The sequence below is a fragment of the Oryza glaberrima genome, chromosome 5 (assembly GCF_000147395.1).
Source record: "Oryza glaberrima chromosome 5, OglaRS2, whole genome shotgun sequence".
In the NCBI taxonomy this organism is placed as follows: Eukaryota; Viridiplantae; Streptophyta; class Magnoliopsida; order Poales; family Poaceae; genus Oryza; species Oryza glaberrima.
In genome coordinates this window covers 23,287,610-23,776,216 of record NC_068330.1, presented here as the reverse complement: position 1 = coordinate 23,776,216, position 488,607 = coordinate 23,287,610, and the positions used below count along the sequence as shown (strand labels likewise).

The 488,607-nt window shown below is 43.0% G+C and overlaps 61 protein-coding genes, 4 long non-coding RNA genes, 5 other non-coding genes and 10 pseudogenes across 104 annotated transcripts; 33 read left to right on the top strand and 47 right to left on the bottom strand.

The window, feature by feature from the left end:
* Nucleotides 1–6,273: 6,273 nt before the first annotated feature.
* Nucleotides 6,274–11,618, bottom strand: LOC127773840 (phosphatidylinositol/phosphatidylcholine transfer protein SFH8-like). Its single transcript, XM_052300031.1, has 15 exons — nucleotides 11,404–11,618; nucleotides 11,142–11,221; nucleotides 10,027–10,318; nucleotides 9,613–9,709; nucleotides 9,267–9,533; nucleotides 9,102–9,179; nucleotides 8,890–8,991; nucleotides 8,712–8,761; nucleotides 8,530–8,629; nucleotides 8,269–8,367; nucleotides 8,059–8,172; nucleotides 7,585–7,693; nucleotides 6,957–7,360; nucleotides 6,732–6,806; nucleotides 6,274–6,639 (listed from the first exon to the last, which is right to left on the bottom strand). The coding sequence occupies exons 1-15, from the start codon at nucleotides 11,616–11,618 to the stop codon at nucleotides 6,619–6,621; spliced, it is 2,103 nt and encodes a 700-aa protein (XP_052155991.1). The 3' UTR covers nucleotides 6,274–6,618.
* Nucleotides 11,619–15,597: 3,979 nt separating this feature from the next.
* Nucleotides 15,598–17,880, top strand: LOC127774113 (uncharacterized). Of its 2 annotated transcripts, none has more exons than XM_052300392.1 (4): nucleotides 15,598–15,714; nucleotides 16,976–17,192; nucleotides 17,364–17,556; nucleotides 17,651–17,880. In XM_052300392.1, exons 1-4 carry the CDS (start codon nucleotides 15,671–15,673, stop codon nucleotides 17,812–17,814), a joined length of 618 nt encoding a protein of 205 aa, XP_052156352.1. In that variant the 5' UTR covers nucleotides 15,598–15,670; the 3' UTR covers nucleotides 17,815–17,880. The 2 variants fall into 2 exon arrangements, with proteins under 2 accessions (XP_052156352.1, XP_052156351.1); XM_052300391.1 differs by lacking the exon at nucleotides 15,598–15,714 and adding an exon at nucleotides 15,721–16,183.
* Nucleotides 17,881–21,559: 3,679 nt separating this feature from the next.
* On the top strand, nucleotides 21,560–23,943 carry LOC127774757 (uncharacterized; annotated as a pseudogene).
* A 5,932-nt stretch (nucleotides 23,944–29,875) lies between these two features.
* Nucleotides 29,876–33,491, top strand: LOC127773002 (uncharacterized). Of its 2 annotated transcripts, XM_052299010.1 has the most exons (7): nucleotides 29,876–30,515; nucleotides 30,909–31,087; nucleotides 31,168–31,248; nucleotides 31,646–31,711; nucleotides 32,097–32,334; nucleotides 32,944–33,136; nucleotides 33,215–33,491. In XM_052299010.1, the coding sequence occupies exons 2-7, from the start codon at nucleotides 30,957–30,959 to the stop codon at nucleotides 33,385–33,387; spliced, it is 882 nt and encodes a 293-aa protein (XP_052154970.1). In that variant the 5' UTR covers nucleotides 29,876–30,515; nucleotides 30,909–30,956; the 3' UTR covers nucleotides 33,388–33,491. The 2 variants fall into 2 exon arrangements, with proteins under 2 accessions (XP_052154970.1, XP_052154971.1); XM_052299011.1 differs by lacking the exon at nucleotides 31,646–31,711 and having other exon boundaries at nucleotides 29,877–30,515.
* A 670-nt stretch (nucleotides 33,492–34,161) lies between these two features.
* LOC127773766 (chaperone protein dnaJ 10-like) lies at nucleotides 34,162–38,032 on the top strand. The gene is made up of 10 exons (XM_052299939.1): nucleotides 34,162–34,472; nucleotides 34,563–34,684; nucleotides 34,839–34,898; nucleotides 35,394–35,476; nucleotides 35,894–36,056; nucleotides 36,175–36,304; nucleotides 36,565–36,723; nucleotides 36,801–36,973; nucleotides 37,099–37,179; nucleotides 37,700–38,032. The coding sequence occupies exons 2-10, from the start codon at nucleotides 34,598–34,600 to the stop codon at nucleotides 37,778–37,780; spliced, it is 1,017 nt and encodes a 338-aa protein (XP_052155899.1). The 5' UTR covers nucleotides 34,162–34,472; nucleotides 34,563–34,597; the 3' UTR covers nucleotides 37,781–38,032.
* Nucleotides 38,033–40,356: 2,324 nt separating this feature from the next.
* LOC127773767 (myb-related protein Hv33-like) lies at nucleotides 40,357–42,173 on the bottom strand. Its single transcript, XM_052299941.1, has 3 exons — nucleotides 41,668–42,173; nucleotides 41,422–41,551; nucleotides 40,357–41,296 (listed from the first exon to the last, which is right to left on the bottom strand). The coding sequence occupies exons 1-3, from the start codon at nucleotides 41,804–41,806 to the stop codon at nucleotides 40,645–40,647; spliced, it is 921 nt and encodes a 306-aa protein (XP_052155901.1). The 5' UTR covers nucleotides 41,807–42,173; the 3' UTR covers nucleotides 40,357–40,644.
* Nucleotides 42,174–59,571: 17,398 nt separating this feature from the next.
* LOC127773859 (farnesyl pyrophosphate synthase-like) lies at nucleotides 59,572–62,892 on the top strand. The gene is made up of 12 exons (XM_052300067.1): nucleotides 59,572–59,990; nucleotides 60,616–60,640; nucleotides 60,731–60,846; nucleotides 60,930–61,016; nucleotides 61,163–61,279; nucleotides 61,370–61,458; nucleotides 61,636–61,687; nucleotides 61,787–61,882; nucleotides 61,974–62,018; nucleotides 62,121–62,210; nucleotides 62,281–62,352; nucleotides 62,579–62,892. The coding sequence occupies exons 1-12, from the start codon at nucleotides 59,841–59,843 to the stop codon at nucleotides 62,705–62,707; spliced, it is 1,068 nt and encodes a 355-aa protein (XP_052156027.1). The 5' UTR covers nucleotides 59,572–59,840; the 3' UTR covers nucleotides 62,708–62,892.
* Nucleotides 62,893–63,388: 496 nt separating this feature from the next.
* On the bottom strand, nucleotides 63,389–66,454 carry LOC127773858 (protein ANTHESIS POMOTING FACTOR 1). Its single transcript, XM_052300066.1, has 9 exons — nucleotides 66,251–66,454; nucleotides 66,068–66,168; nucleotides 65,292–65,465; nucleotides 65,113–65,212; nucleotides 64,879–64,995; nucleotides 64,655–64,792; nucleotides 64,476–64,557; nucleotides 63,981–64,030; nucleotides 63,389–63,914 (listed from the first exon to the last, which is right to left on the bottom strand). The coding sequence occupies exons 1-9, from the start codon at nucleotides 66,323–66,325 to the stop codon at nucleotides 63,789–63,791; spliced, it is 963 nt and encodes a 320-aa protein (XP_052156026.1). The 5' UTR covers nucleotides 66,326–66,454; the 3' UTR covers nucleotides 63,389–63,788.
* A 1,567-nt stretch (nucleotides 66,455–68,021) lies between these two features.
* LOC127774030 (RAN GTPase-activating protein 1-like) lies at nucleotides 68,022–70,945 on the bottom strand. Its single transcript, XM_052300300.1, has 2 exons — nucleotides 70,795–70,945; nucleotides 68,022–69,935 (listed from the first exon to the last, which is right to left on the bottom strand). Exon 2 carries the CDS (start codon nucleotides 69,908–69,910, stop codon nucleotides 68,276–68,278), a length of 1,635 nt encoding a protein of 544 aa, XP_052156260.1. The 5' UTR covers nucleotides 69,911–69,935; nucleotides 70,795–70,945; the 3' UTR covers nucleotides 68,022–68,275.
* Nucleotides 70,946–73,417: 2,472 nt separating this feature from the next.
* On the top strand, nucleotides 73,418–76,800 carry LOC127772495 (AP-1 complex subunit mu-2-like). Its single transcript, XM_052298422.1, has 11 exons — nucleotides 73,418–73,824; nucleotides 73,906–74,055; nucleotides 74,160–74,222; nucleotides 74,327–74,503; nucleotides 74,592–74,695; nucleotides 75,273–75,380; nucleotides 75,487–75,583; nucleotides 75,674–75,771; nucleotides 75,870–76,011; nucleotides 76,102–76,224; nucleotides 76,317–76,800. The coding sequence occupies exons 1-11, from the start codon at nucleotides 73,693–73,695 to the stop codon at nucleotides 76,413–76,415; spliced, it is 1,293 nt and encodes a 430-aa protein (XP_052154382.1). The 5' UTR covers nucleotides 73,418–73,692; the 3' UTR covers nucleotides 76,416–76,800.
* A 2,622-nt stretch (nucleotides 76,801–79,422) lies between these two features.
* On the bottom strand, nucleotides 79,423–80,864 carry LOC127773133 (uncharacterized). The gene is made up of 2 exons (XM_052299158.1): nucleotides 80,524–80,864; nucleotides 79,423–80,096 (listed from the first exon to the last, which is right to left on the bottom strand). Exons 1-2 carry the CDS (start codon nucleotides 80,719–80,721, stop codon nucleotides 79,674–79,676), a joined length of 621 nt encoding a protein of 206 aa, XP_052155118.1. The 5' UTR covers nucleotides 80,722–80,864; the 3' UTR covers nucleotides 79,423–79,673.
* A 2,521-nt stretch (nucleotides 80,865–83,385) lies between these two features.
* LOC127774285 (uncharacterized) lies at nucleotides 83,386–88,969 on the bottom strand. Its single transcript, XM_052300522.1, has 18 exons — nucleotides 88,619–88,969; nucleotides 88,399–88,530; nucleotides 88,129–88,299; nucleotides 88,025–88,051; nucleotides 87,713–87,920; nucleotides 87,229–87,310; nucleotides 86,978–87,086; nucleotides 86,714–86,830; nucleotides 86,313–86,588; nucleotides 85,698–85,859; nucleotides 85,488–85,619; nucleotides 85,221–85,403; nucleotides 85,099–85,125; nucleotides 84,780–84,987; nucleotides 84,524–84,605; nucleotides 84,262–84,370; nucleotides 84,024–84,143; nucleotides 83,386–83,900 (listed from the first exon to the last, which is right to left on the bottom strand). Exons 1-18 carry the CDS (start codon nucleotides 88,772–88,774, stop codon nucleotides 83,583–83,585), a joined length of 2,619 nt encoding a protein of 872 aa, XP_052156482.1. The 5' UTR covers nucleotides 88,775–88,969; the 3' UTR covers nucleotides 83,386–83,582.
* A 2,003-nt stretch (nucleotides 88,970–90,972) lies between these two features.
* Nucleotides 90,973–92,176, bottom strand: LOC127773765 (uncharacterized protein At1g15400-like). Its single transcript, XM_052299938.1, has one exon. It carries the CDS (start codon nucleotides 91,581–91,583, stop codon nucleotides 91,245–91,247), a length of 339 nt encoding a protein of 112 aa, XP_052155898.1. The 5' UTR covers nucleotides 91,584–92,176; the 3' UTR covers nucleotides 90,973–91,244.
* A 296-nt stretch (nucleotides 92,177–92,472) lies between these two features.
* LOC127773764 (uncharacterized) lies at nucleotides 92,473–98,420 on the bottom strand. Of its 2 annotated transcripts, XR_008017630.1 has the most exons (11): nucleotides 98,159–98,420; nucleotides 97,929–98,054; nucleotides 97,734–97,821; nucleotides 97,103–97,188; nucleotides 96,812–96,997; nucleotides 95,030–95,223; nucleotides 94,313–94,471; nucleotides 94,147–94,227; nucleotides 94,002–94,056; nucleotides 93,660–93,926; nucleotides 92,473–93,433 (listed from the first exon to the last, which is right to left on the bottom strand). XR_008017630.1 is itself a non-coding variant. In XM_052299937.1 (10 exons), the coding sequence occupies exons 1-10, from the start codon at nucleotides 98,267–98,269 to the stop codon at nucleotides 93,750–93,752; spliced, it is 1,263 nt and encodes a 420-aa protein (XP_052155897.1). In that variant the 5' UTR covers nucleotides 98,270–98,420; the 3' UTR covers nucleotides 92,474–93,749. The 2 variants fall into 2 exon arrangements, 1 of the variants encoding a protein (XP_052155897.1); XM_052299937.1 differs by having other exon boundaries at nucleotides 92,474–93,926.
* Nucleotides 98,421–100,115: 1,695 nt separating this feature from the next.
* Nucleotides 100,116–101,430, bottom strand: LOC127772902 (late embryogenesis abundant protein 19). Its single transcript, XM_052298898.1, has 3 exons — nucleotides 101,247–101,430; nucleotides 100,768–101,154; nucleotides 100,116–100,539 (listed from the first exon to the last, which is right to left on the bottom strand). Exons 1-3 carry the CDS (start codon nucleotides 101,304–101,306, stop codon nucleotides 100,384–100,386), a joined length of 603 nt encoding a protein of 200 aa, XP_052154858.1. The 5' UTR covers nucleotides 101,307–101,430; the 3' UTR covers nucleotides 100,116–100,383.
* A 4,089-nt stretch (nucleotides 101,431–105,519) lies between these two features.
* LOC127773087 (uncharacterized) lies at nucleotides 105,520–106,783 on the top strand. The gene is made up of 3 exons (XM_052299101.1): nucleotides 105,520–105,691; nucleotides 105,833–105,885; nucleotides 106,308–106,783. The coding sequence occupies exons 1-3, from the start codon at nucleotides 105,595–105,597 to the stop codon at nucleotides 106,413–106,415; spliced, it is 258 nt and encodes an 85-aa protein (XP_052155061.1). The 5' UTR covers nucleotides 105,520–105,594; the 3' UTR covers nucleotides 106,416–106,783.
* A 10,404-nt stretch (nucleotides 106,784–117,187) lies between these two features.
* Nucleotides 117,188–120,800, top strand: LOC127774077 (uncharacterized). Of its 2 annotated transcripts, none has more exons than XM_052300349.1 (10): nucleotides 117,188–117,664; nucleotides 117,794–117,989; nucleotides 118,362–118,444; nucleotides 118,589–118,689; nucleotides 118,804–118,899; nucleotides 118,995–119,048; nucleotides 119,503–119,651; nucleotides 119,748–119,865; nucleotides 120,418–120,505; nucleotides 120,717–120,800. In XM_052300349.1, the coding sequence occupies exons 1-10, from the start codon at nucleotides 117,556–117,558 to the stop codon at nucleotides 120,797–120,799; spliced, it is 1,077 nt and encodes a 358-aa protein (XP_052156309.1). In that variant the 5' UTR covers nucleotides 117,188–117,555; the 3' UTR covers nucleotide 120,800. The 2 variants fall into 2 exon arrangements, with proteins under 2 accessions (XP_052156309.1, XP_052156308.1); XM_052300348.1 differs by having other exon boundaries at nucleotides 117,192–117,664; nucleotides 120,591–120,800.
* Nucleotides 120,801–122,572: 1,772 nt separating this feature from the next.
* On the bottom strand, nucleotides 122,573–123,411 carry LOC127774881 (uncharacterized). The gene is made up of 3 exons (XR_008017827.1): nucleotides 123,245–123,411; nucleotides 122,888–123,159; nucleotides 122,573–122,779 (listed from the first exon to the last, which is right to left on the bottom strand). It is a non-coding gene; the product is annotated as an uncharacterized LOC127774881 (long non-coding RNA).
* An 11,232-nt stretch (nucleotides 123,412–134,643) lies between these two features.
* LOC127773889 (60S ribosomal protein L28-1-like) lies at nucleotides 134,644–136,897 on the top strand. The gene is made up of 4 exons (XM_052300110.1): nucleotides 134,644–134,752; nucleotides 135,236–135,393; nucleotides 135,496–135,662; nucleotides 136,649–136,897. Exons 2-4 carry the CDS (start codon nucleotides 135,246–135,248, stop codon nucleotides 136,775–136,777), a joined length of 444 nt encoding a protein of 147 aa, XP_052156070.1. The 5' UTR covers nucleotides 134,644–134,752; nucleotides 135,236–135,245; the 3' UTR covers nucleotides 136,778–136,897.
* Nucleotides 135,794–135,884, top strand: LOC127775254 (small nucleolar RNA R24). Its single transcript, XR_008017928.1, has one exon. It is a non-coding gene; the product is annotated as a small nucleolar RNA R24 (small nucleolar RNA).
* LOC127775253 (small nucleolar RNA R24) lies at nucleotides 136,123–136,213 on the top strand. Its single transcript, XR_008017927.1, has one exon. It is a non-coding gene; the product is annotated as a small nucleolar RNA R24 (small nucleolar RNA).
* LOC127775251 (small nucleolar RNA R24) lies at nucleotides 136,451–136,542 on the top strand. The gene has a single exon (XR_008017926.1). It is a non-coding gene; the product is annotated as a small nucleolar RNA R24 (small nucleolar RNA).
* Nucleotides 136,898–137,152: 255 nt separating the features above from the next.
* LOC127773888 (jacalin-related lectin 19-like) lies at nucleotides 137,153–138,649 on the bottom strand. Of its 2 annotated transcripts, none has more exons than XM_052300108.1 (3): nucleotides 138,499–138,619; nucleotides 138,137–138,394; nucleotides 137,153–137,709 (listed from the first exon to the last, which is right to left on the bottom strand). In XM_052300108.1, exons 1-3 carry the CDS (start codon nucleotides 138,499–138,501, stop codon nucleotides 137,314–137,316), a joined length of 657 nt encoding a protein of 218 aa, XP_052156068.1. In that variant the 5' UTR covers nucleotides 138,502–138,619; the 3' UTR covers nucleotides 137,153–137,313. The 2 variants fall into 2 exon arrangements, with proteins under 2 accessions (XP_052156068.1, XP_052156069.1); XM_052300109.1 differs by having other exon boundaries at nucleotides 137,173–137,709; nucleotides 138,137–138,364; nucleotides 138,499–138,649.
* On the top strand, nucleotides 138,639–140,849 carry LOC127773891 (uncharacterized). The gene is made up of 2 exons (XR_008017661.1): nucleotides 138,639–139,181; nucleotides 139,343–140,849. It is a non-coding gene; the product is annotated as an uncharacterized LOC127773891 (long non-coding RNA).
* Nucleotides 140,850–141,796: 947 nt separating this feature from the next.
* On the bottom strand, nucleotides 141,797–147,976 carry LOC127773886 (uncharacterized). Of its 2 annotated transcripts, XR_008017660.1 has the most exons (6): nucleotides 147,723–147,976; nucleotides 145,997–146,305; nucleotides 143,858–144,167; nucleotides 142,870–142,928; nucleotides 142,613–142,690; nucleotides 142,435–142,504 (listed from the first exon to the last, which is right to left on the bottom strand). XR_008017660.1 is itself a non-coding variant. In XM_052300105.1 (5 exons), the coding sequence occupies exons 2-5, from the start codon at nucleotides 146,284–146,286 to the stop codon at nucleotides 142,454–142,456; spliced, it is 729 nt and encodes a 242-aa protein (XP_052156065.1). In that variant the 5' UTR covers nucleotides 146,287–146,305; nucleotides 147,723–147,970; the 3' UTR covers nucleotides 141,797–142,453. The 2 variants fall into 2 exon arrangements, 1 of the variants encoding a protein (XP_052156065.1); XM_052300105.1 differs by lacking the exon at nucleotides 142,870–142,928 and having other exon boundaries at nucleotides 141,797–142,504; nucleotides 147,723–147,970.
* Nucleotides 147,977–148,393: 417 nt separating this feature from the next.
* On the top strand, nucleotides 148,394–149,977 carry LOC127773880 (uncharacterized). Its single transcript, XM_052300097.1, has one exon. It carries the CDS (start codon nucleotides 148,394–148,396, stop codon nucleotides 149,975–149,977), a length of 1,584 nt encoding a protein of 527 aa, XP_052156057.1.
* Nucleotides 149,978–151,557: 1,580 nt separating this feature from the next.
* Nucleotides 151,558–154,058, bottom strand: LOC127773879 (uncharacterized; annotated as a pseudogene).
* A 3,764-nt stretch (nucleotides 154,059–157,822) lies between these two features.
* On the bottom strand, nucleotides 157,823–159,650 carry LOC127773883 (transcription factor LATE FLOWERING). The gene is made up of 2 exons (XM_052300102.1): nucleotides 159,533–159,650; nucleotides 157,823–159,300 (listed from the first exon to the last, which is right to left on the bottom strand). The coding sequence occupies exon 2, from the start codon at nucleotides 159,215–159,217 to the stop codon at nucleotides 157,967–157,969; it is 1,251 nt and encodes a 416-aa protein (XP_052156062.1). The 5' UTR covers nucleotides 159,218–159,300; nucleotides 159,533–159,650; the 3' UTR covers nucleotides 157,823–157,966.
* Nucleotides 159,651–174,972: 15,322 nt separating this feature from the next.
* Nucleotides 174,973–177,396, bottom strand: LOC127773887 (probable cytokinin riboside 5'-monophosphate phosphoribohydrolase LOGL7). The gene is made up of 7 exons (XM_052300106.1): nucleotides 176,992–177,396; nucleotides 176,737–176,834; nucleotides 176,539–176,569; nucleotides 175,900–175,999; nucleotides 175,701–175,771; nucleotides 175,443–175,586; nucleotides 174,973–175,361 (listed from the first exon to the last, which is right to left on the bottom strand). Exons 1-7 carry the CDS (start codon nucleotides 177,121–177,123, stop codon nucleotides 175,266–175,268), a joined length of 672 nt encoding a protein of 223 aa, XP_052156066.1. The 5' UTR covers nucleotides 177,124–177,396; the 3' UTR covers nucleotides 174,973–175,265.
* A 1,937-nt stretch (nucleotides 177,397–179,333) lies between these two features.
* LOC127773884 (protein IQ-DOMAIN 6-like) lies at nucleotides 179,334–182,273 on the bottom strand. Its single transcript, XM_052300103.1, has 4 exons — nucleotides 181,862–182,273; nucleotides 181,541–181,768; nucleotides 180,297–180,410; nucleotides 179,334–180,210 (listed from the first exon to the last, which is right to left on the bottom strand). Exons 1-4 carry the CDS (start codon nucleotides 182,138–182,140, stop codon nucleotides 179,605–179,607), a joined length of 1,227 nt encoding a protein of 408 aa, XP_052156063.1. The 5' UTR covers nucleotides 182,141–182,273; the 3' UTR covers nucleotides 179,334–179,604.
* A 3,121-nt stretch (nucleotides 182,274–185,394) lies between these two features.
* On the top strand, nucleotides 185,395–187,260 carry LOC127773885 (pathogen-associated molecular patterns-induced protein A70-like). The gene has a single exon (XM_052300104.1). It carries the CDS (start codon nucleotides 185,940–185,942, stop codon nucleotides 187,068–187,070), a length of 1,131 nt encoding a protein of 376 aa, XP_052156064.1. The 5' UTR covers nucleotides 185,395–185,939; the 3' UTR covers nucleotides 187,071–187,260.
* Nucleotides 187,261–188,459: 1,199 nt separating this feature from the next.
* On the bottom strand, nucleotides 188,460–195,645 carry LOC127773882 (SWR1-complex protein 4). Its single transcript, XM_052300101.1, has 17 exons — nucleotides 195,382–195,645; nucleotides 195,195–195,290; nucleotides 194,804–194,869; nucleotides 194,664–194,723; nucleotides 194,524–194,580; nucleotides 194,095–194,224; nucleotides 193,507–193,574; nucleotides 193,320–193,412; nucleotides 193,168–193,215; nucleotides 192,669–192,806; nucleotides 192,102–192,212; nucleotides 191,855–191,950; nucleotides 190,638–190,709; nucleotides 189,706–189,760; nucleotides 189,576–189,610; nucleotides 188,972–189,097; nucleotides 188,460–188,880 (listed from the first exon to the last, which is right to left on the bottom strand). Exons 1-16 carry the CDS (start codon nucleotides 195,493–195,495, stop codon nucleotides 189,020–189,022), a joined length of 1,317 nt encoding a protein of 438 aa, XP_052156061.1. The 5' UTR covers nucleotides 195,496–195,645; the 3' UTR covers nucleotides 188,460–188,880; nucleotides 188,972–189,019.
* Nucleotides 195,646–195,756: 111 nt separating this feature from the next.
* On the top strand, nucleotides 195,757–199,003 carry LOC127773881 (uncharacterized). 2 transcript variants are annotated; one of them, XM_052300100.1, is made up of 3 exons: nucleotides 195,757–196,634; nucleotides 197,153–198,256; nucleotides 198,369–199,003. In XM_052300100.1, the coding sequence occupies exons 2-3, from the start codon at nucleotides 197,541–197,543 to the stop codon at nucleotides 198,391–198,393; spliced, it is 741 nt and encodes a 246-aa protein (XP_052156060.1). In that variant the 5' UTR covers nucleotides 195,757–196,634; nucleotides 197,153–197,540; the 3' UTR covers nucleotides 198,394–199,003. The 2 variants fall into 2 exon arrangements, with proteins under 2 accessions (XP_052156060.1, XP_052156058.1); XM_052300098.1 differs by having other exon boundaries at nucleotides 197,153–199,003.
* Nucleotides 199,004–202,030: 3,027 nt separating this feature from the next.
* Nucleotides 202,031–203,876, top strand: LOC127773878 (uncharacterized; annotated as a pseudogene).
* A 980-nt stretch (nucleotides 203,877–204,856) lies between these two features.
* LOC127773877 (chaperonin CPN60-like 2, mitochondrial) lies at nucleotides 204,857–209,591 on the top strand. The gene is made up of 17 exons (XM_052300096.1): nucleotides 204,857–205,016; nucleotides 205,112–205,258; nucleotides 205,403–205,562; nucleotides 206,011–206,186; nucleotides 206,414–206,509; nucleotides 206,614–206,718; nucleotides 207,128–207,214; nucleotides 207,301–207,390; nucleotides 207,560–207,640; nucleotides 207,735–207,803; nucleotides 207,865–207,942; nucleotides 208,055–208,150; nucleotides 208,238–208,337; nucleotides 208,459–208,562; nucleotides 208,645–208,750; nucleotides 208,916–208,994; nucleotides 209,083–209,591. The coding sequence occupies exons 1-17, from the start codon at nucleotides 204,951–204,953 to the stop codon at nucleotides 209,186–209,188; spliced, it is 1,746 nt and encodes a 581-aa protein (XP_052156056.1). The 5' UTR covers nucleotides 204,857–204,950; the 3' UTR covers nucleotides 209,189–209,591.
* A 110-nt stretch (nucleotides 209,592–209,701) lies between these two features.
* Nucleotides 209,702–210,804, bottom strand: LOC127773890 (uncharacterized protein At4g29660). Its single transcript, XM_052300111.1, has 2 exons — nucleotides 210,476–210,804; nucleotides 209,702–209,996 (listed from the first exon to the last, which is right to left on the bottom strand). The coding sequence occupies exons 1-2, from the start codon at nucleotides 210,656–210,658 to the stop codon at nucleotides 209,862–209,864; spliced, it is 318 nt and encodes a 105-aa protein (XP_052156071.1). The 5' UTR covers nucleotides 210,659–210,804; the 3' UTR covers nucleotides 209,702–209,861.
* Nucleotides 210,805–210,975: 171 nt separating this feature from the next.
* LOC127773412 (flap endonuclease 1-A) lies at nucleotides 210,976–215,023 on the top strand. 2 transcript variants are annotated; one of them, XR_008017567.1, is made up of 17 exons: nucleotides 210,976–211,068; nucleotides 211,206–211,322; nucleotides 211,753–211,811; nucleotides 211,893–211,952; nucleotides 212,028–212,081; nucleotides 212,191–212,239; nucleotides 212,346–212,393; nucleotides 212,587–212,652; nucleotides 212,817–212,867; nucleotides 212,947–213,066; nucleotides 213,138–213,222; nucleotides 213,336–213,417; nucleotides 213,646–213,754; nucleotides 213,832–213,888; nucleotides 213,968–214,033; nucleotides 214,119–214,173; nucleotides 214,669–215,023. XR_008017567.1 is itself a non-coding variant. In XM_052299475.1 (17 exons), exons 1-17 carry the CDS (start codon nucleotides 211,057–211,059, stop codon nucleotides 214,738–214,740), a joined length of 1,143 nt encoding a protein of 380 aa, XP_052155435.1. In that variant the 5' UTR covers nucleotides 210,976–211,056; the 3' UTR covers nucleotides 214,741–215,023. The 2 variants fall into 2 exon arrangements, 1 of the variants encoding a protein (XP_052155435.1); XM_052299475.1 differs by having other exon boundaries at nucleotides 213,968–214,014.
* Nucleotides 215,024–216,812: 1,789 nt separating this feature from the next.
* Nucleotides 216,813–220,814, bottom strand: LOC127773411 (glucosamine inositolphosphorylceramide transferase 1-like). The gene is given in 5 exon segments (XM_052299474.1): nucleotides 216,813–218,713; nucleotides 218,801–218,968; nucleotides 219,896–220,018; nucleotides 220,111–220,714; nucleotides 220,716–220,814. Coding segments are annotated over 5 exon segments (2,646 nt in total). The 5' UTR covers nucleotides 220,793–220,814; the 3' UTR covers nucleotides 216,813–217,039.
* A 1,020-nt stretch (nucleotides 220,815–221,834) lies between these two features.
* Nucleotides 221,835–224,591, bottom strand: LOC127772678 (uncharacterized protein ycf36). The gene is made up of 4 exons (XM_052298632.1): nucleotides 223,991–224,591; nucleotides 223,877–223,905; nucleotides 222,658–222,714; nucleotides 221,835–222,284 (listed from the first exon to the last, which is right to left on the bottom strand). The coding sequence occupies exons 1-4, from the start codon at nucleotides 224,472–224,474 to the stop codon at nucleotides 222,069–222,071; spliced, it is 786 nt and encodes a 261-aa protein (XP_052154592.1). The 5' UTR covers nucleotides 224,475–224,591; the 3' UTR covers nucleotides 221,835–222,068.
* Nucleotides 224,592–226,564: 1,973 nt separating this feature from the next.
* Nucleotides 226,565–229,695, top strand: LOC127775219 (protein REVERSION-TO-ETHYLENE SENSITIVITY1-like). 4 transcript variants are annotated; one of them, XM_052301546.1, is made up of 4 exons: nucleotides 226,565–226,689; nucleotides 226,834–226,960; nucleotides 228,101–228,471; nucleotides 229,072–229,695. In XM_052301546.1, the coding sequence occupies exons 3-4, from the start codon at nucleotides 228,190–228,192 to the stop codon at nucleotides 229,489–229,491; spliced, it is 702 nt and encodes a 233-aa protein (XP_052157506.1). In that variant the 5' UTR covers nucleotides 226,565–226,689; nucleotides 226,834–226,960; nucleotides 228,101–228,189; the 3' UTR covers nucleotides 229,492–229,695. The 4 variants fall into 4 exon arrangements, with proteins under 4 accessions (XP_052157506.1, XP_052157507.1, XP_052157509.1 ...); XM_052301547.1 differs by having other exon boundaries at nucleotides 228,088–228,471; XM_052301549.1 differs by lacking the exon at nucleotides 226,834–226,960 and having other exon boundaries at nucleotides 228,088–228,471.
* A 3,151-nt stretch (nucleotides 229,696–232,846) lies between these two features.
* Nucleotides 232,847–236,172, top strand: LOC127773060 (nucleosome assembly protein 1;2). The gene is made up of 11 exons (XM_052299071.1): nucleotides 232,847–233,069; nucleotides 233,181–233,224; nucleotides 233,345–233,440; nucleotides 234,103–234,195; nucleotides 234,471–234,552; nucleotides 234,736–234,800; nucleotides 234,885–235,069; nucleotides 235,156–235,333; nucleotides 235,417–235,460; nucleotides 235,549–235,723; nucleotides 235,809–236,172. The coding sequence occupies exons 1-11, from the start codon at nucleotides 233,006–233,008 to the stop codon at nucleotides 235,875–235,877; spliced, it is 1,095 nt and encodes a 364-aa protein (XP_052155031.1). The 5' UTR covers nucleotides 232,847–233,005; the 3' UTR covers nucleotides 235,878–236,172.
* Nucleotides 236,173–236,475: 303 nt separating this feature from the next.
* On the bottom strand, nucleotides 236,476–239,737 carry LOC127773061 (probable ADP,ATP carrier protein At5g56450). Its single transcript, XM_052299072.1, has 2 exons — nucleotides 239,093–239,737; nucleotides 236,476–237,347 (listed from the first exon to the last, which is right to left on the bottom strand). The coding sequence occupies exons 1-2, from the start codon at nucleotides 239,480–239,482 to the stop codon at nucleotides 236,721–236,723; spliced, it is 1,017 nt and encodes a 338-aa protein (XP_052155032.1). The 5' UTR covers nucleotides 239,483–239,737; the 3' UTR covers nucleotides 236,476–236,720.
* A 114-nt stretch (nucleotides 239,738–239,851) lies between these two features.
* Nucleotides 239,852–243,691, bottom strand: LOC127773062 (uncharacterized). 2 transcript variants are annotated; one of them, XM_052299074.1, is made up of 7 exons: nucleotides 243,620–243,691; nucleotides 242,675–242,790; nucleotides 241,976–242,058; nucleotides 241,616–241,737; nucleotides 240,940–241,104; nucleotides 240,642–240,735; nucleotides 239,852–240,551 (listed from the first exon to the last, which is right to left on the bottom strand). In XM_052299074.1, the coding sequence occupies exons 1-7, from the start codon at nucleotides 243,648–243,650 to the stop codon at nucleotides 240,344–240,346; spliced, it is 819 nt and encodes a 272-aa protein (XP_052155034.1). In that variant the 5' UTR covers nucleotides 243,651–243,691; the 3' UTR covers nucleotides 239,852–240,343. The 2 variants fall into 2 exon arrangements, with proteins under 2 accessions (XP_052155034.1, XP_052155033.1); XM_052299073.1 differs by having other exon boundaries at nucleotides 239,855–240,551; nucleotides 242,675–242,793.
* A 159-nt stretch (nucleotides 243,692–243,850) lies between these two features.
* Nucleotides 243,851–250,971, top strand: LOC127773759 (beta-galactosidase 8). The gene is made up of 19 exons (XM_052299932.1): nucleotides 243,851–244,348; nucleotides 244,477–244,590; nucleotides 245,048–245,243; nucleotides 245,737–245,825; nucleotides 245,933–246,013; nucleotides 246,140–246,234; nucleotides 246,742–246,812; nucleotides 247,108–247,198; nucleotides 247,293–247,410; nucleotides 247,491–247,586; nucleotides 247,678–247,726; nucleotides 247,818–248,008; nucleotides 248,102–248,173; nucleotides 248,254–248,400; nucleotides 249,050–249,100; nucleotides 249,191–249,383; nucleotides 249,969–250,114; nucleotides 250,209–250,274; nucleotides 250,620–250,971. The coding sequence occupies exons 1-19, from the start codon at nucleotides 244,274–244,276 to the stop codon at nucleotides 250,698–250,700; spliced, it is 2,022 nt and encodes a 673-aa protein (XP_052155892.1). The 5' UTR covers nucleotides 243,851–244,273; the 3' UTR covers nucleotides 250,701–250,971.
* Nucleotides 250,972–251,991: 1,020 nt separating this feature from the next.
* LOC127775124 (uncharacterized) lies at nucleotides 251,992–253,260 on the bottom strand (annotated as a pseudogene).
* A 9,471-nt stretch (nucleotides 253,261–262,731) lies between these two features.
* On the bottom strand, nucleotides 262,732–264,024 carry LOC127772486 (uncharacterized). The gene has a single exon (XM_052298415.1). The coding sequence runs from the start codon at nucleotides 264,022–264,024 to the stop codon at nucleotides 262,732–262,734; it is 1,293 nt and encodes a 430-aa protein (XP_052154375.1).
* A 1,621-nt stretch (nucleotides 264,025–265,645) lies between these two features.
* Nucleotides 265,646–267,832, bottom strand: LOC127774690 (uncharacterized). Its single transcript, XM_052300976.1, has one exon. The coding sequence runs from the start codon at nucleotides 267,672–267,674 to the stop codon at nucleotides 266,388–266,390; it is 1,287 nt and encodes a 428-aa protein (XP_052156936.1). The 5' UTR covers nucleotides 267,675–267,832; the 3' UTR covers nucleotides 265,646–266,387.
* Nucleotides 267,833–271,101: 3,269 nt separating this feature from the next.
* Nucleotides 271,102–272,621, bottom strand: LOC127774946 (uncharacterized). The gene has a single exon (XM_052301237.1). The coding sequence runs from the start codon at nucleotides 272,619–272,621 to the stop codon at nucleotides 271,374–271,376; it is 1,248 nt and encodes a 415-aa protein (XP_052157197.1). The 3' UTR covers nucleotides 271,102–271,373.
* A 2,245-nt stretch (nucleotides 272,622–274,866) lies between these two features.
* LOC127775198 (uncharacterized) lies at nucleotides 274,867–276,098 on the bottom strand (annotated as a pseudogene).
* A 3,702-nt stretch (nucleotides 276,099–279,800) lies between these two features.
* Nucleotides 279,801–283,199, top strand: LOC127772917 (uncharacterized; annotated as a pseudogene).
* A 7,734-nt stretch (nucleotides 283,200–290,933) lies between these two features.
* LOC127773227 (uncharacterized) lies at nucleotides 290,934–291,698 on the bottom strand. Its single transcript, XM_052299253.1, has one exon. It carries the CDS (start codon nucleotides 291,696–291,698, stop codon nucleotides 290,934–290,936), a length of 765 nt encoding a protein of 254 aa, XP_052155213.1.
* Nucleotides 291,699–293,626: 1,928 nt separating this feature from the next.
* On the bottom strand, nucleotides 293,627–301,541 carry LOC127774284 (BTB/POZ domain-containing protein At1g03010-like; annotated as a pseudogene).
* A 1,410-nt stretch (nucleotides 301,542–302,951) lies between these two features.
* Nucleotides 302,952–304,399, top strand: LOC127774283 (pathogenesis-related thaumatin-like protein 3.5; annotated as a pseudogene).
* Nucleotides 304,400–307,627: 3,228 nt separating this feature from the next.
* Nucleotides 307,628–311,329, top strand: LOC127774573 (uncharacterized). The gene is made up of 5 exons (XM_052300841.1): nucleotides 307,628–307,848; nucleotides 308,889–308,995; nucleotides 309,420–310,244; nucleotides 310,524–310,691; nucleotides 310,782–311,329. Exons 1-5 carry the CDS (start codon nucleotides 307,773–307,775, stop codon nucleotides 311,274–311,276), a joined length of 1,671 nt encoding a protein of 556 aa, XP_052156801.1. The 5' UTR covers nucleotides 307,628–307,772; the 3' UTR covers nucleotides 311,277–311,329.
* Nucleotides 311,330–319,834: 8,505 nt separating this feature from the next.
* Nucleotides 319,835–321,061, bottom strand: LOC127775167 (uncharacterized). Its single transcript, XM_052301488.1, has one exon. It carries the CDS (start codon nucleotides 321,059–321,061, stop codon nucleotides 319,835–319,837), a length of 1,227 nt encoding a protein of 408 aa, XP_052157448.1.
* Nucleotides 321,062–322,297: 1,236 nt separating this feature from the next.
* Nucleotides 322,298–323,775, bottom strand: LOC127774901 (uncharacterized). The gene has a single exon (XM_052301191.1). It carries the CDS (start codon nucleotides 323,736–323,738, stop codon nucleotides 322,515–322,517), a length of 1,224 nt encoding a protein of 407 aa, XP_052157151.1. The 5' UTR covers nucleotides 323,739–323,775; the 3' UTR covers nucleotides 322,298–322,514.
* A 6,937-nt stretch (nucleotides 323,776–330,712) lies between these two features.
* LOC127773958 (protein phosphatase 2C 50) lies at nucleotides 330,713–333,589 on the top strand. Its single transcript, XM_052300204.1, has 4 exons — nucleotides 330,713–331,423; nucleotides 331,532–331,876; nucleotides 331,967–332,072; nucleotides 333,060–333,589. The coding sequence occupies exons 1-4, from the start codon at nucleotides 331,055–331,057 to the stop codon at nucleotides 333,398–333,400; spliced, it is 1,161 nt and encodes a 386-aa protein (XP_052156164.1). The 5' UTR covers nucleotides 330,713–331,054; the 3' UTR covers nucleotides 333,401–333,589.
* On the bottom strand, nucleotides 333,407–352,272 carry LOC127773957 (myosin-17-like). Of its 2 annotated transcripts, none has more exons than XM_052300203.1 (48): nucleotides 350,905–352,272; nucleotides 350,261–350,404; nucleotides 349,995–350,140; nucleotides 349,735–349,891; nucleotides 349,529–349,587; nucleotides 349,123–349,282; nucleotides 348,900–349,049; nucleotides 348,654–348,790; nucleotides 348,405–348,551; nucleotides 348,235–348,336; nucleotides 348,095–348,152; nucleotides 347,884–347,985; nucleotides 345,546–345,583; nucleotides 345,265–345,391; nucleotides 345,012–345,179; nucleotides 344,078–344,209; nucleotides 343,890–343,999; nucleotides 343,755–343,815; nucleotides 343,150–343,327; nucleotides 342,842–343,047; nucleotides 342,537–342,656; nucleotides 342,358–342,456; nucleotides 341,931–342,119; nucleotides 341,657–341,796; nucleotides 340,766–340,933; nucleotides 340,477–340,644; nucleotides 340,151–340,318; nucleotides 339,665–339,832; nucleotides 339,382–339,549; nucleotides 339,062–339,229; nucleotides 338,797–338,964; nucleotides 338,444–338,611; nucleotides 338,162–338,326; nucleotides 337,234–337,401; nucleotides 336,905–337,114; nucleotides 336,664–336,784; nucleotides 336,484–336,585; nucleotides 336,314–336,394; nucleotides 336,046–336,231; nucleotides 335,533–335,877; nucleotides 335,303–335,443; nucleotides 335,141–335,211; nucleotides 334,966–335,065; nucleotides 334,836–334,892; nucleotides 334,672–334,728; nucleotides 334,503–334,583; nucleotides 334,321–334,403; nucleotides 333,407–334,236 (listed from the first exon to the last, which is right to left on the bottom strand). In XM_052300203.1, the coding sequence occupies exons 1-48, from the start codon at nucleotides 351,064–351,066 to the stop codon at nucleotides 334,110–334,112; spliced, it is 6,531 nt and encodes a 2,176-aa protein (XP_052156163.1). In that variant the 5' UTR covers nucleotides 351,067–352,272; the 3' UTR covers nucleotides 333,407–334,109. The 2 variants fall into 2 exon arrangements, with proteins under 2 accessions (XP_052156163.1, XP_052156162.1); XM_052300202.1 differs by having other exon boundaries at nucleotides 336,484–336,599; nucleotides 336,675–336,784.
* Nucleotides 352,273–354,670: 2,398 nt separating this feature from the next.
* On the bottom strand, nucleotides 354,671–356,417 carry LOC127773080 (probable WRKY transcription factor 50). The gene is made up of 3 exons (XM_052299092.1): nucleotides 355,793–356,417; nucleotides 355,523–355,684; nucleotides 354,671–355,276 (listed from the first exon to the last, which is right to left on the bottom strand). Exons 1-3 carry the CDS (start codon nucleotides 356,092–356,094, stop codon nucleotides 355,075–355,077), a joined length of 666 nt encoding a protein of 221 aa, XP_052155052.1. The 5' UTR covers nucleotides 356,095–356,417; the 3' UTR covers nucleotides 354,671–355,074.
* Nucleotides 356,418–366,030: 9,613 nt separating this feature from the next.
* Nucleotides 366,031–368,094, bottom strand: LOC127774071 (ras-related protein Rab7-like). The gene is made up of 7 exons (XM_052300341.1): nucleotides 367,814–368,094; nucleotides 367,618–367,644; nucleotides 367,281–367,380; nucleotides 367,018–367,164; nucleotides 366,595–366,675; nucleotides 366,318–366,463; nucleotides 366,031–366,205 (listed from the first exon to the last, which is right to left on the bottom strand). Exons 1-7 carry the CDS (start codon nucleotides 367,867–367,869, stop codon nucleotides 366,142–366,144), a joined length of 621 nt encoding a protein of 206 aa, XP_052156301.1. The 5' UTR covers nucleotides 367,870–368,094; the 3' UTR covers nucleotides 366,031–366,141.
* A 3,238-nt stretch (nucleotides 368,095–371,332) lies between these two features.
* LOC127772951 (uncharacterized) lies at nucleotides 371,333–373,394 on the top strand (annotated as a pseudogene).
* A 4,751-nt stretch (nucleotides 373,395–378,145) lies between these two features.
* LOC127775178 (65-kDa microtubule-associated protein 1-like) lies at nucleotides 378,146–382,421 on the bottom strand. The gene is made up of 9 exons (XM_052301499.1): nucleotides 382,026–382,421; nucleotides 381,837–381,900; nucleotides 381,253–381,431; nucleotides 380,706–380,855; nucleotides 380,484–380,628; nucleotides 379,492–379,677; nucleotides 379,341–379,414; nucleotides 379,180–379,261; nucleotides 378,146–378,757 (listed from the first exon to the last, which is right to left on the bottom strand). Exons 3-9 carry the CDS (start codon nucleotides 381,427–381,429, stop codon nucleotides 378,369–378,371), a joined length of 1,203 nt encoding a protein of 400 aa, XP_052157459.1. The 5' UTR covers nucleotides 381,430–381,431; nucleotides 381,837–381,900; nucleotides 382,026–382,421; the 3' UTR covers nucleotides 378,146–378,368.
* Nucleotides 382,422–395,025: 12,604 nt separating this feature from the next.
* On the top strand, nucleotides 395,026–401,075 carry LOC127775176 (probable aldehyde dehydrogenase). Its single transcript, XM_052301497.1, has 15 exons — nucleotides 395,026–395,252; nucleotides 395,517–395,596; nucleotides 396,141–396,244; nucleotides 396,488–396,555; nucleotides 397,176–397,233; nucleotides 397,434–397,547; nucleotides 397,804–397,887; nucleotides 397,996–398,214; nucleotides 398,680–398,811; nucleotides 398,909–398,998; nucleotides 399,352–399,441; nucleotides 399,780–399,989; nucleotides 400,257–400,367; nucleotides 400,586–400,665; nucleotides 400,752–401,075. The coding sequence occupies exons 1-15, from the start codon at nucleotides 395,179–395,181 to the stop codon at nucleotides 400,888–400,890; spliced, it is 1,653 nt and encodes a 550-aa protein (XP_052157457.1). The 5' UTR covers nucleotides 395,026–395,178; the 3' UTR covers nucleotides 400,891–401,075.
* A 95-nt stretch (nucleotides 401,076–401,170) lies between these two features.
* LOC127775230 (small nucleolar RNA snoR114) lies at nucleotides 401,171–401,251 on the bottom strand. Its single transcript, XR_008017907.1, has one exon. It is a non-coding gene; the product is annotated as a small nucleolar RNA snoR114 (small nucleolar RNA).
* A 6-nt stretch (nucleotides 401,252–401,257) lies between these two features.
* Nucleotides 401,258–401,345, bottom strand: TRNAM-CAU (transfer RNA methionine (anticodon CAU)). The gene is given in 2 exon segments: nucleotides 401,258–401,293; nucleotides 401,308–401,345. It is a non-coding gene; the product is annotated as a tRNA-Met (tRNA).
* A 782-nt stretch (nucleotides 401,346–402,127) lies between these two features.
* LOC127775179 (AP2-like ethylene-responsive transcription factor PLT1) lies at nucleotides 402,128–404,374 on the top strand. Its single transcript, XM_052301500.1, has 7 exons — nucleotides 402,128–402,366; nucleotides 402,419–402,543; nucleotides 402,648–402,745; nucleotides 402,833–402,906; nucleotides 403,041–403,091; nucleotides 403,177–403,253; nucleotides 403,374–404,374. Exons 1-7 carry the CDS (start codon nucleotides 402,128–402,130, stop codon nucleotides 403,997–403,999), a joined length of 1,290 nt encoding a protein of 429 aa, XP_052157460.1. The 3' UTR covers nucleotides 404,000–404,374.
* A 49-nt stretch (nucleotides 404,375–404,423) lies between these two features.
* LOC127775180 (mitochondrial outer membrane protein porin 2) lies at nucleotides 404,424–407,738 on the bottom strand. The gene is made up of 6 exons (XM_052301502.1): nucleotides 407,571–407,738; nucleotides 407,350–407,417; nucleotides 405,920–406,030; nucleotides 405,698–405,787; nucleotides 405,402–405,610; nucleotides 404,424–405,014 (listed from the first exon to the last, which is right to left on the bottom strand). Exons 1-6 carry the CDS (start codon nucleotides 407,632–407,634, stop codon nucleotides 404,714–404,716), a joined length of 843 nt encoding a protein of 280 aa, XP_052157462.1. The 5' UTR covers nucleotides 407,635–407,738; the 3' UTR covers nucleotides 404,424–404,713.
* A 654-nt stretch (nucleotides 407,739–408,392) lies between these two features.
* Nucleotides 408,393–413,504, bottom strand: LOC127775182 (uncharacterized). Of its 9 annotated transcripts, none has more exons than XR_008017888.1 (5): nucleotides 412,007–413,504; nucleotides 410,792–411,910; nucleotides 410,670–410,699; nucleotides 410,511–410,540; nucleotides 408,393–410,430 (listed from the first exon to the last, which is right to left on the bottom strand). It is a non-coding gene; the product is annotated as an uncharacterized LOC127775182 (long non-coding RNA). The 9 variants fall into 9 exon arrangements; XR_008017893.1 differs by having other exon boundaries at nucleotides 408,393–409,835; XR_008017890.1 differs by having other exon boundaries at nucleotides 408,393–408,960; nucleotides 409,051–410,699.
* Nucleotides 413,505–421,465: 7,961 nt separating this feature from the next.
* LOC127775175 (protein IQ-DOMAIN 31-like) lies at nucleotides 421,466–425,735 on the bottom strand. The gene is made up of 7 exons (XM_052301496.1): nucleotides 425,553–425,735; nucleotides 425,063–425,189; nucleotides 424,636–424,920; nucleotides 424,274–424,477; nucleotides 423,789–423,845; nucleotides 422,567–423,623; nucleotides 421,466–421,854 (listed from the first exon to the last, which is right to left on the bottom strand). The coding sequence occupies exons 2-7, from the start codon at nucleotides 425,150–425,152 to the stop codon at nucleotides 421,823–421,825; spliced, it is 1,725 nt and encodes a 574-aa protein (XP_052157456.1). The 5' UTR covers nucleotides 425,153–425,189; nucleotides 425,553–425,735; the 3' UTR covers nucleotides 421,466–421,822.
* A 3,957-nt stretch (nucleotides 425,736–429,692) lies between these two features.
* On the bottom strand, nucleotides 429,693–434,046 carry LOC127775177 (protein PIGMENT DEFECTIVE 338, chloroplastic-like). Its single transcript, XM_052301498.1, has 8 exons — nucleotides 433,121–434,046; nucleotides 432,109–432,183; nucleotides 431,965–432,036; nucleotides 431,714–431,794; nucleotides 431,435–431,532; nucleotides 430,661–430,786; nucleotides 430,501–430,549; nucleotides 429,693–430,131 (listed from the first exon to the last, which is right to left on the bottom strand). The coding sequence occupies exons 1-8, from the start codon at nucleotides 433,973–433,975 to the stop codon at nucleotides 429,928–429,930; spliced, it is 1,560 nt and encodes a 519-aa protein (XP_052157458.1). The 5' UTR covers nucleotides 433,976–434,046; the 3' UTR covers nucleotides 429,693–429,927.
* Nucleotides 434,047–435,099: 1,053 nt separating this feature from the next.
* On the top strand, nucleotides 435,100–437,400 carry LOC127775181 (uncharacterized). Its single transcript, XM_052301503.1, has 2 exons — nucleotides 435,100–435,325; nucleotides 436,956–437,400. Exons 1-2 carry the CDS (start codon nucleotides 435,203–435,205, stop codon nucleotides 437,073–437,075), a joined length of 243 nt encoding a protein of 80 aa, XP_052157463.1. The 5' UTR covers nucleotides 435,100–435,202; the 3' UTR covers nucleotides 437,076–437,400.
* A 3,097-nt stretch (nucleotides 437,401–440,497) lies between these two features.
* LOC127773708 (type I inositol polyphosphate 5-phosphatase 1-like) lies at nucleotides 440,498–445,544 on the top strand. 2 transcript variants are annotated; one of them, XM_052299848.1, is made up of 10 exons: nucleotides 440,498–440,646; nucleotides 440,793–440,976; nucleotides 441,781–441,843; nucleotides 442,451–442,538; nucleotides 442,798–442,902; nucleotides 443,210–443,987; nucleotides 444,265–444,449; nucleotides 444,700–444,808; nucleotides 444,881–445,023; nucleotides 445,126–445,544. In XM_052299848.1, the coding sequence occupies exons 1-10, from the start codon at nucleotides 440,530–440,532 to the stop codon at nucleotides 445,328–445,330; spliced, it is 1,977 nt and encodes a 658-aa protein (XP_052155808.1). In that variant the 5' UTR covers nucleotides 440,498–440,529; the 3' UTR covers nucleotides 445,331–445,544. The 2 variants fall into 2 exon arrangements, with proteins under 2 accessions (XP_052155808.1, XP_052155807.1); XM_052299847.1 differs by having other exon boundaries at nucleotides 440,790–440,976.
* A 151-nt stretch (nucleotides 445,545–445,695) lies between these two features.
* LOC127773709 (tRNA(His) guanylyltransferase 2-like) lies at nucleotides 445,696–450,293 on the bottom strand. 4 transcript variants are annotated; one of them, XM_052299850.1, is made up of 15 exons: nucleotides 450,166–450,293; nucleotides 449,806–449,956; nucleotides 449,328–449,459; nucleotides 449,018–449,062; nucleotides 448,749–448,918; nucleotides 448,429–448,514; nucleotides 448,233–448,340; nucleotides 447,476–447,605; nucleotides 447,272–447,371; nucleotides 447,054–447,185; nucleotides 446,732–446,776; nucleotides 446,479–446,648; nucleotides 446,271–446,356; nucleotides 446,065–446,172; nucleotides 445,696–445,955 (listed from the first exon to the last, which is right to left on the bottom strand). In XM_052299850.1, the coding sequence occupies exons 2-15, from the start codon at nucleotides 449,910–449,912 to the stop codon at nucleotides 445,812–445,814; spliced, it is 1,563 nt and encodes a 520-aa protein (XP_052155810.1). In that variant the 5' UTR covers nucleotides 449,913–449,956; nucleotides 450,166–450,293; the 3' UTR covers nucleotides 445,696–445,811. The 4 variants fall into 4 exon arrangements, 3 of the variants coding, with proteins under 3 accessions (XP_052155810.1, XP_052155809.1, XP_052155811.1); XM_052299849.1 differs by having other exon boundaries at nucleotides 449,806–449,964; nucleotides 450,166–450,289; XM_052299851.1 differs by lacking the exon at nucleotides 450,166–450,293 and having other exon boundaries at nucleotides 449,806–450,108.
* Nucleotides 450,294–453,739: 3,446 nt separating this feature from the next.
* Nucleotides 453,740–457,544, bottom strand: LOC127774086 (probable choline kinase 2). Its single transcript, XM_052300360.1, has 7 exons — nucleotides 457,104–457,544; nucleotides 455,397–455,518; nucleotides 455,083–455,278; nucleotides 454,542–454,659; nucleotides 454,385–454,432; nucleotides 454,206–454,306; nucleotides 453,740–454,123 (listed from the first exon to the last, which is right to left on the bottom strand). The coding sequence occupies exons 1-7, from the start codon at nucleotides 457,461–457,463 to the stop codon at nucleotides 454,016–454,018; spliced, it is 1,053 nt and encodes a 350-aa protein (XP_052156320.1). The 5' UTR covers nucleotides 457,464–457,544; the 3' UTR covers nucleotides 453,740–454,015.
* A 1,508-nt stretch (nucleotides 457,545–459,052) lies between these two features.
* On the bottom strand, nucleotides 459,053–461,915 carry LOC127775122 (uncharacterized; annotated as a pseudogene).
* An 824-nt stretch (nucleotides 461,916–462,739) lies between these two features.
* Nucleotides 462,740–466,445, bottom strand: LOC127775121 (uncharacterized). 3 transcript variants are annotated; one of them, XM_052301433.1, is made up of 5 exons: nucleotides 466,163–466,445; nucleotides 465,570–465,676; nucleotides 464,656–465,489; nucleotides 464,363–464,521; nucleotides 463,634–464,232 (listed from the first exon to the last, which is right to left on the bottom strand). In XM_052301433.1, the coding sequence occupies exons 1-5, from the start codon at nucleotides 466,212–466,214 to the stop codon at nucleotides 463,843–463,845; spliced, it is 1,542 nt and encodes a 513-aa protein (XP_052157393.1). In that variant the 5' UTR covers nucleotides 466,215–466,445; the 3' UTR covers nucleotides 463,634–463,842. The 3 variants fall into 3 exon arrangements, with proteins under 3 accessions (XP_052157394.1, XP_052157393.1, XP_052157392.1); XM_052301432.1 differs by having other exon boundaries at nucleotides 466,160–466,444; XM_052301434.1 differs by lacking the exon at nucleotides 464,363–464,521 and having other exon boundaries at nucleotides 462,740–464,232; nucleotides 466,160–466,445.
* A 1,779-nt stretch (nucleotides 466,446–468,224) lies between these two features.
* On the top strand, nucleotides 468,225–471,684 carry LOC127774406 (glucan endo-1,3-beta-glucosidase 8-like). The gene is made up of 2 exons (XM_052300649.1): nucleotides 468,225–468,644; nucleotides 470,094–471,684. Exons 1-2 carry the CDS (start codon nucleotides 468,286–468,288, stop codon nucleotides 471,199–471,201), a joined length of 1,467 nt encoding a protein of 488 aa, XP_052156609.1. The 5' UTR covers nucleotides 468,225–468,285; the 3' UTR covers nucleotides 471,202–471,684.
* A 4,163-nt stretch (nucleotides 471,685–475,847) lies between these two features.
* Nucleotides 475,848–481,482, bottom strand: LOC127774403 (pentatricopeptide repeat-containing protein At4g39530-like). 7 transcript variants are annotated; one of them, XM_052300646.1, is made up of 6 exons: nucleotides 478,400–481,482; nucleotides 478,228–478,303; nucleotides 477,413–477,450; nucleotides 477,202–477,330; nucleotides 476,433–476,811; nucleotides 475,848–476,330 (listed from the first exon to the last, which is right to left on the bottom strand). In XM_052300646.1, the coding sequence occupies exon 1, from the start codon at nucleotides 481,364–481,366 to the stop codon at nucleotides 478,718–478,720; it is 2,649 nt and encodes an 882-aa protein (XP_052156606.1). In that variant the 5' UTR covers nucleotides 481,367–481,482; the 3' UTR covers nucleotides 475,848–476,330; nucleotides 476,433–476,811; nucleotides 477,202–477,330; nucleotides 477,413–477,450; nucleotides 478,228–478,303; nucleotides 478,400–478,717. The 7 variants fall into 7 exon arrangements, with proteins under 7 accessions (XP_052156606.1, XP_052156605.1, XP_052156604.1 ...); XM_052300645.1 differs by having other exon boundaries at nucleotides 477,413–478,303; XM_052300644.1 differs by having other exon boundaries at nucleotides 477,202–477,450.
* Nucleotides 481,483–482,445: 963 nt separating this feature from the next.
* On the bottom strand, nucleotides 482,446–487,534 carry LOC127774782 (ADP-ribosylation factor GTPase-activating protein AGD5-like). Of its 2 annotated transcripts, XM_052301075.1 has the most exons (11): nucleotides 487,233–487,532; nucleotides 486,042–486,103; nucleotides 485,792–485,879; nucleotides 485,641–485,702; nucleotides 485,464–485,557; nucleotides 484,957–485,364; nucleotides 484,166–484,597; nucleotides 483,932–484,075; nucleotides 483,747–483,863; nucleotides 482,957–483,095; nucleotides 482,446–482,848 (listed from the first exon to the last, which is right to left on the bottom strand). In XM_052301075.1, exons 1-11 carry the CDS (start codon nucleotides 487,329–487,331, stop codon nucleotides 482,736–482,738), a joined length of 1,758 nt encoding a protein of 585 aa, XP_052157035.1. In that variant the 5' UTR covers nucleotides 487,332–487,532; the 3' UTR covers nucleotides 482,446–482,735. The 2 variants fall into 2 exon arrangements, with proteins under 2 accessions (XP_052157035.1, XP_052157036.1); XM_052301076.1 differs by lacking the exon at nucleotides 484,166–484,597 and having other exon boundaries at nucleotides 487,233–487,534.
* Nucleotides 485,206–485,790, top strand: LOC127774783 (uncharacterized). The gene is made up of 2 exons (XR_008017815.1): nucleotides 485,206–485,343; nucleotides 485,434–485,790. It is a non-coding gene; the product is annotated as an uncharacterized LOC127774783 (long non-coding RNA).
* Nucleotides 487,535–488,607: the final 1,073 nt, after the last annotated feature.

The following is a 488,607-nucleotide window of genomic DNA, read 5'->3' as shown; positions in this document are numbered from 1 at the left end:
AGTAATAGTGACTTTGAGGAGGCTCTTCAGTGTATTTTTTATGTATATGTAGAGACTGCTCTGAAACATTACAACAATGATGAGAAAAACAACGTAAATTAAGTTTGTCAATGAAGCATTACAACAATGATGAGAAAAACATTACAATAATGATCACTATGCTATTATCGTTGATTTGTCAATGGTAGAAACATTCATATTCATATCCGTGTATGAGTCAGTTCTTAAGTTCGTTCGCTTTTGAAAATACAGATCCGTATTTGAGTCGGTTTTAAGTTCGCTTTTGAAAATACAGAATGAGTCGTATAAAAAATCTCTTTAAAAAACTCGCATGCTAACTTGAGATGATCGAACTCCTAATTGCAGCTCATAATTTTGTAGAGAAATATAAATCCAATCGAATTCTCATAGTGAATTTTACCTTAACTAAAATGTATAACAATAATAAGATTAAAATAAGCTTCACCCGTTGCAACGCACGGACATTTTTTCTGGTCATTCTAGTAAATAATAAAAGTTAATAGAAAGAGAGAATAGAGAGAGACATATTATATCATATATGGTATAGGTAAAACCGACTCGTATTCTTCCTTTTTATCTTTAGTTTTCTACACTTAACGGTCGTACTCGTATTCTTAAGAGTATTGTTTTGTGGTGAGGAGTCGGAGTTGAAGTCGTATTTGGATCGAACTGTTCAGTCCCTTATATTGAGTTGAGTTATTATTATTCACGAATAGCTAAGCAATGTCTCTTGTCAGGCCGGCCGTATCAAAATTCGAAACCACAGGAACTTCACCTAGAAAGCGAGAGCGAGAGGATGCGGCCTTCGTTGTCTTCACCTCTAGTAACGACGGGGTAAAACACAAATACGCCATTGTTTTTTTTACAAGTTGTAACAAAACAAATAAATTAAACTCAAATTGTGCCCATCTGTGTTTTTCGGATGACTAGCAACAAGGTCTTCTTTGTAACTCCGGCCCATCAAAGCTTGTAAAATTACACATGGATGGGCCTGAATTGAGGCCCATAAAAACGAGGCCTAGCCAACGTAAGCCCGTAACCAAACCCGACTCCGGACAGGAGGGCAGCGGCGAGGGTGTCGTTCCGATGGGGGAGGAGCGGCCACAAGCGTGGCTTTGACAGGAGGGCATAATTCCCCATCGTTAATTTATAGCGATCCCATTACTGGGAAGATAGTGGAACTTCCTCCCTTCCCCTATCGTCGTTCGTAAGAAAAAAAAATCTTATCTGAATTCTCCATTTCATCATTATCACTACCAAGCCTGAAATGATTGATTGATTGTGGTAGAAAACCCGCCAAAGTCAAAGTAGATACCCGAGGTGTCCCTTAGGCCAATGTCAAAGTAAGCTACTACCTCTATCTTAAAATAAGTACAACCGTGGGTATTTGTGTCCAACGTTCGACCGTCTGTCTTATTTGAAAAAATTAGTCACATATAAATTATTGTTCATATTTTATCATTTAGTAATCATGAAAATACTAATCATGAAAAATATTCAAATAAGACGAACGATCAAACGTTAAACATGATCAATGTAAAATTGTAATTATTTTGGGACGGATGGAGTACACAATACTACTTCCTCCACCTCATCTCCAAAGGCAAGCCTCTTGTCGTATATGTATGTGATGGCGTTGTGACAATAGTAATTAGCTTCTCTTCACTGTCTAGTTGTGCTACTAGTTCATAAAAACCGTTGGTTGCATTAATGTCTGAACCAAAGTAACATCTTTTATCTTATGATCCCTAGCCGTGGTGAATCCATGATAATTTAATGTCTGAACCAAAGTAACATCTTCTATCTTATGATCCCTAGCCGTGGTGAATCCATGATAATGATATTGGATAGGCTCAAAGCCTAGGCTAAGCCTGAAACTGAAACAAAGTTGCAAATCAAATTCAATGTTTACATGATCTAAAACAAAACAAAACAAAACAAAACAAAGGAGTACCTTGCCAGCACCAAGTTCACTCTTTTAGGTCTTAGCAAAAAGTCAAGTGAGTTGCCACATGTATATACAAAGTAGTAAAATTAGTGGCAAATCAATGGCAATGTTGAGAAAACTATTTGGACCTTGAAACATTTGAAACCCAACATGTTAGAAACACTTGCATAATTTTCTAGTGGTATTCGTTGTCCTGGATTGGCAAAAAAAAATCATTAGGATCAAATTATAGATAGTTGAAGCCTCTTTTATCGATTTGTGCTCTCATCATTTGGCAAGTGTCAACTGAACTGTAAGTAATTAAGCAATGTTAGAACTTCTCCATTGTGAATCCACCAATAAATCAAATATATTTTTCATAAATCTCAATATCCCATCATCTCGTATTCTCATTCAATAGACAAATACCTTCTCTTGCCATATATGCATGCATATTCTCATTCAATACACTTCTCCTGCCGCCATATATGCATGCATAATCTCATTCAATAGACTTCTCCTGCCATATATGCATGTATGTGATTATCCATTAATCTTTGCTATGGTTTCTTGCTGTATATGCATGTATGTGATGGCGTTGTGGCAGTAGTAGACTAATAGCTTCTCTTTACCGTCTAGTTGTGCTATTAATTCATAACACTGTATGTTACATTAATTGTGTGATTTTATGATGCCTAGATCCTTTGTTTGATCATTCTGTATTAGTATCACCCCTTAGTAATTATTCATGTTCATCACGGTTATAAAAAGATGGTGTTTGCATTACTATGGGCACTGTTACACTTACCAACTTGATTAATAAAAACACTTGTTTTTCATCACCCCGCCATATTTAGATTTATTCTCCACCTCTATCACATCGAATGAATATCTTCATGTCTTCACCACCTCTTGATACACATACACTACCACTCATATTGCTAGCAACAGGAGTGCAATAATTTTCTTTTACACTTCTATAATTTCTCTGGTATGTATGCTTAAACTACTTGTATGCCTAACTTATTCAGATTCTTTTTAAATATAGGTATCATGAGAGCAAGTCTGATGCAGAAGAAGACAATGATGTGTACTTCAACTATTTGGTAAACAAATTCATCAATGTTGCTACAAATGTAGTCCAACCAAATCAATCGGATGATGATAGTGATGGTGACTTCGAGGAGGCTCTTCAGCGTATTTCTAATGAATATGCAGAGAGCTCTCTGAAAAATTATAACAATGATGAGAAGAACAAAATATAGTTTAGCTTGTGTTTTTTAGGTAAAATGTGTTCACTTTTTTATTTATATTCAATATTTAAAAATAATTAAAACATATGCATCGATAATTTAAAATATTTACATCTTTTTTTACCATTCAATATTCATATATGTGGAATTATAAAAAAAAAAGTTAGAATTGAGTATATAATCTAGACGAGAGCAAATTATCCACCTACCTAATGATTTATAATAGGACTATGTTTATATTGTGCTGCTTTTCTAGTATATAATCTGTTGTTTAGTACTTCCTCCGTTTCATATTATAAGACTTTCTAGCATTCTCCATATTCATATATGTGTGCCTAGATTCATTAACATCTAAATGAATGTGGACAATGCTAGAAAGTCTTATAACCTGAAACGGATGTAATATTTTTTTAACTACTTAAGCCCACATCAAAATTATCCATTTTGTTTTTTTGTTTGCAATATATCAGATTAAATACAGTTTAATCAAAGCTATAATATTTTTCGCTGAAGTGTATTGGGACTGTAACACATATGATATGATACCACATTGCATGGTTTGTCTGGAGGGGAAAAATAATACTGGTTAGTTCTGAAACCTTGAGTCCATAGTATCTTATAGTATTATAGTATTATATTGCTAACGACCACAATGTGACATCTGGTAATACAACAAAGAGATTTTCCTCCCTAGGAAGGTAGTGCAACAAAAGGACAAATATATATAGTATAAAGCACATATGTACTAAGAACATGCAGGTGTGAGAACAAAGTCGGTGTTAGTCCACCCTCAATTTTAGATAAAAATGTCTTACTTTTGGATGGAGGGAGTATTGTTTGAATAGAATACATAGACATAGATTGACATAAATTTAATAACTATGTGTAGCATTTTTTTAAATGATAAACATATTTCTCTTATAGAGATTATTGTCGAAACACAACTGCATCACATCGAAGGGCGTGGTTCACTCAGTGAGTTAATGAAATAATAAAAGAAATATATTAATTGGTAAAATTTTGTTGGGATCCCCCATTACATGGCCCTATGGGCCTATTTATAGTCTTAGTACGGGCTCATACCCTCTAGGGTTTAGTTAGTACATGGGAATTTACATGGATACCCTTATGATAGGGATATTAGTGTGGGTAAATAGTGCCTTTTGTATTCATGGGCTCTTAGGCGGTCTCGTTGGGCCGGCCCATTAATGATGGCCGAACCTACGGGCCACAAGGCCTCCCAGGCCTATGGTCGAAGGCCCCTTCTACCCAGGCGAAGGCCTCTTACTTCGCCTTATGGCCTTTGCCCTTAGCGGTGACTTGGCCAAGTGGTGGGCTTGGGGGCGGACCCTTCGTTCTTCGTCGTTCGGCTTCGCCCAAAACGCTTCGCCCCGGGGTTGTGAGCTTGGGGGCGAACCCTTCGATCTTCATCGTTTGGCTTTGCCCTATGGCTTTGCCCCGGGCACACCCTCTGGACTTAGTCAGTGTCCAGCGGATTTGGTGGTTTCGGCAGGTCCGGTCGAAGGCCCTTGTGACATACCTCCAACAGAGATCTAGAATATATAACATGTGACAAATATATTGAACTACCATAATATATTTTCTAAATATACTCCTTAATAAATAAATAAATGTTATTTTTCTTTTATTATTATATCTCGTGAAACAAAGTCATAAATATAAATACATAATAGTCTTATATAACAAACTTATACTTTGTCGTTGCTCGTAGTTCATTAGACCAAGCCACCATAAGATGGGGTCGTGGCCCATGGTTATGCTGGGCCTAGGCCCACCTAATGATCGAGGTCTCACATAATGGTGGGCCACAACCCACCATATACTTGTCTCTTGTTGTTTATGATGTAATAATTAAGCAGGAATGGTCTCATTAGTTCAACGTGCTAGAAATCACAAATTATGTCATGTCGGATCCATGTTGTCAAGTTGTCCTGCGATGACACCGGAGCAGGTGGTTCTACTGTTTTAGTTTGCCTAATGATGGTTCAGTGCGTCACTAATTCGTGACGACGGAAAATCGTTAGAGCCATTTGTTGGTATTTTTTTTTAAGTTGCACATGGTAATTTCAGACGGGGCTTCTGCAACGACAGTGTCATTTCATCACAAGATTGTCAAAGAATATGGTTTGTGACGAGCTTTCGCTATTTATTGATGAAAGTGACTCATCAAGTAAGGCTAGACCATTGTAGTGACTTCTAGTAATATACTCCACGTCTACAAATTTTCATATTTCTTTCATGCCAAAAGACAAAATGTACCTTTTTTTAGCAATTTAACAATCAACTAACGAAGAAGAGATTAAACTCAAAATTCAAAGACACATAAAGAAGTGTACAAAACTGAAACACCTAGAAGGTATACTAACATTTTAGGGGCGTAGAAGTAATTTTCTCTTAGCGAATATAGGAGTACCAAGAAACAATCTAAGTCATATTATTAGTATAGTACGTGGGTAGTCCCTAGCGTCGATTGTTTCTTCAATCTCTACTATTATAAAAACTGAAGATGTTTTTTCTGGTACTTTAGTATGTTATTCGTGTATGAGTCAGTTCTTAAGTTCGATCACTTTTGAAAATACAGATCCGTATTTATTATATAATGACTTAGAATTTTCATGTAAAACGATGGATGAATGAAAAAAAAATTGTGAATATACCTATTTTTTTAATAATTTACGTTTATATAACTATATGGGATGGATTTAAAAAATACACCCGTCCCGCGGGATGAGAATGCGCGACCGCTACGGTCCCGCAACTCCAAAACACGGGACCGTCGGTCCCGCAGGACGGTCACGCCGCACCACGACGGTCCCGCAGCTTCAAAACGTGGACCGTCGCAGTCCCACAGCTCCAAAACACGCCACCGCAATAGACAGCAAATTAACATTGTTTGATCTTTAATCCAATTAGATGTATGCATTATATTTATTAGGGTGATCTAAACAAAAGGGTAATATTTTTTTTATTGGATTAGTGGTTGTTGTTCCTTATATTTTAGGATACAGGGAATATCTGAACTCAACGCAGATAAGATGATGAGAAGATGCATGATTCCAAGGTGAACTCCATTTACAACGATTTTAACTCACATTTGTGCTATATATGTTACAAGTCACAAGATTAATTACAGGCTTAATTTACAGCAGCCAGGACCCTCCAGCACAAGACGATGCATCGTCTGGATTCTGAATGACCAGCCAACAACACCTCAAGGTCCACCTTGTAACTCACATACCGATACCGTGGTGTTATTGTTGGATTCTCAATTTGCCATATGCACACTTTTAATTTTACACTCCAAACTAGCTGCATTCATTCATATTCGTGGTGATTAATTGATCCAAATATACACGAACAGCTCTGTGTATGGAGAATTAACTCGTCGTTGAGCTGCTAGAAGCAGAATTTCTTTTTCTGCAAAGGCATATATAAAAGAACAGAATTAGATGGCTCTGCTGCTCTTATCTCAATAGCAAGAAAAAGAGTGTAAGAAAGCTGTAACGTACACGAAACTTGATCATATCTTGCTTGTCAATGTACGCAAGCAGCTCGTCCTGCCGCATCAGGGCTTCATAGAGAGCCTGCTCATGAAAATTGAAGTACTTCATCACCTTCTTTTTATAAGGTAGTAATATTTTTACATATACCTAAACCAATATAGTTTATGCCAAGCTGCCAATTCACTCAGAATGAAGCTGAAAAAGGTACCATCTTGAGCAAAACAAGCCTACCTTCTTTGTAGAGATTAACTCGGCTTCTAATGCATCCACACGGCGGACGGCTGCATTCAGCAATTCCTCCTTTTCAAATGGCATCTCGGATGGCTTCGTTTCGAGCGCCTGCACCTTCTCCTCCAACTCGCCTAGTCGTCTTACCATAGATGAGAGGACATCCTTTTCAGTATAAGACGGAGCAGGAGACGGTGGCCGGAATTCTTCCTTGTACTCTGCTTCTTGAGGATACTCCACATAGGAGTGATCATGGTCAGTGGATTGGCTTGAGAATCTTTTAGCCATCCTGCTTGGGACAGAGCGAACCATAGCAAAAAGGCTCACGATCAAGACAGTCAGCCATGTGATAACTTGTGTCCAGAGGCCATCAAATGTGATAGGCAAACTTCTCGAGGGTGATGAACCTGGCGTGAATCATGTGAAAGTTCAGGTTCAGGTTCAGCAAAAAGAAAAGTTCAGCGAATAATTATTCAACAGTTTAGCGAATATTTCTCAATCGGTTCATTCAGTATAACAATAAAAATGGTCAACAACGATTTGAGTATTAATTTCAACTTTGAATGAGATTATGGATAAGAGAAACAACCAAATTAAGAATGTAAAAGAGCTGAGGAAGAAATTGCCATACTAGCTCTAGGACTGCCCCATCCATCATCCACAACCTTGTCAACAACAGGAATGCTTTCTTCAATAATGGAAGGGGAAGCAGATGTAAATCCATGTGCTGCCAATTTTGACTGAAATAGCAAAATGAAATTACCTATTAGCAATAGCTACATAGTCAGAAATGCTGCATCATTACAAGAATGCTGCAGTAACCCAAAGATCCTTCCATGGTTCCTTGGATTAAGGATAGCCTACTTACAGAAGCTTGTATAACAATGTAATGGTGTAATGTAATGAAATATAAAAATCCACATGTTATTCACAAAAAAAATGTTTCAATTTGATGGTCAATGAATTTTTAGTCCATGTGGTGCTATTATTCAATTTTTAGTCAGTGTAGATTATGCAGTTATGCTGACAAATATCATATTTGCACTTCTCCTATTTTATAAGGTAAACTGCAATATGATCACAGTGATACAGCATGGCAACTTGCCTCCTCATGAACAGGGGTCAAAAGGGGATTTGTTATCAGGTTCCTTGATGCCATAGGTGACGCGCCATCTTCCACTTCAGACCCAGACTCTGCTGAGCCATCACTTCCTTTTCTCTGCATTGGCACGACAACATAACAATAAATTTCAATAGAATAGTTTGAACACAATGCTCCTAAAAATCTCCACATTAACCATGCTTGTAGACTTACTGTTGGGTATTGTGGCCCAGCATAACGAATTATTTTTCCATCAGTGCTTGATATGGTCACAATTTGCCTCCCATAATTTGCTTCGCCATTCAGGACCCTCTGGACAAGCCAAATTCAAAATCCATCATGTTAGATATATCAACACCAAGGCAAAGATAGTGTGCATGTAATAATACACCAGCAAGCATCTATTATTTTTCTCCCTCTTTCTATTTTCCTTTCAGTAAGCGGTGGACTGGTGATTTGGTTTCAAGATATAACCTTTATTATGTTAGGATCCTTCCAAGGACCTTTATCTGATTTTTTGCAACCTCCAAATGCCTCGCACTTGCATTTTCCACCAAAAAACTCTGGCAATTCACTGAATACATGGAGCGGACAGAAATTAGGATGGAGGATGGCATGAACATGAAACATATATGGACAAGATTGTAGATACTGACTTCTCATCAATTATTTCAAGTAACTTATTTTGGTACTTGCTTCCTAGAACCTTCAAGAAAAAAAAAATAGAACATGAAAGTCGTTAACTACTAACTATATAACGGTCAAAAATCTTGATTAAGTATATAACAGATTACTCAATAATCCTACAATAAAAAAAATATATAATTGACTTACATGAATCTTTGAAGCAGTTTTAGGATCTAGGAAAGATTTTACAGTGCTCCATAACATCTTGAAGCCTTGGCCGGCATTAATAATATACATGCGGCACAACGTCTGTGAGAGGTTTCAGGATGCATTAGGCAATTCAGTGTTGGGACAACAAGCAAAAGGCATGCACTATGCCCACTACTTTGGAAAATAAGGTACATGGGGGAATCACCTACCTCTGGGTAGTTGTCATTGTCGATCTTCTGCAGTCGTGTGATTAGATCCCTTGCAGCTTTTGAGAAGTTCTTTAAACCCTTGATATTCATATAATACAAGTCAATCACAGAGTCATAACTATGTGCTCAGTGTTAAGAGAAACATTTGGTTATGAATACACATACCACGCCTTGCACGTCCAGAATAGTAGTAGATGAATCTATGGGCCTTTTTGCAGCAATCGAGCAGGCAGGAAATCTCATTTGGAAGCATCTCTCAAACTCCTTCACATGATATTTCACATATCGCTCTATAGTAGTTACTTGCATTAGCTTATTCGCATCAACTTTTCCTATTAACTCTATGTAGATAGGCCTTCCTTCTTTATCCACTCCATGGTAAAATTGTGGATAATATTTCATAACCTCATCCGCCTCGGTGTAGTCAAACTCCTGAGAGAAAGGATAAACAAGTGTCATGATAGAATGGCATATTTATATTATGATATGTTTCTTCAACGCAACCTTTTACCTCTATATTGTCAGCCCCAAATTCCTTTCTCCATTTAAGCATATCTGACCACATACTCTTTGCTTTCTCAACATCAAATTTCCGTGCTTTGAGGAACCTATATGTGAAGGAGATAAAATGAAAATTTCACACGACCAGCCAATCATTTTCTTCAGGGTAGCCTCTTAATGATTTGATGCTCCAAAGATTGTCACTCTAGATTTTTTCCACTCAATATCTAGCTAGCATGGGGGCCTTAGGACCCACAAGACAGACATCAAGTTGCAAATCTAGAATTCACCTCAATGAAATGGCATATCCTGGATTTCCCAACTATAGGTGATTTATAGTGAATCCACATTTCCGGGAAGGAGGCAAAATAGATACACACAGCCTAAGGCCAAAAGTAAAATATGAGAGAAGCCAAGCTTGTACCTAAGCATTGTGTGATAATCATCATGCTGTTGCGGCAACAGGTCCTCATCAACTAAACATTGTCGAAATGCATCAACAGCTTGAAGATCTTGAACATCCCTTATGTCCTCAATGGAACCCCGAGGTTCATTTTTCTTTTTGCTTCTTCTCCTCAGGGAATGCCTGAATTTGTTCCCGGCATTAATCGCCTTTTTCTTGAAAGAACCAATTTTAGTCTTCTTCTCTCCTTCGGAGTTGTCTGCGTCAGATCTGATCTCTTTCTTTTCATCATTATGCGTAAAACCTTCAAAACCTGCACCAGCAATAGCATCTCATGTTATGATGGTATGAACTTTTTTTCTTACCGGCAACTGATAGGTGGCTTAGCCGCTTAGGGAGAATGACAAATAATAGAGCTTTACAGGGAACTAGACCTAGAACGTAAAATTAACTTAGTTTCAGAACCAACAGTAATGTGATTATAGGTGTTCATTTGAAGATTAAGAAGATAAACTTTATAAAAAGAGGACCCATTTGATCAATTAATCCAGTGCCTTTGTGCAAGGCAATACCAACAGCACATGAATTATTAAATGGAATTTAATGCTTTATACATGTGACATCAACATCAAAATGTGCTGATTCTTTGTGTTGGTTTGTAGCTTTCCTTTTTGTGGTTATTCTTGAATGCATAATTAGCTTGAAGCATCAGCTTCCCCGTAATTTTTTTTTTTTTTTGAAAAAACTTGAAGCATAAGCTATTATGCCCTCTAGTGAGACCAACAAAAGGAAAAAAAAATCGAAGATGAGCAAGAAACTTAAAAAACGGAGAGTGAATGGACTTCTGCATGATTTTTTTTTTACAAACATTCGATTTTGATAGGTAACCGTTGGTGTTAACTGAATGGGGAAATCCCCAAATCCTATAAACAGTGCAATCGCATACTCTCACGAACTCTTTTGCCATATCCTCCAGTAAGAATTGATCCAAGAATTCAAATATGAATATATTTGAATCGTACAATACCACATACACAGGTAATCACAAGATAACCCACTAATTTAAGCCCAATAAATCGATTCATCCTGGTCTTAAATGCAAAGAAATACTCTATTTCCTAGTAATTCGTACTCACATGGCCTGGCAAATCGATCGAGTGGTCCTGACATCCCCTCCTCCGATTCCAAAATCAATCGCCCGAGCAAAAGCTCCAACCTAAAAATCCACAAGAACTATCATGCCAAGAAAGGGAAAAAGGAACTAATCCATCATCTCCGAACGATAAAATTGCATGGCAAAATACTTTTTTAAAATTGTTTTTTTCCTCAACGAAGATATTTGGGAAACCGATAAGTATTCAAACAAACTATTTGGATAATATCTCGAATTTCATTTACCTCGGATTTTGGGCGATGATTTTGGACCAAAAAGAGAGGGAAGCTCCTGCTGCTGCCGCTATGGGCTTTAATGGTGGGAAGCTCTCGCGAGGGAGACGAGACGAGACGAAAAGGATTCTATCACTCTCGGTGCATGGACCCGGTCCATAGACTCGAAGCGGTTGACCTGTGCCGCGCGCACGTGCTGGGTTCATGGACCCGGTGCACGGGTCCATCGATAGCCGCCCCTGGGTACGATTGCCTGGGCCCACCTTGCGTGCGTTACCAGCCGTTGATTCGAGCGATTATAGTAGCTTTTATGGGAGAAACGGACGGCTGTGATGGGTTCTGGTTCATGGACCGTGTCCAGGGAGATGTGTTGGTTTATGTGACGCGTGGAGGGGTTTGGCTGACCAGGTCAGACTTTGGTTGGTTAGAGGAGTTGGGCAACTCCTCCTCCACTCCTTTTTTATGCTAAGACAAAAATTGATGGATCAACAAGATTATTAGTTGGAGGAAATGTCTAAGCACAACTGATTGGATAAAATAACTTTATTTTATTATTGTTTGGTACTCATGGTTTAAAGCTGCTTAAATGCTTAGAGATGTACTTGCTCAGAGATGTTCAATCTTCAACACGCTTACAATTTCTTTCTAAGAATGTTGAAGGGATGTCTTTTCCTCCAAATTTTTTAGCTTAAATGTTTAAAATTATAAAAATGTGAACTAAGCATGCGTTGTTACCAGGAGTTACCAACTCCCCCTTTCGTTTTCCGCGCGCACGTTTTTTCAAACTATTAAACAGTGTATCTTTTGCAAAAAAAATTTCTATACGAAAGTTGTTTAAAAAAATTATATTGATCTATTTTTAAAAAATAGCTAATACTTAATTAATCACACGCTAATGAACAACTCCGTTTTCCGTGCACAGCAGCTGTGTTGGGAACGTGGAGTAATGAACGCAGCCTAATTCTGCTGGATATATATAGTACTAGTTTACCCTAATTTAGTGGCCCTCCTCCTCATGAACAAAACAAAGTGTGTTTAATTGACTATGTTAGTCACCTAGGATAGATACTTGGTTGGCAGTTTGTTCATAGATTGTTTCACCCTGGTAATTTTGTCATGCATCAAACCAGGCACAACAGTCTTGAACCCTAAATGGACACAAGCTGGACCATTCCATTAAATTTTACCAGCTAAAACCCCTGTTATAATACCAGGAGCTAATTCTTGTTGAGCTGAACACTACTTAATTAGCACTGTAAATGCTACTCAACCAGAAGGTACACTAATTAGTAGCCTCTGATTCTTCTATCCAGAAAAGAACAAGAAGCTAGGGTCCAAGAATCTATTCAAGCACTCACAGGGTCTCACACTATCCTTGAAAAAATAAATTTATGTTTGCAACTTTTGCATCAATTAACACAGTGACAAAACAAAATGGGCAGGCAGGCCAATGAAGTGGGCATCATCATCAAGGACACTTTTTGTCCGTGTCTATCCCTTGATTTGTTGTTACATTGATATACTTTGTCTATGTTTATTAGCTTATGCTTAGTTGTTACACTGATTGCAATCATATCCGTGAACTGCGGTTAAGCTTTTTGGATTTCATCACAAGGGGAACAGGGTCGTTAGGCCAAAAAAAAAAAAATTAAAGCGAGTCTCTGGTGTTAGATGATCAAAAAGTCCAAAGCACACGAGTATAGAAAGAAACATATGCTTTATTAGATAGGAGAGTGTTTCGTGAGTTCAATGACCAAGCAAGACATATATATGCCTTGTGATATATCACCAAATCTGGCAGACTTATGTATGTGTTTAAAAACTTTAGAATAATAATAATATAAAACGTGGAAAAGGGGTAGAAACATAGGGAAATATTAGATAATGAAATATCAAACTCTCATATAAAATATCTTGAGTAGTCTCATTGTTTTTTTCCTAATGATGGAGACATAAACGACAAAACTAATGTTCCAATCTTCTTCAATGTGATGTACATATGGTAATTTTATTTGCTCTATCACATCCAACCAGTCAACCTGTTTGATCCACGCAATGGTACAATAATGGAGGAAATATGCTACAATGACAAGTCATCTCTTGATAGCATAATAGAATATATTCACACGTCTGTCATTAACCAGCCAAATCCATTGCTAATTGTCATTAACAAAGTGACACATAATTATATAAACACGATGGATTCCACACTATCATTTTCAAATGTAAAAGAATAATCCGCTGTCTGTCTTATGGCCCATTGCAAATACACAAGCAAGAAGACCAGGAATTTTTCAATGATGGGTAGGCAATACTCACCGACTCACACCTGCATTTGTTCGCCATAAATATTTGTAGTGGGATTACATACATACTCCACTTCGAAAATGGAACTAGTATAAGAAAATGGCCTCATCAGAGAACAGTATAATTTCTTATTAAACATTCTGTTTACTCTTGATTCAGTTAGGTTGTCCCTGTTCGAGCAGTTGCTGAATCTTTCTTTGCTGAAGTGCAAATGTAAATGCCTGATACTGACAGGAGTGACATGGGTACTGCTTCTGACCTTGCAATCTCAGGGATGGGAGTGGGTCAGCAAAAAAGCCTTGTAACCGAGGACAGATGACTATTCCCCTGGTTCACTTTAATCAGGTGAATGATAATTCAGACATGTGGTAGTATAGATTGATGCTTGGCAAAGCTTGCACCATGTGTTGAACTTTGCCATTGAAAATGCTACTACTATTCACCATTCAGCAACAGTCTCGTCGTTTACATGCCCCATCATGGCCTGTGCTATTTTCATTCTAAAATAAACAAACTTAGGGCCTGTTTAGATTGTAGCCAAAATAAACCTTACTAAGTTTTGGCAATACCAAAAATTTGGTAAGATGACAATATTGTCAAAATTTTGGCAGGATGTCTTATGCATTGACCAAATTTGACAACAAACTAAATGTAAATATTTTTTTTTGACAATTTTACTAAAAAAATAATATATTTGAAAATGGCATCAAAGTGAACAGGCACTTAATATACGACATAACATATCCTACCTCCTGTTCAAATTCGTATCTAGGATGTATTATATTTTGTATTAGATTTGTTTATTTTGAAGGAAGTGAGTATGAACATGCAACAGTCCATGGACAGATGTGCAGCGATCTTTATCTGATGATGTGAGTTCTCTGCATTCAGGCGTTGATCCCTGAATATGCATATGCATCAGAAGCTTGATCGACCACCTACAGAATTATAACCATAATAACGGAAGCAAATCAAATATGGACACATATCCTCATGCCCTATATGTCCTCGGCGGTGGCGACGAATCCGTACGCCGGATGCTGGTGGCAGGTCGCCGGCGGCGAGAATCAACGGCAGAATGCGGCGGGCCACTAGTCGCTCGGACTCCTGGGCCACGTCCACGCATCAGGCGGCCCACACGTGGCCCTAGACCCTTCTCCCATTTTGTTAAGGACAAAGTCCACTTTGTGTCCCTCAATTATGGGGTCAGATTGGATTCGCATCCCTGTGAACTACAAAAACTGGAGTTCCGATTGTTTTCTTAATGAAAGTAAAAACTAACGTAAAACACGAGGAAGTCGAATACTAGTAGATATATAGTGAAACTAACACATATATACGGTAGCTAGTTAACAACCGACTCGTATCGTATTCTTCATTATCTTTAATTTCATGTACTTATAATTACTTATGTCGTATATATACCCGTTTAGTCGTATATATATATAGAGGGAAAACTATTCTAATTCCTCCTCGAGGGAATGTTTTCTCGTTTGCTAAAAAACCATCTTAACGGTTATAAAAAATTCTAGAAAAATTTGACAACATTTATACAACACATATATATAACTCCACAAAATCTTAAATCCAAACTCAATTCACATGTCGAGATATAAAAAAGACAAATTCAGCGTATGAATAGTAATGTACTGTTTATATCTAAATTTGTCTTTTTTTTCTCGATGTGTAGATTGAATTTGAATATAAATTTTTGTGGACTAGTATGTATCATTATACTCTACATTGTCGATTTTTTTAAAGAAATTTTCATAACTATTTGCATCGAATTTGGAAGAAAAAGATATACGAGGGGATATCCCTCGAGGGATTAGAATCCACTCCCATATATATAGTTTTATGTGTTGAGTTACTAGTGTATTTATTTATTTATTTATTCACGAATAGCCTGATCTCTCTTGTGAGGCCGGTATGCACAAGCCGTCGTCGTCGTCGTCATCACCTACAGAAAAGGATGCGGCCGTCGCCGACTTCACCTGCGGTAACCACGAGCACACGGTAAAAAAAAAACAGCGACGCTATTTCCTTTCTTCTTTTGTTCTTGTCGCGGTGGCGCGCGCCGGCCAGCAGGAGGGTTGGCGTTGGGGTGTGGGCGGTGTTTGGCTCCGACGCCGGCGGCGAGGAATGCGGCGGCCGGCGTTCCGATGGGAATCGAGAGTGGAGAGGTTGAGAGGGGAAGGGGCAAACCAGCCCTAGTTCCGCGCCCCCGATGGAGAGGAGGGTGGCGTTCCGGTGGGGCGGAGAGGCGCTGTTGGCTCCGGCGGCGGCGGCGGCGTTCCGATCGGTGGGGACGACGACGATGGATTGTGGGGGTAATCCCAATCGAATTACTGGTACTAGAAAATTATTCCATCGACCGTGATACTGGCCCTGTTCTTGCGACCCCTGCTGATATCTCAGGAGCAGCGACCGATATATCCCACAAAGATCAGGATTCAGGAAGACTGCCTTCCTCTCATCTCCACAGGTATCCAAAGCATACCTCTGTCCCCTCTTCTCTTGCCATCAGATGAACTAGGATAAGAAGAGTAGATTAATAAGAGGGATAGTGATTTGATTGGTCTAATAGGGAAAACAAAGAGTATGATTTCTTCTCCTCCTTGCAATTTACACTCCCTGCGTGATATGGTGCTTAGACCAAAAATGCATGCATCTCGCACTCAGTCATCCTAATTCAATTAATCAAGAGGTTTTCAAAAATAAATAAAGTTAATGATTTCTTTATATTTGTGGCAATGTATGTTCCTCCCGATCACAGTTGGTCTTTTTGGCTCAGAGATTTGTGCCCTGGTAATGCACTCGTGCAGAATTGGTTGGCATTGAACCATTAGTGCTCCTCTGTGTTTCTTTTCTTGAACCCTGTGTTCCAGTCACAGTACTGCATTTCTTCCTTGAGCCATGTGTCCCAGCCACAATACTCATCTTTTCTCAACACGGGACGGGAGAGAGAGACCTGTATGGATGGACATGACTCACCAGATACAATGGTAGAACTGTGATAAGGAGAAGTGTTTGATTTAGAGAGTTAAATCAGTAATAGTAAATTGTTTTTTGCATTGGAAAAATTAGACTGTCTTTTGCCTTATTTTGTGTCAAATGTTACCTAGAATGTTTTGCGAGTAATGATGTTGCTGGGGGCTAATTCTCCTTATCTTTCTTTTTTGCACCTCTAGAGTGAATATAGTTTTACTAAGTATGGATTATTACAACTTTTGCATTTGTTTTTATATCTAACGCTTTAAACTTTTGTTTAAATCAGGCAATCTGAGAGCTGGGCAACACATGGATCAGACAAAGAAAAGGAAGATGAAGAAGTGGTGCAGGCTAAAAATGAAGAAGTGGATTCCTTCATGGCTGCAGCAGAAAAAACAGGTCCACCACAGCAGAATATCGACTGCACAGCAGCTGCACGACGTCAGGCTAATAACTATGCAAAAGTTGCTTTGGAGCACTACAACAAGGATGAAAACAACAAGGTAAAGTTCTGCTGATGCTTTTTTTAAGTTCTGCAATACGCATTATATAATCCCTATACTGGTTTTAGATGGTGTATACATGCTTTTCATTTAACTTTATACTGAAATGTCTTAATTGTTTCATCAACTATTTTATTTATTTATATCTTTTTTTTGTCTGCAATGTATTAGATTCAATACAGGTTCATCAAGGCCCTGAAAAGTTGCGCTATCCAAACCAACGAATTCTATGGGCATGTGAACTTTGTAGCATCTTCATCAGATTCAAAAGAAGAGTTCTTTTTTGCTGAAGTTTGTTATGATCCCAAGAGCAATGGATTGGTACCAACATGCATGGTATCTTTGGAAGAAAACAACAGAATTGGTTAGTCCTGCAACATTGCCACTAACTAGTTTTAGCCGTTCTTTTACCGAAGTATTTCTTTTTTCAATCCTAATTACCTATGTCATTACAACAGGAGGACTTCTTGGTGTTGGATTTGTAGGGTGCCCAGATCTTCTGAATCCTCCTGTCGACAACGATCACTGCTATGCTTGTGACGATAGGCTTAAGCACCCAAAAGATGGAACTCTGTTTAAGGGTGGGCATCTAGCCGCCACGGGTTTCTATACGTCCTACTGAGTTTGTAACAGACAAAAAAAAACTTAGTTATCTATCCTGTGCTAGTATTTTCTATTTGTCAATTGACTTTTAGTTGTTTACCTCTATTTAAGCACACTTTTAGCAAACATCACCAATCAAACTGTACAATCTCAATTGCACTATCATATTTTAAGTTGTAGCTATCTCAAGAGATCTTAAGATTTTTTTTCAGTGGTTAACATTTTCATATAGGTGAGGGAAAAAAAGGCTAGGGAAAGTAGCGAACGGACGAAGCAGCTGCTGGACGCCTTTAAGCTTTTTTACATAAAAATTGTTATTGACCTTAATTACTTAAATAACTCTGAATAGGCACTGGAATTAATTTGATAGCAGCTATGACATTGAAGAAGTTGATTGGGGAATTTTTTTTAGAAAAATAATTATTTTAATGAAAATTACAAAAATAGAAGCTGATATGCTAAAATTGCAAGTTTAATACTCTGTCGAATCCACAAATACCTGTCGAACTAGAGCATGGCAGGGGGCCTATCGAACATGCAGAGTTCGATAGGTCCTTCATGCACAGTGCTGCACAACAGTGTACAGTGCGCATAGTGATTGTTCTTTTTTTTATTATGTTTTATCCCATATCAAACAACTATAGTTCGATAGAGTATCGACAGGGGATAAAAAATACTATGTCAAAATGCAGTTGTTCGATATGTACCCTGTCGAATTTTGGCTGTTATATGGTTATATGGTGTACTAAACTTGCAATTTTAGTCTATCAACCTCTATTTTTACAATTCTCTATTAAAATAATATTATTTCTAAAAAATTCGTTGATTGGGTGGATTTTGTAATCCCTCAAGGGTGCTGTGCGTGGCCCTTTCCTTTCCTTTGTCCATTTGCAGCTTTGTCTCTTCGCTACCTCCTACTCTCCTAGTAACACCTCTATTCAAAAAACTCGAATATTAGGAAAGAAACTAATATCAAATAATTAGAAGGGGTGAGGCTTTGAACCCAAGTCGTCTAGCCCACCATCTTGTGGAGCTATCCGAAAGACCCTTGGACATTTCTCAACACCTCTATTCAAGACAATGCGTTTGATTGATGCAGTCCATATTTTTCAAAGTGATAGGTAAATACTAATTATTTATATGTAGTACCAAGGGGTGAGTGGTGACAAGAAAGAGTTAAAATTTCAGAAGAGAATAAATGCTAATCTTAACTATATTTGGTTGGCATGGCTTGTAACTCTTGAAGATTTCATTAGCTTTCGTCTACATTTTTTTTTCTGAACAGGCACTATCATATGGTACATCATGAGCCAAAACTCCATCAACAGTTCTCTGCAACTGTTTTTTTTTTTTTTGAACTGGCAACTGTTTGATTTACTACAATAGTGAAGCGTTTGATGACATAGCCGCAGTAACAAATAATGTTTCTATCCAGTTTACTGAACACATGACATTAACATCACAATTCATACAACAAAAATAAACAATAGTACTCTAACCTCTGTTCTGGCCATCTGTTCCTATCCGCAGCACGTCCCCATAACAGAATTGGCCCAAGATAGAAGGGCTCGAGACGGAGCGAGAGAGCGACCCATCTTCAAGGTACTTTGTTTTTAATCTTAATATATCCTAGTTTTCAAAAAAAAAAAATGGAGAAGCGCGAAAGCGAGTAGCAGCGGGAGTCGTAACAATCGGTGTGGATGAATTAATATAACATGGATTGGCTTATATTTGCTGAAAATAGTATCATTCGATTCATATTTGAATTTACATTCAAATGGATATTAGGGTGATCATATTTAAGGGAAACACTCATGTTTGTAGATTATAAAATCTACCCAAATTTTACTTCTACTACAAAATTTACTACTACTACTAGTCAACTTGCATGCAACATTAAAGAGGAAAAATATGTAGTGCAAACCACATATGTAGTGGAAACTTGGAAACTACCGTTAGATCGAGAAATGGACATCCGAGATTCGTCCACGTCATCATGAGTTAAAATTTAACTCGCAGATTCACTCAGGAGTTAAAATTTTACTGAGAGTTAAATTTTAACTTATGGTGACGTGCACGAATCCCGAACGTCCATTTCTCAATCTAACGATAGTTTCCAAGTTTTCACTACATATGTGATTTGCACTACATATTTTTCCAATTAAAGAAACTGGACTTGGACGAGAGTCAGTCAACAATATATCTAGCTAACTGGATCATACTGATTGCATAATAAAGCCACTAGATAAGGTTGTGTTTAGATTCCAACTTTTTTCTTCAAACTTTCAACTTTTCTGTCACATCAAATGTTTGAACATATGCATGGAGCATTAAATGTAGAAAAAATAACCAATTGTACAGTTTGCATGTAAATTGCGAGACGAATCTTTGAGCCTAATTAAGTGCTATAGTAACCCACATTTGCTAATGAAGGATTAATTAGGCTCAAAAGATTCATCTCACAGTTAAATCTGTAGTTTGTTTTGTTATTAGTATATGTTTAATATTTTAAATGTGTATCCGTATAAGTAAAAAAAAAAATTTGGCTCCGAACTAAACACGACCTAACACGACAACCTATATGAATCCCATTAAGGTGGTTTTTGGATCCAGGGACTTAACTTTAGTCTCTGTATTTAGACACTAATTTAGAGTATTAAATATAGACTACTTACAAAACTAATTACATAAATGAAAGCTAATTTGCGAGACAAATTTTTTAAGCCTAATTAAACCATAATTAGAGAATGTTTACTGTAGCATCACATAGGCTAATCATGGATTAATTAGGCTCAAAAGATTCGTCTCGCGAATTAGCCTAAGATTATGGATGGGTTTTATTAATAGTCTATGTTTAATATTTATAATTAGTGTCCAAACATCTTATATGATAGGGACTTAAAAGTTTCAGACCCATCTAAACAGGGTCTAAGATGGATCATGGATCCAAGAAGACTTCGCTGAGTCATAAACAATATGGTCATTGTAACTAGTGCGCATACCACTTGTTTGTCTTTTTCTTTTTCTAAAAGAAAGGCAAGAAGATACCACTTGTTTGTCATAATGAGGACCACCACTTGATTATAATGAGGACTTCACTGCGTCATTAACAATGATAATCAATGTACGTACGAATCTGATTTAGTCCCTTCGATTGCATAGACGAATTCACCACATGCACAAATCAAATTAAATCAACGCATACGATTTAAAGAAACACTGCCACAAAATTAAATCAACATATAAAATATTTTTGAGACTGCGTGTAGCGTAGATGGCATGGTGCAGCCGTACGTTGTGCTCTTCGCGACACGCGTTCAACTTTGGCAGCACGTACTCACCCTCTTTCTTAATAAATTCAACATTGGGTCTTTCCCCAGTATAATTTTTTGTGTTCTTTTACGCTTAGAAAATAAAAACAAAAAGAAGCGGGCACACGCATTTGTACTTTGTAGAGCATTTGGTTAGCACACTGACACTCCCGTTTGCTCTCCTCTAGCTCCTTCCTCAATGCCTTACTCAACGAAAAGGACAACTCAATTATCTTAGCTAAGTCATGGGTGGTGTCTGTGCGCAGATGTAGCTGTGTAGTAGCAATAGCCAATGCAAGGATTTGGGACCTTGGGTCCCTTTGCTTGTACTAATAATGAAGAGGACTTCACTTGGTCATAAAAAATGATGGCCGAAGGACAGCCTCAACCTGTAAATCATACTATATATCACCTACAGAGGGTGAAGCGAGTCAGTGTGAGGAAGCAGAGAAGAGTTTTCTAAAGGAAGGAGATGGGATCTTCAAGTGTTGTGCTATGGTGGGAAGAGTGGCAACTCCGCATCCTCGTCCTCGGCAGCCTCTTCCTGCAGTGCTTCCTTGCATTTGTTGCAGTTCACCGTAGGCGCTCCATCCCAGCATCCTTGAGATTCTTTATTTGGTTAGCTTACCTTGGTAGCGATGCTCTGGCGATATACGCTCTCGCCACACTGTTCAACCGGCACAAGACCAATAATCAAGGCGGCAGCCGTGTCCTCGCCACCCTGGTCAGCCCTCAAGGGAAGGCCGGTGGCGATGACACTGGCCTTGAAGTCTTTTGGGCTCCTGTCTTACTTCTCCACCTCGCTGGCCCGGACTCCATCACTGCCTACAACATCGAGGACAATGAGCTATGGAGGAGGCATGTCCTGACTATGATTTCTCAGGTGACAGTATCCCTCTATGTGTTTTGCAAGTCTTGGTCGGGTGAGAACAAGCTTCTTAGAGCAGCTGTTCTGTTGTTCATTGCTGGAACCCTCAAATGCATTGATAAGCCAATGGCTCTCAAGAGCGCTAGCATATACGGCCTAGTAACCTCATCTCCTTTCCATGACCAAAAGTCACAAAATAATGACCAAGGCAAGAATAGATCACTTGAAGCCTACATACAAGAAGCCAAGGGTTATTTTTCCAACCTAAAGATCAATGATGTTTATGTTGAGTTGGTAGCAGCTGCCCAAAACAAAGACCTACGGGTTATGCCGTTTTGGTTATTCGTAGACCTCGCATCTACCTTGTGTCATCGTCTTAGAGTCTTGCGTTTCTTCTTGGTTCTTGACAACAAGAGCGCAGATTCACTGCTATAGACCGCGCTGTGTGGTTCCTTCGTTCGTCTTTACACAAAGAAAAGCATGCTCCTCAGTTATTTTTGGGCAAAAGATAAAAGGAATGCTCTCATATCTACTTATTCCCACCTGAACAGGCTCTTAGCAGTATGCCTAACTATTTCTGCTGTCGCACTATTCCACCAGAGCCATAAACAAGGCTACAATAATAGTGATGTCAAGGTGACATATACCTTGCTATGGTGTACCGCTGCTCTAGAGGTGTACGCACTTTTCGGTCCCAAGTACAGTTTTTTCACCTGGTGTAACAATGTTGCCCAATACAATCTCGTAGGATTCTTCGCCCGGAACCAAACGCCCACTAGGTTGCTCAAGTTGGCCGGTTGTTTTTGGTGCAAGGACTATGTGGACCAGCACTGGTATGTCAACCAATGCTCATCGTCTTTCGCCATCACAAAGCTTGTAATTGAACAGGTTAAAGCCGGATGGAAGAACTACATAGAAGATACCTCCACCTACTGGATGTTCAACGATCGCAGAGGCCAGCTGACCATTCAACACGAGCTTTGCGATGAAGAGCTGTGCAAGAGCTTAGATGTGCCATTCGATGAGAGTATCATTGTTTGGCACATTGCAACTGACATATGCTTCTATGATGGTGCCCCTGCAGCTAATCATCATCATCTCAAGGCTGCCACTCGATGCAGAGAGATCTCCAACTACATGTTGTACCTGCTGGTGGTTAACCCGGATATACTAATGTCGGGCACCAGAGCGAACATCCTCTCCAATACATGCAAGGAGCTTCGTAGCATGTTCGAGGATGAGAAGCCACCGTCTGATGAAAGTGACCTTACAAGGGAGATACACAAAAGGGCCCAAAGCTCGAATGTCGACGCTGCTGCAACAGAAGAACTGATTCCCCGTGCATCCAAGCTTGCAAGCCAGTTGTTGGCCATGGATGGCGACAAGAGGTGGAAGGTGATGCAAGGTGTGTGGGTGGAGATGTTGTGCTTCTCCGCGAGCAGATGCAGAGGGTACTTGCATGCCAAGAGCTTAGGCCAGGGAGGGGAGTACCTCTCCTACGTGTGGCTCCTCTTGTGGTACATGGGCTTGGAGAGTGTGGCAGAGAGGCAACAGAGATAGGATTTCAGGAGTCACGTAGAAAGAGTAGCCAGCAGACAACTACCGTGTACCGAAACTGAGAGCTCTCAGGAACCCGAGATTCAAGAGGAGGAAGAAGCAGTTGTGCCATTGTTTCAGGAGGGAGACATAGGTGCGGCCGTTAGATCAAATGTTGAAGATGAGGAAGCAGGAGCAGTCACATTGGAAATTCAAGATGATGAAGAAGCGGCAACGACTGCACATGGTTCCAAAGCAATTGTCCTGGGGGACAACAATGTCTGAAATTCGTGTGGTTTGTCTTTAGTTTGCTGCATTTCCTTGTTTTTATTTTTCAGTTTTCATGTTTGTTGGTGTTAGTGTTGTTGCTTGACTCTTTTATGTTGTTGCTACTTCTCTAGCTTTGTAGCCTTATAATAATAAAAGACTGTGTGTCGGATGATCACTGCTACAGTAAGTGCCCTTTACTGTTATTTCCAACTTTTTCACCACAATTGTGTGCATATTAGTTATTGATATAAACGTCCACGCTTTTTCTCATTAAACTCGACGAATTATTCTGGGGTGCTGTGAATGCAAACTATTCTTGAGTACCTCAACCTCCGGACCATCCTGAGATCTTGGAAGCAACCCACTGCTCAACCGGATGCTCTTTCTTGGAAGTGGGAACCATCGGGGGAGTACACTTCCCGGTCGGTTTACCAGGTGCTATATATGGGGAGAATCCCGTTCCAATCAATGCCAATTTGAAATTCCTTGGCTCCTCCACGTTGTCACTACTTCGTTTGGGTGACCGCTCTGAACGGGTGTTGAGCGGCCGACCGTTTACGCGCTCGAGGGTTGCCGCACCCTAATCGTTGCGTCCTCTGTTATCAGCATGAGAAGTCGATCACATTTTGGTCGTGTGTCTGGAATCCCGCCAACTCTAGTGGCTCGTGCTCACAACAAACGGATAGCCCGGTTGCCTGCCAATGAATGAAGACTCATTTCACCCGTGGCTTTGCAATAGTCGGAAGAAGATTGATAAAGCCCACCGATGAGGTTTCAACACCATTGCAACTCTTGTAGCGTGGACGATCGATCTAGAAGAAAAGAAATAATCGGGTCTTCAGTCAATAACAGAGATCTTGGTCCGAGGTGACGTAGGTGATGGCTGCTGACGCAGCGCTTTGGCGCTTGGCCAATGTGGCGGCACCGGCGATAGGATTGTAACTGCCTAGAGCCCATGGTCGCCAAATGCTTTTGTGAGGATAGGCTTTGGTTGCTTAGGCTGTGTTCGGCAGCCTGGGTTGGGAATTCATGTCCTGCACATGGAAAATAGAGCGGTCCATTAACACATAATTAATTAAGTATTAGCTTTTTTTTCAAAAATAGATCAATATGATTTTTAAGCAACTTTTATATAGAAACTTTTTGCAAAAAAACACACCGTTTAACAGCTTAAAAAAACTTACACGCGAAAACGAGAGGGGGGAGTTGGGAACCTGGGGCAACGAACAAAGCCTTAGTTGTTCCTTTTTCCCATCCCCTTCCTCTTATTTTTCCTTTGACTAGAAAAAAATACCCGTGCGTTGCAACGAGTAAATGCTATTTTAATTTCATTATTGTTATACGATTTAGCTAGGGTAAAATTTACTGTGGAAATTCGCTTGAATTGTTTTTAGAAAATAATGAGTTGCAATTAGGAGTCTATATTTCAACTCAAGTTAGCGTGCGAGTTTTTTTCAAAAGATTTCTTATACGAATCCTTTTATACTTCCAAAAGAAAACAAGCTTAAAATCTAAATTAAACATGGATCTATATTTTCAAAAACGAACGAACTTAAAAACCGATTCAAACAGATCTCCCAGTTGCTGCCCAAGATTAGATAGAAACGGAAGCATAGTAGGCGTCATCTGCGTGTCTCGTCTGTTTGCCATGAAAATAGGAACGAAAATAACTAAGCCAATCAACAGAAAGTGCTGGTGTAATTAGCTAATTAACCAATCGAAACAGATCGCTGCCGTGTCAATTGGATGAACCAGTGTGATCGTTCCGCATGTTGTTTGCACGTGCGGGCGCGCGGCTTGCGAATGCGTGACGATGTACCGAACAAATTAAGCGAGTGCGCGGGTGGCGAGACATGCTAGGCCTGGTGCAACATACCAAACGGGATCACCGGTCGGGCTGAAATTAAAGAAAAGTCACGCTAAACGTGGCACGTGCGAACAAACGGGACGGAAAGCGCGTGGAACCGGAAATCGAAATCGGACACGGCGATATGCCAAAGGCCTGACAAAAACACCTCGAATTTTTATAAAACCAAATTAAAAACCAACGGAATGATGTACCAAAATCTCAGCAAAAATATCTTCAACTTTTATAATACTGGAGAATTGGCTTGTAATTAACCTTCATTTCTTTTAATACAAATATGTTTCCTTTCGTACTCCCAAAATCTTTATGTGCTCTCACAAATTGATAAATACAATTTTGACCAATCTCGCCCAGACAAGTTCTGGTGAGTTAAGTGTCTGTTGGTCTGACACTAATTGTTCGTGAGCTCGGAACCGGCGTGTGTTATGTTTTCATTTTCTGGATGTAGGGAAAAAAATTGCAAGGCCCAGAAAACTCAGAACAGGATCCCGTGCCTTTTCCAAGGGACATGGACTATGGTGAAAATCTGACAAAAATCACGTGATAATTAGTTCAACACCATACCTACGGCTGTGTTCTTACCCCCATGTTTCACAACCCATCTCTCTTGTTTTTCACGCACACGCTTTTCAAACTGCTAAACAATAAATTTTTAAAAGTTTTTATACGAAAGTTGCTTAAAAAAAACATATTGATTCATTTTTTAAAAAATAGCTAATACTTAATTAATTATGTACAAATGTTCCGTTTTTCGTGCGCACTGTTTCCGGTTGGGAACACGCTGGAGCGAACACGGCCCTGACGTCATATACTAATATACTCGTATTCTTTGTTAGAGAGTTTTTTTTATTTTAATGGTGAGGAGTCGTACTCGTACTCGTATTCGGATCTTGAGTTATTTATCACGAAAGTATAGCTAGTACGCACGCACCTGCGGACCTGCCTCTTGTGAAGGCCGTAGAGAAACCGGGAGGATCGCCGCCGCCTACAGACAGGATGCCGTCGTCGTCTTCTTCGCCTGCAGTAACGACGAGGGAAAGGTAAACTAAAAGCAACGTATCTCCGTCTTAAAATTCTTGTGTTTCTCGTTTTATCTCAAGTCAAAACATTTATATCTTTAATCATTAATTTTTAAAAATTTGTATAGTTTAAAACCATATGATTTATGTTTTTTTAGATTCACCATGAGAAACACATTAATTCCACGTTGTTAAACTACATATAACTAGTAATATGCCCGTGCTACGCTACGATGACATAATATTTTAGTTAATAAATCATTAAATTTGATGACAGTAAAATTAATTTTCTTAGAATCGATCCAATTAAGCGATCATATAAAATATATTTAAGACAAAATGCAAAAATATTATATTGTTTAGAAAAAATAATTAAGAACATTCACCATTATATATAATCACTTTAATACATATTTTAAGACAAAATATGTCCACATAAATAGATTGATGAAGAGCTATTCCATTAACATGTGGGCATAAACAAGTAGGAAACATATCCTGTCCACACAAGTTCTCAAGTGTATACACTGTACATACCAACTAATAAATGTCACCAAAAAATAAAAAAAAATCGTACATTAGTATTACACTTACGTGTAAAATTTTAACCTCAAATTTATTATATTTTATCCGTCGAAATAAATCTAACAGTTTTAAGGTTATAATTCTATCAAAATTTTATCTTTTTTTTTTTTGCTCTCTATTTTTTTTGTTCTTCATCAGTGTATAAAGAATATCTGAGGGCAGCAAGGCTGCGCAGCAACATTTTCTCCTTCCAGGAGGTATGGCCTGAATGTTTCAGCAAGGTCTGCAAATACACTGATGAAGGGCCTAAATACTTTCTGAGAAAAAGTAGTTAACAAGGCTATTGTTCTAATTTCTCTGCCACTAAATTAATTCAATCACTAAAAGTCAAACATGATTTCTTCAAATTGGGACTAATTTCAACAAACCGGAAAAGAGAGCATTTCTGAATCTAACACCTAACAGTAGAGTATTTTCTGAAGATCAGTTCAGGAGCAATCAAATAGTTAGTCCCAAATCTTGCATGGATTAGGATCACATAGATGATCCATAGAGCAAATCTTAGTGGCTGAGCAATGTTCATCTGAGTTTGACCACTAAATAATGCTAATGAACTGAAAAATCCTAGAGTGTTTCAGTTGCCATGGAGTAAGTTAGTATCTGATAGAACTGAACCTGTGGCCCACATATTTTGTGAATTTGATGGTAGTTCGCATACCATCCATGGTAAGCAACCCATATGAGCACCGAAAGGATTCATCGCTGTGAGGATCGCCATCACTGGGATTGCGTCGCCGCCAACTGGGCTGCTAAGAATTTGACGGTCAGGATCCAGTTGCTAAGAATTTGCAATAGCTCATACAAGAACATAACACCACAAAATTTCCATTAGAATAAGTTGCCTACACAAAGAGCACATGGGCACAGTGCACGGTGCACCTCCAGGTCGCCATGCCCTTAACATAAGCAATCTAGTGGTAGTGGCTGATGACAAAATTCCTCCTTGCTGTGCTTCTGCAAAGGATGAAGGAGAAGTAGCATTTGCAAGACGTACCATGCACTTATATAAGCAAAATACTATTAAACAGACATTGCGATTCGAATAAATGGACACCAGGCCATCACAGGAGGGCGCCATGGGCCGGGGCGCGTGGGGACTCATGGAAGCAAGCGTCAGGAGATGGGCGGCGTGGGCGCCGCCGGGGTATCTATTCCGGGAATCAGTGGCGCCATGGCCCATGGGATAGGAAGGCCAGGCTCGCTGCTCGCAGTTGGTATCCCCCCAAGCACGAACGACGGCCGCCGCCATGCCACGGTTCATCTCCAAAATCAATCCCCACACACTCGACGGTAGGTGCGGCTGCGGGAGACGGACTCGCGGTTATGGGGAGACGATCCGACAAAGGATACTTGGTGTCGGCGACGGACTCTCGCCGTGGATGTCAGCGGCGTGCGGAGAAGTGGAGTCGTCGATAGAGGCCATCGCGGAGAAGCGGAGCCGTTAAAGCAGGTGACACGGCGGCGGCGTCTCGCCGGCGTAGAGTGCCACGAGCATGACAGTGTTGGGCTAGTTGGTCGTGTACTGGTGTGTCGGTGTGCGCGGTAGGAAAGGAGAGGGAAATCCGGGAGTGATTAGGGGAAAGAGTGAGGAAGGAAAGGAAAAGTGCGGGTGGACAAGGACTGATCTTTGCCGTTGAATCAACACAGATGAATGTAAGCCATCGGATTTATCCAATGATGAATGAGTATGAGTAAAATGAGTTGTTGAATTATAGGGTAGATTTTAAAAACTTGATGATCAGAGATAGAAGTATTAAGTTCATGGAAAAACTAGAGCGTCAAGTAATTTGAGAAACCAAGAGATTATTTATTTGTTTGGCTCTGTCAAAGTCAAACAAGCAGTATTATACCAAATCTCTATCTCTACTATTATAAAAAATTGAAGATGTTTTTGCCGGTATTTAGGTACATCATCCGTGTATGAGTTGGTTTTTAAGTTCGTTTGCTTTTGGAAATATATATCCGTATTTGAGTTGGTTTTTAATATCGTTCACTTTTGATAATACAGAAGGAATCATATAAGAAATCTTTTTAATAAAAACTCGCATGCTAACTTGAGACAATCGGACTCCTAACTACAGCTCATGATTTTCTACTCTCACAGTGAATTTCATCTTAACTAAACCATATAATAATAATAAGATTAAAATAGATATGAATATAAGTAATTTAGAGTATTACCCTAACAACCATCCCTTTTAAACTTTTTTTTATTATCTCAAACAACCCCTCCTACTTCCATTCATCCCTTATTTAATACTCCCTCCATCCCAATATTTATGATTCATTTAACTTTTCATATAACATTTAACTATTTATTTTATTAAAAATTATATAAATATCATTTTTTTCGCTGTGACTTATTTTACCATTGAAAAAACTATAATCGTAACTTATACTTTTAGATATTTACATATACTAATTGTTTAAATAAGATGAATGATCAAACGTTATGCGAAAAACAACATTATCATATATTTTTAGATTAAGGTAGTGAAAATCAAGGTATACTTTTTCTTCAACCTTTATACTCCGTTCTAAATAAAAAATACATACAAAACACAGCAAGGGCTTCTTTGTATGGGCCTAACTCTCGAAAAAGAATAAAAAAAAGAGTAAATTTCACAAAACTACACGTTTTATGGTCCAAGTTATATAAAACCACACACACTTTGACACCTGGCACTTAAATATATATTGGTAGTGTAGTTTCAAAACTACAAAACTACACTATTAATGAATGGATTCACCTATAAAATGACGTGGTTATTCCACTTAGGTTGAGGACGTGGCATTCTATTAATTTTGTGCGATGGCTGATAATAGGATGGTACGTCCTCGTCCTAAGTGGAACAACCATGCTATATCACGGGTGAACCCATTCATCGTGAAACCATACAACCAAAATATATGTATTTAAACGCCAAACGTGAAAGTGTGCGTGGTTTTGTCAAATTTACTCTAAAAAAAACAAAAACACCCGTAGTGGAGAGGGGAAAGCAAACAAGCCCTAGTTCCGCCCGATGGAGAGGATCGCCGGCGAGGAGCTTGGCCGTGGCGCCGCTTGCGAGGAGGGTGGAGGCGCCGGACAGCAGGAGGGTGGCGTTCCGATGGGTACAGGGAGGCAATCTGTTGTCTCCGACGCCGGCCATGAGGGCGGCGTTCCAATGGGTAGGAGGAGGGTGGCGTTCCAACTCAAGAAATCCCAACTGTTCTAGGAAGCTCGCGAGCACTGCTTCTCTCGCTTCTCTCTGATCTCGAGAGGTATCTGTCACTCATCTCTACTTCTAGCTATCTCTATCAACATCTGTACATCTTCTAGTCACCACTATCTGCACAGATTCATCTAATCAACAATTTTAATCTAAACAATATAGAGTAAGAATGGGGAAATGGTGTACCTATCTCTATCTGCACAGGCTCATCTCATGAACTAGGATATAGAATAAGAATGGGGCGATGGTGGTTTTTACCCAACTTTGGTGCCCAATCTCATGATTATGTCCTCCTTTTTCTAACTTTATGATTTTGCCCCCCCCCCCCCCCCTTTTTTTTTTTTTTTTTTTTTTTTTTTTTTTTTTTTTGCAAACTGAAGCTACCTTTTGCCCCTAGTTCAGACTTATGTTAATTACAAAGTATATGAAATGGTTATTGCAGCGAAAGACAATCTTTACTACCATCTCGGTGCCGCTGGGCGACGTTCCGATGGGTATGAGGAGGGGCAGTGGTGGCGCCGGCGCTGACCAGGAGGGCGGCGTTCCGATGGGTGGGAGGAGTGGCGGTAGTGGTGCCGGCATCGGCTTGGATTGGGTGTGGGATTGGCGTAATCCCAACAGGTAGAAAATTCTTCCATCAACACTGAAATGATTATTGTTGGTACCAATGACCAAGCCTGAAATGATATGATTGATTGCAGGTCTCTACCGCCACCACCAACAGAAGATATCCCAGCTGTCCCAGGAAGCTCAGGAGTACTACCTCTCTCTGATCTCCAGAGGTATATATGTTACTCATCTCTACTTCTAGTTATCTCTATCGACATATGTACATCTTCTAGTTACCACTATCTACACAGATTCATCGAATCAACGATTTTACTCTAACAATATATAGAGTAAGAATGGGGCGATGTTGTACCTATCTCTATCTGCACAGGTTCATCTAATGAACTAGGATATATAGAATAAGAATGGGGCGATGATGTTTTTACCCAACTTAATTTGGTGCTCAATCATGATTATGTCCTCCTTTTTCTTACTTTGTGATTTTGTCCCTGTTTTTTTTCGAATCGAAGCTACCTTTTGCCCCTAGTTCAGACTTATGTTAATTACGAAGTACTATATGAAATGTTTATTATCGGTACCAACGACCTGACCTGAAATGATTGATTGCAGCAAAAGACAATATTTAGTATCATCTCTGATGCCGCTATCATCTCTGCCTCTCTCTGATCTCCAGAGGTATATATGTCACTCATCTCTACTTCTAGTTATCTCTATCAACATCTGTACATCTTCTAGTTACCACTATCTGCACAGATTCATCTAATAAACTATCGTCCTAACACTATTGTAGGGTAAGAACACTAACACCCTAACAAGAATAGGAGTCCAATTTCTTTTTTTTTTCTTTTTGTAATTTACACTCCCTCTTTGTATGGTGTTTAGACAACAAATACATGCAATGCGCACCAAGTTATCAAGTTTTAAAAATAAGGAAAATGATTAGTTAATTAATTATGTGTATAGTTATTTTTCTTTTGTGCACACCTATAGTTTCATTGGTGTGTATGCTTATAGCTTTGCATTTGGTTAGTCTAACATTTTAAAATTCTGTTCAAATTAGGCATTCTGAGAAATTATCTGATACACATGGATCAGATAAGGAAGATGAAGTGGTGGATTCTTCAGACGATGATTGTGATCCATATTTTAACTGTTTGGTTGATAGCTTTATCACTGCAACTAAAGCTCAACCAAAACAGTTGTATGGCAATATTGATCTTGTTGCAGCTGCACAACGTCAGTCTAATGAGTATGCAAGTAGTGCTTTGGATTACTATAACAAGGATGAAAACAATAAGGTAAAATTTTGTTCCCCTTGATTGATTTGAGATGATGGTTCGCGTACGTGGATGCTTAAATTAAGTCTCTGACTAATTAAAATTATATGTTTACACTATATTAATACTTGGTCCTTAGATTATACACTAATGTGATATTGTAACCTTATAGTGATTTTAAATGGTGGTGTCACATATACGGATGCTTAATTAGATGAGTGGTTTTAAACTTCTAGCTAACTAAGATGCTATATTGCACTATATCATCCTCGGACCTCAATATATACTCTAGGTTATAATAGCATTGTATTGATACTAGGTTGTTGATGTGTGAGAGAGAAAAAGAGATTTTCTCGATAAAAAAGGTTTTAAGAGTAGATTTTGATATATTTGTTTAATATATATGTCATGTAGCTAAAATCATCCTATTTATATGCAAAATTATACCAGTTTGCCCACCTTAGGAGACCATATCCTAAAGTTAGATGTCTGGTTTCAAATTTTGTGGTGCTAGATGGACTTCCACTTTAGGTGGGTATATTGATTGTTTCCCTTTTTAACATTTGTACTAAAATGTCTTGCTCGTTTCACAAGTATTTGATTCATTTTTTTTTATTTGCAATGTGTTAGATTCAATACAGCTTAATCAAAGCCTTAAAAAGCAGTACAATTAGAGAGAAGGGTGAGAAATATGGACATGTCAACTTCATAGCATCTTTAGATTCAAAGGAAGAGCTATTTTTCGCCGAAGTTTGTTGGGATCCCAAGACCTATGATATGGTGCCGACCTGCATTGAATCTCTTGAGGAGAAAAGGAGAATTGGTTAGTATGGAATCACTGGTTAAAGTTCTTTGAACCATGTAATTATTATGTTCCTAATCCTAATTCTGTTAATAACAGGGGGACGCTCCTTTATTAATGACGAGTATGTGGTGTGTCTGGATCTCCAAAATCCGCCTATAGATGGCAAGCACTGCTATGGATGTAGCGAAGAGATTAAGCACCCAGAAGATGGATCTACGTTTAAGGCCGGGCATGTAGCCGCCACCGGTTTTTATGATTCTTTCATGTAGCTGCCATCAGTTACTATTCTTTCTTCCGAGTTTGTATAAAAGCTCAACTAATCTACCCTTAACAGCTGTTTTTACTGTTCTATTTATTTTGCATCTTGTCTACACTAGCAGACTTATTTTGTGGCTATGAATGGATGAATATGCTGCGTTATGTACACAGAGTTGAGGTGAAAGCTTTGAATGGATTACGATATTATAAATCATACAATATCATATTACTAAAAAAAGATCCATCCCGTTCATTATGAAAGAAACATTTGAAAGAAACAAAAATTTTCCAAGGGACATGGACTATGGTGAAAATCTGACAAAAAATCACGTGATAACGTTGTGTTTAGTTTTCACCAAAATTGGAAATTTGGTTGAAATTGGAACAATGTGATGGAAAAGTTAAAAGTTTATGTGTGTAGAGAAGTTTTGATGGGATGAAAAAGTTAAAAATTTAAAGAAAAACTTTGGAACTAAACACGGCCATCATCATGGTTTCATGCGTTTGATTTCTGGAAGTCTGAACTCATTAAGAACGCGGTTATTTATATTAGGATAAAGCACCAGAGATTTCTTAGCCCTGTCGCTCGAGTTCATCCGCGTATGCTTAGCCGCGTGCTGTCGCGTGTCGCCATCGCTGCGCCATCGGAGAAGGAAACAAACACTGATTAAATTAAATTAAACACTGAGAAAATTCCTCCCCAACTTCTTCTCGCAAACCACCTCTTTTATATACCCCCAATTCACAACTCTGAACATCACAAATTCATTTCACAAGTTCAGAGCTCCCTGAACCTGAAATCTGTTCGAAACAGAGGCCCTCTCAAAATTCTCAATCTGCCACCGCATCAACGAGGTGGGGCCCAGCCTCCGTGACGTCACGACACTGACTTGGTGGGCCCACCTATCAGGCCTGTCCACGTTGACCACATCGCGTCACACCGTCCACGACTTTTTTTTTTTCCCCTGATTCCCTCGCAGCCAGGGCACCACTCCTTCTAGAGGAAAAGGATCGATTTTTTTTCTTCCCCAATTTCTTCCTGGTGCTCACCTCCTCCTCCCCCGGGATCTTCCAGAAGCTTCCAGAACCGACCTTGGTAAAGAATCTTTCTCTCTCTGGCTTTCTTGGTGGAGGCTTGGTTTCTCTGTTGGTTTCTCCTGGTGTGATTGGAGGTTGGCGTTTGCAGGTGCGGGCGAGATCCAAGGAGGAGGGTTTCCTGCCATGGTGAAGGATACCGCGTACTACGACACCCTGGGGGTCAGCGTGGACGCCTCCCCCGCCGAGATCAAGAAGGCCTATTACCTCAAGGTGAATTCCTTTTTGCGCCTTCGATTTCTTCATCTTTTTTTTTCTTGATTGATTGATTTCGTGTGTCGTCATCAATGTAGAATTGCAGATAGCTATTGGCCTATTGAGCTAATCTTCGTGTGACAAATTGATTTTTTTTTAATCTCTCTTCCAGGCGAAGCAGGTGCATCCGGACAAGAATCCTGGGAACCCCGATGCGGCGCAGAAATTTCAGGTAGTTTTTTTTTTCTTTTTCTCCCGTGCCTTCTGTTGATATCTGTGATTCTGTGCTAGTAATTTGATTTGTTGGATTTGATTGTGGAATGAAAAGTAAGACTACGTGTTCACAAAAACATGTTTTTTCTTTATGAATTGGAATAGTTTACTGCAAGTGTCAAAGCTATGCTATAGCTAGAAGAATGTGAATAGGCTGGAGTTTGCTTGATTTTTACCAAGTGATATCAGATTTTTGCAATGCAGCGCCTGTGTTACTTGTTAAGAGGCATAGTTTTATCGTCGGAGATGCCATGATTTTCAGTATGAGCATCTTCTGGGTGTTAAGAGGCAGAGTTTTATCGACAGAGATGCCAGTATGTTTTTTGAGCGGAATGTTTGGTTGTTTGGTGTATATACATTGAAGCTATTGTGTTGATTGTCTATTCGGCATCAAATGCCTGCTTAAATTATTTCCCTCTATGAATTATTGAATTAAATAGCTTGATGTTAACAGGAACTCGGAGAGGCATACCAAGTTTTAAGCGATCCTTCAAAAAGGGAGGCTTATGATAAGCATGGAAAGGAGGGGCTTCCTCAGTAAGTCACGAATTTTTTTTATGTCTGGTAAACAATGGGTGTTCTTCTCAAAAGATAAAAGGGTGGCAACTAAAAAACTGTTTAATCTTTAATCTGAACAAGTGTGCTGAGAATATAGAGCGGGCCAATTTGGTAAATTAATTGCACAGTGCAACAAGAAAATTGGAGTGTATTCAAATGACCTGTCAATTTCTATGGGTTGATACTTGGTAGATCACTATTTCCTTAGCTATAAAAGCACATCTGTTTAAAGGAAAAGGAGACTTCTCTAGGCACGTGATGAAATTCAAACAGTCAGTTATGGAACACAATATTTTCAGTTAAGATGATATTTATAGTTCAATAGAAACTAAAGAAATTATGCGTTGTGCTGTACCCTTTAAGTTGGCGTCTTACACATTTTACACGGCATTTCAGGGATAACATGGTGGATCCTGCTGCTGTCTTTGGGATGCTTTTTGGAAGTGACTATTTTGAAGATTATGTTGGACAACTTGCACTGGCATCCATAGCATCAGTGGAAGTCGAGGAAAACTTAAACGATCAAGAAGCAAGAGGGAAGGTTCAAGAGAAAATTAAAGTATGTTACTCTCGAAGTTCCCTACTGTTTTGCTTAAATAGTTTCATTAAAGTTAGCATTCCACTTAGGCTCTAGGATGCTGAGACACAAATTAAAACTAAAGCTTCCTGTGTGACAGGAGTTACAAAAAGAAAGAGAACAGAAGCTTATTCAGAGCCTAAAAGATCGACTTCAACCATTTGTGGATGAGAGAAAGGATGAATTTGTTAACTGGGCAAATGGGGAAGCTCAGCGGTTATCCCATGCAGGTACATCATGTGATTGTGTACTACTTTGTTTTTATTTGAGAGGGCTATATGCTTTCTGCAGTCACTTTTACTTTGTTTGATAAATCAGTTGCTTTCACCAGCAGATTGGCAAATTGGATATGATTACATCCACATAGACATAGATTTTGTGGGGTCTTAATTTTAAAACAAATTGTATAGAACTCATCGTTGCACGTTCCCTAATTTACTTTATTCATACGAGTATTTTACCATTGGCTTATCAAATGAATATTTTTCAGCTTTTGGCGAGGCTATGCTCACCACTATTGGCTATATTTATGTGCGACAAGCAGCGAGAGAGCTTGGAAAGAGTAAGTTGTATATGGGTGTACCATTCATAGCTGAGTGGGTCAGAGACAAGGGCCACTGCATTAAATCACAGGTTAATGCCGCTTCAGGTACACCCCGAGACACTGTTTTGTTTCTGGTGCAATATACAATTCAAGTACTCCTTGATAATTAGCTCATGTTGCAGGCGCTATCGCTCTGATGCAGCTACAAGAAGGGATGAAAAAGATGGAGGAAAGTGACAATAAGGAGGACCAGATTATGAAGAGTTTCGAGGAGAAAAAAGATGCCATGCTTAGTTACCTATGGAAAATTAATGTGGTTGATATTGAGTCAACACTTACACATGTTTGCCAAGCAGTAAGTTTTTGCGTATCCTTGTTAGTGGAAGAAGGCTTGCATAGTAACAATTATGCACTGTGCACGTCAAAGAAGAAAGAACTAGAAACATATGAGTTACTTTTGTGTAATCTTCTACCTTACAGGTTTTGAAAGACGCCAGTGTCCCAAAAGATGTTCTGAAGTTACGAGCAAGAGCATTGAAAAAGCTTGGGACGATATTCCAGGTAAGCTTATGTTAACGCCTTCTGCCTGTTTCAACCAAGTACTCATGGAAAAACCTCATCAGATCTGCAAATGTCCTTTGTCTTATACTCTTATGCATGGCCATGGATGGACGATTGGCCAATATGCTTACTCTCTATGTAACCGTGCATCAAACCAAACAGCCAAAAACGAACCATTGTTGATTCACTGTTTCAATATTATTGATCATCAGTTGAAGTTTTGCGCATGAACCATCATAGATGATCAGTTATGCATAAAAGACCTCTAATCAACTAGTTCCAATATATAAGTTATGCATATGTGAGTCTTACCTCATATATATCGTACTAAAACAATAGAAGCAGTGGATTAATCCAGATTTCATACTTGTAGTGTCTTTCCTGTTGCAGTATCTTTGCGTGCAGCTCATGTGTTCTTGTTTTGTAGCATCTTATCTCGAGTGAGTTTGGTAGCAGTGCATAGGTGACAGAGCACACGATGATTATATTCACATGGGTTGTTTTTCAATGTAAAAATCAGGGTGCGAAGTCTCTGTACCATCGTGAAAACAGCCTACAGGTGGAAACCAGCCCACGGCAGGGAGCAGCAACATCGAACTGAAGACTGCAAAAGTACAAAAAGGAAAAAAAAAAAGTACACCTGACAGACGCAATTTCTGGTTTTTTGGAGGTGTCGTCTCTCGTGTCCGTTTATTCATTTTTGTAAGATTTTAGACGACGCGTATCGTTCTGGATAAAATTTGCTGTTTGATTTGGTCTCCATTTTCTTTGTAAAAATGGTGATGCTGTCGTGAGCTCTGAACACGAAGATTTTGTTGGTGCTCTGCAACCTGCATATTACTAGCTTGGGCTATCTCGTTGTAAGATTTGCACCCTTTTGTTTTGTCTTTCAAGCTGGATGATCTCGTGTGTGATGATGCCGCCATGGCACCTGGCAGTGTCATCCATCTGGCCACGAGACCACGTGTGGCATCGTGAATAAGCTAAACACCATATTTGCAAACGAAAGAATAAAATTTTTATATACATATTTCTAGTGATCTAAAAACAAAAGACGAGCTAAAAGACGAGCTGAAAAATAAATTTTGAAGAAAACACTAAAATCAATTCAAATTCAAGGCTGAAAATTTAAATTTTACTTAGCTGATAAATATAAGTATAAACGAAAAGACGAGCTGAAAAATAAATTTTGAAGAAAACACTAAAATCAACTTTAAATTCAAGGCTGAAAATTTAAATTTTATTTAGCTGATAAATATAAGTATAAGCGAAAAGACGAGGCCTCACGACGGAGCATGAGCTGACCTCACGGTGCCAAGCTCATGCCCTCGCGCGGTGCCAAGTTGTCGCGCACTTTAGTGCTTGCCAGTAAGCTAAACCTCACCTCCGTACCCAAAGTATATATCCACCACCATTTTCTTGTGGCTCTTGATCACAAAGACAAACCATAATAACCATATATAATCACAAAACACAAATAGTGTAGTCGTATTAATTAGACAGCACATGAGCGGAGCCCCTCCCCTGGCTGGCTTTGATCATAATAAATATTAATCAGCTGCCTTTCCGCTCACTTGGCTGGCTTAATTGCTCACATGTTGCCCGCAAAAGTAGGCCCGATCGGCGCGGCTTAACTCCACCGCTCGCTCGCTCGCTCGCGTTCGCAGTCGCACGCACGCTCGCCTCGCCTCCTCTCGCGTTGTGTTTGTGTGTCGCGCGCGACGCTCGCTCGGTTCGTTTCGCCTCGACACGCGATTTGATGCGCGCGCGGTAGGATTCGCCGGCTTTTCATCCGCGTGCACACCGTTCCCGTTGGTTTTTTTCTCGCGCGGAGATGGACTGCACTCAACGCAGCAACACTGTGGCGGGCCCCCCGGGGGGGGGGGGGGGGGGGGGGGGGCCGCGGCGCGTGATTTCCGTGTACTGATCCCTTCGTTTCAGAACTGGAGTATGATGAAACTAGACATGTCTTACGTGCTGATTCTTAATCCAAGGATGAGTCCAATCTTATTCTGGAGTATTTTAGAATGGTTACGTACTGGTACCTCTTTATCCAATGTTTGGCCATCCATTTTATTTAAAATAGATTAGTAAAAAAATTAGTACACATAAATCATTATTCATATTTTATCATCTAATAACAATAAAAATAATAATCATATTTTTATAAATAAGACGGACGATCAAAAGTTGAACATGAAAAATAAAAAAGTGTCGTCTTTCTAATACGGAGGGACTAGTTTTGTCACCCTCATCGCCTTCGATACTGTGTCCTGGTACGTACGCGTTGGCCCGTCTGCCGAAAGAGACCTATATTTTGCAAAGAGGATTCCACGAGAAGCCAATGCCGCAATGGAGCCCTTCATCATAAATGAGGCCATGAACAGTCACGGACGCATGGATGTCATTAATTAATTAATTAATTAATTAATTTTAGTTGCACGCTACCATAATTGGGCCCTGTTTGGTTCTATGGGCTAATGTTTAGCCCTCACCTTTTAGCCTCAAATTAGCCCTCAAGAATCCAAACATGTGGACTAATTTTGAGCTAATATGAATTAGCCTCCCTCAAAACATTAGCCCCTCCAAAGGGTGCTAATGGGGCTAATTTTGTATGGGGACCATCAAAAAGTACCTCTCTCTCCTCTCTCCTCTCTTTCTACTCTCTCTCTACCTTTTAGCCTTGAATTAGCCCATTGATCCAAACATACCACCCTAGGCTAATGTTTAGCCTACTAATTCATGACTAAACATTAGCTCTCAAAATTAGCCCTGAGCTAATCTTCCAAATAGGGCCCTATTAGTTTCACAAGGAAACGCTAAATTGCAAGATTAGCCTAGCTAGCATTAGCATGGCATTGCATTGGCAATTTGGCATGGACATTTTTAATCTTCCTTTCTTTAGCTGGGCCACACGTAGTACTACTATTTTTCAAGATGGTATAAGCAAATATATATATGCTATGCTAGCTTCCTCTCTCCGTTTTCGTGAAACACAAATCAAGGAAAAAAAGGCTAAAAGCGTGACAGCAACCTGTGCTGCGAGCTAAGGTTTTGATGTAGTAATTGATTAGTTCATCACACGGCGGAGGAGGACAAAAAATCAACAAAAAAGTACATGTGCTTTCTCAGTGACGTGCAGAAATTAGTAGCACAAAGCATGATGGAGGAGACGACTATTTTTCTCTCAACAAAAAATAATAATATTATTATTATAGTGCACAATGTTCTCGTGTGTATAGTAGTAATGTCTCTTATTCTAACCAACCAGAAAAACAGTATACATTTTCTCAAAAAAAAAAAGAAAAAAGAAACAGTGTGAGTAGAGTCCGGGCTAGAGAAAATTAACATGTAGTAGTAGTAATAATAATAATAACAATCCTAATCTTCCAATGGTTCTTTATCCTGTACGTGTAGAATATACTGTAGTGTGGTAAAAAAAAAGGAGTGGTAAAAATTAATTGATCAGAAGTATTCCAAGTTGAAGTCGAATTGAGCCAAGCTCTGCTCATGGCATGGCAGCGAGAACTTGTGCTCCAGCGTGGCGTCGTCTTCCACCTGATACTCGCCGCCATAGCCACTGTGCTGCTGCTCCATGTCGGCGAAGGGCTCTGCCTTGGCGGCGGCGTCGGCGCCGGCCGAGGCGGCCCAGTTGAGCACCTCGCTGTCGAGCACATTGCTCACCTCGGCGCAGGTCCAGTTGCTGCTGTTGCTGGAGCTCTCGCCGTAGCCCAGGTTCTCCGACACGTCGAGCACGCTGCTGTAGTCGGCGACGAACCCGGCGCCGTCGTCGGGGTGGGAGCCGTACAGCGCCGCCGCCATGTTCGCCGCGCCGAGGTCGAAGCCGGCGCCGAAGTCGGTCACCGGGAACGGGTCGAACACCGACTGCTTGGCGTTCGCGGCGAGGCCGTCGGCGGCGCCGTGGGGCTTGTGATCCTCATCCACCTGGGTGACCGCCGACTCCGAGGACGTCGCCGCCGCGGCGGCGGCGGCGATGGGCTTGTGCGTGGCCGGGTCGAGGCCGCGTTGCCGGAGCTTCTTCTTGAGGCAGCTGTTCCAGAAGTTCTTGATCTCGTTGTCCGTCCTCCCCGGCAAGTGCGACGCGATCTGCGACCACCTGCACCACACCATTATTCCCCCTCAAATCCTTTATCCCTCCGACCAACCTCCATGGCTGCCGCCATTGCAAGAAAGCAAGCAAGCTCCGAAACGGCAATGCAGAATCCAAGACATGAAACCGACCTGTTCCCGAGGATCTCGTGCAGCGCGACGATGAGGTCCTCCTCCTGCTGCGAGAAGCTCCCGCGCTTCAGGTCTGGCCTGAGGTAGTTGATCCACCGCAGCCTGCAGCTCTTGCCGCATCGCTGCAACCCTGCACGACCCAAAAAACCAAAATTAGCCCAATCAAGCTCGCCAAATCGGCAATGGCGATCGATCGATCGATCGAACAGTTGGTGTCTCATTTGAATTGCGTGCGTTCTTGCTTGCCTGCGAGCTTGGGGACGGAGCTCCAGCAGCCGACGCCATGTCGGATGATGTGATTGTACAGCTTATCGTCTTCCTCGGGAGACCAAAGCCCCTTCCTCAGCTTCGCCTGCACGCCGCCGCACGACGACAGCCGTCCCATTCCTCCCCCTCCCTGCCTCTACCTCTAGATCGATGTCCACAACCTACGTAGCTACCACCACCACCTCGCCGCCGCCGACGACGACAACGAACACTACTAGCCGCTCGCCGCGACGTCGATCGATGGTCGATCAGCCTCTATAACCCTTCTCCTCACTGGCTATATCGATCAACCGTTGCCCGGTGGTGGTCGGGTATATATGGGGAAGCTTGCCAAGAACTCCTGCAACTTCAGCTAGAGAGACACAGAGACAGCGAGCTAGAGAGAGAGAGAGAATAGGTGTTTGTGTGGTGTGGTGAGGTGAGGCAGCGATCAAGTGGTTTCTAAGCAAGCTGCCACTCCCCTCTCGAGCTCGCTGGATTAGAGCTCAAGATACCTCCATCTCGCTGGATAAAAATACTGTTAGTTCGCGCCAAAGAGCCTCACTTAATTTCTCTCTCTAATTACAGTGTTAGTTAGAGATCAGAGACAGAGACAGAGAGATTTAGTTTCCATTTTCTTTTTCTTTTTTTTTTTGCCTAAGATTGATTTCTGCTTTGGACAGCAATATAATATACTAATCCAGCTAGTACAGTTAAGAGAGAGACTAAACACTGGTTAATGGCAAGTGTAACTGTAAGCCATCAATGAGCTCGATCGGGGACCTGTGCAGAGAATCGCGATGTGGTACGGAGAAAAATCGCGTCAGATCATCGCGTTTTACTTGTCCAACTTGATCACCCCCTGAAAACGCCCGTCGTGACATGATCGAACTTACTGGGAATCACTGTGTTTACTACTACTGATGACAGTAATCAGCTCACGGCCACTCGCTGATCTTGAGAGAGATAATTAATTTAATTAATTGATTAATCAAATTAAAGTCACTAATCTCACTGATCGTTTGATGGATGTGGCGGAGCGCAGGTGCTGTATTAGTTGATGGAAGAAAAGCGGACACACGGTAACGATCGGATTACAGTGGCGAAGAATGAAAAATGGAGGGAAATTTGGAATTTTAGACGATTTTGCTTTTTATGTTTCTCTAGCATTTCATCTTTTGTTTAAATCAGTGTTCTAATTATGTTTTTTTTCCTAGCATGATCCCTTTGATTTAGGCGTTGGGTTACGTGAGCATGACAACTCTATAACAAGCTTTGTGATCATGTTCATCTTTTTGGTACGGTCTTAAGTAATCAAGGCGGATGCCCTCTTATATATACGTACCTTTATATCTCCAGCTTGCCACAAATAGTTTTTTTTAGAAACAAAATAGTTATATATTTTAAAAAATATATAAATACGGAGTATACTGGCATCTGATAAAAATAAATCTAAACTCTATCTACAAAGTAAGAGGCAGAGAAGGCAAATACCGTAGTAAATAGTTCATGTAACAATCTGTAGATTTTTTTTATCTGAATGTGTAGGCTTAATTTAAACTTCAGAATTTTTTTAGGAAATTTAAGCCTTGAATCTTAGTAGATAGAACATATACTTTCTCCGTTTCACAATGTAAGTCATTCTAATATTTTCCACATTCATATTGATGCTAATGGATCTAGGTAAATATATATGTCTAGATTCATTAGCATCAATATGAATGTGGGAAATGATATAATGACTTACATTGTGAAACGGAGGGAGTATATGATATTGGCATCATCGCTTTTCATACTATTTTATTTTTTAAAGGAGGGCAAAAACCTTTTTTTTTGTGACTTTTACATAGGGTAAACTTTTTTATATCTTATTTACTTAAAAACATATCGGGAGTAATCGTATTCTCTAGTGTTAAACTTGATACCCAAGATATCAAATCTATGACCGTAAAATTTCTCTTATACATATGGTTTAAGAAAACGAGGAAAATATCCTCTTAACACGTGAAAACACTCTCCCCATCTCTACTTAAAACAGAAATATCAAATATGGTACAACCACAAAAGTAGCCCGACCTATGTAGTGTATCACCGATCACCTCAAGCAACATAAGTTTACACATCCCTGTTGAAATTTTCTTTTAACATAAAAATTTAGTACCGTTGATTTCCGTGGCCGTGCCTTGCCCTGCCGACCTTGGTGTGCCCATCGGGCTGTCTCGTCCGCGCGTCAATACAAATACGCCACATTTTTCCATCCTCGGACGCGGTCAAGTAGCAATTAACCCCGCTGATCGCTGTCTCGCCGCGTCACCCCCCCTCCTTTCCCGCCGACAGGTGGAGCCACCCTGCCATGCCAAGCCATATTTCATAACGTTTGCGTCAAATATGTGTAAAATGTATTATAAATTAAAACTTAAAAATGATAATAGTTGTAGGATGGAGTCGAGCTCATAACATTAGTACTGGTTGGCTGACGGGTCGACCGAGCCGATCAAGGATCGTAAATACCCAGACGCACTATAATTACGCTAGATCGAAAGTAAGCTTTCGTAATCGGTGTCTCGGGATGTAGATCTCGGCTAAACCTGCTTAATATATAACGTGTCTTTTATGGTGTTATTTCGTACGTGTTTAGCTACCGTGACATATATCGGGGTTGGTTTTATAACATCCTTCGAGAAGGACGAGCGCTTGCTCGCTCGCTCGCGTGATGCTCCAGGCTGCGTGGGCGATCGTTTTCTGTTTGCGTCGTGGAGGCACGCGGCGACGACGGCGACGGATTTAACGTCTTGCCTGCTCACACCACAGCTGATCAAATCTCCAGTAATAATCAGCAGTGGAAATGATCGATATGACGCGCGATTTGGGAGATCGAGCAGAAACCAATGGGCGATCGAGCTGTGTCTGAATTCTGATCAGCTGTTCATTCTCTGAACATTACCCCTGCTGTCTTTTATAATCTGTCGTACCGACAGAGAAAAAATATCCCTAGCATATTGTCGTGTTCAGAGAAGGAATTAATCCTACTTACACATGACGATGGAATTGTATGTAAATTGGCCAGGAGTATGTTTCAAAATATAGGTAATTTTTAGGCGGACACAAGTATTAAAAAAGTTGGTAGAAATAATTGGAAAAATACTATCATTGATTGAGAAAAAGAAATGGGTGAGTTAATTAAATGGAGAATGGTTGTTGAGGGGGAGGGATAGATAGAATAGTTTTAGTCGGGAACAAGCTAAATGTGTTAGAAATAGTTACATTTTAGAACGTAAAAAGTATACTACGGTAACAAATGATGAGAAAGTAAAATGAAGAAAAAGATGTGATGAGAAAGCAACGTGCGTACCTGCTGTCCTGCTGTAAATTGCAATCATTTTTGGGGGATCAGAAAAAGGAAAACATCGATCGTCGACAGCAGCGTGTCCACAGATACGGCGTTCAGTTTTTTCAACGATCCTTTGATTTTACAAAGGCCCAGTTGTTCGTTTTGTTCTTGTTCGTCGGTAGCTTATGTGGCACAGCACCAAATTCTGACCTTGCCACGATGATGCCGTGTAAATCGTGTTGCTCTTATTCTTTTTTTTTATCAAAAAGGTAAACCGTGTTACGAAAAAAAACAAATAATACTACTCGATCGTAGTATATATAAGCATCGTTTGATTTTTGTCGTGTAACCTGCTGTCACAAGGTTGTCTGCAGACGAAATCAAGAAACAAAAGCGATAGAAGCCTGAGAGTTACTGAAGAAAAAGGGTGAGAATTACACAATGTTTACTTTGGATTCAGAGCAAAAGGGATGGGAGGACAGAAGGACAGCAAATTGGGCAGAGAGGGACCAGAGATAGTAGCAGGGAGGAATAAAAAGAACAAAGGCACCATGATCCTTGTACTTGAAGGGAAAAGGAGATTTTGTATACAGATGTTGCACGAGGCTGTGATCATCATCAGATAGCTCGACAAGGAGTAGATGGATAGAACAAAAGAAAGCAAACAGACAAGAAGGAAAAAAAAAAAGGTACAAGGAGTCGCCTGTACGGCATGGTATATGTGTCTGTAGCTTCAAATGTGATCGATTCTCCAATCATCCAGCTTCTGATCGACGGCGCCACCAGAAAGTGTTCTGCACAAATCAAAGTCCAAAACATCACGTTTTCATGAAGCATTTTCAACTAGGAATCTCGAAATGCAATTCATCTGTTTCTTTCTTTCTTTCTTTCTCTATTTTTAGTTTTCATTCAGGGGAAAGAGCAGAGTAACACGCCATGGCTGCTTTGCAATGCCCACATGTTGATCGAGATCTGCAATTATCAGCAGCCGTACCACACGCTGTCTCCCCACAATTTCTCTCTCTCAGCAACCGTTTCAACACAGGGTCAACCGCGCAATAATCAGAACCTGTGTTCATCTTTTGAATTTCGAGTAAATTGATGCACGAGTTGCACGGCCCTGATAATGCATCTAGGTGTAGCTAGAGCTATGATACTTGAATTGCAATGTTGCATTGTTACAGTTGGATTTCTGTTGTTAGCTCCGATCCACGGCCGGCTGGTTGGTGAGATGAGGACGGACACTGTCACTCTGTCAGTCTGTTACAGTGATCATCATCAGATGTACCACTTACCTTCTACCTCTACTAGAGAGTGTCGACAGGAAGTAGGAGTACTAATTAAGAACACGTTCTAAAGAGTTAATTGAGCTTAAGTACTTATTTTTCATTAGCATTCTTTTTTAATTGCTAAATTATATGTTTCGTACGAAATCTTTTTATATAGAAAGTACATTTAAAAATGCAAATAAGTCTATTTTTAAAAGAAAGTTAATAATTAATAGTAATTAATCATATGCTAAACATATTTCTCAATTAGCATGTACCTATTCAGTCAAAACTATACTCCCAAAAGAAAGTGCCCTAATTAAGGGTCTGTTTGTCACAGCTCAAACTCCAACTCCACCTTTTCAGCACTAGTGCACAATCAAACAATTTTAGCTCCACGTAAAAAAAAATTAGTGTAGCGAAATAAAGTGCTCTCACAAAATAAGTACTTGTTTGGTTTGCTACCATGTCAAAATATTGCAATACCAAACCATAGGCAAATTTTGGTAGTACCAAATATTTTGACAACTTATGCGTCATCTTATTGGCATATTTTGATAGCAAATCAAACACTAGTCAAACTACTATTCAAAATACATGGTAGGGCACATTTTGGCATCAAACCAAAATGGCTCTAAACTAGAAGGATGAAGTTGGATTTAGGTTACTTTATAACTCTATTTCAGAACTAACTTAAATTCACGAATTAGGATACTTCCAAATAGGCCATATTTGTACGTATGTACGTAGCTTGCGGGATAACGGCAAATGATAGCGTCTACTCGCTAGCACTACACCGAGAGCGAGTGAGAGATCGATCGAGTAGGTGATGGATGACTTGCAAATGCTACAACCACAAGCCAAGGTTGGAAGAGAGAGGAAAACGGGGGAGCGTATCCTATGCGCACAGGCCCTCGCGTGTACACACCGTGTACACCAACTAAAAATTATCATAAAACATTCTAGGAAAATTCATACATATACTTTCAATAGTATTACATCTACGTGCAAAGTCGCATCTTCAAATTCATTCTACATAGAGAATAACAAAAAAGATAAAATTCAGACAAAATTACAACGTTAAAACTATCAGATTTTTTGTTTTTTTGTTACGGCTAAAATATAATGAATTTGACGTTAAGATTTTAGCCCTAGGTGTAATACAATTGAAAGTATGTGTATGATTTTTTTTCTAGATTTTTTGATGACATTTTTTAGTTGGTGTGCACGTGTGTACACGTGAGGGCCTGTGTGCATAGGATATGTTGCCGGAAAACGGAAGCCGTGCGGCTAGCTAGCGTGAGTTGGGGAAAGCTAGCTAAACCAATTTCTAGCCTGGCTCGCCCGCGTACTCGCGCCCGCGCGCGCGCGTTCGGTGGCGTGTCGCCGTCGCGCCCGCGCGCGCGCTACATGCGGATGATGCGTCCATCCATCCATCCATGCAACCGGCGCGCGCGCGCGGCGACGGCGCTGGCATCATGCCGCCATCGGCGAGGGTCGCCGTCGTCGCTTCGATCGAGGCTGGTCCAAGAATCGATCGATCGAACGGCAGAAGAGAATGCAGGAGTAGCTAGCTAGCTAAGCTGATGACAACTGTAGCTGCTGCATGAGCTACGCGGATGTGAGTGATCAGCTTTGTTCGTTGCCTCTACTTCCTTGGTTGCCTCTCGTTTTTCGCGCGCACGCTTTTCAACCTATTAAATATTATTTTTTTTATAAAAAGCTTATATACGAAAGTTGCTTAAAAAATTATATTGATATATTTTTTTAAAAAAAACTAATACTTCCTCTGTTTCATAATGTAAGTCATTCTAGCATTTCTTACATCCATATTGATATTAATGAATCTATATATATATATATATATATATGTCTAAATTCATTAGCATCAATATGAATGTGGAAAATGCTAAAATAACTTACATTGTGAAACGAAGGAAGTACTTAATTAATTACGCGCTAATGGACTGCTCCGTTTTCGTGTGCAGGACATGGGTTCCAACCCAGGCTGCCGAGTCCAGTGTAGCTGGATGGTGAGGCGGCAGGCTACGTAGGCGTACGCGCACCGCCGGTTCGGTGGCCTGGCCGCGCAAGCCGCGGCGAGCCTTGCGTTTACGCGATCGTCGATCGTCGTGTACAATGTACCTAGATCGAGCTAGCCCTGCGTATGTTCGTGCGAGCATGAGACTGACAGTCATGTGATCGATCGATCTCAATCCTCAGGGGAAATGATCAGGGGTTCGATCGATTCGTGTTAAATTTCGGACTCGTCAGGCGACGCTGATAGGATCAGTTGGTACTATTGGTGACTAGCTACCTGGTCCTCTCTCTTTTTTCTAAGAAAAAATGATTTTATTGTTTGAGAAGATAATTAATGAGAGAGATCGCGATTTGTGGTGTTAATTATGGTACATATATATTGAGCATTCTAACATCACCAAGGGAAAAACATTAAAAAAATTGTCGGATAAACATTGTAACACTAAGGTAATAAGAATGTAATAGAAATATATTGAGTTTCAGACTCATCAGACGCTGATAGGATTAGTTTGGTCTTATTGGTGACTAGCTACTTGGTCCTCTCCTCTCTTTTTTTTTTACAAAAAAAAGTGATTTTATGATTCTTACATATTGAGAGATATAATTTCTGGTGTTAATTATGGTACACCTTGAGCATTGAAGCATCTACAGAAAAAGCATTGTAACACTAATAAAAAAATAATAGAAAATTCGGTACTATCCCTCCTGTCAATAATATTTGATGTTAGGATAGGGAGTATCTTTCAGTGCGACTGTAAAAAATATATTAAAAAAATATCTCCTGTATTTTTCGTTTTGTCCTTTTAAGGAAAGTCGTTTCGGCCCTTTGACAGTGCAGTTTGCTCAATCTCAGACACTGCAGCAAGCAACAAAATTCAGGATAATCGACAACTCGCGATATGCATCCATGAGTGAAGTGAACAGAGGCATTAACAAACACCTCTCAGCTGGAGCCAGTTACCCATCACACATACGTACTATCAGGGACAAAATTAAGCTCGTAGGTTGTAGGGTTGTATCTTGTCCTGTTCTTTTGGCAAAGTTTCAAGCTACTTCACCAAGGTAGGAGCGATTTCATTTTCCAATCAAAGCTTCGAATTCAGAGCGGTTACAAAAACAAAAACAGTGGCCATTTTCAAACCAACCAAAAAGGCACGAGGAGACTGGGACTGGTGCTGCAGAAAAGGTATCGTAAACTAATCATCTCGTCCGAATTCATAAGTTGTCGGTTACTGATCGATTGGTGCTTCTACTCATTCACAAAATGCATCACTCCTCACACATGCATCTCGAGTGTGCTCGACCTAATTTTCAGATGTAGACTGAACATGATTTCAGAATTCAGTGCTCTAGCTTAGCTCCAATACTCCCAACAGTAATACCAGTAGGAGTTAAGTAGTACTCACATGTTGGGTTTTTCAATCAGTTCATAAACCCATCAAATTAAGATGTCATGGAAAAAAATTTCAGACGTACGTCAGTCGTTAATTTCTAGTCCCATCACAATACCAGTATAATCTGTTGACTAATAAGGTTGTGTGTGTATATGTACCTTTTGTTCTCTCCATTTCTTTAAGAAAACTCCATGCAGTTTGGTACTGGCTACCACAGTGTGGTACATTCAGTATTGCAGACAACAAGTGGACGAAGAACACGAGACCAGGGTATATTATAAGCTTATAATTACCAGTGTGACTAATACAAGGTCGTAGGTCGTGTATATGCAGAGAATTATATTGCAGATTCCATAACAAGTAGAGTGGCCAATCGATTAGCTTCTACAAGTGCATGTCCCTATTGATGGACAAAAAGATCCAGCCAAGAATCTTACATGAGACCTGATCTTGACTTGCCTCCTCTAGAAAGGAAAGGGAAAGTGAAAAGCAGCTGAGAGAACGAAAAGAAAAGAAAGCACAGGAAAGAAGCATGCATCATGCTGGCTCCTCTTTGAAGTTATGCAAACCCAAAGCTAGCTAGCTAAACTAAACACAAAAGGAAATTTTATATAAAAAAAACATTAGCATGTAGTAGTGTTAATTATTACATATCGGATTCAGAATCATATAAAACTATAAATTGGAGTAGCCACATGTTGATTGTTTAGTCATTGCGACGTCGCCGGAGGAGAGGAGGTTGGTGTGTGCAGTGCTATGCCGTTACCATCACAACAGATAGCGTGATGTGCACTTGCCTTGCATGAGTAACCTGCATGATTAAGCTGTTCGGTACAATGGCCGGAGAGCTAGTAGACAGTGGTGTTTATTGATTTAATTATATTCAAGCCATGCATGCAAACCAAACTGTGCACTAATTAAGCACCCCCTCACCTAATTTAGGCTGCTCTTTTTTCTTAGTAGGGCTACCACTGTTTCCTCTGTCATCAATCCTTTCTCTTGCTTGTTTATTTACAGCAAACTGATTAGAAAATTGATTGGACTGGTTAAGGTAGGTAATCATAGTAGCTAGTGAATTATCTGATGTCACAAGAAAGTTTGGGAACAAAATGAACACTGTAGTTAACATTGTGCCTAGCTAGCTTTGCTTGTTTTCTTCTGCTTTTAGGCATGCATATTGTGTTTTGGGTGCTGATCATAAAGCTTTCTCTTGCCCTGTTAGCAAGATCAGTTTTTTTATTCAACAACCATTGAGTAATCTAGAAAGGGAATCAATTAGTGTGTGATGAGCTTACCGACTAATAATTCAGTTGATTGATTTTCCAACAGCTGAATACAGGTGCTGACTGAAGTTTCACAGAATCTTCTTATTACCCATCTTGATTCCTGTACTCAAAATGATTTTGTGAAACTGAACATTCAGAATATTTGTACTATTGTACTGTACTGAATTTGACATTGAGCCTCTAGTTCATTACAAGTACAGCTTAGGTGTAAGATGGTACCATAATGTGAATCGCAAGCAACCACTATTGGAGGATCCTGCATATCTTTATCTGCTGGTTAAGCAACGATATATATTGGTTGAACTGAGCTCAACATCAGCAGTATAAGAAATCAATCAGCAAACGAAGTTTTTATTAAAAAAAAAGAATAATAGCAAAAAGGTTCTGAACATTGTGGCTTCTGACAACCTTTGCTACTCTGCTCCATCATCTTCATGTGTTGAAGCTTTTTTTTCTTGTTTGTTTTAAAACTACTAGAAGCTTTACATTTCTTGCATTGCATATATAGGGCATATATACTCACTTGTTTCCTTCAAAAAAAAGTCCATACACTTTGTGAGTTGTCCCTCTCTCTTGGTCACTGATCTTTAATTTCTCAAGTGATATTTTTGTTGGTGATCAGAAGATGCCACCTCTAATCCAAGTTTCCATCATGCATGTCACAAAGTAAAGGCACAATGGCAATTAAGCCATCGCAACCACCTTAGATAATCTTATCAAATAATCAATCCTATCTCGTCCACACACATAGCCAAGTAATATTCTAGCACTGTAAGGTGCTCTTGCATGACATAGTTGCTTCCCATGAAATCTTTCTCTGACATTGACCTTAAACATTTTCTTATCATTCATGGCAACCTCTGTGCATGCATGACTACTCTGTCAAATTAATTCCCCTTATCAAAGCCGTTGCTGTCCTCTGCTTAGTACTCCTACTACAACTGACAACCAGCAAGGTCTGTACTAGATGACTCAGCTACACTGAATTAAGTGCCAAAAACATCACTGCGTAGCAGTTGCATGTTACATCAGATACATGAGTAGGGATGATAGATTGACGAACTGATCAACACAGCAAATCAAGCCCTTGTTTCAAGCAGCCAAGCATGCATACCAAATGATAATGATATTATCTCCATGGAAGATGAAACTGCAACCGCATATATATATATGCAGATTACTATCATGCAAATTGGCATGCTTGCAGAATAATCTGCAGCAAGATATACTAGCAAATTGTGCATGGACAGGGATAGATGTTCCCTGCTTGCAATTGCAAAGTCGCTGGCGGCAGCACACAAGAAAGCTAATGAGAGAAGAAAATGTTCAGAGAGAAAATATTCGGAATAACGACCACGACTGCCACCACCACCATGCGTCGTTTTCTCTGCATGGGATCGATGGACGACGTCAATGGCGGGAAGCTTCTTCCCGCCCTTTTGACATACGTGGCACCGGTCCATGGGCCCCACGTGGCATTTTCGGGAGGTTTGACCAGCGAATTCAAGTGTCGGCACCAACAACGAGCGTCGTCTGCATTAGCTGCAGAGAGCCTGCAGCCTCGTGAGTGAAAAGGCAGTGCAAAACGCATAGAAATTATGTGTGCTGCTTTGCTTTGCTTTGCTTTGCTTTTGCATGCGATCGATCGTGCTCGTCAGCTGTAACGCTAATCGACAATTGCACAGTGACGAATTGTTCATGGATATAATCCCATGTCTGCATGTGAAAAATCCCATGAATATATCACATGTAAGATTGTTCATAAGGGACAAGGTGTCGGATTCGGAGCATGTACGCACTAAACAGCACGGGAATTAAGATCGATCAGTTCGATGAATCAAACTGTTTCTGCCGGAATAATCCAGCGGCCGGAGAACAGCAAAGTGAATGGGAAGTTTGGACTTATTTTTTTTACCGGGGGCTTGTGCATTGTGATTGATCTCTATCCGTCTTAAATTGGGTGGTGTTCTTGGTGATCAAGAATGCATGCATGCGTTCCTGTGCTAGCTGCTCCGATCGATCGATCAATCAATCAAATCTGGATGGACGTGGTGAGGAAAATGATGAACACCGTACCGAACTGATCCCAACCAGTGGTAAACGGTAGTAACGCAGCGGCATTGGTTGCAAATCGTACGTGGTCGGGGCCGTGCATCCAATTGACTTAAGGGGGCACGTAATTGTATGATTAGCTTTGCTGATTCGTGACCTCTGAAAAAGATTACTCCTTCCTATACGTGAGGTAATTTCGACGCCTGAATCTGTGTAGGATACATTCACAGAGAGAGAGAGAGATCGATCGATGAGCAGGATAAATTTTGCGGTGTTGTTCACTGCAGACTGACTTGGTCCCGTGTCTACGCACCATTGAAATATGGGGGCTAGATATTCACAACATGGAGCTCACGATGATCGCGCTCCGTGCTAGATGGCTCTGGGCTCAGCGCGCCTCCTAATCCTTGTCCTGGTAGGAGCCAGTGGCGGATCCAGGTTTTATGTGATGGGTATTCGGAATTCTAAATAGCAGATATATCGATACCGATTGACGCATTGACTGTACGATACATCATTTTGATGCATAATCTTTACTACGAACTATGCACATATAATAAAATATATAGAAACATTTACAATTTCCTATAATCAGCATCAAACAATTTTCTATTGATCTAAGTATGAGTGAAGAGTACCAAAGAATTCAGAATTTTTGGAGATTGTATAGCATAGGTGGACAGCTTTATGTAGCAAAGATATTCTGATTTATTGCTAATGAAGGAAAACACTCATAAAACCACGAAGAAACTAGTAGCTAGCAAAGGAATATAACTTATTTCCGTAGGACAATTGATATCAATTAGACAACAACATGTAGAGAAAAACAACTGAGTGGGCAATATATAGATGTATATACAATTTGCAAAGATAACTATTCCCGCCGTTTCATAATGTAAGACTTTCTAACATTGTCCACATTCATATAGATGTTAACGAATCTAGACACAAAGTCTTACATTATGAAACGGAGGAAGTAGGCATTAAAGTAATTGCTTATTAATTGCCACAACCAAAATGTAAACAAGAAAATCAATTTAGCATGAATATATTACAAAAGAAAGGGAAGGACTAGGAAGACTATTGATCTTGTTGGGCTGAGGAGAGCTAGAAAAGGGTGGAATTGAATTGTTAGGGTATAAATATCACAAATCTAGATAGACTATGGTGGTACATATATATATTATGGTCAATATATATTAGGTTTGTGTCCAAAATTCAACTGAATACCCATGAATTACGTGGGATCCGCCCCTGGTAGGAGCTGCAAATCCCATGTTCTAGGCAATAGCGCGAGTTTGTTGCCGCTTCCATGACTTGTGTTCTTGGCGATAGCAAATATATTCTCTTCTAGGATGAGAGATGGCTACAGGGTTCGAGTCTTCGCTCTTGGGCACCCAAACTCTGTAGTCACAACCCGACGCATGTCCACCGGAAGCTCTCGATCGCTGATGCGTTGGTCAACAACCAATGGATCCGCGACCTTCGTGGCTCCTTGGGCATCCATTCAATACTGTAATACCTGCAGATTTGGTCGATATTGCGGTCAACAATTCTTTCCGAGGGCCAACCTGATTCATTCATCTAGAGGTGGGAGTGGGACAGCTTGGGGTCGTACTCCACCCGCTCGGCCTACCTTGCCCTCTTCTCGAGAAGTATTTCGTTCCAGCACCTACCTATCTGGCGCTCTTTCACTCCACCTCGGTTGCTCTATTTCCTGTGGTTGGTCACTCATTGGCGCTATTGGACGATTGACCGCTTGGAGAAGCGTGGCCTGCCGCACCCAACCTGTTTTGTCTTCTGTGACCAATAGGATGAAACAATAGATCACATTCTAATTGGGTGACCCGAGTCCCTACATTTGTGATAGACCGTCCTCCCGAGTCTCGGCCTCCCTCATTGCTTCTCCTCTAACATTGTTTCCTTCCATGAGTGGCACTGCTCCTGCCGACTCAAAGTTCGGAGGGAGCGTCGCCGTAGGTTCGACATGGTCATGACCCTTGGCACGTGAGGAACCACCGCGTGTCCAACAAGTGTTCCCGGCCTTGGTCCGAGGTGGTTGTAGGCATGGAGCAAGAGACCGCCCTTTGGCGTCTTGCCCATCCCCTGACGCCAACGCTCTCTTCTTAGCGTGCCAGGTCGTTTGGTCGTTCAATTGTAAACATGAGAATAGGCTTAAGTCCCTTTTTTTTATCTTTTTCTTTCTCTCTTTTCTTCCCAAGCCTCCCCCTTTTTTTGTCGTCTATGTAAATTTTATTCCTCTTTATCATATAAAGGTGCGTAATCATTTTGCGTATTCCGAAAAAGAAATTACGGTGCTTGTTTATAATCAATGATTTATCTCTGTGCATGTGTGTGACGAAGACTGCAGTGGAGTAGAGAAAAGATGCGTGCGTTTGTATCGATCGCTTTCGTTTTTGGGTCGCCGTCGTTTTCTCGCCGGTCCGGCTAGCTCGACGTCGATGACTTGAATTGCAGGAGAAGAGGAGGACACCGGCGATGCATATGTCATGTCTACCTCCCTTTCGATCGGGGGGTCTACACGTACGTACGGGGTGGCGGACGGGCACCTGTACAGCCGCCACGGCACAGTTGTGTGTGCCCGACTACCTGCCGCGACGTGCACCGGTGCTCGCCGGGGAAGGGGGGCAGCTAGGCCGGCCGCGCACGAGGATTTGACGGCGGCGCGTCGTGCGGGACCGGGGGGTCGCCCGGCAAAATGTGTTGGGCCTTTCTGATCTGCGCAGCGCTAACGGCCTATGGGTATGGGGTCGTAGTAACTGAAGAGTCCAGGAGAAACCGTGGCCATGGGCCGGGGCTGTACAGGTGAAGGCGTGTAGCAGGAGTGGGAAAAGGTGCACTTGAGGTCCCTCACTTCGTCGTCAAGTTTCAAAATCGCCCTTGAACCAAAATAGTACAAAAAATCTTAAACCTCCAGCTTGTAAAACAGGAATAAATTTGGTGCTCCTGCTCCTGCAGTTTAGGTTGTCGTGGTCGTGGGCAGGGTTTACGATTTCGACGAAATCAAAATTTCGACGTTTCGACGAGGCTCGAAAGTAGAAACCGTCTGAGATTTCAAGAAGTTTCATCCAAATTCAAATTTGAATTGATAAAAAAGAAAAAAATCAAATAAAATATTATAAATACTATGATATTCATAGAATCTGTTGGGATATAAATTTTTGAAAAAAATGATGTATTATGTGTATTTACTGAAACTTACATTAGAAAAGAAAAGAATAAAGAATTAAAAAAGGAAAACACTTACATGGGCCAAAACCGACCGAAATTAAAAAAGGAAAACACTTACTGATTGAAATTTCGATGATTTCAATCGGAATTTCACCAAAACCGACCGGCTTTCGAGAACTTGTCGGTAAACTTATGGAATTTGTATTCAAATTTTGATTTATGAAATTTGTTCGAAAATTACCGGTTTTCCACCGGATTTCGCGAAATCTTGAATTCCGCCGGTGCCCGAAACGGAAGGGGCTGTCGGAATCGTAAACCCTGGTCGTGGCTCCCATGGCCCCTGCGCTTGGCCAGCACAAGCATGGTGACTGCCGGAAGCGAAGGCGTAGCCATCTTCCGTCCCCATGAGGAAGACGGACTGGAGGTGCACAGTTGCGAGCTCCCGGGCATAGTTGACAACGCCCTGCAGATCCTTCACCTACACGATGCAGCTTCATCAGCTGCGGGAAGGGCTATGCCGTCATCGGTGGTGTCGATGGTGTGGTGCCAAGCCACAGCTGGATGGGTGCGGTTCCCTGCGTCAGTGATGGGGCCTGAAGCAACTATGTTGCTCCGACGGCGGCGGTACGTGAAAGGGAAGATGATTCGGCGTGGCGCGCATCTCATTTTATAACTCATTAGGCGATGATTCTAGCCTACTTCACGCGGTGGCCATCTTTTGCCACCATCACCATCGATCTCACAGCAGACGCTCTCGCGCGCCGCTCGGTGCGACCGTCCATGCGGAGAAGAATGCAGCTAGCGTCGTCGGTGTATCGATCGGCTGCATCTTAACGTCTGTGCAGACGTATCAACCGATCGAGATTGGGTAACATACCTCGCGCCTACCGTGTTGCAGCAATCGCTGGCCTTCGATGGCTACGGTCATGGTCTCGATCGACGACGGGATGTAGGGGAAGAGAAGAGATGATGGAAAGTAGAGGGCCACTTACATGTGGGACTCACTTATTTTTTTTAATTTTCTTTTTTCTAACTAGGATGCCATGTTAGCAAAACCACCTATCCATATACCTCATCAGTCAAAACTGGGAGCAAAATTGCCTTGGGACCGAATGTGACCCGATTTTGTAAGATTAGGGATGCGTTATATTTGGTATTCCAGCCTAGGAACGATTTTGAAATTCAACGACACATGAAGGGCCCAAGTGAACTTTTTTCTGCAGGAGTAAGGCTACTAGGCCAATAAGGCCTAGTTTTATGAGAGAACACACAGAGTTTGGAAAAAAGTTCACTTTAGGCCCCTCATTGTCGTCAAGTTTTAAAATCATCCAGAATACCAAATATAACACATTCCTAATCTTAAAAAAGTATCACATTAGGCAGCGACATCAAAACAGAACCATAATTAATATGGGTCCCACGCTAACAACCACGTCAGCCAAAAATAGGAGTAATATTGTCTTGGTACTTAATGTGATCTAGTTTTATAACATTATACCTTGTATTTCGGTTTAGAGACGATTTTAAATCTCGACAATAAGATAAGGGACCTCAAGTGAACTTTTTCTCTAGAGGGTTACAGGCTTACATCCAGTTTTCAACGACGTGGTGCACAATCAGGTAAATTTTGAATTTTGATGATTTGGCACTATATTCGTTGTCAAATTGATTTCATTGACATTTGTAGAGATGATACGCGGGACTATGAGTCAATAAAAGTGAGCCATGAATTAAATAATCGAACCCACTTTTATAGATGGTTAAATGACCAAATCTCTCTCGCAAATCAACAGTATTCAAGTTGCGTGCTGCAGGTAAAAAACTGTGGTGCTTATGACGACAGAAAAGTTTTATGCTGAACGCGCAATAGCGTGATGGAAGAAGACACGTCAAAATTGTGCGTTGCATTTCAGCGCACCTAATACGAAATAACTTATTAACATATGAATAATTAAATATTACTCCCTCCATCCTAAAATCAAAATATAAGCATTTTTGTTATAAATCTGAACAAGTGTGTGTTCAGATTCATAGCTAAAAATTATTACATTTTAGGACGGAGGTAGTAATATTTATAAATTAAAAAATGTACTTATTTGATTTTTTTAAAGAAAAATTATATAGAAAATTTTGTAAAAGACATATAATTTAACAGTTGGAAAAAGTGCTAACAAACAAACGAGGAAGAACTGAAAGTAACTCTACGAAAAACATGAGTAAATTAAACAGTACAAATGTGGCACATTGACAGCTGGAATAAACAACGGAGCACATTGATTCATCGCCACACGTATCTACAAAAACTTGTAAAACCTCCAGTGCCTCACCTACTCTGCAGTCTGCACTAATGATACCCAGCCGCCTGATAGTGCGTCATCAGGTTTTTTGCACTGGACGGCCAGGAACGTCTTTAGCTATGACCTCATTCATTCCTCAATCAAACATTTTCCGTCCACTCTCTTTCACCTAAAACTGTACAAGTCATGGGTCCTCTTTAAATGAATTTTTACAAGTTGCAGCATTTCTTAAAATTTCTAACTCCATCGAACACTATAGCTTCTCACCCAATTTCTAATAATATACTTACATCCCACCGAAATCCTTTATATGGATAATTTTATCTATGTAATTATATGGATGAAATCCTATATATTCTCAGACGGAGGTATTAATCTAGAAAGTATGATATTGATTTTTGATAAGTTTTATTGGTTTTTATATAAACATGAGCATATTTATTCATATTATTTTTAATCCATATGATTTTAAATAATATAGATCGGGACTGACATGCTTAAACCATCAACTCCCATCTTAACAAAAAAAAAAAAAAGAAAGTCAGAGGCATCACCAAGGCTTGGTTTAGTTTCCAACTTTTTCTTAAAACTTTCAATTTTTCCATCACATCAAAATTTTTCTACACACACAAACTTCTAACTTTTCCGTCACATCGTTTCAATTTCAAACAAACTTCTAGTTTTAGCGTGAACTAGGCCCTGTTTAGTTCAAAAGTTTTTTTTCCAAACTTCCAACTTTCCATCACATCAAACCTTTCATACACATATAACTTTTCTATCACATCGTACCAATTTCAACCAAACTTTCAAACTTCAGTGTAAACTAAACACAAACACACCCTGGAGAATGGGCTGGCATCTGGGATGATAGTACTGTGCAGGAGGCCAACACCCAGCAGTTGAGGAGTAGGCCATGACCATGAGGACCACGAGACTGACAGCTACAGTACCCATCAACGTGACGGAAACTATAAAAATTTCCGTTTGATACTGAATTTTGTAGCAAAAAAACGCAGATCTGGATCCATACGAATACTAATGGCATCGTCGTTTTGGCTCGTCTCCTCCCCCGCGACTATAAAAACGGGAGCTTTGCTGCTGCGCCGGCCGCCCCACCACCTCCGGTCCATCTCGGCCGCCGCCGCTGTCGCTGTCGCGATCGCGATCCCCGCCTAGATAGACTTCCCCAAGAACCCGCCGCCGCCGCTGCAGGGGTGGCGTGGCATCGCGGGAGACCAGCTCGAGCCTTCAGCCTCTTTTGCGCAGCCGCCGCCGCCGCCGGTCGATCCGTGTTCTTGGCTCAGGCGGCGTCAATGGCGGCGGCGAATGGGAGCGCCTGCGGCGGAGGCGGCGTGGACAAGGAGAAGGAGGAGTTCAAGCAGATCTACGGGGTGCTCAAGGAGGAGCTGCTCAGGGACCCCGCCTTCGAGTTCACCGACTCGTCGCGGCAGTGGATCGATCGCGTAATGCTTTTCTCCCCCTCTCCTTTTTCATCTTGTGTTGCTGACCGCATGTGTTTCTCCTCCCGGATCGTTTCTTCCGGATTTTCAGTAGGGTTTAGATCGGGTAAATGATTGGTGGAACTGCAATTAATTTAGTCGCAGCACGTGTAGGGGTTCGCTTGTAAATTCTGGATCCTCAGTTATTAGCATTGAGTGATTAGGCCTTTTTGGGAGGTTTAATCTTGGTTAAATAACTAGTAGTGTTATGTTGGAGTGAATCAGCAAGTGCAGTAAAGGTTGGCTCAAAATTCCCTTTTGTTAAATGAGCTGCTCCAATTCTGTCTCCATGTCAAAAGGAGAAAAAATAATAATGCTCACATTTGGAAGGCAAAAATGTGATATTTTGGGTTAAGTGAATTCTTGGGGTGATAAAGCGTATGATTATTAAACCTTGGCCTACTGCTTAACCATAGATGGATCATGGATGGTCGGCTTAGTCGCCTACTGCTTTCTCCATTTGCTACTTTTTTTATTATATATAATGTAAAGCTTCACAATAGATTGGGTGTACGACAGATGATCTTATCAGTTAAATTGTCACTGTTGGGAACTGCTCAATTTAACTTGTTTATTTTCTTTGAAGCAGATGTTGGACTACAATGTACCTGGAGGTGAGATGGATTTGACTTGATTAGTCTATAACATATGAGTAATAAGTAAAAACACACTAAATCTCCAACCTATTGTCTTTGATATGGTAGGGAAGTGCAATCGTGGTCTCTCTGTGGTCGATAGCTATAAGCTGTTGAAGGGCACCAATGTTCTAAGTCAGGAAGACATGTTTCTCGCGAGCACTCTTGGTTGGTGCGTTGAATGGGTAATGCTTTAACCTCAACTTTCCAAATAATGGGTGCAAATCAACTAAAATTGCTCCTCTAAGCTTTACTGTTGTCTATGTAGCTTCAAGCTTACTTTCTCGTGCTTGATGATATCATGGATGATTCTCACACTCGACGTGGTCAGCCTTGTTGGTTTCGGGTGCCTCAGGTTGGTGAATCTGAAATTGTCCTATCTGAATGGTGCATTGCCTAATTATTTACTGAAACAAAACACTCATTTTACTTTATAGTACCTTTCTTTCACTTGTTACATATGAAACTTTATCCCTTGTGCCGCCATTTGTTGCACAATAGGTTGGCTCCATTGCTATCAATGATGGAGTTATCCTTCGCAACCATATCACGCGAATGCTTCGGCTCCACTTTAGAGGAAAACTTTACTATGCTGATCTCCTTGATTTATTCAATGAGGTAATTTTACATTCTGATCTACATACACGGTTAGTCTGAACTTTCAGATCATTGTGGTCTTACTGCTACTATCTTGTTTTGCCTTCCTAGGTCGAGTTCAAGACAGCTTCAGGTCAATTGCTAGACCTTATCACTACTCACGAGGGAGAAAAAGATCTAAACAAATATAACATAGGAGTGTAAGTCAACGTTGTAACAACTTTGGAAATAACTATTTTGCATGCTTTATTTAATCTATTCTTAGAACCATAAGCCTAATGTTTCTGTCATATATGGAATGGATTGGTTTTATCTATTATATCTTCAATAATTTTGATTTTGAGATTGTTGATTCAAAACTTCCTGTATTTTTGCAGTCACCGCCGCATTGTTCAATATAAGACATCCTACTATTCATTTTATCTGCCGGTAAAATTTATATTCCATTGCCATATCTTCGTTTATGCAATCCTTGTTTTGTTAATAAATACTAATTGCGAGTGGTACTGATATGCTGTTATATCAAAGGTTGCTTGTGCACTGTTGCTATCTGGAGAGGACTTGACCAAATATGGTGCTGTAGAAGACATTCTTGTTAAGATGGGAATATACTTTCAAGTCCAGGTAACTCCTATTTCTGCCACATAACAACAGGAGGAATTTGGCTGCCACGAGTATTATTCTACTTTCAATTAATACGAATATTTTCTTACAGGACGATTATCTAGATTGTTATGGTGACCCCAAATTTATTGGCAAGGTTAGTGCATTTACCTGTTGTAGCAGCATAGATGAACATCAATATCTATATTGATATTTGTTTAGCTCTTGTAGTTTGATCAATTTTTATGTCATATTATAGATCGGGACTGACATTGAAGATTACAAATGCTCTTGGCTAGTTGTGCAAGCCCTTGAGCGTGCTGATGAGAGTCAAAAGAGCGTTCTATTTGTAAGCCATCTCCATAGTCTTTTGTGATGCTGTGAAGGTTGTTGTCTAAACACTTGTTCTGCTCCTACAGGAAAATTATGGAAAGAAAGATCCAGCCTGTGTGGCAAAAGTGAAGAGCCTCTACAGAGAACTAAACCTAGAGGTTTGCCTTGACTCTATATGCTTTATATGTTTCTTCATGGGGTTTACCTTATTGTCAAAAGAATCTTACTCTCTTGTAAATTATGATTTCTACAGTGGATGTTCCTGCTTTGTATTATCATGGCCTACTTGTTTAGTTGCTCTACCTAGTCTGAATTTCGACATCTCCAACCATTATATTGAGTTCATAACCAAGTCTGATATCTTGTTTATTACTTCATTCTTAGGCGGTCTTTCTGGACTATGAGAACGAGAGTTACAAGAAGTTGATTGCGGATATAGAAGCCCAGCCAAGCATAGCTGTTCAGAATGTTCTGAAGTCCTTCTTGCACAAGATCTACAAGAGACAGAAGTAGGGGGGGTTTCTGTGCAGGAAGCTGTCCATTGTTGCATGTTTCTTCTCTAGCAACTGATGTTGTATGTTGCAATTTGCTGATCTTGGATAATAATGTTGCAAGGTGTTATTTCGGGTGTGATGGACCGCTTGGTGTAGACATTAGACAATAATACATGAGCTGTTTGTCTTGTTATTAGCATCATAGCCGCTTGTTTTCTTTTTTTTTCTTTGCACGAGTTCAAGCAAGTCTACAGGGTAATATGCAAGTTGCTGTAGTATTTCTTTTTTCTCGAAAACGCAAGAGGCTTGCGCTTAATGAAATTTCATTAAGTAATTCTGAAGGACTGATCTGAGTGGTAACTGGTAAGGCATATCGCGTTATAGAGGTTAAAAAAAACAATGCAAATTCACGAATCCAATCAACACTCAAAAGGAGTACATAATTCAAGGGTCACTTAACACAGATGGAACTCATTTCCAACTGTGAGAAGAAAAAAAAACAATTTACTGAGCTAGTTCCTGTTCAGTCACAAGGAAGCATATGGTAACAAGGACAAACTTTTTATCCAACTCTATCAGTTCATCTCAAAAAAAATAAAGGGAAAAACCCGGACTCCCTTGAAGATGCTGAAGTCCGCGGCGGTGGGAAAGCACACAATAAAGAATAAAGAGAATATTATGAGATCTTGAGCCCAGAATATTGTGAGATCTTGAACCCAAAAGCTTTAGCAATAAGAGGTTTAGCTTATAATTTTCTAAGCACTAGTGCCACTACCTAATTATGTGGCCATGTTCTATGGATAGTTGCAGGCTTACAATAAGCACCAAAAGATTTGGACCAGCTGTACGATTTCCATTTCTGATGATGCACTGAGAGAAGTGCAAAGGAAGATTTTGGTTGACTGATGCAGAAAATTTTATGTGTATTAACAATAGCCATAAGAGAATACAATGGGAAGGTGTACATCATCATTTTTTGCCACAGATGGTAATAAAGAGATTGATACTTCATACACGATACCCATCTTGTGCAGGAAAGAACAGGATACAAGTGTTTGTTGAATCAGCATATCACACGTTCCATCCTTTTTGCTAGGCACCTAATTCGAACTGGAATTGTTGGGAATCCAGAAAGTTAGGGCAGTTGACGCAGTTGCAAACATTGCTCGACGGGGAGCCCACTTCAAAGCAGTGATAGGACCGATGTGACTGTTCCAACAAGCAATCTACAAAAGGAAAAACACTTAGAGGCAAAGAACAGCATATTAAAAGCATGATTTAAGAAAGAGCACCTCTTGTATTGTATTGATGTTCCAAGCATGCAAGGTACCATCACCAGATCCTGCAAAATCAAGCAAAAAGGTTTTCAACAAAAGCTTTGGCCACAGCCTGAAATATTGGTATCAAAAAGTTCCAAGTTTTGTTAAATGTTAGAGCATATATAGGCCTTCACTTTCAGCAGTAGTGGAACTGTCAATAGGCAACAGAAACTATAGCATATATAAGTTATATTGGTACATAAAAAGCAGTATGAGCATATCATGCCAACAAAATATTTCTATTCGGATGGTTAAAGGCATGTTGAAGGCGAAATATATGCTCCAATTATCATTAGGTCTGTTCTTAGTAGAGGCGACGGTCACACAAGGTAAGTTAGGAGCACTTTTAGTAGAAGTTTTACTTACAGGGGAACCAGTTGGGTAAATTGTTGTGTACTACTAGTTCATATCGGAATATATATATGCCAAATGATATGGCATACAAATGGAAAAACAAGAATATCATACCTGAAATTACATATTGGCCATCTGGAGTAAAAGCAGCTTCAGTTGATACATTGGGAGATGACTCCAGACTAAAGCCACACCTCTGCAAAAGGATTTTGAGGGTGTCAATGATTTGATTTGAGGAAATTATGCACTTAGTTCAATTTGAAGCATTTTTTTCTGCAACAGAAGTAACTGACCTTATCCCCTCCATATGCATCCAGAACATATATATGGTTGTTGGTTGTTGTCAAAAGCATGGACTTGCCATCATTGCTAAATTTGATGTCAGAAACTTCAGCTGTATCTCCACCAACCAAGAAAGTGTCAAAGGGACCCTGAAATTGTATTTGGCACCCAAGATAAGAACTTCCGCAAGCCTTATAGGAATTTACAGTTTTTGAGATTCAAGCTGAATACCAACTTTGTCATATGACCGGGAATCAAATAGCTTAATAGCACCTCCTTCCATTGCCACGGCAAAAACAAGTCCCTGCTGATCATATGCAACAGAAGGCCTACCACGCAAACGTAGTATACCCTAATGCTAAACAAGTAAGCATGGAAAGCCCTGAGATGACAAATGGTACTATTACCCTACTAAATGCAATTTGTGTATATATGATTGATCACATTAAACAAGGAATGGTGTCCGAACCTGACAAGCATTTACACGAAGATCCCATATCCTGACACTGTGATCAAGTGATCCTGACATAAAACTATCGTTGACAGGTGACATACATAGTGAAACAACCCTGAAATGAAATAGTGCACCTCTCATAATTTATCCTAGACATAATCGCTAGACAAGAAGGAAACAAGAACATAGCCAACCTGTCTTTGTGTCCTTTAAAATATCTTAAGCAACGGTTGTCATACAGTGATAAATAACGAAGTGACTCTGCTGACTCTAGATTGTATCTTGATGAACATAAGATAGAACTCGGATGGTGAGTGAAACAGACACGGTCAGCACCATGTTTCCTATGATATGTAGTCTTCAACAACCTAAACAATAGCCCCCCATTTATAACATCAGTTCATAAGAAGAAAGAAAATGTACACAACACATTATTGAATGCTCTCAACAGTTTGGTTAACATCAAACAAAGCAAAATTCGAGCAATTCAGAGCATACTGCAGGACAGGTTAAATCTAATGAAAAAAAAAAAGCAACGATTACATTAATAGAGAAAAGAAGGGCAAAACAAATGCTGCCAGTATGACTGCAATGCATATCCCTAGCAATGTTGTTAATCAGACAGAAAACGATCGCAGGTCATAAAAAGTGCATCAGTATATATCCATCAAGCAGAAGCACAGAACTGACACACATGAAGTATGGATTCTAGCAGCAAGATATTGACATCTCCCGAGTTCCTAAAAGTAGAACCCACCACACATAACATCCCCAACACAAAGCTAACCATCAAACTATGGAATCTATAAGCCAAACTGAGAATGCAGCAGCAGAGCTCACCACTCTCGCATCCACATACTGCAACGATCTAACAATATGAAGGTCTAACGAACAAGATGCCCCAGGGGAAACAGAACATAGGTAAAACTAAAACTAAAAAACAAAAATAAAACAAAATCAGTGCACTCACGTGGCGCTGGTGATGTTGTAGAGGCGTATGGAGTCGTCCTCGCTGGAGGTGACGAGGAGATCCTCCTTGCGGTGGAAGTCGAGGCAGTTTATCTTCCCAGCCTGCCACCACCACCGATTCGATTAGGAAACCACGGCGAATCAGTCGAAACAAATGGGGGATTTTCGCGGCGGGAGAACTCACGTAGTCGGTGAATACCGCGCCGATGGCCATCCCGCGGACGATCCCGTCGTCGAGCTGCGACAGCGTCGCCGCCATCTTCTCCTTCCTCCTCCTCCTCCTCCTCGCGCTCGTCGCCGGTGTCCGCTCGCTTACCCCCGCCGCCGCCGCCCGCGAGGTTTCCGATCTGTTGTAGAGTGATTGCGAGCGGAGGTGGTGGATGCGGATGCGGGCTCCGGTGGCGCAATCCACGCCGTTGATCTGGGAACGTGAGGTAGCTTCGTGCGCTTATCTACCGTTGATTGTCCAATGAGTTCTCTACAGTATTTTGGTTGGACGTATTTCATACTAATATCGTCCAATTTTGAGTAAATTTTGCAAAACTAAATTTTTTTAACCAAATTGTAGCAAAATTATGTTAGATTGTAGGTGGTGCATTATAGACTTGGCTTTAGTTTGTTTCTCACATTTCTCGAGTCCTACTTCCTTCTTTTCCACGCGTACGTTTTCTGAACTACTAAACGATGCATTTTTTAAAAAAACAAAATTTGAGTGAAATACGTGGACGGTGTTTGAACTTGTGCGGGTGTGTTATTGAGGTCCCTAAACTCTCAAAATATATTTTTAGGTCTCCGAACTTGTCTTGTGTGTCATTTAGGTCCAAACGGATTTTGACCCGCTCCAAGTGCTAACGTGTCATGCCACGGTAGCGTCGACGTACTAGTGGGACCCACATGTTAGTCATACATATACAAATAGAATTATAACTAGATTTTCTCATCGTAGATAGAGAGGAAAAAAGATATACTTTTTTTAAAGTGTAGATTTCATAAAACAGCAATTTTAGTGACAAAACTATCAGTTTGCTGCAACATTAGCGTCATATTTTAGTTTGCTGCAACAATAACGTGGTAAATTATAACAAAACTGCAACTTTTTACGTTATATGCTGCTACAATGTCACCTATATGTACTTTAGCAGCATATAACGTAAAAGTTACAGTTTTATGATAATTTTTCACGCTATTGTTGCAGCAAACTAAAACATGTTGCCAATGTTACAGCAAACTGACAGTTTCATCACTAAAGTTGCAGTTTTCTTGAATTTACTCATTTTTTAAAAAAAAAACTAAGGTAGAGAGGAGAAAATATGTTTTTAAAATGTTATTTTCTCCATGCGGCTGACATGTGGGTCCTACTAATACATAAGCGCCACCATGGCGTGCCACATCAGCGCATGGAGCAGGTTATAGTCTCTTTGGACCTACATGACATCCAAGACAAATTTTAAAACCCAAAAATATATTTTGAGATTTTATGGGCTTAGATGACACACCCATACAAATTTAAGAATCACTCACTCAAAAAAATCTATAGAAAAGTTGCTTAAAACAATCATATTAATTCTTCTATCAATTCTTTTTAACTAACAAAGTACTTAATTAATCATGCTCTAATTAATCATGCTCTAATGAGTTATCTGTTTTCATGTGCAGGAGGGATAAGACATGTTTTTAGCACCACATTTGCCATGAAACTACATATTTGTAAATATGTGCTTGCACTTTAAGTACAAATCACATACGTTGTAAATATGTACTTTTTTGGTATAAACTCAATGTTAAATGTATAGTTTTGCGATATATCATCTTATAGTTATAATTTTGTAGTTTTGTGATAGGCAAAGTAGAAAACTAGCAGGTTCATGTGTGTACGGTTACGCCCTTTTTACGGATACTATACCACTATATCACGGAATAGTAGCAAACAACAACAAACACACCAACAAAAGATGTCACAGCAAATGAATGCCAATGATGCAAGGATCCAGCTACAGCTGACCTTTGGTCTTGACTAACCAGGTTGTTGCTAATACATGAAACAAATTCTAATGGAAGTTACACAGGCATAGATAAACCACCAGGCTATAAACCATCTGCCTGCAGTGCGTCTGTTCAAACATCAAAGTGAAAGTACAACCTGGCAGCAAAACGTTTTGAAGCTAATTCAAGAAAGAAAAAAGATAGTTCAAGTTTAACCTAAACATGACTAATCGTCCTGCTCAACCTTCAGGCTCTGAAGCTTCGAGTCCAGCTCACCGTCATCCTCTTCCTCCTCTTCCTCTTCCTCATCATCTTCAGCCTCCCCCTCAGGGTCGTTCTCATCTAGTGGACCAAGCACCTCCACAGAGTTCTCACCACTCTTCAGAATATCTTTCACCTCATCAATCCCTTCGTCCGAGATGAAATTCCCGTTTATGTTCAGTTGCACAAAACCTGGCTTGTTTGCGATTGCCTGGGCAAAGCACCGAGCTCCCACCCTCTGCAGCATATTCGTGCTAACATCAAGCTCCTTCAGATCCTGGTGTCCATCTTCCAGTGATTTTGCAATCACCACAGCACCATCATCCTTCAGTTCATTCTCTGCCAAGGTCAACTTCTTAAGTGATTGCATTGCTGTCAGGCATTCTGCTAAAGCTTGGGATGCTTTGGCGTTAATTTCATTCCCAGCCATTTCAAGGACCTCCAACTGGGGTGCTGACTGTTTGAGGGTATTGATAATTGCTACAGTGCCCTTGTTCTCAAGATTGAGATCACTGAGATACAGCTCAACAAGATCAGGAAGTTTTGAAAGGGTTTTGCTGAGAGCCAACCCTGCCTCAACTCCAAACAAGTTGTCCCTGAGATCAAGTTTCTTCAGACGAGTACAAGTCCCTAATGCCTCAGCCAGAGCCACCCCACCATCAGATCCTATCCTTGTTGCTGAGCACCTGAAGCTCTCTAGATTAGGAGAACGTTTAACCATCTCAGCAATAAACATAGCACCTTCATCCCCCGTCATATTGTTGTGGAAGTGGAGGATCTTAAGCTTCTCGGTTGAAGGAATAAATTCAGAAAGAGCTTGTGCGGCTTCCTCTGATATACCATCATTCATCACATATAGTTCTTCCAGGTTGTCCTGTGATTTCAGGAGCTCTTCAAATGCTCTGACACCCTTCTCACCTAAAGCATTATCAGAGATGTTCAAGTATCTCAGTACAGCGCCTTCTAAAGCTTTTGAGAAGATGCGCATCACATCAAGGGCTTCATCCTCAGGTCTGCCAGCAACAAAATCTGATATATCCACCTCTGTGAGTTGCTTTTTGATTGATTCCAGAATAGGTCCAGCAACATTGGCAGCACCAATACCAAAGCTCCTGTTGCTGAAGCAAATCCGTTTATATGCATTTCCTGGTTTGATAAGCGGGCTCAAAAGTTCCTTCGCTTCATCTGCCTCAATAAACGCACGCTTGCCACCAGATATATCAAATACAGAATCAGCAGGCTCAAGAGGTGTATCAGCAACAGGTACTTCTGGTTCCACAGTGGTCCTTGGCCCTCTTTTCAGAACTTCCAGCATCAACTTGCTAGTTTCCTTTGCGTACAGCTGGACAGCAGAACTCCCATCACCATCAGGCTCCTCCTTGAAATGCTCGTCTGCAGAGGCAAAGCATACCTCTTCAATCCTTTTAGCATTATCATGAGCCTCTTCCTTGCCCAAAAGGCCGTACTTGCGAGAAAATATGGACTCTGTGGAAAGGTTCTTGGTCATCCTCTCCACAAGCATGAGACGAGTGCTTTCACTTGGTGGCCACAGTTTGATGGAGAATGTCCGGGGTTGGAAATCTTGCTTAGTCGAATCCATGTGAAAATATGGCAGTAACAGCAACCTAAATGACAGATGATCAATTATTAGGATGATTGCAATAATAGAACACGAGGCAATAGCTGCAACATTTTAAAAAAATGCAAATAGTGTGGAAAACTAGTACTTGGAGTTCTATCCACCAAAGCATAGTACCAATGGGAGTACACCTAAACAATAGCTAGCAAAAAGAATAATAAACTCTGCACTGTAACAGCAGGAAAAATAACAATTGTTATAATAGCAGGAAAAATAGCTATCACCAAGTGATTTCTCTGAAAATTCATTCAGCAGTTATAGGATGAGTTGCTATAATAGAAGATGAGGCAATAGCTGCAAATTTAAATAGAATAATGTAAGCAGTGTTGCATACTAGCAACTGAAGTTCTATCCGCCAAAACATAGTAACAATGGGAATACAACTAAACTAGCTAGCTGAAAAAAAAAAGCCTGCACTGTAACAGCAGCAGCAACAACAACAACTGCTCTTTTAGCAGGCATCACCAAGCGCTTCGTCAGAAGATTCATTTAGCAGTTATAGGATCATGATATCAGAGTTTCACTGAAAGAAAAGAATCAAAGCGAAAACGTGTGATGCTGCTATTCCATTATCAATCAGGCTAAACTTGCTTATGCTACTCACCCTACTACAAGCAGGGGCGGATCCAACTTGGGACACGAGGGTTCAATTCAGTTGAACCCCAAACTTTTGGGGAACAAACAAACAAACTGTTAATTGTATTAAGGCTAAGGATCTGAAATTAAGAGAAGAGCTTCTTCCAGATCTAGAAGAGAAGCTAGGGTTAACGAACGCAGGCAAATTCCAGGCAAAGGTAGGTCGGGGGAGAGAGATGGATCATCAGAAAGAGGATGCGGATGCTCACCAGGATCCCCTCCCCTGTTCAGCCGCGAGATGGCACGAGGAGCGGAGGAGACGACGAGGAGGGATTTGGCCGCGGCGGAGGCGGAGGCGGCGGCGGGGGATGCGGCGCGCTAGGGTTTTTGGCTCTTTGGAATTTTGGTTGATGCGGCGGGCGCGGACGGGGCGAGGCGAGGCGAGGCTTATAGCTCGGTGACCCGGGCCGTAGCCACTGAACCGTGGGTCCCACGGCCCAACAAGTAGCGGGAGGGGAACAGAAAAAAAAAAGTAAATTTTAGTCCCTCCGTCGTATAATGCAGCAACCTAAAATACGATGGATCTCATCCCATCCTAGGTTGCTATATTATGGGGCGGAGGGGGAGTACAGAACTAGCGATGCTTCGATTAGACTATCGCAAAACTACAGAATCGATACATTACAATATAATTTATCATAAAACTACATATTCTAGAGTTTAATCTGTCGTCATGTTATAGCTATAGATGCTATGGTTTGGTGATTAAATTGGCACTAAATCTATAGTTTTTATTACTTTTGTGATACTCTGTGATGAATTTGTATACCTCCTCACTACCAAAATATTTCCCATCCTAAATACCCCATCCGTTCCATTATAAATACAATCATAAGGGCATGTTTAGTACAGCTCCAACTCCTAAATTTAACTCCAGGAGTTAGATCTGGAGTGGAGTTGTGGAGCTGCCTAAACCCAGCTCCACAACTCCAGTTCATTTTATGAGAGAGCTCCACCCAACTTCACTCCCAGTTTTGGTGGAGCTGAAACTGTTTGGCTGAGCTCCAGCTCCAGGAGGGGTGAAGCTGGAGCTGAAGCTGTACCAAACAGGCCCTAAGTTTCCGCGCCTAATTTTGATCGTTAGTCTAATTTGAAAAAAAATTTAATTAGTATTTTTTTTGTTGCTAATGAGATGATAAAATATGAATATTACTTTACTCATGACTTATGCTTTTAATTTCTTTCAAAAAATCTATTATATTATTAAAGGAATAGAAAAGGAAGCCTCCACGTTCGCTCTCATGGCCTAGAAATTCTCACATTAATCGGAGAAAAAGAAAAAGCAGAGTCCATATAGAAATACAATTTAGAAATAGCTGAAATTCGGAATTAAAAATAAGGAATATTAGAAGAGGAGACTAGAGTCCATATAGAAATACATTTAGAAATAGCTGAAATTCGGAATAAAAAAAAGGAATATTAGAAGAGGAGACTAGAGTCTATATAGAAATACATTTATAAATAGCTGAAATTCGGAATTAAAAAAAAGGAATATTAGAAGAGGAAACTAGAGTCCATATAGAAATACATTTAGAAATAGCTGAAATTCGGAATTAAAAAATAAGGAATATTAGAAGAGGAGACTAGAGTCCATATAGAAATACAATTAGGAAATAATTGAAATTCGGAATTAAAAATAAGGAATATTAGAAGTAGAGTATAGAGCCCATATAGAAATACAATTAGGAAATAACTGAAATTCGGAATTAAAAATAAGGAATATTAGAAGTAGAGTATAGAGCCCATATAGAAATACAATTAGAAAATAATATAAATTTGAAATTAAAAATAAGGAATATTAGAAGTAGAGTATAGAGTCCATATAGGAATTTAAAACTAACAAAAATTTGGAATAAACATAATAAAATTAAAAGTAGAGTTTAGAGTCCATATAAAAATACAATTTACAAATAACTAAAATTCGAAATTAAGAAAAACATGGGAAGAAGAGTTTAAGATCAATATAGGAATACAATTTAGAAGTAACTGAAATTCGAAATTAAAAATTAAAGAATATTGAAAGATGAGTTTAGAGTGCACATAGAAATACAATTAAAAATAATAAAAATTTAGAAATAAAAATAAATAATATTGGAAGAAGAGCATAGAGTCTATATAGAAATACAATTTACAGAAAATTCGAAATTAAAAAAAAGAAATATTAAAAGACGAGTCTAGAGTCCATATAGGAATAAATATAATTTACAAATAACTAAAAATTGATATTAAAAATGATTAATGACTAACAGATATATAAAATATAATATGAAAATTCAGAAATAAAAATAAATAATATTGGAAGAAGATCATAGAGTCTATATAGAAATACAATTTACAGAAAATTCGGAATTAAAATAAAATATTAAAAGACGAGTCTAGAGTCCATATAGGAATATATATAATTTACAAATAACTAAAATTTGATATTAAAAATAATTAATAACTAACACGTATATAAAATATAACATGAATATTACACATTAGTGGTTTTGTAAAGTTATTGCAAAATTTAAAATTATGTTGTTATTTTAATATATTTGAATAATATAATGAGAAAACATATATGCTATTATATGAGAGAAAATATAATGATGCTAGCCGCTTAATCTGCGCGGGCCAACATGCTAGTTTTTAAATAAGACGGACGGTCAAAGTTGAGCGCGGAAAACCATGGCTGCACTTAAAATGGGACGTAAGGAGTAGCAAACATTTTAAGATGTAGTTCTAGAGAAATTTCACGTTAAATATATAGTTTTATATATCTCTAGTTTTTTTTATAATAGTTTTGTGAAATGTAATCAAAATAATTCCTGAATCCATCTAACTCCAACGTCGTCTCCGATCTCCCCGTCCATCTCCCTCTCCGCCTCCGCCAACGCGAACGCCCAGAGGTGCACGAGAGCGCGCGCGCCGCGCCGCGCCTCGCCTCGCTGATCCGGCAAGCAAACCGCGGCGCCGCGACGCGACGCGAACCCCGCCGCGCCGCGAGTGTGGGGGAGCACGAATGGTAGCCGGCCGCGGTTAGGTAGGTGGGCGCCGCGGGGTGTCGATAGCTCCGGAGGGTGGGGGTGGGGGGAGCAGATCCAGATCCAGCGAGGGCGCGAGCAATGGCGGCGGGGGCGGTGTCGGCGCTGTTCCTGCTCGACATCAAGGGCCGCGTCCTCGTCTGGCGCGACTACCGCGGCGACGTCTCCGCGCTCCAGGCCGAGCGCTTCTTCACCAAGCTCCTCGACAAGGAGGTAATGCAATGCCCCCTCCATTTCACCTAGATCTGTGCAAATGCCTGGCTTCTCGATGAGCTTTTTGCCCTGTGTGATCAGAGCGACGCGGAGGTGCTCTCCCCCGTCGTCCACGATGACGCCGGCGTCTCCTACATGTTCATCCAGCACAACAATGTGTTCCTCCTCACCGCGTCCCGTCAGAACTGCAACGCCGCCAGCATACTCCTCTTCCTCCACCGCGTCGTCGATGTATGGGTTGCTGCCCCCATCTTCACAGCAACATTCTGCGTTTGTTAGTATGGACAATGCCATTGGATTTTGTTCATATGATTTGTGTGTGTGTGTGGGCGTAGGTGTTCAAGCATTACTTCGAGGAGCTGGAGGAGGAATCATTGAGGGACAACTTCGTCGTTGTGGTATGTGCGCTTGCGTGTTACGTGAACTGAGTACTGGGTCTGGTTCAATCGGAATTGCCGTGTCACTGAAATTGGAGGGTTGATGTCATTTGCTGTGTGTGTAGTATGAGTTGCTTGATGAGATGATGGATTTCGGGTACCCACAATACACGGAAGCAATGATCCTGAGCGAGTTCATTAAAACGGACGCGTACAGGATGGAGGTCACTCAGAGGCCGCCCATGGCAGTGACAAATGCTGTGTCATGGAGGAGCGAGGGGATTCGGTACAAGAAGAATGAAGTCTGATACACTACACCTGTATTTTTATTTTTTTGGTTCACATGAACGTGTGATGGATTTAGAAAATTATCAACATTTTGTGTTGCAGGTGTTCTTGGATGTGGTGGAGAGTGTCAATATCCTCGTTAACAGCAATGGGCAGATAGTGAGGTCTGATGTCATCGGTGAGCTGAAAATGCGAACCTTTCTAAGGTAGTAACTGCATGGTCATTCTCATATCACAAATTCACATTGTGCTGATAACTCAGCTGCTTCAGTAATAATTTAATGGGAGTTGCAGTTAGAGGGATGCGAAACACTGTTTTTATATGATGTATCCAACCCATTATTGTGAACTTCTAGTTTAACTGTTTATCACATCACTGAAGCAAGTTGATATTGATGAGTAAAGACTATTAAATTGTGTATACAATATTCTGCCAACTATGAGTCTACGACATATATGTTGCAACCATGTCAAATAAATGTAGGTAATGTAATTCTCATCCAGATAATAGCATCAAACAGTACATAAAAATGAACTTTGTTGCAGTATGTAATAATGCTCTAATTGGACTAGTCATTGACCTGACTAGTTTGTATTTCAGACTATCTGTTGGATTGTCCAAGATATCGTTAGACTATATGTTTCCCAAGTACCCAGTTACGTTATGAATGCTAAGTGGACTAGCCATTGAACTGACTAGTTTGTTTTTCAGACGATCTGGTAGATTGTCCAAAATATATGTTCAACTTATGCATCATAGCTAATATCCATCTGCTTGTACAGTGGAATGCCCGAGTGCAAACTGGGGTTGAATGATAGGGTTCTCTTGGAGGCTCAAGGCCGAACAACTAAAGGAAAAGCAATAGATTTGGACGATATCAAATTCCATCAGTAAGATACTAACATACAGTATAACTATGATGGTTCTTTATCAAATGTAATTCATTTCTATTACATCATCCATGTTACAACTCTGAATTGGCCAAACCTTCGTTAGGTGTGTTCGGTTGGCCAGATTTGAGAATGACAGGACTATATCCTTCATTCCTCCAGATGGATCATTTGATCTGATGACTTACAGACTTAGCACCCAGGTTTGTCCCTGCGTGATCTTTGCTGCTAGTATAACGCTAGGTTATGATCTATATTTCACCTAATCTATCTTCCTCTGGTCCCTCCCACAGGTGAAACCTCTTATCTGGGTAGAAGCACAAGTGGAGAAACATTCAAGAAGTCGGATACAGATCACAGTGAAGACAAGAAGTCAGTTCAAAGAAAGGAGGTGTTATTTTATTTTATTTTCTTAAAAAAGCGATAATGTCTCTGCATCAGTGTCTTAGTTCCAGACAAGTTACTGTTATTGTTTTTTCTCATTTCCAGCACAGCAACAAATGTAGAAATTGAAGTACCAGTGCCTGAGGATTCGACAAACCCAAATATAAGAACTTCAATGGGCTCTGCGGCATATGCACCTGAGAGAGATGCGATGGTCTGGAAAATAAAATCATTTCCTGGTGGCAAGGTAAGTGCTGAGTTGATACCAACTTACCACTTTGCCTTTCACTTTTGTGCTATGTCCATCAACTCTAATTTCCTAGAATCTCTCCATTAGGAATATATGTGTAGAGCAGAATTTAGCCTTCCAAGCATAACATCAGAAGATGGAATGCCTGAAAAGAAGGCTCCGATACGTGTGAAATTTGAGATACCGTATTTTACCGTGTCTGGTATTCAGGTAACATACCAAATTATGTTGCACATCTCTTACCACTATGTTTGGAACTTCCTTTGGTATCCTACTCCTTTATTGACTTTGTGCTTTTGCAGGTTCGCTATCTGAAAATCATCGAAAAGAGTGGATATCAGGCCCTTCCTTGGGTTCGATACATCACAATGGCTGGTGAATATGAGTTGAGACTCATCTGATTTTCACACCTCTGGTTGCTGGAAGAAATGATTGATTTCCTGGAGTCCAAGCCTCCCAGGGGGCGTTTACAGAGGCAACTCAGACGAACATTCACTCGCTGGATGGGCTCCCGAGGCTTCATGGTTCCATCTCGCGCAAGCGAGGAAAGCTGCTGATAGCCATGTTATTGATTTTACCCATGTTTTGCTGCAAGTTTGTCATCAGTATAGGTCCCCAGAATCTTCATTTCTTTTCTGCGTTTTGTTCCCAGCCGATATCTCTTGTATCATTGTAAAATTTATTTAATCAACTGATGTCACAAGCTTGGATTTTTTTTTTTTTGTATCTCCTGTACCTAATTAACAAGCTTGGATCATGTATACCACTATGTATATCTCTCCTTTCCATCATGCTTTCTTGTGTCAAGTTTGATCATGTCAGGTTGATGCATGGGCATGAACAGTGTAGCAAGATCTTAGCAGCGCTACGGCAAAGCCTCTGCACCAAGGGCATGTTTGGTTGCTACCCTGAGTGTATGCCTGAGTAAAAGTGGTACTTGAGACTTCAATGAATTTTTTTTATGCTTTTTGCCTGATGAGGCGTCCCTGAGTTTTCTCATTTTTGTAGAAGGCCTGGAGCCCTGGACTAAACAGGATTGTCGCGCTTGAAATTAGCTCCGGCCACTAATTTCGAGCGCATGAGCCAGGCTAGTGAAATTGGCGGATAAGCTTAGGTCAGGCAGGTGCTTTAAGCATCATCAGGCGTATCTCTGGCATGCATCTGGTCAGGCAGATGTTACTCAGGCTATGTTAGAGTTTGATAGCATTGCTTTCTCGTATGCTCCTCGGTCCTGTAATTCTTGTGCTCATGATCTGGCCCAGATGAGGGTGAAGGGGGACCCGGATTGGTTCGGCATATGGACTGATCCCCTCCCCGAGTTTGTAACTCGCCTGGTAGCTCGTGACATCACTGAGCCAACCGCGAAATAAAGTTGGGAACCTGAATATCAAAAAAAAAAAAAAAGGCCCAAATCACTGATGTATATGCAGCCTTCGACTGTCACTCACCGATCTGCCAAGCTGGCGGGTCCTAGGGGTGGTTTGGTTTACTCTCAAACTTTGCTAGAGGTTGTCAATCTCATGTTAGACAAGTTTGATTAAGTAAACTTTTTGTTGGTTCATAACCATACCTGTGGCATGACTCTCTCACTCTCATGGTCCATATATCGCCAACTAAAAAAAGTATGGCACTAGCTAAGATGTGTCTATTTTTTTACTAGCTATACAATTTAGATAATTGTGGAAAAAAATGGTAATTTTAGTATAGCATCCAAATTCCAAACAACACCTTTTTTTTTTCTACCGGAGCAGCATGTTGAGCGGTCAAAAAATATTATGTGGCATGTAGGGGAGCCTATGAGCATGTAGTGATTCTATCAATGTCTAGTGATACTTTTCATGAATGTCATGTTTGGTTGCCTGTATCAAGCCTGGCTCGCATCCCTCATGCAGCTTTGGGTCGCTTGGTTGCCTCCACCAGTCCATGTGACAAGCTAAACGGATAAAAAAATAATGTGTTTTAGTTTACGCTAAAATTAGAAATTTGGTTGAAATTGGAACGATGTGACGGAAAATTTGAAAGTTTATGTGTGTAGGAAAGTTTTGATGTGATAGAAAAGTTGAAAGTTTGAAGAAATATTTTGTAATAAACAAGGCGAAAGTTGAGCAGGAATGCTTGATTTGAGCTGTGCTGCTCGATCATGACCGTACGTGGGTAGGAGATAGGGCCACCACCCTACCCCTTGTCCCCTTCTTACTTCTCCTGCAAGTGACGAGGCAATGAACACGACGATGACGAACCCGACGGAGGGCACGGTGTACGACACATCCACCTTGTCGCTACACCCCTCCTGTTTTCAGAGCTCCAGAAATTTACTAGCTCATTGACTCATTGAGTCATTGGTTCTGAATTTCTAATGAATGATGAATACAATCATGTCCATTGAAAATATTCTTTTATTAATCAAGATGCCTAATATATATTCACTTCGTTGTATAATACTCCCTCCATCCCATAATATAAGTCATGGCCAAACTTGGCACAATCTTCGACACTAATCTTTGACTTATAATTTCTCATATACTATAAGGTTTATTGTAACAAAATTATAACCATCTTAAAGTAAATTTAAATGTCAATCCAATGATATAAATTTTAGTAAAAAAGTTAACTTATATTATAATAATCATTGGTCAAATGTTTTTAAAGTTGAATTTTGGAATGTGTGCATGCCTTATATTATAGGATAGAGGGAGTATATAACATCTTTAATTTGACTTTTGAATTACGTGATAGTTTTAAATAAAATAATTAGTTAAATATATGTCTACAAGTTAACGGACATTGTATCTTTATCTTTACCTACTTAAAAAATTGGTAGTGTTTTTACGTCCATCAATCCAACGGTCGTGACCTCCAATAGATCCAACAGCTAGATCGCTACTCCTCGACTCCTCCCCCTCGCTTACTGCCTCTGCCCCCACTTCCCGAGTCAGAGTCGAAGTTGATGAGTAGGAAAGAAGCCATGTCGGACATGGAGAGGGAAAGAGGAATATTGATTTGTTGATGGATCCGATTTCAATCACCCTAAACAAAATCAGTATTACCAAAAAAAAGAGAGGAAGAGATCGACCGATTGATTTCTTGGGCTGAGGTGATTTGGACGATATGAGTAGGGGTGCGATGCATGGCCAACGTGCAGCAACATGTGGCGACAAGAGAGCTCTCGGGTCAGTGTCGGCTACTTTGTGAGGAGGCGGTGGAGGGGAGGTCTGGCAATGGCTTCCTATCTTATCGATGAATCTTATCGATGTTGCATCTTTACAATGATAAGCTACGTCATGTGATTATCATTATTGTTGTAAAAACGTGAAATAATATGTGGTTTAATATGTTTGCCTTCACTCGTTGCAAAGTAAGATATTCTTGTTAGTACGTTAAAAGAAAAGAGAAGAAGTGCATGCGATGTCGGTCGTTGAATTCGCCATATATATTAATCACCTTAAAAATTAAGATAGCATACTACATTTTTGTTCTCCAGCCTTTTTTTTTATATTTTTTTTCACAAGTGCGAGATACGCCACCACTTCTGTGATCTGTTGATCGATCTTACACATATGCATGCGTGCGTACACACATAACGCGCGGACGCATGCATGAGCTAGGTGTAATTTTATAGTTGATCAATCATTCATATCGATTGATGATCAGTTGGCTAATTATAGCTTGAGCTTGGCGGCGATGGCGAGGGCGCCGGTGACGACGCGGTTGACGTTGTTCTTGGTGGCCTTGAGCGCGAGGCTGGGCTCCAGCTCCCGCTCCTCGTAGGCGTTGCCGCAGTCGCCGGTGAAGGTGGTCGCCGCCGACATCTTGGTGATGAGGCTCGCCTTGCTGTCGTTGGCGTCGATGCAGCGCTGCACCTCCTGCAGCGCCGACACCGTGTTGTCGTACCCTTCCTTGCAGGTGTCCAGGATGGACTCCATCGGCGTCCCCTTCTCCGCCGCCCTCGCCGCCGCCTCGAACCTCGCCCTCGCCGCCTTCGCCTTCCTCATCGACAGCTTCACCGCCGCCGTCAGGAGCTCCTTCGGCGAGCTCACCCCCGGCAGCTTCCTCAGCGTGTTGCACATCTTCATGTTATCCGCCTGCATCAACATCAATAGACAGACTGTTCATCCATGACATGAGCAGTAAGTAATTTTCTGACCATTTCTGGGAGTGGATTTTAATCCCTCGAGGAACATCATTCTCTTATTATTTTCATGTCACTCAAATAGTTATAAAAAATTTAAAAAAAATTGAGAAGATGTATTAACATGTTATATATCACTTCACAAATATCCAAGTTCAAATTAAACATCTATATCTGGTTTAATTTATTTTTTTCGTTGCGAGATACAGAAGTTGAATTTGAACTTGCATGTTTGTAGGGTGATATATCACAGGTTAACACGTCTTCTTAATTTTTTTAATTTTTTTATAATTATTTAAGTGACATATAAATACGAGGGGATATTCTCGAGGGATTTTCCCTTTTCTAGAGCTTCCATGGACAGTAGTGTCGTCACTCACCGCGACATGATCGCAGGTCCAGGCGCACTCGTCGACGACGGCGCCGGTGATCTTGCGGCCATTGTCGATGATGACACCGAGTGGGTTGGTGATCAGGTTGGTCGGAGCGACGTCGATAGGTCCAACGCGGGCCTCAACGACAGCGGCGGCGGCGAAGGCGGCGACGACGACGACGGAGATGATGACGAATCGCGCCATGGTGTAATGTGTTATTTTGCTCTTCCTTTCTCTCTTTTTTTTGGCCGCCCTCGATGGTTAAATTGAGGGATATAAGAGAGACGGCCAAGAAAGAGAGTACAAAGAGAGGCAAAAGGCTGAGAAGCTAAAAGGTTTGGTGATGGCTTGGCTTCTCCGACGAGCTGAGTACGGTTTATATAGGGGAGAGGTGAAGGTAAATGAATGGCCATGGTTTCTTTCAGGTTGGGTGGTTGCATGCCATGGGTCATGGTTATTTTCAGATTTTGGTGGTTGCATACCATGGGCTCTCCTTGGTTTCAGGCTGTCTTGGCTAAACTTGGTGTTGCCTTTTTTTTCTTTTATTGTTTATAAGAACTTTGTACATATTTTTTAAAATTAAACTTGTAACTTATTTTTTTTATGAATGTTTTGACAACGCCAAAATTAGCGATGTATGATTTGTTTTCTAAAAATAAATTAGATCTAGCCGTATAATTTGCACCAGCATCCAGCTAGTTTATTTATTTTTTTATAAGAGTACAGAAGGGCAACATGTCAAAAATCCATACCATGATTTCCGCAATGCCCGCCATAACATTTTAATTAAACTAGTTGGCACCATGTGTGCGCCTTACAGTGGGATTCATTAGTTCTATCATCAACCAAAATCAAAGTTCTAAAGGATTAGATGCAACTCTATGGTTGTGTTATTTACCCTATCTGCCTAACTTATCTCCCTCATTTTCCATGTACACGCTTCCCAAACTATTAAACAGTATGTTCTTAAAAAAAATCTATACGAAAGTTGCTTTAGAAAATCATGTTAATCCATTTTTCAAAAAAATAGTTAATATTTAATTAGCTATATGCTAATAAATCTTTCTGTTTACGTGCGTGACGGATTTAGTTCCCAACACCAACAACCGAACGCAGCCTATGTATATACAAAATACTAATGTAGCTTCATATGTACCTTCAATATTACAATACAAGTATTGATATATGAATGTTATTGTTCATATGTAATCTAGATATCATTGTAATTACTACAATCTCAAGTTTGATCTGAAAATGGGTTTGGGTTAGTGACTCCCAATAATTATATGCTATCTAATTATTCATAATAAAACAAAGCTCACATCTTAAACAATAATTGGAATCGTATTAAAAAAAAGATAAGTTAGCATTATATTTGAGGACTTAGGAAGGAAAAGCATGGTGCTATGTGCAAAATGGGTAAAGATTCTTGATCGAGCGACAGTTATCTTTTTATTAATAAATTTGAAGGCTTATTACATGTTTTACTCTATAGAAGTAAATGCTCCTAACTAAGAGTACCAACTCCTACCTCTCTCTCAAAGTATAGGGAAATTTGTCCATGTAACTATATGTGCACAAAATCCCAGCTTCTTTGGAATGCAGGATTTTAGAAACACACGAATGTGAAAAAATATGGGTGAATAGCTAATTTAGTCCCTCAAGTTTTAGCGAAGGCTCAATTTGGTCCTTCACGTTTCATTTTGTCCACATAGGTCCTTCAAATATTTGTTTTGACTTGAAATCATCCTTGGGTCCACTTAATATGCCATATGGCTATTTCTAGTCAATATTTCTATTAGAAAATGTCATTTTTGCCCTTAATTTGTATACATCTATATACTAGAAAAGAGAAAGCCAACATGAATAAACAACATTATAGATGTACTTCCCATTATTTCAATATGTGCACATGAAACTTAAGCAATGACTATCGTATACACTTGTTAGTGCATAATTTTTTTTTCGTTTTACATAATATACTATGTATTATCTATAAAAAATTCAAGCATGCAATTTTTCTCTTATATATGTGAATGATGAGGGGTATAAGTGTCATTTATGAAGAGAGTTGTTGGTTCAAGGATAAGTTTGAACTAAAATGAAAGAGCAATTTTACGGTGCTTGAGGAGGTACCATGAGGTACCAAAAATTTAGTGTAAAATTTGGTACCTCATCGTACCTCATAGTACCTAGGTACCAAGAGGTACCAAATTTACAATAGAAAAAATGGTACCTCATGGTACTTCCTCAAGAACTGTAAAATTGCCCAAAATGAAAACTTGAAGGACTAATATGGATAGATTGAAACATCAAGGACTAAACCGAACCTCAGATGAAACTTGGAGGACTACTTTGGCTATTCACCTAAAAAATATAGAATTACAGTAGTGTAAATCAGGAAACCATAAGCTCCAAAGTTTGTTTCTGGATTTATCCGCATCAGCCAAAGTTTCAATTTTAAAAACATTAATTTTGATGTTTTCTTTTCTAATATTTTAATTTATCTTTTCAGCATTACTAGCTTTTAATTGCTGATAACAAATATGAATGTTTTACTCGCAAATTATTTTTTCTGCTAATAAGCGCTATTACCTCCGTTACAAAATATAGCAATCTAGAACGGAATGAGACCCATCCTAAAACTATAAATCTGGATATGAGGCATGTCCATATTCATATTTCTAAGATGGGTAGGTTGCTACATTTCTTAATAGAGTGAGCATATCTTATAATTACCACTCAACGCGCTAAGCACTTGAAAGAAAAAGAGTAGAAGTAGCAAGATGTACGATGAAGCGTGCGTAAATGTAGAGAAAATGCTAGTCAATCTGAACAACCCAATCATCGCCTCCTTGCACGATAATCTCATCCTAACATCGTGGCCGGCCTTCTCTTGTTTTATTAAAAGTTTTTTTTTTACGATTACACGATAGATACATGGTATGCGGGTTCTAAACTCCTATTATCCTAACACGTTAGTACATGTAATAATAGTGTTATTATGGTAAAGGATAAGGATGTGAACACGTCCACTACACACGCTGACTTAACCTGCCACGGTTTCACCGATCGTCATCTTCTCCTCCCTTCTCCTGCGTCCCGCCGCCGGCGGCGGCGGCGGAGGCGGGGACTTGCCGGCGGAGGTAGTCCTCCTTCCCGAGGCACGAGTCCGGGACGACGACGCCGACGCTCTTCCCGAACGCGTGGTGGCAGTAGGCGGACGCGTTCTGCCCGCCGGCCATGGTGATGTTCACGTTCTCCAGCGACAGCTTGCTGCACGGCGCCGCCTCGCTGCACGCGAACGTCACCGCCCGCTCCGACGCCGACGTGCCGGTGATGTCCGTGTAGCTGATCTCCCCCACCGTCACCGCGCTTCCGTTCTGCACACCATCCAATCCACCCCAAAAAACGCAATGTTCAGAGATGTTAGGCAAAATGTTCAGAGATGTTGATCTTCTACTATGTGCTGATCAGATCAGATGCTGATCATGAGCTCACTGTACCTTTGATCCGCAGGGAATTTCGTTGCTCGAGGAGTTCTGCTGATCGATGACGATCGGGTTCTTGACGTTCTTCATAAGGATGTCACCGAACTTCATTTTCCGGGCGGTGCCGCAGCCGCCCTGAAGAACAACAGCAGAAGTTAGCTAGCTAGGCAGTTTTGAGTTCAGAGTTCAGTGTAATCTTGGGTGTTTCTGACGAAGATTCAGGTGAGAAGTGGGCGTTGGGTTTACGGTTAACCTGGAAGGTCTTGACGCGTACGCCGTTTTCAGTGTTGGAAATGAACAGGGTGTCCATCTTGATCTTTTCTACCCTGTGGTAACTTCGGTTCTCGCCTAATCCTCCAATACTGACAAGCACAAACTGTTAATTAGCTCTGTTACGAACTGCTACTATAAATGGATGTGGTCATGTGGAGTGTGTTTGGGTGGAGTCATTGTCTGAATTTAGTTCAAAATCTGATGCAAATTCCACTGAAAAGATGGAGAAAAAAAATGCTAACCTGATACCATGGCCAGGTCCACATGAGATGGCTCTTAGACGAACATCCGTAGAATTGCCCACAATCGAGACACAATCATGACCTAAAAAAGGCAAAAAGAAGGGGAAGAAAATGTTCTTTGTGAGCCTTTTTACTGTCCTGCAAAACATATCTGATCAACTAATTTCAAACGAGACATCTGTTTCAGCAACAGACATCATTCAGAAATTCAGAGCAAAGCTCCATTTCTTCAGAAGAAAAAAAAAATGTGTAGTACCTGTGGAGATCGAGTCGTCCATGATGTGAACATTGCGCGAGCTGACGACGTGAACTCCGGTGGTGTCCGGGCTGTCCTCTGGCGAGGTTATCCTCAGGTAGTTGGCCTTGACGTGCGAGCACCGGGTGAACGTCAGGTGGCTCTCCTGGCTGTTCTGCAGCGTGATCCCCATCACGCTGATACCCTGACAATCCTCGAAGTGCAGCGCCTGCAAATTAACACCGCGAAAATGCAATCCATGCATGAATTCTCCATCTTTTTGGTCCAAATCCTCTCGAGCTAGGCAAGATCTCTGATCAAATTAAAGCGAAAATCTCACCTTTGGAGCAGCCTGGGTAGTGCAGTTCTGCAGAGAAAAGATTGTTCAGAACTTCAGAATAATTCAGATATTTCTGTGTTGCAATTGGCAACATCATGGTCATGGAGGAGACCATTGGTTACCTCGGTCGCGTTGTGCTTTGCCTTGCACGACCGGGCCCACCACCGGTGGCCACGGCCGTCGATGACGCCGCCGCCGCTCAGCGTCAGGTCGCTGACGCCGACGAAGTGGAGCCATTCGCCGCCGCCGCCGCCGCCCTCCGGCCACTCGTCGGGGCTCTCCGGCGCGACGATGTTGCCGGAGATCTGAGGAACCGGACGCGATTAACGAAGTGGATAAGGCACAAGAAATGGAAGAGGCGGAGATAGTGTGTGGTGGTGTGTGCGTACGAAGAGCTTGATCTCCTCCCTGCAAGGTCCGGCGAGGGTGACCGGCCAGACGAGATAGGACTTGGCGGGCGGGACGTGGAGGAAGGTGTGGTCGCCGGTGGCGCAGGCGGCGCTCCAGGCGTCCACCAAGGCCTGGACGAGGCGGCAGAGACAGTGAAGACGCCATTGTGAGCTGAGCTAGTGAAGCTGGAGTGGCTAGCTGCTGCTCACCTGCGTGTCGTTGGCGACGCCGTCGCCGACGGCGCCGAAGTCGTCGAGCGAGAGGAGGGTGCGGGGCTCGGCGGCCTCCGGCAGGAGGAGCAGGAGCGCAGCGGCGACCACCACCACGCCGGCGAGCGGCGGCGGCGCCATCCTTGAACTAGGTGGCATCCAAGATCAGCAGCTTCGACTTTCTGACAACAAGTGTCCAAGTCCACGAGATATTATTTTGACGAAAATCTGATCCACGATTTATTTTTTTTCTTTTCTTGGGAGAATCTTTGATCCACAATTCCACATCACCACGTGGACATCGAGAAAACACGTGGGCCGTGGTCCGTGGGCCACCGACACCTTCGTTACGTGGGGCCAATATAATTGGGCCATCGGCCCATCACTGCTAGTAGCAGAAACTCCGGTAAAATTATTTTTTTTTGTATCCATTTTAACTTCACATAATGCCCTCTAAAAAATTCTTGACACAAACGTCGTATACAGCTTACAACTCTCTGTACTCATACACTCTCCCAAATACGGCAACAGTTTCTACACCTACGTGTACGGTATTTATACTTCAGCTTTTTTCCGGTGATCGTTGCCAGGATCGGGCATTGCCGGCGGCGATCAAGAACCGACTCTGGCCGCCGGCGTGGCGTCGCCGAGCATCCTGTGGGGCGCCTTGGCGAGGCAGGACGCCGGCACGACGGCGCCGGCCGCCTTCCCGGACGCCCTGTGGCAGAACGCCGACGCCGCGCCGCCGCCCACCATGGTCAGGTTGACGTTCCTCAGCTCCAGATCCCGGCACGGCACGGCATCGCTGCACGCCAGCTTGATCGCCTGCTCCGTCGCCGACGTGCCCCGGATGCCCGCGAACTCGATCTTGCGCACCTCCACCGCCTGCGTCTGCATCCACAGAGACGAAAAATTCCCAAGTTTCAGAGATGATGAACTAGTGCTCTGAACAATGGCAAAAGTTCAGAGTTTCAGAGATGATACGATGCTTTGCAGGTGAAAATGCAGATTATTACCTGGTTTGCACAGGGTGTTGGTTGGTCACAGTAGTACTGATCGATGATGATTGGATTGGAGACGTTCTTCATCACGATGCCCTCGAACCTCAGGTTGTGAGCATACCCCATCCCTCCCTGATCAAGCACAAAGTTGCATTTTGTCATATAATTACTCCTTTTTCTGAATAGATTGTTCTTGTCAGAACCAAGAACTGCAAGTGTTTTTTCCCCTCATCAGATTGTTCTTGTGAGAATTCAGAAGTGTGATGTCCTGCAACTAACCTGCCAACTCTTGATCCGTACACCGTTGGTTGTGTTTGTCAGCAAGCAGGTGTCCACCCTCACGTTCTCTATTCTGTCAGTGGTCCGGTTCTTGCCTAAGCTTCCGATACTGTCAATCAAACAAGTGCCACGTGTCAGTGACATTGGCAGTTCCAGTAACAGAATCCTCTTTAGAAACAGAAAAATCTATTGTTATACTGATCAGAGATTATGGGCAAAGACTGGCATGGAATCCTGGAAAGTACTGCAACCTGATGCCATGTCCAGGCCCACATGATATGTCCTTCACTCGGACGTCAGAGCAATTGCCAACCATTGACACGCAATCATCTCCTGAAGAAAGTGATTAAACAGCAGATTAATTAACCAATCATCCAAATATCAGTGGTAATCACTGCCTGCTTCAAACTTCAAAGGAAGCCCAAGATTCTGACCAAGAGCAGCAATGTATGACCTGATCTCTTATCAATCAACTACATTAATTTAACAACTTTCAAGTATTCCTTTTCCAGGTCAATTATTCGATTTTGGGCGCCGACTTGGCGGATTTGATCTTATCTTGAATAACAAAATGCGAAAAATGGAATCAGATATCTGAATTAGTTTGACCAGAAGTAGGAGAGACACTGACACACTGTCTCAGAAAGTCAGCATCTGAAACTGAAGATTAGTCCAAGCTTGCAAACAAGTACATTCTGAATTTTGTCATGGCATTGGCATGCACAGCACACTGACCTGTGGAGATGAGGTTGTCCATGATCTGGGCATGGGTGGTGTCGTTGAGGTGGATCCCGTCGGTGTTCGGGCTGCTCTCCGGCGCCACGACGCGGAGGAAGCTTGCCTTGACGTCCGTGCACCGGGTGAACATCAGGTGGAACTGCGGCCCGTTCTGCATCGTGATCCCCTGCACGCTCACCCGCCTGCACTCCTCGAACTGCAGCGCCTGCAATTCAATGCAATGCAATCGCAGAGAGAAGAATCAGTCACGGTCGCCGCCGGCGACCGTACTCCGGCGGCCGGAATGGAGGAGCGTTCGCTCTCGCTCACCTTGGGAGCAGACACCGTGCTGCAAGGCTGCAAGAACGCAAGAAGAGCAAACGTTCAGATGATGCTTTGATGGTTAACAATGGCGAATTGGTTGTTGTTGTTACCTTGGTCTTCTTGCGCTTGCAGGAGCGCGCCCACCACTCGGCGCCCATGCCGTCGATGGTGCCGCCGCCGGAGACGGACAGGTCGTCGACGCGGAAGACGTAGAGCCACTTCGTCGGGTCGCGCCCCGCCCACTCGTCGGGGCTCGCCGGCGCCGCGATCGTCCCGGAAATCTGTCACAAACACAATGCAGCTCGCGTCATCGAATCGAACAGACGAACGCCGCCGCCGCCGCCGGCGCGCGGCGCGACACGGGGCAAGCACGTACGTACCATGAGCTTGAGCTTCTTCTTGCAGGGCCCGGCGAGCCGCACCGGCCAGATCTGGTACGTCTTCCCGGCCGGCACGGCGAGGACGGCCGGCTCCGTCGAGGCGCAGGCGGCGTTCCAGGCGTCCAAGAAGGCCTAGACACGAACAGACAGAGTGCACCGTCGTGCCAGAGTTCTCGCCGACCAAAATAAAAAAAAATTGCACCGAGCTCGAACACCTCACCTGCGTGTCGTTGGCAATGCCGTCGCCGACGGCGCCGAAGTCGTCGAGGGTGAGGAGCACGCGCGCCTCGCCGGCGCCGGAGAAGAAGAGAACACCAACTGCAACAGCCATGGCCGCAACAACCAGCCGCATCACGGACACACGAAGAATCGCCATTGCTTCCTGCACCAAAGAACCGAACAAGGAGACGACACGACACGATTGAAGGAGAAGAAGAAGAGGAAGATTAGAGGAAGCAGGGCAACAAAATAGCAGGACACCTAGCAGCTGCTACTAATAGCAGCGCATGTGCTGCCTTGTACTAACTAGGTTGCTTTTGCGGTTGAATCATCCATCCATGGCGATGGATAGCGAGATTTAAGCATGCAAAGCGAGGGGGGGGGGGGGGGGGGGGGGAATTTTGCATGGCCGTCTGTGGATTGGGCAATTGCACATTTGCACACCCTGATTGCGACTTTTGCTGATTGATTTGGTGACTAAAAGATTCCAACTTTTGTGCTTGTGTACGTACTTTGTGTAGGTTGGTAAGTAACTGAATGTGATGGCTAATAAATCAGCTGCATAAGTCATTTCCTTTGTGCTATTTATTAGAGATTTTTTTCAAGGTAATTAAATAGACATAAAGGTAGTAAGAATTTCTCCAAATGGGGGAGGGAATCAGGGCCATTTGGTGGCAACTGGCAAGGTTGCATGCATGACATGAGGCATGTAGTAATAATTTATGCACTGTTATGGTAAAATGTTAATATTGTTTTTTTTTGCATTTCAAACGGTAGCAGAGCAAGAGTTGCATTCCATATTTCCATGCCTGCTATGCTGCTTAGCTGTTTAGAGCTCTTGCGTCAAGGAACTGAAAGCGCTGGAAGCTGAAAGACCGATCTGCTCTTCTTCAGTTTCACCTCTTATTTCACTTTTTCTTTTCTGACGTTTATAAAACAATGATGAAAGCATTTACCTGTTATGACCTGACCTAATCAAACAGCTAGTTACAGCGTGAATTTACTGTAATTTTGTTCTGTTGTTTGTCAACTGTCTGTACCTTTTGTTCTATTATCTATCAATCAGTTTGTTGCTTTAAATCCTAACTACCAAACTTTGCCCTCTCCAGCATCCCATTCTGATTTGTCCTTGCTAAGCATTATTCCACTACTAATGCACCGATTAGACACCTGCCCTTTTCCTCCCTCTGAATCAAGTAGCCACTTTTCTAGCTCTCGTTTTCTCAGGGACACTTTTCTAGCTCTTGAAAAGCATCAAATGATAAAAACATCCACATGAGAACATTATCCTGCTTCTGGCACCTTAAATGAGTGGCTCAAGCGAATCTAAGCACTCAGTTGCTTTTGTCAGATAATCTAGGTGTAGGTGACGTCTTGCATAATTTCTAATCGGAGTATTTGAGATGCATTTGTCTGATTCTAGTTTTGATCCACTGAACTCAGTTAAAAATGTTATTAGTGAGCTGAAGCCTTCGTTTACAATATGAGAAGCAGAAGCATCAGGTAAAGAAAATTCAGTACGTACTTGCTACTGTACGGTTTGGCATTTACAGACATAAACCAAACACACGCTCAAAAGTCCACCTTCAACTACCAAACAGTGCAGTACTGTTCTATATGCTAAGAACACAGAATTATTTGGCCGGCATCCATCTTCATGCTGTCAAAATGCATCCATCTTCATGCTGTCAGGACTGAGAGTAACTCTGTTACTAGGAACAGAATCATTTCTGCATTGAAAACACTAGCTGATAAAGAGCCGCATAGATATCCAGGGTTGGCATTGCTAAATGCTCTCCTCTTTTGCGAATTATTTGGCCGGCAAGTTTGAACACGATCTGTCCTTGTGCAAATGGCAAATTCTGAACAAAAACGTTCAGCTTTCTGACTCCTGAATCTTCAAAGGAAGCAGCTCACCATCATCGCAGGTGCCGTGCTTCAGAAGGGTGCTGGAGGATGATTAATGCCACGCGTAACAGGAAAGAAAGAAAGAAGAAAAAGACGAAGAAATGTCATTCATTATTAATCCAAATTACAGAAAAGGCCAAACAAGTTTCAGAGAATTCAGAAAACAAAAAAGTTGATTCACACCAGCTGAGGAGCAACTTGGGTAGCTTCAGGTTTCAGCTCTCCTTCGTCAGAAAGAAAAAATGAGTTTCAGTTTCAAGCAGCACAGGCATAACGCCTGCCAAATTCTGCACTAGCACATGAGGTTCCAAAAAAAAAAAACTATACAAAAAGTGGAGGAAAAGGATATTGCAGAGCAATTTTTTTCCCAGATAACACAACATTTAGCACGTCGTTGCATATGAAAAAGAAAATCTGATATCGTCCGAATAGATTAATTACAAGAAATAAGATTATCAAGCTCTGCAGATGATACTCCACGGACACATTCACTGTTCACATGAAAAATACTTAATAGTTCATAGTTGCTTGCACGTCATAGTTTTCTAGTGCTAATCACCTACTTGACATGAAACAATTTACAAGATAAGCAAAGAAACTATATGAAAAAATAAAAAGGCTACGAAATGGACTAATGGATTGGAGCATGATCCGATCAGATGGGGAATTGCATGTATGTACAGATGATGAGACGATGAGTCGCTCTAGCTCTCGACGGATCACGACGACGAGTGGCGCCTAGCCTTGGCCTTGCCGCCGGCGACGGCGGCGGCGGCGCCGCCGCCGCCGCTCCTCCCGCCCTTGCCGCTGCCGCCGAAGAACCTGCAGAAGCCGCACACGGCGACGCGCGGCGACGGCGGGTCGAGCGCCGGCTGGACGCGCCCCGCCGCCCTGTACCCGCCGTGCCCGGCCGACCGGCTGCGCTCCACCCTCGCCGCCGCGCCGCCGCCGCCGCCGTCCGCCGGCTTGATCTCCCCGGACAGGTGCCTGTCGTCCCACACGAGCCCCGACGAGCCCGACCGCCGGAACGTCTCGCTCGACCGCTGCAGCCCCGCCATGGATCGATCGATCGATCACAAAAATTCCCGAAATTCACAGGATCAGAGACCCAGAAGATCCGCTATATACGAAGAAAACACGGGGGGTGGTTCACCGAGAACCGAAAGATCGAATTCTTATTGGGGAGGGGAAGATAGTGGATGAAACCGATCGCTGATGAAACCGAAAGGGACGGCGACGTGTGATGACGATGAGCGTAAAAATAAAAATAATTCAAAAAATTATAAACTAAAAAGGAAAAATAATGGCCGCCACCGGTCACTTGGCTCCGGAGATAATCTACTCTGATCCGGCGATCGATCAGCTCAACTGTTCCGAGGCGAAAAAGGAGAGAAAATAATGGATTTTTTTTTCTCATCGGCAACGCTGGTTGGCGGGTGGGCAAATGGATATAAACGGTGACGGCTTGGTCCAAGAACGTGGACCTACTCCACCGCAGGTAGTTCATTCATATTTGACCAGAAGAACAGGCATGGATGATTTGATCAAGCTCTAATCCGTTTTGGGTTAGGTTAACCACGAGGTTAATTCTTTTTTTAGTTTTATAGAAAAATGTCCGTGCATTGCAATGGGTGAAGACTATTTTAATCTTATTATTGTTTTACGGTTTAGCTAAGGTGAAATTCACCGTGAGAATTCGCTTGGATATTCTTTTTACAAAATTATGAGCCGCAATTAGGGGTCTGATTGTCTCAAATTAACATGCAAGTTTTTTTTTAAAGAGATTTCTTATACGACTCCTTCTGTATTTCTAAAACTAACAAAATTAAAAACCGGCTCAAACACAGATTTATATTTCCAAAAGCGATTGAATTTAGAAACCGATCCAAACACGGATAACATACTAAAAGTACTGACAAAAACATTTTTAATTTTTACAATAGTAGAGATTCTGACCTTGTGTGTGTGGGAAGAATTATTCTAGCACTAGTCCACTGTAGTGTGCAGTGGAGATTGGGAAAAACGGATGTGATTCGAGCGGACGAGCACCATCCAGTGTTTGCACACTTGCACCGTTGGTGAACCTGGAGCTGCATTTTGCAGCTTTCATGATGGATTCGTTCGGCCTAAACAATGATTGGACGGCACGGCTCCGATCTGGCATCCTCCGTAACTTGGACGCGAGATGTATTGTCTCGATCGATTTTGCTTTCCAATTCGATCATTACCGGGTGGCGATGTCAAAGAACAGGGGCAACACTGGCCCATGTGATGCTTGAAGTGTGAACCTTGGAACTGATAGCTTCTGCCGGCTTCCATTCCAAGGTGGGACATTCAGTTTCGTTCACGGAAAAGCTCCAAATACATTTCCATGCCATGGCACCACCACTGAAACGAATCCGTCATCTGTCGAAACTGCAGGTCGACAGCATGTTGTCGTCACTGGACAAAGACCCCATTGAATACCATGGTTCAAGTACAGTGGATAATTGCAGATATACTGATCATAACAGAAGTCTCCATGCATTGTATACACAAAATACTCCCTCCGTCCCATAATATAAGGATTTTGAGTTTTTACTTACAACGTTTAACCACTCGTCTTATTTAATTTTTTTTGAAATTATTATTTATTTTATTTGTGACTTATTTTATTATCTACCGTACTTTAAGTATAACTTTTCGTTTTTTATATTTGCAAAACAAATTTGAATAAAACGAGTGGTCAAACATTGCAATCAAAAACTCAAAATACCTTATATTGTGAGACGGAGGGAGTACTTCCTATCCAGTCAATGTCGCCCACTTGACACTTTGGCAGCAAGTGTGCCTGAGCATTTCAGCTTTTGGATTGGTAATAGTACATGATCTGTTCCAACAGCAAAGCAAAAACAAGCTTCGTCTTTGCCTGCACGGGAAATGCATTGCATCTTAATTAGCAATAGCTCAAAGAAAGCAACCACCCCAGCACAAACTACAAGCTCATGGAATAAGCCCTCGGAAGGGAAAGGGATTTGGCGCAAATTAAGCAGCAGCGCGAGGAACAGCAGTACAAAGCCAAGGGAGGCCGCAGTAACTTTTACAACAGCACTGGTGCTGAGGAGTTGAGGTATGTACAAAGCCACTGTACACACCTTCATACACCGGAAAAATGGGGATTGCAGATAGCAAGGGGTGGAACCGCAGCTCACGATATTCACCATGTCAAGTGAACAAGATTGAAATCAGGAAGCCTTTCTCCGGCCGGTGCCGCTAGGACTTCTGGGGCTCATTTGCTTATCCTGTGCCATCAGAGAACTGGTGCCACTAGTCCCATGATACATCAAGCGACGAGGAGAATCATTTCTCATGCTCTGGTTCTCTGCCTCAAGTTGTTTAGCCTCCTCCATTAGCATAGATAACTGTTCGCAGAACCAAGTAGCCATTAGTGGCAACTCCCTTTAAGAGCAGTGTAATAAGATGCAGGCTCCACTCACCCGAAGTTCATTTTCCTTCAGACGATCCTGAAGTACATTTATAGCAGGGCTCAAACTAGAATAGCAGAATGCAAGATAAGTTAGCAGAGGGCTGCACATAAATAAACATATCAGCCAATTAACAGACAGAGATTGTGCTACTAACCAATATTCCATTAATTTGCAGAGAGATGAGTTGTATGTAGATGCATGGTGAATAGATGTAAGTGGGTGGATCTTCCCATCACTGCAAAAGAACCATACAAGATGTGCATTTTACCACATAATAAACACGTAGTACTATATAAGGCAAAGTAAGTAACTTTAGTTACCGAATATTTTGATGCATGGCTTGATTATATGCTGATTTTTCCTCTTCGAAAACGACATGTTGCATATCACAGTAAGAAGTTAATGTGGTGTCCAGCTTTAGCAGATGCCTGGTCGGAAATACATAAAGTGGCACCTCCTTTCTTACATATTCTGCACCACTATTGGCAACACATTCTAGTTAGAAGTTAATATATGATTATATTGCACCACACTAGCTAAACTGTTTGGCATGTACAATTTTGATATATAAAAAAAGACAATAATCCAATTACGCCCTTCTGGTGTGATATATCATACACTATTTAGAAAATGCAGAAAACTACAGCTGTTCTTTTATAGTAGAACATGCTTAGAATTTAGACAAGAAGTAAAATAAAGCACAGTCTATTAGATAGCATCTTAGGGATTGCCATGCTTTGCTCAGGAAAAAGAAAAAGGACAGTGCCATTTGGCAAACTTAAGAGACCATAGACCAGTCATGCTACAATTGGTTTGTTTCAAAACAGAACATATGTGACGTGGATATAGCTCCATGAGAAAGAAGTGTCACTGGAATTGTGTTTATTAAATGTATGTTTCTAGCTGATAGGGACTTAGAGATCCTATAGAAGCAGGTGTCACAGAAAGTAAGTCAGCCTGATCATTCAACTGACATTTCTACAGCATAAAAAGGATAAATGCATTTTACGGGAATAACAAGTTTTCAACTATAATACCTAATGTCCATGTTTGACCTGTGCAACGCCTCCTGGATGCTTGGGGTCATATCTGATTCATCTAGATCAACAGGGGTCTCAGGTGCATTATTGGGATCGTATGCAACTATAGCATTTTCTTTGGATTGATGTTTTGCTGAGTGATTGGCGTCAGAATGAGGATAGAAATCCACATCAGAAGATTTTGCCCACACCTAGATAATAAGTACAAGCACAGTAAGTTTACCAATATTAATATACTTGCAGGAAGGCACACAGACAAATTGTATTGCATAAATAGACATCTAAACAAAATTATCATCTCCCATTTTAACATACATAGTATAGAAATTTCCATGCTTCACACCTGTCGCATCACAATAAGGAATTATCATTAAATGATACCTAAAAGCTACGTAGATTCAATAAAGCTGTGTAATTTTCAGACAACAATTACAGTAGAGGTAAAATGTGTCTCCAATTGATATGGATCAGTGGACAGGGTTGCCCAAACAATGTAGTGCATGCTATCTGTTAATATCTGATGTACATTGGTTCATGTAAAACCATATCAGGACATGTATAATCCATCAGAAGAATTGGTCATAGTCATAAATGTCAGCAGTCATCCTGTGGATGTTATATATCAGGCTGGTGTATATTCAAGAATGAAAAAGCATCTGCCAGTTACTACTGAGCATAACAATCATAACTGTTATGGGGCTTGGCTGATTTATTGGTGTCAATACTTAAGATACAAAACCCATATACAATATCTTTATTACATAATGTTTATCACTTATAAGAGACAGTATCATATCCCAATGTAAAATCAGATGGATATTTTATGACTACAAATATATATCATGAGCTTATTTCAGTTTGTTTTCAAAATGTTCTACATCATGTCATGATGTTCATACCTAAAAAAGAATAGAAATTCTATGTTTTCCATTGACAAGTGATCGCTTTTAGAATTGCCATCAACGAACATAAGTTACACAGAATACCATCGGTGTCAGTTGACCATTACTCCATTAACCCTGTGCAAACAGTCCATTTTACCCCTAGAATATACTCCCTCCATCTCAAGATATAGCTACTTTTGGAATTCAAATTTTGTCTCAAAATATAGGTACTTCTCCACCTACCCCCTCACATTGACCAATCACAACCATCCCCCATCCTCCATCCCTCGTTCGTCGATGGCAATTCGTAGGATTGATCACTTGTCAATGACAAAACATAGAATTTCTCAAAAAATCAAACTAGGTTGCTATTAATAAATGGCAAAGCCCAAATGGATTTGGATCTTTGCACATTTCCTATTTAGCTAACTGTTTCATCTTTATTCATTCATTAATTAGATGTTTTATTTAATCCAAAAAATGTATCAATGCCACTGAGGTATCCTTGCATACTATGCTATGACAGTGCAACGACTAACATTGCCACATGATCAGGTAGTTGTAGAACATTGCTAGTGTGATTTTAATGTTGCCCATCAAAAGGGAAGGCATGGGAGGCTTCTAGAAGGACACATATCACTGCTATGTAAGAGAAAAGGTCATTCTTGGTCTATATATATTGCCCAAACAGATGGAACTGTTAAGTTTCATAAACATAATTTCTATAGCGCCACAAAGAGCCAGATCTAAAATCCACTTTTCACTCTTATTGCTTACTTTTTTAGTACAGAAATTGCGGTTGTGGAATCCTATCTTAGAGACCAGCCCTATATTTTCTTAATAAAATTGAAAAGAAATTTCATGACATGAGAGTACAACGAATACAAGAATAAACCTTGCTATTTCTTGAAGATTTAGAATCCCCTGTGTCTTGTTCAATGCCTTCAATCAATGCCGGATGTGAGGTATCATCCAACGAACTCCAAGATGATTCAAGGTTAATGACTGGATCATTAACAGGAACAACAGATTGCTGATTTCCACCAAGTGACTGAAAAGCAATCACTTGGATTTTTCCAACCTGTGGGAACCAAAAAAGAAATCAATTCAGCAGGGCTAATTAAATGTCATGGGTGCCCCAAACTAGAAGTAAACATGATGTGCATATGAAGTACAAGAATCATACCTTTTGAGCATCTTCGCTAAAACAAGAGAATATCAGACCCACAAAACCTGGCTCCATCAACTGAAACATTGCCTGGGTCCGAACATCTGCAGTATATGACTCATGTAAGTCAGATATAACAAGCAAAGTCCAGCCCTCACTGCAAACGGGCAGCATCTCATAAGAGACAAATAAAGCATAAAAGCAGATGCACTAGCGAATTCCCTAGATCTACATTGTCATCGTCAATTTGTCCTGATATGGACCCTCTACTGCCTTCGTACTCAGGGAAGTATAAGTTGGTGCCATAACGGAAAAAATGGAGTAAACCCACATGCCTAAATATAGCATTCCCAAATACAAAAAAAACATACATTACCACCAACAAAAAGGAAATGGGCTCTAGCATAATTAACATTCGTTTTCCAAACATCAGATAGGATAACGAAAGGTTTCACATCACTTCAAATTCAAAATGGCATTAGTACAATAACACAATTGCAATCAAATTTCAAAACCGTGCAAAGTTCCATATCATCTCACGACATCACAAATACGGAATGCGACAAAGTACTGCACACCAAGGGGGTTATCAGAAGGCGCTCCAGCCTTAGTGAAGCACAGCAAATTGGAGGTAACTTGAACCACCTACCTACATGGGAAGGCAGAACGGTGATATGCGGGTGCGAGTGGTACCATCCAATCACCCTCGTTTTCTCGCCGATGGTGGCCGACAAGCTGTGCGAACAGAGTTAAGTCCAACTCCAACTCCCGAAACCCCAACATTAGGCTTCTCAACACAAAACCAAACACACAAAATCACAGAAATGGAGGGGAAAAAGGATATCTCGGCCTGCGCCGTCGCCGCCGCGAGCAGCTCCGGGTTGACCTCCACCCTGTCCTTCTTCCGCTCGCACCTCATCTGCGGCGACGCCCCCCATATCAGAGCAGTCACCCCGCCCCTGCTCGAATGCTGCGAAGCAGGCAAAAAACCACCATGATCTCAACACCAGCAAGCGCCACGCATTCGCGCTGGAGGAGGAGCAGGAGAACGGGGAGAGAGGAGAAGCAGGTGACCTTGATGTCGCCGAAGAGGAGGCCCATGACCTCCTCCGTCTCGGTGGTGAGGGCGTGGGAGAGGCAGGTGAGCCACACCTCCTCCCCGATCCTGACCTCCGTCAGCGACATCTCCTCCGCCCGCCGGCCTCCTGCCGCCGCCGCCGCCGCCGATCCGGTGGGGTTTCGGGCCGCGGCGGAGGAGGGGTTGGGTTTGGTTTGGTTTGCCTCTTCGATTTGGCTTGTAGCGCTGCGCCTCTTGGAAGCTCGGTTTTTTTTTTCTTTTTCTTTTTCTTTCTCGTGCGAAATGGGCTCTCTCGCTCGCCTCTCGGTCGGATGACGGCTGCGCCGCTGGCTCCCTGGCCTTCTGTTACGTGTTTCGCTGCAAAGTGGGGCCCTGGTCTGATGTAGCCGGCAGATACTGCAGGTGGGGCCTACCTCAAAGTAGATTTCGTGACGGCTTGTTTGGTAACTCGACGTAAAGGGATTAGTAGTTTACACAATGGAATTGATGATGAGATTAAGATGGGAATTTGATTTTTAATCTCAATATCTTGTTTGATAGGGGAGATGGAAATTGATAGGGAGTTTAGTTGGAGATTAGGTCATTAATAAAAACATATGTCTGATATTTACTTAGACAAAATAAAGGAGGAATTCCCTCCTAATTACCTGCCCCTACCCAGGTATTGAAAATGAGGGAGTTCCTTTCTCAATTCCCCATCCCTATCCCACCAAAATTCTCATGTCTCCCAACTAAACAAAACACTTAATAGCCCATCCCTCTAAACTCCCAATCCCTTCTTAAAAACTCCCTCTAACCAAACAGGCCGCTATAGTCGTAACACTTCGATTTGGCACGTCAGCAGCAATCCCGCTTATTAGGCCCCACCCCTATGTTGGAGAAGGCTAATCCACAACCAGTCCCCCACTGTGAGCCTGTCTGTTTAGGTCTTTAGGGGAACTTAAGATTTGGAGAAACTATTGCTGAAAAACTAACTTGTGGGAATCTGAAGAAGCTAGAAAACCCAGTTTCTCGCTTTTTTCTCGCTTCTAGTTCATTTTCCAGATTCTATAACTACAAATTCTCAGAATTTGGGAACCTTGAGAATTTAGGTAAAAAAACTGGACTGTTTGAGAGAATTTTTAGCACCTAAAAATTTTAGGAGAAGCTGCAGCTGCAACTGCTGGAAGCTCCCCTAAACAGGCGCTAAGTTCGTTTGGAGAAGTTCCCGACCTTTCCCTATGCACAAACAACGGAAGTTCAGGCCCAAACTACATGGGCCACGCGTCAGCAGCGATCCCGTTACGGCCTAGTACATATGGGCCTCACATGAGCCGCAATCCCGTTACAGCCCAATATATATGGACCGGAATCCCCGTTCCAGGTCCGACTGAGAAGAGCTGCAAGTGTGTTACGGCCCAATTAACCGATGCACCGTTGTGGTCGTGGCAGTGCCAAGCATGGTGAAGTGCTGGCTTGCTCTCGGCCGTCCATGGTCGATCCAACGGCTGACGAGGGGAATCACCTGCTCCCCTTCGGAGGGCCTCATCGTTTGGCTTTTTTTTTTCAATAAGCCAAAAACGGCTTATTAGAGAATAAAAATAAATTTATAGATTAAACTTTTATATATATGTCTTATTAGAGAATAAAAATACTCTAATAAAAATAAATTTGTAGATTAAACTTTTATATATATATCTTATTAGAGAATAAAATATATATGTCTCGCTGACTTAAATACCAATGCTGAAAAAAATGCATTAAAAATATCTCTAAATCAATGTTACAATGTCAAAATTAAGTTTGAAATTTTAGCTTCTTCGTTGGCTGAATAAATAGGGCATCTAGGGCATCCGATGAGAGCCTCTTATGGTCGAGTGTATAAAAATATGAATGATCCAAAGTATTTTTTAAAAAAATTCTGTGATCACGAGTACAAGGGAAGATGATACAGTGAATGTAAACACATCGAAATGATAAACCACAAATGCGGGCTTTAGGCCCAAACTTTTATTATTGTTACACCGTAATAAACAGAACACAGACGAGAAACTCTGACGAAAACAACTGAACATCATCAGCACACATCACCCACACCAGTCAGAAATCCTCCCCTGCGACGACCACCACTTCATACAGCATCGATACAGACTCAAAACGACACAAAAACAAATTCAAACTTACACCGAATTTGAAGTGAAAACATACATAAATAGACCCAAAGGGAAATCATTCACGGCGTCTAGTGATCCCTCGCCGTCGTCTCCGTGGCGGCGGCGGTGGCAGAGGTGTCCTTGTTGGCGCCGTCGTCGGTGCCGGCCTTGTCTTCGGTCATCCCCAGCGTGCTCATCACCGCGTCCTTGGCGCCGACCACCGTGCTCTTCACCTGCTCACTCGCCTGAAACACAAACAAATTCTCCTCAAGATCCACAACAATGGTGTTCGACGAGGAGAAACTAATCAAAGAGCAATTTTACAGTGTTTAAGAAGATACCATTTTTTCTATTATAAATTTAGTAACTGATACCGTATTTTTTTATCTCACGGTACCTCCTTAGGAGGTAGAATTGCTCCCCGCAAAAAAAAAAAAGAGGAGGTAGAATTGCTTTTAATCCTGTGTGTGTACCTGTTGGAGGACGCTGCCGGTCTTGTCCTTGCCGGCGATGGCGGAGTCCTTGGTGTACTGCGCCGTCTCGGCGGTCTTCAGATTGGCGGCGCCAGCGGTCTCGGCGGCCTTCTGCTTGGCCTGCTCGGTCTTCTCGCCGAGGAAGCCGCCGGTCTGGTCCTTGCTCTCGGCGGCCTTGTCCCTCGCCGCCTGCGCCGTGCCGGAGGTCTTCTCCTTCGCCGCCTGCGCCGTCTCCGACGCCCTCTCCTTCGCCGCCTGCGCCTTCTCCTTCGTCGCCTCCTTGGTATCCTGCCCCTTGCCGGCGGCGTGCCCCGCCGCCTCCGACGCCCTGTCCTTCGCCTCGCTCGCCTTGTCCTTGCTCGCCCCCATCACCTGCTCCGCCTTCTCCTGCACACCAAGAACAATCAAGTGATCAACAAATTAACTGGAAGCTCGCCGGAGCTGGAGAAGATGGCCGGCCGGTGGTGGCTGACGCTGACCTCGGTGTGGGCCTTGGTCTCGCCGGCGCGGTAGCTAGCCTGGTCCTGGTGGGAAGCCATTGATCCTAAGCTTCAAAAATTAACCTCGAAATTCACGCGCGAATGTCAGAACTCTGATGGATTTTGCTCGATTATCTTGATCGATCAGATTTGCACTGGCTGTGGCGATGGGATTGGAATGGAACGGTATTTATATGGGTTGGCATCGAGACATCCTCCGGGACACGTAGCATGGCGAGACGCCTACACGATGGCCACGTAGTAAGGACACGCGTTGTGTAAGGTTCCGTACCTTCGCGAAGCCCTCTCATGGCGATCCATCCATCCATCCATCGATGCAAGCTAAAAGCCAAACAGGAGAGGACTACTATAGTATACTGTTGCTACTAAACAAGTGTATTTATGAGCGGCTGAGAGCTCAGGCACGTGCCGATCTCTCGACACGTGGGCACAGCGAGTTGAAACTGATCATGATCAGATCGATCAGTGTGTCGATACAGGCGATCGAAACGTCGATCGATCGGTGGCTGTTTGGCGAGTACAAGTTGGATGCGGCTTTAGTTTTTACACTTGGTGATCGATCGGGTGTCGTTGCCATGTGCGGCGCCTGATGTCGCCGATCAACGTGTTCAGGTCTGATTGTAAATGGTGTTGTTGTTAATTTGGATGCCTGATGTGTTCTGCTACCTTTCGCTTTTGAGTGTACTTCTGCCACAAAAGTTTGGAGTGTGTAGTAACCACTTTGGCGGCAAAGGGAGTAAACAATGTTAAGGGGACACATGTTAGGAAGGTCTCGCACTCAAATGAGTAGGCACAGAAGCTTCGGGAGATGCATGGCATTGTTAACGATTGTTATCATTACATGGGTGGCAGATGTTTGCGGTTTAATTACGAGTATCTGCTCATCTTTTCGAGATCGAGAGAAAAAGAGAAAGACAAGGTCAATCATGGGGAATGGATGCCATGGGCTCGCCATGGGCCAGTAATTCGGCCTGACGCTGTGACGAAGTGGGCTTCTCAAACCAAAATTACTGGGCCAAATTCAGCCTGGCCCTGACCTCAAACCATGGGCTGGGCCTTGCCGATTAACTCAAGTCGATCACCACAGATCAACAAAGGATGTGTCTGTAAGTGGTGTGTCACCGTACGATGACACATTGAGCGGCCATTATTGATCGCACACAAGCATCCTTTGGTCATAGTGGCAATCCTGACCTGCACTGCACTGCACACACCGGCTAGGCTACATCGATCGTCGCCGTCGCAGCGTAGCACGCACTAACCCATGCAGATGCAGGATGGGCACGCACTGTGCCATCGATCGTGCTAGGGCTAGGCGTAGGTTAGGGAGGCCCTTTCGTGCTGCTAGTCTCGGTGCAGCATCGACCATACGTACATATTGTGGCATGGGTACACGCGCGTATCTCACCTGACACGTCCAACTTCGGGGTTCATGGGTAGCCCCATAGGTCGGTCAGTCGGTGCGCCGTAGTGCTCCCTCCTCCCTAAATATAAGTGATTTTGGTTAGATATGATAAATCCTAATACGATAAATCTAGGTATGAAATATATCACATTAAACCAAAATCTCTTATATTTAGGGACATAGGGAATACTTACCTTGCACGAGTGCGATTAAAACTAGGGTGAATAGTTAATATGGTCCTTGAAGTTTCGCTTCGAGCTCAGTTTAGTCCTTGAGATTTCAAATCGTCCAAACAAGTCCTCTAAATTAATCATTTGGGTTAATATAGTCCTTAGACAAAAAAAATGCCACGTGAGCATGCCAAGTCATCCTCGCATACAACAGTATGAATGAAATGACTATTCTACCATTATATACCATATAGAAAAGAAAGAAAAGACAAACAGGAAAAATAACAGGCCAGCCCATGCCCAATATTATTGTGGAGGGTGGCCGACAAAAGAATTTATACGATCAGTGCTTGGTTGTAGCAATCGTAAGTGACAATTGTAAAACGATCATACACGCGTGAAAACATTTGTTTTCTTTTTTTATTCTTTTCTATATGGTATATAAGGGTAGAATGGTCATTTTATTCATATCGCTGCATGCGAGGATGACTTGATATGCTCACATGGCACTTTTTGTAGGTCCAAGAACTATATTAACCCAAATGTTTAATTTAGAGGACTTGTTTCGATGATTTGAAATCTCAAGTACTAAAATGAGCCCGAAACAAAACTTCAGAGACCATATTAGCTATTCACCCTTAAAACTACAAATTTCTTACCACTGCACTATTAAGTGCATCTGATATTCTGATAAGTGACGTAACTACAACCTACACAAAGTTAGAGGATTGTATTTTCTGGCTGGCTACCTTACGTACGTTGCACTTGTAGTCGGTAGTCCCCTTCCATTTGGGTCGACGACTAGCACCATAGCATCGATTCTAGGTACTGCTATGTACAGATACAATGTAGGAGTACTGCTATACAGATACAATGCATGCAACTATATATGTTTTACGTTGGCCTGCCATGTGTAAGTGCAACTGCAACCAACAGGACCAGCTCCACTATAGAAAGCACTATGTAGACGAAGACACTTATATTATAGATGATGAAAATATAATGGTGGCGAAAATTTCAGGCCGTTTTTTATTTTATCTATATAAAAAAGTAACTTTTACAATTTCTATCACAGACGTATGGCAGTCATCATTAAATAGTTAAATTGACAAAATAAAAAATCCTTGACCGACTGACTATCATTTCTATAGAGATTATATTGATTCAAACTGTTTTCATACATATATGAACTGCGTCCATCTTTGAACCTCTCATAATATAGAACAGAGGGAGTATGATATTAAATAAATACACATTTTAATATATTTGAAGGGAAAGTATTCTAAACCCTCAAGGGATGTCCTCTCGTCTTTTGCATATCACCTAAATAGTTATTAAAAAAATAAAAGCTTGGCGAGATACACTAAAATGTGATATGTCATTTCACAAATATGTGAGTTTAAATGGCTTCTACAAGTTGTAACAAAAAAAATAACTATAAATATACACGTACCGGTAAGAGTTTAATTTGTCTTTTTTGTTACAACTCGTAGAACATATTTAAACTTGTATATTTGTGGAGTGACATATCACATATATAGATCTAAGTTACTATTTTTTTACAACTATTTTCATGACATGCAAGAGACGAGGGGTAATCACCTTGAAAGTTAGAATCCTCTTTTCATGGTGAATTCGAATCAAAATAATTTAGTGATGTACTATGTGAAAGGGCATGTAGCCTAGTGGTTGCAGTGACCTAAGTAACACCACATGGTCCTAAATTCAAATCTTCATAAGAGCGAATTTCAGATAGAGTTATTTAAGGGCTAAGTTCCTAATTTAAAAAGGCTGCATATATCCGGTTGGATGTAGAGGCCAAGTAAAAAAAATACCCTTCTCTAAAAAAATAATTTTCTTTTAGCTAAAACAGTACTCTATAATCTACATTCTAAAACGTTGAATTTGTGGAAAACTGCCTAACTATTATCAGCCAATTTCCATACAACTGATCAGCGATCAGCGATGACCTGCAGCAAATCAGGGTATAGTGGACTTACACTCGCCACCAGCAGCGTTCACCACCGAAAGCCTGGTTGTACTCGTACTTGCCATGATCCAAAGACCTTAGAAGAATGCTGATACCTGATAGCTACCCGATGCTAGCTAGTGTTGCAATTTGGCACTATCAGATTCCCCCATATATAGCGCTCCCACTAGAATGTGCATGTGCAAACGACAGTACACTACACTACACCTTACAAGACAGCAACAAGCACGAACTTAAACTGCCCCTTAATTAATTGCAGCTAATTAATCACCAGTTCTCTGAAAGAAGTTAGCTCAAGATTAATCCTGTCAGTATTACTCTTTACTCTTTTCGTCCTAGGTTAGTGAAAAAGTTGAGCACTTGCATAAGCAATAAGTGGCTAAGTGACTTCTTCTTCTGGTAGTAGTTTCTGAAGATCGAGTCGATCTGGTATCTTTCTGCAGGTAAATCATGCAAATGCATGTATGATAGTTGACCCTGCATTTGGGCCGGCTAGGTAGCGCATACATGTGGATTGTGGAGTTGTGGACTTCGCTATCATCGCTATCTCGTAGAGCAAAATCATTGGTGGTATGCACCATTGCACCATTGACAAAAGGCTGCTGCTGTTCACTTGTCCTTTCCAGCTGTAGATCATGCAAATTCATCGGATGGCCATCGGTAGTATATAAGCAAGGGCAATGGCACTGCAGCTCCTCAACCAACAGTGCAGTCACACTCTCGCGCACTATCTGCATAAGAAGGGGATAAGCTACCTGATTCATGCCATCAGTTTCAGTTGCATCCAGCATGAGCAAGCTCAAGTCCTTGGTCACTGTCGTCCTCGTGATCCTGCTACTGTTCGATTCATCGTCTTCAGGCATGTTGTTTATCATGTTCTTGTTCTTTTGTGTGTTGGTCTGTCGGGCTGTGTAATACTGATCAGTGATTTTTTTTTCTTTTTTGCTTGGTCCGTAACTGATTAATGGACACTTTTAATTTATCTGTCGTCTAAATGCAGGGCAAGCTGAGACAGCATATACCAATTATGAAGTGACTTCTAAAGTGAAAGAGGTATGTACTTAATTATCCATCAATCTTTGTAGTGACCATCAGAGAGATGTTAGGGTAATATATATTTCAGATCTATCTTGGTGCTTTTCACGATTCCGGTCTTAATCAATAACTCCGTATGCTAGCTGACTTTAATTTTTGAAGGACCCAACATGATTCATGACAGCTGACTTAGTATTAACGAGAAGAAAACTGTATAACTTGCCCTGTTGTGCATGCTAAATGTGCAGAGGCGTGTTAGCTGATAAAAAAATGACTCTGAAACTATCTAATGTTCGCTGATAAATACATGTGCTGGCTGCTGTTGGACACAATAATCATCAGAACTGTACTATGATCAGTGATGTTTTCTTTACAGAAACTACAGTTTTCAGTCAAGTATGTATGTACTAATTAAGTTTCATATGTCCTTACCACCTCAGAGAATTCAGAAACATAGCAGGAGGGTTCTGACAGATGTTCAGGACTATGACTATGGAGGACCCAACCCTAGACATGAACCACGTAAGAAGCCTGGAAATGGACACTAATCGCCTCTTCTCCACACGGAAACCTTGACAAAGATAAGTCAGATACTCAGATGATCCCAAATGCTACAATCACCAGACCACTATCTTACTGTAATGTACTAGAATTAAGCAGAACTGTTAGGTACTATTGTGTCGTTAATTACCTTGTAATATGTTGGTCAGGTGCATGGAGTTCAGGTCATTTTAGACAGTACCTGCGTGTATTCAGGTGTGTGCTTATATAACTAGCAACTGGTAAAATACAACTACTGAGGACATTTTGTAAGTTGAGACTTCAGATATGTGAGCTATCTTGTTTGCGAATCTTCGGTTGTGTTTTGAATAAAACGAGCATTTTGGCTCCGTATAAAGTTTGAATGTTCAGAGTACTCGTCAAGTTGAGAGCGTTGCTCGTAAAATTCAGTTAAGCTGTATGTATTACCCTCCACAGCCAGTGAAGATGTAAGAATATCAGTAGCAAAAAATCTGAAACACATCTTCTCTCTTAACAAATGTGCCCTTCTTATATCTGATAAAAAAATAAGATAATATTTCACGTGTAACAGACATCCTTAGCTGCTGAATTCAGAACCGAGCAGTCATACTCATCTGCAGTAGTTCAGCAGCAGCAGATCCTCTCGTCCTCTTCTGAAACACAAAACAGACAAGCTTCTCTCGTTACTCCACCCTACACCATCCATTTATTTCTTCATTCACCTCGTCATTAGGAAGCCATGCAATCCTAACTAGTTTAGACCAATTCATACATCCAAAGAAAACGCTCCAATATATATAATATATTCAGGAAGCATCTTAGTACTTGCGACAAACTCTGAAGACTGTTTGCTAGGCCTGAATCTATTTGATGGCGTGCTGAATTTTGCCTGTCTCTTGATTTTTCATTTTTGCATAAATCCGTCATTACACACAAGGCAATCATCATCACCATACTAGGACAAGTTTCTATCCGTTCTCGTTCTTATCCGTGATCGAAGCAGTCGTGCAGCAATTGACTCTGCTTCCAGAAGTTCAGATACCTGAACTCTCGAGAATGAACAGTGCTGCATCTGTGAGCTTCTTTACCCTCGCAGATAGGAAATCACAGCTGCACACAAAAGAGGGTAGCAACACCTGCAGAAAACACATGAAGATGAGGGGGGGGGGGGGGGGGGGGGGGAAATGGCAACTGTATCGTTGCCTTGTAGTGCAGCAATGCTACTAGTTTTTTTTTCGGAAAGATTTCTAATCAATCTCTAGAAGCGTTGTTCGGTCAGAAACTTCAACTGCCAAACAGTAGTTTATTAATGATTTCTGGTGTTTATTGGCTAAAGAAATTATGAGCAACGGCCTCAAATTGGGACTTCTAATTTTGTTCAGCAGAGACACACCAAGTCATGGTCAAAGGAGATGGCTTGCAGTACTTGGTCGTTCATTAAGCACATGATGTTGAGATAATTACCCGGACTTGGACTAGGCTCCTAAAGCACATCTGCTCTTTATGATTAAAGATGAATTAAGTACTACTAGTATAGTACTCTCTCCATCTACTTTTGATAGTTATATTTCCAAATCTGAAAAATCTATTTTTGATAGGCATATTTCAATCCAATACCCTATTATCTTAATGACTTTCTCGGATTTAATACATGACTATTTATTCTTCCACACAGCATTGGTTGCATGGGCATCAAGAAATGTAAATATTAGTGAATCGCTTGTTTACGAGAAATGATTAGTAGCATGTTTAAATGGATGATAAGTAGAATTACTTATTCTTGGTCTGTGTGTCAAAATGAAATATGACTATCAAAAATAGATGGAGGGAGTATTAGCTATCGGTTACTAGTAATACTCCCTCCATCTACTTTTGGTAGTCATATTTCATCTTAGCACATAGACCAAGGATAATTAATTTTACTTATCATCTATTTAAATATGCTACTAGTCATTTCTCGTAAACAAGCGATTCATTAATATTTACATTTCTCAATGCCCATATAGCCAATCATGTGTGGAAGAATGGAGAGTCATGCATTAAATCTGAGAAAGTCATTAAGATGATAGGTTGTTGAATTGAAATATGCCTATCAAAAATAAATTTTTCAGATTTGGAAATATGACTATCAAAAGTACACGGAGGGAGTACTATTTTGGTTAGCTCATTTAACTATTAGGAAAGCAATTAAGTACACATCGCTTTAGACTCCATCAAGCTCTTCAAGCACCTTGTGATGATTCATGCACAATGCTCTTAATGGAGATATTGCCAAATTGCTACGAAAACAAGAGGCTTTCCACCGTCCACGTCCCTGAAAAAATAATAGTGAAAATTGATCTGTCGGCCATTTCTCGTTTTTCTTTTTCCTACGCAAGACGTTTCCTGATTGGATATCTCATCCTCGTCTCATCCGTCGTCGTTGTGCTGGAAGGAACAATCTGCATGTAGTAGCTTTGACACCTCATGAGGCAAAATATAACCGGTGGATCACAATTTTCTGGCAAAAGGATAAACTATTTTTGTTTGATAAAATTAAAGCCACAATTTTCTAACTCAAGATAAACAACAAATGGTGGTTTGCATTGTGCTATAAGCTAGACAAGCATACGCTTTTTTTATTTCAGATGGTGGTTTGCATTGGTCTATTCTCCAACAACTCCATGTTTTTGGTGGCGGCAGGTCAGCTCATCCTTTTCCTCATGTTGCGTAACTGCATAGCTTCATCCACAAATATGCTCCGTACCTGAGGTTTGGAGGATGGCAAGAACATTCATCGCAAACATGGTTCGGATTCGCTGTAATTTTGCAAACCTGTGGTTTTGCCTGACAAAATCTGACACATTTTTCGACGCGATCGATCCCGGCAAGTTGAATCGTTCTCTCTTCGTATAGGCATATGAGTTCAGATTCCTTCCTTGCCAACCCTGAAACCGGAGGAGATCGAATCTCTCAAATCTGAACGTGCAACCGTTGCAGTAACAGCGTACGCAAGAGAGAGATCCCCTTGGAGAAGACACACGATTCAGCTCACCAGTTGGTGGTTGACATGAACCGCTGATGCAGAGATCACTCCACACGCGAAACACAGGCGACTCTGACTGACGTACACACGGCGATGCGATGCAAGTGCATCTTAAGAAATACCGCCTCAATTTCGAAATGCACGACACTACTTACTTTTCGCATAATATTACACTATTCATCTTATTAATTTTTTTAAAATACGTAAAAGTATAAGTTAAGATTATATTTTCTTTGGTAATAAAACAAGTTCAAATAAAATAAATAATACTCCCTCCGTTTTTAATATATGATGCCATTGAATTTTTTAGATACGTTTGATCATTCGTTTTATTAAAAAAATAATTATCATTTATTTTATTGTGACTTGATTTATCATAAAATATTTTTATACATGCAATTTTTTTAATAAGACAAATGATTAAATATTTAAAAAAGTTAATGGTATTTCCTCCGTTTCACAATATAACTCATTCTAGCATATTCCATATTCATATTGATATTAATGAATATATATATATATATATATATTAAATTTGTTTGGTGCTCCATAGTGCCCGGGCACCATTGTTGAAATTGAGTATATACCCAATTCAAATGAGTATGAAACTTTTTCAATTACTTAGGTATTAACATTAACTACTTTACTAACTAGTTCAAAGCAAGTTTGAACTGAATTTAAACTTGTTTTTGTTAGATTTTGATTGTAGGTATATAGCATCCATACATATAATTAGTTATATATATATATATCTTACGCGAGAGAAAGAGAGAGGATTCTGGTAGCATCAGCGAGACATGAGCATGCATGGCACTAGCGGGGAGGGAGCGGCACAGCGCGGCGCGGGGTCCCAGCTGAGGGCGCAGCGGACGACAGGGACGGTGCGCGCTGGGGCGAGGGGGCGGTGGCGGCGAGTGGTGGACGGCGACGCCCAACCCGATCGCCACAGCCTCGTCAGCGCACACGCGCTTCACATGAATTTTTATGTCGCGCCCGCCCAGCCACCGCACCGCGTCGCTGAGCCCGAGGCAAGGAGCAGCCGCTGCCGGCCACACGTGGAAAGAAATCGGTGATAAGAGCAAAACTAATAGAATAGCCAACTACTGGCTCTAATTCATCTATAACCAATCTAATACTACATTATTAATATCTGGTCCCACCTATTATACATATACTGTGTCTTAGAGTCCGTGTTATAGCCGGCTATAAATCTATAGCCCGCTGCTCTTATCTCTCCATATTTATCTCCTTAAAATATGTTTGCAGCTGGTTTATAGCCTGTTATTGTACCTGCTCTAATCCTCCCGAGTGGTTGGGAATTTGGGTTTGTTTGGTTTAGTGTGGTATATTTTGAAGGGTAGTATTTTAAGTGGGTGTGTTTAGATTATCAAAATTTATGTTATAGTGGAGAAAATTTTAGAATGGTGCCAAATTAATCATAGGCATTACCATTCACTTGGCTCTAAACTAAACCGTTACATTTACTACTCCCTCCGTCCCATTTTAAGTGCAACCATTAGTTTCCGTGTCCATCTTTGATCGTCCCGTCTTATTTGAATTTTTTTTATAATTAGTATTTTTGTTGCTATAAGATGATAAAATATGAATAATATTTTATGCGTGACTTATGTTCTATTTTTTTAAAAAAAAATTTAAATAAGACAGACGATCAAAGTTGGGTACGGAAAATCATGGGTACACTTATAATGGGACGGAGGGAGCACTATTCAAAAAAAGGTTGTTCAAATTGTAGCCAAAATAAGACTTACCAAATTTTTACATTTTGGCAATATTGTCAAATTTTGTATTTCTTATATATTTAACAAAGTTTGGTAAAAAAAATAAATGGATGCAATTTTTTAGAATTTTACCAAAAATTAGTATATGATTTGAAATGACATTAATCTGAACAACCTCTAAAGAAAATGGTAAGACATAATTTGACAACAATCCAAAATAACATTTTTTTTCCTTTGAATTGACAATCTTTTTCACCGGTCCGGTGATTATCTTCCAATGGTTACTCCTTGACTTATTACTTCTTAGAATTTACTGTGGGCTAAGATGTTGTGGATATTTTAGCTAATTTTCTGTGGAAGGTGAAAAAGGGCCGGTCTTTGTCATTGCTTTGTCATCTGAGGACGAAGAAAATTGTATCCGTTTGGACTGCTTTTGATAACTAAAAAAGGCGAACTTTCTTTTCTCAGCAGGGGACAGAGGTGATAAAAAAAAATCGAAGAACAACTCCACTTGGAGTGATAATGAAACTGATCTTCATATAAGAATATGAACCTTTTCTTTTCAAGTAAAACATGAACTGAACTTGTTTCAACTTCATGCAGCTCAGCTCTACAGTAAATCAAACAGTAATCACACTCCAAACAGAAACAAAGTGTTGTTTCTTGGGTGCCCATCTCAAAACAAAATGAACGTCTATCGCCGGGCCGAAACAAAATCAACTTTGGAACGAGCAACTTCGCAGATCCTACCAGTTTACTCCAGCTTCTTAACTTCTTGATACTGACTCACAATCTGTTCGAACAAACTCTCTGTCCTCCAAACGTGGTCCAAAACCAAATGCCCTCCTTTTCTCCTGATCAAGTATTCCAACCAACACGATCAAGGAAAACCTCATAAAAATGCAAGCTTTCTCCTCTTCCTTCAATTAAAAACGCACAAACTTGTCGACTTGGGCCTTCTTGGGCCACCCAATCATGGCCCACAAACCGATCCCCTGGGCGAGGGCGCTCAAGGCCTGTCTGGGCCAGCCATTGGGCCCTCCCTGGGAGAGGCGCCTGATGGAACCGGCTCCATGGCGCCGGCCCACAAGATGACAGAGGAGTCTATCGCTCCTTCTCTATTGGCGTCTGGTCCTCGCAGCCAGGCGCCGCCGTCGCCAACACATCCAACCGGCGGCTCGCCAGTGAACTCCCCGCCGCCGCACGACACCGGCTCCATGGTGCCGGCCCACGAGATGACAGGGGAAGCTGTCGCTCCTTCACCATTGGTGCCCGGTCCTCACAGCCAGACGTCACCGCCGCCGACACATGCAACCGGCGGCTCGCCAGTGAACTCCCCGCCGCCGCACGACAGGTTGGCCACACTCTTCAAGGCTGTCACTCCACCGATCCTAAGCCGGCCGACATCCTCACCGCCGGCCATTCGTCGTTCTGTTTTAGCAAGGAATCGCCGTATGACTCGTCTTGGTGATCTCAGCCGCACTAACCTTCGTCGCAGCGCAAGGCTTGCAGGGAAACCCAAGATGCCGCCGATGCAGAAATGCCACCGCGTACTGATGAAGCGCCTCGGCCTCCTCCGCACCGACACCTCGCTCGATGAAGTGCTCGCGGAGTACGTGGTGATGTTCAACGGCCCGCTGCCACCACACATAATCGCGGCGCTCACCTCCATCTTCGACCTCGACTGCGACGACGACGACATCGGTGAACGACCACCAGAGGAGGCCCTGCTTACAGTGGTGGGGGAAGGCGTCGCCGACCTCGTCGAGGAAATTGATGAAGCAGCAGCCTAGTTGTCTGCTTGTGGCTGGGAGCAAGCTTGTTGCTTGCATGTATCGTCGCCTCCACTTATTTATGTTGTCTCCATTATTGTACTGCACTGCTCTACTTTTGCGGCACCTTTTGGTGTCCACGACGCAGCGAGACTTTCTACCTTACGTCGTGATTTATCTTCGAATTTCTGGGCATCTCTGCTGGCTTCTAATGAAGGCCTACGAAAATCTTCTATGCAATATTGTGTGGTGCTCCTGCTGGTGTTGTTACCCTGAGTGTCACGGCTCCATGTACTACTCCCTCTGCATGACGACTTCCCCCGCCTCAAATGACTGCGCCTCTACTCATGCTACCTCGACAGGACAATGCCGCCATCCCCGGGCACGTAGGCATGCAACGTCAACGGCATTGATTCAATGCACAGAGCGCCTCATTTTTCATGATAGCCCAAAACATTGAGCTTCTAAGTTGGAACGTTCGTGGCCTGAATTCACCTGCTAAATGCAGTGCTCTTCACGACTTTATGGCAGAAACGAATTGTAGCATCGCCTGTTTCCAGGAAACAAAACTGCGTGCGATGGATGACGGGCTTGCAAGATACTTGGGCGGCTACAAGCTGGATAGTCACGCCATCAAGCCGGCTAGGGGAACACGAGGCGGAATCCTCCTCCTGTGGAACTCCAATGTTGTTGGAATTAGCGAAGTCAAAACGCGTCGTTTCTCTTTGACTGCCAGAGTCAGTCTCCTCCATAGCTCTAAAACCTTCCTCATAACAGCGGTATACGGACCTACACGACACCGACAAAAAGAGGCGTTCCTAAGGCAAATTAGGCGTCTTAAACCGGACGACGGGGAAGCGTGGCTCCTCTTTGGAGATTTCAACATGATCTACAGAGCAAGCGACAAAAACAATAGCAACATCAACGTAAGGCGGATGGGCCGATTTAGAGCAGCCCTGGATCACTGCGAGCTAAAAGAAATCCACTTACAAAACAGGAAATTCACCTGGAGCAATGAGAGACGCAGGCCAACGCTAGTCAGACTAGACAGATTCTTTTGTAACGAGAAATGGGACCTCGATCATGGGCACCACATTCTGCACGCGCTTTCCTCCGGAACATCTGATCATTGTCCGCTACTCCTCACCAACCCTGAAGGACCACGACGGCCGAGATCTTTCAAATTTGAAAACTTCTGGGTATCGCTGCCCGGCTTCAAGGATGAGGTGCAAAACAGTTGGAGCCAGGACACGACACACCACGAGCCTCTACATCGTCTTGCAGATAAATTGAGTCGCACCGCAAAGGCCCTAAAATCTTGGGCAACAGACATCTGCTCGGAAGTCAAACTCAAATATCATATGGCGCTGGACATAATCCACCGTCTTGACGTAGCACAGGAGCACCGTGAGCTGACACAAGAAGAGTACAGGCTGCGTATGGGCCTCAAGAGGAGGCTCCTCGGCTTTGCAGTTATTGAGAGAGCAAGGAAGAAGCAAGCCGCGCGCATCACTAACATCAAAGAAGGAGATGCCAACACAAAGTTTTTTCATCGCAAGATTAATGCAAGGAAAAGGAAAAATCACATCCACCGCCTAAAGAAGCAAAATGGTTGGGCTGTCACGCACGCAGAAAAAGAACTTGTCATCGCCGAACACTTCCGACATGTGATGGGGCAACCGGAGCCAAGGTCCTGCGACCTCAACTGGTCGGAATTAGGGTACACACCGCTTGACCTCTCCGGGCTTGATGATCCTTTCACTGAGGCAGAGATTCACAAAGCGATAAAAGAAATGCCTGCCGACAAAGCTCCAGGCCCAGATGGCTTCACGGGGAAGTTCTTCAAGTCGTTTTGGGGCATCATAAAAAACGATGTGGTGGCCGCTTTTAATGCACTGCATGATGCAAGGAACAAGCATTTCAGCCTCCTGAATTCCGCCAATGTGGTCCTAATCCCCAAAAAAGAAGGAGCAGAAGGAATAGGAGATTATAGACCTATAAGCCTTGTTCATGGCTTCGGGAAGCTCTTTTCCAAGGTGCTAGCAATCCGCTTACGGCCCCTAATGCACTCGCTGATTTCGACGAATCAAAGCGCCTTCATTCGAGGGAGAAGCATACATGACAACTTTATGTATGTAAGAAACATGGTCAGGAAGCATCACAGGACCAAACGACCGATCCTCCTCTTCAAGCTAGACATATCCAAAGCCTTCGACTCGGTCAGGTGGGACTACCTCCTCGCACTCTTGCAAAACAGAGGTTTCCCACCAAAATGGCGTGAATGGATAACGGGCCTACTTTCAGCTTCCGCCTCAAAGATTGTCCTGAATGGCACACCAGGAGAGGCAATCAAGCATGGCAAAGGATTACGGCAGGGAGACCCTCTATCACCTCTACTCTTCATCCTAGCGATTGACCCCCTCCAACGTTTATTGGATATGGCCACTGAACTAGGGGTGATAAGCAAACTGCGGGGGAGAGCAGTACGCTTCCGTACTTCTATGTACGCAGATGACGCAGCAGTCTTCATAAACCCGAACAAAGAAGATGTACAAGCCTTCACCGATCTCCTTGATCGCTTTGGTCAAGCAACTGGCTTATGCACGAACCTCCAAAAATCACATGTGGCTCCGATCAGGTGCGAAAACCTGGATTTAGACGACATCCTCCATGACACGCCAGCAACCAGAGCAAACCTGCCATTGAAGTATCTTGGACTTCCCTTGACAACAGGCCGACTGCGCAAAGTCGATCTCCAACCTCTCTATGACAAATCGATGAGTCGTATTGCTGGCTGGCGGGGGAAGCACGTCGGGCTCGCGGGACGTTCTACCCTGGTAAAGGCGGTGCTCACTTCGCAGCCTGTCTTCCTTCTGACAGGACTAAAAGCGTCCAAGGAGTCCCTCGAGGTTCTAGACAAGCAAAGAAGGAAGTTCCTCTGGGCGGGCGGGGAAGCTTTGACGGGGGGAAAATGTAAAGTCAATTGGACGCGAACCTGCCTTCCCACTGCCTACGGAGGTCTAGGCATCCTAAACTTAGAAAAGTTCGCGAGAGCTTTGCGCCTGCGTTGGCTTTGGCACGAATGGAAATCACCGGAAAAAGCCTGGGTGGGAACCGGCACACCATGTGACGACACCGACAAACTCCTTTTTGCGGCCGCCACCTCCATAACAATTGGAAACGGTGAGAAGCCAAGCTTCTGGGATTCGGCCTGGTGGGAAGGAAGGATAATGAAAGATGTAGCTCCTCTAGTCTATGCAGCATCCAAGAAAAAGAACAAGACGATCCAGCAGGCCTTGCAATCCGACCAATGGCTTCATGATTTGGACCTGCCGTCAAATGCAGGATGGACGACAGATTTAATTGACCAACTTGTCACAATCTGGACCGCCACTCAGACGCTACAACTAGAAGAGCAAGAGGATGACAAAATAACATGGAAGCTTACCAGCCATGGCGAATACACGGCAACATCGGCCTACAATGCGCAACTCCTCGGCACTACAGCCACCAACTTTAATAACCTAATTTGGAAGACCTGGGCACCACGAAAATGCAAAACCTTCGCATGGCTAATCATCCAAAACAGAGTATGGACCTCCGACAGACTAGCAACCAGAGGATGGCCAAACGGTTCCATATGTCCCTTATGTCGTCGATCTCAAGAAACTGCCCTTCACCTCCTCGCGGGATGTAGATACACAAAGAAAATCTGGGAGGCAATTGCGGAATGGACGGCGTGTGAAGGGTTGAAACCATGTCGGTGGCAGCAAACCTCCACGGTGTTAGAATGGTGGGAAGCTACCTCAAACATCCAAGAGGCACCCAAGAAGGCTCTTCGCACTCTGATCCTGCTAGTCGCATGGGAGATCTGGACTGAGAGAAACCGCAGAACCTTTCAGCAAAAAGAGCTATCGACCACCTCCCTTCTGGCTAAAATCAAGGAAGAGGCCAAAACTTGGGCCTTAGCGGGCGCGAAAAATCTTCATAATTGGCTTTCTTTTAGTTAGCTCGGACCAAAGGTCTTGAGCTCGCTTTCGCCTTTGTACAGTTTTACTCCTTCTCTATTCAATGAAATTGGCAGCTTGCCTTTTCTTAAAAAAAAAAAAAAACGCACAAACTTTCTCCAGGTCAGTACGTAAGCCACTTGATCCATCCAATCAATCTCCAGTAGTATTGTACTAATCTCTCACACTATTACAGGCTTACAGCACGGTCCTGAAACTCCGAAATTCGCCGAAAATTCTGGACCTCAAGCTCACGACTCTCAAGTACTCCGAATTATCTCATCCTTCTTCTCCCTCCTCCCGTCCGCGCCGCGACGATGCGAGCGCAACCACGTTTGACTCAGCCGACGGCGACCGGCCGCGTAGTACGCGTGTCATCGTCGAGCTCGAGCCCATCCATCCACGTGTTCCTCCTCCTTCCTCGCGGCGACGCCGACGACGGCTATAAATAACCCGCGCCCCCATCCCGACCACCGCTCCTCCGCCTCCGCCTCTCATATTTTTCCCATTTTTCACCTGCCTTAATTCGCCCTCCTCCCATAACCGTAGTAGTAATCGTACTCCTCCTCCATTCTCGCCGGAATCCAGAGCGAAGCTGTAGGAAATTGTTGGGAGGAGGAGCAATGCCTTACTGCGAGGTGGACAGGTACCAGAACGGCGACGAGTGGGACGGCGTCCGCCTCTTCTACCGCCGCTTCGGCCGCGGCGCCACCAAGGTGCTCCTCGTCATCGGTATGTCCGTACGCCGTCGATGAACCCATCGCCTTTGCCGGCGATCGAAAATTTTCTGCGTTTTTTTTTTGCCGTTTTGTTTTCTTGGTTCTGATTTGAGAAATGGTGGGTGTGGTTGGGGGCGTGAAGGATTGGCGGGGACGCACGACTCGTGGGGCCCGCAGATCAAGGGGCTGACCGGGTCGCTGGAGCCGGCCGCCGACGACGAGGAGTCCGGCGACGCCGCGGCGGCGGAGGGGGACGACGGCGATGGCATCGAGGTCTGCTGCTTCGACAACCGCGGCGTCGGCCGGAGCTCCGTGCTCCCGCACAAATCCTACTACTCGTGAGTTTCTCTACTTCCTCCTCTCATCGTCGTCTTCTAGATCCAAATCTCCACCTTGTCTCATGATCGAGGAGGCAAAATCGTTCGTCGTGAGGTGTAGAAGCATCGCGCCCAATCTTGAGAGAGATCTGGAGGAGGGTAAAGATTGGCGTCTCATGTAGCTTTCGACGAGAATAAATCCACGTTCTACTCGATTCCAGCCGCGATTGCTTTCCACGAGAAAATATGTGACGGAGAGGAAAAGGACGGAGATATAATTTTCGTCGAACGCACGACGCGGCTGTGCGGGAAAAGTCAGACGAGTGGCGGCAATGGCGGTGTACTGGTGTTAGTTACTGTCTGACCATGTGAATGTTTCCATTGTCTTGACAGGACGGTGATCATGGCGAGGGACGCTCTGGCCTTGATGGACCATCTGGGGTGGAAGAAAGCTCATGTATTCGGCCATTCCATGGGTGAGTTCATGAGTCTCCATCTCTGCGACGCTGAATGATGATCATCAGAATTTTGGCGGATTGACTTCTTTTGAGGGGAATTGTGTAGTAAGTAGGAGTTTCTGTAAGCATTGCCATTGATGTTGGGTGGTCTTTGCAACACAGGCGCGATGATATCCTGCAAACTGGCAGCCATGGCGCCGCACAGGATTTGCTCGTTGGCGTTGCTTAATGTTACTGGAGGTGGCTTCCAGTGCTTCCCGAAGGTACCGGAATGGAGAATTCTGCTTGTTTATACCTGGAACTTTGCAGACCTTGCAGGACTGTCGACTCTAATTTCCTCTGTAGTTCTCATCAATGAAGCTTGTCTGCATTTGCAGTTAGATGGGCAGATGCTCTCGCTTGCATTCCGTTTCTTAAGGGCAAGAACTCCAGAAGAAAGAGCTCTGGTAGATTTAGAAACCCATTATACAAAGGTGAAAATGCATCCATTTGTCATATGCCAATTGATGTAATTTTTTTCCCTTGACATTTTGAGTGTTAACATCCAATGCACCATGCTGCGATGCAGGAATATCTTGATGAGAAAGTTGGATCATGCACGAGGAGAACAATCCTCTATCAAGTGAGTTTAAAAGTGTTTGTTGTTGATGGTGTATCACCTAGATTTAAATCTTCATCATAACTTATGTAGCACCAAAGTCCAAAATTGTGGGAGGAGGAGCTTCCCAGGATTTAATTTTGGGAGGTGGTGAGTACTAAGGAGAACAGTATGTTGTTCAGCTGGCAGGAGCTGCAAGGAGCAAGCCGCTGGCCAGGGTTTGATCCTTGGTACTCATTACCTCCCGACATTAAATTCTGGGCAGGATTAAGTCCAAAATTGATTTGGACAAAATTAGTTGCGTGTACACATAGAATGATTCCTCTATGTCTGTTCTTTTGAACTGTATAAACTGTAAAGTATTACAGTCACAAGATCACAGCATTACAACTAGGCCTTTGTACCGGAAAAAAAAACAAAGCTTTACTTATTTCATTGATGTACCAAATTTCAATTATTCTGTACTATGTATTTTCAGGAATATGTGAAGGGCATATCATCGACAGGGATGCAGTCTAACTGTGGGTTTGAAGGTCAAGTTAATGCATGCTGGACTCACAATATGACAACTAAAGAACTAGATACAATTCGGTCTGCCGGTTTTCTAGTTTCAGTTATTCATGGGAGGTTAGTGGCGACTTGAGAAAAGCACACATCCCTTCCCCACAGTTCGCAAGCACACTGTGTGTTTGTTTCTCATCACTTGGTTTAAAAATGATGCAGGTCTGACATTATTGCGCAATTATGTCATGCGAGACGACTTGCAGAAAGGCTTATTCCTGTTGCTAGAATGGTTGAACTTCATGGTGCGCATCTAGTAAGCCATGAAAGACCAGAGGAGGTAAGCATGGACTTTGACAAAATGCTATATTGTTAGGCAGCTGAAATTATGCTGGAATGCTGAAAATATTCCTAAATAGCTGACCAAGCGAGGCAATATTAGAAATCATGGTTCCCTGCAAGCATCAAACTCTAACATAGATGCACTAATGGGCATGTAACTTTTGAGCCCAAACTTGGAAGAATGCTTTTGCTTATACCAGTTAGAACGTTACTAGATGCTTGTGCTGTTGCAACTTGCACAAATTCTTCCAAAGTTGCCAAACCGAACTAAAGGCAGGCCGTTCTCTGAAAGCATCATTCACCACCTAAACTGTACAAGGGAAGATGCTACTTTTGAAGAAAATTGTTTGGCCAACTCTGAAACTGCTTTTTAGGCACCAATGAAATGGTTATCCCAAACCTGAGATGGAATCATAAACATGTAACTTACAGAGTTATTTTAAGGCTTATACCTTCTCCAAATCGCTGTTCTTTTCTCTCATTATTTCATCACGCTTACAGAGTTGCAGGAAATTGTAAGTTGACTCATCTGAGTATTTCTCTATTGCAGGTCAACAATGCACTAATGGAATTAATAAAAGCCACAAAATCTATGATGAAACCTGAGGAATGGTCATCCCAGCCAGAGAATTCATCAGGTGAGCTTAGAAAGGCCAAACACCCCCGAAATCTCTTTCGAAGGCTATGTTCCAAGGCACACTTCTTATGCTACGTCTTTATCAGAAACCGGGGCTCTTATTTCTGCAAGACCTGTTTCCGTCACAATACGAACAGATGATGGGGGAAATGCCGCAATAGCAGTCTATAACTTACTTGCCAAGCTGCAACTAAGCTTTCTTTATGTCATAGGAGTGATACTGATGGGGTTTGAGCATATGAGGAACATTGTAAAAGTAATGAAGCCAGTAAGGGTCGCAGCAATCGAATCATAAGGTAGGTTTCAAGAACTACATCAAAATACCATCCAGAGTGTTTCTGAAATTGTAGCAAACACTTAACCGAGCTATGTTGCTTTAATCTGCAGAAACAAAACTCATGTAAATTACTCTCAGAGCCGTCGAGGAGACCTGGTATTTTCATGTCTCCTCAGTACTGTGGAGATGATGGTTTTAGAATAGCATCTCCGAAGACTTCCTGAGAAAACTTCTGCTCTAAGCAGAATAAGTGAACAATACGGAAGAAATTGATGAGGTATTTGGTGCGCGCCTTGGACAGAAGCGTCCCAGGGCAGAAATGCACAAACTGATGTACCCGTATGAGTGTAAATGTTGTTACCGTATCACGGCCTTATGCTGTCGCCATTCTTTTGTATCAGCATGAAATGTGATTATTCCCATCAATAATAAACCTGGTTCCCTGCATGATATATGTATGTAATTATAAGTAACAGTAATATGTGTAAACGCCCACTGAACGACACAAAAAGCTATAAAAGAGTGCATAAATCGTATCATAATTAACTGGTCTAACAAAACAAGAACAGTAACCTTTTCATTCATTGCCAATTCACCCGATCGGTCTGGCAAACAATCTGTATATGAAAAGGTTTGGACTAACTTGTTCCTGATCCCTCTTTGGAACACAAGGATTGGTGGATCTCCTTGTCTATGATTAAGCCCAAAGAGCCTAAAGTTACCAAATCTTCACAATGTGCAACGTATGGCTGGAGAGAAACATCTTCCAGGTTACATAAAAGCATGTCGGCGAATCAGGTGGCTTTTATCTGATTTTCGAAAGGATGGACCAGCAAAAATTCATTTTTGAACCTCCCTAAGCTGTAATCTGAATTTTTTTTGTACTTCTGATTATCTTCTTAACTTCAAAGGACTACGGGCCTGTTTGGTTTGGGGACTAAAGTTACCATGCCTAAAGTAAGCCGCACTTGTGGCGGAGAAAAAAAAAAGACACAGCGAACTTGCAGAAACATGCCTATCAAGTTAGGGCAAGCCTATGGTTAGTAGAAAAGCAAATACCAACCTAAGTACTTGTTGCATGTCTAAGCTTAGGTTTGGCAAAACGTGGCCAAGAACCAAACAGACCCTACGTCGTGTAAAAGCTCTGCTATGGGCCCTCGGCAGAGCTTTTGCCGCCTTACCGTTTCAAAAAACCAAAAACAAGATAAAACTAGAACAGGAACTTCGCAAATTTGTAAACTCGATGCAAAATCCATGTTCATTAGTTAGCAATATTGTGACGCCAAGGTTGTCAACCGGAATCTCAAGGCAAATTTCTACGAAAAGCCCCTCATCACCATCCAGACCACATGTACCCAATCGGACGGCTCGTACTTTTCAATCGCTACACGAACTGATCTGACCAGGATAATAAAAACAGTCCCTTTATTATTTCTATGCCATTTAAATGATTATGAAAAAATTAAAAAAATCAACGAGATAGATTAATATATGATAAATAACTTTACAACATCAAATTTAACTTCTACAAGTTACAACGAAAAAAATAAATTTAACTATGAATATATATATATATATTAACTGGCCATAGTTTAATTTGTTTTTTTATTACAACTTGTAGAAATTGAATTTTAACTTGTATGTTGATGGAGTGATCTATCACATATTAATCCATCTTGTTAAATTTATTATCATTCTTTTTATAATAATTTAAATGTTGCAAACATCGAGGGATTAGAATTCACTCTCCATATAGTAGTATAAAGGGTTTATACTCTAAACGTACCTCTAAAATCTCAACTGTTCCCAATCTGAACCGCGCGTATCCGATCGGACGGTGTAGGTGACCTCGCCGCCGCTGCCGCTTCGCCGGCCTGCCGGGGTTTGCCGCCGCCGCCGTGTCTCACTCTCACGTAAAATGTGGCCTCTCCAGGAATTTCTAGTTCAATTTTTCAACTCGAAAAACTGCTGCCGGATTCTATATAATTATCTCATGACCTGAAGTACGCAAATATTAGGAAATGACAAAATATCAAATAATTAGAAGGGGTAAGGATTTAATCTCAGGTTGTCTAGCCCACCATCTTATAAAACTAGCCGGAATACCTCTGGACGTTTCTCCTCCATGGCATGAAGTCTGAACTCTGAAGTTGCAAATTGTCCCAAATTTGAATGTGGAAAGGCTGTTCCAGGTGACGTGTGTCACAGATTAAGAGGACATCATTAACTTCCACACTCGAGTGGATTAATCGAAGCCAATAATAATGGATTCATCATTAAAATCGATCCTCATCCACAGCGCCTCGCTGCTCTTCCAACAAGAAGTTCAGAACACACTCTGACATGGCTCAGTAATTCTTTACTGTTCGCTCAAATTGCTACATATTATACAGATTGCAGATCAAAGTAAGAAACGCTGCAGAAACAAACTGAAAGTTTCCGGCGAAAGCACGGGAGACTAACCTGGACAAAACAATCGATCATGGCAAACACGCACGGTTAATTTCTCCCGGCTTCGACGACGAGGAGACATCTGAAAACGAAGCTGAGACGGAGGCAAGCGTACACCACCAATGGAGGAAGAAGAGGGGGGCAGACTGGAGACGACGATGGGTGGCCGTGCGTGCAGAGCGAGGCAAAGCGAAGAAGAGTACAAAGATTCGCACTTCGCGGCAAAATATTCCTACCGCGCGAGCGAATATTCCTCCGAGCGATGCTGGATATGCCCTATACGTTTCCCTTTCACGAAGGCGTCAAATCGTTCGACCACGTGATCCACTGGACTCTCTCTCCATCCAAGGCCCAATTTACCGCCTACAAAGGCCCATATTTGAATGGGCCCTAAATTTTGATCGGCCTTAGGTGGGCCTCGCTTATGAGAGCTTCGAGAGGGCCCACGTGTCCACTCTCTCTCTCTCTCTCTCTCTCTACAGCGACGACGGCGGCGGCGGCGAGGTGAGAGGAAGGAGAAGGGGATCGAGGAGGAGGCAAGCGCAGCCACCATGGGAGTGATGGAGAAGCTCAAGATCTTCGCGGTGAAGGAACCCGTCGTCACTGCCTCCTGCCTCATCGCCGGATTCGGTGCGCTTCCCTTTCTCTCTCGATCCCGCCGTGACCGAAACCCTAGTGGTAGCCTGGTCGTGATTCGTCGCCCCCCATTGAGGACGCTGGTGTTGCCTTCCACTGGGCGCCTCTGTTTAGCTCGAATTCGGCGACCAAGGATTGATTCTAGGACTCTCTGGGGCTGGGCTGGGGTGGATGGGTTCAGAACAACCTCGATGTGCTTTTTTCGCTTGCTAATTTTCTGTTGGATCTAGGGTTCTCAGATCGCTTCAGAGGTGTGCTTCTTTGCAAGCCAGTAGCTCTGCTTGTTCCCCATGCTGCGTGGCTCAAGATCTCAAGTAGTCTCATAGTTCATACTCCATAAGCTATACTTTTCTTTTTTGTGTGTAAAGATAAGATCCAGTTGTTCCTTCCCAGCCAAACAGTCTGGTCTGTTGAATGCCACAAGTGTTAAGCAGTGTGTTTTGTTCAGACAATTTCATTCTTTAGCTAAGCTAAATGGAGTTGGCCTGTGTAAGAACCAAGATGCACCTTGTCGATTTGGATTTAAAAAAAGGATATTCTATCAGCTGCATTTTTTCTTCACTAGTATTTACTAGTAATATATCTCTACGTTGTAACGGGCCAAGCCGTATAAGTAGGGATGGGTTATAACGAGATTAGGGATAAAACATTGGATCCGGTGGTTACCTATGTACGCTACTCGTGCAAGCGGTGTGTGCAGTGGGAGGAGGGGGCAGATTGGCAGAAGGACTTAGGAGGACGACTCTGCTTTTGAGGTAGTAGAGAAATAGGTTGGTAATAATGACTGATAAAGGTCCTCTGAATCTCGTGCTGAAATGTAGTATCCCTGGGGTTCCCTGGTAACTCTGAATTGGTGTCGAAATGCTTGCTTATTGTTTGCATTATGCTGCCAGCGGTGAAACTTGAAACGGTGCTGAAAAGGTTGAGGGTCTTCCTTTGTCTGAACTAACTAAATGCTCTTCCTAAATACCAGCGCTGGATGCCTTCTATTAACCACTGGCTTGCAGAAAATGGTTGATGCATAAGAATACATTGAGGCCACATGAACAATGAGTTGCTTTGTGGCTTGCGAAAGTGAACTAGCTAGACTCCATGTGGTTTTGTTCTATTTGAAAATAACAAGGATTAGCAATTTGTAAGTTTAATACTTTACCCGATGTATGAGCACACTAATTTTCTTTAGGAAACCCTGATTGTGCAAAGTATCGTTCAGAATTTCAGAAACATGTCTGGAGCTTTCCCGTATAATAGTAAAATTTTAATATTATGAAAGCGCTCTTAATGTAAAATCTAAGTATATAATTTGACGTAGCCAATTTAGATAGTTCTACATGTATTTGGTGATCAAGCTTTAGGGATGTTGAAAATGGAAGTAGTAATCAGTCGATTTCCTGAAATTACCTTTAAGGCTTCAAGTTTTTGTCTAGTTTTGTTTTTTGAGAAATTTTTTTGATTAGCTCTTAGTATCTTTCTGCTTGTATTTACCAGAATTTCTGCCTTTGGTTAGCTGGTTTGTACTTTGTATCGTGCCTTCATTGAAGTTCCTCAGTAGCGCATAGTTATCCCTATGTATTAGGTCTTCTCTGATTTGCTTCCTTTAGCGAGATTGCAAAATTCTTCCCTGAGACTTTTCTCAGTACTCTTCATGCTAGAAATGAGTGTGTAGAACATCCGTTTTGTTGCATTAACCAGACTGTTTTAATGTTAGTTAAACATTTGAACAAGAAACTAGAGCAAATTTGATTCCTGAGATTTTCTGGTATGATTGGATTGGTCTATGGAATTATTGCTCATCAGAAGAGCACTCTGCATGCTTCTATCAAATAGGTTCAGCTGATCTTATTATCTGCAATTTCAGGTCTTTTTCTTCCAGCAGTTGTCAGACCAATGTTGGATTCTTGGGAGACAGCAAAACAAGTTCCTCCACCTGCGCTGAATGATGTATGTGATTCCTCTCTGTTTTTTAGTACACCAGAATGATCTGCAATCATATCTTAGTTTAGGACCACATCATTTATCATGTCCTTATTTTGTCATGTTCATAATTCAGTCTTATGAAATTTATGAAGTTAACTTATTCTTTGGGCGCTGTTATTATTTCAAGTAGGCTGTAAAATTCCAGGATTGAGCACCCTGAATATTTAATTGGCAACTTAGACTGAATTACACAGGACCTTTAAAAGATTGTGCCATGTTACCGATTCCTTTGTTGACGACTTTGCCATGCTTCACCTTGTTATCTCCGAATTTCACATTATTGAAGTACGGAATATCAACCCCGCTCCATTGAGAACACCAGTATTTAATTCCTTCTATTTTTGGTACTTCTGCAGGTTGTTGCAGGCGTCACCGGCAAGAAAAAGGAGTGACTTGGCATCTTTTCCACTTGTTGATGTTGTCGCAACGATTTCTCTTGCTTGTTTTTGACTCCGGATGGGAAGCCTCTCCCAGCCCAGATGATTAGGATCATCCATTCATATATCCAGCACAGTGTGAAAACAGTACTACATGTGATCGGCAAAATAATCGTGTTGTACCTGAACTTACTTTCAACATAATGAAATTAATGCTGCAATTTTCAGCTTTGAGCTTGCAAGCAAAGCGTGTGGATTGATTGGTAGCCTTAACCTATATCGTAAAATTGCTGGTGCCGATTGGTTCTGTGAAGATTTAACACCAGCAGATTAGTTGTGGCAAACACTCTCGTGTGCAGCACTATCGTCAATTCGTCAGTGGCCACGCTTGCTTGATCAAGCTGTGAAGTCAGTACTGGCTTGGAAGCAAAACCTTGGAGCATCAGGGAAGAAACCGTTGTGCCAGACTCTTTTGATGACGTGCGGAGCATCGTCGTTCTCGCGAGGTATAAGAGCCAGCGAGACGCCGGCCTGGCTTGTATACGGTGGTTGATCAGAGCTCCGGCCAATGTCCGGCGACCAGATGGGCTCAGAACCACCGCGTGTCGCCACCGGCGTTGCGCCCAAGACGGCGGCTCGCATTGGCAGCTTCAGCCGCCTCTTGTCCGGGCTCGACGCCGGCGGCGTGCTCAGGGACGTCGAGCCGGAGAAGATGAAGGACGAGATCCGGCGGTGGGCCAAGTCCGTCGTGTCGCTGGTGCGGCAGCTCAGCTTCGGCGCGCCGCCGCCGCCGGAGAATCATCGCAGCAGCAACTCGATAGTTCACACCAGCTAGCTGAAGTAGCTTACTCTTGTTTTCTTATTTGAATTTAACACATTTTTTATTGTAGATGAAAGATCATTTCATCTACGATAGATGCATGTAGTTCTCAATTCCCCTGGTTTCTGGCGATGGAAGAAATATTGCAAATCTGTTAGCATGCTTCCCTAACTACTACTTTTTTTTTCAAAAAAAACCTATAACTTAATTAATCATGTGTTAATTTTAAAAATTCTTCCCGAACTACTACTACCTTTTTTTCATTCTGTAACTTAATTATTCATGTGTTAATTTAAAAATTCTATAACTTAGTTAATCATACGTTAATAAGCCACTTTATTATTCGTGCCGAAGAGGAAAAATTTTGAACTTCCTTGTTCGATCACATCCTTAGTGCAACGACGACTGCTTATGGAAATATACAAGTTTGTCGTGATGCAAAGTTCGATCACGATAGCGCGACGCAATATACAAGTTTGAATACGTTAAAAAAAAACATGAGAATTTGTTATAGTGTACAATATTCCTAGTGGTTTAATTTATTATGTTTCTTTCTAATATTAATTTATTATTGTATCATCACGCACGGGTTGATATAATTAGGGGGAAACTTATATTGTTATTGGAAAATGCTCTAGATCTACTCATATATAGAGGGTTCGAGTTAAACACAGGGTTAAACTGAAATGTAGAGAGGGTTTTTACCCTTTTTTTTAACAGAAAACCTAGACAACGGTATCCCGTTGGAATGGAATACCCTTCCAACAGTCCTAATACTTGTTGTGGTAACAGCTGCATGGTACCCGATACCTGTGATACATGTTACCCGGTATCGTGATACCTAGGACCTGATACCTGTGATACTCGTGCAAGAGAATCCTATCTTACTATAAAGTTATCCTCCACTAACTCCTTAAGCTTAACATGCAAAGATGCCACATCATCATCCACTAACAATCATCACATTTAAACATCATGCAAACATGCTATATCTTTATAGTTTTTATAATTTAAGAGTTTTTCAAATACAAACATATTAAATTATCATCCAACATAATTCGCATAATGTTTCAATGTATATCTTTATTATGTTTCATGATATCCTATATACTTATATAGTTCATCCTCACTTAGTGCTTAAATGATTAATCTATGGTCCAAATTATCTTTCTCCTTTTTCCCTCTAATTAAGTCATATCACATCAATTGTTTTTAGTCTTTAGATGATTAATCTACGGTCCAAACTATCTCCCTACTTTTCTTCTTCCATAAAATCATACCACCTTACTTTTTACGTTTGAATCACCATTCTACACACTATTTAAATTTAAATTATCATAAACCATATTAATTTACTTAATCTGATGTTATCTAGCTATTTTACGCATTTTTTATTGTTATCATACTAAATTCCCGCAGCAATGCGCGGGGTTTTACCTAGTAGTTAATATGTCTATTGTAACATCCTGAAAATTCCCAGTAATAAAAATCACTAAAATCTTGAACTTTTTAAAACTTTTGCATCATGTTGGTTGATTGCTATTGCTTGCCAAACCGTAAATGATCACAAAGAAAGTAAAGAAAAGATCTAAAATTTAAGCAATAGATATAATTTACGAGAATATGTTATTTGTTACTAACCCTGCAAATATTAGTGCACAAGAAAGCAAGCCAAATCAAGCATAAGTCAAATATTAATTTCTATTATAAATCACAGATCAAATATTAAATATTTGAACCATGCTGATGGCTTGATGCCATGATTAGCTAAAAGAAAAAGTAAAATCAAATCTAATTCATTTGAATCCAATCTCACATGAAATATAAGAACACATGAAATGATGATCACCACTATAATGATCGTGTCTATAAATAAGTAATTCACCAGGATATATAGATTGATACTTAGAACATTTCGCCGAGTTCCTCGTGACATGAAAATCACTCATATAAAATAATGGTCATATAAATAAATTAAGCTTTATAAGAATATGTGAGTGTTTAATTAAACAATTAGATTAGTATTGTGCCGAGTCTCAATTTACTATTTATAGAATAAATAGATTAAACCCCTCCATACAAAATAAATTAACATCTAAATAAGTTGAGCTAATGTGCTACTATGTTAATGATGGTCTCATTAGGAAATTATAGAATCTTTAATAAGTCGTAAATATTGGACAATATTAATTTTGGACAAATTCACACTTGGATACATAATAGGAGCACTCAAATGCACTAGTGAAAATACAAATTTAATTTGCAACTTTTCTCAATTTATAAATCAATCAAAGCCCTAAACGTAGGAAAATAGGAAAAATTAGAAAAAAATATATAATATAAATAAAATATGAGTAATATTAATCTAGGGTGAATTCATTAGTGGAGATAACACAAATATTGACTAAAATGCATATATGCAAAAATTAGGAATTGTGGAATCAAATTTATATGGGAAATACACTAAAATCTGGATAAATAGGAAAAGTCACTGTTCATTGCCTCCTAAGTGTTCGATCACGTCCCCTAGCCCTAGACGCCCGTCTGTCGCGTCGCCGCTGTCGCGCCGTCGCCGTCGGCCGTCCCGTCACCGCTCGCCTGTCGCCATCGCCCCGCTCCGCCGCTGCCGCCGCGCGCCGTCACGCCGCCTCGCGCCCTGTGCCCGCGCGCGCCGCTCGCCCGTCCCCTCGCCGAGCCGCGCCGAGCCCCTGCCGCGCCGCTCGCCGTCCCATTGCCACAGCCGCGTGCCCGCCGCCTCGCGCCCCGCGCCGCTGCCACGCCGCGTCGCCGTCGCGTCACCCGTCGCCCCGCGTCGCGCCCTGTGCCGCGCCGCCGACGCTCCACCCCTTCCCCCCCTCCTTCTCTCCCCTTTCCCCCTCTCTCCCCTATAAAAAAACCCCGGCCCCTTCCCCCTCCTCCACCCCACACCACTCCTCCATTCCCCTCCCTCTCCACCCCGCCGCCGTCGTCGTGCCGCCGCGCCGCCGCCTTCGGAGCCGCCGCGCCGCCGCCGCGAAGTCGCCGCGCCGCCACCGCGAAGCCGCCGCGCCGCCGCGCCGTGCCGCGACTGCGCCGCCGTCGCCGTCGTCGCCGCCACCGCCGCCGCCGGTGAGCCGTCTTTCCCCCCCCCCCCCCCTCCACCTCGCGCCCACCACCGTCACCGCCCGAGGGAGAGGTCGAGGGAGAGAAAGAAGAAGGAAGGAGGAGAGAAACCGGAAGGGAGAAAGAGAGAAAGAAAAAAGAAAGAAAGAAAAGAGAGAGAGAAAGAAAAAGAAAAGAAAAGAAAGGAAGGAAAAAAGAAGAAGAGAGGGAGAAAAAGAAAAGGGAAATAAATAGGAAATTAGAGGGAGATTAGGGGAGTTTAGAAAATTTAAAATAATTAGAATTTAGTTATAGATCAATTATAGTCGTAGAATTGCGAAATTTAATATAAATTATGGATTATTCTTGATAATTTCTACAAGAAACCAATCCGCGGTAGTAATTTAGATGTAATTAACAACTAAACAATTAGATGAATTTTTATAGACTATTATAGATTATTTTTGGGTAATCTCTATAAGTAATCGATTCACGGTAGAAATTCGGATTTAATCACTAGGAATTTTAGACGTATATTATATTTAATCGTTTATTCATAAACTAAACTAAATCGTATAACATTATAAGATAATTTTAATATTCCGTCCGATATTTAGTTCGCGATAGAAATTTTTAACCTATTATATGGATATAATGCTCGGGTAGATTAAATTAAAAACTTATGATAATAAAATATATTTATAAATATTAAATAATTAATATCAAGATGATGCATAATAGTTAACTTAAAAATGTGCCAATAAATAAAAATGGATAATGTACAGTAGAATAATTACCTTTAATATGTTTTGTCAGTGTAGCAACCACATAAATTAATTATATTCACTGTTTGAAATTAATGGATATATAGGAAAATATTAGCGCCATTTATTAAACTGTGTCCAAATATAATTAAAACCCATGACTTATTAGTTATTTAAATAAAGTTAGCCTTATAATTATTAGGTAAGTAAAATATGGATTCACATAGATCGGTCCTAAGCTTGTTTATGGCAAATAATAACAGAGCTAGTGTGATTAAATCACCTATATGAAATTAATCAACGACATATCCCATATAATAGCATATAGTAGGAGAGGTGAGCAACCCTTAGTTAACCAAGCAGTAAATAGCAACTATTCAAATAAATGATTCAATATATATTAAGGTATTGTGCACACACATATATTGTACATCCCATTATAGATATATGGTATCGTATTAATTTGCTTGTTGCATATATTAATTTAGAGGGAGTATATGACAAACATGAATATTAGATAAAATACTAGTTATTCATCTTGTCCTCGTATAATTACAGATCAACTGTAAATTTGGAATATTCATTGTAAAATTATATGATGGGATAATCTGTAACCATAATATGATTAACCTAAACAATTCTAACATACAAAGCATGGGTAATTGTTAACCTTTTATAATTTATTTTGACAAGTAAAATATGTACATAATTAAAATAAAGCCTCTATTAATAAAATAATAATACAAATGATTCACAGTAATTATTTGACCGATCCAAAATCCATCCGGCAACAGAATCTCTAGTGTATAACCGTTCTATTTAGATAGATGCATGTGTAACCATAATCCTTCCTTAGCCATTAGCTAGACTGAACCACCATGACAACAGAAAGACCAAGAAACCTTAGCTCTTAGCTTGATTAGAGTCCATTAGCAAGCGCGAATAATATGAGCAACCTTAGGTTCGACCTCAACAAATATATTCTGTTTGTGCATATTTGATTGTTGCTTGAATATTGGTTTTTCTCGCGTATTCTAGACTGTGTATCGGTTAGTCGTGAGGCAACGTATGCAGCTTCCAGGAGGTGAAGGTTGATCAAGATTATATTAAGAATAAGGACTACTCTGAGCAAGGCAAGTCATCACTATTCTTTGAACATGTTGATCCCAATTGCGAAATTATTTTGTTTACAAATAAATTGCATGCAATGATGAACATCCTACTTGTGATTATGCCATGCCTTGATTATTGTTTACCCCTTATGCCTTCGTAACCATGTTTACATATGAGTCCCTAGTCAACTATGACAAATGCTTAGAAATGCTACTCTAGATTTATGCATACTCATATTTATCAAATGCTATATGCTTGGGCAATTACCTTTGGGAAGGTAATTGAGATACGGCATGTGGAGACATGAGCGATACATTGCCATGATATTGATGACATGATTTGTGAAAGGAAAATGAAACTAAACAAATGTTTTCGACTGGGGCGGATGGAGGATTTGGGTGGTATCCGGAAAAAGGCTAGTGCCGTCCCTAGTCAATTAAGGACCGAGCCATGAAGTTAAGCATGAAACGACCCCCGTACTACCGCACTTCTCGTATGGGTATAGACCTAGCGGAGTAGATAGCTGAGCGGAGGCAGTATCCATGCGTAGTGGTCTTCTTTTAGGTGTGTGATGCGGCAAGCAGTCTGCTGGCGGATGCCCAGTTCGGATGGCCAGGTGGATGGCGGATGCCCGTTCCGGATGGTCAGAGGCTGGCTTGGCAATACTACATGAGGATACCCATAAGAGAACAATCATGATGGACTGGGTTCAATGACAAGAAGCAACGTAGGAATGTGTGTGTTTTTCCCTTCCCGGGAGCGCCAGAACTCCTCTCACTGCTAGAAACGTATGACGCCTAGAGTGCATGAGGGCTAAAGTTCATGGAGCGGGTACTGCCAATGCAAGGTTATCGAAAAGCTTTGCCGTGATGCGTCTCATGTGTTGGGACGAGGCTCATGTGTTGGGCAGTCGCGGAGTGCGGGTAAAGTGTACATCCACTGCAGTGTGAGTAAACCAAATCTATTCGAATAGCCGTGCTCGCGGTTAATGAGCACCGGGACATGTATTACACTTGGCTAGACTCTAAATTCTTAACTTGTGTGGGATGGGATATTGCATGATGATTTTTATGCTGATGGAGCCACTTCCTGAGAGGAGGGAAGGTGGACGTCCTCAGAAAACCATGACAACTCAATGGCGGGAAGCTATCCTTGGGATCACAATGGATGGTGGACAGAACCGTCGTTGTTTAATGTGAACACTGGAACTAAAATTTGATCAGTCTATGATAGGTCTTAGGCTTGTTAAAATATTTGCAAAACGCAGCTTTATGCAAAAGAACCTGAAGCCATTCCTTGAATACCTTCTATCATATGCATTGTTGTTGTGGTGGCTTGCTGAGTACGGTTGGTACTCACCCTTGCTATTTATATATCTTTTAGGGGAGTGTTGAGGAGAAGCCCTTGTCGGTACGCTTGCGTATCCAACAAGATGATCGGAGTGCGGTCTTGTTCTAGGTCTCGTTCCCCAGTCGACTGCCTGTGGCATGTTAACCGGGCCCTTATATTATTTTGTCTTCCGCTGTTGCTCTCTGATAGTTGTTGGCCTACCTGGCCCTAATGTAAGTATTTAACTCTTTTAGCCTGAATTCATTCGTGATATGTTGTGATCCAACTACGTATGTGTGTACCAACTACTGATCCAGGGATTGGTACGGATAAACACAGAAGATTTCCGATTTCCAAAATCGGGGGTCTACATCTATCCCGTTGCAATGGGATCCCGTTTTGTAGTAGCCCTATTTTTTTAATCACTACTACTGTAAGCATTTGTTGTGTAATTTAGAAGAGGTAAAATTCACTACTAGTGGTTTTGCTATTTCTATTATCAATAGTCCTGAATTTGTTGTGTATACAGTGGTCATGACTCTTTATATGGCATGACCTTGTGGGTCTTGGTTTGTTTGGTTAATTTTATGAATCTTTTGAACTGAGGATATATCACATGACAATTGTATTTGGAGGTACAATATTTGGCTTTAAGATATTTCTTACCGTTTTGTTTGTCTTACACACTCACCCATACAGTCCAACACAAGTAATTCAACTAATTGTGTACAGGAGGCGCGCCCATGATCTTTCTTGCCGTTTTCTCTTATACATAATTAGTTGAATTATGTGGTGGCTCCACCTCACAGGTGGCATGTTGTAGCCTTACTCTGTTATTAAAAATAGACTAGGAGACCTTATACTCTCCGTTAAGTTATGCGGATTACATATTATATTTACTTTCTCGGTCTAAAAAAACTAACTTAAGCAAGGATGGGACATTACATAGTACAACGAATCTTTACTTAGGTTGTTTTTTTTCTTTTGACGGAGGAGTACACAGCTCGAAAAGAATACGGAAAGAAACCATAGCTAGGAAGCAGAAAACCTCTAAACTACCCTTTCCTCTCCTCTAACCCTATTTATATGTCAATGCCCTGCCAACATTTTATATTTAGCGAACGTTCCAAAAAAACCATTTTATATTTAGTGTTGGGCTCAATTAGTGGTAACTGGGCTGGGCCTCCGTGGGCCTCCAGTTTCGTAACAGTCCAGTTAGTCTGGTGTTCGGCCCGTTCAGTAATACATGGGCCAAGGCAGACTAGAGCAGGGCCCATTAAGGCCCACAAACAGCCGAGCAAACCTAGGGTTTATGAGCACGGAGCGTATAAAAGCGAGCCTCCACGCCGCCGTCCCTCCCCGCAGCCACCACCACCCCCACACCGGAGCACAGCGAGGCGGCGCCGCAGTCCCATCTTCTCCGGTGAGTCTTCGTCCCTCACCCTCGCCTTCTCTGCCGGAACCCTAAAACCGTATGATCTCTACGAGTACGATGGATGGATAGCTCCTAGTTTTGGTCAGTTCGATGGCATTTGCTCGTTCTGCTCGTTGTCTAATCGCTTCTACGACCCTATCCGGCTATTGGACCAGTAGTATTACTGCAAGAACTGTAAGCTTAGTTCGAGATTTTTCTTGTAGACGATTTGTTACCTACTTAGATTTTGTTTACTAGCGGGTTATTTGTTTCGCTCGGTTAGATCTGGTAATATAAAACGAGCCATGTAGCGATTTTGATGTGTGGGGGCACGAACTGTTCTTGTCATGAGAGAGGTTGTAGCCCAGATTTCATTTGCAATCGATGCCAATTCTGGGCAAATGTTGCGTTGTTATAATCATATATGGGTCACTTTTTGCTGCTGGTCATTAAGTTACAGGATCTTACAGGTTGTTGGTTTTGGTTATGTAGGCGAAGCGAAATGGCGACGATTCCGGAACCTTTGATCTGGGAGATTGTCAAGAAGAACAACTGCTTCCTGGTGAAGCAGTTCGGGAATAGCAATGCCAAGGTGCAGTTCACCAAGGAGCCCAACAACCTGTACAATGTCCACTCCTACAAGCACTCTGGTCAGTAGTCGCTTCTTGCAACGTTGCTGGCTTTTGATGGAAACCAAGCATTTCATTCAGTCTCTGCAAAGTGCTAACTTGGGTGATGATGTGTTTTGTAAGGCTTGGCGAACAAGAAGACCGTGACGATCCAGCCATCAGGCGCGAAGGACGCGGCCGTGGTCCTCTCCACAACCAAGACCAAGAAGCAGAATGCCCCAGCGAAGCTCTACCACAAGTCTGTGATGCGCAAGGAGTTCCGCAAAATGGCTAAGGCTGTCAAGAACCAGGTATTAGCACGTGAAACTACTTCCTTGCATAGCTTCTTGTTCTTGTCATGCCTTGCGATGCTAGAAGCTTTAAATGCACTGCTATGAACATAAAGCATCCTGTATTTGGCTTCATTACTCTTTTCTTATTTACTGCTGTGATGAGCCGTAACACATAAGAAGGCCAACCGATCAATTGGTTCTTCACTGAAATACTCTTGTTACGCTTGGCTTCTGAGCGTTTTGTATTGTCTTGATATGTTGAAGTGCCTCATTTGTGAGGTTCAGATGTTAGTATTGAACTATGAGATCTTCACATGGAACACTTAAAACTCATACAATGTTTTTTACAGCAGTTGCTTTAACTTGTTCTGAAAAAAACAGTTAGGTGTCAATGACTTGCAAGTTAGTTTGTGAGAATTCCTGTTTTTCTTTTTAGAACCATCTTTTTTTCCCTGTTTGTGTTACATTGCTAATGCAAACTGCTGTGATGAGCCGTAACACATAAGAAGGCCAACCGATCAATTGGTTCTTCAATGAAATACTCTTGTTACGCTTGGCTTCTGAGCGTCTTATACTGGCTTCATGCCTTTTTGATATGTTGAAGTGCCTGATCTTTGAAAACCTTCAGATTTTCATATGGAACATTTTGATACTCAAAACACCAGTTTTAACAGCACTTGGTACAACTTAATCTGAAAATTCAGGTATTTGCCAATGAATTGCAAGTTAGATTCTAAGTATTTGCTTTTTAATAACCAAGTTTTTGTCCTATTTGAGTTAAATTGATTAAATTGATAATGCAAGATGCAGCTGTGATGAGACGTAACACATAAGAAGGCCAAACCGATCAATTGGTTCTTCGATGAAATATATTTGTTACGCTTGGCTTCTGAGCTGAATCTGCTGCTAGTATTTCTTCTCTATACGGCAGCTTTCCTTTATGTACCTTACTGAACAAATCATCAGTAGTTTGTGCTTTAATTTGCTGTTATTCTGCCCTTCAGGTGAGTGACAACTACTACAGGCCTGACCTGACCAAGCCGGCTCTTGCAAGGCTTAGCTCAGTGTATCGCAGCCTCCAGGTTTCCAAGTCTGGTGCCAAGAAGAAGAACAGGCAGCCAACTAAGCTGTAAATCGCTTAAAGCTCGCTTTTTTTTTTTGTCAAGGGGCCTCGTGGTGTTCATGTTTCCAGCTACCTCTGTTCGTAACAGTGATTGAGACTTGAATTGATATCTATGCTAGAATTGGATCAACCATGCTAAAAATCTACTCTAGTTTGTAATCGCTACAATTTTGGTCTGCTGTGTCCCTTTGCACTTGATAATAGCAGCTAAGCTAATGTCATCAAATTGCTGGTGCCGTGTAGCTTCTGCGACCAGTTTACCTATTTTTATCAAGCTGTGTAGGGTTGTTGCATGATGGCATCAATGTGCTGTTGCCATTTGCCAAATCATTCTGCTTATTACATCAAGCACTTCACGTTAGTGAGAGCGGGGTGAGGGTTTTCTACTATAATATTATTACCATTACAATCATTGGTTTGGGTCTCACTATTCTATTGTCTATGTCTCATACGTTAGGATTTGTAATGGTAGTGTCATTGTGGTAGAGGATGTGAACCCATGAGGGCGAAGATATTGCATTGTGAGTTTCTGACAAGCGGAAGCGTCTAGAAGGTTCTGCCACTCTGTGAGAGTGCAAAGCTGTTGTGATGTTGCACCTGCTGCTGCTGCTGAGGCCCGAAGCGTTGCCTGACCGAGCGGTAGGCCATGAGCCCGAGCTTGTGCGCCTTCTCGTACATGGTCTCCGGCCGCAGCGGCGCGACGTGCAGGCCGACGGCGTCGAGCTGCCGGCCGCTCCTCCCCCAGAACCCGACGATGGCGCCGCCGTCCACCGGGAACGCGAACGGCGTGCCCTCCGCCGTGCCGCCGCCTAACGGCCCGTACTCCCTCCGGTTGGTCCTGAACGCCAGCCACCTGATCGCCGCCGGCGCGCCGCCCTGCGCCACCGCCGCGTAGTGCCCGCTCACCGCCGTCAGGTACTCCTCCGGGAAGCCCAGCTTGATCTACGTCCCAGCCAAACAGACTCAGGGGGTGTACAGATACATATGGATGTAAAGTTTTTTTTCATGTCTCATCGGATATACGGATACACATTTAAAGTATTAAACGTATAATAATAATAAAACAAATTACAGATTTCGTTTGTAAACTGTGAGACGAATTTATTAAGCCTAAATAATCCGTAATTAGTAAATATTTATTGTAGCACCACATTATCTAATAATGAAACAATTAGGGTTAAAAGATTCGTCTCGCAATTTACACGAAATTTGTATAATTAGTTATTTTTTTCGTTTATATTTAATACTTCATACATGTATCTAAATATTTGATGTGATATGTTGAAAATTTTTGTCAGGGATCTAAACAGGCCCTCAGCTATGGCTGTGCCAAGAACATGACAAGGTGCAGATGGTATTGGGTGTGCACCTGGGTGGTCTGGTTGCCGCCGGCGCCGCCGTGCCGCTCGCCGGCGACGGCGACGCCGTTCCGGTCGTATTCGACGGCGATGGAGTCGATGCACCGGTCGTACGACAGGGTGATGCTACGGACGCCGGTGTGACCGCCGTCGTCCCAGGGGCTCCCTCCGGTGCCGCCCCATGGCCCAACCTTCATGATCTTCTTGGACACAACCATCTTCTTCTGAGGTTGCTGCTCCTGCAGAAAGAACCAAAAAAAAGGGATATCCTGTATAATTGAAGTGTATGAGTTGCTCACTGAACTTTTGGATAGAAAAATTCAGATGATTTTCTGTTCTGCAAGACTGAAAATGAAGTGCATGACTTGCATACCATGTTTGGTTCAGATATGTTAAGAACTACACCAAGTAGTAAGGTGAGCAGCTAAACTTATTCAGAGAACAAGTGCGCTAACAGATAAAAATGGATAGGGATTTTTTTTTGTTTGCAGGAAACAACCAGATGGAAGAACAGAAATATTAGGATATATAGGAAAAATACCACACAGTGGCAATTGGGTGATAAGTGGGAATCAGAACCGGATGCTGTAATGGCAGTACGCTGCTTTCTGGAAAGCTAAGCATATTGTACAGGAAGTTTTTGTTCTCCAAGAGTCCAAGTATAAATTCCGGTAACATGATCCTGCCAATACCTAGTTTTCAGTTCAATGTTACCACTCCTGGTGATTTTTTATTTACATATCGCAGAGCTTTAGTGTAGTACAAGTTTTTTAGGGAAAAGAAATCAAAGTTTGATATTTTGGAAAATAAAGCCTTCATGTTATTTTTGTTCTTCTTCTTATATGGAAGGATATGCAGCTCTCCTGTCTATTCGAGAAAAAAAAAAAAGAAAAAATGCCTTCATGTTGAATCATGAATTGCTCACTTAAACTCCAAGTTCATAAGCATTTGCACGTTAACATCAGATAAAGACCTGAAACAAATGTTGTACCTCATGTCATTACAGTGCTTTGAAAAACAGAAATGAAGATGTAGACAGTGGACTCATACTCATAGGTAACTCCTAGAACTTTGTTCGTTCCAAATTCGTCTGTCCCCAGTCCCCACTGAACAACTCAATCCTTTGAATTTTCTGGAAATAAACTCAGTCCAAATTGGACGCATGAAATTCGCATAACACAATTTATCTCACATATTATTACATGCCTATTACGCAGGGTTGGTGCCCAGAAATACCATTCATGGCCAGTTGGGATTGAGTACTACTACTGCTGAACCAATGTTCAATACAACCTTGTTTGACAGCATCCAGAAAGTCTGAAAACACAACCAGCAGTTGTCGTTTTCTAACTTCAGATGTGGGCTTCACAGCATTTGCAAATTGCAACAATGATGCTCTCTGTGACTTCAAGAAAGTAGTATTTCTGTATACATCAAACACTTGTCTGAAGACAAATGATTGAAGTGTTTGTGATAAGGCCTCCGATCAAGACTTGCATCTCATCTCCATAAAAAGAAAAAGAAAAAGAGAAGTGAAATACAATTCAAGACATGCATCAGTGCTGCTAGTAGCACAAATGGTTCATCTCTTGCCAACCATCTACTGCACAACAAGATTCCTGAAGTGGTTCGGCTGTGCAATTCATCATCTTCTCCTGAATCCTGGCCTATCAGTCAGAGCCGGTGCTTACACTACAAACAATTGCATTCTCTTCAACTCCTGACCCAATAAAATGGCAATTTGCAGAGAAGCAAGTACAACAGCAGTGGCAACCACATTCCATTGGCAATTTGGCATACATTGTAGTAGCAGCAGTATTGATCTTAGGTGTACAGCCACCTAAAGCTTTTGCTGATCTGTCCTGAGCTAATCAAGTTCAAGCAACCCAAATGACAGTGAGTCCCACAATAACAACTTGACAGGTGTGTATGCTGTGTCTGGACCCTGCTTGGACCATGCTGCATCTTTTTCTTGCATTGGCTGTCAAGTGTTAAAAGCATACTAAACCCCAATTGCTTAATTGCTTTTGCTTCTTTTTTTTTGAGCTAATGCGCCAAATTATGAACTGCTAATTATAGCTTTGGTATGCATGATTAAGTGAATAACAGTTAGCAGTCTCCTATCTTTAAGCTATGGTTAGAATCCACTTATTGTTGCAAATCTACAATGAGCTGTCTGATTTGAATGTGGGGCCCACAGCCAGTCTCCTCCTCTCCTATATAAAGGCACACACTCTCCTCTAACCCCTCTCACAAATTTCTCTTCAAATTTCAAAGCACACAAATTTTTCTTTCTCTTGCAGTATTATTATTACTACCATGGCATCCAGGATCTTGTACGCCGCCGCCGTCGTCGCGGCCGTCGCCGTGTCGTCCCTCGCCGGCGTCGCCTACGCCGCCGACGCCCCGGCGCCGAGCCCGACCTCCGGCGCGGCCGCCGTCTCGTCGTCGCTCGTCGCCGCCGTCCTCTGCCCCGCCGTCGCGCTCCTCCTCGGCAACCTCCGCCAATGAGCTTGAAGATCATAGTTGAATCGAATGCTGCTGTCAAACATGCGTGATGTGCTACGCATCGCGTGATATCTTCTTCTTCTTGTTCTTCTTCTTCTGTTTGAGATTGCTCGTTCTCTGACCTGTGTGGCATGTATTTTTATCGATTCAGTTGAGACAATTCCTGCAGCAGCATTCATTCAATCTGATTCAGTATTTCATCGTTTTCAGCACTAAGAGCTTGACTGATCATTTGTTTTGATGGTGATACATGTTGCTTTTGGAGTGATGTTTCTTTCATGAGAAAATTTTTGGCGTACCCAGAGATGTCAAAAAAAAAAAAAAATAATATTTTAAATTACCAAAATTTTCACTAGAGAATGTTATACCTACTGATAAAAAACGTAAAATCACTTTCTTTCATAGTTAATCAGTAGTGGCGTATTATTTCAAAGAAAAAAAAGAGAGAAAACTGTAGTGTCGTAGTCTGCTTTGCTCTTTCTGTTTGGACAAAGCACATATCACTTCCTTTTCTTTTTTTTTTTTGGTATTTTCTCATACAATTTACATCCCATTCCTAGAGAGAAAAGGTGAAGCTTTAGTTGGGATAGAAAGGGGTTAACAGATGGGATAAAGCGTAAAAGCAGATCAGTAAAGCAGCCATCTCATGGCTGTAAAGCAGCAGGCGTACACGTACATGTTGGAATTCCTTTCGAATTGTTTAACATATATGCTGGCAAAAGGAAATGTATATACCATAGTTGCAGATTTGCAAGTGACATGCGTTGCAATTCTGACATGAATCGGATGTCGGATTTTTCATCGGATCTCCAGTTTCCTACGTTGCAAATGTACAGGATTTAGCAGTTCAGAAGTACTCCAGTACATTTTAGGGCCTGTTTAGATTTCCTGGTAAAATTTGTCACCCTATCACATCAAATGTTTGGACACATGCATAGAGTATTAAATATAAACGAAAAAAATAATTAATTATACAGATTGCGTGTAAATTGCGAAACGAATCTTTTAAGCCTAATTGCTCCATGATTCGATAATGTGGTGCTACAGTAAACATTTGCTAATAATGGATTAATTAGGCTTAATAAATTCGTCTCGCAGTTTACGGGCGGAATCTCTAATTTGTTTTGTTATTATTCTATATTTATATCCGATGTGACACGCCAAAACTTTACACCCATAGATAAACACCCCCTTACTGTGAAAGCGAGCGATGAAATTGCAATGACACGAATGCGACATGAAGAATTAGCTCGACATAGAGCTGTCAGTCGGTTTCAGACCACAATGGAATACAATGGCCATTCAAATCGAAACGTTCGACAATTTTGTCTGCTCTGAATTACAACAGAAGATTTCACGTCCATCCGTGTTGCCTGGTCGGTTTACGCCTGGCATTATCTCACTCTCTGAATTTACAGCACCAGGTGAAAAAAATATTGAAGACTATCAGATTCGTGTTAACTGCTATTGTCATGCACAGGACAAGCTACACATCGATCGAACTGGACTGGCCTGAGCAGTGTGCTTCACATTTTAGGTAGCAAGACGTATACATGAGAAACTTGGAAAACATTCAGAGCCGCGTTGCTGGGAGGCAGACAGCAGACAGTGTTCAGAGCAAACAAATTTCCTGCAGCCTCCGTGTTCTTCTGTGCAGCTTCCAAATTACGACAGTCCAGTCATCTTGATCTCCTCAAATTAAGCGCGAGAAGCGGCGAGCCCGTGATTGTTCCATCAGAAAGCTGAAAAATCTTCAGCTAAATGGGTATGCGCAATTATCTCCTTTCTAATGTTCAGCTGCTTCGTGTTCAGTGATCCTATTATTCAGAGTCGCTGTCCATGTTGTGCATTGCTTTCAACCCCCTGGGGCGCTGTGAAACCAGAAAACAATCAAGGAGGCTCATTTAATCGAGGATGTCATCTAGGGAGTTGCAAGACTGAAATTGATTTTAGCATGTTACTAATCCAATCCAACTCACCTTTTTAGAAACCTTCTTCTCTCGGACTTCGTATCTTTCCAGTGTCAAGTCGCAAAGCCATGTTCCAGGGCATACAAGCTGCCAAAGATGAACAGAACTTAGGGAAGAATAATATGGTGACGGGGTTATATGCAACCTCAAGAGAATCATATCGACAAAACAATAGATATCAATGGTTGTCTGACTCATAACTTAAGCCTGCGTAGGACACAACTAACTAATCATTGATCTGCCATATATTAGAAATGGAACTCAACTGAAACAGCACAGCACTTCCTGGCAAATTGCCTGCCAGATCAGCTCATTGATACAGAAACTGTAATGTAGTCACAAGATGAAAAGTATGGCAATTAGTTTGGCTGCTTCAATGAAGGAAGGTAAGGATCACACTCAATGGTAGGGACTGTACAGATCAAGCATTGAGGTGGCAATCAAATGGAAATCATCAATCAGCTTTTAATCTGTCTTATGTTTGCTTCAGACAGAAGCATACCGAATTATGGACACCTCTAGGCAAACAAATTTAATAAATGAAGCATCCACTGCATATCAGTATTATATTTGCACGTCTTGTTTGGTTAAGGAGCAAGGCAGGCAGCGTGCGCAGAGGTGGCCCTATGTTCCATGTGATCTCATGTCATCTATTTAAAATTAAAAAAAAAATGCATAGCCAGTATGTCATGGCAAATTCTTGTGTTACTGAACTATAGCACAGTAAGTTAGGAGCTGACAACTACAGGCTAATAGCATGTTGCAATAATGAGTTTAGAATCTCTGTGCAACAAGCAAGGAACATATACACAATTATTTACCATATCATATGCACCAAGGGCCTGTTTAGTTCATGAAAAGGAAATTTTTTGGTGTCACATTGGACGTTTGACCGGATGTCAGAAGAGGTTTTTAGACACGAATAAAAAAGCTAATTTCATAACTCGCATGGAAACCGCGAGACGAATCTTTTAAGCCTAATTAATTCGTCATTAGTACATGTGGGTTACTGTAGCACTTATGGCTAATCATGGACTAATTAGGCTCAAAAGATTCATCTCACGATTTCCCCTATAACTGTGCAATTAGTTTTTTAAAAAATCAATATATTAATGCTCCATGCATGTAACCGAAAATTCGATGTGATGTTTTTGGGAACTAAACATGCCCCAAGATAAGAATCCTATGCGCATTGATGTGAACTGGAATGCATTGAATTTAATGAGATATAAAGCTAAGATGAAAGGTGCATACATTCACTGTCCTCTGGATGACTTTGGCTCTCTTCTTGGGCCTCTGAGGAAGCTTGGATCCTTTGAACACCCAGAAGTCCTCTTCTTTCTCTTTGTTCGTCAGGGCGACTGCAAATTTGGGCCAGATCGACCCCTCACTCCCTGACGACGAACCCTTCTTGTCATCTGGGGAGGTCGGCGGACCTCCATTGTTGTTGATGATGTTGCTGCCCCTTGCAGGGCGTTCTCTTTCAGGTGAGGCGACTGCCCGGATCCCGTTCATCTGATGCTGCTGCGCTGAAGATCTCATTGCTCCAGACTCCTCTGAATTCCTACCAATCCAGAACACCAGCTATTATAATTGATGCAGAAAAAATGGCAACGTGCTAATGTTATCTTTTGATTTTGGTTTGGTTGTGGTTGCAAGCAACCAATGTTAGATTCTGAAGCTTGTCTGGCCGAAAAGGAGAACATAGAGCCAAAAATGATTATTTTTTTTAGAGGAAAAACTTGGCTGGAGCTCTGCCTATTCATCCGGGGAGTAGTAGAATTAGAATAAAACACAGTTTTGGGGCATCACATATTACTCCCTCCGTTTCATAATGTAAGACTTTCTAGTATTTTCAATATTCATATATATGTTAATGAACATTTATATAATGTAAGTAATGCTAAAAAGTCTTACATTATAAAACGGAGGAAGTATGTTTGAGAAATTTCCCAACAAACATCTAAAAGGGGAGGGGGGACAATAAACAAACCGAACACTTTAGACAAAATTGTGCATTTAATTCTCTTCATAAAAAGGTTGTGTACATCTAACCACCATTTTTTATTAAGCACAGTAACTGTATGTTTAATCTTCAGTAGGCAGTCCTGTGTTTTTCTTATTAGTCAAGCAAAATAAGGTGACAGATAATCTATTGCTAGAAACAAAATGAACATTCAACAACAGTGACTGATTTCGCGGTGAAAACTGGATAAATAGATTTTTATCTCTAAATCTTCTTACAGCAAATCATTCTTAGATTCTCACATAGGGAGAAATGGAGCACCAAAAATGCATGATTCATCACATTTTGGGGGAAGGGACAAGTAAGCAGGCAATAAATTTCAGCAATTACCTATGTCATGTTTCATCATCTCCAGATAAGAAACAAAGCATTACAGGAAGAAAGAGAACGTCACAATGAATGAACAAGTTGTCACCATCCACCTTACGAGTGGTTGTGACTGACTTGAGATAAATATGGTGTTCCCCCCTCAAGCCAAAATTAGTCGACAGAAAATTAGCTGAGACTAGCATCCAAAGGCAGACCGAATGTAATTATGATAAGCTATTAGCGTCAACCTCATACACAGTTGTTTCGCAAAGAACATCGTTGTAGCAAAGCCGCATACACTGGATGAGGCAACCGAAACGGAAGCAGCCTTCACAATTGGCAGTTCCGTTTCAGAAAAGAACTCTTAATAATTCACATATGGCCCTGACCTAGATAGAGATCGACAGCCAAACCAAGTCAGCTAAGTTGGAACCTTGGAGATAGATTGACCAAAAAATTCAGCAAGTACCATCTTGCTTGTTATTGAAAGAACATATCCCTCAAATTGTCCAATAAGCCTTTCAAAGACCCAATTTGAGCATAAAAAGTAACACAATCACCCATAAAAAGTAAAACCAGTATCTAGCACACCAGAATCAAACAAAGAAAATTAGTGTCAAGACCACAAAAACATCATGGTCTTCACTTCACATCCCGTAGACAAACCCAACGATTTTGGACACCATAATCATCTCCCGTTACAAACCAAAACCATCAATTCATTGCTTATAATGTGTGCCTCCATCAATATATAAACCACTATTTGTGCTTATTAACCTCTGCATCATACAGTCACAACGGCAATGACACCCAAAGTGAAACCGAATCAGATCAAGAACACTAACGCTGCTCGATGTCACGTGCCCGGGGCAGCCAATCACGTGACGGCCAGTTGTTCTTTCAACGCAATAGTTACTCCAAATCTTATCGCATTAGTTTAACTGACGCTTAACAACAAAGCAGTCAGAGAGCACACGCAACGGGCACGGCAACATCGCAAATACCAAAAATGATTTTTAAACCAAAAAAAAAGAAATAAAAAGAGAGAAAATGGCTACCTGACAGCGCGGTGGTGGGCGTGGCCGGCGGTTGTGTGGTGGCGGTGGTGGTGAGCCGCTGCGGCGGCGGCGGCGGCGGCCGCACGGCGCTGGCTGGCCGCGGCCTTCTCGGCGGCCACGGTGGCGGCGGCGTCGACGTCGCGGCGGTGCACCTTGACGCAGCGCAGCCGCTTCCGGTTGCCCCACTGCAGGAGCAGGTCGCGCTCCGCCGCCGTTCCGCCGCCGCCGCCGCCGCCGCCGCCGCGGGTGGAGCCCCGCGTGTGGTAGTGGTTCCTCGCCTCCTTCTCCATTGCCGGACCAGAGCTCGACCTGCACGTGTCACAGCAACAAAAAAAAAAAAAGAACAAAAAACACAGAAATTCAGCAGCAGAAGGGAAGGAAGAAAGATTCATGGTGGGAAGGGAAATTGCTAGAATTTCATTCAGTTTGGAATATTGAAGAATTGCAGACGAAATTGCTTTGAGGACAGATCAGCTATTCAGTTCAGACCAATTGGTCTAAAAATAATCTCAAGATTTTATTACAAATCTTCCGCTTTAATTCTCCGTACGAACTAGGAGAAGGGCAGGTTCAACAAACTTTAGCTCAATTTCACCCTCCACCCAAAAGAAAAAAAAAATCTTCTCAGCTGCCCGATCAAATCACCGGAACAAGATGAGACACCACTAAAATGCAACTCAATTTTAAGCAGCCGAGGAAATCAGCCAGATAAAGTTGCAAACTTTTGGGAGTTTTGTGACCACTTTGCTTTCAAAAATTAGACTGAAACCTTAAAAAAAAATTCAGACTGAACGAACTCAAAATCGGGCAAGAATCAGAGAAATTAACAGATCGAATTTAAGATGAAGGTATATATTCAGCTCAATTTAACTCATCTATTCTGGAAAAAAAAAGCAACCTAGATAAAGGGGAGAAAAAACAGAACGATACAGTTTTCGGTAATCCTACAGTACAGAACCAAAATTGAAAATTCAACACAGAAATGGACAGTGAAAAAGTTAGAAAGAGGGGACAACAAATCGGACAAAATTTGAGACGAGAAACAAGAAAACGGCGAGCAGACGAACAAGCCAATTTGGGAGCAGAAAAAACAAGAGTAAAATGTGCTAACTTGGTGAGGTAAACAAAATCATCAACACGAGAGAAGCAAAACGCAGGGGATGACCCAAATCATCACCAGCATCCTACCTAAGGAAAATCAGCTCCCTCTTTCCAATCGACCCACTACAAGGAAAACCAAATTAAAACTGACAAGATTTGTGACGAAATCAAGTCGATCCCAATCAGAACCCCCAACCGCGCAAATCCCAAGTTAGGCAGCTCAGATACGAAGCACACTTGATGCAACTAATGCGTCTTGGCGAAATTGGATTCAAATCACGCAGTCTGAATCATCCCTCACTCCATTCCCAATCGCAGACAGAGGCGCAGACAACGGCGGAAGAAATTCCAGCACAGGAAAAAGCAGCCGCAAAAAGGAATTTAATCCCGGGGGAATAAAGAGGGAACTGAATCTTCCAGATCAAACAACCAATTAGCAAGAACCGCAGAATCCAGAATTCGAACAAACCACAAGCCAGAACTCTCAACAATTCAGAAGGGAAAATTTTTCCATCACTGTGAAAGTAAAACTTTTCCAACTCCAATCCCCACCAAAAATTTTACCAAACAAAGCACCACAGAGACAACAAAAAAACGCAGCGAATCAAACTGTTAAGGGCAGTACCTGCGAACACCTCGCTTCAATTCACCTGACAAAGCCAAAGATTCCTCACTCCTCTTCTCCTCCTCCTCCTCCTCCTCCTCAAGAACACCAACAGATCAAGAGAAGAAACCCAGACAATGGATTCCTCAGGCTGCGGTGAGAAGAGTACGGAACCCAGAGAGAGAAATCGGGACGCCTTTGTGGCCGGCCGTGTTCTTCCTGTTCCTCCCCACCACCACCAGAAGCCAGAGCCAGAGGAAGAAGAAGAAGATGAAGCCCATTTTATATGCCATCTCCTCCCCTCTCTCTCTCTCCCCCACTTCTCGACCCGTCTCGGGATGAGCACACCAAATCCGGATCCTATCAGCGCCTCGCTGGCCCATCCTCCGCCGTTGATCTGCAGATCGACGGTCCGGATCGTCCCACCGCGCTCCTCTCCGCGGTAAAACGTGCCATTGCCTCGCTTGCACTAATGGGCTGGGCCGCTACATGGGCCGTAGACTGTGGGCCGTAGACTATGGGCCGTAGTACGTGGGCCGTGTACCGTGGGCCTGCCGTGATCCAATTCCCAGCCGTTTCCGATGCGATTCGGCCACTCGATTTCATGATTCCGATCGGAATCGGAATCGGAATCGCGCCTCTGCGGAATCCATATATTCGCCGGCTCGCCGCCGCTCTCTCCACCGACCACCATGGCTAGGATGAAGAAGAAGGGCGCGCTCTCTCGCCGCCGGACGGCGACGTCGCGCGCGGCCACCGTGGCTAGGCGGAAGGGTGTCGTCGTCGTCGGCGGCGGCGAGGACCGCATCAGCGACCTCCCGGACGACCTGCTGCGCCTCGTCCTGCGGCGGCTCGACACCCGCACGGCGCTCGCCACGGCGGCGCTCTCCAGGCGCTGGGCCTCCCTCTGTCGCGGCCTCGACGCCCTCGATTTCCTCGTCAGCGACGTGCTCCCGCCGCGCTACCACCGGTGCCGCGACCACCTCCTCCTCCACCACCCCCACGCCACTAAAGGCATCGACGGCGACGGTGTCAAGGTCGTCGCCGGCAGGTACGAGCGCCTCGCCATGCGGAAAATGGCGGTCTCCATCGACAGCTTCCTCGACGCGGCGCCGGACGACGACGACCCCGATCGACGGAGGAGGATCACTAGGCTGAGGCTGGAGTTCATCGTCAATCACCACTCCGACAGCATCAACCGCTTGATCGCCACGGCCATCGATGCTTGGGGGGTCAAGGATCTCGAGATTCTTGCTGGGACGCCCGCGCATCAGCTACGGCCGCTGGATCGCCTCCACATCTTCCCTCACCAAGGTATCTGCTCTGATCCCCGCAGCTCCACTCTGACAAGCCTGACGCTGGCTAACTGCACGATCCCGCCATTGCAAGGGTTCCAAGCTCTGAGGATCCTCGTCTTGCAGCATCTGCCAAGCTCCACGCGTCCAGCAGACTACGAATCGGTGTTCACTTCTTGCACACAGCTGCGAGTGCTGCACCTCAAATCCTGCATGTTCGATGGCGCTCTACGGGTAAACGCTCCGTGTTCATCGATCGAGCAGCTTGTGTTCGACCACTGCGGCGGTGGCCTGATCATTCTCTACGCTCTTCCAAAGCTCGAGGAGATGGCCGTGGTGCAGACCTGCGTATGGTTCCAGCGTGGCTCCATGCCATGCCTCAAACGCCTGAACCTCATCTTTCGATACAAGCATGATCATCACTCCACCTCCATGCCTTGGGGCATGAACCTGATGCAGATTGCTGAGTACACCCCAGAAATAACAGAGCTGTTCCTGGAGTTCACCGGACGCGGGGCGGCGACGATGGATGCGCCGCCATCATCGCCATTGCCGTCGCTGCCAAACCTCCGAAAGCTCGTGGTCGTCGTGCCATCGTCGTGGGACGTCTCATGGCCGCGCCTCCTCTTGGAGGTGGCGCCATGCCTTGAGATCCTCCACGTCCATGTCGCCGCCTGCGAGGACGAGCCCCGCGGCGAGATCTCGTGGCGGCGATGCGAGTCGCGACACAGGAAGCTGAAGGAGTTGGGGATGAGTGGCTTCGAGGGGACGGGAAGGCAGGTTTACTTTGTTAACTTTGTGATGGAGGTATCATTAGCTCTGAAGTCTGTGAGTCTGTGCAAATATGCAGGTGTTTACTGGGACTACGACATTGTTCGTGAAGATCGTCGTTGGAGCAGTGAGGACAGAGCTGATGTACTGAAGCAGATCGGTGAGAGAGTTTCTTGCACAGATATTCCGGTTCAGTTAGTCCGGGAGTGATTTCTCATGTTGACTAGCTAGTAAGTTTAATAGTGTAGTCAACTAATAGCTCTAAATTATCTATTGCTAATCTAATAGTCTATTCATATAATAATTGTCTGTAAATATATATATTATATCATTAATATCTGGTCACATCTCTCATACACATTAAAAAAACATCTCTCACATACACACAACGTATTAAATTTGTAGTCCGCTTTTATTCTCTCTCCTATGTTATCTCCTCCACATATATGTTTATAGTTAGCTTATAGTATGCTATTATACTTGTGCTAACAAGATTTAATTATGTTTCTTATTAAGTTCTTCGGTATAACTTTTTATAGGCTTTGCACCCATCAATGTTAATTTTATTATATGTGATATAGATTTGTAAGTTTCAAACAATTAATGTAAGATGTAAGTTTTGGTACTTGCATTACTGAAATTAATAGTGAAGAGATGTATGCGATTAGGATCCGTATTGAACCCTAAGTTGCATACATGTGGTGAATTAATTCCTTAGCCTTGCAAAATAATAGATACATATGTTCTTGTTTAGTCTTCCGAATTTTCCTTCCCAATATGCATGGTTAACAAAATGACACTTTTCAATCACTGTATGAAATGCCAGTAACCACAACTTCGCAATGTACATTTTTTTTCCAACATTGTTTATCAGAACCAAATAATTATTTGACACTCAAGCGGTAACAAAAAAATAGAATAAACAACAATACAGTTCTCGTGAGTTCTCACATCACATGTAAGAAATGCAGTACCATGTGACACAAACTCTTTTCTCCATTTCTCTTGTTATTTTCAGGAGTCCGGTTATCTTTCCGAGTTAGTCCACTGTGCCCTCCCTTTTCCCTGTAACCCCCCAAAGATCATAGTTGTAAAATCTTTTTTTTCCTTGCTAATATATCGATGCGTAAGATTTTTGCGCATTCACAGAAGAAATGCAGTATCATGGATTATAAGAAGATGTGCAGTCTGCCAGGCAATTCAGTAATAAACAGTTAAAGCAACCAAAAAAATAAATAGACGGGAAATGGTCATTATGTGATTAAAAACCATCGGAACAACCAGAATTGAACAGGAAGGCATAGTGATTCCACTCAGGTTTGTACATAGTAGTTTTTTTTTTTTCGAACACGTAAAAACTTTGCATGTCATTTGTATTAGAAGCTATAAAAAAAATCAATTTACAACCAAGCACTGGGGGTGGGAAAGGGAGAGAATACATACGCCAGCTAGCGACTAAGTAAAGACGCGGCCCCTGAAAAAAGAGGGAAAACAAAGGAGGTTGAGGAAAAGATCAGAGGGGTGGATCTACTCGCAAAACACCTTAGAATCTTGTCAGTTCAAGAGCTTTCATGATTGATGCCATCCACATCCCGTGGAAATTTGTCTCATACTCTCACCAGGTAAGAACATATTTCTGCAAGCATCTAAATATATGTAGGAATCCATCCTCTCAGTAGAATATTATTAAAAAAAAATATAAGAACAGAGGAAGGTATTACTTTATCAGTTCATTGAACAAATTGTTTCACATAGGATGGTTTATGCTATTGCAGCGGGACTCTCCATCTTCCCTTTGAAAGAATTGCTTCAGCAGAAGTTTGGACAGAGGATGGCAACCAAAACAAAACAATAATGCTACTAAAACCATGGACTCATTTCAGTCGCAACATTTCAATTTATTAAAGGCAAAACTATATCCACATCATGCATGTAATATACAGTCGCTTTTCGACATCTTTCACATGTAACTAACAAAGTATAGATGAGAAGGCTTTCCCAAAACTACTTGAATTAGAGTAATTGAGCACTAAATTCTATCAGAAATCTGGTATTGCTGCATCAGTAGTCATCTCCCAGGCTCTATGAACCATGTATACATGCTCACTTTTTAACAAAGCAACAAGCTACAGTACCATCGATACTTCTACTACAAAATTAACAAACTAAAACAGTCTTTCTGTTCCCTCAGATCCTACTATCATCAACTCTATTAGCTGAGCATGCCAACTTCAAGGGGGCAATATGGATTCAAGAGACTCTCTAGGCATCCATGGTAAAAAGACACAGCAGCGGTCAAAAGCCTCCTGAGGTTACTAGGTCTGATAACTTAAGCTTTGGATACAAAACATGAGAGATCACTCAAGAAATACTTGAACTGGAGTTGCTGAGCAAGAAATTTTATCAGCAAGCTGATCCAGTATTTTTGCTCTCTCCTCATCACACCAACGGTGTTGTTGCCTCACAATGTTCCAGTCCCAGTAACCTATTTCCTGAACACGGCTATACCTGAGCAAGGAAACAAGCTCCAGCACCATTGACACTTCAATGACAAAGTTAACAAAGTAAATCTGTCTCTCTGTTCCTTCAAAACCAATGATCACCAACTCCTTTAGCCGTTTGTGCTGCAACTTGGATGGCTGCCACAAAATATCATTGCAAGTCTCTCCTTCCCAAGGGGTAATATGGATATGAAGGCTCTCCAGACATGGCGCTGCTTCTAGGAGGAGTCGGGGCCAAGAGATATCCCATGATGAAGGCACATCGGCAATCAGAAGCCTGGTAAGCTTTGGTAACAGCAACGAAGGGCACGAAGGCCGAAACCATCTTTCATATCCGGTGAATCGTATAACCAGGTCAGTTACGTCTGGAGTGAATCCAAGATGCGGCTTGAGATCCAAGTTCGCAGGCAAGCAAAAGTTAAGTTTATGCCTGAGACCATCGCGTTTGAGGTTCAGGCGCACGAGGCGCGGGAAGGATCCAAGCTTGTACCGTACCCAGGTCTGCATGACAGCTATACTCTCAAGCATTGGCAGAGCGTGCAGCTCAAACCCAGGGACGCCACAACACTCCAGAACAAGCTGCCTGATCATTGACCTAGGGGCATCAACGAAAACACTACTGCCCCGCTTGCAGGGGCAGGACTTGAGGTGCACCTCTTGCAACTGTAGGCATGAGCTGAACACACTGCTTCGTAGGCTGCCGCGGGTGTGGAGTCCCGCAAGTCTTGCAGGACCAGCTTGGTGAGAGCTTGGAACCCGTGCAATGGGGGAATCACAGTCCACCAGCTTCAGGCTTCGCAAACGGGATCTGTGCGGGTCATTGCAGAGACCATGGCGACGGAAGATGTGGGCATCCTGAAAATGATGTCGCCAATACGTTGTCCTACCAAGAACCTCTAGATCCTCAACTCCCCAAGTATCAACAGCCTTGGCGACCAAGCGGTTGATGCAGTCGTGGTAGTGTGTGGCGATGAACTCCACCCGCAGCCTACTGATCCTCCTCCGTGGAGCTCCGCCGCCGCCGTCGCCATGGGCAAAACCATCATCGGCGTCGAGGAAGTTGTTGATGGAGGCGACCATGTTTCGCATGGCGAGGCGCTCGTGCCGCCTGATGCTAGCAACGATGGTTCTGAGCTCGTCGGCGCCATTGAACACACCACTGGCGGACTCGTGGAGCTGGATGCACCGGTGGTAGCGCGGCGGGAGGATGTCGCCGACCATGAAATCGAGAGCCTCGAGGTCCGCGCGCGCGAGGCCGGACCAGCGCCTGGAGAGCGCCGCGGTGGCGAGCGCGGAGCGGGTGTCGAGCCTCCGCAGGATGATCAGCAGCAGATCGTCCGTCAGGTCGTCGATGCGGTTGTCGCCGCAAGCCGCGGGCGCCCGCCGCCGGCGGCGGCGGCGGCGATAGGACGAACCTTTCCTCCTCCTAGCCATGGCGGAGTCGCGCGGCGGCGTGGGGTTTGGCGCGCGCATCTGATGCCCTGAGATCGCAATGGCGTCCCCGCGGCCGCGACTAGATAGCATCCGCCGCGGGCCGCAGCTGGAATCCGAACCGGAATCGCACCGAGGCCGCAGCTGCTCATACTATTCGGACTCGATTCGACGGGTGGCTTTGGGGATCGGGGGGGAGGGGCGATGAGGCGGTGACGCCGCCGGAATCCAGTGGAGCCATGGGAGGAGGAAGATAGGAAGCGAGGCCGCCGAGGCTCTGGCGCCGGTGGTTTGGCGGATCCAGCGGCCGGCTCCGGCGCCGGTGGCGAGCGGCGACGGCGAGGCGGTAGGGAAGAAGGATTAGGCCTAAAAAAATAAATAATAGAAAATGTGGAAGGCCCATGGGTGAAACTTGGCAAGATTTCATTGATGGGCCTAATATTGCGATATCCAGCCCATCTCACAGTAGATGGGCCTGATATTGTGGGCTACCCCCAACTCCTCCCCCTCTCCAAGAGCGAGAAGCCCAAGCTCTGTCATCTATCTGTAAGATACAAATAATTAGAGCACTGTGATTTCATCTTGGTTTTCCAGTAACTTCTAACTGATTTTAAAGAATCACAGTTAAAAGCATTGTTTGTAAGGGATTTTGATAGAATGAACCAATGGGAAATTTGCTTAGAACAAGCTCGTTGTTTTTTAATCACTAGTGTAGTAGGCTGCTAGTGTGGGCATACAAACTGTTTTATGCTTCCTTCAAGGAGTATACGAGTAGCTTGATTCTTATCAGAAAATTCGAGTCACATGTGTAGGGGTGATAATCGGTCAAGATATATGGTTTCTTTCACAACCCTACCTACCTAGTACTTATATAATTTTAGTTTAAATTGCTACTTTACTTTATCTCCATATATAGACATTCTTCCTTAAGATGTTTTTATTCTTTGTAGAGTATTTCATGTCTTAAAAATAACAACTTCTAGAATTTAAATTTCATTCTAAATTTTATTAATAAACTACATGTGCTAACTATGGGTCTGTTCGGCTGCTCTTTGTTGCCGCATGCTGCACGTATAAAATATCGTCGTATAAGCTGCAACACAGTGTAAATAAGGGCAGTCGAACAAACCCTATAGCTTTATTATCATCCCAACCAATTCCGGGTCTGCTCCCACCCACACACCTACCCTGAGAGCAGGTACAACAGTGGGCTAATAGCCTGCTTACATAGGATGATTTTTGTATATGTGGCTGAGAAAGAAAAATTGCAGAGAGAAAAGCGAGCGACTATTTAGTCGCCGGCTCTTCGCGCGAGCCTATGCATTTTACCTACCATGGGCCCACCTGCTCTCACAACAACCAATGGAAAAATGAATATGGACGTGAAATACTGGCTAGTTCCTTTTGGAGTAGACACTAGCTCGATTAAAAAAAGTAAAGAAGTGTTGCCTGTTGTTGTATGCATTGTAGATTAGCTGTCTATTGTTGGACGTGGTACTCGGTTGCAGCCAGCAGTCGCCGGTACTATTAACCTTGCTATGAGAATGCAAACAAGTCCTTCTAACCTCCTCCATGATATATACAAGTGTCACTATCTAAAAATTTCTATATTTGTTTCGATACGGATAGTGTAGATTATATTCTTCATGAACCACGATGTGCACCTAGAAGAGCAGCATATCCAGAGTCCTCATAAACAGGCTCTACATATATAAAGCATACAAAAGTTGGTACGGATATTATAATTAAATCTACTGTGACCTTTGCACAGTGTACTTGAAATAAAGTCTTAGCCAACAATCTAAAATAGTGTATTCAACAGTACAAAACGTGAACAGCTTGCTGTATATATACATCAAGCTAGTTTTTTGTTAAAAAAAAATAGCAGTGTATATATATATCAGGCCATCAGCTATGTAACTTAGCATGTCTGACAAGAATATAGTCGTACTGATACTCTAAGATACTCTATATATTTAAACGTAACCATAACAAACACCTACACAGAACAATACAGTATCAATTAATATCCTGTGGAGTTTCATATATACATATATATATATATATACATACATATATATATATATATATATATATATATATATATATATATATATATATATATATATATTCAACTCTAGTTTGTTGGGCTAGCTCCATATAGTTAATTAACAGTTGTTTAATTTTATCACTCTGATCCAGGTCTGAATCAGCAGTGCGTTTTCTCCAACGGACAGAAATAAATAAGTAACCAAAACAACGTAAGCCGATCTGTTCCTGAAATTTATAGCAAAGCCGTTTGCAAGCATCATCAAACTGCCCAGCCAGCCAGCCAGCCACACAGCTGCATCTCCCGTCACAAGAATACATATACACACACTCATGAACAGCTAGCCGCGCCCAAAATTCAGCTCTCTGAATTCTGATTCGATCGTTCCAGTCAAAACAGCCCCCTTCAATTTCTTCGCCGGCCTTTAATTTCGCCATGACGCCACGAGTTTGTTACGCACAGAAAAACGCGGTGCCGGCAGTGCATGATGCATGCGAGTGATCAAACCATGGAAACTTGCATCGAACTCTCATCTCATGTCACCTCAAAAACTGCAGGTGAAAGTTCAGACTTCTTCTTCTTCAGAGATAGATAGAGAGAAGCATGAACAATAATACTCCTCATACATTTCAAAGTTCAGACTTCAAAGTGCACCTATACACGGTTGTAGAGATGTTGGTGATCGGTCACGCATAGCGATGGTTGGTTTGGTGTCGGTTCTTTTCTCAAGCTGATGTATAGAAGACATCAGTTCGTAGTGTTGTGTTTTTTTTTCTTTTATGATTTAGCCTATTAGGATTATAATTTTATATTTTTTTTCTACTATAGCAATATATAAAACCTCGTATTTGTCTCGTTTGGTGCGGTTGGTTTAAAAGAAAGAAAAGGTTCAGACTTCTTCAGAGACAGGGAATTCTTCAGAGACAAAGAGATGGAGGGGCATACTGCAATTAGCACACAGGAATTGAATTGAAGAATGCTGCTGCAGCAGCAGCTTTGGTCAGTGCACAGTGGTGGTGTTCTCAAGGTAGCAAGCTTTGGCAGCAAACGAGGTGTAGTACTCCAGAATGGAGAGAGGGGACAGGGGTACACTGCCACACATGGGGGTCAGGCCCAAAGGGAATGTCTTTTGGCATTGGGCAGCCCAAAGCGTGGTGGTACCGATACACCAACACCAACATATGCATTCCGTTTCTCATCTTGTTATTCCCCTAGCTAAGCTCAATTAGCTAACCCACACACACAAAAAAAAGCGAGCTAAAGGCGTGCAAATGCAAGATGCTACAGTGCCCTGCAGCCGGCAAAAGATCAAAGATTTCGATTCCAATTCCAATGGCACATTGGCACATTTCAAGCCCAGATGCATGGTCGACAGCAACAACACCCAGGAAGAGATGATCATGTCAAAAGGGACACAAAGCATGGATATGTACATGTCCCAATTGTGTCTGATCAATTCCTGTCCAATTTTCTCACATCATATGTGGCATGATTCCAATTCAGAGATGTGTAGGGGTGGTAGCTATAGTAATCAATCATCAGAACTATCATGATTCCAATTTTACTTTGTGTTTTCTTTGCTTGCTTGCGTTGCATGCATGCATTGCAAAAAAAAGGCTGTTAAATTTTAGCAACAAAAGGAGCAGGTCTTTCTGATGGTTTTTTGCATCTTCCAACATGGAAAAAGTTCGGCGATGTCAGGCAGACAGAAAGTGCATACACCTTTTTCTCTCTCTCATTTTTACCCTTGGAATTGAAGTACTTGAGCAAAAAAGAGATCACTGATTAATTTACTCATGTCAATGTCATGTACTATACGTTATTACTGCATCGAACCATGCAAAACAAAATAGCGTTTAGTACATGATTAATTAAATATTAGCTAACATAAATTAAAAAAATATATTAATATAATTTTTTAAAGTAACTTTCATATATAATTTTTTTTTAAAAAAAACACACCATTTAGCAGTTTAAAAAGCGTGCGTGTAAAATACGAGGGAGATGAGTCGGAAAAGTAAAATAAGAACTCAGCCCTAGTTACACACTGTTAATCATATAAAATCCTCTCAATCGATCAAAAGGTAAAAATGAAGCATTAATTTTTATCAGCTTGAACAGCAAGAGATTTGTCTCATGCATGTATAAAATATATATATGTCACTCACACGAATACACACCTTGCATGCATGCATGAATCATGCATGGTACACAGTACTACAATTGCAAATTCCTATTGGATTTCACAAAGCCAGCAAGTCCATCTCGCCCAAATGCAAGAACAGTGCTATTGCTAGAACCAGTAGCAGCAGTAGCAGTAGCATTTCTTGATCCAGTGTAGTAGCCATGGTGCAACAGGTTGCCGTTGCCATTGCCATTCCCTAGGGTTTCCAGCGCCTCGAGCTGCGACTTGAGGAACTTGAGGTAGCTGGCGGCCTCGTCGAGCATGGTGGCCGTGTCCATCTTGCTGCCGCCGGGGACCAGCCGCTGCAGCACGCGCAGGCGCTCGCTCACCCGCTCCCGCCGCAGCCGCGCCGCCACCGTCTGCGGGTCGCTGGAGATGCGCACGTTCTTGCGCCGCGGCCGCTGGGGCGGCGGCGGCGCCGCCGATGACGGGTCGGAGGCGGAGGCGGCGCCGCCGAGGGTGACCGGGCGCATCGCCGCCGCGCGGTAGATCATCTCCTTCACCTGCGCTATCGCCTCCGTGTCCGGCTCGTACCCGCGGCCGAGGCCGAGCAGCGCCGCCGCCGCACCGGCGCCGTGGCGGCCGCCGCCGAACGTGATGCTGCTGCTGCCCCCGGCCGCTCTCTTGGTGCTCCGGCGCTCTGCGGCTGTCTCCGACGTCGTCGTGGTCTTCGTCGTTGATGATGTGCCTACGACGGGGTACTTCTCTGGTAGCTTCCGCTTCGACGGGGGCAGAGCCGTCGTCGTCGTCGTCGTCGACACGGCGCACGGCGTCGACGCCACCTCCGTGTAGGTGTTCGACTCGCCGGAGGAGATGTTGCCGCCGCCGGTGGTGTTGCTGCTGTATCCGGAGAAGGCGGTGTTCGACGCGGCGGCTTGCACGGTCGTCGTCTCGGCAACGTTCGGGAACGCGAACCTATCGAGGAGCCCGCCGTCGTCGTGCGTCGCGCCGGCGATGGCCGGCACTGGCAACACATCCACCGAGTCAAGGAACGCCGCCGCCGCCGCCGTCGGGGACGCGTCGCCGTGAAGAGCACTCAGACCATCTTGGCAACGCAGGAGGCTCATCTGGTGGGACGGCAGGTCGACGTCGAGGCCGTAGGCATCGTCAGAGCGAACGGCGCCGGCGGCGCCGTTGCCGCCGCCGTCGACGAGGGAGTGGAGCTCGAAGCTCGCGCCCAAGACGGCGGCGAGGAGGACGTCGTCGTCGTCGTCGCCGCCGGGGCCGCAGCTCGGCTGGCACGGCGCGGCTGGCGCGCTCCACCCGAAGGCGTCCATGTACATGACGCGGTCGCCGCCGGCGAGGCTTCCAAATTGGCTAGCTAAACTCGCCTGTAGCTATCTGCTGCTACTACCACTGCAATTAACTGCAAATTAAATGAGCTCGTGTCAGCAGAAACACATGCAAGAGTATGCAACTGCATGATTAGCAATAAATTCAGAATCTAACTCCCAACCAAAAAATGCTGATCAACATACGCTAGATATATATCTAGCCCAACAGAATCTATTGCTGCCAAGATTAACATAACGGAGTAGAAATCAAGAAGAAGAACAAAAACAGGAAAGAAATAGTGTTTTATTGCATCTTGGGAGTACCTGATTAGTGAGGATATCTGATCATTTCAGCTATAGGTAAGTGCCGATCTGAGATAGATTCTGAAGAGATTGGTGTAGCATGGGGACGAACTGAGCACAAGTGCAGCGTTTGCTAGGATGGTCCTCTGCCTGTGGGATGGCTGGGCATATGGGCGTCTTTTATAGGCGGCTCTGAGCTAGCAGTGGGCTAAATCTAATCCATATGGCTGGCCAAATTTGGTTCTTTTTCCTTAGAAAAAAGCAAGATAAGTCATTTTCTCTCTATCTCTTTCTTGCATTATGTGGGGCGCAATCAGTTGGGGACAGCAGAGAGTACTAGCACAACGATTTCACTCGCTTAATTACTAATTGACAGTTACATTTGACTGCTCTTGAGTCGAGTCAATTTAGGTGATAACTACTGTACTAGCTATTTTTCTTTGTTCTGCAAGGTTAGATTAAAGACCGTATATATCTTACTGTGCTAAGATTTCTGAGATTCTCAGTATTATCTAAAAAATATTTCTGAATTTACTTCTGTGGAAATGGTTCCAGTTTATTGCTTTGATGAATATTATTGCCAGTGCCCTCTTCTGCTTGTCTTCTTGTTTCTTGTCTGGTTGAGTTGAGGTAACTTATCTCTGGATTGTACTGTATCTGGTAGTTTTTGTTGGGACTTGGTACTACATCACATGAAACTTTGGAGTTTCTTCATGTGACAGGACTAATGATTAAGCACGATAACTTGTATAGTTTCTGTAACATTTAGTAGCAGCAGCAGTAGTTTTTAACTACAACAAGCTGAATCTAGCTAGCAGCTGGTCCAGGAAGACATCAAGATTTCCTGTCCGTTTTTTGAAAAGAACAAGATAACAAGGAAGGCAGGACACATCTCTGAAACAGATGAAACAAGACAAATCCGTGACACAAGCAAACGGTAATGCAGAGCAAGGTCCTTACTTGATACTTATTTTGATATTATTTTCTTGATTCAAAAGGGAAGGAACCACACACAATGCAAAGTATATATATGTACATGCATCATATCCATGATAAGATGAGAGGACCACATATTGATGAGGATATGTAACCACAATCGATTGCAAGATAAGAATTCCTATTTCTTCAGAAAGAATTAATAAACAAAGGACAAGATAAGAACACAAAGTCTACTTACATCCATTATTTAAATACAATCCATGATAGATGTACAGTACTCTGCTACTATGGAACATTTCTTTGTAACAAGATGTCGGTTTTTTCGTCATGCATGCGTTCATTTTTCAGAAAAGAAAAGGTTAGCCAGTACCACTGAAGTAGTCAAGCTTCAGATTAATTAGTGCATACGGCACATGGTAACATATATTGCCCTCCATTTTGGAATTGTAATACTAAAAATCAAGTGGCCCTCTCATTATTATTTTTTTTCTAAGAACCCTGCCTTTTTATTGAAAAGTTAAGGAAAATCTCAGTACAAAAGGAGTAGACAGAGATCGAGCTTGCATGGATCTTGAATCCTATACTAGTATACTGTAATGAACTTCCACTGTCTACTCTCATTAATTCCAGGTTATAATTAATTACTATATGAAAATTCTGCTTCCCGGTACACATGCATCCACCACCAATCTACCACAAGTTGGACCCAAAGAAATCCACTGAAAAATTCACAAGCGAATAATATATATCATTCACAAATTGGTTGCCTGCTAGCTACTTGCCTTGGAGCTGATAAAGTCTATGTATATCTGTTACCTATGGTCAGATATACTCAGATAGATCATACATGACGCTCTTGTCAATTGAATATCATCTATTGGGTGTCCTGTGTGAAGAATACTAGGAGCACTCGTAATTTTTATCTCCTTTGCTTGAGATGCATATGTTTGGTGTGCCTTCACACGAGCTTAATTAGCAGCATAACGCTTACATATATAGCACATTACTCCAAACATATGCGCAGTTTTATCTCTTTTGTCAGAGTCTCAGTTTGCAGCCATGCATATCATCAGAAAAAAAGGATCACGTACTACGTACCAACTGTGGTCACAAGACACATCCTACTGCTCTTGTCCATTGCAGCATAGCACAGCAACCATACAGTTTACACTCGACAGCACCACTCAACATGCAAAATTAAGTACAGTGTTTACAGCATTTGATCATCATCCCCCCCTCAAGTGTACCAACTCATAATTAAATTCAGTTCCGGCAAAATTCCATCACATTCGCATCTACCAGGCGACTTTTTCTCTGTATTTGAAAGGAACATCTAGCAGTAGCAGGGCGGGGGGGGCTAATTAAGATCACCACAAACTTAATTAATCAGAATCCCTGGCAATCTGTATACGAAAATTAAATGGAAACAGCATGAGAATTGAATTGGGAGCCGTACGTCTGCAGCATCAAAGTACCAAAAGGGCGGCGGCATTTAGAGACGGTGGGGGCTCCGTCTCCGCGACGCGTCTCCGGTACGTCTCTCCGGCCGGCCCCGGCCGCAACCGCCGCGCGAGGGTCCGGAAGCTTGGCCGCCGGTACGTGGGTTGCCGCCTCCGACAGTTGCATGCCACGAGTCTCTACTCAATCTACTAGTCCATTTTTTTTTTCTAACGATTTTTTTTCTACTTACGTCCATCTGACGGGCTTGGACTATATATAATCTCTGACCGGTAGAGCCCTCGTTACCCATTAGAGATTAAGTGACAAGTGAGTGAAGGTCCGTCAGCGACTCAGCGAAAACAAAACGTTCGATCATTTGTAAATAAAATAGATGATTAGAGGGAGGGCTCATCTTCTTTTTCCTCCTTCAGCCCCCCTCCTTAACTCATTCTATCAATGGTGATCCAATGAGGTAGGAGAGAGTCGAATCCTTCTAGCACCCACGATGGATCCACCCCTACTTGTAAGTTGTAGTGACAAAATAAATTATAGCAAAGTAATAAATAAATAAATTTTTGAATAAGGTGAATCATCTCCTCCTTCTCTTGTTAATGGTGACATGATGTTATACTATCTCCTCCTTCTCTTGTCTCCTCAATCCTCATCAGCGCGCGCGCGCGCGCGCGCACACACATATATATATATATATATATATATATATATATATATATATATATCCTACGTGGCTACTTGGCGTTCTATATATCTCAGATGGTTGTTCATGTAGTAACTGTCAACTTCAGAGAAAATCTCCCTTCTAAAACAACTTCAGAGAAAATCCCTCAAAAGATGAAGGGAAACAACAGTGGCTAATTATCCTTTTATCCAAATTTAGAATGTGTGATAATATTTTAAGAACTTTCGAGCTTTAAAAGTCCACACTATAGCTGCATTTATAGAAAGGTCATATATGTTAATGAAGAAAGTGATATCTACTGGTTTTTGTTTCAATGTACTTTTATATGGTTAATTATACGACCTTCTAGTTACTCATGCAAGATAAAGTATTAAACATATCTAGTTGTATTTGTTTGCATTGCTGTTGGATGCATGTTGCACTAACAGTGTCGATGGCTAGCTAGTTTTAGGCTTGTAGGTAATGTGTTTTTAAGTACGTTTGATGTACCTCTGTTACATATTGATGGACGTGTTAATTGCAAATGCAATGCAACCGACGACACGTATTGATCCATAACTCTCTCTCTGACGTGACAAACTTCATAGGAATATTGTACCGACTTGTCGTGTTGTTCTGACAGCTACTTTAGCACCTAACGTAAACTTAATTACTTTCTCCGTCTAATTTTAAGTGCAGTCATAATTTTCCGTGCACAGCTTTGACCGTTTGTCTTATTTAAAACTATTTTTAAAAATTTAAAAATATAAGTTACGTATAAAATACTATTAATGTTTTATCATCTCATAATAATAAAAATACTAATTATAAAAAAATTAAATAAGACGGATGATTAAAGTTGGACGCGAAAACTTAGGTTACACTTAAATTAGGACGGAGAAAGTACGCCCGTTAGTGCAATCATTTCCGAATTTAATTGAAGGAACGTACGTTTGTACCACGAACACTTCGTTTAATTTGGTCAAATGGAAACGGAAGCATATGCATTAATTGAAGTGGTATAAGCTATCGGATGCACTGTAGCATACACCGATCCACGTAGGATGGTAGGGTAGTTGTGTTGAATATATGGACAACTCATTTTTTTATGAGTCGATAATATTGTATTCATTTTTTTATCATGTTTTAAATGTGGTTTAAAATAGTAGGTCAATCTAGGACTTGGCCTAATAAGACTATAATAGACGATCGATTTTACGACTATATAAACAATTGATTTTTCACTTGCCATAGATTATAGGTGGCTGTGTAATTAAACGGTTTATCATGCGAGATTAGACTGAATTGTTTTCTATACCCGTACTTAATCCGACATATATACATGTATATATATCGTTTTGTCGATGTACTTAAATATTAGACAACACCTTATTTCTAAAAAATATATATGTATGAATGGTGTGTGTTTTTCATCACTTGGGTGTCGATGATGTATCATATAATATATCTTAATTTGGAACGAAATTTTCTTAGCATATGTAGGGCTGTACTATAGGTAGGCAATGCCACAGTCGTCGCGCCGTGCAAAAACGGCCTCTTTTTAGACGTGTTGGACCACAGTTTACTGCATGCGTGCAGGCTCAATCGCTCTCGTGCACAGTAGCGCTGCGACCCATGTATTATTTGCTCGATCGACCGGCCGGTTTCATGTTGCAGCTGCATGGACCAGTACACCCTCCATCCCATAGAAAACTAATAGTCCCATCATTTAGCTTATTTAAGAAATAAGTCAAACAACATATTTGCAAACGAAAAATAATTTGTAATAAAACTTTTATATATATATTCTTAGTGATCTAAAAACAGATGTTGAAAAATAAACTATGATGAAAAAGTTATTAAAATCAACTCTAAATTTAATGTTGAAAATTTAAATTTTAGCTGATAAGTATAAGAATAAACGAAAAGATAGGCCGTAAATCCTAACTATTAATCTAACACTCTGTCATCTTTTTAGAGAGACTAGCCGCTAACATATACTCCTATATAGTAGGAGTCTTAATTTGCGTTGGCTAAAAACGCCAGCTTACAATCGTTAGGTACATGCATGCAGACTCTGATCGAGTAGATATATACTACTCCATACTCATAAAAGAAGTCGTTTAGGACAATGTTTAAGTCAAACCTTAAAAATATAAATCATGAATAACTTTTAAGTTCTTGAGTTTAAAAATGTAAAAATTATATGTATAGATTTGTCTTGAAAAGTACTTTCATAAAAGTATGCATATATAATTTTTTTAATAAATATTTTTATAGAAATAAGAAGTCAAAGTTGTGTTTCGGAGACCGTGTCGCTGTCCTAAACGACTTTCTTTACGAGTATGGAGGGAGTATGCATGATCAACGAGTAGTTAGTATACTGTAGACGAATTAATTGAACCGATGAGATTTGAGAGCCAGCTGCTAGCTAGAATAACGACCGTCAATTAATCAGATGTACGAGACTTAAATTTATACTCCTACATGGAAATGTTTGGTCGTGTGTTGGCTTGAATTGACGCACTACCGGCCGGTAATCACTGCATTGCACCGTTGTCTCAGCTAGCCGGCGATGGAAGTGTAAGCGTATGCGGCATATTTTGGCCTTACACTGTAGTACTCCTTTAGCTATGGCGTGAGTGGTAAGGTAGCATGTGTACGTTAGTTTCTCGTGTCATCTTTGATTTTAGCTGACTTTTTCTAGTTTCGTGTGGTACATTAATTAATTCCGATCCATATATATATCGAGCTATGAGCCTAAATTACATATTTATTGTTGTTATTAGCGGCATACCAGAACGGTATCATGCCAATGTGAGAACGGTCCTCTCATAAATTTTCTTCTCATCAGTAATAGATGGTAAGACGCCACTTCTTATTATCCCACATCAGGGTGAACCCATGGATTATCGGTGTACACTGGCATACCCAAAACATACGCAAACATTTAGGAAGACATCACCTCGGGTGGAGAAGAGCTGGTGGCTAGAAAGGGAATGGCAATGGAAGTAGAGGAGGTTTCCACTGAGCAACCACATCGCCTTGGACTTAGAGATAGCCTATAGTTGAGACGACTTCAGCAAAGGAACTGGCGAACGACTTAGCGTTAGGCTTGGGAAGAGGAACTTTGTGCCCATTACTTCATCCTTCAGTGATTGATGTAAGATGACGGCCCAACGTCTATAGTAAAACCGTCAAGCTGTAACTATATTACGGATGACACACGCGAAACCAACATCCATAGGAACGACCCCTTCATTCACTGCCATGGTGATATATTAGGCTAGAGTTGTGAAACGATAACCCTCTCTTTCCATAGAGATCCAACAAGTAGGGGGCTTATGCCCCTTAGCCTCTGCGCTGGATCCGCCACTGGTGCAGCACCACCTCAGGTGGATGATGGGGAAGGGGATCAGCAACGTACACGACACGAGGCAAGAGGAGGGGTTCCGTGGAGGCTAGTGGTTTAACAAATTACTTATACGCCATTCATAATTTCTCCCCACTACAACAAAAACATTATATAAAGACACTTTTGTAGAGGCATTTTGCAAATTGCCTCTAAGATCAGTAGTTTATAGCGTAGAGATACTTTATAGAGGCACTTTCAAAAATATCTAGAAAATTTTTACTCTAGAGACACTTTAGAAATATTTTCAACACATTTTATTAGATTATATCTTGTAGAGGCATTCTTTCGGCACTTTAAAATGTGTCTAACATGTAAAGACGTTTGCTTGAGACACTTTAAACTCTGTAGAGACACTTCTTACAATAAAAATATACTAAATGACTAAATATAAGTAACTTAAGGCATAAACATATACAATGAATGACATGGGGTTGAGTTGGTTAGTGCCTTGAAGATAAGAATGATTTGTTCAAGAGATCATGAGTTCAATTATTTGAATAAGAGATCATGAGTTCAAGGATTGGCAAAAACAAGGGAAAATATTTTATTCTCATTTTACTGGTTCCATATGGTTGTGGTACAATTTAATGTCTATAGAAAATGCCTCTACCACCTTATAGATATTTTATAAAATGCCTCTTCGTCACCATAAGGCACTTATTAGACATTTTTTGAAATGCCTCTATAGTATTGTAAAGGCATTTGAAAAGTGTTTCTATAGTACTAGAAAAATGTATTTACAAAACATTTTTCTTGTAGTGCCCCTACAATACTAGTGCACTAGACATCGCTTTTGTACTAGTGGTGTATATGCTCATACTATAAGCATGAATTTTACTTAGTATATACAAGTGGATCTGAATTGTTAAACAAACTCAATTCCAAAAGTCACATTAGTTCACTCTCCTAAACCTTGCTTCTATACATTAGGTCATACTACCCCCAATCCTTTTCAGCACACGCTACACGTGATAGTAAGCTAGGGAAAAAAGAAATTAAATTGTTAGGTTCTTGTACAGATCAATCCACGTGCACGGTTTGCAGGCTGTACTACACATGTACGTGTACAAGTGTATAGTAGTAGCTAGTACTGTTGGAATTAATGAATGGGCCTTAGCCCACTCGAAGATTAATTCTTTGGAAAATCACAAAAGCCCACCTCATGGGATGGCATGCATGTGGAGTTTAGTACCACCTTGCTTATTCTAGGAGAAGGGGACCTCCTTAAAAGGGAGGATGCCCTCCTAGCCATTTGAAGCATGTGTGGTGGAGAGAAGAGGGGAAACACACGCGCGCGCTCGCTCGCCTCGCCGGGCCGGCGGCGCGCGCACGACGTACGCGTCGAATGGTCCGAAAAATTGGCTCCTCACCCTTGCGCAGATGCAGCCTCCTTTTGCAGTTTTGTTTTGCTGCAAATTCGGATTCGTTTTTGTTTTGGAAACGTTCCGAAAAATCCGGTGCGTGCAAACGGCATGGAGTCCGGATAAGTTACGCGCGACTTATCCGGTTCGGTTACGCGCAGTAGAGATCGTGCGGGCGCCCTGATCAAGCGACCCTTCTCTATATAAATCGACCCGCCGTCTTCACGCAACACACGCGAAATCAATCTAGGGTTTGCCTCCTACTCTGTACTGCGCCGTCGCTCGTAGACTACTCCATCTCGCTCGCCGGCGTGCACCGGCGATCGGGAGAGCAGGTCTCCGGAACCTCTGCCTTCGACGTCCTGCACCGGGAGAAGGCGGCAATAAGGTTTTTGGGAAGCGCTTCGCGCGACTGCTCCCTGTTCGTTCGCGACGGCTCGTCTTCCTCTTCGCTCGCGTGTTTCGTGCCTTCGTAGACGCTTGCAAAAAGTTTCGACCAAGCAGCCGGTCTGTCCGTCAACTCGGTACGTGTTCAATATGTTGCGCATATTTGATCTGTTCATATTATACTGTGTAGTTTACATGTGTAGATCTAATGATGCGTTCATGCTAGTTTTCATCTGTAATGTCATGATTTATTTATGGAATAGATTAAATCATTATATGCCTATAATCTCAACAATCCAAAAACCTTATTGTAGGCACTGTGATTTTACTATGGCTGGTTTTGCCGATGCACTGAGGCCGGATAAATTCACCGGTGTGCATTTTAAGAGATGGCAGATCAGGGTCACTCTGTGGCTGACAGCTATGAAATGCTTCTGGGTGAGTACTGGCAAACCTGAAGGAATTCTTACTGCTGAACAGCAGAAGCAATTCGAGGAAGCCACTACTCTCTTTGTGGGATGCATTCTTAGCGTTCTTGGCGATCGTCTGGTCGAGGTGTATATGCATATGACCGACGCTAAGGAGTTGTGGGATGCACTGAATACTAAATTCGGTGCTACTGATGCTAGCAATGATCTGTATATCATGGAGCAATTTCATGACTACAAGATGGCTGACAACCGTTCTGTAGTCGAACAGGCTCATGAGATACAAACCATGGCTAAGGAACTCGAACTCCTTAAGTGTGTCTTACCCGACAAATTTGTGGCCGGGTGCATTATTGCGAAATTACCTCCATCTTGGAGAAGTTTCGGTACTGCACTCAAACACAAGAGACAGGAATACTCCGTTGAGGGGTTGATAGCATCTCTTGATGTTGAGGAGAAAGCTCGGGAAAAGGATGCCGCGTCTAAGGGCGATGGTGGGCAGTCTAGTGCCAGTGTTGTGCACAAGGCCCAGAACAAGAGCAAGGGGAAATACAAAGCTCAGCAGACCACCAACTTCAAGAAGCAGAAGAAGAACAACAACAATCCTAATCAGGATGAGAGGACTTGCTTTGTGTGTAGTCAAGTTGGTCATCTGGCTAGGAAGTGTCCACAACGCAAGGGGATGAAGGCACCTGCAGGGCAGACTTCTAAGTCTGCTAATGTGACTATTGGCAACACTGGAGATGGAAGCGGGTATGGTAATTTACCTACTGTTTTTTCAGTTAATCAGTCTACTAATTGGTGGGTTGACACTGGGGCCAATGTACATGTTTGTGCTGACATCTCATTGTTTTCTTCTTATCAGGTCGCACGGGGTTCCACCGTCCTAATGGGGAATGGGTCACATGCTTCTGTTCATGGTGTTGGCACGGTAGATCTGAAGTTTACTTCGGGAAAGATCGTGCAGCTGAAGAACGTGCAGCATGTCCCTTCTATCGACAGGAATCTTGTTAGTGGCTCCCGTCTGACTAGAGACGGATTTAAGTTGGTTTTTGAGTCTAATAAAGTAGTCGTGTCTAAACATGGATATTTTATTGGTAAAGGTTATGAGTGCGGAGGCCTGTTCCGCTTTTCCCTTTCTGATTTCTGCAATAAGTCTGTGAACCATATTTGTGGCAGTGTGGATGATGAGGCTAATGTTTGGCACTCACGTTTATGTCATATTAATTTTGGCTTGATGTCTCGGCTTTCCAGCATGTGTTTAATTCCTAAGTTTTCCGTTGTCAAAGGTTCTAAGTGCCATAGTTGTGTGTAATCAAAGCAACCTCGCAAGCCTCACAAGGCTGCCGAGGAGAGAAACTTGGCACCACTAGAACTCCTACATTCAGATCTTTGTGAAATGAATGGGGTGTTGACGAAGGGTGGAAAACGATATTTCATGACGTTGATTGATGATGCTACTAGATTTTGCTATGTGTACTTGTTGAAAACGAAAGACGAGGCTCTAGACTATTTTAAAATTTATAAGGCAGAAGTTGAAAATCAACTTGACAGAAAGATAAAAAGGCTTAGGTCTGATCGTGGTGGAGAGTTTTTCTCGAACGAGTTTAACTTATTCTGTGAGGAACATGGCATCATACATGAGAGGACGCCTCCCTATTCTCCCGAGTCTAATGGGATTGCTGAAAGGAAGAACCGCACACTGACTGACTTGGTGAATGCCATGTTGGACACCGCGGGACTGCCTAAGGCATGGTGGGGGGAGGCATTGTTGACCTCAAATCATGTGTTAAACAGAGTTCCTAACAGAAATAAGGACAAAACACCATATGAGATATGGATTGGGAGAAAACCATCACTTTCTTATTTGCGCACGTGGGGGTGCTTGGCGAAAGTCAATGTACCAATAACGAAGAAGCGCAAACTTGGACCTAAGACTGTGGACTGTGTCTTTCTGGGATATGCTCATCATAGCATTGCCTATAGATTTTTAATAGTTAAATCCGAGGTACCGGACATGCATGTTGGTACAATTATAGAGTCTCGTGATGCTACCTTCTTTGAGAGCTTTTTCCCAATGAAGGATACACATAGTGGTTCGAACCAACCCTCTGAAATAATTCCCAGTTCAATTACACCACCAGAACAAACTGAACATACACATGAACATGTCTCTGAGGAGGATGTCAGTGAAGCTCCTCGAAGGAGTAAGAGACAAAGGACGGCTAAGTCTTTTGGTGATGATTTCACTGTGTACCTCGTGGATGACACTCCTAAGTCAATTTCATAAGCATATGTATCTCCTGATGCAGACTACTGGAAGGAGGTTGTCCGTAGTGAAATGGATTCCATTATCGCTAACGGGACTTGGGAGGTGACAGAGCGACCCTATGGGTGTAAACCTGTGGGGTGCAAGTGGGTGTTCAAGAAGAAGCTTAGGCCTGACGGTACTATTGAAAAGTACAAGGCTCGGCTTGTTGCTAAGGGCTATACTCAGAAAGAAGGCGAAGATTTCTTTGACACTTACTCACCTGTTGCTAGATTGACCCCAATTCGTGTGCTACTTTCCCTAGCAGCCTCACATGGTCTTCTCGTTCATCAAATGGACGTTAAGACAGCTTTTCTTAATGGAGAGCTGGATGAGGAGATCTATATGGATCAACCTGATGGGTTTGTAGTTGAAGGTCAAGAAGGCAAAGTGTGCAAATTGTTGAAGTCTTTGTATGGTCTGAAACAAGCTCCTAAACAATGGCACGAGAAATTTGACAAAACATTGACATCTGCAGGCTTTGCAATCAATGAGGCAGATAAATGTGTGTACTATCGCCATAGTGGGGGTGAGGGAGTTATTTTGTGCTTGTATGTTGACGACATACTGATATTTGGGACAAACCTTGATGTGATAAATGAGGTTAAATCATTCTTGTCTCAAAATTTTGATATGAAGGATTTGGGAGTAGCTGATGTTATCTTAAACATTAAGCTAATTAGAGGTGAGAATGGGATTACACTCTTGCAGTCCCATTATGTGGAGAAGATTTTGAATCGCTTTGGCTACATTGATAGTAAGCCTTCTCCAACACCTTATGATCCTAGCTTGTTGCTTCGCAAGAACAAGAGAATTGCTAGGAATCAACTGGAATACTCCCAAATTATTGGCTCGTTGATGTACCTGGCTAGTGCAACTAGGCCTGATATCTCCTTTGCTGTGAGCAAGTTGAGCCGATTTACCTCTAATCCGGGAGATGATCACTGGCGTGCGCTTGAGCGAGTAATGCGCTATCTGAAAGGTACTGTGGAATTGGGGCTTCACTATACTGGGTATCCTGCGGTACTGGAGGGTTATAGTGATTCTAACTGGATCTCTGATGTGGATGAGATCAAAGCCACTAATGGATATATCTTCACACTGGGTGGTGGTGCTGTTTCATGGAGGTCTTGCAAACAGACCATTTTGACGAGGTCAACCATGGAAGCAGAGCTGACGGCACTGGATACTGCTACTGTTGAGGCAGAATGGCTGCGTGATCTATTAATGGATCTGCCTATTGTTGAAAAACCGGTGCCGGCTATCCTTATGAACTGTGACAATCAAACGGTAATTGTCAAAGTGAATAGTTCTAAGGATAATATGAAATCGTCTAGACATGTGAAAAGACGATTGAAATCTGTCAGGAAATTAAGAAACTCCGGAGTTATAACGTTGGATTACATCCAAACAGCGAGAAACCTGGCAGATCCCTTCACGAAGGGACTATCACGAAATGTGATAGACAATGCATCGAATGAAATGGGTTTGAGACCTATGTGAGTTATACTATGGTGGTAACCCAGTCTATGTGATCGGAGATCCCGTGAATTAGATCCTGGGAAGAACAAATCATTAGTAAACTAGAGGAGAGTACCATGATATACCCTCTCCAAGTGAAGATGCATGTACTCTCGTGAGCTGCAAGGCAGGTTGGCTATGCCTTAATGAGTTCTGTTGGCTTTAATTAGCGAAGATGTTGTCCTGCAGAACATTCTTGAAAGAACTCACCTTTGTGAGCTTGACTGTTGGTCGCAGTCTATGAAGATTTTGGGTGAATCTTCTAGGAAGCTGACTAAAGACCTAGGACTATGACTTATGCGCTCCACCCGAGGGGTAGTCTACAAACGGTCTAGCACCAGATAAGACTTTGAGTGAAACTTGCTTGCACAAGACTTGCAATTCAAGGCGTAGTCCATTGTTCAAGTTGTGAGTAAGTGTAGCTTGGAGTTCTAGGTGGATGTTCAACCTTAATCGGTCTCCATCGAATCGTTGGTATATAAACAGTACATTGGAAAAGGCAAATCTCAGTGGGATTTTGAGATTTGGTGGGGGGTTGTTGGAATTAATGAATGGGCCTTAGCCCACTCGAAGATTAATTCTTTGGAAAATCACAAAAGCCCACCTCATGGGATGGCATGCATGTGGAGTTTAGTACCACCTTGCTTATTCTAGGAGAAGGGGACCTCCTTAAAAGGGAGGATGCCCTCCTAGCCATTTGAAGCATGTGTGGTGGAGAGAAGAGGGGAAACACACGCGCGCGCTCGCTCGCCTCGCCGGGCCGGGCCGGGCCGGCGGCGCGTGTGCACGACGTACGCGTCGAATGGTCCGAAAAATTGGCTCCTCACCCTTGCGCAGATGCAGCCTCCTTTTGCAGTTTTGTTTTGCTGCAAATTCGGATTCGTTTTTGTTTTGGAAACGTTCCGAAAAATCCGGTGCGTGCAAACGGCATGGAGTCCGGATAAGTTACGCGCGACTTATCCGGTTCGGTTACGCGCAGTAGAGATCGTGCGGGCGCCCTGATCAAGCGACCCTTCTCTATATAAATCGACCCGCCGTCTTCACGCAACACACGCGAAATCAATCTAGGGTTTGCCTCCTACTCTGTACTGCGCCGTCGCTCGTAGACTACTCCATCTCGCTCGCCGGCGTGCACCGGCGATCGGGAGAGCAGGTCTCCGGAACCTCTGCCTTCGACGTCCTGCACCGGGAGAAGGCGGCAATAAGGTTTTTGGGAAGCGCTTCGCGCGACTGCTCCCTGTTCGTTCGCGACGGCTCGTCTTCCTCTTCGCTCGCGTGTTTCGTGCCTTCGTAGACGCTTGCAAAAAGTTTCGACCAAGCAGCCGGTCTGTCCGTCAACTCGGTACGTGTTCAATATGTTGCGCATATTTGATCTGTTCATATTATACTGTGTAGTTTACATGTGTAGATCTAATGATGCGTTCATGCTAGTTTTCATCTGTAATGTCATGATTTATTTATGGAATAGATTAAATTATTATATGCCTATAATCTCAACAAGTACAGTATATCGTATTTTTCTATTTGTCTACTGTATGCCGCCACTACTACTATTGATCAGTACGTGTGTACATTTATACACACTACAGTCTACAGAGAAGGACGACGATGAGATGATCAGAGAATGCGGCTGAGATGCACTAGACGAACGAATTCGACGACGATGCAACAGTAGCGTAGGTGCAGCCAGTAGTAGCGATGACCACCAAATTTCCTGCACACTAGTGGACTGCTGCTACAGTGGTTTCCGGTATTTTTCGATCTTTTGCCCATCCATCCACTGATCCACTGGCTCGGCAGCCACCTGATACACGAGTAGTGGTAGCTTGACACACAAAGACGCAGCTGATACCAAAGTGAGCTCTCGTTTGTTTAGGCCCACTCTAATTGAGCCGGAACAACACCTGCGGCCCATTATAGTTGGGCCGGAACGGAACGGGAGTATCACGTACGTTCGGGCCGTACAAGTTGGGCCCGCCCCTCGTCAGCCTACCTGCGAAGCTGCGTTCGTCCGGAGATGGAAAATTCTCTGGTTTTTCAAAGCGCACATTTTCTAAACTTTTTTATAATTTTTATTTAAAGATATTTGTTTTAAAAATTCATTACGCATCTCCCAATCTTCTTCTTTCCTCTTATCTCAAAAAGACAAACGATGGAACTAGCATGTCGTTTTCTTCAGAGAAGTTCGCTTCAGAGTTGATGCACATCAGTGATCGTGTCTAGGGGCAGGGGCAGGCTAGTGCAGCTAGGGCTTCGAGTCTTTGTCCCGCATCAAAAAACATGCTTAAAGTTCAATTCACCATGTAGTATTATTTTTTTAGAAAACTAATGCTTCATTACACCGTGTTTAGTTCTAAAGTTATTCTTCAAACTTTCAACTTTTCCATCACATCGAAATTTTCCTACACACACAAACTTCTAACTTTTCCGTCATATCGTTTCAATTTCAACCAAACTTTCAATTTTGATGTGAATTAAACACAGCCCTAGAGTTATATCTTAGCCCTATTCTCTTATAATTTCTGGTTCGCCGCTGATCGTATCGACGTGTCTTGCAGATACATCGATCGATCGGGTGCAAGCAAAGCCAAACCAAGCGAAAAATGAGAAAGAAAAGGAAAAGCACAGGAGCGAGGGATCTCCATCCACAACGTCGTGGACGTGCCGACGTGGCCATCATCAACCAAAGACGACGAGACCAACACAAGACGCGCTCCGTAAAGCAAACCAAATGCCAAAAAAGACCGACCGACCCAGCAGAGGAAAGTACGCCCCCCGCGGCCTACCTTCAAAGCGATGAGAATCCACTGCATCACCCTCGCGATCTCGCATCATCATCATCATCATTCTTAGCCCCAAAAGAAAAGCCTCAAATGAGTAGTACAAATCCAATCAGATGTCATTCCACTGATCCACCCGTGACGTCGGCGACCGAGAAAATTGCAGCTGCTTTTCCCGCAGCCGCTCCCATACCGGATTCCACGAATAATCAAAACATAAATTACTAGTAAATTATATTACTCCCACTACATGATCATGCATTCATGCAGCAGTTCAAACTTCAAATAAATTTGTAGACGGTGACGACCGGCTTCTTTGGTTCGTCACCGGATCGATGGAAATCAAGAACACAGCAACTAGGAAACAGAAATCGTCTATGGACTGGAGACCATGTCCATGGTGAGGAGTTTAATTTGATACTTGATCACAAGAAGCAAGGGAAAACAAAAGCAAAGGCATTAGTAGAGCTTGTACTAGTCACTTTTGAAGTGAGGGGGGCTAGGATTGATCAGCGCCCGGTGTTCTTCCATAGCCAAGCTCTGAGATCTCCCAGCTTGTTGCAGGGGCCACCTCCTGGTGCAACCGAGTGTATTGCTGAGTCCAAATGGGGGCATGAAAAAAGTCGCTCAGGCTTTGCAAATGCTCACATCAGAGTTCATAGGTCAGTCAAATTACCTCCATCTTTGTCAGCAATTCACTTGCAGTTGGTGCAGATACAAATATTTGTCTACAATCAGAGTTGATGAAGCCCTCCGCCTCGCCTTTGTCGAACAACGCGAGCAGTGGATCGTAGTAACCGTCAACATTTAGCAATCCAACCTGTTCAATTGGCCAAGGTTTTATATGTGATGGAGACCTTAATCCATCAACAAAGCATTGTGCTACTTTGCCGTTTACAATATATCTAGTATCAAATATCTCAATTATGCTTACTGGCTTGTCATGAATTCCAAGTTGGCACCATGTTATCATCTCTAACAGCTCCTCCATTGTTCCATAGCCCCCTGACAAAAATCAATAACCAAGTTACATTTGAATTATCAATTACTAGTGTGATAGATGATGTTAGAAAGAAGGTACTGAACATTTCAGATCGTCAGTCCATCTCACATATATTGGAATTATCAATTACCAGGAAGAGCAATGAACGCTTTGGATCGCCGAGCCATCTCCGCTTTCCGCTCATGCATGTCCTGTACAACTATTACTTCTCCCACACTCTCACCTGATATCTGTTAGAAAAGCAACATTTGCAAATGTCAACACAAACCACTCCCTTTACAAAATTCTTCACAAAGCTGTACAGTCCTTCCAAGTCAAAGTAAAACATCTCTTTTAAATGATCGCATACACGTACTATTATCAATTATGTTAGGTTCAGGTAACTTCACCCTGACATATTCAAGATAAACATCACCCTGACAAATTCAAGATAGCAAGTGTACTGGTCCTACTATTTAATTCAGCTGAAAACTAACAATGAATTGAAGTATGCTGCTATACGGCTTGTACCTGCCACCTAAAAATGGACAGAAACCAAACTTTCGGAAATCCTAGCCCTGTCTAGCTTGATCATTTTGTTTAGACTTTAGGGTTCATTTCAAATGTGGAATTCTGATCCAAACACCACAGGATTCCAACGGCAAGTTCTCCAAGTAAGAACACAACATGGCAAACGCTAAAACATACCAATACAGAGGTGAATTCAACGACACTTCTGAACCCTGAAAAATCTACGAAATACTGAAAGGAAGTCGAAGAGATTGCAGACCTCGACAGCCATGAGAGCTCTAGGAATCACCCTGCGAATAAATCAAGCAAAAATTTTATCACGCCGCATTAGATGGTGGTGTAGCACGTACACGAGAATCACAGGCATCCGCAGGTGCAGCCGCGAAAGCAAGGCAGCAAAAGTGATGAGGAAATCGCTCTCAGGCGCAGAAACGAAGCTGGCTGCGTGCGTACGTACCCGACGACACGGCGGCCGCCGTCGAGAACCGTACGCGCGATCAAGCCCATCAGCCCGATGCTGCCGCCGCCGTAGACCAGATCGACGCCCCGCCTCACCTGAAAAACAAAAAAAAGGAGAAGAATCTCACGGCTCGCACCTGAAAAAAAAAAGTGTGAAACCAAGGATGGAAAAGTACGATGGCGGCGGCGGCGGCGGCGAGCGAGACAGCTCGACCGTCGCCGCGCCACGCGCCCGCCCGTCATCTACGCGCACCAGCTCGTGGCCGAGGTCGAGCGCCGCGTCGCCGAACACCCTGCGGCGCCCCGCGTTGCTGCCGCAGAAGACGCAGATCGTCCCGAACCTGCTCGCCGCGGTCGCCCCCGCCGCCTCCGCTCCGTCTCCCATCGCGCCCCGCCCCCAGACCTCGCCGTCGCCGCCACGGCCTCACTCTATCTCCTCCTCCTCCTCCTGCTCCAGCGAGAAGAGTGAAGGCGGCAGCATTAAGGGCGAGGCGGTGCGCGCAACGTACGCAATGATCGCCTCCCTTTTAATTCCGGGGTGGGTCAAAGCAGGGCGCCATCCACCACCACCACCACCACCTCCTCCCCCCCTCGTCGCCGCTGTCATTTTCGCGGTGACCACACCGCGCCACGCCACGCCACGCCACGCCAATCACCGGCGCTGCACACGCCGGTGGGGGCGGGGCCCCCGCCTCCCCGTCCTCAAAGCCCGTAACTCTGAATTGTCCCCCTCACCGGTCTGTCTCCGAGAATCTCGCCTGCCTCTTCTGCCCCTCTCCTCCCTCCGGTCCACTGAACCCTCCCTCCATTTTTCGTTTCTTTTATTATTTTTTTTGAAACCTTTCATTTTGAAAACAAATATCTAAAATAAAAATTTCCAAAATCTGAACATTTAACGTGTCAAAATAATACTATCACGCCACTCGCAAAGGACGTGGCGATTTTGTTCTACCACACCAGCTAAAATGATGTGGCTTGTAGAGTGATGTCAATAACGTTCTCACGCCATTTAAACTGATGTGATCGCGTTGTTTTGGTAAAAAGATCCAAATCTAGAAAATACTACCTCCGTCTTACAGTAGTTGTCGCTTTGATTTTTTCTTTACAACGTTTGATCATTCGTTTTATTTGAAAAATGTGTACAAATATAAAAAGAATAAGTAATACTTAAAAGTACTTTTAATAACAAAGTCACAAATAAAATAAATAATAATTTTATTTTTTTTAATAAGACGAATGATTAATTTTTTTTTAAAAAAAACTCAAAGCAGACAAGTAGTAAGTATTAAGAGTTAAAAAAGTTTTCCTCTTCTCTCCGGATAACGGCATGCGTGGCACTGTACCACGCTAACCCCCCCTGGACCATCCGCTCCTGGGTCGCTGAAACGATGGCACGTCTGCGCCGGTGTCGCTTGCGCAACCAGAATTAATTGCCTCCTCCTCCTAGCGACAAAGTGAGGGGTGGCCAAGTTACCATCAGGTGAGTGACACTGACAACCCCAGCTGCGGTAAGAAACAAAAACATGCTTCAACATATTTAGAGAGAAACCGAGAGTGCATGCTTAAAAGGAGATAATTAACCCCTTTTTTCTCTAAACAAACATGCTTCAACATATGTAGAGATAGACCGAGAGAGCCTGCTTGAATGGAGGTAATTAACTTCTTTTTTTTCTTTTGCCATTTCGAAAGGGTGAGTGGCAACAAATATCACTTTGTAACAAGAGAGGCAAATAGTTTTAAAAAATATTTTTGACAAAGGCAAATAGTTAAATTTGCTGCTTAAAAGGCAGTTGTACGATTATAAGCCATAGACATGTGATCGAAGTAGCGGAAGGGGACAAAATTTACGCTTATAAACCGAAGATAGTTTGTTTAAGACATCGATTAAACATTTTTATACTTGATGATATTTTTTAATACCAATTGTAAAGCACTTGGTTTTCATAAAACCGCTAGAAGCAGTTTATGAAAAACCAAACAGTTTTAGCTATTCTTCTTCTTACTGAATTAACCGAAAGTCGTTGGTTTTACGGGCTGCTTTCGATGGCTTTCTGTAAACCAACATAGACTGGTTTTGACATCAGAAATAGTGCTCTCACTGATGTAAAACGTGGATTTTGGTAGATGTGCGGTTTAATGTGGTGGTCGGTTTCGGCATAGCTTTCACCACGTCCCTCTCACTCTCTTGTGCAGTGACCAACCAGGGAGTGGTACAGTTGCAGCTGCTGCTGCTCTGCACAATCTCGTCGTGTTCGAATTCTTTTCTTTAATCCTTTTCTCTCGTCCTTTTAATTTCAGGACGCCACGTATTGGTCGCTGATGCTGGTACAAATGACCAAATCGTAGGTTTTTTTTGAAAAGCAAATGAGGAGAGGATTATTGTAATTGATCACGTCGTTAGTCAAAAGGACACTAAATAAAGAAGCCAATCAAGGACGATCGCTGCACCAAACCTAAAATGTTTACCCGGTGATTGTGATGAGAGCGACCAATCGGCGAGAGTTATGGCAATTGTTTGAGCAATCAGACGATCGGCAATGGCATGTCATGGGATCTTTACGGAAGATGATAAACGTTGCATCATTCTCATTGTCCCCAAGCTAGCATTCATAATTGATATATTCAAACATAAAAAACTGTCACCATCTCCAATTAGAACTGCAGCTCTTTATAATACTACTACACAGCATTTAGGGATAAAAAGAGGTTCAGACATTTAACTAATGACTAATCTCAGTTGTGCATACAAAAAACATGATAGAGGCAATGAGGCATTGAGCTTGGCTTGGATGTATAAATGCTAACAACGGATCAGATAATATATATGTAAGATGCAAATTAGCTAATTTGTCCATAGAACAGCAAGCTAGAACAGATTGTCATTCTCCTTGTCCAAGCTCCTTGTCATGCTACGGCCTTTCAGAGACAGACTGTTTAACTTCCTGGAGGTGACTGAAAATTCTGAACAGGCGTTGCTCTGAACATCTAATGGAGAGAGTGCAACCCTTTTGTAAGATGACATGCCTCCAGATCGCTGTCTCTGAATCTGGAATGGACTGTTGCAGCTCTGCCTTGCTTTTGCAGACTTCGTCAAGCTCATGTAACTCGGACCTTCACCATGTCCACCGTCGGATCTTGCTGGAGTTGCTGACGATGTCGATGCAGAGCTCACATCACACGGGAATTCTGAAGAAGAAGCTGAGAGTACAGAAGGAGGCTTTGCTGCCACCCTGTTCCCTCTCATCTTAACTGAGCTTGCATTTGAAAGTTTGGCGCCAGCTAAGTTCAGTTCGCCACTGTTCTTGGAACACTTCAATTCAGCATGGCTTTGCTCCATGAGCCTGCTCTCCCAAGGCTTTGTTGCCATCCATCCTTCAATATAGCTCCAGTCGTGATTGCACCTATTAGACTCATGGTTCCTCAGAGATCTAGCAGGAGAGCTTGGCCTTGCACTTTGTTTTGAACTCCTAGGCTGAAAGGAAAATGGATGTGAGCAGCATGTTATATCAACTTGCGTCGTCCAGCGCAAGAGTTCCTCTTAATGATACAAAAGTATACCTGGTGAGAAAGCGCATAAGCAATTGCCCTTTCCCGCTTAGCCACAGCATCATGCCTCATGTGTATTTTCGATCTTACTTCAGAAACCGATCCTTGACTGTCACACCATTGTTCCTGCAATGCCACAATCTTTGACATGTTAATACGATATACATCTCATTTTAAAGCAAAATTCGCTTTTTTTTCTCTCTAATTAAAACACCAAAAAATATATTCCTGTGTGGCCTCAGGACTTTTTAAAAGAACCAGCACAGTTCCAGCTTAGAACTTTGCCTGGCAATAACTAATTGCAAAAGGCGTTATCGGTCTTGTCAGCATTGCCTCTTCTTACCTAACAGGATCACTTCCAAGATCGATTCAAACATGTGTTGTCATTACGAGAGAGAAAACAACAATCTTAATGGACTCAATCATTACTAAAAAAGGAACCTTAATTGTCCTTATCAGTCCGAAAAGTCATTTTCAGGTAAAATTACCCCCACCATATTAAGTCATACATCACTTTCTTCTTAAGGAATCAAATTAAGGCACCAGTACAAACCTCTCAAATTATAACACCTAGTAGTATAACTTAACTAAAAAGAACAATTTTCAATTTTCAAGCCTTCAAATGATCTCCAAATAAATACATCATTTTTGTATGTCAGTAAGACAACTATTTTGAGGACTGAATTCAAAATCTTACTTTATAACTTTGATTTGGATTGGTGCAAGCTCTATCTTGTTCTAAATACTTCCTTTTTCACAATATAAGTCATTCTAGCATTTTCCACATTCATATTGATGTTAATGAATCTAGACATATATATTTATCTAGATTTATTAACATCAATATGAATGTGGGAAATGTTAGAATGACTTACATTGTGAAACGGAGGGAGTAGTTGCAATATTAAAGCCTACATGGGAGTGAATTCAACCACACACTCACACAGCCCATGGGCCATAGAGGCCCATCTTACATACCGATATAGGAAAATGGAAGGCACACTTCAATCTGACTCTACCAAATTCCACTCCCAAAGTCCAAGAAATGGAGCAATGCCATCGAATTTGCAGAAATGGCATGCAGATTACCATTTATATATACTCCACTACACAAGTATTTCGATTCTTTAATCCACTGCACAGAGGAAGCGCCTCCAATGCAATTTTTTGCATTCAGAAATTAACGCAAGAAGGATATAGCACTGCACGTATCAATCGTAAGAGAAGCACGCGGGTCAGGCTGTGTTCCCATGTACCTCTGCTTGTTTGATCGGGTCGGCGCGGCCGTCGCGCTCGCCGACCGCGTCCTGCGAGTCCCGGCCATCCGCCGAGCAGCGCGCCCGCCGCTCCCGCGCGCGCTCCTGCACCCGCAGCAGCGCGTTCATGCACTTGAGCGTCACGGCGAGCTGCCGCCGCACCAGCCGCCCCCGCACCAGCGCCTGCAGCCGCACGATGCCTCTCAGCGCCTTCAACGCCCGCCGCGCCTAACTCCACACGCCATTGACACACCACGCAAAGCACAGCATCACCACCACCGCGCCACATCAAGAGCAGCATCAGAAAAATCTGTGTCTTACCAAGAAGGCGCGGAAGGCGGCCTGGACGCGGACGGCGGCCCACTCCTGGCGGATGACGCGGAAGTCCCTGGGCGGCGCGCGGACGACGGCGGCGACGACCGAGCTGAACGCGTCGGCCTCCGACGACGCCGACTCCGACGCGTCCCCCGCGGTCGACGCCGACGCCGACGCCGACGAGCTGCTCCGCCACAGCCGGGTCCACCTCCGCCCCTTCGTCGTCCCCTCCGGCGCCGCCTTGAGGCTCACCAGCGACTTGATCCACTTCCCCGACGCCCCCATCGACGCTGAGAGAGCTCACAAACTCCTCCTGTGGGGGCAGCGCGAGGAGGAAGAAGAAGAAGCCAAGGCGAGAGACAAAATGGAAGTAGGAGGAGAAGTGGTGGGGGTAGGGGGAGTTAGCCGTTGTCTTTTTCGTCCACGACGACGCGAACTCCGCAGCAAACCGTTCCGTTCCGTTCTAGTAGCGGTGGCCGCGTGGGGATTCAAAATTTGAACGGCGAGAAGAAGCCAAAAGTGGCAAAGGTGGGACCCACCTTGGCGTCGCTGACAAGTGGGGCCGGGTGATGTGGTTTTCTCGGACGTCTCGGGCTTGGAGAAGGGGGGAGGAGGCGACGGCTTTCTCGGGGGACGTGTTGGGAGAGGCTGGCGCGTGGGGTCCACGACATCGTGGGCCCACATGTCATGCAAATAGAGGTGGGGTGGCGTGGTGGTTGTGTCCAGTGTCCACTACGACGAACTGTGCGTCGGCACGATCTGGATCCTGGAGAGTGGACTCCCTACGCGTTGCCGACGACGGGGCGGACACGACACGGTGGGATCGCATCGCATGGGAGACCGTGGCACGGACGATCGAGAGGGCGAGTAGGCGACACGAGCTAGCCAGAATGGAGTTTTTCAATCAAAACTCGTCGAGCCTGAGGCAGTTGCACACGGCTCCCGGCTGAGCGGACTCGGGCTTCGACGACCACTGCTCTCTCCACCGCATAAAAAACGAATTTAGAGTCAGATGTGCCACATTCTAATATTATAAATCTCGATATATATATATATCAGATTCGTAGTATTAGGATGTGTCACATTCGTAGATTAATTTTTTTTTAAAATGAAGAGAGCATAGACTACCATGGCTGATGGTAAAACAAATAACGAAACCACCCGAACTTGACTCGACAGTGTGACTGCAAGGACCGGACATATATGTTCCCGCGCCTTCAGGAGCTTGAAGATTATTGCGTTGGGTTCCACCTCTAGATTTGACTACTCCCTCCATCTCAAGAAAAAGACAAACTCTAGATTTCCGTGTCCAACTTTGACTATCCGTCTTATATGAATTTTTTTTATAATTTATATTTTCATTGTTGTTAGATGATAAAACATGATTAATATTTTATGCGTGACTTGTCTTTTTAATTTTTTTTATAATTTTTTCAAATAAGACGGATGGTCAAACGTTGAACACGGAAACCATGGTTTATCTTTTTTTTTGGGACGGAGGGAGTACCCTCCAAGCCTCCAAGGGCTAAGAGTGTGGTGGCGACTCTGGTCAATCCTGTTATTTTCTAATTAAGATTCGGATTTTACATCGTTTTTCATTTGCGTAGTTTTTTAACTACTAAATGGTGTTACGTACGAAAACTTTCTATATAGAAATTGCTTTAACATATTAAATATGTTAATTTGTTAAGTCTGTACTCCCTCCGTCTAATAATATAGCAACCTAGTATTGGATGAGACACTTCATGGCACAATGAACTTGAACCGAAGGAGTATCTCGTATGGTAAGGTTGTTATATTATAGGACGGAGAAAGTAATAATTAAAGACTTAATTATATGTTAATATTGTTTTCGTTTTCGAGCTCAACCTCCCTCCCTGCGCGCCGCCACGAGCTCGGCCTCCCTGATGCGTCGCCGCATCCACACCTCCAGGCGAGCAGGCGGCGTTGAGCTCTCGTCGTCCTTGCCGTGCGAGACGCTTCGCGCCGCCGCCTCCAAGGGAGCAACTAGCAAGCAGCCTCGCTTCGGCGCCGCTGCGGCCACAGCCTACTCCGATCGATCTGTAATAGCGTGCATATTCACTGCATGTGTAGTTGTGTTGTGGTGATGTACACGCATGTGAACGTGAATACCTAATATGATGCCTTTGGTCCTTATGCAATCATGCTAATTGTTGTTGTTGATAGCCTGGATACTTGGATTACGGTAAGATTTGGTGCTTATTCACTGGTGTTTGGCTATTTCTTGTCTTGCTTTGCTGCTACCAAATCTATTGAGATATTGTCGGGTGTGGGCACCCGACGGGTGCCCCATACCCGCACGGGGGCGGGAACGGGGGAGGGGAAAACACTCCCCCGCGTGCGGGGATGGGAATGGGGACGGGATTTTTTTTCAACTACGGGGACGGGACAGGATAGCAAAATCCGACGGGTGTAGCCCCCCCCCCCCCCCCCCAATTGCCATCCCTACTCGTATTCCCTCCCAGGCCCAAGTATAATGGGGCCACATTTAAGTACTTCCTTTCTGGCCCAACTAGAATGGGCTGAAGGTACATCACAGTGCCGTTCCAGGCCGACTGTAATCGGACTCAAATCACCAAGTCGTGTGCTCCACCAGCGTGTCACTCTGAATCCATAAAAACGCTGTACACGAAAACTTCTGTAGCACAATTGCCATCTCTAGGAAAAATGTAAATGTGTGTGCAAGTGTGTCACTCTGAACCCCTGATCTGCGCTGCTCCATCAGTGAGTCCCATCCTCTCGTCACTCCACGAGAATATCTGCGTCACCAAATCACCATCAGAAAAACGGTTTTTTCTATAACGTACAAGCTCAAGATGGCTAATCTGAAGAGATCGTTCCAAAGTTGCATACTACCTAAACGGTGAAGGTAAATTAAAAAGGTCATCTGGTGGAGCCTGCCTGGATGATGGTTGGTTGCGTTGGAAGCAAAGATGTGATTGGAACATTTGGAGTTGATACGTTATCATATCTGCCGCTGAAAGCGACCATCGAAGAAGAAAAGCATGGAGATTTAGGGACAGGTTATCGGTTATCCCCAACGTCGGTTTAATGCACTAATCAAGGACTGACGGGCGCCGCGCCACGACGCGAGCAGGTTGACTTGCAGCAGGGCGTGGACTGATCAATCGATCGAGCAACACGTGAGGGCATCTGTGCGTCAATGTGCACCAGCAACGACAACGCTTAACTCTTACAAGATCCTCTGTGCCAAGCTCGATGATATACTCATGATATACTCCATATCCATGTGTACCTAACCTTTCTTTATCGTACAATATACTCCCTCTGTTTCAAAATATTTGACACTATTGACTTTTTAGTACGTGTTTAACCCTTCGTCTTATTCAAAAAATTTAAGTAATTATTTATTTTTTTCATATGATTTGATTCATTGTTAAATATACTTTCAAGTACGCATATAGTTTTATATATTTCATAAATTTTTTTTGGAATAAGACGAACGATCAAACATGTGTTAAAATGTTAACGGTGTCAAACATTTTGAAACGAAGGGAGTATATCTTAGCATCTCATGTACGCATGTACTCGTAGTATCATTATTCTGTCGTGTGCTCCATGGAAAAATGTCAACTGTACATACCACTGTATATGCACGTGCCATAGGACGGCTGGAGTAGCCGAGTAGCAACAGTGACTTGTACTCCAGTCCACCACATACTACAGTGTCAGCGTACGCGTCGTAGGCCGTCTTTTTTTTGGCGGAAGATGCCATGCAGATGCAGCAGCTGCAATCCCGGCGGGTCGGCTCCCCGCGCTGCTGCTGCTTGCCTGCTTGGGCGGCAGCTTGGATTCCCACGTTTTCCACCCACCAAGTCAGCCATCTCCCACCCCGCCTCGCCGCGTGTCGCCCCCGCCCGCCTCGCCTCGCCCGCCATTTTAACCGCTCGCCTCCGCGACGCCCTCGTGCTAGCCAACCCACACAAACCCCCGTACACCGCCCCAAAAACGCTAATCCCCACCTGTACACCACAGCCGCTCACTGAGCTCTCGCCCGCGTCGTCCGTTTCCGCGCTTTCCCCTGCTAGCCTCCGCGTGATAGATGGACGTGGCGGAGGCGGCGTCGCCGGGGGTGGGCGCGTGGGCGGCGATCCGCGGGTACTTCACGCCGGCGACGCTGTTCCTCGTCGTGAACATCGTCATCGGCACCATCGCGCTCACCTCCCGCACGCACCAGCGCCGCCGGCGGCAGGTGTACCAGTATCACCACGACGGGGAGATACTCCACCACGACCAGTTGCAACCGCCGCCGCCGCTGCTGCATCAGCAGTACTACGGCGGCGGTGAGCACCAGCAGATGATGATGCAGGAGACGCTGTATGCTCCGCCGCCGGCGCCGGCGCCGCTCGCGCGGACGTCGTCCGTTCTTGACCGGCTCCGCTCGTTCGGACTCTACCGCTTCCGCTCCGGTGACTTCCCTCCCGAGTACGCTACTGCTGCGGCGGCGGCGACGAGCCAACTCCACCACCAGCGCACGGAGGAGATGGTGTCTTCGTCTCCGGTGGATGAGGTGAAGCTGCAAGGGCACTACGCGAGGAGCCGGTCGGAGCCGGCGGCGGCGCCGGCGCAGGAGGAGAGGAAGGCGGCGTCGAGGCTGAGGAACTCGAGCTCCGAGGTGAGGAGGGCAGAGGTCGTGAGGGCTCCGGCGAGGGTGGTCGAGGCGTTCCCGGAGGAGGCCGCGGCCGCCGTGGACGCGACGGCCGAAGACGATTTCACACCGAAGCAGCAGCGAGATCTGCCGCTCCAGCAAGAATACGTTCCTCCCCCGGCGCCGGCGCCGGCGCCGCTCGCGCGCACGTCGTCCGTCCTGGACCGCCTCCGCTCGTTCACCCTCTACAGCTTCCGCTCCGGCGACCTCGCCACCGACGACATCCCCGCCGACGCAGCGGCGGCGGCAACGCCCGCACAAGCGCACTACGGTAGGACCCGGTCGGAGCCGGCGCGGGAGCAGAACAAGAAGGCGAAGAAGCAGGCGGCGTCGGAGGCGAAGACGATGACCAAGTCGAGCTCGGAGGCGAGGAAGGACACGGCGGCGGAGGACGCCGACGACGGCGGCGTGGACGCCAGAGCCGACGACTTCATCAACAAATTCAGGCAGCAGCTGCAGCTTCAGAGGCTCAACTCGCTGCTCAACTACAAGGAGATGCTCAACCGCGGCAGCAGCAAGCAGTAGCTAGCCACACTCGCCAAGAACAACAAGAGCCTTGCAATTTCACAGCAAGCTCACTAAGCTCCCTGTTAATTATACTACTTAGCAATGCTAAATCAATCAAGAGATTTCTTATATATGTGGTGTTAATGAATTAAACTGTGAAATAGTTGCAAGATTTTTGCCTTAACAGAATTATCTTGTGACTGAGGATCATGCATTGTCTGCTTCAAATCAAGAGGTGAGATGAGATAAGTGAGCAGTGATGTTAACAGGAGAGGTGGGTCGGGCGTCTCTTTCGTTTGGGATTGAGATCTTTGTGAATTGTGATTATGCCTCTCTGACCTCGGAAAAAAAAAACTACTCATAAATTTGGGAGCAAGTTTAGGATCTTGGGCACGGTGGCCCATGCAGGTGACCCATGAGGCCATGACTCCCAAGATGGATGAAACTGAGCTCTCATTCTCAGCATTAATCTGATGCTAGGATTAGTTGCTGTCCAAAGTTAAATGTGTTGTCTCTACCAAACCTGCAGATTTTTGCATACTGAGTGACTAGTCAGCACAAATAGTAAATACTTGTGTCTTTGTAAGCTATCATTCTATCAAGTGAACAGAATACTGGGATATACTAATAATTATATAAGATTTATGACACGTCAAACGGGCAGAATACTCGGATATATTCAGACGTCACAGTTCATCAGGTATTTGGCTACGTCTCTCACCTTTTCTCACAATTTCTTTTGTAAGGTCTTTTTCTCTCCCGATTTAACTTGTCATGCACCAGTAGTAGTAGTAACGAATTCAACAACCACCCTCCACATCTGACTCCACCCATGCAAAGCTCCACAGTTGCGACGCATCAAGCCGCTTGGATTGGCGGCTCCGGTGAACTGGGCACCAACCAGCTGCTCATGGTCAATTGGCCATAGGCCCCATAGCCAGTAGAACTGTAGAAATCGCCTTGTACAAACCGTCCACTCAGCCGCGTGCCACACACGCAGGTGGCAACGTCCACTGGACCACTCGAGAAGCGAAAATTTTGCCTACCGCGACGTGACACAATCTATCTTCTATCCATGCCAACCAACCTGACGACATGTGTTCCGGCATATTCTATCCGATCCGTGGCCATCGATCGGTACACGGACGGCCAGAGATTAAGCCACGTCACCGCCCAACGCTCTACTGCATGTCGGGGCAAAGTCGAGAGTCAATCTCGAGACGTCGATCAGTGTCTATATGATTGGATATGACATATTTCTAGTATGATGAATCTAAACAGATATACATCCAGATTTATAGTAGTAGAATGTATCACATCCAGTACTAAGTTGGTTCTTTATGAGACGGAGGGAGTACCTTGTGTTGAACTGCACAAGGCTGTTGATAAGCTATAACGCCAACCACACATGGAAACCAGGCTCAGGTTTGCATTGGGATCCCGGTTCCTCGTTAAATTGTCCAAGATTACAGGATTGATTGGGTGTAAACAGTTGTGTTACAGTTCTACTTGAACAAACACGGTATTGTCAGATAACTCATTTTACAAACGGTAGCTACAGCTCAAACAAACAAAAGAAACAGTTACACTCTTCGTTGAGTAGGGGGAGACGTCAAGGGCTCAAGGCGATCACTTCTCAGTGACGCCAGCAGCTGCTTCCACCTGATTCGTCTCATCTTCCAACGAGGAGTACGAAGAAAACCTTCTCAGGGCAGATGCACTGTACAGACAAAAGCCAAGAACGGCTTCTACCGACGGGAGCAAACTCTTGGTGAAAGTGCACGCCGGGAAGCTTCCAAGCAAGAATGGAGTTGATCCATAGCACTATCTGAAACACAAGGTCCAGTTGTCAACCATGAAGCGAGCAACAAATGATCAAGTATTCAAGTGCAAGTTCAATTCAAGCCAGTAAGGCATACCAGGGGTTTTGGCTTGTTGAAATTCTATGCAGCTCAATCTGAAACTCATCAATCAGATGCTTTCAACTTCCGAGGCCTCTTGGACTGGGGTGGTGAGGGAGGTGCATCTATAAATCTTCCAGTGGTCTGGCGAAAATGTTACAAATGTAAATGATAAAACCAAGTAAAAGTAATCATATAGTTTTATAGAAGAAAACAAGTCCCTGATTGAATTCTAAAATATGGAGCATTCCAGAATGCAAACATTTTAGGACAGCAAGAATATGACTGTCAACTTCAACCAAAATGGCCATTAACAATAGAGATTGCACTTCATTTTGATACTGGATGATCCAACACACTGAAGCATCTTGTTTGATGTTTTAAATGGTATTGCCACACATAAGTAAATTCAACATATAGTTCCTGTCTGCATGTCCTATCAGGATGGTAAAGTACAAATGGATAGATTTCAGAAAATCAGAGCAGTTGAACTATGTCTCAATTCAATTTTGTCTCCCCTCAAACTAGATATTTAGAAGGTCAGCAGGATGTCCCACAGACACACATTAAAGATGAAACTATATTAAGAACATCATCACAGAGAGGATGAGAAAGAACAAACCTTCCGCTTGTGGTCCCGCTTGCCTGCTCTCTCACCTGAGGTAACATGAAACAAAAAAAAGTATAAGTAGTCCCTGATGAGATTGAAGAGGCAAGAAGAAAGCAAACCAAAATGTATTTTTCCAAATTACCTGCAAACCCAACAGTATCAGGAACAAAGGGTCTGTCAACATCTCTATTAGCACGCTGCAAACAAACAATGTTATTAGCTAAAGAGCAACTAACAGTTTAATAAACTTTTTGTTTCAATCATATACTCATATTAACTGGTTCTGATTAAAGTTTTCTTTATCTACACTAGTTAAAATGTTGGTAGTGGTGGTGTCTATTCCCACACCACCCCTACCACTAAAATTGGGCCCCACAATCTATACTATTGCACCACCTTTCAACAAATCCTCCCCCATTTCACTATTGGCTCCCCCCAAATTTCAAAATTATCTACTTGTTCAATAAGAAAAATCATAGTATTACTTAGACTAAATAAGTGTTTATTGATTGATTCAATAAGCTAGAAACTTAATTTGTTTTTCATTGCAATGCACGGGCTCTTAGGCAAACTACTTAAATCAAGGGAAAGTTTGAAAAACCCTGCCTTCTCACTTTGCCCCCCATGTCCCAAAACACCCCCCGAGTGAATACTTTGTCCACTTATGGAAGTGTTTATGGATTTTCCCTTAAATTAATATAAATATCACAGGCATAAATCTTCATGTATTGAAAGTGAGCTTCAGTTGCCACTGCTTGGCACTATCCTGTTAAGAATTCACTAAGATTTTATAAGAACAGCATTGTAGCCCAGTGGTCATGAAGCTGCCAGGAGCTTGGGCCAGCCTGTGTTCAAGTCCTCTCAGACAGGTTCTCTCGCCAATTTTCTTCTTTATCAGTCATAGATGCTAAGTCCCTCCTTACTATCCCACATTTTATTCATTCAAAAAGATCTCACTAAGATTTTCTAGTTCTGTTAGCTGTTAAAGCACTCCAACATTCCAAAGTGAGCATACTAGAGAAAGAGCTAGTTACCATACTTCTGTGAAGGGGGTCCATTTATGTAGAAATATACCTTAGGTGTGCTTGGTGCCTCTGTAAAGGAATTTTCTCTGTTAGCTGAAACTTCAGCTTCTTTATTTTGCAGCTGTTAACACGAAAGGCAAAAGATAATGATGTATTAGATGAAAGGAAAGAAATTAGAGCAAATAAGGCATATACCATAAAAACTTTCCCTCTTTGTATATACACCATTGAAATAAATGAGTTCGCTTTAATACCACCCAAATTTCAAAATTTCCTCAAAATACCATTCCATTGCCTCTTGTCATCTCTCCATAAGGGTTTGGTTCAATTCCATCACATTATTGGAAATTTTGGTTTCTCTACCAAAAGACCCACCACCTTAGCACTATCTGAGTATATGCCATTTATCTTTCGTGGTACACTTTATTGGCATTGGAAGATAGTACTAGTAAGATTTAGATAAAGCGGTGACCTCTGAATGGCAACAAGCTAAGCCAAACAAGGCCTAATGGGGAACCTATTTGCCGAGGCATGACACTATCTACAAATACAACACTGCCGATACCATTTGAGAGAGCACCTATCAGACGAAATCTGGACGTGCTACCACGATACACACCTCATGGTGTCCTTCTGGATGACTGCGCTGTAACGGTGATCGTGTGAACTCTACAAGTGAGGTGCAAGCTTAGTGAAGTTGTAATGCTTGCATCTAATTCCTAGTAATACCACATATATCCCTAGAATGCTAAAATTACCAAGCAGTGCTGGCACTCTATCAACAGGAAGGTGTTTGCTTGTGATAGAACTTCCTTGGGGACAACAGTGGCGTGTGCTCTCAGCAGAGAAGCAGGTGGGAAGGGAGGGTGGGTCAAGGTGCTTGGGGATTACGTCAGCCTGCTCTTTATGGGGAAGGGGTTGGTTTATGCGTTAGGAGGAGCGATAGGAGGCAAGGGAAGGTACTTGGAGGAGATTTGTGAAGTTATTAAAGTGAACCTAACTGTTTCAATTACAATGGTATCTAAAGAGGGAAGATATTTTGTATATACCTAATTTTCTCAAGAAAGTAAATCGCTATAACCAACATTTATCATCAATTTCCCATCTTTTAATGATATTCTTCAATAGGTGCTTCAATAAAACAGTGCATACATTTGGGATGGAAGCCTAAGTGCAAATTGTAGATTAAAAGCATGTGGCTAATCGCTACTCTAAGAAATGCTAACTTCAGGAGCAGCATGGTTATCGCAAGCTTCCTAAATGTACCTGCTTCTGTAAGTTAAGCAGTGTAAGTATCTCATTCCGTAGTTCAAGATGCTCGACGCAAACTGCTTTCGTCGGGACCTTGGGCTTCAAATTCACCTACAGAGAAACAATGCATACAATTTCATGTATCTAATTGTGTTATTAAATTATAAAAGAAAATGCACTGCAAACCTACTAGACCCAAAAAGAACTTGAACAACATCAGTTCGGTGCATATCAAGTACAGATTGATGTCTAGGAAACAAACCCCGAGGTCTTGTAAAGTCTGGTCAACCCTTTTGATAACTCTAAGGCCCGCCGAGGCACTTGCTGCTTGGACCATTTGATCAAGCGCTTGGGTTCTCAAATACACTCGAAGCTGTAAAAGAATGTATAGCGAGTAAAAAACATCTAAAAAGAACAGTGTGAAGAGTGATATACCAATTTTCATGTGATTCATAGGCATCCACAGTTAATGAGAACAAGACCGCTAGTAATATAATTAACATAAGGTCTGCTTGTGATGAGTTCGGCACAATCCTAATAACAGCCACCTCCCATGCAATGAGCAAGATAACTTACACTATCTTTGTTTTTCAGGAATAAATGGGACATGCTATAATTGCTCAGGAAACATAATTTTACACTTAGTTTAATAGTGACATTACGGCATGGTAAGATGAAGGATAGGACAATGTGGTTTCCACAGAATGGGGCAAAATATGGTTAGCTTTAAATAAATAGAACAAAATGTCTACTGTAACAAACAAAATGTTAACTCATCGGCAGCTCAATATAAGAGACAGAAAGCAACAATCCATAGTTTCAGAGTTACCATTCGCAGTGAAGCAGGTATGGAGTTATTCACTGCTGCAGCTGGAAGTGTAGCAGTTGACAATGGGTGTGTGTTGCTCAAGGGAGATACACCATCAACATTATCAAAGTGTGCCAGTGCTCCCGCTTCCTCAGTATGCTATAGACAAAGCCTCAAATGCTTAGAGACATGTAAATTCCAGACCACTGATCAGACAGATCAGGCAGACTATATCACTTCAAACTAACTACCATCAAAATTCATAAGGTTTATTAGTGAACAACACTATCATCCCTGCATGACAGCAGGCATCTGGGAAAGCCCAAAAGGCTAAGCGCTATTTGCTTGAACAGATCGGAGTCTCATGGATATCTAGATGATTTGACATCTCTTGCATCACAGAAGGAATTCTAAAAAAAAACTCATTATTTGCAATATAATGCAAATTGCCACCAGAACATTCTTGCTTGAGATTATTTTTGTGGTGAGATGTATGGAATTAAATGTGCTGATTACTCACTTTGCTAGCAGCACGAGTTTCCATAATGCGTTTTGCTTCTGCTAAAATCTGAAAAGGTAACACTTGTAATCAGACATAAAACATTGGAATCTAAGGAATGATAAACTGCACAAGTCAGCTGCTCATAATACTATCATCAACAAATTTCTCACCTCAGCATCCTTTCGTTCTTGCTGTTTTGTCTGGGAGAGAAGTGCAGATAAAGCACGCTTTCTCTCGGTCTCATGAGCAGCATTGAATGTTTCCTGAGAAGAAACCCATATGGACAGAAATAAGTACAAGGGCAAACATAATAAGAAAACAATTACTCAATTATTCATAGGTTAGATCAACATGTACCTTCACAAGGGGATTACCAGCAACTTCATCAAATGACCGAGCTCTAGCAATCAGAAGAGCACGAGTAACTGCAATAACAAAGAATATACTGGTGTAGAATTCACAAAAGCAAATAGTAATGCACAGACTGAATTGTTGAGCATAGAATTATACCAAACTTGAAATATAATAATTGGCAGCTTCAGCAGTTAACTGATTATTCTAAATAACAAGCCATGCAATCACCTTGTTCTCATAAAAGAAGGGCAGGGGATGTATAATGGGACAATGACCAGAATATTGCTTATATCAATTTGTGTGCGTGTAACCTTTTCTTAAGTCCCCATTATACATAAGTAATGTGAGCAATATTCTGGCTGTTATGATAAAAACAAATTCGGTGGAACGGTTACGGAGCTGACAATTTACTAATTGTTCTTGTTTCATATATTGAATGGGAAAATAAATGGATATGATAACCACAGTAAATCACTTGTTGGTTTTTGACCAAGTAAATGCATGTGTAGAACATTAAAAATTAACAACAAAGGAGAATTTTCTGTGGTGGACACTATCTAAGCATAGAGGTTATATCAAGATATAAGGTACCAGAATAATAACGGCTCTTCAAATCCTCCATGCTGCGATCAGTTGGGAACCTATCAACTATTACTATGAAGCGAAGGTCAAAGCGTTCACATAGTTCAAATAGTTTATCTGTTTCCTCCCTGCTCCATGCCTGAAATGAAATCAACAACTGATTATTTATAGAAGGGCTTTCAATAAAATTGTTTGCAAATATAATATTTTCAAACAAAGGCTTGCAACTATTCGAAATGAATGCTCAAATGCCACATAACAAGCATATAAAGATGAGATGATAACATAATTATGTATAATTTTCGAACTTCCCAACATTGTTATCAATTGTATTCAAGAGCGCAATGATATCCACAGAAGGTTTTTAGCAATATAAGATTTTCAACAAAAGATCAAACATAGCATTTATAAAAATTTATTATTGCAACTAGTACCTACAGGATCGGTTAAATACTTCTCATACTCCTCATCGGTGTATTTGAGAACATCCGCCTTCTGCAATAGGAAAAAACAAGCAAAAACTGAGTAAGCATCAATGCAGGATATGAAGGATGTACCCAACACAATATACTTCTTACCTTGTTGTATTTTGCAAAGTGATAGTCACCAGTGGGTGGAGCACCATTTACAACTCTAACCTGAAAGATCAAAAGGGTGACTTTCTGAGTTTTTTTTTCTAAGATATGTATGCCATACTACAAATTCATGAGAAACAGACCCAATGGTAAAGTTGAAGGTTGTCAGTCCGTGCAGAGGACGTGAAAGGTAGCCACTGCCATGCTATCTGCAGAAGTACTTCAAATGGTCAGATTTAGTACAAGCTCCATCAAAATGGGAGCACGAAACACCTTGCTGCAATTACCCATATGACTCAATGGACATGAATATGTGAGGTGGATTCAATCTGCTTATTTGGGTTGACCACCAATTTCAAAACAGAAGTTGCACATGATCAAATCATCATTTCATTTGTCCCATATTAATCCCATGAGCACCTTACCCTTAATGCCTAATTCCTAATAGGTATTAAGTATACGAGTAGCTAAACTCTCAGCTCAGTTCATGTGCTTCTACTAGAGTTATCAAATTTTCAGCACATATCAGCTCACCTTCTCCTTCTCAACAGCTGGTCGCCGCTTCAGGTGCGAAGCCTCGATGGTCGGCATGAGTGGAGCCATCCCCACCCCTCCAGTGAGCGCGTACACCTGGATCATCAACAACCATCAGCACTTCAGCAGCAACGAGAAACGCGGGGTCGAAGTGTGCGGGAGGATGGCGGATTAGGCCGCGCCGTACCTCGCGCGAGACGCCATCGGGCTTCCGCTGCGGCTCCTTGGGCGCGCGGGGCTTCTTCTCCTGGACGGACGGGAAGGCGGTCTTGGGGAGGCCGAGGATGTCCTTCGCGTCCATTGCCGCCGGACGGAGGAGGCGGACCTAGGGTTAGGGTTTTGGTCTAGTGCGCCATGGGAGAGAGATCGAGGTAGGCCGAAGCCGCCGCCTGCGTCTGCGTTGCGTCGAGCTGAGCTCTACCTCAACTTGGCCTCGCGAGAGAGATGGATTGGAGAAGGGAAAGCCTGAGATTGTATGGGCCTAGTCATATTGGGCCGGCCCAACTTCTTATGGCCTTTGCTAGACCGAGTCCGAGTCCGACTTCTTGGCACGGTAGCTTTTTTTATTTCCTCTTTCCTGTGTCTCACGGCGAACCAGCGAGGCCGAGGCGCGGAGCTGAGCGGAGGAGGAGACGCGCCACCCCTCACGGCGCTCCGGCGAATCGGCGGTGAACACCGGCGGTAATGCCCCCCTCCCCTTCTCCCTCTTGTAGACTGCGTCTTCCGGCCGCTTGGGGTGGGTAGGATTCTGCTTGTTTGCTCTCGATCGTTGGGCGTGGAAGCTGGGGTTTGAATCGGCGGCGAACACCGGCGGTAATTCCCCCTCCCCTTCTCTCTCTGGTAGACGCACCTTCTCTCTCTGGTAGGCTGCGTCTTCCGGCCGCTTGGGGATGAGATTCTATTTGCTTCTAGCATCGTCTCGATCGTTGCCTCGTTGGGAAACTGCCCTTCGGGTGAAGGGCATTTAGGTAATTCACATTAGTACTAAACTTTCAATGGAAATATAAGGATGAGTTTTTTTTATAAGATATAGGGAATATGCCATATCTCATAATAACTTATTTTGGGAGACAGAGGGAACTTGCATATTACCCTCTCAAATATAGTAGTAATTATTTTTGGGACGGAGACGATAAAAATATATTCTTTGTGCGTCGAGAATCTCCCCCATCCTCTGTGCGTAAAAAAAAAAAAAATCTTCCCGTATTGTCTCACCTGTGCCGATCGAGCAGGAAAATTTGATAATTTAACACTTTTTTCATTGTCCAATTGTTTTTGTTGACACTTGTGAGAATGACATATGAGATTATCTGAGTGAATGAAAGTGGGCCAGGATTTCAAATAATCAAAACCCATTTCAAGGAGTGTTAAATTATTAAATCTCTCATCGAGCAGAGTGCAGGGGAGAAGCCCAGGGAAGAGGGAGGTGACGTCGTCCTGGTGAGCATCCATAGCTGGGTCCTGATCTTTTCTCTAATAAGAGTTGGATGAAGATTAAGATTTTCGTTGCACGTTTTTCAAATTGTTAAACGGTACGTTTCGTGCGAAAACTTTTTATATGGAAGTTGCTCTAAAATATCATATTAATCTATTTTTCAAGTTTGTAATAATTAAAACTCAATCAATCATACGTTATTTGGCCTGGTTTAGTTCCCAATTTTTTTTCTCAAAACATCACATCGAATATTTGGACACATGTATGGAGTATTAAATATAGATTAAAAAAACTAATTAGTCCATGATTAGCCATAATTGCTACAGTAACCCACATGTGCTAATGACAGATTAATTAGGCTCAAAAGATTAGTCTCGCGGTTTCCAGGCAAGTTATGAAATTAGTTTTTTCATTCGTGTCTGAAAACCCCCTTCCGACCTTCGGTCAAACATCGGATATGACACCTAAAATTTTTCTTTTCGCGAACTAAACAGGCCCTTATATTATTTTCTTAATTCCACAGCCTTGAACCTACAAAAGAAAGTTTGGGGGATTCAACTGAACCCCCATGTCCCAAGATGGATCCGCCCATGGCGCCAGCGCCGCCGCCCTCCACCCACTCCACCGCACCCTTCGCAACTCCGGAGGTGCGTTCTGTCGCCGCCAGACGCCCGCGGCCTGCGGCGGCGAGCATCTCCGTGCGCCTACGCGACGTGGCGAGGAGGAGGAAGGATAGGCCTCGTCGCTGCCGCGCACAGGTGGCTCCCCGCGGCGGCGACCGCATCAGCGCCCTCTCCGACGATGTGCTCCTCCTCATCCTGCGGCGGCTCGCCACCCACGCCGCGCTCGCCACCGCTATGCTCTCCAAGCGCTGGGCCCGGCTCCTGCGCTAGCTTGACACCCTCGATTTCATGGTCGGTGAAATACTCCCGCCGCGCTACCGTAGGTGCATCCAACTCCACCAAGCGGCTGGTTTTGCTGCGTATCCCGTTGATGTCAAGGTTCTCGTTGCAAGTATCAAGCGACACGAGCGCCTTGCCATGCGAAACATGGCGGCCTCCATCAATAGCTTGTTAGACGCGGATGGCAGTGATGAATGTGCTGGCCAAGCTCGATGGAGGGCCCGTGTGCTGCGGGTGGAGTTCTTTGCGACTCACTACACCGATCTTATGAACCGATTGATCACAAAGGCATTGGATGCTTGGGAAGTCGAGGATCTTGAAGTTTTTGCTAAGCCTGCATATTGGTCTGAGTGGTCTCTGCCGCCGATTGTCCACAGATTTCCTCACCATGGTCTCTGCATTGAGCCCCACAAGTCCCGGCTGAGAAGCTTGAAGCTAGGTGGTTGTATCATTCCGCCATTGCAGGGGTTCCACGCTCTCACCAAAATGACCTTGCAAGACTTGCGAAACTCCGTGGCCAAAGCATCCTATGAAGATGTGTTTAAGTCATGCCCCCAGTTGCAAGTGCTACACCTCAAGTCATGCAGGTGGGCGGACCGGGGCATTCTGGTTATCGATTTCCCAAAGTCAGGGATTAAGCAGCTTATTGTGGAGTTTTGCAGCGCCATTGCACTACACTCTCTTGGGATGCTTGAGAGCATAGCTATAAGGGAGACTTGGGTCAGGTACAAGCATTGCTCCTTCTCGCATCTTATGCACATGAACCTTAACTTACGCCATGGTTACCGTAATCGTCTGCGTGACTTATGTATTGGTTGGGACTTGAACATCCAGCAGTTTCTTGGATTCACCAAGAACATAACCAACCTGGTTCTACGATTCACTGGATATGGGAGATGGTTCGTGCCATCTTGCCCCTCGTTGTTGCTGGCTAATCTCAGAAGGCTCCTGATTGCTGATGTGCCTTCATCATGGGATGTCTCTTGGCCTCGCCTCCTACTTGAAGCAGCACCATGCCTGGAGAGCCTTCACATCCATATTATCCCTTGGGATGACGATTCTTTTGATGAAATCATTTGGCAACCATCCACTTTGCAGCATGAAGAACTAAAAGAGTTGGTTGTAATTGGTTTCGAGGGAACAGAAAGACAGATTTACTTTGTTAACTTTGTGATGGAAGTATCAACAACATTGCAGCTTGTTGCTCTATTTAGATATGGGCATGTTCAAGAAATGGGGCGTTGGGACTGGAAAATTGTGAGGCAGCAACACCATTGGAATGATGAGGAGAAAGCCCAAATTCTGAACCAGTTTGCTGATAGAGATTCTTGCTCAATAACTCCAGTTCAAGTAGTTGTAGAGTGATCTGTTATGTTAATGTTTTACTTGTATACAAGGCTTTAAGTTATAAAGCATGCATCTGTTATGTTACTTGTATACAAGGCTTTAAGTTATAAAGCATGCATCTGTTATGTCAGTGTGTTACTTGTTTACAATGCTTTAAGTTATACTGCATGCATTATGATCTTAATTTATTTCTGTGCGACTTTTTGTAAGTTACTTTTACAGTAACTCTGTTTTTGTTATTATGCCTTGTATGCATGTTCTTTTGTATTTAAGTGGAGCCTTCTGTTTGTTCTCTACTCCTCTTCTCTCAGGTTTTACATTTTTTTAGAGGTTCTCAAGTTTTACTTTTGCATCATAGGACACCAAGTCATAAGTTTCATGAGAGGTATGTCTTTTGTAACTGACGTGAACAAGATGATTAGTGTTCATAGATTCTTATGACAATGGGGTCAATGTCTCACTGAGTCATCGATCATATTTTGTTGTGCAAGGGGATGTGCCTTGATAATTAACGACTTCCGTGTACAGGATATTCATTAGAATCATTTATAAAAGATAAAATCAAACTAACTAATGTGCAGTTTAGTTTCATTCTAGGACCGCTTCAACTTGGTCCATTGAACAACAAACCACCTGTCTGATCTGCTCCTGCACGGTGAGCTTCCCCTCGTCACTCCAGGTATATTTCTGGCTTACCATCTCCTATTCACCTAGCCTCTTGTCCTTGACATATTCATGCTTGAGCAGAACAACACGGCGCAACGACCATGATATGCCTCACAAGCTGAACCTTTCTTTCTTTCTTGATCTGAAAACCAATGACCACCAACTCCTCCAGATGAGAATGCAGTGCTCTTGAGGGCTCCTGCTCCCACACTATCTCCAACTTCCGACGAACGGCCATCTCATCATCGTCTTCACAACGTTGGGAAAAGTGGACGTGGAGTCTCTCAAGCGATGGAGCCTCCTCAACAAGGGCACAGATCCATGTGGCATCCCAGCGCGGCGGCATGTCCACGACCAGCAGCTTCCTCAGGCTGGGCATCTCTAAGAAAGGACTCTCCGGCGTGACCCACATTTGAGGTCCAGTTAGCCGCAGCATGAGATCTGTCATGTTGGCCTTGCAGAAATAGCTGAGCATGGACAGCACGGCTTCACGCTTCCACGTCTCCAATAATGGCTGCAAACCATCCCCTTCCTGTTGGCCTATGTTGAAGGTGAGTTCCGGCACCACGTCACCCCCTTCTGCCCAGGGATTTTGTGCCTGCTGCAAATATGTGTGTCTCCATCAGTTGTGATCCTTTCATGGATCTGGCTTCTTGGTCTTTGCTGATCTCTGTTTCTTGACTTGAATCCCCATTATCTGATTTCTTTTTATTTGTTCTTTGTGTGTGTGTGTGCAGGACAGCAGGAGTGAGAGGGTCACAATGGTAGAGAGCATCTTGCAGATTGGTTGTATGGTGAGCAGATGAATCTGTGGTAATGCCTTGTCCAATAACTAGTAAATCTTTGTTCACTGCAAAATACAAATTTATATCCCTGGCTCCTCCCCTCCCAAACGCGATCGCACTGAAGTCCCCATCTCCTTATAGAGTAGATTATGATAGTGTACTTTTTCCACTGTTGTGTTTAGTAGTATTGCCTTCAGCAATGCATCTGAAGCTGTTATGATCCAGTGTTCAATCAATCAAATTTAATAGATAACAAAACATTAGCGAGAATTTGGATGTCGTTGATATTGGTTGTCGTTTTTCTATTACTGTGATATGAGTTTAGATCATTTTATTTTGTTGAATATAAGCTAGCAAAGAAAACTGGGATTAGCTCAATTTTTTTGGCTTAGGATAACATATGCCAGAGAAGAAACTTGTAACTAATTAAGTGTGCAGTGGTAGCTCAATTTTCTTGCATATGCTTTGTTGGATCTCATTTTTAGTTTGAATTGCTTAATGACTATAAGTAAGTTAATTATAATCAGACACCCTTTATTTGGGGATAACGACTGTGTTTACTTCAATAAATAAGAAAGTATCATTTTTGTGGCAAGCAATTTTAGTCTTATTGAACTGTTACCAATACTTAAGCGCACGAGTCCATTGATATTACAGAACCCCTCAGTTTTATTTACAATGAAGGGTTGTTATTGACCTGATTTTGTTTAAATCTTGAAGAGTTACGAGTAGGAAATTGATGGAGCTGTTGCTTGCCTTCCCAATGCCCCCCAATCTAATCATTGTACATTCCACAAGAGCTATCTAATCATTATACTGGCACATTTCAGAAGTAAAAGGATGCTCAATTTCAACATTGAAATCATATCTATTGCTACAGACAGATGTGATATGGTACCCCACTTGATTTATCGACTGAATGGGTGTTCTTGTGTGTTGCGTTGTAGGGGCGCAATGTGATAATTGAGAGATCCCATAGGTCTCTCAAAGACCCAGTCACAAATGGAGTAACTGTTGCAAAAAAGCATTGAGTTTGAGCACAGCGCTAAGAATGTTGGTGCAAACCTGGTGAAGCAAGTTGCTGAAGCTACTAATAAGGTCGCAGGAGATGGTATGGGACCTGAGTTGTAGGAAAATCCTGTACTTGAGTAGCCATATGAACTATCTATTCGATTGTGCTTTGAGCATAGCAGATTAGCAGTCCATCTGATTTCTAAGCGTACTCAATGCCAATTCGCCAACGAGCATAGTGTTAACCTGTCTTTTCCGCTATGTGCGGTTAATGTTTTTTCTCAACTAGTAGTAATGAATATGTTGTCATGATAGGTTAATTCTTATGGCATGAATCAAAATATTGATTGTTATAGCATTAGATGGTAAGGACCAAGTTCTAGTAAATTCCTGAACTTTTTTTTTAACTAAATTCATGTTCAGCAAATCAGCAGCAGTTCATCTGATTTCCTAGTATAGGGCCTATTTTCTGCCAGAAGCTCCCCAAACAATCCAGATTTTCACTTTGATTTTTAAAAAAACCATAGTTGTAAAATTTAGAAAATGAACTAAAAGTAAACCCAGTTTTCCATATTCTCATCCGTACAGTACCTATAGCAGCCCCAAGAAGTCTACTGGGCCTATGTGTACATGGGCTGACATCAGGGCAAGAGTTCTTGTCGCTTTTCGCTACTGGTACGTGCGGTTCGTTGCCGCCGCGGCCGCGATTGCGATCTCAGGCAACCTCGCCGCCGCGCCCTCCGCGACACTCCTCCGCCATGGCTAGGAGGAAGGGGAGGAAAGGTGCGTTCTACCGGCGCCGCCACCGGGATCCCGCGACCTACGGAGACGCCGCTGGGAGGAAGGGGGGGCGGCGGCGGCGCTGTACTGTCTCCGTCGACGCCGGACACCCGCGGCGGCGCCCTGCGACGGCGACCGCATCAGCGACCTCTCCGACGACGTGCTCCTCCTCATCCTGCGGCGTCTCGACACCCGCGCCGCGCTCGCCGCCGCGATGCTCTCCACGCGCTGGGCCCCGCTCCGTCGCGAGCTCGACGCCCTCGATTTCGTGGTCGGCGACGTACTCCCGCCGCGCTACTACCGGTCCGTCCAACTCCACAAAACCATCGCGTACAACGGTGACGCCAAGGCTCTCGTCGCCACCATCAAGCGGCAAGAGCGCCTCGCCATGCGAAACATGGCCGCCTCCATCGGCAGCTTCCTCGACGCGGATGACAGCCATGACCGTGCCGGCCGAGCTCGTCGTCGTCGTCGGATCGGCAGGCTGCGGGTGGAGTTCTTTGCCACTCACTACACCGATCTTATGAACCGATTGATCACCAAGGCATTGGACGCTTGGGGAGTCGAGGATCTTGAGGTTTTCGCCAAATCTGCTTATTGGTCTATACCGCCGGATGTCCACAGATTTCCTCACCATGGTCTCTGCAATCAGAAGTCCCGCCTGAGAAGCCTGAAGCTAGGAGGCTGCATCATTCCGCCATTGCAGGGGTTTCAAGCTCTCACCGAATTGACCTTGCAAGACTTGCAAAACTCCATGCCCAAATCATCCTACGAAGCCGTGATCAGCTCATGCCCTCAGCTGCAAGTTCTACACCTCAAATCATGCCGTTGGGTGGGTCAGGGAATTCTGGTCATCGACGCCCCCAGGTCAGGGATCAAGCAGCTTACCGTGGAGTTCTGCAGCGTCATCGCGCTACACTCTCTTGGGATGCTCGAGAGAATAGCTATCAGGGAGACCTGGGTGAGTTACAAGCATCACTCCTCCTTCTCGCGTGTTATGCACATGAACCTGAACTTACGCCATGGTTACATTAATCGTCTGCGTGATTTATGTATTGGTTGGGACTTGAACATCGAGAGGTTTCTTGGATTCACCAAGAACATAACCAACCTGGTCCTACGATTCACTGGATATGGGAGATGGTTCGTGCCATCTTGCCCCTCATTGTTGCTGGCTAATCTCACAAGGCTCCTGATTGCTGATGTGCCTTCATCATGGGATGTCTCTTGGCCTCGGCTCCTACTCGAAGCAGCACCATGCCTGGAGAGCCTTCACATCCATATTACCCCTTGGGATGATGAGCATGGTGATGAAATCATTTGGAAGCCATCCACTTTGCATCATGAAAAGCTGAAGGAGTTGGTTGTAGTTGGCTTCGAGGGAACAGAGAGACAGGTTTACTTTGTTAACTTTGTGATGGAAGTATCAACGGCATTGCAGCTTGTTGCTCTGTTTAGATATGGGCGTGTTGAAGAAATGGGGCGTTGGGACTGGAAAATCGTGAGGCAGCAACACCATTGGAGTGATGAGGAGAGATCCCAGATTCTGAACCAGTTTGCCCATAGAGATTCTTGCTCCACAACTTCAGTTCACTTCAGTTCAAGTAGTTCTAGAGTGATCTCTTATATTAATGTGTTACCTGTATACAAGGCTTTAAGTTACCTGTATACAAGGCTTTAAGTTATACTGCATGCATTTTGATCTTACGGAGTCACTGTTTGTCTTATGTTTATGCGCATTCATACCGCTTATTAGCAACTAAACTGGTAAAACTTTTTTTATACAGTTTTAGCCCAGTTTTCCCTAAGTAACTGTTCACTTCACTGTATTGTTTATTCTCTTTTCCTCATTAAAACGAGACACCTTCTTCTATATATAAAACGTCGATAACGGCCTGACCATTCAAAAAAAAAAGACATTTTTATTTATGTTATTAGCGATTCAAAAGCAAATGTTGTAAAATAAAATATGATGAAGAAAACCACAAAATCAACTTAAAAAAATTTGTTCTAAAATTTAAATTTTGGCTTTTAAGTATAAGCGAAAAGATATTGCTCTTAATTTATTTGTGTTACTTTTTATAAATTTTTTTTGCACGAACTCTGTTTTTTTATTTATACATATCCGTTTGTATTTAGTTGAAGCCTTATGTTTCTACCTGCCATCCAGTTTCGTTCTCAAGTTTTACTTTTGCCTAATTTAAGCCGATTTTCCTTCTGCTGGTGGACTGGCGGGGGGAGCAAAATCAAGCACTCCCCCACAGACGCGCACGTGTGCCCCTTGGGCCCCACCATTTGTCATGTCCCCACCTGCTACGTGTCTCCACAAAAATGTTTTCACCTAGTGTACTCATAATGTTTCACTATATATAGATTTAATGTTGTAGTACTGTAGTACTGTACAAATTTGTCCTAGGGGTATTTTGGTCATTTGAACAAATTTGTACAGTGCTAACGGAGGTTAACCGGACGGCGATGGTAAATCGTAAAAGTTAAGCAAAGTCAATGGCATCTTGTAGAACATGACAGAGTCAGTAGCAAATTATAGACGTGTGACAAAGTCAGTGGCATATAATGGATTGTCTCTTTCACCAGTGATATCAGTCACCAAAGCAAGAAGTCGGGGTCTCGGGGACCATTTTGTCATTTTGTCAAACTGGACCTAGGCCCATTGGACTTCTTAGGCCCATGGACCGTACGTGGAGCCGAAGCTTCCGGAACCCAAAACCCTTCTTCCCTAGCAAAACCCTCTCTCTCTCTTCTCGAATCGAAATTGCGAAGCCGCAAGCAAAGCCGCCGGAGGAAGGAGCAATCGCGAGTACTCACCACCATGTACCGGGCGGCGGCGGCGGCGGCGTCGTCGATTTCGAGGTCCTCGTCGGCGCTGCGGAAGCAGGTAACCGGCGCGCTACCTCCGACTCCTCCTCCTTCCCACCTGACGCATCTCTTCCGGGCGACGCTAACGGACGGGGACTCTTGCTTGCGAGGCAGCTGTCGCGCGGCGGTGGCGGGGAGCAGCGGCTGTGGGCGCGAGGGTATGCGGCGAAGGAGGTGGCGTTCGGCGTCGGAGCCCGGGCCGCCTTGCTGCAGGGCGTGAACGACCTCGCCGACGCCGTCAAGGTCACCATGGGCCCCAAGGTTCGTGCTCTCTGACAGACTCCGAGATGCGTGGATTGGTTGGGGAGAGTGTTGCAGCGATCGGGCTGGATCTAGTGGTGGAAGCGCTAGATTTTCGCACTCGATTTGGCGACTGAATGGGCGTGTTTGTCTGTGTCGTTGTAGGGGCGCAATGTGATTATCGAGAGATCCCATAGAGCTCCCAAAGTCACAAAGGATGGAGTCACGGTTGCAAAAAGCATTGAGTTTGAGGACAGTGCTAAGAATGTTGGTGCAAACCTGGTGAAGCAAGTTGCTGAAGCTACTAATAAGGTCGCAGGAGATGGTAAGGACCGAGCTCTAGGAAATTACTTTACTTGAGCTGCCATATGAACTATATATTCGATTGAGCTTTGAGCATAGAAGATTAGCATCCCGTTTGATTTGTAAGCCTACTCAATGCAAACAAGCATATTGTTAATCTGTTTTTTCTGCTATATGTGTTAATCCTTCTTGTCAGCTAGTAATGAATGTGTCGTCAGGATAGGTAAATTCTGATAGCATGAATCAAAATATTGATTCTTAAGTAAACTCACTTGAGTGTGATGCTCAGTGACTTAAGTTCTCACAGTGGATAATGGCGGCAATAGTTTCTGATATGTGTGGTTTTCATGTTCTGTTTTTTTTTTGGGGGCCTCATCACAAACATTATCAACCCTATGAATAGCATAATTACTAGCATGAATATAATATTCAGTGTCACTCACTGCATTTCTGGTTGTATGGGGTAACAGGTACCACTTGTGCAACTGTACTTACACAGGCTATTCTTACGGAAGGCTGCAAGGCTGTGGCAGCAGGGGTCAATGTTATGGACTTACGTAATGGCATAAACAAGGCCATAAGTTCTATCACTACACACCTCAAAAGTAAAGCATGGATTATCAACTCCTCAGAAGAAATAAATCAGGTGGGATGCTCTGGTTTGGAGTGGTATTTTGATCTCTCTGCTCCCTCCAGCTACATTGTATAAACCATATTGAGTTGCTTATGCATCTTTGCTGTAGTTATTGTTTGCATCTGCTGTAAATAAGCTAAATAATCACTTTGACTCTATATTACTGCAAACTTTCCATAGTAATTATCCCGCATTCTTGCATGCTTAAGAATATGTTATTTCATATTTCTGTAAACCAGGTAGCAACTATTTCTGCAAATGGAGAAAAGGAAATAGGAGATTTGATATCAAAGGCGATGGAAAAGGTTGGAAAGGATGGAGTTATTACTATTACTGTGAGTACCAAGTGCTGCTTTTATTATTAGCCTCATACTGCAGAATCATTCTATTTGGTAATACCTACTTACCTAGGCTGCAACTTATTTTTGGAAATTGGCAGGATGGCAAGACATTAGACAATGAGCTTGAAGCGGTACAGGGAATGAAACTTTCCAGAGGCTACATATCTCCTTACTTTGTGACTGATCAGAAGACTCAGAAGTGTGTAAGTCTGTATTTCTTGGTCAAATCAGTGAATCCAGCATGAACTACATTGTAGAAAGTTCGCTACATTCCCTCATTTGCTTTGACTTTATGATGGAAATATGCATGGAAGTGGATCACATCAGTAATAATTGAGTCAGGTTGTGTATTTTGATTGGTTTTGGTTTTCTGCCACTTTGATATAATCATTAGTAGATTATGTCTCTTAGTGTTGACCTTATAGGATGACTCAGGGTGCTTATCCTTGCAAGGTTTTATTTCCTGTTTGTTAAGTTGGTTTCTTAGATAGCTTTAGACCCAGAAAAGACCTGATGAGAGCAGAGAAAATATATATGAGAGTTGTATCAACTGGCATGGAATATTCCAAATAATGGTCTGAGACGATCTCATGTATCCCTATGTTTGTGCAGGAGATAGAAAATCCTCTTATTCTAATTCATGACAAGAAAATCTCAACGATGAATTCACTTCTTCCAGTTTTAGAAATGTCTATCAAGGTGATTATGTCCCATAATGTCTCAGCTTCTTTTGAATATGGCAATGGTAAATTGGTTTAGTACTAACCAGTGTCTCATGTATGCAGAATCGTAGGCCTCTTCTCATCATTGCTGAGGATGTTGAGGGAGAAGCTCTATCAATGCTTGTTCTGAACAAGCATCGTGCTGGATTAAAGGTGATATTAACTACTGGTCCTACTGTATACAATACTGAATTGCGTATACAAGCTGCTTGATGATATGTGTCCGTTGTTAGTTAAAGTGCAAGCTTCTTACCTTCTTCAAGCTAGAGCTATGGATCGTTGATATTCTGGTAAATTAGTAATTATCATGCATCGATTATAGATATGTGCTGTCAAAGCTCCTGGATTTGGTGAAAACAGAAGAGCCAATCTGGATGACGTGGCTGTGTTGACAGGAGGAGAGGTCAGTCATGATCAACAACCATAAAAGTCCTTAAACACAAGTGATACAATATGACTGAAATTGGCTTGCTTATTTCGTTTAATTTAATTTCAAGGTTGTCAGCGAGGACCAAGGTCTTGATCTTGGTAAAGTCGAACTACAAATGCTTGGCACTGCTAAAAAGGTTTGTCAATCTTCACAAATTATTTCACCTGAGAAACAGACAGTGAGAATTTCCTTTACAGGTTACTGTATCCCTTGATGATACTATCATTCTAGATGGTGGAGGCGACAAACAGCAGATAGAGGAGAGGTGTCAACAGGTGCTGCAATAAAATTGTCACTCTTGACCTTCATCCCAACTATCTAGATAATAGTGGCCGGATTCTCCTTTGATAGAAATTAAATTGTTTGTTATGTGAATGCCCTTAACAGCTTAGAGAATCAATGGACAAAAGCACTGCTGTATTTGACAAAGAAAAGGCTCAAGAACGTCTATCAAAGTTATCTGGTGGTGTTGCTGTCCTCAAGGTTTGTTATTTTTCAGGTGCACAGTGATGTTTCACTGTATTTCTTTTCCCCACTTTGCTCCTCTCAGGATATCCATTTTGACTGCAGATTGGGGGAGCTAGTGAAGTTGAAGTTGGTGAGAAAAAAGATAGGGTAACAGACGCTTTACATGCAGCAAGGGCTGCTGTGGAGGAGGGCATTGTACCAGGTGTAGTGACGGTTTTCTTATTTTTTCCACTTTGGTATTTTTTTTCCTAAACTTGTTTCTTGATGTTTTGCTTTCGTGTAACTTGTCCATATGTTTTGTGCCAATTTGGAACTTCAAACAGGTGGTGGAGTTGCCCTTCTGTATGCCACCAAGGAGCTTGACAAGATTATCACAGCAAATGAGGATGAAAAGATTGGAGTTCAAATTATCAAGAATGCTTTGAAGGTTAGTTCCTGTATTGGTTTTGGCGTTTCATGTGCCTGATGGCTTGTTTCTTAAACATGTAATAATCTCTGAATTTCTGTAGGCTCCTTTGATGACTATAGCTGCAAATGCTGGCATTGATGGTGGTGTGGTCATTGGGAAGCTAATTGAACAAGATAATCTTAATCTGGGCTATGATGCAGCAAGAGGTTTGTGCTGTTTAGCTATGTTTTGGCATTACTGGCTGTAACAAAAATTATGTTGAGTTCCTTTATTGCGGTTTAGATAGTCCTTGAAAAGGCTATCCATATGCCTTCAAAAGCATAGTAATCTTTATGATTCATTAGCTGATTCCTGCTCTTTGCCAACTACAGGGGAGTATGTTGACATGATTAAGGCTGGGATCATCGACCCTGTGAAAGTCATCCGAACAGCGCTACAAGATGCATCAAGGTACGCACGTTCCTTAAGTTGATTACTATTTTTCCTTTGCATTACTAAAATTTCCACACTTGCTTAATAACTTGTGTTTTTGTTTCAGTGTTTCTTTGCTGATGACAACGACAGAGGCAGCTGTTGCTGAGCCCCCAGCAGCAAAGGCCAGAATGGCCAGTCGGATGCCGCAGATGAGCGGGATGGATTTTTGAGAGCAAGTAACATGATTTATGATATGTCTTCTCCTGATGTAAGGCAGTGCCCCTCAAATGAAAGGGGTGATTTTTTGAAAGCTATATGACGTGATTTGTCTTTTCGTGGTGAAAGGCAGTAGTAGTACTTAATATTTCTACAGAATTTCACGGCCCGGGAGAAAGACGTTACAGATATAATTTATTTTAAACTTGGGAATTGGGAATCCGTCTGATGTAAACTGAACTAATGTGGAGCACCTCATTTTGTAGATTACTACATATGTGAAATTGATACTGTGAAAGCTGCAATATTTTACTATGCATTTTGGCAATAATTTTGCCTGCGCAAAACCACCATTTGTCCGACCACCTGAACGAATTATTCTCCCCTGATCTCCTTGAATGTGCGCACGAACTGATTCAAACACATCACAACTCGACTGTTATCGGGAAGGCGAAAATGCAAAGTAGACAAACAAGGAGTGAAGATTTATGACTCATGAACACTTCCAATTTCTCATTATAAGGGGATAAGGGGAAATAAACCGTTTATACCGTATAATATAGATCGTATCTAACTCTACTTGCCTTGAGATCGATGGGGGCAAACTGTTTATTCACGCAACAAACACTACATATCGTGTCCTTACAGACATGCAACATTTAAAAGATTCAGTGATCATTGAAGATTTTATGCCGGTTTCGCCTCTTCTGGTGTCTGCATAAAGCGTGGAACTTCTCCGTTCATCACCCTCCATGGCCCCCAGTAGAATTTGGGCGGCATGAGCGGCACGGCCTCGCCCGGATGATCTTCCCAGTACTTCTCCTGCTCCAAAATGCGGTCACAATCAGGCAAAAGCAACTGTAAATTGAGGTCAAATTGCCAATCCTAGTTATTTCAAAGGTATATTGCTTGCATTGTTTTGTACAACCTGATTCATATAGGACAATAGGGCGATCTGATTCTATATATATATCACCAATCAAACCTGGCCAAACTTGCTTGTAGGGTAAATTGACAGTCCTAAACTCCTAATCAGTTCAACAAAGTATGCAACCAAAATTTGTTGTGATCCAGCTAGCTACTACTACCGAGTACATGTTAATCATACCATACGGGAACATATGCTAAACAGAGCTTTGATCACTGAAGCATGCGAAATTCATGTCCAAGTTTCGAGACCAAGGGGCCTAAGCATTCCGTCGAGCACCTTATGCGCGGAAGCCCCACCGAGGGCAACCACAAGGAGTGAAGCAGGGAGGGGGGAGGAGTGGAGGAGCGGTTTGTTCCTAGAGTATCCTGACCTTGTAAAGCTGCTCGGTGATGGCGGAGGCGACGACGCCGGTGTAGAAGGCGGCGACGTAGGTGCCGATGAGTGGCGCGAACGAGCGCGGCGGGCGGTACGGCTCCACCATGTCCCAGAGCACCGTCTTCTCCCACCTGTTGAACTGCCGGTCCGCGTACCACCTCCACAACCGCCTCGCCATCCCTCTCTCCCCTCGCCGCCGCCGCCGCTCGCCTCCGCCTCCGCCTCCGTCCCCTCGCTGCCGCAAGCCTCTGCAACGCCGCCACCGGCAAAGAACAGCGCCACCGCTCAGCACGTCACCTGATTAGGCTTTCAATTGGACCGAAATGAGACTGCAGATCACGTGGGCCGCACGTTGCGTTGCAGTCCAATTTAAGACCGACCCGGCCCGTACTCGAGGCCCAACTAGACCGGTTCTACCCAGCCCAGCCTTAGCCCAGACCGGCCCGAGAACGGGACGTGAAAACGCAAAGGCGGGGGGCCGAGCACGAAAACTCGAAATAGCCCGCGACCTCTCTCTCTGTGTCTCCGCCGCCGCCGCCTCCGCCTCCGCCGCTCGCCGCATCCGTCGGAGGCGAGATGGGCATCAAGGTGAGCGCGGGAGGGGGGGGGGGGGGTGCCGCGCCGTCCTCGTTCGGATTTGTGACCGGTGGTGTGGGTTGTAGCTGTTTTTGCGGCCGATTCGTGATGGGTTTTCGTCTCGATTTTGTGCGGGTTTTTTTTGTTAGGGTTTGACGAAGCTTTTGGCGGACAATGCGCCCAAGGCGATGAAGGAGCAGAAGTTCGAGAGCTACTTCGGCCGGCGCATTGCCGTCGACGCCAGCATGAGCATCTACCAGTTCCTCGTATGCCCCCATGTCTCCTCTCACATTCTGCGAGTTGGCTTTGAAATGTGCTCACTTACTTGGGGTTTAGGGTTTCTTAAGCCTTTGATTGCGCGAGAGAGATTGTATTTTTTTTCTATTTAACTGCCCAGTGTTGTAAGGATTCCTCATTTCAAATTGCTCTCTTAGACCAAATCGGGTTGGGTGAAATTGGGATACCTCCATTGTGCCTCATATTTTCTTCTTTGGTCGGCTATATTTATTAACATTAAACTAAACACCTCTAGCATTGGATGTTTTGCTTTAAAAATGGGAGTAGAGCATAGCAATTCCATATTACATTCACTATATGTTCTGTGTGCAAATGCTTGACATTTTTTGGTGAGGTATTAGGAAATCCTTACCCACTGCTTTATAAGTTGGGACAGCTTTTTATGTTTTACTTGTATAGATTGTAGTTGGAAGGACGGGGATGGAAACCCTCACGAACGAGGCCGGTGAAGTCACCAGGTTCTAAATATTAATCTTACACCGTTTCTAGTGCTAGGATTCTGTTAATTCTTTTATAAGTTAGAACTTTTTGCTGTGCAGTCATTTGCAAGGTATGTTCAACCGGACAATAAGGTTGCTGGAGGCAGGAATCAAGCCAGTGTAAACCCAAATTCCTCATGTGTTGTTATTGAAATTATCCATATAAATACACTTAAAATTGTGACACTCATGCAGATATGTTTTTGACGGCAAGCCTCCTGATCTGAAGAAACAAGAGCTCGCAAAAAGGCATGATATGTTTCTTTCATCCTTAGATTGTTTTTCCTGCTGCTACTTATAACTTGTCCTATATCCCATTTTGGGCTATTATCTGTTTCTAACATGGCATGTTCTGCAGGTACTCGAAGAGGGAGGATGCCACCAAAGAACTAACAGAGGCAGTAGAGGTGAGCTAACAGTTTGTTGTGCTATTTACAATGTTCTATTATGTTCTGTCCTGTGTTTGTTCTCCTTCCTTCCTTGATCCCCAGAGAAATGACTTTTAATGTGCAGGAAGGAGATAAAGACGCAATTGAAAAATTCAGCAAGAGAACTGTGAAGGTGAGAAGGGGGGTTGATCTTACACACTAAAAGAAATGTAAAAAAAAAATCTATGATGTTTGGGGGACAACAGATTCATTCGCTGAGAAAAATATCAATGAAAACAGTTGGTTTGAATAACATGATATGGAAGATGCAAAAAAGGTAAGTATGAGAATAACCTTATCTTTGCATCTTCTTTTTCCTTGAGCAGGTCACGAAGCAGCACAATGAAGAATGTAAACGACTATTAAGACTTATGGGGGTTCCTGTTGTAGAGGTAAATCCAATTTTCTTTGGTGCCACATGCTTTTTCAGGGAATGAGTCAATATATAATCGTTGGATTTGTTTATTTTACTATGCTAGCATAAAATCTATGATTTATCATGTATTTGGCATGCTCTCAATCTCATCCAAAGACATCTTCTTTCCGGTACCAATAGGCGCCATGTGAAGCAGAAGCAGAATGTGCTGCACTTTGCATAAATGATATGGTAATGTTAACATAGTGGACTTCTGCCTTCTTGTTTCCATCTCTTGCTTCCATTTTTATTAATTACTGTTTTTTTATAGGTTTATGCAGTTGCATCAGAAGATATGGACTCTCTTACTTTTGGAGCTCCACGGTTTCTTCGTCATTTGATGGATCCAAGTTCCAAGAAAATTCCAGTTATGGAATTTGAAGTCGCGAAAGTATGCAGCACTGTGATTTGCTTGGTACAGACACTGATGTTGTACACACTTGACCAATTTTCATATTGCAGGTTTTGGAGGAGCTTGAACTCACTATGGACCAATTCATTGACTTGTGCATCCTATCTGGATGTGACTATTGTGATAGCATTAAAGGTATTTTTGCTTTCCCTCTTCTCATGAGTAGTATTCCTATAAATTCTTGCTTGCTTGAATTTCTGTCCATGCAAACTTTTTTTCCTAACCAACTATGTGTGCTTGTCCGCTAGGTATTGGAGGTCAAACAGCTCTGAAACTTATTCGTCAACATGGGTCCATAGAAAGCATTCTGGAAAACATAAATAAAGACAGGTTAATCTTTTGAACTATTTGAATATTTCCCACTTGACTGAGAACTCAACTGAGACATGTATATCAGCTGTGTGGCAAAGGCAGCCCAAAATTTTCTATATGTGCTACTTTATTTCATTTCTTGGTCGCATTATCTTACTTAGATGTAATGATGTATTGTAATGTGATGAAGACCATTTCCTATGCTAATTTGTGCTAAATTTTGATCATATCTATCGCCTACTGCAGATATCAGATTCCTGAGGACTGGCCTTATCAAGAAGCTCGACGCTTGTTCAAGGAACCCAATGTTACATTGGATATTCCTGAGCTGAAATGGAATGCTCCCGATGAGGAAGTATGCCTGTCACCTTTTTTTCCTTGCATTCAAATTTTACAAGTGATGTCGTCCCAATACTTTAATTCTTTCTCCAGGGTCTTGTAGAGTTTCTGGTGAAAGAAAATGGTTTCAACCAAGATAGAGTGACAAAGGCATGCACTTTTCTTCTGACTTACTATGTTATATTCTTGAAATATTTTTATCAGCAATTTGTTTCTCCGGTTTATGTAGGCCATAGAGAAGATTAAATTTGCCAAGAACAAATCTTCCCAAGGAAGGTGAGACGTGAGCATTGTGGTACATTTTTATACTTTGGTTCTAAGAGTGTTGCATGCCTATATCATTTGTTAAACCATACCAACTCTTGAATTAATGTGACCAGGCTCGAATCCTTCTTCAAGCCAGTTGTTAGCACATCAGTGCCTCTGAAAAGAAAGGTACCTTCACCTGAATGCCATCAATCTTGTCGTGCTTAAATTTAGAACTTTTAGCCTTCTCCAGGTTCATCCATTGTAGCATGATATACAACCAATTCATGTCATTGAATTGCGTACTTTATCTGTCCATTCAACTAACAATGTTGAATCACGTGGTTTGATGTTTTGATTGTCCAATGTACCTGCCAAATAACAGATCACAGATGAATGATAAAAATATGTCCATTAGACCAGTACTCAACAATATATTTGCAAGCAGCCAGAAGTAGGCAGATACAATAGCCAAAGCTGAATCTTGTAAGCCATGCTAAAATCCTTCTACTATGAGAAGGTTATAGCCTTGTTTGGCATGATTTTCTCGCAGATCTTGTACTGTTCCATGTAAAACTGCAACCATAGTGCTATACTATATGTAGGCTTGCAAATGTTGTGGCCATAATTATATTTTTGTAGCAATATTATGTCTCATGATTTGTTTCTATGATATAATGGCAGGACACTTCAGAAAAACCAACCAAAGCAGTCGCTAACAAGAAAACAAAGGGAGCCGGAGGAAAGAAGAAATAAGTTCGATTGTGCCATTCATCAACAAGACCTCCTGCACGTGTCATTTCAATTTTAACTCCCATGTTTGTAACTCATCCTCCATCTGATGTTTTCTATGTTCCTAGTAAACCAGAAGTCCAGAACTTCGTCTAATACTAGTTCATCTATGTAGTACGTCTCTCTTCTCTACTAGGGATTTGTAGTGTTGGTTTGGTTGCTGTGTAGTGTATGAAGAACCAACAAAATTGGCTTTGCCGCGCAAAATTAACTGGTTCCGATTCGGAATCCCGGACAGTTTCCGTAACACGGGGCTCTATTTAATCGCAACCTGCGAGCCGAGCCCGCATACCGCTCGCTCATCCACTGTTCCCATCCCAGCGAGATGATGAACAAGGAGGGTACCGAACGGAGCCCGGACGAGTACCACCGCAATATCAGCGATCTCCCGGACGATGTGCTCCGCGAAATCTTGCGCCGCGTCAACTCCCGCACCGCGCTCGGCGCCGCCGCGCTGGGCCGGCCTCGCGCGCGAGCTGCCCAGCCTCGATCTGAGGGTCGCCGACATCCTGCCGCGCGACTACTACCTAGAGCTTCGCCGGCGCGACGAGGCCAAGAGGTCGTTCTGGGTGTACGACTACGGCAAGAAGTACGACGCCGTCATCAGACGGTACGAGCGCCGCGCCATGCGCGCCATGGCCGCCTGCATGAAGGAGCTCTCGCCGTCGACGCCGCGCCGGAGCGTCCACAGGCTCGCGGTGGAGTTCATCGACACCAACAGCTCGAACCACATCAACCGCCTGATCACCACGGCCGTCGACGCGTGGGGCGTCGAGCACCTCGACGTCGCCGCCGCTCTCCTGACGTCGTCGTCGTCGGCGCAGCTGGATCACCCGGCCTACAGGTTCCCCGACGGCCGCATCAGCGACGACCCCCACGGCTCCCGGCTAAGGACGCTCGAGCTCACCAGATGCCGGCCTCCGGATCTCCGAGGCTTCGACGCGCTCACCACGCTGGTCCTGCGCGGCTTGCCCCGCACGACGCGGGCGGCCGTCTACGAGCGCGCCGTGGCGAGCTGCCCGTCGCTCCGAGCCCTCCACCTCGTCTCCTGCCGATGCCGCTACTCCAAGGTCGTGATCGACGCGCCATTGCCGGACCTCCGGGAGCTCGTCGTCGTCGGCGGCGGCGACATGAGCGTACGCTTCCTCCACGGACTCCCCAGCCTCGAGACGCTCGTCGCTGTCCAGAACAGCGTGGAGCTGTACCGCCCCGACGCCGACGCCGCGCCGCGCCTCGCGCGCGCCACCGTCGCGTTCCGCGTCGGCCAGATGGAAGGGGATCCCCCGGACTGCAGCCATTGCAGGAGAGGTTCAAGCGCGACGCCGCGCTGTCCGCGCTCGGCTACCTCTGCAGGGCCGCCATTAACGTGACGGATCTCGCGCTGCGTCTCACGGGGCCTCAGATGTGGGTCGTCCCGGAGAGCCCTTTCCTGGAGATGCCCAGCCTGAGGAGGCTGCTGGTCGCCGACGTGCCGCCGCGCTGGGACGCGACGTGGATCCGCGCCGTCGTCGAGGCGGCGGCGCCGTCGCTTGAGCGCCTCCACGTCCACTACTCCCAACACTATCGCCAAGACGACGACGACCCGGCGGCGGATCGTCGGAGATTGGAGATAGTGTGGGAGAATGAGCCGTCAAGAACACAGCATTGTGACAATCTGGAGGAGCTTGTGGTCATTGGTTTCCAGAGCAAGAAAGAGAGGCAGGTTCAGTTTGTGAGGTACGTCATGGAGGAAGCATCCATGGCGTTGCGCCGTGTTGTGCTGATCAAGCATGGACACGTCGAGGATAGAGGCCCAGGTGAATGGGAGATGGTGAGCCAGAAATGTACTTGGAGCGATGAGGAGAAGCTCGCCGTGAAGGAGCAGATCATGGAGGGGGTTTGCTGTTCGATGGACCAAGTTGAATTGGTCCTAGAATAATGAAACCAAACTATGTGTTGATTGTACATTAGTTAAACATTCATAAAGGTTATACAATACATCGAACAGTTATAATTCCCAGAGTGCTAATAAAACAGGAAGGATTGAATCCATGCAGTTTTGACGCTTCACTCACAAAGAAAACTGCATTGAATTTGGCTATTTTAACATGTTCATCAAAAGCTACAGAGAATCATCCACTTTGAACAGATCATGATTTACAAGGTTCTTGGCTTCTACCCAAATTACATCACTAAACAAGTCACTTCTACCAAAAAGGAAGTTGTAGGAACAAAAATATTCAACAATTTGCATGTGTTGGCTGTCTATTCCGCCTTGTCGAGACTATTTGTCCCAGCCATCCTCTCTCATGCCAAATAGCCATTTCTGGGGGAGAGGGCCATATATGGAGGCGAACTTCGCCAAGCATTTCGTTCTGATGTCATAGTGCTTCTGCGTGTCTCGGCTAATAGCAACTGAAGAAAGCTTGGAAGTGTCGATAGCCCAAGCAGGGTGAACATACTCCACAGTCCTCGAAGAGCTTGCATTTGCATACAGAAAATTCATGAGCAAGTCCTCGCAGTTGAAGTTCTTGTGGACATAGTCTCTGCCTTCCTTAGCTTCTTGACTCCAGTATTTACTGAAAGCGAACTCACTGTCCATGAAAGCAGCACCTGTGAGGATCAAATTGTAGCCCTTCTTGCCCCGAGCATATCGCTCATTCCTGTACTGCAAAGGATCACCGTCTATCATTCGAGGGTAAAAGCCCACCATCCTCTCAGGGTGTTCTCTCCATACCTTGAATCCTTTCTCTACATCACTGCAAGTCATCATGATATCATCATCCAGTTCCAGGACAGCCCTTGTCTTTATCAAAGGGTCAACCCTAAATCGGTTGTTAAGGGAGTTGATTTCTTCCACACGTATTCTGACAGGGACTGTTGAATCAAAGGCGTCACTGGTAGGATGGTTGCCTTTGTTCCAGACAACAACTATCTCTCTGACTGACTCACATCTAGAGTAGTGTTCAACAAATAGTTTCAGGTTCCAGAGTCGAGCTTCATATGTCATTGTGACCATTGTAAATTGAGAGTGCTGCCCTTGATGTGTATATGCCTCTTCAGCGCCATTGCCACCAAGTAAGAAATGCACAGCAATGCAGACATTAACAATACCTATGAGAGCAATCACACAAAAGAATAGTGTGTTTGACCATGTTTTCTCACTGAGCCTTGCTTTGGTAGCAGAGATATTCCTGCCAATACTGGTTGAATATCTACGGATTTTCAGGTTGAAGCGATGCACAGGTAAAATACGAGATAACTCACTTCTCCTAGTTAGAGGAACCCAAAAACTTGGAGGAATGTAGCAACTGATTGCACCTTTTACAAAACCTACAAAAGTGACCAGAGCAACAGCTACCAAAAAACCCATGTAACCAAATAGAGACCGTCTTGTTGAATCACCTGAAGGGACACGATCACCATCCATGACAGCAACCCATCCACCAGAGGCAAGTTGCTGTGCATCTATGTGATGGTACCTCATACCATTCCAAGCATTCCTCCCTTTCTTTGCCTCTTCGATTCCAAGATTTACCGGAACCTCTTTGTATTCTTCCTTAGTTAGCTTTTCAATCTTGTACAGCTTAACCTTCCGTCCATAGGTACCACTGCAATCCTGCCCTGGACGATACAATGACCCTTCAAAGATGAATAGCCTTCCACCGTTTCGAGCTCCTAAACTTTTGTCAGATCTGTAAATAGGGTTTTGCTTATGTTCACTCCAAGGACCAAGAGGTGAGTTGCTGTACCAAATTTCAAGCTCTGCATTCTTTTCTATACCATGCCGGGTAAAATCTGAGGCAAACAGCCACCACAGTCCATCATATTGAACTAATGAGGAATCAATAAGTGGCTTATCAATGAGCACCTTCTCCAATGTCCATTCAAGAGGAAACTTAGTAGCTCGATAAAGTCGTAGCTCCTTCTTTTTGTTCCCCTCTGGCATCATATAAATCTACAAGAGAAAAGGTAACGTATTGACATATTCAGAAACAGCTACTCATTCCTTAAGCTATAGATATGACTGAAGTTAAAATTCTACCTCATTCTCATATTTGAACACGAACGGGTATGACAGATGCCATGCCTCATCTAAAGCAATACCAAGAAATTCCCATGTTGCACCTTGATCCAAGCTTCTTGCAACACCAATATCACCTTGCATTGTGCTTACTGTTTTTGTTTCAAAGAACAGAAAGAGTGTGTCCCCCTGAGAGATGCATACTATCATATCAGGTTGAGCATTACAATAATAACTAGAAAAAAAAATATTACGATGGGCTTAAAAAAATTCAAAAGCCTGGATTTGACAGAAATTTACCTTCAATAAAAGAAGGTTTCTGTTTGTGTATTGTAACAAACAATATTGATGTTACAAAAGCATGTATAAAATTCCCCTGTCCCAGTTGAGGAAATATCTCCAAAAAAATAAAACCCATCGTTTACATATCTATATGAAATCCAGTGTAGTGCCAATTTAATTTTAAATTATTTCATCATTTATCCTTAAAATGTGTTTTGACACTCATAGAAACCACATCATGGCCCAAATTCACTTCAATTGTAATGCAATGTACAAGTCTCAGGCAACATTTTTTCTGGTTTCATATTCGGTCAAAGAACTGTTTTCTCTTCAGTGTTTCAACAAACATTTCAGAATCATGATAAACTTAAAGGAGAAGCATCTTTGCGTACTAATTTCGATAAGCATGAACATTCATAACTTTATCAAGGAGATAATAGCGGTTAGAACTTTGTATAAATCTAAGGAGAAAAGCTTGCAATCCTTCCCCAACTACTGTTCCCTAGTAGAATGGCAATTCAGTATGCACGAGGCTTAGGTTCCAAACTTGAAGCCTATTATGCAGAATCCCAGCATTAGGACATTGTGTTTCACTACTAATAACACTTCAACAATATCCAGCTAGTAAGCTAGAACAAGTCCACCCCTGCATACGGTACTCTATCACTCTCTCGTCGAAGCATCTAAAACACACAACCCTTACCACCCTCCATATGAACTGGATTCGCAATCCATCAGCTTGAATTCTGCCTATTTGAGCTCAAAATTTCGCTTGAAACACGCAAAATCAACAAAATTCCACAGTTGACCACGAGAGCCAGAGCAGCGGCTCACCTGCACGTAGAGGAACGGGTCAGCGACGAAGTTGCTCGGGTACCCGCCTTCCGTCGGGGTCGCGCAGGTCAGCACGGGGTTCGCCACCGGCCACGCCGAGCTGTTCCCATTGCTCCTCCCTTTCTGCTCACCAGATCACACACCGGAATAAGCACCAAAATTCCTCAAAACCGCACGCAAATGGGCAGAGTCGAGGCTACTGCAGCTCAGCTCACCAGCTCGATGGGGCGGAGCTCGAGGGGGCTCTTCCCGTAGTACATCCCGATCGCCCACGACCCCTCGCCATCAGGCAAGCACCCAACGGCGCGGGAGTCGGGGAGGCGGAACGACGAGACCACCAGCCAGAAGTACACCCCTCCGACGAGCGCCGCGCCCGCCGCCGCCGCCACCAGGAACGACACGGCCGGCGACCGCGCGGCGGCCAGCCGCGCCACCACCCCACGCATGCTGCTGCCGCTCGGCCTCATAGCTCGCCGCCCCGCCATCCCCAGCCTGCCTCCGCCGCCGCCGAAGCCGGCATCGACCGCCCGATCGGATCCCAGCCTGGGCGCGACCTCGTGCTCCGAGCTGGATGGATTCCTCGTCGCCCTCCCGGCCCGGGAGTACGAGGGGGGAGAGATTAGTTTAAGCAGGCGGAGGAGGCGAGGCGAGGAGAGGCCTGAGTGATTAAACAAGAGTATTAGTGGGTGATTAGCGCGGATTAAGCCGCCGCTTTGCTTCGCTGTATGTCTCGGCGCTAAGCTGCTGCTGCTTGTGGGGGGAAGTGGGAATGGATGAGCTGGTGCACGAGGCGGCGCCTTTGGAGTTTTGGACTTTTTGTGGGTTGGACCGGGTGGCGAGAGGCTTTCCTTTCCCGACGCGACGGCGGCGACGGCAGGTTTGACCGGAGAACGGCATGCTTTGCTTTGCTTCGTTTTTTTTTTCTGAAGAGAAAATGAATTTTTCTTTGAGAAATCTAAGAGGGAAAATTATTTTCTTCATAGTAGTACTACTTTTCTCGTAAAAATGAAGTTCCATGTTGCCGTTGTGAAGCTATGGTGGAATACGTGCTCGGTTTGTTTTGGAAGGCAGTCTGTTCCGTGTTGATTTCAGGATTTCTGCAGCTTCCTGTGTGGTTTCGGCAGCCTGCAGGGGGGACAAGACAACCGGACAAGTTTGCAGTGACGAAAGCTTCACCAGAAACACCGAGATTTTAGCGGTCAAATCTATCGTGTCGTCCGTCATCTTGCCGTTTACGCCGTGCCATGCCAAAAGGATGACCCAACCCATGCGCATCAAGCATAGCAAGAATGGATCAGCACATCGTACATACAGTTTTTTACAACAACATTCGTTATCTTGTATAAACAAAATAAACAATATACAATAACCTTTTTTTTAAAGATTACATTGCGCGCGTGCACACACCAATACACACGCAACACCCCCACGAATACGTCTCCTAAACATGTTCTAAGAAACGAAAATCAGTGGCACATCTCTTATCTGTACTCTTTTAAAAGACTCCAATGGTGATGGTGAGTGATGAATCTGCCACCACCCACCATCATTACCGTGTCGGTCCACAAAGAGTGAAATATGTGAATTTTCCCTTCCCCAACCTCAAGCCATTAAACTGTGTCAAAAATAATGACAATAATATTTTACCTAAAGATTTTAACAATTAGAATAATTTTATTTTATTTTTTTAGGCTCTGAGTGTACGGTGACGGTGAGGTTCTGTTTTTTAATTCTTGTCGCAAAGCACAAGCATAATTCTTCTCGCAAAGCACAAGCATTCAACTAGTCTCGCTAAAGTCTTGTTGAAAGTTCACCTACATGTGTGTAATATTCGTGGGCATCAAGATTTAAACTTGATGAGTGGAGTCATGCATCCATGACTCCACCACCACACCACCCGTGTTTCCCCCAATTTACAAAAAACTTTTGTACTATGAGCTATAACTATGGGGGTATATTATGTGGTTAAATATTTACATTCTTTATGAAGCATCACAAAATTCAGCAATTCTAGGACGGAGACATCTTGTCACCTTCCCATGGAATACCTTATACCTATGGTGTTTGTTATATGTATGCTATCTCCTCCGTTCGAGCTATGCTAAGGAAGAGAAACACCATGTGGCCCATGTCACAGATTACAACGAGTAGGTATCATCCACGATCTTTACAGTTATGACAGATCACCGAGATCAGGTTCTCCACAGAACGCATCAGGCTCGAATGACCTTGCTGAAGTATCATCGTACACTCCAGGGATAGCACGCCCGACAGTGTTTTCAAAAGGATCCTTTGGGTTTTCGGTGTTGGCGTAGAGAAGAATGCAAAGAATCAGGGACACTGCCAGCCCCACCAAGGTAAATTTCACTCTGTTCAGCACAGGCTTGACCTGATGCATAACAAAAATTTCAGTGGTTACAATCTGCTATGCAGTTGCAGAGAACTATTCACAAGTATACCATAAAGTGCATTTGTTTTATTGGCATGAACATACAAGTATGTTTAAAATAATATATAGTGTTTCAGAAAAGGACTGCTCCAGATAAGACCCATAGATCCAGAGTATCAATTATTGATATGATTATATTATTTTGAAGAATTTCACAGCTCACGCCATGTGCATACGCTATTCAATATTCAGTTCATAAGAGTACTGCAGAGGTATAACAGAAAAGGGAAAAAAGAAAAAGAACAAACACACACAATCTGAGAACAGTAGGATGGTTCAAATAAGAAGGTTATCATGAATCATGGCAACTTACAGAAAATGAACCTAGAAGCCGATCACGAGCCAAAACTTCTGGGGTTTTAACCCATATCTGTCAAGAACAAGAAAAAATGTCATGATGCAAGAGCTAATTGTGTTGCGGAATGCTGCACAATTATACTATCATCTCATGCCCATCAGCTTGACGTGCATGCAACAATCTAGTAAGTGAAATATTTCTAGTACCATTTTTTAGAATTAGATAAGTAAAGTGGGCAATCGTGGACTATCCTACACAAAACGAAAGACAAATCTAAAGGACGACATCCAAAAAATGTATCTGTGTCAAACAGAAGAATGAACTTGGTATTTGTATATGATCAATCAATGAGAAGAACAAAATAGAGCTTTCTGTTTCTTTTTTGGGACGCGTTGCTGCTCAGTGAACAAGAAAGGTATTTTAAGAGTTTACAGGAATATAGGAGATCTACTGCAGTTTATAATTTAATATATCTGTGGGTATGTTATTATGAAAGGTTGTTGTGATCTAAAACCCCATTTATCTTGGTGACAAGGCGAAAATTAGGATTAAAAAAATGCATGTCATTTTTATCTCTGAATTTCATAATCACCTTGATAACAAGCTAACAATCTGAGAATTCTATGAAATTGCATATAGCTGCAGATCTAATACTTCAGCAGTTGGTTATTGGTGTGATATCTAATAAGAATTGGTATGACTTGAGCATCAACAGTATTGACTATCGAGTACAATGATAAGCAAGGGAGTGACTTTTGGGAGTGTTCTTTTGGTGGCACTGCATATATTTCTGATTCAGTGATCCCTGTTGATTTTCCCCTTTTTTGAGACAAAAGGCACTGAAGCCCTGCTTTTAAGAAAGCAAAGGAAAGTTGGTTTTCATTCCACTATTGTTTAGCTAAAGCAGTAAAGTCTAAAGCCACAAAATCTTGTTAAGCCAGAGCTAAATAAGCGTGCTGTCAAAGATATCCCAGTTATTGTAGTTGTAAGTTGTAAAGGAACATGAGCGATCTTGTCCTGTGGCAAACCAAATGTTCCACGAAAAATAGCATGCCAAATTGTCCAGCAAGTACCAAATCAATGCCAAGTATCAGATCAAGGTCAAGGCATATATATCCTGTCAAATCTTTCTCTACTTGATCCCAAAAATACCAGTGTAAGCATAAACTCCATGTTAGTACTGCACTAGAATCACAGAAATGAGTCAATGACAGGATCAAGCGTAGTATCTCACCTGCCCGTCGTACCATCCCGTTTCCTCATCTGCGAAAATCAGGCACTGAAATCAGATCCGCAAACATGGAAACAAACGAAAGAAAGGAGATATAGTAATTTGGGGTTTCCTCACACTCCACGGTGGCGCTGAGGAGGCGGTTGCCGACGTACGCCCACCCGAGGTACATCCGCACCACGGCGAGCGTGACGGCCAGTATCCCGGACCCGGTGGCCCCGAGCGCGAGGTGCACGGCGTCGCCGCCGGCCCCTCCGCGGCCGCCGAACGACGCGACGGGGAGGCCGACGAAGAGCGCGAAGGCGGCGCCGGTGAGCGCGAGGCGGGAGCAGTAGACCGTGAGGTCCCCCGCCGCCCACGAGAAGGGCAGCGACGCCGCCAGCGACTCGTACTCGTTCACCGGCAGCTGCTCCGGCGGCACGGGGCACCACTCCGTCCCCTGCGACGAGCTCCCGTTCCGCGACGGCGGGACCGCGAACCGGCGGCGCCCCCGCCCCCGCCGCCGTCCGCGGGAGCCCCCGGCCATCGTCGGGAGGAGAGGCGGGAGGAGGAGGAGGCGCGCGTGGAGGGGAGGAGGAGGGGAGAGGGGAGCGGCGGCCATGTCCGTGGAAGGGAAGGCGAGGAGAGTGAGGGTTGCGAGAGCCGCGAAGCAACGGCTTCGGGTTTCGTTGCGTGCGTGGCTCTGCCTCGTGTTGCAGACTTCAGTAAGCTCACTGCACAAGTGCACATTGTTCCCGGCGACTCCTACTAAGAAACATGTTTCACAAATTTGATGAAAACCACTTGGTTTTTTCAAAGTTTGAAGATTTTAAGACGTCTCGAGTTGACAAACCGCTGGCAAACCGATTATAAAAAATATCAAATTAGACTTTAATTTCTTTTAACAAAATCTATCCGAATTTTACCGGTTTTCACCGTTGAAAGCCAACAGAATGACTGGAGTGGTTTTCGATAGCGCGAATGATTCTATGAACCATGCTTTAGGGTGTGTTTAGGTCACGCAAAAATTGAAAGTTTGGTCGAAATTGGAACGATGTGATGGAAAAGTTGAAAGTTTATGTGTGTAGGAAAGTTTTGATGTGATAGAAAAGTTGAAAGTTTAAAGAAAAAGTTTGAAACTAAACAAGGCCTTAATTCGTGACGAAATACATTAGTCATGACAATAAACATTGGAATCGGATATTTAGTTACCAATTTTTTCTTCAAACTTCCAATTTTTTAATCACATCAAAACTTTCCTACACACACAAACTTTCAATTTTTCCATCACATCATTCTAATTTCAATCAAATTTTTAATTTTAGCGTGAACTAAGCACACCCTAAAATAAACTATTTTTGGGAGAATTAAACGTCCTATTTGATGCCACGTGAAAGAGCGTTTTTATTCTCAGAAGGACCTTCGCCGCCCGCCGGTTTGTTCAGAGGATAAACAGTTTTGTGTTGCAACATAAGCATTTCCTCTTACGTAATCAATATTGTGATCGATTAGTCTAAAATCGTCTTTTAGGAAAGGCTAACACTGGCCTGATTTTGATTAATTAAAGAAGGGAAGCATCATCCTTAGACGGAGAGCATGCTGCCACGCCTGCCTGCTACTACCCTAACCACATGATTACTTTTCTAATGGAATTCTTGTAACATAATTAGCGAAACATCTTTATCGAATAACTACCGGATCACAGGAGTATCACTTGATAATGGTTTCTTTCCGAGATATTTGCGCAAAAAGCAAGTTCCAGAGAGATTAAAGAACATGACACGTGATTACAGAAAGTTCCTAAGAATTCATGGTGTGAAAAACTTTCACGGTTTGGTGGGTGTGATGGGAATGTGGAGCGATGCTTATTCGTGTAAATCTTCAAAATGGTTTTCTCAAATAATGTGTACTTATTCCATTTTAGAATATACACAATTTAAAATGATTAGACACAACCTACACTTATATACCTGTTCATCTTGTGATAACGCTTCATTCATCACTGCTCTTATTTCAAGTGAAATTGAAACTGTTGGGCTGAGCTCCAAGTTGGAGCTGTGACAAACAGTTCCCTAGTATATTTATTTGGATATGTCCAATTCTCTTATATATTGTTATATTTTAAATCGAGGAGAGTATATATATACTAGGGCAAAACATAATATATATGATTAATACACACGTATTAGTGTTAGATAAAAAATATATATGATTAATTAGCACGCCATGACTATAATCGTATCAGGAATGATGTTAACAAGCTAATACTAGTATGAGCTTATGACGACTCCAAACCATCGTCAGCTAGTTGCTCACTCGATTGATGTTGTCCTCGCCATGAAGCAACCACGACCGCGACTATTCAACTCTCCAACCCGGGAAAGGAAAAAAATCTCACCGATTCACAAGTAGCAGCGGTAACCAAGCCTGCCACGTCAGCTCTCGCGCAACCAGTCCACCAAATCCCGACCGGTCATCCTCAATCCAACGGCAGATCATGCCACCACCCACCCTACCCGCCGCGTCCCGGCTGAGAAGCGGGCCCACCTCCACCTCAGCCCAGTCGCCCGTTGCCGAGTGCCCCCTGGCCCTACATGTCATCCACACGGGGTGGGTGCGCGTAGCTTCTCCCTCCCCGTCCACCCCAGGTGCATGCACCTTCCCCCAACTTTACTCCTTTTTTTTTTTTCCTTTTCTCTCTTCCACCCCGCTATAAGTGTACAGCTTCCGCCTCCTCCCCAATGCGTCAAACACTTGACCTGCACTTGCTCGGAGCGGTGGCGTCCCAATCCAATCCATTCCCAATGCGACTTCTCAGGAGGATCCCGCTGCTCGTGGTAAGCCCCCCGCCCGCCCGCGATCCTGCTCTGCTAGGATCTTTGGTTCAGAGAGAGATTTCTGGGTTTTTTTTTGTTTTTGTTTTGGCTAGTGGTGTGGCAGGAGAGGTTTGACTGGGATTTTTCTTTCCTGGGGGTGTGTAGGACGAGTCCGAATGGGATTAAGGCCATCGGGGTGTTTCGTCTAGTGCATTGGTGGCTGGATGCTTTGCTTGCTGAGGAAGCGAGGTTGAGCTGGGAGGGAGGGCTCTGGTGTGGTGTTGACGAAGAGGTAAAGGATAAAGATTTTGCGTGAATCGTGATTCATTGTGTTCAGTTAGTAAGTTGGTCTGCTTTATTAGTTTTTTTTTTGGCGATAAAATTGAATATTATCTCGGTGAAGTGATTTTTGTGGTCTGCTTTATTAGTTCTTGCATGCCAAGTGCCAACAAAGTTGTTACACATGTTTGCGTGTAACACATGGTGTATTGTATTGTACAGTAGCAATAATTTAGTCCATTATCTAACAAAAAAAGTAGTAATAATTTAGCACACTGTGTTATCGGTTGTTTTGAGGATGCAAAATAATGCCAAACAAGTAATTTAAAATTTAGCCAAAATTTGTCTGAATGTTTGACTGGTAATCTGGTATTGAGTTTCTTACAAATGGAGCGGTTGTCATGGCATTTGAATGGCATGGCTACAACGGGTGTGTTTAGATCCAAACTTTGGATCCAAAGTTTGCAAAATTCCATCACATCAACCTGTCATACACACACAACTTTTCAGTCACATCATCTCTAATTTCAACCAAAATCCAAACTTTGGATGGAACTAAAGGCAGCCGTATCACATTGTTCATAGTTTATTTAAAAATTGGATGATAAATTGCTATGGCTACATCTAGGTTTTCCTGTTTGAATACTTGTGCCCCAGAGGATTGTCTTTGGAGAGTTTGGCCTATCAATTTAATATTGTGTTATTATAAAATGAATTTCGTAATGTATTGTAGAGTCTATTCATCTTATATGATCATGTAATATTGATATGGTAAGTATGTCAATAAAAACCAAGATTGGCTGTTCATAAGCAACAACATGATTATTGGAGAGCTGATGGGACCTACTATTAGAGCGGAGTAATGGAGTATTTTATTGTACTAAACTGTTTTAGTCTTCATAACTATTGTCAAATAGTAACCCTATTTCCATAAGGAGGAAAAATAAAGGGGGACGACACCTATCATACTATTGTTCTTACTGTTTTCCCATCGCGTTTTATTTTTTCTTACTTGACATTGTCATACCCCATCACTTGATAGCGTAATTGCCCACCATTTTGATTTGTACATTCATCATTATTTTTAAACATATCTAACCTTACTTATTTCTCTTGGACAACATAACAAGTGGTGCACAGTGTTTTATTGTAGGTTGACAGGATCATGACATGCAACTGGAAAATGCTTGATTATGTTTGATAGTACGAGGATTGTCCGAGTTTCTGAGATTATTGCCTTCAATGGAGGTTGAAGCTGCTTGTGGTGATGGAGTAGTCAGTTCAAGCAATGAGATGCAGGAATTGTGGCCACTAGGTGAAGTAGACCAAAAGGGAACCAGGTTCCCTTGTTGCATTGTTTGGACACCTCTGCCAGTGGTTTCTTGGCTGGCTCCCTACATAGGTCATGTCGGGATTGCCCGGGAGGATGGAACTGTCATGGACTTTGCAGGTTCAAATTTTGTGAGTGTAGATGACCTTGCATATGGTTCTGCTGCGAGGTACCTCCAGCTCGACAGGAGAAAGGTATACTTATTCTCCCCTGGATTTATGCTGCACTTAATATCTGAATATTTTAGAAACCAGGCCACTAATATGAACCTGCAGTTTACTTTATGAAAACTTCTTTGCTTCCATTTCAGAAATGAGATAGTGGTTTGACACCATCATAATTCAGAGGGCATGATTACATGAATGATACGGTTATTTCTTACATATATTTTCTTTTGGTACACCATCCTGCCACGTGACTGTGAGCCTGTGATCTTAAACATTGTAAAGCAGTAAGCCTGCCGGGCATGCCATATTCTTGCCTGTTGGGCACTTAATTCAGATCCTGCATTCATACAGTTATTCAGATGGAAGCTTCCATATAAACTGTGACCATGGGGGTGTTGCGGGCTGTGACTAACAGTCTATAACCTACAGCGTTTCTTCTCGTTGCAAGAAAAAGTTCTTTTCATATAAACTGTGATCCTAAGATCTGAAAATCTTGCCAACATAACCACTTATTTACTGTCTTTTGGTTCATGTTCATTCTTCTTAACTGTCTTTTAGTACTGAAACTTTTATGACTTTGCTGTGGTTTGCTGATATTGATTTTTCTGCTGCCTTGGGGGTGATCAGTGCTGCTTCCCTGCCAACCTCGCGGCGCATGTGTGCGCGAGGTCCTACGAGCACTCGGAGGCCGGGACGGCGATCTCGTGGGACGACGCGCTGCAGTCCGGCGCGAGGCGGTTCGAGCACAAGTGCTACAACCTCTTCACCTGCAACAGCCACTCCTTCGTGGCGAGCTGCCTGAACCGCCTCGCCTACGGCGGCTCCGTCGGCTGGAACGTCCTCAACCTGGCCGCCCTCGTGTGGCTGCGCGGCCGGTGGCTGGGCAAGATGGCCGTCGTCCGGTCGCTCCTCCCCTTCGCCGCCGTGGCCTGCGTCGGCGTCCTCATGGCCGGCTGGTCCTTCCTCATCGGCATGGCGGCATTCTCCTCCCTCCTCCTCGGCTGGTTCGTCCTCGGCGTCTACTGCTTCAAGGGCTTGGTCTGCTGATCGATCTGAAGGCCATTTTGTTGAAATTCGACCAGAATATGCATCTTTTTTCAGTTACGCAACGCGCACTTTCAGTAAATTATAGACAGTTTTTACAGTGAAATCAGAGAGTTGTACACTTGTAGTCATCTTTGAAGTTTCATGGAACTATAATCTCATGGATGATGATGAAGGAGAACCGATGAAAAGACCATTTCTACTGTACTGTTCACGAGTGATCGCATCACGTTTTCCGTCGGTGACTTGAGCCGTGGTATCAAAGAAAAGCATTCAAGCTTGCTCATTCTCAAATCGTGTTCATCGATGGCACTACTCTCCCTGTTGCTCGGCTTCGTGAGCATTCCTACTCTAGATGGATGGTAGTACTCCAGATCATGAATCACGAGTAGTCCTTTGTGTTCGTGCCACGATACATTGATTGCATCATTGAAGGCACGTACCAGGCTCTGCGTGAGTAGGAGTATGGCAGAATGCAATGAGCTCATGAGCCAACGAGGCAAGGAGCGATTGGTTGCCATGCCAGTTTTTTTCCCTTTTTTTTTTAAAAAAAAAGAAACTTGCCATGCCAGTTCGATTTCCATCTGTCACACAGCAATGAGAGGCCGGGCATCAAGCTGTGCGCAGCCAGAGTTTTACCTTTCCTAATCAGGGCCTGATTGGGGGAGCTTTTAGCAGCTACAGCTTCTCCTAAAATCTCCAGTTGCCAGAAGCTCTCCCAAACAGTCCAGATTTTTATCCAGATTCTGAGAATCTGTAGTTGTAGAATCTGGAAAATGAACTAGATTCTCACCAGCTAGCTTCTCAGCAGCTGCTTATCAGAATCTTAAACTCCCCCAAACAGGCCCTCAGCGCTGGATCCCAACTACAGACGGTATGACAGTTTTCATCAAAATTTGGTTACATTTACTGTTTTGAATTTGAATTCTTAAAATCCATTTAAAATTTTACCCGGAATATACTTTCGTCTTCGTTGAAACATTGAAACTTCACAGTTTTCGGTCGTTTCTTTTTTTTGAAAAAAGTAAACTCATTGCTCAAGGACTGCACAACAGGAGTATACTTTGCCTGGTGCAAACTCAAGGCGAACCTTAAATTAGGACGCCTGTAAAGAAAAACAGTATCAAATCAGCTAATTTAGCATATGATTAGTATTTGTAAAAAAAAAAACAGTTTGATTCACATGTTAAGTTATGGTCGACTTAGGGCCTATTTGAATTTTCAACTTGGTTTAGCATTTTAGTGACACGTAAAATGAGCTAAACCATTAGTACATGAATAATTGAGTATTAGTTATTACAGACTTTAAAAATGGGTTAATTAATTTTTTAAAAGAAACTTATATTTTTTTCAAAACGCACATCACTTAACAATTTAAAAAATGTGTTTAATGAAAAAGGAGAAAGTTGTAATTTGGATATGAAGAAAAGAACTAGGCCCAAACTTTTCAAACATGTGTTTTTTTAAAGATTGGGTTTTCACGTATATATATAGGGCTTCTTTTGGAACATAGAATTCTCAAGACACAAAAATATGAAAAATATATTATTGGAGTGTCCTAGTAGCCCATTGGTTTTCCTAATAAGCCAAAGACAAAACTAAAATTTGAATTTTCAAACTTAATCTAAAGCTGATTTTAAAATATTTTCAACGTGGTTCTTTTTTTTAAATTGGCTTTTAAGTCGCTAATAACACATATATACAAGTTTTACCTATAAATTAATTTTTATTTTATAATAAGCTACTTTTACTTTTTATGGAATATGAGCAACCGATGAGGACCTTCACATCCTATAGATTGAAAAAACACAGAAAAATAGTAGGAATGACCATTTGGATAAATGCCGGTAAAAAAATTATGGACAAACAATACACTTTTAAAGCGTGATAGATGTTCTTGATTGATATTTCATCTTTATAAGTTTGTATAAGGTGAGCTATTTTTCTTAGTTTCTTAAAAACCCTTCAGTAAAAAAAATTGCACCTTTCCCGGCTTCCCGCTAATCAATTATCCTACTTGGAGAGGAGGGCCCTTGGTCCTTGGAGGTGACAGCCTCACACGAGTCTCGACCGCCCATTTGCTTCAAAATAATGAGAACTGCCTGCAGGAATCCTACGGGGTGGCTGAAGAGGACCATTATTCAACTTCTAACGAGGCAAATCGGGCTTTACCGACAAAAAATACAGACTCGCACTACTATAATCGAGACGGCCAAAAAAGGTCAAATGAACATGAACCCGAACCCTAAATTAGTGCTCCTGTACTCCATTAAATCAAAATGACAGTTTTTTTTACCTAAAATAGACGCCGGTATGATCTAATATCAAATAATTAGAAGGGATGAGGTTTCGAATTCAAGTCGTTTAGTCCACCACCCTATGGAGGCGTGGAGCTAGCCGGAAGACCCTGATACGTTTCTCAGTTTTTTTACCCTAGTAAAATTGTATTGATACTGTCTTTTTTTCCTAGTAAAATATTAATTATGCCATATATATGTGCCTTACGATCTCCCGCATAAGCCGCTTTCACTCTGTTGGAATTCTCAAGGCTGTTATTTTCAAGATAACAAATTGAACATACCATTACCAACATAAACTTAGTAAGTTTTGGCATTTTCTGAAACTACTCTCACTCAAATATCAAATCAAACACCACTTAATCTCACCTTACCTCTCCAAATTTTCATAACGATAACATTTGACATTACCAAAGTTTAGTAAGTTATTTTATGATAAAATGAATGTCTTCCGAAACAAACTAAACGCACCATTAACAAATAAAACCTAGGGCCTACTCAGATTATAGCTAAAATAAACCTAGTTAAGATGACAATATCGCTAAAATTTTGGAAGGATTTTTTATGTATTTATCAAATTTGGCAACAAACTAAACATATATATTTTTTGACAACTTTACCAAAAATTAATATTATTAAAAATAACATCAATCTCAACAGCCCCTTAGTACCAAATTTCGGTAATTCAAAAACTTTCCAATATCAAAAACCTACCAAAACTAGTAGTCAGACCTAAACCAAACACCACCCAATCTTTACTTACCAAAATTTGACAATACGAAAGTTCAACATTCCTAATACTACTACTAAAGTTTCTTTTTTTTTTCTTTTAACAAAGTGAACACACCCTGCCATGCCAGCCAATGGGAACGCGAACAGTGGCATCGTGTAGGTAGTAGGGGATATTCCGGCCTGGCAGCCCCCTCTCGCCGACAGGTGGGCCCCCACACGACCGCGCTGCTCTCGAGTCCGAAACACACCAAAAACCGGCGCCTCCCCTCCCCGCAAGCAAGAAGCGCAGTTCCCACGCGCCCGGCTATAAATCGCATCCCCGCATTCCTAGCCTCTTCCCTTTTTCTATCCCCTCCGCCTCCACTCCCCTCTCCCCTCCTCTCAACCCCCACAGCTCGCGCCGCCGCCGCAGCTAGGGTTTCTCTCCGCCCTAGCCTACCTCGCGGAGACCTACCACCCGAAGCTTCGGGAACCCTCGCATAGCCGCCATGAGCGACGGCAAGGACTCCCTCGACCTCTCCGGCCTCGGCGCCGCCGTCCCCAACGCCAAAGGTTCGCGGCTCTTCTCGCTCTCTCTCTAGTTCGATCTCGGTTGCTCCGTTTTGTTGTTGTTGTTGGTGTGGTTGGCTTATACTGGATTTGGATTCGGTGGCTGTGATGCAGAGCTCAGCGCGGAGGACAAGGCCAACCTCGTGGATTCGATTAAGGTGGGGGTTTCTGCGGTGGTGTTTTTGTTTTTGCTGCTTGCTGCTTCTATCGGGGTTTGGGCGGGCTTGGGAGGGGTTTTCTGATGAAACTTGTGGTGATTTCGATGTTTGCTTGCGCAGAACACGCTGCAGGGATTGGCGGCGCGGCACACGGACGTGCTCGAGAGCCTCGAGCCCAAGGTCAGGAAGCGCGTGGAGGTGCTTAGGGAGATCCAGGTATAGGAGATTTCCACTTTCCTGGCACGATACCCTTTTTTATGGTCGTTTCAACCATGCTTGATGTGGCACTTTGCACGATCCTGGATGATTAATGGTTACTGATGAAGCGACTCATACTGTGATTCTTATGTCACTTGCTTAAACAGCACAGAATGGCGTGTACTAGTACGAGAAATTTCATTCCTAGTTGGGGCTAGGACTGACTTTTAGTGTAGGTTGCACGCTTGCTTATAAGTTGGATTACTCCGGTGCTCTTATTAATTGTATGGGAGATTCTGGAAAAATGCCACAAACTATGCGTGTGTGTTACTAGTAACTACTGTAGGATGACTCACGTTTCAACTTGATGTTACTGGTGATGCCAGCTCTAGATTTTTTTTTTATTTCGTTGAACTATTTTGTTTCAAACCCAAACGATGAATATTGATATTGAGTCCAAGCAGTTACAAAACAGTTTAGCTGTGGAGTTTCTTGAAAGCCTTGTTCTTTTACTTTATGTGAATTGTTTCCACCTAGCTATTGTCAGGTTATGTTACTAACTCAAATTGCTTTATCTGTGCTGTATCAATACTAATTGTGGAACTACAAAGCACAATGGTTGAATTTTGGAATATCCCTGTTGCATCTGGTGCTAAGCTGCTTCGTTTAATATCTGCCAGAGCCAACACGATGATCTAGAGGCGAAGTTCTTTGAGGAGAGAGCTGCACTTGAAGCTAAATATCAGAAGATGTATGAACCACTTTACTCCAAGGTAAACTATTTTTAATGGCCTGCTATTGCCTGTGTTATGCATTTTTGCTGTCTCACCCTGCTGTATGTTTACTCTTAACTCTTTGATCTGTTGGAAGCATGTATCACCTCACCATGGAAACAACTGCTTGAATAGCTCGCAAACCTTGACTTTTCGTTTTTGCATGGTTCATACTTCATCGCCTCACACAAGACAGATATCTCTAGCATTTGCCATCCCTGTATCATATGGATGTCATGATCTGTCTGAGTTTTTTTCCATCTGTGTGTTGACAGCGTTATGAAATCGTGAATGGTGTGGTTGAGGTAGATGGTGTCACCAAAGAAGCTGCGGATGAAACCCCTGCAGAGCAGAAAGGTTCTCATATTCTTCCTTTACTAACATGTTTGTCTATTCCCAGTTGGCTTAATGCTTACTACTCCTTCTGTCCCAATATATAGCAACCTAGGGTATCCCATCCTAGGCTGCTACATATTGGGACGGAGGGAGTAGAAATCATCTTTTTTTATTTTTCAATTAAAATTTAATGCTTCCTTGCAGAGGAGAAGGGTGTACCAGAGTTCTGGCTTAATGCCATGAAGAACCATGAAATTCTGTCTGAGGAGGTGAGACTTCGCACTTTTATAAAACAAAATTCTTCTAATTTGGTCTAGCATGTCTTAAGTTTCATTTGTCTGGCTCGTATGCAGATCCAGGAGAGGGATGAGGAAGCTCTTAAGTACCTCAAGGACATCAAATGGTACAGAATTAGTGAGCCAAAGGGTTTCAAGCTTGAATTTTACTTCGATACTAATCCATTCTTCAAGAACTCGGTGCTTACCAAAACATACCACATGATTGATGAAGATGAACCAATTCTGGAGAAAGCCATTGGGTAACTAATATTTCAACTCGTGAAGTTTTACTCTTTTAGATGAATGGACAGTTTCATCAACATATCTCTGACATTCTTGTTTTCAGTACTGAAATTGAATGGTTCCCTGGGAAGTGTTTGACACAAAAGGTTCTCAAGAAGAAACCAAAGAAGGGCTCAAAGAACACTAAACCTATCACAAAAACTGAAAACTGTGAGAGCTTCTTTAACTTCTTCAGCCCACCTCAAGTTCCTGATGATGATGAGGAAATTGATGAGGATACAGTAAGTTTCATATTTTCTGTGCATGTTTTAAAGTTTAAAGCATGTATTCATGGGCATGCTTCTTATGTTTATCTCCTGAATAGGCTGAACAGTTGCAGAACCAAATGGAGCAAGATTATGACATTGGGTATGCCCTTGTGTATTCTGTTACTTGCAGTGGCTGCTTTCTGTCCAGTACACTGTACTAGTTCTAAATGTCCCTTTTTTGTTGCCAGATCTACCATCAGAGACAAGATCATTCCACATGCTGTTTCATGGTTTACTGGAGAGGCTGCTCAAGATGAGGACTTCGAAGGCATTATGGATGATGAAGATGATGACGATGAAGATGACGACGATGATGAAGATGAGGATGACGAGGATGATGATGAAGACGATGAGGATGAAAAGGTGACGGAAAACTCATGGTTCTCATGCACTTTCTAGTTTCAACCAAATTCTTTTTCTTACTATTTTGCTTTCCTTCCTGAAACAGAAGGGCGGACGAGTTCCTGCAGGGGAAGGGCAGCAGGGAGAGCGACCTGCAGAATGCAAGCAACAGTAAGATGCTTCCTACCTGAGCGTTTCCAAAGTCCGGTCCTGGAGTGAAGAAGAATGTTTGGTTCGGCTTGATGCAATGTCTCGTCCATTTGGTTTGGAGAGCCAGTTGGGGAAGTGTTGGGATTGAGTTGGTTTAGTGGAACTGGCGGGGGATATTTTTTTTGGGACATGGTATTATATGTTTGGTAGCTTTTTCCATTGTTGTATTGGGTCGACATATCTTGTGCGAAGCTTATGGTTGAGTGATGAATATCGCCGGTTTGGTATTATCATATTGCCAATACCACTGGCATAGTCTAGTCTTTCTCTTTTCACTTGTGCTGAGAAATTTTGATCCAGGAGAGGCAATGTTTTTGTGCGACCAAGTTGCATCTTTGATGGCAAGGAAATTGTTCTTTTTTTTTTTTAGTTTTGCAATTCAACCGAGGCTTGAGTAAAGTAATCTCGCAAGTGCCTTGTCTGCGTGCTCATAAGCGATTTCTTGACAAAGACAATTTTGTTCGACTGCCACGCAGAAATTGACCGAAATACGCCGTGAAACTACCGTTTGAACTCTGAAGAGTGAACTTTTGAGTCACACGTGTAGGCTGGCATACAACCAATGACAATAACACAAGAAGCAAAGCTCTGCCTTCAAACCAAATGAACAAACAAGAGCTACCATCTTCAGACCATGAAGAGCGCCAGTTACATCGAGCTGGGTTAGTGACCTGGAGGAATCCAGTACTACAACTCTATTACAAAATGCTCGAGCTTGCTGCTCCCTGTACCTTTGGCGGTCTAATCTCCATACTGAATCCAAAAATCTGTGGAGAACCTGAACCAAACCCTCTATACGTGTCGTAAGTCATAACCTACCCCTGTCCATAAACTTCTTAACTTCATCATACAAAACAAGTATGGCGGCAGCGCCAGTGCTCCTAAACATGTTAGAAAGTGCTCCGCGGTAGAACGACTTGATCCCCTCCACCTTGTAGATCTTCCTCCAGCAATCAAGGGTGCTGCTGTACATCTGCACATCCATCCCTGATTGCATCATCATCCTCCTTCGCACGGTATCCAGCGGGTACGAGATGAGCCCCGCCATGGAAGTGACTGCCTGTGCTGTCACCCAGCGCTGCCACAGGGGCGAGTCTAGTGGTACCATCACATCCTTGGCGGTGTCAAAGCCTCCAAAGTATAAGCCCCGGTGAACGACCATCCCTTGTAGTGATGCTGGCAATCCTCTGTAGATACCCCGGATGCCGTTTTTATTGTAGATGGTTTGAACGAAGTGGCAAATGCCTCTGAACTGGCGAGTATCGGTCCGGCCAATATCAGCTGCAAGACGGGTATGAGCAATATCAAGTGGATAAATGAGGACCAGAGTAGTACATCCAGCCGCAGCACCAGCAATGAAGTTGGTTAAAGCAATAGAAGAGAACTTGTTATCAGCTGAGGTTCCTGCATCTTTCAGTATGCTCCTGTACAGATCCTGCAAGAATATCGATCAGTGATTAGAGATACCAATTGAGATAAGCATTCATAATTAAAAGCCACTCCAACCATCATTTTCATTGTTCGTACTTCCATAATTGCTTTCTTACAAAACTCTTATTCTACAATAAGATATTTTAGATACCTCTGTTGTAAAGTAGTGCATAGTTGCTCATCGGTTATTATCTGTTATACCATTATGGTTTATCAACTTATCATACATTCGATGTCTTTCGCCACTAAGATGAGCAATTCTTGTTTCAACATAATTGAGCATCAAGGAACATAGCTAAGTGTGAGTGGAAATCATCAAGTCAAATCGACACATCTGAAGAGATGTTAACATTAACCAAACATATGTTGCATGGGCCATAATCCACAACATAAATCTTCAAGAATAATTTGGTAAAAGTGAGTAAAGGCAAAGCAGTACCCTGCTGCAATTTAGATAAGCTCAGATGCATTCGGTACAAGTCACAGGGCAACCTGGCTTCAAATAGTATCACGAAAATCAGCAGAGGCAAAAACACGATAATTAATTGGCCATCTTCAAATAGTTATCACTGTTATGTTCTATATTGCCATACAATGTATATTTCTCTTATAGTAGCTGGCAGTAGATGCAATCTATTTGTTTCTTGAGTTATAATATGACTATATATCAAGGGATTTGATCATGGTCATGCTATTTGACTATGGCAGCAAGTGCCTGCAACTCCTACAGTCCTACAGCTGCTTAAAAAGGTGCAACTCAAATATCCATTTAGCAATGTCGCTTTGCCATTTGTTATTTTAGAGAATGGCTGTCATCTTGCCCAAAAGCTTTTCTAAGTTTCTCATATTTGGCATGAGATCTTTTTGTACATCTTTTGTAATCAGTAACTATATATGATTATTTCATCACACATTAATAACAACATATGTTGCATCGAACACCATGACAACAATGACAGTCCTTAACGCATGAGCAAGTCCACATAATGCCTTCTTACTAATTCAGTAGTTCATCACTGTTGTTGGAATCAAATGTTCATTACGGATCAGTTCACAAGATACCACCACATAATGGCAATAACTAGCAAGATGCTAGTGTGGTACAATTGGAGTACCATTCAAATGAACCAATCATGAAATTTATATCGATGTACAGTACTGTTCCTATCTCCTAGATCCTCAATAGAGAACAAAAAGGTTTACATGTTAACTGGCATTGCTGCTATTGGAAACAATGACTAACAAGTACGACAAATGTTGTGAGAATATGTGCATCAAGATGCCATTTAGTGTTCATAAGTGCTAGTCTATAGTGCTCTTTGATAAGACTCGAGAGCACTTTATTCTTTGATTCCTTTTCTATTTCCGTCCGCAAACATTTCTCCCCCGAAAGTGAAATCCCAGCAGAATCTAATGACCTAATACAATCTCTCATCCTCAAGAATTTACACCGCACGCTGTAGAACCAGTACCAGATGCTTCCCCAAACCAAGAAGTTACCGACATCACCACAATTCCTGTGCCCATCGAATCACACACTAAAGCATACGAACCGATCAAGCAAGGAATGGAACCATGAACCCCAAATCCGCCGCACCAAAACACCCACAAGATCGCACTGGCACTGTTATCTCAAACCGAAGCAATATTGATGCGGTTGTAACGTACGAATCGATAACTCGGACAACAAGGAACAAACAAACAGTAAGAACAAAAATGGCGGGGGGGTTTCGGGGTGGGGGTGGGAACCTTGAGGGAGAAGTTGAGGGCGACGGAGGGGTAGTACCGGATGACGGCGGTGCCGTTGCCGCGCCAGAGGGAGAGCACGCCCTCGTCGCGGACGGTGCGCGCCACGCAGTCGGCGAACCCGCGGAACCTGCGCGCGCGGCCCAGCAGCGCCGCGTTGCCGTCCTGCGTCTGGAGCAGCAGCTTGGCGCGCTCGATCGGCGCCACCACCGTGTGCACGGCGCCGCCCATCGCCGCCCCGGCCACCAGATCCCGCTCGAACTCCCACACCCTCGCCGCCGCCGCCGCCCCCATCCCCACCCCATCACCACCACCGCCCCTCCTACTCCTCCGCCTCCCTAACGACTCCTCCACTCCCGCCGCTCCCGCCGCCGCCGCCGCCTCCTCGCTCATTCGCCTCTCCTCCCTTCCCTTCTCCTCTCTCCCCTCCCCTCCCCTCTGCCGCCGCGAGGCCGTCGCGTGTGCAGCTCGCGTGCGTGCGAGTGTGCGTGAGTGTCTCGCTCGCTCGGTCGGTTTGTTGGTGTAGCTTGCTGGGCTCGAGCACCTGGCCCGACCTGACCTGACCCGAGTTGGTTGGGCTCGGCGACTCGATGATGATCGCGCCGCGGATAGGTGATGGGCTTCGCAGCATTTTTTTTTTCTTCTTGCGTGCGTTGCGTGTGCAGGTAGCAAGGCTGCGTGTGCGAGCTTTATCCTCCGAGAGAAAGGGAGAGGGGATCTGGGGCCCACCTGTCACTGTCAGGGTAGGCATGGCAATGACTCTTCTTTCTGGCAAGTGATGATGGATTGGATTAGGCTAGCTCAGTGTGAGTGAGGATGGCTCTGAATTGTGATTGAAGATGACAGGCAATGGATGAGTTGGATAGTTTCATTGAATGTGTTCTAGACTTCTATAGTAGTGTAGTAGTAGTTCTTCAGAACTTCAGAGCTGATGAATTGAACACACAATCAGGCCCTGTTTGGTGTTTAGCAGGAGTAGCTCAGTTCCTGTATTCTAGTAAAAAAATGAGTTCTTGGACAGAAACAAGATGTCTCAACTTGTCTAATCATCTAACTTAGTCTAGAATGTTAACAAAATGTCTCAACTTTGTAGGAGTAATGCTATTCTACCCCGAGCTCCAACTCAAAAACTTTTGGAGCTAGAGATACCCAGCTCTGATGGAACTTGAAGTCAGAACTGTGCTAAGACGTAGTCAAGGATTGCAAAGTATGACATTTAAACTTCAAGCATCAAGGATTGCAAAGGTCAAACAGTTACAACTTCGGGCGCAAGGACGACGAGAAATTGGGTTGGGACTTGATGAAGTCCAGTACAAGTGCTTTCAGCTCTTTCTCATGGCCTGTGTAGCGATGATTGGCTTCTGCGATTATGTGCAGCTCATGGTTGGGGATATTTGCCGCGAACATCAGGGCGTCTTCCACCGGAACAATTTCATCCTTGGAGCCATGGATTGTGAGGACCCTGCAAATCAGAACAAAAAAGAAATCTTTAAGGATTTCTTTTCTAGACATACTGAGATACAGGTGTGTGATAGTAGCTTTTGATTGCGACCTGCAGCATTTGCTTATGGAACGGCTTGAAAGAAGGGTATCTGTGCTCAGCCGATCTTTCAGACTTTCCTCTGTCACCTGGTACTCAAACTCCCCTGAACATAGATGAAAATAATTGTCACGACTTCATGGGGCTATGATTTCAGAGAAAGCCTGCGATGTGGATACAGGCATACAGATACAGCAACACCAAAATCAATCAACATCAAAACTGCAACCTTCAACTGATTCGGAGATTTGTGCTAACTTTGCAATAAAAGAAGAAAAGAAAAATGCCATATAACCCAAGCAGCTTGTACCTTTTCTGTTCCTGACATCTATGTATCCATCTTTCTTTATTCTCTGCATGAAATTTTTCCCCAGGCGCCCATCAATACCACGCTCTAACGCAAAGCGTCCAGAAATGTTGACAATGACAGGAATATCATGGTTCATGGAAGCATACAAAAGCACGGCATTTCCTCCTGTAGGAAGAATATCAATAAAAGCATTGAAATCAAACTGCCAAAGTAGCAGAGTGACAAACTCTCGAGTCTCAGTGATGGAAGCACATTATCAGAAAATGAATGCAGTTTTAAACCTGACTGAACATTTAAAAATGAAAGCTAATTGAATTAGAAATAGTCCTTTAGCCAACCATGTTGATTAGTACCAATACCAGCAGATCTTCAGACATCATATTTCACAGATAATAAATTAAAGGAGATCAAGATAAGGTGATTACTTTCAAACTTTCAGTTATTTATGGTTAAATATGTTTGTGTGCATGTATGCATGCGCTTCCACACGGCAATGATTACATAAAGCAGTATGACTCCAATATGCATATCTACCAACTTCTGGTGTCAACTAAGCATACTAATGCTGCTCGTAAGAATGTGCATGTACGTTAGCGTGTATGCATTAGGCAACAATAAATCAATACCGAAGACTGATGGATATAAATATAGTTGCACGTCAGAGCAGCTTGCTAACCTTTGCTGTGCCCAACAAGACCAATTATATTATATTCCTGTTCTGTGAAGTATGATACAACAGAGTGCAAGTCATCTGCCTCTCTTCGGTAGTTTCCATACTGGAACTGACCCTCACTTTCCCTGGAAAAAACAGGGAACACCTATAACTATGAGTAAACATTGGAAGACAGATTTAATGTCTGGGCAAGCTGGCATCTAGTAAGAACAGTACTCTAGGAACATTATGTTATTGATAAAACAAATTTTAATGGGAGAATTGTGGTAGGTGCTACTCACTGACATAGCACAGACTACTGAGAATAGAAAGTTCCTCTCTATAACTCAGAAACATTTTCACTTGCGTTTACAAATGTCTTACCCATTTCCAGCAAAATCAAACCGAAAAGCACTAACACCTTCCCTTGTTAGTGCATAAGCAAGGTCAACCAAGATGCTATCATCCTGCAAGTTACCATGTTTTAGAAGTGTGAGACTAGTATTAGAGAGACTAAAGTATAGATCTCCACTGAAAAAATAATATTTTCTTGTTAGATTGATTTCTACTATGAGCATGGCAATTTTGCAGATGCATGTCCTTGTTATTATACGTTTCTGTCTGTCTCTCATTTAACTACAAAACAATTAGAAGGATCTGTATCGTAAGCCCATTTAGTGTGTAGGGTGTTGGCGTGTTGCATTTTCAAACAAACGATAATAAAAACAGCAGCATCTCATCCACATCCACAACCAAAGATGAAGCGTGCAAGAAATTCAAGATAATTTATCACCTAAGCTAAATATCTTAATAAAGGAAAAAATAGGAACTATGAGGTTTCAAAAGGATTATATATCAAATTTATCTTAGCATAAAATTCCAATATAAATGTAACTTGGAACTCTGTGTGTGTGTGTGTGTGTGTGTGTGTGTCTATATATATATCCCTAATCTTAATGAGATTGCACGGCCTGTCCCTTGGCTGTCCCGGAAAGGTAAAGACTGTTAGTATGTTATGCAGATAAACTCTATACCTAAAGTAATTAAAAGTAAAAAATCCTTGGATGCTACAGATCAACTTGCCTTTGTAGCTCGGAATCCATGGCAAAGGATCACAAGATTCTTTGAACATGCTTGATGCAGTAGACCAACAAGATTTTCCCCATGCTTGTTTGAAATTGTAACTCTTTGTTCCTGAACTACTGTAAGTCATATATATTCATCATGGTACAAACACACACAAGGATAAGAAATAACATTGACGAAGATAATATTCCATCAAGACAACAAATTATGTAAGTCGAGGCAAGTTAACACAGGTGAGTTTTCGCCGAGCAATGCACGTGAGCTTTCTTATATTGTTAGTGGATGATAGCAAATGATTGCCCTAAGCTACCGAGAGTGCAACAGAAATACATGGTATTTGAAGATAACAAACTTAGAAGCATACATGCATGCTTGGCAATCTTAATTTTTGAAGAGCTGCAAGGCATTATATATTTTCAATCCATTATCTAAAAAAAGTATATAATGCTTTGCAGCTCTTCAGAAAATGATTTAACCAAATAAACATCACACACATGACTGAATTTATCAAGTTGGACCTAGCTCAGATGCTGATCTGACTAAACACAATCTTCCATCTCAGTTCTTTTGAAGAGAAGCATTAGGGGAAAAGCCCGCGGTGCAAAATAATCCAAAATTCCATTAAATCAGGTGAATGACTAAAGTGTAAAGCCACCCCATTAATGTTTAGATGGAAGGGGAGACAGCAAAATCCTAACCCCCCCCCCCCCCCCCAAAACTCGAATTAATCATATGAACTATGCGATTTTAATTAACCGTGCAGAATTCTGAATTCCCAATCTGATTCATCACAAGTTACAAGCTAATTGGGGAATCGCACTCATCACCTAAAAATTTGGGAGGCAACACGGTAGGGATCCAACCACCAGCAAGTCAGCAAGACAGGAACCCTACTCGCGGAACGCGCACGCGCGAGATAGAAAGGGGAGCACAGCATAATACCTGAGGACTCCGGCGATTTCTCCGGCGACATGAAAGGCGACAAACGGTGGGGAAGACCGGAAGAGTGTGCTGTGTGCGAGACGCACGCCTCGTGGGCGAGCTGGTCTGCAGCGTAAGGTGGGCCATGTTTGGGCCTAAGTGGGCCTTGAGTTGAGTTGGGCCTATCAGCCCAATACAGTTTGCCTAGGCGGCTAGGCGTTGACGTCTCCCAAGTGCCACACCCGCCGCCACGTCACTCCACGCCGCACCCACCCACTGCCCGTTCCGTTCCGGCGACGCCCGCGGCGGCGGCCGCCGTCGTCGTCGGCGCCGGCGGTGGCCCGCACACGCACGCGCGGCGAACTCCTCCCCCGTGCTGCTTGCCGTAAGCCCCCCGCGCCCCGACAATCGGTGGGAGGTCGCGCCGCGCGCGGTTCCCTTTCACCCGCTCGGTCCAAACCCAACCACCGAGCAGCAGAATTCGTCAGTTCGTCGCCATCTCGAAGGCATCCAGCTCACGGCATCTCACACTGTCTTCATCATCATCAGCCTGAGAGCTGAAAGAATTTGGGCGTAGCTCGCAAGGCACGCTTCGCGGGGAGAAGAATCCAGCAGCTGCAGGTGAAGTCAGTGGAGCGAGGTGGGCGTGAACGCGTGAGCCACCGGAGTCGAGGAATGGGGCCGTCCAGAAGCTTCCAGAACCTTCTTCTCCTCCTCCTCCCCCTCGCGCTGGCCCTGTGCTCCGCCGCGGTACGTACCCCCGTCGCTTGCCTCCTCCTCCCTCTCCGTCTCGTCTCGCTGCGTTTCGGTTCCGATGGGCTGAGCTGGTGTTGTTGAATGTTTGATCCTCTTCGTCGCCTTCGGGGGCGTTCCGCTAGGCCAGCGGGGAGGCTTCGAGAAGGTTCTGGGTCGAGAACGACACCTTCTGGAAGGATGGCGCCCCGTTCCAGATCGTCGGCGGCGACGTTCACTACTTCCGCATTGTCCCTGAGGTGAGGTTTTCCCGACCAAATGTGCAATCTTGACGTGATACTTCATTGCTCGCTCTACTGGAGGGGTGCAGCTGAGTGTAGGATTTGGTAATGTTGTCATCGAACAATTTATCTCAGTTCAGTTGAGGCTTGGGAGTTGGGATTAATTTAGAACATTTTGGGGTTCTATATCTAGGTAAACGACTTGTGGATGATTGTATTGTTGTTTGTATCTAATCCGCATATACATTGGATATTTGGATGACCTTGAGCTTGCAGATGGAACTCATAGATTGACAAAATTGTGATTCTGTAATGTTTTGGGTTAACGAATTTGATATATTCATAAAAGAACAGTATTTGCATATTTATTTGATTGAGGTATACATCACATATCATGGCCCATTAGTTTATGCCAGCATATTCTTCTAATTATCCTTATTGTGAACTTACTTCTACATTGCATTTTGTGCTGCAGTACTGGAAAGATCGCCTTTTAAGGGCAAAGGCGCTGGGCTTGAACACAATTCAGACATATGTTCCTTGGAATCTGCATGAGCCAAAACCGCTGAGCTGGGAATTCAAGGGTTTCACAGATATTGAATCATATTTAAGACTTGCTCATGAATTAGATATGCTGGTCATGCTTCGTGTAGGTCCATATATTTGTGGAGGTATTTCCATGTTCTGGTTGAAATTTTACTTTCTTATGTGATTATCAGGACCACTCTTTTCTCAATATCTGTACTGCCAAGTAGAACAAACAAAGCTATTATAATCAAAAAAGATTTATAAACTTCACAGTGATAATTTGAAAATCCAGCAAAGTCGCCACTTCATCTCGCATGATATGCAGAAGATAATCTTTATGGCAGAAGTAAAAAGGGACTAACATAGTAATTATGTTCAGGGAAAATCAGGGAAAAGCTTCAGTATGATCTATTCTCATGTCGCTCAGTTGCCACAGCACACTCAGCATTCCTAAAGTTGTTGAAGAACAGATACTGTTTTTTCACTTATGCTACTTTCTATTGGCTTATAAATGTCATGTTAGTGCAGGTTCAATGTGGTTTGAAAGTTAAGATTTGATTGGGTTGTGACAGTACATGTGCTTTGCTTGAGCTTTATGCACTTAGGGTCTATGATTTCTGTAATCTGTTAATGCAGAATGGGACTTGGGGGGATTTCCACCTTGGTTACTGACCATAGAACCAACCATCGAACTGCGTTCTTCAGATTCAACCTATCTTTCCTTGGTATGCTTATCAAAATATCATCAAGAATGGGGTATTATGTGATACTTCAATTCTTGCTTTGAAATATTTCGGGAGAATTTTTTTGGCCAATCTTACCTAGTTTCCAGGTGGACAGATGGTGGGGAGTACTACTCCCAAAAATCGCACCACTATTATACAGCAATGGAGGTCCTATCATCATGGTGCAGGCAAGTCAATTGTGTTTCCTTTTTCTTTTTTCACTACTGCCTATTCATTTGCCTTTCTTGTATATGCACCAAACCACATCCTGTATGCATGAAAAAATAAATCTAACCTTATAGCTGATCTGACAGATTGAAAATGAATTTGGTTCATTTGGAGATGACAAGAATTATCTTCATTACCTTGTTGAAGTTGCCAGAAGATATCTTGGGAATGACATTATGCTGTATACAGTTTCTCAACTATAATTTTCACAATGCAAATATGTGCAATTTTATTTTAGTATTGGCTGCTATGCCTGTTTTATAACTGGCTTTACAGATTCTATATGTAGTCATTGCCGTTTATCACCACAAATTGCATACTTAGGGTAGGAAACAGTAGAAGGTTTGGTACAACAACAACGATATTGCCATACAGGCATTGGTATTGTTATGTGAAGGTTGCATGCATGACTAAGTTTAACTGCATCTATGACATGCCTTATTGGCGCAGTGCCATTATGAAATATTGAAAATATTCATCCAAGTATCACTGTTAAATTGTTGACAGAATCATCCATATGATGTCATGCGATTAAAGTTAATTTTCTGTTCTTTTAATTTAAATGATGGTTCAGAGCGAAGCTTACGTGCAGATATCAACATCAATACACTTCTTTTTATGTCAACAGTGATATTCAAATTCAATGTTGTGATTATGAATTCTCCAGTTCCCCTAAATAATCTTTCAGGTATACAACTGATGGCGGTGCCATTGGAAATCTAAAGAATGGAACAATTCCTCAGGATGATGTTTTCGCTGGTATAATAAAATAAAAAACTTGTGCGATGTGTAATGTTAGTTGCTTCCAGTTTTGTTTATGGCTAGAAATCACAGTTTTGTTTTGTTCCCCAAATACAGTTCAAAGTGAGCATTCTAGGGTGTTAGATGAGTTACTAACTATTTTTTGGTTTATTTACTTATAAATAACATAGAAGGTTTTTGAGTCTGGAAGTAATTTGATCTTCCTAATATCATTATCGTGAAATAGCTGTAGTATGCCTTTGGCTTTCCTCAGTAATTATGTTTAGCAAATAACTATATGGTTCAAATGCAGCTGTTGATTTTGATACTGGTTCCAATCCATGGCCAATATTTCAACTACAGAAGGAATACAACTTGCCAGGAAAATCAGCTCCTTTAAGCTCGTGAGTGGGCTATCATCATGTTCAATACCCTATTTATCACATAGTCTTTTCTTGGATGTAGCTTTTACTGGTGATGTTAACTCTTGCATTCCAGAGAATTTTACACTGGATGGCTAACACACTGGGGGGAAAGAATTGCAACAACTGATGCTAGCAGTACAGCTAAAGCTCTTAAAAGAATTTTGTGCCGCAACGGTTCTGCTGTACTTTATGTCTGTCTCTGGAGCCTATTTGTTAGTTCATTTCGTTTGCCTCTCTATTAAATCTGTTTCTTACTGAGATATCCTTGCAGATGGCTCATGGTGGGACTAATTTTGGGTTTTACAATGGTGCAAATACTGGTCAAAATGAATCTGACTACAAGGCAGACCTCACTTCATATGACTATGTAAGTAGTTCTGCAAGAGTCCAGGTAGTTCCTTTCATTCCTTGAACCAATTTTGCAAGTCCACTTATATTTATGTGATGTCCTTTACTAGGATGCACCAATTAGGGAGTATGGGGACGTGCATAATGCAAAATACAAAGGTATGCTGTATTATATTTGTTCTTGTATTATATTTTAAATCATTTTTTGTTTGGTTTTGTGTTTCTCATTACATCTAGTGGTATCAAGCAGCACTAAGAAGAGTTATACATGAATGCACTGGCATTCCTCTTCTCCAACTTCCTTCCAAAATTGAAAGAGCTAGTTATGGGCTTGTAGAAGTACAGAAGGTCGCTTCTTTGTTTGATGTCATTCATAACATCAGTGATACTCTGAAAGTGGCTTTTTCAGAGCAGCCTCTATCCATGGAACTGATGGGCCAGGTAAGAACCAATGCAAGTTGTTTTCCCCTTCTCCTGTACTGAAGTTATCAAATAGGTTTATGTATATCCATGATGATGTTTTTTTTATTACAGATGTTTGGTTTTCTACTGTACACATCAGAATATCAAGAAAAACATTCATCCAGCATCCTATCAATTCCAAAGGTTTTCAACTCATCCTTCGTTCCGTGGGTATGACATTCAAAATCATCATTTGAGATGTAAAATTGTAAATTATGGTGTAGGTACATGACAGAGCTCAAGTGTTTGTGTCCTGCTCACTCGGTGATGTCAGAAAACCGAGATATGTTGGCATAGTTGAAAGATGGTCGAGTAAAACACTACAAATACCAAGCTTAAGCTGCTCATCTAATGTCAGCTTATATATCCTGGTAATATTATCGCATATTTTTCTTGGAAGTATGAAACATGAATTTTCTATGCTTCCATAGTATGGTTCATTGTTACTCAGCTCAGTTTTACCGAATTGTTATTTCATAGTCCTACTATGATTCATAAATTCTCGAGACTCAGACTACTGCTGCAGTCTATACTAGAGGGCAGTGAAAGTTTTTTGACGCGAACAGTGAAAGTTAGATGTAGCTTGTGATGTGCAAGCATAGGCGTCGCGTGACACTTAAGGATTGCCTGAAATTGAGTTCAGACTTCAAGCTTTCTGTACAAATTGATGACTGGGAAGACATGGCATGCTTCTGTAACTTTTTTGCTTGCACAAGTGGATGGCTGGTAATTGTTCCATAACTTTTTTGGAGATCTGCCATTGTGCAAGTGTTACCCTAGCAAAGAAAAATATCTAACTACTGTTACTTAGTATGCACAAAAGAAGCACTCTATTAGAGTACTGTATTAATTAAATACTCCCTGTAGGGACAAGTATTTGCAAACAACTTTTGTGGTAAAAAAATGACAAGTAAACTAGAACGGAGGGAGTACTATCTTAGAAGCGTTCTAACAAATAAACTAATTTACATACATTAACGTCCTGTGCCTTACAAACACATATTTGCACTCTGACCACAGGTAGAAAACATGGGTCGAGTAAATTATGGACCATATATTTTTGACCAGAAGGTAAGTCCATCACAACATCTGTACATTTCAGCATCAACATGGGCCACGGTTATAAGTTTGTGCTGATTGGTAACCGGTTTCTGTTAACAGGGCATACTATCTTCTGTTGAAATAGATGGCATTATTCTCCGTCACTGGAAAATGCATCCGGTTTCACTTAATGCGGTGGGCAACCTTTCAAAACTTCAACTAATCATGCAGATGACTGATGCTGAAGCTAGCAAAGTATCCATTTATGGTGATTCAGAAAATAAGTTGCAGGATGTATCGCTCTATCTAAATGGTAAACTTATGTATATGTTGATTACTATGCAAGCATAGAAATAACCAAGCTAAGGCTGTAAGGCATAACTAATTCCCATGAAGTCATGATTATGGTGAACATCCGGTCATAATTAGCTCCCATACAGCCATGCTCATGTCCAGTTCTTTTCTTTGAGGCATGACTCATGATGTGCCATCATGTGATGTTGTTATAAGAGGCAGTTCAACTCTAGGATATTATTTCCGATGTTACTATGAGGTGATATAAGTTGCTTAGATAATGTCAAACTAATTAATGCAAAAAAAAAAACTTCTGCACCTTGCTTTGTCTACAAGTTGTGTATAGAGCAAGGAAATGAACAAAGATTGGCCTTTAATACTATGTTTGTTTTTAAGGCAAGACAAGTTACTCGAATATTTGAGTTTATTTTGTACCAATCAACAAAATTCGAACTGAGATTCCCACAAAAGAAAATATGCATCTTTCTTGGATTTTTTTTTCAGTATTTTCTTAGTTATACATGAATATTGAACTGGTTTTGCATTCACATTTAGACGTCATGTCTAATTGCTGCATCACTATCTATATCTTCTGCATTTACAGAAGGGATTTCAGAGGAACCGGCATTCTATGAAGGCCATTTTCATATTGACTCTGAATCTGAGAAAAAGGACACATTCATATCATTTCGAGGTTGGAATAAAGGAGTCGCTTTTGTGAACAACTTCAACATTGGAAGGTTCTGGCCGGTAAAATACTGACACTTCATACTCATTTTTTTTTTAAAAAAATAATACAGTATAGGTTTTGCTCACATGAGATGAAAATTAACTGATGTTTTAGGCCATTGGACCACAATGCGCTCTGTATGTTCCTGCGCCGATCCTCAAACCTGGAGATAATGTCATTGTATGTGATCTATCTATTCTTGCATGAAGGGACCCTTTTCTTTTTTTGCCATTACTACCTTACAGTATATCGGATTGTTGAGAGATAGTTCCCTTCCACTGAGCTCAGAATTTACATGCAAAATTTCTGCTTAGTTATTCCCATCATCCGGTAACCACAATCTATGTAACCTGATCTGTTTATTGCTTAAAATCTCGGTACATATTTCTCTAAAAAAAGAGAGTAAAAGTAACTTCTCAAATGTGTTTGAATTGTGGTAAGCATAGTTCCTTTTGTAAGGGTGAGCATTCACTGTTGTTTAGCAGGTGAAAACGCGACTAACTTACGTTCAATTTGTTTTGACAGGTGATCTTTGAACTGCATAGTCCAAACCCTGAGCTCACCATCAAGTTAGTGAAGGATCCAGATTTCACATGCGGCCAGTGAAGTTGGAGCATAGATTATTCCCATTCGGTATGATTTGTATAGGTTTCTGTGGCATTGTCGCCCAATTCCGGTGAAGGAACATTTCCTTCTCTTCCGCTGTGATTCCACAAAAATGACGGAATTCTACAGTGCATACTATTCACTTAGGTATATGCAGTGCAGGATTAGAAATGTGGTACCAACAAAATAAAAGGGATGGCACATGATGACATGAACAGCAGATACTGTACCAAGTATCAAATCATGTATAAATCAACATTCAGATCTTGTTAGTTCTGCATTTGAGCTAAGAACCTCAATGTTCCCATTCTTAGTTACTCCACATGAAGCCTTGCACATAGCAAATGAATTCAAGCAAGGGAAAGTAGTCTGCCAGTGTTTGCAGAACCAAATTTGACTGCACGCAAAGGACACCCCTATCTACATCCAGGAAAAAAAGACGTGATCTGGTCACAGAAAATCAAAGCACAACCATGGTCATGCACATGTCCACACTGAAATTATCAGTTGCCACACAAGGATGTGCTAACATCTTGCAGTTTCAAACTAAATTCAGTAGCGCAGATCATCACTATGATACGAGCATCATGTTGGCAACTAGAAATCATAAAGAGACAGGACAATCTACAGGCGTCAACGATATACAGATGAACGGATCTGTAATATTGCAGAGTTGAAATGCACATTGAAACTTCAGCACAACTTAAATGAATCTTGAATGAAAAATGCAAATTGAACAGAACAAAGTGCAGCTGAATGCACTGAATCATAATGAAGTATGGCACTGAACCAACAGCAATAACTTCAGAAGTTCAGAGTGCATACAAACTAAAATTCAGTAGTGCAGAATGCAGCTCATCAGCAATATAATATGAGCAATTGAGCATCATGTTGGCAACTACTCCTCTAATCACAAAGAAACAGGACAATCTGCAGGTGTCAACGATATACGGATCTGTAATGGAGTATTCCAGAGTCGAGATGCACATTGAAACATCATTACAACTTAAAAGAATCTTGAACTGAATGCAAATTGAACAGAACAAAGTGTAGCTGTATTCACTGAATCCTGCACTAAACGAATCCTGTTCATCACCAGCTTACTGCTTACTACACCACTAACAAATGCAGGCCGTTCTATCGACTAATCAGCAAACAGTTTCAACATGCGAACACCATTCGAACTCATCAAAAAGAAACAAACAACACAACTGTAGATCAAGGGCATGAGACTAATTAACTTGACCTGTTGAGCAACGTTTCCGATCGAAAACCTGTCGTCGATCTCAACTCAAGGGAGAAGCCAAACCGGAGGTGAGTAGATCGACGGGCCTCGCGACGGGAAGCAGCGATCGACCCGGGAATCAGCTGGTGCTCCCGACCATTTGCCGTTGTCGCTGCAGCGGTACGGCAGCTTGTTTGCACCTTCACCGAAAGCCATGGCCGCCTCGGCGAAGCTCCGGTCATCCAGGAAGTAGACGCCCTCCATGCCCGCGGGGTAGCTGTCACCCGCCTAGTAGGATCTGGAGCAGCCTCGTCCGACGAACAGCATCCGGCCTTCGAGCTTGTCCAGCTCGCTCCAGTAGTACTGAAACCCGCCATTGTTGAGCGGCTCGTCTTCTTCGCCATTGTTGAACTTCTTCATCTGGAACACCCGGAACGCCGACGTCGGCAAGTGCTGACGCCCACTGGAATACCTGACGACCATGAGCAGCTTCTTGCGAGACTCCACGAGGTAGCGAGCAAGGACCGTCTCGTCGCCGTTGTCGCCGCCGCGTGGCTGGAAGTACATGTAAACCGGGACCAGATGCACGGCTTCTTCTTGGAACTCCGGGGGTTCTTCACACACGATGATGTGCTCCAATCGGATGAGGAAATGGAAGGCTCCATCGTGGTGTATGAGGTCCACCGGTACTGCTTCAATCATCGGCTGGTTCGGCACCTGCTCCCAGTACGGCGGCAAGACCACCTGATCGCCCATGCGCCACAACGCGATCTGCCGCACGGCGCGGCCGGGGGAGTGAGCGAAATCGATGATTCCGGCGACGATGCATCCTTCCTCGGTTGGCTTGCACGAGAGGGTGGCGGCGACGATGCTGATCTGATGGTCCCGTTTCACCACTCCCAGTACCGGCGGGTACACCATGTCGGGGAAGTGGGTCACGTTGGGGAGGACGAGGAGCCGGAAGGGGTTGTGCCTGAGGAGAAGGTGGCGCTGAGCTTGGCCTTGGCCGCCGATGGCGAGGAAGAGCCATCCGCCGTCGTACGAGCCGAAGTAGCGCGCGCGTTGCACCGCGCCGGGCGGGATGAAGAAGCGGTGGGAGCGGCAGCCGCTGAGGACGCAGGAGAAGGTAGGCGGCCCGTCGGCTCTCGGGAGGAGGAGCCACGGGAGCGGCGGAGACGGCGCCGGTGGCTCGAGCTTCGCGAGCGCCACGCGCCAGGAGTGGCAGGCGCGGCCCATGTTGCGGCGATCGATCCCGCACGGGATGCGGCGGACGATCTCGAGCAGGACGTCGTCGTTCGCCGCCGCCCATCGCCGCGGAGGCTGATCAGCCATTGATTATCGGAGACGGGAGCGAGGGGATCGTGGTGGAGAGGTTTAGGGTTTCTTCGGGTCGTGGAGGCTAGGGGATTCTGCGGCGAATGGGGGACGAGACGGGGAGACGACGACGACTCGACGAGGAAGACGACGCTTTAAATGCTGGGAAACTAACGGTGGTTTGATTCGATTTTGCTTCTGGAAGCCGCGGAGATCCGGGAGCGATAGGTGGCTTGTCTTGCAAGACTCCTGCGACTTGCGTTGCGAGAAGACGAAGCGCGCGGCTGCTTGCCGTGGAAGTCTGCTTCGCAACCTAAGCCCAACTTTGCGGCCCAATTCGTAGAAGGGCCTGAATTATCCGGCCCATCTATGTAAAGGAAAAAGTTCAACTATAGGTTGAGATTCATTTTCATCCCCTAACTGCAAAATCGGGTATACAACGTCCTTCAACTATTAAAACATGTAAATCATGTCCCTAAAGCTGAGTTCAGAATGGAAAACGGTGTTACCCATTAACACATTATTAATTAAGTATTTGCAAAAAAACTTAAAAGATGAATTAATATGATTTTTTAAAGCAACATTCCTATAGAAAACTTTTACGGAAAAAACATACCGTTTTAAAAAGCGTGTGCGTGAAAAAGGAGAGATATGAGTTAGGAAAGAATGGAGAAGAACATAACCTAAGTGTTTTAGAACAACAGTTTTATCCTACGTGGCGTTTTGACTTAATTTTTGTTCCACGTGGCATCTACATAATGCTTTACATGTCATTACGTCGACTTATACATGTCTTTCCTTATGTGTCAATTCTATGTTACACTTAAACCCTTGTATCAATTCTATGTATGTACTGTAGCACCACATTGTTAAATCATGACGCGATTAGGCTTAAAAGATTCGTCTTGCAATTTACACGTAAAGTGTGTAATTAGTTTTTTATCCACATTTAATACCCCATATACATGTGTCGAAACATTCGATGTGATGGGTAAAAGGTTTTTATTTTGGGAACTAAAGCAGGCCCAAGTAGTGTGAGTGTGTGACGACGATTTTTTTTCCCTTTTTCTAAATAAGGTGAGCATTCACTGTTGTTTAGCGGGTGAAAACGAAACTAACATGCGTTCAAACTGTTTTGACAGGTGATCTTTCAACTGCATAGTCCAAACCCTGAGCTCACTATCGAATTAGTGCAGGATCCCGATCGATTTCACATGCGGACCATAGATTATTTCCATTCGCCAGCTGGAGTGGCAGACGCGGCTCATGTGGCGGCGATCGGTCTCGAACGGGATGCGGCCGCTTCGTCGTCCGCCGCCGCGCATCGCCACGGAGGCTAATCAGCCATTGATTACTGGAGACGGCCGTCGTCCGTGCCTCCATCAGGCTATGCGTACGCGCTGTTCGTTCGTCGGTCCCCAAGGAGTACTCGCGTGCCGTCGAACTGCATATGCTTTGCCGCCGGTTTGGTTTACATGTACTGCTCAACTTGGGATCACAAGTTATAGGTGGTAGTAACTCGATTCTATACCGTGCAGACTGCACCTCGACAAACAAAGACTCTCGGAAATCAAAGAGTACGGGTCTGAAGTCCCTACACATAGGAAAGGAAATTCCACCTGAGGCCGGGTTTAGTTCGTGTGTCAAATTCTTTTTTAAGTATACAGACACATATTTAAAGTATTAAATATAGATTAATAACAAAATAAATTACAGATTCCGCCTGTAAACTGCTAGATGGATTTATTAAGCTTAATTAATCCATCATTAGTAAATGTTTACTGTAGCATCACATTGTCAAATCATGGCGTAATTAGGCTCAAAAGATTCGTTTCGCGATTTACATACAAACTATGCAATTGGTTTTTTTCGTCCATATTTAATGGTCCATGCATATGTCCAAACATTTGATGTGACGGAATTTTTGGAAGTTTGAAGGGAGCTAAACACTGCCGAATAAGTCAATCGGCACATGCAGAGACGGATGATGGATCATCCAAGCATGTACTATAGTTATTCCTGTGGAAAGCATCTACTAAGCCTAGGCAAGAAAGAGCTCCTGCACTCAGTCTTCTCCACAAATTTTGACAATTTGACTCTTTACAAAAACTAATTATACAAATGAACCGTGACCAAAACTTATTTTAAAAATGACCCTTTTGTTCAGCGCCAAATCGTATGGCACTGAATTTAGACACCTCAGCGCCACGTCAACTGGCGCTGTATGCCGTGCCACCGCGGATGGGAGTCTGAGTCGGTGTGCCAACGTGCATTCAGCGTCACGCTAGTTGGCGCTGAGGTGTCTAAGTTCAGCGCCATACAATTTGGCGTTGAATAAAAGGGTCATTTTTAAAATAAGTTTTCGCCATGATTCATTTGTATAATTAGTTTTTGCAAAGGGTCAAATTATCAAAATTGCAGCAGTCTTCTCCCTTAATTCTGTATGTAGACTGTAGTACACAAGAGTAAGGGAGAAACACAAGACAAACACAAATAGTAACAAAAATAAAACGTGAATATTAGGGAAGAACCTAATATCAAATAATTAGAAGGGGTAAGACTTTAAACCCAGGTCGGCTAACCCACCAACTAATTTGTGAAGTTAGCCGGAAAACCCTGGCCGTTTCTCAAACACAAATAGTAACAAATTACAAACATATTTAAGTAGATCTTTTTGTTCTACGAAGCACGAAATATCTAGCCATATCAGTACACATATTTAGAGAACAAGTGAAAAAATTCAGAAGTTGTCTCAATTTTCAGTATATAATTAATGTGCATCAATTTATCATTATTTGCACCAGAAAAGAATGGCAAATTAACCACACAGGTTTCTACTATAAACTAATAGATGAATGCGGAGAATATTGTGTCTGTTCATATCAGTGCAATAGAAAGATGCCAGGAGATAAGCAAAAAATAACTAGATCAAGCAACAACTGCTTATACATGGAATGCAAGAAGCAAAAACGTATGAGAAGATATTGTAAAACAGATGAAAAACGGGAAACTATTTTGATCTACAACTACAAACTAACAGGGCAAGCTAAAATCAGACAACATATGGATCTATAAGTTTGTGTTGTCGTTTTTTACTTGTACCTTACTTAACCTAGTCCTGAATAAATGGCTTGCTGTTTGTCCAAGTATTTTTAGTTTACTGGCTGTGTTTAATTCCGCACTGAAATTGGAAGTTTGAAGAAAAAAAGTTGAAAGTTGGTGTGAGTAGGAAAGTTTTGATGTGATGGAAAAGTTGAAAATTTGAAAAAAAAAGTTAGGAACTAAACAAGTCATTTGTGAGTTTACCTTCACTCAGACTGAGTGACTGACTGATTTCTGAACTTTCTGATTGGCTCAGAACAAAGCTAGCTGTTGCTGATTAAGGTTGCAATCGTGCCTATTTTCTACAGCCAGGAGTAGCTACATAGCCTTTCCTAACCATATACTACTCGAACCTGGATATGTGTACGGGTTCGTTGTTAGGATTTAGTTTTTTTGGATGGAGGTTGTACGTGCAGTTAAACACTCAATCACCTTGGATTGTCGATCAAGTCCCTCGCCTGACATCCTCAATCATCTGAGAATATATAACAAGCCACTGAGCATAAATGTACAGTAAGAAATTACAAACGTAACCCAGTTCGGGATTATTATCCCTATTAATTGATCAAACCAATTTTTATGAAGGTTTTATATAGAGTATTCACAAGCTTCGAATTTCAAGTAAAACAAATAATTATCCTAGACTAGAATATGATGATACATATCTGAAGCCCATTACCTGTCAATTTAAACTGAGAAATTAAGAGTTGCAAGTGCCATCATGTATCTTACAATCTTCCTCTACTCCATCGTCGTGCATATGGCGAATCGATCTTGTCTAGGATTAAAAATATAGCGTTCGTTGTCACAAAACTGACTCCTGCTAGAGTAGCGTACCAGCTTGCAGGAGAACCTAGAGATATGTAGTTCTGACTCTGATAGATGCAACAGAGATATCCAAGCTCCCAAAGAACTCTATCTAACAGATCTGCATCCGGGTCCCCAAGACGAGGCATATCCTTGATTCCTTGTATGAAATATATATGTACCTGATAGCACACAAGTTTTCAGGGGAAATAACAACACTTTGTAAGTTAATTTCTTAAGGGAAAATCAGCATCGAAGATGTCATTCAGAACACATCAAGTGCAGGCCAAGACAAAGTAGTCAAGTCACTTGCAGTAGTGATCAAGATATAAAAAGAAATTAAACCTTTTAATTTCATGAAAATAAATTAAACTATAGAAACTAGTAATAATTAACCATGCCATGATTTAGAGAAACAAATAGCAGTATTAATATATTGATATATATTTGGACAAAATTAATTAAAGAAGGCAAGGTACACTCCAAAAGTTGCAATGGATTCATAGGTACTTGATTGACCTAAACTATATAAACACGGGAGACGTCCCCTGGGCTTTGACTTAAAAGAGGATGCCACCATTCGAACCCAGGCCAGGAGTGTGAAACCATGTTTAGCTTACCATTGCATCGTGAGAACCTTAGCAAATACTACCTCCGTTCCAAAATACTTATCACTTTCAGTTTTTATTTGTAAAGTTTGATCATTCATCTTAATCTAAAAATTATTATTTAATTTATATATGACTTACTTTATTATCAAAAATACTTTAAGTATGACTTATCCTTTTAAATATTTGCACTAATTTTTCAAATAAGACGGATGGTCAAACATTGCAAGCAAAAAGTCAAAGCGACAACTAATTTAGGACGGATGTAGTAGATAGATGTAATATACATATGTAATTCTAAGGTCTTGTTTGTAGGTGCTTAAGATTTTGAGAAACTATTGGCTGGTAGTTCATTTTCTAAATTCTACAACTACATATTCTTAGAATTTGTGTGATGTTTGGGGGAGCTTCTAGCTACTGCAGCTTTTCCCATAATCAGAAGCTCCCCCAAACAATTCAGTTTTTTGGCCAGATTCTAAGAAGCTGTAGTTGTATAATTCAGAAAATGAACTAGAAGCCAAAAGCTGGAAACCCCAGCTTTTCCAGATTCTCAGAAGCTAGCTACCAACCAGCTAATTCTCAAAATTTTAAGCTCCCCCAAATAGAGCTAGAGATTCTAGGCTACGTTGCAGTAGCCAGAAACTCCCCCAAATAGGCTAGCATGGATATACATGAAGCAAACATTTGTAGAGCACTTATCATATGTTTGAAGTTAAATTCGTTGTCCTCATCTTGCTTGGTACTCAAGAAACATGCAAAAATGTGCAATTGACCCCGACAAGGCCCAACTGAATCGCATTAAAGCTCATAAACCACGACGACTACTCTGCCTCCTTTGTTTACAAGGCTTAACTCCTTGTCTCCATGAAAGTGAACTACAATTTCATTATATGGAAACCCTATATATGCGCTATGGAAGTGCAAGTTCTTCGCCTGGCTAGTCGTGCAAAATAGAGTATGGAAATCAAATCAACTAGCTACTATAGTACTAGGGAATGGTCAAATACTAGCTATTGTCCATTGTGTCGCCACACACAAGAATCATCCACCCACCTATTTGTGGGATGTAGATATACTGAAAAGATTAATTTGGATCTTAGTAGCGACTTGGATCTCCTATCACCAACTTGGGCCCAACCAATGGACAACGATCGACGGTGTACAATAATTAATGGTGGGAAGCGCTAGCATACTACCAAGGATTGCCCAAGAAAGGAGTACGAGCGATATCCTACCTGTGGTTTAGCAAAATTTGGAAAGAAAGGATACTAAGTGTCTTCCAACAATAGGATACTAAGTGTCTTCCAACAATAGGAGCTCCCGACGATCTCAACCCCTTCTCAAAAATAAATGAAGCAGCAAGGATCTAAGACGCTTGTTGGAGCAAACGAGATTACTAGAGATTTTACCAGATGTTGTATATATAATTCCCCGTTGAAGTACTCCGCCCCTAGGGGCCGTAAATCTCTCTTCTTTATTCAAAGAAATAGGCACACATGCCCCTTTGAATCGTAGGAATGAAAAAACGGAGGTATAGGAAAAACATAGGATTCTGACAGGAATGTAAGTGTAAAACAGAGGATTGCAAAACACAAGAAAAACACAGGAATGATCGTTTGATTGGACTACAGGAAAAACACAGGAATCGGATGAGAGAGATAGACTCAAAGGATTTTTACCAAGAGGTTGGACCTCTTGCTAAGTTTCCTTCAAAACCTATATGTAACAAGCCATTCTATAGGAATTTTGTAGGATTTGGAAAACTTCAATCCTTCGAATCAAAGAGCTACATTGGAAAATTTCCTATAAAATTTCAATCCTATGAAATTCCTTCATAATTCCTTTGATTCAAAGGGGCCCTAAGAATGTTTCATGCATTAGATGATTGAACATGGGGTAATCATACTTGGTTCTTCTTGAATCTCAGCTAATGCGGGTGACATCACATTATCTACTCGCCGTAGCAAAATATCACATCCATATCTCTTTGCCTATCACTTAGGAGATTATTGCAATATGCATGCAGCATACATAAATGATGAGAATATGAGAAAATGCATTATTTTTTAATGGAAAAGAGCATAGTGTCTTTTCATTGAATAAAACAGGAGAAAATACAACCCCTAAGGGTAAAGAGAAAAGGTGTTACACGTAAAATATACACTATACAAGGTGCGGGGTGAACTCACGTAAACGTTTGGCCCCTGCCAGAGCCCAAAGGCTAACCTCCTCTTTGATTTTCGTTAGCAGGGAGCTTGTTGCCATCTCTTTATGGTCAAAGATCCTCCGATTCCTCTCTTTCCAGATCTCCCAGACAACTAACAGGATGAGGGATCTAAGTCCCTTCTTCGGAACGCCGGGCGTGTTTGACTTTTTTTCCATGCATTATGACTCATTGATATAGGCTCAAATGAAGGTATTTCAAATAATAATTCATGAAAGGAAGTTCCATCAGCTAGACGAACATACGTATTTTATGCAATGCCTATTTGCCTAGTAGCACTGCATTGAACCTCATAGTCGTCATAGGAATGGCAGTACACTGGTGTTGCAAAATTGGACATCAGATAATTCGTTGAAGACAAACTCAAAGTCTACTGAGAAGACCTATACTAGTCAATAGTTTCTTGGTGACAAATTGCAACTAAAATTTTCATTCAATATTAAATATAAGTCAGTTTGATCAGAGTAGCAATTTTTTGGGTTTTAAACTTATAGTCTCGTTGGAAAGAGGAGGCGAAGGAGAGGAAGAAAGACGAAACCAGCCAGCAGAAAAGAAGCAACATACTCTTTTCGTTAAAAAAACAAACCTATCTAGGACTAGATGAGACTATCCAGATTCGTTGTAGATTTATATTTTTTTAGATAACATATAGATAGATCTAGGGTTTATAGGGGGTTTACTGTTGCGTGAACAGTGAGGAGGGGAGAAGGAAGAGAGGACACGGTATCTGTAGCCGCGGGGAACATGAAGGAAGGAAGAAGGTGGTGGAGAGGAGAGGGCAGAGAGGACACAGTCATCAGTACCTTGTTGGCGGCTTTGCCAGTGGGGAACTGTGGGATCAATCAGGCCGGCCACCTGAAAATTCCTTGGGATCGCGGCGCGGAAGGGGACGATATGATGAGTCGCGAGCCGGACCAGGATGAGGAAATCTCTATTCCTCGGGCAGCGGGGGAGTCTAGTTCGCGAGAGTTCGTTTGACTCGAACGCACTCTACCAGATAACTGCTGCATACCTGCGAGCGTGTACGTGTGTCACGTAATTAGCATCTAACAGTATTAGCGTAGCGTGTAATTAGGAGTATCTGGCCGCAAACCAATCACTAGGAAATCTCAGCTCCATCCATGCATGCATATCTCTGGCAGCTGAAAAAATTAGTACACCTCCGCGTAATTACCATGGTATTTAATGTACTAATTAATAGCATAACTTTACATTCAGTAATTTCTATCCAAAGTTTTAAACTTGCCGTTTTAGATAAAAGCCTCTTGATTTTTTTAAAAAAAATATATACTCATAAATTTTGTACAGAAATAATACTTTATACTCATAAAATTTACCTAGGAAATAAATTCTATTAGGAAACTTTCTTATGTAATTAAAACAATCTACACATGGGATTAAAAAAGTTAAAAATTTTAAGATTAAACATGAAAAATATTCTATTAAGAAACTTTCTACGTGAAAAATATTCTATTAAGAAATTTTGTACATGAATTATTCTATTAGGAAACTTTCTACATGAAAATTATTCTATTAGGAAAGTTTCTACATAAAAAATAATAGTTTATATTCATAATTCTACATAAAAAATAATAGTTTATATTCATAAAATTTATACATGAATATTTTATATGAGGAAACTTTCAACAAGAATTAAAAAAATTCTACCAACCGGATTTTATTAATTATACACGATATGCACACTTTTATTTATATGATAAAAACTATAATTATGGTAACATCTGCATGGAAAATTATTCTATATACGGAAACATGCATGTCATATCTAGCTTACCTTCATTATGTGCTGGAATTATGTATGTGACGGGAAAAATTTCCACCTCATCAAGGAAAAAAGAAGGAAAGTCAGAAATGGAAATATATAGCCGGCCCAACGGACACCTTCGCCGGATTAGGAGTTAGCGAACGTTCGCTAACTAACCGTTTGGCCGAAGGACTCCTCTAAACCCGAAAAACAGACATCGTTCACCCTCAACTTTTAATACTGGACAAATTACCCCCCTCAACCCAAATCCAGAGCGGTTTTGCCCTATGTGGCGTATACGTGGCAATTTAGTCAGCATTTTATTTATTAAAAAAATGTTGGACCCACCTATCATACTCCTCTTCCTCTCTCTCTTCTCTCTCTCGCTCTTCCTCTCTCTCCCGGCATACGCACTGCGGTGCGGGGACGGCGGCCGATGGTGGGTGGGGGCGGTTGGTGCGGACGGTGGCGGAGAGGGATGCGGAGGAGGCGGCGACGGCGAACTCGGCGGCGCGGTCGATTGCGCCAATCATGAAGAAATCATGAAACATCCTCCCGCCCCCTCCCCCCCCCAAAAAAAAAAAGAAATCATGAAGAAACAGGACAATCTGCAGGTGCCAATCTGTAATATTTCAACACAGTTGAAATGTACACATTTAAAACTTCACTACAACTTAAAGAAATGCTTGAATTGAAGTGCAAATTGAGGAGAATAAAGTGTAGCTGAATGCATTGAGTCACATGAAGAACAACACTGAACCAGCAGTAATTCATTTATAGCATTTCTTCACTAACGAATCTTATTCCTGCTTCACCAGCTTACACCACAAATTAACAGATGCAGGCCATTCTATCTACCAATCAGCACCAGTTTCAACATGAGAACACCATTGAACACAGCAAGAAGAAACAAACGACACAACTGTAGATCAAGGCATGGAACTAATTAGGACAAATGTTGCCGAAAACCTGTCATCGAATCGATCTCAAGGGAGAATCCAAACCGGAGGCGAGTCGATCGACGGGCCTCGCGCCGGGAAGCAGCGGTCCACATGGGGACTTGGTGATTTCGACCATTTGCCGTTGTCGCTGCAGCGGTACGGCAGTTCGTCTGCATCACGATCGAACGCCATGATCGGCTTGCGGAAGCTCCGGTCATCCAAGAAGTAGACGCCCTCCTCCATGCCGGAGTACCTGTCGCCCGCCTCGTAGGATCTGGAGCAGCCTCGTCCGACGAACAGCATCCGGCCTTCGAGCTTGTCCAGCTCGCTCCAGTAGTACTGAAACTGAAACATGCCATTGTAGAGCGGCTCGTCCTCTTCGCCATTGTTGAGCTTTTTCTTCTGGAACACCCGGAACGCCGACGTCGGCAAGTGCTGACGCCCACTGGTCAACTTGACGACCATGAGCAGATTCTTGCGGGACTCCACGAGGTAGCGAGCAAGGACAGTCTCGTTCTTGTCGTGGACGCGCGGCTGGAAGAACATGCCTACCGGGACGAGTTCCACGCCATATTCTTGGAAGACCGGTCGTTCTTCACACGCAAGGATGTGTTCCCCTCGGTCGAGGAAAAGGAAGGCTCCACCATAGAATATGAGGTCCTCCATTGGTGGCCTAAACCAATCCGCCTCTCGATTCATCCCTTCCCAGAACGGCGGTAAGACCATATCATCGCCGATGCGCCAGAACGCAACATGCTGCTCTGCGTGGCCGGGGAAGGGAAAGTATTCGAGGAAGCCGGCGACGATGCATCCCTGTTCAGTTGGCTTGCAGGAGAGGGTGGCGGCGACGATGGCCATCTTGCGGTAGTACCAATGCCGTGGTGACGGATACACTACCACTGCTCCGAAGCGGATCCGATTGGGGAGGTTGAAGTAATGAAAGTTGTTGAGGTTGACGAGGACATGGTCTTGAGCCACTCGACGCGGGTACTCTTGAGCTTGATTTCCTTGTCCATCAACGGCGAGGAAGACCCATTCCCCGTCGTACGAGCCGAAGTAGTGCGCGCGGTGCGCGCCGCGCGGGACGAGGAAGGGGTGGGTGCGGAAGCCGCTGAGGGCGCAGGAGAAGGTAGGCGGCCGGCCGCCGGCTCTCGGGAGGAGGAGCCACGGGAGCGGCGGAGGCGGCGCCGGGGCCCTGACCCTCCGGAGCGCCACGCGCCAGGAGTGGCAGATGCGACTCATGCGGCGGCGGTCGATCTCGCACGGGATGCGGCGGACGACCTCGTACAGGACGTCGTCGTCCGCCGCCGCCCATGGCCGCCGAGGCCGATCAGCCATTGGAGAAGGGAGGGGTTCTCGTGGAGGTTAGGTTAGGGATTCCGCGGCGAATGGCACGAGATGGATGGGGGAATTGGGCTCGACGAGGAAGACGACGGTTTAAATGCTGGGAGACGAGACGAACGTTAGTTCGATTCCATTTTGCTTCTGGAAGCCGCGGAAATCCGGGAGCGGGCTGCTTTGACGTGAGCCCACCTTTCTTGGCCCGCCTCTTGGATGGGCCGAAATTATCCGGCCCATATATGTAAAATGGCCTGGATTTTAGTGGAAATTCTGGGCCCACGATATGCTAAGATCGTCGGCTTCCTAATAGGCCCATTGGTTGCTTAGAGTTTCCCGGTCTCTAATCCGACCTGCTTACAGATAATCCGATCGATGTGGTGCAGTGTGATGATGATATTAGGAGCACATTTTTTTTTTGAAAGGAGGGCAAAAGCTTTGCCTCGTATATTAATAGAGGAGTAGGAAAACAAGAGAAAATATGTACAGGGTCAGCCAAAAGCCAACCCGCAAACGGAAAAAAAAACACTAGGTGATATCTCCCAAAATTCCAAACTCCTGTAGCTTTGTCGCTCCGGCTTTAACCTAGGCTCTCCCTCCCTCTTTGATTTTTGCTATAACTGAGGCAGGGGTGGAGGCTGTGCTCCGAAAGATTCTTGCATTACGCTCCCCCCAAATCTCCCAGGACACAAGCATCAGCAGAGTTCGCAGAGGGGCTCGTGGAGTATTAGGGGATTCAGCAACAAGGTTCCACCAAAGTTCGACGGAGGGGCAGTCATTCCATTTACTCAGTTGGAGGTCAGTTTGTGTCCATTGTTGGATTTTGGCCCAGATTCTCTTAGTGACTCTACATTTGGCCAATAGGTGTAGGTCTGACTCATCTGTTACGCAGCACAGGGGGCAGATCTTTTGATTCTGCCAGCCTCTTTTCCCCAGTCTGTCCGCCGTCCAAAGTCTGTTCTGGGTAGCAAGCCAAGAGAAGAATTGTTATGCTCCATATATTAGGAGCACATATATGGTGCTCGCAGTATAAAGGAAAATGTTTCAGGTGCAAATATATATATATATATATCGTACAAACTCTTTGAAAAACTGATAATGCAAACCGTGATTGCATCTTGACTTCTAATAACTACCAATTGACTAGATGAAATGGTTATGATCTTTATTTGTAAGAGTTTTGTAAAAATGAAAAAGAATAGCAGCATTACTCTAGTACTAGTATAAATCATTCAAACAAGGGACTTTAGACTGCTAGCTGTTACAGAACAAAATTTGACTGCATGCAGAGCAGAGGACACAATTCTCTCTCTCATGCTAACATCTTGAATTAGGAGAAAGGGTACACTAAGGTAGCAAACTTTGTGCAGCAATCGATTAACACATCGATAACTATTGATGGTTTATTGTAAGTGTTTTATGTTGGAAAAGGAAACATATGTACTCCTTTTTCCTCTAACCCCTCCAAAAGAATACAGCAGGTGGAAGTGGAACAATGTCAATAACCTGGTATAATGCTGCATTAATCCTGAGATTTCAACCTCTTCACACACACTTTGCTTCATTTTTTTTTAACGACTCGCACGAGACGGTGCGAAATTCTATTGATAGAGCAGGAAAAAATTACAAGATTATAACCCTAAAGGGTCGTAACCAGGAAAAAGAAAAAAATACCACCACACACTTTGCTTCATTGTGCACATGTTACAGGACTAAATAATATATAGTACAATCTAATTTCAGTAGTGTAGATTATTAGCAGTGTAATATGATCATCATGCCAGCAACTAGCTATCATAAAGAAGCAGTACAATCTGCAGGTGTCACAGATTATCGCATCTATAATATTCCACAGAGTTTGAGATGCAGATTAAAATTTCAGTACAACTTAAAGAAGCTTGAACTGAAAAGCAAGTTGAAGAGAGTAAAGTGTAGTTGAATGCACCGAGTCACTTCACATGAACCAACAGGCAGGCAACAGCAGGTAGTACAGTATCATTTTTCAGCATTCCTGCTTCATCACTAGCTTACGCCAGAAACAAATGCAGGCCATTCTGTCTATCTACTAATCGGCGACATAATCTTGAATCGGAATTGCAAATTGAACAGAACAGAGTGTAGCTGAATGCACTGAAACGCAATGAAGAATGGTACTGAACCAACAGCAAGTATCATCTGATCCTGTTCATCATCAGCTTATGCTTAGTGCTTACGGAGTACACCACAAACAAACTCTGGCCAGTACCATTGAACTCAGCGAGAAGAAGCAAACGACACAATGTAGATCAAGGCATGAAACTAATTAACTTGACCTTGTTGATCGCGCAACGTTTGCCGATCGAAAACCTGTCGTCGATCTCAACTCAAGGGAGAATCCAAACCGGAGGCGAGTGGATCGATGGGCCTCGCTCCGGGAAGCAGCGCTCGACCTGGCCCTGGGGATCAGTTGGTGCTTTCGACCATTTGCCGTTGTCGCTGCAGAGGTACGGCTGTTTGGGTGCATCACCGCTGATCATCTGGTGGATGCTCGGATCATCCAAGAAGTAGACGCCCTCCCCCATGCCGGGGTACCTGCCATCACCCGCCTCGTAGGATCTGGAGCAGCCTCGTCCGACGAACAGCATCCGGCCATCGAGCTCGTCCAGGTCCAGCTCGCTCCAGTAGTACTCAAAATGAGCAGAGCGATTCTGGGACGGCTCGTCTTCTTCGACGGTGTTGAACTTTTCCTTCTGGAACACCCGGAACGCCGACGTCGTGCGCCGCTGACCCCGGCCACTAGCTAGCCTGACCACCATGAGCAGCTTCTTGCCGGACCCCACGAGGTAGCGAGCAAGAACCGTCTCGTCCTCGTCGTGGACGCGCGGCAGGAAGAACATGTTTACCGGGACCAGGCTCACGGAATCTCTGTAGAAGACCGGTGGTTCTTCGCACGCAAGGACGTCTTCCACTCGGGTGAGGAAATGGAAGGCTCCATTGTGGCATAGGAGGTCCTCCACTTCTTCTAGCCACATCAATGGGTTGTCCTTCTCCAGTGCCCAGAAAACCGGTAAGACCACCTGATCGCCCATGCGCCAGAACGCAATGCTCCGAGTGACATGGCCAACGGCGACGAGGTTGGGGGATGATTCGATGATGCCGGCGACGATGCATCCTTGTTCAGTTGGCTGGCACGAGAGGGTGGCGGCGACGATGGCCATCTCACGGTCACCGTTCGGATTCACTTCATTCGGGTACACTGAGTTGACGCGGGCCAGGTTGGGGAGGTCGAGGGTCTGGAAGCCGTCGATCTTGAGGTTGAGGAGGGCTTGGCGTCGAGCTTGGCCGCCGACGGCGATGAAGAGCCATCCGCCGTCGTACGAACCGAAGTAGCGCGCGCCGTGTGCGCCTTGAAGGACGGAGAAGGCGTGGGCGCGGCAGCCGCTGAGGATGCAGGAGACGGTGGCGGGCAGCCCGTCGTCGGACTCAGGGAGGGCGAGCCACGGGAGCGGAGGCGGCGGCGCCGGGGCCTCGAGCTTCGCGAGCGCCACGCGCCAGGAGTTGCACACGCGACTCATGTGGCGGCGATCGAGCTCGCACGGGATGCGGCGGGCGACCTCGTGCAGGACGTCGTCGTCCGCCGCCGCCCATCGCCGCCGAGGCTGATCAGCCATTGATCGGAGAAGCAGGGAGGGGATCGTGGAGTGGTTAGGGATTCTTCGGATCGTGGAAGCTAGGGATTTCTGCGGCGAATGGGGCACGAGACGGCGGGGAGACGACGACTCGACGAGGAAGACGATGCGGAAAAAAATTTAGTGCATCCCGGATGCAAACAAACTCATCTGCAGCCCTGCCTCGGATGACCAACACGTGGACAGACTACAAATCCGATGGCTCTGTTGGCTCGGCTCAAGATGGGTGCCGCAACAAACGACTCACGGGGCCCGCTCGGCGTGGCTCGTCTCCAGGCCCGTCGGCTCCACAATCCCCTCCGTCCTGTGCCGCCGCTTTCGCCGGAAGGGAGCCCGGCCTGATGATCCGCCGCTTTCTTGTTCATTTTTCTTTCTGCTCAGAATTGGATTTGACATGTCTTTTCTCTGTGTTTTATTTCATGATTGGAGATGGATCTTCGCGTGGCTGGACAGCGAGAAGCGAATTGCTAATTGGCGTCATGCGACTATGAGACAGCATAGATATTTAACAAGGGAAAATAAATCAGAATGGTATGAAGTAGAAAATAAGGAATTGTATATTCTGAATTTGGCAATCTCCTCTTACAATTGTTTGAGAACTGGAACAGCGGTAGCAGAAGAATTCCATCAGCACATAAATCTAATGAAAAGTTTTGAAATTCAGACATCTTCAAGAGGAGAATTGACGAGCCTACCGATCGATGAGAAACAAAACAAGTCAGATTGTTTGCTTCATCTGAAATTCTGAATGATCTGTCATTGGCTAACTGAGTAACTGGAAACCCCAGTGGTGTGTGGCGCATTGGCCCTGTGCTTTGTTTCTTTCAGTTTGTTTTGTACTATACCTTGTATTGTGTTTTGTCTTTCTTCTGATTTCTGAAGCCGGATTATATGATCTGCCTTCTAAAGAAATTCGAAATTCTGAAAGAAAGCAGCTTCGTGTCTAGTTTGTCTCACCCTGTTCAGAAATCATAACAAGCCGTTGTCTTGTCTCGTGGTTATGGGTAGGCGCGCACGCATCTATATGACGGCAGAGGAGCGCATATTATCCAAGGAGTCAGTGGAGAGCACGGACGGCATGGTTATCTCCTTCAAAGGTTGAGACAACTGCTAGCTCATAAATCATACACATCATCTAAGAGATAGAACAAGAGATAGTTTCTCTAATGAACTGTCTCTAAGGTTATCTCTTCTTGCTTTTTTGGCAGCATGGGTAGTAAATGACATGGTGATAAACTACACAATATCTCTATGGTCCTTCATGTGATGCTATTCAAAAGATCTGTCGATTAAAAATGAACATCTCATCATAGTGTGAATATAGATAAATAGCACAACATCGACTTAGAGTATTTTAGCATTAAGTGCAATTCTTCCAACTCACGGTCCACTACAGCAACCAGATAACATCATAGCCATATCATGGCACTTTAGTACAATGCGGAAAAGAGCAAACTGAAGGGAAAAAAAAAGACTGCATCACGTCACATAAGTGATAGAAGAGTTCGACAACCACCAAAAGCTGGACAGCAACCAGAAGTGCTTATCCCATTCCTTGAACAAGATCACCAAAAGCTGGACCGTAGCCACAAAAACAAGTGAAAGACATCGAATCTGTTCGCCCCTGGTAGAGAGAAAAACATGTACATTAAGTGAAAGTGATGAATACAGTCAGTCTAAAATAAAATTACAATGAAATTGTACACTAGAGCTTACATTATACTGAAATAACAGTGACTAATTATTTTGCCTAGTTTGAAACCGTTGCCAAATATGCTCAATTAAGTCATTTTTAAGCTGGCTATGGATTGGTTTGGCTCGGATAGAAGCATTTCTTCACCGCACATCGCTGAAGCTTGGGTGATCATTACTCCCTGCATGAACTTCTGGTGGAAGAACAATTGATGTTCCTGGGGCAGCATTCACGTCAATAGGATTTTGACGTGGAAGAGTCGTCTGCTGTCGCGCAGGCTCATACGGCATCGGTAACTGAGCGAGATAGGCGTGGGAATAGGAGATAGATGGATTGATTTTTTGCCTTCTCTTTCCTCCACATAGGATACATGATGACGTGGACATGTTATGAGATAGCTTACATGGCACCATTGGAGAAGGCCAGACCAAGGCGGATTCGTATGAGTTTGCCAGAGCGAGCGTGGCAGCGCGGCGGCTTTATCCTGCCTGACATGTCGCCGTCGCCGTAGGGTTCGCGTGGCGGCCATCGACGAGCGTCACGAGCGGCATTAGCGTCAGACCGGCGGAGACGAGGAGCCAACAAGCCTGAGAGATGAACCGACGGGCTTGTAGCCGAGCCGAGCCGCGCCGAGCGAGCTTTGTGGCAGTATCCTTGAGCCGAGCTGAGAGAGCCATCGGATCCATGGTCTGCCCACGTGTCAGTTATCCGAGGCGAGGCTGCAAATGAGTTTGTTTGCATCCGGGATGCACCAAATTTTTTTCCAGACGATGCGGAAAAAAAGTTGGTTTGATTCGATTTTTTTTTTTTTTTTTTTTTTTTTTTTTTGCTTCTGGAAGCCGCGAAGATCCGGGAGCAAGAAGCGATTGAGCGAGCTGCTTGCTACTGTCGCTTGATGGGCCGGATAGTTTCGGCCCATATATGGAAGGACCTGGATTTTAGTCTAAATTTTTGGCCCATAATATTTTAAGACTGTGGGCTTCCATTTAGGCCCGTGTGATGCTTTTTAACGTAGACTTGTACCGTTGCACGTCTCACTTTGGAATCTCGCTTTTGCCTGATTAGAGACAATCGGATTCGGACGATAATTTAGTGTGGTGATGACATTAGAAGCAACGTAGTAGATATCATTATTGAGCATATAGTTCCATTATCAGATTATTTTCAGATGACAATCGGATTATTTGGTCAAAAAATTTTCAGATGACAACTTGATTATATCAGTATTGTCGTAGACAGGTCACTATTGTCAGGTTTCAGTTCTCTGAACTACTGCGCTCCAAAGAAAAGTTTGTCTTCAAGACAGGGAAGGTAGACTGCCTGAGTTGTAGGACCGAAATCTGGTCATTGAAAATCAAAGCACAATCACGCACATGTCCACATTGAAACTATGAGTTGCAACACAAGAATATGCTAACATCTTGGATTATCCAAAAGGCAAAAAGCTGTGCAGCAATTGAAGTACACATTGACTATCTCTGGCTTGCTAAAAGACTACAAATTCGGTACAATTCAAAGAAGCTTGAATTAAAATGCAAATTGAAGACAATAAAGTGTAGCTGAAATGCTGAATCTGTAAAATTTTAACAATCTGCAGGTGTCAAAGATACACTGATCTGTAAGATGCACATTGCAAATTCAGTACAGCTTAAAGAATCGCGAAAAAAAAAAAGTACAGCTTAAAGAAGATTGAACTGAAATGAAAATTGAAGGCAACAAAGTGTAGCTGAAAATGAAACGTAGAATGCAGTGAGACTCGTGAAGAATATCACTGAACCAAAACAGCAAGTCATCTATAGCATTTCAGCACTAACTGAATCCTTCTTTCAGTTTAACACCACAAACATATGCAGGCCATTCTAACTGCTGATCAGCAGCAGTCTCAACATGACAACATCGTTGAACTCAGAAAGGAGAAGCAAACGACAAAATGTAGATCAAGAAAACAAACAAAAGACGTTGCCAAATCGATCCTGTCGTCTCAACTCTCAAGGGAGAATCCAAACCGGAGGCGAGTACTTGGATCTCGACTGGCCCCGCTCCGGGAAGCAGCGCTCGACCTGGGAAGGTGGTCTCGAACATCTCCCGTTGTCGATGCAGCGGTACGGCTCCTTGGGTGCATCGCCATCGAACCCCACGATCTGGTCGTGGAAGCTCCGGTCATCCAAGAAGTAGACGCCCTCCATGCCAGGGTACCTGTAGTCGCGCGCCTCGTACGATCTGGAGCAGCCTCGTCCGACGAACAGCATACGGCCATCGAGCTCAGACATCAAGCTCCACAAGTTCTCCCCAAACTCGCCGTCTTTGTGTTGGAACACCCGGAACTCCGACGACTGAAGATCAGAGCGAAACCTGACGACCATGAGAATATCCCCTCGGGACTCCACGAGGTAGCGAGCAAGGACCCGCTGGCCGCTGGATCCGCGCGGCTTGAAGCGCACCAAATTCGAGAATACTGGCACCATTGGCGGGTCATCTCCATGGAACATGGGTTGACACACGTAAATGTTTTCCCCATCGGTGAGCAGAAGGAAATTTTCATGGCCTTCCCTTCCCTTGAAGTATATGAGGTCCTCCACTTGCTCCGGTGGCCACGCCTCCGCGAAAACCGCCGAGACGACGCGATCGCCCATGCGCCAGAACGCGACTCCGCGGAGGAGGGCCTGAGGAAGTACGATGATACCGGCGACGACGCATCCTTGTTCAGTCGGCGGGCACGAGAGAGTGGCGGCGACGATGGCGATTCTCTCGAGATCCTGCGCTTCCGGAGGGAGATCCCAGTTGAGGGGGATCGCGTTGGGGAGGTCGAGGTACTGGAAGTTGTTGAGGTTGACGAGGACGTGGTCTTGAGCTTGGACTGCTTGGTCTCCTTGCGGGCCGTCGATGGCGAGGAAGAGCCAGGCGCCGTCGTACGAACCGAAGTAGCGGGCGCGGCGCGCCGCGTGCGGGAGGAAGAAGGGGTGGGTGCGGCGCCAGCCGCTGAGGACGCAGGAGAAGGTAAGCCCGTGCTCGCCGTCGACTTCCGGGAGGAGGAGCCACGGGAGCGGGGGAGGCGGCGGCGGCGCCGGGGGCTCGGCCTTCGTGAGCGCCACGCGCCAGGAGCGGCAGACGTGGCTCATGCGGAGGCGGTCGACCTCGCACGGGAGGCGGCGGACGATGTCGTCGAGGAGGTCCTCGGGGAGGTACGCCCATCGGCCCATGGCCGCCGGCCGCCGCCGAGACTGAGCGGCGCCCATTGAAGACGGGAGGGGAAGGGAGTGGAGGTTGGCGACTCTGTGTCGGTGTGGCGAATTGAAAGGCGAATGGCACGAGACGAGAAGACGATGCTGCTATTTATATGGTTTTTTTTACTATGTTGGTTTTAGTTTGATTCCCTTTTTTTCTGGAAGCCGTGGAGGAAGCGAGCTATGTCTTGCAAGATTTGCAACTTGCGGTCTTGCAGAGTTAACAGGGGAAAAATGCACTTGCAACTTGCAGAATTTTTTTAAAATAAGAAAACGAAAAGAGAGAGAGATACTTTCAATTTGCAAACTCCTTGCCGTAGTGGGCCGCTTTGCCGCCTGGCCAATTTCCAGCCCATTTCTGTGGATGTCCCTTGAGTTAGTTAGTCCAAATTTGGTATTTGCGCCCGATCTCTGATCCGACTTGCCCTACCAGGTATTTGGTATTTGGGCGCTTAACATATACTGGTACATGGTGCCTGGAGATATTATGAGCGTGATAAAAACATGGATTCATACATTCATAATAAAGATGATAAGTGATAAATCAATAGGAAAATATTCTAAATTCTCGAGAGGATATATTCTGTTGTTTGTATGCCATGGTTATGAATTCATAACCCTCGAGAGGATGGTTATGAATTTTTTATATGAAAATCAACAGGAAAGATTAACCTGATTAGTTATATCATTCCCGTGGCACATGTCAGTATACCTGACACACATGATAACGGATTGCTGCGTTGGACATATGGATGCTAAGAAAAATTAGTCTTCGATCAAGTCTCCTCTCTGCATTGGACACTAATACATGCTAGAATTGTTAATTCTTCAAGCAGGGGAGAATGGGAGATTAACAAGGCTGCCAGAGTTACAGACCAAAATTGATTGTATGCAAATCCACTTTAAACAGGGAAGAGGACACCACTTTTTACATCCATGTGATCTGGTCACAGAGTGTAATAAGCACAACCATGAACATTTCCACACTGAAATTATCAGTTAATTGCAACACAAGGATATGCCACCATCTTGAATTATCCAAACAAGTAGTAGCAAAATATGTTCATCAAATAAGTACGCATCGATCATTGACTCACTGCTGGCTTGCTGCAAGGCTGCAAGTGACTTTTATTGTTGGAAAACAAGTCCAGCTAATTAAGGGTGAATAGTCAGTTCAGTCCTTCAACTTTTGCTCAAAAGTCAAGTTAGCCCTTAATGTTTTATAGTGTCCAAACAAGTCCCTAAAGATTATCGTGCGGCTTAATATAGTCCTTGGACCTACTTAAAATACCATGTGGACATGCCACATCATTCATGCATGTAAAGTTCACATTTAAATGTCCATTTTAACCTTATATTTTTTATAAAAAAAACATTGGGAAAAACAAGAAGAAGCAATCATAAAATAAAGGAAAATGCCAAAAAAAATTTTGTTACCAATGCTACATCTTTTTGCCAATGGCCAAAACCTTTTTTTTTTGTTTTTTCTCAATAGTTTTTCTTTATTTCCTATGAAAATGAAGGGTAGAATGGATATTTAAATATTGCATTTGCATTCATAGATGATGTGGCATGTACCCATGATATTTTTAGAGGGTCCAAGGACTATATTAAATCACATAATGAATTTTAGGGACTTGTTTGGACAATACAAAATGTCAAGGACTAAATTGATCCTTAAGCGAAAGTTCAACCGTCATTTTGGTTATTCACCCGCTAATTAACAACTGAAGATTAATCAGTAGTTAACTCAGATGGATAATACTAGTAGCATACTAGCATCGAACTGATCAGCAACCATGGAAGTGGAACAAGGCCTAGCCTACAGGCACAATAATCTTGCAGACATACTTCATTGTGCACATGATCTAGGACTAAATATTGCATAAAAACGTAAGTCACAACTTCAGAAGTTCAGATCAGTTACTATCATGTTAGCAACTAGCAATTCATTTTAGATTCAAAAGTGTCGTAGATGAATGCACTGAGATAGGCGAAGAATATCACTGAACAATCAAACAACAGCAAGCCATTTGAAGCAATTCAGAACTAAACAAATACCGATTTCAGCTTATACCACAAACAGATGCAGGACACTCTATCTTAGTACTAATCAGCAACATGAGAACATCATCGAACTCGGCAAGAAGCTAGGCATGAATTGAGCACGTATTAGCAATTTAGTATGCATGATCACAGCACAAACTAACTAACTGGCCGGATCTGTCGATCAACGACGTTGCCAAAGCCTGTCGTCTCAAGGGAGAATCCAAACTGGAGGCGAGTACTTGGATCTCGGCTGGCCTCGCTCCGGGAAGCAGCGCTCGACCTGGCCCTGTGACTGGGAAGGTGATTTCGACCATTTGCCGTTGTCGCTGCAGCGGTACGGCAGCTTGGGTGCATCACCAATGGCGGCCTCGACGAAGCTCCGGTCATCCAAGAAGTAGACGCCCTCCATGCCGGCGTGCCCATCGGCCGCCTCGTAGGATCTGGAGCAGCCTCGTCCGACGAACAGCATCCGGCCTTCGAGCTTGTCCAGCTCGCTCCAGTAGTACTCATGAAGCTGAAACGCGTCTTCTTCTTCTTCTTCGCCATTGCTGAACTTCTCTTTCTGAAACACCCGGAACTCCGACGTCGGCAAATTCTGACAACGCCCGCTAGCTAGTCTGACCACCATGAGCAGACTCCCTCGGGATTCCACGAGGTAGCAAGCAAGGACCTGCTCCTCCTCCTCGCCACAGCGCCGGCGCTGGAAGCGCCACAGTATCCGCTCGGGATATTCATGGAAGATTGTTAGCTCTGGGCACACACGAATGTGTTCCTCTTCGGTGAGGAAAAGGAAGTCCTCATCGAGGTAGAGGAGGTCCTCCACTTGTTCCAGGGGAGAAAGCCACACCGTCTGCTCTGCCTCTGAGAACAACCGATCGCCCATGTGCCAGAACGCGATTTGGTGGTGGGAGAGAAAGGAATTGATGATACCGGCGACGATGCATCCTTGCTCGGTTGGAGCGCGCGAGAGGGTGGCGGCGACGATGTCGACGTTCTCGGGATCAATCCAGTCGAAGTGGAAGATCGCGTTGGGGAGGTCGATGTACTCGAAGTTGTTGAGGTTGACGAGGACGTGGTCTTCACCTCGGGGTCCTTGGCCATCGACGGCGAGGAAGAGCCAGGCGCCGTCGTACGAACCGAAGCAGCGGGCGCGGCGCGCCGCGTGCGGGAGGAAGAAGGGGTGGGTGCGGCGCCAGCCGCTGAGGGCGCAGGAGAAGGTAAGCCCGTGCTCGCCGTCGACTTCCGGGAGGAGGAGCCACGGGAGCGCGGGCGGCGGCGCCGGCGCCGGGGCTCGGTCTTCGTGAGCGCCACGCGCCAGGAGCGGCAGGCGCGGCTCATGTGGAGGCGGTCGACCTCGCACGGGATGCGGCGGACGATCTCGTACAGGAGGTCGTCGGAGAGGTGCGGCCATGGCCGCCGCGGAGACTGAGCAGCGCTCATTGGAGACGGGAGAGGGGAGGGAGTGGAGGTTGGCGACTCTGTGTCGGTGGCGAATTGAAAGGCGAATGGCACGAGATGAGAAGATGATGAGCAAACGAGGAAGACGATGCTACTGTATATATGTTGGTCGTTTTGATTCCATTTTGCTTCTGGAAGCCGCGTTGGAAGCGAGCTGCCGGGGAGAGCCGGGCCGGGGAGAGGCGGCGCTGCCGGGGAGGGGAGGTGCGGGGAGAGAGAGGTGACGCCGGGGAAGAGACCGCCAGGGAGAGAGAGGAGGCACCGGAGAGATTGGGGAGATAGGGTGAGGAGATGAGGGGTTGATGTTTATATATGTTTGTGTTTTCTAGGGGGTATACTACAAATATTGGACTTATATAGGAATAAAAATAATCTAAGGGCTTAAATGAAAAATGTAACTGACAGACAAATACTGAATTGCAAAATAAGATGGAGATATGGCTTACACTGTATGAGGCATATCCCTAGCTGAGTCCTTGATCACTTTTGCTCACGTGGATGGGGCGAGGGGGGCTCCCTGTATTGAGCATGCCCTTAACTATTTGCCACTTTTGCTTAAGTAGCATGTCAGCGTGGCAAACTTGGGTGAAAAACGGTGTGGGACCCACTCGTCAGTCTCTTCCTCCCATTCATCTTTCTCCCCGTGTTCGTGTCCCGCACCAATGGCTACCGCCGCTATCCTGAGCCCATCCCGACGCGTCCATGGGCATCGCAGCCATCCTAAGCCCATCACGACGCGCCTGAGAAACCCAGCACGCGTCGAGGCCTCTACTATCCCGACGAGCTCCGGGATCGAGCGGATCAGATGCTATCCCTCGGTGCTCCCGCGCCCATCGCCGCCTCCACACCATCCGCAACTATCAACATGCCACTACTATCCCGGTGAGCCCTCGGCAACTCAGTAGGTTGAGGTTGAGCATGCCGTGCTGCTGCTGCTCGGCCACGGCCTCGGCAATGCTGAACAGCATGGCCTTGGCTGTCACGGCGGTGGAACAGATGGGCGCAACGGGGGACGCGCGTGGCGCCGGGCCAGCGGGTCGGCATTGTAGGGGGCGCACAACACCGCGGCGTCGGCCTTGCAAGTGACGGCGGCGGGCGCCATCTCACACAATCACACCCGCTCGTGCGCCGTCCGCACGTGGTACACCCCACCGCCGCGCGGTAGTACACAGTCCCCGGCGACGCCTCACACACCCCGCACTGCCGCCCGCCCACGCCCTAGCTCTGCGCCGTGTTCGACGCTGTCACGCTCACCGTCATAGCGGCGGCGGCGATGGCCAAGGATAGTGACACGGGCCCGACTAACGCCCACGCCCAGCTTGCCGCCTCCGTTCACAACACCGGCAATGGTCGGCTGTGAGGCGACGCCGACGATGTCCCTGCCGTCGGGGAGAGAGATGAAGGAAAGGAAGAGACTAACGAGTGGGTCCCATAACGTTTGTGACCTAAGTTTGTCATGTGGACAAAAGTGGTAAATAGTTAATAAACCATCTCTTTAGAGGGGCAAAATATTAAGTGTAAATCTAAAAAGGGTATTTAGATAATTGCCAAATTTAAAAGTGGCAAATAGTTAAATTCCCGGCTGCCAAGTGCCAACAACGGTTTCAAAAGATATGAATTTCTGGGCCGTTTCAAATCACTTATAAAACTGGGCAATGCCAGGATGAAAATGGTCACGGGAATTTCTAATTGACTGAGTGTGTTTTTGACCGTCGCTTCTAGCTATATATAATTTTTGTTTTCTTTAATTTTTTTCTGCATCGTATTAATATTGACATTGAAAAGTTTTAATGATAAGAGTAAAGTATATAGGAGGTCTTTAAACTTGTAGGGGGTGTGTCATCTAGATCCCTAAACAATCAAATTCCATATCTAAGTCTCAGAACTTGTCATAGTGTATTATCTATGTCCCAAATCACCACAACCTCTTCAGTATCCTACGTGGCGTTGATGTGGCATGCCACACAGACATGACATGGCATCATTTTTATTGTCAAATGGAACCCATTTAAATTTTTTTCTTTTTCATTTTTCTTCTCTTTTTTTCCCTTTCTTCTCCTTTCTCCGTCACCCGAGCAGAAGAAAGGAAAAAGAAGAAGAATGAAAAGAAAAAAAGAAAAAGAAAAAGGAAAGAAAAAAAAAGAAAAGAACACGTCACGTCCATGTGACATGCCACATCAGCGCTACGTAGATCCTAGAGGGGATGTGTCGATTTAGGACCTAGATGACTTTGACAAGTTATGGGACCAAGATATACATTTTGAGAGTTTAGAGACATATATGACACAACCCTACAAGTTCAAAGACCGCTAATGCATTTTACTCTAATAATAAATATGACCAATTACCAGTTAATCGAGCGTCGATTCCGAATATATTGCTACCAATCCGGACCGTTTCCACCCCACACCCCACCAGGTATAGTATTTTTTTTATTTACCAACTACTCATCATATTTTTCTATCAACTAGTTCATATATGATATTATCTTATTTTCATTTGTGCAATATTTGACATCTATACAGATGAAATTCTCCAAAAAAAAACTCACTATTTTGATCCGTAATAAAGAATGTGTATATTTAGCTAGTTTCTTTTATCGTTTTAACATTCAAATAATTATGTCAAAACAATTATTAAAATACACGTGCTTCTTTTCCACGCTTATTAAAAGCATTCAAACAATTATCCAAAAACCTCACTATTAATAGAGAGATTCTTTTTCTCACTGCCCTCATCAATACAGCCATAATAGTATACTACTCTCACAGGAAAATGCAATGCTTTTCTTTGGGAAGGATAGTTTAAATATAAAATTAACAAGCAAAACACATGTGCATTGCAACAAGTGAAAACCAAAGATATTATCACTTGTGGCACTTAACGCATATGTAAAGTAGGGAAAAACTAAACTATCAACCTTAGTCAACAACTTAATAATTAAAAATTTCATATACATTCTATGTTATAAAATTTTACGTAAATTTGTGCTCAAAATGTACAGGAGTAGGGTTTTATAAAACATTTAGACCATAAAACCTATGTTTATGTGTCACACGTTATAACACCAGTCGTTTTCTACAACTTTGTTGTTTTTTCGAAATTTAAATAAAAAAAAGGAGAAGACGAAACCCGAAGGTCATCCTCAGCAGTGGCGACCGGCGAGCGATGGTCATTGGTCACTGCTCCACCCTTTACTGCTAAATCGATTCCATGGGAAGAGTAACCCATCCGACCCTGTTTAATATCACTCCTTTGATCATCAGCGGCGGCGGTGTCTTCTTGCTCGGGGAAGGGCTGCGCCGCCACAGTTAGCCTATGGAGTCGCCGTGTGCGTGTGGGGAAGGAGAGGAAGAAAGGAAGGGAGAAGAATAGAGATGAGAAGCTGACATGTGGGTCTCACTGCTGAGTCAGCCGGTTGGACCGGGTCAAAACCCCATTTTAGTGAAACTGTCATCTAAAATCACTGAGGGTCATTTTGGTTTTAGAGGGAGTCAAAGTGAACTTAATCCATTCCGAGGCGTGCACGATACGGCTTGGGCCTAGAAGGCCCATGTAAGGAGGGCCTTTTTTGAGATGGATCCGAATCTCGAGAGGCTGCATGGGAGATGGCCAGATGGCCAGTTAGTATGGTGGGCCCACTTGTCAGCACGGAAGCCTCCAGCCCTCCCTCTACGACTCCCATTCTCCCGTCCCCCAAATTCGCATCTCTACCCTCGCCGACGGCGGCCAAGCACCACCGCCGTCGTCCTCCGCCACCTCGCCGTCCTCTACCACGACGAGCCGGTGTCCGCCGTTGCCCTCCTCGAGTTCGACCCCGTTCATCTCATCCGTCGTCCTCCGCGAGATAACTCTCCATCGCTGAATCGGGCGATGTCGAAGCAGCTGGTGTCGCGGCTGCTGGGGATGTTCCGCTCGCGGACGCAGGTGCCAGGTGGGCGCCGACAAGTTCGGCAACCGCTACTTCACCCGCGTCGAGGAGGTCGACGGCGTCAGTACGTCTCCCTCCCCGCCCCCATCCCCTCCTTCAATCCACTCTCGTAGGCTACATCAATGGCGGCTCATTTCTTGGTTTGGTGTGTGTGGTTGCTTTTTCTCGATGGCTTTTTTGACCAGTGGAGGAGAAACGGTGGGTGGAGTTCAAGGGGAGCGACCAGGATCAGACCACTGTTCAAGGTTACCTCTCAGTCGATGAACTTCAACTTCTAGCTTGTGTAGAGAACCTGATATGATTACTGACTTTGCACTTTGTTTCTGCAGGCATGTGTGGTTTGTGAACCTTTGATTCTGATTTCCGAAGTATGAATCGACGTGCTTGGATTTTTCTGATAGTTGTGTCACACTTGTAGTTGAGTGGATTTGCTGGTTGAATGGACAAAGGAAGAAAGCTCCGACGCCAGAGGTGAGATTATGGCCATGCTCCACACATGATTTTCTGCAAATATTTTGAGCAGGCTATTGATGTACAGCATGTCTCCATTTATACTATGTAGGTGACATTTTGATTTCATCTGATTGTGATGTATCACTGCACTATTGTAGGAGTTGGCTGAGCTGGAAGCGAGGCGTGAACGTGTCAAGCAAAATATTGAATGTATGCATAACATGATTACAGATTATATCCTCTCTAATTCTTTTCTCCTTAACCCTACATTAATAATAAGAAGGTGTTCTTTACTTTTCTTGTTAAGCCTACATTAAGCAGCGCACAAGTTTTCTTTTGCTGATGTTGCGGTGGTGGTTACTGGTTGGCTTGTTTTACATATGTTGCTGATTTATGTTGTGGGATAATTGTAATGTTTGGGCTCAAGAATAATTCATAACATTTGTGTAATGCATATTGTTTGTTTGGTGACTATACATGAATTACTGTTACTTACCGTGTTTTAGAAAAACCAACTTAAATGCATCCAGCCATGCATCTTGGGATTGATGGCAAAATGCTTTATTGCCTTAACTTTCAGTTTATCTTTTAAAAAAAAGTTACTACAGTATGTTTACTCATGTGTAGCATTATAGGATACCTATTGGTTCTGTTAAGCTTACGTTCGGAAATGACTATGCTACATGCAACTTCCATTTAAAAAACAATGAAACTACACCATGTAATTTTGTCCTACTTCCCACCGATCTCACTTGTAGAATTATTACTGGTTAGTGGGAAAATGTAAATTACATACATATGCGCCATAATCATTCTGTTATTGTGTTCTTGAATGTTCATGGATTTTGCTCCACTAATATTTTAACCTGTTTCAATCCAGTACTCAAAAAAGAAAGAAGAAGAGGAAAAGAAGACCGGTGTCCGACCAGTCAAGACGGTTGGTATGTTCTTTCTGGATCTGCTTAAGAGTTGGGAAAACTTGACAATTTGCAACTCCTTATAGTGGCACTTGATCATTTGTGGGATTGGCAACAATCAAACCCCTGTTCTTACTTCCCCTCATTGTTTATCTGCAATTTTAGCTTTCTTTGGACTTTATGCATTTCAAGTTCTTTGTGTTCAAGGCTTAACTGATGTTACATATCTATCATGTCCCATGAACACCAACCAATGTGTTTCTGTTTGCAATTCCTACTTTCTAACTTCACCAACAGTTAAAACATTGGAAATAGAAAAACAATATTGGCATCATTCTTTTGTCTCTGCTCCTTAGCAACTACAGATTCTTAACTGTTGCTTTTGTCACTTTATAGTATGTATGTATTTTCATTTATTTTTCCTGGGGGTTCGCCCTTTTCTCTTGATGGTTTGAATAACGATATTCCTCCAAATATAGGGAAGTTTGAATCTCCAAATCTCAGAAGTTCTATTCCGCAGTTTCCTGATACTTCGCTAGATCAGAGAAAAGGTATATAATCTTATACTCCTGTTCCATTTCTGCATGTGATACAACTCCTTCAACATCCATGATAACATTTCAATCTCACTGTTTAGGACATGATGATGTATCTAGATCAAAGGATGGAAATGATACAGAGGATGCCACCGTAGATACTGACAGGTGCTTTCCAGTTCTCCAAAATATATACCGTTTGCTCTTGAACTAAATTCTTTTTGGAGGGTATTGTGACTTCCCCATTTAGCATTGCTTTGCGGTCTTCTTATGTGAACATGATAATTGTTCTTGCAAGTAAAATATAACGAATCCACCTTGTTCTTGCAAGTAAAATATAATGAATCCACCAAATTAGCATTACTGTATGCCATCATGGATCTGCCAATGTCTTACAGATATCATTTCAGTGTTGCAGAATATAGAAGGCATGCTCCTTTTGACAACAGCAACTGTAGTTAATCTGGAGCTAAGACTGAAGGAACAATTTGATTATTATTAAGGCTATTCTCGTGTTTGTGTTCTTTCAGGTCTTCTGAACCGACAGGAACTGGTGCTACCTTCAAACCGGGGACATGGCAGCCACCAACATGAATGACAACGAACATATAATTCTAGCAGGTGAAATGGTGTTGCAGTCAGCATCAGCATTTTCCTTTGAGAGTGTACTATCTTCCAGTTATTTGATGAAGAAATGGAGATTTATTTTTACTGTGATTACCACTGTACACTCTAGGTGCTACATCAACAAATGCAGTTACCGGATGACAACAGATATGCTTACCAATCTTATCAAATACATGATCATTCATGTGGCTGACTAATTTGTTTTGTTATTGAGAATTATGGAACACCATGAGTGAGCTGGTTCTGGAGGAGGCATGCAAATATTTTTGTGCTACATCTAAAAATCTGATATGTTGGGCTGAATTTGTTAACTGTGCATGCCTTTTTTTCCGTTGGTTGAATGAGCTAAACTAACTGGTATGGCCTTTTCGGCCATTGTTGCGTGTGCTAAATTTCTTGACAAGGCAGATGTATCCTAATCCTGTCTCTAGTATGGGTTATTGTTAGTAGAGTGGCTTTACTTGGCTCAACAGTATATTTCCCCCCTTTTTTTCCTAAAGAAAAGGTGACGCCATATCTGTGCTTGACTCAAGTCACATTTTTTGCCATTGCAAATCTTCTTTTGCCTAAGCTCTGAGTATAGTCAGAAAGGCACACTCTCTGATTGGGTTGGCCGCCGGCGATGGATCTAATGTGAGATTTTCAGAAGCAGCTGTATCAGACACGGAGTGAGCCGGTTCTACAGAAGATGTGCAATTTTCTTTGTAACATCTAAAAGTTGATCGATTCAGTTTTCCAACGCAGAATCCACTACATTTCATTTCATGGTAAAAACAGAATTACATAGCTTCAAATGGCAGAAACAAAATCTTCAGGAATACACATTTGATAGGCACAAATCAATCAGAAACAAAATCTTCAGGAACGCACATTTGACAGGCACAAAATCAAAATAGTGCTGCCTAGAAGTGTACTCAGTAAATTCTAGTAATACTGTTCATCACATGTAGCACAGAGGAACCCCGAATCCTATCGATGTTCAGAGGAATCCCGAATACCAATATTTCCGATCAACTTTATTACAGTATTGCAGTAAGTGTTCCAATATTTCTCAAACACATATGTACTACTTTCATTACTTCATACTACTAGTCTGTCAAATTTTTAACAGAAAGCTGAGGTAGCGAGGCCATCCAATGGCACGAACATGTGCTCATCTAGTTAACCTACTCTCACTATAGCCGAAAATTTGACAATATGGCCCTTTTTGAAAACTATTTGCAAATTTGGTCCCTGGCAAAAACTATCACCAGATCTAGACCCCGACCTCAGCGCCAACTGCATCGGCGCTGAGTACTTGACGGCCGTTTCCTTCGGTTTATGGCCGTCTGCTGACGTTTGGGGGGGGGGGGGCCTGAATCTCCGTGCCAAACAATTAGGCGCTGAGGGCGGCCAACTCAGCGCCATAAGATTTGGCGCTGAGATTGCCTCCCGAGGGATGAGAGCACGCATCTCAGCGCCAAAGACCTTGGCGCTGAGCAATTGGCGAGCGCTGACATGTACAATCTCAGCGCCATTCTATTTGGCGCTGAGGTCAAGCAGTGGCTGGCATAGCACAGCCAGCCACACAGAAATTGACAGCATCACACACATCACAAAATTGACAGCCACATAGTATTTAACACATCACAGCAACTGAACATCCATCAACCATCACAGTATTTAGAGTTCATCACATCCATCAACCATCACAAAATATAGAGTCCAACACATCCATCAACCATCACATCCATCTGGAGTTTGATATAAAGTCTAACGCTGCCTAGAGTGTTAAGTACAAAGTAATCCACTAGTGCCAACCCCTCCGGCCACTAGTGGAAGGTGTGTACCGGTCCACCGGTGCCCTCTTTCTCTGCGGGCGACCCTGGGAAGGCTGCGATGGCTGCGGGGCACCTGCAAGCTGAGATGACCCGATTTCTTCGGGTTGTTCCTCTTCCTCTTCGTCACTCTGTCCATCTCCTTCTTCCCCTTCCTCATGTTCTTCCTCCCCTTCATCATGTTCTTCCTCCCCTTCCTCTTCAGCTCTTTGTTGACTTGTTTCTCCGGCCTGTGTCCGCGTTAGTCTTGGTTGTGGGTCGACTGCGTCTGTGGACCTACAACCAAGTCTTGCCGCTAACATCCGACTTCATTGTTTTAGCCTCTGCAAGAACAAAACAAATTAGTTAGAGGCAAGTGAAATGATTCATGGATTGAACTAATTGGTTAATTACCTGAAGTGCGCTCCGAAGTATCCCAACTTCATTCTCTGACCCAGCAGGTGTGCCAAGGGCAACACCCGCGTCGTTCACGGACCTCATCAGCTCACGTGCCTGCAAGTGGATTTAATATTGTGAGAACATGTAGGTGTATGTGAAATGAACAACTCTGAGCCTTAATACTTACCACTCGGTCACGTACAGGCCCGTACTCGACCGTCGCCCCTGCTCGAGTGTAGGTGTCATACTCGTTCATCTCCTCAACATCCTCGGGATCTGTAGCTATGTTAGCTAGAGTCCATGCCGGCCGAAGGAAAAGGCGGTAGTTCCTCAGGAGCCAAGCTAGGTACTCGTCGAAGTATGTCTTGTTGTGCTCCACTCCGTGAGGCACTACGTTAGCTGCTGTGTTGTCCCACCGCTCAATAAGATGGAGATGATGAGCATGCCAGTCCGTAATCTTCTTGTTCTTCCTGCGGTCCAACCTACAGTCATTCAACAAAACAAATAATTTGGTTAGAACTTGAGTAACCAATGCCGAAGAGAAAGTTTGAAAATGATATGCACAATGCAAATCTTACTTGTGGAGGTCGAGCCCCATCGGGAATGGTTCTGGTATGGGTTGACGCAAGCCGAACTGCCTTAGCACGCGATGAATGAGCTGCCACTCAACGGCGTAGAAGCAAATCAAGGGGCACCTGAGAAACTTCATATCTTCCGGTATGTAGCACATGGCGTTGATGTCGATCCCTATGTGCTCATACGGCTGCCACACCACCTGGTTTCACAAAAAGAACATGTTAGGCCACTGTTAGAAAATAACAAGTACATCAAAAAAAATTAATTAGTAACTCACGTGCTGAGGCTGGAGGCAATCCATCTCATTTGTGTAGTGGTAGTAGGCCTCATTTTTGCGCCCTACTACTGGCTGTGGGACAAGCTCCCAAAGAAAAGCAACCGTGGGACGCCTCTCCTCCTGCTGCCACGGCCACTGAGGGTGGTTGTGCCACATCGGTCGTCCAACGGGAAGCCTAATCCACATCCAAATCTGCGAGACAATGTTCACAAGTACAAGTTAGTAACGTATCGATATGATGGTGGAATGTACAAAAAAAAAAGAAATCGAACCTGCAGCAACCACACACAACCTGCTAGGTTGGAGGTGTTAGAAAGGCGCTGGCAGGCATCACACAACTGCCTGTACAACCAAGCTAGGGCTGCCGAACCCCAACTTTACTGCCCTGCCTCTGTCCAATCCCCTAGAAGACGAAGCCACATCCAGGAAGCCATGTCACCACCTGAATCAGGAAACAACACATTGCCGAAGTAGTAGAGCACGTACGCCCTGCAGTAACAATCGACCGTCAAGTCGTCAGCGTCCTGCGGGCAGTGACTGAAGGTGGTGCGCAACCACTGGAGGGGAACTCCGGAAGTCTTCGTAAGCCTCTGACCGGCAGGGGCTTCCGGAGGCTCGACTCCAAGGTAGTTGGCCACCGTCAGCCGCCAGTTACCCGAGCTCGTGTCACCGGTGACCGCTCTCCCCTGGATGGGGAGAGCCAGGATCATGGCGATGTCCTCGAGTGTCACCGTCAGCTCGCCACAAGGAAGGTGGAAGGTGTGTGTCTCCGGTCGCCACCGGTCGACGAGCGCTGTGAGTGCTGGCCTGTTGTAAACAGGCATTGGCCTCTGAGCCATGGTGATGAACGGCGTGAGCTTGGCGGCCCCTAGTCGAGGGATGTAGCGGTTGTCGAAGGGCATATCCCCTGCCAAGTGCCCTCGAATCCGCAACAGCTTCAGACCCTGTGCACAAAACAACAATTGAACAAGTGAGATTCATTGAACAATTGAACAAGTGAATAATAAGCAATTAATAGTATATTACCCCTCCCTCCGCTATCCTGCGAGCTCGGTGCCTCTCCTCGTACTACGGCTCCAAAGCTAGGGCCTGCGCCATCCTGCATATGGAAAAAAGAAGTTAGAAACATGTAAATATAAGTGAAATAGTAAAAGTAAGCAAATTGTGAATTTAACTGAAATTATTGACATGCAAATATGAATGATGCAATGAAACAAAAGCAAACTGTGCATTCTAACCACCTGTGTACTAGGACCTTCTCCCCCTCTACAAGTGCGTCGTCGTTTTCTGGGCCGATCCTTAGACTTGTCGCGCTTAGGGCATGTAGTCTTCTTATGACTTACTTTGTGGCATATGGAACACCTATTAGGCACTACACGCTCAGAATTGCCATCATTCGGCTTCTGTGACCAACCAAGACCGATCCCCTTGTATCCCCTATCCATGTCATTGATAAACCTTTTAGTTCTTCTTCTGCCAGGAGTAACAATCATCTTTGACAAGTCTGGTACAAACACCTCACCGTCATAACTTGGCCATTGAGTTGGATCTAGATATGGCTCGAACCTAGGGGAGTATGTATGTTGCAAAGCTACGTTAGAAGCTTCAAAGCATATCCTAGGGGGCGCCTCTGCATCCATACGTCTTAGCCTACAAACAGTGAACATGTGGGAGCATGGCATGTGGTGCAATTCCGGATATTGGCATGTACAAGTGTTGGCTGTCGCAACCACCGTGTAATGTCGGCCACCCCATTGCACTCCACCTTCTATAACTCCACCTTGCTCAGTCACTTCGTACTTCGCTGTAGGGAAGTCGAAGCAAGTCGTACGTTGGCCCAGAGTACGTGCTTTCTTTATGTCAAGCTCCTTCTTAATTCTTTTCGGCCACTTCTCACGCTTTTGTGATGCAGCTGTCACGAACTTATGCCTATCAACAAACCACGTATTGCACTTGCTGAACGTGTATGCCACGATGGCTGTTACTGGTAGCCTACGAATGCCTCTGAGCACATTGTTGAAACTCTCTGCCATGTTGCTCGTCATGAAGCCGAATCTACGACCTCCAGGATCACAGGACCGTGCCCACTTGTGCCTCTGTGGCATAATGTCTAGAAGCCACTTCTTTGGTCCAGGCTCAAGGAAATCAATGAGGTGCTTCACCTCCTTCTTGAACTCAGACTTCTCATTTATTTGACAAATGCGCTCTAGATCCTTCATCTGAATTTGAGTTGCACCAGCGCTGTAGAAGTTAGCGCACAAGTGACGCATACACCATCTGTGATGTACTGGACGGTGACCTAGGATGATATTGTTGATTGACCGTAGGATGCCTTGGTGTCTATCTGAGATGATGCACACTTCTCTGTTGGGTCCTATCAAGCATCTCCTAATCATACTGATGAACCACTCCCAGTTGTAGTTATTCTCCCTCTCTACCAGAGCAAAGGCTAAGGGGACTAGTTGCAAACCCGCATCAGAACCAATTGCTGTCAGCAAAGTACCTTGAAATTTCCCTGTCAAGAAGGTACCGTCAATTGCTATCACTGGACGCATGTGGTTGAAGGCCTCCACACACTGCCCAAAGATCCATGCGGCACGCCCAAATACACGTCTCATTACCCCATCAACTGGCCTCGACCTCTCTGGGTGAGGCTCAACAACATAATGCATTGTGGGGTTCTTAGCCTTAATAGCATTTAGAAGCGTTGGGATCCGAACATATGCCTCATCCCAATCTCCCCATATGTTCTTCATGGCCACCTGCTTTGCAGGCCAAGCTTTACCGTACGAAGGATGATAGTGCCATATGGCCTCCACAGCCTCAACTATAGCAGCAGGAGTCAATGTCGGCTCAGCTCGGACAAATGGTTGCAACCTATTACCGATGAACTTAGAAGTTAGTTGCAAGTGCTTGCCCGAAGCCTCAGCACTACAACATGTGTGCTCTTTGCCTACACCGGTAACTCTCCACCTCCCATCCTTAGTATTCCTTGCACGAACCTGTCATTCGCATGATTCTTCGATGCAGGCCACCGTATACTTTTTAGAAGCGTTGGAGTGCTTCACATGGAATGGACGATGCACACTGATCGAGTAACTCTGCAGCCATATCTGTAATAGCTCAAGAGATTTAAATTCCAAACCCTTCTTTGGCTCCTCACCCATTGCATCGATGATGCCATTGTATGTTACTCCTCCATCAACAACTGCTAGCTCAGAATTGCTAACATCCTCGAACTGAACAACCTCTGGATTGCGTCCAACTAATATCTCAAACACCTCCCTTTCTTCCTGAGACATCTTGGCTATTGGACGATCGTCATCTGAGTCTACGGCATACTCAACCTCATATCCCTCCTCCTCATGTGTGTCATCATACTCCTCTGAATGTTCGTGCAGCAAATCAACACTCAATCCATTCATCAATAAAGTCTCCTCACACTCCCTCCGAGTATATATTTTGTCTCGAAAACAGAACCGCACCAAGGATGCTAATTGAGCATCCGTTGTACGCTCTTCTCCACCTCCCCCCATTGATCCATCTGCCACTTCATTATCATCATCAACATGATTTCCAACTATTGGAAGTGCCTGACTCCTTGCCTCATTTATCTCTATTGCTTCCTCCTTCTGCAATTCCACATTTACCTCCACCCCTTCTGATTCAAGCCTGCTTGACTTATTCGCCTCAACTGCTTCCTCCTTCTGCAACTCCACATTTATCTCCACCCTTTCAGATTCCTGACTCCTTCCCTCATTCGCATCAACTGCTTCCTTCTTTTGCATGTTAACATCAACCCCCATCCCTTGAGATTCTATAACTTCCTCAACTGTCAAAGACTTAACCGACTGACTTTTCATATCTCCTTCATCATCAAATGCTTCATAGTTTGGTTCATCATAAAACAGTGTGCGATTGAGGTCAAAAGAATTATCTCTGCAGTCAGTACGATCAAACTTCGAAGCAACCACCTCAAGCGACTTGAATTGGGAGCCCAACACTATATCCACATATGTGTTCCACTCCAACTCCCCATTCAAATCTAGCATGTACTTGTGTGAAATGGGTCCTGCTCCAACATCATATCTACCTTGTATAGCTATAGACTGATTGCTCCACCCCAGCACATCCTTTGTACGACAAACTAACTCCTCAAAGCTAGGTTTTCCACCAAATATAAGTTGCTTAACACTCATCCCCTCGAAATTGCTACCACTGTTACTTTGCTCTACCACCGAACCACCATAGTGCAATCGTACTAATCTATCCATCTACAACATTAACCGACATATTAGCATATTGCATTTTTTAAAAACTTGAATTTGCAATAAAAAAATCTAACCTACAACTATGTCCCCCAACGAAATTGTCCATAAATATCTAAACATACACAAACTTCCATTTGTAACTATCCATCCTAAATTTGAACTCTCGCATTGTGATGAAAATTAAAAAAAAATGAAGTGTTCTTCACTAATTTGGGGGAAAAAATTAGGGTTCTTCCCTAAGTGCCAAAAATCTCCACTAAAAATTAGGGTTCTATGAGCATCTAACCATTGCATCACCAACAACAACCACAACCACAGAGTAGAGAACCAACTAATTAGGGAAAATAACCCCAAATCACTATTCTAGGGTTCATCCATCAATGAGCAAATCCAAGCAAAAAAATGCGAAATGACGAGAGGATTCGGAGGAGAATACCTTGCCACTATGTCCTCCAACAATTTCCCCTCCAAAATGCGACGATTTAGTGAGGATTTTTTTGATTTTTTGGAGGGGAGGAGAGAGATAGTTCGGCGCCGCCGCGCCTCAGCCGACAGCCACTAAGGAAGAAAGAAGGCCCGGGCTGCTGGGCGCGGCTTGGCCAAGGGTTATAGGACCTCAGCGCCAGACCCGATGGCGCTGAGGTCCCGAAGTTCAGCGCCAAGTCAGTCGGCGCTGACATTGCGCCGTTCGCCTTAGGGCCGTCAAGTACTCAGCGCCGATGCGGTAACACCTCAGCGCCATCGACCTTGGCGCTGAGGTCAGGGTCCAGGTGATAGTTTTTGCCAGGGACCAAATTTGCAAATAGTTTCCAAAAAGGGCCAAATTGTCAAATTTGCGGCTCACTATAGTCACCCCTCGAATACGAGTACCATCCCACTAATCACGCGAACCCGACCTATCCTCAAGAAGATGCGATGCCTACGCTGTTTCCACCCCCATGTCGTCAGTTTTTGCCCCCGAAGTGAAGTAGTAGCAACTAACAACTCACCCCATTCCATCGAAGTTGGGCTTGGAGATCCGCCCATCCCAAACATCAAGGACTTGGCGCTTCGCCTGCCGCATGAACTGGAGCAGTTTGGCCTCTCATTCCATCGAAGTGGGGCCCGGAGATCCGCGCATCCCAAACATCAAGGATTTGGCGCTTCGCCTGCCGCATGAACTGGAGCAGTTTGGCCTTGGATAGCGGAGGGTGCTGCACCGGGACGTCGTCGAACAGCACCGAGGGGATCGGACCCTCCGTGATCATGGAGGTGGCGAGGCCGAGGAGGAGCTCGCCCAGCCCCCGCACCTTGTCCTCGACGATGCCGCCGCCGAGCTGCTTGTGGAGGAGAGCGTTGCCGGCGTGCTGCAGGCTTGTGACGCGCAGGAGCTCGTCCCCGGCAAAGTGATAGGCCCCGTCGTCGTCTTCGTCGGCGTCGTCGAGTACGCAGGCGGTGAGGCGGAGGCGGACGGACTCGAGGCTGATCGGGGAGCCGGGAGCGGGAGGTGGGTGCTGCGCGGTGGTGAAGGCGCGAATCGGGTAGTCCAGGCTCTCGGCGGCGGCCGCGATGTCCCGATGAACGGCGATCAGGAGCTCCAGCTTCGGCATGTCCCGAATCTCCCACTTCTTCTCGCCACCGAGCTGACGCGAGAGGATGGCGTGGACGGCGCGAGCCTGCCTGATGCCGCCGTGCAGCGCCACCACCTTGGCCTTGAACCCCACGCGATGGCCGTACATGTCGACCACACGGCGCGCATCCTGGAGAGACCTGACATGGCCGGCTTTCCTGCGGCCGCGGCCTCGGAGATCCCTCGCCATTGCTCTCGATACTCACGCTCGCTCGGTCGCTTCTCACGTGGTGGATTGATTGGCCTTTGGGGACCTGATGCGAGGCGGGTGTGCGAGCGATTTGCGAGGCCAATGACTAGCAATTTATAGGTGAATCGACGCCGGCGGCGGATTGCTTCTGGAAGGTTCAGGCGCAGCGCAAGTGGGTGACGCGGGGAGGCATTACTCTGGATAAGTTTCTTGCTAGGCAAGCAACCCGCTATTCTCACCCGCGGCGAGCTCATTTGGAGAGAGAGAGAGAGAGAGAGAGAGAGAGAGAGAGAGAGGGGGGGAGAGAGGGAGGGGGGAACCGCCATTACTTGCCGGAGGTTGAAGAAGCAGCCTTGGCCGTCGGATCACGATCTAACGGCCCAAGATATTAGTCATCTGACTTTCTTTTTTTTCTTGGAACTGATAGTCACCTGACGTTTAGCGATATGGAAGAAGCAATGCAGGAATCAATCTGTGCTGTAAGTTTTAGTTGTATAACAGTAGTACTACTACAACCAATGTAATTCTCTCATGATTTTATTCATGCGGTGGGCCGGTGGTACTAACGGAAAAATAGTTAGTACTTCGTACACAATTAATTAAATTTAGTTATTACAAATTTGATAGATAAATATATTTAATATTCAAACAATTTTTATATAATTTTTTGGCACAAAATATAGTTTCAAAAATATGCTAACAAAAATCGAGGAAAAATCTGAATCAAAAGAAAAAAAAAAGCCCATATACCAACGGGGTGGACATTCCGGACTGAAATCATTTCATATATTTTGATCGAAATTTTTATTTTTTCATGAATTTTGATAATATTTATTTAAATTTAACTAAATTTTGTTTCGAATTTCGGAATTTTCAAACCGAAATTTTTGAAATTTCGTCATATCAGCACCGCCAGGTACAGACACCGAAAACGAAAAGTCGAACACTGTATACCAGTCGCGACTAGTAAATGACCTGTAGTATAATGCATCGCTCTTAACAATATACTGGAGTATAGGAGTAGCTAATACGACATAAACCAAACAAAATTATGCTAAATATATAATCGATCTGTGCGACGTGCCAAGGTAGTACTAGTGCAGTGCGCATGTTGCGAGTTGCGACTTGGGAGTGGTGATGACCAGAGCAGGATGCGCCCGCTCGGTCGGTCGTCCCCGCGGCTATGCATGCCAGGTAGGCAGGCGGGTACGGGGTTTTTAACTATTTGCCACTGTTACGGAGTGCCACTATTAAAATATCACTTTTCTAAATTTTTTTACACAAACACCACATAAGAGAGAGGTATTTTTCCTATCTAAAGTGTCATACCAGTAAGAGTGACTTGAAATGACCTTTTTACCCCTAATTTGAGAAATATCAGAAATTATATACAAACATATATAATAAAATATTATTTATTATATCTCAAAAAAAGTTATCGCGGGCAAATATACGTCGAACAAGCTCACCATAATTTAATAATAGATTCAACATATGGTGAACTTGTTCAACATATATTTATCCATGATAACTTTTTAATATAATATAGTACGTACTTACTATGTTGAATCTATTATTAAATTGTGGTGAACTTGTTCAATGTATGTCTGCCCGTGATAACTCTTTTTAAAGATATAATAAACATTATTTTCTTATATATGTTCGTATATATTATCTCATATTTCTCAAACTAGGGGTAGAAAGATCATTTCAAGTCCCCCTTGCTGACATGGCACTCTAGCTATGAAAAATATCTCTCTCATGTGGTGTTTATGTAAAAAAATTTAGAAGAGTGATATTTCAATAGTGATATTCCGTAAGAGTGGCAAATAGTTAAAAACTCCGGCGGGTGCGGGTGTCATCGTGGCATTGCTCATCGCCGCCACGCACGACGCTCCGGGCTCCGGGTTGTCCCGAGAAAATTGGGATTATACTATCGTAAAAGAGTGGTTTCGTTAGAATGCTATCACTTCAAACTGATTCACTGAAATGCTATTCTAAATTGGAGGTGGTGTTCACTAAAATGTTATTTTCATTCCTTTAGATAAATAGAAATATTTTTCCTCAATTATAACTTTTTCCCGGACCAAAATACCCCTGATACGGGCCCACCTATCATACTCCCTCCACTCTCTCCTCCTCTTCCCCTCTCTCTCGGGAGCGCCGGTGGCCGGAGGCGAGCAGTGGCCGGCGGCGCCGCGTTGCTGTCCCTCTCCCTCTCCCCCTCCCCGCTCGCCGCCCTCCGCCTGCCCCGTCCGACCGCCTCCTTCTCTCCGCCACGACGCGCCGCCACCATCGTAGCCGTGCGCGCGGCCGCAGCGTCCAACTCCCCGCCTTCTTCTGGGCATCGCCATGGGGATCACCATGGGACACTCATCATGCTCTACGACAGCGCCGTTGAAGCTCAGTGTCGGCCTGTACGACAGCGCCGGCGACTCGCCGCCGGCGTACGACGGCGCGGCGCTCGGCGGCTGCGATGGCGCGCGGAGGCGCCGCTGCTCGTGGTACAGCACCTGCACAACCGTCTGCACCGGCAGGCGGTCGTTCTGCGCCGCGTGCGCGCACGCCTCGCGCGACAGCTTCTGGCAGTCCATCGCCCTGCAGGCCTCTCGCCCTCGCCCACGGAGAAATTCGGATGAGCCTATGGCATCAATCCACATAAGCATTTAGTGGAGTGATTAACGAAGGATTTAGCCATTTTTTAGTGATCGATATGAATGGCAGCTTCTAACCTTCAAGTAGATGTCGATGGCGCGGTACATGCCGTCCTCGTTGAACCTGGCGTGCTACGGGATGAGCTCAGCGAGGGCGGTGAACTAGTCAATGGACAGGTTCTCGTCGGAGGCGATCTTGGCGAGGTAGTTCTCCATGAGCCTGCCGACCTGGGCGACGTCGTTGTGCGGCCGCGACGCTGCCGAGCTGAAGTCGTCGTCGGTGGTGCAGTCCAGCCGTGGCGGCACCGCCGGCGCATCGCCCTCGTGGTCGAGGTAGCCGGCCAGGATCCTCTGCACGGCGTCGATGTCGTAGGCCGTTGTGGCTGCGGCGTCGGGCGAGGAGGACAGGATGAGGAGGTCGTCGAGCACGGCCTAGCCGAGCTGCGCCGCCATCCGCTTCTCGAGGTCGAGCCGGCACGCCAGCGACGGCGACGCGGCGCTGGCCACTGCTCGCCTCCCGCCACCGGCGCTCCCTCGATAGAGGGGAGGAGGAGAAGGAGAGAGTGGAGGGTATGACATGTGGGCTCGTATCAGGGTATTTTAGTAAAAAAAAGTTAAAATTGAGGAAAAACTTTTCTATTTATCCAAAATAGCAAAAATAGTATTTTGGTGAACACCTCCAGTTTAAGATAGCATTTTAGTGAATCAATTTCAAGGGATATAGCATTCCAACAAAACCACTCTTTTTCGATAGTATAATCCCAATTTTCTCGGTCGTCCCCGCGACAGATTTGATGTGGCAGGTTGGTCAGCAGGTCTAGCCTAGGCTGAGCACGCGAAACAACAACAAACGTGCAGACTTGCCAGGACGCAGCATGCGCCGGCTCGATGTACACGGTGTGTGTTTTGTGTTGTGTATAGCGGGGTTCCATTCATTGCTGGCTGTGCCCAACTCCAATGTTATACTGCTTACATCAAGGGCGTACAGTATGGCTTATCGTTCAGCTTATTCTTGTTTTATCCCTAAGATTTATTAGCATATAAAAACTAATCTATTATATAATTAAAGTAATAGAAAAATGAGGCTCTACGTTCACTCTCACGGCTTAGAAATTTTCATATTAATCGGAGAAAATGAAAAACAGAGTCCTTATAGAAATACAATTTAGAAATAGTTAAAATTCGGAATTAAAAAAATAAGGAATATTGGAAGAGGACTAGAGTCTATACAGAAATACAATTAAGAAATAATAGAAATTCAAAATTAAAAATAAGGAATATTAGAAATAGAATATAAAGTCCATATAGAAATACAATTAATAAATAATAGAAATTCAGAATTAAAAAATAAGAAATATTATAAGTAGAGTATAGAGTCCATATAGAAATACAATTTAGAAATAATAGAAATTCGGAATTAAAAAATAAGAAATATTAGAAGTAGAGTATAGAGTCCATATAGAAATACAATTAAGAAATAATAAAAATTCGGAATTAAAAAATAAGGAATATTGAAGTAGAGTACAGAGTCCAAATAGAAATACAATTTAGAAATAATAGAAATTCGGAATTAAAAAATAAGGAATATTGAAGTAGAGTATAGAGTCCATATAGAAATATAATTAAGAAATAATAGAAATTCGGAATTAAAAAATAAGGAATATTGAAGTAGAGTATAGAGTCCATATAGAAATATAATTAAGAAATAATAGAAATTTGGAACTAAAAATAAGGAATATTACAAGTAAAGCATAGAGTCCATATAGGAATTTAAAACTAAATAAAATTTAAAATAAACATAATAAAATTAAAAGTAGGGTTTAGAGTTCGTATAAAAATACAATTTACAAATAACTAAAATTCGAAATTTAAAAAAAAACATGGGAAGAAGAGTCTAAGGTCAATATAGAAATGAGATTCGAAATTAAAAATTAAACAATATTGAAAGATGAGTTTAGAGTCCACCTAGAAATACAATTAGAAATAAGAAAAATTCAGAATTAAAAATAAATAATATTGGAAGAAGAGCCTAGAGTCTATATAGAAATATAATTTACAGATAACGAAAATTTAGAATTAAAAAAAAGGAATATTGAAAGACGAGTCTAGAGTCCATATAGGAATATAATTTACAAATAACTAAAATTTGATATTAAAAATAATTAATAACTTACACGTATATAAAATACAATATGAATATTACACATTAGTAGTTTCGTAAAGTTAGTACATAATTTAAAATTATGTTGTCATTTTAATATATTTGAATAATACATTGAGAAAACATATATGCTATTATATGAGAGAAAATATAATGATGCTAGCCGCGCAATCTGCATGGGCCACCATGCTAGTTTATATAAACATATATATACACCTTTTATCGATGTAAAAGCAAATAATATAAATAAATTGCAATGAGAAAACTACAAAATTAAATCAAATCTAAAGTTTAAATTTAAATTTTTGGCTTACATGTCTAAGTCAAAGTAAGCATTAACGAAAAGACAAGATTAGAGGGAATTTTTTACCATGAGCTAGTAGCAAAAATACTGTCGCGCCGATGTACCATGATGAGTTGTTGCGCCGACGTACCATGATCAGTGTTGGCTGGGAAGCTGCCCATGTAGCTCCTAATCTTAATTACTTAAAAATTACTAATACTAGCAAAAATGTCCGTGCGTTGCAACGGGTAAAATTTGTTATTAATAATATACGTTTTTCATGCATAATCATGTCAATGACAATATTTCTTTTTTAATGAGCGGCTTTTTGTATAAAAGTGTTTTTTTTCTTGCGCGATTTTCTCAATCCATTTTTCAGAAATGGCGCATTTCTTTATAACAAATTTTTCCTAGCATGTTTTATTTTTGCTTATTTTACTGACGAAGAAAACCATATTTTTCTCCCTTTTTTGCTTTTCTTTTCTCGTGTGTTTTTTTTTCCTATTTTCTCACACGTTTTTTTCTTGCTATTTTCGAATGTTCTTTTTTACTTTTTTTTTCCAATACAGTAGAATGTATGACGAAATAAGGCCATGTAGTAGATGGCAAAAAATCGATGATCCTATCCGACTCAAGCGTCCATCAATTTAGCTTTTTTCTAATAGTTTTTTCAGAGCGATTTATTTTTTAGTAGACGGTGTTTTTTTTCGCGCGATTTTTTAAAACCAAACTTTTAGAAATGGCGTGTTTTTTCTGACAGTTTTTTCCTCGCATGTTGTTTTTAAAATATTTTTACCGACGATGGAAATAAATTTTATTGCGCATTTTTTTATTGAAGATGGAAGACCTTTTTAGCGTGTTTTTTTGCGGTTTTTTCTGACTTTTGCCTCACGGGTTTTTTTGAACCGTTTTTATTTTCTCATTCATTTTCTCTTTTTAAATAGTTAGATTAGATTAGAGATAGAGAAGAGATATATACTGGTTAGAACTCGGATTTTGTTTCGCCCTTTCCATTTTTTTCTCGCGTGCATTTTTTATTTTATATGAACCATTTTTTTCGCCACTTTCTTAGGGAATCGGACGAATTTTTTAGATGGTTTTTCAGATTTTTTTTTTGCCTTTATAGGAATTAGATTTTTTTTTCGTTTTTAAAGGAATTGGATCTAGCTTTTTTTTCACCACTTTTTTTTTTGCCTTTTCTATGAATCAATTTTTTTTTCCATTCGGATCTACAGTTTTTTTCGCCACTTAGGGGAAAAATACTTTTATTCTTGTTGTTTTTCTTTATTTTCTTTTTTGTACGGCTTTCCTTTTTCTTTTTATGCACCTTTCTGCCTTTGTTATCTCTCTTTTATTATTTTTTTAACAAAAACGACCTCAAGTACCTTATTGCAAGATTATAGGGACTTAAATGTAAATATAAAAATTACAGGGACTAAATGCAAAAAGTACAAACCCAAAAATTAAAATCATATAAAAATGGAATGATCTCGACCTGTAGGTTCCGTTTTTTGCAAACAGATCTTCAATCCGGCACATCAATTTTTTCACCAATCTAGAGTCGAAATTTTTTTTTTTTGGTTTCTGAGAGGGACTTTTTGTTTTATTTTTTTTCGCTAATCAGCCCAAATGGAAACGGATGGGAGTTTGTTTCCTATTTTTGTGGAATCGGACAAATTTTTTTTCTTTTACCACGTCGATGGAATTTTTTTTTTTGGATCGGATAACTTTTTGGTTTTTTCCTTCTTTTCTGATCGGACTTCTGGTTTTTTTTGGTTTTTTTCGCCCTTTTTTTTCTGGATCGGACTTTTTTTTCGTCCGGTTTTTTTTGCCTTTTTTTTTTCTGGATCGGACCTTTTTTTGGCACTAATTTCCCCCGGTTTTTTTATCGGACAAACCTGGTTTTTCCGTCCGGTTTTTTTGGTTTTTTTCGTCCTTGTTTTCTGGATCAGACTTTTTTTGTCCGGTTATTTTATCAGACAAACTTGGTTTTTTCTGTCCGTTTTTTTGACGGATGATAGAAACACCTCTTAAAAATTTTTAAGTAGTAGAGATTTAGTTTTTTATTTATCGATCCGCTCGCATAAGATTTCCTACGTCGCTTTGCGCGTTTGCTTTACATATGATTTCCTTCACTGTGTCGTGTGCGCGCGTCTGGAGTCCAAGTCCGTCCGCAAGCCCCATGGAACGGCGAACGTTCGCGCAATACCTTTTTCGCCTGGAACGCACGTTTATCTCCCTCCTCTTATCATCTACTCCATATATCTCCAAAAAACCATAGCACTAATCGAGGAGCAAATTGAAAAAACGGATCAATAAGGAGGAGAGAAGCAGGAGTGGTGGATTGGTTTTTCCCGTCATCTTCTCATAAGTTCTTAAAACAAACCCTAGCTGAGGCTTGCCCTGCTATAGCGGACCTTTTCGTAGTAGCGAGGATCTGATGCATTCTACTTTTCCTTTTGTGATTAAGATTGTTCCAGAGAAAAAATTTACTCTCTGAACATGATCGTTACAGTTTACCAATATGGAGTATCATGTGTTGTTGCACTAGCTTAAGTAGACTAATCTGAGTTTCACCCAAATCCTCAATCACTCCGGGGGAATTGGTTCGGATGTAGTAATAAATAATTTAGACTATTGAATGATTTACTCTCTCCGTTCCATTTTAAATGCAACCATAATTTTCCGTGTCAAACTTTGATTTCGTCTTATTTAAAAAAAAATTAAAAACAAAAAATGCATAAAGTACTGCCAGGGTTATGGATACCACATACCTAATAGTAGTTGACTAAATCTCGGCAGAACCTACCATATACCATGTCTTATACGGAAACAACCTTCGGATATATGATGAGTTCCGCATAAGGAGGGATGAATATAATTCTACATGAAAATGACAAGGACTACTCGGATTGTATCCATAATGGTTTCCCTATCTCTACTTGGACAAGGGGATACCTATGGGTATAAATACAAGACCCCCTAGGAGGAGAGGGGACACGGAACAATAGATTAAGACACAAGATCAATATACAAGCCAACATACGTCAAGACAATTCGCCGGATATCGACATTAGAGATATGCCTAGAAAGACCCTATCAGGTACCTACAGAAGCCAGCGGTAGGGATCTAGCGCTGTCTCTGATCTCGCCGGGAACATATTCGAGGAGGAAGGCTACCCTGTTGTCGACTACGAGTCAACACTTCAGACCGCCAAGTCGACAACAGTTAGATAGGCTACCCCAAATATTGTACTGGTGTGATTATGGTGAATAAGAGCAACTACCGGTTTCAGCCAACAGGAGTAGGGTTATTACCTGACAATTCAGGGGCCCGAACCTATATAAAAATCCTCGTCCCCATCTCTTTTACCTCAATCTCGCATATATCCTAGTACCTCAATCTCGTCCCCATCTCTTTATGAAACCCGATAATTTGGAAAATAGTCAAATCACCAAAATTGAACCTTAATCTTGTAGTGTTATAATAAATTTAGTTTATCTCGTTGCATCTTTTCTAGTAGAAACAAAAAATCTTCCCTCTAGAATTTTTTTCCCTCTAAAAAAAGTAGAAACAAAAATCAAATAAAAAGGAAATAAAGCAGACCTAATAGAAGAAACGTGCATTATTACATCGCGCCAGGATGATTCTAATTAATAACCAGTCCGAAAATAAAACAAAAAAGAGGATATCAACCAATTAACCAAACTATGCAGAAAACACTCACTAGATCTCATTCACATCACACATGCTACTGATCATCATACAGAAGTACTCCACCACCTCGAGCGACTAGTACTCCCGCGGAGATATGGCATCAGCCATGACGGCGGCCACCGTCCCACTCCAAGAAGAGCCTGACCAGGTTGTTGGTGTTAAGCATATAGCATTGTATCTCTCGTATATAGCATGCTATTGTATATTTCCTTTGGCCGTTCCTTCCTAATCCCACCCGGGTGTGTTTCTATAAACTGGTAGAGCTGGATATGGACCGGAAGGTTCTGCGCCTACTTGTACTCCGTGCTACGCATCAATGGAATACACGTTGAGTCTATCAATCCAACATGGTATCAGATTTCTTCCGCTTCCGCTAAACCCTAACACCTCCAGCGTCGCCGTTGTGTGCTCGACGCCATGTCGTCGCCTCCGCCTCCCCCGACTGCACATGACGCCGCTCTCGCCCAGGCGGTCCAAGCAGTCGCCGACTCCGTCCGCGCCAGCTACAAACCGCCCGAAGAACTCCTCGTCGACCCCACTACCATCCGCGCCGTTGCTGACGCCGCGGCCGCCACGGCTGAAGCAGCCGCTCGCGACGCCTTCACCAACTTCCTCCGGCCCTCCTTCAAGCACCGGCCGCCGGCGAGCTCGTCGACACCTCGTCCACCCTCGTCGACCCCATGATGGAGCCTCCGGCTCCTGCGACGGACGTGCCACCGTCGTCCCTCACACTCTCTGCAGCAGACCTTGTCACCGTCGTAGCGCAACTCGGCGCTCTCTCGACGGAGCCAGGACGACTGCCTCCACCACCATTGGCGGTCCTTCTAGCGCCGCCGCCGGTCATCGACGCCGACACCCTAGTCACTCTCCACCAGCAGGCCATCTCCGTTCTCAACATCAAGGCGTTGATCCCTGTCACGCTCGACCTCACCGCGGGAACTACACTCGCTGGCGCGGCATGTTTCTCGTGGTCCTCGGCAAGTATGCTCTCACGGACCACGTACTCTCCGACGATCCTCCCGCTCATCCGGACTGGGCCTAGATGGACTGCGTCGTGCTCACTTGGCTCTACAGAACCATCTCCGCCGACCTCTTCCATGAAGTCCTGTCCCCGACGTCGTCCACGCGTATCGTCTGGCGCAACCTCGAGCACCAGTTCCTCGGCAACTCCGAGCTTCGTGCCATCAACCTCACCACCGAGTTCTACACCTTCCTCCAAGGCGACATGTCCGGCACCGACTACTGTCGTCGTCTTCGCGCCATGGTAGATTCGTTGGCGGACCTCGGCGAACCGATCACCAACAAGACGCTCGTCCTCAACTTCCTTCGAGGTTTGAATGAAAAGTACCACAACTTGCAGACGATTCTCCCCATGCAGCGCCCGTTCCCGACGTTCCTAGAGGCACGCTCGCAACTTCTCATCGCCGAGATCAACAAGGGACAAGGCCACTCCACCGGCGCCGCCACTGCCTTTGTCGCAGCGGCCACCAGTGGTACTCGCGGGACCTGCAACGGCGGCAACACATCCGGCACCTCCAGCGGCAACAACGGTAACGGCGGCAACAACGGCGACTCCATCGGCACCAGCAACGCCACCACGCCACCCGCTGGCTCGGTCCAGCGGCCCACGACGCAGTGGCCCGCCGCCTTCAACCCGTGGGCCGGCACCATCCAGCTCACCGGCCAGGCCTGTTGGGCCCTGCGCCAGGCCTGCCACCCCGTGTGCCTTTCGCCGACTGGAAAAAGTACACCGAAGGTCCCTCAACTTGTCATCGAGTTACAAAACCGTCCCCCAACCGCAAAACCAGGTATCCAGTGTCCCTCAACTATTAAAACCAGTCACAATAGGTCCTTCGGTGGTTTTAACCCCGGTTTTGTCTTACGTGGCGCTAAGTCAGCGTGGACCCACGTGGGCCCTACATGTCATGCTGCCACATCACCCTCCTCTCTCTCTCTCTTTTTCCCTCTTATCTCCCTTCCTCATCTCTCTCTCTCTCCCTTCTCTGACAGCCGCAGGCGGGAGGAGGAGGGTGTTGGCGGCCGGCGAGGGGCGACGCGGCGGCAGTGATGGCGGCGACGGGGAGAAGCTGCGGGTGGGTGGCGGGGAGGGGCGGCACGCGGGCGGCGAGGAGCAGCGCGTGGGCTCCCCCGCCGGCCGCCGCCCACGAGGCTCACGAGGCAGAGGAGGAGGCAGCGGGCGGCACGGCGGCGACGACACGGGCAAATTACTGAGGATATCACCAAGGTCCATATAAACAAGATAATCACCAGGCAAATTACTGCTGCTGCTACTTCACCATTTGTGCATTTCCTCTTCTACTATCTTAGCTGCAGCTCGCACGCTTTGAGTACGTGCATTGTTCAACTGCCATTTCTCTCCTCAATTCCAAAAAAATATATTCACCTTTTTCTCATTCGAGCTAAACCAATTCGGTCAATGAAATTCGGACGATCTCCAACCCTTCTACTCGTTGGTAAGTCCGAGAAACTTTCAGGTCGGTTAACTTTAGGCTGTTAGCACACATCTTCTTCATTCTTCAACAATGGCGTGTCTCAATGCAGGGTTCCTATGATCGCAGCTGCAGTTCGGCGCTGAGGCAGCCGGCACGACGGTCTTCACGATGCGCAACAACTGCACCTACACCGTCTGGGCGACCACCTTGTCCAGAAACACAGCGGTGGCCGTCGGGGCCGGCGGCTTCGAGCTGTCGCCCGGCGCCAACGTCTCGTTCCTAGCCCCGGATGGTTGGTCCGGCTGCTTGTGGGCGCGCACGGACTGTGCAACCTCCGGCACCGCGTCCCTCGCCTGTGCCACGGGGGACTTCGGCGGCGCCGTGAGCTGCTCCCTCGGCGGCGCGCCGCCCATCACCCTCGCCGAGTTCACGCTGGGCGGCGGCGACGGGAAGGACTTTTACGACGTGAGCCTTGTGGGCGGCGGCCGACGGGGGAGCCCGGGCGCCGCTCCTCCCCCCGCCGCCCGCGCGCTGCTCCTCGCCGCCCCTCCCCGCCGCCCACCCGCAGCTTCTCCCCCCACCGCCGCCTCGTCGCCCCTTGCCGGCCATCAACGCCCTCCTCCTCCTGCCGGCTGAGTCAGAGAAGGGGGAGAGAGAGATGAGGAGGGAGAGAGAAGGGGAAAAGAGAGGGAGAGAGGAGGCTGATGTGGCAGCCTGACATGTGGGGCCCACGTGGGTCCCACACTAACTCAGCTGTCGCGTAGGACAAAACTGGGGTCAAAACCACCGAAGGACCTATTGTGGCCGGTAGGGATGAAAACGGATCGAATACGGTCGGAAACTAGCTTTATCATATTCATACGGAGCGAATACGAATCGAAACAAATACGGTAACGAATATTAATCGGAACATAAAAGCCCCTCAAACTAACCTTCACAAATCAACGAAGAAATATAACTCGTTATTTTTTCTAATAGAACATATCAACATTTTCAAATTTTAGTGTTAATAATTTTGTTATATCTGATTTTGTGGTCGAGGGAGACGATTCAATCGAGAGTAAGACATTACGAGGCTATTATTGTGTTCTAAAATCATGTTCTATCGAGTTATTGTGTTCTTACTGCTATTATTTTGGCCATATTTTCTTGTGACTTTGTTTTATCAAGTAAAATTTTGAATTTCAAAAAATAGCAACTTCAAATAATATTTTGAAGCAGTAAATAATTTCAATTGAAAAAGTTCTGAATATAAAAGTTGTAGAACTCATCAAGAGCTAAAACTTTTATTTTGGTCATTTCTTCATCCGACCAAGTGATAGTAACATTGTTCATAAATTTTGTATATATCTCTTATATCTTATGAAACCATATACGAGATATGTAAATTTTGTAAACAATATTGCTATCGCTTTGTCAGATGAAAAAATGACTAAAATAAAAGTTATAGATCTTGATAAGTTATACAACTTTGTTGTTGATGACTTTTTTAGTTGAAATCATTTAGTATTTGAAAATGTTGTTTGAAGTTGTCATATTTTGAAATCCAAATTCTAACTATTTAAACAAAGTCATATAGAAAAATGACCCAAACAAAAGTTGTTGCTCTTGATGAGTTATACAACTTTGTTGTTGATAATTTTTCCATTTGAAATATATTTACTACCTGAAAAAATATTTGAATTTCTTATATTTTAAAATTCAAAATTTATATAATTCAATCAAACTCGGATGAAGAAATGACCAAAATAAAATTGGTAGATCTTAATAAATTCTACAACTTGTTTTTGATAACTTTTTCACATGAGTGCATTTAGTATCATAAAATTTAATTCGAAGTTGAGGGAGGACGTATAGACTTAATAGCTAATTCTTAGGCCCGTTGGCCCATTTAGATGGAGGGATATATAAACCTAACCCTAGTTTCTACCTCCCAATCTCCTCCCAGCCGCCACCCGCCACCCTTCCTCCCGGCTCCCTCGACCGCGTGCGGCGGACGGCTACGGCGACGGACGGCGACGGCGACGACGGGGGCGGGGCTGCGTGCGGCGAACGGCGACGGCAACGTCGGGGGCAGGGCCTCGTGCGGCGGACGGCGACAGCGGGGGCGAGGCGGCGCGAGGCGACGACGTGCGACGGACGGCGGCGAGCGGAACCGGCCGCGCCGGCCTCGGGGCAGACGAGTCATGGCGACGGCGGGAACTCGGCGGCGCGAGGCGACGGCGTGCGGCGGACGGCGATGCCGGTCTCGGGGCGGCCGGATCCGGGGTTGGCGGCCCCGCAGCCGCGGATCCGATGTCGTGAGGCGACGGCGACGGAGGGGGCTCGGCAACGCGAGTGGACGACGTGCGGCGGACGGCGACGAGCGGATCCAGCGTGCGACGTGCGACGTGCGACGGCGACGGCGGGAACTCGGCGGCGCGAGGCGACGGCGTGCGGCGGACGGTGACGAGCGTTTTTCAATGTTGTTAATTTGGATTTTGCTGTTTATTTTGATTCGGATATCCGGCCAAAAAGGTCGGATAGTTTCCGACCGAATCGGATTTCCGACAGATACCATCGCTACCATATTCGAATTCGTATCCGAGAAAAACTATCCGAATTCGTATCCGAATCCGAAAATATCCGAAAAAATCCGACCGCAACAATCCACATCCGAAAAACATGATCGGAACTCGGAAATTATCCGTACCACTTTCATCCCTAGTGGCCGGTTTTGATAGTTGAGGGACGCTAAATACCTGGTTTTACGGTTGGGGAACGATTTTGTAACTCGATGACAAGTTGAGGGACCTTCGGTGTACTTTTTCCTCGCCGGCTCCACGGTTCATGGGCCACGGGGCTTCTTGTAGTACTCCGTGCTATGCACCAATGGAATACACACGTTGAGTCTATCAATCCAACACTTGAGTAGCCGCTCACCACCGCCCGCGTTCTCCTGAGGTTCCACCACCGGTGTCGACGCCGGCGCGCCCACGTTCCAGAACACCACCTCCGGCGCCGACAACCCCTTCGCGGCGAACTTGCACCTGATGGTGTTCAGCTCGTCTTGCGACCGCCACGCGCCAGCATCCAGCTCCATGTCGCTCAGCACGAACACCTTCCTCACCATCATGTCCTTGGGCCTTGGCCAGCCCGCCCGCGGGCAGGATCCGGTCGAACACAGCCTGCAGGTCCAGGTCGCGGCTCTTGGGAGTTGGACCGGAGCGTCGCGCCGCACACCTTGTGCAGCTGCTGCGTTGCGTCGAAGGTGATCGCCCGTCCCTTCCACGGATCCTTGCTCACCTCCGACTCCGAGATCGGTAGCCCCAGCGCGACGGCCTCCGCGCCCGACGACAGCCCGCACAGCGCTACGTAGTTTGCTTAGCCGCCCTCCGGCGGCCAGCGCGGACACCAGGCCATGCGCCGCCACTGCAGCTCGGCGGCCTCGTCGTGATCGCCCTTGAGTGCCGCGGCCACCAGGTCGTGCAGCATGGCCGCGTCGACCGGCACCCGCGCAGCCTCGGCATGTTCGACGCAGCGGCGGGGACGACGGGGATCCTCGGGCCGGTCGTCTCCTCCCTCCTGTTGGAATGTGATTTCCTAGTTTCCTTGTACATGGCTCACCTTCCGTTTTCCTCCTGATATTTTTTCCATAAGTCGGTGGAGAGAGTATGGAAGGTTGATGTCTATACATGTAATATTGGAATAAATAGGCTAGGCGCAATTTAATTCAATTAAAATCTCAAGAGCCCACAAGTAATGTTAGAGACAATAATGCTGCCATGAAAATTTAGGTAAAAGAACCTCAACTTAAATAGGGTGATATTGGAGATTCCTTATTAAGCGGTTGAGGTGATGGTTGGACTGCCACACGCGCGCGCGCCGAGTCAGCCTCGGCCGTGGGCGTGGCCGAGGTAACCGACCGAGCCGAGCCTGCCTGCTGCTCTTTCCTTTTGTAACAGACGAAAATAAAGTCACCATTAACAAATGAAATTCATTGTGTTGTAACCTCCACAACAAACGAGAGATTCATTGTGTTGGAACCTCCACAACAAATGAGAGATTCATTTTGTAGTAACCTTCACAACAAATGAGATTTATTTGTGTGGTAATGGAGATCTTTCTCTCTACATATAATGCAAGGCAAAGGCTCTCAAAGAATGTATCTTCCTCCTGCTATTGTTCCTTGGTGATACTCTCTTTCTGTTCCTGCGCTGTCTCCGGTTCTATTCATCCCACGTGATCGGAACGAGCAGGTGCCTCCGAAACTCCATCCGCTCGAGAACCTACATGTGATACTCTGTGGTGTGAATCAATCATCGCATTGAGCCATTCTCTCTCTCACACCTCCTTGTGTTCGTCGCGGCCCGCGGTAGATGATCTCGAGGAGGTTGAGGCAGCCGAAGTTGGCGAGGATGGCGGCGAGCCGTTGCGGGGGTGGTGGTCGTGCATCCAGAGTGTGGCGGCGTAGAAGCCGTCCCGGTCAGCCGGAGGCGAATCAGGCGATGACGTGGCAAGCAAAGCTTTGCTAATTTACGAAAAGCCTTTTTTTTTTCTCGTGGGCCTTGCATTGCGGCGGCCCAAATATCCAGCCGTCTATTCGTGGGGCACCCTTTTTCCTCATTTTCCTTTTCGCCCTTCTCTGCCACGTCTCCTCGTGGCGTGGGGACTCGGGAGATTTCATCCCTTCCCTTGCGTTTGGTGTGGTTGTGCTTCCGATTCGAACCAAGGTAGATAGATTGATACTATAAAATAAAATCGAAGCTGGCTGACAGACGGAGAGATCCGGAGCGAGGAGGGAAAGTGTCGTCGCTGCTGCTACCATGGGGATGTTGGCGCTGAGGCGTCTCATGGCTGCGCAGCGGGATCGCCGTCGTCGTCGCAAGGCCCAAGCTCGCAGTAAGCCTCCCTCCCTCTCCTCCTCGGTCTCGTGCGACAAGGCTCGTTTGCAATTAGGTTGAGATTGATCTGTGTCACCGGCTAGGCGATGTTCATTATTTTGACCGTAAGAACTTCGCTTTCGCGGATAGCGCATAGCAGAGTGGATAGCATCATAGCAACCATCCTTACTCCCTTTTTTTTTTCTGTTTGATTTAAGCAGGGTGTAGTGCTCAAACAGTGCTCCTTCCTGTTTCAAATTGGATTTGTTTTTATGTGTGTATACCTAATTCAAATGAGTATGAATTTTTTTTAAATGTTTAGGTATTAACATTAACTACTTTACTAACTAGGTTAAAACAAGTTTGAACTGAATTTAAACATGTTTTTGTTATATTTTGATTGTAGGTATATAGCATCCAAACATATAATTAGTTAGGTATGTAATAATGGATTGTAAAATAAAGTTAAATTTAAGTTGTTTTGTTGCTATGTATAGATATGAATCAAAATTCTTATAATTAGGTATGTACTCACAATTTAAAAATTTTGAAAAAATTGAGTGAATTTATGTATTTCATACTTATTAAAAAAGTGTTTAAATTAAAATCGGTAGCCAAGAGTCTCTTATTCCATTATGTGTAGCGTAGTTTCATTAGAATTGCTAGCTAAAAAATCTATATGGTTTAACGCTAGCCAATAATAAAGGGGAATTGGGATTTGTCCCACCACTTTATTTCTTATTTTAAATTATTTTTATCTTTACCTCTTTTTTATTATTAAATTTATAGCTGTGTGCCTTATGAAAGATCCATTGCTATTATTAAAAAAAAGTAGTTTAAGATAGGATTAATGCAGTGATCAAACAATGGATGGTTCCAGAGGAGCCAGCAGTATTCACTCAGCAACATTTACACCCATATCTAATCATGCTTAGAGAAACAATACTTAACTCCCCTGGGAAACGTTGCATGTAAAGAAAAAAAAATGCCCCAGTTTGTTGTTTCCTTCTGTTGGTGTCTGTATTATTTATTACCATTACCATACATGATGTGTTGCAGATGGAGCAATTACTTCCATGGCTAAACGAAAGGGCACATTCCTACGAGGGGGTGATAGTTCTCAGGGTGCTAAAAGATTGAGGTATTCAGGGCCATACCTCACGGAGGTATGCCATAAGATATTGATTATGGAACACTTATGACATATGGCAAGTAAGAATATATCATTGCTCTAACTGCAGTCTGCACACATTGAGTAGACCTCTTCTAAGCTAAGTAAAACTAAGCAGCAGATTTTATTTTTTTAAGTACTTTGGTACTTTGTTATAATGCAGGCATGGCAACCATAAAGTCATAAACAGAAAGTTTTTATTAAAAACTGCATGTTTCAAAAAACCAGGGCTCCTCTTTTTTCCCAGCTAATAACACAGAAACACAAAAGGCCAAATTAACTCGATTTATTTAATTTCATGCACATTTACAGATCACATGTGGTACAATCTTATATGCATGGTCCTATTTTTCTTAGTTGGAGCAAACTGTTTGCCTTTATAATCCCAATCTTCAACTGTTCTTCCCACGCTTGTGCAGGACATTTGGCGCCATATACATTCCTTAATGCCGCTGCGAGATGCTGCCCGTGCTGCTTGTGTATCTCAAGCATTTCTTCGTTCGTGGAGACGCTATCCTAACCTCATCTTAACAACGGAAACATTGGGCTTGGAACAGAAAAAACATTGGAAGGTTCATATGGCAAGGTATTTCACTAGAGTTGATCACATTCTGAAGAATCACTCGGGCATTGGTGTGAAGAGATTTCAGCTTGTTTGTGGTCGCCGCAAACTTATATGTCGTCTCAACAATTGGCTTCAGATTGCTATTTCATCTGGAATTGAAGAAATCACTCTTTCGCTGCCTTCGGAATACAGCTTCCCATGCTCACTTTTGTCTGGTGGGAGTGGAAGGTCGCTTCAGCATCTTGAGCTTGTCAATTGTGCCTTCCGCCCTATGGCTGGCCTTGGTTGCTCGAGAAATCTGACGAAGCTGCATTTGCATTCTGTTCTTATTACGGATGATGAGTTAGCTTGCTTTCTTTCTGAGTGTTTTGCTTTGAAGCATTTGGATCTCAGCTATTGCAGAGAGTTAGTATATCTGAAGATACCATGTTTGCTGGAGCAACTCAGCTACCTGAATGTGGATTTGTGCCATCTGCAAATGATAGAGAGCAAAGCTCCGAACCTGTCCAGTCTTATATATTCTGGTAACCTAATAGAACTCTCACTTGGACAATCATCGCAAGTGAAGACCCTAGATATAAACTTCTATGATAAGACCAACTTCCTCTGTTATGTTATTACCAAGCTTCAAAATATTGTCCCAAATCTTGAAAGTCTTACCATATATTCTGATGATGAGGTATACTCGGGAACTTTATACTTTTAGTTATTTGTGTGATCGTGATGGCATAATCTGTAGCCATGCACTAATTTCCTAGAATATAACTAACAGATAAATTTTACGGTCTTTGAGAAGTATCTCGAGATATCTAAATTTTACACTCAAAATTTTAGTATCTCGAAATATACCTTATCTAGAGCTACCAAGTTTTATACTAGAAAATGTGTTACCTCCCGGTATTATTCTTTCTCAAGCATAGTAAAATTACCCTAACTAATATGATGTATCTTTATGCAGAGGATTAATACACCTATGGTTGATGCCAAATTCCTCCACCTGAAGTACTTGGAGATTTATTTTGATGGTCTTGATGGTAGTGATGAGGCCTTCCCCCCAGAATACGATTATTTGTCTTTGGTTTCAGTTCTCCACGCATCTCCTGTTTTGGATACTTTCATCTTGTCTGTAAGTTCCTACTCTTCCCTACAATTATATCTTGGTATCTATTGTGAACCAATGCAATATTTAGGTGCCATCATTTGTTATACTATGCAGGTGCAGCAGGGAGGAATGAAGCATGATTCAGTTTCCGGTGACACAACCACAAATTTGAGAACTATGCCTGGACACAAGCATGAGAGGCTGAAGGAGGTGATGATCATTGGATTCTGCTCCGCGACGAGCATGGTTGAGCTAACATGTCATATACTCGAGAACACAACATCGTTGGAAACTATTACATTGGATACTGTATGTGATGTGGATGATCTTGAAAATATTGGGAGATGTTGTACGACTACTATCCGCAAAACCGGCTCATGCTACCCACTAAGAAGGGAGATGATCTTGGAAGCCCATAGAGGGGTCATGGCAATTGAAAGATACATCAAGGGGAAAGTTCCATCTAATGTTGAGTTAACTGTTCGTGAGCCTTGTACGTGGTGCCATGATCTTGAACGCTTAGACGCCTTAGAAAAGGAAAACGGGTCACATTATTCCCCACCTCATCTTAAGCTTGAGGACATTTCATTATTGTTAAAACCTGTATAATCACATGCCTGGTTATTACCTATGCAATTTATCCAATATTTATAATTTTGTAATTTACATGGATGAGCATTGGGAATTGTTTCAGTCATGTGTTCGGCACTGCTTGTGTGATGTCCAGGATTGAGAGTATCTAAAAAATTGTCGTACGCATGGTGACATGTGTGAAAAAAAATCTAGCACTTTATTTCCCTTCATGCGTAAATCTCGAGGCGATCCCGTAGTCACAAATCTGAATGTTTTGAGGAAAAAAAACTTACGGAAGTTTTCTAGCAAATATGTTTTTAATATGGTATAGACATCCCGAATTTCAGATAAAAAGATCTTTCACTTTTGCTCTGTTCCAAAGGAGCCCGAGCATCTTTCAAATACATGGATTTTAGAGGATTTTTATGTAAATTGAAATATCTCCTTCGCTGCCTCGTGCGTCCGCGAAGCTCAGATGCCAGTGGCAACCGGCGAAATCCCCGCGGCAACCGCCGGATTCTATGGAAATCTCGCCGACGTCCGCCGGTAGCCGCCGCGGCCACCCGCCCTAGTCCCCCTACCATCCCCCCCCCCCCCCCCCCCCCCCAACACACACACACACCAGAGCTCGCGCGCGCCGCTGTGAATCAGCCAATGACTTCCGGTTTCTCGCCCGACTCCGCCCAGTCTCCTCCCGGTTTTCCCCTCTCTGAGCTCGCCGAGCAGATCTGCCGGCTGGAGAGCGGCGAGCACAAGGAGGAAGAAGCCGCCGCCGACGCAGATGCGGTCGGCCTCTACCATCTGATGATCAACGAGAGGTGGACTACTCTGTACTTGTGCTCTATCCGATTCATATTTTTTTCAGTCTCGTGTAATTTGGACTGTGTTCAAGTGAAATCTCACGGTTTTCGATTTCATTGTAGTTGAAATCGCCGGTTACCGCTAGCAGTGTTAGCAATTTCAGAACTTCTATGCTCGGTGCTGTGGTTGCATAATATTTGTACTGCTTAATTTCATTTCATTTGAGCATGTATGCTTTATAAATAGAATTACTGTCCAGTAATACCGTATTAACAGTTATTTTTAACGTAAAATCTAATTGGAGAGGCCTCTCGTTTTTGTCTTAACCAGCGACGCCTGAATATGGAGAAGACGTGGAGTCTACTACATCAGACTCGTACTACATGCATGCATGCCCTTTTTCCTCTTCAAACAAAGTTTTCTCTTAAATTACTTATCCGATTTACAATCCGATTACACCATTGTGTTCGTTACAATTAAATCTTCACAACAAGATCTTACATGATTATATTATAATAAAAAATATTTATATTTGTAAATTACTTTTATTATATACATAAGTTACTTTTATCATATATATATATATATAAGTTACTTTTAGATTTAACTAAATTACTTCTTAGACATATAAAAGTAAATTCAATAAAGTCTAAAAGTAATTTACATATATATTATAAAAGTAACTTAAAACAAAACGGACGTGACTTTGTCACGACATTAGAAGTAAATTCGTTGTAGGGATAAAAATATGACTTCATGTCCTATGAAAAAAGGCATTCATTAAAGTTACTTTCTTTTTGTTATAAGTTACTTCTATAATATATGTAAATTACTTTTAGGTTTTATTGAATTTACTTTTATATGTCTATGAAGTAATTTTATATGTCTATGAAGTAATTTAGTGAAATCTAAAAGTAATTTAGATATATGATAAAAGTAATTTATAATTTTTCATCAAAATATAATCATGTAAGATCTTGTTGTAAAGATTTAATTGCAACGAATACAACGGTATAATCGGATTATAAATCGGATAAGTAATTTAAGAGAAACTTCTCTAAGAAGAAAAAAATACATAGATATTGAGTGTACTAGTAGCTTTTTTTTTAAAAGAAGGATGTTTTTCTTTAGCACTATCTAGCTAACACTCTCGGTGTAGTTGTGTCCTATTTTTAAGTGTTTTCTGAGAGATTTTCTTTGTTATTCTGTCTATCGTTTCTTCCTCAAGGCCACTGGATCCTGCATGGGTTCATGCAAAAGTGATTGGCAACTCAAAAGAATGCCTTGGCATGTCTTCATTTTTTTTTGCCGAAATGTCCGAAGGAGGTCATTCAATATAATTAAGATTGGAAGAAAAGGTTACAAGAAAAGTTTTACATCAGCAGCTGGCTGTCGAGGAAGGAAGTGCACCAGAGCACACACTCTGAACCATGTGTCAATCGCGCAAACACACGCTATAAAGAGGGAAACCGAGCACCGAACCGGCCATCGCTATGCGAGACCAATCGTCACCTAGGCCAACAACAACACCATGGCGCAAGACTCTAAAACGACACCCTCACGAGGGTCGCAACGCTAAAAAAGCACCGTCGTCATCCATCCCAAAAACAGGATAACGTTTTCACCCATAGCTCCTTGCCAAGGGATGAGGGGTACCTCAACAATGCCCTCAGGAGGGTTACCACGTCCGAAAGCGTAATCACTGTTGGCCCAAAAAAATTAGGCTAACCTTTCGCTCGAAACCCCTTACCGCCATGGTCCATCGCCTAATCCGAAACCACCAACTAAACATCGGTGGCACATGGCTTCCGCCACACCTGACCGACGCCCCTCCATCGACCGGCTTCCAGTCCTGCCAACGATAAGACTGCCACAGCACCCATCACCTTCGACAGCGCACTGATCCAGGCCGCCTCCGTCACGCCGCCCCTCGGCTTCCCCGTCGAATCTGACCCAAGGGAGTCTGGACAAGGAACAACATTGCCTCGGCAACCTGAGTTTTCCTTGTGGACTGGCCACTGCCTCCAGGCTGCCAAGAAGCTCCCCACATAGAAGGGGAGGAGCTCCCCAAACAGAGTTAGCCTGGCTGACCGCAAGGAAGACGACCCCGCCGCCGCTCCCTAGCATGTTGACTCAAGCCCCCTCCGCCACGCCGCCCGTCAGCCTCCACGTTGAACCCAACCTATGGGATCGGACCGGGAACAACCTCGCCTTGGCAACCTGAGTCTTCCCTGTAGGCCGGCCAACGCCTCCATTGTGCCTAAAAGCTCCCCACAAAAAAGGGGAGGAGCTCCCCAAACACAGTGAACGCCTGGCCAACCTCAAGGAAGACAACCCCGCCACCAAGCCCAACGGCGGCCTCGCCGAAGCTACCGCTCCGCCGCCACCTCGCCGCCCCACAATGGCCACCCGGGCCGCCATCGTCGCCGGTCACGCCTCCAGCCGACTGCCCGCCTCGCTGCCTCCGGCATCAATGCCACCGCTGTCGTCCAGCCGCCCGGACGCTGCACCACCTCCAGCGCCGTCGACGCTGACGCCGATGCCGTGCAGCCTCAGCCGCAGTTGATGCACCGCAGCCTTCGCGCCACGCCACCTTCAGCTGCAGCAGCCGCCGGCCCGGCATCTTCCCGTCTAGATCCGGCCTAGGGCCGCAATCGCCAGGACGCACCGCCGCCGCATCCACGAAGGCCGTCGCACCTCCGGCCGCCGTCGCCACCACCACCGTCGGGGAGTCGTGCCACTGCCCGACCGCCGCCCGACCGGCCGCGCGGCCCTCGTGCCGTCGCTACAGCCTCCCTGTGGCCCACACGCCGCCGCCGTCGCCACCGTCCCGCTCGTCCCAGCCCAAATCCGGCCAAGGAAGGGCCGGATTCAGGCTCACCGGCGTCGTGCTCCCGTCGTCCGGTCTCGTGGTGCCCCAACCGCTACACCAGGGCGGCTGCTCTAGCGGCGGCGAGGCGGAGGAGAGGAGGGGAAGAGAGGGGGCGACGGCGTTTTCACCGCCCACGTCGCCCTCGGGCGGAGCCACCACGCCGCTCGTTGTCACAGTCGCCGCCCGGGGTTGTCGTCGTCCCCCCAGCCTCCGCTCAGCCGACGACCACTCCGCTGTCTCCGATGATTAGCACCGTCTCTCTCACTGCCTCCTCTTGAGGTGGAGGAAGGAAAGAGAAAAAGGGAAAAAGAAATTTGTGCCATGTCATCGTCCGCGAGCACGAGCCACACGAGCGCCGAGCGCTGTGAAGGATCCGATCTAGTTGGATACTTGGATTCATAGCTGGTTGACCTGATTTGCTCTTCTCCATGGGTTAATTTCTGGATTATCACCGGATTGGAAATTTGGAAGGTTTGGGGAGGGAGAGGGGAAAGGAAGGGGAACGAGGAAAGGGAGAAAACGAGAACAGGCGCACACGGATTTTTCCGCCTGGTCGTGGGAGGAAGGAGAGGGGAAAGGTGGGACTTAGACTTTTTTTTGGTGGGCCCCATCAAAATCGATTTACACACTGCAGGGATCGAACCAATATTTCGTTCGATTTTTTTTTTGTCAGAACAAACCAACGCCACACTACAGATGCTCTAAGGCAAGACCGCGGTCAAATGAGTCTTTGGACCGGGATGATATATTAAATCAAGTTTAAAGATCTTGATGCGCGTTTTGCAAGTTTATGAATCTAAGCGAAGCCTAGTTACAAGTTTAAGGAACGCTAGTGCAATTTACTAAATAAAAAAAAACCTTGTAGCTTGCAAAATGTCCATAATCGTTTACAGCCTTACAGGCTGGGATTTGGGAATCCTGGGCCCTTGGGTAACATTGGGTTCCATCTCTTTGGGGGAAGAAGTTCACTTATGTCCCTCAACTGTACATCGAGTTTCATTTGCATCCCTTAACCGCATAATCGGGTATGGAGAGTCCCCTAACTTATAAAACTAGCGCAGATCGAATCCCTTGGCAGTATTGAGAGCGGTTTTGACTAACTTGGCACTTGTTGACTTGGTCTCCATCCCACGTGGTGACTATGTAGCAAAAAATATACTACCTCCGTTTCAGGTTACAAAACGTTTTGACTTTGATAAAAGTCAAACTGTTTCAAGTTTAACTTAGTTTGTAGAAAAATAATAATAACATTTTCAACCCAAGATAAATTTATTTTGAAAATATATTCAATTATTGATTTATTGAAACTAATTTGATATTATAAATATTATTATATTTTTCTATAAACAAAGTTAAATTTGAAGTAGTTTGACTTTGACCAAAGTCAAAACGTCCTATAACACATGTAAGTGTCAATTTCTTCCTGCTTCCCCGTCTCTCTTGGGCCTCTTTGTTCTCTCAAAGGGAAGCGGGGGAATGGCACCGATGGTGGTGGTCGAAGGAGGCGGCGATAGAGGACACTAGGACAGGATGGAGAGAGTCAGCGAGCAGATACACCCCATCGACCGGTGGAACGCGCTCGGAGGCCAAGCTCCCAGCTCTCAACCGAGCTCGAGCAAAAGGAAGGTGGTGCTCACCGACGCCAGTTCATGGTGCTGCTCGTCTTCGCAGCTCGATTCTCTCCCGCCTACACGTCGTTGTTCTTGAGTCTTGTCGACCAGTGAGCGTGGAGGCGGCGTCCCAGTGTACAAGAACTGGTTGTTCTTGGCGGCGGCAGAGCATCCCGGGGCAGGTTCAGGGTACTCAGTGTCATTCACGTACCTAATATCGGCGACGGCGTCGACGGGGGGCAGGGCCGGCCCTGGCCCTATGCAGCCGAGGCGACGGCCGGGGGCCCATGATGATGGGGGGGCCCATAATGGTGAGGGGCCAACACCTAATACTAGTAATCTAGTACGTCATCTGATGTTGAGATCAATGATTTTTATTCAGAATTAAAGGTGTTGCATGTGAGTTTGCCAGATTCTTCGATGTCCGTACCTGAGATTCTGAAGTTTGTTATGGATGCATATTTCTATTCAAATGTTTCAGTTGCCTATCGAATTCTCTTAACCGTACTTGTGACGGTAGCTTTAGCTGAAAGAAGTTTCTCAAAATTGAAGTTGTTGAAGAACTATTTGAGATCAACTATGTCGCAAAAAATGTTAAATGGCTTGGCTATGTGCTCAATCGAGAAGGATATCTTGGACACTATTGATCTTAATACCGTTCTTGATGATTTTGCATCAAGAAATGTCGGAAGAAGTATCTTTTCATAGGAAGCAATGGAATAGGGTTCTATTCTTCATTAAGTTAATGAACAATGATATTAGTTCCAAGTTACAAATATATTGTTATTTTGGTCGACTTTATTTCTTGATAATTACCAAGCATGTTAAATTTAATATATGGATGTACTTGTTTTCGTTTTGCAAGTAAAATTAACGTCTATATATATCAATAAATTTTATTTATAACTTAAAGGGCCCATCACGATGAGTTCGCCTACGGCCGGCCATGACGGGGGGACACGGCCACACGGGCCACCTCTGTGTTGGGAACGCAACAGTACGTCGCCATCTTCATGGGCGATGACTCAGCACCGAGAATGCGGCACTGAGGCGGTAGTACGCCACCGTCTTCATGGGCGGCGACATAGTCACCGGCCACTCGTCGGAGGATGCGGCGTCAGAGCTGGAGTTGCTCCCGTCGACGGAGTCCGTGAACACCTCCTCGCTCGGCGCCTCCCTCACATTCTGCCTGCCTCAGAGCAGCAAGGCGTCCTTCACGCAGCTCGACGCCAGTGTAGCAGCAGCTCGACGCTCTCACTGCACGCGCAGGCGCGCAGCCAAGGGGAAGGCAGAGCAGGTTTCAAAGCGGCGGACAGCGGTAGCTTGGAAAGAGGAACCGATGAACTATGGTCAAGGAAATCGATTGGACCTATGGATTCAGTACATTTAATACCAAGCAAATGAAGTACACCTAAAACCACATGCATGTATGCAGGAGGTAGGTGGCTCGTGGGGGCTGTCTACGTATGAAAATCCCACCTTCTATCTTTTAAATTTTGAACCATTAGATATGCTTTAATATTCGTGCAGACCCCTTAACCCTAACTCTTCTCCTTCTCCCCGTCCAGATCACGCCGCCACCACTCCTCCCGTCCCCGTCGCGCGATCCCCCGCCGCCACCACCCCACCACGTTGCCGCCCACCTCGCCGGCTAGTCGGAGGGCGTCAACGGCGCCGGCGAGCCCCCCCTCCCCCGGCCAGCCTTCTCCCCCTCCCCCCCTCCTCCCCCCTCCTTCCTCCTCGAGTCGTCGGCGGCGAGATGCCCCGCCACCAACACCGGCCCATCGCCGTCCTCCAGCCCCGCGGCTCCGGCGCCTCGCCGCCCGCCCGATCCGCGGCCCACCGCCGGGATGCCGTCTCCCACGGCCATCCCTCTAAAGCCGGCAAACTCCTCCCCTCTTCCCCCTTCCCCTCCCCCTCCCCTCCTCCCACCCCCACCCCACCTCGGGACTCTAATTCGTCGGCCCTCTACCGGAGTTTGGGTTCGCCGGCGCCGGAGAAGAAGAGGTGGTCGCCGGAGTTGGAGAAGAAGAGCACGAATCGTGAAGCACATCCAGTGATCCAAAATTTGCAAGATTTGAGGTTCAATTTTATGTCGATAGAGCTTTAGCAATTCCGTTTTCTTTTTACTCCATTTTCCTTCTCATGCCACGTAGTCGTCACATCAGTAAAAACAGCTCTCAATACTACTGGGGGATTTGATATGCACTGGTTTTACAAGTTGGGGACTCTCCGTATCTGGTTTTGCGGATAAGGGATGCAAATGAAACTCAACGTATAGTTGAGGGACTAAAAGTGGACTTGTTCCTCTCTTTGGATGGTCCGTGATTTACTCCAATTTATCGGCCTTCTGAGATCGTGGGCTTCGAATCAGGCCCACAGTCATTTACGGCGCTTTTGAACACGTCGATAATCGGACAGATCAGAACTTGATTATATTTGGCATATCTTTCAGATTGATAACTTGATTATATATCATTCTCAAATCTCACTACACAGGTCTGTATGCCATGCTAAGATTGTTGCATTGAATATATGAAAATAAGTTAGTCCTCAAGTCTCAATTCTCTGCATTGGACACTAACTAATGCATGCTAAGAATTGTTAAAGTCTTCAAGCAAGGGAAATTAGCTAGGCTGCCAGAGTTACAGGATTAAAATTGATTGCAAGAAATTCCACTTTAAACAGAGCCAGATCATTTAGTTTTGTTTAAAGCAGAGGCAAAGAACACCGCTGCAAGCCAGCAAGCCTGCAAGTGACTTTTGCTGGAAAACAAGTACTGTTTTTGTCTTTCTGCTGACACTGAAAACAATCTCAGAAGTACAATACCATCAAATTCAGTAACCATAGGAATGGAACAATGTCGAGCCTGCAGGTACATTGACATTACACATGCCTCACCGGACAAAATATCACAAAGAAACAGAAGTCGACCAGTCTAAAAAAACAGAGAAACAGAAGTCAGTACTGCAGATCAGTAACTATCATTCATGTTAGCACCTAGTAATTCATTTACAGATTCAAAATTTTAGTTGAATGCATTGAGACACCTGATGAATCTGAATCTCACTGAAACAACAAGTCATCAGTAGCAATTCAGAACTAAACGTATACTGATTTCAGGTTACACCACAAACAGAATGCAGGCCACTCTATCGAATACTAATCAGCCCAACAGTTTCAACATGAGAACATCATCGAACTCGACAAAGATCACTCAAACAAGAAACAGAAATGTACGCCGGGCATGATCACAAACTAACTCGATCTGTCGATCGAGCAACGAAGAACGACGTCGCCACAGCCTTATCTCAAGGGAGAATCCAAACCGGAGGCGAGCATTTCGATGGGCCTCGCTCCGGCAAGCAGCGGTCGAGCCGGATGAAAGGCGCTTCCAACCATTTGCCGTTGTCGCTGCAACGGTTGGCGCGACGGAAGATCGGCTGCTCGTAGGGGTCGTGGAAGATCGGGTCGCGGAAGCTCCGGTCATCCAAGAAGTAGACGCCCTCCATGGCGGGGCCATCGGCCGCCTCGTAGGATCTTGAGCAGCCTCGTCCGACGAACAGCATCCGGCCTTCGAGCTCAGACATCGAGTTCCATATGCAGTTGAACTTGCCGTCGTTGAAATCTCTTCTCTCGAACACCCTGAACTCCTCCGCCGACGGATCGTACTGAATCGCAGAGCCTAACCTGACGACCATGAGAACTTCCCCGCGGGACTCCACGAGGTAGCGAGCAAGGACCGGCTGGCCGTCGGATCCACGCGGAATGAAGCGCACCAAATTCGAGAGGACTTGCACGCTTGATCCATGGAACCTCGGTTCGCACACAAGCACGTTTTCCTCCGTGGTGAGGACAAGGAAAGCTTCATGCTCCCGTCCGTTGCGGTTGAAGGTGTAGTGCAGGATGTCCTCCACTTCTTCCAGCGGCAACGGCCACGCCGGCTGCGGCGAGATCACCCGATCGCCCATGCGCCAGAACGCGACTCGGTGGGCGGAGAGGAAAGGTTCGATGATGCCGGCGACGACGCATCCTCGTTCAGTTGGCGGCCGCGAGAGCGCGGCGGCGACGATGGCGACTTTCTTGAGGTCCAGCTTGTCCGGCTCGTACCAGTTGTGGAGGAGGATCGCGTTGGGGAGGTCGAGGTACTGGAAGTTGTTGAGGTTGACGAGGAGGTGGTCTTGTGCTTGTGCTCCTCGGCCATCCACGGCGAGGAAGAGCCAGGCGCCATCGTACGAACCGAAGTAGCGCGCGCGCCGCGCGCCGCTCGGGAGGAAGAAGCGGTGTGCGCGGCACTCGCTGAGGACGCAGGAGAAGGTGAGCCCGTGCTCGTTGGTCTCCGGGAGGAGGAGCCACGGGACCTGGGGATGCGGCGCCGGGGGCTCGAGCCTCGCGAGCGCCGCGCGCCAGGAGTGGCAGACGCGGCGCGCGTAGTGGCGGTCGATCTCGCACGGGATGCGGCGGTAGAGCTCGCGCAGGACTTCGTCTGGGAGGCGCGCCCATCCCCGAGGCCCCCGCCGATCATCAGCAACCGCCATTGGAGGAGACGGGAGAGGAGTGGATGGAGATTGGAGGTTAGCGACGACTCTGCGGGGCGAATTGAAAGGGGAATGGCACGAGAGGTCGAGGCGAGAAGACGATGTGCTACTGCTGTATATATATGTTGGTTAGATTCCATTTTGCTTCTGGAAGCCGCGGAGAAGGGAAAAAAAACGAAGAAGAAAATACTTGCAACTTGCAGAGTTCAGAAAGAGGAGGAAGAAGAGGCGTTGCAAACTTCAAGTCGAGCGAACTGGAGACTTGCCGCAGTGGGCCGTTTCACTGCATGGCCCAATTTTCTAGCCCATCTCCGTGGATGGCCCGTCAAATTTCTGCCACAATACGTGGCCTTATAAGGCCCATTACTGTTTTGATCACGTAGACTTTGCATCCATCAGGTAGACAATCGGACGGTTAATATGCAGTGCAGTGGGACGATATTTAGGGCTGTGATTATATATGGATGCGCATAGTTTTGTATCATTATTGAGCATATAAACTCATTTTTTTCAGATGATCAGTATATGTGTCGCAGTCGCATACAAAGATTGCTGCAATGCTATCTACACAGTGAAAATAGTTAAGTTTTTAAGTCTCAGTTCTCTGCATTGGACATATTCATGCAGAATAGTCAAATCTTCAATCAAGGGGAAATAGATAGGCTGCCATGGTTTTTACAGAACCATAATTGATTACATGCAAAAAACCACCTTAAACAGAGCAAGTGAGCAACAATGGACACAACTATCTACATCCAAATAAGGAAGACCGAAGATGTGATCTGGTCACACAACAATGCACATGTCCACACTGAAATTATCAGTTGCCACAACACAAGGATATATACTGCTTGAATTATCCAAAAAGGTAGAAACAGAGTGTAGCAAAAGTTGTACAGAAGTTGAAGTACACCAGATCACATCTGGTCTGCTGCAAGCCCTGCAAATGTGACTTGTTTTAAAGCTAACAAATAATTGAAGATTAACCATAACTATGTCCGATGTATAATATTGTCATCGAACTCTCAGGAACCATGAAACATGAAAGGAAGTGGAACAAGGTCAAGCCTGGTACATTACTCTTACACACACCTCATTCTGCACATGATCTAAATATCATAGAAACTAGAAGTCTGTACGTACTGCAGATCAGTAACAATCATGTTAGCAACTAGTAATTCATTTATATATAGATTTAAAAGTGTAATTGAATTCACTGAGACATGTGAAGAATATCACTGAATCAACGGCAAGTATCGTCTGTAGCAATTCAGCACTAAACGGGTTCTGCCTTCAGCTTTGCACCACAAAGAAATGCAGGCAAATTCTATCTACTACTAATCAGCAACAATTTGAACACGAGAACACCATCGAACTCAGATTCTCAGAAAGAAGAAACAAACAATCACAAACTAACTTGACCTGTTGAACTAACCCGTGTTCGTTAATTTCTTCAAGGGAGAATCCAAACCGGAGGAGAGATTTTCGACCGGCCTCGCTCCGGGAAGCGGCGATCGACATTGAACGGTGATTTCGACCATCTGCCATTGTCGCAGCAATGGTAGGTGTGATCGAACACCATGTCCGGGTCGTGGAAGATCGGATCACGGAAGCTCCGGTCATCCAAGAAGTAGACGCCCTCCATGCCGGGATACCCATCGGCCTCCTCGTAGGATCTGGAGCAGCCTCGCCCGAGGAACAGCATCCTGCCGCCGAGCTCGTCAATCTCGCTCCAGGTGTGCTCAAGCACCTCGACCACGCCGGCGTTCACCACCAGATAGTCCACTCTCTCGAACACCCGGAACGCCGACGTCGGCGAGCGGCGATGTGGACAGCCCAACCTGACGACCATGAGCACCTTCCCCCGGCACAGCACGAGGTAGCGAGCAAGGACGGCGTCGCCGTCGTCGACGCGCGGCTCGAATCGCAACAGGATCGAGTCCACGTCCACGTTGGTGTCGTGGAAGACCGGCTCTTGGCACACACGAATGTGTTCGTCCTGGGTGAGGAAGAGGAAGTAGCCGTTGTGGTATATGACGTCCTCTACTGCTTGATCCCCGAACACGTCTTCGTAGAAAGGCAAGATCACCCGATCCCCCATGCGCCAGAACGCGAACGGCCGCACTCCGATGGGGAAGGGAGGGAGCTCGATGATGCCGGCGGCGACGCATCCTTGCTGGGTTGGCTGGCGCGAGAGCGTGACGGCGACGATCGCGATCTCGATGTCCTTCATCAATTGCGGGAACGTGTGGTCGAGGCGGATCACGTTGGGGAGGTCGAGGAACTGGAAGCTGTGGAGGTTGACGAGGACGTGGTCTCGAGCTCGGTCGCCTTGCAGGCCGTCCTCCATGGCGAGGAAGAGCCAGACGCCATCGCACGAGCCGAAGCAGCGGGCGCGGCGCCGCGCGGCGCGCGGGAGGAAGAAGGGGTGGGTGTCCCAGCCGCTGAGGACGCAGGAGAAGGCAAGACCGTGCTCGTCGTCGTCGGCTTCCGGGAGGAGGAGCAACGGCAGCGGTGGAGGCGGCGGCGGGGGCTCGATCCTCGCGAACGCCGCGCGCCAGGAGTGGCAGACGCGGCGCGCGTGGAGGCGGTCGATCTCGCACAGGTTGCGGCCGACCAGCAACTCCAGGATGTCGTCGGGCAAGAGGTTCCATGGCCCGAACTGATGGCCATCCATTGGAGACGGGCGAGGAGGGGAGTGGAGGTTGGGGACTCTGCGGCGAATGGCACGAGACGGGAGGACGACGACGACGACGACGACTCGACGGGGAAGGGGAAGACGAAGGCTTAAAATGATAGGAGTTTGATTCCGTTTTGCTTCTGGAAGCCGCGGAGGGGATGGGGCGATGGGCTACTTGACTTTCTGGGCCCAATATCATGGGCCGCACGTGGCTGAACCGATTCGGCCCATTTAGTATAGGCCGCACGTTTCGTGGCGACTGGCGAGACCGTTACGGTCCATGAGAGCGTGCACTTGATGGGCCAGGCCGGTTCATCCGTCCGCTGGAGAGTGGCGGTGCGGGCTGCGTCGGCGGTCGGCCTGTTGAATACCGGAAGCACGGAATGAAATAGGCCAGGCCTGTACTTTGAAACTACTAGGGCACTTTTGTGTTGATGCAGCTGAGCTGGCAAATTTGGCCGGCGACAAATTTTTTTTATTAAAATCCTGCACATTATTGATCTTGGGATTTTGCTTCTATTGAGATTATGGGCATATAATGATTTAATCTATTCCATAAATAAATCATGATATTACAGATGAAAACTAGCATGAACGCATCATTAGATCTACACATGTAAACTAGACAGTATAACAGGAACAGATCAAATATGCGCAACATATTGAATACGTACCGAGGTGACGGAAAGACCGGCTGCTTGGTCGAAACTTTTCACAGGCGTCTACGAAGGCACGAAACACGCGAGCGAAGAGGAAGGCGAGCCGTCGCGAACGAACAGGGAGCAGTCGCGCGAAGCGCTTCCCAAAAACCTTATTGCCGCCTTCTCCCGATGCAGGACGTTGAAGGCAGAGGTTCCGGAGACCTGCTCTCCCGATCGCCGGTGCACGCCGGCGAGCGAGATGGAGTAGTCTACGAGCGACGGCGCAGTACAGAGTAGGAGGCAAACCCTAGATTGATTTCGCGTGTGTTGCGTGAAGACGGCGGGTCGGTTTATATAGAGAAGGGTCGCTTGATCAGGGCGCCCGCACGATCTCTACTGCGCGTAACTGAACCGGATAAGTCGCACGTAACTTATCCGGACTCCACGCCGTTTGCACGCACCGGATTTTTCGGAACCATTCGACGCGTACGTCGTGCACGCGCGCCGCCTGCCCTGCCCTGCCCTGCCCTGCCCTGCCAGGCGAGGCGAGGCGAGCGAGCGCGCGCGTGTGATTCCCCTCTTCTCTCCACCACACATGCTTCAAGTGGCTAGGAGGGCATCCTCCCTTTTAAGGAGGTCCCCCTCTCCTAGAATAAGCAAGGTGGTACTAAACTCCACACGCATGTCATCCCATGAGGTGGGCTTTTGTGATTTTCCAAAGAATTAATCTTCGAGTGGGCTAAGGCCCATTCATTAATTCCAACAGCTTCATGATTTGTGCTCCGGTGACCTCAACTCTTCTTCTTTGGCTCTGACGACACCCCCTTCAACTCTGGCAGCTCGACAAAGGAAGTAGAGTTAGGGTTTAGGGTCCCCGATCACTAAACCCTAACTCGAGAGGGGAGGGGGATCACTGGACTCAGAAGGATGGTTGTGGGAGGCAGTGGACACAAGTGGACGACGAGACGCTACTGGCTGCACGAAGCCACGTGGATGGGAGAAGGATAGTGGGCTGGCGTCGGCGATGGAGATAAACCAAAGCTTGTGGTTAGGAGGCGACTGCTAGTGGTGGCGGATCCGATGGTAGGGAGCTGCCACGGTGGGACGGGGACACTCGCACCGCCGATTTAGGAAAGTGAAGGGAGAGGGGAATGAAGGGGAGGAGCTCACCGTTGCCGTTGACCCTAGGCATCGCGTGTGCGAGCTCACAACTAGTGGTGGCGGTGCAGGGAATGACGAGCGGAAGCAGGAGGGTCAGGGTTTGAAATATCGTGCATGAATCTTAAAATGGTCCCACGGTATAAATTTTGCACGATTTGTCAGGTGTTTTTTTTAATCAAATGTTATATAGATGGCACCTTTTTTTTTCTATTAAACAAGAAACATACATGCTTACAACATAACACACGTGTTACTATCGTTAGTGCATCCCCTAGCACGCGCTAAAAAGGATGAAGACCAACGGGCAAATCCCTTGCTCTCATTGAATTTCAATTCTAAGCGCACCCGCGTGAGTGAATCTATCTTTACATGTACCACCATTCTGTTCTGCGTAGCGTGATTTGACTTTTTTTTTGGGTGAACTTTGCTGATAAATCAGACGTCAATACAAGCTCAGGCTGATGGAATTAACTAGCTAGGTCAAATAGTAGGCGGCCGACGACTACTATATATATGCAGATCAGCAGATGGATGCTTGTAAGTTGCCACTTCTACTGAGATATTTTGAGTATGCCATAAATTAAAGGGTAAGTTTTCTTCATATCGGTCTTTTGCGCCATATACAAAACCTTCGATACGTTTGAGGACCACTGCAAGAGCTCGACCTTGAAATAAGTTATTATGCACGAGACGAGCCACTTTTGTGGGCTCCTGTGAAAGCTACTACTAATATCGATCGCTTTATCATCCGTATATAGGATTCCTCCCATCAGCTAAGTTCACACGTCGTATAAAAATTAAAGGCGTTGATGGACAGTTGGACCAATGGCGAGGCTCCACAGGGAGGAACACGTAACGATCGATGACAGGGACGTGTGCACGGCATATCCCGGCCAGCTTAGCTGCAATCCAATAATCTCATTCCCTGCTTTCTCCGGAGGTTTGTAGCTTTTCATATGTTTTCCGCCTTGCATTTTTAGTAGTTTGGAATCACCTAAGTCAAAATCGTTCGAGATAATTAAACCTGTCGCCGTTTTACAACTCAATGGCACTTACGTCGGTGTAGTACCCAATTATCATGAGTGCCTCGTTCACTTTCCTCTGAAATGCGCCTCGTCTCGTATAATCCGTCCGTTTTGTTGCCGAGCCGATGATGCGGTCCGAACCAGCTGTTCGCACATCTGAGTACATTAGCGCATGATTAATTAAGTATTAGTTTTTTTAAAAAAATGGATTAATTTGATTTTTTTAAGCAACTTTTGTATAGAAATTTTTTTTTTTTGCAAAAAACGCTAGTTTGAAAAGCGTGTGCGCAGAAAACAAAGAAGAGTGGTTGGGAAAAGGGATACCAAATAGATCCTAGCCTCTGTTACAACACTTTTTCAACTTCACCCTCTAGTTTCATGTTTTTCAAATTATTTAACTTTGTGTTTTTACAAGAATTTTCTATAGAAAAATATTTTTAAATCATATTAATTTATTTTTAAGTTTTCTAAATTAATACTTAATTAATCATGTGTTAATGTGTCGTTCTGTTTTTATACTAGAAGAGAAGGTTGTCAACCTCAAGACAGTGTTTAGCAAATGGGAAAGGAAAATAATTTTCTACCCATATTTAAATCCTAACCATTCATTCTCCATCTTCCATTTAATTCTAAACCTTCGTTTATTTCTTAATCCTAATCCCACCCCAATTCCTATTATCCAAACACCTAACTAAAAGAACACAACCGTCGTACATGCAGAAGTGCGCGCGTGGCGGGCCGGGGCAACGCCCGGCATATCATCGATCCCCGGGCGCATCTCCGCGCTAGCTGGCTGATCAAATATTCCAGGTTCCCGCGCGATCCATCGCCAAAAGGCCCAAAACCCAACCACCAGAGAGCTCGCCAACGGATGGGTGGTTGATGCTCGATCGGTGCAGCAACCCTGGCTTTCGCGCGCGGGTGGGCGTCGCAGCTGCCAAGTCACGGCGGCTGGTACGCGCGCACGCGGCGCAATCACTCGGTAGCGAGGCGCCCCCATCCACCGGTGCGCGCGCGAGCGCGCGGCGGGATCACGATCGATCGGCACGACGCGGCGTGCGCGTGCAGATCTCGGCGATCAAAACCGATCTCGCGCGGTTATCAAACGACCGGTGCATTGCACGTACGCGCGCGCGAGTGCTCACGTGTGCCGGGCGCGCGGTGATGCGTCCCCCCCCCCCCCCCCCCCCCCTCCCCCCGATATCGAGACGCCGCGCGAGCGGCGCCGGCCGCCTGTACATGTCGCCGTGTCATCGTGTGCACGTCGCGGCCCCGTACGTGCCCACCCCCACACTGTGCGTGCGTACATGTGCCTCTGCCCGGTGGGAGTTGCCCACGCGCTGGCGACCCATACTTCTTTTATTTCTTTGGTCCGTGTACGTGCAGGTTAATCGATCGCCTCGTCATTTTTACTCGCGAACTCGCTGGTGGAACCCGCCACATTTCAAGTAGTAGTGGTAGCACGTACGAGACATAAATACATCACGTTTCACATAATCACATGAAACCGAAGGAAAAAAAAAAAGGGAAAGTGAAGAGCTGATCTGTAGTACTTCTCGAACGCTCTGTTGGATTTGGACATGACACGAACTACGACAGGGTCGTAGAGGCAAGCTAATTACGGCTGTGTTTATATTCAAACTTTGAATCTAAACTTCCAACTTTTTTTCATCACATTAACATGTCATACACATAACTTTTTAGTCACATCGTACCAATTTCAACCCAAACTTTCAACTACACAGCCTAAGCTCAACCGAAAATACTCATACTCCGTACGTATTCATCCACGTAAAAAAGTATACACCCCTGTGACCGTGATCATGACAATGTACAGTGCACCAGTACTAGTACTAGATCAATCCTTTCTCTTCGTATAACCGTATAATCTTGTTTCCTAGACGAGTCACGACCAGCTGTGACTCTCATTCATTCGATGGACGTTTACAAAACTGTATGGTTATCGTGATTATCACGTGTAATATTTATTTTAGTTTTTAAAATAACGGTAATACCACACGATAATATACACGGTTTTTATAGTAACCACATGGTTACAGTTAAACTGTAAAACGATGATAATTCCACCCCGAACGATTTGATAAATCCTGGATTCGATCAACCTTTCCATCTACTACCAGTTGAAAGACCGATCGATCCTGGTACACGCAAACGTTATCCTCGGAATTCTACCAAGTGTGCGACACTTGGCTTTCTCCTTGGATCGAGCAGCCGTATGTCACACTCTTCTCACTTCTCATCGTGACAAAAGTTACAAGGCTGAGAGCCGGCACAGAAAGCAACTGCTGCTGCTAGTCCTTTCTGTGTTCGCATCCGACGTGGACAAGTGGCGGGCTCGCATTGGCCGGAGGGGGAGTGGGCCCGGCCTCCTAGAAAGGTGCGAATTCAGACTTTGCCGGGGGCAAAACACTCTCACCAAATGGGGCGACGTGTCAAGCTTGGGCACAGTGGAGACTGGAGAGAAAACAATGGAGAGAGAAAATGTAAGGGGGCACCACATGTGTACCAGTCATCTCGCCGAGGCTGGCCACATGGTCCCCTCCGGCTATTTTGTTTTCTTCCATTTTGCTTTGGCATTTTGCTAGGCAGATACTACAGGTCACCCATTCTAAAAGGTCCAGTAATGGGCATGGCAAGATTTTGTTAGATCTTCTATCTTCCTACGTACAGTATATTTGTGTAGCAATGAAAAATATATTATTATTTTGCTTAATTATTTAAAGGAGCCATAGGAATGTCATCACCGTTGATCGGATGAACTTCATTGATCACAAAATAGCTTTAATTTTACAAGCAGAGAAGCGCATAAGGGATGAGGAAGAACAGCTTAATTCAAAAGAGTACATCGAAATGTACTATTTTTGTGTTGCGATTTAATTGTGAACAATGCAAATTTATTTTCTAGAAAAACCATTGCTTCCATAAGCGAGCAAAGTAAAGTATAGAACAGATAGACGCACCCCAGATATTAGTTGGTAGAATATATTATGTTTGCTTGGGGATCTCGACTTTCAGCAACAAACTTTACAAGAAGTTTGGCCACGTAGCACAATATTAAGTAAAAAACAATAGGCAACATGAGTATAAAGCTACCCTAAATAAGTGGAAGTCTAAACTTATACATTTGTATATAAGTTGTACATATTTTAATAAGATCAACATCTGGCCTAACCAATCTATCAGATATTTTATCCTATCCAGTTACCACCCTTTTTGAATCATGAATTCCCAATCAAATCTAAACACCCTTGTCAAAGCATCACATATAAGGTAGGAGTAATACTAATTCAAACACCGAGATATTTACAATTTAAAATATTTTTTCACCTCAGATTAAGCCTCTCATTGTTTGCCCCATGGCTCATAAGTCGTGAAAGAATGAACGAAGTAAAAAAATTATAATGTATAAATAAAATTTTATATATGTGTTCTTAATAATTTCAAAATCAATATTGAAAAGAAACTATATTAAAAAAAATCTTACTATCATCTTTAAATTTAAGTTTCAAAAGCTTAAAGTTTGGTTGTGGCTGATAAACCAATAAGCATACAACATAGGCGTTTAAGGCGACATTTGTTTCGGATAGAAAGTGTATTTACACATACACATTTCTTGAACTGCTAGACAAATATATTTTTTTACAAAATTTTCTATAGAAAAGTAAAAAATATATTAATACTTAATTAATCATGGAGTAAAAATATATTAATACTCAATTAATCATGGAGTAACAACTCACCTAGTAAAACAAGTATTATTGATTATTTTATCCTTTCAACTCCTCTCTAGAGACAGAAAAGATATGTATCTATAGTACAGTGGCAAGAGATTATAGTTTCAACTTCAGGTCCAGTCTCCAATCCTCAATAGGTTCATAATTTCTTTCTTAAAAAAAGTTCTCTCCCTCCAAATCTCGTTTATCTAGAGACAAAGAAACAAAATCAGCGCAAGGGATGGCGAAAATAAATGTGGCGCCGAGTGGGAGCGCAACAAGTGTACCGAAGTGGCGTGAAGGTAGCAGCAAACACCCCCGTTCGCGGAGCAACAAATAATATCAACGCCACGCGGACCCCCTCCAGCAGCAGCAGCAGCAGACGGGGAGACCTGTCCGATACGGCGCGTCCCGCCCACCCCCACCCGTCCAATCCCGTCTCACCACCTCCCCTCGCCTTCTCCCTCCTTCCTCTCCTCCTCCTCCCCTTTCCCCTCCCCCTCGACACGCGCGCGTCTTTGGGCAAGCACACACCTCCTCTTCTTCCTCTCTGCTCCTCTCTTTGGTTCTCTTCACCCACCCCACCTTGTGCTTGCGAGGTCAGGTGGTCGGCTTCGTTCTTGGCTTCTTGGGAAGTAGTTTTGTTGTTGTTGTTGTTGTTGTTGGAGGAGGAGGAGGAGGAGGAGGAGAAGTTGCTGGTGTTGTTGGGGGTGATTTTCTTTGTGGGGGAGGAGGGAGAGGTGATCTTGGTGATGGCGGCGGCGGCGGCGGCGGCGATATGTGGGGAGGATGAGGCGGCGGCGCGGGTGGGGTGCACGGGGGAATGGGCGGGCGGGATCGAGAGGGTGGATCTTGGGGAGAGGAAGGAGGCGGTGGCGGCGGCGGGGGCGGGGAAGAGGAGCGTCTACCTGATGGACTGCGCGCCGGTGTGGGGCTGCGCGTCGACGCGCGGCCGCAGCGCGGAGATGGAGGACGCGAGCGCCGCCGTGCCGCGGTTCGCGGACGTGCCGGTGCGGCTGCTCGCCAGCCGGCGCGACCTCGACGCGCTGGGCCTCGACGCCGACGCGCTCCGCCTGCCGGCGCACCTCTTCGGCGTGTTCGACGGCCACGGCGGCGCCGAGGTATACGCGTGTGCTTGAGAACCATCCGCGGCGTCCGGATTGGTCGCCCGCGGCGCAGCCTAAGCTCACGATTTTGACCGATTCCGTGGCCCTCGTGTTGCTGTGCAGGTGGCGAACTACTGCCGTGAAAGGATCCACGTCGTCTTGAGCGAGGAGCTGAAGCGACTTGGCAAGAATTTGGGGGAGATGGGCGAGGTGGACATGAAAGAGCACTGGGATGATGTGTTCACGAAATGTTTCCAGAGAGTGGACGATGAGGTTTCAGGGAGAGTGACCAGGGTTGTCAATGGTGGCGGTGAGGTCCGGTCAGAACCGGTGACCGCAGAGAACGTCGGCTCGACGGCGGTCGTTGCGCTTGTCTGCTCATCTCATGTGGTGGTTGCCAACTGTGGAGATTCGCGCATCGTGCTCTGCCGCGGGAAGGAGCCCGTAGCCTTGTCAATTGATCACAAGGTAAACTGGGGAAGCTTTGTTATGCCTGTAAAGGTCATGGTCCATTTTTGGGGATAATTAATCTGAATCCGATTATGCCTTTGTTTTCAGCCTGACAGGAAGGATGAGCGGGCAAGGATTGAAGCCCAGGGAGGCAAGGTCATCCAATGGAATGGTTACCGGGTGTCCGGTATACTTGCTATGTCCCGATCAATCGGTATGCATATTGATCCCTGTGCTAGATCTAGGCTGAAGCACTTGTCTGTCTCTTTTCCCTGTAAATGAGTTGTGACACTGCCATAGTAAGGACTGTGCTTTGGGCCTGGAAATTGTGGCCATGGCAAGAACAAAGCACATGAAACTATGCGACATGATGTAAAAAATTACATGATCTTACATTGATTTTGGCCTATTGCCACCTTGTTTTGAGATCTTCTGCATCATAGTGCTGTAGAATTAATTGTTGCCATATATTATATGATGATGTTAACACTATGTTAGTGCAAGTCCCCAAGTCCTTTGCCATTGCTTGTAGTTTTCGGCACTAAGAAAAGTATATCAATAGTGGATTATTTCAGATTGGCTAGGCAAAATGTCCTCTTACCGTATTGCCCAAAGACCTATTACGCTAGATCTTATTTTTAGTGATGAATATATTACGTGCTGTGAGATATTTCCATGGTGTTGTATTATTCATTAGGAATATATTTACCTACAACAGCAGTTTGGGCCCTAAAATCTTGTTTCTATGCGAGACATACATATGTGAAGATTCTGCAATCATGTGACTATCTGGATATTGCCAGTTTGGCACTAATCTTGTTGATGAACTTGTGATGAGGTTAAACATATCTCTGTTATAGAATTGAGTATGCAGATTTGATTAGGAAAAGAAGTTACCTGCCAAAGTAGAAAAGCCATCGTTTATCGAAGCAACAAAGGTACCTTATGTCATGTTCATGCAAGTGGCACTTGCAGCTTGGACCATGACTAAATGGGTCTTAGTTGGACCTGTTCACATCTCTTGCGCCATTCAAATAAACTAACTCTATTGTGTTATACACTTGGACAACATTGTTGCTCCATTTCACCTGAAATTTGGTTGAACCAATGACAGTTCAGCTGACTTCCCTGTGCATTGGATAGCATTTGTCCAAATTTAGTGCCCCTTGTGCTAATTTTATCCGTGTTCCTGATGTTGCAGGTGATCGCTATCTGAAACCATTTGTCATTCCAAAACCGGAAGTTATGGTCGTTCCACGGGCGAAGGATGATGACTGTCTTATTCTAGCAAGCGATGGGCTGTGGGATGTTGTGTCAAATGAAGAGGCATGCAAAGTCGCACGCCGACAGATCCTTCTGTGGCACAAGAACAATGGCGCTGCATCACCATTGTCTGATGAGGGTGAAGGATCCACCGACCCTGCTGCCCAAGCAGCTGCCGATTATCTGATAAGACTCGCTCTGAAGAAAGGCAGCGAGGATAACATCACTGTCATTGTTGTCGACTTGAAACCGCGAAAGAAACTCAAGAACATTTCATAACAGGGCCTGGGTTCATCTTGAGTAGCTGACCATGATGTGTGTCAAAGAGTTTCATACAACTAGTCGGTCTTCCTCACGGGACTTGACCCACTGTTTTTTTTGCTGGGCTTCAAGAAATTGTACATGTATATGCTAGATGTATCTTCCATCTAGGGATAAATATCTACCTACCTCCATTCTATCCCGTCAGCTTCAGTTTTCAGCCCTGGCAAGAAGTATCCCTTGTACAATAATTGAACTTGGAAAAAGCTAAGTGGCTGAGATGACCAGTAAAATTAACATAATTGTGATCACCTTTCCTGAATTGAGCTTTTTCATGCGAGAACGGTTGCATCATATGTTGCTTTATCCCACCCAAAGAAAGAAGAAAGAAACAGCTGGCTAGATGACGTGAGAAAATAAGTATGATTGCTTGACCAACCGCCCAAACCAGAAGACTAGAAAACGTCAGGTCCAATTGCTCTTAATTCATAAATGGGTCACTAGTCTACAACATGAATAACGTGTGTTATACACACTGCAGATAAAACATGTACAGTTTGCTTAACCAACCATTCAAACCAGAGAGGCCTAGAAACCCTCAGCTGCAATTGCTCTTGATTCCTAAATGGGTTACTAGTCTACAACATGAATAACGTGTAATATCCACGCTACACAGAGGCGCTCCTTTTTCACATAGCCGGTGAATGATCTCTGAAGAGGGAACCACTCAATCTCTCCTGTGCAATATAAACGCAAAGCTTTGGTTTTCACGGACAAAAGGTAGCAGGTCATTCTCTGTCGTCTCCTCAATGGTTGGCATCGACTTCGCAATGTCTTCAAGTGAAAAAGGTATGCTGCAAAGATAATCAACAGAAGTTAAATGAGCACTGAAAGGGAATGGAGAATGGCCATGGAAACTTTTTAGCATAGTAGAAAACCTGGAATCGTCATCCAACAGGACAGAAAAGCTGGTGGCATTATTTGATTCCTCCTTCATCATAGTTCTCATGCTTGATGTGAACTAAATCACAAGTCACATGATTAGCATTTCAAAAGGAATAGCAGGCCAAATAATGCAGGACTTAATTGTACGATTAAATAAGAGAACATATCATCTCACCTCTGCTGAAATAATGTTTGTGCCATTCATATCATCCCAGTACATGCCAACTATACGCTCAAGCTGCTGTAAGCTGAGAGCCTGAACAGGCGTTGAAATGATTACACATGTAGACCTAATGAATAGCACAAAGGTTCTCTAAATAGCCAGAAAAATATATAATACTTACTGGGCAAACATCATCGCATATTTCACTCCATGTCCGTATTGGCTTCAGCGAAATTACCTGGTGAATGACAAGGTAGGAAATATTTTGGAAAACTAAGTTTCAATTTGTTCACATGCCAATCTTTTTTCATCTCTCTTTTCATAATGAAAGAAAAACACACGCACCAAGAAATCAACAGCTTGTCTTATATGCCTCAGTGCTTCCCAGGCTGAATCTGCAAACTGTGTAAACACTAAAAACTTAAGCTGGCAGCATTTTGAAAAAAAAAAAAATCTACAGACATATCCGAACAACCTCTTGATTAACATCATTGCACCAATGTTTTATTTGAGTTAGTCCAGCTCTGATATACTCCCCGTTGCTGAACGAACAACATTCACGGCGCAACAGAAGTCTGCTTCCAAAACAGGGGAAAAAAAATAATAACTCAGTCTCTCAAAAAATGCTATAGGAGAGAAAATAAGCTCACCTATTAAATAGTTGAACATTGACCATAGAAAATATTTGGGTAAGCAACTTGTGGATCAGAATTGATGGGACCTGCAAATTTAACATAGAAAGGACAGTTGATCTGGTAAGTCATACACTGGGAGTGGATAATCATTGGCATTTGTATTCGTTTATCACGTACATGATTTGCTCTTAGCAGATGCAAGCAGTTGTTGAGGATTTTCACTATGCCCAACCAGTGTGTGAGTTGGCTTTGTTGGCCCAAGTGACTAGCAGATGATAGTGAGGCCTTTGCTTGATTTGAGTGAGAAGTCCTTGGATCCTGAATATTTACAATATTTACAGATTTTCAGAAAGAAAATGTTTCAGAACTGATGGCTACTTTTCTAGTTCTCTTAGGAGAGGAAGTACCTGTATGCACAACTCAAGTAACGGGTTAAGCTCCTTCTTCACCTTGTCACTTATCATTCCATACACCTTCTCAATCAGATCCACAAGCTGCTGCTTGAAGAGCAAAGCTGGATATTTTGCATCAATTTGTTGCAATCCACTAGGGCCATCCACCGGTTGAGCACTGAAATAAGCAAGTCCGCTATTTGAAGTTTGACTAGCTTGAAAAATCCTCTCGTAGGAAAATCTCCGTCTATGTGGGGTTGAGATTGCTGCCCTGGTGGTTTTAAATGAGAGTTGCAGGAGAACTGACAATGTTGACAGGTTGGATAACCAATAGGCCAGGCTTCTCGTATCATGTTGAGCCTTGAAGTAAGAGGAATGTCAGTTAATATTATAACAATGTAATGATTCTGGATTCCAGGTGGCTGCATAAAGATGTCTCGTATCATGTTACAAGGTGCAGGATATGTGCTACTAGAGTACAGCTACAGAACAAGAAGGTTTAAATATTCAAAGAAATGAGCCACAAACCTCTATTGCTGAGTTTATCTCTTGTAGGATACTGTCAAAGACACTTGTTTTTGCTGTTTCAAACGATTTCCAATGAAGAAGGCATTGGTATAGAAGAAGCGCAGCGACAGGTTTACTACCAGAGAATCCAAGGTGCTGGGTAATGTACTGAAGCAATAACTGCTGATCATCCTGGGGCTGCTGGTGCTGAGAAGAATACCAAAACAAACAAAGGTACCATTTCAGCAGTTGGAGGTCAGGCAACTACAGAACATAGAAACCAGCCTACCTGATATACTTCATTATGTGCTCTTTGCATTTTATCTCCACTTTCATAATCCTTTTGGTTAATCAAATTGAGGATGCTACCCTGCGTTAATGCATTATTTAAATCAGTTGCAACATATGGACTAATTTATCACCAAACAGAAAGGACGGTTTTGACATGCGACCACATACTTGGTTAACAACCATAGAGGGTCTTGTTTCTGCTGGACCAGTCAAGGACTTTTCAGCATATGCTACGTTGCCATTTAAAATATGTCCATTTTCTGGACTTCTCTGTTGAAATGCATCTACCAATTCAAGTGAGAATATTCAACAGTCATACAACTGTAAGATCTATTGAAGACACATTACATGGATCATACTGATTTTAGAGAATGCAGCTTGAGACTTGGCTGTAGATGGGGGGGTTGCAATTGCTTGTTGGCGAAGAATTTGATTTTCTGCCTCTAAGTTGGCCGCTTTCCCTTCTATCCTGTGTGTGTGGAAGGTTGAATAACAGAGGCACTTGTTCCATAAAAAGACGATGACAAAGAAATGTAGAATGTGGCTAAAAATGAATCGTTGAGGATTAAAAAAAACTTATGGTGGTTACCTTTCTAAGGCTGCCTGGAGCTCAGCAACAACTTGACCGGAATCTTCAATTTTCTTGATCAAGTCATCATTCCTACTGAGGAGGTCATCATTTCGTCTTATTAGATCTTCATTTCTTCCATGAGATTCCGCAAGTGCCTTTCTCACAGCATCACTTTCTTGTCTCTCCATTACAAAGGAAGACAATCTTGATATGGCATCAACTTGAAGCCTGATTGGTAAAGACATTAGTCTCACAAAATAATAACATATAATAGGTTGACTGGTAGTGATGCAATTGTAGTTAGTGTACTATTGAAGAAAACTATATGGAGAAATAAAGATACCAACTTTTGCACAGTATCTTGGAGCTGCTGGGCCCTGTATTCACTGTCACTAACTTTCTTAAATAACTCGTCATTTCTCTCCTGAGCTTCAACAAGAGATTTCCTAATCCTGTCGTTTTCTTGTCTTTCAGCTTCCAAATTAGCAGCTTGAACCGCTATATTTTCCTTAAGCCTGATTTTTGGGCAAATACAACTGCTGTCAGTTTGTTATGTTGGCAATTATTAGTGAATGGCAATTAAAAATATCAGGGTTCAGAATTAAAGGGGGCAATGTTACACATATATACACAGCCCTATATTTGCCTCAGCTTACTTAAGATCTCAAATCTTTTCGCCTTCTGTCCTTTACTGCTGACTTCAGTTTGATAGGTTTGCACCAAAATTGTATTTTGCATGCATGCAGCACAAAAGTGCAATCTATTGCTTTAACATATACACAAAAGAAAAGCATATCTTTCTAACAAGAAGAGTGGACTAAGATGACCTAAAAGTCCACAGTCTGCCAAGTACAACAATGAGAGAATGCATTCATGAAGAAAGAAAAGCAAAACAAGGAAATAACCGAAGGGTTCTCAGACTGCAGGAGGAGCTGCTACTTGAACTAATTAAGCCACATTATTCCGTTAACGTTTTTCTGCAACATACGTTTTATGTGCATTCTATGAAGGTAATAATCCTTCAAATATCATTTCAGTTGAGAAATGGGTAATATATTGTGCATTATCCATGCATTTTGGGGACACCATATTGTTGTCCTTTTGATGCAGTCAAATTGGAGAAAAATAGAAAATACAGAAAAGGTATTGGACTTAGTATAGAAAAACACAACATAGGGCTGATATTACAATGTAAGGGACCAGATGGGGTTTTGTGTAATTTTTTTCAGGGCGATATATTACAAGTTGAATGGGAGAGATTGAGCACATACTTACATAGTTATGGTGTCTTGAAGATGCTCAACTTTTTTGTTCTCTTCTTCAATTTTGATTACTAACTCTTCATTTCTGTATTCAGTCTCACTAAGCACTTTCTTCAGTTCATCCTTCTCCTTTCTCTCAGATAACAACAAAGTGTCTTTTGTTGTTTGTTCACCAAGCCTGAATTTAATCAGCAAAAAATATGTCAAAATTTAGCATCTATAAAAATGCAAATACTCACTTTACGCATGAACTGCCACATCTACAGCTTAAGAAAACCATGGCTAGATGAAGTACCTTTGTATGGTACCTTGAAGAAGACCAATTTTCTTGTCAACATCTTCAAATTTCTTTAGTAGCTGTGAATTTCTTTCTTGACTTTCTGAATGTGCCTTCATAGTTGCATTGCTTTGCTCTCGTTCTCTCAAAAGTAAAGCCTCCATTGTAGATGCATTCTCTTGAAGCCTGTATCAATAGAAGGAATATGGAGTCGGTTCAATATAAATAGGTATGAGAAGTATCTTCTGCTAATATAAGTTCACGTGCCTGGAGGTTGTTAGGCAGAGCTTAAAGAGTTACAAGATGAATGATAAGTTAGATCTTAGCAAGTTTCTTAAATAGGAAAAGGCTACAAAGGAATGACTATTAACCTCTCGATAGTTAGCTCAAGCTGAAGGGCATGCTTATCAGAATCCTGGATCTTATTGATTAACTCTTCATTTCTCAACTGAGTTTCAGTTAGAGTTCTCTTAGTTGCCTCATGTGTCTGTTTTTCTGATATCAATAAAGCTTCTCTTGTAGTAGCATCTTCTTCAAGCCTGTGATCATTGAAATCAGATGTCATTACCACATTATAATGAAAATATTAATAAATAAGTTGGGGGGCGTGTATCCACTTAAAAGGAAGTCTCAAACCTCTTGATGTTATCTTCCAGATGTTTTCTGATATCTTGCAATTGTTGGGACTCGTTTACTAATTCCATGATCTTGTTTTGAGCATTGGTTACTTCATCCTTGGTTGCATTGTTTTCTTGTCTTTCAATTTCCAACAAAGAGTCTTTCTCTGCTATACGTTCTTCCAGTCTATGTACAATAAAGAGAGATCTTATGGTTGGAGCCATACAGATGTACTGTGGTAAAAGGTAATATAGATTTGAAGAGAACACCATAGCTGACCACAAAATAGTTGCTTAAGTCGTTTCAAGGTTATAGAGCATGAAGAAACAAATTCAAACCTGTTCACTGAATCCTCAAGCAAATTGATTTTCCTGTCTGAATCCTCAAAACTTTTTGTTAACTCTCGGTTTCTACTTTCAGCTTCAACTAGTGCTTTTGTTGTCGAATCATGACTTTGCTTTGTCTTTAGCAGCAAAGACTCCCTTGCTGTCGCATGTTTCTCAAGTCTAAATTTATTGAACAAAAGTAAATGAGTTAGCTCATAATGCTGAGAAGATAGCAGTGGCGCTCTAAGTTACAGAACACATATACTGCACTGTTTGAATGAAGTAGCGCAAGAACCTTTGTGCATTCTCCAGAAGCTTATTTATTCTTTTCTCCGCTTCATCAACTTTCTGAAGCAATTCCCAGTTTCTTTCCTGAGATTTAGAAAGTGATTGCTTTGTTTCATCGTGCTCTTGCCTTTCAGCTAAATACAGGGCGTCCCTTGTGGTTACATTTTCTTCAAACCTATATTTAGTGAAGAAAATGTTACCAAGTCATCTCGTAATGCTGACAGCAGAATAATAATAACTTCCTTGCTAAATACGTGACAAAGAAGGCACATATGCAGCACCCTCACATTACGCCCCAAACTATGATCAATCCCTTAGAAAACGATGATTTCCTTCAGTTCAGGATCCCAAAGTGTTATCCTGAGTACCCTCTTTACAGTGCATACCAGGGATTCAGGGCCATATGCCTCTCTTCTTTCCATTTTTAACTCTTCAATCATACTTTCAAGCCTTTATTTGTGAAGAGGTTAATCAACTAATGAGAGAAATGAACCTCTTTAAAGAATCTTGAAGTATATCGTTTGTTCTATTGACATCTGCCAGCTTCTTCTGCAACTCTTCATTTCCCTGTTTCGTTTCAGCTAACTGTGACATGATTGCAGCACTGTGCTGTTTCTCAGCTAGCAATGAAGTCTCCAATGTTGTTGCAGTTTCTTCAAATCTATCATTGAAAATAGTAATCAGCCTTTATATTTTCAAAAGGATGAGAATCTAGAAAATATTTAAGTGAGAATTTGGATGAGTGGGGGTCTATGACAGAGGTCGGTCATAAAATGTAACCAAGCATAGGAAAAGGTAAACTGAGACCAATCAATAGACCTCTGGATATTGTCTCGAAATTTAGATATGTCATTTTCAGCAACTTCAATTTTATTGAGCAATTCCTCATTTCTCCCATGAGCTTCGATGAGCAATTTATTGGTTGTTTCACTTTCTTGCCTTTCTGTAAGCCAAGTGGCCTCTTTCTCAATTAAGCTTTGTTCTAACCTGGGCTCGAGAAGGATAAATAAACAAAATTTAACACACATAGTTTTAGTACTAAAAGTTGCTCAGTTGTAAAGATTATGTGTCCTGGACAAAGCTTATTTTCTTATGAAACAAAAATGACCTCTGCACAGTAGTCTGAAGCGATGTGGATTTTCCATTAGCATCTGCAACCAGTCTCAGTAGTTCTTCAACTCTTTGTTGTGCTTCACCAACTTCCCTTCTATTTGCCTCGTTTTGTTGCCTCTCCATCATCAGAGAAGTCTCAAGTCCTTTTGTGCTCTCTTCAAAACTGTATCCAACATAAAGGAAGAAATATGTTTTTCTAAACAGTAGGCAAGGATGGAAGTGAATTTACTTGACTCCGATAACTTCAGTGGTGCAGAAAATTACCACCATGTTGAACAGTCATATATATATATATCACCTTTAAAGGATAAAATGCTAACATAAAAACAAAAGGAAAACCTGAAATATATGGCTTTTTAATTAAGATAGAAGGTGGGGTTTGAACTCATGGTTTCAACCACCACAGCTTAATGCTTTGCCATTCAAGTACATGGTTTTCTCCCATAAAATGTTAGTATGGCAAACTATGAACTTTTGCAAATATGTTAATTTGAAAAACATTTTTCAGAGTCCTAGATTTGTATTTTATGAACCTCCTGTTTATTTCTTGAGCTTCAGCAAGTTATTTCAGTGCACAACATCACTTATCTACATGTTCTACACAAATGTCACAAAAGGGATCTGGTCAAATGGAGAACTGTGATAACAGGGACAAATTATGACCTTAGTAGCTCACTAATGAAACGAAATAAGATCAAGTAACAATAGCAGCTTGCTCTACAGTCTACAATAAGGACTATGCTAGTTATTAAAGCGAGGAAGTGCATGTTTATTTGATGTGCTGGTATAACAAATCAAATTGAAATATTGTGTTTCACTTAGTTGGAATCGAAGGAAACCTGCCATGCTACCAGTCCATTAAGATCAACAGTTAATAAGCACTGACCTCTTCAGAGTATCTTTAAGCTGCTTGAAGTTTTCATTTGCAACCTCAACTTTCTTAGTTAGGTCATCGTTTCTTTCTTGAGCAATAGAAAAGGCACTATTGGTTGCATTTTTTTCTTCTTGTTCTTTTAGCAGTAGTACCTGTCGAAGTCACATTTATCTATAACCATCAAATATCATGCCTTATCTGAATAAGTTACTTCTATATCAGAGATTTATTTCTTAAGAAACATATGGAAAGGATATTCAATAAGCTCAGATTGAGGAAAAAGTACCTTCAGCTCCTCAACTTCTTTAGTCAATAAAGCTATCTTCTCTCTTTCTAGAACTAGAGCTTCTTCCACAACCTTTTTGGCTGATTCTCTTTCTTGTGTTGCTCTGGCTTCTTCTACTCTACGCTCCATCTCATGAAGAGTGGTCTGTAATTTGGAAATTTCCGTTGCTTTGCTATACTCTAAGTCACTCTGAAAAAGATATGTGTCATAATGTCACCCAACAATATGACCTACTACTTCCTCCGTCCCATATTAAGTTAATCTAATATGGGATGTCACATATCCTTGTACTACGAATCTAGATAGACACTTGTCCAGATTCATAGTACAAGGATATGTCATATCCCGTAGTAGATTAACTTAATTTGGGATGAATGAAGTAAATCTTCTTCTCTAAATAAGTCATAATTCAAGGAGCAGTATTTACCCTCAGTTTCTTTTCCAAACACAAACGGCTTGATAATTCTTCTATATGCTCCTCAAGTTTCCCTTTCTCTACCTTGAGAGCTTCTGTATCTCTTGCAGCCTACAAAATTTATGCAACTGAAATAAAAGACTGTTGACGTTCAAGTACAAAGTATAGCAATGACAATATTGCTTTAGTACCATTTTGAGCTTTCTGAGTTTTCCTTTAGCAACTTGTATTCTCCATGCACACTGATAAATCAACACTGATCTCTTCAGTTTGAGATAATTTGAATTATCCCTGTGGCTACGCCATTGAGTCTGCGGGCAATCATTACCAGAGCAACAGTCCAAATGTGATAAAAAAAATTACGAACTTGCAAAATGCCAGGGCATTGGTGATTAACTATCATTTTAAGTTAGATGTATAACGGCTTAAATAATAGGCTGCACCAACTTTTCATTGGAATAAATAATAAAAAAGGAAAAATAAACAAATCTATTACCTGGATATCAGTAGAGGCTTTGTTTTGTTTTCTGCGAATATATTCGTTATAAGCACCAAAGGCCCTTAATCCTGTCTGCAATGTAATGGCTGAAGAGCGCAGTTCAGAAAAAGACTTTGAGGCAAAATAGCAGCGGACGTTTTTCTGTATTTTCAGAGCTGCAGCTTGTTTTCTCAGGAGCAAATGCAGCTTACAAGCCAAAATTGCTACAAATGAAAAAGGAATTCGTCATAACTATGTGGCTCCACTCCTGCCATAATGACATAAGCACTGTTTCCCACTTGAGAGGCCATCTAGCTCAACCTTACCTCTAACAAAAGATTGGAAGGATATGGATGTGTCGCGTAGCATAAGAAATTGTTCACGAGCAACATGAGTGCGAAATCTACTCTGAACAGCTCTAGCTGCTCTATTCTGCACTTCAGTTCTTCTAGCATCCAATTCAGCCATCTGACCGGCTCTCAGAAACACCTTAGTTCTTCCAATCTGTCAAAGACAGCAATTATTTGCAATATTTTTGAGAAATTTCACGATTAAACAGTCTATATATTTGCATGAAGCTCATCAAAGAAAATAATCATAAAAAGCAAGTTGTGGAGTAAAACTATTTAGTGTATCTTGTTAATTCCACCGTGACTTTTGTTTTCCAGGGAGAATATCTAGTGAAAGTAAAAGAAATCAACTTTTTTGAACAGTTGAAAACTTCAGTTGCATCACCAAATCAACAAGAAAAATCCTCAAGAACTTACTTTCTACCTTACAAGCTGTAACTATTCAAGAACATTTCTTTTAGATAATGGTTCAGTAACACATACATATCTTTTTACTTGGTAGCCTTATGGGATGAGAAAAAGAGGAAAATGGTTGTACAATACATATAAAGTAGGATTTATTCTGTTAAAGAATGACTCACCTGATAACCCTGGAGTCCCATTTTGTCCAAAATCTTTTGGCAGATTACTTTTTCATCATTTCTGTCAAATATCATAACAGTAAATGCAGGACAGAGGTAGCAGAATTAGAAGGTATAGGTAAACATTATACTCACCTTTCTTTGAAAAAATCAGGAGCAATAATGCGAAACCGTTGAAGAAAATCACGAAATAATTTTCTTGTAGGGTATCCAGCACAACTGATGCGAATAGCTTCAAGAACACCCTGAAAGGATGACCCATTAGGTTATATAATAGTACTGGCTTTCTCTGGAGACTATCTGATGAATGACGTATTCCTTACCGAACATCGAAGTTGATGTAAAACATTGGCGTTCTCAAAAGTAGCAGGCTTAAGAAGATTATTGGGCTTAACACATCTAATATAATGAGGTTCTGTAGAACTTAAAGTCTCCATCAGGTCATGGAGTTGCCCCTGAGAATTTGCATGAAATGCTCAGATATTGTCACTGTACAGAAGAATTTACATGAAAAAAAAAATAATCTTAATTGCTTCACATGCCCCCTATCAAGTAAATGCAATCTTTTCTTCTTGAACTTGATGGCACTACTGCTCTAGGTATGAATGTTTAGAAACCATTGTATCTACGCACTCCAAATAAAAGTATAAATAAAAGCAACCATCATTCAGGTTCATATTTCAAGTACATACGACTACACATAGGCACATGTCACCCTGTTATATATGAAGATATTTCTAGAGTAAAGTAAAATATAAGTGCAACCATGCAGACCTTTGCAGTTCTAGAATCAGATCAATATAAATAAGTCAAGGATAAAATTTGATCATGAGATATATGAAATGTTGAATTATCCACAAATTTTCAACATTAATCCCATAATTTGAGAAGAAACAAACAGAAAAGGGAGAAGTTTATGTTACTGCTAGTGTTTGATCTTTTCTACGCTTCTGTCCAGTTTATCATGTCAGAATTTTATCAGTTTTGAACACTGAATGTAATTTGATTCTGGTATTCAAATATTATATTTCAATCGGAACTTTCCGCGTAGATCCTTTTTTATTACGTAGGCAGGCTACACTGAGAAATTTAATGGCTAAATTCTATTTTTATGCTCAAGGCCAAGTTAGTTTGCATAATAGTACCCAGCTAATAATTTTCACTATGTATGTCCTTATTAAATACAGTTTGCATAATAGTAAGGCTTTTACCTGAATTTAGAGTCTAGAGAACAAAATTGAACTAGCAGGATCATACCTTAAAACGATTAGCAATTGAGGACTTTGAAGATTTTGTGTTCTCCTCTTGTACTGATGGGAATAACCCTGACACAAAGGAGCACGTGGAAGCATTAAGCAACTCTTGATGTTCTACGACTACATAATCTCTGTTTTTGTCCAGGAAATGATCAGACTGATATGTTACCTGCAATGATATCAAGGGATTAAAAGGAATATGCTTAATCAAATGCATATAAGCAAAGAATGCTATGTTGTGACAGAATGCTCACTTCTCCTGCATAATGTTGGATTGTAAATGCAGTACGAGAAAGCTTTGGTTTGCTAAACCTTTTGTGGTTCTTGAACTTCTCGTACAGCTTCTGAGAAAATGACTCATGTGTACATTTAGGAAACATACTGGTGCACACAGGATAGAGAAAAGAATGATGAATCATTGTCAGAACTACTAATTCAGAAATAGATATAGCAATGTTGATTATAACAAAGAAGCAATTATTTTCACGAGCTGCCTGTTGCATGCAGTCCATCGAAGAAGGGTTTAAACACTAACCAAGCTTCATCAAGAAGTGCAACAATCCCACCAGGTTTCTGAAAATAAAAGGAGATATGAACAATATTGAACTTAAACAGAGAAAAGACAACTATATCTAGTATGCACAAATATGTTGGTGTTATGGGCACGGGCAAGGCCCATGCAGCAGTTTAGGCATGATAAATTAGGAATAAGTCATATAAAGGTAGGAGATTATCTAGTTAGGAAAGAGATGAGGTTTATTAGAAAGTTTGAGATAAAGATTGGATTGGTTTCTATAATACTATAGATTAGTTCCTTAGATATCAAGCCTGTCCTCCCTATATATAAAAGGACCCCATGTACTATATTGTCAATCAATCAATAGGGATCGCTAATTAGCGATCGATCGCCTCAGGCGATCACTTTTTTCACCGCTTTTCCCTTTTTACCATATATATTTTTTTAGGTTTATATACCTAAAGTTTATACATCTAGGGTTTACACATCTAAAATTTATAGGTCAAAAGTTTATATACTGATTTAAATTTAAATTTGAATTCAAATACATTTAAAGATGATTTTGAATCTAGTATATAAACTTTTGACTTATAAACTTTAGGTCTACCAACTTTAAGTGTACAAACTTTAGGTGTATAAGATTTCGAAAATTCTTCGCCTCGGGCGACCGGCGCGGGGGGAGCGAAATCGGGCGCTCTCCCCCGCGACGCGCATGCCCCCTGGGCCCCACCATTTGTCCTGCCTCCACCTGCCACGTGTCCCTACCAAATATGTTTCACCTAGTATACTCACAATGTTTCACTATATATAGATCTAATGTTACAGTGAATTGAAACATTCTTTTGCAACAAATCACCCACATATTTTTGAAACCCTCTATTAAGAGAATTCGTTTCATTTTTTGTTCCACCAAAAATGTTTCACCTAGTGTACTCACAATGTTTCACTATGTATAGATCTAATGTTGCATTGAACGAAACATTATTTTGCAACAAATCACCCACATATTTTGGAAACCCTCTATTAAAGGAATTCGTTTTATTTTTTGTTCCACCAAAAATGTTTTACCTAGTATACTCAGAATGTTTCACTATGTATAGATCTAATGTTGCAGTGAACTGAAACATTCTTTCGTTATTTGCTGAAACATTGTTTTTATATTAGGTGAAACAACGCCCGATTTAAACGTTTGAAACATTTTCGATCTATTTAGTGAAACAATTCCAATATACTTGGTGGAACATCGTGCAACATTTAAAAATAATTCAATAATAGGCTAAAAAAAAATTTCGCCGGAATATATCCATTTGTGGTCTTGTTTTGAAGATTTAATTGCAACGAATTTAATGGTGCAATCGGATCATGATTTGGATAAATAATTTAAGAGAAAAATTAGTTTTAAATGGTTTTGCACGTATGCGTGGCGCTGACGTCATGCTAACGTCAGCGCCCGATTTTTGCACGTATGGATCGGGCACCCGATCGGTAGTCCCCTCCATAAGATTTATATGTGTAAACTTGATGTGTATAAACTTTAGGTGTATAAAATTACTAAAACTGAAAGATAAAGCGGTGCCAAAAAAAGATACAGGGTGAGGCAGGGGACCGATCGCCTAGGGCGATCGATTGCGCATTAGCAGTTTCATCAATCAATGAATCTCTAAAGTTGCCCTAAGCCTCAGAGCCTCTTTTAGCTCGGTAGGGAGAAGCCCTGCCGCTGCTATTAGAGGGCGAGTGCCCTATCCCCCGGTCTTAGGATCCTTTACCCTAGCCAATACATAACAGTCGGTGCTTCCCACTTTGCAGTTTTCCGTAACCAACCATACTGCACAACATGAAGTCATGATGATTAGTTAACAACTACGAAAAAACCAACAACCCCAAGCCTCAAAACCACAGTACAGAAACAATTGTCGGTGAAAGCAAAAAAACATACTACTCCCTCCATCCCAAAATATAAGCACTTTGGAGTTTTTACGGAGATTAAGAAGACAGATGAAATTAAATGAGGGATGGTTGAGATGAGGAAGTAGGTGGGGAAGTTGCTCTATTTTGGGACAAATTTCAAACACTAGAAGTTGCTATATTTTGGGACGGGAGGAGTATATTGTACTCTATTTGATCCGTAAAGTGACATCTGGGAGAAAAGCACAGGTTTATACCAGTATTATATTCACAAACAACAGAACAGATACCTATATGTGAACCAGTACCAGAGTACTGACAGGTTAGCAACAAGTAACTTCATGTGTTTTTCTTAAAATGATTTATCTGTCTTGCTGACAAATGACAATGACCACCAGAAGGTTGGGGAAGTACAAGGCTAAGCACATTATATAAAACAAATGCTACATACCTTTTCAATCAAGTCCAACACGTCTTGGTTGTCAACAAATTCTATGTAACTCCAATCGATCTGCTCACGGTTATACTCTTCCTGCTCCATTTTGAAGACATTCTGCCAATAGAAGCTCTCATTTTACCAAACACTAAGAAAAGAGAGTCTTTATCTAAAAAGCAAAAAGAGTCTAATATCATGAACATCCAAACATGTTTTACTAATGTACCTGGTTAAAATGCTGCTGGAGTTTTTCGTTGGTGAAATTGATGCATAATTGTTCAAAGCTGTTTCAGTCATGAATAAACATATGACTTCCATAAATGATCTTCAATGGTAAACTGAATCAGCATTTAGTTAAAAAATTACCTATTAGTCTTGAAACTTTCAAAACCATAGATATCAAGCACACCGATCAAATATTGAGAGTTCTCATCTTGTCCTATTGATGCGTTTAGTCTGCTTACAAGCCTGCACACATTACAGTCTCATACACTTACAATTCAGGGAGGAACAAATCACAGAGTTATAAAGATTACCAGTCAAATAGTCGAGAATATATTTGTTTGGCTAAGCCATCTCTGCTAACTGTGGCAGAATTAGGGTCAACTGTTGTGGTAATCACTCCTTCTGGTGTATTTATTTTCCTCTTTATCAGTGCATTCTCTAACTTCCCACGATCACACCTGCAGTAAGAACTCCACAATGAGGAGTAATACAGTATAAACAGTGAAATTTGAAACAGAAATTTTGAAGATTACTATAGAACAGGTGGGCATTAGACATACATCAAAAGCTCTGCAGCTGCATTAAGATGGAACCTAGCTTTCTCATCCTTTATTACAGATGAATCTACCTCTCTCCCTTTCACAAAATTGATGTTCCCAAGGTGAAGCACAGCAGCAACAACTCGGAATATAGCCTCCTGCATTATCAGTGTGTTACTTGAAATAAGTGAGAATGCCTACTCATATGCACATAGAATAACAATTGTATTGTTATTTAGTGGCTTGAAAGGTGTTGGAACTTGAGACCTGCTCCTGCTCAGTTATGCCAACTGTATTCATAGCACTTCTTGTTGCAAGATACTCCTCATTGTCACTAATCCCATCAACTTTAATGCAAGTAGATTGGTTGAGATAGTGAAACGACGAAGGGTCACCCAGATTATACTTTCTAATTTCCTGCCATTTGGGTTTATTCAATAATAAATAACACAGACCCAGCTTGTTAATCACATTGAGTTAGGAAATATACCTCCGATGGTGCTGCACATAGGAAGTAAAAGCAATGGTAGTTTCTCTCTGGACTATTGATTTGACAAACACGTGATCTTTCAAGTAAGTATGTTCTAATGGCAGCACCAGATATCTTCCCACTCTTGTCAAACTGGATTTCAACAAATTTGCCAAACCGGCTTGACCATGTTATAAAAAATAGTAAGTACATGTGTGAGCAAATATTATTAATGCAAAAAAAAAAGAAGAACAAAATGGATTTTTGGTTCCACAGGTTTTGTTTTTCTCCGTGAGAGAGGGGGGGGGGGGGGGGGGACGTAGGATAAGCAGCTTTGTTTCTTGCTTAGGAATAGTAATATGCTGTACTTAATAAATTGTGAATTAATTATCTTCCAAGATTCCAACTGAGAGTGTAAAACAAACACCTTGAATTATTGTTCCGAACAGTCTTTGCATTGCCAAAAGCTTCAAGGACTGGATTAGACTACATCAAAGCACAATTAAGTATGAAGGATTAGTCTAGGCAAAAGTAACACATCACTTTTAAAAGCCTTCACTTCCATTTGGAAGGACAGATATATTGTTCTTAACAATGTGAAGGACTGAAAAATATTAATGATCCCTAACTTACTTCTAAAACTTGTTGTTCAACTGTCCTCCCTCCTGTTCTAGACCGTCCACCCAAAAATGCAAGATATCTCATAAGCATCTTTGTGGTTTCAGTCTTGCCAGCACCACTTTCACCACTCACCAATATGGAGTTGCTCTTTCTCTCATTCATCATTTGCCTGTTTCCTTATTCAAAAGAATGCCAGAAAAGATGCCATCATTATTGGTACCTCCACCTGTTATTTTAAAGAAATATACATCGATAGCATTCTAGGGAATTACCTGTAAGAAATGTCAGCAATTGCAAATACATGAGGGTCTAGCTCACCGAAATTTGCACCTTTGTACTTCTCCATAGTATGGGGTTCAGCAAGATGAGGCAACCTTTGGAATGGATTGATTGCAATCAATATATTACCAGTATAGGTCTGGAATTCAAAAAAAAAAGAAAAGTAGAATCAGAAAAGAAAGGAGAGGGTTGCACAAAGCCACAAACTTGTTTTTCTTTGGCTACTTATGATGATATGTTTGAGTATGCAAATACTCACGTAAATTATATTTTTTGCATATCGAACAGATAGATTGTTTAAAACACCAGGCTCATGCAAGTATGATAGTCTTATCATATCATCAATTCCATCAGAATGCACTTCTGTGTCCTTTGGATGAATGTCTGATATGCTCGCAACAACCTGGTTTCACAGAATTGAAGTAACAAAGCAAGTTTCATGACATGAAATATATCAATATAGATCATGCGATATATGTGAATAACAGTAGTACGGATCATATTATTAAACTATATATAAACAGGAACGGCTTTGCATCCTTGATGCAGTTCAAAGTTCAAACCAAAAGAAAGAAAAAACTCGAAAGCGTGTTCAGTCTGTTCTGATAATTGTTATTTCTCAAACGATTAGATTTTATTCGATGTTGAAAATGGAAGTTTATAGGTGTTTTTATGGCTAATTAGTTACACTCTTAATTGAAATAGTTTCCAGTGATTTCAGCACTAAAATATAAAGGCTGTTACTTTATGGATTTATTGACAACTGTGCCAATTTTAATTTGCAATAAGAGCATAACCATGCACACACTACTTTTTCATCAATGATGATGGTAATAATAATTAATGATGAAGAATTTAAGGTGCAAAAGAAAACAAATAGTATCTGATATCAGCTACAAATACCATATTTCCGTTGGTAGTGCGGATATGGGCCTTTTGACCCTCAATTCGGAAGACCTCACCATCAATCCAAGCTAAATCTTTATCTTCCAGCCATATATGGGAGCCAAGAACAATTTTTAATGTGGCAGCCTGCACAAGCCACAAGTCACAAAAATCCAACATGCCAGGGAAAAAATCAAGGTTAATAGGTAAATGGATGCATAGATTTATATCTAAAGTTTGTGTTCCAAAAGATGCCAAAAGGAATTGTAAAAACACTACTAGAAGTATACTATAAATAACTAGCCTCACCTTGCACACTTACATACAATGGTATGTTTGTATTTGCCATAGAACTCATGTGCTTGTTGATGAAATGCATTGTATTTCTTATCTACGTTGTTATATTTAGGACCCACTAAAATGAATATTATGCTGGTGTAGGATCCTTTTCTTTTTTTCATCAAATTAATTCCATAATTTATAACTACTGTTTTAAACTTTTAATGATACAATAGATATATAACATGGAGTACAAAGCAGAATGAGGCATGGATCACTGTTGAAATGGACATGCATAGTTTAATAAATCTAAGAATGCCGTGTCAAACCATGAAAGGATACATGATCATACCGACCCAAAAAGCATAGAATCAGAAAACAAATTCATGAGACATATGCTTTAAGGCGTAAATTCTAGAGCAAAGATATTAGATAAACTAAATTCTTAGCACCAGTGCTGTACTACCATGAATTGAAATAAGAGCACCTAGTTCATCACATATTTGGTCACGATTATACAGAATCTGATTTCAAGACAAATGTAGGAAGTTATGGACTCATCACCAAACTAGATATGAGTGAAAACTAATTGCAGCATACACTTCTCTAATCTCTATTCCAATATGGTGGCACATAGAAGAAAGAGCGTGTCCTGACAAAGTGGGCTAGTGAAGCAATACTTATATTGAGCAAATTCAGAGAACACTTGAACTTAAAAAAAAAAAAAGGCTTATTCTCATATTCATATCTAAAATGAGTAGACGGAACTGGCTTTTTTAAAATTTTTAAAAAAATCCTTTCCGGCGTACAGCTTTGCTTCCTGGTCGCCACAAATCAAACGCTTCAGCTATCCTACACACACGAGATTAAAAATGGAAAACATGTCCGTTCATCGGGAGCAATGAACAACTCACACTAATCGAGTCACCCGTCGTCCATCGGTTCCTCTAGAGCCAAAGTGGTCATTCACAAAAAATTCCCCCCAACTACGCGAACACAGAAACCTCACATTTCTCTCCAAACCCAATGCTAACAGAGAAACTAACAAACCAGCATGGCAACCCCAATGCCCGCGCAACACACCGCGGCCGCACGGCGCGTAGCGACATCGGACCGAACGAAAAAACAATGAAACATTAGCATCACCCCTCATCTCATCATCTAGCAGCCAGACAGCCAGTAGCCCCAGCACAGACAACTCACCATGGGTGTCGCGCGCGATCACCGCGGGAGGGGGGAAGCAACGATCGCCGACCAGTGCAGGGGTGGGGGGTAGAATCGGGCCGCCGGCGCCTCCGTCGTCGGTATCGGCGGCCGTGGGGGGGGGAGGCGGAAGGCGCGGCCAGGCCTTCGATCGATCCAGCGCGTGCGGTGGCGCGCGATGCCAGCAGCGAGGTCGCGTGGGGGAGAGGGAAGGGGAGGGGGAGGAGGAGGAGGAGGAAGGGGGCGATCGAGAGGTGGGGCGCGGAAGCAGAGAGGCGAGGCGCGAGTGCCATCTATTTTTGGCGCTGCGGGGGGTGGGGATGGGGAAGAGAGGGATGCTGCTCGCCGCGACGGTGCCACCGGTCCAGCGCCGCCGTGGCATTTTCGCCAGAAAAGCCCAAAATGACGCGGAGAGAGAGGGAGGAGGGTTTGGCGCCGGATGGTGCGGCCGCGCGAGCATGTAGGGAGGAGGAGGGGAGCCGGAGCCCGGGGCGGCGTGCTCTGCCACTGCCACCAGTCTGCCTCTGTGGCTCTGTGCCGTAGTAACTTGTAACTTGTGTCCTGGCTCCTGGTCTCCTGGACGGGGTGACTACGGGTGCGTCTGCGAGCGTGGCTGCTGTCCTGTGTGGTGTGGACTGTAGAGGACGCCACGGCCCACGGCCACACACGAGACAAGGGAAACGCAGGGAGATTATGGGCATGTTTGGTGAAGCTTTGTAGCGGTAGCTTCTTCTAAAATTTTCAGAAGCTAACTTCCAAACAGTTTATATTTTCATCTATATTCTAAAAAGTTACAGTTATAGAATCCAGAAAATGAATTAGAAGCCAAAAGTTAGGTTTGTCAGCTTCTCTAAATTCTCAACTAGCTTCTTACCCGCTGCTTCTCAAAATTTTAAACTCAAACAAGACATATATACTTCCTTCGGCCAGAAAATTAATTTAACGTTTAAAACTTTATAATCACTAATGCTAAATTAATTAAAAAGGTATATGTATCACTAAAGCCTCTCATGTAGTGTATTCTTCTAGCATTAAGTTAGATTATTGCAATCTTGTTTAGCAACAGTATTAGACTTTTGATGTTTACTATAGCTAACTAGATGAAACCCCGCGCGTTGCAGCAGGAATTATGTATAATAGTATTAAAAAAATGTAAGACAACATATAAATAACTTTATATGTTTTATATAATTTTCATCTTTAATCGATCATCAAAAAGTTGTAAACGATTAAGATGAATTGGTTTACAACAACTTAAGTCATATATAGGTTTATCATTCAAAAGTAAACTAAGATGATGTGTCTCAACGATAGAAGGAAAACAAGGGAGATAATTAATATAGATTAATCATCCAAAGACAAATCTAAGGTAGTATGACTTTATAGGGTAAGAAATGAATGGAGATAATTTGAACCATGGATCAATCATCCAAGTGCTAGGAACAATTGAGGTGATGTGATTTAATGAGATATAAGAGAAATATTATTAACTACACTTAGCGTGGATGAGCTTTATAGATATATAGGATTACTCTTTTTATCTAAGTTGTATTAGTTTATAATATTACTGAATGAAAAAATATGGAACAATGGTGAACGGCGTAGCCATAGACGACACAATGTTTGCATAACTTTAATTAAAATGGTTTGTGATATATAATACAATGTTTATGTATTATATTCATTCTAAAAAGGTATAAATCACCACATTAATCTGATTAAACAAAGTTATGCAGCGTTTTGATTTGTGGTTGTATTTGTCTAGATAGAATGGTGCAAATTGATAGATATAATTTGTATATAAAATATAAGTGTGAGTATAGGAACATAAAGCAAGAGTTGTATATTAAATCCAATTATACTTTTAAAATATAGCTTCATGTAAAATTGTACGTGAAAACGGTCGGGAACCATTTAACTATTTAGTTTCAACAAGCAATACGATGCTAAAATATTTCTTTTAAGAAAAACATATTTTATATTGGCTAAGATAAAAAACGGTATCACTTAATTGTATGGAAATAACGTTCAATCAGTCGGGAATTTCCAATAACGTTTTCATCCCTGCCACTAGTTGATTTATATATTGACGTGCAATCCTTCTGCGCGTTCGCGAAAAACTAGTTGATTTATGTTTGGACATAAAGAGAAATAACATTAGAGAAAATCTTGAGAAGAAAGACAGATAGAAATCCAGGTGTAGGTAAATGTTTCAGATGGTGGTTATTGAGGGAATCAATTAAACATGCAATGCAACAACAAATTCAAGTCTGAGTAGAATATTTAAAAATCCTTCATAACATACAACCAAAATTTCAAGCTCTGTACATTTTTATTGCACGGTTAAACAGTATATATATGTTACATTTCCCATGGCTATATTACCTAGGCTCAAGGGGGATAGTTGGGAGGATCCTCAAGAGCACAGAAACACAGCAGCACAGCATTTGATCACCATCGCTGCAAACCAGCCAGGCCGGCCCGGCCTTCCAATGATCGAAACAGGCAAAAAGGACGGGACAGCGATCGAGAGAAGAAAAGGGGAAAAAAAGATCCAGCTACATCCAAAATGACCCATCTGGGCATCTCAATCAAGAGGCTGCTATCTCGATCAAGAATCCGGCCCAGAACACCTACACTATTAGCTAGCTAGCATTGGAAAAGTCCCGTGGCTGACCCGATCGATCAAATTAACCGTACGCGCGGTTAATTGAGAGAACCTGGCGGCTGCGTGCCGGCGACGAAGAAGCGGCCGGAGGCGGCGTCCTGGCTTGCGTAGTACACCGTGCTGGGGCTCACGTGGTTGTGCGTCCCCTCGTACGTCGTCACCACGTAGCTCGGGTCGTCCTTGTCCCGCTCCACCCTCTTCTTCACGTTGCACCCTTCCGTCGAGCACCGGTAGTAGTTCCTGCAACGCACAATCGATCGATCGCTGTTAGTTAGCGATGTCCATTCATTCATTGCCAGGAAAGAGACTTGCACTTGCACATATAGTATATGACGATGGAATTCGCGTGATTAATTGCATCATCGGTGTATTTGATGATCGAAGTGATGGCGACGACGACGACGACGGGATGATTTATGATGATGATGTGATCATCTTGAATTTTGTGAAGGGGATATGATTTTGGTTTAGTTGGTTAGTTAGTACCGTGGGTTGGGGCTGTTCTTGACGGACTTCTTGCCGTACTTGCGCCACTTGTAGCCGTCGTCAAGAATCTCGATCTCTGACTTCGTCCGGAACGCGATCCGCTCCGTCCGCGGCCTCTCCACGGCCGCCGGCGGCGGCGCCGGCACCGCCTCCGCCGCGCTCCTGAATTTTCCCGATCAAATGCCCCCAATTCAGACCAAATGAACAGGTGATTGCACACTTGAGAGTAGTACTCTACTTGACAAGTGACACACGCCACTAGCCACTCACCTTGTTGCGTTTGCGGCGGCGCCATCCGGCAGCGCGGCGGTGGGCGCGCCATTGAACACGGCGGCCGGAGGCGCGTCGTCGAAGAAGAACTCGGAGATGTCGAACTGCGACCCCGACGGGTCGGGAAGCGGCGGCGTCGTTGCGGCGGCGAGGGCGGCGGAGAAGCTGGACGCGGAGCTGGAGGTCGAGCTTCCCCCGTGGGAGAAGTACGATGACATCGAGTAGGCGGCGTCGCCCGCCGGCGCCGAGAGGCCCGAGACCGGGTGGTGGTAGACCGCTGCGTGCGCGCCGACTGCCGCCATGGCCGAGTACGAGGCCGGCGCGAAAGCTCCGTATTTATAAGGATTGGCGCTAAATCTGCATGGATATGAGGGGATGATGTAGTGGTGGCGGGGTGGATTTGTACTGGTAGTAGTAGGCGATCGAGAGGGATGAGATCGATCGTGATCGATCGCGCGCGGGGCGCGGGGGAGCTGGTTGTGTTGTGTTTGTGTCTCTCTCTCCGGGAGGATTTTGCCGGCTTCGCGGTGAGCTTCGTGAGGAGGGAGAAGGTTCGGAGCGGGTGCGGGAGTTGCCGCGCGCGCGCCGCCGCTCGAACGCACGCGCGCGCGCACGGCGTGCCCACTTATTTTAGCAGCATGGCGGAAATGTCTCCGGGGGAAAGACTTCGACGGGGTGCGGTCTTCGCCTCTTCGCCACGTAGTTGCCGTGGGGGCCTTCTCACACACCCACGGTCCATCCGGTTCAAGCCGCTTTCTTTGTTTGGGTTCCCTGCGAGTTGGTTGGTGTGGCTAAACCAAGAAATTTTGGGAGGGGGTGAAGCTAGGAGATAGGGTACCCAAGAACCGGTTAAGAAAATTTATTTAGATATAGTTCGTTTATTTTCACCAAATATACACTCACTTAATTTAAACTCAGACACTTATATCAGTTTAAATTCGATCTAAAATAAAACAACATAAATGAGTAACATCTCTCTTCATTTTATTTTAGCTCCGTCTTTGGACTGAGCAGCGATAGCGATTTTACCCACGGATACTGTGTTCGATAGGCACGGGCATGTGTTCGACATGTCTGACATGATGCTCCCAAATCATATGTGCTGATTCATAATCTCTGTTTAGTTATCTAGCCATGCATATATTATCGATGTTTCTAAATACGCACCCGACACCGACGTGGGCGTTGATTTTTGCCTGCTAATACTATCGTGCTCCGATTGTCCAAGAGGTATCGGGTCTTGGATCAGGTGTGTTCCTGCTTTGCCCGAGCCTAATCAAACCTATTGACAGGAAAGTTAGAGATATTGTAGCTACCACAGTTAAATCTGGTGTATTTATCCTTTTTCGCTTCAGCCATTATTAGTCATGTATTTTATGCCTGTAAGATCCTTTTTATCCCTTAGCAAAATTTCACACCCTATCACATTAAATATTTAACACATGCATGGAGTATTAAATATAGACGAAAAAATAACTAATTACATAGATTGCGTGTAAATTGCGAGACGAATCTTTTAAACCTAATTGCGCTATGATTTGACAATGTGGTGCTACAGTAAACATTTGCTAATGATGGATTAATTAGGCTTAATAAATTCATCTCGCGGTTTACAGGTGGATCCTGTAATTTATTTTGTTATTAGACTATATTTAATACTTCAAATATGTATTCGTATATCCGATGTGACACGTCAAAACTTTACACCCTGGATTTAACACAACCTAAGTTGTTTATGAAAGTTCACCGGTCGGAACATGGCTCATTGAATAATTAGCTCAAAACTCATGAATTTCGTCAAATTCCACATAATCTCACCAAATTCTAGCAAATTAAGTTGGGTCATATATATATATATATATATATATATATATATATATATATATATATATATATATATATATATATATATATATATATATATATATATATACACATATACATATATATATATATATACATATACATATATATATACACACATATACATATACATATATATATACACATATACATATACATATATATATATATATATACATATACATATATATATATATATATACATATATATATATATAACTTCGCTAGAATTTCATCTAAAGAATTTTTCTCATGAGACACTACCCACTTAGGTAGTGTTCGTTTCTACTGAAGATGGAGATGAAGTTATGGAGAAAAACAACAATGCCATTAGCTCATAGTTAATTACATTTTAATTATTACTACTATAGATAAACTTTAAAAATATTTTATATAATACATTAAAGCAGCTATTATATACTCACTCCGTCCAAAAAAACTAGAGGGGAATCTCGACAAAGGAGGTTGTCCAAATTCTTTATCCAGGACGGTCTCATCCTCTTCAAGGTTAAGTTTATTTTAGACGGAGGAAGTAGAAAGTTTTAGTGCAAAATGCACCATTCAACAATTTAAAAAATATGATAACGAAAATTACATGCCTATGCGGCTATGCCTACCAAAACTGTTTCATTTGATACTAACAATCACTGTCAATAATCAATATTTACTTCTATTCGCCCATGTTCGGCCAGCAGGCGGGCACGGCCAGGCCACGGTCACGCTCTTACCGCCGATCGCCATCACCCCCACCGCCCCACAGTACAAACCATCCAACCCCAGCCGCCATCCGATGGCGTCATCAGCAATACGCCGAGACGGAAGTTCAAGTTCAATCATTCGAGCTTTTCGTTGGGGGCTCGGCTGGTACGGTCCCAAAAATGACGGTATTCTCCGGAAAAACATATCACCAGGTTCGTAGCACTACAAACGTACACTATCGAGCACTGTGGTCACTTTATTAGTATTTTCGCTTTGCTGTCGCTTTCGTACTCCCGAAAAATTTAGAGCCGAACACCGTGCAGAACTGCAGGAATTAAGCATTTAAGCGTTACCCGTGGGCTCGGATTCCTCATTCCTCGCAGCTTCCTGCCTGCCCGGGCTGCAGGATGAACAAGCTGATTATTATTGGTCGTGTAGCCATCAGCCGCGATATACCAGACGACGAAGCGCCCGGTCCTTGTCGCCGGCCGCTGCCGAATCCATCTGCGTACGTGGTTCGGCGGGCACGGTTGACCTCCGCTGATCGATCGATCGCTTCGCGGCTTTTGCGTGATGACCGGCCACGCATACCACACCTAGTAGTTAATAGTACGAAGTACTACTCCCTACTCCCTTCGTCCCAAAAAAAGACAAACCCTGATTTCCGTGCTTAACGTTTGACCGTCCGTCTTATTTGAAAAAATATAAAAAGAAATTAAAAAGACAAGTTATGTATAAAATATTAATCATGTTTTATCATCTAACAACAATAAAAATACAAATTATAAAAAAATTTCATATAAGACGGAAACTCAGAGTTTGCTTTTTTTTTTAGACGTAGGGAGTACGTATCACGCATCCAATCCGGTGTCCGATGGGCGACGCTGATGGCTCGCGCGATGGTGGGTGGCGGCGAACACATGCGTATTATCGGGGTGCGCGCGGCGGGGAATGGATGCGTATGTGCGTGCTTGTGAGCGTGTCCACGTCGCGCGCGGGCGCTGGTTGGAATCGGATAGGGCGTCGTTGTGTCACTTTTTTGCGTCGTCCATCCGTCATTTTTTTGGGTGGGAAGGGTGAGCCGGCGGACGCAACCGATCGACGGGTGCGAGACGGTGTAGTGTGTAGCCGTGCGATGGGAGAAAGTCAGAAAGAGATAGCACGTGACCTCATGAAGAGTAGCAATCGGATTGGTTTTCTAACGCACGGAGCAATCGAACGATATATGCAAACATGATTCGTCCGAGGAGAAAAGAAAAAAAAGGAAAATGATGCAAGCATGATTGAAAATGGGATATTGGTACAATATTTTCAGCTTCTTTTTGTTTCTTTGAACGAGAAGGCAAAGAGCCCTGCCGATCAATTAAGAAGGAAAAAAAAGACAACCTATTTGTGGAACCTTAAAATGAACTACTCTCTTTGTTCTTAAATATTTGACACCGTTAATTTTTTAGCACATGTTTGATCATTCGTCTTATTCAAAAACTTTTGTGAAATATGTAAAACTATATATATACATATAAGTATATTTAACAATGAATCAAATAATAGGAAAATAAATAATTATTTAATTTTTAATAAGACGAACAGTTAAACATATTTAGAAAAGTCAACGGCGTCAAATATTTAGAAATGGATGGAGTAATTAACTGTCAACTATTTTAATGATCTAATCTACATGAGTTGATTTGCGTTTTAAATATTGTTCTTTTATTATATTGTTTTATTTAAAGTTAGAACAATAGCTCCGTGAATCAATCAAGGGAATAATAAGGGCTGGTTAATCAAACCTATTAAAAATCTCAAACCACGAAGGCTACAGTAACATTGAGAGAGTAGTAGTAGTACATTATATACTGCACTCATTAGAAATGCTCTTCTCCTCTCATCCTTGTTGAGAGTATATTATATTTACCTTCTTAATTATAAATTTGTCATTATGTCTCCCATCCCAGTAGCGCCTCAACGAGTTAGATAATGATATTGATGTTATTTTAATATTATTTATGTATAGTTTTCTTCCTGATTCTAGTTTTTTATTACCACTTTTCCATCTTCGCTAGTTAATTAACGACGCTAGCGAACCTAGAAAGAAAATGACTGAAATCTTTCATGCTCATCTATCTCGTGCAACGTCTTTTCTCGGGTGGCTAGTGTAATTTGGTCGGGGTGTCCCACATAGATACCTACTCGCACCATCTCATAATATAAATGATCTTAGAGGGATATAACGCTTGTCTAGATTCGTAGCCTTAAGAAGTGTCACATATCTCTCTAAAATCTCTTATATTATGAGACGGAGCGAGTATATTATAACTGTAAAAAGGTTTAACGATATTTAAGGATCTATGTTAGGCCTTAATTAGTAGGTACGCCCTGGCAGCGACAGCCCCTTTTTCCTAATTTAGTTTCTTGGGGTTTTCTTGCGAATGTGTACGGTTGCTACGACACCAAGGCACGCCTAAGGTTAAGAGATCAACGGGACCACTGTCTGGACAATTGTGATTGATGAGATCGATTATGAGAACCAAAAGCTAGCGACCAGGCATGTTATAGGAATCAGCACTGCAATACGTCCGACTCCCTCCGACTCCCATCTGACCCAACCTCACCTGCCAATCGTTTTGCTCCACGCAGACCAGCTTCTCTCCATGTGGGCCAGGGCAATTAGCAGCTAAGAGCTGGTCGGACAAGAGTCGTACGTCACAGTCGTGTGTATAACATTTTCGTATAGGAATCATTTTTTTTCTTTTTGAAATGTAGGCAATGCTCTAGGAATAATCGTACGGATAAGCGCCGTGGTGGCTGGCTAGTAGGGATGGCAATGGGCCGGGTCGGGTATGGGTAGAGGAAAACCATGCCCGACCCGATGCATGACATTGCCCACCCGAACACTACCCATTAGAGTTAGCGGACAAAACTCCACGCCCGTACCTATGCCTAGTGGGGCGGGTACCCAATGGATCTCATATGAATAACAACTTGAAAGATATGTAATTTATCAAAGAGTAATAAAATCAATAATTTACCAAATTATCGGTTATCAACAATAATTTGAATTACATCACAAGTTGATCACAACTTAGTATCAGTTAGTATCACAAATGAACCAAGAGAAATGGTATAAGAATTAAGAAATGAGTTGAAATTAGCTAATACATATGTATCGGGTCGAACATAGGTTACTCACAGGTAAAAAATGAAACCCGTCTATTGCCCATGACGTCTTCAGGTCTCGGGCAGGCATGTCTATGGGTAAAAAGTCACACACACGCCCGTGTTCATTGGGTCGGGTATCTACGGATACCCGGACCCATGGATAAAATTGCCATCCCTACTGGCTAGCAGCCACTTGATAGCAAAATATGCGCATAATACAGGAACATAGTATAGTTAGGACAAAATTATGCGCCTCTTGTTTCCATTCCCAGGCGACTGAAACTATCAAATACTTCAATACTATTTACTCCGTCCCACAAAACCTGACGTTTAAAGATTTACCAGTGTCCCACAAAACATGTCGTTTAATTGTCATCTGTTTTAAATTTTTGAATATGCTCATGATTGCTTTGCTACGTGTAATTTTTGTGGCCATAGGTTCAGAGACATATAGGTACTCTTGTTGAATGCACTGCACTCAGTGAAATGACAGCTGATTATTAATAAGTGAGAGCAACATGATCATCTTTTCTTCAAGCTACTGATTTGCTTTTTAAACCTTAAAGCGTCATGTTTTGTGAGACGGAGAAAATACTCTGGAGTCGAGATACTAAAAGAGAGCCATATCCCACATGAGCACTAGCAACAAAAAAAAGCTGGCACAAACACCACATCCCACATGTGCTCCCAAACGACCAACCATCCTCACCCTTTCCTGATTTAAGAAGCTTCCACGCGCACCCGAACCAAACACAACTCCATCAAAACCATCAAAGCCAGGTGCCCCCTCGTGATCGCGATCCGATGCCGATCGTCTGTGACTCGCCCGCCCGATATATATTCCTCTCTTCTTGGAAGGCTCCACACCGCTCGCCCGCTGGATTGGCACGCAGCGCCTGGTTGGCTGATTCGGCGCCCCCTCGCGCTCGCGCACGCCTATCAATTCCGTTGCTTTCTGCAGCGACGAGCCGGCGCGAATAGGCAGGTGTGTTTGCTTGCGTGATCTGATAGCGGCGTTCCCGGCCGAAGTGGCCGCGCGCGCCCGCCGATCCGCGACACCGCGAGCAATTAGCGCCTAGCTCGCGAGAGATGCATATGAGAGCAGGTATAATAGTAGGCTATAAGCCAGCTACAAATATATTTTAAATAGATAAAGGAAAAGAGAGAAAAGCAGTGAGCTACAGATCTGTAGCCAGCTGCAGCATGGGCTTCAATAGTAAGCAGCTATTATATAAGTTAGTTATTATATTGACTATAAATGATTTGGAGTTAGTAGTGGGCTATAGTATTAAACTTGCTCTGAGGCGCATCAAGTCAGCGTCGCGATCGCGGGCGCCGCGGAACCTGCCACGAACGCCGGGCCGTTTCGGTTAGCTGTTGGCACAGAAGCGGAGCCTTTTCGCCGGACGGGCACGTGGCGGGATCTGTGCTTTTTTGTGAGAGCTTTGGTGCTCATCATCTTGGTTACGTGTACTTCGCTCTCGTCGTCGAAAACAATCAGCAATAACGACGGTCGAGAGGTGACGTTAAATTCGCACGGTATGTCGTAGTACGTCATCAGATGCTAGCGACGCTAGCTTCCGGTTAATCAGAATGAAGGAATTTTATGAGGCCAGTATAATTCTACCGGGCATCACAGAAATTAATGAAATGGAAAAAAAACAAAAACACATTTCCCTGTACAATAGTAATACGTAGTTGGCCCTGTTATATTTCAACTTTTTTCCTCAAACTTTCAACTTTTTCATTACATCGAACTTTCCTAGACACATAAACTTTCAATTTTAAGCAACCAAAACTAATTAAATAACACACTGCACGTTTTATTTAATTACTAAAGCAGGACAAGTACATACTCACTCAACTTGTACTAAATTACACGAAATAAATTCCCAAAGTTGCCAAAGAAACAGCAAGGTTGCATGCCCTTGCGACCGTAAAAGAAGAACCAGTCGATCATACTACTACCAGTATTATACTGTACAATACTAGCCACAAAAGACGGGTCGTGCTTTCCCATGATTACAGTTAATATAGTAGTATTGAATTATTGATTCTTGGTAGTCATTTATAGTATAGATTCTAGAAGGTCTTTGTCTGAGGTCGATGAGTTGGCAGTCAGTGATTGTCATAAACAAAAACAATAGGGAGTTTATCTTGAACTTTTCGGAAAGTAACCAAGCAAATCCAAGCTAATAGTGCAGGGTGCCTCTCTTTTGTCTTCGTCTAGAACCTGTCTGTTTTTGTCTCGTTGTTTGGGTAATCAAGCACGTGGGGATTAAGAAGGGCCCAGGAAGCTCTTTTTAGTGTAAGATATTGCGATTGACGTCCACTTTGTTCGGCCCATTCGGATAACGAAACCGGACATGCATGCATGTATCTAAGTGCAGAATATCTGCCGGCTGAAAGCCTGAAACTAATTTAAAATATATTAATACCATTTTTTTCCTCCAAAATCCTTGTGGATAATCCGGATATGGTGTACGTGGTCGGGATGGATCTATCGTGGGGACCCTCGCTATTTTTTTTTTGCTTTACATACGTGTGAGAAGAGCTCTAACTTTAGCTATTTTGTTTATTTCCTTTACTATTTCTTTCTGGATTCACCACTTGGTGTGGTAAGGTCTAATCTTGCTATTCTTTCAACAACTACCATCTAGTGCTGGTTAGTGTAATAGGTAGATGTTCACGGTGGCTTAGACATAAGAAGAATACGTTTTGGTCCACCATCAGAAATATCCAAAATATTTATACATATAAGTAAATATACGTAGAAAAGTTTAATATAGAAACACTATATATAAAAACATTTGAATCCAAATCAGAATTCAAATACAAATAGGAAGTAGACATATAAATATTCGGCCTATAAATTTATTAGAAAAGGAAGCCATACCAAAATTGAAAGAAAAAAAAAACATAGGTGTTCGTGTGAGTTCGCGGTGCACACCGTTCCATCAACCGATAGGTTTGACAAAAATTCAACGGACACATATAAAATGCCAACCAATTGTCCACGAGGCCACGGGAATGTTAATGAAGAGTTTGTTCATAGGCACAGTCGCGTGTTTTTGGACTCTGTTTTAGTTAAAACACTCTACGAATTAACCCCTTTTCGCATGTCGCATTCATTAGTGGATTCTAACAATTCTAAACAACGAAGCTATGTTCAACTCTGTGTGCTGCTATCACTAGTATCCAACTATCCATTATTCAATCAGCAACACACAGTCACAAATTGAACACGAGAATTGGACCTCATCTCATGTACACACATACACATGGCATGCTGCATAAACTAGTACTCCCTTTATTCTTAAATATAAGAATTTTTGGTTGGATATGATACATTATAGTACAACGAATTTAGACAGTAAACTTGTCTAGATTTGCTGTACTAGGATGTCACATTAAACTAAAATCTCTTGTATTCAAGGACGAAAGGAGTACTAGCTACTACTGTACTTTTATTAGTATGAAGTATGAACCCACGCGATCGTTCAGTGAGCTAGCTGAAGAATCACACCAGAGATACTAGCTCTGAGAGAAGCTTTTATTTCCTTTTTCCGGAAACTGAAAAGCAGGTGGAAGGAGAGCGACGGCTGAGAGTCGCATTCAACGAGTCCTCTGACCTTGATCTCCTCCTGCCATTTTTTTCTGAAGCTTCTCGCCTGCAACCCGGCAGGATCCGAGAAGGAGGTCAGCAAGGTCCCGGAACCGGGGTCAAGGTTGTCCGGCCGTCGTCGCCTTGGTGGCCTATCCAGCCCGACGACCTGGGGGTAGCGTCGTTGCTTGGACGGACGGACAGCAACGTCTCGGCTCGATCGGCCACCACCGGCAGCGTACGCTCGCTACCTGTATGTCCTCATCGGCGCGGACAGAGTGACAGATCCCTCCCTGCTTCTGCTGCTGCATGGTTTCCCAACACGCCGTCGTCAAGTTTCAGGATCGCCATCAGGGCAGGGTCGAAATCTGAATCTCTGAATCAGCCTTGTGCAATCGTTAGAAAAGTACTAGTACTACAACTTTTGAAGAGCCTGAAGTCTGAACATTTCGGTCAGCGTCACTGGGCACCCCCATCTCTGAACAGTGTGAGCCATCAAATGAACTATATAGCACATGCGATCGCACTGTTTGGGGAGAAAGATGAATTCATAACTACTACTGTAAACTGGAAAGCAACTGTATGTTTTGTTACAGCTGACAACGAAGAGGTCAACTGCTATACAAGTACTTCTACACAGAATACCGACACCGACAGAACAGTCAGAACTGCTATTCCAGTTAGTCTTTTCCTACCTGGGCTGCTGGGCAGATGCAAGCAGAAGCTGCTTATTACTAGTATAGTATTCTACTAGTAGGGCTGTGTTTAGTTCAGCGTAAAGTTTAGATTTTGGTTGAAATTGGAGATGATGTGACTGAAAAGTTGTGGGTGTATGACAAGTTGATGTGATGGAAAAGGACTGAAGTTTGGATCGAAACTTTGGATCTAAACACAGCCTAGGTTAAAAAATGGATACACAAGCGAGTAACAGTTTCTTATGTGAGCTTATTGTACACTGTGAGTCCATAACAACTTATAATTGTATAATTTCATTCTCAGCCAATGAACAAAAGCATCCAAAGTGCTAGCAAGCACATCCGCTGGTATGTTCAGTATCAGGGGCTGGTTGTGCAACAGTCTTGAAGTAGCTGGGGATAGAGAAGAAACAGGTGTAAGATGACTAGTAAACAGCTAATGCTAGATTTGTTTAGGCTTGAAGCACTTCAGATGCAAACAAGAAACTGAAGGTGTTTCACTTACATGTCCTGATCATGCTCATGCTCCAGAGCAAGCTTGGCAATGCACAGAAAAGCACTGTCAACATTGTAGTCGTCTTTCGCAGAGGTTTCGAAATACGGAATGTTGCCTTTGGAGACGCACCACTCTTTTGCTTTCTTCTCAGGGATCTGTGGCCGGGAAGACAGTACAGAAATGTCAAATTGTCAATGTCTGTGCACTGGATTTCGTTCAGAAAAAGAAAAAAAAAAGGAAGTGTACTGGACTGTTGTACAGAAGTTTGAATGTTCAAGTAACTTACGGCACGTCTGTTTCCGGCATCTATGTCAATCTTGTTGCCGAGTAATATGAAGGGAAAATGTTTGGGATCTGATGGGCTAGCCTAAAAAAGGAGCCGAAATTTTTCAGTTGCAGTCTTCCAGTACTGTTAAAATAGGACAAAAATGCTGTACTACTTTTCTTTTTCCTCTGAAATGTAAAATGGACTTGTCAGGTTCTTCATAACTAGTTCAAATTGATTGATATTAACCAAGCAACATTAAATTTTCAGCCTGCAGCAGCCATTTTGGCATTTTGCTGTATGCCTTCAGTTTGCATATGACTAACAGATGATGCAGACATTGCTTCTCTGAACTAGTACAGGCATCAGGCATGGCCACAATGGAAGAGGTAATTGCAGATGCTAAAAACTTTTAAGGAAAATATCCTGATAAAAATGACTTACTTGGGTGAGGAACTCATCATGCCAGGTGTTGAGTGCATTGAAAGATCTTTTAGCATTGACATCGTAGACTAGCATACAGCAATCTGCACCTCTGTAGAACGCCACACCGAGACTCTGAAACCTCTCCTGTCCTGCCGTGTCCCAGATCTACATCCAAGAAAACTCAATACTGATGACAGCCAGATGGCAACTTTCATGTGAAAGCATCCAAATTTTTTTTGAGAATAGAAAGCATCCAAATTGAATGGGTGTATGAGGCTGACCTGCAAGGTGACAAGCCTGTCTTCAATGAGAACCTCCTTGGTGACGAAATCGGCGCCGATCGTCGCCTTGTACTGCTGTCTAAACTTCTTGTTCACGTATCTAATCAAGAGTTCAAGAAAATCCAAGCACCGATATTTGTGGTGTGCTGAAGATTGTTTCTAGTTAAAAAAATCTCTTCTTTTTTTCTGAATGTAATTCCGGTTAAATGAATGAAAGGTAGTAGTAGAAAATATTGAGATTTATCTTCTGAGGATTTCACTATAATCTACAGCTAACTGAGCAAAATTGATACTACTAAAAAGCTCGATGATATGCAGCTATGGAGGAGAAGGATACTGGTTCATCAGGGACGTCTTCCCCACCCTGCACCAAAACCAAAACCAAATAACCGATCCAAGTCAGGAGTCAGGCAAAAAATCAAACAAGCACCATGAAATCAAGCTGACAGAAGCAGGGCTAGAGCGATTCGAAATCAAGCTAGGAAGAAATGGCCGGGTCTGTAGCCAAGGATGAGCTAGCGTAGCGTGCTGACCCGCTGTCGCCGAGGACGATGACCTTGAGCAGCGTCCGCCTCCGCGACGACGCCATGGCCAGCAACAACCGATCGATCAATCCGATGGACGCGGTGATCTCTCTATTTAGTCGATCTCCTCCTTATCTTGAATCACGGGGCGCACGGGGAGCGAGGGAAAAGCATAGTAGCTGCGGAAAACGGGGGTTCGTGGAAGAAAATTCCGAACCCCTACTCAACCAGAAAATTGAAAAAACAAAAAGATAGAAAAGAAACGGGCCCATTCTGTCCTCGGCGTTGCTCGAAGAAGAGAACTCCGAAGTCCGAACCCATAAAAACGATTTTTTTTAAAAGAAAAAGAGAGTCGTGGATAGAACAGAATAAACGGGCCAATTGTGTCAAGCACTCATATCTCTCCTTTGCCGTTTTTAATGATCTCATCGTTCAGCGTTCACGTTTTCACCGTTCGATCTGCAGGAGCGATCAAGTTCGTGGTTTCTCTGATCGTGATGTCATAGAGCAAGTTTAACAGTACAACTAATTATTGGCTCTAAATTATTTATAGTCAATTTAATAGCTAATTCATATAATAATTACCTATAAACATGTACTACATAATTAATGTTTGATCCCACCTGTCGTACACACATGTATTTTGAAGTCTATGCTGTAGCTGGCTAAATTTATAGTCCGCTGCTATTATCTTTCTTTTATCTTCTTAAAATATATTTATAGCTGGTTTATAGTCTAGAGGCGTGCAGATGTGCCATGCGATCGATTTTAGTTGATACTGCTTAAAGCTGCACGGGCTGGGGCTGTAGATGTCATGAGCGCGGTCGCTTTGGTCTACTCATCGTTTGAGCGATCGAATCGCAGATCGTTGGTCATTTGCGAATTGCGGCAGTGGCTGTGTGTTTAGTTCCCTCTAAACTTCTAATTTTGTCATTATATCAAATGTTTAGACATACGCATGAAGCATTAAATATGAACGAAAAAAGACAAATTACGCAATTTGCATATAAATTGCGAGACGAATCTTTTAAGCTTAATTATGTCATGATTTGACAATGTGGTGTACTGGTGCTACAGTAAACATTTGCTAATGACGGATTAATTAGGCTTAATAGATTCGTCTCGCAGTTTACAGGCGAAATTTATAATTTGTTTTGTTATTAGTCTATGTTTAATACTTTAAATGTGTGTTCATATACGTTATTTTTTTTTGCCAAAACATCCAAACACGGCCGGTGTTTGTTTTCTCAGAAGATTTCAGTTTCGAGCCTGACCTGCAAGGTGACAAGCTCACAAGCCTTGCCGACGAAATCGTTGCCTTGTACTGCTGGCTAAACTTCGTGTTCACTATCTAATCAAGAGTGGAAGAAAATCCAAGCAATGATCTTTCTTTTTGGTGTCCTGAAGATTGTTTCTGCTTAAAAATTTTCTCTTTTTTCTGAAAGAAATTATGGTTACTTAAGTGAATGCAAGTTTCTAATTGTAAAAAAAAAGGAAGATAAGAGTCTATTTGTTTTTGGAGGAATTTTAACACATAGAAATAGGAAAAATGGAGGAATGAGAATGCATGCACAACTCAATCCATAGGAATTTTTCCATAAGGTTTTGAGTGGATGGAAAATTTCCTGTGCTTTCTCTCTACAACTTGTAGAAAAGGAAAATTCTCTTTGGTTTTTCTATATCTACATTTGGCATTCATAAGAATTAATTCTTAGGAATCCAAATCCTTTGAAATTTCTCCAAAACAAATAAGCCTTATATGCTGAAAGATTGCACTAGGATATCTAAAGATCTCTACGCAACAAACTATCAGTCTGACACAAAGGTTGATGCTACGGATGTGAATAGGATACTAGGGTTTTCGACTTTGTTCTCTCTTTGGTCTCTGTGGTCTTAGAGTCCATATTTTCTGAGGGCCATCTTTGGTCGTTAGCTGGTGTTGCTTTTTTTTAGGGTTTTTTTTGGAGGGTAGTGTGGCCTTGCCCCCTCCTGCTAATTGGAGTTGCGTCTAGCAGTCGTTTCTCTCTTCCTTTTCTTTGGTTTTTCTGATTTGTCTTTTTTCCTTGGCATAAGCCGATCTGGCTGATTGCAGTGTGTAAATAAACTCTCTTTTCTTCTAATATATTGACATGTATTTTTTTTTGTGTGTTTGTGAAAAAAAAGATGAAGAGGATACTAGTTCATCAGCTCTTCCCCACCCTGCAAACACCAAAACCAAACGACCAATCCAATTCAGGAATCGCTAAGGGCGAAATTAAACAAGCACCATGAAGTAGAGCTAGAGCTATGAGAATCAGGCTAAGATAAACCAGGACTAGCGTAGCGTGCGCTGACCCACTGTCACCGAGGACGATGACCTTTAGCAGCGTCCTCCTCCATCCGCGACGACGCCATGGCCAGCAACAACCGATCGACCAATCGATGGACGCGGTGATATTTCTATTCAGTCGATCTCCTTCTTATCTTGAATCACGGGGGTGCACGGGAAGCGAAGGAAAAGCGTCGTAGACTCGTAGCTGAGGAAAACGGAGGTTTGGAGAAGAAAACTCCGAACCCCTCCTCAACTGGAAAATGAAAAAAAAAGATATGATAGTAGTAAGAAAAGAAATGGGTCATTTCTATCAAATCTAAGGGCTTGTTCACATCGCTATTATTTTCAACCTTATCAAGTTTTGGCATTGCTAAATTTTAGCAACGTTGCCAAATTTTGACAAGATTTCATATGTACTTACTAAAATTTGGCAACAAACTAAACGTAGCCAAAATTTTAACAACTTTATCCAAAAAATAATATGGTTGAAAATGGCATGAAAGTGAACAGGCCCTAACTTGCCCGGTCCAGATAGTACACGTTGCCCTCGGGCCTCGGCGTTTGCCTCGGCCTAAACAGTCCTTTTTTTAATTAAAAAATATATTCTATATACAAACTTCTTATGTATACTCCGTGAACACCAACTAACAAATATCACATAAAATTTTAGAAAAAATCTAAGACGTACGTACTCTGAATAGTATTACACATATCTACAAATCTTAATTCAAATTCATTATATTCTAGCTGTAACAAAAAAAAATGAAAATTCTAAGTTTTAAGAGTCAAAAGTAGGTCAGAATTTTGTCTTTTTACAACTAAAATATAATGAATTTGACCATAAAATTTCACGAATATGTGTAATAAAGTACATGTCTAATTTTTTAAAAATATTTATTAGTTAGTGTGTATGTAAAACTTGTGTGTTTCTTGTCTAAATCGATACAGAGGGTGTTTATATCCAGGGGTGTAAAATTTTGGCGTATCATATTATGTAGGGTGTTACATAGGGTGTTTGGGCATTAATAAAAAACTAATTTAACCTATATTTAATACTTTATGTATTGTTCAAATGTTCAATATGATAGAGTGTAAAATTTTTATGTGAAACTAAACATGCCCATATTTACAACGGCATGAATTCAGTTATCCCTTTTAATCGCGTCAAAAGTTTATCCCTTTTAATTATACCGCCTGAAAACCCAACCCCCAATTCCCCAATCCTATGCTCGCCGGCGATAGGATTGAAGTTTCCTGATTCACAAATTTCCCTAGCCTTTTAATTCCTCTGCCAATCCGACTCGAATTCCTCCGGCGGCGGGCATTGTGAATCCGAACCCGAGGAGGTCGATGCGGACGCCTCTATTTAATCGCCACCGCAGCCGCAAGGCCATCTCTACTGGTTGCTTGATCCCCCCAGCAATAGGAGGTAGATCTACCATGGCCAGGATGAGCTTGAGACCGAGAGGCAGGCGGCCGCGGGAGGCCTGCGGCGACGACCGCCTCAGCGCACTCCCCGACGACCTGCTCCTCCTCGTCCTCCGCCGCCTCGACACCCGCGCGGCGCTCGCCACCGGCATGCTCTCCAGGCGCTGGGCGAATCTGCCCCACGAGCTCGACGCCCTCGATTTCAGGGTCAGCGACATACTCCCGCCGCGCTACCACCGGTGCATCCTCCGCCACCGCGGCGTGATGAACTGGATAGCGTACCGGCACGCCATCCCCAATAGCCTGATGCCCGCCATCCGGAGGCACGAGCGGCGAGCCGCGCGCGCCTTGGTCCGCTCCGTCGAGAGCTTCATCGACGCCGACGACGGCCGACCTAGCCGGCGGAAGGTCAGTAGGCTGAGGCTCGAGTTCTTCGGCACGCACAACACCGCTGGCATCAACCGGTTGATCTCCAAGGCCATAGACGATTGGGGCGTCGAGGAGCTCGAGGCCGTCGGGAAGCCAATGTACTGGCGCCAACCTCCCACCCACGAATTCCCTAGCCATGGCCTCTGCAAGGATCCCCGCGCGTCACGCCTGCGAACCCTCACGCTCGGCGGCTGCGTGCTCCCGCCGCTGCACGAGTACGGCGGCGTCACCAAGCTCGTCTTGCACGGCATGGCGGCCTCGACGCCGGCGGAAGCCTACGAGGGCGTCTTCTCCTCGTGCCCGCAGCTGCAAGTGCTGCACCTCGAATCATGCTTCCTCGACCGGAGGAAGTCCTTGGTGGTGGACGCTCCCATGTCGGAGATCAGGGAGCTCGTCGTCGATGCCTGCGATATCATTTCGGTGAAGCTGCGGTCTCTTCCGAGACTCCAGAACCTAGCCTCCATGGGCACCCAGGTGCTGTTCGACCGCCGCACCTCCTCCTCCTCCTTCCCCTGCCTCCGGCAATGGCACCTCGCCTACCTCTACGGCTTGGCCCGCAAGTTCAGCCGTTGGCTCGAACCCGACCTGACGCTCGACAGATTCTTCCACTACACCCTGGACATCACCGACCTGATCGTCCGGTTCACCGGACCGGAGAGATGGATCGTGCCGTCGTCTTGCTCGCCGTCTCCGCCGTTGCTGCGCAGCTTGAGGCGGCTGCTGGTCGCCGACGTGCCTTCCTCCTGGGACGCGTCGTGGCCTCGCATCCTCCTCGACGCGGCGCCTTCGCTCAAGACCCTTCACATTCACATCGCCCCGCGCGACGCGAAGAAGCCCACCGGCGGCGAGTTCTCATGGCATCATCCCACCGTTCCTCTGCACAACTATCGCTTGGAGGAGTTCGCCATGGCTGGCTTTGGAGGGACAGTGAGTCAGGTATACTTTGTGAAGCTCGTCGTCGGAGCGTGCACCGCGCTGCGCCATGTCTCCATTTTCAAGGGAGGGGATCTGAAGTACAAAGGGAAATTGGGACTGGGAGATGCCGAGGTTGCAGGAGAATTCGTGGAATGACAAGGAGAAAGAAACCATGGAGAAGCAGATCATGGATGCGGTCTCTTGCTCAACGGATCATCTCCAAATAGTTCTAGGTTGATTCACCCATGTAGTAGTTATAATCAGCATTAGCCATTAGGCCAACCGATGGCAGCAATAATTTATCATGTTCACTTAATTTTATTTAGAGTAAGTGGCCCGGTGAAAAATTTAATTTGTAATCTCTTTTACTCGAATAATGTATTTGCTGAACCTCGTGTTCAGCAGTGTGTGAAGTGTGAACTCGGTTCTTATTTGTTTTCTGTAATGTGTAATAATTTGAAATTTGTCTTACTAATTGCTGAACAACTATATCTATATGTGCATTCCTGGCTGCATTTCTTTTGTAACGGAGGGTATACATGTGTGTGAGTGAACAGTATTTTTTTTGTGAGAACTTTACGTTTGTGGTGATATCATGCTAACTGAAGAGCTCAGGTTGCTCTGCAAAATTTGTTTCAGCTCTTCAGTATTTGTTGAAGTTGGACTGTTGGAGCAAGTAAGCAAGGTTGGATAGAAAGAAGTGATCATATATGAGTAATTTTACAGTGTTGAGGATGTACCATAAGATACCAAATAAGTGTCACTACTATTCGTCTATTTGTATGCATAATGTCAACGAGCAAAATTAAAACCATAATGTTTTCCATCTTCTTTCCCAATTTCTTCTCCTCCTCCTCTCTTTCTCTCCTTCCCCTTCTACTAGCTGGCCATCTCCATTGCCTCGATGCTAGAGCTGCCCTATGCGCAAGATGACCACCATCAGGGAGCCACCGCCGTCGGAGTCGTACGGACTGACCTACTGCCACTGACACCGGCGCGGCGGCGTGGCCGCAGGGGTGAGGAGGATGGGGGAGAAGGTTTCGGCGAACGAGGGAAGGATAGGCAGGGGGACGACATGGCGGCAGCACGCAACAACACGCGACGAGGGTCAACTCGAAGATACAGACCTCGTAGGCAGAGAGAAGAGGGGAGGATGAAGCAAGAAGATGGAACTGACACTATGTTTAGGTGTATTTTGATCTATATGATAATGAAAAGCATAACAATGATGGTATGGTTTTAATTTTGTGCAAATTCAAAGAGCATGGATACCAACAGATAAATTGTAATAGCATTTATCTGAATCAACATATTTGCAATGACATGGATCCAATTAACCCACTTAAAATGCTTATGAGTTTGCAGATATCATATGTTTTTGCCATCCAGCAGACTAGCGCTAATGCGTTATTGCAAAGTTTAGGCTGAGTTCTATACTCTCCTTTTGCCAACTTCCACTAACTCATCTTTTGTGCGCACGCTTCTCAAACGACTAAATAAGTGTGTGTTTTTTGAAAAAAGAAACTATATAGGAATATGCTTTAAAAATCATATTAATCTGTTTTACAAGTTTTCTTAGTTATTACTTAGTCAATTATATACTAATTAGCCGTTGCGTTTTACGTGCGTGAAATTGGTTCAGTAACAAAACATCCTCAATCTTTAGATCCTGTGAGGCTAAAATTGGTTTGATTTAATATGGTCCATCAAAGTTTCGATATGGCAAATTTTAGTAGGGTAGTCAATTAAAACGGCCCTTACATCTCATCTAGGGATGGCAATGGGTCGGGTTGGGTATGGGTAGAGCAAAACCATGCCCGACCCGATGCCTGACATTGCCTGCCCAAATCCTACCCACTAGAGTTAGCGGGCAAAACTCCATGCCCGTACCCATGTCCGGCGGGCGCGGGTATGTCCGGTGGGTACCCAATGGATCTCACATGAATAATAACTTGAAAAATATATAATTTAACAAAGAGAAATAAAATCAATAATTTACCAAATTATTGGTTATCAACAATAATTTGAATGACATCACAACTTAGTATCAATTAGCATCACAAATGAACCGAGAGAAATGGTATAAGAATTAAGAAATGAGTCAAAATTTGCTAATACATATGTATCGGGTCGGGCATGGGTTACCCACGGGTAAAAAATAAAACCCACCTATTGCCCATAACGTCTTCGGGTCTCGGCGGGTGTGCCCATGGGTAAAAAGTCACACCCACACCCGTGCCCATCAGGTCGGGTATCCACGAATACCCGGACCCATGGGTAAAATTGTCATCCCTAAGTCTCATCCATCTAGCTCCAATGAAATGCAGGATTGAATTTTTTTTATATAATGTATGAGCATCTTTCCCATCCTTGAGGAGGTACCATGAGGTATCAATCTAATCTAGCCGTTGATTTAGCAGGGTATGATCAGACAAAAAAAAACAGGTGTCCTCTCTTTGTCGTTCGTGCCGGCAGGGACGTCATGCATCGAGCCCGCGCATCCAGCTCGTTGCCGTCGTCGCCAATCGAGGCCGCCGCCGCCGCCGTCGTGCATCCAGCCGGCCGCCGCCGTCGCCCATCCAGCCGGCCGCCGCCGTCGTCGTCGCCAATCGAGGCCGACGTAGCCGGCCGCATGACGGCGTGCAGCCGGCCGCCGCCGCCGCGCGTCCAGTCGCCGCTGCCGTCCCACTCGAGCCGCGCGTCAGTCTGCCCGCCGCCGTCCCCCTCGAGCCAGCCGCATCTAGCCCCCTTTAGCCGCCGCCGCCGCCGCCACGCGTCCGTCTGCCCGCCGCCAGCCCCCTCGAGCCTGTCGCGTCCAGCCCCCTCCAGCCGTCGCCGCCGCCGTGCGTCTGTCCGCCCACCGCCGTCCCCCTCGAGCGCGCGTCCAGTCGCCGCCGCCGCACATCCGTCCGCCCGCCGCCGTCCCCCTCGAGCGCCGGTCTAGGTGCCGATGCTTACCCGACGATTTTTTTCCTCTCGTGAAACAAGAAAGGACAGAAATACCCTCCCACCCATGGTACCACTTCAATGAGGAGGTGTGGTACCATGAGGTACGGACGATTTCTGACCGTTGGATGATGCCAGAGCAACGATCAGGATTTGGTACTGCACAACCTCAAGAACAGTAAAAAACCTCATAATGTATAGAAATCCAGTATCTATATCCACTAGCAGATATACAAAATCAAAGTTATACAAGCGCATACACTCCAAATCTCATAACTGAGATATAAAAAAACAAACAACTAAAAAGAAAATACTAGAAGGCTGAGCTTTCAGCTTTTCCCCAACACTTCAAACTTCAGAGCAATGCGAAACTAGAGCCCGCACTTTCACCGCCTCACTCTGTCATTGTCGTTGCAGCCACCCCGAAAGCTTATGCTCTCAATCATAAGTGGAGGAAGGGACGGAACTAATCCTTTCATCCGCCTATCATCGCTAAACATTGGTCTTACGTTGCCCGAACCATGGCATCATAGCGTCAACGTCATAGAGTACTGTCTCTGTTGAGCTGCCGTAGCTTATATCGCCAAAAGTCATCGCTGCTACATTTTCATCGCTACAAAGCACAACGGCCGGCCATCTTCCTGCAACGCAAACCAGGCTGCTGTTGTCCCACCGTCGTTGTTGCCGCAAATGCCCACCTCCGTCGAGCTGCCAAAGGTTATCTCTCTGAAAGACCATTGCCACCAAGTTGTCATTGCGCAAATCGTGCCCTCCACCAAGCCGTTATAGCTTATCTCACTCAAGAGCCGCCGCCACCATGTCGACCTCCACAACTGTCGTTGGCGTGGCTGCTGTACCCGGCGTCGCTCCTAGTGCACCATCGAGCTGACCAGCCAATGCCATCACCGAGCTGGCCACCTGACACCACCGTTACCACCACCATCACTGCCAGCGCCTCCTAAGGCCATTGGTGCCGTTGCCGCCACTATAGGACAAATACAAATAGGAATACATAGGATTAAACATAGGAATAGAAAAACATAAAATTTTAATAGAAATATAAGTGAAAAATAGAGGATTGTAATACATGAATGATCATTTAGAAATAAACACATAATTTTGATAGGGGAATGCAATACAAGAAAAGATCGTTTGATTGGACCGCATAAAAAACACATGAATCTGATGGGAGATAGATTTGTAAAGGAAATTTTGAAGAGGTTGGAGCTCTTGCTAACTTTCATCTAAAATCTCCATAGGATTGTTCATTCCATAAAAAATTGAGAGATAAGATTAAATCTTTTATTTCACATGTCTTCATAGAAAATTTTCTTATAGGTTTGGAATCTTCCAAAAGTGCCATGTAATTCCTACAAATCAAACGGAGAATTGGGTAAATATGTGAAAGTTTTTTCCCCTTGATTTTAACTAATACCTCTGTCCCAAAATAATTTTATTTCTATCATTCAAATCTTATAAAAAAGGATTGTTTTATAATAAAGTGGGCTCATCCAATTCTACCCTCCCATCTTACCATCGCCATATGATTCAACCTTCATTTTATTCCATACATGATGTTTATTGAATATACTATGAAATAGCAAATCATCCACATTAAATTTGTGCATGAAGTGATGGATTAAGAGTGAATTTCTATCATTACAAACAACATTAAATAGGGTTATTTGAGTGTACTGCTAATATCTTTGAAATTTTCTATAAATACAAATACGATTATTCCTCTATAACTAATTTCATCCAAATAATATTGGTACTCTAAAATTGCACGTGGTTTTTGAGTGATGCGATTGGCATTATCGTTTTTCCTACGCATCATCTAGTTTACGTAGTGCGTACTCGTTCCGGCATCATCTTTTTTGTCATGTCTACACACCATCTATCCATGCGCTTACTCGTTTAAACAAATGACGTGAAACAAGATCAAGTTCATATGCGTTTTATTTTATTTTTTTTTCTTCTTTGCCATAGAGACAACCTACTACTAGATCCGGTTATAAATATTTAACACTTGCAGTAAATTTTAGTCCAACTTTTAAAATTCTGACCATAAATTTTGTATTCAAATATGTTTGTAAAATCTTATTAACTTTATAATATTATGTTAGTATTTTCATGCCGAATTTACCTATACATTTTAAATTTAAACTATTAATGATCAAACTTTTCAAATTTTAGCCAAATCTTGTTCTAAACATAAAATATGTATGACCGAGGATTAAGAGTATCACCTCGGATAATTTTGCCAACAACCAATATATGTATGCATCGATAACATGCCGTTGGTCTCGACAATCAAGAAGGACTTCTATATATATATGGTATCGAAATTGAGTGGCCAAGAAAACTTATGTATAAGCAAGGTTCCGATATAGGTTGCTAATCAGCACTTAAGCCCAAAAAACAGACTTGCGAATTTCTTGGTTCTGGCGTCAAAGGCAACAAAGTACACCGGAACCTTTAGTTCTACATGTATACTGGATCGAGTCTGTTTAAGGAAGGTACTGATCACTGTCGTCACTCAAGGTAGGTAGTCACTGTCATCGCTATCATCATTGTCACTTGAAACGTTGATAGAGCCGGTCTCTTCATCACCTGGAGAGCCTTCAGCATTGTAGAAGTCAGCAGACTTTGCCGGCTCCTGTTGAACTGGCTGATCATGGTCGGTGGCGAACCAGCCTGCACTGGTACATCTGGAAGAGGTAGTGGAGCAGGCAGCTCCTGAACTGCTTGGGCTGCTTGGGCCATTGGAGGTGGTGCACCAGCGGGTGGTACTAGAAGCAGAGGCGCAACTACATGTAGCTGAAGAGGGACATGTTCTTCAAGTGGCACAGGCACCCTTGGCGTGCGACGGAGCTTTGGGTGAGGCGTAAGCAGTGACTTGAGATCCTGTGCTGGTACTTGGCCTGAAAAAGAAATTTCAGTTTACGAGTAAATTATATCTAGAACTACCGATCAAGAGCCCGATCAAACATTGAAGTATGAATGCTAAATTTTTCATTCCTTTCTATTCAAATAAACAGAGAAGTTATATAAAAGCGATGTGCTTAAAAGACACATCTCAACTTAAAACTACCGGATATTCAATCCCCTCAATTATTAAAACCATTTTTACTTTACCCATTCAAACAAAACTGGAGTGGTTTTCGCTTAACGCTTACTACTTGACAATACAAGTTAACAAAAACAAATCGTAGGAGACTCATATATCAGCTCTGTGTGCATCTTCCCTAAACTCAAGACTGTTTCTGATCAAGAGATAATTTGAACGGTTTAAGAGTGAGGGGTTTAATACAACAATACGCAATTAGATGTTGATGAATCATACCTTCAGCCTTTTGTTTTTGCATACCTTCAGCTTCACTTGAACTAGGTTTAGCATCAGCATTTAATATTGTGAGGAGATGGTCCTGTAAACATACAGAGAATGGATATTACTGTAAAAAAAATGATTAAACAAAAATATTGTAGTTTAAAGAGGAAATATACCCCGTCATAAGAAAATGGAGAGTCATATTTTTCCTCCCAAGTTTGCACCATTTCTACCAGGATATTTTTGATACCTAATAGCCAAAACATACAGACTTTTATTAAACATACATATATTTTGCTTGAAAATAAACTTAGATTCTAGTTTTACCTTCAATCCTCTTTGCTAGTAACTCACACCTCATCAGCTCCATTTTGTTTGTATTTTTGCTACCTTTTTGTAGGGCCTCAAGTTGATCAACTGATTTTCTCCATATTTCAGCCCTGATAACAATATCCGATCTCCTCTCTACTTCAACTTTTAACATCTCCTTTTGCATCTTTAATTCTTCCAGAACTGAGAGCGCATTAAGAGGAAAGCAGAATTAGTGAGTAGATCACAGCAAGGGTATTAAAGGGGTAAAACTCCTCATTTTATGGAGAAAAGGTAGATAGGTGGATGGAAATGAACTTATTATTGGACATATGTTAGGCTAGAAATAAACTTATTTTTTCGCCGGGCCGGCTTGAAAAGGCGGCCGAAGTTTATTAAGATTGTAAGAGAAGAAAGTGTCGGATGTACAACAGCCCCGAAAAACAGGCTACAGTATTTGCAACAAATAAAAAAATAAATTTATTTTAGGAGGGAGTATGTTTCAAGAACAAGTTTCTGGACTGAAATTAGTCCAGATGTTGTGGTTACTAACAGCTTAACTCCTAAAAAACTTACTCCCTCTGGTCTAAAAACAAATTGTTTGGAATGCTTGTAGTTAACATGTTTTTGTTATATGAAAATGGTATGTTCAAGTTTGTGTCATAAAAGGGCTTTCATAATATTATTCTTATGTAACTGTTTTTAACTTATGTTAACTAGAAGGTAGTTAAAGTTGTATGACATTGACTTTGAAAAGTCTAAAACGACTTCTTTTTTTACCGGAGGGAGTACTAAGATTTTGAAATATTTGTGAAATAACTAAACAGGGCATCCCAAACTCATGTATTTTACACCACAAGGATGTTACAGTAACAGATTGGCTCACAAAGGATCTACAGGCTCGAGATACCAATTCATCATGGGTAAAAAAACTTGCTCTGATCTTATTATCTTACAGAATAACAGAAGCACCAAACAGAGTGGAAACAAATACAAGTTCAAATATATACCTTCCTTCTCAAGATCAATTTCTACTTCATTCCCTGTCAAATGAGTACACTTGAGAAGTTCTCTTATCTTCGTCTTTATCCTCAGATTCTTTTCTTTCAAGCGATTTGCGCTGAGTTGTTCGAGTTGGGAATCCTCGCATTTTATCTACATTTCAGAACACCGTTTAAATGGCATTGCTACTGATAATCAATGTGACAAGCGTCATAAATATATAGAATTACCTTGTTAAGGAATCTTGATGATAATGCTTTCTCTTGAGTTATCAAATCCTCTGATGCAGCATCGATAAAACACACAACATTAGCAAAATCGATTTCCTGATCAATCATAACAGACCGCAGCTCAATGAGCCTCAACCCTAGCTCCTTAATCTGTAAAGGGCACAAGTAGTTCAGGAAGAAGAATCAAACAGACAACACAAAACAAGATCTAGAAAAGAAAATACAAAAAACACACAACTATAATCTCCCTACTACCCAGCAGTCAACTGTTAGTGTTAGTTTAGCCTGGGATTACAGCAGGCAACCTCTTTGCGCTGGCTTGCTGCTGCAAACTACACTCATGAAAAAGAATGCATCAACATTTAGCAAGTCCATCTGTTCTTTCGAAGATACTGGTGTTTCCCTCTATCCACGGCCGTCCAAGTGACATGTCTAGATTGCATTCTTCACAAATCACAACTACCCAAACCCACCATTACATGACACCCCGTAAACCAAGCAGCGCAATCGTTGAAAGAAACAGTTCTTCTTTCTACTTCGTGCTTACCTTTAAGAAACGGCTCCTCTTCGTGTTTTCAAGCAGCTCTACTGCTAGGTTCACCCTTGGCGATGTTTCATCGTCCATCTCTTCCACTTTAGGATCAATGTCGAGCTCTTCCATCTTCTCCCAAAAATCGATACCCAAAACTTCACATAGATTTCTCATCACTTTTAATCGTTCCATGGCTGCAAGCACGAAAACAAAGAGAATCAGCAGAGCGAGTGGATTAAAACACGAAGAAGAGATCCAGCAACAGATGAACCCAACCCAGAATCGTGACCTGCTACTGCGTTGAAACCGCCAAAACACCATGAATCAACAGAAACACCCATTTAGGGAGGAAACACCGTGAATCAACCCATGAAATCAACAATAACCAGAGAGTTTTAAACACCCATTCAGGAAGGAAACACCATTAATCAACAATAACCAGATATATAGTTTTAAACACCCATTCATGAAGAAAACACCATGAATCAACCCATTCAGCGCCGAACACCAGCAAGGAGAAAGCGAGAGAGAAAATTAAACAGGAGAAAACCAACGAAATCTGCGAGAGAGAGAGACAGAGAGAGAGAGAGGAAGCTAACCACTAGTTGATCACGCCGCCTGCCTCCCGCGGCCTGCTTCCTCCGATCAATGGAATTGCGCACGCTGATACAGCGAGGGAAGAATCAGATACAGAGAAGAACAAGGGGAGGAATCGAACCAGAGATGCAATGCAATCTTTAGAGAGAAGAGAGAAGAGAACGATGAGAGAGAGAGAGAGAGGAAGCTACTGTTGAGTGTAGGCGTGTGTATTTCAGCCCAATAGGGCCCATTCCACCAATGTATATGTATAGTAGATGAGAAAGGAAATGAAGTGAAGCTTCTAGAGGAAAAATCACAGAGCTACATGGTATCAGAGCTGGGTCACCGGCGACCTCGCCGACGCGAACCCTAGCCGGCGGCGGCGCTGTGACCAGAGGGGTTCTGCGGCGACGTCGACGGCTGAGGCGGAGCGGCGACGTCGGACAGCGGAGGCGGAGCGGCAGTGTCGACGGCGGAGGCGGCGACGGCTGCTGCAGAGGCTCTCGACGCGAGCAGCGTGAAGGAGGAGCAGGGCGCACGCTCGCTGGTTGAGCTGCGCAAGGATTTGGTGCAGCACAAGCTGTAGGGAGCACAGCGGCTGAGAGACGCGCAGCTGTTGGCTGTAGGATCAACAGAGAAGGATTTGGTGCTATTGGCTATTGTTGTCCGTTCCAGTGGTGGTGACTTTGGTGGTGCTGTTGCTGGTGCTGCTGCTACTTGAGAAGGTGAGGATTTGGAGGTGAAGCGGAAGCTTGGTTTGCTGTTGCTGTTGTTCTGATTTGGGGAAGAAGCTGAGTACGAGAGCTTGGCTTGCTGCTGCTGTTGTGCTGATTTGGGGGAAACTGAAAAGTAGTGCTGCTGGGAGGAAGTAATGCTACTGCTGCCGTTCTGTTTTTGGTGAGAAACTGAGGAGTAGTGTTGTTGCTCCTATTAATTGATTTGGCTAGTATCCTAGAAGATTTGGTTGATCTGCCATGGGGGAAATTCAAGGAATTGAGCAAATACTTGAGAAATTGGCTGAAGAAGTTGAAGAAATAAGGGGAAGAATTCAGAAAGTGAAGGAGAAAACAACAGTGCTTGGCAACTTTGTTAATCTCGCACATCCTATGCAGGTACCTAACTCAACTTGGATATTAGACTCCGGAGCATCTAGACATGTTACAGGAATGTCGAGTGAGTTTACATCATATACTCCATTTCAGTCATCATTTAAAGAAACAATTCAAACTGCCGACGGAACTTTACGACATGTGAGGGGAGTGGGAACAGTCAAATGTACTCCATCAATTACATTGTCGTCAGTTTTATATGCTCCCTCTTTTCCTGTTAACCTAGTATCCGTAAGCTCGTTGGTTGATCATATGGATTGTCGAATTACTATTGACCGAGAGAATTGTCTAATTGAGGAGAGAAGAACTGGAAGAAAGCTTGGAACCGGCGTTAGGCATAATGGGTTGTGGTATCTGGATAGAAGAGGGACGGACAAAGCACTATGTAGTGCTTTGTTAGCTAGCACAAGTGAAGAGGAGGCTAAATTGATTCTAAAACATTGTCAATTGGGACATATGTCCTTTGATACTATGTCTAAGGTATTTCCTGATGAGATGAGTAAGGTGGACAAAAGCAAATTAATGTGTGATGCATGCGAGTATGGAAAACATACACGAACCACATACATAAGCAGAGGACTTCGAAGCATTTTGCCATTTGTGTTGGTTCACTCTGATGTATGGACTTCTCCTATTGCTTCGGTAAGTGGAGCAAAGTACTTTGTCACCTTTATTGATTGCCACTCACGAATGACTTGGATATATCTCATGAGACACAAGAGTGAAGTATTGAAATGTTTCAAGAATTTCTATGCTTGGGTTAGGAATCAATTAAACACTTGTATTAAAGTTATTAGGAGCGATAATGGGGGAGAATATGTGAATGATGAATTTAGGAGTTTTCTCTCAGCAGAAGGAATAGTACATCAAACTTCTTGTGCTGACACACCTCCACAGAACGGAGTAGCTGAGAGGAAAAATCGACATATTCTGGAGGTAACTCGTTCACTCATGTATACGATGAATGTACCAAAGTTTCTATGGAGTGAGGCAGTCATGACAGCAACATATCTCATCAATCGCATGCCATCACGAATACTTGGGATGAAGACTCCATATGAAATGGTGTTTGGGAAGAATGAATTCATTGTTCCTCCAAAAGTGTTTGGGTGTACTTGTTTTGTCAGAGATCATAGACCATCAGTTGGAAAATTGGATCCTCGAGCCGTCAAGTGTATTTTTATAGGTTACTCTTCTGGGCAAAAGGGATATAAATGTTGGAGTCCATCTGAGCGGCGAACTTTTGTTAGTATGGATGTTACTTTTAGAGAGTCTGTTCCGTTCTATGGAGAAAGAACAGATTTGAGTTCCTTGTTTGTTGATCTTGACAATCCAATTATTGATGAGGATGGACAAGAAGGGGAGAATGGCTCATCAGGTACTGAAGAAGACACACAATCAAGAAGCATGAAATTTGTGGTTGGCTCAATCCCATATCCTGTTAGTGAACCCATTCATGAGCAAAATTGGAGAAGGCCACATGAAGAAGAAAATCTACAAGTTTATACTAGGAGGAAAACAAGGTCTTTGGAGGCGCAAACAATGGGGCAACATGAGTCTCCTATGGATGGGATGGAGCAGCAACAATCTTCAATTGTTGCTGAAGTAGGTGATAAACCATCTGATCGGTGTGATACTATACAGATTTCATCGGATACGGAAGGAGAGGAGTTTGAAACAGGGGGAGAAGAAACTAATCTTCCTATTGCTATAAGAAAGGGGGTAAGAAGCAATGCAGGTAAACCTCCACAAAGGTATGGTTTTGAAGCTCAAGGTGTGAATGATGATGAGAATAACATAGCCAATTATGTCTCTTATGCTTCTTTGTCATCCACATATAAGGCCTTTGTGACATCACTAAATTCAGTGGAAATTCCAAATGATTGGAGGGAAGCAAAGCAAGACCCAAGGTGGCATCAAGCTATGCTAGAGGAGCTAGAGGCTCTTGAAAAGAACAAAACATGGGACCTTGTACCATTCCCTAAAGGGAAGAAAGTGGTTAAGTGTAAATGGGTTTATACAGTAAAGCAAAATCCTGATGGAAATGTGGAAAGATACAAGGCAAGGCTTGTGGCTAAGGGATATAGTCAAACATATGGAATTGATTATGATGAAACTTTTGCACCAGTAGCAAAGATGAGCACGGTAAGAACTCTTATCTCTTGTGCAGCTAATTTTGATTGGCCATTGCATCAGTTAGATGTCAAGAATGCATTCTTACATGGAGATCTTCAAGAGGAGGTGTATATGAAAATTCCACCTGGATTTGCTACCTCACAAACTGAAGGTAAAGTGTTGAGACTAAAAAAATCTTTATATGGCCTTAAACAATCACCAAGAGCATGGTTTGATCGCTTTAGACGTGCAATGTGTGGTATGGGTTATAAACAGTGCAATGGAGACCACACAGTTTTCTATCGCCATAATAGAGGTCTTAAAACTATTCTTGTTGTGTATGTTGATGACATGATTATCACTGGAGATGATTGCTTGGAGATATCTAGGTTGAAACAAAATCTAAGCAAGGAGTTTGAGGTCAAGGATCTGGGCCAATTAAAATATTTTTTGGGTATTGAAATTGCAAGATCTCCTAGAGGAATAGTTCTTTCACAGCGAAAGTATGTATTGGATCTGCTCAGTGATACAGGTATGCTTGGATGTCGGCCAGCTTCTACATCAATTGAACAAAATCATAAGTTATGTGCTGAATCTGGAGATCCAGTTAATAAAGAGAGATATCAAAGACTTGTGGGAAGGTTGATATATTTGTGTCACACAAGACCTGATATAACTTATGCTGTGAGTGTGGTGAGCCGATACATGCATGATCCTAGAAGTGGTCACATGGATGTTGTGTATAGAATTTTGAGATGTTTGAAGGCAAGCCCAGGTAAAGGCATATGGTTCAAGAAGAATGGACACCTAGATGTGGAGGGATATTGTGATGCAGATTGGGGCAGTTGTCTTGATGATAGGAGGTCAACATCAGGCTACTGTGTATTTATTGGTGGCAATTTGGTATCTTGGAGGAGCAAGAAACAATCAGTTGTGTCTCGCTCGACTGCTGAGGCGGAATACAGGTCAATGTCGATGAGCTTGAGTGAATTGTTATGGTTGAAAAATCTTTTGGCTGAATTGAAGCTGTCGACAAGCACTTCCATGAAGTTGTGGTGTGACAACAAATCAGTCATAAATATTGCTAACAATCTAGTCCAGCATGATCGAACGAAGCATGTGGAAATAGATCGCTTCTTTATTAAAGAGAGAATGGATGAGGGAACCTTAAACTTAGGCTTTGTAAACTCTGGTGAACAAGTAGCTGATAGTTTAACGAAGGCATTAGGTGCTAGAGAGTGCACTTCTTCGTGTAGCAAGATGGGCATGATAGATATTTATCGCCCATCTTGAGGGGGAGTGTTGAGTGTAGGCGTGTGTATTTCAGCCCAATAGGGCCCATTCCACCAATGTATATGTATAGTAGATGAGAAAGGAAATGAAGTGAAGCTTCTAGAGGAAAAATCACAGAGCTACAGCTACCACTAGTTGATCACGCCGCCTGCCACCCGCCGCCTGCTTCCTCTGATCAAAGGAGTCACGCACGCTGATACAGCGAGGGAAGAATCAGATACAGAGAAGAACATGGGGAGGAATCGAACCAGAGAAGCAATTCAATCTTTAGAGAGAGGAGAGAAGAGAAAGATGAGAGAGAGAGAGAGAGCTCACTCTGCGTTTCCTCGTGGGAGAGAAGGGGCGCGCAGTGCCCGGCTTGGAGAGGCCGATAGATATTTATAGGCGCCGCTAACTGGTTAGCCGGATCAACTTGGGGAGTACTCCTAAATCTTACCGCCTGGAAGCCTGGAACCACCTCCATCAGAAACTCACAAAAAGTAGAGCTATTCAGTAATTATGTGCAGGTGCCACTGAAAAACAGTTAAAAACTCTGGCCCAAAAACACTATTCTGTCACTACTCCATAACACCAAACACAGGTGAGCACCCAGGAAAAATCAATTTATTGTGGTGTGATTTAAGTGAACCATCTTTCAGTTAGTGATTTAAGTGAAACACGGAATATTAAATTCTAACTAGAGTTAAAGCACACAATCAAGCTAATTCATTCATTCTAACTAGTTTTGAACTCTTAAATAGTTAGCAATAAAAGCTCCTCTTTCTGGCACACTGGCACTGACATTACCGCCAATTATACTAGGTTAGAATGAAGAGTACAAAGTTACCTCCACCAACATTGCAATACATTCTTGGAACCTCCCTTTTTCACAGCTCAAAAGGTCTTCTAGAAACTGAAACTAATTAACTAACTAGGGTTAGCCTAAAAGTTACCAGAAATTATAGGGCAGCATTGCAAACGGCAAGACTGTTATTTAAGCAATACTTTCCTATGCAGTGAGAGGTTCTCCTATATAAAGTCTTAAGAGCCCAACAGGAAAAGCAATAATCATGATCATTAATGGAGATTATGTAAATACAGCATACTCACTGAGAATGAGCAAAAGGATATCTATGAGATAAACACATGCTCCTTTTGGAACAAATCCGATTCATCACCATAATTTATTTGTAGCTATTTCAAAATTAACTCGTTCTTTTTCAAATTATTCCCTAGAAACAAGCAAGTTCGATAGAACCAATACCATCATATACACAGATGCAACAAAAAGCATACCAAACTTAATACAAAACTTACATCGACCTTCGATACTTGTTGACCTGCATGTTCAGTTTTTCCTAACTGGACACCAAAAACCAATCTATTCTGGAGCTTTCATGTCTAGGGACAGTTTTCAAGCTGCACATTTTAGAGAATCTAACAAAGCGAATGCTAAATCTGGTGTGCATGACAACACAAACTATTGCAGAATAGTGGTCATGTATTAACATTTGAGACCTTATATTTCTCATTTGTTGACCATGACAAAGAAATTCAAGCAGAAGATATCATTCAGATTTCAGAAGTACTAGAGTAAGATGTAAAGAAACAAAAAAGGTCGGGGTAAGACAAATAGCTTGGTACTATGCATTTGCATTAAAGACCATACATATATACCGCATAGACATGCTGCATCAGGTAAATTAAAGGAGGCTTAACTGACTGTTTGACATGGTCAATGATAAATGGAGTTAGTTAACCACCAGTAAAGACTAAGAAATATACATTGTGTTAACATTGAGTGAACTACAACCAGAGCAATCAATCAGCAGCAAGAAAATAACAGCATTAAGGGGGAAGGGGGAAGAAAAATAGATGGGAACAGTAAATTTTCCGACTGCACTGTGATTTGTGAAGGGAAAGAACTGTAGCGGTGGAACTGTAGAAGTGGCACCCGGCCAGCCGCCCAGCCGTCGATGCGACGATGCGCATATCAGCTAGTGTTTACAGATGTGCTTAGCAATATGTAACTGCTTTTGTTTGCTTCATAGATAGCATGCTTATTTTTAGCATCCGTGCTTAGTATAGCGCTTAACCACATGTAAGCACCGTGTCTGTCTAACAGTAACCCACCAGTATTAACAAGGGCACTTTATATTTCATCACACACACACAAACTACATATATATAGTATACTTTCTTCAATTATATTTTTCTTCAAAATACACTCTCACAAAATCATGTTGGCCACTTGGCCATCACCCCATGAGCAGTTCAGTACCACAACCGGAAAACGCCCAGCTTCCCACGGAGCTACGCCTGCAGAGAATCATCAACCGCAGAAACGATCGGCAAGAGGTGGCGCGCGGCGCAGCGCAGCGCGGTGGAGAAGGCGGGAGACGGGAGGCACACAGGTGGATGAGGCGGCGAAGGGAGGGAGAGAGTCTCCCTCCCGGTGGAGGTGGCGGCGGACGGCGAGGTGGGAGGAGGAGAGCCCCCCGGCTGCTGTGCTGTGAATGGGCTGGAGGCGGGGTGTGGGAGACGGGAGTCCGGTCCGGTTCGATTTGGCCCAATATGCAAAGTCCTATTAAGTGGCCCAGAAGCCCAATCACCACAAGTCCAGGAGGAAACTGTTCTGAAACAAATATCCGGGAGATAAGTTTCTTGTGGGCCAATCAGTAGAGATATCTCCTCGCCTATATATACAGGGGTAGGGTGTGACATCTAACTTGTACTCCAAGTAAGATCTATAATGAAGAGAGAGCTCCACCCTACATCTGTGTTCATTGTCTATTTCTGCAATGTTCTTAAGGGCAAAAGGATGAGCACGGGTGTTCTACATATTCTCACGACCCAATGTTGTGGGAGGAAAAGGGAACGGACCCAATGCTGTGGGAGGGAAAGGGAACGGATCCAGTGATCCGTTCACCGGTTTGTCGTTCCAATCTGTTTTTGTTAAATTGATTTCTAACTCCAGATTAATCTACTGTTTGTCCTGGTTTTATTTTGTGAGATCGCACGACCACCTGCTTGCGGCGAACAACAGGAAGAACGCAGGTGGTCTCGGCTGTTGGGTACCATACGCCGGTGGCAGGGACGGAGCTACAATGATTCCTATGTATTCCCAGGAATACCTAATTTTTTTATTATCAAGAAATAAGGATACTTCAATATATACACATGTACACATATCAGTTAGCCAAGTACTCTTTCTCACCGAGATGCGTATAGATGAAAGGTTTAGAAAAGTGGAAAATCTTGCTGATCTTTCCATTATGATTGTTAAAATAAAGTTGCACAATAGACATGAGATTGTTTACAAGCTTCTCAAATTGGTTCTAGTACTTCCAGTAGCAACAGCTAGTGTTGAAATAATATTTTCTGCCATGAATTATGTGAAGAATAAATTGAGAAACAGGCTAGGGGATCAATACTTGAATGATTGCTTGGTCACATTTATTGAGTGTGAGATGTTTTTAAAAGTCAAGGACTGTGGCATTATAAACCGCTTTCAAGCCATGAAGGAATGCAGAATTAAAGCTACTCTTTCAAGCTATGAAGGAACCGAAATAGAAAATTAGAGGTACCATGTAATAATTTGTAATTTTATTTCTTCAATTATCGGTATTGATATACTGTGAGCTATTGATTTTTTTACTATGAACTTTTTTTTTTTTGTTAGATGAGAATATCCAACTTCGAAATCATGGCTCCGCCACTAGCCGGTGGCCACCGCTCGCTAGGCCGACGCCGATGCCAAGTGCGCGCCCTGCTCGGTCTGCGTCGTGCACACGCGGCCACCAGTCATCGCGCAACTTCGATCGCGCGGCGCGATCGACCAAGTCGCCTCGCGCAGCCCTGTTCCGCGCGCGCAGCCGCCTGTGTACGCCTGTGTACGCAGATATGCATGCAGGAAGGCCCTGCATGCAGTCAGCCATCCGCAAGTGATCAAACGCCCGGCGGCCAGCGGGGCCGATCAGTGATCGAGTGCGTCCGCGGCCGTGTTGCACTGTTGCTCGAGCAAGCATGCATGTTGATTGCATGCACCTGCAACACCAGGAGCAAGAAACACACGTGTATGTGTACAGATTGGTTTGCTTCTAACCAATCCGATGTATGCGCCAGATGTGTACGTGCCATCTGCATACAGCAAGCTTGTAATGGTAATTAGTAAGATTAGTTTCTAAACTATTTACTAATCTATAGATACACCTGGGCATGACGGTATGTGTCTATTAAGGTATGAAATCTATATGTTTTATTGGTTGATTACATATTTTCTTGTTTTTATCATATTATGGATGCTTTGGTTGTAGTAGATTTGATCCTGCTCTTGATATAGCGGTAGATTAATTTCCTGCTTTTTATCTATATGCATCTATTTTATTTGATGAAAACTAGAGAAAACCGTGTGAGAGAAATCACTAAAATTGATGGGATACCCTGGACTGGAGATGTACCTAATTCGGCTGGGCCGAATCGGCCGACTCGCCCGCCTCCCTCGCATGTCTCTGTTTCTCTCTTTCTCTGATGACGCCACGTCGGGAACGCGGCGACATATTCTCAGTCTGTGCAGTCGGACTTGGAGACATGTTGGCCATCGTCCGCTGTCGCTGTTGGGTAAGCCGTCGGCCTTGCGTCGATGTCGTTGCGGGAAACCGCTGTCTCAGAGAAAGCCCTAAACCTATATCGCCGTTGCCGCCGGAGTTAATGCTGAAGCGAGGCACCGCCGCCGTTGACCTAGCTCCCATCGACGCTGCCGTCGAGCCGTGGTGGGAGGATGATGAGTCGTTAGCTACCTACTACCAGATTAACCTCCGCCAAGACGATATGGCCAGATGCAATTTGGTTGCCGTTGTTGGGGCCTCAGTTGCTATCGCTGCCGCACCAAATTGCAACAAGACCAAGTTAGCTTCTTGATCAAAGGGCGTTGGCGAGCTCTGATCCAAACAGCAACAAGACCAAGTTAGCTTATTGATGGCTTCATGCGGGTGGCCTTGGATTTCAACAGCATTCCCTTGGCCTCTTTTCTTTTCCAGCATGCTTGTGGCTGTGTGAGGAATTGGATGTTGATAAGTTGGGGTTTAGCATTAGGTTTTGGTCTTTGGCAAGGTACTTTTGCAGGTGTTGTTCATCAATTGTAATCTTTTGGGAGGTTTTTCTTTCTCTGTTCTCTCCTCTTTGTATTCTCCGTGTATTCTGTTCTCCTATCCTCCAGGGCCCTGCGCTTGCGTAGGTAAAACTTGTCCTGTGTAAGATCATTTGGCTCAATATATTCAGGTGGGATCCCCGGGTGATTTAGTAAAAAAAAAAAAGTGCTTCACGTTTCACCTCTTTTTACATGATGAAGTGGAAAGAATTTTTCCCCAACAAGGACTTGGCAGAGCAACCATACTTTGAGGCAGAACTTCTATGTTACCCAAAGCAAAAGATAATTTGTGATTATTTGTCGTCGAGACAAGCAGAATGTAAGCCATTCCTCCTAAACACACATATATTGACACTGTCAAATAATTCTCTTAAGTGAACTTCAGTATGTATTCATTTGTTTAGCTACACTTGTACAGTTACTTGAATATCGCATATTCGCATTTGATCTTACTCACACGTGCTATTTGCAGGCCACACCAGCAACCAATACAGTACATGCTTCTGGATGCTAGTGAAATCTGGCAAAAGGGAACACGAAGCTCATGAGATATTAAAGGTCTATTTTCCCCATGGTTTTAAATCTCCCGTTATACCTGCGCTATCTTCTGCTATAGCTGTTTGATAAGGATTCTAGCTATTTGTTCTCGTATACAATTTAGCCGCTATAGCTCTATTTAGCCCGCTATAACTGTTTGAGAAGTTAACCGCTAAATGAATTAGGCCGCTATTTAAAACATTGATTTCCCCCCTCTTGATCCTATTTGATGCTTTGGTTATCTGCAGTCATAGTAACTCTTTTACTGTTCTCTGCAGGGAACATTATCAAAGGACAGGAACGAGTTGCTTTTCCAGAAATTTCATTTGAATTACAACAATGAACTGGCTATGTTTCGGAAGGGTTCATGTACCTACCGGCATAAGGTAATCATTTCTGCTTCCAAGAAGCATTTTGCCTGAATTATTGTATTATTTCTGCTGCCTGCATTTTTTAAACAAGAATCTAAACGCTTACTCCCTCCGTCCCGTCCCAACGTCTCGTTGTATTAGGAGGAGTGGTTGGCTATTTTTTGGACGGATGGAGTATGTTTCAAATGGCTGCAGGTGCAAAATCTGCGGATGCAGAGGGTATAGAAAATACCAGAAGAGAACGGTGGCCGGTGTGATGTGGTAGTGGGCACACGTAGACATGTGAACGGAATTTTGGAGAAAGCATCGTTATATTTTAAGCAAATAGTAGGATTTATTAGTGTAGGCTGATAAAATGTTGTAATCAACCTTTCCACATTATCTTTTAGATGTTGTAGTGTTGTATATACATTGTCCACACTAGTAGAAAATGGCTTGGCCTCTCTTCATTGGTCAATCATATCATTCATTTCGTTCATGTGCAAACCTTGGCGCTCAAGATGCAGATTCTGCCGAGAGAATTCAGAATCGTGATGATGTATCTGTATCTTGCTGAACGAAAATATACTCAAACAGAAAAGGGGTACACCGGTTTGGAAATCATTTACAGTTTTCAAAAGGATCAAGAACGGCAGAACGCTATACACTTTTCAGTAGAAAACCTATAATTAACTATAGTATTATACAGGTATGCAGTTTACAACTTTAAACAGATTATATTGACTAGTAGCTCCGAAAACAGGCAGGTTATTCAGCGACCTTCAGCTGAAAACTTCGCCTGCATAATCATTTTTTTTTCGTATTCAAGTTCTATCATCCTCCATTTTCCATCATCAATGGTCCGCGCAGATTGCCGTCGTGCCGCTTGGCCGCCTCATGGCGGAGGCACAGCCGGAGTAGAGGCCTTCTTCCGCGTGCGCGGCCGTGGGACTTTACCCTCAACCCGGGGCCGTTCAATGTGAAGGAGCACGTGCTCATCACCTTCTTCGTCAACTCCGATGTCAGCACGGCACCGCCATATCCTCGTCTTCTACGGCAAGCACATCATCTCCTTCTAGCCTCCTCGTCCGGCCTATGCCCACATGCCACACACCTTGCTTGGAGTAGTTGCTACCATCCATAGCAGATCATATCAAAAGTGACTCTTTTTTCTTGTCATCTTCAACCATGGATCTTTCTTCAATCGGGTCATGACTGTTTCATGTTGCTGCTTATATGTCTTGTAATACGAGCGAGCCAGTGGCGGATCCAACGTGGGTGCAGGGGGGACTCGTAATAAGACCCATGATACCCCCAGAGCACCCTCTTTAATTTTTTCACCATAAATAATAAACTAAAGGTCTCTATATGGTTAGAGGTTGAAGAAACCGTGCAATTGAGTCTCTCATTTTTTTTCCTGGATCCGCCCCTAGATCGAGCTTCTGGGCGGGAATATTCCGGTGGTATATGGTGGAGCCGGCCTGCCGGTGGCGATGTGGTGGTCGTCCAACCCCGTCATCACCATCGCCACGCCTTCACTCCTCTCCTCGCCGCCGTCGCCGCAGTCGCTGCAGAAATCTTTCACCGTCGCTGCAGCCTGATCAAGTGGGCCCGGACAAACTGCCACGTGACCAAAAACGGGGGAATGAGATCAATACCGTCATGGGAGAATCCTCTTGCTCCGTAGCCCAATTTTAAAGAAAAAAAATCAGGCTATTTGCTACTGCTCCATGCACGCAAGATGAGTGCTAGCTAGTTCTTTTTTCTTTTTTCTCATCACTTCAAATATTTTTTTATCCTAAACTACTTATCTGATTTACGATCCGATCTTACCATTGAATTTGTTGTACTTAAATCTTTATAATAAGGTATCACATGATTATATTTTGATAAAATAAAAATATATGTTTCAAACCGTTAAAACTTAATGTTTTCTATGTGATAATGACATGTTTCAAAGTGTGCATTTACTGTGTTTCACAAAATTTATTTAACTACTTGCTCTTACTCTCTCATCTCTATCCATGCATGCATGTATCTAGCAACCTTTAAAATGATTTTTCTCTAAAGTACTTATGTAATCTACGATTCGATAACACCGTTGTATTTGTTGTAATTAAATCTTCACAACAAGAATATCGCATGATTATGTTCTGATGAAAACAAACATATGCTTCAGTCTGTTAATACTTAATGTTTTATACGTAATAGCAACATGTTTCAATGTGTGTCTTCACTGTGTTTCAAAAAAAATTAAATGTTCCATTGACTGATTTTTTTTCACCATGTGTAACTTAATGTTTCATTGGTGGTCAATTGCAACATTTGACCGACCGATTTTTTTAGATGATCGGACGCCTGATTTGGAGGTATCTCCACTGTCATGGGATCCAAGTTACACTATTTTGTACATTTGAGGGGCTAACGTATCTGGTATTGAGAATTAGAGATGTCAAACGAATTTGATGTAAAGTTGAGGGACGGAAAGTGAACTTATTCCCCGGCATCGGCATGTGAGTGGCGCACACTTGTCGCGCTCGCGCGCACACATGCTGTTCGTACTGGGCCTCACGGTCCCCGGATCCTTCGGGATTCACTTCCCCTCCTCCTCGCCGACCACATCATCGGATCATCATCATATCAGCCCACCTCTTCTCGCCTCCATAAATCGAGGACACCCACGCTGCCGCTGCCACTGCACACGCACGCAGCGAGTCGCGACACGAGACCGTACCGTGGAAGGAAGAGAGCGAGGCGAGGACACCACTCCGCTCCGCTCCACCGCCGGGTCGCCGCGCCGCGCGCGGCCCGAGCTCGCCGATCGAGAGCCATGAGCCTCATCCTTTCCCGGCGGCGCCTCGCCGCCGCCGTCCGGCGGTCAGGCCCCGCCGCGCTCGCCTCCAGGTGATCTGTCTGAAACCCCCTCCCCTGATCTGCTCGCGTGGAGGGTTGTCGGGAATGGGCGTGCGTGCGTGCGTGCGTGCGTGGATCGTGCTGCGGCGGTTTGGGCGCCGTTGGCGTTTGGGTGATCTGATGCGAGTTTCCGGTCGAGCCGCTCGTTGCGGCGCTCGCTTTTTCCACCGTTTTTTTTGGGAGCGATCCGGCATCGTGGTTTTGGTTGCGGGCGATGAATATGGTCGACTCATCGTTTGGGTGATTGATTGGCAGGTGGTTGCACACGCCGCCATTCGCGACGGTGTCTCCTCAGGAGATTTCAGGTTCGAGCCCGGCGGAAGTGCAGAATTTTGGTAAGAGAGCTCCCATTTGGGGTTCTGCTTATTGTTTTTGTACACATTGAATCTGGAGGGATATTATTAGTTAGTGCTTGTGATGTTGCAAAACCAATTCATAGGAATGCTGTGGCAGTGCACAAACTAGTTCATATGGTTATGGTGGGAAGTAATTTTACTTGAGAAGAGTTTGACATTGTGTCTTATTTGAACAATAAAATGCCATGCCTATTATATTTTGAAGAGGAAATACGTGTTTGGTAATTCTCATACTTTCCACAGGTTATGTTATGACTGCTTATGCAGTTTTGCCGCACATTACTGTTGATTTTTCAAAGCAATGACATGTGCTTGATCTCTTTGCTTCATAAACATTCAGTTCTAACTTCTACTGAGCTAATAAGAGTTAAGGTGTAGTTTATTTCCGAATGGTTGTTCCAGTCAAACATGTCACTGTCATGTAGCCTTTCACCTATATGGAAGAAAGAAGTTATTTTGGCATGGACGTAGAGATGCTTGATAAATAAAGTTCTGATCAGACTGCTGATAGGGTTAAGTTCAGTGCAGGGCAGTTGGACAACATCTGGTAACTGGAATTGGCTAGTTGATCCTTTAAATGGTGAAAAATTTATCAAAGTTGCTGAGGTTCAGGAAGCAGAAATAAAGGTACGTTAGTTACTTTCAGATGTTTCTTTTATTATTTCCGTGTTGCGGTGATATTAATTGTTATTAACCTTCCTCAGCTTACTCCACTAAAAAAACCCACAGATTGATCCGTTAAAGAAACAAACTCTCTTACATTAAAATGACTGACTTCGGTTATATTTAGACTTAGTTGATATTACTGTGAATCTGTTATCTGCTCTGAAGTGTATTCTCAGGCAACGTGCATTTTTTTTTCTGGTGCAGCCATTTGTAGAGAGTTTATCTAATTGCCCAAAGCATGGACTTCACAACCCACTTAAAGCTCCAGAGAGGTCTGTGTAGCTTTCTTGTACTACTAATGCATTGCATGGTTTTCCAATGTTTGACTTTTTTCTTTTGGCTGTCTGTTGTGTTTGAACCCCAACTTTGGATGCATTACAAAAGGCATCTAACACAACAGAGTTTATTTTACCTGATAGCTAATCCACTTACTGGCTCTTCTTTCTCATTGATAAATTTTTGCAGCTTTATCAAACTCCTGGTCACTGAAGTATTTGTGCTATACTACATGAATAGTTAGCTACAGTATCCTTGTTCTTGCACAGTTGACCCCAACTCCCCCGAAAAGCCAAGCTATACACATAGGGGATTTGGTATCAAATGGATGATTTACCCCCCTGTGTGTCTATCACATGTGATCCTAGGGTCACATGGAGTTGGAAAATGATGTACCACTCTAAGGAGTGACAAATTATCAATTTTCCCAAAAATATATTGCTGATAAAAACATGCTTTACACACAGTAAACAAACTTTGTGGAGTAGGAAAAATTCAATACGATAAAAAACTGTGTACTATATTTAAACTTGTACTGTATAACTGACACTGACAGTGGCAGTTAACAACAATGCTCATGTATGCTTTGACGAACTTCGGTATCTTTAATATGCAGGTATCTCATGTATGGAGATATATCTGCCAAAGCTGCAAACATGCTTGGTCAACCTGTGGTATGTTATCTTAAAATTAAATGGTTTGACTTCCTATTACTTTCAGTGAGATTTTAGATGACTCTAGCTGTGCATCCATTGGCCTGCATTATGACACTCCTATAAATGCCAAATTAGGTCATGTTGAGAAGGAGAGAATAAAGGATATGCTTTTCTATCTATTGCTTTTAGTTTCTGATTGTGTCATTGGTGATTGACAGGTTTCAGATTTCTTTGCTAAACTTATCCAGAGGGTATCTCCAAAGAGCTATCAGCAAGCTCTTGCAGAAGTTCAAGTCTCTCAAAAATTCTTGGAGAACTTTTGTGGAGATCAGGTATAAAAAAAGAGAGGACCATTTCATAGTATCAGTGTAATCTACATATCAGATCAGTTCCTTCATTGACATGTTCACAAGTACTATGATATAATTGATACTTTCATTAGCGCTGCAGTTTGTAGTGGTAGACTTGTAATTTGTTGAAAGAGCACATCATTTCCAAGGAACTTGCAAAATGCTGCATTCTGCAGATTGAAAAAACTTCTCTGATATATTCTCATCATTCACATCAACTATTTCTCTGGTATGGTAGGTACGCTTTCTGGCTCGATCATTTGCTGTACCTGGCAACCATCTTGGACAAAGCAGTAATGGTTACCGTTGGCCATATGGTCCGGTGAGTACTCTAACAATGTAGTTGAATGTTTAGCCATTTATTTAGGCAATACCAGGTTTTTTTTGGGTATCATGTTAGCTCTAATGTTATATATATAATTCTGAACAGGTTGCAATTATCACACCGTTCAATTTCCCATTGGAGATTCCATTACTGCAACTAATGGGAGCACTGTATATGGGAAATAAACCTGTCCTCAAAGTTGACAGCAAAGTTAGCATTGTGATGGACCAGATGCTTAGGTTGCTTCACGCATGTGGGATGCCAGCAGAGGATGTGGACTTCATAAATTCTGATGGTATCACGATGAACAAGCTGCTGTTAGAGGTTTGAATAGCTACCCTCTCACTCACTGTAAAGTAAAGAGATTACATGCTGTATCAGATAGCATAACAAATTAGCACACATTATCACTAACACCACCTTTTAGAAGATGAGAGTTTTACAGTTTCCCCTTGATAATTGCTTTTGAATAATGCATTTGACCATGTCAATACTTTGTAATTACTGGATTGAAATACCTACATTTTCTCAATATCTGATCAACTGAGTTCCATATTGTAGCATTATATGCTGCTCATCATGTTAATATAGGACCACCGGACCAGTGTGCTGCAATTCATCTGATCTTTCCTTTGTTGGGGTGATACATCATTTCCAATGGATTGTTAAGGATTTAATTCACAACTAAAATGCATCTGATAGTTTTATATGCAGTGCCAAAAGTACACTTCTGTCCTACTAGCAGCACATATTTCATGCTGAATTTGATTTTCACATGATCTCTTTTAGGCAAATCCGAAAATGACCCTCTTCACTGGGAGCTCACGGATAGCAGAGAAATTGGCTGCTGATTTGAAAGGCAAAATCAAATTGGAAGATGCTGGTTTTGACTGGAAAATTCTTGGTCCAGATGTTCAAGAGGTCTGAAGTCATTTCTGTTCAGTTCTTCATATTGTATATAAAAAAATCAGTGCGTAGCTACCGAGCTGACCTGACATACTTTTCCATACCCAAACAGGTTGATTACATTGCATGGGTTTGCGACCAGGATGCTTATGCTTGCAGTGGTCAGAAGTGCTCTGCTCAGTCTATTCTATTCATGCACAAGGTAATAGTGAAGATTAGTATTATGTTCCTTCTTTGCTTGAGTCTTTGACTGTGATCATGACTCTTGACATATAACTTATGTTACATGCTTCTTTTTTATCTTGATGGTTTGAGCCATTTACTTATGGACAAGGTTATTTATGACTACAGTAGTAACTTATCCAATGATCAACACTAGGTTTAAGACCGACTGTCTTATAATATCGATCCTACTGATTTCAAGACAATAGGTCCAGTGCTCCTGAGAAAAGGAAAATACAATCTGTCTTTCTTTTTTATTTGAGCTTTGGAAGCTAGTTGAGCTTGTGTTACTTTTCATATCTTAATCTGTTGTTTAATTTTCTTAACTTGCAGAATTGGTCGTCTAGTGGGCTTCTTGATAAAATGAAAAGTCTTTCTGAAAGAAGGAAGCTTGAAGACTTGACCATTGGCCCAGTCCTTACTGTGAGTGATCAACTCTAATCACTAGCCATTTTCATGTATTAATACTATTTTTTGTTAGTATTTGAACATTTTGTGGTTCAAAAGTTGTTGAAAAACAAAATAGGGATGGGCAACTATATATGTTCCTGAATCCCTGCTAGTGGCTACTAGGTCCAAATATCAAAGTGTCTAGAAGAACTGACTGGAACTGATCCTTGCAAAACATATATAGAGAAAATGGACATGGAGCCATTCAACACTCATTTTTGCTTGTTAATTTGTTCATGTGGTTGCATAACTAGATGACCATCATTATGGTTTCTCCATGAAGTTAAATCTATTTTTCCTATGCCGTCCAGGTTACAACATCAAGCATGATAGAGCACATGAAAAACCTTCTCAAAATACCAGGATCAAAGGTCCTGTTTGGTGGTGAACCTCTGGAGAACCATTCTATCCCAGAAATATATGGTGCCTTCAAACCAACTGCTGTATTTGTTCCTCTATCGGAAATCCTTAAAAGTGGCAATTTTGAGCTTGTGACAAGGGAGATCTTTGGTCCTTTCCAGGTAAGAGATTCTTGATGCATTGTCTTGCCACGATTAGATACAATTTTTTATTTAACGGTAACCTGGCATAGCTATGACATGAATTTTGTTAACCTACTGCATGGTTAAAGAATAGGAGTACTTTTCTTTAATATGGTATGGTCTACTTGTAGTTAATCAGTGATTTTGTGCATATGCATGCTAGCTTTCCATAGAATTGATAACAACCTACAAGTTTCAATTGTCATTGTGATATAGTACTAACCTATTCCAAGTTCATATGCGCAGGTGGTTACAGAGTATTCTGATGATGAGCTTGAATTAGTATTAGAAGCCTGTGAAAGGATGAACGCTCATCTGACGGCTGCAGTTGTTTCAAACGACCCTTTATTCCTGCAGGCAAGTTGGTTTTCATCTCTGTTGTGTGTTACACCCATGCCCATTCACTTGGTTGAATAATTCTACCACGGTACCACCAAGCTAGTTAGGCTAACATTTGTCAAGCCATCTTGTAGCAATACTTCTCAATATACTCACGCAGCTTTTGCCACCAACAATTGAACACTTGAATCCAATCGGCTCAGTGACTTATCCAACACACACTCATCGGTTTTCAGGAAGTACTTGGGCGATCAGTTAACGGGACAACATATGCCGGCATCCGAGCAAGGACAACTGGTGCTCCACAGAACCACTGGTGAGCTAAGACTAGAAACTGGAACCTGCCATCTTCCTTTTTTAACCAAAATAGGTTAACATGTCATTTTATTATTTGTAATTCAGGTTTGGGCCTGCTGGTGATCCAAGAGGTGCAGGGATCGGAACTCCAGAAGCCATTAAACTCGTTTGGTCTTGCCACAGGGAGATCATATATGACATTGGCCCCTTGCCTAAGAACTGGGCACTACCTTCCGCTACATAAATACTATGTCAAGGCTAGATTAGCTTGTAGCGTGTTATTCTGAATAATTTGCCTCGTCTGGGCAATCATGTGTTTCATTAACCCCGAGAGCATAATAAAAAGGCAGGAAATGGTTGTGAAATGTGTTCTGAATAATGGTTGCCTGTTTGCTAGTGTCCAAACTTTGCTCGCGCTTTTTTTTGTCCATCCACTAGGCAGTACTTCGTTAACATCAATGACTTGTTTGGAACGTGGAGATTATACATGAAATCAGTTGCATTTGAACAAAAAAAAATTAATCGAGTTCAGACTAGCTCGTAAACATCTGAGATCAGATGAATGTGACGAACCCAGTTGTCACAGGAGCATTTCCTCATCACTCAATATTTGGGGTGAGAGAGGCTCGAACTCTCGACCTCAGGATTACTCACGTTTAGCTATGAGACCTACGCGCTAGCCAACTGCGCCACCACCCCGTTTTTGTTGCAAGTTCTTTATTTTCATATATTTCCGGTGCTTCTTCCGCCTTCTGGGCGAACACTGTAGCTAGTAGAAATTTTAAGGCAAATTTTGCTCCCAGACACTCTAATTTGGTAGCGATCCAAACTTCAATGGCTCTAATTGGATCGGCATTCCTGTCCATGACACGAACTCTGGTGAGCCCAGACATAATGAGAACTCTGTCCGTGGCGCGCTCAGACTGCAGATGAGACCGTGAGCTGCAAAAGACGCTAACACAGATACAAACAAGGCGGAAAAAAGGCACAGGTTTCTCAGCTATTTGCTGCTGTTTTGTCTCGCCACAAGAAGGCGCCAAGATTTGAGCTTGGACTCGTGTGAGAATAATACTTTGGCTTCTTGTTGCAGCCTGTATGGCACCGCAAAATATGCTGACAATAAACAGGTAAAAAAAATTGTACTCGATTCTGCACATCTCACAGCCGCCTTGAGACAAAAAACATTTGCGGTTAAAATCGATGTTTCCAAACAGGAATATGGACAAGAACTCATCATAGTAATCAGGGACGAAGTGAAGCTCATTTAGCCATGGAATCATCAACACCTTGTCTTGTGTCTACTAGGTGACAAACTCTGTCACCAGCCAATGCAACCAGTACATAAACACACCTGCAGGTAATGGTGTCTCTCCTGGATCAAATCCGCTTCTTTTCTTCAGTGTTGCTACTGTTCATTCAGTCATTCAGATAGCTACATTGGAGGCCAAGAACCAAGTTAGTAGCAGTAACAACTAACAACCATGGATCATAGCATCATGATGGTGAAGAATGAGATTGAAAACTACTCAGGATCATCTCCAGCAATGATCATCAATGCGCCGGAAGGCGGCGCCGAGGCGGGCCCGGTTGTCAGGAGGAGAAGGAGGGAGCCGTCTTTGCTCGCACCGATCAGTGGTGACACCAATGGTGGTGGCATTGGCAAGACGTCCTTGTCAGGCATCACTGTCAAGAGGAGCTCCAGGTTTCGTGGAGTTAGCAGGTAAAAGAAGTAAAACATATATACACTGAAAAATTCTTGTGCCTTGTGACAGAATCAGAGCTTGTAGAGATGATAAGAAGATATTGTCATGTAGGCATCGGTGGACAGGTCGTTTCGAAGCACATTTGTGGGACAAGAACTCGTGGAATCCTACACAGAGGAAGAAGGGCAAGCAGGGTAAGTGATTTTGTTCTTCTTCCTTCTGCTTGTGTTTGCAATAGCATAGCTATGCTATAGATCAGTTTGAGTAATTATGCACATGTTGCTTTGATTTGCATCAGTCTATCTTGGAGCATATGATGAGGAGGAGGCAGCAGCAAGGGCTTATGACCTTGCTGCTCTCAAGTACTGGGGACCAACTACCTTCACAAATTTTCCGGTATAAGAATATCTACTTAGCAAGCTGGCCCATACTAGAAACACAGTTGTGAATCATAATATATGAGGTTCATTTGATATATTTCAGGTAATGGACTATGAAAAGGAGTTGAAGATAATGGAGAATCTTACTAAGGAAGAGTATCTTGCATCTCTAAGGAGGTACCAATGTACCATCAAAGTCTTTAGCATGTTCAATCTCCTATTCTTTTTTTACCTTTTTTTTTGGAGAGAGTTTCAGTCTCCTATTCTGTTATCACCTATTCAACTTTGACAAGCATCTAAACTGATGCCAGGAAGAGCAGTGGCTTCTCAAGAGGTGTGTCCAAGTACAGAGGGGTTGCAAGGTATATTTGGACAGAAAAATGCATTGTACTCTATCAACAGTTCTGAAGATAGGTTTGTCACTGAATGTCTACTGCATACTCTCAGGCATCATCAAAATGGAAGATGGGAAGCAAGAATTGGGCGTGTTTTCGGAAACAAGTACCTCTACCTAGGAACCTACAGTGAGTACAAGAACAGTGCTTATATTCTATTCTACATTGTGAATTGGTATTCCAATGCATCCAAAACTTCACATCTTAACATCAGCCCATCTGCCATTCTTCCTAAATCTTTTTCTCCAGGCACTCAAGAAGAGGCTGCCCGTGCCTACGACATCGCCGCGATCGAGTACAAAGGCGTAAACGCCGTCACGAACTTCGACCTCAGATCATACATCACATGGCTGAAGCCAACCCCTGCTCATGTTGCCATGAACCCTGCAGAAGCTCTTGCAATGCAGATCCCTGTAGATCACTTCCTCCCAATGGAAACCCAGATGATGATGCTCCCTCAGAGCAATGCTTTCACCTCATATCACAATGCACAATCACTGGGTGGTGGTGACGGTGGCAGTAGCAGTAGTAATAATCAAGAAGCCTCCATGATAATCTCTCCCAGTGGCTCATCTAGAAAGAGATCATCATCCACTGCTCTTAGCCTTCTTCTGAAATCGTCGATGTTCAGGCAGCTGGTTGAGAAGAATTCAGATGCAGGTGAAGAAAATGGAGGTGAGATGAGAGAGCCGGGTGCCCATCCAGGAGAAGGATATGAATACCACAACTTCTTCCAGGGAGATGCTGCTCCGGACATGGACATGTGTGATCTGCTTTCATCAGGAAATGTGCATGCTGCAAGTGGTAGTGCTGGATTTGAAGAGGACATCGCATGTTATAGTGGTTTTGGAAGCATGCAGTCGCTGCAGCAATAGCATGTTGGTGGCTCAGGATTTGTATCTTGTGTAAATTGCCAACACTTTGTGTTCAGCTACAAATCAACCTTCCCTTTTTCACTGATTACTTTTCCATTTGACATGTTTACAGACTTATGCCGAACAACAAAGCAGAAAGCTTATTTTGCTCACTAACACTTTCCAGGCATTGCATTGAACAAAAAGGAGATAGTGATTATAGTGATATAATGATAAACAAATAACAGAATAGTGATTATAGTGATATAATGATAAACAAATAACAGAATGGCACTGTCGTGTGCTTCAATGATTACTACGGGCTCAGACCTGTCTAATAACGAATTAGCCAAATAAATGCATCCTGTGCACTTATAAGCAGCAGATATATGCCATCTTATGATGAACAAGATGAATTCAAAGTAGCCTAGTTAGAGAAATATGGTTTTGAATCAAACAGAAGTATCTGCAGCTGGATTCAGAGGGTGAACTTTGAAGTACGTGACCAATTTCACCCAAGAGTTTTGACACTCAGATTCCGGGACATGTTTTCCCATCAATATGCCCGCAAATGACCAAAAAGAAACCGAGACAGATTGACTGGTAACAGAAACCCTCATGTAGTCTAGAACAGGCTAGAGGCAACCAAAGTTAAGCCAATTACAAGTTTTGTTCAATGAGCTGCTGATATCAAAAGCTAGCATCCTAAACCAAACCAGAAAAAGCAGGCGACCTTCAAGGCTTGAGGACCAGGGACAGCCCAACCTTGGAGCTCTTGTCGATGGCCTTGGTATCAACCTCAGTGGAGATGGTGACGAGCGACTTGGGCCTGAACTCATGCTGGATGAGCGCACTGGCCATGCCAAAGTTGTTGAAGCGCGCCTTCACAGTAGTGAGTTCATCCAGGGCATGCTGTGTCCCGAAGGTGAGAGTGTTCTCGTTACTCGAGAAGCTGTGAGCCAGCTCTGCTCCAACAGCACTTGTTTTGCTCACCTTGTGGTAGTAGGAAGCAGCAAGGCTGTCTCCCTTGTTGTTCCTGAAATTTGCAAATCACTCTGTTACTACCAAAATCAAAGCATGCTAGAATAACACATCTATTGCAGTAACTTGTTGCACCAATTCCAAACTAGCATATAGATGACACATGCAAAGCAAACTGCCCAAGAAGTCCCCAGAAACTACTGCCAAAATCTAAGCATGTTAGAAAAACACATCAACTGCGGTAACTTGTTGCACTAATACTAGTCCAAACTAGCATACAGATGACACAGAGGATGCTGAGCAAGCTGCCCTAAGAAGTCCCCAGAAAATACTGCCAATTGATTGGGACTTGGAGGAGTTAAACAACAGGTAAAGGGCCAAAACAACAGTACGAATATTAGCGAAGTGTTAATACACCAAAGAATTGGATGAAACTGCTTACAGAAGCAGTGCTGCAGTGAGATCTGGAGTAGTGTGGCTCAGTCCCGCATTGTACTTGGTGAAGTCCCCAGTCGCAGTATCAAATGCAACATCAGTACCAACAGCAAAAGCCCCAGTTCCAAACACACCAGAAAAGCTAACAAGAGGATTTGCATTCAGGCCAACAATAGCATTCAGGCCAGCATGTGGATGCAAGTACTGGACTTCAGCCTGAAACCAAACACACAGAGGAAATTATACAGGACTCAAAATTGAGATTCAGCATATTGTACAAGCTAGAAAAGAAATGGCATGTACCTTTGCAGACTTCTGGTAGGGAAAAGGAATGGATAGAATTCCCTTCAGGCCTGGAGTGCCCAGATCATGAACTGTGAATGTAGTTATCAACTGGCAAAAGAGATAATTAATCAGTCACTGCTACAGAAATGGCGGCCTTAATTTCATGCTATGCATAATCAGCAAAGGCATGGTAATAAAAAAGTTATGGAAGAGAGAGAAGGGAAGAAGAAAAGAACGTGCTTTTGAGTCTGAAGTTGCTTTCACATCCACGGACACATTGTTGTTCTTCACCTGGCTCTGGATTTCAGAGAAGATGGACTCATTTTTCTTCGTGCCAGCAACAGTGATTGCCTAGAAAAAGCAGGGAAAAAACATACCTCATTATAATCTTGGGAAAGTTTCATATGCAATGCTACAGATACTAAGTTTAGCCAAAGGAGATTGACAACAAAGCATCATAACAGAGATACAGGTAAAGATTATATAGACATTATGCTACGCAGTTGCAGCATGACGGAGCAATTGAAAACACTATTTTCAGCATCACCAGTACATGATAAAGGTAAGCACCATACTAAACCTCAGTGATCTGTCATCGAAAGTACCAAGTCCATAAGGTCACCAACACATGACCATGAGAACAGACTGAATATACACTATACAGGAGGGAAATAATGTACTAACATGATATATGTAAACAAATGTAAACAACATATTAACATGATATATGGCACATATAGGCACCTCCATACTGAGGTCACAGATGAGATACATTCTGAAAAAACATCTAACAACTTCATCAACAGTTCCATAGTCAAGAAAGAGAAATTTAAACACATCCTAAGTTGTCCTAAACTGCGACTGCATATTACTAGCCTACATGTAGCTCAAATTCATGGCAATAGTAACCAATAAGGGAACAAACACTGAGTCCATATGAGTAGACACAGAGGACTAGAAAAAAATACTCCATGGATGTAGTAATTCTGTAGCAACGGTGAAAGATAAGTGACTTTAAACAAAACTAAGCCATATAAAGTTCAAAGACAGGCGTGTGAACTTCAATGGCACATGTCCTCACCAACACTTGCAGATTAACCACTAAAGAGTCATGATACATTCAGCTACAAGCCTACATGATAATACAGTAATACACAGCAAGTGTCAAACACACAATCAGCCACTACACGCAGAGCGCAAAGACACCATCGACAGCTAGAATATGACAATACAACCTAGACACATAAATCATGAGTTATTTGTGAAGAAAAAACAATTATAAACCCTAAATCACGACTGATTACATTTACACCAGTAACAAATCACACATAGCTGCAGACTCTGTAACAAAGAACACACCCCCAACCTACCTGAATCCTTACTAGTAGGAAACTAAACCAAGCGGGAACCACAAACCATCGCAATCACAAACCTACACAGATTTGCTTCAGAAAATAAATCAAGCCGTAATTCCACCGCAACTTGCTCCCAACTCCTAAAGCCTAACCCACACCCACACCCACTGCCCACCAAAGTGCTCCTACCAACAAACACCTACTCGCAGCAAACCAAAAACCAAACCAAACCAGATACTAGTAAAAGAACAGAACAAGACAACTTCACAAGAACACCGCCCAAAAAAATGAAAGGCGTCGTGGGGAGGAACTCACAGCTCCGTTCGCCGCGTAGGTGGTGAGCGTGAACTTCTGGTCCGTGTGGTAATCCCTATACAGGAGATCTGCAAATCCCACCAGAAAAAAAAAACAACCAGCGTCAGCAAACACCCAAGAAACCAAGAAACAACCCCAAGCAAAAGGGCAACAAAATCACAAAACCCCAACCACAAAAACACCCCACAAAAAGAACCAGCAACGACGCAGCATCCCCGAACCTCTAGCCTTCTTGCCGATGTCGGAGTAGAGCCCGGGGCCCGCGGGGGGAGCAGCGGCGGCCATGGCGAGAGGAGGAGGAGACGGCGGCGGCTGCGGCGAGAAGCGAGGAGAGGAAAAATGGGAGAAGGGGATTTGATTTGGGGGTGAAGCGGAGTGGAGAGAGGAGAGAGCTGGTATTTATCGGCGGGCGGACGGCCCAGATCTGCGCTCGCGGGGCTCTCTCCGCTCGCCTGCGCCGTCGGATGGGCTTCTCCTGGCCCTTTTTCTTGGGGAGGAAGAAGATGCCAAAAATGATTTAATTTGCTTAATTTAATTGTTGCGCAGGGTGAACTTTTCGGCCTGTTCACTTTGATGCCAAAAAAAAATCTTACCAAATTTTAGCAATATATTTGTCAAATTTTAGTAACTTGCTAAAATTTTGGTAGGATTTAATATAGTTATTAAAATATAGTAACAAATTAAATACAGCCATTTTTTTATAACTTTATTAAAATTTAGTAAGGGTGAGATGTGAGGTGAGGGCGCCGTGTTCTTGGAGAGAAGGGTTTTGCGTGATTGGTGAATAGCGACAGGATTTTTGCCTTCTTTCTTGAGTAAAAAGATGGTGCCATGTTTTATTTTTACCGCCGTGAAATTATTTTTACCGAGGTTTGAGGCCTTGAGGGGACAATATCAGTACTAATTTATCTGGGCACTAGTAATCGTGCACGTGCAATACACGTTTTTCATAAAATATATCATAGGGATACATTGAAAGTTTGGAAACTATATCTACCAAAAATAATTTATTCAACCAAAATTTATAAAATATATATCCTGTGTAATTGTAAAAAAGATATAACCAACATAATCGGTACTTGTAATTATGGGTATGATCTGTCTGTTTTGTACGAATTTTGATAGGAGGGAACAAAATAGAACTGAAGCCAGAGGCTATACAAAGTTACAAACTAACAAAAAAAACAGCCCTCTCTTCGAGAGAACTATACCAGCCTTTTTTCTCTGTAGCTGGTCCACTGCTTGATCTCATAAAAAAGAATTTGTCGACAATTCGCTGAATTGACCATCCCTCTTTCTCGAAGTTTCTATTGTTTCGTTCCGTCCAAATTCCCCAGCAGACCAGCAAGAAGAGGGTCCTGAGCCCTTTTCTTTGCATCTTTTCTGATGAAGTCTTGTGACACCACCATTCCAATACTGAACAGGCCGAAGGAGGCTTGCTGAAGAAACTTCAGTTAAGCACAGGCTTATTCCTGTCCGGATGGCTTGAAACTAATCTACTCTTCATGAACAAATGATGAGATGTCTCAAGGTTTGATGCATAGAGGACAAAACTAATTGTTTGGCCAGCCTCTAAGTTATAAACAGCAACAGTCCATAGGCGATTCTAAGCTAGGAGACAAGCAAAAGATTAATTTGCACCTCAAAGTCAAAGGGGCCTGACTTCCAAACAGGTTGCATCAAATCTGATCTGATCAATACCTTAGAATCAAATTGCCATGTATGCTGGCTTTGCCATGTAGAATTGTAGATGCCTAATTCTGACCATCGCCATGAGTTCCTTTGGTGAGTGTCACCCCTTCTAGCAAGCAGCGTCAAATCCCAAAATATTCCGTTAAGAACCCCATTGATAGGTCATGCCAAACATCATTTATCCAATGTTGTTTCAAAAATGCATGAATAATGATTGCCCTGTTGTTTTTAAACTGCACGAAAAGTGTAGCATTATATGCAGTTGTAACAATGTTGAGTGTTTCTAAAAACATGGTTTACCAGTGATTCGGAATTGGCAAAGTCCTGACATGTAAACAAAATACAAAGGACACGAAATTACCAGTGATTTCACCCATTATTAAATTCCTTATGTTAAATATACTATCTTTTTATAAGCAAATATGCATGTTGAAATCACTAAAATGCAGATCCAGACCCCAAATTATACTATAATGTTGACAGGCAACACCACAGCGAAATAATAAAGCTTCAATTAGAAATCAACAAATCAAGAAAAAGAGTCAATATGGATCAAAGATATAGTAGGAGCAGTACAGTACCTTGTCCTGGCACATGCATATGGAGCGTTAGATCCCCCTATGCCAATGATGTGTGTAAACTACGGGAAATGGAATAGATGGCATAGCATACTACGCACCAGATGACATTCACCATAATGATGGCAATGGTAAGTTTCCTTTTATAAGGCACTGCTCAGGCCAACTTAAGCAGTTGTACCTGGATCATCATTGTCTTCAGCAATGTTATTACCACTAAAAAAGAAAGGGTGTCAGAAATCGAAGTCATTTTATAGATAACCCAGGATGCTAATTAATGTAGTCTAATACAGGGTTCAATATTTCTTTTTGGGGGTTTATATTGGAGGGTGCCGATATACCGACATTTTGGAAACTTTGAACAAGATATTACCAAATTCACAAAAAAATGAAAATAAATTAAAATTTCGGCCGAAATAATATCATAGGGGGGGTCCGATAGGACCAAAACTTCTGAAATTTTGGAAATTTCGTTCCCGAATTTTGAACCCTGGTCTAATATTGGTTATCTTAACAAAGTTACTTCAGCATTGCAGAAAGTTAACACACATATATATATATCAATAATGAAGTAATCATTCCAAGACCGAATCATCGGTGCCATTGTTCAAATATAGAGATGGCATACATAGAGTTTATACAGTACAAAGTGATTGCCAGATGATCAAAATCCATAAAACCTGGTTGAAAATTTATATTAGTATGTAGGTGAGTACTCTTGGCAGATTGTTTTTTTATCAAACATCTATTGATCTAATTAATCAAAAATATGAAATCCCAAGAACACTTATCCTTCAATGCCACGTATAACCTATAGACATAAAAAAAAATTCTCAAGGCACCAGTCACCACTGCTAATAACATAAAAGCAATGTAATGGAATGTTCTTACCAGCAAATCATTACATTATAGATGCATGGCCTGCAGAAATGAGCATTAATAACATTGTTACGGGAAAAAGAAATAGCAGCACAATCTTGTATAATCAGTAACATACCAAAGTAATGAGAGAGAGAAAAGAAAAATTATCGACATAAAGGAGAGACTTACCTGATTTTTCTATATTATTGACGACAAGATCTGTAGACAAATGGTAACTTTAGTTTGTATGCTTGTGGAAATCAGATACTAAACTGCAAAAAGAAGATTTTTTTTTTGGTAGACAAACTTACCTTGCCTGTATTCATCAGTGCATTCTAGCGCTTGCATCGTCCGCAATTGCTGGTGCAGAGGGGTTCGGCTGACCAGGGCGGCATAGTGGGAGATCCCGACGATGGCAGGGAGAGCCGGCTGTGGGCTCGGAGGGGATCGACAACCGGCGGCTGGGCTGCGGAGGGCGTGAGAGCAGGCAGAGGGGATGCGGCGGATGCATCAACTGCGGGTGGCGGCGGCGGCACCCATGCCCTCCACTGCATCGGGGTATCACCAAGTGAGTCCCCTCGCGATGCGGCGGCAGCGGCTACCATGGAAGTGAATGGCGACCTGCAGCAAAGCCGACGATGGCTGGGGGATGCGCGCAGTGGTTGGAGGATGCGTCATCGGGAGGAATAGGCGGCAGTGTTGTTATCGCGAGAGGATGGCGCGGCGCCGGGGACTGTGCGATGCAGCGATTGGGTGGCGCCACTGTGGGGTCAGCGCGTTCGCTGGTGGGGATTCAGCAATTCATAGCTAGCCCTGGGCGTTCTGAGCCGTTGGATGAGATGGACGGGTGAGATGATATGGGGTGATTTGGCCTGTAGCATTGGAGGGGGGCAACTCCTCCTTTTTATATTAGTATAGATATATACAAGCAAAAGATGCAGGTTTGTCCAATACATGCTGTAATTACGAAATTATGCAGTGCAAGAAAAATGAAACTGTGCATGTTATAGTTCTAAACTTCTAGAGCATCGAATTGGGAAATGAAATTGTAGGCCACAATATTAGGTGAATATTCAGTTATGATCTACAGGTTGGGTACTAAAAGTTTTACTGAGGTTTAGTTATGGATTGACAAAATAGCCCACAAGATTTAGTTATGGAATTCATGCTCTTTCTTCTTTTTGACCACTGCTCATCGATTCACAATTAACTAATATCTCCAAGATGAGTAGATAAATGCTAGCAAGGGTACTACAAACCTCTAACCGAAGCTACCCTTTCAAAGTATTGACCGTCTGCAATTATGCCTGTGAGAAGGAAATCTGCCATTCTCTACAACGAATTCAGATAGGAAAATATATGCATAACAATATTGGTTACCTCCAATTCTTCCATGTCCATCTGTTCCTTACCTCACATATTTGGAAAAGCTAATACAACAATTTGTTAGTCATATACACAAAAATACCCCTATATAGGAAAATGTTGTGTAATCAAAAGTTGTTTTGTGATTCGAGATGACGAACCTTTGATTGGCCAAGAGCATTTCGTGACTGAGCACTCGCATCTTGTATCCCAAAACTGAAAGGATTATGCTGTTGATGCGCATACTTCTTCCAGCTTGCAGCGCCAAACCCAAATCTGTTGGGCTTTGCCTACTGTTGTTGCTGTTCTTGGTGAGGGCTCCGTAATTGCAACTGCACGGTAAATTAGAAACAGGCATAGCAAATAAAAAACTAACAGCGAATTCCTCTGTAGCAATCGGAATTAAAAACTGGTGGCCAAACGATGGCAAACCAAAGCTTTGAATGAATTTCATCATAAATAGTCATTAAAACACATCTATGTATTTGAAGTGAATACATTTTCAGCAATAAAAGTTGATTTGTAGAGAAATACAAATTTACAGCAATAATCAATGCTGTCAGGCATGGAAGAGAATTGAGTTAGATCACAGTATCTTATTGACGGAACTAAATTGAAGGCAATTTTCTGTCAACCACTAATCACCTGCGCAACTGAGTTATTTATATATTACAATACAAAATTATCAAGTGCCAACCTGCAGAAAGACACGTTAATGCGTCACACACCTATGTCTAACTGCATATCCATGAAAATCAAGGAAGTCCAGTAGAAAGCTACTTTTACACACTCACAGAGTGTGAGTAAAACCAAAGGCAAAGGTTATTAGTAGAATACCTCAAGAACCACTGATCTGCTCATTTTGAAAGAACCAGACTATTAACTTGAAGCACATGAATCACAGTAAGGAAGAACTATTGACCGAGAGGTCAGTTGCGTTCACAGGGGAAAAAAATATGAAATCAACCTATAGGAGCATAACCTCATATATGTCACCTGGAAAAATGGAATGTTCAAGCCAATCAATCAAGCTAGATCCAGAAAATGAAATAACTGAAAATATGCACCAGGAGCTTAGGAGCCTTCTTTGCTATTTGGTTCCTCCTAATTACTGAAGCCTACATATGTCACCGCATTCACATTGGCATCTGCTAAGATACGCTACATTCTTTGAGTGTAAGAAGGATGGCTGGCGATGGCGGCGCGCGGCTTGGACGACCGGCCGTGATGACAGCTGGGCAGCGAAGGGCAGGGGTCGGCGGCGGCTACCCGACCGAGGAGGTGCAGGCAGCTAGTGGAAGGCCGGTGGGAGAGAAGATCACGTGGCTGTGGTGGGAGCGGAGGCGAGATCCAGAGGCATTTGCGGCGGGGCGACAGCGAGTCTCGATCTGTGGCGGCGCGACGGCGACCGCACGACCCCGCCGAAACTCCTGCTCCCGGACGGCACGGAGGCGGGGGCCCAGGCGGCGGTAGGGGGAGGCACTGACTGCGTCGGCGAAGACGGGAGCGGCGGAAGCAGCGACAGGAGCCGATGCGGTAGCAGCGGAGGGAGGCACAACGCGAAGTGGGAATGAGGCGGCGATGATGGTGGCGGCGGCGGCGGATGGGGCCTCCCTCGGCGCTGGCCGCGGCAGATGGTAGGATCCGGCGGCGGCAGAAGGGGACCTCGGTGTTGAGATTATAGGCATATATAATGATTTAATCTATTTCATAAATAAATCATGACATTACAGATGAAAACTAGCATGAACGCATCATTAGATCTACACATGTAAGCTACACAGTATAACATGAACAGATCAAATATGCGCAACATATTGAACACGTACCAAGGTGATGGAAAGACCGGCTGCTTGGTCGAAACTTTTCGCAGGCGTCTACGAAGGCACGAAACACGCGAGCGAAAAGGAAGGCGAGCCGTCGCGAACGAACAGGGAGCAGTCGCGCGAAGCGCTTCCCAAAAACCTTATTGCCGCCTTCTCCCGGTGCAGGACGTCGAAGGCAGAGGTTCCGGAGACCTGCTCTCCCGATCGCCGGTGCACGCCGGCGAGCGAGATGGAGTAGTCTACGAGCGACGGTGCAGTACAGAGTAGGAGGCAAACCCTAGATTGATTTCGCGTGTGTTCCGTGAAGACGGCAGGTCGGTTTATATAGAGAAGGGTCGCTTGATCAGGGCGCCCGCACGATCTCTACTGCGCGTAACCGAACCGGATAAGTCGCGCGTAACTTATCCGGACTCCACGCTGTTTGCACGCACCGAATTTTTCGGAACGTTTCCAAAACAAAAACGAATCCGAATTTGCAGCAAAACAAAACTGCAAAAGGAGGCTGCATCTGCGCAAGGGTGAGAAGCCAATTTTTCGGACCATTCGACGCATACGTCGTGCACGCGCACCACCTGCCCAGGCCAGGCGAGGCAAGGCGAGCGAGCGCGCGCGTGTGTTTCCCCTCTTCTCTCCACCACACATGCTTCAAGCGGCTAGGAGGGCATCCTCCCTTTTAAGGAGGTCCCCCTCTCCTAGAATAAGCAAGGTGGTACTAAACTCCACATGCATGCCATCCCATGAGGTGGGCTTTTGTGATTTTCCAAAGAATTAATCTTCGAGTGGGCTAAGGCCCATTCATTAATTCCAACAATCCCCCACCAAATCTCAAAATCCCACTGAGATTTGCCTTTTCCAATGTACTGTTTATATACCAGCGGTTCGATGGAGACCGATTAAAGTTGAACATCCACCTAGAACTCCAAGCTACACTTACTCACAACTTGAACAATGGACTACGCCTTGAATTGCAAGTCTTGTGCAAGCAAGTTTCACTCAAAGTCTTATCTGGTACTAGACCGTCTGTAGACTACCCCTCGGGTGGAGCGTATAAGTCATACTCCTAGGTCTTTAGTAAGCTTCCTAGAAGATTCACCCAAAATCTTCATAGACTGCGACCAACAGTCAAGCTCACAAAGGTGAGTTCTTTCAAGAATGCTCTGCAGGACAACATCTTCGCTAATTAAAGCCAACAGAACTCATTAAGGCATAGCCAACCTGCCTTGCAGCTCACGAGAGTACATGCATCTTCACTTGGAGAGGGTATATATTGGTACTCTCCTCTATTTTACTAATGATTTGTTCTTCCCAGGATCTAATTCACGGGATCTCCGATCACATAGACTGGGTTACCACCATAGTATAACTCACATAGGTCTCAAACCCATCTCCTTCGATGCATTGTCTATCACATTTCGTGATAGTCCCTTCGTGAAGGGATCTGCCAGGTTTCTCGCTGTTTGGATGTAATCCAACGTTATAACTCCGGAGTTTCTTAATTTCCTGACAGACTTCAATCGTCTTTTCACATGTCTAGACGATTTCATATTATCCTTAGAACTATTCGCTTTGACAATTACCATTTGATTGTCACAGTTCATAAGGATAGCCGGCACCGGTTTTTCAACAATAGGCAGATCCATTAATAGATCACGCAGCCATTCTGCCTCAACAGTAGCAGTATCCAGTGCCGTCAGCTCTGCTTCCATAGTTGACCTCGTCAAAATGGTCTGTTTGCAAGACCTCCATGAAACAGCACCACCACCCAGTGTGAAGATATATCCACTAGTGGCTTTGATCTCATCCACATCAGAGATCCAGTTAGAATCACTATAACCCTCCAGTACCGCAGGATACCCAGTATAGTGAAGCCCCTTCCACAGTACCTTTCAGATAGCGCATTACTCGCTCAAGCGCACGCCAGTGATCATCTCCTGGATTAGAGGTAAATCGGCTCAACTTGCTCACAGCAAAGGAGATATCAGGCCTAGTTGCACTAGCCAGGTACATCAACGAGCCAATGATTTGGGAGTATTCCAGTTAATTCCTAGAAATTCTCTTGTTCTTGCGAAGCAACAAGCTAGGATCATAAGGTGTTGGAAAAGGCTTACTATCAATGTAGCCAAAGCGATTCAAAATCTTCTCCACATAATGAGACTGCAAGAGTGTAATCCCATTCTCATCTCTAATTAACTTAATGTTTAAGATAACATCAGCTACTCCCAAATCCTTCGTATCAAAATTTTGAGACAAGAATAATTTAACCTCATTTATCACCTCAAGGTTTGTCCCAAATATCAGTATGTCGTCAACATACAAGCACAAAATAACTCCCTCACCCCCACCATGGCGATAATACACACATTTATCTGCCTCATTGACTGCAAAGCCTGCAGATGTCAATGTTTTGTCAAATTTCTCGTGCCATTGCTTAGGAGCTTGTTTCAGACCATACAAAGACTTCAACAATTTGCACACTTTGCCTTCTTGACCTTCAACTACAAACCCATCAGGTTGATCCATATAGATCTCCTCATCCAGCTCTCCATTAAGAAAAGCTGTCTTAACGTCCATTTGATGAACGAGAAGACCATGTGAGGCTGCTAGGGAAAGTAGCACACGAATTGTGGTCAATCTAGCAACAGGTGAGTAAGTGTCAAAGAAATCTTCGCCTTCTTTCTGAGTATAGCCCTTAGCAACAAGCCGAGCCTTGTACTTTTCAATAGTACCGTCAGGCCTAAGCTTCTTCTTGAACACCCACTTGCACCCCACAGGTTTATACCCATAGGGTCGCTCTGTCACCTCCAAGTCCCGTTAGCGATAATGGAATCCATTTCACTACGGACAGCCTCCTTCCAGTAGTCTGCATCAGGAGATGCATATGCTTCTGAAATTGACTTAGGAGTGTCATCCACGAGGTACACAGTGAAATCATCACCAAAAGACTTAGCCGTCCTTTGTCTCTTACTCCTTCAAGGAGCTTCACTGACATCCTCCTCAGAGACATGTTCATGTGTATATTCAGTTTGTTCTGGTGGTGTGATTGAACTGGGAATTATTTCAGAAGGTTGGTTCGAACCACTATGTGTATCCTTCATTGGGAAAAAGCTCTCAAAGAAGGTAGCATCACGAGATTCCATAATTGTACCAACATGCATGTCCGGTACCTCGGATTTAACTATTAAAAATCTATAGGCAATGCTATGATGAGCATATCCCAGAAAGACACAGTCCACAGTCTTGGGTCCAAGTTTGCGCTTTTTCGTTACTGGTACATTGACTTTCGCCAAGCACCCCCATGTGCGCAAATAAGAAAGTGATGGTTTTCTCCCAATCCATATCTCATATGGTGTTTTGTCCTTATTTCTGTTAAGAACTCTGTTTAACACATGATTTGAGGTCAACAATGCCTCCCCCCACCATGCCTTAGGCAGTCCTGCGGTGTCCAACATGGCATTCACCAAGTCAGTCAGTGTGCGGTTCTTCCTTTCAGCAATCCCATTAGACTCGGGAGAATAGGGAGGCGTCCTCTCATGTATGATGCCATGTTCCTCACAGAATAAGTCAAACTCGTTCGAGAAAAACTCTCCACCACGATCAGACCTAAGCCTTTTTATCTTTCTGTCAAGTTGATTTTCAACTTCTGCCTTATAAATTTTAAAATAGTCTAGAGCCTCGTCTTTCGTTTTCAACAAATACACATAGCAAAATTTAGTAGCATCATCAATCAACGTCATGAAATATCGTTTTCCACCCTTCGTCAACACCCCATTCATTTCACAAAGATCTGAATGTAGGAGTTCTAGTGGTGCCAAGTTTCTCTCCTCGACAGCCTTGTGAGGCTTGCGAGGTTGCTTCGATTGCACACAACTATGGCACTTAGAACCTTTGACAATGGAAAACATAGGAATTAAACACATGCTGGAAAGCCGAGACATCAAGCCAAAATTAATATGACATAAACGTGAGTGCCAAACATTAGCCTCATCATCCACACTGCCACAAATATGGTTCACAGACTTATTGCAGAAATCAGAAAGAGAAAAGCGGAACAGGCCTCCGCACTCATAACCTTTACCAATAAAATATCCATGTTTAGACACGACTATTTTATTAGACTCAAAAACCAACTTAAATCCGTCTCTAGTCAGACGGGAGCCACTAACAAGATTCCTGTCGATAGAAGGGACATGCTGCACGTTCTTCAGTTGCACGATCTTTCCCAAAGTAAACTTCAGATCTACCGTGCCAACACCATGAACAGAAGCATGTGACCCATTCCCCATTAGGACGGTGGAACCCCGTGCGACCTAATAAGAAGAAAACAATGAGATGTCAGCACAAACATGTACATTGGCCCCAGTGTCAACCCACCAATTAGTAGACTGATTAACTGAAAAAACAGTAGGTAGATTACCATACCCGCTTCCATCTCCAGTGTTGCCAATAGTCACATTAGCAGACTTAGAAGTCTGCCCTGCAGGTGCCTTCATCCCCTTGCGCTGTGGACACTTCCTAGCCAGATGACCAACTTGGCCACACACAAAGCAAGTCCTCTCATCCTGATTAGGATTGTTGTTGTTCTTCTTCTGCTTCTTGAAGTTGGTGGTCTGCTGAGCTTTGTATTTTCCCTTGCTCTTGTTCTGAGCCTTGTGCACAACATTGGCACTGGACTGCCCACCATCGCCCTTAGACGCGGCATCCTTTTCCCGAGCTTTCTCCTCAACATCAAGAGACGCTATCAACCCCTCAACGGAGTATTCCTGTCTCTTGTGTTTGAGTGCAGTACCGAAACTTCTCCAAGATGGAGGTAATTTCGCAATAATGCACCCGGCCACAAATTTGTCGGGTAAGACACACTTAAGGAGTTCGAGTTCCTTAGCCATGGTTTGTATCTCATGAGCCTGTTCGACTACAGAACGGTTGTCAGCCATCTTGTAGTCATGAAACTGCTCCATGATATACAGATCATTGCTAGCATCAGTAGCACCGAATTTAGTATTCAGTGCATCCCACAACTCCTTAGCGTCGGTCATATGCATATACACCTCGACCAGACAATCGCCAAGAACGCTAAGAATGCATCCCACAAAGAGAGTAGTGGCTTCCTCGAATTGCTTCTGCTGTTCAGCAGTAAGAACTCCTTCAGGTTTGCCAGTACTCACCCAGAAGCATTTCATAGCTGTCAGCCACAGAGTGACCCTGATATGCCATCTCTTAAAATGCACACCGGTGAATTTATCCGGCCTCAGTGCATCGGCAAAACCAGCCATAGTAAAATCACAGTGCCTATAATAAGGTTTTTGGATTGTTGAGATTATAGGCATATAATGATTTAATCAATTCCATAAATAAATCATGACATTACAGATGAAAACTAGCATGAACGCATCATTAGATCTACACATGTAAGCTACACAGTATAACATGAACAGATCAAATATGCGCAACATATTGAACACGTACCGAGGTGATGGAAAGACCGGCTGCTTGGTCGAAACTTTTCGCAGGCGTCTACGAAGGCACGAAACACGCGAGCGAAGAGGAAGGCGAGTCGTCGCGAACGAACAGGGAGCAGTCGCGCGAAGCGCTTCCCAAAAACCTTATTGCCGCCTTCTCCCGGTGCAGGACGTCGAAGGCAGAGGTTCCGGAGACCTGCTCTCCCGATCGCCGGTGCACGCCGGCGAGCGAGATGGAGTAGTCTACGAGCGACGGTGCAGTACAGAGTAGGAGGCAAACCCTAGATTGATTTCGCGTGTGTTCCGTGAAGACGGCAGGTCGGTTTATATAGAGAAGGGTCGCTTGATCAGGGCGCCCGCACGATCTCTACTGCGCGTAACCGAACCGGATAAGTCGCGCGTAACTTATCCGGACTCCACGCTGTTTGCACACACCGAATTTTTCGGAACGTTTCCAAAACAAAAACGAATCCGAATTTGCAGCAAAACAAAACTGCAAAAGGAGGCTGCATCTGCGCAAGGGTGAGAAGCCAATTTTTCGAACCATTCGACGCGTACGTCGTGCACGCGCACCGCCTGCCCAGGCCAGGCGAGGCAAGCGAGCGCGCGCGTGTGTTTCCCCTCTTCTCTCCACCACACATGCTTCAAGCGGCTAGGAGGGCATCCTCCCTTTTAAGGAGGTCCCCCTCTCCTAGAATAAGCAAGGTGGTACTAAACTCCACATGCATGCCATCCCATGAGGTGGGCTTTTGTGATTTTCCAAAGAATTAATCTTCGAGTGGGCTAAGGCCCATTCATTAATTCTAACACTCGGCTCCGGCGAGGATGCGGCGGCGCGGCGGCAGTAATCCGGAGCGAGCGAGTGAGCGAGGAGGAGGAGCGCCGGCCGCGACGAATGGTAGGATCCGGCAGCGGCGGAAGGGGACCTCGGCTCCGGCGGCGGACGGAGAAGAAGGCGGCTTCGGCGAGGATGCAGCGGCGTGGCGGCAGTACAGAGGAGCGAGCGAGGACGCCGAGGAGGAGGAGGAGCGAAGTCTCCGCACGTGAATGGAGAGTCGTCTTCGCGGCAGTACTCAATCGTGCGGTGGAGACCTCTTGCGCGCGGATGGACGGTACAGATTAATCCGATTTCACCTATAAGATTAGAGGGGGGCAACTCCTCCTTTTTTATATTAGTATAGATTAGTATTAGTATTAGTATAGATATTAGGAATAAGCAAGGTAATAATTGATCACATAATCTGGCATATTTGGTTAATTGATCGCAAACTAGTCATACTACCAAAAAAACTTTATACATGATCATCAATAATGGTATCAGCACATTTTATATTTCCCTTTTATTTTATGTTCTGGGAATCAAATTAAGGTCATCATGCACTATGGCGAGACACACGACACGAGAGCATCCATACAAAAACTATAAAAACAACGAGAGTCAACGTCTGAACAGCGACGATTTTTATTCCCAACTTACCGTGCAAGTTGAAAAGTTTGGTTTTAAAAATTTCTACAAACTTTTCGTAATCGAGCGGGGCCGCAACCAGGCCGTCATTGAGAAATGAGGAATTTTGCTTGCGTGACGAGCCCATGGCATGCCATCCTTGGGCTTGCGATAGCGCGGCCCAGCCGCCGCCGTGACCTGACGATGGCTTACCTCGCCGTCGAATCGCCCATCAGACGGCGAGCGGCCACACGCCGGTGTCGCGGGACCTGGGGACGGACGGTGGTGACCGACATGTCTTATGCGGGACTCGATTTCGCCTTGAATCCTTGGCCTCCTTTTGAACACAATGCCGGAATTTTCTAGAGATTTTGTAGAATTTTACTCCTATCTCAAAATGTAGTAACAATCTAAAATCGAATTAAAGTTATACAAATCTGAACAAATATCCCGTGCAATTCTTGTGCAAATTCATGGAACTAAGATGTGTCTAATCCAATTCTAGGTTGTTACTATATTTTGGCCTCCTTTTGAACACAAGGCTGGAATTTTGCCGAGATTTCTTAGAATTCTACTTCCTCCATCTTAAAAATATAGCAATCTAAAATTGAATTAAACATTTCATATAGTTATACTAATCTGAACAAAATTCTTGTACAGATTCATAATACTAGAATATATCTAATCTGATCCTAGATTGTTATATTTTGAGACGAGGGTAGTACATAATTTTCACAGGATTTAGGAACATGACATCCATCTCACATTCACAGTGCAGGCAAAACAACTGGACCGCTCGACATGAAAAGGAGGCCAAGAAAAGCAGTAAACAAACAGGGTGTCATGGAATGGCACAACTCGCTAGTCAGTTATAAGAAGAAAACGCAGAAGAGATGTCCAAATGGGATAAGATTGTTCAATCCAACAAGTTCTCTCTAACATCAGCAGCTCTCTTGCTCAACAAAAGCAGGGTGTCTCGGGGAGGCAGGGAAATCAAAAGCAAACCGGAAACGCTTCAGCTATACATGAACATGGCAGAGGAAAGGACGCAAAAACCCTATAGAAATAAGTCAAATCGCACCAGATACAAACCACAACAAAGCAGCTGGTTCACTGTCACGGATGGGGAGAACATCTTTTTTACATCGGAAGCAAAACAATTGGATCAAACTGCAGACGCCATCATCGTCGTCATCCACCCGAATGTTGCGCAACCCAACAGGAGGATTTGGTGCTCGATCGATGAACTCTTCAGCGTTTCCATTCAGCTTTGGCAGGTCTTTCTGTAGTTTGTTAAAAAATAAGTGGCCTGAGAAATTGTGACAATGGCTATGCAATGCTACTACTTGGTATGTGAAAAGAACATCTCAAACATACATCGCATAAATGTGATAAACAAAACAGGCAGGTTTTCTTGAGCCCACAAGTATGAAATTTAAAAATGTTTAAGAACATGGGAAACATCAAGCTTTCCAATCAGCAAAACAAACTAAGAATTGAGGTCACTAAATTCAACAGGAATATTGTTAAGTCACAAGGACAGCTATTATTGTGAAGTCATATATCTGTTCCTTTACATTCTAAACATTTGGATCTCAGGTGACATTGACTGAAGGTTCACTATATCTACAGATTTCGGTGAATATTTTAGGACTGATATGCTCTTAACAATCAAGCTAAGCTCATGTACATCACAACAAATCTAGATAACAAAAGGGATAGATGGTGTCCCAGCGCCCACCTATGTGAAATAATGAAGAAATGGATGTTTCATTTTCATTATGTAAAGCAAAATGAGGGTGATAGGAAGATATTATGCATAAAACAGGAAATTGGTTTATTCTATCAACTTTCTTCTAGATTATTCAAATTCCTCTTAATATCCAAATGCATTCTGCGTATACTGGAAGGTAAAGTTAAATGCATAATAATGTTAGGCACAATACAGATACTAATGCAAACAATGAATATTCAGATATATTGTTTACAACTTACCACTTGCGTCTCTTGATGATAGCATAGACTTGTCAGCCTTCACTCCCTCTTTGCCACCAGCATGGGTTGGCCTTTGTGTACGCGGCGAGTGCGAGTTCAACTTACCATTAGAGGATGGGAGGGAATGGCGCCTGGTGAAGCCATTTTTCTCCGCAGAGTCAGAACTAAGTCTGGGTGAATTCTGTCCCCGCAGTTTCGCCTTCGCAGATTGTGTTGCAGCCATGTAGCTGGGAACAGCAGGCGAATTCTTTGAACCATTTTCTGGATACTCTGTCTTGGTTGAGAATGAAGACCTCCTCTTGCTGCTTTTAAGGCTCTCAGTAGAAAGAGGTTCTTCTTTGGATCTCTGTTCCATATCATTTACTAAAGCATTTTCTTCATTGTGGATATCTTGCAGCGGCATAGTTTCTACCGCAGGGTCAGCAACAGTCAGTTCAGCAACTTTTTCTTCAGTTTCAACTTGATAAGAAGGAACCTCCGGTTCAGGTTGAAGATCAGGTACCAGGATATCCGTCTTAGCATTTTCCAACAGATTACCATTCTGAGGTTCTTGGATCTCAGGATAATTTGGAACTTCTTCTGCAGTTCGCTGTGGTTTCTCACATTGGACCTCTTGGCGTTCAGGGATCTCAGTTGCAGGAGTAGATACCTTTGAAGCCTCAGCCATAGAATTAGTTACCTTCCTAAGGTTACGTTTGACCTTCTCAAGTTCAGTTAACTGACTTTCGGGCACTGAATCAGCAGTAGAGCTAGTGAATTTCCTTGGGTTTCGCCTTGATTTTTCAGTTTCCATGGCCATGTTCGTCTGAGAGGACTCAACTGGTGCAGCAGAACTTCTCCGAGAATTGCGCTTCAACTTCCCTGACTCTGTTTCCATTGCATAACTGGCCTTCCTTGTGTGTGGCTTGGCATCAGTAACAGCAGCTCTCTTTGGATGTGAAATGGGCCTCCAGACACGACCTATGGTCCATCTCTCCAACCAGTTGAAGGCTGAATTTGGATCCCTCTCATCATATTGAAAATGGAGAGCCTCTACCAGAATTGGTGAAGCTAAAAGCTACAGCATTTATAGAAAAAACAATTAGCACAAAAGAAGAAAACATATACATACAGGAAACAAAAGAGTGATATATGCCTGTGAGTAATGAGTATAACAGGCTAATGCATAGATTCAAGATTCTCATATTTGTATCAAGCCATTAGAAGACTAAATTTAGTATACCTTACGAGCAAATGCATTTGAAGACAATTTCTCCTTCCATGCATCCCGCTTACCACTCTGCAAAAAGGGGAAAGAATCATATAACTAGCATATCTTGCCAGGCGAATCTGTCAGTTTTAACAAAGCTTCCCAAACAAACTAAAAGCGATGAATGCAAGCATGCAAAAATATGTGTAGCAATGTTCTATTTAGCATGATTGTAGTGCTATTACTTGCTTATGTTGAACCAGGAGCATTTTGATGATAGACTTGCAATGTTTTAAAAAGTGGTAAGCGGTTTCGTGCGATGACCCCACCTTGTAGCTCTTATACAGCATAATTGGCTGCTTATGCGGCTTAAGTGCTAAAAGGTTGGGGCACATGTTCCTTGTATGCGGCCTTGTAGGCCTTTTTTTATATAACAGTGAAACAGATTAAAAGGAAAGGGGCATCATTATGATGAATACATCAGGTACTGAATGAAACAGGATCAGCAAGAAATTTACCCCCGACTGTTGTTGAACAAGCTTCCAGTTGACTTGAATGGTATTAGTAGAAAGTCTGACATTCCTACCACGGACTAGAGCTTGAAACTTCACAATCAACCATGTTGCACGAAGAGTTGCAACGGCTTGCCTCCTTACGAGATGCCCACGAATCAGGGCTTGGAGTCTTATGATTCCTTTCAACGCACGGAATGCCCGACGTGCCTGGACCAATACCATGCTAAATTTAGGATGCATAATTCTAAAGAAGAACTTTACAAGGTATTGTCGGGTTCTTTAGTGGATTGCAGAACTACACGACGCAAGGAAATTTTACAAAAGGCATGCAGGATCAAACAGGAATCAGAAAAAAGAAACATTACCAGATAGCCTCGGAAGGCAGCTTGTGCCTTGACGGCCGCTTGTTCCTCTCTCAACCTCTCGGGGTCGTTGGACGCATCGGAAACGACAGTATTCTGCTTCTCCAGGTCTTGACTGACATCGCGCACCACCACTTCACCTTGTAAGCTGGAATTCTCACCCCTCCCAACCTCCTGGACAGCCTCATTGTTATGAGGTGTAACGAGCACCGGCTCTGATATCACCGGGGAGCTCTCAAACCCAGCATCCTTCCCAGCAGCAGCATACCCTTTGTTGTTCGAGCCCTTCTGCGTATGGAAAGTAATAAATTTGGTTACAACAACAGATCCCTTCTATCTAACTACAATTCCATAACTGGACTCCATAATCATCAAGAAATCGGTTGCAACAACAGTATTTGCCGCGCAAACAAAGAGGTGTAAAACATACCGATAAATCTTTCGCCTTGGTAGAGCCGGACCTCGATGACTTCTTCCCGAAGAGCACGGATTTGATCCACTTCGCCGGAGACTTCCCCATTGGAGCCTACACTGCCGCACGCCCAAGGGTTCGGAGCCTGCAATACCACCGCACATCAGCTCACAGATCTACACCCAATACCCATTTTTCAAAAATTCTATCTACGAAAAGACCCACAAGAAACGCAAGAAGAAGCGAAGGCCAGTGTTTTTTTTCCCAGCGGAATCAAGCCTCGTAGCAAAGCAATCAAACCCCGCAAGAACAAAACTGACGGTTAAACATCTCGCACAGAAAACTAACTCCCCCCGAAATGCAGCTCCAACAAACTCAAATCCACGCAACCCCAGCTCAAATCCGCGCAAGAAAAACCCAAGAACCACGCCTACACCGCCCAGCAGACGCAGATCTAGACGGCGGCGGCAGACTCACCGGATCTGAGAACGAGAGAGTGCAGACTCACCGGAGGGACGACGAACTCAAGGAGGCAGCGGCGGCCCAAAAACCCTAGCTCCCTCTCTCCCTCTCTCTCTCCCTCCCTCCTCCCAACACTACGCCTCCATTGCAGCGAGAGAGAGAGAACGCGAAGAGAGTGTAGTGTAGTGCAGTAGTAGAGCTCAGCGAGAAGAAGAAAAAGAAAACAGCAGCGAGAGCACTGAAGCGGATAAAACAAATTGAGCCAAAAAAAAAAGCGAGAAAAAGGGAGAGGAAAAAAAAAAGGCGAGTAGTGTGACGAACTGATGACTGAGCCAGCGTGCGGGCCCCACCGCCCAACGGAACCACCACCACCTCGCGTCCGTCCCGGTACGGGTACCCCGCCTGACCAGGTGAGGCTGACCCACCTTCACTGACACGTGGGTCCCACTCCCCGCTCCTGAGAGTGTGACGTGTGGGGCCTTGTTTGTTTTTTTTAATGAGTGGGTGCGGCTCGTCGGTGGGGGGCGAGGTGAACGTGGCTTGGGAAAAAAAAATGATGGGGGGAGGAGTGGGGCCGAAGCGAGGTGGGGTCCACTTGTCAGTGGGCCATGTCGAACTTTTTGTACAGCTGGTGTGGTACTGGAGCCTTTTTTTTTTTTTACTGAGAAAAGCGGGAAGCCTCGTCTTTTTTAACCGGCTAGCTGTCAACCCGAGTCCCCACCCACAGTATTTGCAGGGTGGGACCACATGTCAGCGGGCGCCGTGCGTGCGCCTCCCATGTCACCGAGAGATACAAGGGTGTGTGTGGTGATTAACGGCTTGAACCGCCTTTTATGGCCTGATTAGGAAACGGTTTGACGCTCTGCTCGTTTGAAATGGAGTCTTGTCTATGCGATTAGGGTGGACTGAGCTCGTTGCAAGATTTATAGGGTTTTCTGTCAACATATAGACAGCTCCTAATTAAAAAGTCGGATCAGCTTCGTCTTGTTAATTTTACAAGCAAAATGTTTAATTTGACTCGACTCATCACTCGTGTACTGGCTCATAAATAAGTTCCGTCTTATTCCTATCATTTTATTATACATAAACGTAATAATGGTAAAGCACTAAACCTATAGCTAAAAAATTAAGCACTACTCTCTATCCCAAAATAAGTTTATTTTTCACTCATCCCACACATACAAATACATAGCCAAAATTACTAGAATACATCTATTTTTATAATTCCAATGTAATTAGTATCCACTTTATCTATTCCCAATATAATTATTCTTTATTATAACAAACCGTGATGTAATGATTACTCTAAAAATATTTTTTAAAAAACACAAATGATAAGAGCTAAAAATGAGCATGTTATGATAGGGAAGGAGTAATTAGAAAGTGCATATGAAAATGATCTCACGAGTTAAAAACCTAGTTTAGCTCGTCTCATTACGTCGGATGTTTCTTTGATGCTCCTGTGTGAAAATTGTGCAAATCTGTTATTTTCTTTGAAAAAAAGAAATTCTTCCGAATATCATATGGAATCCATTTATATTTCAAGTTGGAATTAATGTTTCAGCAACGCAAAATGCACCAATCTGCTTTAATTTCTAAGCAAGTTACTCCAAACTCCGGGCGACACAAGGACCGACTACAGAACTACCGGCCCATCGCTCTGCAATCTGCATGCATGCATGCAGCTGGCCTTGACTTTGCCGCCCTGTTAGTTGCAGTAGTAATCTCCGAGTCCGATACTAATTGTCTAGTTGATCTGACCACCAGCGAAGCAATTATCAATCGCGAGAGGTAACGTGATGCTGAGGCGACCGATCTTCGTTGACAGAACGGTTCTTCGTTGTATGGTGCCGTGTGTTTTTCTTGATTTGATAGAGATTATATGACTTATTAGCCCTAGCTTAAACAAATACATTTTTTTCTAGCCTACCACAAAGGGGGAGCTACACTATAAAAGGAGATGCCCAGTAACCAGGTATTTATTTTCTTTTCAGTTATAATTCATTTATTTTCACTACATACATCTCTCAATACAAACTTACACGTATTAGCTTCAACTCGATTTAAAGTGAAATAAAACGAATAAGAGGTACTACCTCTGTTTTAAGTTATAATACTTTCTAGCATTACCGCATTCTATAAAGTCTTATAATCTGAAACAGATGAAATACTTTTTTTTTTAAGCTCCGCCCCTAACCTTCCAACCGAGAAGGTTCAGGTGTGCATGCTTGCCTCCAACTCCCCGCCGATCGCGCAACGGTGGCGGCCGCGCTTTAACGCCGCCGCGCGCCGCGGTTTCTCGTACGAGAGAGCCGCAAGCGCGGAGTTACGGTCGAACGGCGGTGGAGGGGGCAACCGGCGCGCGCGGCACGACCGCACGAGCGACGTATAAAAATCGCATTCACTTTCACCACCGTCCCCTGCAGCGAAAAACACGCACTCCATTGAGCAGTGTGGTTCTGTGTTGTGCAGTCGTAGTAGTACTGGACTACTGGTCCACCGAACGCACCGCCATCAAACGCCTCATGTGCTTGTTTTTACATGGACAGAATGGCAGCCGCTAGCAACAAACCGACCACTACTACTGGCAGCTAATGGGAGGTGAATTTTCTTCCATGCATGGAGGAAATATTCTCTCGTTTTTCATACGTTAACTACTTTTAATTTACAGAAATCGAATTTGGTATGGTATGTTTCTGGTGTAATATGTTTCATACTAATTTATCTTGTATTTTTTATTTTTTTTAATATTAAATAGATGGTATGCAAGAAACGAGAAGATATCCATTCAGGAATGAAAACACTTCTTTACGGCAAATGGCGATCCCATGGTAGATCAGATAGTACTTTACCAGTGTGGATTGTCTGCGGTACTACTGATACAGTAGCAGACATTGACGTGTGGCTCCGGACCCACACGTCAATCACCGCTACTGCATTAGCAGTACTGCCAAGGATTTGTTTCCGTACCCTGCTGCTCCAATGATCCAATCATATGCCAACCTAACTGTGCCCTCCTGTAGTAGTAAATCGGGTACTTGAAGCTGCCATTGCCGGCCTTCAATTTCCTGCCAGTACGACTACTATACTCAGTATCCCTGAAGATACTGCTACCGAGTACTGAAGCGGGATACTTACAAAGGCCAAAGACAAATCAAACGACAGCGAAACAGGGAACTTCTTTGGCTTCTTCTGATCGATCCACACAGAAAACATAATCCACTGTCCGCTGTGATGATTCGGTGACATTCAACGGCAGAAATAATGGGATTTGGTATCGGATCGAGTTCTGTCTCCTTCAGAAAACCAACGCTAGATATTGCTATATATACAATACAACAAGGTTAGGTAGCTAGAGCCTAGAGAAGACTGAAACACATCCCTGTCATTGAACTGAAGCTTCTTCTACTTGAGGAATCTCATGGTAGTATTATAACACGAACCTACAAAAAAACATAGTGTTAGTGCTTCGCTTTCGTCTCTTACATAAAAAGTGCCATTAGCTACACATAAAAGACCAACACGTAGGTTAATTAATTAACAAGGTAGACAACGCACAGCAGAAACTTGTTGCTCAATGCTCTTCCTAAGAGGCTAAGAGTTGAACCGTCAGTGTCATCCAGAAACGAATAAAGTGCGCCATTGATCGATGCTAATATACTACTACTACTACTATCCCTTTGTTTCTTTAAACTTTATTAATGCGATGTAGTATGACTTTGGGTGGTTGCACTGGCAGATTCATCCGAGCAAAGGAGCTGTCGATCACACTATCATAAACGATAAAATATGACAAGACCGGCAAGATTGATGAGGAAGACGGATTGAGAAGAGGACGAATCGAAGGGATATATGGCAGGGAGAAAGATGAGCAGTGAACATCAGTGTTTGCTTTTGACAAAGGAATTAATGGATGAAGTGGACGACGAATTGACGATGCCGTCGTCCTGAATCCTGATCCCTTTTCACTCCCCAAGTTTTCTGAGCTTCGTCGTCGTCGCCGGCTGTTCATCGATCTCAGTCGGATGAAGCCTTGAACATGATGGAATCAACGTGCGATGCATGCGTCGCGTCCATCTCGATCGTCCAGAAACAGAAACGTGAGGGCGGCAGGATTGGTGTTTACGTATTCTTGTGATGGAGGCGGTTTTTGTTAGAAAAAGGCGTCGGCAACAGCTACCGGTTAACCAACGGCGAGGCCACACGAACACATATATGCGTGACAGCGTGGAGTAAAAAACAAATGCGTGGTGATCCGATCGAATCCATTCGTGAAAGCATATCTCGACGGCCATGGAAACAATGGAATGGCATAATTAAAGGCCGGTAACAATCACATTTCTTCCAATAAATCACGCACATTTGCAGTTAACTATGGACTTGAGAAACAAAAGAAATTGAGGTTCCCTCTGTATTACAAATTACAAACTCGATTCAGCACGAGGGTTAAAGTTTGTTTTGTCAGATTTGCTGAATCTTAACCACTTCCAGTTCGCATAAGACACTGCCTCATCGTCAAAGGGAGCAACCTCGTCGAACGAGGAGTCTAACTCAGCTGGTTGATGCTTCTCTGAAATTTGGTCCCGGCATCTTTGCGCCATCTCTTCAGCCTCGGAGAACACCTTCTGCAACCATACAAAAATGAAAAAATGTGACAAGCCTGAACATTGGCAAGCCTACATTGTTGACATCGGTATGCTCTCTGTCCCACTGAATAAGACACATATTTTAAGATTCAATGTTTAACCAATAATTATTTTTATTATAAATTTAATTTTATTTGATGAAAATAATATCATTAGATTAATATTTAAAATTTACTTTCATATGATTATGTTTTTGTTGCTATAAACACTATAGAATATGAGAAATTTAAAGTCAAAAAATAGTTTTGAAGACCGTGCTAAGTTTAATTGCGCCTTATTCAGTGGGACATATGGAGTAGTATGTTTATGATGGTCCAGAATGGTGAAAGAAATTTAGAGTTTTCTGACCTCCTTGTTAGAGAGAAACAGTCCAGGTTCGCTCTCAAGGTCCTTGGTACTGCAGAATGAAACATCAACAGTTTCAAAGGACAATCATAGACGCTGTGAACAGCAGATGGCCTATCAAACAACAAAAGCAATTATCCGGTTACATGTTTGGGCAGTGTACCTGAGAGCAATTCTGCCCGGGGCTGTTGATTTAATCACGATAGCTTTCACTTCCTCACCCACTTTTAGCACATCACCAACGGATGTTAGCTGCCCCCGTGTTATATTTGAGACATGTAGCAATCCACTGCAAAACGCAAAGCATTACGAGTTACGTTGCATTTGGCGTGTGGATTTATCCACTTGCAGACCTTTACAAGCGTGCCATTAGAATATGGACTAGATATGCATTCTACTGGACTGGGCATGAGATAATGCAGACCAGTTCACAATCCAGGAAAAAAAGCAGTTCATCAAAGGGAAGTACTTTTTTTTTACCAAAACAAAGAGAAGTACTATGAATGCATGAATTTATATGAGTCACGTGTAAAATGTAGTAGTCATCTACTGCATTATCAGTGCAACCACCCTGATCTAAAGCATAGCAAGTTTCTGAAATCTTAGCCAGAAGATGCTTCCGCAGAGAGCCCTAATCATCAGTTCGCATAATGTGAGCATTTGTAATGAAACCCACAATCTGAGTCGATTGGTAAACCTCATGTTTCACTCTACTTCTAACAATCAAGACTAAGGATGCTTGCATCACGTAAAGCCAAGACTCCTAGCAATGCTGCTAAAATTAAATACGACATTTTCTTCTAACTAATTGGGCAGATACAAGCAGATAACAAGCCACACTGGAACATATGCTTGATTTTTTGGGTGATCAATGAAATTCAGTTGAATAGGAAGAAATGACATATATAGCAATTGACAATCATGTTATAGATGTTACCCTCTGTTAGTGTCGCCAATCGTAATTTGTGCACCGTATGGAAACAATTTGCGGACTGTCCCTTGCAAAAGAGTTCCTTCCCTAAGGTATGTCATTGCCTAATACAAGTGATAAACAAAGATAAGCATTGCTGTACTCATATAAGTATAATTTAATGCACAGCAGAAATTGAATTGACCAAGAACCACTACTTTAAATAATTAGACAGTTCTGATAAATGATATGTCAGTGAAAATATAAAACAAAGGGGAGCACTAGATGTCAATGCAGTCAACTTACCCATGCTTCTTTTTCACTAATTATCAATTCGTTAGCTTTTTCATCAATCCTTGTGATGCAGACATGGATCTGTTGACCAACCTGTGTAGAAGAAATATTATTATTATTATTCATGAAAGACAACCACTTCCTTAAACAGATAGCTGCTAAAACAGTCAGTCATGCTGCTATGCCATAACAGGAAAGCAGCATAATGCAGATTCCAAGTGCCTAGGGATGTAAAGTGATATTACATGTCATGCTGTACTTACAGTATTCTTTAGATCCGTGAAGTTTCTTGGTCTAGTCATCATTTCAGGTTTAGGGAGGAATGCCCGAAGCCCCTGAGGAGTGAAATAAGTTTTAGTCATAAAAATGAAAAAAGGACCTTGTAATGTAGAATAGTAAAATTATACCTCAATTCTTGTCAGCAGGCCTCCGGCATTCCACTCAAAAATTTTAACCTTGATAGGCACATTTAACTGCTTTATCTGGACAATGGTGTGTACATAAACAGTCATATAAGAGCATTCAGAAGAAGAAAAGGACAGCCATCACTCTAAAAAACATTTACGCGAAACTTTCTCATTCAAGTGTGTTAGAGATGCAAATTCCGTAAGACAACCATATCCATTGTCACTCAAAAAGATATCAAGAAAGAAAAATTTTCATTGTACATATTCATCACACAAGCTTCCTCTAGATTGCTCAGTATTCATGTAACACCTTGAATTTCTGAAGTACATGAGCTCTACAGTGTAATAACTTACAGCCGGTGCATAGAGATTGTGCCAACTCGTAGTGCAGATAGGAGCCATAAGCTCATAATCATACGATTCCATACTAATAACTCCTATTTAACACACGTGATTTCAGACACTTACGATCTGGACATCCTAGGTGCTTGTTAATCTAATAGCAAGATGTATCACTACGCTTTAACATTTCGAGCTTTAAGAGCAAGCAGTTACTTTAAGGTCTAGTTGCTACAAACAAGGTGGTCATGACTCATGAGCTCCAAACCTAACCGTATCGGCCTCATCTTTTCGCTTATGCTTATGCTTATCAGCTAAAATTTGAATTTTCAACCTTAAATTTGAAGCTGATTTTAGGGTTTTTTCATCAAAGTTTATTTTTCAGCCTTTGCTTTTAGGTCGCTAAGAACACGTATATAAAAGTTTTATTCACAAATTACTTCTCGTTTGCAAATATGCAGAATAAGCCAAACAATGGGGCCGATAGAATTACTTAGTACTATAACGGTTGGTTTGAAGTATCTGGGACTGGGACTGGGATAGCATCATGTCAAGACTCTGTCTATAGATTAGTAATGCATCAACTATGAAAAAGAGATTGAACTACCGAATTATCGCTAAGTGATCAGTTCATCAAATTCCAACTAATGTAGAAAGGAGAGACATAGAGAACCTGCCTCACTCTGTGCCACGCGACGCGCCGGAACAGCCGGCGCGCGGACAGCAGCGGCCGCCCGCCAAGTGTTCGACCGAGGACCTCGGTGAACACCACCGTGCCGACGCCCAAAGCCGGCGAACCTCTCCCTCTCCCCTTTCCGTTCCTCCCGCCCGTCGCCTCTCCTTGCCCCTCCCCGCCGCTGACCACGACTCCCACCTTCCCTTCCGCGGCGAACTGGGCTGCATCCTTCGACGCCACGTCGCATGCCAGGTACTCAAACTCCTCCCCGGTCATAGGCACCGCCTCCTTGGCCAGCATCAGCGCCGGCTCGCCACCTGCGCCGACGTCGATGTCGAGCGTCCTCCCGTCGCCGCCGACCACGACGCCGACCGCGAGGTCCCCGGGCTTGGGGTCGTAATACACGACCCCACGCCCACCCGCACCAGCTCCGGCACTCCCCTCCCCCTTGTCCTCCTCGTCTTCCTCCACATAGCCTCCGCCGCCGCCGCCGCCGCCTCCCGCCGCCGCGTCGTCCTCGTCGGGCTCGGTGCTCTTCCCCTGGAAGAACTTGAGGAACGGCGCGAGCGCCTCCTCCGTGGACAGTGCCGGAGCGGCCTCGGTCGACTCAGACTCATCCTCATCGGCGGGGGATGGGGAAGGGAACGGCTTCTCGAGGAGGTGCAGTTCATCACCTCCTCCGCCTTCGCCGCCACCGGAGGAGGAGGAGGAGGAGGCGTGGAGCGGCGACGCAGCTCGTGCTCCGCGGACGGGGAGGCGGCTCGCGGTGGGGGGTCTCCGCCGCGCCGCTCGGCGGCTTCGCGGGGAGACGGAGGCGGCGGGGAGGAGGGAGAGGAGGGACGGGGGCGGCATGGCGTGCGAGCGGATGGGGGAGTGGAGTGGGTGGGTAGGAAAGCCGTTATCTCCTCGCGGCGCGGCCACCGTGAACAGGAGGGATATTTCCTATTTTGGGTCTTCTCGCGGAAGCAGGCCTGGATTTTTATGCGGGAAATCGGGCCAGAGTAAAGCTGCAGCGACGGTTCGGCCCGATACTTTCAGCCCATTTTAATACTTTCAACCGTCCTAAAATATAAGGGCTCCTGTCCAGATATAACACATCATGTTACAATGAATCTGGATAGGCTCTCTATTCAGATTCGTTATATTAAAATGTGTCACATTCAACCAAAAATTTAGAGACAGAGGAAGTACTATTTTATTCAATGTTACTATACTGATTTTAGGGATGATGTATATGGAAAAGAGTTGAGGCTTTTTGATACTCCATAGAACTAGAAGGCATACCAAGAGAAATATTCAAGGCTAATATATGAATATGAATCTTATTAACAATAAAAACCGTGTTTTTTTAAAGAAAATAGATAGATATGAACTTTGATGTGGAGTTTTCAACTTGGTAGAAGTTTGATTTTTTTTCTTTAAAAAAATCCATTTGTGTATCACATCAGGCTAGTAAATTGCAGTTTGAAACCGTAAATACAATGAAGTATTATATTTAAGATAATATTAAATCGCACTCTATGCCTAATCGTTTTACCCTTTTCACCAAACTACTATGCAAATAATTTTGCCCGTGTTTTACCTTTTTTTATTGCATGGAACAAATTTCAGTAGGGATTATCTGCAGTACTGCACATGCAGTAGCTGCCGCTGACATATAGGATCGGGTCCACCTGTCAGCCACTACGGGCCTGTTCGGCTTCACTCATGCGGCTGCGGACCTGCGGTGCAGCCGGCCGGAACAATGATTTGTGTAAGCAGCTGCAGCAGCAACACTGTCTTATAACGACTGCACCTTGCAGCCGAATAGACCCTACTACTGTAACTACAGTACTGCAAAGTATCCTTGTTCAACAAATTTTGAGTTTTACTTATAGCAAAACCACTAACATATGGGCCCGATGCAGTCAGGCAGGACGAGCCAGTCGAGCCCGAGCAGCCCAAGCCCAAGCCCAAGGCGCCGTCGCGGCCAGCACAACACCAAACAACGGGGCACGCACGCCTTTGGCAGCACGGAGCGGCGGCAGAGGAAGGGGGGAAGGGAGCAAGCAAGGCAAGGGATTCCGCCTCGCGAGAACGATGGGGTTCATGCTGCGGGTGAGGCTGGCCTCCTTCTTCGCCGGCGCCGCCGCCGCCGGGGCCGCCGGCGGCTTCTTCCTCTACAAGGACTACAAGCTCGCCCACGACTCCATGGCCCTCCAGGTCTGTGCGCCCCCTCCTCCCTAAAACCCAAGATCTTGGATCCTTGATCGTCGGTGGTTTATCTGGCAGTTGAATCGCGTCCCCCGCACGTCGCCTGTGGAGAGGGAGATTTAGGGATACCCGCTTTTCAAGCTTGCAACTCCGGATATACGCTATGCGTGTCTAGATCGTTACCTAGATTTTTATTTTTATGTGTTTACCAATTTAATCTTCGTGTCTATATCATATGATTGTGCTGCATTCTCTTCAGTTTGACCGAAAGGGGATTTGACGCTGTTGTTCTGTCCTGAAATTGGGCTGCCAATAACATGCATGGATTAAAAACCAAGCCTGAACTTTTCCTCTCCCCAATTATTTTCTGATAATGTGGAGTGTCTGTGGTGATACCGTGATAGAGGCTACTGTTCCATGGTCCTGCCACTTTCAATTTAACTATCACTTGTGTTCAATTGTATAATTTAACTAGCAACGCAGTTCCAAAGTTTGGCTTGGTTGACAGTTCCAGTACCACTTCATGTGGAATCTGGGCTTGCCAAATTGAAGGTTCGTGTGGCAGTTTAATTATTTTTAGCTTGTGGTCATCTTGGTGGGCTCTCGCGTACAATGTACATTGTCCACAGAAGCAACTAGCTTTTCAAAACGCCTAAGGATGAGAAGCCACAACCTGATATTCTGAAATACTGTTGCTTGAATATGTTTTTCTAGACAATGCCATAACACCATTCTTTATGAGATTTCTATTCACTTTGAATCTGAAAACAATGTGTTTGCCATTCCTTGCGTGCACAGAAAATGCTTTGTGTTCAAGAATGTGGAAAAAGAGAGTGAATTTTAGGATGCCATTTAATATTAATATTATGGCGTGGTTGGAGTTGAATTGAACCCAGTATCCTACATATTATATTATCATAGACATAGGCATTCATTAGTGCAACGTCTGTGCATTTAAGTTGCACAGGAACGTCATCTTGCAACATAAAATTTGCAGCTATAAATGGCTTTTCTTCAGAGTATTTTAACTTGAAACTGGTGCATTCCTGTCATCAGCAAGAACCTTGGTGCTGTTACCAATAACTTGTTTCCAATTTGAAATTTTGTTGGAACTTCAGTGAGAAATGACTCTTTTGTGAGAAAGGTGAAATGATATGTATATGCCAACAGTGCTATGGAAGAACTTTAGGATAGTCCATATGCCTGATTAACGTAGAGTCCTAGATTAGTATGCAATGGTGGGATAACCTCATGTAAAAGTAGAATCACGTCACGTGGATGAAAGCTGGAAGCTATTTTGTAAGATGCAATATATGTGACTCTGTAGTTTGTCAGAAGAGGTTCCTTAAAATGGGTGGATGGTCTACTTGTGTTACCTCCAATCAATATAACCATCCAGGTCCAGCTATGGCATAGCTAAGGAGGCTATTCATATGAGAAGTTAACTTTTCATATTTTTCTTGGGTCCTTCAAACAGGCCACTTGTTTGAGCTGTAAGATTGAGGTTTCTATGATTCTCTATATGTGGTTCTAATCCTGCTCCCTTTGCACAAAATTTATGTGCATGTTCAATTCCACTGTGCATGATACTGGTTGGGTTTCAATGTAAAAGCATCTGACCTTTCAAATGCATACTCAGGTCAAAGGCCTACAAGACCATGTGGATGCCCGTTACAAAGCTCTTGACAAACGACTTGCTACATTGGAAGACCAGAAAACCAGCGAGACTGCTCCAGACGTGGGCGTGCCATCTGATTAGTCTGTTCATTGGCTGGCTTGAGTATGGATGATTTACGACTGTTTACTTTAACCTGTGTTATCGTCTCTTGGAGGCAAAAGCCGATGACTGACTGCAAAATAATTTAGTGAAGAGTTTTTTTTTTGTGTGTGGCAATGAAGCTTCTGTAGTGTTATAGATGCCCATGGGGATACCCAACCTTGCAAAACCATTTCACTTTTGATGGCACTGAACCTTGGCAGTCAAGCTCGATCATTTACCAATGTACCTGTGTGAAAGTTTCTTTACCTGTTTGCTGCCAGGAACTTGGATGTTTTAAGATGCCTGCTGTTATTCTTTTTCAAAACTTTCCGTGATGCATGTGCATTTTATGGCCAGGCAAAATGGTAGATCTTGGAATGAATCTGATACTGACAAATTGGCCATCTATTGTGGAAAACAATCACTTAAATACATAAATGGATAAAGTATCACAGATGAACATTGCAAAGAGACTTGCCGTCCTTGTTCTGGCAGGAAAGTATCACCGATGCTAGCTTCTTTGCGGCCATGGAGAACCATGCTGCACAATGGCTAGCTGATGACTCATCGTCGTCACCAGTTCGTCATCACTGGCATAGTGGCATGGGAATTCAGGATTGTTGCGTGTGCTACTGTATTCTCTATATATGCTCGTCCTACTTCTACTGAATTATACTGATTTCTGAACAATTAACTGTCCCTTTCTGTCTACTAACTTCTTTTGAGTTCTGGGTTGAGACGCTAATTGGTGCTGCTAGAGTTGGTTGTTTTCTTGACAGATGATTCGTGCAAGGAATCCCCTTCAAGCAGATTCTTCCTTGCCCAGTACTGAGAATTAATGGTAGATGAAAATTCTTCTAGTGATCCGGTGAACTTCAGGGTACTGTACTAGTACTGTAACTTCATCATATTCATAGGTGCCAACAAATCTCCAGCATTTTCAATCTGTTCTGTTCTTGCAAATCTGCCAAACAACAGACGGAAACTAATTACGGCATCAAAGCTCCAACCATTTCAATATCCCCAACCGTGTTCTTTCCGATAATGCGGTTCTCATATTCAACCTGTTAAGCTGCAAGTGCATGCACGATTACCTGAAAAATGCCCATAGAGTTATCAGAATGAGACGGTGGTAATGCGACTGCTTCAAAACAATTGGCAATGAAATAATGATTGGGGGAATATGCTGCTTGCAACTGCTTGCGAGTCTGATCAGATATGATGGATTTGGTAGGTGTGAGGAGAGAAATGAGCATATAGTTCAGATTTGTGATCAACACAATAAACAAAGTTGTTTACAGGAAAGCTGCTTTCATCAAGATCTCAGCATGTTCTATAAACATCTAGTTAAACATTTTAATATATTATGTAAAAAAAATCTAATATCCTTATTGGTTGTCAGCAATCTGTAGAGACCAAAAACATTATTATTAATTGACAGCCCATTGTGGCAACATTTCCACCACAATTTTATGTAGAAAAAAATAATTCATGCCAGTAGTCAAACACCAGATATTAAACACATGATAATGACTGGGACTCCTAACCATACAAATTGAAATATGGTCAATTTATTTTAGAGAAAGTAGTGGAGTCATCAGATTAGCAAATTGTAAGAAGCAAACTCTTTCATGGTGTCCACTGACCACTATATATGCTGGCTTGCCGGGGAAGAAATCTCAGATATCCAAAGATAGATAGGACTTGAGAGATTAATTTTAATGCCTCTGAGATCCATGACACTGGAGAAAACAATCCATGTGCTCTCCTTTGATGCAAATGATGGACGTTACGCAGACACCAGCAAACAACACCACTGACCATATGCATGCTAATGTGCAAGCAAATTCCACAAACAGTAAGACACAATATTAGCACTCGTCAATAATTGAACCGGAAAAGGATAAAAATAAACCAGAACTAATTAAGCTCACTTTGACTTCAGCAAAAGGATCGGAGCCATCAGAAAAATTTCTTTGCCTGCAGTCTACAAAACCTTTCTAACATTGCAGGATCAGATGAATACAAATGCATCTTCAGATCCCTGGCTGTAACAATTTACTAGTACGGTTTTGTGCATGTTAGATGCAACCCATCATTAAACAGTATTAATACGATCAAATAAGTGAGCTATCACCCAAACAATTTCTATGGCAATGAAAAGGACAGTATAGTAACACAATCCAAATTGTACCTTTCTGCTAATCCACTAGGCAACAAACATTGTTTGTACTCAACATTTTCCAGGGCCATATTAACCTCGCTGAAGTAACAGGTGAAGGATCCAAGTCCACATAAATATCAGCCCAAATATTCAGACGCTGACAGGAACAGGAACACTCACAAAACATAAAACTTTGATCTCGCTGCAAGGAGACGATATGCCAACAACACATTATAAGAAAAGACACTGAAGTGACTGTCTGATTCATTGATTCCACTGAATAATACGGAGTACACGATAAGTATTTACAGGAATGATACGAGGTAGCGTATCAATGCACATTAATCCCGATCAATTGGTCTCATCTGCTGTTGTTTTCTTGTCCAGCGATGCTCATCTCGGAGCAGCTAGCGAAAATGCTCCATTGTTTGGATCGTTTAGAAATCCTTCCAAAGCAGACATCGATCAAGGAGACCCAAACAGCAGATACGGCACCTTTCAGCAGGGCATCCGGCAGGACATCTCTGGGAGCGACAGATGACGACGAGTCGACGATGCGCTTGCAAGCCAAACAGAAAATATGGTCACATATTTGATTGGCAATTGCAAAGGAACTCCCATAGATCATAAAAGAATACATATCTTAGGCACGTTCTTTTGAAGGAATGAAGAATTGATTAATACAACACGCTTCTCAAGTTGCTAAATGATATGATTATAAAAATAAATCTTAAAGAACTATTTAAATCGATTCTTTCAATTTTATAATAATTAATCTATTCATTTCTACTCTCGAACAGTGATTACAATATCATTCTACTATTTGGGAAAAAAATGCATGTGCGCAATCAAAGTACTTCATCTATTTCAGGTTATAAAGTGTTTTGATTTTAGTTAAAGTTAAACTATTTTAAGTTTGACTAATTCTGTAGAAAAAAGTAGAGTAGTAACAAATCATATGAATACATTATACTAGACACTTTATTGTTTAAAATATATGTTTTAGGTATATGAAAATAATATAGTCAAGTCTATCTTAATGAACATTCCATAATAGTACAATTGTAAAGTCTTTTGACATTTATAAAAAAGAATTTGTTGGTGTTATGTTGACTTCTTTTGGGAACATTACTCCCGCAAAATAATATTTAGAAAAATGTACTTCGTGCAGTTTTTAGGGGACTTAGTAATTAATTAAAATATTTAGTACTAATAACCTTCAATTATATAGCACATTGCATTTAGGCGGCGGCCCAGTCAGTTGCCCACCCGCTCAAGAAGCCAGCGAAAATGGCGTCCTCTTCCTCCTCCGCCTCGTCGCCGCTCCTACCTCGCCGAGGCCACCAGCTCCAGGAGCCAGCCATGGCCGCGTCCCAGATGCGGTGCGGGGGCAGGAGGGAGAACCAGGTACCAGTTCTTGGCCGGGGTGGAGTTGGGTTCCCTTGCATTTTTGCTCGCGTTCTTGGATCAAATCGGTTATTATTGCTGTTCTTGTTGTTGCTGCTGTCTGATTCTGAAAATTCTCTCGTCTGCTCCGGGTGGTGGTGGAGAAGGGGCTTGTGCAGAGGTGCGCCGAGACGATGATGCTGTGCTGCGGCGTGGATTGCGGGTGCGGCGCGCTGCGGCTGTGGCGCAGGGTGGTGCTTCGCAAGTGGCTCAACGTCGGCTCCGGGTCGGGCGACTCTGACTTCAGCGCCGACGAGTGCGACGGCAGCGACGGCGAGCTCGACGGCGAAGGTTAACCTGCCTCACCGAGTCACCGTCCCCTCTCCTCTTCCTTCCTAGCTGCTCTGATTTGATCCAGTTTACTCAAGCTTTGCTCTTGTCTGGAGGAAAAATGGGGGGAGAATTTGGTGTGCGAATTTGTGTTGTTTTGATTGCTAGGCAATGAGGGGAATGCTGACCAGCATACTGCAATGGAAGCTCTTTCTTGTACGCCTTTGTGATTTGACTCTCCTTTTTTTTTTCAGAAGATTAAAAAATAATCCCATTCAAAGAATTGGTTAGTTTTTTTTTCTTTAGAACTAGGAGATGTCATGTTTAATTTTGTGTGTAAGTTGATGATCTTGCAATTGCAAGTGCCGGCAATTTGGTATGGTCATTAATATCTCTGAGAAAGACTTCCATTGTGATGTGTGGCTAGGCTAGTACTCTCTGCATACCAGCGGCTTTCTTTTGGTATATTCAACCTTTTTAAGGAAAGGAATGTTAGGTCAGGGAGTTCAAGGATTTGGCGAAAGCATGATACCTTTTCGATTCTTTTCTAAGCTTGCTTGAGCAAAATGGGTAACAAAAAGTGAGGATAAAGCAGGCAACTTTTGCTTAACTCATAGCCTCGTTTTTTTCTTATTGCTTCAATGAGTGGTAATGTGACCATCTACTTTACTATCTAATGACAGCTGCTCCCTTTGATAAAAGTCCTGTAGGTGTTGTTTTTAGTGAACAACATGTCCTTATCAATTGCTCTTCTTGCACTTAACTTGCATATGTTATTGAATCATGCATATTCTGATTGTTCTCTTTATTATGCCATTTGTGCAGACAGGGATAATGAATCATATGGTGAAGGGACGAGTTTAGATGGACTTGGTGCAGGAACAATTGGTAATTTCATTATTAGCTCCTCATTTTTTTTTTGGAGAGGTCTGCTGAAGATCTGCACATTCGGTTTTTTGATAAGTCTATTTCTTTCTACATGTTCTATCTTTTAGATGAGATGTCCCTAGTTGATTTTCATACAAGGGAATGGTCTTGCATATTGGTGCTAAAATACTAATCTGAGCAGTAAAGGCTAGTTTGGTTTTGTAGACAGAACATATGAGTCCATTGACCAAAGAGGAAAGACCTTATGTTTGGTAATCATTTACATACGAGAGACTGTAGCCTCGAATTTCAGTTTCCCTGGGGTGATGATGCCTCTAGATCGGTTTATCTTAAACTGTTCTACAAAATAGTACATCATGCTTTTCTTGTTTTTATTAATAAACATTTGATGTTATCACAATGGATGAAACAGAATTGAATATAATTAGCAAGCATTCAGCTTTCAATATTTTTTCAAGTTACTCTGAAGTCCATGTTTAGTACATTAAGTGCCTATTTGAAAAGGCAGGGCTGATTGGTTGCCTTATGTGCAGCACAAGCACTTGTTTGATAAAACTGACATGGCAGGTTTGCCTTATATGCTAATGCAATCAACTACACAATGTAGGGGATGAAATTAAATCTATGCCTTACAGGCTTAGAAGACGCAAATCAGAGACCCTTCGTGCTCAGTATATTGACATCAGAGAACTCAGGTATAGCCGTATAGAATTTTCTCCATCTTTGCATTTTTTTTCCTGGTCCTAGTTATGTTCTTCCAGTTACAGTGAGTATTGTTCCTATCATCTTATGTCACTATGTAATTAATTAATGTGATGTCAGCCACTCATTTCACCGTATTCCTATCACACAAATCATTTCAGGTTAATGCTACAATTGAACCCAACTGTTACCGGCTGAAATAAATAAAATATGATACTTTTGTATATGTTTCAAACTGTTTTCTATATGCAGGATTTGTGTAGGGACATGGAATCTTGCAGGCAAGTTTCCACCCAGTGATCTGGACATTCAAGACTGGTTGGATAAGGAGGAGCAGGCTGATATTTATGTTCTTGGGTAAATCACTATTCACAAATTTTTTCCCCCTATTTTGTAAGGTAAAAGATTTGTGCCGCAGATTCGCATGAAGCACTCCACTTCTTATCTTTGAAAACTAAAAAAATGTTTCTGGATCATGATTTGAAATTATTTTGGCATCACAGTTTCTTCAAAAGAGACAGACATTATTTTATTATTTAGCTATGGTATAGTGTTGGTTCTATTTGTATTCGTGTATGTCATGATGTTGGTTGGTTGTTCTGTTGTCAGCACTACAACTGAAGTATATAAAATCCATTGTCATAAATTTATGTTTATCTTTCAGATTTCAAGAAATTGTTCCATTAAATGCTGGAAACATATTTGGTTCTGAGGATAACAGTCCAATTGCAGTATGGGAGCATATTATTCGTGAAACTTTGAATAAGATTTGTCCAGATAAGCCGCAGTATAAATGTCACAGTGATCCTCCTTCACCATCAAGGTTTAATCCATCAGATTATGTTATGGTGATGAAAGATGAATTGCTTAGCGAGTCTGACAGTGACAATTATGGTGAGCTTCATCCATTGATTAAACAAAATGATGATATAGCTATTGACAATGATGTAGTTCATGATAAAACATATGAAAACTTCAGTGCTGCTTCCAACGGAAGAGTTCATAAAGGCAAAGATTTCAGCAGGATGGATTCAGTAAAGACTTCTGATCAGTCCCCCAACTTAAGTTATGAAAAAGACAGATCAAAACTGGAAGAGACAACCAAATTACTCTATCATCCAGAAAGGCTTGGAATGATTTGGCCTGAACAGCCATTGGATATGATGGCTCAGTGTCTTCGGGCTAGCACTTCACTGAAGGCTCTAGCAACTCCAGCATCTTTGAAATCAACAGTGAATTTTCCAAATGATGATTTATCCCATCAAGTTAACAGTGACAATGGAGTGATTAAAAGTAAAAGGCCATGCTTTCTGCGAATAGTAAGCAAGCAAATGGTGGGAATATATCTTTCAATATGGGTTCGGAGAGACTTGCGGAAGCACATTCAGAATTTGAGAGTATCAACTGTCGGTGTAGGTGCAATGGGTTATATGGGCAACAAGGCAAGTATCAACTTTAATCCACTGCTCTTATTATTCAATTCAACAGCACTCAAAACATTCGCAAATCATTTAGTCAAGAAGTCCCATAGGTTAATCAGTTTGGTGTTGGTTTGTACTTCTATCTGCTCTATATGTTTGCATAAAAATTTAGTTTCATCTGCTTTGTTATTCTGCAAATCATTGGCTTGACGATGCTTCTTCATGCTGCACCTTTTCTTTTTTCAAAATTTAGAAAATAATTGGTGCACCGTGCACATGTGCTTCTTGAATGTTCCAGGGGTCAATATCAGTCAGCATGTCTATACATCAGACACATTTTTGCTTTGTATGTTGCCACCTAACTTCTGGAGAAAAGGATGGCGATGAACTGAAAAGAAATGCAGATGTTGAAGAAATCCTCCGAAGAACAGTATTTAACCCACTTCCTGGACTTAGCACGCCTAAGGGAATATTGGGCCATGAGTAAGTTCACAAACTTGTTTTTATTTTTTTTGACCAAGGGCTGAGCGCCCCCATTTCCATTACAAGTTCACAAACTTGTGTCTTATGAAAACCTTTTACTATCCTCGAGAGGCTTGCACCCAACCAGAATTTATTCTTCTATGGTTTCATCTACTGTTTGTCGCTGGACACTACTCATGATAATGCCTTGCTTACGATATAACCATCTTTTCCCTTGATTTCTTATGGTTATCCATGTCATCATTTTCAGAAGGATCATATGGTTTGGAGATCTCAACTACCGAATCAACTTATCATATGAAAGAACACATGAACTTATCGCCAAGCAAGATTGGGATGGATTGTTTGAGAATGATCAGGTAATTTGATGGTGTGATACATTCATTACCATTATAGATTTCTGAATCATGCTTTTCCTCCCTTTATAACAGCTAAAAAGAGAATTGAGTAAAGGACACACTTTTGATGGTTGGATCGAAGGAGATATCAGCTTCCCCCCAACATATAAATACGAGTTTGACTCAGAAAAGTATGTAAGTGATGAGCCAAAATCTGGAAGGAGAACACCAGCATGGTATGTTAGTTTTTCATAGCACTGCCTTCTTTTTTTTGCATAATTAACCTTAAAAGATTAACTCAAGTTCATGCTTAGAAATCATATCTGTTGCCTGTTCAGGTGTGATAGGATTCTTTCACGAGGAAAGGGAATCAGGTTAATTTCCTACAGGAGAGGAGAGCTTAAGCTTTCTGATCACCGCCCTGTGACTGCAGTCTTCATGGCAGATGTTGAGGTTCTCTGCCACAGAAAGTTGCAGAAAGCATTAACATTTACGGATGCAGAGGTTGAGTATCATCTGGTAACGGAAGAAGATAGAACTTGAGTGAAAATATATATATTTGATTGTGCAGGCAAGTTCTTCAGCTGAAGGTCGCTGAATAACCTGCCTGATTTTGCTGTTCACAATTGTAAAAAAAAAGGAGTTAGTACTAGGTAAATGCATAGCTGGATGATTTACTATAGCTATAGGTTTTCTTCTGAAAAGTGTATAGCGTTTTTTTTTTTTTGATCATAAGTGTATAGCGTTCTTGTTTCTTTTGAAAACTGTAAATGATTACCACACGGGTGTACCCCTTCTCTGTTTGAGCCTAATTTTCCATTCAGCAAGATACAGATATATCATCACGATTCTCAACTCTGTCAGCTGAAACTGCATCTTAGGGGCACAAGTTTTGCACATGAACGAAATGAACGAGATGAATGGCCAATGAAGAGAGGCCAGCCATTTTTCTACTAGTGTGGACAATGCATATACAACACTACAACAACGAAAAGATAATGTGGAAAAGGTTGATGAGAAAATTTTATCGGCCTAATAAATCCAATTTTCTTAAAATATAAGGATGCTTTCTCCAAAATTCCGTCCCCATGTCTGCGTGTGCCACAATCACATCCCACCGTTCTCTTGTGGTATTTTCTCTACCCTCTGCGTCTGCAGATTCTTCCACCTGCAGCCATTTGAAACGTACGAGTTAAGATTCTTGTGGAAAACAAAGCACGCAGCGGAAATAATACAAGAAGTCAGGCGAAATGCTTCTTGGGAACAACAAAGATTACCTTTTGCCGGTAAGTACATGAACCCTTCCGAAACACAGCTGGTTCATTGTTGTAATTCAAATGAAATTGCTGGAAAAGCAACTCGTTCTTGTCCTTTGATAATGTTCCCTGCAGAGAGCAGTAAGAGAGTTATGGCTACAGATAACCAAAGCATCAAACAAGATCAAGAGGGGGGAAATATTTAAACCGAAATGATGAAAGAAGACCTTTAATATCTCACGAGCTTCGTTTTCACTTTTGCCAGATTTCACTAGCATCCAAAAGCATGTGTTGTATTGGTTGGTGGTGTGGCCTGCGAAATAGTACGTAGCACGTGAGTTCACTGAAGATGAACAAACGAATACATACTGAAGTTCACTGAAGAGAATCATTTAACAGTGTCAGAATATATGCCTTTTAGGAGGAATAACTTACATTCTGCTTGTCTCGATGACAAATAATCACAAAGTATCTTTTGTTTTGGGTAACATAGAAGTTCTGCCTCAAAGTGCGGTGGCTCCACTAAGTCCTTGTTGGGGAAAAAATCTTTCCACTTCATCATGTAAAACAAGGTGAAACGTGAGGTACATGATGAAAGGATTAAGCTGCAAAAGAAGGTGCAATCATTTTGTCAATGGCACCTCTTGAAAGGACAGGCATAATAGAAATGCATAAAATCAGTAATTACCTTTCCTGACGCTGGTATAGTTCAGTCTTATCCTGGAACACAAAACTGCGACAACAAGAAGAAAATAAGAAAGAACATTTGCAAAAGATGAATTTTCTGTCCATCAAATATAAAAATATTTGTCTAAGATGAAACCTTTGCTATACAATTTAATGTATGGATTATTAGTCATAATATTTTTATCTTGCGAAGACTAAATTAAAACAAAATCAATTCAGTTCATGACATCCAGGACTTTTTTTTCTGTACAAGCAAAGGTTTCTTTCTTTCAATTGTTTTTGCTCTAAGACAGTGGATAAGGTCATAAGGAGGTATATCTTACCTGTACTCGTTGCTAAAACCATAGCCAAAGACAATGTCAGGGAATGACTCCATCATCAAAGAAGCAGAAGCATTCATCAACCTTAGAGCTGCCTCATCATTTGGCTTGTCAAATGAATGGATCAACGAGAATCTAACAAAGAAAATTTGAGTTCTCAACAAGACACAAAAGAGATTGCATCATGCTTTCAAATAAAGAAGAAACAAGAGGGTCCTAACTGCTCAAATTTACAAATGTCGATGCGAACGACAGTCCAATTACAAGGTGGAAGCCTATGGTTGATGTCAAACTTCTTAACATTCTCATACCTACATTTTTCTTTAACCAAAGACTCCAGTTAGATTGATGCTGTACATTTTCAGAGTTCTGACTGCAGCTGAATTGCTGAAAGCATATATAGAACAGGAGTTAACTCAACTCACCTTCTCGAAGAATATATGGATGTTTTTCCCAAAACTCGGGTCCTATGATATCGACATTTGCATTTGTAATAACTAAGCGTGTCCTTTTTATGGGGTTTCCACAACGATCAGTCTTCACCATTGTTTCTACCTACAGTGATACAAAAGCTCTTAGCATACAAAAGTGCATTTAACAACTATTAACATTTCAGAAAGCATGTTATTTCATTCCTGGTTAGTCAATCTCAGCAAAGGGATGAGAATAATAGTTCACAAAAAGGAAAAAGGATGAAGATAAAATTTTCCAAGAACTACGATTGTTCCACAATCAAACCCATAAAAGAAAGGTAGTATGCGGTTTACAATCATGTTATAAGAATCATAATCTTTGATCAATAACTTAAAAAGAACTGGCACCGGATTGCATAAAGGGTGCTCTGATTATCACTATAAGACAAGTACCTTTTTTTACAAAATCCAGACAAGTTTTAATCTGTCCCCCCCCCCCCCCCCCCTCTTTTTTTTTTGCCATTCCACTTCCATATAATTACGCATGACCAAACAACTGAAAACTGCAAATCTCGCCAAGTTCCTACCAAGAGAACTAGCAAATAAGTCTCACTACAAGGTCCCAAATCTTCTTTGAAATATCTCTGATGGCAAGTATGGAAAAAAACTACCATGGGCATTGCTAGAGAGTAGAGACTATGTAAATACTTTGTTGAGTATTATCAAAGCTATTAATAATGACGCCGTTTTGCTTTCTTGGCAGCATTACCTTGTCTCGGTAAACGCAAGACCCTTTTCGGAATATAGCCGGTTCATCATCATAATTGATTTGGAACTGTTGTGAAAGTAACTCATTCTTGTACTTTGAAAATGTCCCCTGGAAAGAAGAGGAAACAAAAAGAAAACAATCATTTATTAAAATGCAATTGGAAGCATATATAAACTCTCTAAAACATTTTGATTACCTTCAATGCTTGTTGAGCTTCTTTTTCAGTTTTCCCAGACTTCACTAACGACCAGAAGCAGGTGTTATATTGATTGTTTATATGACCTAAAAAACACAACAAAGGAATTTGTTCTGAGTCGATCTGTTTAATGAAGAAATAAGTTGTACAAATCTCCTAACACATAGACAAATATTTAGTGGTGCTAAGCTGATTCCGTATTAGGTAAAGATGATATACAAAACGGTTTCATTGTACAGAACATCATTGCACAATGCAAAAATATGAATATTGAATCTGTTTTGCTATACAAGAAAAAGTTGGTGGAGAGAATATCTTACAATCCACTTGTCTCCAGGCCAGGTAATCACGGATAGTCTTCAAGTTTGGATAGCATACAACTCGACCATCAAAATATGGAGGCTCCTTCAACTCCTTATTAGGAAAGAAATCTTTCCACTTCATCACGTACACAGAAGTGAAGTAGGAAACACATAAAGATAGAATTTTACTGCATGCAAGTTATTAGTAGAAAAGCCAATGTCATAAAACATTGCACATAAGCACATTCAAGATACTCAGTGAAAATGGTGTACATATTAAATGGTACCTTTCTCGTCTTTGATAGAATTCAGTTTCCTCTCTAAAAACAAAACTGCAACACAAACATGAGATGCAAATAACTTATAATTATACTGAAGACAATGCATTCTATGTCAACAGGGAGTATCTACAGTTCACGTCTTTGATCACCTACTCAAGAGGCATTTTGCACATGTAATATAACAGCACAGCTCTTACATAATGATAACATTAACCATGGCAATCAAGTGTAGTGTTTCTCATTTACCTTTGGAGAAAGAACAAACTAAGGACTCTGGAAAAATTCAAACTGAAAATTCCAAGAGAAGATGTTGTACCTGTACTCATCACTGACGCCATATGCGAAGACTATGTCTGGGAACTTTTTGAGCATAGAAGTGGCACAGGCGTTCATCAATCTTAAAGCACGCTCATCATTTGGTTTCTCAAAGGTATGTATCTTGGAGAATCTAACAAAGAGAATGCTGAAATTAGTGGACAGGACAAACACAGATCAACTATTCCAAATTGTAAGCAACAGTGATTTCCCCTGTCTAGTATCCACACACACTGTGGCCTGCTTCTCATATAAACCGATCATCACAAAGAAAACCAAGCAGAAGGCGTTGTGCATAATAGCAGGTTTAGCTTCTTTTTTTATCCCTAAGAGTCTAAGACCAAACAGACATGTTGCATCAAGCAAAAAGCAGGAGATTTAAACTGAAATTGCCATGTCTGCATAAACTATCGCACACTGCACTACCACCAGAGAATGAACTGATACAGCCACCGGATGGAAGGTGAGAGCAACTGTACCGGTGGAAGTGGCAGCCGTCGATGCGCACAACGATCCAATTAGAGGGCGGGAGGAGGCTGTCGAGCTCGAACTCCCTCTTCACGTACTCGTACTCGCTGTTGGCCATCGCCGTCACCCCCTCACCTCACCGCCACGACGACCAGACTACGCCTGCAATTCTGCAAAGGTGTCAGTAGCAGCAGACGCGGCATTAACAGTGGCGGATCCAAACTTTTGGGTGAACAAACAAACTGTCATTATTTAAGAGAGGTTTAAGGCTATCAAATTAAGGAGGAGGAGAAGATCTAGAAGAGAAGCGCAAGCAAATTCCAGTCCCGGTGGGGTGGGAGAGAGAGAGATGAATCAGAAAGAGGAAGCACCAGGATCCCCTCCCCTCCCCTCCGCTGCAATGGAGATCGCCGCCCGGCCCTCCCCTGTTCAGCCGCGACTCGTCTTGGCGGCGGCGCAAGGAGCGGAGGAGACAACGAGAGATTTCTTTTTCTTTTACGCGATATACTCGACTACTCCCCCCTTACCTAACCTACAATTGTCAGAAACATTTCCCATATTGCCTATCCAACAAAGGACTGTTGTGCTAGAATTCTATCTAATCATTTTGAGTCCCTTAATTGTACTCTCAAGCATGTACTCTGCTTCTAAGTTTAATAAATTCCTGGTTCTCAAAAAAAAAAAAGACTACTCCCCCCTTATCTCAATATTTTTATTTACCACTCCCTCCGTCCATTAGTATTTTTATTGTTATTAGATGATAAAACATGAATAATATTTTACGTGTGACTAATTTATTTTAATTTTTTCATAAACTTTTTAAAGACGGACGGTCAAAAATTCGACACGGATTTTCACGGTTGCACTTATTTTGGGACAAGGTAGTATTTTAAAACTAGCTAGTGCTATTTCTTTATATAACTGGTGACCCACGTATCATCAATACTTAGGAAAAAATTAAACGATTGTGTCGACAACAAATTCCTCATACCACCAGCAACCGCTAACTGACACTCTACGCACCGCTCTTTCTCCATGAGCCACCATCGTTCCTCCTCTTTGCCTTTACATGCGCAGCCTTAACCTCTAGTAACCGATATGTCTTTTTCTCCTCCTCTATCGTGATGCGCACTATTGTTATGGTTGCCATTAAGGTCGGAGATGTCGAGCTTGCAGGGACTTTGGAAGGCAGGAGCTGACCCGACGAAGAGCGAAGGCGCTATATCTAGGCTCTTTCTTGCTAGATCTATCGGTTATCCAACTGTCAGATGGAAAAAGAAAATGGAGAGAGAGAGAGAGAGTTAATGTGCGAAGTGATTACTGAGTCACCGGACTTGGAGATGGATAGAATATGGTGGTCCAAATTAAAATGTAAAGTTAGCTATTGTGTAAATGAAAATGGTTAAAGGATAATATTATATGAAAACTTTTAAGAATTTTTAAGAATACATAGTATGGATTGTAATTTACTCCCTTTGTCCCACAAAAAACGAATGTAGAACTGGTGTGGCACATTCTAGTACAACAAATCTGAACATATGCATGTCTAGATTCGTTTTACTAGGATGTGTCACATCCAGTCCTATGTTGGTTTTTTATGAGACGAAGGGAGTACTTTTTTTTTCTCTAGCACAATTAAAGATAATTGTCCATAACCCAATAGTCTCGTGATATGCTAAGTATGATTACGCCGGTGTACCTAGCTATAACTAATAATCTCATGATATGTTGATGCATGATGATACAGACTTCTACTAACACGGGCTAATTAACTATGGTTAGATAGATTCCGCTAAAAGATGATAAAAATAATACCATCATTTTTGCTCAATAATAAAGCATTCGATTATGGTCTTCTTTTCTTATTGTATTATATATGATGACTACGTTAGTATGTATTTCCGTAATTCTTTCATATTATTTTTTATTTTCTACATATATGTTAATTTGGACTAATATATTTCTCATAATTAAATAGATAATACATCATTTTTCCATATTTCTCCTATAAAATGAGAATAGGGCATTTTATAATTTGAAAAATTATATTATAAGTGTATGTAATTTAATGTGTAAGATTTGGACTTATAGTATAAGATTTAACTTTTTCTAAAAATGCCGCATCATAGTAGATAGGTAGTTAACTGAACAACCATAAAAAACAGAGACAATCCATTATGTGTCACTGATTTTGTCCCTGCTCTACAATATGTCATTGGGTTTGTCAAGTTCTAATATGGCATCGCATTTTGCTTAACTTCTATAATATACCATCATCGTCTAGTTAGCCTCTGTTAGCATTGTACAATTTTATCATACAGATTGTAAAACTTAAAGAGTTTGAGATGGACAACTTCTCTGCCTAGTTTATAATATGATATTTCGGAATTTTCGGCCAAATTTTAGAAATTTTTGTCCTAGGGATATTTCAATCATTAGGACAAAATTATACAGTATTAACGGAATCTAAATGGACGACGATGGTATATTATAGAATTTAAGCAAAATACAATGACATACTGTAGAACTTAACAAACTCAGTGGCATATTACGGTGAAATACGGTGAAGATACACGTTGAAACATGTCGCTATCACACATGAAACAACAAATGTTAACTGATTGAAACATATGTTTTTCTTTCATCAAAATATAATCATGCGATATCTTGTTGTAAATATTTAATTACAATGAATACAATGGTGTGATATAGTCATAGATTGGATAAGTAGTTTAGGAAAAAAAATATTTTGAAGATCATAAAAATGTATGTATCTATAGATGGATGGAGGGGAGAGAGGAGAGAGAGCAGTGGCGGGTAGTTCCATGATTTTTGTGAAATATACTGAAGACACACATTGAATCATATCACTATCACGTATGAAACATTGAGTTTTAACAGTTTGAAACACTTGTTTTTATTTTATCATAATATAATCATATGATATCTTGTTGTAAAGATTTAATTACAACGAATACAACGGTGTGATCGGATCGTAGATCGGATACGTAGTTTAGGAGAAAAAAATATTTAAAGTGGGAAGAAAAGAAGAATGAGAAACTAGTTAATAGCATGCATGTGAGAGTGTAGGGTCCAATTTTTACTGACCCGATCAGGCGCTCGAGCCTGAGCATTTTCAAAACTATTTTAAGAAATAAGTTCATCAGAGGTCTCTTAATTTGTCAACGAATTCGATTTTCGTCCTTCAACCGGAAAACGATATACAACGGGTCCCTGAACTATTAAAACTGGTAGGTCCCAAGGCGGTTTGGAGCACGGTTTCAACTGATGTGGCACCCACATGGCTAATTTTACTCGGTATTCATCTTATGTGGCATTAACGTGGCATATGAAGCAAAATTTAACAATTTAAAAATTAAAACAAAATATTTGGACCCACATGTCAGTCAAACAATAAAATAAAAGATAGTGGGGCCCACATGTCAGTGGGCCCACTTCCTCCTCCCTCCTCTCCCTCTTGCTTTTCTCCTCCTCCCTTTCCATACGCGCACCTCGGCGACAGCGACCGTCCGGGAAAGGGTGTGGCGGTGGCTCGTCGACCACCATGGCGTTGTGGCCACGCTCATCACCTTCGCCGACATTGATGCCACTGACGCGCGCGGCGGCCGGCGGGAGAGGAGGCAGCGGCGCATAGGATATATGATAGGTAAGTTGACATATCAGAACATCAGCAATATCAATATAGCAACAACTTTAATATGGCTTGAGAGAACATCCTCTCGTTATTTACATGTAATCTTAATAGTTAGAAAAGAAATTTAAAAAAATAATAAGAAGATAAATTAATATGTGATATATTATTTTACAAACATACAAGTTAAAATTCAACTTTTACAAATTACAATAAAAAAATTAAACTGTAACTAGTTAATTTGTTTTTTTCGTTATACCATGTAGAACATATTTCTGAAGTGATCTATCACATATTAATCAATCTTATTGATCTTTTTTTAATATTCTTCATAATCATTTAAATGACATACAAACAAGGAGGATACATCCCTTGAGAGTTTGTAGTAAGATTTATTAATTTGTCTCCCATCCAGACTATGAACAACCCAACAGCTATACAAGGACAACAGAAGCCTGGATCTCACTGATCTCTGGTTAAGCCTTTCACATCCCCTATGTACAAACAAGCTATGTGCAGCGGCCGGTGGATATCCATCAAGATAGAACCTGGTGATGTTATGCAGGTGCTTATTCAACGACCTGACATGTTAGGATTGCAGGCTTCTTGAGCCAGTACTGCTCGAACCTCTGCCTCGCATACCCCATGTAGTCGAAGTCAATATCGTTGACATGCTCCTGCAAAAGATGTAAATTGGATGTTTACATGGTGTTCAGTCTTACACAGTTGGAGGCAAGTGAAACTGAGGAGAAACCAAACCGAAATTATTCCCCAGAGGCCCCAAATGAGATGGCTTGCCAAGGTGTACTTCTCGATACTTTTTATCAGATTATTGACCTTCTCTGCGTCAGGTTCCTCGCCTATTATGGATATTCGGTTATTGTTTTTATGGAATAGAGAAGGGAGAATGAGATGTTAATGACAAACTTCATGCTTACCTGAAGAGCTCAGGTAGCTCTGCACAAATTGCTTCTGCTCATCAGTATCTGTTGCAGATAAGCAAGAACGAACAGAGAAAATATAGGGTGACCAAAATGGATAAAAGGGAGAACAATAATGTACAAATTAATAACTTTGACAGCTAATATGCAATACCTGGATATTTAGTGTAGTCCAGTATGTGTGGCTTTTCTGAATGGTAGTCTGCAGCCATCTCGCAGAAATGGTTTGCAATGTCATAAGCAACTGGACCAAAACTTGCATACTCATAGTCCTGTGTAGGCATGATGAGGAACCAGTAAGATCAAGACGATATGTTTGTTAATTTCGCCTGGCTACATATAAAACTTCAGGTTCAGAAACAGACATGACATACATGAAGGCTAATAAGGAAAATATGCATAATCTTTCATAAAGTATGTCGTTTTCAGAAGTGAAATCTTTATTCCTGGAGATAGTAACATACAACTCAATGTATGATAAGGTTATACGGAGTACCAAGACGCATCAATGTGTGTGATGTGAAATAACAAAGCAGATGGTTTAACTCTCCTTTTTCCTTGTGGTCGGTCTGATGTCTCTAGACGAAATTGAGCTTTCTTCTTAATATAAAGATGTCCAAGTCTCTTGCTCGTTCCCCCAAAAAAATAGTAATGGAACAGATGAATCAAACATACACAATGGAGCAAGAACTTACAATGATGGTCAGCAATTTGGTCTCTTCATCAATCATGATGTTTCCATACTGGAGATCGTTGTGGCAAAATCCTACGCACTGGTAATCCTCTGAAAGCTCATTTTCCAACGCAGTGATCTCGTTCTCCATGCTATCCAAGCAGAACTCTTTGGCTTCGTCAGAGGGGCACAAATTCTTGGCAGTTTTGAGCCAGTTCCTGATGAAGATGTGCATAGGCATTGTCAGTTAGTAACTTAGTGTTTTACTTCGATTATGTGTTTCATTTTACAAGTATGCAATGCTAAAAAACAGTGTAAACACAAATTAAGTAATACCTTAGTCTGTCCCAAATGAGTACAGATTTTGGACCAGGCATATCAAGGTTGTGGAATTCCCTCAGCTTTGAGGCTATAATGGCTGAAATCTCTGGATCACGCAGATCAACAGCTGAGAGTGTCTGAAAGGAATATTTGCATCAGTCCTTTTGTTCTTTTGAACATTAATGGACCCACCATCCTATATAAACATATTTATAGTCATCATATCGTAATGCTTTGTGTTTTTGAATCGTCCTTCTTCGGTTCTTCCCAGCAACACAAACAGAACATGATGCTTTCTTTTGAAAGTGAAGAAACAAATTGAGAAAAAAGATTAACATTCCCATCCTACTTTGTTTTGTCCATGCCATATTTTCCCCCTATATATTATATTAATAAAGTAATCGGGCTGATGCCTTATTCTGAAGCTCAGACGCCGTGTTCTGTGACCTTTAGCAACTCGGTCATCAGTCTTACTAATCAAAAGATTTCTTGCATGATTAAACCAGTGCTCATTGAGGTGTTCAGACACCAAATTGATTCCTTATGGCTGTGCTCACCAAAATTAACTATGTCTTCTCTTTTTTTTATTCACGGCTGTGTTCAGCGAGGTAGATTCGTTTCAGTAAGCAGGTAGAACGGTAGATACGTTATACAATACACACACTTGTTCTTTCATGTGGATATTTGGATCGTTGAACTATAAGCAATTAAATATGATAAACCATAAAACAATTTCATAGACAACCATCATTAAACATAGTAGCTGAACTGTATGACATCTTCAGCAAGCATAATTGCTAACTAATGACAGCATTCTGCCAGGCTCAGAAGCTATCACTAAAGCCGTCAAGAAGTTATGAAGGAAAAAGAAAAGGATTCATGTTGTACAATTTATTCAGCAAGAGAACAGTTTCATATGTCCTAACAAAACAAAATAGTACAGCTATTAGTCATCTCCAAGAAGCAGAAATGTCTTTCTTTTCAGGGCCCAAGAAACAGAAATGTCAACTAATGACAACACCCTCCCATGCTTACAAGTTACTAGGACAAGTAATTTATATGCTTTCTGCCAAAAGTAATACTCATCAGGCTCTCTGGTCTGATTCGTAATACTATAATGTGTTCAATCCATTCAAAATCATTTATATTTTGAGACGTATAGAGTATCTCAGTCTCTCGGAAGCTATTAAGAAAAGTTTTTTGTTTTAATTTTTAGATATAATATTAGGCAGGCACAGTGTAGTCAACAAGAGAACAAAAACAATGGCTGCCACAATTAAAATTGGGTGATGACTTCATTGAGTACGGATTTGAATGAACATCCCGGATAAGTTTCTGAAGGTCAATGTTGAAATTTCGACAGTACAACTGCAGAGTACATCTACTACATCATCAAGAGGAAATTTTCAAAGAAAGGCAACTGATTAATATTCATATGACGCTACCTACTACACGATTCCCACGATGCAGGCTGAAAACGATTGCAAACAGTGAAACAACTCTGAATTTCTCGCCGAAAAATAAAAAAGCTCTGAATTCGCAAAAAAAAATTTATGCGTCAGATTCCCCAGTCACCCATCCAAAGTTCCAAACTCAATACGAATAACTGAAGAACACTACCTTCCAAGTACGAAATCAAGAGCAGCAAGAAATTTTGTCGCAAGCAGACAAGAAAGAAGAAGAAGAAAAAAAAAACAGAGAAGGCCAAAAAAAAATGCTCACCCTGGCGTGGATGAACTCCTCGACGCGGCCGTTGGGGAAGCGGCCGAGGAGGCGCGGGCCGTGGCCGTGCCGCGACATGGACTCGAACGTGCGCACCTCGGCCTCCCGGTCGAAGAACACCTCCACGCCCTCGCCGTACACCCTCACCAGCACCCTCCTCCCCGCCGCCTCCGCCGCCGGCGGCCACCGCGCCTGGTAGACCTCGTTGGTCATGGCCCCCCTGAGCGGCACCACCTCCAGCGCCCGGCAGTCCGCCACGTCGCCCCACCCCGCCGCCAGCTCGTGCAGCAGCCGCCGCGCCCCCTCCGGGATGCTGCTCCCCGCCGCCGCCGCCTTCTGGCTCGTCTCGCTCGCCACCATCCCTTCCGCTCCGCCGCCTCGGAATCTTCCTTCCTTTTCCGGAAATGGGAGGGGGATCTGGGCGTGGGAGCGCGACCCAGAAATGGTTTGTTTCTTCTTCGGGGATCCAAGAGTTCGGTTTATGGCGGTTTATATTTGCTTGGGGCGCTTTTTGTAGATTCACCCTTGAAAGTTGGGATTATTCGGTAGGAGGTACTTTACTACCCCCTGTTTATCATAGGATAAGTTGTTTGACTTTTTTTTTAACTCAAACTTAAGTTTCATCAAGTTTATAAAAAAATTTTAGCAACATCTAAAATATTAAATTAGTTTTATTAAATCTAATATTGAATATATTTTGATAATATATTTGTTTTGTATTGAAAATACTACTTCCTCTGTCCCACAAAGCATGACGCTTTAAGGTTTCAAAAGCAAATTAGCGGAAGAGAAAATGACCAAGTTGCCCTCACTTAATAATAATCGGATGCCATTTCATTGAGTGCAGGGCATTCAATAGGAATACTTAGGCCATCACCAATGCGTGTCTCCAGCCCGTAGCCTCGCAAACAACAACCAACTTCCTTCGCCGGGTCGTCTCCGGTAGATGGAGTAAATGTGGGGAAGAGAGAGGGAGTGTGGGAGAAGAGAGGATAGTACAGTAAAATAACTACGTAGGCTTTTTGGGTTAGGGATACTCATTGGGTCACCAGGGTATTCTCCATTGTAAGAGGTGTTTCCCACACAGTGTCTTCAGTTAGTGAAGGCGCCCATGTAGTATCCTTGATTGTAGATGCCCTTATATATCTCTGCACACTGAAGCTATGGCCACAAAAAATACACGTGGCAAAGCAATCATGAGCATATTCAAAAATTCAAAACAGATGGCCATTAAATTGCTCAAACGACATGTTTTGTGGGACACTGGTTTAAACTTTAAACGTCAGGTTTTATGGGACAGAGGTAGTACTATATTTTTTTATAAACTTGATCAAACTTAAAAGAAAATTTGAACAATATAAAAGTCAAATGACTTATAGTTTTAAGGGAGGGAGTATCCTTTTAAAGTAGATTTAAAAAACCCCACCTGTTTGTTTTAGTTTCATAAAAACACAATAACTTTGTCACGTGACACATAATCCTAGATATTATGGTTTCAACGTTTTACAAAACCACATTACTAATCATTTTACGCTATCACAATTTTGAATTCAACAATCACGAGCATTTTATCCATCATACAAATGTTACATTCACTTTCTCTATTTTGATATAGGAGTATGTCAAAATGGTTAATGGTGTGGTTTTGTGAAATTTTAAAACCATAATACATGTTGTCATGTGGCACATGTCAAATACATGTAGTTTTATGCAAGTTGGATCATAATAGGTGGGGTTTAATGAAATTTACTCTTTTTTAAGCATATTATAGCTCATATAAGTGCGCGCACGGCGCGCAATCACATCTATATACGCGGACACGCACACCTACCCCTACAAACACCTCCAAAGACGAATAGTGGATATTTAAAATAAAAGAATCTCCTGCCTCGATCAATGGAATTGAAGAGAGGATAGAGGATGTTAAATTCAGTTGTAAATCCAGTTACCCATGACAAGCAAGCCAACTGCGGAACTTGTAAATCTGGACAAATGAAAGAATGGTTTTGATAATAGTATAATTGAACCAGCCCATGTAATGACAATCACAGAACAATGACACTTGTGACAACTTAAGAAACAAAGCACAATACCCATGAAAAATAATACAAAACTCAAAACAACGGGTAGATTCAGTAGCTAAAGAAAAAGCCACACCTAAGCAACAGCTCACGATTAAATATTGGACAATCCGTATCACTCAACACTTGAATTTGTATGGCACCAGCTGCAGGGTTTTAGAACATCCAGCTTCACTGTAGAGGGGACTCTCCCGACGATGTATCTCTCGATAGCCAAGAGCGCGTTTTTGGCTTCCATGACCATAGGGCTATGTATGCGGCCACAACGACCAACTTCGTGAACAGATAGCCTATCTGCAGGATTATTATTTCCATCAAATATTGTGTCTAGTGTAAGACCTTCAAGTGATGTTGCATTCTCAAGAATATGACAAGTTAGCTCGACCATGATCTTCACATTCTTGATGGTGTCATGATGGTGTCCTGGCATCTGCCTTAGATGTGATGAATCTTCAGAAATCACGTCATGCTCCATGCGAGTCTGTGATACCTGCATATGAACCAGCAGAGAATATTTCAACAAATAGTTCCACTATATATGATAGATATATATTTCCGCATATTAAAATTTACTTACACGTGAAAACTTTACTTACCTTCAAAGTGAGTCTCCAAGGCAGGAGATGCATCAAGAAAATAAGCTAAAGAAAGATAATCATATGTTGGGGAAACGACCCTAGGGACTGTGTGAAGAAAAACAGTAAGGTGCTTGAGGTGGAGAAATCTTAAAGGTGCGATCGGCGTATTGATAATCTGCATAAATTGTCAAGATTAATCACATTTCAAGGTATGACTATTGCTATATGCATAATGCTGGAATCTAATGATATAATCTTAAGTTGCGTAATGTACCTCGCTAACTGAAAATACAGTGAGAGTTTCAATAGTGGGCACAATGGATGGAAGATTTGCACAGGCATAATAAATAGCATTATGCCAACGAATGGAAGCTATGGTTAGGTTCTTCACATACGGTAGACCTCCATCTGATAGTCGTGCTAGATTACCCTCATAATGGAAGGTTAAAAGATTTGGAGCTTTAATTTCCATCACTTGTGATGCTTCCCATCCATACATTGCCAGCTTGCTGAGCCGTTGAAGCAGGCAAGGTATCTTGAGGTAACTGAGCTCTTTGCAATCTGTGAGTTCCAACTGCTCTAACGCAAAGGAATTGGAAAAAAGGCACCCTAATTCGTGCCCAGTAATGCGCACCTCATACAGAAACAGACTTCGCAAGCAATTAAGTCCACCAGTAGGACGGAAGACACAATAGCTGAGATGAAGATGCTTAATCGAGCTTCCACCTCTATTGAATAAAAGTGAGAATGGGAAGTCGTAGTAGTTTGCCTTGTCCTCTGGAAACAGCAAAAGGATGAGTTCTTCAATTGCCGGTGTAACAGCTATCTGGAGCCAACAATCAAGATAACAGGCGTCGACCAAATTATAGGATCTAAGCCCAAAAGTCTTCAAGCCAACACCGGAGTGGTTTTCATAATGTGGTCAACTTTTCCATTGAGTTCTCCTATTACTTTATTCCTTTCCAACCAATTGTCATTCAATCCCAATGTTTTCGCACTGAAGATGAGATTGGGACGGCATCTCCAAGAACGTAGAAATATCTGAGACACGCATGCGGTACGTGCAGCATCTTGTAGTGGCAATAAGGAGTGTATATGATACCAGATGTCCTAAAAACACCATAGTGGGAGAGAAGTTCAACATTGTGCTTGTAAAGGTAAGTGAACCAGGATGTATCGGAATTTTATACCTCAGGAAGGAAGGCCCATGGATTTCTCATTGTTTTGACACCTTGGTAATCATCGCCTTGTTGACAGGGTGAGCCATTTCGTTTAGCCAGTGAAGCAACCGACTCATCTGCAACACATCATGGTGACAATAGGTACCGATGATAATGGAGTATAAAACATGCATACATCTAATTTGTTTCTGTTATGCAACTTTTGGGCACGAACGCATATTCTTCTGTTAAAGACTGCAAATTGAAATACTCAATCAGAAAAAGAAAGCAACAGTCTTATATCTACTATCCAAGCTTTTTTTTCTTCCAGAGAACCAAAGAAAGATTTTAAGCTATTTAACCTAAACGAATCAAACTTAGCCACTAACAGTAGTAAAGAACGTCCAGTTCAGTCCCAAAGCAGCAGTATAATACACCCTCCTCTTTTTGTCTCGGTGCAGCAGTATAATACTCCGTTTCATTAAAACTAAAATTTTAATATATTTTCATAATATGTTTATTTTGTGTTGGAAACATTGCTATATTTTTCTAAAATTTAGTCGAAACGACCTAAACCTATAATATGAACCGAATGGAGTATACTCTAAAAAAGAATAGCGGTATACTAAACAAGCTATGGACGCCAGGGCATTAACACAGAAACACTAAACACGATGCAATGCGACGAAGAGGCCGATGGGGCGATGGATCAAAGAGACGAGCTCACTACAGGATTGGACCAGCCGCCGTGGCCGCATCTGCTCCTGCTGCATCGACATGAGCCGCCGCCGCCGCTTCACCTCCCCTCTTCTTCCCCGCCGCCCTCTCTGCTCCTCTTCGATTCCGAAACCAGCAGGGCAGCGCGCGCGCGCGGGGAGACCAGATCACCCCGATACGCCGCGCTCTCTCTCGATCTTGCTCCGGTGTCAGCGGCAAGGCGCGGCGTGGCGCGGCTGCGCGAGGAGAGGAGGGGAGGGGAGTGGAATCCGCAGAGGTGACGGCCAAAAATACGGCAGAAAATTAGGAAACGAAAACCTGCTGGTCCATGCTGTGGGCCGATATTTGAAGCCCACCAAGCGAGGCCTTAATGGGCTTTTGTAGGTATGTTTGGGCTGTACCTAGGGGTAGTAATGGGCCCAATTTTTTAGGTTTAAAATAGAGTGGGTTGAATTTTTAAACATTTTTAACCTATAAATATTTGACAACTACTTCCTCCGTTTTACAATGTAAGACTTTCTAGCATTGCCTATATCCATATGGATGTTAATGAATCTAGACACATGTAAATATTTAGATTCATTCACATCTTTACGAATATAGACAATGCTAGAAAGTCTTACATTGTGGAACAGAGGGAGTAGTTAGGGTTGTGAAAGAAACCATGGTTATAGTATTTTACTGAGTAATTATATTCTAATTACACCGTAGTTACATCTAATTTTTTTCACTCAAAAACTTATGGCATATTTTTAGATAGTCCATTTTAAATAGGTCTAACTATAATTTAGGCGAATGGATATTTGGCAAATCAGTTAAAATTGTCATGTTCTTCGACTCCATTGAGCCATACTATGTTATTTTTTCCCCAAAAAAAATTGACTTACTGTCTTCAACCAAGACATGATCAGGTACATGAAAAATCAAACCAATATCTAACTTTTTTTGGATGAAAGATCATTATATTGCATAATGACCTTGTTTTTAAAGAAAGCAAGACAAGACAAGCCACAGCTTCAGCTGGACAATTTAAGAATGGTATTGGTTATAGTATACTCCAACTGAGAACATGACACAACACTGACAACTTCAGAGACAAATCTCCATCCCAGGTTAAACAAGATTTAAAACAAGCCAACACCTCACTTAAGGAACATTGGAACATTATATCACTATAAAGTTCACTTAAGGAACATTAAATCACTATAAAGTCGAACAGTAATGGTCTTTTAACACCTGCAGCATGGCATCACCTGCAGGGCAAGGAAGGCCTTCACTGGTGTGCTTGGGCTGAAGGATAATTTGTACGGATTATGTTGTTTGAAATGCTTCTTGATTGTGGTAGTTTAGGTGACAAATAATTCGGAAAAGCAGACAATTTTGTTGCCCAAACACGTGCGTCAGAATGAATGATTGCTTCTCTTCTTGTTCAACTCTGGTGAGCATTAGCTATTATCTTTTCCAGGGAAATTGTCTCGTGGACTTCCACTAGGACACTGATGATCAAATATGAAAATGCCAAACCAAAATATAAGCAAAACATAATAGCGTTGATCTCTAGAGAGAGAAGCAGTTTCAAAATAATACACTTTGTGCGAGTGTAAGATACAATGCATTTCGTCCAAAAAAAAGTTGCAATGCATTCATAACCCATCATGAAAAATAGGTCATACCCATTGATAGCTAAATATTTTATTAGTGGTAAATGACATGCCCGTCGATAATGAGGTAGACTTTCGTGAATCTCAATATATATTGGTCCAGTCTTCAGAGATGCTTATGGGTTTGTATGCAGGTGTTTATACGAGCCTTTGTACTGTGTTTGCAGTAAACTATTAAACATGATATACTTTTTGCAGGAAGTAATATTAGGATATTATTGGGCTGTCATGTAACAGAAATATCAATGAAATTACAAGAGCGAACAGAACATGTACATGTCGCGTGAATTTAATCGTAGATCATATGTAGCATCCCAGCTTCAGGTGGATTTCAATTGATAAAGCAGAGATAGCCAGAAGAAAGAATGCTTCTTGATTATAATATAACTGAACATGTAACATGACATTAGAACACTGACAAAGCACAACCCATGCAATAATACCACAGGACCTAAAACAGCAGGTACATCCTATAGCTAAAGAAACAAGCCACACCTAGCTTAAGCAACACCACATAATTCAACATCGCCACAATTTAACACCTAAACTTCAATGGCATGGCACCAGCTGCAGGGCTTCAGAACATCTAACCTGACTGTAGAGGGGACTTTCCCCACAATGTATCTTTCGATAGCCAAGAGCGCGTTTTTGGCCTCCATGATCATTTGCCTACATATGGGGCTGCACTCACCAATTTCGTGAACAGATAGCCTATCAGGATTTTCATAATCATCACATATTGTGTCTAGAGTAAGGCATTCTAGTGATGTTGCATTCTCAATAATATGGCAAGTCAGCTCTACCATGCTCTTTGCAGAGCAAAACCCAATGATCTTCACATTCTTGAGGTTGACATGGCGGTGTCCTGGCATCTGCCTCAGATATGAGGAATCTTCAGAAATCACGTGATGCTTCATACGAGTCTGTGATACCTGCATAGGAACAAGCAAACAATACTTACAAATGATTCCATTATAGACAACGGATTAATAGGTATTTTTTGCCACATCAAAATTTAATTGTATCAAACAGGAGAAAAAACATGAAAAAAGAAATGCTTACGGTCAAAGTGAAAATCTCCAAGACAGGAGACGCATCAAGAAAATAAGCTAGAGAAAGATAATCATTTGATGGGGAAAAGCCCCCACGGTATATGTTAAGAGAAATCGTCAAGCACTTGAGATGAAGGAATCTGACTGGTGAAATTTGTGTATTGAACCTCTGCAATAATATTCAGAATTCCATATTAATCAGAACTCTTGCTATGTGCACGGCCCAGCCAAAAAAAAAAAAAAACTCTTGCTATGTGCATAATGCTGGTATCTAATGATATAATCTTAAGTTTCATAACATACCTCGCTTTCTGAAAATATGGTGAGAGTTTCGATAGTCGGCGCAACAGATGGAAGCTTGGCACATGTGTATTGAATAGTATGATGCTGATAAAAGGAAGATAAGTGTAGGTTCTTCACTGGCAGTAAACCTCCATCTGATAGTCCTGCTAAATTACCATCATAATCAAAGGTTGAAAGGTTTGGAGCTTTAATTTCAATCACTTGCAATGTTGTGCATCCAAACACTGTCAGCTTGCTGAGCCTCTGTAGCACGCAAGGTATCTTGAGGTAATTGAGCTCTTTACAATGTGTGAGTTTCAACTGCTCTAAAGCAAAAGAGTTGGAAAGAAGGCACCCCAATTCATCCCCAGTAATACGCACTTCAAACAGATGCAGTCTTTGCAAGAAATTAAGACTAGTGGTAGGACGGAAGGCACAGTAGCTGAGGCGAAGATGCTTAATCGAGTTTCCACCCCTATCAAATAAAAGTGAGAATGGGAAGTCGTAGTACTTTGCCTTTATCTCTGGAAAAAACATAAGGATGAGTTCTTCTATTGCTGGTGTAACAGCAATCTGGAGCCAACGGTCAAGATAAGAGGCATCGACCAAATTATAATATTCGAGCCCGAATGTCCTCAAGCCAATGCCTGAGTGGTTTTTCATAATGAGGTCAACTTTTTCGTTGAGTTCCTTGGTTACTTCATCACTTTCCGACAAGCCACTCAGCCCCAGTTTTGCATCAGTAAAGACAAGGTTGGGGCGGTATCTCCATGAACGTAGAAATGTGCGAGACACGCATGCAGTACGAGCGGCATCTTTTAGTGGCAATAAGGAGTGTATATGATACCAGATGTCCTGAAAACACAAGAGTCAGAGAACAGTTCAACATCGCATTTGTAAAGGTAAGTGAACAATGATGCATGCAAAATTTATACCTCTGGAAGGAAGGTCCATGGATTTGTCATAGTTTTGGCACCTTCATAATCATCTTCCTGTTGGCAGGGTGAGCCCGTTCGTTTAGCCAATGAAGCAACCGACCCATCTGCAATACATCATGTGATCATGGTTATGGCAGGTACCGATGATAATGGAGCGTAAAATTGAGAGTACAACGCACACATAAAATTTGTTTCTCTTATGCAAATTTTGGGCAAGAACCCTCCCAAGTTATTCTTCTGTGGTAGAGTGCAAATTGAAGTGCGCAATCAGAAAAAAGAAAGCAACATTCGTTCCGAGGTACTCAGATTTTAAGCTAGCTAATCTAATCGAATCACTTAGCTACTACTGTCTCAGTCAGGAAAAACCAAACTTTTTCTTCTGTCTCAGTCTCTCGGAACAATAGGAATAATGCAGTATACTTCATCTCAAAAGAATAAAAGATATCTTCCTCAAAAAAAAAGAAAAAAAAAGAGGATAGCAGTATCCTGATTACTGATTTAAATGAACAAGCTATATGTCAGGACAATGTACACAATACAGTGCAACGAAGAGGGCCATGGAAGCACGGAGCAAAGAAGCGGCTTACCACGGGCTTGGACCTGCCGCCGAGGCATGGACGTGATCCGCTCCACCGACCCCATGGCCAGCTTCTTCTCTGCTCCTCTCCGATCTCCCGGCTCCGCCCTGCCCTGCCCGCTCGTTCCAAAACCAACAGGGCGCGCGCGCGGCGGCGCAGGGAGAGCACCACCTGATCCGCCGCGCTCGCTCGATTTTGCTCCGGAGTCAGCAGCAACGCGCGACGGCGCGAGGGGAGGAGGAGGCGAGCTTGAGGAGGGGAACCGAGCGGACTCCGGAGTCCGTGGAGGTGCCGACCAACCAAAAAATATGGCGGAAAATTAGGGACAAAACAGTCTTGTCCACGCCGTGGGCCGAGAATGAGGCCCATCTGAGAAGGCCTTGTAGGCTTAATAGGTGTGCTTAGGCTGTATGACCCACAATTGAAATGCTACTCTTAGGGCGGTTTAGATTGATGCCAAAATAAACGTTACCAAAATTTAATAATGTTAAAATTTTGGTAAAATTAGTAACATTGCTAAAATTTTGGTAGGATTAGTTTAATAATGTTGCCAAAATTCTATACACATTGCTAATATTCGGTAACAAACTAAACGTAGCCCTTAACAAACTAAACGTAGCCACATACTTGTTAATTTTACTAAATATGATATGGTTGAAAATGTCATCAATCTGAACAAGCCCTTAATTGTAGATTAGTGACGAAGGAATAGTCTAACATAGAAGGCTGAGTGCTTTCCACGCACACTTCTTTCTTTACTTAAAATACATACAGGAAAAACTACAAAAAGCACCCCAAACATCACCCGGAATTTGATATTACCCATATAAGACCTTTTTTTTTCAATTACATCCCTCCTAATTTATTTTGTTTTGATACTTTCCCAACTGCCGTTACTCAATCATTCTCGTGAACGCAAACCCCACAATATGACACTACTGCGGAAATATGGTCGTCACTCATATCGGACAGGCACGATAAAAATGATTATGGAATCCTCACTCACAGTATCATGTTGTTGGACTTTGGTAGTCACGAGTCTCGTTCTTAGATATTGGGGTGGCTAGAAAATGAGTTGTTACGTTTATCTTACAGAGTTTAATTAACAGTGGCTTTATTTTGGTTGATTCAAGATGAGAAAAATAATATCGGCATGACACTATATAGTTGAGAAAAAAATATGTATATTCACGCTAAATCTTGTAACGGAAAGAAAAAATACGTAAAAATAAACTTATTTTGAGATGAAGGACATAAGAGCAAGTAATATGCTTATGACTGAGTTCGGGGGTGAGGGTTATAAATCTTCATTCCTAGTACGAAAAACGGAACAATAGTTAGTTCATGATTAATTAAGTAATAATTAAAATAAAATTTTTAAATGGATTAATATAAATTTTTTTAAAGCAACTTTTTTATAGAAATTTTTGAAAAAAACCACACTATTTAGAAGTTAGGGAAGCGTGTGCACGAAAAATAAGGAGATAGAAGTTAGAAAAGGAGAGTTTAAGGAGTATTTGAGAGAAGGAGAAATAAGAAGATTAAGAAGATAGGCCGTGTTTAGTTCTTTGGCTAATTTTTTTTAAGTATATGGACACATATTTGAAGTATTAAATGTAGACTAATAACAAAACAAACTACATATTCCGCCTGTAAACTGCGAGGTAAATTTATTAAGCCTAATTAATCTGTCGCTAGCAAATGTTTACTGTAGCATCACATTGTCAAATCATAACGCAATTAGGCTCAAAGAATTCGTCTTGCAATTTACATGTAAACTGTGCAAATCGGGTTTTCTTATCCATATTTAATGCTTTATGCATGTGTCTTGTTTTGATACAACATTTTTGATCTAAACACTATATATAACGAGAGAAATCTTCACTCTTTTCTCTTTATCATCCATCAAACTCAGCAGCTTACATCTGGGTCCACCTGTCAGCCAGCCAGATTGCGTACAGACAGAGCTTCTCCCTCCTCTCCTCCCTCGTTTCTCCTGACACGCTCTCATCCTACAAGGCTCCAACCCCAAGGCAAGCATGCCAAACGCGCTTCTTCCATAAACCCCCGCAATCCCAACACCCTCTCCAAACCCTCTCCGACCGATCGATCCCCCACCACCTCCTCCGCCTCCCATGGCGGCCGCCGCGGCGGCGGTCGGCGTCGTCGCCTTGCTGTTGTTGCTGCCGCTCGCCGCGTCGGCGTACGGCGACGGGCTGGGCCGCGCGGCCGTGGGGGTCAACTGGGGCACGATGACGTCCCACCCCATACTCCCGTGCGAGGTGGTGCGGATGCTGGCGGCCAACGGCGTCGCCCGGGTGAAGATGTTCGACGCCGACCCCTGGACGGCCGCGCCGCTCGCCCACACCGGCATCCAGGTCATGCTCGCCGTCCCCAACGACCAGCTCGCGCGCCTCGCCGGCGACCCGCGCCGCGCCTACCGCTGGGCCGAGCAGAACGTCTCCGCCTACCTCGAGGCCGGCGTCGACGTCAGGTACGTACGCGCCCCCACTGCTGCTCTCGCTCGCTCTACGGGTGGTGTGCTATGGTTTGCCTCGGCCGCCGGCGCGGTGTCGCGTGTGCTTCTAGTTTGCGGCTGCATGCCAAGTGTTCGGTGTTGCGTGCGGCGAGACGACGCGGCTCTTACTCTGAGCGCGGGCGTGCGAGCTAGGTGAGGGTATGGAATGTCTGTTCGGGCGCGTCGAAAGTGTTCGACGGAATGCCACCGTTGGACATGCAGTTTCGTGTAACCGTGATGTCCGTGATCGATTGATCGTGTAGTGCCTGTCTGTCTGATCGGATGGTGCTGTGAGTGTGAGATGCACATGCATGCTTGCATTTGTGGTTCATGCAGAATGGATAGTTTTCTGTTGTTGCAGTGCTTCCTGGGTGGCTGGGTTAAGGTTCCCCTGTCGCCTGAAAGACATGAGTGTTAATTAGACATCACTTACAATCACTTACAATCGTGTCACTTAGATAAATACAGTAATGTATCCTGCATCATGCAATTAGTTTCATACTTCATGCATATATTGCATATGGGTGTGTAGCAGTAGCCGTACTGAGGGGATGTTTGGTTGATGCCTAACCTTGCCATAACTAAGTTTAGGCTAGTTGTGGCATGGTGGCATAAATGTGGCTTAGAAATAGTGGGCCACAAGTGTGGCATGCTTAGCTCTAAATTTGAGAGCATGACATGTGGGTCCCAAAGTTAAGAAAGTGCGGCATAACACAATTGCGGCAGCGAACCAAACACATGCCTAAAAAACTGTAGCATGGCTAAAGTGTGGCGTGGCAAAGTGTGGCAACCAACCAAACAGCCCCTCAAATCTGTTTTGTGTATGATACCTCAGGGTCGAGAGTTAACGTTGTAAATGTTGGAGAAACATGCTTTGATTGGTTTATGGAATACAGTGTGTTTAGATCATGTTCCCTCTGTTGATGGTGTTTATATGCTTCCATGGATGTTGACTGAACTAGTTCATTGAGGAAACCTATTCAAAATGTGGAGTAAGTAAACGCAGGAATGAGCCGACAATTGGATTACCATTTCTAGGCTTCTAATTGTAGATGCCAACGGAAGCCAGAATGAACTTGTATTTATGATATTTAGAGCATTTTAATCCTTAATTGTGCTGAATTTACTGTGGAAATTTAGGTGTGTTTTTATTGGTGAAGAACAGTAGGAATTCAGTGGATTTCATTGACTTAATTCCTACTGGATTTCAGTGACTCCACTTTCTAGCAATTCCTTTTGTAATTACTGTGCTACTTAAGTTTATCATGCATGATGTGCCAAACTGAGCATATCTCTATGAATCCGATGGGCGATGGTGTGTTGCATATAAAATGTATGTACTTGCCTAGTTACTTATTTCTGAATATTCACATTGTCTTTGGTGATACTCTCCTGTTATATTCACTGGTTATGTTAATTGCTCAGGTATGTGGCTGTTGGCAATGAGCCTTTTCTAAAGAGCTACAATGGCAGCCTAATCAATGTAACCTTTCCTGCGCTCAAGAACATGCAAAGAGCTCTAGACAAACTTGGTTTAGGTGATCATGTAAAGGCAGTTGTCCCACTCAATGCTGATGTCTACAACTCCCCTGAGAATAAACCAGTGCCATCAGCTGGGAGCTTCCGCAAGGATATCAATGCCCTCATGGTTGACATTGTCAATTTCCTCAATATGAATAATGCACCCTTTGTTGTTAACATCTACCCATTTCTCAGCCTATACCAGAATCCAAACTTCCCACTCAATTTTTCCTTCTTTGATGGTGGTAGCAAGCCAGTTTATGACAAAGGTATGGTCTACACCAATGTGTTTGATGCCAACTTTGACACCCTTGTTTGGTCACTAAGGAAGGCTGGTGTGCCTGACATGAAAATCATTGTTGGTGAGGTTGGTTGGCCAACTGATGGTGATAAACACGCAAATGTGAGATATGCACAGAAGTTCTATGATGGTTTTCTGAAGAAGATGGTCAGAAACATTGGGACACCTCTCAGACCTGGTTGGATGGAAGTTTACCTATTTGCACTGATTGATGAGAACCAGAAGAGTGTACTGCCTGGGCGCTTTGAACGTCACTGGGGACTACTCACATATGATGGAAAACCAAAGTTCTCTATGGATCTCAGTGGAGATGGCCTAGACAATCTGGTTGGAGTTGAAGTGGAATATTTGCCAGCACAGTGGTGTGTTTTCAACAAGGATGCAAAGGATAAGTACAAAGACTTGCCAGCCGCTGTAAACTACGCATGCTCAAATGCAGATTGTACACCACTGGGCTATGGATCCTCCTGCAATAATCTTAGCCATGACGGCAACATATCATATGCATTCAACATCTATTTCCAAACAATGGACCAGGATGTTAGGGCATGCTCTTTTGAAGGCCTCGCAAAGATCACAACGATAAACGCATCGCAGGGAGGATGTTTATTTCCAGTGCAGATTCTAAGTGCTTCAGAAAGGGTTGTGCCACTGAGATTTTTGCCTACATCCTTCTTGATTCTCCTAATGGTTGTGTCCATTCTTACATAGAGTCAGAGACAATGGAGGACCGGTAAGTGCTGATACCTTGGGGTTGTTGGAGCATGACACAGTAAAGAACATAGGAACTGATACCTTGGGTTGTTGAAGAGTTGAAGCTGCAGTAACATAGGTTTGTAAAGCATTTTTCCCCTCGTATTTTGATAGGCAAAACAAGGTGGAAACAGAGCTGTATGCCTTCACCACCGTGCCAGCGGTAATTTGCATGGATGAGAAATATGAGACAGGATAGACTAGCCCTTCTTTATACCTTTGTTTTCAGCTTGCGATCTTGCAGTTCATTTTTTTTTAATTTCTAAACGACCTTGCAGTTCAATTGTCAAGCTGAATGCTGGTATTTTACAGCAGCATGCCTTCCAAATACTGATGCTACCTACCTGTAACTGTAAGGCTGTAAACCAATGTATTGGCGGTACAGAGTCATATGTGAATGAACGCTCTGCAATTTTAGCTGCTCTTGAATTGCAAATTTTGTTTCGTCCCTGGATGTTAATTTTTCTTTCTCTGTTGAAAGCACCATGGATAATGGTTGTGTATTTGAGTTTCTCTGCTTAAAATTAGTTGGCAGAAATTTCCTTTCGATGCAAATCCTAAGCTACTGGAGAACCAAGGTAGAGGGCTAGAGGCCACCATTGGCAATTCGGCATTGAGAATCACTGGAAGCAGTATTTAGTTACTGGAACTGTCAGATTTACTTCATGTATATGGATCGCGCTCCTCTGACGTAAAGTCAGAGAGACGTGGGTCACTGACGTGGGGGCCCAACCTTTGTGGGTCCCACATGTCAGTGATAGAGGGACTTTACGTCCGAGGAGACTCATCCCATGTATACTATGGTACTGAACAGCAAGGAAAAATTGACAAATGTGAGGTTCATGTATACATGCGGATAAACCTGAGCGACAAAGAATCAGCAGCGATTATTTCCGAGTGGATAAACCGTTGAAGTGTTGACGTGCAAGACCACCGGACGGTTGAGCTACGGCTTACACCCACTGACCCGAAAAGATTTAACTTCTAGAGAGCCCGATATAACGTCAAACTGTAAAAATTACCCGAGATACAGGGCTACAAATGTAAAATTGATAGCGATCCGAAGGGTTAAAAGAATGACCGCCACATAAGCGATAGCGAATGAAATCGAGCAACCGAACAATGTTGGGCCTCCATTTAGCCAACTAGAAAGGAAAAAGTCTACTTTGATTGCCTTAAAACTATACCAAATCTAATTCGTCCCCTCAACCAGAAAACCAGGTTTTGACCAGCTGACTCAGCATGTGGGACCCACACGTCAGTGTCACGTTTTCCTCAAATCTCTTTCATTTCTCTTCTCCCCCCCCCCCCCCCCCCCCCTCCCTTTTTTTTTTCTCCAGGACGCTAGGAGTGGGCGGTGGCTAGCCAGCGGCCGTCTTCGGCTTCGACGTCTTCTCTGCGCCCGTGTCGCGGCCATTGGCGGAGTACGCCGGGCTCCGCCACACGGGACGGCGTGTCCGTGAACATCGCACCGCCAACGCCGCCTGCACGACCGTTGAGACCAGCCACAACGCGTCCACGCCGACCAGCTGCGCCACGCTCGACGCCTGCCCGAGCGCACCCCACAGGCCGGAGGCCGCTCCTCGCCGGGAAGCAGCGCATCCGCTCTCCGCCGCCGATCCGGCCCCCGCTCCCTGCGTACGGGCCGGAGCTCCAGCCCCCACTCCACCCCGAGACCACGCCACCGTCCCGTCGCTCCGCCTCATGGCCAGGTCGCCGCCGCTCCGCTGGAGGCCGGTCCGCCGCCGCGCGTCGCGGGGTCGCCCAGCCGCGGCTCCGCCTGGGCAGTCCCCGCGGCTGCGCAGAACCCCGTGACTGCGACGCTTGGGTGGAGGGCGCACACCAGCACGAACAAGGACTCATCCTCCATCATCCACTCCAATCCAACTAATGCCTGCAACTACATCACCTCATCTTCTCCAATTTCTTCTTCTTGTTGTTGTTGCAATTTACTGACTGATGAAGAACGAAGATGCTTGCTTGGATACTGCTAGTCTGCGTTCGTTGCAGAGAAAGCAAGCAAGCAAAATAACAAGTGAGGAAAGGAGGAAAGCAGAGTAGCAGACAAAAGAAACAGATCGATCAATGCGATGCTATCTCTCTCTATTCTTCTACTCCTGCTTGAGCTGTCGCGGAGCAAGAAGCGCCAGCACGGTGGTGTGGTCCTCGGGACCGCCGCGGCCGCCACCCACCTCACCTTCGTCGCCGCGGCTGTCGCCGCCCACGACGCGGAGAGGGGACAAGGAGCAGCGGCTGGGAGGTGGTGGGGGCGATGGAGCAGGCGATATGGGCGAGGAGAAGGACTGTCGCGCACGGGCACAGGAGCATCCGTCACCGGCCGGGTTCCCGCGGCGGGGAGAAGAGCATCAATGGTGTCCTTGAAGGTATCCATGAACGGCGACCCCCCCCCCCCCCCCCCCCCTCCTCCGGTCCTCCCTCCCTCCACCTGCTTCCTTTTTTGGCACCGCATTACTTTCCTATTTTAGTAAATTTATATACCTAAAGTTTATACATCTAAAGTTTAGAGACCAAAAGTTTATATATCCGATTCAAATTTGAATTTGAATTCAAATATTTTTTATATATAGTATTTCTATACATCTAAAGTTTATACACCTAAAGTTTATATATCCGATTCAAATTTGAATTTGAATTCAAATATTTTTCATATATAGTATTTCTATACATTTAAAGTTTACACACCTAAAGTTTATACACCTAAAGTTTATAGACCTAAAGTTTATATACCCGATTTAAGTTTGAATTTTAATTATATCCGATTCAAATTTGAATTCAAATAATTCAAATATTTTCTATATATAGTATTTCTATACATCTAAAGTTTATAGATCCAAAGTTTATAAGTCAAAAGTTTACATACCCGATTCAAATTTGAATTTGAATTCAAATTTTTTATACATAAATTTTTCTAACTTTTTGTTTTTTTAATTTTTTTTTGTGGTGTACTGTAATAGGGAAAGAAGGGGAGGAGGAAGGGGGAGAAGGGAGTTGGGGGGGGGGGGGCAGGACCGATCGCTGGGCGATCGCCCATTAGCCGCCCCCCCCCCCCCCCCCCTGAACGGCGGCGGTTTGTGGTGGCGTTCGGAGGCAGAGGGGAAATTTTCAGCCTTGGAGAAAAAGAGGGGAAAACAAGAGAAAAGAAAGTGAGAAAGAAAATGTGACATGACATGTAGGTCCCATGTACTGAGTCAGCCAGTTGGACCGAGTCAAAGCACCATGTCAGCGAAACCATCTCTAAAACCTCTGAGGGAGTCAAATTGTACCGGTTTTAATAGTTGGAGGAGTCATCCTACCCGGTTTTCTGGTTAAGGGGTATAAATTAGATTCGGCGTAATTTTAAGGGAGTCAATGTGGACTTTTTCCCAACGAGAAATGGATCCGATCCAAGGATCTGGCTGGGCCAAAATGCGCTTATAGTTTTAAGCCTACTAATGGGCCGTCTCGGCATGACAAGCCGAGAGCCCGTGAGATCACAAAGGACATAGTAGTTTATTTCGGAGTAATTGCACCCATGGTAAAACAACTTGCCAGGTGGGTGCGATATAGTATAAGAACTTGAGAATTGAACATTTGAGTGCAACAACTTGACAAGTGGGTGCGTTCTAGTAAAAACTTAATAATTTAGTATTTTGGTGCATCAATTTGGCTAAGCATATGCTAGGTGAGTTCTTTTCACGATGCCAATATGTCATTACATAGTAATCCTACGGATATTACCTTATAATATTGAATTTAATCTTTAAGAATTATACTGAACATACAATTTACATCCAAATACCTTTAATAATTTTTTTTGTTTTTTTCTCCTTCTCAAATATCAACATAAAAATAATAATTTCTACATCCAATTAAATAGACTTTCAGCTATTAGTTAATAGGATAAAATATAAATATGCTTACACAAATCCATGCTAGTATATTGTCAAAATAAGTACTTAAAAATTGGATTTATATAAAAATGCTCCTTATAATTAAGTTGTCGCATTACTTCTTAATTTATTGTATCAAAATCGTACCTACCTTGCAAGTTGTTGTATTTATACGATCACTTATAAAGTTCTTATACTAAATTGCACATACCTGTCAAGTTGTTGCACTAGAATGTTTATTTCTCAAGTTATTACACCAAATTGCACTCACCTACAAAACTGATACACTGTGGGTGCAATGCAACATTTACTTTTCAATTATTGCATTCGGCAGTGGGAGATTGAGAGGAGATTTGTCTCGTTCTCTGCGCGCACGCTTTCCAAACTACTGAACTCAATTACGTCAGTGGGAGCTTGAGAGGAGATTTGTCTCGTTATCCACGCGCACGCTTCCCGAACTACTGAACAATGTATTTTTTTAAAAAAAGTTTCTATAGGAAAGTTGTTTTAAAAAATCATATGAATCATTTTTGAAATTTAAAATAGTTAATACTGAATTAATCATGCGCTAATGACACATGTATAAAAGTTTTATCTTACGATTATAAGTAGAACGATAGGGTTTTAGCTCTCATGGTAGTTTGTTCTGACAAAACACAGGATTGAAGAAACGAAGGAAAGGAGAACCAGTTGCTTCCTGAAAAAATTTGAAGACGTGCGTTTCTTGTTCCATTCATTTGCAGTAGTCACAGGTAAAAACATTGATCAAATCATCAAATTCACATGAAACGCAGGGCTCCTCTTGTCATTACAGCAAAATTGAAGTTGCCGGGGTGTCCAGACTTCATAGTAGTCTACAGCATGGTAGTTAAGATGTGGCAAAATGGGCAACTTAAAATCAGTATAACTACAGTAAGATAACATCTGCATGAGGCGGACTCCTCTACTCCACTGAACTGATGGTGGCAAAAAAAAAAAGGTCACTTGGTAGTTGATAGCTCCTGTTGGATGTAATGCTACAGAAGTTTGATGTCCCAATCTTGTTCAGGATCACATCTTGAAATTTCATAACCTCATCAAGTTGATGGGACCAATCAATTTCAGCCTGAAGCAGGGCCAAATTGTCAAATGCACGTCCTGATGGATCTGCCTTTTTCTAATGTCGATGGATGATGAAAGTAGCAGCCGAAGGAATTTCTGCTAGAGATTTATTGGCATCAGGAAAAGATTAAGAGAAACGAATATTGCAGAAAAAATCAGTTAGACGTGTACCAAGTTCTGATGAGAAAGAAGACTAACCTGGGTTAGCAGGATTGGTGACTGATAAATGGGAGATCCCAGCATTATTGGTCGAACTAATTTCTGAAGGATATCCTACAGCTGAACATGGAATGAATCCAGGATATACCGTATGGTACCTCGTACAGAAGTCACTAAACCTCTAGGCTTTAGCCTCTAGCTCAGGTTCTATATGGAGTTATGGACAACTAATGGCTTCAAGTTAGTATCAAGTTAGTATCAGTATATTTCATGTCGCACCAGCCAAAAAATAAGGTGCGCAGGAGTAAAGATTATATGAAAGGAAAACAGTTTGATACTTCTTGCTCCAGACATACAGAAAAGGAAACGGTGTTGTTTCACTGGATGGCGCTGCTTTAGCTTGTAGATTCGTCAGACCCTGATGATCAAGGAAAAAAAAAGTATCAGCATATGATTTTTTTTTTGTTTATTTAAAAAGATGCTCAACTGGTTGTTTGTCCCACTAAATAACACTGAGATTGGTTTACAAATGAAAAGTGTCACATCACCATAATTCAACGAATGTTACTTTAAGCTGCAAAACTTGTAAATAAAAGGTTTTTGGATCTGCAGATCAGAAGCCACTATAGAACACATCTAATACTATATAGCAAAACAATCTGGCAATGCAAATGCTGGCAGTGTCATTAGCAAGGATATAAACTTTTCAACAAGAGAGAATTTACAGAGGAGATACTGCTATAGGGGAGTCTACAGAGGAGATACTACTGGAAAAAGGCCAACAGCAGCACAACACTTACAATCTCACCTTCAGACGATGGGCAGAATCACGAAAAAAAAGAATACATATCCTTGGAATTTCTTCTGTACTCTGCCCTTGTTTAGTTCCAAACTTTTTCTTCAAACTTCCAACCTTTTCCATCACATCAAAACTTTCCTACACACACAAACGTCCAACTTTTCCGTCAAATTGTTCCAATTTCAACCAAACTTTCAATTTTAGCGTGAACTAAACACACCCTCTGTAGCACTCATTTCATTCAAGTGTAATTAGTACCTGTCAGAAGGAAACATAAATGAGCTAAGCTAGAAATAAAGCATTCCGTTAGATGTGATAGCCTTGCAAGCCTCAAAATAGCAATCATTTATATTTTTATGTAATAGCACAAATATTAACAGAATTAATTTAGAATATTTAGTCTACATAAAGCCTTTGTTATTCCAGTTTGCCCGAGATTGAGGGCCCTGTTCGGTGTGACTAGATGGCAGCCAGCAGCTACGGTAGCAATATACAATTTCTACCGTAGTCACTGCAGCAGCAGTGCTGCACAGCCGCTGTAGTTGGCCGGCCGAACACACCCTGAACCTGCAACTACTAGGTGGTAGTTAGTCAAACGTATGGTCTTCAACAATGTCAGTGACAGAAAGCTATATCAAACCAGTATCTTATCATTTCATTAAAAAGGAAAAATATATCTAGGTATGGACACCAGGAACATGGTAGAGACTGACCAAGGGCAAGTCTAGATAGGTCTGAGCATGTAAAACATAGCCTTGATTTTGAAAAATGGGAAACAGAAAGAGATTCAAGAGTCAAATAAGTGTGCACTCTTGTGGGAAATAATTGGTTGGTTTGCTTTTCAGCTTTGTTAGCTCCATAATTATACCAATGAAGTGCATGAAATCATCCAAAATAACTGTCCGAAAAACTAATTTCTATTTTCACACATTGAAGTTATAACAACCAGGTAAAGTATTTTTTACACTATACAAGGTATTGGTAAAAGCTGTTCAAGCACTGTCAAAGGTCTAAAGCTCAAGTTCATTAACTCACATCAGTGATCAAAACTTAAGCTGATTTTTCCCAGACTACTTCCCCTCTCTTTGGAATATTTGAAGAGTAGGCATCCCTGCATGAAAGAAACTGCCTGAATGACTTGTTCACAATACTAAAAAACTGGAATCAAGTACCACTAAAATAAAATATACTAGAATTTTATTCTAACCTGGTTAACATCCTTGATCTATCCTGCATGCACCTAGGCCATCCAACATTTGAAAAAACTTCATAGCAGAATTTGGTTTGCTTAAAGATGCTGTAAACATCATTTATGTAAATGCAGAGAGAGACTGAGTTGGATGGTCCCAGGAAGTGCACCGTGTGAAATTCATAGATTCAATGATTGATTTGGGGGGATTACTGATGCAACTATGAGGCAAACTCATAGTTTGTTTTCTTGCATGTGTTTCCAATATGTAAACATGACAATTCAGATTTGCTGCATAATATGGATCCGGTAGTTCTCATACTGCACTATAGTTTGTCAAGGAGGAAAGTCAAGTGCTGGTGCAAAACCAGGTCGTCTCGCTAGTTCTGCATTAATAAAACCTGCACCCTTCGTCTTTAAGTGACTATTATCAGTGATGACCAGCAGGACAAATTTGTCAGATCTTCTGCTATCCTCCTGTAACAATGCAAACAACTTAAAAGGTTCACCTCCAATTTCCTGATATTCTGCACTCTTGTAATTTAGCAAATGCCCGCTTTCATTGCACCTGCCATTCTTCCAATTCCCAATGATAGAATCGGTCCTAAGATCACGTCCAAACACAGAAGCAGCACTAGTGTAGACCTTCCGCTCATCAGCAAAAGTTTCTTTGTCTTTCTCTTCTTCCAATGTGAATAATCCAATTTCTTCAAGTGTGCTTCTTATATCTCTTTGTTCTGAATAGCAATTATCTTCGGCATCTTGTTCTGGAGCCAAAGTTTCTTTAGAATTTCTTTTTGATTCCACCCAACCTTCAGATTTTTTATACATTCCTACAAGTGCATTTGCCACATATACATCAGAAATCAGGCCCATTTTTATAATGGAAGCATGCAGTTGCCTTCCCAAATGAATAGCACAAAGATCAGCACACCCCCTCAAGATTCTTGCAAAGGTAACACGGTTTGCACGCAACCCACTCTGTTGCATCATGGAGAAAAATTGAAGAGCTTCATCACTGCATCTATTTTGAATATAACCCAACATCAACATTGCATATGAATTGATGTTTCGACTCCTCATGCTATGGAAAAACCTACAAGCATTAGCAATGCACCCACACTTGACATAAAAGTTTATGATAGAGTTTCCAACAACAACATCCAAGTATTCGGAACCAATCTTCACAAGATGGCCATGGATTTGCTCACCAGCCTCCTTTGCTCCTATATCAGCACATGCCCCAAGAACAGTTGAGAAGGTGAAATGATCAGGACACAGACCAGAACGATATTCTCTGCAGAAGAGTAGAAGAGCTTTCTGTGGCAGTGAATTCCAGCAATATCCAGAGATCATGGCATTGATTATCACTAGATTTCGTGGAAATAATGTGCTAGAGAATAACTGAGAAGCCCACTCAATGTGATGGCATTTTGCATACATGTTTACTAGGGATGCACTGATGAAATCAACAAGTAGCCCAAGTTTAAGAGCTAAAGAGTGAATCTGCTTTCCCTTGTACATGTCTTCAAGTCCTGTACAGGCATTTATTAGATTAGCAACACAGTGCTGATCTAATGGTTCTCCAGAGTTTCTTAACTCTAAAAAATAACCAAATGCTCTTTCATATTGTAGGTTCTTGACACAGCCTGCCATGACTGCAGTCCATGATATGACATCTCGGGATTGCATAGTTTTAAAGATTGATTCCGCGTGAATCAACGATCCAATTTCAGAGTATATCGATATAAGAGAATTGCAAACATTAGTATAAGATAAATCCCCAGTTCTGAAAGTATAAGCATGCATCTGTTGAACTTCCTCTTTGGTCTGACAGATATTTATCACAGTAACCAAATCCCCTTCCCTTAAATTGAGACCCGAATAAAGAAGAACCTCTGCGAGTTTCACAGCTTCACTCTGACAACCATTTGAGTGATAACCTGAGATTGCCAAAGAATACAAAGACGCATCATGCCTTCTAACTGCAGGAACAAGCTTTTTGATGTACTGAGTCTCACCTGCCTTCCCAGCTGACTTGATCAGTTCAGACACAACAAAACAGTCTCTTCCCAACCCCGCTTTAAGTGCATAAACATGAATGTTCCTAGAAAGCTCAAATGCTCCCAGAATAGCAGCGACGCTAGCAACTACCCTCAATGTCACCACATCCATTGCCATGCCAACTCGATGCATATCCTGACAAAGCTCCACGGCATCCATGAAACAGTTATTCTCAACAAAACCTGAAATCATTGCATTCCAAGCAACTGAGCTCTTCACCGGAATTCCATTGAACATCCTGAATGAATAGCCAACATTGCCACATTTCGCATACATATCAACGAATCCAACCTCCACAAACCTATCAGCACCCAATCCAGACTTGACCACCATTCCATGAACCATGAGCCCCTGTTCTATGACACCAGACCGAGCACAGGCGTTCAGCACCGATGAGATGACGAACCGATTTGGCTTCACCTCAGAAGACAGGAGTTCCTTGAACAGCCCAATGGCCTCGAAGCAGCGCCCGCGGCTGGCGTGCGCCGCGATGACGGTACACCATGACACGACGTCCTTGTTCGGCATTTCGTCGAACAGGTGGCGACAGGCAGCCATGAGACCGCCTTTGGCATAAGTGTCCATCAGGACGTTGGACACGAGCGACACGGATGCGAAGCCGCGCTTGAGGACGTGCCCGTGGACGGCGCCCGCGCCCGCGGCGAGAGCGTCGCGCGCGCAGCGCCGCAGGAGGCGCACGTAGAGGCGCGCCTCGGAGGACGGGAAGAGGAGCTCGATGGGGCCCACGATCTCCAGCACCGCGGAGACGATCCCATGCCCACCGCCGACTCGGGCACCAGAAGAGGCCGCGGCGATGGCGGCGGCGGCGGCGGAGGAGGAGGAGGAAGAGAGGAGCCTAGATGGTGCGGGCTTGGAGACGAGCGCGGAATGGAGGAGTAGCAGAGGGAGAGACCGGGACATAAGAGAGGCGGTGGATGCGTCGCTGGAGATGGGCGACAGCGGCGGCGGCGGCGGTGGAGGAGGACGGGATCGCCACGGGCATAGTCGCCGGCGGCGAGAGGGGTTTGGAGCCTAGAGATGTGGGCCCACCTTCGTCAGAGACACCACTCCCAAAAGTCCCCAGATTCGCTGAACGCTCTACGCCTCTTGCCTTGCGCTCGCGTAATTTCGTAAACCGCCAACTAAAATCTCTCCGTGAGCGTTCGATCACGTTTGGACGGTAGGGATTCTTCAGATGCCCTGGCTCGTGACGTCATCATCTTCTTCCCCCAAACCGTACGGAGTCCGGTTCTAGTAGCCTCTTAATCAAAAATCGAGATTTAATCCAGCAAATTAACCGAGACGGAGATGGGGTTCCCGACGCTGAAGCGGCTACTGTCCATGCAGAAGGAGCGGCGGCTGCGTCAGCATCAGCGCTGGCGGCGGAATCGGCAACCGCGGCAAATCCAAGACCGTAGAAGCCGCCTCTTGCGCTGTGTACACAGCAAATCCTCAGCCATGGTAAAAGTTTGAGCCTTGTTTTCTTATTGTTTCTGATGAAAATGCTTCAGAAGGATCACTGTTTACTTGTCTAGTTATAGATTGTGTACTTCCTCCGTCCCAAAATAAGTGCAGCCATGGTTTTCCGCGCCCAACTTTAACCGTTCGTCTTATTTGAAATTTTTTTGAAAAAAATTAAAAACATAAGTCACGAGTAGTAAAGTAGTATTCATGTTTTAATCATCTCATGACAACAAAATACTAATTATAAAAAAAATTCAAATAAGACGGATGATCACAATTATGTATGGAAATTCATAGCTGCACTTATTTTAGGATGGAGGTAGTATCATCTACTGTCCTCCGTCTTAAAATCTGATCCAAGCCCCGCCCCTCCGGCCTTGAGAAAGGATCGGGGTTGCACTTGTGGTTGATTCTAACTATATTTCAGTCCTCCTAATTTGTGTCCTCCTAATTTGTGGTTGCACTTGGATGGCACAACTGCTATGGTTGCGCAAAAAATAGGATAAGTTCCTCAAAGAATATGGCACACGGAAAAATGAACATTAAAATGACCAAAACTTGTTTTACTGAACATTTGGAGTGCTGATACAATATACAACCACATCCCCTAGGGAGAGACTAAAACTGAATTCAATTTACAGTACTATCTGGGTTTTACATTTTGGATGTCACACAAGAACTCGATTGGCTATTTCTTGCCATTTCGGTATTAGAAATGCAGGGCAATATGCTTCACTCTTCCATTGTTTACTATTTCCATAACACTTACACTTGACATAAGATTGCTTAAAATACACAGCTATACACAGGAGGCATCAGAAAAGTGTTAAAAAAAGGGGTTTCCACCAACTTGGGGCAAATGACTTTGGTTGATGGGGAAACTGGCATTCTGCATCTGATGTGTAACCTTAACATCATGTTGTTGGACCATGAACTGATCTGCAAAATAGTTATTGTAGCATGACATGATATAATAAGGTTTAGAGGGAAATCACGATGGAATTAAATTGAATTCAGAAGATGCCGAAACAAAGTAAAAAAAATTACGGTTGTTCGTCGTCATTGGTGGCAGAATTTGTGGAGTTATCAGATCAGAATTAACAAATCCTGTGAATGGAGCACGCGGCAGCATTGAAGTACTACCCGTATGCGGTAATGCTCCTCGCATGGAAGACAAAGAAGGGAACTGTACATAGATGGAAAAAAAAAAAGATCTTCATTTACCTAATTGAAAACAGTAAAAATGGGTATCCTTCTTGATAACTTAGACATTGTGATTCCATCATGTGCTACCATGATCAGTAAATTTCAAGAAAGTGACACAAGTAGATGTGTAACAATACAATATAAAACTCAACAGAAGAAATGCAACCACATTCAGGAAGGAGATACAAGGTTAAGGACCATAAAGGCAAGTCAACAGTGCATTCAGAATCATTCTTTCTCGCTGGGCCTGTTTAGAACAATTCTTGATCAAAGAGCTGGGAATTCCCACATCAAAGGAAAAATGATGTCAACAATACGCAGAACCTATGTGGCAAATGAGTCAACATATTGTATGGCCCCAGTGCATCCGGACCACCCAGATCTTATCTAATTCTTTACTACTCAAACAAGAGGTAAAACTCTGTCATACTGTCGATGCATGAGAAGATGAGCTAGCAAGGAACCTTTGGCATGTTAGCCAAATTCAATGAACTTTGGATGAAAAAATGAATGTCTTGAAAGGGCCTAATCAACAAGATGAAAAAAGGAACAAGTTTTTTTTTTTAGAAAAAGAAAAGAAACAAGTAATTGAATCTGTGAACTGGTATGAGTATGACATCATAGAACTTACATTGGCAGCTCCTACAGGATATTGCATGTTGTATTGTCCATATCCCATATTTAACTGAGGATTTGCTCTCCAATCCCAGTTTGCAGCATATGGGTGGTAACTCATGGTAAAAATATCCTACAAATTGTTCTCGTTTTAGAGTAAACAAATATGGAGCACAGTAAGTTATTTTGAGCATCTATTACCTCTGGAAGTGCCTTTCCTCTACTAGATGTGGTGTCCACAGCAGGTCTCTGTGATGCTAGTGTTCCTGCCAATATATTTGAGCCATGATTTGAAGGAAGAGCATGGCTCCCTTGTATTGATGCTTGTGATGCGGCTCCCCACAACTGAAAATAATCATGCAGCAAAACAAAGGTCTAATACAATTGCTCAATGGAAATAGTTCTTCTTACACAATATACAAGCAGAGAGCTAACCTGGCTATTAACCGGAGCACTATTAGCTCTGTTTAGTGGAGAACTGTAAGACTGGATATTATCTGTGGGGCGGAAAAAGAACTGGTTCTGCTGACTGCCGTTATTTGCTTGGGAAAAAGACAAGGACTTGGTACTTTGCCTGGTTGGAAAACTAATTTGAGGTGCTGAGACAGAATTTAGGATCTGAACCAGCGGACCGTTCAAAGAATTGGTACTGGAAATTGAAGTGGCTGTAGCGTTTTTAGGAGTAGTGTCATCAAAAGTAGCCCAACCAACATCAGGTAAAGGTGAGCTCTTCTGCACTTCAGTTTGACCAAAACCTTGATGAGGCTCGAAATCTGAATCAAAGTCAATCAAACTTTTCGATATTTCTAATTTAACATCTGTTGTAGTTTTTGGACTGGGATCAGCAGCCCTCGGTGGCACTACTTTCTGCAAAATAGGACTTCCACATAAATATTTTAAGTTAAAGATATCATTCCATTTTTACTTTGTTTTTTGTGACATAGAATTCGTCTGACTTCTGAAATAGGACAAGTATTCTCAAGAGGCAAGACCACTGTTAGGACTTGGGAATATAAATATGGAAATCCCTCCCTAGCTACCTAAAATAATGTTTCCACAAACCAGATAAGAAGAGCATGGCAAAACCTGTGAGCTAGCTTACAATATGACATATTGTTGGTAAAAGTTGAAATCAAGAATAGGACCTTATGTAAGAGGAAACAAGAAGAGAAACTATGGGCAAAGCATGCAAACAGCAAAAGTAAGATCAGCAGGAATTGGATTACCTGTATTTCAGCAGGAGTGGTAGATGTTGTGGCTTTATGAGATCTAGGAGGGTCAGGAAGCCTTATTGGCAGAACTTTTCTATTAGTTTCTTTGGAAGGTTCAACCACAGAAGATACTGATTTGGTCGTATCCTTAAGATTATTTTCTGAGCTTCCACCTGTCTTTTGAAGTCCATCCAGGTATTGATGTTTCCCAGTGTTGGCATTTTCCCTTTCTGTAGTGGTTCTATTCTTTTGATCCACTTTAGCAGGCACTGGATGCTTATTGAGATTGTTTTGGTCTTCTGAGGTGCTTGCTGTGCTATGCTGTGGACCGTGATTATCTTCAGAAGTTCCACCATATGGGCCTCTTTGAACTCCCCTGGATGAATCTATATTGTTGTTTCTGTAAGTGTCATCCCGACTACCCTGAGTTTTCATTCAGATGTTTCGTGTGTTACAAAAAGAGGGGAGAGACTAATGCTATGTGTTTAACAGTTATGGCTAGCGCAAGCCAATGACAAATACCTTCGCTTGTGGTTGATGGTTACCAATTCTTTCTGCTGTGAACCTTCGGTCAACATATACAATCTTGATGAAGTTTCTGAGCCTATCTACATCACTATATGACAGTACTCAAACATCAACAGCAGATTCACATCATACATTAAGAGTCTATGATAATCATCTGGTTTAGTGGCAGACCTAATGTCAGGAAGAGGCTGTCCTTGGAAGTCCCAATGTTTCAAATATATTTCCTTACCACGCTGAACTATCAAAAATATATGTTGTAAGACTTAAAAGCAGACACCAAGCATATCAGGATTTAAATTATAAATAATGGTATTAAGCCAACCTCATTTCCCCCTTCTTGAAGAGCAGAAACTTCTTGAGAAGTAAATTTAGCCATTGATATTGATTTTACACGATGAGTGAACTCCCGACTGAAGAATAATAAAAGTTCAGTAATTAGACAACATTTATCAGGAGTTTATTACTTCTGCACATAAATTCATAATTGTCATAGTCAATCACAAGTAGTTGTGGAATTGCATTTTTAAAGTAAGAAACAGAGGAAACACTAGAAGGATATTTTCACCACTTACTGTATTCCGCTGCAACTAACACAGACGAAAGTTGAGAAGCTTGTGCATACGTATTGTGGTCCCTGATGATGAAGAATATTGTTTGGTTATTTATGTCATGAAGGAATATTATACATTTTTCATCTGTCATCGTATTACTACCACTTAACAATATATCATTTCATTGCTAAAGAAACAATGCATTGTTGCATTCACTCAACTACTCACCAGATCATTTATTCTAGAAAAGAAACATGGTTAAATCATATAATTTTCCAGACAAAATTATACATACTGATAATGAGATAATATTCAAAATGCTTATGAGGTGAGCCAATGTTTGATAGGCAGTTCAACCTCCTCAGTTCATCAAGAAGACAACTAAGTATTATTTATAAAGTGGCCAAGTGGGCATATTTTGCTGCAGCAGATATCTAAAGCTAGTGAAAAACATTAGGCAGTATCACTGTCGTAATTATCTAGTTTATTGTTATTGATCCAAACCACACGTACCTATTACTAATCGGCAACCATTTTGCAATCCTGTGCACTCTACAAAAGTTCACCCAGAGCTCATTTTGTTTGTTACTACCTTGTTACTAACTCAATGTTGATGTGGTCAATTTGGTATATGAATCCATACACTGGGAAAGGCATCTATTATGAATTTAGAGCACGAGATCTGTAATAATATCAAACATCGCAGGCACTTGTGTTATGATCTCTTGGAGCCAAAATGAAATTTCGTTATTTCGCACATTCCCGCATATGGTAATGGTGGTAATGTGTTATTAGTATTAATAACGTGTAAATCCATATGACCAGGTACTAGTTACTAAACAGAAACTAGTAATTAATAATTCATTTCCCTAATGACAGTTTCACCATCCTCAAAATTCCTAACCCATATACAACTGAGGAAATAAGAATCAGATTAACCACCATTAATAATTCATTTCCGTAATGACAGTTTCACCATCCTAAAAATTCCTAACCCATATGATTTCAGAGTTTCAGCAACAATTCAGAAGGAAATAAGCCGAGCAAAGCCTGAAGACATACAGAGACAGAGCAGCTAAGAATGAACCTTAGCCCTCCTCACAAGATGAGCAAGCTACAGTACCTTTACCTTCCTTCCTAACACACCATTTTTTGTGTTCACCCAAAAGATCAAAATTCTCAAAACTTTTCTCAGAGAAAAATCGAGCTCACCAGGCTGTTGCAGTTGATGCAGCGGCGGTTGCCGGGCAGCTTGAGCAGGGCCCGGATGGCCCTCTCGTTCCTCTCCTCCTCCTTCACCCTGCTCCCCATCCACCCCCTGCTCTGCTCCGCGATTCGATCCGCAGCAACAACGAACCGGCGGTGGTGCTCCGACTTCCAAGAGCGAGATGCTTCGAAGATTTCTCGATGGAGTTTGGCAACTTTTCTTGCTGTTCTTGGCGGCTTTGAGGCGGAGGAGTGGAGGAGGTGGGAAGAGAAGGGGAGGTCAGCGTCGGCGTGGAGGCTTTGAAGGGCTCGGTCACCTTCGCCTCGCCTCGTTGGCTGGTCGCGTGGCCGTGGTCGTGGGTGCTGACATGTGGCGTGCTCCGGCTAATTACCACAATGCCCTTCTCTGATTAAAGAACCTGATTAGTGGATCACAGTAGATTACCCGTTTCCCTATGGTGATTAACAGCCCTCATCGTTTATCTTTAATTTCTACTAAAACTTAATTTTGAAGCTGATGATCGTAGTTTACTTTTTTAAGCATTAATTTAAAAATCTCTAAGAACATATATAAAAAGGTTTTATCTATATTTTTTTTTCTTTGATAAGCGTATGCCAATCGATAAGGCTATAAAATTATCTGTCATTTTAATTCCAGACAGATCAGTGGTTAAAATTGTTGTTGTTATTCTTAAAAGGGTATGCTGATTTTGGTAGGATTAGCTCGGGCTAACCATCAACCTTAATGATGTGACAAGTGTTCCGGTACCCATGAAATGAGCATTCAGTACAGTATGATTCAAGAGTTATTACACAAAAATGGATAAAGTGGTTAGCTCACTAACTAAAGTTAGTTAAAGTGACATAATCTCCAGTGATCACTTAGTTGAGCTACTTTTGAGTAGATTAAAAACTGAAAAGAGGAGCAATCAAAGCCTTCTAGATAAAGAAGACAACCAAAGCAGAGCTCTGAAGTCTGATAAAGAAAAGAATTCTGAAGTCTGATTGCCTGAACATCCATTCCCGAGGGCATTATCGGTACATTTCTGTTCCAAATGGGCACGCATGCATCACGCATGACACTCTCGAACGGGTTCGGAATTCAGAGAATTGGAGATTGCCTGATAAGAAAAACACGATTTGGTTCTTCTAGATATAAATTTTTGAAGGAAAATAATGGGAACAAGCCGTCAGATTCAGAGATTGTAGAGGAATTGACGACCAATTCAGTCGAGAGAAGAGGAGGCGGCGTCGTGTTCGGTACGCGTCCGCTGTTAGAAGGCGAAATCAACATTGGAAAAACGCACGGTCAATACGAGGAAAATGATTAGTTAGTTCTGGAATGGTTGGTTAATAGCTGTAATGGCTGGCAAATGGGGAT

Excerpts from the sequence above, each read along its gene's own strand:
- LOC127775219 (XM_052301549.1), top strand. The coding sequence starts at position 228,190 with ATGGAGGTTGAAGCTGCTTGTGGTGATGGAGTAGTCAGTTCAAGCAAT. Across the intron at positions 228,472-229,071 it reads TCCAGCTCGACAGGAGAAAG|TGCTGCTTCCCTGCCAACCT; the intron begins GTATACTTATTC and ends GGGGGTGATCAG.
- LOC127772495 (XM_052298422.1), top strand. The coding sequence starts at position 73,693 with ATGGCGGCGGGGGCGGTGTCGGCGCTGTTCCTGCTCGACATCAAGGGC. Across the intron at positions 73,825-73,905 it reads CCAAGCTCCTCGACAAGGAG|AGCGACGCGGAGGTGCTCTC; the intron begins GTAATGCAATGC and ends CTGTGTGATCAG. Across the intron at positions 74,056-74,159 it reads TCCTCCACCGCGTCGTCGAT|GTGTTCAAGCATTACTTCGA; the intron begins GTATGGGTTGCT and ends GTGTGGGCGTAG.
- LOC127775179 (XM_052301500.1), top strand. The coding sequence starts at position 402,128 with ATGGATCATAGCATCATGATGGTGAAGAATGAGATTGAAAACTACTCA. Across the intron at positions 402,367-402,418 it reads AGGTTTCGTGGAGTTAGCAG|AATCAGAGCTTGTAGAGATG; the intron begins GTAAAAGAAGTA and ends GCCTTGTGACAG. Across the intron at positions 403,254-403,373 it reads CCTCTACCTAGGAACCTACA|GCACTCAAGAAGAGGCTGCC; the intron begins GTGAGTACAAGA and ends CTTTTTCTCCAG.
- LOC127773765 (XM_052299938.1), bottom strand. The coding sequence starts at position 91,583 with ATGGCGGGGCTGCAGCGGTCGAGCGAGACGTTCCGGCGGTCGGGCTCG.
- LOC127775175 (XM_052301496.1), bottom strand. The coding sequence starts at position 425,152 with ATGGGGAAGTCTCCGGCGAAGTGGATCAAATCCGTGCTCTTCGGGAAG. Across the intron at positions 424,478-424,635 it reads CTGCCTTCCGAGGCTATCTG|GCACGTCGGGCATTCCGTGC; the intron begins GTAATGTTTCTT and ends GTATTGGTCCAG. Across the intron at positions 421,855-422,566 it reads ATCATCAAGAGACGCAAGTG|AAAGACCTGCCAAAGCTGAA; the intron begins GTAAGTTGTAAA and ends AACAAACTACAG.
- LOC127773877 (XM_052300096.1), top strand. The coding sequence starts at position 204,951 with ATGTACCGGGCGGCGGCGGCGGCGGCGTCGTCGATTTCGAGGTCCTCG. Across the intron at positions 206,719-207,127 it reads ATCAGAAGACTCAGAAGTGT|GAGATAGAAAATCCTCTTAT; the intron begins GTAAGTCTGTAT and ends ATGTTTGTGCAG. Across the intron at positions 207,804-207,864 it reads TGCTTGGCACTGCTAAAAAG|GTTACTGTATCCCTTGATGA; the intron begins GTTTGTCAATCT and ends TTTCCTTTACAG.
- LOC127773227 (XM_052299253.1), bottom strand. The coding sequence starts at position 291,698 with ATGGCGAGGGATCTCCGAGGCCGCGGCCGCAGGAAAGCCGGCCATGTC.
- LOC127775176 (XM_052301497.1), top strand. The coding sequence starts at position 395,179 with ATGAGCCTCATCCTTTCCCGGCGGCGCCTCGCCGCCGCCGTCCGGCGG. Across the intron at positions 397,888-397,995 it reads ACCGTTGGCCATATGGTCCG|GTTGCAATTATCACACCGTT; the intron begins GTGAGTACTCTA and ends AATTCTGAACAG. Across the intron at positions 398,812-398,908 it reads TTGGTCCAGATGTTCAAGAG|GTTGATTACATTGCATGGGT; the intron begins GTCTGAAGTCAT and ends ATACCCAAACAG.
- LOC127775180 (XM_052301502.1), bottom strand. The coding sequence starts at position 407,634 with ATGGCCGCCGCTGCTCCCCCCGCGGGCCCCGGGCTCTACTCCGACATC. Across the intron at positions 407,418-407,570 it reads CATCGGCAAGAAGGCTAGAG|ATCTCCTGTATAGGGATTAC; the intron begins GTTCGGGGATGC and ends TGGGATTTGCAG. Across the intron at positions 406,031-407,349 it reads CCTACGCGGCGAACGGAGCT|GCAATCACTGTTGCTGGCAC; the intron begins GTGAGTTCCTCC and ends TGCTTTTTCTAG.
- LOC127773957 (XM_052300202.1), bottom strand. The coding sequence starts at position 351,066 with ATGTTGGATTTTTGTGACTTGTGGCTTGTGCAGGCTGCCACATTAAAA. Across the intron at positions 335,444-335,532 it reads TACTTGAGTTGTGCATACAG|GATCCAAGGACTTCTCACTC; the intron begins GTACTTCCTCTC and ends GTAAATATTCAG. Across the intron at positions 335,212-335,302 it reads ATCTGCTAAGAGCAAATCAT|GTCCCATCAATTCTGATCCA; the intron begins GTACGTGATAAA and ends TTAAATTTGCAG.
- LOC127773883 (XM_052300102.1), bottom strand. The coding sequence starts at position 159,217 with ATGTACATGGACGCCTTCGGGTGGAGCGCGCCAGCCGCGCCGTGCCAG.
- LOC127774782 (XM_052301075.1), bottom strand. The coding sequence starts at position 487,331 with ATGGGGAGCAGGGTGAAGGAGGAGGAGAGGAACGAGAGGGCCATCCGG. Across the intron at positions 484,598-484,956 it reads CCACTCCTGCTGAAATACAG|AAAGTAGTGCCACCGAGGGC; the intron begins GTAATCCAATTC and ends CCTATTTTGCAG. Across the intron at positions 483,096-483,746 it reads ATCCTGTAGGAGCTGCCAAT|TTCCCTTCTTTGTCTTCCAT; the intron begins GTAAGTTCTATG and ends ATCTATGTACAG.
- LOC127774030 (XM_052300300.1), bottom strand. The coding sequence starts at position 69,910 with ATGGATTCGACTAAGCAAGATTTCCAACCCCGGACATTCTCCATCAAA.
- LOC127774403 (XM_052300642.1), bottom strand. The coding sequence starts at position 481,366 with ATGTCCCGGTCTCTCCCTCTGCTACTCCTCCATTCCGCGCTCGTCTCC.
- LOC127773062 (XM_052299073.1), bottom strand. The coding sequence starts at position 243,650 with ATGTCGCCGGAGAAATCGCCGGAGTCCTCAG. Across the intron at positions 242,059-242,674 it reads ATGGATTCCGAGCTACAAAG|GATGATAGCATCTTGGTTGA; the intron begins GCAAGTTGATCT and ends GGTAACTTGCAG. Across the intron at positions 240,552-240,641 it reads TCCATAAGCAAATGCTGCAG|GGTCCTCACAATCCATGGCT; the intron begins GTCGCAATCAAA and ends TCTGATTTGCAG.
- LOC127773882 (XM_052300101.1), bottom strand. The coding sequence starts at position 195,495 with ATGGACGCGAAGGACATCCTCGGCCTCCCCAAGACCGCCTTCCCGTCC. Across the intron at positions 194,870-195,194 it reads CAGCTGTTGAGAAGGAGAAG|ATAGCATGGCAGTGGCTACC; the intron begins GTGAGCTGATAT and ends GTACTTCTGCAG. Across the intron at positions 192,213-192,668 it reads TACCTGCTTCACTGCGAATG|CTTCGAGTGTATTTGAGAAC; the intron begins GTAACTCTGAAA and ends ATTCTTTTACAG.
- LOC127773060 (XM_052299071.1), top strand. The coding sequence starts at position 233,006 with ATGAGCGACGGCAAGGACTCCCTCGACCTCTCCGGCCTCGGCGCCGCC. Across the intron at positions 233,070-233,180 it reads CGCCGTCCCCAACGCCAAAG|AGCTCAGCGCGGAGGACAAG; the intron begins GTTCGCGGCTCT and ends GCTGTGATGCAG. Across the intron at positions 235,461-235,548 it reads GAGCAAGATTATGACATTGG|ATCTACCATCAGAGACAAGA; the intron begins GTATGCCCTTGT and ends TTTTGTTGCCAG.
- LOC127773080 (XM_052299092.1), bottom strand. The coding sequence starts at position 356,094 with ATGGCGGCAGTCGGCGCGCACGCAGCGGTCTACCACCACCCGGTCTCG. Across the intron at positions 355,685-355,792 it reads GCCGCCGCAAACGCAACAAG|GAGCGCGGCGGAGGCGGTGC; the intron begins GTGAGTGGCTAG and ends GGGAAAATTCAG. Across the intron at positions 355,277-355,522 it reads AAGAACAGCCCCAACCCACG|GAACTACTACCGGTGCTCGA; the intron begins GTACTAACTAAC and ends TGTGCGTTGCAG.
- LOC127774077 (XM_052300348.1), top strand. The coding sequence starts at position 117,556 with ATGCCTTACTGCGAGGTGGACAGGTACCAGAACGGCGACGAGTGGGAC. Across the intron at positions 118,690-118,803 it reads GCTTCCAGTGCTTCCCGAAG|TTAGATGGGCAGATGCTCTC; the intron begins GTACCGGAATGG and ends CTGCATTTGCAG. Across the intron at positions 120,506-120,590 it reads CCAGCCAGAGAATTCATCAG|AAACCGGGGCTCTTATTTCT; the intron begins GTGAGCTTAGAA and ends CGTCTTTATCAG.
- LOC127773890 (XM_052300111.1), bottom strand. The coding sequence starts at position 210,658 with ATGGCGAGGCGGTTGTGGAGGTGGTACGCGGACCGGCAGTTCAACAGG. Across the intron at positions 209,997-210,475 it reads TCACCGAGCAGCTTTACAAG|GAGAAGTACTGGGAAGATCA; the intron begins GTCAGGATACTC and ends ATTTTGGAGCAG.
- LOC127774285 (XM_052300522.1), bottom strand. The coding sequence starts at position 88,774 with ATGGCGATTCTTCGTGTGTCCGTGATGCGGCTGGTTGTTGCGGCCATG. Across the intron at positions 87,921-88,024 it reads GCACGGTGTCTGCTCCCAAG|GCGCTGCAGTTCGAGGAGTG; the intron begins GTGAGCGAGAGC and ends ATTGAATTGCAG. Across the intron at positions 85,860-86,312 it reads CGGCGGCCAGAGTCGGTTCT|TGGATGCCACCTAGTTCAAG; the intron begins TGATCGCCGCCG and ends AGCTGCTGATCT.
- LOC127774690 (XM_052300976.1), bottom strand. The coding sequence starts at position 267,674 with ATGGCTGATCAGCCTCGGCGGCGATGGGCGGCGGCGGACGACGACGTC.
- LOC127774071 (XM_052300341.1), bottom strand. The coding sequence starts at position 367,869 with ATGGCGTCGTCGCGGAGGCGGACGCTGCTCAAGGTCATCGTCCTCGGC. Across the intron at positions 367,645-367,813 it reads ATCGTCCTCGGCGACAGCGG|GGTGGGGAAGACGTCCCTGA; the intron begins GTCAGCACGCTA and ends GTTTTGGTGCAG. Across the intron at positions 367,165-367,280 it reads ACAGGCTTGTCACCTTGCAG|ATCTGGGACACGGCAGGACA; the intron begins GTCAGCCTCATA and ends TCTTGGATGTAG.
- LOC127775167 (XM_052301488.1), bottom strand. The coding sequence starts at position 321,061 with ATGGCGGTTGCTGATGATCGGCGGGGGCCTCGGGGATGGGCGCGCCTC.
- LOC127773888 (XM_052300108.1), bottom strand. Across the intron at positions 137,710-138,136 it reads GCGGCAACCAGACCACCCAG|ATCAAGCTGGGCTTCCCGGA; the intron begins GTGCACACCCAA and ends GCTGGGACGTAG.
- LOC127772902 (XM_052298898.1), bottom strand. The coding sequence starts at position 101,306 with ATGGCTTCCCACCAGGACCAGGCTAGCTACCGCGCCGGCGAGACCAAG. Across the intron at positions 101,155-101,246 it reads AGACCAAGGCCCACACCGAG|GAGAAGGCGGAGCAGGTGAT; the intron begins GTCAGCGTCAGC and ends CTTGGTGTGCAG. Across the intron at positions 100,540-100,767 it reads CCGGCAGCGTCCTCCAACAG|GCGAGTGAGCAGGTGAAGAG; the intron begins GTACACACACAG and ends TTTGTGTTTCAG.
- LOC127773887 (XM_052300106.1), bottom strand. The coding sequence starts at position 177,123 with ATGGGAGACGGAGCGGAGGCGGCGGGGGCGACCGCGGCGAGCAGGTTC. Across the intron at positions 176,570-176,736 it reads GGCGGCCGCCGTGTCGTCGG|GGTGATTCCTAGAGCTCTCA; the intron begins GTACGTACGCAC and ends ATTTATTCGCAG. Across the intron at positions 176,000-176,538 it reads GAGCTCTCATGGCTGTCGAG|ATATCAGGTGAGAGTGTGGG; the intron begins GTCTGCAATCTC and ends CTTTTCTAACAG.
- LOC127774406 (XM_052300649.1), top strand. The coding sequence starts at position 468,286 with ATGGCGGCCGCCGCGGCGGCGGTCGGCGTCGTCGCCTTGCTGTTGTTG. Across the intron at positions 468,645-470,093 it reads GAGGCCGGCGTCGACGTCAG|GTATGTGGCTGTTGGCAATG; the intron begins GTACGTACGCGC and ends TTAATTGCTCAG.
- LOC127774113 (XM_052300391.1), top strand. The coding sequence starts at position 15,861 with ATGGGAATCGAGAGTGGAGAGGTTGAGAGGGGAAGGGGCAAACCAGCC. Across the intron at positions 16,184-16,975 it reads CCTTCCTCTCATCTCCACAG|GCAATCTGAGAGCTGGGCAA; the intron begins GTATCCAAAGCA and ends TGTTTAAATCAG. Across the intron at positions 17,557-17,650 it reads GGAAGAAAACAACAGAATTG|GAGGACTTCTTGGTGTTGGA; the intron begins GTTAGTCCTGCA and ends TCATTACAACAG.
- LOC127772486 (XM_052298415.1), bottom strand. The coding sequence starts at position 264,024 with ATGGCTGATCGGCCTCGGCGGCCATGGGCGGCGGCGGACGACGACGTC.
- LOC127773859 (XM_052300067.1), top strand. The coding sequence starts at position 59,841 with ATGGCGGCGGCGAATGGGAGCGCCTGCGGCGGAGGCGGCGTGGACAAG. Across the intron at positions 61,017-61,162 it reads GTTGGTTTCGGGTGCCTCAG|GTTGGCTCCATTGCTATCAA; the intron begins GTTGGTGAATCT and ends GTTGCACAATAG. Across the intron at positions 62,019-62,120 it reads ACCCCAAATTTATTGGCAAG|ATCGGGACTGACATTGAAGA; the intron begins GTTAGTGCATTT and ends GTCATATTATAG.
- LOC127773881 (XM_052300098.1), top strand. The coding sequence starts at position 197,541 with ATGGTCGGTGAAATACTCCCGCCGCGCTACCGTAGGTGCATCCAACTC.
- LOC127774946 (XM_052301237.1), bottom strand. The coding sequence starts at position 272,621 with ATGGGCGCCGCTCAGTCTCGGCGGCGGCCGGCGGCCATGGGCCGATGG.
- LOC127773885 (XM_052300104.1), top strand. The coding sequence starts at position 185,940 with ATGGACGTGGCGGAGGCGGCGTCGCCGGGGGTGGGCGCGTGGGCGGCG.
- LOC127773858 (XM_052300066.1), bottom strand. The coding sequence starts at position 66,325 with ATGGCGGCGACGCTGTCGCAGCTCGACGACGGGATCGTCCGCGGGATG. Across the intron at positions 66,169-66,250 it reads GCGCGGTATTCACCGACTAC|GCTGGGAAGATAAACTGCCT; the intron begins GTGAGTTCTCCC and ends TGGTGGTGGCAG. Across the intron at positions 65,466-66,067 it reads TACAACATCACCAGCGCCAC|GTTGTTGAAGACTACATATC; the intron begins GTGAGTGCACTG and ends GCTATTGTTTAG.
- LOC127775178 (XM_052301499.1), bottom strand. The coding sequence starts at position 381,429 with ATGGAACGATTAAAAGTGATGAGAAATCTATGTGAAGTTTTGGGTATC. Across the intron at positions 379,262-379,340 it reads CTCCATTTTCTTATGACGGG|GACCATCTCCTCACAATATT; the intron begins GTATATTTCCTC and ends GTATGTTTACAG. Across the intron at positions 378,758-379,179 it reads GCAAAAACAAAAGGCTGAAG|GCCAAGTACCAGCACAGGAT; the intron begins GTATGATTCATC and ends TTTCTTTTTCAG.
- LOC127773889 (XM_052300110.1), top strand. The coding sequence starts at position 135,246 with ATGGCGACGATTCCGGAACCTTTGATCTGGGAGATTGTCAAGAAGAAC. Across the intron at positions 135,394-135,495 it reads CCACTCCTACAAGCACTCTG|GCTTGGCGAACAAGAAGACC; the intron begins GTCAGTAGTCGC and ends GTGTTTTGTAAG. Across the intron at positions 135,663-136,648 it reads CTAAGGCTGTCAAGAACCAG|GTGAGTGACAACTACTACAG; the intron begins GTATTAGCACGT and ends TCTGCCCTTCAG.
- LOC127773764 (XM_052299937.1), bottom strand. The coding sequence starts at position 98,269 with ATGTCGCTGACGGAGGTCAGGATCGGGGAGGAGGTGTGGCTCACCTGC. Across the intron at positions 97,189-97,733 it reads CGTTCTGCCTTCCCATGTAG|ATGTTCGGACCCAGGCAATG; the intron begins GTAGGTGGTTCA and ends CATATACTGCAG. Across the intron at positions 95,224-96,811 it reads AATCTTCAAGAAATAGCAAG|GTGTGGGCAAAATCTTCTGA; the intron begins GTTTATTCTTGT and ends CTTATTATCTAG.
- LOC127773759 (XM_052299932.1), top strand. The coding sequence starts at position 244,274 with ATGGGGCCGTCCAGAAGCTTCCAGAACCTTCTTCTCCTCCTCCTCCCC. Across the intron at positions 245,826-245,932 it reads ATTCAACCTATCTTTCCTTG|GTGGACAGATGGTGGGGAGT; the intron begins GTATGCTTATCA and ends CCTAGTTTCCAG. Across the intron at positions 248,401-249,049 it reads ATGTCAGCTTATATATCCTG|GTAGAAAACATGGGTCGAGT; the intron begins GTAATATTATCG and ends CTCTGACCACAG.
- LOC127773412 (XM_052299475.1), top strand. Across the intron at positions 212,653-212,816 it reads TGGGGGTTCCTGTTGTAGAG|GCGCCATGTGAAGCAGAAGC; the intron begins GTAAATCCAATT and ends CGGTACCAATAG. Across the intron at positions 213,889-213,967 it reads ACCAAGATAGAGTGACAAAG|GCCATAGAGAAGATTAAATT; the intron begins GCATGCACTTTT and ends CGGTTTATGTAG.
- LOC127773002 (XM_052299010.1), top strand. The coding sequence starts at position 30,957 with ATGGGTATGAGGAGGGGCAGTGGTGGCGCCGGCGCTGACCAGGAGGGC. Across the intron at positions 31,249-31,645 it reads CCTCTCTCTGATCTCCAGAG|CAAAAGACAATATTTAGTAT; the intron begins GTATATATGTTA and ends GATTGATTGCAG. Across the intron at positions 31,712-32,096 it reads CCTCTCTCTGATCTCCAGAG|GCATTCTGAGAAATTATCTG; the intron begins GTATATATGTCA and ends TGTTCAAATTAG.
- LOC127773709 (XM_052299850.1), bottom strand. The coding sequence starts at position 449,912 with ATGGCCAACAGCGAGTACGAGTACGTGAAGAGGGAGTTCGAGCTCGAC. Across the intron at positions 449,460-449,805 it reads GACGGCTGCCACTTCCACCG|ATTCTCCAAGATACATACCT; the intron begins GTACAGTTGCTC and ends TCTCTTTGTTAG. Across the intron at positions 447,606-448,232 it reads CTTGCGTTTACCGAGACAAG|GTAGAAACAATGGTGAAGAC; the intron begins GTAATGCTGCCA and ends GTATCACTGTAG.
- LOC127773766 (XM_052299939.1), top strand. The coding sequence starts at position 34,598 with ATGGTGAAGGATACCGCGTACTACGACACCCTGGGGGTCAGCGTGGAC. Across the intron at positions 34,899-35,393 it reads ATGCGGCGCAGAAATTTCAG|GAACTCGGAGAGGCATACCA; the intron begins GTAGTTTTTTTT and ends TGATGTTAACAG. Across the intron at positions 36,057-36,174 it reads AGGTTCAAGAGAAAATTAAA|GAGTTACAAAAAGAAAGAGA; the intron begins GTATGTTACTCT and ends CCTGTGTGACAG.
- LOC127773767 (XM_052299941.1), bottom strand. The coding sequence starts at position 41,806 with ATGGGACGGCTGTCGTCGTGCGGCGGCGTGCAGGCGAAGCTGAGGAAG. Across the intron at positions 41,552-41,667 it reads CTCCGTCCCCAAGCTCGCAG|GGTTGCAGCGATGCGGCAAG; the intron begins GCAAGCAAGAAC and ends TGGGTCGTGCAG. Across the intron at positions 41,297-41,421 it reads CACGAGATCCTCGGGAACAG|GTGGTCGCAGATCGCGTCGC; the intron begins GTCGGTTTCATG and ends GGTGTGGTGCAG.
- LOC127773133 (XM_052299158.1), bottom strand. The coding sequence starts at position 80,721 with ATGGCGCGATTCGTCATCATCTCCGTCGTCGTCGTCGCCGCCTTCGCC. Across the intron at positions 80,097-80,523 it reads GGACCTGCGATCATGTCGCG|GCGGATAACATGAAGATGTG; the intron begins GTGAGTGACGAC and ends ATGTTGATGCAG.
- LOC127773087 (XM_052299101.1), top strand. The coding sequence starts at position 105,595 with ATGCCATCAGTTTCAGTTGCATCCAGCATGAGCAAGCTCAAGTCCTTG. Across the intron at positions 105,692-105,832 it reads GTTCGATTCATCGTCTTCAG|GGCAAGCTGAGACAGCATAT; the intron begins GCATGTTGTTTA and ends GTCTAAATGCAG. Across the intron at positions 105,886-106,307 it reads TGACTTCTAAAGTGAAAGAG|AGAATTCAGAAACATAGCAG; the intron begins GTATGTACTTAA and ends TTACCACCTCAG.
- LOC127773061 (XM_052299072.1), bottom strand. The coding sequence starts at position 239,482 with ATGAGCGAGGAGGCGGCGGCGGCGGCGGGAGCGGCGGGAGTGGAGGAG. Across the intron at positions 237,348-239,092 it reads CCCTCAACTTCTCCCTCAAG|GATCTGTACAGGAGCATACT; the intron begins GTTCCCACCCCC and ends ATATTCTTGCAG.
- LOC127773884 (XM_052300103.1), bottom strand. The coding sequence starts at position 182,140 with ATGGGGGCGTCGGGGAAGTGGATCAAGTCGCTGGTGAGCCTCAAGGCG. Across the intron at positions 180,411-181,540 it reads ACCCGATCAAACAAGCAGAG|GAACAATGGTGTGACAGTCA; the intron begins GTACATGGGAAC and ends GTGGCATTGCAG. Across the intron at positions 180,211-180,296 it reads CTTATGCGCTTTCTCACCAG|CCTAGGAGTTCAAAACAAAG; the intron begins GTATACTTTTGT and ends TTTTCCTTTCAG.
- LOC127774573 (XM_052300841.1), top strand. The coding sequence starts at position 307,773 with ATGGGGATGTTGGCGCTGAGGCGTCTCATGGCTGCGCAGCGGGATCGC. Across the intron at positions 308,996-309,419 it reads CAGGGCCATACCTCACGGAG|GACATTTGGCGCCATATACA; the intron begins GTATGCCATAAG and ends ACGCTTGTGCAG. Across the intron at positions 310,245-310,523 it reads CCATATATTCTGATGATGAG|AGGATTAATACACCTATGGT; the intron begins GTATACTCGGGA and ends ATCTTTATGCAG.
- LOC127775177 (XM_052301498.1), bottom strand. The coding sequence starts at position 433,975 with ATGCCGCCCCCGTCCCTCCTCTCCCTCCTCCCCGCCGCCTCCGTCTCC. Across the intron at positions 431,795-431,964 it reads TCACGGATCTAAAGAATACT|GTTGGTCAACAGATCCATGT; the intron begins GTAAGTACAGCA and ends TCTTCTACACAG. Across the intron at positions 430,787-431,434 it reads ATTGGCGACACTAACAGAGG|TGGATTGCTACATGTCTCAA; the intron begins GTAACATCTATA and ends TGCGTTTTGCAG.
- LOC127773840 (XM_052300031.1), bottom strand. The coding sequence starts at position 11,618 with ATGGACCCGTGCACCGGGTCCATGAACCCAGCACGTGCGCGCGGCACA. Across the intron at positions 9,180-9,266 it reads TTCTGGACGTGCAAGGCGTG|GGTTTAAAGAACTTCTCAAA; the intron begins GTATGTGTATTC and ends ATGAATATCAAG. Across the intron at positions 7,694-8,058 it reads TGACCCCTGTTCATGAGGAG|TCAAAATTGGCAGCACATGG; the intron begins GCAAGTTGCCAT and ends TTGCTATTTCAG.
- LOC127773708 (XM_052299847.1), top strand. The coding sequence starts at position 440,530 with ATGGCGTCCTCTTCCTCCTCCGCCTCGTCGCCGCTCCTACCTCGCCGA. Across the intron at positions 444,450-444,699 it reads AAGGGAATATTGGGCCATGA|AAGGATCATATGGTTTGGAG; the intron begins GTAAGTTCACAA and ends CATCATTTTCAG. Across the intron at positions 444,809-444,880 it reads GATTGTTTGAGAATGATCAG|CTAAAAAGAGAATTGAGTAA; the intron begins GTAATTTGATGG and ends CCTTTATAACAG.
- LOC127773958 (XM_052300204.1), top strand. The coding sequence starts at position 331,055 with ATGGCGGCGGCGGCGGCGGCGGCGATATGTGGGGAGGATGAGGCGGCG. Across the intron at positions 331,424-331,531 it reads ACGGCCACGGCGGCGCCGAG|GTGGCGAACTACTGCCGTGA; the intron begins GTATACGCGTGT and ends GTTGCTGTGCAG. Across the intron at positions 332,073-333,059 it reads TGCTATGTCCCGATCAATCG|GTGATCGCTATCTGAAACCA; the intron begins GTATGCATATTG and ends CTGATGTTGCAG.
- LOC127775181 (XM_052301503.1), top strand. The coding sequence starts at position 435,203 with ATGGGGTTCATGCTGCGGGTGAGGCTGGCCTCCTTCTTCGCCGGCGCC. Across the intron at positions 435,326-436,955 it reads ACGACTCCATGGCCCTCCAG|GTCAAAGGCCTACAAGACCA; the intron begins GTCTGTGCGCCC and ends ATGCATACTCAG.
- LOC127772678 (XM_052298632.1), bottom strand. The coding sequence starts at position 224,474 with ATGGCCGCCGCTCCCCTCTCCCCTCCTCCTCCCCTCCACGCGCGCCTC. Across the intron at positions 223,906-223,990 it reads CCTCAGCGCCACCGTGGAGT|ATGAGGAAACGGGATGGTAC; the intron begins GTGAGGAAACCC and ends TGATTTTCGCAG. Across the intron at positions 222,285-222,657 it reads GGCTTCTAGGTTCATTTTCT|GTCAAGCCTGTGCTGAACAG; the intron begins GTAAGTTGCCAT and ends GTTATGCATCAG.
- LOC127775121 (XM_052301432.1), bottom strand. The coding sequence starts at position 466,214 with ATGGGGTCGGTGGAGCGGATCACGTCCATGCCTCGGCGGCAGGTCCAA. Across the intron at positions 465,490-465,569 it reads CATGGACCTTCCTTCCAGAG|GACATCTGGTATCATATACA; the intron begins GTATAAATTTTG and ends TTGTGTTTTCAG. Across the intron at positions 464,233-464,362 it reads TGGAGATTTTCACTTTGACC|GTATCACAGACTCGTATGAA; the intron begins GTAAGCATTTCT and ends GTTCCTATGCAG.
- LOC127774901 (XM_052301191.1), bottom strand. The coding sequence starts at position 323,738 with ATGGATGGCCATCAGTTCGGGCCATGGAACCTCTTGCCCGACGACATC.
- LOC127773880 (XM_052300097.1), top strand. The coding sequence starts at position 148,394 with ATGGCTAGGATGAAGAAGAAGGGCGCGCTCTCTCGCCGCCGGACGGCG.
- LOC127774086 (XM_052300360.1), bottom strand. The coding sequence starts at position 457,463 with ATGGTGGCGAGCGAGACGAGCCAGAAGGCGGCGGCGGCGGGGAGCAGC. Across the intron at positions 455,519-457,103 it reads AGGAGTTCATCCACGCCAGG|ACACTCTCAGCTGTTGATCT; the intron begins GTGAGCATTTTT and ends TATTCCTTTCAG. Across the intron at positions 454,660-455,082 it reads CCAAATTGCTGACCATCATT|GACTATGAGTATGCAAGTTT; the intron begins GTAAGTTCTTGC and ends ATGCCTACACAG.
- LOC127773886 (XM_052300105.1), bottom strand. The coding sequence starts at position 146,286 with ATGGAGAAGGAGGCGAGGAACCACTACCACACGCGGGGCTCCACCCGC. Across the intron at positions 144,168-145,996 it reads GCCCACCACCGCGCTGTCAG|GAATTCAGAGGAGTCTGGAG; the intron begins GTAGCCATTTTC and ends CTGGATTGGTAG. Across the intron at positions 142,691-143,857 it reads TCATCCAGAGGACAGTGAAT|CTTGTATGCCCTGGAACATG; the intron begins GTATGCACCTTT and ends CATCTTTGGCAG.